Raw genomic sequence first — 516,452 nt, forward strand, 5'->3', positions numbered from 1 at the left:
TTCATAAACTTATAATTAGTTTATTTGAAAGCAGTTTTGACTAAATTAAAGATTTAAATGTCACATATGTAAGTCCTGTGGCCAAGAACAATTATCTTTCCTAAAGCTAAACATCAGAGAGAATCCATGGATAAACACAAGGGGCACAGACTTTGTGAAGTATCAACAGTTTTTTATTATTGATTAAAATATAAATTAAATGTCAAGTGACATGAAAACGTGGAATGCATGGATCTTTTTAATTGAACACCGACCCCACCCCACCCCCCTCATCACACACACACACACACAAACACACACACACACACACACACACATACATAAGAGATTACATTAAAAAATTGAGAGCAAATTATGAACTAATACAACAGAAAAACACCCTGGAGTCATAGACTTGGTTGCAGATGTCATTCTAAAAAAGTCAAAGGCTTGCTTCAGTCAGGCCACTGAAGTTATACAGCTGAAATTACATTGTGCCATTACATTATCTCACTAACCCAATAATCTCCAGTAGCTGTGAAATGTACTTGGATGTAAAGCTTAAGATTTGAAACGCTCATTTTGGTGTAAGAAATTGCACAAACAGTGTCAGTGCTCTCCCTTTGCTTCCTAAGTTTAGTGGTGAGTGCTGCATGTTCACAAATATTCACCAATCTGTTCTAGGGCACAGGAATAAGAAAGGTCAATTCTTAAAAAGGGTTGGATTCTCATTTAAATGCACAATCCATGATCCATGTAATGTTCCATCCTCAAAGCATCTGGTGCAGGAAACTAACAACAAAATTATAATTGTTAAAGTCATTATAGAAGCCATTTGGGGACTTTATTAAGATGATCGTGTAAACTTGAAAATGAAAATGCAACTAACAACTAAATCAAAAATCAGTACATCAATACATTCTCACTCTAAATATATAATTGTGAGAACAAACCTAAAAGATTAGATATACTACTTAACAACAAAATAAACATGACTTGAGGAAATATAATGAAATAAACTCACTCAACACACTCAGGAATAAAAGTTTGTTCTCAGTATTCTACCAGAAAATATGCCACAAAATAATCTTCTTGTCTGTATTTGTAGGTGTCTCATATGTTTATTTGATTGAATGAAATCAAGTTAAGAACAAACAGGAATGAAATTGGACAGAGGAAACCTAAGGAGTATTTACATTTATCATCCACTTGGGTTCATGTCAGCTGTGTTTACATGTTTGTTTTCATTCGGTTCATTATCACTCAGTCACTAGCACAAAGCAGCATCTAATAAAGTGCCGCTTTTAGGTAGATAGCTGTAAGCAGTTTAACTGTATAAAAGGGGGATAACCACAATGCCAATTTGGAATTTTCTAGAAGCTCTCCAGTCCTAAGAAGGGTTACCTCCTCTGCTCATGTGACAAGAAGCAGATTATCATTTTTAATGAGGTCAGAGCATCTGCTGCTGTTGTAGGTCAGGATAACCAGCAGAGAGGGGCTTCCCCAGCTGCCTGCCAAACAGCAGTCTGTGAGCTCTGACTCGGACCTGTCCAGCCAGCAGGTCACTCGTACGCAGTCACAGGTCAGTTTAATCAAGTTTCACCGGAACAGGCAGGAATTGGTTACGGTTACAAGGTAGTAAATAAATTAAAGATGCCCACAAAAAAGAAAAAAACAACACAGAGAGCAGAGGAGGAAACCAAAGATGTAGATGACGAGGACTCGGAGGATCAGAAACCAAAGCCCAAGAAGAAAAGTAGAAAGGTGAGTGAGTCAGACAATGAAAGACTGAGGAAGAAGAAGTTTAGAGACAATGATGAAGAAGGATACAATTCTGACACATCAGGGCCTGATGTGAGGAGAAGCAAGACAAAAGGAAGAGATAAAGAAAAGGTCAAGAATAAGAGGAAGAAAGCCAAAGAGGAGAGCGGGGATGAATTGAGCAGTGAGTCGCAGAATACAGATAATGAAGGTAAGGACAATGACTCCAAGAGTAAAAAGAGAGGGGTGGAACTCCCTGATGTGATTGAGACCACTAAGAAAGGCTCAAAGAAATCCTCAGTCAAAGACAAGATGGGTTCAAAGGATAAAAAATCCAAAGATGAAGACAAAAAATCCAAGAAGAACTCAGAGAAAGAGGATGAACCTGCAGCTGGGGATGAAGAGGAGGGGAAAAAGAAAAAGAAAGAAAAGAAGAAAAAAGGTTCGGTGAAGGGGGACAGTGACGAAGACACCAATAAGACGAAAGGCAAGAAGAAGAAGGTTGAAAATTACGTTAAAATCTATGAGAGTGAGCTCCGCAACTACCAGCCAGAAAAAGTGGAGAACTACGAGGACGAGTACCACAAAAAGAAAGGTAATTGCAAAGTTTTTACCTCAACCTGTGAAATGTATAAAAGTCACGCTATGGAAGTGACAGTTAAAATACTCTATAAACATAGCACATGACATGTTCTGTTTGAGGGAAGACACCCAACACCCAGGGGAGAGGTGAATCGTTATTCTGAGTGGCTCCAGTGGTAATTTGCCCATGCTTTAGTTTGATGTTCATGGTAACATTACACTGAGTGAAGAAGTATCCATGTATCGTCAGTATGTTATCTTCAGCCTACAGCTATATGACACCTGTCACTCACCAATCTTTCTAGGATTCACATCCTAATATGAGAGTCACAATCCACTAAAGTTTGTGTTTGGCTCTCACCGTTAAATGTCAGAAATACCAATTAAAAGTAGAGCTGGGTATCATTCAAAAATATTTCAATATTTGCACTGATACCGATACCTTGACTTTGATGCCAATTCTTAGCGATACTTTTTTTTATATTGATTTATTGAATTTCCATGTCTTTCCCTTGTAATGCACTGTATCCTGCTTCCATTTGTTTTGTGTCATTAAACTCTCCAGTGTATGAGGTTGTGACCATCACTGGTGATGAGAGAGGGGCAGGCACTGACGCCAACGTCTTTGTCACTCTGTTCGGAGAATATGGCATCACTCCCAAAGTCCACCTGGCCAGCAAGTAAGTTGTCTTCAAAGACTGTTGAATGTAAAAGAGTTTGTCAAATAAAGAATAAAGTTTTAATATATTTATCACGCAGCTCTAGCCAGAGGCCTCAGTTATGACATTTAACCATTTGTTTCAGTATGTTCCTGTAATTAAACTAACGTGTTTTATTTCTCCACTTCAACAGCACAGAAAAGAGGTATTTATTCATTTCTTAACACAGTGGTGGTGGTGGTTTTGAAAGAATGGCTGTTCAGACAGACGGCAGACTGTGTGCTGTGATTTTGGTGTTAACGCTGAGCTCACTTTGTGTGACGTGATATGCTGCATGATTTTTGTAAAACATCTGCAAGGCTATTATACTTCATTATGCACCGGGAGTGAATGTGGAATATTTTGTTATTTTTCTTAGACCTACCTAACATTTACCTGTTTGATTCTCTCAAATTGAGAATGAAATTCAGGGTGGGACCCAAATGTTTACCATTTTGTGATTTCAGGAGTCGCACAGCCTTCGAAAGAGCCAAAACTGATGTGTTCAGAATTAGAACTCACAATGTTGGGCCTTTGAAAAAGATAAGGTATGTCACACATTTCATCCCTGATCCTGTTTTTCTTTTTTCACTTCAGTGAATATTTTTCAGTGTGCTATTCGTTACAGCACAGGTTTTCATTTGAGCTAGGTCAGACATTTTTGGATCAGATTCAGATTTGTTTCCTCCCCTGAATTCATTTGCAAGATGAATTAAACTAAATTACTTGGATGTTACTTTTCTGGTGGTCCAGGATTGAGCACGACAACACCGGCCTGAACCCCAGCTGGTTCCTGGACAGAGTGGTGGTGACGGATGTGATTAGGCCTCACTTGAGGTTCTACTTTGCTTGTAACAACTGGCTCAGTAAGACAGAGGGAGAAAGCCTTTATGTGAGAGACCTGCTGGGCAGCATGGACCCCATGGACATCCCCAAATGTATGTATACACAGTTCTGAGCCAATAAGTATGTGTATTTATAGCATTGTCATTGCCTCCAGTGATTTATTAAATGAATCTGCATGAATTGATTATTTTATTTTTATTCACACAGTAGTTCCATGTGGTTGACAAACTGTTTTGAGTTACTGTTTTGTGTTCCAAATTTTCTAGATAATAAGTATGTGGTGAGTGTTTTCACTGCAGATGTAAAAGGCAGTGGAACAGATGCAGATGTCTTCATCAACATCTTTGGGGAGTTTGGAGACACAGGTAAATGACAACAATGCAACAGGTAACACGTGTTTTTATGCCTCCGTTGTCCGTCCATCCCATTCATGTGGACGCAATATTGCGAGGGAATTTATTCAAATTTGGCACAACCATTCACTTGGACTCAAGGATTAACTAATTAGAATTTGGTGGTCAAAGGTCACTGACCTCACAAAACACATTTTGGCCAATAGTCAAGAATTCATACTCTAATTATGACAATATAACACAGTCTAATAGGATAAAATGATGAAGTGATGACATTTCGTATCCAAAAGATCAACTTCACTGTGACATCATAATGTTCTGCAAAAACTCTTCTGGCCATTATTCAATGCTGTTACTCAGGAAGGAGTCTTTGACCATATTTCCTGCAACTTCGGAGGCATACAACCACGAGGCGGTAATTCAAGTTCACATATGTGGTCAAGTAGTTGATTTTTTTTTTACAAAGTGAATACCAGCTTCGATGAGCTTCGAATTTTGTTTTCCACTGATAAAATTGACTTATTTTATTTTAGGGGAGAGACAACTTGACAATGACAAAAATAACTTTGAAAAAGGCACAGAGGACAAGTTCACCATTGATGCACCAAACTTGGGCAAAGTGAGGAAGATCACGATTGGCCATAATAATAAAGGCTCCTCAGCAGGATGGTTTGTGGACAAGGTAAAACGCAGGTTTTTTTTTTTAAGGAACCTAGAAATTAATAGGAAATTTAATGCCCAAACCTCATGCCCTTCATCAGTTCTCAAGACAGATAATTAAAGAATGACATGCATCAACTTTCATTTGTTACATCATGTGTACCCTTTTCAGGGATTTTTCACTACTTTATCTTGAAGCAAAGCCTCTGTCTTAGAGTCTTCCTGTCCTTCACTCTGCTCGGTTTTGCCTCTACAGAGGTACTTAAGACATATGAGCCCCTTATTTCCTCTCAGTCGTCTCATCTGAGACTGGTGTCCCTGCTCCTCCAACACATACAGTGTGCGCAACTGACACACACACACACACACACACACACACACACACACACACACACACAGGATGCACATGTCGTCATTCTACCCTCTGTGTAAAGGGAAACCGTGCCCCATTAAGGGATTGCCTTACAACAAACAGACAGACTAGTTGGTGGTTCACATCAATGTTGATTATACTGAGGTGCATTTGTGAGTAAATATCTTTCAGCAAAATTATTCAGACTCTGGTTTTTCTCTCATCATTGCAGCTGAAACATGTTTAATCTAATATATAATAAGTTTCGCACACTCTAATTTTTACGCCCAATAGCTGTAATAACAGTTTTGATCTTTGCGATCATCACTGTGTCTGGTAATACTGACCGTCTCTGCAACTTCATCTCCACTGTAGATTTTCATATTATGTACAACAGGTCTGCATCACTGTTGGCTCTGATGACGTTCTTCTTTTCTCTTTTACATACAGGTGGTTGTGGATGATCTGGGAAACAAAGTAGTGTATGAATTTCCAGTTAGTCGTTGGTTTGCCATCGACGAGGATGACGGGAAGATCCAGAGGGATGTTTTGGTCGGCGGGAGCCAGCCCACAGGTAAGGGTGAAATGTGGAAGAAACTTGTTTTATGAGCCTGAAAAATGTAGCTGTTACACCCGCCTGATCTTTCATGTCAGTGAATGCAATTATGGCAAGAGAATCATGGCAAGAATGAAAATTAGCTCAATAAGTGGCTGTTTTCTCTTAATTGTTTGCCTCATTTTGAAAAAATTATCTGCTTGCCTGGTCTAAAAAATATTGCATAAAGGAATGTAAGACAATTTACACCTCTAATACCAAGATAATTTGCTGTTTTATACCTTGTTATTCACTCCAAACAGAATAATGTGTTTTCTTCTCAGCTTGCCAAAAAAGTGTAATCACTGATTCTTGGGTCAGACTATCGATGCTTGGATCTGGTTGATCTAATTTCTGCTCAGCTGCTTAGGGAATATGGGTGCCTTGAAGCGTAGTGACCCCCTGGCAGAGCCTCTTATAGCCTGACATGTAACTGTATCCGCCAGGTATTGTGTACAACGTCCAGATTGTGACAGGAAACATCCGTGGTGCTGGGACCAACTCCAAAATCCACATCGTGATGCACGGCTCAAAGGGCTTGAAGAACAGTGGCAAGGTAATGAAGATACCGTACACAAGAAAGTAGACAACTTGTACTTAATTTGAAGAACAATGGCTGCAGCAGGGGTTAGTTAGTTTTTATTTGTGTGAAACGGAGTGGATAAAGAACTTGTTCTAAAAGACTGTCTGCAATAATCATTCTTACTTAAGAGAAATGTTAGTTCTATCAGATTCCAGGCAATTTTTTGTCAACTTTGATGACATTTTTTTGCCACTAAATGGTCATTACTTTGGTGGTTTTGCGCTTTACTTCTCAAATGAAAAGTATCACGCAAATAGTCCTTTGATGAACTTTGAGTCTTCTGCTTTTTTTGTTTGTCCATCCATTGATGCAGAGTCCCACAGTGGGCAGAATTCCTGAACAAAGATCCAAACTCATACGTGCTGCAAATGAAAACGGTCCTTAAGTGGGAATTTTATTCAATCTATTCTGGGTATATCAAGATCAAGATATTCTTTATTGTCACTTGGGGAAATTTGTCTTTGGCTCAGAGTTCGTGCCACACAGAGCTTTAATTGCCAGAATTATGTAACAGCATCCTTATGAAAACTGATGCATTTAAGTGCGGAAAGTTCAAAAGTTAATTCATAAATTCAACAAATCAACTTGAAAACAGGGAATGTATATGAAAATGTATTGCATGTCTCAGTTGTCAGTCCCTGATATCATGTCAGTTGAAAAAAGAAAAAAAAACAGTAAAATAAAACGGTAAAAGTGCAGTGGAAATAACAACAAACATCATAATAAACCAGCAAAACGAGAATATTGCACATGCTGATGTACATATTTTGATCCTTACAGTCAAAAGAAGCGTTTAGTTGCTACTGTTTCAAATCTTGATAGAGGATGGAACAAATGAGTGTTTGTAACAGTTTAGTTTACACTTACTCTAAACCGTCAGCCAGAAGGTGACAGCTCACATTCAGAGAGGAGGAGATCTGTTTTCTGTGCGTCTGTAAGCACAGACTTCTTGTGTAAAGACAGAAAAGAACAGTTTTCCATCCCCTCTTCATGGACTGAGCTTAGGTTTAACTGATGATACTTGAATATTCTTTCTAGACTCTTATTTTATTTGGTGATCAGTATCACACCATTCCGCAAATTGCTCAATAGTAGGGTGGTAAGAGGATGCTCAGCTACAACTGAGCATCCGTCTTACCGTGGATGATCTATTGTTTCCTTAAACTTCTCTCCGATGTATGTGATCCAGGTGTTTTTGGAGGGAGGAAAGTTTGAGCGGGGCCTGACAGACATCTGTAACGTTGAGCTTGCCGCGCTCCTCAGTCCCCTCAGCAGAGTCACCATTGGACATGACAACGGAGGACTCAGTGCTGGATGGTTCTGCGAGAAGGTACATTGAACATGCACGAGCCCAAACATGCAAACTCCACGGTCTGCTAATTTACTGTGAATTAACTCAGCTGAATCATTGTTTTATGTTTTTTGTTGTTTTCCCTGCAGGTGGTGGTGTACTGTCCGTTCACAGGGATTGAGCAGACTTTCCCGTGCAGTAAATGGCTAGATGAGAAGGAGGGAGACGGGCTGATAGAGAGGGAGCTCTACGAGATGGTCTCTCTCAGACAGAAGAGGCAGAAAAGTAAGTTGAATGTCAATAATTATGACCAGTCGGCAGCAGCGGTAAATGCTGCCATTTTCCTCTTTTATTTGCTGAAACACTGAGCAAAACCGTTCTAACTCCATTATATGTATCAGACATTTGCATAATGACTCGGCAGGCAGTCTGCTTTCATTATACTTTGTAATTTTAGTCTGTTGTTTTTCCTATTGCTTGTGAAATGAAGTCCAATATTTCCAAAATCTTATGTACCATATTTGTTTTTTTATGGTCCACAAACGTATGCATGAAAATCTGTGCATAAGCTTAAGCCTGATTTTCTTCTTTTTTTTTTTTTTGGAGTATTCCTTTACTGCCTTGCTTCTTATCCATTCACAATCACACAAATTGACAATTGGGAGCTGTCTGCTGCAATCACTGTCTTCAACATGACAGTTTCTGCCCTGAGACGATTTCCTAACAAACAACAACATGTTGAGGGAGTAGAACTAGACCTCTCTGTACAGGGGCAGTAACAAACAAATGATGAATATAGACCTGCAATCTGATATAAGGTATAACAAACTATGATATCGCTTGATATTGACGATTTGATTTGGTTCTCCTCAGAGCACCCCTGGTCGTTGTGGATCTGGACGTCAGATCTGGCCAATGCAGGAACCGACGCAGAAATCTCTTTCCAGGTGTACGGGGAGAAGGGCAAGTCGGACGAGATCAGGCTGGACAACAAAACCGACAACTTTGAACAGGGACAGGTGGACAGGTTTATGGTAAGTATCCTAATTCAACACCACACACAGTGATATCAACAGGTCAGATAATGAGGCTGTGTAATAAGTTGCGTTTATCTTTAACACAGGTTGAGCTGCCTGATTTGGGAAAATTGACCAAACTCCGTATCTGGCATGAGAAGAGAAGTCCTTTTGCAGGATGGCATCTCAGCAAGGTGAGGAAATCTCTTGTCTCATGATAGTACAATTTGTTTACATATTATATCAGTTAAATTAGCTCCGTCTGTCACATGCATTTCTGATTAATAAACAGTAGTTTTTGTTGTGATTCTACAAGAATCTTATAAATCATTTATAAATAATATTATTGGATTGCCTAGTATCCTTGGTTCATAACGGACATGTTTATTACAGGTTTGAATATTTCTTTCAACCACAAGGTCTGTTTTCTCTCTTTGCATTTGAAATGAAGAAAGAAGAAGGTTCAGAGGATATTAAGGGATTTCAGCCGATATTTAAACACTTCAATGAAATGATAATCCAGACACCACCTCACATACCAAGTCAAACATACTTTCCAGTATTGCCTTTCTCCTATTAGGCAACTCTGATGAAGACATTAACAAAGGAGAAGTATATGTTCCCTTGTGAGCGGTGGCTGGACACCAGTGAAGATGATAACGAGGTTGTGAGGGAGCTGCCTGCCACCGGGGAACTGATCGCTGAGCCACTGCCCTGTGTGTATATGCACCTGTATTCACCATGGGCGACCAAATATCTGCTTTGCCAAATATAGAGAAAAAGTTCAAACTTTATTGAACCGTGTTCCTCTTTTCTGCAGTGTTAAAATACAGAGTGACAGTTTGCACCGGGACCTTGAGCGGCAGCGGCACAGATGCCTCCGTTTTTCTCAATCTGATCGGAGACCAAGGAGACACTGGAGATCGGGAGCTGGTCATCTGCAAAAACAACGTCAACAAGTTTGAGAAAGGAAATGTAGGTACATTCAGTACATCAGTGTTAATACAGCAGTTAGTTCCAACCAAGTAATTTGATTGGACGAGAGGCTTTCCATGAGTGCTGATATAAGGTACAACAGCACTGGGACTTTTAACTGCATGTATCACTCCGCTTCACAGGTGTTCTATTAACCATTAATCAGCGTTACACACAGGTAACGTGAAGACAAAGTAGCAAGCTAGTGTGAACTGTGCAGGTCAGGAAAATGGTTGTGTTGCTTAGCAACAGTCCAGTACCAGTCCAGTTGCGTAACTATTTGTGTTGGCGTTGACGAATGAATGATGAAATAAACAAATCATAATAAATATAAATAATAACAAATAATAATATTGTTGCTTATGTAACTAATATGGCGCTCGTAGAACTGTTGAATAAAAGCGATATCACGGCTGTGATTCAGTCAGCTGATATTCAGAACATCACTCCCTCCTGCGTGATATTGCTTAATTGACATACTATAGAGCTTAGTGATATTTCAGGAAGAAATCATATATTATATATAAAATTTGCTGTTTTCTTTCTCTTTAAAAATCAGATGACAAGTCTCCATCCAGTCTACAAGCATTAAACTCTCTATTTTCTATTACACACACAGAAGCCAATTACTAATCAGTGTGATTATAATTAAGCCAATTAGCCTGCCTGTAGCATGCTGTGTACTGTTTCTGGTATTGATGCCAATGATGACAAATTTGGGGAATATGTTTCTGACTGATTATGGATTTCACCCCAGTAATCAGGCAAACCCCTTGTGGAATCTGCCAAATCTCTGTTCTAGCCTAATTTTAATCAACAGTGTTTTATATGGATGAACTAGACTCTCTTGATGGGAATACTGCAATGCATTTCTCATACTTTATGCTACTGATTCAAAAACTATGTCATGATATCTGCCAGTTGTTCTTCACCACATATTCCTGTGTTTGACATATAAGAAGGCATCAAAATGCGATGTTAATTGTTGTTTTTTTTGCTTGTTTTTTGTGTCTTTCTAGATGGATGAGTTCATAGTCGAGGCCGTAGCCATCGGGCAGGTCCGCAGGGTGAGGATTGGACATGATGGCAAAGGTGGAGGCTGCGGCTGGTTCCTCGATAAAGTGATCGTAAGGGAGGAGGGACAGGCGGAGGCCCACGCTGTAGAGTTCCCCTGCAACAGGTGCATTAGTGTCGGTGTGAACAAAGAAAGAGCATGCACTGAGTAGTTGCCCCAGCCCCAGATGTGTGTGTGTGTGTGTGTGTGTGTGTGTGTGTGTGTGTAATAGACGAGCTGAGAGTTTGTTCATGATATGTCCTGTGTAGGTGGCTGGACCGCAATGAGGATGATGGACAGATTACAAGAGAGTTAGTGACGTTCTCAGATGGACAGCGTCTTTACAGTAAGACCTAACGCTCTAATTTACTCTAACATTAATGACTTGTATCCACCTGATGCTGAAGCTTGTGTGTGTGTGTGTGTGTGTGTCAGACCTTGATTATCACATCGCGGTGAAGACAGGCAACATCCCCGGGGGCAGTTCAGACTCTAATGTGTTCGTCAAGCTCTACGGAGAGAAAGGCGACACCAGTAAGATGATGCTGGTGGTCTCTGCCAACAACCTGGGGAACTACTTTGAGACGGGCCGCGTTGACATCTTCAGAGTGGAAACCTTTGATATTGGACAGGTGACACAGTGGAGGCAAAAGAACGTGTCGATTTCTCCGGGGCTAACAACATTCGCCATCAAGGTGCTTTTGATTGAGTGTTTATTCATAAAATTTGAATAGTGTTCATCCGTTCAATACTCCAGATTAACCGTCTGATGATTGGCCACACCAATGAAGGCATGCGTGCCGGCTGGTTCTTGGACAGCGTTCAGATTATGGTTCCAGTCCACGGGAAGCATTACATGTTCCCCAGTCACCGCTGGCTTTGCAAGGATGAGGCTGACGGCAAGACGGAGGTGGAGATTTACCCCAGCGAGATCCTGGACATGCATCAGCGTAGGCAACATTAACACACTCTCACAGCATTAGAAGAGGGCCCATACAAACAAACCAAAACACACAGCAGATTCATGCCGACATGGTAATTGGTCCTGTAACTCAAGACTAATTCTGTAGTTTCCTGGTGCTTCAAAATCTGCACATTTCAGTCACATTTTTCCCAAGGAATATTACCAGACTCTGTGTTGTTATTCTTTATTAATTTTCCCTCATTATTACCACTTTCATAGACTATTGATGCACCTTGTAACAAATGTTTTGAAAAGTCATGTAAATTCTTCATTCTTGTGTATGTACACGAAATTTTCTTTTTCATGGAGGCCCTCATGCATACTGTAATTTCTATTTTTCAGTTATTAACTATGAGGTAACAGTGGTGACTGGAGATGTGATGTTTGCTGGCACCAATGCCAGAGTGTTCATCCAGATCTTTGGGGACAAGGGGAAGACTGAGGTTATCATGCTCGAAAGCAGATCCAACAACTTTGAGCGTGACACCACAGAAATATTCAAGGTATCACAGCTTGGATTTTATGCTTTCAGTGACTCCAAAATGCATCTTAGCGGTTAAATCTGAGTACCAAAAAGAAAGGTTAGTGTCAGATGTTTCATTTTGAGTTGAGACTTTGCAGCTTTTCCCCAGATAGAGGCCAAAGATGTGGGAAAGGTCTTCAAGATCCGCATCGGTCACGATGGCTCAGGGATAGGATCCGGCTGGTTCCTGGAGTCAGTGGACGTCAAACATTTAATCATGGCCTTGGTGACCAAAGAGAAGAAGAAGGAGGACAAGAAAAAGAAAAAGAAGAAGAAGACAGACGAGGAAGGTGAGGACGAAGAGGGAGGAGAGGAGATGCAGGAGGTGGTGCTGACGTATCATTTCCCCTGTTCGCGCTGGCTGGCCAGGGGAGAGGAGGACGGCGAGCTGGTGGTGGAGCTGCTGCCTGAGGATTCAGAGGAGCTGGAAGGTACGAAGTGAAGATATCTGAGTGTAATGTTGGACTTCAGAGAGAGAAATGTGTCCCCATGAGCTCTGATAAACATTAACTTTAAGTTATAATTAAAGATACATACATTATGCTATTGCCATTAAATTTTATTTGTACTACTTAGTTACCACTTTATATAGTAGAATTGTCGATTGCAGACTGAATTTAAATGGCATGCACATGCATAAGGTATTCACAGGAAAAAGGAAGAGAAAAAAAATTGGTTCATGTGCACATTGCACATAATTTGTCAGCATAAACATATTCTCTTGTTTTGTTGACTGTTTTCTTTGGTCTTCTTCATTATAACCACAGTAAATCCCCCCCCCCCCCCCCCCCGCAGTTTTTTTCACACAAAGAAGCACCTTAAATATGTTTCCAGTCATTTCAAATGGAGCTGTTGAGATAGTATTGTCGCAAATTCAACCAGAACTGAAATCTTAAGGATTATAATTTTAAAATAAGAGAAAAGAAAATATAAGCAAAGAAGATTGAAAAGCTTGTTTCATTCTGAGGAACGCCTCTTCTTTCTATAATCTTCCCTTTCCGTTTTTAGACAGCTTTGATCATAGTTTAGTACCATGAATATCTACCTTTTAATGACCATATACACAGACATCTATTGGTTATTTGCTTCATCTTCATTATTTGAAATATTTTAGCACATATTTTAACCTTTTACTCAGCGTTGTTGTTGTAGACACGCATGGTTTGATTTGACACAGTTTCCTGACCGACATTCAGTGTGTGACAGGTTAAAGAGGTGTTAGTAATTCATCCCATGCTTTGTCCAACAGTCAACACATACGAAGTGTGCGTCTTCACTGGCGACATGCTGGGGGCTGGGACCGACGCCAACGTCTTCATTAATATTTACGGAGAAAGCGGTGACACCGGAGAGCGCTACCTGAAGAACTCTGACAACCTCAACAAATTTGAGCGGGAGCAGGTATGATGTGTTGCACAAAGTCACAATCACTAGTTTTTTAAATGGGCGAAAGATAAAAGGAAGTAATAAACTGGATTAGATTTTAAATCTGGATTTTTTTTACAGGTAAGGTGGGAAAATGCAGGGAGGGAAAAGACATTATTTATGTCACACCGAATATTCTTACATTCGCTGAGTTCCATAAACCAAGAGCATAAAATTACAATGCAATTTTACCCACTGTCCTGGAAGGGTATCCTGCTGAAAATGATCAAGCAGTCAAAGACTCGAGCACTTCCATGCAACATGAGTCTTGCACTGAGGTGTGGGTGGGAGTGTATTCTGCTAGGATTACATGCTCCCCTGCAGGCGAGCCAGCTGTGACTGAGAGGAGCTCTGAGGAGTCCTCTGTGTTATTGAACCTGCCCTACTTTTACTCATTATTTAATCCAACCCTGTGAATTATTCATCTTTACATCACACCTGGTTCTCTAGGAACACAAAACTCGTGTCCACCGACAATTATATTTATTTCTTCCGGCAGATCAAAAGCAACAACAGCCCATTGTCGTTCAGTGATAGGAATGCTTGGCTCTTCAAAGGGTCATAAACACTGCGCAAAAAAGCATTGGCTGCCCTCTTCTGTCCTTGGGAGACATTGCCAACACCCGCCACCTTTCCGGAGCCAGAAATATTAGAAAAGACTGTTCACACTCTGACCACCACCTGTTTGATCTGTTGCCCTCTGGCAGGCGCCACAGGTCATTCAAAACTCAGACAACTAGACTCATGAACAGTTTCTTTCCTAAAGCCATTTGCACTTTTAATCACCACAATCATTCAAAATGAAAAACAGTGCTTATGCATCTTTCATCATTCCTGTGCAGTTTTCCACAGTGAATAATTACATCTACACTTTTGCAATAATCGCTGAGACACTTTATATTTATCTATTTATATTGGGATTGTGTTCACGTGTGTTAATAAGTGTGAAGCTGCCTCTTTTAATTGTTTTTAACTAATGGTCCAACCAGGAGTAGCACTCTTAATTTCATTGTATTTTTAATACAATGACAATAAAGGTTTTCTATTCCCAGAAAAAAAACAGATGATTGATTTTAAATGTTATAACACTGAGTTCATAGTTAAGGTTGGTGTTGTATTAAATGTCATGTTTGTAAATGGGACGGACAAAAAAAAGAAAACACTTCTCAATATACATAATACATAATTGAATTAACATATTACAATACTTCTGTACTATGACTGAAGTAAAATTTTGAAAAAAGGACTTTTTCTCATGATAGAGTATTATTACATTGTGTTTATTGCTTGAGTAAAGGATCTGAATACTTTTTCCACCACTGGTTGCATGCAATACTCCCTTTCTCTCTCATCCTACATGTCATGTCTGTCTTCAGCTTTAAAATAAAACTTAAAATCTCTTGTCAGCAACAGAACAGTATCTGTGGTTGCTGTATTTTGCAGGAGGATGTTTTCACCGTCACGGCTATTGATCTGGGCCCTCTGAAGAAGCTACGAATCCGCCACGACAACACCCAGCCTCATTCAGCGTGGTACCTGGATCGCGTCGAGATAGTGGACACAAAGGATGACACAACGTAGGTGAAACCAGCATGCAACTGATAGTGAGGTATCAGCAGGTCGTCTTTGACTTAGAGTGCTGATCTGAGGCATTTCTCGGGCACTGTAGGTACTACTTCCCCTGCAACCGCTGGCTTGCAGTGGATGAGGACGATGGGCAGATAGCGAGAGAGCTGGTGCCTGTGGATGAAGCCTTCATGAGGAAGGATGAGGATGAGGAGGGGACGGGCGCGACGCTTGGACTGGAGCAGAAATGTAAGACAGTTTCACAGCTGGCTCATGTTTTAGTAGAGGGAGATAAAAGGGAGCCCTGTTCAAGTATTTAAGTGCTGGTGAAACATGCAAGTGTACATGAGAGTACAGAGGAACTCATGTCTTAGTGAGAAGATGAAAAGGATTACTCTACTGATTTGCTCAATTTATTTTACAGCCATGTCTACTACATATACTATTAGAATAAAAACTGGAGAAAAGAAGTATGCTGGAACTGATGCCGACGTCTTTGCCATCCTGTTTGGTGAAAATGACGACACAGGTGAGATCCTCTGCCTCACCAACATCCTGGCATGTTGTGGCAGACTCGTACTGCGTGTTATTGGCTACATGATACCAATCTGAATTTCAAATCACAGGGATCATCAACCTAAAGGCTTGTAAGACCTATAAGAATAAGTTTGAACAGGGGATGATCAATGAGTTCACTGTGGAGGCGGTGGACTTGGGCGACCCGGAAAAGCTTCGGATTGGGCACAACAACTCAGGTGGGGAAAGAAAAGGCTCCACAGACCAAAACTCAGCAGTCACAAGCAGCACGCTATATGAAACTGAATAACATATGACTGTGTCTCCACTATCAGGGGGTTCGCCTGGTTGGTTCTTGGACTGGGTCGAGATTAACGCCCCCTCGCAGGGTCAGAGACTACGCTTCCCGTGTGGCCGCTGGTTGGACAAGGGAAAGGATGATGGGGCGATAGTGAGGGATCTCTATCCTGCTGAGCTGCAGACTGAACTCTACACGCCATGTGAGTGAACAGCCGTGGAAGAAGTATAAAAATCCATTAGTGAAAGGAGCAGATATCTTCCTTTTAAAGTGCTTAATGTAAAAGTTTTCTCAGCTGAATGTGTGGAAGCATTAGCAGTAAAATGTGCTTAAAGCACTCCACCTGAGGAAGGGTGCTTGTCACAGCACTTGCTCTTTGATGCAATCTGTAACAAGTGTTATAATGTTGCTGCGGAGGCCTTTTAACTTCACCACCGCAACAAGACTCTGCTTCTTGATTCACGCATGAAACAGTCCAAATCACAACGCTGCAGCTGTAGATAATGTTTCAGCCATTTAGTAGTTTATTTTCAATTTAACAAAAAAAAAAAAAAACACAACATTGCAAACTCTGCCTCTCCTCTTCCTTCTAGAGCAGGCCATCATCATATAATTAAGCATAATAAGTATACAGAAAAATGTGCAAAGTTTCAATATTAAGGCATCTTGAGAAATATAAACTTTGTAATTAACAACGGAAATGGCTCTAACGCTCCAAACCCTTATTGCTTATTCTATAGCAATTGTATTATTTTATTATTCTTAAATTTATCATGAATTTCCCCTAGGGGATAACTAAAGTGTCTGTCTATTGTGTTTTACATTAAAGAATCCTATTAAAGTGCATTCCAACTGAGACCATCAAATAAAAACATTTTGGAAAAAAGTATACTTACAATACACAAAAATATTTCTCTGTGAATTATGGTATAGTGAAATTCTAAAGACTTACCAAATGTAAATGCCCAAAAATGGCAACACCAGTAGTCCTGCATATCATACCTAAGCACCACAGAGGTCTCATAATACCCGAAAAGAAGATTTCTTTTTTTATCCTGTTCACATCAAATTGTGCACACTGAGTTTGTGACTTTTCACTTCTCTAAGTCTTCAGCATAAGCAACATGTTGTTAAACTGTATTTTTGTATCTTCCATCTTGCTTGTGTCAACCAAACAAACCCGTCACCTTCCCCTCTCATTTTTCAGTTGTGCCTTACGAGATAAAGATTTACACCAGTGATGTGTTTGCCGCGGGAACAGACTCTGATGTGTTTATAGCCTTGTACGGACATAAGGGAGTGTGCACACAGCAGAAACACCTGTGTGTCAACAAGAGAGAGAGACGTCTGTACTTTGAGAGGGCAGCTGAGGACATGTTTATTGTGGAGGTTAGTGTGTGAGTTTGGACTATACAGCTTTTATGACGGCGCCAGCAGCTCTGTAAACACTCTGTTCTCTTTTCCCAGTTGGAGGATGTAGGCGATGTTATAGAGAAAATCAGGATAGGACACGACAACAGGGGCACCAACCCGGGATGGCACCTCGACAGAGTGGAGATCAGGCGACAGCTCAGGAAAGGAAAGGTAGTAAAAATCCAGTTGAGATTACACCTGCGCAAATCATTAAGAGTTTCCTTGTCTTGTTTCCTTGTACGTCCCTTCAATGTTAGACAGACACAGCAGCTTGGGGATATGTCTGTGTTTAATGGCAGGGTTCAGAGACGACCATTTTCCCTTGTGAGTGCTGGCTGGCCAAGTCTGAAGATGATGGGGAGACGGTGAGGGAGCTGGTCCCCTCGGACATCATCACACAGAAACTCCTCAGGGATGGGAAGCTGAAAACAACTGAAACAGAGGTGGAGGACGCTTTGGAAAGTAAGTTTACGCTGATTTGAGCAAACAACTTCATTTTTACTAAAGTACAAATTTGACATAGCTGTTACTTCTTCTTTTTTCTTATTAACCTCCATGCTACTTTATACATTTACTCCACTAAAAATAAGCAACTGCAATTATTTGACTGCTTTAGTTATTTTACAAGGCAGAAGGAGATTTGCAGCTGCAACAATTAGTCAATTAATTGATTAGTTGATCTACGAAACTTTAATTGACAACAATTTTGATAGGTTAATCATTTGAATGTCATCGTAAATATATAATATTTTGGGGTTTTAGGCTGTTAGTCAAACAAAGTAATACATTTGTTTGTAATACTTTTTCCACCACAGCTCACACATACAAGGTGTCCGTGCGGACAGGTGATATGTACAGAGCTGGTACTGACGCCGATGTTTTTCTCACCATCTACGGCGACCTGGGAGACACAGGAGAGCGAAAACTCGCCAAATCTGAGAACAATAAAAACAAGTTTGAGAGAGGAGAGGTATGTGGGGAAAGGTGAGATACATAACTGTATACGTCACATCTCTTTTGCTCTCCAGAAGTAAAGTGTGTTACATTCTCTCTTCCTCTCAGGTGGACAAGTTCTCCATTGAAGCTGTGGATCTGGGGCAAGTGTTTAAGATTCGCATTCGTCACGACAACTCCAAAATGGGGGCTGACTGGTACCTGGACCAAGTGGAGGTGCTGGACCTGGAAACAGAAGAGGTGTACATGTTCCTGTGTGAGCGCTGGCTGTCGACGAAGAAAGAGGACAAACGCATAGAGAGGACCTTCTTCGTCAAGGTGGGGAGAGAGAGAATTGTGTGCGTGCGCGCATGTGTGTGTGTTAAACAGGTCCACATTAAAAAAAATCCTTAAGCTTAACCCATTTGTACATTGAATAATTTACATGCAGAAGTCAATCAAAGCTTAAAGGTGTTCACCATAACAGAGCTGTGTTTTTGTCTCATATTATAAGGAACATAACACGTGAAACTCTATGTCCAGGAGTTGTTTTCCATTAATATCAACAGCTTTACTATAAAATATAAAAGTGACATACATTTCAAAACTTTTATAAACCCGTTCTGTATTTCTATTTTTCCTTTTGCAGCAAAAACAATTGTTCCATTGTCAAGCAGCAGGAAAGGTTTCGTAGCCACTGACTCACAGAATCAGAATCTGTTTTTTGTGTCTTCAGTTTTGCTCTGCAAATGCAACATAGACGAATAAGAAGAAACTAGAGCAAAAGTAATGAAATTAAAAACAAAAATAAAATTGATATTAAATCTACTTACAGACGATTATGATTATGATATTATACAGTCAGGGCCTCTGTATTTTCCCATGAGACAGCAATGGTGTGCTTGGCTAAGAGTCACCATTTTCTACTGTGCCGCTGAAAGTCTCAGGTCTTTCAGAAACAGTCCAAGAACACATAATCGTGGGCACAGAGGCAACACAGCCAGAATAATTTTAGATAAAACTTTCAGTACATTTTTCCAAAATTTCTGCACACTCTCAAATGCAGGGAAATAAGGGATATCTTTCTGACCTACATTTTACACATTCAGCCAAGTTGTTAGTATTACTGAACTGATACAATCCTCCTGTGCGGTAAGATTCTGAGTCTTGTGCTGCTGGTTTGGGTCTGAGCATTGAGGCACAACGTCTCCATTCATATTTGGTCATTTCATAGTCTTAAGTCACGACATTATGCTACTGTCCAGTCTCTGAGTGCCATTTAACTTTGATTTTCTATTAGTTGCAGTGAAATTAGTTCTGAGATGAAAGTTGGTCTCTTATGTGTCTGGTATAGGGATATGAAGGTGAAAGACACATTGATCCAAATTCCATGAAGATGGCTCAGGCCAAATTGGGCCTGGACAGAAATGCCAACAAGAAGAAAAAGAAGAAAAAGGTGGCTGTGGTGGAAGAAGGTCCAAGTAAGGCCACAAAACTATTCTTCATGTTTTTCCAGGTTTGAGTATGATGAGAACAATGTGCTCTTTTGCAGCACAGCCAAACATAAAGGAACCAGAATCTGAAAACCCCCATGCATGCAAAACTTCCAACAGTACAGCCATTTAGAAATGATTCAAAATGTTAGGAAACAAATTAGCCGAAATAAACGTTCAACATTGTGAGAAATATGCTTCCTGCTGAGAGTTAGATGAGAAGCTCGATACCACCCTCAAGCTATAGTCAGGTTACTTAGCATAAAGACTAGAAACGGGAAAATAGCTAGGTTGGCTTGGAGGATAACAAAACTGGCTCAACACCTCAAAGCTTACTAATTAACACATTATATCTTTTCTGGTTATTTGAAGAAAACATAGTATAAAAATAACAATTTGTGGCTAAAAAACAAGATATAATGTTTTAATTTAGTGGGTTGTAGAGCTGCTGATAGGGGGGTTTTGTTACCCTTAGCCAACCAACCAGACATAAGACTGCTATCAATTCTCTCATGTAACATGTGGAACAAAACCACGAGTGTATTTCCCAAAATGTTAAACTGTTCCTTTAATTTCAATGCAATTTTTAAACAAAGAAAAAACACACTTTAACCATTCTTCTCTCTCGCTCAGTCATCCCCTATCACTTCACCTTGTCTACGGGGATGGACCGTGATGCCAGCACTACAGCCAGGGTCTATGTCATCATCATCGGCCCCAACGAAGTCGAGACGGACAGATTGTGGCTGGACCTGCCGGAGGGAAAGAAAGCCTTCACAGCTGGCACCATGGACCACTTTGTGTGTTATGGAACTGACGTAGGAGAGATCAAGAGGGTGGAAGTGAGAATCTGGGACTGTCTCTGTAGCTAAATCTGTGAAAAACCATATCCTCTCTGCTGCCTCCTCAGATGCACTGATGTTAAAAATTTAAATAAAGCCATTCTCACCCAGTAATAATTAATTCTAGCAGTGCCTTCTGGTACCTAGATCAAACAAAATCAAATGGTATATCAACTCCCAGTTCTACCTTCCCCCTCTTTCTCTCTCTCCCCTCCCCTCTCTTTCTTCTCTCTCTCTCTCTGTCTCTTCCTCAGCTCGGCCATAACGGTGTCACACCAGAGAGCTGCTGGTTGGTGGATGAGCTGTCGGTTGCCGTGCCAACCAAAGGTATCAAGTACATCTTTCCATGTAAGTGCTGGCTTGCTAAAGACAGGGGAGATGGTCTGACTGCCAGACTGTTCAATGTGCTGGACTCCAGCACGATCAACATTATCCGCAAAGTGAGTCATACTGCACCTAAGATATGATATCTTGGAAAAAACTCGGTCTGTGTGTTACATAAGCAAACATAATTTATCTTTTCTGTATCTATATTATCTGCTGTATATTGTAGGTTATTTATTCGGCCACAGTTGTCACAGGTGACACGCAGGAGGCAGGGACTGATACCAACATTTTCCTAACTGTGTTCGGAGCCAATGGGAGCACAGAGGAAATGCTGCTTCCTAAAAATGAGGACAGGTTCGTCCTCCAGTGACCCCTGTAATTGTACTGAGCACTTCTCAATAAAGGAATAGTTAGACATTCTGATCAATATGCTTATTTGCTTTCTTGTCAAGACTTAAGTCAGAAGACTGATAGCTCTCATGTCTGCTTCAGGAGCTTTAGAGGTGCCGGTCGGCAGATTTTGTTGCCTTTTGGACAGAGTCCGGCTAGCTGTTTCCCTCTGTTTACACTCTTTGTGCTAAGCTAAGCTAAGCTAAACAGCTGTTGGCTCCAGCTCCATAATTAACGTACAGACAGAGTGGTATCAATCTTCTCATCTAACTTTCAGCAATGAAGCAAAAATTTCTAGAACTGTTTCTTAAAGATTACCATCCCATGTCCAGATGTTTTCAAATACAAAATGATACTTACACTCTATATCGTTTTCATTAAGGTTTGAAAGAGGCCAAGAAGACACGTTCAGCCTGGAGATAGATGACATTGCTCCTCTTAAAAAGATCAGAGTTCGGATTGATGGCAGTGGGAGTCGTCCCGACTGGTTTCTTGACAGGGTAACATAAAAACCACTAGGGCATCTCTCTATCGAGGAACCAGTTATGATAAAACCTGCCAACATACAGTATGTCAGAAAGAATGCTAAAACATCATGTGCAATGACACTACTGGCTGAAAGTCCTACTAAGATCAGAGAATGTAGTGTAACACTAGGCACAGTTTTCATTAGTATTGTAATCAATGCGCTCCAGCTCAAATTTCACCTGCTACAGCTTGTTAAGACAGTGTTAATTATGCAGGTTATTGTCAAAAAAAAATGCTGTTGTGATTTGAAAACTGCACTCCTTCAAGTCCTGATTTCAATATAAAAACAATCAATTGCAGCTGCATTATTTTGTCTGATTCTGTTCAAGTAGAAGCAGGATGCATTTGTGATTATTATTGGTACAGTTTTAGCTTGTTTAATACCATGTAGTCCACAAATACTAAAATAAAGACGACTTGTGTTGGTCTGATTCTGACATATCTTGTGCTGCAACTGAACAATGACATATAGTTTTCACATCCAAACGTCATGTCTTAATAAATGCTTTTAGATCCTGATGCGGAACCTGACCACAGAGGAAGTGTATCTGTTTACCTACGAGAACTGGCTGTCAAAGACCAAAGGGCCAAAGAGGACGAAGGTGTGTGAGCTGGCAGCTGTGGTGGACGAGGAGGACATGGTGGAGAAAACAACTTACATCATCCAAGTCCAGACCAGTGACGTCGGAGGTGAGTCACATGAGATTTTTTATTTTGTTTTTGTTTTGTTTTTTTGGGTTTTTTTTTACAGCGTAACCAAATAAAAGCCTCAACTCTCAAGAGATTAGAGCTGCAATGATTAGACGATTAATCAATTAGTCAATTGACAGAAAATTATTATTGATAACCAAATAGTTGTTTTTAATCAGGTAAGCAAAAATTTCTGGAGACTTTCTCTCCAGTTTCTGAAATGTTTGATGCTTTTCTTTGTCGTACTTACAACCGATCAAGAAAACAATCAGCAGATTAATCGATAACGAAAATAAGTTATTTGGAGTCATATGAGAGAGCTACTCTACGTATCTATGTACTTCATGTTGTTTTGTTTTAGAGACATTTTTAATTCAAATATATCTAGAAAACATCTTTAACACAGGGTGTTAAAGCTGCACATGTATTTTACTGCTGATGACTTAGCATGACGTGTCCATTTCATTGCACCATTCATGCAGCATCATTAGGGCAAATCTAATGTTTGTCTGATGTTTTAGGTGCCGGCACTGATGCCAACGTGTTTGCGATCGTGTTTGGGGAGTACGGGGACACTGGGACGCTGCCTCTGAAGGAGAGCACCAACAGGAACAAGTTTGAGCGTAAAATGAAGGATGTGTTCAGATTTCCTGACATGCTCAGTCTGGGTGAACTCTCCAAGGTTCGAGTGTGGCATGATAACAAAGGTGAGGAGGAGGAAAGGAGCGCTGGGAGTCAAAACAGTATAACTGACAGCAATTGAAGGGATCTTTGTTCATGAAAACAACAGAATAAACATTGAAGGAGTATTTCCTCAAGACAGAAATTCCTAAGCCAATTTGATATACCGGAACTGTATCTAACTTTGCATTTGGCAGCTGTGATGCACAGGGATTGCACGGTATATTTTCACATTAGATTGTTAAATAGTGAAACAGAGAAATTCAGATCGTTGCTTAAAAATAACAAAAGCATTTGTGTATAGAAGGAATAAAACCACAGTGGACTCTGTTGCTCCTGCTGTAAACAGGCCCTGCTCCTGGTTGGCACCTGGAGTACATTGACGTGAAAGATGAGGCCATGGACGAGACCTTTAGGTTCCCCTGCGACCGCTGGTTGGCTAAAAGTGAAGACGATGGGCAGATTATGAGGGAGCTGGCCTGTGCCAACAACGACTCTATAGACCTCAGTGACAAAACCAGTCAGTAAAAATGGAAGTCTGTGGGCATGATTACAAGCTCTCTAATTGTCGGAGATGAATGACCTGCAGCTGATTACTCGCCAGATGTGAAGTGATATATAGTGCGACTGTTTCTCTACAATTCCACAGAATATGAAATTGCCACAACAACTGCGAACACAGACGACGCCTCCACCACGGAAAACGCCTGGATCGTGTTGGAGGGAAGGAAAGCTCGTTCCAAGGAGTTTGTTCTGGAGAATAAGAAAAAGAAGTTCTTATGGTAGGTCTTCAAAGGGAATCTAGGTGCCTCGGCTCATGGTAAAACCCTATTATGTTTCCTTATATAATCTCCTCGCTTTCAGATGTTTTGTTTTTCTACCCTCTTTTATCTTGTAGCTTCACTTTCTGTTCTCCAAGTGTCTGCTCTCTGGAGAGCTAATCCCATGAGATGCAGAAAAGAAAAGCTTTCCGGCACACCGGCGAATTTAACTGTTCACTGTTCAGGATCAAACTAGTTGAAACTTTTGTCCTTTCACAGTGGTGCCACTGACACGTTTGAGTTCTCGTCCAAACACGTGGGGGAGATCGCCGGCATCTGCCTCGGCCACATAACGAAAGACAGCAAGAAGGTCAAGAGTGAAGCTTTCTGGCATGTCATGGAGGTGGTGGTGACAGAGAAGGAGCTGGGAAACAAGTGAGTGGATCTACATTATGTTATATAGAATATTATTTTAAAGATCCTTGGATGTGACTTCAAACCTTCCCTCCTGTTTAGATATTTCTTCCACTGTGATGCACAAATCCCCCTGGCAGCCAAAAAGGACCAGTTCCTTACATTTGAGTGCTACAAGTCCATTGAGAGTTTCGCAAGCAAAGTCCGCAACCTGGTTCCCGTCAAGTACGAGATCATCGTCATCACCGGGGATGTCAAAGCTGCCGGCACAGACGCCAACGTTTTCATCACCATCTACGGCGTCAACGGTGACTCGGGCAAGCGGCATCTGCGGCAGAAGTTCCGCAACCTTTTTGAGCGGGGGCAAACGGACCGCTTTGTTCTGGAGATGCTGGACCTCGGGGAGCTGCTGAGGGTCAAAGTGGAGCACGACAACAGCAGGTCCAACAGTGGGTGGTACTTAGAGTGCATTGAGGTGACCAACACAGCCAACTCTGTCACAACCATCTTCCAGTGTGGAAAGTGGCTGGACAATCATAAGGCCGACGGGCAGATTCAGCGAGTGCTCTACCCCAGATATTAGGAGGGAGGACATGTGAGACGAAGAGTGGGTGAGCATCTCCTTTAGAGACTTGTTTTTTCACTGCATGTCAAATAAGCTTTGTGATGAAAAAAGACTGAAATTAACAGCCCTGAATGTAGCTGTATGTCAACTTTTAAAGGGTAACACTAGTGTTCTTTTTTTAAGGTTGTGCCAAGTGTTTAGGTTGAGCCCTCTTCCAATTTCAGAAAATCACATTTGCCTACCATCTTTTCTTGTACAATTTCAAAAATAAACTTGAATATTGCCTAAAAGCCCTATTACATTTAGTCTTAACACTCTGCTTATTGTAAATCACTCACGTACAGATGGAAAAGAAAGCCAGGAAATAACTCTACAAACCTTCATCACTTAAAAAGTCCTAAATGCCATTTACATAGGTCTTAAATAGACAGTAGACAGTAACATTAGCTGTAACTTTTATTTTACATCTATAAGTTACAAGTGAGACAGTGGATTATGCATTCAGGTGGCTTTTTGTTAGTTCTTTTGTTTTACAGTATGTTGAAGCGTGTTATTACTATTTATTATTATTGTTGATGCTAGCCACAGGTTATTTATTTGCTAATCTACCCATTAATTTTCTGCCACTTATCTGGGTCCAGGTCCAGTTAATTATATTCCTAAAAATTATAGTTATATACAGCTGGGAAGTAATTGCACAGAAATTAGATATAAATGGAGGACAGAAGAAATGTAAACTAGAAAACCAGTAGAAGGGCTGAAATGTAACTTGAAATGAGGAATCTATTCATTTAATTCATTCTTTATTTAACTATTTTGACACAAATTTTACTATTTACATATTATTTGAACATTACATTCTGACAAAGCATATTCTTATTTTATATGAATTATTTACTTTGCAAATATACCTTTTGTTTTGGGGACACAAATGTGATGTCACGTGACAAATTATAGCCCACAGATAAATGATGTTTGATGCTATGCAGTAATGATTTATTGGCCAATAATCATTTTTTTAAATAAACATTGTTAGTCAGGATCCTTTAAATTAGTTCTGAGCAAGTCATGTTCCAAGTAGGACAATGATAGTGTTTCTAAATGATTTCAAGCATATAATTGACATTGCTGTGCTGCAGTTTCTTGTTTTGTAATAGCAGACATTTACACTGATACAGATATATCTGCCAAAACATAATGTTGCTCAATATTTGTATTAAAATTGTTGACATCTCTATAAATTTTGCTTAGTAGAGCATTGTTAAAGTAAATGACTACAACAGGACACCACATACCACCACAAGCTAGATTAGTTCTCAGCATTTTAGGCAGTTTATTTGAAAAACACATACAAAAAGATCATATACAAGACAATAAATAAAAAAGAGACAGAACAGTTTGGGTTAAGCTATGCAACTTTTTGCATCATCATTAGTAATAAATACAGTACAAAATCCACCCAGAGTGAATCTAAAGATTTTCCACAATATTCACTGATCATGTTATTCTTCATTATGATTTAGCTATTGCTTTCATATTATTGATACATACTTCTACTTTTCTATAAAATACTCAAGATCATAAAACATTGCGCGGTTACAGCAAAACAGCAGTGTGTTGTACAAAGATGGCCACTTCCCTTTTTCACTGGCAGGTTAATAATCGACATTTTTTCAGCAGCAAAGAAACATCTGAAATATTCAAGAAGGTACAGCATCATATTAAACACATCTACAGAGCTACTCCCACATACACATAGGAAAACCTGAGAAGGACATGCATTAAAAAGCTTGTGCTTTAAGTTCTACTGTTCATTCCGGTTCATCAGCTTGAGTTAATACTATGGCTACTGTCCAGTTCGCTCTGGAGTAATGGGGTACACTGTGGAGGGCATGGGGTAAGGCCAGTGAGAGCACGAAATGAAATAAGAATAATAGTAAGACCAGCCAGCTTCATTCCAATCCAATACATGTTATAATAATTTGCAGGATTAGTAGAGTATTAATAAGAAATGCACACCGAAAACGTAGTTAGCTTATTATACCCAGGTGTAAAACACGCTATCTATATTGTATAACCACAGTACACCAGAAGTTTGCTCAATAAGATCAATGGCTCAAGTTAGCATGTTACATACTTCCCGAAATCCCACACAAAGCAACTGCCAGCAATACATAAGAACAAATAATACAGCTCGTTACGTGGGTCCTAAAATAATATGCACTAAATTGAGATCCAGATATGATGAAATATCATGAATGTGGTCACAATAAAACAAAACAAATATCAAAAATTAAATCAAATATGACTGATTATGGGAAACAAAGCAGTATCGTATAACAAAGGCAAGCTAATTGTGGAGCCATACTAAGACAAAAGGGGTTGTACCCCGTCATCTGCTTCAGCTCAAAGCAGGGATGATATTTAAGAAATTAAAAAATATGTTAAAGTAAAATCAACAAATGACATGAATGGAATGTAATCCAGATCAACAGCACCATGCTGGCTAGAAAATGTGTTGGGAAACACCCCCAGTCAATTTTTCAACAAGTTTCTTTTTTTCTCCTTTGAAAAAGAAAACACAGACGGCATGCAAAAGCATCCCCACCGACCAATGCATAATGAGGTATTCTTTTTTTAATATTTTGTGTTATTTTAAATAAATATATTGATTAAATTGCAAAGTTATGAGATAGAGACATTAAATATTCCACCACAATAGCTAGCTAGCTACAGTTAGTAATAAATAATGATTGTTAAATACTTAAGGCATCTTTAATCACAGCATTCTATGTGAACTAGCGAACCTCCATTTTCATCCATCTGTAGTTTTTTGGATGGAGGTTTCATACAAAAAGAAAAAAAAAACGCAACACAAACAGTCAAGTTACCCTCCAATAATACACAAGGAAGCATGAAAATACTTGAAACTGATAAGAAACACAAAATCTAGGACAAGAAGAACCCACATCACCAAACCAAAACTCAGGCATCTCCATATTATAGTGCATTTACAAAACACAAGCTACATTATAACAACAATAAATATGTTTTTGCAGCATTGCAGCTTTTTCTTCACTATGGTTAAAATGGACAAGGACTCGGCATATTAGTACCATGTCCAAATTGGCATGTGAGCAAAAAAAAAAAAAAAAATTACAAGTAATAAGAAAAAAAAAAAAAAGAAATGGCAGAAAAAAAGACAATTGAAATAAAACAAATGTTAAGAACAATTGTTTGGTATTTTTCAAATGGATGGCTTTTTCTCCCTTTCACCCTCCTTCAAGTGAACTACGCCAACATGGTTCATGCATGATATAGAGAAAACGGCTTCTATCACTGAACATATCACAGTTGTTCTAGCAATACCATACACTACTACCATGGGGGAGAGGGGTTGTGGGGACAATCATACACATTCTAGCACATATCACAGGCAAACTAGTTTGTATTTTCCCTGTAACACCAGACACAGTCTTTTTATCAAACAGTGGGAGCAACTTAGATTGAAATGAAAGGAGCCGATACACAACAGAGGCGATTCACTGTATATAGAAATCACATGTGCTTGTTCGATAGGCAATAAGGTTCTGGTAATAGGTAATACAAATGTCAGATTTTATTCACTCTGATGGCAAGACTCAGGCACTGCATCCTCAAGCCCATGCCGGCCTCTCATGATCACGATCATGCCATGAGTGAGGCAACACAGAGGAGTTGCTGTTAGACACAGATCCAATGGCAGCTCTTTGAATCCTAATCACAAATAAATATTAGGAGAGAAATGCTACATTTGTCTGAGATCGGTGTCTAAGGGCAACTTTGGTCTAGAGTGGGGAGGGGTGTAGGGAGGTGGGGTATCAGGTGCATTCTTTGTCCTCCTCTATGAATGAGTGGGATCGTCAGAGTCATAGTATACGGTTCACATGCACAGACATAGTCCCTGTTTCTACTGCTCCACAATATTAACGATACAGCCCAAGCCTGCCATACAGCATGCACATCTGAGGCCTCTGCTCTAGATTATAGAGGCCCGACTACGACACTACACAGATCACTGGAAGCCATGCCTGCAGTTAGCGGGTTTAGCATCAATTCTGATGGCATCTACTAACTGTAAATCCAAAACCATGTTAGACAAGAAAGAGGGATTTTTGGCCTTTTTACACAACTAGCTCTTTCTCTCGTTTACCTATGATTTAACACACTGAATATTCTCACTGTTAGAGCTGTATTCACCCTCTCTGTAGGTTTATTTTTCATATTTCTCAAAAGGCTTTTGCTTGCTACACAACACTGTTACTCTGTAAATACTTATTCAGTACTATACTCCATTACACCACAAGCGTTCAGCTACAAGAGTTCACACCAAACAACCTCATGCTAATCATTTGATAATGTTCTGTACAGATGTGCTGAGGGCTTGGGCAGAGTGCAGCTTAAAGGATTTTTCACAGGCCTGGGGGAAAGGGTTTGGGTGTTGTGGCAGAGAAATGGCCTTAATACACCACACTGAGCTGGGGAGGTTGGTAGTCAGTGTTCTCTCTTTCTTGGTGGCTGTATGGAGAAATGTACGCAGGGTACGCAATCTGACAGAATCTTGTAAAGCCTCAGCACATCTGTCCATACGTGTCCGCTCCTACCGTTTACATCCAGTGAAGTCCATTCAACCAACCTTCAGTCCAGCCACTTATCTGTGCATCAACCCCCGTCCCTCGTTGTGTTGTAGGTGAGTGTGCTTTGTTGATCCCTCTGTCACAGCTGTCTCACTAGGCAGGCTCGTTGAGTGATGCAGAGGGGAAGAGGGATGTTTGGCAGAGCCTCCCCACAGAGGGTAGGCAATGGAGAATTCACAAGACCAGATCCAAAGCTGCAGGAGTCGACAGGAGCTATCAACTGTCGGGGGTCAACTGGGTCTCAATGTCCACTCTGCAGATGGGGCATTTCCTGCTGGTGGCCAGCCACTGGTCCACACACGCCTGGTGGAAGAGGTGCATGCAGGGTAATCTCCTACGGAAAAAACAGAGCAGACATGGTCAGAATTTTATGTACTTCATTAACATATCAAAGCAGTCGGTAACACTTTATTTTACAGGTCTCTCGAATCCCGTTAAAGTGTTACTGCGCTGTCTTTTCAAATCAATTGTCAGCTGTTTTTTCAGCTTTGTGATAATGTGATTTCAGGTAATCAGTTTTTATTGGTTTATTCGTCTTAAGAGGTAAGAGAATTTCCTCTACCGAGAAAGGAAAACTTAATTCTTAAAATTATCTGAGCAAAAAACAGTATCATCATATTTGCAGATATATAATATTCACTCGAAAGCAACAATTTTGCACAAGTGTAGATTACAATATAATATTGAAGATTAGAGAGGTCAAATCTTTCTACCTGTAAAACAAACGCTAATCAATTATTTTTGATGATTGTTATATTTCTAGAATTAAAACTTATTATATAGTATCAAGTAATTCATTTATATTTGCACTTTGACCTATATCATACAGCCATTGTCTTGGAGACATTTGTTTTTGTCTACGTTACTTTTTCCCTTTTTTTAGCATTGAAAGAGTTAGTTAATTAGTCAATTGACAGAAAATCAATCCATAAGTATTTTAATAACCAAGTAAATATTTCATTCATTGATTCATTCAAGCAAAAATGCCAAACAGTCTTTGACTACAGCTTCTCCATTGTGACGATTTGCTGTATGAAAGTAAAAGAAATCTCTGCAAGGTTTGGACAATTGTTGATTTAATACAAGCAATATGAAAGTCATTTTAGACGTGACATTTATTTATAATTACCAGAAATTTCATAGACAAAATAATGAATCAGTGAATTGAGAAAATAATCTGCAGATTAATCAATAATGAAAGTAATAAATTGTTGCACCCCTAGCCTGCTTTAATGAAAAAATTATAAATTGTTTGTTATTCGATTTTCTATGTTTTTTGTTCTTATTTTTTAATATTTATTTTTTCATGTCAGATATTGAGTTTCATCTGTGTTCATAAAGTTAGTGGACTGTGAAAACACAAGTAAGTGACAATGCTGGAAGTAAGTTTCATATGTTGTATTTTCTAAATATAATGTCAATAAACCTAACCAAACCAAAAGAATAGTTGCAACAGCTGGATGTAACAGCAGTGGGTACTCTGCTTAGTTACACCAAGTTGAAGGCCTTTAAATCTTTGATGTGCATGTGATTCATGGGTGCTGTCGTGTTAAGTATCCAGATTGTGTCGAGAATAGACCCAGTTGTCTGGCTGTGGTTCACATTTGGCATCAAAATGCGTCTCAAGTGACCTCTTGTGATCAAATTTCACTTCACAACTCACATTTGATTTTATCTGTATGAAACTGACTGCTGCTAAAAATGCACATTTACTCTTGACAATAAAGTTGAAGAGAGAATTTGGCCTTTTAGTAAGGACTTCAAAAATTTTACATCCACATATTACTAGTTGGTCCTTCAGGAACATATTTGCAATAACACTACAGTTCTAGTGCCTCCCCTGACTGTGACTTAAGCCAGCGCCTCTTTGGAAGCCAAAAAAATCATGAACATTTTTTATCAACCAAGATGAACAAAGGTGCTTAACTTCCCAAAAAAATGGAGGTTAAACTGCCCAAACGAACAGTTTTTGTTTACCACTGTAATGATAGTGAACTGGAGAGCAAGATAGGCTTCATCATATTCATTTATGACATATTTTTTGATTGATTGTGATTGCTTTGCAAGGATCACAGGACACTTGTGTGGTTATTGTACCTTCATAAATCAGATCCTTTCAACTTCACATGCCCTCCACATTTTCTCTTTGGTTATGTGCGGTGGCGATCATGCGCATTGATGGCGAAGTGTGTCTCAATGCATTGTTATGCATTTCCATGTGTATTTACACCTGTCCACTTATGATTATATCACCTAAGATGCATTTTGGGTCCAGGTGTAACCAAAGACACATGCTCTTCATACAGTTGTCTTTTTTATCTGACTGTGACTTAGAAGAACTAGACAAAGCCTAGAACAGGCATGAATGATGAATGTTTGGAAGAACAGACAGTTTATGGATATCCCATCGTAACAGGCTGCATGAACAATATATTCGGCATGCAGATGTAGCTCTACATCTTACCTCTAAGAATTTATGTGTACAGTCTCCCTGAACATTTCCCTTGAGCGCTTAACATATCACTGATCTAGAAACATCAGACCCTAGAAAGGTTTTCACTTGCTTTTTTATTCGTGCCTCCTTTTTCTTTCTCAGAGAGTAAAATAAACTTGCTTTGCCACACAGCCAGTTAGACAGATCACAACACTGGACACACATCATAAAATGTGTGAAATGCTAATGTCGCTGTCTGGAAGTATTTTCAAGATGAGGTGCTGGAAGAAATCCCGTAATAGGATTTTTGGACCTGATGCTTTGAACTTACGTGGCAGAACCAATTTAGGGTTAAAAACTGCTGAGACCCGATGGGTGAGTGTCCATTCTGACAGAAAGCATTGTGAATGTATTTAAATTAGGAAATGTGAAGACGTTTCTCTAATGTCTAATCAGTAGGAAAAGTGCCGCCTGGGGAAGGGGAGGTTTTCCCAAACAACCTTAAAAGTACATTTTATCACAACACAAGTCCACACGCTGAGGAAATGAGACATCACATAATTTCAGTCTCATTTCAATCTAAACCCTCACCAGGTAAGAAACAGGAGGAAGATCTAGTAATTACCAATAAACTGAGCACTGAAATTTCATGGCAATCCATCGAAAAGTTGTCGGGACTTTTCGCCAAAAAACACAAATGTCAACCTCTTTGTGGTACGTGAGGAAAAGTCAGGGGATAACAATAGTCTGTTGGATAAATGGTTTCGGGAACCACGCGTATCTGTACAGAATTTCATGGCAATCAATCCAGTATATATCAAGACATTTCACTAAAATCCAAGGTCTGGATGACCAAAGTCAGTAGTATTATCCTCTGGGGATCATGAATTAGTGTACAAAGTTTATTAGCAATCAATTAAATAGCTGCTGGACCGACTGACAGACCATCCAGAGAGCCGTGTCGTTAGCGTGGCTAAAAACTGCATGTAGCTGAGGAGCAGGACAGGTACAACAAATCCCCCAGGGGACAGTAAATTGTATGTACAACTATTATATTCACATTTGTATAACCAGCTTTTTTGCCAGTGAAAAAGCAAAAGATAAATAGATTGTTTTACCTGACATCCTCTCCATCCTCCAGCATTGACAGACAGATGGTACACTTCTCATCTGTGTCCAGCTCCTCATCATCCAGACACATCTTCAAGTCCTGGGGTATTCTCTGCAGAGAGAAAGGCAAACAGACTTAAATTATTAAAGCGTGACGTGCAGCTGCGTGTTATGTTTATGCCATGGGTGTCTCCGAGTCAGCCAAGAAAAGAAGAAAAGAGTCACCTAATCATGCTTCCCAGAGAGAAAAAAATAGACATCAGATGGAAAAGACTCAATTACTTCCTCTCACTCACAATGTACCAAATGATCTGACACCCCTTCCAGAGTATCTGGGTCATATTCAGTGCAGACGGTTTTTCAAATTCATTCCACGCACATATCTGCAGACAGCTGGATGAGTCATCCCTCGCCTTGAATTGTGCACACTGCAGACCTGTCTCACTAATCTGCTAACGGAAATTAGTTTGACCCTTGAACTACTGGGAGAGTCGTGACCCCCTTACAACTCTCGCCTTCACTCTTTGATCATCTCGAGCAAGTGCTGCCCTTTCCCATTCCTGTCTTTCACATCTAGCTCAATTTATTTCTTGCCCACTGCTTCTTCTGTACCACACACCACATCAAATAGATTTACCACTTGGCTAGAGAGTAGAAAGCTGACCAGTTTACCTTTTTGTACTTATGGGGAAAAGTGAATCTCTCTATGGTGGTTTGGACCGCTCCACGGTTGACACTGCCCAGTCTGTCTTCCAGCTGCAGAAGCTCCTACAAAGGAAACACCACATGGGCATGTCTTTTAATTCTGGTTAAAAATAGGAGAAAATGATTGTTTGTAATTGCTTGCAGAGATTTACAATATTTGCATTTGTGTAAAAAATATTCAAATGCAAAAGACAAATATGTGATATAATGAAATTGGTGCTTCAAAGAACAGGAAAGAGCCTCTCAGAAAACAATTGCATCTTGTTCAAATGAAAACAAATGTCATGAGATTAAAGACTGCTGCACCATTTGAGGCATCTGGAACCCAGAGTAACTGGAAATAAGAAAATCAGTTACACACTCAAGCCTGTCCAGCGCATTGGTCACAGAGAAAACAATGATGAATTTGTGTAGACTGGTGTGTCTGCTAAGGAGAGAGAGAAAAGAAGTGGCAGCACAAACCTCGTAGCTCTCTCTAACAGCAGATGCATGGCGGGAGGGGTTGAGACTCTGCAGAGCCAGCAAGTGCAGCTGGGGATATGGGTAATTTCTGATCTCATGGACAACCTGGAAGATGACAGATAAAAGAAGCAACCATCAGCTCTGCAGCAGACATCAGGAAAAGAAAACAGGTCACCCCAGGTTGCTAGGTATCGAGATTAGTCTCAGAAACCGAAATCCATGGGAGAATCGCTGGGAGTTCATCAAGACAAGCATGATTGATTGTACTGAGGAGGAGGAGGCTCACCACTTGTGTTGAGGCATTGTTTCTTGGGAAGTGGTGCATCCTAGGAGAGGTCAAGTAGTGCTGATAGTGCTGCGGCAGCGGATGGATGTGATACTGGTGGGGGGGCAGTCCAGCATCTACACTTAGATCCCTGGACAGAAACCGGAAAACAAGTCAGTCAGTGACACACAAGTTGTAGGCTGTGTCCAAATCACTTTTGATTTCACCATTTTGTGTTTTTGAGTTTGAGTTCTAGCTAGATTTCAGCTATTTGGAGCTGCAGTACTTGAGTCCAGTTGGACCTGGTTTTGTGCACATTTTGCATCAGAACATTTCTTCAACTACTACTATCCATAGCACATACACATAGGGAGCTACTTTTCCAGCTTATTTACTTTCTATTAATATGAGGCTATTTATATCAAATATCTACTGCTTCCTAATAGAATTTCTTCAGAGAAATTACAGAGATAAAGCACCATACAACTCAGGGATTTAATAACCAAGAACTTGTTGGAACACTTTACATACCATTTCCCAAAACACAATTATTTTCTGACATTTCCAAAAAAAATATCAGTGATCTAAAGACACAGTGTTTCCAACATGCCTGGCATCTATTTTACAACTTATTTTTGACCTTGGCTGTGATTTTAAAAAAGAAATCCTTTTTTTCCAGTAGAATTCCCAGAAATGGTGGATGTATGATGTATCTTCCACATATTTTCCAGTCAGACATGTCATAATATTAAGCTCTCTTTCTTTCTTTCATTTTTTTCTTTTATATATTTGATTGTTTTAACTTTTTTTTTTTAACTTTTGTTTTACTCTAGCATTACAAAAAATAACTACTGTGAAACTAAAAAAATATTCCATTATTACTTAAGAAACTGCTTCTGCATTAATGTTACATTTAATGAGAGTGTACAATGTTTGTTACAAATTCTATTGAAAAATAACAGTGACAATGTGCTTTTCTAACAAATAAAAAACAGCTGTTTGCCTCTGTGGCACTGGATAGTGTATAATCAGAGGCATACTGCTTACCAGTCTGTGCCCTCAGCCAGGTAGCGTGGCTGCTGCACCACAGGCTGAGGGGGGACATGAAGTGGGGGAGCAAACTCGTACCCGGGCCGCAATCTGTGGGGCTGGTGAGGAACTCTCTCTGGGGTGCGTCTACTAAGACAAATAACCAAGCATTTGAAAACATCACGTTTTTTTTCCCCCACAGGAAACAGACATTGCCTGATATGATGCCACTGCAAAATCATAATCCCTGAACAGTCTGACTGAACCATAACGGAAAACTAAACATTTTGTCTTTTGTCTTTCATGTACTGTAAATTTCCCTGCAAACCGGTGTGGATACCTGGAGGGTGGCAGGATGTGTCGGTGCTGGGCCTCGAGGATCTGCTGCTGGAGGAGGTATTGCTGGTGTAATGCCTGAGGTAGGAAGGGAGGGGCAGGGATGTCCTGGAACTGGGGAGCGGGCAGGGGATTGAGGGGTGGGTGGAGCGGAGGGCCATGCTGGTGGCCGGGAGGGGCCAGGTGGGGGTTAATGCCTGACTGTGGCTGCCCTGGGTGGGGCATGGGGAAGTCCATGGGCAGCGGAGCCTGAGGACCTAACTGGAAGTGCCGGCAAGAGGTAGCATGGCTGTGCTGCTGCTGCTGCTGCTGCTGCTGTTGCTGTTGCCGGTTGAAATGGGATCCTGTGGAGGATAAGGAGAAGTTGTCAGGCACCTGAGGGGAGAGATTAACTGGAATTAATTGTGGGTGAAATGTGGTGTCACTGTGTGTGATATAGCATGTTAATGAAGCCCTACCTCTTACCTAGGGTGAAAAATACTTCTGTGGGGGTGGGAAAATGATGGTTACCACAAGTACCATGAACATGACAACTGTTTTCGGTCCTGCACACAAAACGTGAGCTTTCATTTCTTTAATTGCATTTCCGACCTCTGGATCGACTCCTGGTCTTCTGATTCACAGACAAGCGAACTGGATCAGAACGGATGAAATCTACCAATATGTGGTCTTCAACGCAGCTCAGTTCTTGTAAATTCTGCAGCTGACAGCAGGTCAGTGCACTCATGCAACTAAACCTTTAGTGCCAGGCTGTCTGTTAAGAGATACATTAAACTGTTTAGGTGCCAAGTCTCTATATATACAACCTTAAAGAACAATTCCTTCTTTCTTAAAAATGACACCAGGTAATAAATTCACATTATGCATCTTTCCTTTACTGAACTGCTTCTTTGTGTCTTACAAATACAGTATACTGTAGCGCTACTTGTTCTTTTCCCATATGAACATTCAGGAGTTGAGAGGAAATAGCTTGAATGCTTTTTTTACTCTCTCCAACCACAGCTATTTGGCAACTGCAGCGAACAGACTGCTGTCGAGACTCAACAGGGAGAAAAAGACAGGCTAGCTTGTGCTGTGGTGCAATATGGTTTTAATACTGTGCTTTGGGCTGAAAAAAGACCTTTTTGATTATGGAAGGACTGAGACACTGCAGTAACAAATTTAGCTTTGATTAGAAACTTTTGAGGAAACCCTGGCCAAAAGAAGCCATAATAGGCTTGCAGAGGAGCAGGATCCAACATGCTGTGCTCTGTTATGTCCGTTTGGCAGAAACTGAAGCAGTGAATTTTACAGAAACCTGCCAGTTTAAAGATTAAAATTGTGCAGTTCTTACAGAAGATGCAAAAATCCAATACGGTTTGAGTTTAATCTGCTTTGACAGTGTAAAAGACATGACGAATTCTGACGTAAACAGAGGAATTTTTTTTCTTTTTTTTTTTTAAATCATGAGGAAATAGGCAAAGTCTACATTGCATTTACTAGGAGTACGCTTGAGAAAGGCAGTATGATTTTAAACACACCCAGGAAAGATAAGCAGCATGACTTTCCAGCAATATTTTCAGCTTAACAGTTCGTCAGTGTAGCTGGGGAGACAGCAGATGACCTTGCTGCCATGGGTCAAAGGCTCAAGTCTACACTTTAAGTAGCACACTGCGTTTTCAAGCGTCTCAGTGAAAACGATCACCATGAATGACAGCAGATAGACTCATTCGGGCCCTGTGATGGAGGAAGCGTGGAAATCGTCTATCTTTGTCACAGCGGGAGAGGAGGTGGGTGGGGGGTGGAGAGGGGGCAGGTAGGGACAAGGGAGAGGGAGGACAATAAATGGAAATCAGCAAGAAGCACACTGAAGGTTAGGAAAAACACTATATTCTTTATTGAAAAATATTAGTATATGTGGAATTTGTGTTTTTTTCTTATTTGTTTGTAATAATAGTATAAATCCATGCAACAAAAATAAACAACATAGACTGAAGGCAAGGCCCACCATGCTCCATATAGGGTTAAAAAGAACAAAAGCGGCATCCAATGAGCAGACGTGTTGGCTACAGCACATGATTCCAGTACAGCAGGGTACATCTTTACTACAGAAAGATTACATTGGATTTTCACTAGTCAATGTAGAAAAACAAAAACCAAAAATTATGAATCATAAATGTGACCATGCATTGAAAGTACTATTACCAGAACAAAAGGTAAAGAGAGACCACAACCAAACAATAAAGACGTTATTACTAATAGAGGATCTCTTTAGCAGTGCAGGAAAATAGGCATCCCTGTGAAATGGATAGCATTTTGGCCTTATGTTAGTGGGGAAAATTGGGAAGTGATGAACCACCAGTGCGCATGTTTTGCTTACTTAAATGTTTGGTTTCATTTGCCCATTAAAGGGCAAACAGCCCTGACAATTCAGTGTGATTCGAAGCTTGAAATTTGCAAAGGGAACAAAAGGATTACACAAAAATGGAGACAGTTATGGCAGGTTGTTGTGTGCAGGTGCAGTGTACCTTCAGTCATTTCAAGGGATCATGTTACAGCATTTGCTGAAATGCTGAGTTTAACAATAAAAATGGCATGCACGTGGTTCCAATTTGCATGCTTTTTTTTTCTTTTTTTTTTTAATCGTAGGTCATTTCATTCACGTACATTGCACCTTGTGTGAAGAGAAGGAAGATGAGCCAAATTCTGGTGTTCAACAATGCAGTGCAGTATTTGAGATCATGCAAAATGTATCCACTTTACAGGAATTTACAGCATGTTGTCTATCAAGACTGGATGGGAGGTACACAATGACATTCAACTGATATCTAAAAAGGAGCTAAAATGTTAACTCAGTGCTACAGCAATTTGACAGAAAAAAAGACAAAAAGGTGCTCTGTTCTAGGTGTTAGCTATTGTTTTAGTCTGCTTAACATGGAAAGTCTATGGCTGAATACATCTTGGGAGGGGGTGCTTTTTAATACCAATGTCGTCTTCTGATGGAAAGAGGAAATGAAGAAGGGATTCACAATACAGCTAAATGCAGAGAACAGGCAGAGGCCACGCCACACCACACAGCAGCAGATGATCATTAGCTACACAATGGGGGGGACGACAAAGATCTGATAAATGCAGAATGTAGAGCCAGCCTCCATACTATGAAACAGGGAAATAAGAACAGAAATAAAAGCACAATGAAATCACTGATGCCACTGTTATAAAATTAATGTTACACTGTAGCTTTATCATTGTTTAACTGTGACCGCACACTCGGGTCTTTTTTGCAATTCGGCAGCTTCAAACAAACAGCTGCTGAATTGCCAATTAGCAAATAAAAGAAAAGGGCGACTGATGCATTGATGGCTCGGAAGTCCACGCTCACCGGGCAATTGGCCATCTATCGATTAGACCGTTGGCCGATTGACACGGATAATAATTAGTGAAATCACGGTGGAAAAAACGGCGAGCGCTAGCAGAAGCAGATGATCTTCAAATGACATCATCCAGGCTCAGATAAGCTGACTGGCTGGAGAGGCTACGTCTATTTTGCGGTATTTTTTTACAGTGCAAATACAGGATAGCGCCTTTTGGGGGGGGTGGGGAGGATAACAATGCATCGTAATGTTAGTGAATTACAAGTCGCACGAATAAAATGTATCCCATGTTAAAATCGGTTGTCTATGCGGGGATGTGGTTTTGACCGCACGCCCCGTGCATGTGGAATCCTTTGTGAGAAATGTTTCCGTTCCAAGGTATAGCCTGAGCCAAGAAGCCAGTTAGCTTATCTTCAGCGGCGGTATTTGTTTTATAATTAGGCGTGATTACACCCGGCAAACTACATTATTCGGTGATTTATATTAACTCCAATGAATACAAGTTAAAGTAGTATCACGTTTGGCGAATAATTTGACCGTTAATTATTAAGCTAGCTAACGCGAGCTAACCCAACGGCTAAGCTCCAGCTAGCTAGCCAACAGCTGCAGTGAATATTAAGATAAACAGGGCACATGTTTTGGATCGATATGAATATTAATACCGTACCTCTGTTTCTTACTGAGCCGAATACGGGAAGAACCAGATATCCGACATGCACTAACACCATCCTGGGATCCTTATCTTATGATTCCGCTGGGTTATTCGGAGAGATAGAGTAGTAGTAGCCCATGCGGATCTACATTCAGGCGGTTGGTTGTTGCTGGCTGGCTGGCTAGCACCACAGGCAAACCAAACGGATCGACTGTCTGACTCGCCTGGTTGTCGTTGACAAAAGCAGACATGTCATTTGATGTCCGGAGCAAAAGAGGGCGATGTTGCGGCGCTACAACCCCCAGCTGGAAATATCTGTGAAGTTGTTTTGTCTTTAGATTTTGAAAAAATTTGAATCAGGAACCATTACATGCACAATCCGCTCAAAGTGTGTTCTTTTTATATTGATCAAGTACTGGGTTATCAAGTAGTGGGTTATCAATTGAACTTGCATCTTATCTGCAGCAATAGAAGAAAATTAAGCATTAATTATCAATGAATCCATCTTCTTTATAAATGGTACCTTATCATCAGAAAGTGGTACATGTAAGGTATATGGTATAGCCCTAAAAATCAAACAAAGCCATTTAATATACTTACAATTTTCTTTATCACGAATTAATAGGGCCATATGCAGATTTTGCTGCTTCTATTTTTTGTCTGCATCACTGTTTCAATATATATATATATATATATATTCAGCTTTTGATGTTTTGTCCATCCATTTGCATACCTACATACAGTATTATAAATTAAGTTGGGTATTTGCAAGTCTTGAAAAATCTTAAGCATTGACAAAATTGCAAGTCAAGTCAAGGTACATTTTATTTATATAGCCCAATGTCACAAACAACAATTTGTCTCATTGGGGCTTAACAACCAAAAAAAATTTAATGATTCGTTTTTTCTCAAACTATTTGTTTTATGTTTTAACCTTTTAAAATACACCATTACAACAGTTGGATGCTTTGGCTGTGGTAGCACTACTGTTTTGGTCTCTACCGGACAATCTTCAATCTTTGGTTCATCATCTCTTATATTCATTCTGACTGGTTGTAAAAGTTAAAGAGTTACCTTTCAAAGGGGACTAGGGTTATGGCTTAAGAACAGTTACCTTTTTTTCATTTTGGTGCTTTATTTTCAGGCTTCTGCACAAAAGCAGGGGTGTCTGTCAAGGAGTTATTTCAGAGTACACTGAGAACCTATGCAAACATCAATAAAAACATATGGAAAGAGAAAACTTTTGTTGAAAAAGAGACCTGATGGCTGTATTGTAATTATTAAATATATATATTTTCCTCATATATGCATCAATGGGGTTAAGAGAGGGGATTTTAAATAGGTTAGGTTGCACACTTACATTTGATCATTTGGCAGATACTTCAGTCCAAAGTGATGAGTTACACCATGGGAAATGGGGGACTCGACAAAGTAAAGGCCCACCATCTTAAGTTCGGAAATACTGCTATTTTTTCTTTTTTTGTGTGTACTGGGTGCCACTTTCTGATAAGACACAATTTAAAGGGTTTATAAGCTATAATTAAAGGATCTGTTAATTGTTTATACATAATTTCCATATGCTTTATAGATCAGTCATAAGCTACTAATTAGAAACAAGTTTTGGGTCACCATGCAAATGTAAAAGTTGGTAAACCATTAATAAGAACTTAGAGTTTTGCATTTTCTAATCAGTCATCAGGTTTGCAATTATAAATGTTAGTATGACATTAATAACGCATATTACATTTCTCAATTTCTATTGAGCCATTAGCAAACATTAGTTAGTCACCTGCAATTATAATGTTGATAAATCATTATTAATTATGCATGTTTTTGGACTGTGGGAGGAAACTGGAGCACCTGGAGGGAACCCACATGTGCATGTGGATAACATGCAAACCCCACACAGAAAGGCCCCAGCAAGCAGGTTAGGACCTTCTTGCTGTGAGGCAACAGTGCAACCATTGCTTCACCGTACCGCCCTCTTTCAAGTAACAGCTTAAAACAGATTTCCCAATTACAGTGTTGCCTGTTGGACATTTGGAATGAGAAATAATTATTATGTATAGTATTTTTTCCTACTGTGGTCCTTTATTTCGTAGAAGTCCCTTATTATTTTTATTTAATGTAGTTCTGTTTATCTTGCCTTGAGTTTTTATGAGAGGTCTTTGTATAAGCTTGTACTTTCCTACCTTTCATGCACAATTATATCTTTTAATGTTCAAAGAAATGAATAAATTTAAAAAAAAGTGTTTATGAGCATTTTCAAGTAAGAATAAGTTTGATAAATAGTTTTTAAACTTAAGTAGTTTATAGTCTAAATGTGGGCCCAGGTTTGTCCAAAATAAAGTTCTAGGTAAGGTAAAAAATATAGCGGCCAGTGTCATCTCCCTGGCGACAGGTGGCAGAGTTGAGTCGTAAAGAAGGAAATTTTACTTCAGTGTCACATAAATAGAAGAAGAGTCCATTCAGCCATTACATTCACCCACGGGCAGCGGTGGAGGACAGGTCATTAGCAACCCGACAAAATGCTATCCGTGAGAGTTGCAGCAGCTTTGGCCAGAACCCTGCCAAGAAGGGCTGGATTTGTAAGTATTTTACTTAAACAATTTATATGGAAGATGCAGGAAGTTTGTTTATCATCAGTGTGAACCTTGTGGGCGTGAAGGGTAATGTTAACGACACAGGCCCCTAGCTAACTTGTCATCCACGTATGAATGCGACTCAAAACGCTACTAATCTGTCCTCGTTCATATTTCGTGCTAACAATCTTGAAATTGTTTATTTAAACGTGTTTGTGTAAGTTGTCCTTGTGAAGCGTCAGTCTTCGTACTGCAGCAAGCAACGCTAAAGTTAGCACGCAAGCTAATGCTAGCTGCCAGCTAACGGCTCATTCAGCCACGCTTTGAAGGTCAGAAAGTCTGACAGCGGATGTCTTCCCCGCCGCAGAAATCTACACCAGCTCCGCTATTAAAGTGGACTTTGGTTTTAGAAATGGTCGCTGCAGATATGTTCAGTGCAGTTTTACTTGCAATCTACGTTTAATTTACTCTGAACTCTACTTGAGCACAGGTGTCCAAGACTGTACCGGCCGCCTGCGTTGGGGTCAACCACCTCCACACACACAGACCATGGCTGCAGAAGACAGGTGAGAAAGCCAAAAACAAAATGACAGAAACTTTATCCTTCACTTCTGTTCAGCATCCAAAGGTGATTGATGAAGGTCATTGATGATACTATGTTTCCCTGAGCCTTTCTTGGTGACTGCAATGTCAGATTCACAGAAGAGCCGTTCGCAGGTGTACTTGTCGAAAGTCATTGACAAGACAAACCAGCTGCACAGTATTCCCTTTTAAACAGCCGTTTTTAGGAACACCTAGCGAAAAGTAATGTAGTCTAACACAGGAGTCCTGCAATAAATCCTAGCTTCATGATGGTTGTAATGTTCAGTTGGTGTTGAAACTGTTTCAGAAAGGTGTTGATTCTGTGTAATAATTTTCGTATAGTGTATTTTGTGTTTCTGTTGAACTACATTACATGTAATGATGTATTTTATTTAGCCTACCCTTTTGTTCTAAAGTGGGTCGACAACATAATAGAAACACTTGCACTTATAATGCATATAATACAATTCAACAGCATCACAAATTGCGGCCTCCAATATGGCCATAAAGTTGAAGTTATGGTGTATCATAGTAATGGATACTTTATTTATCCAAAGGGAGAAACATATATTGTAGCTGCACCATACAACCAAAAGGTTAAAACCACAAGATAAATGGATTAACCTGGGAGGCAAGAAATGTCCAGATTTAACCGTACAAAATAGGCTGATACAGATAAAGATTATGGATTATACACAAACAGTTAACATTTGTTCACATTGTAAATGTAAATATATGGGTATACAGACACCAGAATGTAGTGTAATGGGATTGAAGTCTAATGGGCTAAATGTCTGATCAGGCAGTATGATTTATACTGGAATACATGGTATAAATAGGACATTATGCAGATAGTTTATAAATTATGCTGTTATGAACAAAATCGAATTGTTTTCAAGGTTCATATCCAGATACTTGTAAAGAGATCTCTTTCCTTTAGTTTTTCCCTTTTTTTAAATTAGAATTAATCTCGCCCAAGACAAGATTTTGTTGCATAATTTTCATGAATGAATGAAGTTTCATATTGTATGTCTTCTTTTTCACAGGCACAGCCGAGGTGTCTTCCATCCTGGAGGAGAAGATCATGGGAGCTGACACCTCTGCAGACCTGGAGGAGACAGGGCGTGTGCTGTCCATTGGTGATGGTATTGCCAGAGTGTACGGTCTGAGGAATGTCCAGGCAGAAGAGATGGTGGAATTCTCCTCTGGTCTGAAAGTAAGTCTAAAAGGACACTGTTCTGCACAAAAAAAGCAACAAAAAAGAAAGTTTTCCTGAAATGAAGGTTGAAAGCAACACAATGTCTTGAACTTGTCTTTTATTTTTGCCTTGTATGCTAAACTAACAGCAACTATTAATTTGCTAACAAGTTGTAAAACGTTTTTTTTTCTTCCAGGGCATGTCTCTGAACTTGGAGCCTGATAACGTTGGTGTTGTGGTGTTCGGTAATGACAAGCTGATCAAGGAGGGTGACATTGTGAAGAGGACTGGTGCCATTGTGGATGTTCCTGTTGGTGAGGAGCTGCTCGGCCGCGTGGTGGACGCTCTGGGAAACGCCATTGATGGAAAGGTTATTTGAGATATAATTTCTTTTTTAATGAGAAGTAAATCAACCTAGATTAAATTCAATTATGATCTAAAGATGACTTCTAACTGGGGGCTGTTAAAACATTACTGTCTTTCATTTATTATCATATTATGTAGTTTTTGTTTTTTTTACTTTCAACCACTGAATCTAATTGTTAAACTTGATGTCTGTTAATCAACAAAAAACTCTTGTTAAAATTTATACCAGTCTTGGATAGGCTTGGTTAAAACAAGCTTCCCAAATGACAAATGTCCACTGTCTCCATATTGATAAGCATCCACTTGTGTGGTGGGAAAGAGTCAACACATGAAGAACCTGAAAAATTCTTACTCTTTTTTTCTCTGGTTAGATAAGTTAGTTAGGTTAATAGCTGCATATTGATTACCTGAACACCAGTTATAAAATAGAATGTCAGCTGTCAATTTAAGAAAAAAAGAATGCATATCAGAATTGTTGCTTGTTTTCACTGAATAGATTTATTGACCATTTAAGATATTCATATGACAGCAAATCTTAAAAATTATTTTTCTCTCAGGGTCCCCTTGGCTCCCAGATCCGTAGGCGTGTTGGACTGAAGGCCCCTGGTATCATCCCCCGTATCTCTGTGAGGGAGCCCATGCAGACTGGAATCAAGGCTGTGGACAGTCTGGTGCCCATTGGCCGAGGCCAGCGTGAGCTGATCATTGGTGACAGGCAGACTGGGTAAATGCTCTGTAATGGGGAAATGTTTTTGCTGTGGTTTGGGCACACTCATTAATCAAGAGAGACTATAGCTTTAAAGGCTATGAATATTCTTTCATCTAACTGGGCATCTTCACTCTCCAGCAAAACCGCCATTGCCATCGACACAATCATCAACCAGAAGCGCTTCAATGAAGGAACTGATGAGAAGAAGAAGCTGTACTGCATCTATGTTGCCATCGGACAGAAGAGGTCCACTGTGGCTCAGCTGGTGAAGAGACTGACTGACGCTGATGCCATGAAGTACACCATTGTGGTCTCTGCCACTGCCTCTGATGCTGCCCCCCTGCAGTACCTGGCCCCATACTCCGGCTGCTCCATGGGAGAGTACTTCAGAGACAATGGCAAGCATGCCCTGATCATCTATGATGATCTGTCCAAGCAGGTGAGGATAAGTTTGCTGTGGGAGAGTGACACAACAAAAATTCAATTTGTAGCTTGAAATCACAATTATATAAAAAAAAAAAAAAAAAAAAAAAATTCAATAAAGGTTTCCTGTAATTATAGTCGACAAAAGTTGGAAAATATTTGAGTATCACTAAGGAAATTTAAACAGTATTCTTAAGTGCAGCCTCGGTCAATTAACGTTTCCCCTTCTATCAGGCCGTTGCCTACCGTCAGATGTCCCTGCTGCTGCGTCGTCCTCCTGGTCGTGAGGCCTACCCTGGTGATGTGTTCTACCTGCACTCCCGTCTGCTGGAGAGAGCTGCTAAGATGAACGACAACTTTGGTGGCGGCTCCCTCACTGCCCTCCCCGTCATTGAGACTCAGGCCGGTGATGTGTCTGCCTACATCCCTACCAATGTCATCTCTATCACAGATGGACAGGTTTGTCTTGAAGTTGTCCTCAGCTGGTCTTGATAGTGGTTTGCCCCATTCATAATATGTTCTGAATAAAGCTATTGTTATACTGGCTATCTTGATCTGTTTGCTTCAGATTTTCTTGGAGACTGAGCTGTTCTACAAGGGTATCCGTCCCGCTATCAATGTGGGTCTGTCTGTGTCCAGAGTAGGCTCTGCTGCCCAGACCAGAGCCATGAAGCAGGTAACATCTGGCTTGGAAACTTGTTTTTTAAAACCAGGCATCTGCAGTCTTTACATTCAAATTTAAAAATGCATTCATCAAGTAGGAGGCTACAGTCACAAACATTTTCTAACATTTTATATTGATGTTCTTTCTACCTCATAGGTGGCTGGTACCATGAAGTTGGAGCTGGCTCAGTACCGTGAGGTGGCTGCCTTCGCCCAATTCGGTTCTGACCTGGACGCTGCCACCCAGCAGCTCCTGAACAGGGGTGTCAGGCTCACTGAACTGCTGAAGCAAGGACAGTACTGTGAGTGTTTTTTTTTTTGTTTGTTTGTTTTTTACAATTTCCTCTTCCCGATACATTTTGCAACAAATTAAATTTCGAGGAAATTATAGAATTGAAATGTTTGGCTGGTATTGCATGTCTCTTTAAGCAAATTTAGACCATTAAACTTCTTGTGACCTTGCTCCAGCTCCCATGGCCATTGAGGAGCAGGTAACAGTCATCTATGCCGGTGTCAGAGGGCACTTGGACAAGATGGAGCCCAGCAAGATCACAAAGTTTGAGAAGGCTTTCCTGCAGCACATCCTCAGCCAGCACCAGGACCTGCTCGCCGCAATCAGGTGAGAGATTTCATTTATTTTTTTTGCTGAAATATTTTTGAATGACTCTCACGACACTTGGCCCACAAGTTAACATGGGTATTTATTGATTTTAAATGACATTCATTTGACTTTGCCTGCTTTGTATTTCAGGGCTGATGGCAAGATCTCAGAGGCATCAGACGCTAAACTGAAGCAGATTGTACTGACCTTCCTGTCCAGTTTCGAGTAATGGATAGCACTTGTCTTGTTCTTCAGTGAGCTACCTGTTTGTTTCCCCATTAATGCATATATATATATATGTGAACACACTGAAGGCCAAAACCTCCATGTACAGATTTCTCCAAATAAAATTTTACAACCCTACTGTGCTGTAAAATTGTTCTGATTGTGTGCTTAACTGCAGTAAGTTTAGTGTCTCGGTTGGAGCCCTCTGAGCAGATTTCACCAGTGGCAGAAGAAAAATTACTAGCGAGAAAAACAAACAATACTTTTGTTTAAACACATCGAATGCATTTTTGAATTTTTGTCGGGCTGTTTCATTGTACCAAAATGTAAAGGTAACAATGCACATACAAGACTCATCTGTTTACTGTAATGAGTTGTTCATAAGAGCATTATGTCCAAGAGGATAAATTAATGGGTTTAGATTGACTTGACAAGTATCAGTTTGTTCTACACTGTATTCAGAGTATGAAAAGAGTGAAGTGTAAGCCTAGTTTCTCAACTATGTTTGAGATGATGGTGTGACATGTTTGATACTACGGTAATAAATTCAGTGACTCGGTCACAAATCAAATCCATCTTGCATTGTCCTGTCTTATGTCTTGTTGAGACCTTTAGAATATTTATAGTGTTTTGATCTCCGTCTTCAAATCTATATTGCATTCCATAACTTACAGTGCATTTTTATGCACTTTATATATTTGAAAAGGAATTGAGGCTCTTGTATCTTTTCTGTAAAAGATGATTGAGAATGTCTAAGTAGGGCTGCAACTAATTTATATTTACTTATTTGGCAGATGCTTTTATCCAAAGCGATTTACAAGTGAGGGACATCACTAAAGCTTATTACTTTATATTATTTCAATTGCTAGTTATTTTGTCCATGAAGTGAAAAAATGCTCATCAGAATTTATCTAAAACCTAAAGGTATTTATTTTAAAATGAAAGAAACATTAGTAGTAACTCCTCATTTGAGAAGCTGGAACCGTTGAGTGTTTTGTCATTTTGCTTGAAAACTGAAACTGAACTGAAAAAATTACTCAATTATCAAAGAAAGTCTCAGCTCAGTTTCAGCATATACTGCAGCTTAAGATCATTTAGTGCAACTTTTATACCATTCATGTCCAGCAGGTGGCGATAGATCCCACAAAGGAAACTGAGCCACTCAGATTAAACGTCAGTGGTGGAAGAAGTAGTCAGGTCTCTTCCATAAGTGAAAATAGCAATACCACAGTAGAGAAATACTCTGCTACAAGTAAGAGTTATGCATTCAAAAATATTACATGAGTAAAAGTATTATTGTCATAATATACATAAAGTACCAAATCTAAAACTACTCATCATGCAGAAAGGCCAATTTCAAAATAATGGATATTATATTATTATTATGCAATAATGAGTACATCACTTAATGTTGCAACTGGTAAAAGCTATTTAAACATGAGTCTGTATTTGGCCTGAGTTGCTAGAGGCACCCGCAACGGTTAGGTACAATCAAACAATTGGTGGGTTAAAAAATAACCCCACCTTAACCCCTCCTCTGGGTAACTATGGTACGGTAGAGGATTAGAGATTCTGAGATGTAAAGATTTGTGGCGGCCAAAGTTAGCAGTTAACTTTATTGAAAATATTATATTTTATCTAGATATTAAAATTTATAATTTTTTTAATTGTTTGAGGTCAAATTTAGCAACTTACGTTATATACAAGGCTTCATTTTAATAGGAAATGTATTTATAACAACATTTCATTTGTGATGGCAAGAATTAGCAGCTAATGTAACTGTCACTCAGTATCAACCAACCATGAAATCCTACCCACCATTTGTCTTGCAAATCCAAGCCCAATTTTGCCAGTTGTTATTGGGCCCTGAAGTACAAAATCTCTATTTGTTGGTGTCATCTAATACAAGAACAACGTGAGACAGATACAGCTATTCAAGTCAAGTACTTCTCTCTGGATTATTCCACCTGAAACTTTAAACTTTACTCTCTCCCAGGCCAAATTCAAGACCACTTAGGGCCTTGTTTGAATCCATTATTTACTTTTTTTTTTTTCTTATTGTCTCATGGGAGCCAGACAGATCCCTGTATGAGGTTATCATGTCATTGTCTTAAGTGAAGTGTGTGTAAGGAACATAATAGTGTGAAGAAAATTAAATTAGTGAAATAAGATAATTGTTTCAGTCACAATTCTTTAAAAGCTGTCATTGCACACTAGACTCTGAGTTGCTTGTTTGTTCAGCAGCATCACTGCTTGGCAATAAAGTGGAACATGTGACTGAGAGTGAATGGAGCTGCTCTCAATAGCAACTATTGTCGAGGTCAGCGTGACAACAAGAGAGAGCTCTGTGGAGCAACAGGCAACATGATTGGTCAGATTTCAGACATTTGGAAAGTAAAAGCTGCGCAGTTTTTCACTGGCCAAACAGACTTGTTTGTGATATATAAAAGATACATCTTAACATACTTTGGTAGTAGTTTCTTTTTTTTTTAAGTACTTTCTTGCAATCTCTATTATCTCTTTATTCATAGCATGCATACCTACAGTTTCAAATTAAAAAGCTTTGGGGAACCATTGTCTGATAAGTCACCCTGTATTTAAGATGAACATAAATGACTTTATTAATGGTAAATGTGTCATTTACTAATGCTTTATAGATCAGTTATAAGCCATCAATAAGAACAACTTTTGGGTTGCTGGAAAAGGTTTACAGGATATTTGCACTACAATCTAACAGCTTATTAATAACTATAACTACAGATTTGATGTATTATTGTACCACCTTTACTAATCATTTTTTAACATTTATAGATCACTGACTAACTTTTTCTGATGGCATTTTACAGCCTGAGGAGCCCCTTACCCTTTATTAATGGCTAAGTAAAATTTGTGACTGGAAGGGTCTACCATATTAATTTAAGTGATAGTTATGGATTTTCCACAACTTGGCAACCCAAAAATTGTTCTTATTAATGGCTTATAAATCATCTGTAAAGCATTAGTAAACAATTCATAAATCATAGATAGAGCCGTTTTAGAAAGGGTTTGTAAATGGCACCTTATCAGAAAGTGGTACTGTGCTGGAAAAGGAATCTACAAAATACCTATTCCTGTTCCTCTGTGGCAGCACTGTGCATCAAATCCTTTGACAATGTATCTTAAATGTGAACAAAGAAGTGCTCTTATGCTACTTAATCAAATTTGCTCAATAGTGGTTACATCAATACATTCCTGAAAATTACATGTTGATGTATGCGTGACTGTCTGTGAATGTCCGGCTCGACAAGTGAGTGACTGAATCTTAATGGAAATAACTGAGGAAAACCTGAGTTTCAGACGAGGTAGACGAGGTTTCAATAGGGTGAAAGAAAGCTCACATATTCAGGGAGCAGTTTGGAGTTCGTCTTCAAGTTGAAGTTAGAGACTGAAATGGGAAATGGGACCAGGTTAGTAGTATGTTAGTTATACCTACAAATGAAATCAAGTATTTTGAACATCACTACCATAACTTTAAGTTGAACATTCAACCTTTTCTGCGTTCCACAAAAGTTACTGTTAAAGTTGTTATAGCCACCATTTTGTCATATCTTTGACCAAGCAAATATTGACAGACATCTTTTAAATACTGTGCAAATAGCCATGTTCAAGCTTTATCTTTAGGTAATCTTTTATTAAAAGTGTTTCATGATGGATGATTTATATTTTAGTAGAATTTAGGTTCCCTGTAATCAGTTCACTGCTAATCAAGCTAGACAATAGCTGTCTGAGGCAAATGAAGATTTAGGACCAAACAGCTACAGATAGTTGATAAACTAAAGTTGAAATTGATCAGTGTGCTTTATTGTTGTTGTCGCTGTGTTAAACTTCTCTTTAGCCTTGATCTCTCAGCCACTTTAATAGGATTTAAAGTCTAAAGCAGATTCTTAACCCGGGCAGTCACAGCCAAGGATCAGCGCCTCTCTGCTGAGGACTTTCCGTGGGTGAAGACGAGGTGACCTTAGAAGCAGCGAGAGTCTGCGATGCTAGTCTGTTTGTTAATGTGCTAACTGGTGCTTAACCTTCATATGCATGATACCCATGATAACAAACAAACACGTTTTTCCACTGACGTCAGAGGGGGTGTCCTTACATTTACATGCTTGTGGTCTGTCTACACAAACAAAGCCACTGAAAGTGCGGTTTTGTTTGGTAAAACCTTTCTTTCAGGTCTGCATTTCTGAGACAGTTTGGTTTCTGATTCACACTCTTGGTTTCTCTTCCTTGCCTAAATACCTGACTCTGCAGTCTGTGTATTTACTGGAAAAACACAAATCAAATGATTCTACTGCGGCAAATGAGTCTACACATTATGTAAAACGGGAACCTTTTACCATTCACTTTCATTATATATGCCTTGTATTCTCTACAGACAAAACACGCAGGAATCATTTCTCTCATTTGTATCAAAGTAGCAAAATGGAGCTCACTTTATTTGTCTCATTTTTTTCCCCAGTCCTGCTCTAAACAATACTGTTTAAAGCTTTTGCATGGACAAAAACATATAGAGCTTCATACAAATAGTAAAAACAAACAAAAGTGAATTCACTGTATTTTCCATACATAACAATAAAATAACATCAGGTATGGGACACAACAGCAGGTAGCAGCAATCTGACTAAGGCGAAGAATTTAACATAAAATATATTATTTATGAGTTCAGGCTCCATTTTAAGTTTAAGGACAGTCCAGGTTTTCTTATTCACAGGTGCCAGGCTCTCTACAAGCCTGCTTGCAGTGCGCACACAGACGCTCATTATATTCTGGGCAAAAGGAATTTCATTCATTCAAAATGGCAACATCAGACCAATATACACTGGAAACCACATTTCCAACGAGCTTACACTGTAAAATGCTTTTTTTCCTCTAAGTTCAACCCAACATGCACAACTGTATTTTGTTTTGTCATTCCATAATTAACTGTATTAAATTGTATTTAGCCAAAAACCTGTCAGAAACTTCTGCTTCTTTATATCTCAGTAAAGTGCAAACACGGTTTTATGTAGTACACTTTCTTGCTGTAATCAAAGTTTACTGACCACACCAAAGGTAGCAGGTTAGGCCTGCAGGCTCCAGCGTTGGTTCCACGGGGTAAACTGTGTTGATTAAATGCACAGGAACAGCCAGCAGTTAATATGGAAGACTTGCAGTTCATTGATGTGTTTTAGGTCCTCTCTGGCCATTTTAAGTGACAGAGGCCCTATACAGAATTGTCTTTCAGGCCTCAGATTCAGTCAGTGCTACCATAGTGGTTCAAAGTGGAAGGGTTTTCCCCTAAACTGGTTGGTGAGGCTTCTTCCTCCTGGGATATCACCGCGTCCACTGGCTGTTCAAAGAAGTTGGACACACAGAACACCTGCAAAAAAAACAATGGAATTCATTTTACTGTAATTATTATTCATATAACAGTGTTAGACAGTGTGGGACACAGTAAGATGATTTTCTAACCTTAAAGCTACTCAGGGGGAAACAAAAGTGTAAAACTGCATGCTCAGGGATTTAACATCTTTTTAAAAGCAAACATGGTCAATGAGTTCTTTCTGAATATGTTTTCTAAATAAATTTATTTGACTTTTTCAATTGCATATTGTGGTAATGCTGCATAAGAATTCAGGGCCTTGCTTTGCTATTATCCGAATAGACCTTTAAATTAAACTTACTGTGAAAATAGCCACTAGACCCCCTTGCAGGAGGCCAGCAAGCACGTCACTCCAGTGATGTTTGTAGTCAGACACCCGGGATAGACCCACATACACAGCAGTTGCAATCAGGAAGAATTGGATGGTGGGACGCAGAAGCCTCGCCCATTCTGACTTCAGTCTGGCTTGAATGTATAGCTACAGTAAGAGGGAGAAAATGAATCAACATTAGAAACAAAAAAGCCATGGTCCATGTTGGGAGCTAATACCCTTGCTGAAAAGACTTATGTAGTTAGATGTTTTTATTTATTAGCTCATGAAACCAGGTATAGACAGTAAAGTAGATAGGTCAAAGCTATATATTAGAATTTACATTTTTTGAGCATTTCTGCTACTCGTATGTAAGTCAAATTTTGGCTATAGAGTGTTTTTAAAGAGGAAAATATGTACTTACTACAAGGAACAGCATGCAGTACATAGAGAAGGATGAGTGGCCAGAGTAGAACGACAGTCTACAAAAGACAAACAAGAGATATTGAATGAAATTAGGCAGTCACCTTAATCAAGTCACTTTTCATGACAAAATGCAAGATCTATCAAAATCACACTCTACCGTGCTGATATACATTGTACTGCAAGCAACTGGGCACTCTTGGATTATCCCAATGACAGTAGATAAAGATGGACGACGCGTCTCCACTTCCTCCCAATGTACAAAAACAAAGCCAAAATACCCGGACACAGGCGCTGCCATTTTGCGCTGGTGACGTCGTTCGGAGGCAGAGTCTGCACAGTAGGGATCAGAGTGTGGAGCCGCGGTATTGAGGCCCCGCCAATACACCAGCCCGACTCAACTGCGAGTCAATCACAGCTGTCGTTCAAATAACTAATTAAAACCAAACTTATCAGAAAAATGAACACTTGAATATACATCAGTGTAATAAGAACTAGCTAAAATGATGGAAACCATCTTTGGGAGAAATTTATTTGACCTATACTTTGGCTAATTTGTGCTCCACTAATGTGGAGGTCGTTTATGACCTATACTGCAGCCAGCCACCAGGGGGTAATCAAGAGTTTTGGCTTCACTTTCAAGGAGTTGTCATGTCGTCCATCTTTATATTCAGTCATTGGATTACCAGGATCCACCCAGTGAGATTACCCACTGCAACTGTTACACAATGCTTATAATGCTCTTGCGGATTTCATGCTCAGGACCATTACCTGGCCTCATCTACCAGGAACTTCTCTCCATTGCAGGTGAAGTTCTCAATGTATCCACCAGCTTTGCAGTTGATGCGATCCCAGACTGGTTTGCATACAGCCAGGAAGTTTGGCCGCAGTCGACCGATGGAGTACTTTGCTATGTCTGTCAGAGACTGGCTGGCAGCAGCTCCAAATACATAGCTCCCAACAGCTTTGTAGACACACGCCACATACTTTGTCCCTAAAGACTGGTTCTTGATGCGAGACAAGTAAACAGAAAGGCACTCGCCACATACGATCTGTAACAGAAGAACAATAACAATAGTAACCTTTTCTCAAGCAAACAGTCACACTGCTTGGCCAAATTCAAGATGACAAACAATACAGCTGAACTTCTTTTTGCAGTGACATTTAAAGGTCTTTCGGATGTAGCAGACTGTTGACTTACCACGATCAGTGTGAAGGGGATCATGACTCCTCCCAGCAGCTGGTAGGATATTGTGTCCTCTTTAAGAGGGTATCTGATGGACTCATCATTACAGAAGAAACCCCGTTTGAAAGGGTTGTGTTGTGGGGTGAGGATAAAAAATGGAAGTCCAACTGTTAAAATGAAGAGAGGCAGATAATGTTTATAAATGACACCTCATTGACAGATTTCAGCTTGTCTTCCACTTCATATCATCAAAATGTACATCATGCTACACAAGTAACTGTAAATACTCATGTGAGTCAGGCTGATGAGCCACTGCTACTATTACACAATGCTTATGTTATTATTATTTAGTCACATTAGGAAACCTGACATGTTAGGATAACACAGGAAGCTCCCCTCTTAAGAAAGAGGGGAAGTAACTGTGTGAAAACCTTTGTGGTGAGTTCTGTTCAGAAATTGCTGTTGTTGGTTTCAATCAGTTGCATGCAAAATTTATCTTGCTCAAGGACATAAAGTTACGCAACAACTGAATGTTGTTGCCAACATTCTCAATGTTTAACTTTAGACAGTGGAAAAATGAAGGTACAATGTTAATCAGTCCAGGAATCACCATCAAAAAACATAAAACATGCTCTGACGTGCTGTGTTTACAAATAGATTTTTTCCATCCCGTCACAATATGTTTCATTTGCAGCTTTTCTGAATATTAGAAAAACCGAACTGAGATGAGATACATGACGTATGGATGAAGTGGAGTCAGTAATGCATTGCTGGGCATTCTCCAAGTATGATTACTGGTATTGCTGTTTTCAGGCTAAATGAGTTATGACACAGTCACAGAGCTTTGTAAAGGCCTGTTTAAAACTACTGCAGGGCAAATTACACTGACTGGTGTCTTTCGAAATTCTGAATGAAATGAAACTGAGTGGAAATTACATCAATGGATTATGCTCATTTCATCATGCAGTTAATCTTTCAAAATACTATTTAGTTCAACTGGGATGAGTCTGTCTTCTGCCTAAAAAAGAGTCCAAGATAATCACCAAGAAAGACAAGAGCATGAGTAGGAGGAAGTATGATAACAGTTAAATAATATCCACTGCTTCTTTGTTTGATTAGATTATATGTAAGTATTTAATTATTGATTGCACATTGTCTGCATGAGAACTTCCAAATCCCCTCTATGCTGCAGTTGTTGCAAAAGAATTATGTTTTTTGGCTTGGTTTGGTTTAGTTTATCAACAACATTTTAATATACTTATGAAAGTCCATCATATCAGACTGTGTCATGTATAAAATTATAAAGTCCTGGATTTATACACATTAATGTCCCTATAGTGTTTACACAGTCCTCCAACTTTTATCAAGAAAAGGACATCCATTCACTGTCCAACATTAAGATACATCTGAGAAAAATAACAAAAACTGAATCATGTCATCATGTGATGAGTAAAAGTATTTTTGTACTTTTACTTCAGTGCAGTTTTGAATCCAGGACTTTTACTTGCAGTGTTTCTACATGGTGGTATATCTACTGTTACATCAGTAAAGTAAAATTACAACGGACTGCTTCATCTACTACTGATTTTAAAGGAGTGTCCAGGCCAAGACAACAGCAGCACATACTGTACAACCTAGACTTCACTGAGAATAAAAGAAGGACTTCAAATAAACTAAACTTTGATTTAGCCTAGGAAGACATGGCGCTGTAATGGGAGATTAGTCATGGTTGCTTCCAGCTCCAAAACAAAATGAGAAAATTCGTGTACAGTCAGCAGTGAGGTCAATCACAAGACAGTGAATGCAGATTAATCACAGGGATTGTCTGGAGCTGCGTCTATCTAAATCTTTATCAAACCTGGCAGCTATCAAACTGAACTCTCGGATTGTCCCAAAAAGTGCAAAACTCGGATTTAAAATAAATAATTAAAGCTATGATACAGATCTTTTTTAATGTCTTTTGTGTCAGTATCACTGGAGCATTGTCAGATATATTTTGTAGTCCTGCTGCTGCTTGTCTCTGCTATGATTACATTCCAAACAGTAAGCTAAAAATACAGCTTTGCTTGGAAAAACACACATACACAGGGTGGGACTTTGTTGCCCTTTTTTCCATTTTCCTGCCTGGTTCCCTCAACCTCAAGCCTTCCCATGCGTGTTTTTATGACGTCTATGTGAATCATTTGAATTGATTTGCTTATACAACTACGTTAGGCCTATATTATATGTCTATCAGTCATGTAGAGGTCCTGTCATTTCTGTTTGATAATAATGTAAAAGAAAGTCTGTAGCCCACTTTAGAAACAAACAAGAGGGATTAACAAATCAGAGGATTAGGTTTACATACCGAGGATGAGGCAGGTAATGTCCAACAGGATGAGAGGAATCCCTGAGGCTTCAAACATGTTGCGTCTTCTTCGTCTGGAGTCTGTCTTTGCAAAAAATGTCCGGTCCCGACGGTCCCGGCTGCTGCTGAGCGGCCGCCGGCTGCTTTTAGGCGAGACGAGACGCAGCCTTTCTGCCGCACATGTCTCGCTATTCCAGCACAAGATTAAAACACACCAGTGTCATTGTGCTACCACAGACTCCGGGGACTGCCCGAGAAGCTAAAACTACCAGGGGATTTTTTTTTTTTTTTTTTTTGGAAAAAAAAAGTCAAATGTACTCTAGGTTTGAAAAAAACACTCAACTAAAGGCTAAATCTAATCTAAAACCACCACACACGTGAAGAGCCTCTCACCCTTTCAATTGCTCACAAACCATCGTAACCCAGACTTCTTCCGCTCATGATACCGTCCTCTGATGAATCATTGCCCGGTGAGGCACTAATTCAAGCGCTCCTCTACCGTTGTGATTAATGCTGCCTTCACGTACATCCGGGAAATATGAGCAACGTAGGGAAGGCGGTTGGGGCGAGCAATTAGGATCAGCCAGGGAGCAGGGAGTCAGCATTATTGATTTGGGTTGACTGTGGAGAAAACGTGTGCCTGAATAAATTTTAATATGTTTTTTAATCATTTCATTCTTGTAAATTAGTTGAGTGTATCAAAGGGCAGATATCATATTACGGAAGCTCGTGCTTTTTAGCCATCTCATGTTCATTACAACTAAATTGATGTATTTTTGACATTTTATGCCATACTATACTATGACGTTTTTTGGCATTTTTACGCCATACTATACTAAGATCTTTTTTGGCATTTTTATGCCTTACTATACTATCTCGTTTGATGCCTGACCATACTATCACGTTTTTATGACCTTTTATGCCTTAATATAAATTGATGTATTTTTGACATTTTATGCAATACTATACTATGACATTTTTTTGGTATTTTTCTACCATCCTATACTAAGATCTTTTTTTTCATTTTTATGCCTTACTATACTATCTCGTTTGATGCCTGAAAATACTATGATGTTTTTATGACCTTTTATGCCTTAATACACTATGATGTATTTTGACGTTTCATGCCTTAGTATACTATGAAATTTTTATGCCTTACTAAACTATGACTTTTTTATGACGTTTTATGCCTTACTATAATATGACGTTTTTATGACTTTTTATGCCTCACTATACTATAACTTTGTGACTGACTATACTATGACTTTTTATGCCTTACCATACTATGACTGTAGCAGGACTCACTGCCACTGTGAGTTCCCCAGCACACAGACTGACCAGACAATAGACAAAAACAATTCTTTTTATTGTGAGGACTGTACACACACAAACATGCTTTCAAGTTAAACTTGTCTTCATTTGCTGGCTCTCTTTGGCGCACAAACTTCAATTCACTTAATCACACAGCATTTTCTCATGGCTTGTTGTGGCCGCTTTTCACTGTTTGCTTCTTGTGTCAGTCCTGTTCGTTCCAGCACGCTGCTGCATCAAAAAAGGGAAGAAACTCATTAACATGCAGCAGCTGATCAATCAACTCACCAGGTACTGCTCTCATCAGCCCTCTCCACAGCCCTGTCTCTCTCCTGCAGCTGCATGCCAACCATGTCCAGCCCCACAATAACATTTTATTCCTCAGTATACTATGACTTTATGACATACTATTCTATGACTTTTTATGCCTTACTATACTATGACATTTTTGTGACGTTTTATTCCTTACAATAATATGACGTTTTTAGGATTTTTTATGCAATGCTATACTATGTTGTTTTTATGGCTTTTTATGCCTTACTATACTGTCGTTGTTATAACTGACTATACTATGATGTTTTTGTGACTTTTTATGCCTTGTTATACTATGTAATTTTTTATGCCTTTCTATACTATCTTGTTTGATGCCTGACCATACTATGACATTTTTATGACCTTTTATGCCTTAATATACTGTGATGTATTTTTGGCATTTTTCTGCCATACTATACTATGGCGTTTTTTGGCATTGTTATGATTAATTATATTATTTCTTCTCATGCCTTGCCATACTATGATGTTTTTATGACATTTTATACAATCATATACTATGATGTATTTTTGACATTTTATGCCATACTATACTATGACGTTTTTTTGCATTTTTGTGCCATACTATACTAAGATCTTTTTTGGAATTTTTATGCCTTACTATACTATCTCGTTTGATGCCTGACCATACTATGACGTTTTTATGACCTTTTATGCCTTAATATAAATTGATGTATTTTTGACATTTTATACCATACTATACTATGATGTTTTTTGGCATTTTTCTGCCATACTATACTTTGAGGTTTTCAGGCATTTTTGTGCTTAATTATATTATTTCGTCTCATGCCTTGCCATACCATGAGGTTTATGTGACATTTTGTGCCATACTATACTACGGCGTTTTTTGGCATTTTTCTTCCATACTATACTAAGATCTTTTTTGGAATTTTTATACCTTACTATTGTATCTTGTTTGATCCCTGACCATACTATGATGTTTTTACAACTTTTTATACCTTAATATAGTATGATGTATTTTTGACGTTTTATGCGTACTTATGCCATACTATACTATGACGTTTTTTGGCATTTTTATGCCTAATTAGATTATTTCGTCTCATGCCTTGCCATACTATGACGTTTCTATGACATTTTATGCCTTAATATAAATTTATGTATTTTTGACGTTTTATGAAATATAATACCATGACGTTTTTTGGCATTTTTCTGCTATACTATACTTACATGTTTTTTGGCATTTTTATACCTTACTATACTATCTCATTTGATGCCTGACCATACTATGACGTTTTTATGACCTTTTATGCCTTAATATAAATTGATATATTTTTGACATTTTATGCCATACTATACTATGGTGTTTTTTGGCATTTTTCTGCCATACTATACTAAGATCTTTTTTGGCATTTTTATGCCTTACTATACTATCTCGTTTGATGCCTGACCATACTATGACGTTTTTATGACCTTTTATGCCTTAATATAAATTGATGTATTTTTGACATTTTATGCAATACTATACTATGACGTTTTTTGGCATTTTTCTTCCACACTATACTAAGATCTTTTTTGGAATTTTTATACCTTACTATTGTATCTTGTTTGATCCCTGACCATACTATGATGTTTTTACAACTTTTTATACCTTAATATAGTATGATGTATTTTTGACGTTTTATGCGTACTTATGCCATACTATACTATGACGTTTTTTGGCATTTTTTATGATATACTATACTTACATGTTTTTTGTCATTTTTATGCCTTATTATACTATCTCGTTTGATGCCTGACCATACTATGACGTTTTTTGGCATTTTTACGCCTAATTAGATTATTTCGTCTCATGCCTTGCCATACTATGATGTTTTTATGACATTTTATACAATAATATACTATGATGTATTTTTGACATTTTATGCCATACTATACTATGACGTTTTTTTTGCATATTTGTGCCATACTATGCTAAGATCTTTTTTGGAATTTTTATGCCTTACTATACTATCTCGTTTGATGCCTGACCATACTATGACGTTTTTATGACCTTTTATGCCTTAATATAAATTGATGTATTTTTGACATTTTATACCATACTATACTATGATGTTTTTTGGCATTTTTGCGCCTAACTAGATTATTTCGTCTCATGCCTTGCCATACTATGATGTTTTTATGACATTTTATGCCTTAATATAGTATGATGTATTTTTGACATTTTATGCCATACTATACTAAGATCTTTTTTGGAATTTTTATGCCTTCCTATACTATCTCGTTTGATGCCTGACCATACTATGACATTTTTATGACCTTTTATGCCTTAATATAAATTGATGTATTTTTGACATTTTATGCCATACTATACTATGACGTTTTTTGGCATTTTTACGCCTAATTAGATTATTTCGTCTCGTGCCTTGCCATACTATGATGTTTTTATGACATTTTATATAATAATATACTATGACGTTTTTTGGCATTTTTTATGATATACTATACTTACATGTTTTTTGTCATTTTTATGCCTTATTATACAATCTCGTTTGATGTCTTGCCATACTATGATGTTTTTATGACATTTTATACAATAATATACTATGATGTATTTTTGACATTTTATGCCATACTATACTATGACGTTTTTTTGCATTTTTGTGCCATACTATACTAAGATCTTTTTTGGAATTTTTATGCCTTACTATACTATCTGGTTTGATGCCTGACCATACTATGACGTTTTTATGACCTTTTATGCCTTAATATAAATTTATGTATTTTTGACATTTTATACCATACTATACTATGACGTTTTTTGGCATTTTTACGCCTAATTAGATTATTTCGTCTCATGCCTTGCCATACTCTGATGTTTTTATGACATTTTATACAATAATATACTATGATGTATTTTTGACATTTTATGCCATACTATACTATGACGTTTTTTTGCATTTTTGTGCCATACTATAGTAAGATCTTTTTTGGAATTTTTATGCCTTACTATACTATCTCGTTTGATGCCTGACCATACTATGACGTTTTTATGACCTTTTATGCCTTAATATACTGTGATGTATTTTTGGCATTTTTCTGCCATACTATACTATGGCGTTTTTTGGCATTGTTATGATTAATTATATTATTTCTTCTCATGCCTTGCCATACTATGATGTTTTTATGACATTTTATACAATCATATACTATGATGTATTTTTGACATTTTATGCCATACTATACTATGACGTTTTTTTGCATTTTTGTGCCATACTATACTAAGATCTTTTTTGGAATTTTTATGCCTTACTATACTATCTCGTTTGATGCCTGACCATACTATGACGTTTTTATGACCTTTTATGCCTTAATATAAATTGATGTATTTTTGACATTTTATACCATACTATACTATGATGTTTTTTGGCATTTTTCTGCCATACTATACTTTGAGGTTTTCAGGCATTTTTGTGCTTAATTATATTATTTCGTCTCATGCCTTGCCATACCATGAGGTTTATGTGACATTTTGTGCCATACTATACTACGGCGTTTTTTGGCATTTTTCTTCCATACTATACTAAGATCTTTTTTGGAATTTTTATACCTTACTATTGTATCTTGTTTGATCCCTGACCATACTATGATGTTTTTACAACTTTTTATACCTTAATATAGTATGATGTATTTTTGACGTTTTATGCGTACTTATGCCATACTATACTATGACGTTTTTTTGGCATTTTTATGCCTAATTAGATTATTTCGTCTCATGCCTTGCCATACTATGACGTTTCTATGACATTTTATGCCTTAATATAAATTTATGTATTTTTGACGTTTTTATGAAATATAATACCATGACGTTTTTTGGCATTTTTCTGCTATACTATACTTACATGTTTTTTGGCATTTTTATACCTTACTATACTATCTCATTTGATGCCTGACCATACTATGACGTTTTTATGACCTTTTATGCCTTAATATGAATTGATATATTTTTGACATTTTATGCCATACTATACTATGGCGTTTTTTGGCATTGTTATGATTAATTATATTATTTCTTCTCATGCCTTGCCATACTCTGACGTTTCTATGAACTTTTATGCCTTAATATAGTATGATATATTTTTGACATTTTATGCAGAGAGAGGGGGAATGACATGCAGCAAAAGGCCATTCGATGCAGGATTTGAACCGGGGCCAACTGCAGCGAGGACTGTAGCCTCTACACATGGGGTGCCTGCTTAGACCACTACGCCACACGACGCACGGTTTTTTGTCATTTTTATGTCTGACTATATCATCTAGTTTGATGCCTGGCTATACTATGACGTCTTTATGACCTTTTATGCCTGAATATAAATTGATATATTTTTTACATTTTATGCCATACTATACTATGACTTTTTTTGGCATTTTTCTTCCATACTATACTAAGATCTTTTTTGGAATTTTTATACCTTACTATTCTATCTTGATTGATCCCTGACCATACTATGATGTTTTTATGACATTTTATACCTTAATATAGTATGATGTATTTTTGACGTTTTATGCCACACTATACTATGACGGTTTTTGGCATTTTTACGCCTAATTAGATTATTTCGTCTCATGCCTTGCCATACTATGACGTTTCTATGACATTTTATGCCTTAATATAGTATGATGTATTTTTGACATTTTATGCAATACTATACTATGGCGTTTTTTGGCATTTTTCTGCCATACTATACTAAGATAATTTTTGTCATTTTTATGCCTTACTGTACTATCTCGTTTGATGCCTGACCATACTATGACGTTTTTATGACTTTTTATGCCTTAATATAAATTGATGCATTTTTGACATTTTATGCCATACTATACTATGACGTTTTTTGGCATTTTTACGCCTAATTAGATTATTTTGTCTCGTGCCTTGCCATACTATGATGTTTTTATGACATTTTATACAATAATATACTATGATGTATTTTTGACATTTTATGCCATACTATACTATGACGTTTTTTGTCATTTTTTATGATATACTATACTTACATGTTTTTTGTCATTTTTATGCCTTATTATACTATCTCGTTTGATGCCTTGCCATACTATGATGTTTTTATGACATTTTATACAATAATATACTATGATGTATTTTTGACATTTTATGCCATATTATACTATGACGTTTTTTCGCATTTTTGTGCCATACTATAGTAAGATCTTTTTTGGAATTTTTATGCCTTACTATACTATCTCGTTTGATGCCTGACCATACTATGACATTTTTATGACCTTTTATGCCTTAATATACTGTGATGTATTTTTGGCATTTTTCTGCCATACTATACTATGGCGTTTTTTGGCATTGTTATGATTAATTATATTATTTCTTCTCATGCCTTGCCATACTCTGACGTTTCTATGAACTTTTATGCCTTAATATAGTATGATATATTTTTGACATTTTATGCAGAGAGAGGGGGAATGACATGCAGCAAAAGGCCATTCGATGCAGGATTCGAACCAGGGCCAACTGCAGCGAGGACTGTAGCCTCTATACATGGGGCCCCTGCTTAGACCACTACGCCACACGACGCACGGTTTTTTGTCATTTTTATGTCTGACTATATCATCTAGTTTGATGCCTGGCTATACTATGACGTCTTTATGACCTTTTATGCCTTAATATAAATTGGTATATTTTTTACATTTTATGCCATACTATACTATGACTTTTTTTGGCATTTTTCTTCCATACTATACTAAGATCTTTTTTGGAATTTTTATACCTTACTATTCTATCTTGATTGATCCCTGACCATACTATGATGTTTTTACAACTTTTTATACCTTAATATAGTATGATGTATTTTTGACGTTTTATGCCACACTATACTATGACGTTTTTTGGCATTTTTCTGCTATACTATACTTACATGTTTTTTGGCATTTTAATACCTTACTATACTATCTTATTTGATGCCTGACCATACTATGACATTTTCATGACCTTTAATGCCTTAATATAAATTTATGTATTATTGACATTTTATGCAATACTATACCATGACGTTTTTTGGCATTTTTCTGCCATACTATACTAAGATCTTTTTTTTCATTTTTATGCCTTACTATACTATCTCGTTTGATGCCTGAAAATACTATGATGTTTTTATGACCTTTTATGCCTTAATACACTATGATGTATTTTGACGTTTCATGCCTTAGTATACTATGAAATTTTTATGCCTTACTAAACTATGACTTTTTTATGACGTTTTATGCCTTACTATAACATGATGTTTTTATGGCTTTTTATTCCTTACTATATACTATGACTTTTTTTTAGCTTATTATACTATCACCTTTTATGCCTCACTATAATATGACTTTTTATACCTTACTATACTATATTTTTATGACTTTTTATACCTTACTATGCAATGACTTTTTTTTGCCTTACTATACTATGACGTTTTATGAGTTTTTATGCCTTACAATAATATGACGTTTTTATGACATTTTATACCATACTATACTGTGTTGTTTTTATGACTCTATGCCTTGTTATACTATGTCATTTTTATGCCCCACTATACCATGACGTTTTCAGGACTTTTTATGCCTCACTATACTATGACATTTTTATGACTTTTTATGCCTCACTATACTATAACTTTGTGACTGACTATACTATGACTTTTTATGCCTTACCATACTATGACTGTAGCAGGACTCACTGCCACTGTGAGTTCCCCAGCACACAGACTGACCAGACAATAGACAAGAACAATTCTTTTTATTGTGAGGACTGTACACACACACATGCTTTCAAGTTAAACTTGTCTTCATTTGCTGGCTCTCTTTGGCGCACAAACTTCAATTCACTTAATCACACAGCATTTTCTCATGGCTTGTTGTGGCCGCTTTTCACTGTTTGCTTCTTGTGTCAGTCCTGTTCGTTCCAGCACGCTGCTGCATCAAAAAAGGGAAGAAACTCATTAACATGCAGCAGCTGATCAATCAACTCACCAGGTACTGCTCTCATCAGCCCTCTCCACAGCCCTGTCTCTCTCCTGCAGCTGCATGCCAACCATGTCCAGCCCCACAATAACATTTTATTCCTCAGTATACTATGACTTTATGACATACTATTCTATGACTTTTTATGCCTTACTATACTATGACATTTTTGTGACGTTTTATTCCTTACAATAATATGACGTTTTTAGGATTTTTTATGCAATGCTATACTATGTTGTTTTTATGGCTTTTTATGCCTTACTATACTGTCGTTGTTATAACTGACTATACTATGATGTTTTTGTGACTTTTTATGCCTTGTTATACTATGTAATTTTTTATGCCTTTCTATACTATCTTGTTTGATGCCTGACCATACTATGACATTTTTATGACCTTTTATGCCTTAATATACTGTGATGTATTTTTGGCATTTTTCTGCCATACTATACTATGGCGTTTTTTGGCATTGTTATGATTAATTATATTATTTCTTCTCATGCCTTGCCATACTATGATGTTTTTATGACATTTTATACAATCATATACTATGATGTATTTTTGACATTTTATGCCATACTATACTATGACGTTTTTTGGCATTTTTTATGATATACTATACTTACATTTTTTTGGCATTTTTATGCCTTATTATACTATCTCGTTTGATGCCTGACCATACTATGAAGTTTTTTGGCATTTTTACGCCTAATTAGATTATTTCGTCTCATGCCTTGCCATACTATGATGTTTTTATGACATTTTATACAATAATATACTATGATGTATTTTTTACATTTTATGCCATACTATACTATGACGTTTTTTTGCATTTTTGTGCCATACTATACTAAGATCTTTTTTGGAATTTTTATGCCTTACTATACTATCTCGTTTGATGCCTGACCATACTATGACGTTTTTATGACCTTTTATGCCTTAATATAAATTGATGTATTTTTGACATTTTATACCATACTATACTATGGTGTTTTTTGGCATTTTTCTGCCATACTATACTAAGATCTTTTTTGGCATTTTTATGCCTTACTATACTATCTCGTTTGATGCCTGACCATACTATGACATTTTTATGACCTTTTATGCCTTAATATAAATTGATGTATTTTTGACATTTTATGCCATACTATACTATGACGTTTTTTGGCATTTTTACGCCTAATTAGATTATTTCGTCTCGTGCCTTGCCATACTATGATGTTTTTATGACATTTATATAATAATATACTATGACGTTTTTTGGCATTTTTATGATATACTATACTTACATGTTTTTTGTCATTTTTATGCCTTATTATACAATCTCGTTTGATGTCTTGCCATACTATGATGTTTTTATGACATTTTATACAATAATATACTATGATGTATTTTTGACATTTTATGCCATACTATACTATGACGTTTTTTTGCATTTTTGTGCCATACTATAGTAAGATCTTTTTTGGAATTTTTATGCCTTACTATACTATCTGGTTTGATGCCTGACCATACTATGACGTTTTTATGACCTTTTATGCCTTAATATAAATTTATGTATTTTTGACATTTTATACCATACTATACTATGACGTTTTTTGGCATTTTTACGCCTAATTAGATTATTTCGTCTCGTGCCTTGCCATACTATGATGTTTTTATGACATTTTATACAATAATATACTATGATGTATTTTTGACATTTTATGCCATACTATACTATGACGTTTTTTTAGCATTTTTTATGATATACTATACTTACATGTTTTTTGTCATTTTTATGCCTTATTATACTATCTCGTTTGATGCCTTGCCATACTATGATGTTTTTATGACATTTTATACAATAATATACTATGATGTATTTTTGACATTTTATGCCATATTATACTATGACGTTTTTTCGCATTTTTGTGCCATACTATAGTAAGATCTTTTTTGGAATTTTTATGCCTTACTATACTATCTCGTTTGATGCCTGACCATACTATGACATTTTTATGACCTTTTATGCCTTAATATACTGTGATGTATTTTTGGCATTTTTCTGCCATACTATACTATGGCGTTTTTTGGCATTGTTATGATTAATTATATTATTTCTTCTCATGCCTTTCCATACTCTGACGTTTCTATGAACTTTTATGCCTTAATATAGTATGATATATTTTTGACATTTTATGCAGAGAGAGGGGGAATGACATGCAGCAAAAGGCCATTCGATGCAGGATTCGAACCGGGGCCAACTGCAGCGAGGACTGTAGCCTCTATACATGGGGCCCCTGCTTAGACCACTACGCCACACGACGCACGGTTTTTTGTCATTTTTATGTCTGACTATATCATCTAGTTTGATGCCTGGCTATACTATGACGTCTTTATGACCTTTTATGCCTTAATATAAATTGGTATATTTTTTACATTTTATGCCATACTATACTATGACTTTTTTTGGCATTTTTCTTCCATACTATACTAAGATCTTTTTTGGAATTTTTATACCTTACTATTCTATCTTGATTGATCCCTGACCATACTATGATGTTTTTACAACTTTTTATACCTTAATATAGTATGATGTATTTTTGACGTTTTATGCCACACTATACTATGACGTTTTTTGGCATTTTTCTGCTATACTATACTTACATGTTTTTTGGCATTTTAATACCTTACTATACTATCTTATTTGATGCCTGACCATACTATGACATTTTCATGACCTTTAATGCCTTAATATAAATTTATGTATTATTGACATTTTATGCAATACTATACCATGACGTTTTTTGGCATTTTTCTGCCATACTATACTTAGAGGTTTTTTAGTATTTTTATGCCTAATTATATAATTTCGTCTCATGCCTTGCCAGGCTATGACATTTATATGACCTTTAATGCCTTAATATACTATGATGTTTTTTTGACGTTTTGTGCCATACCATGGCGTTTTTTGGCAATTTTCTGCCATACTATACTAAGATCATTTTTGTCATTTTTATGCCTTACTGTACTATCTCGTTTGATGCCTGACCATACTATGACGTTTTTATGACCTTTTATGCCTTAATATAAATTGATGCATTTTTGACATTTTATGCCATACTATACTATGACGTTTTTTTGGCATTTTTACGCCTAATTAGATTATTTCATCTCGTGCCTTGCCATACTCTGATGTTTTTATGACATTTTATACAATAATATACTATGATGTATTTTTGACATTTTATGCCATATTATACTATGACGTTTTTTCGCATTTTTGTGCCATACTATACTAAGATCTTTTTTGGAATTTTTATGCCTTACTATACTATCTCGTTTGATGCCTGACCATACTATGACGTTTTTATGACCTTTTATGCTTTAATATAAATTTATGTATTTTTGACATTTTATGCAATACTATACCATGACGTTTTTTGGCATTTTTCTGCTATACTATACTTACATGTTTTTTGACATTTTAATACCTTACTATACTATCTCATTTGATGCCTGACCATACTATGACATTTTTATGACCTTTAATGCCTTGATATACTGTGATGTATTTTTGGCATTTTTCTGCCATACTATACTAAGATCATTTTTGTCATTTTTATGCCTTACTGTACTATCTTGTTTGATGCCTGACCATACTATGACGTTTTTATGACCTTTTATGCCTTAATATAAATTGATGCATTTTTGACATTTTATGCCATACTATACTATGACGTTTTCTGGCATTTTTACGCCTAATTAGATTATTTCGTCTCATGCCTTGCCATACTCTGAAGTTTTTATGACATTTTATACAATAATATACTATGATGTATTTTTGACATTTTATGCCATACTATACTATGACATTTTTTTGCATTTTTCTGCCATACTATACTTTGACGTTTTTTGGCATTTTTATGCCTAATTATAATATTTCGTCTCATGCCTTGCATACTATCATGTTTTTATGACATTTTATGCCTTAATATAAATTGATGTATTTTTGACATTTTATACCATACTATACTATGATGTTTTTTGGCATTTTTCTGCCATACTATAGTAAGATCTTTTTTGGAATTTTTATGCCTTACTATACTATCCCGTTTGATGCCTGACCATACTATGACGTTTTTATGACCTTTTATGCCTTAACATAAATTGATGTATTTTTGACATTTTATACCATACTATACTATGACGTTTTTTGGCATTTTTACGCCTAATTAGATTATTTCGTCTCATGCCTTGCCAGGCTATGACATTTATATGACCTTTAATGCCTTAATATACTATGATGTTTTTTTGACATTTTATGCCATACTATACTATGACGTTTTTTCGCATTTTTGTGCCATACTATACTAAGATCTTTTTTGGAATTTTTATGCCTTACTATACTATCTCGTTTGATGCCTGACCATACTATGACGTTTTTATGACCTTTTATGCTTTAATATAAATTTATGTATTTTTGACATTTTATGCAATACTATACCATGACGTTTTTTGGCATTTTTCTGCTATACTATACTTACATGTTTTTTGGCATTTTAATACCTTACTATACTATCTCATTTGATGCCTGACCATACTATGACATTTTTATGACCTTTAATGCCTTGATATACTGTGATGTATTTTTGGCATTTTTCTGCCATACTATACTAAGATCATTTTTGTCATTTTTATGCCTTACTGTACTATCTCGTTTGATGCCTGACCATACTATGACGTTTTTATGACCTTTTATGCCTTAATATAAATTGATGCATTTTTGACATTTTATGCCATACTATACTATGACGTTTTTTGGCATTTTTACGCCTAATTAGATTATTTCGTCTCATGCCTTGCCATACTCTGATGTTTTTATGACATTTTATACAATAATATACTATGACGTTTTTTTGCATTTTTCTGCCATACTATACTTTGACGTTTTTTGGCATTTTTATGCCTAATTATAATATTTCGTCTCATGCCTTGCATACTATCATGTTTTTATGACATTTTATGCCTTAATATAAATTGATGTATTTTTGACATTTTATACCATACTATACTATGATGTTTTTTGGCATTTTTCTGCCATACTATAGTAAGATCTTTTTTGGAATTTTTATGCCTTACTATACTATCCCGTTTGATGCCTGACCATACTATGACGTTTTTATGACCTTTTATGCCTTAATATAAATTGATGTATTTTTGACATTTTATACCATACTATACTATGACGTTTTTTGGCATTTTTACGCCTAATTAGATTATTTCGTCTCATGCCTTGGATTACTATGATGTTTTTATGACATTTTATGCCTTAATATAGTATGATGTATTTTTGACATTTTATGCCATACTATACTATGACGTTTTTTTGCATTTTTTATGATATACTATACTTACATGTTTTTTGTCATTTTTATGCCTTATTATACTATCTCGTTTGATGCCTGACCATACTATGACGTTTTTATGACCCTTTATGCCTTAATATAAATTGATTTATTTTTGACATTTTATGCCATTTGACGTTTTTGGCATTTTTCTGCCATACTATAGTTAGAGATTTTTTTTTGTATTTTTATGCCTAATTATATAATTTCGTCTCGTGCCTTGCATACTATCATGTTTTTATGACATTTTATGCCATTCTATACTACGAGGTTTTTCTGCATTTTCTCTGTCATATTATACTTTGAAGTTTCTTGGCATTTTTATGCCTAATTATTTTATTTTGTCTCATGCCTTGCCATACTATGACGTTTATATGACATTTTATGCCTTAATATACTATGACATTTTTTGGCATTTTTCTGCCATACTATACTATGACGTTTTTTGGCATTTTTCTGCTATACTATACTTTGACGTTTTTTGGCATTTTTATGCCTAATCATAATATTTCGTCTCATGCCTTGCATACTATCATGTTTTTATGACATTTTATGCCATTCTATACTACGAGGTTTTTCTGCATTTTCTCTGTCATATTATACTTTGAAGTTTCTTGGCATTTTTATGCCTAATTATTTTATTTTGTCTCATGCCTTGCCATACTATGATGTTTTTATGACATTTTATGCCTTTATATACTATGATGTATTTTTGACATTTTATAACTTTTCATGCCTTGCTATATTATGTTGTTTTTAATTACTTTTTAGGCCTTACTATACTATGTGATTTGTATGACTTTTCATGCCTTACGATTCCATGACGTTTTCTTTACTTTTTATACCTTACTGTACTATGATGTTTTTATGCCTTACAATATCGTTAAATATTAGGCTACTATGTCATTCTAAATGTGTTTAAGTAAAGAGGACACAGCCTGTTTTGAAAAACTCCACACAATAGCCCCAAGCAGGTTAATACCACCATGATGTTATTGATTATTCAATTTCCTAATCAATTAACTGAGACATTTTCTATGAATTATACTCCCTATTGTATTATCTTGACTTCTATGATGTTGATTGATAAGTAAGAAGTTCTGTTAACATTTTGTAGAACTAGGACAGCTAACATGATTTTTAAATACTTTCTACTGTCTAGACCCCGTGCTTCAAGTTATCCTGGCCGGTGTAAAGTGGTGGGTGTGGTGCGTGTCTGTGAACTCTTTCCCGTGATGACTGGACAAACTGTGTATTGAATTTGCGTGGTGCACTTCAATGCACCACAAGACAGGGAAGTGGTAATGGCAGTTTCGGGCCTATCGTGTGCCTGCGTTGATACTACGACAACCGTCTGCCGATGCTGAGCTGCCCCTCCTCCCTCTGCTGCGAGCTTTTACGGAGGTAATGAGGTTACTACAGCGTCACTATTAATAGCTGAGAGTTTACTGTCTCCTCATCAATGCACTGCACAGATGAAATGTATATGTAAGTATTCACTATAATGTTAATGTATATTATATATATATATATATATATATATATATATATACTATAAACTACTATAAACTACTATACTATAATTTAATGTTTCTGTATGGTCTGTAAGAAGTAAATTCATCTTTACAGGACAGAACGTTATTTCAAATCCCATTCTGTTTGTAATATACCCTATTGTAACTAAAGCTGTTCAAAGGCTCCATGTGTCAAAAACAGATGTTTTTTTGCTTTTGTTTTTTATTAAATTAATTACATTCCTTTCAAGCTAGCTGTTTCCTACAGCAATGGCAAAGATAATGTGGAGGCATATATTTTTTTAGGCAGTGGTGGAAGCAGAGAAGTAAGCTATTCTGATCCTTTACTTAAGTAGTAATATCACATTGGAAAAATGTTCCATTGGTGTATATTATACTTGGAACACCTTGGTATTCCCCAGGAGGAGCTGGAAAGCTGCTATCATAAATTTGCTGAGCCCTCAAATAACTGATCTCTAACCCTGACCCAACCGATCTTTAAAGGTGCATTATGTAATTTGAGTTTTAAAAAATTAATTAATTAATTAATGACACTAACTTTAGTTATGTAACAATAGCAAAAACCTACATATAGCACCTTTAACTGTCATTGAAATCAAAAAAGTAGATAGTTCATCTTGTAAGTTCACTATACACTGTTGCCCATAAAGTTGGAATAATTTAGTTTTTTTGTTTGATTGTGGTTTAATTGTGGTTTAATTTTCATTGTGATATGTTTGGAAAAGATTGACTACTAAAGTTTTGAGAAGATATACACTTTATCTGTCAAGAATAAATCACATTGTCACAATCATTTCATGGAAATAGGTAAAACATATTTTATTCCAACTTTATGAGCAACAGTGTATGTTTTGTGTGTAAGATCTTAATCAGCAGTGTACCTAACAAAACAAAAATATGTTGTGAAGTAAAAAGAGCACCATTGCCCTGTAAAAAAGTCAAAAGTAGCATCAAATGGAAATACTCAAGTAAAGTAAAAACCTCAAAATTGCACTAATTCCACCACAGAGGTTAGGGTATTTTAATCTTTTAGAAAGACTCCATCAAGGCGCATCCCCACATAATATCCAAACAACATGTGAATGATTTCAAAACACTTCTCTAATTAAAATATTATTCTGCCACACATAGAGCAAAAAGTGTTAAACCTGCCACATCACCTGGATGCACTTAATGAAGACACTAATGAGCCAGGGACCACACTGACTTTCAGGGTGTGTGATTAAAGTGATTATAGGTCCATTGACCATTGATTTCTAACCATATTTCTTGTGGTTTGGTTGAAGGTGTTGGTGTGCCTCCTGGTTTTATGGACCACTGTGATAAAGGAGGGAGGAATGTAGTGTGAGGTTAAGGTGTGGTCAATAAAACACTATTGAAAAACACATGGGAGGGTAAAAGGCAGAGAGTAGGTGTGTGTATTTAAAAACTGTAGATTTATATGTATTGGTGATTCTTTTGTCTAACATTACATTGTTTGATGTAGTGACTAACTAAGCAGGGGGGAAATCTGGAGTGAAACTAAAGTTGTAGTCCAACACAGATGTAACTAATAACATTATTAACAGCTGCACTGCATGACTAACTTCTTGAATTACCTCTGCTTTTTCTGCTGTAACAAGTAAAAATATCAGCTGTGAAAAAGGTAGATGAATCCAGTTCATTTGGTAAGAATAAAGACAAAAAGTACGCTGATGTCATCAGACTTATAGCTCACGAAAAGTAAAATTGGCAATGCTCATCATACAGATGAACTGCCTGTCTTGCTCTTGAGCTACTGTGAATAGCTGGTGAGGCTTGTGTCCTGTATATCTAAAAGCCAGTAGTTTTTAAAAAGTTAAATTTGCATTTTTATTTGCACTAATGTAAAACAATAGAAAATAAATATGTAGATCATGTTGTTGATGATGTCATTTCATTAAAAATCCTCCTAGTTTCCTTTATTAGTCTACTGTTTTCACTGAGGAAACTTAAGTAAACCACATTAAACCATGAAAGAGTATTTTATGCTACGTTTTCTGTTACTTTTTGTGGAGAAAAGAATACAAAGGAGGAAAAAATCAATCACATCCTTCATACTTTTATTAACACAAAAAATAAAATCAAACACAGTTTGTTCTGATGTTGATTCTTTGCAATTCCTTTTGTCCCCATGGCGATAAATAATGAGAGTAAATCACACTTTGTCTCCTCTGTTAACATTACCTGAACACCCTGTTCTCTGGCATGATTTCAGGAAATGTAAGTTACCACAAATTATCATGAAAACCAGAACAAGAACATACATAACAACCACAAAAATCATTTGTTTGACTGCTTCTTGGAGTTCAAATGAGCCTTGATCTCTCGTTTGAAGAACAGCTCCCCCAGCTGGCCATGCGAGGCTTCGCTCATGGCTTTGGTCTGCATACACATCTTGTACTTGTCTGGAGGAAGCTCATCTGAGCAGTTTTTCTCATGCCACAAGTGGAAAAGGCCACGAGATGGGGAGCGAATCACCACCAGCTTACTGTGAAGGTACTTCCTGTACAGGTGTACGTCCTCCAACCCCCAACCTTTGATGTTACGGTCAAAACCCCCTGTCAAGAAACAGACACATTTTACACACATAAATACTGGAATTTTTATACAAAAATGCACCGAATCCTGTACTTTAATGCATTTAGAAAGTTTTGAATGCACAGTTATGAGTAATATTTAATTGTATTATGACTATCATCATCGTCTTTCAGATGATGAAATTTGGGAAATTACTGATGACACAAGCTTTTTCATTATCATTACCTATGTTGATGAAATCAGACCTGTACTGGCATGTCATGCCAAACCCAAAGTCTCTCCAGAATCCAGTTTCTTTCCTGATTACCTAAGACAAAAAGAGCAGTTAGAAATCAGTCTTTTACATCATGGTGACATTTTTATGTAATTCATTGATGTAAATATATCTGTTTATTTATTATTTTTCACCTACCAGCTGCTGTTGAACAGAGGGTAGAAGTGTATGATTACTGTAGATGATAGTTGGGTTGTACTGGCTGAAGAGCACTGGATAATACACTTTCTTACCTAGAGACAAAAAGTTCAAACAGCTGTAGTATACACATTTTCAGTCTTTAACACCTATAGTGAAGTAGATTTCTTTCTCATTCTCTTTTTTAGTGAAAATTCTTTGGCATTTGATGCATTTTTCATTACTGGCAGCAACAGCAGAGATTTGACTGGACTGACAATAATAAGAACTGGGTAGTTAGTATGAGCAACAATAACCACCAGGCCTGAACAAAGAAATAATAGAATAGAGCCGGACTGACTGAGTGCTAATCGATCTCTTGGAATTACAGTGCAGGAACACCACAACAATGATGACTTATACTACATAGGGACAAAATCAAAATATTCCCACATATTAGCAGTTTGTGCAAATCCTTGCACTCAAAAGTTTTCCAAAAATTAAAACTTAAACTTAACTTCTACACAGCTTCAGTACACCCTTGCAGGTGTTTCCACTGACAGTGCCTGATTAGAGCCCTTCTCAGATCTGTGTGTGTGTGTGTGCACATACCATGATTGATTGATATCCCCCCAGTAAGTTTTCCCATTTTTTTTAGTGTATGTTAACTAATACCTTTACTACACTTATCACCTTACTTCTGATCCCACAGTTCATGGTTGTGCTGCAGGTGTCTTCCCTTTTCTTACAGATTTTCTGAAGGAATTACCAAAGGCATCAATAGACTACGAGAAAATGCCCCCATGGGGACAGACAGGGTACAGTACAAGGCTCCACACCCCTCCTATATAGGACCACCAGAGTGTTTTGTGTCTCTTTGTGGTTCTTTGTGGTTTTTTTGTGTCTATTTGTTTCAAACAAGAAATATGAATATGTTTGGTAATCCGTCCACAACCCACGGTAGTAGATGGCAGATAGGATTACATTATTTCCTTTAAGATGTGACAGGCTGCAATCCAACATCAATCCCCCAAAAGAAAGAATAGAGAAGATAACTGTTGTATACTGCTAACTTTACTGGTACAAAGAAATTAAAAACTGGAGCAAATCAGTCAAAGTTTCACGGGGCTATGAATAAGGTGAACTGGCTGCCCTTCATTGGGCAGTCCCAGTGTTGTGTCAGGGTCTAAAACCCTTTACCTTAAATTGAACTTTAACTTAACTCAACCAGTCGTCTCTTATGATGCTTACCTTGACCCCAGCCTTACCCTAACCGAAACAGTAATCTCTGCTACACCTCATCATAACCTAACTTAAGCTCTAACCCCAACCACTGAAGAGGCACTAAGGGAAACACAATGGGAGGGACACATTATCTGAAGGGGGAACAGACCTCGACACAACACCAACATGCTGCTGGAAAACTCGCTGAAATTCAGTGCAGGCAGCAAATCAGGCAGACGATGTGTCTATCAAACAGCAGGTGGTGTCAGAGATGCTGTAACAAATGTTATTTCAAATATTTCAGCTTGTTGGCAGAGACAGTGCTGTACTGAGCAGACCACTTGAAATACTGTATGTGCTTATTTGTCATTATTGTTTATGATGCTGTTTGACCATGTGATATGTTTTTTGAAATTGAAATGGAGGGGAAACCGCTGCCGAGAGGCTCCAGCAGAGGTTTAATCAGCCAGAATAATTGTACACCCGTGTGGATATGCAGAGCCTTTAATTAATCTGTACCACTTCCTGATGAAGCACTGTTTATAAAGGGTTAATTAATTGTTTTATTAATGGTTAATAAATAATTTACTAATACTTTACAGATGAGTTATAAGTATAACCGCTTCAAATGCCCCAAGAGTCTCATAACTATATTACATAGCTAGTTAGCTTAGCTAATGTAACTTCGGGAGGCTAGTGAATAGCTGTGACTTTCTTGTGTTATTCAGCAGCAGTAAACCACCACAATGTGGTAAGTAGGGTCTGACCCCTGTGACTGATCATGGTCCCCCCTGTGCTACCTCATTTAAAAAAAATCAGAGAATTGCCCCTGCCCGTCTCTCTCACCAGCCTCTGCATTGAGACGACAGGAAGTCAAGAAGTCAGCTGTGAAGTGGATGTCAACATCACAGAAGAAGAGCAGGACATTCTGGCTCCGCCTCCAAGCCCTGGCGCCCACGTCTAGGCCTCGACCACGTGAAAACTCCTCATTCAGCTGGATCAGTGTGAAGCTCCTGAACCGAGTCTCTCTAAGGGAAAGATGAAGAAGACTTGGATTAATCTGTGTGTGCAAATAGACATCTACTTTAATGAAATAATAAAATGTACTTTAATCTAATTTGAAATGTTTAGAGTGAATAATCGTTCAAAAACAACCGACCTCCACAAGAGTGTTGCAGCATTACATAGTTAACAATAGCTCATAAAGGATATACAATATTTTGCTCCCAAAAGCCTGAAGTAAAAAAAAGATTCTGCATTACAATTTTATAGAGGGATGTGTGTGTTGCTCCCTGGAGGTTCAGGGGCTTCAGAGGATTAGCTTGTTATTAGCCTGCAGCTCCAAAACACTGATACTCTCTCACTTTTTATCTTTTGGCCAAAATATCTGCAGTGCAGTTGAGTTGAGATGAAGATGAAGATTTCATCTTTTTCTTGCAGTAATCTGTCTCAACTCTCCCGCATCATATTTATTTTTTCATCATTTTGTGCCATTACATGTTATTATCTTGACAGAGGTGTAGACTCTGTAGACTGTAGGTCACATGACGTTGAGTCAAGCAAGACTCCTGCAATGAATCCCATGACTTTAGACATGACAAAACCAGCAGGTAAACTGTTATTTTATTTGATCTTTTTTTCACATAAATGTGACCCTGAAATTAATACTAACAAAAATAATTATTTGCAAACATGTAGAAACTGAGAATTAAAGCCTCTCATCTTTGTTGTCTCATGAAGACACAAAACTGGAGAAGGGTCAAAAATACAGCTGTGTGTAATTGAAACTGTGTCAGTGATTTCGTACCTGTGACAATTCTGGACTGGAATGTCCAATATCACAGGGAGATACTGTAGGTGATTGTTGTGTAAGGAGGCGATTTACTTCAACACACCAAACCAAATGCTACCAATGTAGCTGACGTTCGAACTGTAAATTGACAACCTGGTGATTACCTGGTGGTCTGGTCCAACATAGCTTTAACTTGGTCTATCTGATCTCGCCCAAAGTAGACGACAGTGAGATGAACCCTGCCGTCCTGCTTGATGCACACTTCTCTGAACAGAAAACACAGAAGGACACATGTGTTAGGCCCATTCTACACAACTTTCTCCAGCGATAGCCACAAATGACTTTATCTTGAGATAAGCCAAGACAAATTTATTTATACAGCATCTTTCAACAAAAGGGCAATTCAAAATTCAAAGTGCTTTACATTAAACACAAAAGAGATTAAGAAAAGACACACAACAATATAAAAAGACACATTTCAATTGGGTTTAAGATCAAATATAAGATAGAAATATGCTAAAATAGAACAAATCAGAAAAAAGGGGGATTAAAAAAATCCTGCACAGGAAATAAAATGCAACGGCAAACTAAAAAGTCTTAAATCCTGATTTTTTAAAAATGAGAGAAATACAGTATGTGGTGCATAAAAACTGAATGCTGCCTCTTCATGTTTAGTTTTGACCATGGGAATACACAACCTGAGGGATCTGGATGGTTCATATGGGAGCAGGAGATCAGTGATTTGGACCCAAAATACTTTTAAAGTCTTCATTAACCAGCAGCTCATTTTTAATCTTTGTCATAGGGTTAGGGTTAGGAAGAAAAAATTGAAATTGTCAATAAATTGCACCGTATGGAGCGTAAGTGCAGTGTTCAGTGCCGAAAATCTGCTGAGCCTCTCCAGGCAGAGGGCCACTGATAAACACCTTAGTATTCAAGGAGCTGGGTGTATTGAATAGATCGGTAAAGTGCTGTTTCACAGATAAGGAGAACAATTAGATTCCCATCTGTGAAAGTAACCTTTAAAATCTGTAAGCTTTTCACTTTCTCTGAAGTGGCGAGGAGTCTTTCAGCCAAGCTACTCTACTATTAAGAGACGGTTTCACTCAGCACTTCCAAGTGTATTACTTAACTATGAGATCAATAATACAATCACAGTTCGTGTAGTGAGTGGGTGACAATGTGCTCATTCACTCTCAAATGATACCTGAAGTTGTTGATGAACTGCCTGAATGTGTCCGGCCTCTTGGAAAGAGGTACGATGATGTTGATGAGCATGCTGCGCGTATCCACACTGTCGCTCTTCACCTTCATCATGGGGCCGAACGGCCTGAAGAGCACGAGGTGCGTGAAGTCCTGTGGGCCGTCGCCTTTAAACATCAGCTCGTACACGGTTCCTCTGTCCCGCTCTGTACGGGTCAACCCTGTGACCGAGGAAAGAGGAGAATATCTTGGTAACAGATGGATCGCAGTTTTTTTAGTTGTAGTAAGAATTTGAAACCACCTTTGGATATAGAGAGAGTTGGTTTGATTTTAAACAAACTGTCATTGAATTTAATCTATTCGTGCCTGTCCAGATGGACAAACTTTTCCTGAGCTGAAGATGAATGTATGAGTGAATGAACCGAGATCTTTCTCACCCTCTACGAAGTCTGAAGGGGAGTATGTTCGCTTTCGCCTGATGTTGTCCATGTGTTGCTGAGGTCCATTCAGGACGTGCAGAGCTGTTTCCACGGTGCCTATCAACTCATCCCTGCGGTCTTTCCTCACAGGCCTCTCCTCAGGGTGCTTGGTCAGCCCTGTCTCCAGCTGGTACACCCTGAGTGATGCAACAAAAACCCCACTCTATAAAGAGGCAGCATTGTATGACGTAAGACTTGACATCAGGAGCAGGTTATACACAGTGCTCCTGGAGGCCCTGAAAGCTCTACGGTGATTGTCCTTAACGGCGAACAACTGTCCCACTCACCTCCGCAGAGTGAAAATGTCAAAAGGAATCACTGCATATTCGCTGGACAGCTTTACACCTGAGTTCACCTCCGCCTGGTTCAGCTGGGAGCGGAACAACTCCTGGAGGACATGATGTAACATTTACTACTACACCAATAATGTCAAACTTCATTTATCTCGTCAGGCCGCATGAAATGTACATGTTTTCTGCATCTTTCATTCTGTGTCATGTTTTCCTACCTTCAGGTCAGACTGTGTCGGGGTTTTGTGCAGACTCTCCAAACCCTGAGGCAGAATCCCTTTGGTTTTTGCTTTATCCAGGGACTCCTGGAGCTGCTGCGTCCTCTCCTGGAGAGCCTCCTTCAGCTGGGCTATCTGCTTTGTCAGGCTGTTGATGTAATGTCTGTGAGAGTCTTCCCTCTCCTGCAACAAAGCCATGTATCCCTCCTTACTGGTGGCTCCCCCAGACCACAGCGGAGACTGCTGGCTGCTGCGAGATGCAGGTTTACAGGCCAGGAGGTAGAACAGCGAGAGACAGCAGCAGAGGCCTAGCACAATGAGGCCGACACGGGCCACCAAGGCCAGCAGCCACCGTTTAAACATGGTGGATTGTCTTTCAAACGATTTTTAAACACTTTAGGCTTATAAAATCATGGCTCAGTTTCTGTCATGTGGAGGTGCACCCACAAAAAGATGAGCAACCCATAGCTCCAAAACTACACATCAAGAAATATGGATTTTAAAAAAGACGTCCTCCTGTTTTCTCATGTCGTCCTCATCCGTCACATCCACAGGTAGCATCTTCACAGGGCATTTTGACATTCAGTTTTTTTGGACCAATTCGTCTGTGCCACTTTAAGTGCAGGGATCATTCCAGAGTATCGAAAGTCCCTACGATGACAAAAATGTACATTTAAAGCAATGGATCCCAACATTTTCGACTGCTTAAATCTACCCATGATCCTGCATAACAGGTTATAGACGCACACTGTCTGGGATTCTTTTCTCAGATTATGTCATTTTCAGGAGTTGTCTGAGGAGGTCAGAGTATCTAGTATTTCACAAGGAAGACTCTAAAATCACAAATGTCAACCTCATGGGGATGTTAGAGGAAAGTCATAATGATTCATCCTCTGGGGACCATGAGTGTTAAAAATCTTCTGCCAGTGCATCTAAAAGTTGTGCACTGAGCAACAGACATTGTCGTCCCCAGAGTCATGCTGTTGCCATGATTAGGAAGCAAAGGTTAGTCAGAAAAAAATCATTATGTAAAATAACTTTTTTTTAATCATCAGGTGACCCCCGCTGATTTATCTAGGCACCCTCGGGTCAAAGCATAAATCATTCCCACAAAGACAGATCTAATGTTAAACACCTGCTGTGAAAATAATAGCAACATCGCCTAATTATTCTTTTTTTTTTTTTGGCATTTTATCAGGAGAAAGCCTCAAAGGACTTTACATAAACACAAAAACACAAATAGGAGACAGGGAAATCAAGAAAATCTTACAACATCTAACAAATCCAGTGACAATCGGAGAGAGCAAACCAACCAGTCTAATCAGTCTTGTTCTGCTGTGCCTCAGTGTTTTCGTGAACAGCTTATTTCGTTACCAGTCCGTGGCATGCGGCCCTGTCTCGTTGCTGTTGGACTGTTGGTCAGGTTTCATTTGGCTGCTGTAAAAAAAATGCACAGAAAGAGAAATAACCTGACCTTACATTCACTCTGAGTGCCACGACGCTGAATGTGGGAAGTGACAGAAACAAGCATTTCTCTGTGTGTCTCTGCACTCTGTGTGTGTGTGTGTGTGTGTGTGTGTGTGTGTGTGTGTGTGTGTGTGTGTGTGTGTGTGTTGCCATCATCAGTTTATTCACAGCACAGTTGGCTCTTTATTGCTCAGGTAGAGGCTGATCTCATGAAAGACTTGCTTATGTTTCCAGGTCCACCCAAGCACTGTGTGTCAGTGTGTGTGTGTGTGTGTGTGTGTGTGTGTGTGTGTGTGTGTGTGTGTGTGTGGGTAGATGTCTTGGTGATTACAGTTGCATATATACATGTGTTCATACCATGTGGACCCTTTTAACACAGTCCACCATAAAGATCAGTACTTTTAATAAAACATTTCAGCGTGTTTTTATCTCTGCATTCTCATAAAAACCCTTCCACAGTATATGGAGTAGTTTTGCATCATAAATATTATGGTTATGGTTGTAATCTTTAATTTATTGTGGCTCATATTAAGGCCTTTCATGTATTTAAAACGAGTGCAAAGCTTTCACCCTGCTGTCATCCCGGTTGAACACTTTACAGGCAAATCACAGGGGGTCATCAGATTTATGAGCTCTCATGAAAAAACCTGACATCATAAACTCAAACATGCAAACGTGGCCACACAATACACAGGTTACACTCTTTAAAGCTGCAATTAAGGACAGAAAGATTAAAAATGCATATAATTATACTCACCAGCTGCTGTGAATCTCAGGAAAGTTACGATTGGATGTCGATCATCCTGAACTGCTTCTCTCCGTCTGTCACTGTTTTAGGTTACAAAACAGCATCTTACCGATGTTTGCAGGCAGGGAAGCTGTGTGTTTGTTAGTGTTTAAAAAAAGTGAGAGGCTGACTTGAACAGCTCTCTAGCTTGTCACAATTTTAGGGCTGAAGTGACCTTACAGGAGTAAACTGGACTACTGAGGACCTCCTCTCTCCCATCCTCTCTCCACTCAGTCTCCTCCTTCTCCCAGCACCTCCCTCTCCCCTCGCTTTTTTTTTTCTACCAGACCCAGTCTTCCCCCCCTTAGCATCCCTATGGAGATCTAACACCATCTGCCTTCATCCTGAATTCCCTCTCAGGTCCTCCGAGGATCCGCCACTCTGCCCTTAAGTCTAATTAGAAGGCAACCGGAGTAAGGAATGCCCTTCAGACTTCGATGCTCTGCCACCTGCAATCTGTTGTTGGGGAAATAGCTAGGTACCAGTTGGATCCCACCAATAGGACGGGGTCTTGCACATTTAATGAGGCAGCGTACAGATGGTCCTTGTTTTCATTCGGATGTCGACTTCTGAGCTCTGACTCCTCTAAATCACCAAGTTCACTTTGTTTCCCTTGTTTTTTCTTGTAAATGGAGATTTGGTAATATAATTCATTGCCATTGTGTTAAAATGTTTCTGAAATGAGACTGTTATTATACAGCGACATGATGTAGAATCCAAGTCAAATATTTTTTAAAGGAAGAGACAAAGTTTTCAGGGAAGGAGTGAAACTTGTTTCTCGTCTTAGTAAAGAGCTTATTTTTATTATATTACTTCCATGACTTTATTTGATTATTAGTTTTTGCCGCCAGAGGAATATGGCTCAATGTAGGTGCTTTGTGTCTGTGCCTCAGCGAGACATCTTTGGTTTGTTTACATGTGGTTCTATGGGCATCTTTAAAAAGCAGCAGGTGTCAAACACACATCTGTTAGTTTTATTTATTTTTTTAATCTATTTTTATTTACTACTCTTTGTCTGTTTTATGTCTTTTTTTATGTCTTGCTTTTGCTTCCTGACATTTTTCTGACCATAAATTTTGAGTTCTAATAACATGTATATTTCCCTTTTATTATATTGTTGTTGGTTTATTTCTAATTTCATACATTTTGGAAATAGTGTACAATATGGCAGATATAGCTGAAAAGCATTTGTTGTTTTCCCAACATTCAACAGGAAGATTATTATTATTTATCTGAGTACTGGCATTCTGTTCGTTCTGTTTAGATAGCAACGACTGTGCACCTGACACATTCCTGGAGCATTTGGAGTTGTGCACGCTGCTACTGTCAACTAAGAACCAGATACATTATTTCACCTGATGGTGGCGCCACATACATGACTATTCGAAAATCAGAAAACAAGAGCGGCTGCGCAAAACAGACAACTGTATTTATTATTGTTTCAAGTTATTTACATCTGTTAGATTACAAAATGTGGAATGTGGCCAGAACATTTCTCTTGCTCGTGTGTTGAAAATGCAACAGGACATTTTACATTTCTTTTCTTGGCACATGGGTGTGAATTCAACAGCCCCAAATGTGTGTGTGTGTGTGTGTGTGTACATGTTTGGCTTTTAATTACAGTGCAGGCGCCTACTGTATCTGGACAATGTGCTTTGTGAGTTTTGTGCTCAATTTAGGCAGTGCTTTGCTTTCTGAATCATTGTAAGTAACAAAAAAAAAAAAAACAACCAAGGAATGTAAAACAAAATCACCAGAAATAATGCCACAAAAATACTGATACTTTGCTTATCTCCAGGTGAAGCAGCATCTATGATACTTCACTTTTATAAAAGCTTCACCACACCTGAAAAGAAGGGACCTGCTGTGCCGCATGGAAATTGTTTTGTGTGTGTGTGTGTGTGTGTTGTGTGTGTGTGTGTGTGTGTGTGTGTGTGTGTATGTATGTGTGTGTGTGTGTTTGTGTGTGTGTGTGTGTGTGTGCATTTAAAGTGCAATATCTAAAACAAAAACTAATTCCAACAAAGAACCAAACTGTTACAGTGAGAGGCAGGAGGAGTCAGTTCCTTTCAAATACATTAACACAATAAAAACATGTCAGAACAATAAAACACTCCGGTGGAAAAACCAACTGGAGCATGTGCAGTATGTAGAACATACATGATACTACTGTGGGTGGGCACCAATATGGATTTTACACTCAGTATCAGTTTTAAGTATCAGCAGAAATCAGTGGCGTTGTGAGAAAGACGATGAAAATACTGATTAATTTGCTACAAGTTGATGAGGTGTGAACCCACCTTTTCCAGCACTTCCTCCCCAGTGTGACTTCAATTTATAATTTTAGGCCAAGTCTTTTAAAAAAGTTCCCTCGAAAGCAGTTTTAACAAACACTGTCTATGTCTTCGCTACAGTAATAACTTTGTTAAACCCTTGTTCATGATTTTGCTGTATTGTTAGCAGTGTAACTTCTGTCAACGTGTCCTCGTGCTATACTGCCGGGGATGCTGAGCAGAAAATATCAATTTCACAGCTTCTTGACTGTAATTTATTCAGACAAGAATATCAATAGCCACAGCTAATATTGATATTATTTCATATCAGTGCCCACAGTGACACACATCACTCATACATGCTCAGAGGGGATCAGCGCCTCCTGCCAAGTGCTGTCATCCTTCCGGACTCATTCGCCCACATCGCTGTGAAAAATTCAACTGTGTCTCCTCCACACCAGTGGTGCCATTAACCTCACTCAAGGCAACAAGAGAAGATGTGAAGGATCGGGTGGAGAGGGGGATGTTGAAAGAAGAGTGGTGGAGTGATGTGTGGGTGGCTGGAGATAATCTCTCAGACACCACAAGGTGTCGTGTTGCCATCTCAGAGATGGTTGCTAGGCAACAGCATCCTTCAGAGTCTTCCTTCGGGTGGTAACTAGGTTACCCCAACTTACTATCATCATGTTGGTGTTTTGCCGTGTTTTAACCGCAAAACAGTGTCCCTCTCCGTGTTGGTCACTAACTTATACCAGCTGCTCCACCCGGGCTGGCAGGTGTTGAGAGGTTACACCAGTTCATCCAGTAGAGTCCCTATGCTGTGGTGCTGCTCAGGGGGGCCAGCTATGGGTTTGTTGCACATGGGGCAGACGCAGCGAACCTCCAGCCACTTTACCAGACACCTGTGCAGAAGAACACAGGCCCTCATCACCAGGTTTGCAACATGAGATCATGATTCCTCTCACACATTTTGACATGTTACACTGATCAAATAAAAGTCAAACAAAAAACAAAATACTTTTAACTTAAGTAAAAGCAGCCATACCAAACAATATAATACTCCAATAAATGCCTTCATGATTGTTGATGTAAAATAATTAGCAGCAAAATGTACTACAAGTATCAAAAGTAAAAGTAAGAGTAAAATAGTGTCCTGAATTTATACAGTGTAATGTTGGGTAGTTTAATCTGATCTGATGGGGGGTTTCCTGTACAGCTTTCTACCCTGGTATAACGCAGCATTACTATAGGGTCCAAGCACCAGACATGTGACATATCTCTTCAACGCGCACTAAATAAGTCAGATAAATTTAGTTATTTTTTATTCCTCGTGTTCAGGGGGACTAAAGTGTGGAAAGGTAAACCACAATTTAATACACCTAATAAACATCAGCTATGCTTACCCTACAAGATCTTCCTACTAGCACTACCTGCCATCTGCACAGTGCATGCTGGGACACATTATAGCCCTGACCACTTCTCTCTCATCCTTATTAGCAATGAGCAGAAAAATGAAACGTAAAAATGAATGAATATAAGTACTGTTGAACAAGGACTCCTGCAGTCAAAAATACTTATCCATCTTACTTATCACTGAACTTCAGATTGAACCGTGTTCATTTTCACCAGCCCAAGCAGGTGCAAAATGGTAACAAGAGCTCTCCTGTACTCACTTCCTGTGGAAAGCATGTTGGCATGGCAACACTCCCAGCTCGTCTTTCACTTTGAAGTCCTCCAGACACACGGCGCATGTCTGCTGTGTGAGTGACAGACAGGACAGAGTGAGAGAAGACAGTCATTTGATGAAATTATCATGGCTCATTTTTAATATCAGTTTCAAGCCGTTTACTCACTAATAATGTTAAAAAATTCTTACCCCATGAAGATTCAACTTTTTTGGATCTCCTTTTAAAACTACCTGTAGAGTAACAAAAAACAAATATGTTAAATAAAGATCCTTTGATTTAGACCTTAAAATGTGCAAAGTATACTTGTCATGCTTACTTCTCTGTATCCAAACCGCTCACTCTGGGCTTGGTGTCGTAGTTTGCTGTGGAAGGATAGAGGAAAAACACCAATAAATAACTTTGGAACTTTACAATTTGTGGAGCCTTCAATCAACCATACTTTGCATTCACGTCCTCTTTAAAATGTTGGAGGATCTGTTCCTCAAGTAAAAGTAGAAATACCTCAATACAAAAACAGTCCATTAAAAATAAAAGTTCTGCAATAAAGTACTTAAGATGTGCTTAAGAAAAATTTGGTGATGTAATGTAATTGAGTACATTAACTCAAGTACTGTACAGTTTTGATGTACTTTACTTTCCATTTCACAATTACAGTAGGATGATCACAAAAATGTACTTCAACCTGCATTTTCTGATTTTCTTCGCCACTTGGGGGCAGTGGAAACAAACTGTAAACACAATCCGAACCTGTTAGCAAACAGCTGCTTATTTACACCTCCAGCAGGTACGGAAGAACATTAGCTTTTCATTTAAAAATCGAACTCCTGTATTCATTCTCCTTTTAGTTCTGTTTTGGTCTCCACCAAGTCCTGAAGGAAATATCTGGCTATTAAGATGCTAAATGCTCCACTATGTTCACCAGCTAGTTGCTAACTATGTCTGTCTGCTGTTTGGTGCTGACTTGCATTTGCCAGGTTGCCAAACACACGACTGCAGAGGAATGTAACTGTGGAAGGTGTAAATAAGCAACTGTTTTCCGAGAGGTTCACTTTATCAACTTTACAAGGGGATAATATCTCAGTGTTGTGTTCAAAATGTGTTTCCTCTGCCGCCAAGAGATCAAAAATCATTATCATCATTAATGCATTAACATGTGAGCACCAACTACCTTACTTTTGAGTAGTTTAATCTGTATCTATACATAAGCATCATATCTTTCTAAACTTAAAATCATAATTAGCAAAGTAACTCATAACTATAGCTGACTAAAAACTAAAACAGTTCCTTCTGGAATGTAGTGGATAAAGTACTGTGCCATTATTATTTATAATCAGTTATAGTACATGTGTTTTAATGTGCTTAGTTTCTTTCCACCACTTTCCATTTGTTTATTAAGAGATAAAGATGTCTGTATATTTATTCCAAGCTGAGTTTAACAGCAGGTCATTTGATTCAGGCAAAGATTTAAGTTTGTGTGGTTAAATTATGGGACTGTGTGTAACTGAAGCTGTGTAATTGCAGGGTTGACTTTGATAATTGACTGTCCTTTCTAACAGCTACAGTGGCCACACATCTGTGGAAAAATACATGTTCCCCTGCAACCACACACACACACACACACACACAAACACACGCATACATATTGTTAACACACTTGACTAATCATGTAACCACACACACATACTAACACACACAAACACACACAAACACACTTACGCACACATATACACAAACACGGCTAATGAGTACGTTGCTGCTTTGAATCCCTGCACCACCCCAAAACCCAACAATGGAGAGGAGATCTTTATCACTTGGCGAGCCGTGTCTGTTCAGGCGGTTATTTTTGGCCTCCTGTTTTTACACAACTAAACATAGACTCAAATGTCCATCACTGTTTGTGATTTGGTCCTGAAACTAAATGTAGCGAGAGCATCTGAGATGAAAGAAGAATGTTTATTTGTGATCTGATCCCCCTCAAAATAGACGAAAAAAAAAAAAAAAAAAAAATGTCAGTGAGTCGGTGCTTAATGTAAGGAAATGAAAGTTATTCGTTGTTTTTGTCTCTCGGTTTATTGTTTACACTGATTGCTGCTAACAATCTTCCATGTGGAACAATGCGAGGATACGCGTTTTACATGTGCTGAGGTTTCCCATGCCTGGAGAATGATGTGAAGTGGGTGAAAGGGGGGCATAACGGAGATCAGTTCAGCTATTGTGCCCGGTTTGCAAGAATAGAAAATCGTCATACAGTTACTATTGACCCGTTCTTACTGTATGAAGCAACAATTGAATTCAACAGGTGTACAGTACACAATATAATAATAGGTGCAGAAATCTTTGGGGAAATCCGATTTACAGTAACAATCTCAACCAAAACAATGTTTTTCTGTCTCAAATACTGTATATTCAACACTATATAAAGAAAGGCAACAAACTTCAATAAAATCTTGAGTTGGGTTAGTATTTGTACAGTTACTTAATTTTTGTTCTTTAGGAGTAATGCAGTAAAGTCTCAAGTCTCAGCTTTAATTTAAGTGAGTTTAAATCAATATAGCTCAATATAGAGAGAACTATGTGGGAGATACAGCCCTTTTATCAGATAGTGCCCAGACTGCAAGGGTTCAAAAGTAAATGCACACGTGGCTACTAAATGTTTCTTTGTCAACTGTGTGTCGTTTCAATGTTAGTTCATGCACAAAAAATGGGGCTCAGAGTCAATGGAGAGTTGAGAGATATCATTTACATTCTCTCTCTCACAGAGATATCAAAGGTAGTTGGTTTGCCAGAATCAACAGTTGGGTACTTTTTTTTTTTTTAAAAGCAGGTGATAACAGGAAAACTATTAAATATCAAACGAACCAGTTGACTGAGGAAAATGAATCTTTTGTGAATGAGCAGAAAATCATTTACATGGTGAAGAAAAACCTCTTTACGACTGCACATCAAGTCAAGAATGCTCTCCAGGATGTAGGCGTACATGTTTCCTTGATAACAATCAAGAGACTTCATGATCATAACATCAGAGGATTCACCACAAAATTCAAACCCCCTGTAAACCTCAAAAGGCAAAGCAAATTTATATAGTACCATTCAGACACAAGGTCAGTCAATGTATTAAAACTGCAACAAAAGAAAACACAGTAATGATCAGAAAGGGGAACCTCAGAAATGTTTTGACCTTTTGGAAATATTTAGATCTGAACTATGTCCCTTGTTCTGTGTTGAATCTGTTACATGCTGGGAAAGTCCAAAGTTATCCAGGATGTACAAAAGATCTTTGTCACTGCCACCTTTGGGATTATCAAAATGAATATTGAAATCCCCCACTATGACAACACAGTTAAGGGGGATATTTGTAAGTTTTCTCTGCTGTGTGACTGGGGCTAGCTAGTTAGCATGCTAACTTCGGTAGAAGAATATAAGTGATAGAAACAAGAATTAACATTGACGTTGCTCCCCACCGCTGGAGACAGCAGCAAAGAAATGAAGTTTGATGCTGAACTCGCTGCTGCACTATTGCTTTCATTTAACAAAGTTTCAGTTACAAACATAATTTTTCTTGATAATAAAATCATTAATAAATAATGACTTGTCAGCCAGAGGCCTGATATTTAATAAAGCTAAGTTTAGTGCACTAAAAGCATTGTGTGACACAATCTGTGGCTGACGCACAACCGGAGTCAGATTAGATAAAGTAGCTGTGCGCTTTGAGTACACTTTGTTCATCCTGATGCTGGTTAAAATTGGAATGGCAGATATAGGAGCTGTTCCTCGCTGTCTGTGGTGGGCTGGATCAACAGCAGGGAGGGAGACGTAAGCTGAAAGGGGGTGTGGGGTAAGGACCCAGGTGGTCCTAGATGTCAGCATGCCCTGTAACGCTAATTGTACGGAGCTTGCCCTTGCTTTGTTTGGATAGGCAGGAAATTTTGGTGCCACACTGTAAGATCTCGTCTGTCCCTTTTATCTGCACCCTTAGCTTTTGTGAGATATTTCTGAGAGGTGAGGCGGGAGGGAGGGGGTAGAGATTGGGACTGATCCATGGCGTTGTCCTTGTTGTGCTGGGTAGAAAACAATAATCTTCTTTCCACAGATTTTACTGACCCTTTCCAAATACCAGCAGTGGGGCGCTGGAGGCCATAGGTCAAGTTGGCAGTAAGGCTATGGACGCCCACTCTGTTTAAATGAACCCAGTCCACAATGTAACAGTTTCATTGCTCCCAGAACAATTTGAAATTGTCAATTGAAGCTCAGTTTTTGAACCGTGATGTGGAGGACTGCCAGGTATTTAATGCCAGCTGAGGACAGGCTGCAGTGCCCAAAAACAAATACAAAGAAAATGGTTTCTAAGTTCTGGATCATGGACTGATGGAACAAAACTCAACTTCTCTCATAATGATGAAAGGAACATTTCATGATGCAAAGCCACCACCACAATTTGTCGGACATGGTATTTAGATTTAGCCAAATGTATCAAGACTAATTGGGAAACATTTCATCATCCAGCACGACAACGATCCTAAACAAACGTCCGAAGCAACCAAAAAGCTTTTCAGTATAAAGATGTGGATTAATCATGACTGGTCAAGTCAATCACCTGACCTCAATCTGATTGAGCTGCATTCTAGCTGCTGAAGACCAGACTAAAGGGAAGATAAAACCCTAACCCCTTTTTTCCACAGATTGAAAAACACAGACAATGACCTGATAACACTTTCTATGTTCTATGTCCATGTGTCAGGTTGAGGTGACCTCCAACCTGCCGTTTGTATTGTTATAGCATTTAGTACTTAACTGTTACTTTATTTTTCTCACTCTCTGTTTGTCCTCCAATCCTCTGCAGTTAAGAAACTGTATGTCTGCATGGACATTCTCAGTGTCACGGGGCTGCATGGGTTTCGAAAAGAGGTTTGAGTGGGTACATTAACCTGTCATGTTTCCTGTTGGCCAATGAGCGACCACATTAAGATGTAGAAACAGCCTGTTGCGTTGGGATATGTACCCTCAAGGGATTTCACAAGTCCAGTCTCAAGGATCACTGACAGTAATTAAATGAGTCAGTGAATTTATTTGGGGATAGACGCTCCGGTAGCTTAATATCTCTGCCCTCAGTCCACGTATCGTCTGGCTAAAAAAACACTCTCAGCTCGCCCCTGCGCCTCGTGGTTCTCAAAATATCTCTCCGACTAGCTGCTCTGTTATTGACTATAAACCCAGCTGTGTCAGAGAAGATTGGGGTATAATTAAAGATATGATATTTTTGGTATGTGCCCTTGTGGTTGCAGGTACTGCTGCGTCCACACCCCCACTTGGTGCAAGGATAAGCACAAAAGCAAAGCATCATGTTTGGCAAACCTCACCTTGATTTCAAGGCATTTTAGAAAACTTCATATAACATATTATACATATAATTGCAGCATATAATTAAAGGAGGAATACTTACATAGAAGAACAGAGACAGACTTGGATTTTTCACCATAATGTTAAAATCAAACTCCCTGACACACAGGATCTAGAGAGAGTCTGTCTAAGAGAGAGATAATACGAAACCTGCCCCCAACAGGGAATGGCATTCATCACTCAGTATTCATCTGATGAATCACCCGGTCTATAAATGAATTCACAATCACACTCCTACCCAAGACTACCGTGTGTGTTAATGGGGCTGAAAGGAAGTGACTCACTGGATATGATTCACAGGCAAGTGCTTCAAAAGAAATAGGAAGGATCTAAGCTTTTCTGACAGAGTTGATGGTCAATTTAGTGGTGAGCCCAGGCCAAACAAAACATCCATGATTACAGAAATTTGTCTGACCCCAACACAACCACCTAGGCTTTGATAAATACTGAGATGTGTTCTGGTTTTATTTGATACTATTTGAATCAACTTTTTCGGAAGGTTTTCTTTTCTCTTGGTGGTAACTACAGTGTAAAAATATCTCAAAGATAAAAAACATGCTCTGAATTGATGCTTGATTTTCTGTCTTTTAAAGCTTTTACTCGAGGTTTGCCTAAGAGCTAAAACATAGGGATTCTCTGTTTCTTAAAATATTTGATCTCCAAATACTGATCACTTTTAACTGGGCAAATTTCATTCTGTCACATTCTCTTTACACATGATCTTCATCATGATCTTCAGATGGAGTTATAGATAGATATAGATGTGGACTTCAAGGTGAAGGTTCATTCCTGATTTTGGAAATTACAGGTTCATTTAGTGAGTTTTTGAGCTTTTGATTTTTTTTTTAAGTCAACATACACGTGAGGTCTTTAAAATGCTCAGGAAAAAAGGAACATTGATTATCTACAGTTCTGTGACATCTGAGCAAATGCCATCTGCTGCTGATGGAGATCATGATCATATGACTGAAAGCTCCAGAACAGCTGCTGAGTGGACCTTGGGATGAGACTGTTTCATCAATTCCTTTATTTCTTTTATTTATTGGCCGAACAACACTCAAATTTAAACCTGCAATTTTTTTGGCCACAACAGCTACTAAATACAAGTTTTGGTGTGGACATTTTTTTGTCAGCTGGTGTTGTGAGGTTTGGTTGATATTATTATTTCCATTTGGTGCAGTTGCTAGGATTCAGTTATCTCCAATTATAGAGAAAGTATGAGCTGCACAGGAGGAAAATGTACAAAACTCAGCTGAAAAGCCACATATCTACTGGATACCAGCTACCACTGTTCCTGACATTCATTTGCATTTTGACATTTCCATTTGTGTTTTGCTATGTTTTCCAGATGGCACGCTGGCTATGCATGTCTCCAGCCAACAGACACGTTTCTTTTAATTGTTTGACATTTTGATAACACAGCCAGTTTGGAGAGCAATTCAAAATCATGTCTCATGCCAAAAATAGCACACCACATTAGGAGGTGTCAGGTAATTTGACAAATACAGATGCTCAGTCACCCAAAGAGAGCTATAAAAAAGAAAGAAAAAAAAAAACCCCCTTCTGCAGGTGTTGACGTTTCCTGATGTTTATTCTGAGCACAGTTTCTCTGCAGTTTTCCTCACTACTGTCCTCATACATTGTGATGGTCTGCTTCCTGTTGCCTCATATCCTGTCCTTCAGACACAAACGTCCCCTCAGCTCTTCAGGGAGTTCACTGTCAGCGGCAGGGGAGGTCACCCTGTTCCTCTTTTTTTATACCTCCTTCCCTCCCTCACTGTGTTTCTGGCCTGCAGACACACACAATCTCCTTACTGTAGGGGTGTCAGTCGGTCTACAGCTTTGGTCTAAAATATCTCAACAGCTATTGCATGGATTGCCATTAAATGTGGTACACTTAAGGATGAATTGTAATCACTTTGGTGAAAATGTCACTTTGTTCGCAATTTACTTTATATTCCACATTTTCAAACCTGTGCTATTTTATTCTGGTTGAATCAGACTCTGGTTCATTTCCTCTCTTGGTAGGATTCACAGCAGTCATACAAAAGTGCAGAGCAAAACAGCCACACACAGACCTTTTAGAGGAAGTGGTCTCAGTTAGATCACAAACAAACTCTAGAGAGGTTAGTTTGGGGTGGGAACATGATCCAACCTCAATCTGACCCGACTACATGGTGAACTTTGCAGGTTTGAGATAAATGGTTACCATAGTCAGGTGCACTTTGCATACTGGGATGTGGATGAGCGAAGGCAACAGTAGCTAGAAGTTGAACAAGTAATTTGTCTTCATGACATCTGGGCAGGTAGGACCTTGATCAGGACCTTCTTCCTCTGTTTTCTACCTCCTGCTTTTCTTGTTTTTTCTCCACATATTTCTTGTGTTTTTGCCCCTCACCTGATAAAGTAACAGCAGAAGATGAGGCTCAGAATGAAGACAAAGATGCCTGTCCCGAAGATGACCATGTAGATGTTCAGAGGCAGGTCCTGGAAGGTGATGGGCGGCATGGTGCACGACTTGTTGGCGTAAACCAGTCCAAGACCACAGAAGCACCCTAAACAAAGACATATGGAAGATTTAAAAACACATTTGCAGGAAGAACATAGTCAAGAGTGGAGGCCTGACACTGCCACGTGTAACAATATGTCTCAAAACACAAGTGAATGCAACGGTGCACATACTTCTTTTTAAAATACTCTGCCACTCATGGGAAGCTGAGGGTCAGACCTGTAGCTGTGTCTGCCTCCAAACACACACATACACAGACACAAAGGTCGAGGGAAAGAGGTAGAGAATGACTGCACTTTCCTGTAATGGAAAATTAGTCCTTTTCAATGTTGTACTTCAGCATTAAAACACTCTTAATGCGGTATCCAAGCAACATGGACGTCTCTCTTCACACGGCAGATCCACATGTATTTGCCCGATAAAGGGTCAGTGCATTTAGAAGCATTAGTGGACAGATGAGAAAGTAACAGTTAGCCATAGATGAAAAGATTATATTTGTCAGCCATCTATTGTTAAATTGAAATGAAATAGTTTTCAAGACAAAAAGCACTAACACTCTGAGAATCAGTGAGTGCAATTTGATTAAAATGGCACCATTGAGGTGATTCAGCCATATACACTGCTGGTGACTAGAAGTACATTAAAGATGCAGCAGTGTGATGTTTTCATGTCTTGAACTGAACCTGCTTTGACGCTACATTCCTCCAAGCAGGCACTGGACGTCAACGTAACGACAGGAAGATCTTGAACTCTAACGTCGGACAGACATTCAATTTTGGCTAAATACTTGCTAATTGACATTGTGAACAACACCACTTAAAACCAGCAAAATATCAACGTCATCATCAGTATTCTATGTCATATTGATGTTGGCAGTAGTCATTGAACTTCGGTCACCTGAGGTCCCGACCTACATTCAACCAGATATCAACATCTAACAACGTTGGTGGCCAGCTGCGTGCCTGCAGGGCTGTCTGTGTTTGTTTTACTGGGAGACGGATTATCACTGTAGCGGTGGTCTGTGCTGAAGATTTAAGAACAAATGTGGCACGACTTTGGACAGGTTGCAGTATGTGTGTAGTTTCCAGTATTTGATGGATTGTGTTTATTGTGTATAAATACATTGAGAACAACCATGGATTCCTGGAGTGCAAGCAAAGGAGTCATGGGAGAAACCATTGTAGATTAGATAGGCAGAGACAAAGAGATACAGAGAGCCCACGTGCTTGTATGAGTAATGAGAAATGAGTATCTGCATGTGAGAGTGGGCTTTGTGAGATCAGGGTCACACTAACCCAGTGAGTGATAGTGAATCGGCACCGACACAGGCCTCTCAGGGGGCTGTGTGCCACAAAGGGGAAGAAAGAAACACTACACTCTCACTGTAGAAACAAACTGTGGTGTATGAAACTGCACAGTTCAAATTTTAAAAATAAATAGACGGATGAAAGGATGAACAGATGAATGGATGGATGGATGGATGGATGGATGGATGGATGGATGGACGGATGGATGGATGGATGGATGGACGGGTGGACAAAAGGATGGATAAATGGACAGACAGATAGGTGGATGATGAACATGTGGAAGGATGAATGGATGATGGAAGGAGAGCTGGATACGTGAATGGATGGATGGTGGACGGATGGTCGGACAAACAAATGCATGGATGGACAAATGGGTGGACACGTGGACGTATGGGGGGAGGAAAAGACAGATGAATGGATGAATGAATAGGTAGTTGGACACATGGATGGAAATGCAGGTGATGGATGGATGGACAGACAGATGGATGGATGAATACACAGATAGAAGGATGGATGAGGGGATGAATGGACGGATGGAGACCTTTACCAGTTTCATTTCCCTGTGATAGGTATTGTTTTCTCGGGGCACAGTTTTTTTTGATCGATCCTGGTATTTCTAGTCACTCCTGCAGCCAAAGTAACACGTTGACATTTCTATTTGACATTTTCTCCCGCCTCACAGTGGACGCTGCAGTATGAGAGGATCAATACTTCCCGCCTCTTCGTTCCACTCCCGCAGAATGAGCAGTGATGCTCCATTAATCGAGGCTCTTCACTGATGTCTGCACGTTCAAGTTCCATCACAAAATGATTTCACTCAGCGATCATTACCAGAGACATCTGCGTTTGCCTGAACCTCCATCAACACCATCAACATGGGAGTGTAAATTAAACACAAACTGATCGAAGCACATGTGCAGAGCTGCAGGCAGGATTTTACGAATACCCAGGTCATGGGTCAAAATACACATTTCATCTATTTTTATAATATTTTCTATAAATTTTATCTAACTGCAGTGGAGAATACTAAATACCTTTTGATTTCAGATTTCATTTGAACAGTCTGAAGAGGTCAAAACTCCAGCAACACTTGTAGTATAAAGACCTAAAGTACTTTTACTTAAGTACTGTACTTAAGTACAATTTTCAGGTACTTGTACTTTACTTGAATATTTCAATTTAATGCTACATTTCAGAAGCCAAAATATAAGACAATGTCAAAGATTAAACCAGTAGTTCCAGTCTTTTTGATGTGTGACCCCTGACAATAAATCAGTGTCTATTTAGTGTCACATTTTGTAAGTCTACTAGTTGTTAACAGTTCCACCAAAAGTGTCTCATTAAATGTCACGGATGGTTTTATCTAACTGATTATTTGAGGCCTAACAAGGTCAAATTATTCAATGTTTCACTAAATTGCACAGGTCCAAGAAAAGTCCCCAAAAAAAAAACATATAGTATATGTTACAGGATTATGTTTTTTCTTCTCTCCTCTCCCATTAATCATCATATGACCCCTCAAATTAATCTAGTGCCCCCTTGAAGGGCCTCGACCCCTCCGTTGACCCTTCCTAAAGCCTGATGCTGGATTTTGCTGGAAAGCACTCACACAACAGTCATACAGAAAAAGAACAGGGGATAATTAATATTGTTACTATTATTATTATTGAATAAGTCAATAATACGGTCAGGACCGTAACAGAGGCAATTAGTGGGAATTATATTTGAGTGTAAGAAAAAAAATCTAATAATGAAATATCGGCCAATGTTAATTTTCTTTACAGAATCAATAATGTGTCCAAGACATTTTACAGTTGAAAAAGAATGTTGCTCTTCCTCTCTGGTGGACAAACTGGAGAAGGGTGACAAAATATTTATCAGCTGAAATGTATAAACTATATCGACACTGTATGTCTGCAGTGAACTAATACCAGCTGATATATGAGCTTGGAAACAACTGCACTAAACTAGCAAACTGTCTATAAAGCAGTTAGCTTCACCTAAAGTAGCTACTTTTACTTCAGATACTGTAAGTGGAGTTTGATGATATTACTTGGACTTTTTGGGGAAATTTGGAATAAAGGACTTTCCCTTTCATAATCAAGTTGTTTTTTACACTACATGTGCTCCTGCGTTTTAGCCTCTTCAGACTGTTTCCCTTCCTCATATACAGTCAAATGCTTAGATATTGAGTCAGAATCAGCCTTTAAAAAAAACCAACATGTACGTGTAACCTGCACTATTGTAAAATGAAACCTCCTTCGAGTGGTTAGACCCTCCATATTCCCAGAATATCACTGAGGGCATGGCCTCAGCTGGAGACACATGAAGACGTGACCATGAAAGCAAACAGGCGGGTAGACCTAATTTTCGCCATCACGTTTACATTTGTCGTACAATCTGCTTCACAAAGATCACCAGCAGACAAAGAGACTCACGCAGCGTGTGGGGGGAGTACACGTCTCTGCTCATGTATTCATGTCACTGCATGGCTGATGGCACAAATCACCTGTGAAGCTGCTGCACACTCACAATCCGAATCTGGGTCATTTGTATTCAAGTCTTTATGTGTGTGTTCATCATGTCACGACTGTCTCTATGTATGTGCCCTCACGTCGTACATGTTTGTATGCATGGAGGGCAGACAGCTATATGTGGTATTTTGCTTTGGGAGGAGCCCTGTATGACCACTGACCTATATATTGGCACACTCAGGAGGCGCCCCGTTGCCATGGCGCCAAGAGTCGCAGATGCAGAAAAAGGATGAGGGCTAGCTAGCGAAAGTTCTCATTTTTGACGACAGAGAGAATCTGAGTCACTCGTGTTGAGTTTCAGCCGTGAAAGATTCCTGTGTTGTTGTTCAGAACGGCAGGAAAGTCCCCGTGTGATTTGACAGAGCTGTAAAATACCTCGAATATGGCAGCTTCCCTGACAGCTCCTATGAGATGCCTGGTGGGGTTTTGTCCTATATACGCCAGACTCACACAAAGCTGCTTCGTCTTCTTCTTCTGCTGCTGCTGCTGCCGCTTGCACTAAAGACAGAACTTCCCATCAAATATTCAGCAGTTCACATGGGGGGGAAACACTCAAGCCTTGCCTGCATGGCTGCTGCTGCTGCTGGTTTTCAGGAAGAAAGCAGCTTGGACCCAAAAACTCTCCATCATACGCTTAAAAGTGCTACATGTGCCACGTATAAACACTGGAACAAATAGGCACGATCACAGATGAAGTGACACACAGAGCAGACGCTGAGCTGTGGCTGCCTGATACTGCTTCATTTTTCCAGCAGATAGTCACTCTTTGATACTGTGTTACTGTGTGTGTGTGTGTACTATTTCCCCTATGAATAGCAGGGGAGTTGAGCAGCACAAAGGGAGTAATTGTTCTTGTCTGAACACCACCAACAGTCCAACGAGGAGGCTGCTGTGGCTGCTGCACTCAACCAAGCGAAGGCAAAGGAAAGAGACCACTAATCCATCATCCAGGTCTCACTGTGACAATGAAGCCCTGACGCACCATTTCACTGCTATGAAAGGACTCATTTTCTTTAAGCACGTCTGACGCATCTCCGGACGCAAAAACGGCAGTTTGAAAAAAGACAGAGAAGTTGTTTAGACTTTTGTAGATAATTGGTCAAGGCCAAGAAGCGTGTAAGTGAGAGACTGCAGATAGAGTGAGTCAGTGTAAACAAGATTACCCAGGGTGGCAAATGTTACACAGAGAGCACAATGGCTGGCTTTGTGTGGCTCTCAATTGGAATTAGATATAATACGGGATTATATTGATTAAGCAGCCTAGGTAAATTAAAATATAATTAATAAGTGGATAACTTTACTTTAAGTACTCCTATTTAGCTTTTATAAGCATTTTACAAAACATTTAGCAACTAGTCTATAATACACTATAATGTAATCTGCAGATTATCTTTTCTTATTTAATCTTTTTGTCCATAAAATGTCAGAAAATTGTGAAAAACGCCTGTTATAATTTCCCTCAGCCCAAGAGATGCGTCAAGTACCTTGTTATGTTTGAACAAAAGTTGAAAATAAAACAGATATTCAGTTTACTGTCCTATATAACAAAGAAAAGATCCTCACATCTGAGAAGCTTGAACCAGGGACTAAGGTGATTTAAGTTTTGTTAATTAGTGATAATGTAGGGCACTATAAACTCACTGTTAAGTAGGCTATTATTTTAAAAAGTAGTGATTTTGTTTTCCTTTAGCAGGAAGGTGCGGCAAATTGTCTTTTCTCAGACAGGAAACGTCTAAATTTAGAAAACACTGGAGTGATTCAAAGACTTACAGTCTTGCTGTGTAATCTGACTGCCATCAGAAATTCACTCCCCTATAAATAACAGGCTATATTGCACATTAGAATCACAGAGGCCTGTAACAAACACAGCTCTAACAGTATAAAAATGACTGCTGCTCACCGTTACACCACTGAAACGGGTGCATCAATGCACCAGAGGGAGTCCTTGCCGGCGGGATCCGATTCGTGTTTACCAACAAGCCGCAGGCGCCTGTGCAGATGGATGACCGCAGTAAAGTGCCCGAGTCGAGCCGGTGAGCGTGTACCAGTAGTGGGAAAGCTGAGTGAGACAATGGCACCTGTTTGAAAAAAAAGGGTCGTAAAAGACGAATAAAAAGGTGAAAAAAAGCAAAAGTTGAAGCGTGTTTATGTCACATTATCTAGGCGCTCGTTCGTCCCCGCAGACTCAAAAAGGAGAACTGTTGATGTGGATTTCCCCAGCTTCTCCTCGCTGTGGCTGTTGTGACTGTTATTATTAATAGACGGCATATAACCCTGACCCAGCAGCGGCAGTGAACAGCATCTGTGTGAGAGGGGGGAAACTAGAGCAGTGGCTCGGTTTCCCTGCTCCCGCCCCTCCGCAGAGGCTACTGACGTGCAGCGGGAACCAATCCTCAGCCTGCCTGGGTCGGGGTGTGTTGTGACGGCCTGGCGTGTGTTTTCTGCCGGTGATCATCATCACCATCACCATCGGTTACTACTACATGTCTGTCTTCAAGGTTTATTCATTAAGGGACAAAATCAGGGGCAAGATTTTAGGTTATGAGTCCAAGTCTTCTCTCTCTTGCAGGGTCGCATTTGCCCTCTAAGAGACCCTGGGGCAAAAATCAGCCATGGGCACCCACTGCCCCACTTTTGTCTTTCTATTCTTTAATCAATTATTCAATCATCAGAAATGTAATCAGCCACTATTCTGATGACTGACTATTTAATTGTCGTTAATGAACATGACTTGACATGTTTTTGTGGTCTGTAAAACATCATCAATGGAAATCAGCTCATGTTTCTCATTAACTTGATGTAACTAGTTGACAGTTCACTCAACTCATTAAATTTCCGAAGGAACATGATATTAGCATAGTCTTCCCAGCATGCATCTGTTGATTGTTAAGTGAGATTTTTTAGATTTTGAGATTGTATTTATTCACTTAACTGCTCAATTACAGTTTATTTCCCTAAGTGAAAGTCTGCATGCCGTGTCAAAGTTGTCTCCACATTGCCAGGGGTAAAACTCTGGCAGGAAAGCAATAAATGAATGAATCCTTTATTTGAGATTGATGGTTCATTCTTGAGAGGACATTGTGGTCTCAAATTTTAAGCCAGTGTGGACGAGAAGTCCTTAAAGTGTTCAGAAAAATGGAAATTTGATGATTCCATGACAACTGGAGAAACTCAATCTGCTGAGAAAGATGGTGAGAGAGGCTGTTTTGTCAAATCCTTTATTTCTTTAATGACCTAAAAGTAGTCAAATTTATATAAAGTGTGTATAAGAGAGTAAAAAAAAAAAACACTGGTGCAGAAACTTCTCCCCAGTGTAATAAAATGAAGTCTGAGTCAGCACACACATGGCTGAAATCAAACTTTGGGTTTGAGGCCTAACTGTGATTAGAACCAGCAGACTTTCTGTGTGCAGTTCTGGGCTCAAATGTTGTGTTGCACAATAAACTGTATGAAAAGCGTTGTTTTGTACATGCACAGGGTGACACACAAAGTCAACCACTGGAGGATCTCAGAAGAAATAGAGCTGCTCATATCCTGTGAAGTTTCCAGCATAGATAGGCATGTAGTTGTAAATGAGTGACGAGGCCTCTTCCTCAGGATTGTCAAACTGATGTAAACTTCTCCTTCCTAAACAAAGCAGAAGTGAGACGTATGTGATTAGAACAAAACAGAATAGATCTCCATTTGGAAATTTGGGTGACTGGGCTTTACTGTAGAGGAAGTGGCCAAATAAAAGTCCTTGGGTCTCTGGATGTTTAATCTCAATGGGGTGAGCTATATAAATAAAATCCTCTATCATGGTATATGTAATGTTATATTGCAATATCAATGTGTTGTGCATAGATACTCTGAAAAATCAGTAGAGAAACTGTTTACAGATACAATAACCCTACATTTATGTTGTCTTTCTTATAAATGCCGTACAAATCAAGGCACTGTATCACATTGATGTAACAGATTATATAAAAATAATTTATTTCCATTGACTGAATGTAATATTACCCACCAGAGATTCATATTAAAAGGGTTGCTCTCTTGGCATACATGGCCCAGCATGATGGCATTAATATACATATATAGTCATACATTAGGGCTGTCGTGATCTACCGCTATGAAGATAACTGTTATTTTAAAAATTAACACTGTGCACACTATACATATATATATCATGACAGCCCTACTGTATATATATTGTCAGCCTGTAACAATACAGTTTATACACCTGTTCTTTCTCTTTTCATTGGCACAATCTGTATAGAGTAACCCATGTGCCGTTGAACCGACAAATTATGCTTTTCTAATCAAATTTTATTTTTCTTTGCACAGGCAAGGACCTGATGGCATGCTGGGCCCCTGGATATGCGCCCAGTCAACTCTAACACGATATGTTGTTTTAGGTTAAGTTAAATATGTATGAGTTTTTACATCTGTCAGCACCTGTCAGAGTTCATTTACTATAACATGTTTACGGTTATAGTAAAATATTGTATATTTTCAACACTTGTCAGTGCTAGGCTTGGTCAGCATGGATAAAATGTAATATAAATATAGATTGCATTTTTCTAAACTAAATGGAAATTCAGTTGAGTAAATCTTTATATATAAAATAAACAGGTGTGAATGTCTATTTGTGGCTATTCAAGTGGATTAAAAATCTGAAAAGCAAAAATCAAGGTACCGCCTCACACTGATGCAAAACTTTGCACACAATGGTCTGATACAACCAGAGATATTATGGGGAAAGCAGCCAATTTATATCGTCTCACAGTGTATATCAACATATCCCACAACCTTAGTTAATAGCTAATAATACGGATTATTATTGATAATATGTGTTTGTCATCGTACCTTCATTGACAAAAAACTCAGCCAGGAGAGACGATAACTGAATAGCGTGAGGGGAGTGAGGAAAGTTCAGCTTTTTGTCCCACTGGAAACGATTCACCTCTGGGTGCCACTGTACTCCATAGAAGGGATATCTCTTACCTGGCAAGAAGGAAGAAACAAAAACAACATGCATATTGCTGTTATTACAAATCTGTTACAGAGCAATGATTAAGTTGGTCAAATGAATATAAAAATAATCTTGTAACCTTCTATGGTTGAGACAAAGTGGGCTCCGTTTTCAGCAACGTTTGTAGACAAGACGGAGAAGAAATTCTGCAGCTTCTCATTTTCCTGGAAGGTCTGTAAGAACATTTGTCTTATTACACTTGACTGTTTTTCATGTATTACCTTTCAATATTATTTTAATACTCAATATAATATATAATGTTCTAGATCTCTAAGATTATTTATCCATAAAAAGCATCTGTTCTTGTGCTTTCTTTTAAAGCTCTGACATTTTGTTCTTCCTCTGTGTGGGATCTTATCTATCTTATCTTAAGCACAAGGACAGATTAGTTTGCTAGGGAGCCCCGGGACAACAATACCCATCCCACTTCTCTATCTTTCTGTGTTCAGTTTTTCCTGTGCTAGAATACGGAATGGCCCCGGGTTTGATTTGATTAAACACAAATTCATTTAGGAATTTGCATCATATAAGTTTGATATCAGCTAAAACTTAAAGGACCTATTTAATCAAATTACCATAATCCAATTGCCACACTGTGAACCTGGGTTTTTGGGACCCCAGGGGGGTAACTCAGCCTTTATTAGCCATATAGTTTGCAGTGATGCTGAATGAATACTGTATCTGCAGATTGCTCATGTATACATTTATATCTGTACTGTCAACAGAGGCAAAAGTTTTGCCCTGGGTAACCCCAGAAAACACATTTCAAATGCTTAAACCATACCGAGTGTCTCTGATTTCATTTCTCAGCACAAAAACGAGGGAAAACCCAAACAAGGGAAGTTAAACACACTGTACAGTGACACCAGAGGGATTTACTCTACCTCTACTATAACTCCATAGTGGTGAAAATTGCCAGTCAGAGGTTCTTGGGTCAAAGTCTTCATCAGCTCGTCTGGAAAACCCTGGAACATCCTGCTGGAGTGGGCCTCTGCAGGGGAATAGGGAGGGGTATTGAAGAGAGACAATAGACTTTATAGACAGTATATTAAAAACAACCTATCTTAAAAGATAGGGTTTCATCAAGCAGTGACTACATGGCAAGATACATATACATAAACGATTCGGTGATAGTAGCAGAGTCTGACTTTAGGGCCAAAAACTCTGATTAGTAACTTGACTCTACTGACACTAAGTGGTGTAATCCAGTACATGCAGTTTACCAGAAAATTAAATAGTTTACCTTGAATCTATATTTCCTTAAGTCAAAATGTAAATCAAGGCCGTACGTTAATTTTTTAAAAAAGACACACATTACGACATCAACCATAATGCAGGAAGCTATAACCTCTGGTTAGGTTGAGGGGCATCGCTATGTTCTCAGCTGTGGTGTTTGCCAGCAGATTTTCACCAGCCACCAGGACAGTCAGTAGCTGCATCCCCATGCATGTACCCCAGATTGGGAAGAAGTCACCCGCATTGTTAGCCTGGAACACACAAAGAGACAAAGAAATTTTACTTTGCATGTCTGAAACAATAAAGCAACTCTGCTTAATAATGTTCTGTTAAATGCTGGTAACAACATTAGTTTACAGGACCATGATTTCCTGATAATTTCCTCAGAAATTTCTTTGAAAGAACTGTGTAATTTGGTGCTAATTACTGGGCAAATAGAGACAAGGTTCTGTTATTCCAGTTTGAGTTAGTTGTATTGAGTTTATAAGCAATAATTGACTTCCAGAGGCATTTCCTTGAAAGACCGTTTCCATTTCAGTCCTCAGTGCAAAGACAGATTCCTTCCAGAATAATAAATTACTGCTGGATTAATGATATTAAAAAGTATTTTAATGTGGAAGCTGGTTAAACTATTCCACATACTGTCAGTTGGTTTGAACCTTCGTATGGTTTATGTATAAGATTACTGTGTATTTCCTCAGCAAAAATTTAAGAATGCAAAGTCAGTACAATGGTAGCAATCATTTAAATGTAGTGGAGTAAAAAGTTAAACTATTCACTCTGAATTGCTGTGAGGTTAAAAAAAAATTGTACTTAGGCACAAAACCTGAGTAAATTCATTCTGGTTTCTTTCCATTTAAATGAAAAGACAGATAATAATAACAAATTATTTTAAAAGGTACATAGATATTAAGACAAGGCAGAACAAACCGTCAGAGCAAGTCTATAAAAGATCTTCGCCACCCTGGCATAGTCTGATGCCTCCAAATCTGCAGCTCCGCCGATGAAGAGCAGGCTAAAGAGACATCACACAGTTAGAGCAGTGAAGCGAGGGACAAATGCAGTTTGTATTTATGTAAGATATACATGTGATTTCCCCCTGAAACCGAAACTTCTTACACATTTATCGCATTTATGTACTGTGGCTCACCCATTTATCTTCTTGAAGATATTTTCATATTCAGCAGTAGTAAGAGTCAACCTGCAAACAAAAAAACAAAAAAATTCTCCCTAACTGTAATATTTGATATTGTTTTGACAGCACAAAAGTCAACAGAATTAACAACATCTAAGTAATGTGATTGTGGCTTCATGCTGACATGCTTCCTCCTTAAATATACTAATATTAGTCTAATATTGTGTACATTTTTATCATGCATATTTAAAACGTGCCTGCACACTGAAAATAAGCTCCATTCACATTAAAGGTAACATCTCCACTGTTGTAAACACCACAACAGGATAGAGGACTCAGCCCACCTGATAGGCATCACTCTGCTGCCCCCAGACTCAATGTATTTCACATAGGAGGCAGGTATGTAGGTCCTCCCGAATGGTTTCATGACATCATCTGAAACTAGTTGAGTCAAAATCCCTGTAGGACAAAAACACAGCAGCTGTGAGAAAACAGAAATTTCAACAGTGATATAATTACAAAGAAAGTGTCATTTGGTCTTTATTTTTTATGTCCGTATCACCTAAACTTCTTTTCATCTGCAGCAACATTCAGTCCTGATACCACATTTCACTTACCGATCACAGGTCTTTCATTCACAGCCTCCTGGTTGAGTGCAGTCGGCATAGCTCTGCTGCAACAGACAAAAAATAAACACACAAATGCCGAAAATGCCACGTTTGACATGTTTTCACCTCCGATCAGTCAAGGTTTAATTCAGCAAATGGGTCCTATGAGGCTGTTAGAGAGCGGTGATTATGAAAGAACCTGCAGCAGACTTATATATGCTACGGTAGAAGAGGATATAGTCAGTACAGGGAAGTGAGGAATGTCCAGATTTACATGTGATCACTCCTGCACTGCACATACCGGTCAGGCAAGTTGGCTGCTGAGGTAAACATAAATATGTTGCTGACAGCATGGACTTTTTGGTGAAATTTTGATCATTAATCTGCAGGAAACACAGCAGCAGTTTTTGGGTTTTGCAATAAAAGCAAAACATATTGCATAAAAGCATTTAACTCTCAGGTCACATGGCAGACTTGGCTTGAAACTGCTATCAAACATGTTTAGTGAAAAAAGTAGAGTTTTTTGTATTTTAAAGGTAGGAAGCTTCCTGTAGAGGTGTGCACAGACTCTAAGAGTGCTCCTGTTTTGTCTGTTCTCCCGACTCCCATAACATTAGGGGTTATCACTCCGAGAATTTCTATCCTTAAATAAATGAATACAAAATTTACACCTTCTCCCAATAATGCTGACATTTTTGGGAATCTGTTCATTTTTGGATAGCATCATGTGTGTGCCCATATAAGGAAGCAAAATTATATCTAACTGATGCAGTACTTTTCTAAAAAAGTACTGAAAGCAATGCAATTACTGTAACAGATAACAGACACTTAAGTTCCTGCATAGATTGGGTAACAGGAGTTAAATGTCTTATAACAACTGAGCTTCATCCACTGACCAAGACTGTGGGATGTGGTTAAAAGTTAAAAGTGGACCTTGAGTTAATTATATAAAAATTATCGATAAACTTGATTATTTTGTTAAGGAGTCGTATGGAGAGGGTACAGTTACTCATTCATTCATTCACTGCTTAATTCAAGATTAATGTCAACAGCAAATGGGTCAAAATTAGCTAATGGTCCAATTAGCTAGAATAAGCAGTCCAAATAAAATAACTTGATAATATGATCATGATTATTGGAAGCCACAAACACCAGTCTGTCTGTCCCAGGTTAATGTTGTGGTCTCCAGTATATTTGGTAGTAAAATGCTGCTGTCTGCTCTGGTTCTCTTTCCAAGTTAAGTCAAGATTCATTAGTGGAATAACTTGCATAACTTGCAGTGTTGAAAAGTAAAAAAAAAGTACATGTATTCAAGTAATGTTCTTAAGTGCAATTTTCAGGTACTTGTACTTTAATTGAGTATTTTAATTTAATGCTACTTTATATTTCACTACACATCAGAGGGAAATATTGTACTCAACTACATTTATTTTCAAACTTTAGTCACGAGTTACTTTACATTCTGCAGAGTGAGTTTGTTGCTGTAAGTATATTTGGATGCTAATACTACTTGTAACAGAGTATTTCTACACTGTGGTACTGGTACTTTTACTTAAGTAAATGACTACTTCTGAGTACCTCTTCCGCCACTGATTCCTTGAATCAGCATCAACGTGCATTAAGTCAGTGGTGGTCACCGTCCAGTCGCTGTAGTGATTGTGTAACATTTGAGCCATTCTTCTTTCTATTCTTTTTTTCAGATCTAGTCTTTTATTTGTTAAATGCATTCATTGCAAGCTTTTGCACCAAGGCTTCTTCATTTACAGCCCCTCGGGGGCCACATTAATTGCATGTCAGTTGGGTTTGGCAATCTGATGATTATGAACAGGTTCTGCATTATTACTAATCTTATGGTCCTGTTTTGTGAAGGGAAATTAGTTTTAACACCTTTTTATTTGGTATAAACACATTTTTATATTGTAAATATTCCTAAATAAAGCTTTGTTTAATAAAATTATCACAAACCTCTCATTTGCTAACAATCGGACATAGATAGAGCGTTGTATTCAGATCACAGAGAACTTGAGTTGGTCACTAGTCTGTCACTTTCAGACACCAGGTGGAGACAAATTCGCATCATTGATGCGTAGATATCAGTCAACACTTCTCTCATGTTATTGTAGACCAGCAACTGCTTTAATGGAAGTCTTTGACAAATCACATAAAGCGAAGAATCACGCTCACCAAACCACAGCAGCAACAATGATCATTGTTTCATATTTGTATTATTCAAGTATTAGTGAGGAAGTCTGTAGCAATTATGCAAATTGTATGTATTTGGTTATGTATATGTATATGTACATATATATTAATGGTTAGAAAAATACTTTTGGATCGAAATCCCCGGTACATTATAAAAAAAGACAATGCACTGAGAGATGAAACATCATGAAATGTAACGTCTGTCCACTGTTTGTCCTGTATCCAGCACCAAATTCATAAAGTCACAAAAACTATCTAGGTTTCCCAGAGCGCATCCTAACTTTATAATACTGATCATTAATAGCAAAGACATTGGGTTTACATTGATTCTGGCAGCCTCTATCCTCTTTAACTAGATAACTTCATATGATATCATTAGTTAATTCTCATCCACTGATTTCTTTTTACATATGAACTTTTGTAGATATTACATAGACATCAGCATATTTACAAAAGTCCAAAGAACCACCTTTTTGGTTCTTTAGCCCAAAAGAGGAACTTTTCTGACATCTACAGCAGCAGCAGTCTCCATCTTCAAAAGGTAAACAAATCAGAGTCCAACTATTTCAGTCTTTCTCTGCAAAAAAATCAAAAATCAAATTAGTAATTAGTGATTTTTTTTCATTTAAATAGTGCACATAACACATTATTATTACCTTAAAGTTCAAACCATTCAAAGAAAACACATATTTGGTAGAAAATAGTTTGATTTGTCTTCTGACTTGAACGAAATGCTTTATACTGTTTGTAGATGGCTTCATTTCACATCTGAAAGATGTATGTATTCAGGGCTTCAGGGTATTGTCTCAAAGGAAACCATAATTATCTGTTCAAGCTACAGGAAAACTACTGTATATCACAGGTAAATACTACATAATAAATCTAGCAGGTTTTACATATGTAGTATGTTCAAACTGCAAAAGCTTACCATCAAAATGTCAGTGTGCTTATTAAAAAAAACAGATTTGTGAGCGTTCTGTCGATGTTCACTATATTGTCCAGTAATGCAATGAGCAAGGGAAAGTGAAGCACTACTCACTCACAGCTGCAAAAGACTAAAATAATTTGTCAATGGCTGTGAGACAACGCCAGAAAAAAAAAAAAAAGACCCAGTCATATTCCAGCTTTACTGCAACTTACCCCTGAGTCTTTCCATTTCCTGAAAAACATCTTCACACACAGTAGCCAGCAGCTCTTCTTTTGGCTTCAGTCCGTCCAGAAATACTAAAAATAAAAAGAGACACCAAAAATATAAATGTCATTTACTTTATTATTTACTGCTACAGTGATAACAGTTTCCTTATGTATCATTTTTCAGGTCTCAACCACATAAATACCTGGATTTCTCTAATGATCACAGTTATAATCCCATCAACACATACCGAACACATGGCGTCTTTGACTGGACACTCACCAATTCCAGACACCATGCTCTCCATCTCCTGGCGGTTTTTCAGGTACATTGGCCACACATATCCATCAAAGTAGCCAGGAGGATCAGGAGGCGTGTACACCCTCAAACTGTCAATGAACGCAACAAAGGTCAAAACACGAAGAGGAAAACTTCTGCTCTTACTTTTTGTTTATCGCAGCTCAATGGAAACAAAATTCATTCAAATTTCAAAAAGGTACAGAAAACATAGTATACAAACAAGAGCTGCTTTTTTTATTATAAAATCTGACACCTTCGTCTCCTTTTGCAGACATCGTAAGGTATTTCCATGAAGTATCTTTTATCAAATAGCTGATTCAGAGGCCTGGAAAGGTCCAACACACAAAAAACACATCAGAGCATTACAGTTACAGGAATATTATATTAATTTTATTAAGATATAAGTTTCCATATCATTAAATAAATCCCGGGGAACAGTTAGGCCTCATGGTCAGAAATAAAACACAACTTTCCCAAAACAATTAAAGTGGAAATCTTTACCTAAGGAAAATAATTAAGACTACATACACATAATAATTATATATTGTAACAACTGTGTCTGTTATCAGTTTTACCACTAATAACTTATCATAATATAGTTTTTGGCTAGTGCATGTATCATTTTTCTGTGATGCTTTATTTTAACAGTACTTTACCAATCATTTACTATTAAGTTTCCTTGAAAGAACTGTGAGGAAATAGAGACAATGTTCCTCACAAAAACTTACCTGTAGTTGAAAATGAGGAATCCTTCCACTATCAGCACAAACACCTCTGTATCGACTGTTGGTGTTATGAGCTCTGGGTTCAGGCCTCGCTGCCTCAGGAACGACTCAGGATCTCTTCGCCACGAGTCAACCTCGCTCATCATTGTGTCCATGTGCAGAGCATCGAGCACTTAAACAGAATGTAGAGACACTACATGGATGAGCTCAGAGACATTTATATGCTCTCATTCATTAATTAGATTTTTCATCTGGTAATTAAAAGTCAAATCTGAAGAGATCAAACAACTTCAGAAGATGTGTGTTGTGGCCAGACTTGCGACCATGCCTCTAATTTTCTCTCTTTCCATCTTGGCCTAAAAGTAGTGCATTTTAAATATATAGTGGAAATAGCCATTTGTACATTTTTTACAACCTCCAGTTTTCAGAGAAAACAACATCAGTGTCCTGAACAGTAGTAGTTACACCTCTGCATCAATCCACCCATCCATCCATCCATATAGCTGCCCACCATTTTCAGCTAGATGGATGAACCAAAAATGATATGACATGATGTGAGTCAATTGTCTGCACTTTTTACACAGTGTTGCTGTATTTAGTGAGGATTTGTTTTTCCGTAACTGAGTCTAATGGTTATAAAAGGTATGGGGCAGGATGACATGAATGATTCAAGACTAACTTACTTCCAACTGATGCATTTTAACAAAGAAGTTTACTCGTGATCTCATCAGCCTGAATCCTGTCCACACTTTTGTGACCTGAAGTTGAAGAACAAACAATCAAATAAAGTGTTCTTACTGTCATACTGCTTAAACCCATTGCTGTCCACAGGTACCACAGAGTCATCCTGAAGAAAAAAGGAATCCACTGTGATCACTTAAGCTCTCCAATTTCCAGCACGTCTAAAAGCAGTTATACGATTTAAGGAACAGTCTACCTTAAAATATGAATCCTGCGCAATGATGCAGCTGTTGGGTATCTGCTGGTGTAGACTCTTGGAAAGAGTAGATTTTCCTCCATTGGTCATCCTGAAAGAAAAACAGTACATGTCCCCTGCTGTGGTTATACATTTTAAATATCATTGAAATAGTTATGCTATGGAACATGTTCATACAGTGTCAATTCACATTAGACATGGCCTTACCTAAAGGTGCATCATCTATTGTATTACAATAAAGTTTGAATTTCTCGGACGTGTCCTAATGTGGATATTATATGTGATTGGTGCAGAGCATTGCCCACTTCTCTCACCCAGATGTTTTCACATTGTTCTAAGCTTTCTCGTTTTTGGTGGCTGTATCTTCAAAACTCAGAGCCGGATGACTTTGGACAGCCGATACACCTGGATCCCTCAAACTGGAGGAGCTCAGGTATGTGCCTCATGGATTTCATTTTTCTACACACCTGTCTGTGGGGTTTGTATTACCCAACACTTAATATGAGATTAATGTGCCACTTCTACTGAGTGTTCTGCATTTACAAATGATATTACTATTTTCTTTAAAACATCCTAAGTAACACTTTATCTCTCTTGATCTGAACAATGTGATTTTTCTCTCTGACTCTCAGGACTCTGTTCCAGTGACTTTATCTCTAAAGAGTAACCAGCTCTTATCAGTCTGCCACATGGTTGTCACATGCTGTATGCTGTATTGATCTGATGGTGTCCCTGTTGACCCACATGGCATGTAGTTTGCTGGTATTAACATGTAATTTAATAATATTATTGCTAATGCATTTTTCTAGTGCCTTCCTGTGTCCTGTATTCTTGTCTCTCTTCATTTCCCACATACACAATAAACAACAGAAGCATTTACGAAACTCAAACTGGCTACATAAAAGGTTAAATTTAAAGTAATTCTACATTTACTGATGATCTACCTTGTGGAGTAAAACACATAAGCATGCAAAATTGTAATGGAGGTCCAACAGGTTATCTGGAGACAGAGTGACCCAAGGAGAACAACAGAAGGCATGTTTGGAAGGGAGCTGTTGTGCCGTAATAAGCACCCATGTGTAAAAAGCATCCCCTTAAAGTTAGGGTTAGGCATGAAGAGTGATGAGAGGACAACATAGCAACACATTAATGTTTACAATCCTCCCGACTTACTTACCCACCTACTCCTACAACTAGTGTCTTCATTTCAGCTTGTTGCGCTGCTCACAGCAGGGATTCAGATATATAAAACGTGCAATACCAAATTAATTAAGTTTATGAGCAGACTTTATAGCACAGAGGAAGGTCGGTAGCTTGTCCTGCAACTTCTATGGTCATTACCCCCTCTGTCTTTTCCGCTGTTGGACGCTTGTGATTCGCTGACGGAGTTGTACGTCACTCACGACCTGCCCATTGATAAAAAAGAAGACAAACACCAGAATGTGATATAAGATAAATACAGTGTTAAATCAAAGTAAAATAGTAACTAATAATAGTAATGTATTTGAATTAACAATTATTATTATTAAAGGGTTAAAAAAAGGAAAATTTAAAATTTAAAAAAGGAAAAACAAAAAAGGAAAATAAAATTAAAGGAAAATGAAAATAGATAGAACGATAGATCGATCGATAGATAGATAGATAGATAGATCGATCGATCGATCGATCAATCGATCGATAGATAGATAGATAGATAGATAGATAGATAGATAGATAGATAGATAGATAGATAGATAGATAGATAGATAGATAGATAGATAGATAGATAGATAGAATGGCCGGTACAGGTTATACTTTGCGCATGCGCAGTTTGACTTTTCCGCCGTCTATCTTAACTTCCTCATTGGCAGTTTACCGCAGTCCAGCGTCGTTTCTGTGTGAAATAACATATAGCGCGTTTGGTTTTGTTTTAGCTCCAGTTTATCGCAAATGTCGAAGCCTCCTCCCAAGCCGGCCAAGCCAGGTAAGACTTGCGTTATGAAGACTGTACTTAAATTTAGCCCAAACTTGTGCTCTGTGTGTTACGAGGACAACACACCTTGTCTGAGATGGAAGCTTCGTGGGCGGGCGGTGAGCACTTCAGTGAACGCTGATTTCTGTCGTTTATTTGGGAAACTTTTTATCACCCAGTGGAAAGAAAACCCACAAACTCCGATTAATAACAGTTTTACATTATTACTGACTGGACCAGGACTACAGTGGAGTTATTAAAAGTGCCTTCACTGTTGATTGACAGGGGGATCCAGCTCTCAGCAGCAGGCCTATGTGACTTCCCTATTTGGATCACTCATGCACGGAGAGACCTGTAATTCAGTGACTTTCAGTGGCTTTAGGTCATAGGTTAAGAGGTTATGATGAGTCTGCATGGTCAATGACATCAGCCAAAATTTCCTGCAAGCTCAGTATTCTGTGCTGCTATTCTGGTAACCCCTCCCATGATATTAGGAAATGTGCTTATTGCTCACCAAATATGATCAGATGAATGCTCTGGCCATGTCGTTTTTTTGTGCTTGTCGTGCTTTTTCAGAATTTTAATAGGTATAATTTGTATTCAACAAATTAAAACTTCTCTACATTCCAACTGAATGTGATGTCTTCAAATAACTTACCACCTGTCGTCAAAAAAGAAGAAAAAGAAAAAGGTTCACATGTGGGGAGCAAAAAAGAAACCATCTAACCCTAGCCCTTAAAGCTGTTTGCACATGATGTCTAATTGTACAGGATCAATAGACGTGTCTATAAGAAAAAACAAACATGTGCTTTGAAATCAGGCAGGCACATTTCAGTGCACATCTGTAAAATATGTTTTCCCTCCTTGTGCTGAACACAAAGCTGGAAAGATGGACCTGTTATTATCATTCATACTCTTCATGGTTATTCATGAGTCACCTTCACGACACCTCACCTGGTCGTGACAGCAGCTGAGCTGGTCTGTCTTGACAGATGGCTGGTTCTCGTGTTGTAGGAGAGCTGTCAGGTTTATTTGGCAGAGTCAGTGCCTCACATGGTCGTGACTGAACTTCATCTATGCCGTAATTCAAATGGCGACACAAAATTACGAGAGGAGGGCACAGAACATCCCAGAATGCAGGTGCAAATTACCTGAATGTCTGAGGATTCACAACCTACAGTGGCATGCAAATGTTTTGGGTACCTCTGGTCTAAATTTCTGTTACTGTGAATAGATTAGATAGAATAGAAAGTCAGTAGGAGATGAACTGATCTGCAAGGGGTTAAAGTTAAAGATGAAACCATTTTAGAATGAAAGAAGGGAAAAGGACACTGTGCAAAAGTTTGGACACCCCAAGAGATTTTATCTCTGAGACACTGTTCTCACATACAGACTCTGCACTGTTCTACTGTGCAGTGACACCTGCACAAATATGACGAATAGTCATCGGGGGGAAACAACCTTTCCTGTGTCCTCACCACAAAATTCAGCGTCAGAAATTTGCATAGAAACATCTAGCAAAGCAAACATCACACAATCTGTAAAAACACTGAGTGTTAAAAGAGGATCACCTCTACAGCAGGATAATGATCCTTAACACACCTCAAAATCAACAATGGACTACCTCAAGAGGTTCAAGCTAAAGGTTTTACCATGGTGCTCACAGTCCCCCTGGCCTAAACATCATCGAAGGTCTGTGGATAGACCTCAAAATAGCGGTGCATGCAAGACAGCCCAAGAATCTCACTGAACTAAAGGCCTTTTTAGGATGGAAGGAAGGAGGAATGGGGAAAAGGTTCCCCAAACGAAGAAGAAGTGAAAGACTCTTAGCTGGCTACAAAAAGCTTTTTCAGATATGATCGTTGCCATGGGTGTGTTACTACTGACCATGCAGGGTGCCCACACTTCTGCTTCAGGCCTTTTCCCACTTTTGTTATTTTGAAACTGTAAAACATGGAAATAATTTAAAAAAAAAAATCTTTCTTAAATTATTAGAGAAATGTCTCATCTTTAACTTCATGCATTTCAGAACATACTCATTTCAGGTCACCTTTTACTCACTTAGCTGTTCACAGTAACAGAAATTTTGACCATGGGTGCCTGAACTTTTGCATACCACTCTACATGACTTTTACTGCATCGTGAGCAGCTTACAGTGGATACATTTATGCTGCTTGCGTTGGTTCAGAGATCGAAGTGCAATTACTGTTCAAGCCTCCGTGTTGGATGATTTTGGTCCTTCTAAAGTACTTTTGAATCAATCTATCCTGGACTGCATGTCTGTAAATGTCCCTCTTCTCAAAAATAAGATCAGATTTAGAGCTGTAACGATCTGTCAATTAATCGATTGGTCAAATGGCAGAAACATAATCGGCAGCTATTCTGATAATAGCTGATCATTTCTGTCATTTTCCTTCTGTCATTTTCTGAAATTGCTTTTGCAATATAATGAGACGGATGTAAAAATCATCCAAAACCCACAAGCATATAAAATCTACAGACAATGTTTTGCTCGCGCTAAGAGTCGATTTTTTTTTTTCATTTTTTTTTTAGCCAGAGTAAATCCTTGTGTGTGCCTGGGGCTTTAAAATGCAGAGGGAATCTGAGCTAGTCAGCACAGGCTTTTGTGTGTTTTAAGCGACATGACCGGGCCTGCAGAGGAGACATGCTTGCTGTGTTGAACAGAGCTGGGCTTGTGCAGTGACTCAAGCTCTCTCATTCTGAGACACTGAGACAGTGTGTTAGCTAAATAGGAATTCTCAGAAACTGAAGAGGGGTGTTACAGCCGTCCAACATTTAGTCCTGTTAGCTAAAGCAATCAGCACACATAAGACGCTCGTCTCGGATCAGACATATTCAACATATTACAGTAAATGCATCAGTGTCAGACTTGACCGAAGCTTGTCATGATTCATCAATGCCTTCATTACAGCTTGTTTGAATTCTGGCTTGTGAGGATTATACATTTTTGTGTTTATGTAATAGGTACAACACAGATAAACATTTTTGTGTAAGAAGTAATGCAACAGAGGTAATAGTAATAATAATCTTTATTTACGTAGCATTTTCTTAAAGTTACAAGGAGCTACACATAAAAAATTCACCTAATAGGCTTTTTTTTATAATGTAATGTATGTTTTTGCATATAGCTGCAGCAGCTTTTGTAGCCTTCCCTGATTTAGCAAAACAAATTCTATAGAGACTTTATGCATGTGTATTTAATGTTTGTATGTTTTAAAGCATATTATTTACATATCCAATAAGGGCATGTTCAACCAGATAAATCTTTGAAAGGGAAGTCAGTAGAGTGAAGCACTGTGTGATTTTTATCCACAAATGAGATGCAAATCAGAAAAATGACATTACTAGTGCTAAATTAAATTTGCTAATATAATACGTTTGTGCATGTCGCTGTTTCTTTAAGCTTTTTCGTGGGTCTCTGTGACCTAGTTGGGCTGTCAGCTATGGCTGCAACCACTCTGGTAGCATTCCAGCAGCAGAGCCAATGCCAGGCTCGACTCTGAAGCATCACAGGCCCTGAGGGCAGCAACCTCAGGGCAGCACACACAAGGACCAGCTCTGTGTTTTTGTCCCTGCTCTTACGTGTAAAAAAAATAAAGAAAAAATGTAGTTGCCTGTAGAACAGTTGTTACACATAGCACGCAGTTGGCTCTTGAGTGAAGTAATGTCTGACACGTGTCTGAGAGGCGTTTACCACATTAAATCTACAGTCTTCACTCACATGGCTGTGTCTATTCTCAAGTACAATGTACCCTCTTCACCTTTCTTATGCATGCAGAGAATGAAGTTAACTTGCTACAAGACATCTATAACTTGTCAAGAAATGTTTCACCGTACAATCTGTGTTTTGCTTTTCTCTTTACAAGGCCAAGTCAAGGTGTTCAGAGCTTTGTTCACCTTTGACCCCAGAACGGTAAGAGCTTTCTGTTTAAGATGGATGGTTTTTCTAGTATTTGATAAGTGTTGAAGACCATTTGTTTCCTTTTAGGTAAATTGCTTAGTTTATTTATATACAGACATATATATCTGTGTGTGTGTGTGTGTGTGTGTGTGTGTGTGTGTGTGTGTGTGTGTGTGTGTGTGTGTGTGTGTGTGTTTTAAATTGTTTAACTACTCTGGTTTGCTGTCAAAATATCTACATAATGACTGCTAGAGCGACAGTCTCCAAGCTTTTGTAACAGTGACGTAGAGTAAATTAGTCACATATTTTAGTGCTGCCCTCCAGCGATGCTGTTCTAAACCAAAATTAATAATATTTTTTTTTAAAAATACACAAATAAAAGGCAGAATTGGACATGCACACTCTACGTAGGGGTGATTTAATATGTGTAAACCCAGTGGTCCAGAGCATGATCATCCTCCTTGGAACAATATTTTCAACACAAGCATGGAGAATGACTTACAAATTGAATGAGTCAAACTTGTCAAACCATCACTGTACAGTGGAAATGTTAATTGCAAAAAAACAGGGTCAAGTATAAAACATACAAAGGGATGAGATATTCAATTTACTATCATATATTAAAAATAATACAAGTCATGACATTTGAGAATCTAAAGCCAGTGAATGTTTGTGATGACTGAAATTATTAAACGATAATAATAATAGTAAGCGATTCATTTGCTGTTGTTTCAGCTCTAGATAAAATCACTTATATTGCAGATGTAAATAAAAATGACTCATCCAACAAACCTTATCACTAATTCCTTTTCTATATCCTCAGAAGTGACAAAAAAAATTGTAGTTTGGGTTTTTCCTTTAACCCTTATTCCAATTTCCTGTTGTTCTTACCACAGAGTGCGGCTGCAGTGTGTTTGTCAGGTTTTGTTTATATAAATGGAAATAAACTTAATTATTTTTATAATGTAATGTATGTTTTTGCATATAGCTGCAGCAGCTTTTGTAGCCTTAATGCGGCAACTTATGCGGCACCTACATCCTCAGTCAACAATTTTGTGTTAAACCACATTAAAATCTAGCAGTTATGATTGTTTCAGTTGGTGGAGGAAAAAAGGGGAAGATGTGGGAGAGGACAAAGCAGGTGAAATGTAGCACAAAAAAGAGTCTTGCAGTCAGAATAATGTGAATGTGTTAAACTTCCTGATCATTAACATTGTCTTATTTATTTTTTTCAGCCAGACGAGCTGTACTTTGAAGAAGGAGACATCTTGTACATCTCTGACACAGTAAGTAAAACCTCAGAGATTCAGCTTCCGTCTTCCTCACCAAGCCCTCACGTCCCATTCAGTTTGAATCTAAATTTGTACTTCTTCCTCTTTCTGTTGAATTCTTTGCATTTCACGTTTCTTTTTTGCTGGATTTTATTTTTCCATCATCCACCTCAAGCCATTTCTCCCTTTCATTTCTCTCTCACTCCATTTCAGTCTTTTCTTTGCATTTGTTTTTGGCCCTGTTCTCATTCTGCTTTGTCCTCTTTGTCTCTACTCATTTGCTTCTGTGATTTTCTTTGACTGAAAAAACTAAAGATTTCTGCGTTGCTCTTATTCTCAGAGTGACACTAATTGGTGGAAGGGGACATGCAGAGGAAGGACAGGACTAATTCCAAGTAACTATGGTGAGTAGAAAACATAGACAGACCAAGTTTGAATTTCATTAGCTGTATGTGGTTACCAAAACATTACTTAATATGGTCTTTTGTCTCCTATAATTCTCCTTTATCAGTGAATTTTAGATAATGCACTAATGTTCTTGTTTTGTGTTTTTTAGTGGCTGAGCAGGCAGAGTCTATTGACAATCCAATGCACGAAGCAGCCAAACGAGGTGAAGCAACTGTCTATATATTCAAATATATCCTTGTGTTCCTTTATTTATTTATTTAAGCATCTTTTGTTACATCTGTTCTTCTATTTAACAATTCCTTCAATCCTTGACAAAAGCAGCCGTGACCTAGATAACTTCCTCTTGCTGTTACACTGTTTGCATTATTAGTAGCCTTCTCCATTCGACTCTGTGTGTGCTTTGTGTGTGTGTATATACGCATATTTGTGTGTTTAAACAGGGAATTTGAGCTGGCTGAGGGAATGTGTGGAGAACAAGGTTGGAATTAATGGGCTGGATAAGGCAGGAAACACTGCCCTCTACTGGGGATGCCATGGTGGACATAAAGGTAATGATCTTTGTGTGCATACAATTATTAGGGGCACAAGATGGCAGCTTCTTCCTACAAACACACTGTATTTTCAGGCTGGCAGCGGTGACTTATCTAATTTGTGGTGGGGTGATAGACAGTCATACTCTGTTGTAGTAGCAACTTAAATCTTAAATTGTGACACACGGTCAGATTTGTTTTACGTCAGAGGTGAAGTACAAAAAACAGGAACTTGGTCTGTGAAAGTGTTCCAGTTCTTCTGTGCCCTTTCAATGTTCCTGCATGATTGTAATGTGATACGTGTCATTAAGTCTTCAATCCATCACCGAAACTATCTCCTTTTTCTTTTTTTTTTCTGTATCAGATGTGGTGGAGCTTTTGCTGAGCCAGTCCAATGTGGAGCTCAACCAACAGGTGAGATGAGTTTAAAACTTCACCAATGGGTGAAAAACATCAGGATTGTAGTCCCAGTTTTAGAAATCATCCGGATTTCACTGCTGATGTCATATTGCCATAAGTGCAAGTAGATGTTATTCTTGCAGGGATAGATATCTACGTCCGGTTATTTGCTTATTTCAAGCTGGTGAATTATTACATCAACATACAACAGCATTAAACAAGCAGACTTCCATCTTTTAAATTTGGTCCATTCATAACCAGTTTGCCAAAAGGTGTTTTCCAACCAAAATCTGGCTGCTGATAGTAAAAGAAAAACCTGAATAGATCAATGGAAAAACAACAAATACCAATGTTTCCATACAGGCCACAAGGGGTCAGTCAGTGGTGTGAAGTATGAACATTATGCCTTCACAGTCACCAAATCTCAACCTAGTTGAACACCATCTCCACTGTCATCATGGAAACACCAAATGAATGTACAGTATATGTTTTAGAAGAAATGTGTTCATCACTCCAGCTGAATTTCAGAGACTTAAATATAACTTTCTGTTGGTTTTTCCTTTAACGCGTCAGCCACGAATTCTGACATCTGGCATCTTGAACCCTGAAAAGCATTTATATCTTTAGTTAGTTCCACTGAGGCAGTTGATAATAATGCCACTGACATTCAGGTAGTACCAACCAACAAGACTATCTGACAACACTGTGTTGCTGCATGTCCAGGCAAACTTGAGTGAGGTTTGTTAGGAGTTAATTAAAACATGTGATAGACGGTTTGTCATGCTACGAATACTTAGCAAAATGAACAGACAGCACCTAGTGAGTAAACTCCAGTCTGTACTCATATTCAACTATTAAGCCTAAGGTGATAATAGACAGGTGTATCTTATTCCGCTGAAGTAACACGGACTAGAATCAGATTTGCTTTTCCAGTCTTGAAGGATGGCATGCTACTGAAACTGCCGAAAGCTGTTTAGTTGCAGATGCGCCATTGTGATGATATGAAACAAACTAAAGCAAAATAAATGTATATAGCCGTGGGGTGCGATCACACATCTTAGTTGAACATTGATTGTCATGGTGTTTGTCAGTGATGATGATTTGTGTTTCAGAATAAACTTGGTGACACCGTTCTGCATGCTGCTGCCTGGAAGGGTTATTCTGACATTGTGGAAATGTTGCTGAACAAGAGTGAGTCTCTGTCTGTTTTTGTTTTGGGGTTTTTTTTTTTTTTTTGGTTTTATAAAAACGAATTTGCCCGGCAGGTCATCCTCTTTATTTGGATACATATCAAAACAGAGCAGACAAAGCTCCAATAAGATTTTATCAAACCTTAATATGAGACTGTGTGATTCCAGATTGAGGAAACAATTTTGTGTGTGTCCTCACATTCACAGTTTTATCTTTGTATCGGGTTTTTTCTTTCTTCCTCAATGTAGTTTCCAGTTTGTTTTGTTTGTTTTTTTTTTAGCGTGAGAATGTTTGTTTCAGATGCCAGGACAGACATCAGGAACAATGAGAATAAGCTTGCTCTGGAGATGGCCACCAACGCCCAGTGTGCTTCACTTCTCAAAAGGAAGCAGGGAAGCAGTAAGTACAGCTGCCGCTTGGGGGCAGCCTCGCAGCACTCATGCACACAGTATCGTTCGGTCACACACTCATACAGGGAACAGAATAATGCGCTTTTTTGTCTGAGCTCTCACAGTTACACAGTCCACCCTGAGACCAGCACCAGAGCCTCAGTACAAACAGTTCAAGGGATGAACAGTAGCGGGTTTGACATGTACACTGCATGTTATGCTCTCTATTATTTTCAGAAGCGTCAACCAGTGAACAGATAGTCTTAACAGAAATCTTTAGCAACAGCCTGTAGAATCCAGTAAACATAAAAACTGCAGGCAAACTAATATCTTTTAAACTTTTGCAAAAATATTAGCAAATTTAAATTTTTATACTTAAGAAAGATCATTCTATTTCATTATCATATATAATATACAATCCCGTTTAAAAATTGTAACTTAAGTAATTTGCCAGAGCTTATTAAAGTATTGAACACAGCTTGGTTCACGTTGGACAACAGCTGCTCATATATATGACACACTGTCTTATCCATGTCTCATCCTTGTCTTATGTAAATGGCGTGAAATAGGGATATCGCATGTAATCAAGTATTTTTGGGGGTCAGGCCTGAGTTGACAAACAGGTTCAACACAGGTCCAAGTTCGAAAAGAGGAATGAAGGATAAGATATGAGGAGGCTATTAAACTCAAGGACCACTTGCAGTACTGTGCCGCACAGCTGCTTAGCTGCAATACAGTCATTACATGCACAACGTTGAGGTTCATTCAGATCATGTATGAGACTCTTAAACCGGGGATTTTAATGCAAACTATGTAAACTACACTTGCTTAGGAATTTAATTTGCAAAAGACATTAAGCCAGTAATATTTTAAGTTAGAGGTTTTGCAGATATGAGCAGTAAAATATTGCAATATTCCTGTCATTAACTGGTCATTTCTCTTGTTACAGGTGTCACCCGCACACACAGCAACGCTGAAGAGTATTTGGACGATGAAGACTCAGACTGAGCTGCCGCCGTTCAAACATTGTCACTGTCTTCCATTGGTTTTTTTGGGGGGGTCTGTAATAAAACTCTCTAAGCTCCAGGAGCTTGGAGAGTTTTATTACAGACCAAAAGTGGATTTGCTGCTCTGTTTTCAACTGTAGCTCCATTTTAGTTCTATTAATTTGTGCAAACACCTCAGTTCTCGGCCCTCTGCATCATATCAGTGTGAATTACAAAGCATTGAATTAATGCGTTTTACCGTTAGCCTGCTTTGCCAAGTGCATTTCCACATATAAGGAATTTGTCTTGGAGCCTCAACCAAAGGGCAGAATATATGTAGTAGTGGAAAAACGGACCAAAGCCCTAAGAAGCACATTCCAAGCTTACAGATTATGTTTAACCCATTTAAACAGGGAATTAAAGTGCCAGTGCAGATTAAAAGATTGATCAGGTCTGTTTCTGGTTAAGTTTACAAGCTCTACTAAAATACTGCAGAACTACAGAATCACCTAAAATGAATTGGAAACACATAATCTCATGCAGCTTGGCGCTCTGTCACAACTCAGCGCAATTTATATTTATTTATGTACATCAGGGAGGCAATGCAGCATGTACACTTAACCTTAATATTTCCCCTCAAAATGGGATGTGCTGAGGGACCCAATGACCCATTTTGCTGTTATCTGCTTGGTCAAATTAAGGGTGTCACTAATGTGCATAAATGGGCTTAATATGGGAAAAGTATCTGTAAATTGTATGGCAGCAATCTTTCTCTCTCCCCTTCATAATTTCACGAAACTTTTGATACTTTCATTGCTGCTTGTATTTTGGTCTGTTATTACATTTCCACTGCCAACATCTTCTATCAGTTCAGTGTAACAAAATCTGCACTGTGTAAAACAGACTTGACTCTTTCAAGCTTTTGATGGTTTGATTACCGTCCTGGGAGCAATTTTCTGGTTTTAATGCTGCTTTCCAACAGATTATATTAAAAAGTGCCTTAAATATATGTGTAACAGAGTGTCTTTGGTTGTGTATCAATGTGAACATGTGTTTCTTAAGATGATTTTGTTCTAGATTTCTATCTGCTTTGTCTTCAGTCTGCAATAAAAGATTTTTAATTAACTTAATGTCACTTCGAGTAGACATTTTTTAAGGCGGACAATAAATAGCACACATATGGCCAACTTTAAGATTAAATGCTGAGAGTGGATTTGCATTTTTACAAAATTAAATGACTCAAAGCTTCTCACAGCAAGCTAAATTCCTCTCATTACGAAGTGCAACTGTACAAACTATCCTTTACATGTAGAGTAATACGATTATGGACTGTATATTAATCCAAGCAGGAATACACACTAATAAACCCTTAAAAAAAACAACACTAAAAAACAAAAATTATGTTCAAAAGTCAAAGAATTCCTTTATTACAAAGTCAGCATGTTGATGACATTCCAAAGAAGGCAGAAAGGGCAGAAAATAGATGTTGACAGAAAATACAGTGAGTCCTTCGAGAGGGATTTGGGTACATGCTACATAACTGCCAGACCAGAGGAAAAAAGGAACAAGACTGGTAAAGCAGAGAAGAGGCTCCATACTTTGAAATGATTTTCTTTCCTCAACACTTCTCCCTGACTTATCAACACAAACAGGAATGGCTACTTCAAGTGAAATATATTTCTTCCTCTTTACATCTGTTTGATGCCAGACCCAAAGAAGCAAACATTTGAATCTCTCTCACTATACATATACATATATATATATATGTATATATATTAAAAATAACCCATCTCTCTGTACTCTAAGAGTGCACATACAGCAGAGGAAACGGAAGCAACTAGTATTTATCAAGAGCAGAAGTGCTGACTAAACCATCTCTGCCTTTCAGGTCATTTTTAATGAGCTGGTATTAAATAAAAACAGCTATTTATCCTTAGTCAGCAACCATGTTGGGAGAGCTAGAAATCTTGCCTCTCTTCACTGTGCAGATAAGAGAGAGGAAGTGACTAGTGGAAACTGCTTAATATTTGTGAAATATGTCTAGTGCTTTGTTAGCCTGAATGTCAGTCTGAGAGCATCCTGCAGCAGCAACTACTCAAGAGGATGCAGGGGAGGGAGGTAGCATCTTCAAAACCATCTGCTCTCTGGGATTTTTAATAACACTGAGCCAGACTGAGCAGCAAAGAGCAGGTACATGGTGTCTGAGCATAACTGTGTCTTTCCCTTGGGGTTGTTAGGAGTATCAATATCATGATACATGATTTTACAGTACAAAATTGCTAATAAATACACTGTCCTTAAATTATAATGTTCTCTCGGGTAGCAAAGGTAATAAACTCTGTTATTTGTGATGGGGAAAGATTTAGAGGAAGCAGCTCTGATTCATTCATAGGCCTCCAAAAATACAAAGAAGCTTCAGCACAGTGAACCACACACAGACACACGCAAACATAAATTATATGACACACTCACACATCCACACAGACATGGTCAAAGTAAAACAAAACAGCAGCATTTTAGGTTCCACTTAAGTGAGAAGCTATGCTGATTCTGCAATACTGTACGCTTGATGTGTTACACTCAAATATTAATGATCCAACCTCTGCACATTAAAGCAAATAGGGCTGCAACTAGCGATTATTTATATTATCAATTAATCTGACAATTATTTTCTTGATTAATCGATTGGTTGTTTAGGCTGTAAAATGTCAGAAAATTTGGTCAACTAATCAATCAATCAATTATCAATCAATCAATCAATTGCAGCTTTAAATGCAAGCATTAGGAAGTTGTTATGCGTCATGATTTTGCTTTGTGGTAGAAATAATATTGATATCACTCATATTTGTCTGTATGCAAGGCAACAGGTACTAGCACTTGTAAAGCTGACTCAAAAACACATAAAATTTTGTTCATTTAAAAACGACAATAAGCCATTTCACGAGGGCTATGTACCAGAATGTTTCTTGGCTAGGACCTGTTGCCAGGCAACCAGCGGAAACAAGTTGCTATGCCTGTTTAAGAAATAGTAAAAAAACATACAGTAACTGATGTCACAACAGTGAATTGTGGTTTTCTCATCAAACTCTCAGCAAGAAATAAGCAAATTTTACAAAATGTTGAACTATTCCTTTGACGTCTAAGTTGTGAAATACGGGGTTATTTTATGATATTAATGATTATATTAATCTTTCTCCTTTTTTTTGGATATATTTTTTTTTTGCCAAATGCAGTGCTAAAAGAAACATATGTTTCCTGCTCAATACCCAGCAGTGTGAACTGATAACCTTCATGTCATCACATGAAAACAAGAAAATCACAGCCAAAAGGACAAATATTAATCACTACTTTCAATGATTCTAAATTTTCCTTTCATCCTGTGATTTATTTCTACTGATGAGAGCAGGAAAGGATGAAGATGCCGCCCCATCAACAAGGCACATTTGAGCGTAAAACTTAGACATGTAACAATAAGGCCTTTTCAAGCACAAGCTGTGGTTATCATTAAGCTTTTAAGACAGACTGCATGACAAACTGTCATCAAGAGGGCCAGTCAAAATTATCTCTCAGAATCATGTTAGTAATGATAGCATTAGCTCAATTTTTAGTTTTTAAGCCAAACCTAAATAAGTACAGACAAACAAAGGAAGGCTTGCAGTTTGTCTTCATGTCAGTTACAAATATATTGTCACCAAAATATCAACTAAGAAAAACACACTTTTTTTTAAAGCTATAAAACAGTGTGTTTTTCATATAATCCTATATGTTTTCAAATGGTTTATTTATCTTAATCAGGAAATTCTTTTAAATCCATTGTGGAACACTGAATCCTTCAGTGTATCTCATCAGGATTGGAGATACATGGTTTTCACTGGAAAGCAACGATATATTGCACCAATGTTTGCTAATCGCTCAGAATAGACCTACTATTTCATAAGATAAGAAAAGATCAACGTTAAAAAAAAAAAAACACATGGTTAATGCAGTACTCTTGACATGAAAGCATGTTTACAAAATAATTCTTTATAAAGATAAGACTTCATCAAAGGGGAATTTCACAAATAACTTTTAAGGATTTTTGAATATAACAAAAAAAAACAAAACAACATGTGTTAGACATAATCTGAATTGAACAAGAGAACATGCACTTTTAGCCGTCACGGCCTCATTCAATCACCTGAATAGGAATCCCTTCTTTCAACCCCTCTCTGAAGAAATAATATCAGATATGACTGGAGCACTAGAGTAAAACAGTGCAGTGAAGATTTCACTCTGGCTAATCAATGATATGATATTAATTACAACTAAAAGGTGAGGATGAGTGAAAGGAGGGAGCATTTGCTAATATTCAGACCTTCTAAGGGAAATAGGGAAGATCTGTGTTAGACAGCAATACTGACAAATTGATACACACTATCTCACTGCCATGTACATGCATGCATTGTGAATACATGATTAAATTATTGCCCTATTGCACATTCAGTAGCACAGCAAGTTTTATGACACCGAAATCTAACCGAACTGTTCAAGGTTCATGCTGAAACCTCCTACTGATCGTGTCTGTCACAACGACAGCAACGACATTGCACCAAAAATGTCTCATGTTTTTTGCGTACTCATGTAGCAAGCGGTCTTGCTTTAAAAATGACTTCAATATAAACTGACCCTGGTCTGAGTTCCAGTTGATACAACTTTACGTCAAAGCAGCTCATATTGTGTCTGTTTCATACATCAACAACTTTAAACGAAGACTGAACTTTAGACCTTTTCAGAATCACATCATAAATGTTCAGACATAGAAAAACTGTTGCAAATATTTGAAATAATTCACTTCATTTTACTAGCCAGACACAAACTTCAGAAGCTGACAAGCACTATCATCACTTCATGTGGAGGAGTTAAAACTAGGAGTTTGTGAAACCTACGTGAATCTAAGTGAGTGTGAAAACTCAATATTGACCCCAGAAACAGTTTGACAATAAAGTTTTCACTCGTCCACTTACCAGCTTCTTTTTTTAGAGCAATCTTGGGGTCTGAAAAAAACTATCCTCTAAAGAAGGCAGTGAGACAGTTAAAAGCTCAGAAAAAAGCTAGTAAGTGGACCTTACCTTAAGATTTGTTTGATCTAAATGAGTCAGAAAGGAAACCAGCGATTGTTTATGTCGATCTAGTCTGCTTAGATCTATTCAGCACCGTCTCTTACCAGCTTTGAGAAAGGGGTTGTGACAAAATGAACAAATTTGAGGCTGCTTTTTTCTATTTTATGACACTTTCTTTTACCACAATTTTCCCTTTCCTCCGACCTCTGGTCAAGGGAAAGTTGCACAAAAAAAAAAAGATTCATATAATTTAAACTTAGTCTGAGATTCAGAAAGTGTGTGGAAGAACAACGTCACATCGTAGACAGCTTCTCTTTACTTTAAAGCCCACTGCCAGGCTACAAGTTAAGTATAAAATAATGGAACTCTTGGTTTAAATAAATAAAATTCTTAGGATGGTTAAAGGAAAATAAAATAGAATAAAATGAAATAACTGGGATAAAACACATGACATCTTGTACAAGCAGCTAATAAAAATTCCCTCCCAGAAAATAATTTCTTTCACTGATTTTTCTCATCTTTTATCTTTTTTTGCAAAAATGAAAATATAGTTTTTTTTTCAATGTTCTTTGCCAGTGTCCATTTAAAAAAACATTATAGTACCAATGAGTCCTTTTTGAAATATATCTACAGCTGTACAATAGGTCTTGCAAGTGGATTCATGAAAAAAAACAAAAATTTAGCGCATCATTTTACATAAAAAAGCGTCTTTACAGATATGAGTTAAAAAGGGTCATAATAAACAATATAAAAAGAAGATAGAAAAACAGCATTTACTAATGAGATTCTTGGAGATTAGTCTTTTCTTCAATGGCCTGTTTCACTATTTCAGCCAACTTCAAGCGGTCAACCTTATCTGAGAAGGCTCGTCCTGCAATGAAAAAGCTGGTGGTTAAGGACCTGGTAACAATAAATGACTAGATGAGCAAAACATTTACATAAATGAGTCAACGACTGGTGCCTTTAGAAGTCAAAAGAAGTCAAAGACTGTACTGCTTAATTGCTTATTTATACAAATTAGTATGTCAAAATTAATCCGTCTCTTTCACTCAAATATATTGAACCAAAACCCAAAGATAGTTATTATCTCATAAGACAAAAGAAAACAGTAGATCCTCACACTTAAGAAGCTTGAAGTTTGACATTTTTCCTTGAAAAATGCTTAAAACAATAAGTCAATTGTCATACTAGTTGCTGATTAATTTATTCATCAACAATCCTTTAATCAGCCATCAGGCCTTCAATATCACTTCCAGTTTCAGCTGAAATGTGATGGCTGGTATTGCCTATTTATTTATTGATATTGAAGAAAAGGTTGACAATGTCAGACATAGGGAAATCATTTTTTCCTAAATGTGAAAAGATTACACAGCTGCTTTGATTTTTGCCAGATAAAGACAAGAGGAAATGGTACTGACCGTCCCAGCTGAGCCCCTGCAGGCCTTCTCTCAGCAGTTTACAGTCTCGGTTGAACCTCCAGGCTTCATACATCACCTCATTCAGCTTCTCGTCCTCGTTCTCTCCTGGACAGACAAAAATATTCACCATAAAGGAAACCTGCTTCACGAAACGTGTGTCATCTGGAATGGCAGTAAAGTCTTCACTACATGTTGACTGACACAATACTCAGTTTTAATGCACAACAGACATGATGAGACAGAGGCTGCTGAAATGAACGTGGTGGTAGTAGGTGCACCCCAGTAGCTGGTTGCTGAGAAACGTTGATCTGGCTGAAAATCCACACACGTCTGGATCATGCTACAGGCAATTCTGCAGCAGATAAAGTCAGGCATACTGACCAGGGCAGAGTTGCATACGTATATATTTATTTGATGTGATGTATTTCCTTTTTTTTTCCATTAAAAAATTAGGAAACTTAAGGGTTATTGTCGGAGCTAAACCCCTCCAGGCTCCCATCCTGAGTCCCTCGTAATTTGAACACTGCTATTAAAGCGTGGGTGACTATGTCAGCATTTTGGGTGTCTTGCGTAGCCACAGTGAAGCTGTAGCCAATCAAATTTTGGAAAAATCATTAATAGTCGATCATCTGTTTCTTGAGCACATTGGCGGTTTCTTTGTTTTGTTTTCGTCTACAACTGGGAAAATACTTATTAGTCGAATAGAAATGACTGAAAAGCATATCTACTGAAGACACGTCACTTCACTCATTAACCCAATGTAACTTCAAGGGAAACACAAATAGGTCCTCTGTGATGTTCTGCACTGCAGCAGATTACACCAGTGTACACCGATATGCAATATACTCAGTCTACAAAATATGCAGAGTATATTATTTCATCAGTGAAGTACTGGTTGTGCATCCATTTTTAGTGTCGTTTGTTAAAATATCGTAAACACCAGGGTTTACTGACCAGCTTGTGGTAGTATACACTGTGCAATGACATCTCGTAATTTTCCCAGTGCTACGTTGGAGTCTTCCCCTCCGTTCTCTGGGTCATGAATGAAGAAACCGTCACTGGGCTTGGGGCTGCAACATGGACACCAAAACACATTTCAGACTCAAATTGTGCTTTTTTTATTCAATACAGGAACCCCTAAAGACTATAGAACTAAGACTATAGACTCCATGTAGCACCAAAGACTCAGTTAGGAGAACAGTATCTGAAGAGAATGAGATTTTAGTTACATTAAGCAGTGCGATGATACTTGTACGTGCAATGTATCTATACTACAGAATACAGAAAAAATAACTATTTTATGTCTCTAAACTTTCTAAAAAACAATTATGAGAACAGCTTACAATAAAGTTGACACAAGAGCAATCATACCCTAGGAGTTTCCGCTTCCTGAGGATTGGGTTGTTGACAGAGTTTAGGGGCTTCAGGCTGACATTCAGATCCTGAATTCTCATGTTGGCCAACTGCTCTGCGTGAGCCTGCTGGATACCTGCAACTACCGCCTGGGAGGTAAGAGGACAGACAGTAAGAAAAGGAAGAAGTGTACCGCATGTTATCATAGGTAAGTTGACTAACTTTCTACAGTGGCCTCTGCTGGTCTATTCATTCAGGAATAGCAGCATAACTGTACAAAAATTGGTGCAATGCAATATTTTGCACCTTTAATTTCCCACTCACCTTGTCCATCATCATCTGGGCAGAGGGCAACACATTGTCGAGGGCCTCAGTGCAGTTGAGCCAAGGGTGAGCCAAGACTCCCTCAATAGTCAGCCTCTCCTCTGGCTTCACCTTCAGCAGCCTGTGGGGAGCAGAGAAGGAATTGACAGAAGACAAATTATTGGACAGAGAAATGACAAATGAGTGAGTGTGACAGAGGGATGTGATGAATGAAAATAAAGAAGCAAGAGAGAAGAAAGCAGATATGGGAAGAGGCAAGACAAGTGGGGATAATAGGGACAATAACATACAGGAATAAAACACATAAACACCAAAAACATAACAACTTGGATATACAGTTTAGTCAAAAAAAATAAAAGTGAATACTACATAACTAACAACATTAAATGGTGTTAAAAATGGATGAAGAACACAAACACATCATGGGAGCTTCAGTCCACAATCAGCCACAAACAGCCATTACTGAGTCAACTAATGAGTCCACGCAGGTCTGCCACTTATTTCTAACAAGTGTTTAAGAAATGTTTTTAGTTTTTGCCATGAGTGATTTAGAGACATAGAAAAAAAAAAGAAAAAAAAAAAGAAAGGAAAAACACTTACTTGCGTACAATGTCCTTGGCCATTTCGGAGATCTGGCTCCACTCATCTTCAGGGAAGTCAAAGCTGCCCGTCATAATCTTCTTCCTCATGTCCTTTGGGATTGTGCGACTGTGATGTTTGGAGTAGAATGGGGGATAGCCGCACAACATTACGTAGATAATCACACCAAGAGACCACAAGTCACAGCTCTGGAGAAAGAAAGAAAGAGACATTTATTCAAAACAAAAAATCTAATTGAAGGACATGGCTTGCAACACCTAGTGTAAGGGTGAATGCTTAATCCAACAGATGTTTCACCTTGTTATAGGTATAAGGAGTGGGTGAGGTAGGTATAATTCCAGACTTTTCCTTCTGGTGTCTTCTTTGAGCCTCAAGTACCTAGACAAGAAACAGTACCAGAAAGAATCCATCAAGATGTTCCTGAGTTATCAAGCATGTTTTATGTGCTCTATGTTTCCTTTTTTACCTGAGGTGCTACGTAGTAAGGAGTGAACTGAGGGGTCATCAGGTCTCCTTGATCAATTTTGGCAAAGCCAAAGTCACACAACTTCACAGGTGCATCCTGTGGAAAAGACAGAATCACAGAGTGAAAAGTGTGAATGTGGAGTGATCAGAGAAACATATTTTTAGTAGCTTCCTGTTAAACATCTCAGCTTCCTTATATCTCAAGAGTTTACATTTACATTACGTTTGGGATATCATTGAAGGTGCCACAGTAAAGATGGATTTCAAAGTCTATTACAGCAAATTCAGATTGGACAATTTCCAAATCTTCAATCTTCCTCTACATTATCTTGGCCACAGTCAAATATGGCCAAGAAAATGTTCCTGCTTACAGTGTCTCACTAAGTAAAGCACTGGCTGCTGACTTAAAGAGCAAAGTTTGTATTCCTTTGTAACATATACTGTATTGGAGCAGTGGCATCAGTTGTGGTACTGGTATACTTTTAAAACTGCAGCATTCATGTCTATATTTATTCTGTGGAATCCAGTGCAACTCCAGCTACTTACCAGAGAGTTATCCTTGAAGAGCAGGTTCTCTGGCTTCAGGTCACGATGTGCAATATTTAGGGAGTGACAGTGTTCCAAGGCTTGACTGATCTACAGGAGGAAAAAAAACATTAGACTGAGACACCACTCTATCATATGTTCTTTTTGTAAAAACAGCCTTGATTTGAGCCCGTATGTATTCTTTTGACCATGTGTCTCACTGCTGAACTGCCGCATGAGCTGCTTGATCTCAGCAGGGGGATTTTAATGACATGGAGAGGCCGTGAGACATGCAGTTACCCACAGGAAGAAAATGTTTCACACAAAGAAATATGCAGACAGACGAATCTTGACAGAATAAAAATAGGATAGGAAACCACTGATGAACAAAGACTGTCTGACCAGAATTCAATATTTACTGTACAAAATCACATTCATGGCACTTAAAGAAACGCAGTCCGTGTCGACTCTTGATATGCTGGAGTGTGTTTATGTGTGCATATGTGTGTCTTCACCTACCTGTTTAGTGACCTGGCTGGCCATCTTTTCAGTAAAGTGCCTGTGCTGACTGATTCTGTGGAACAGCTCGCCACCCTCCATCATCTCCATAACTATCAGAAGCCTCGCTCTGTGAAACACAAGAAAGGAGGTGTGGATGGTCAAAAAGAGACAAGAGATGGATTGTCAAAAAAAAATTAAAAGCATAAGTTTTTACAAAAATATTCACACACACACACACACACACAGAACTCCTCACCTTGGGCTAGACTCATGTGGGAACTGGACACTATTAGCATAAACCTCCAGGATCTGCACTATGTTTGGGTGGTTGGCACACATCATATGGAGACGCACCTGCATGAAACAGAGTCAAACACTGTGTGTAGAGTACTTCACTTAAATATGTTACATTTTTATCCCATCCTGAATACAATCACTTTGTTTGTCCCTATAAAACTCTGGTGTTGAGTGTGGGCACTTCTCTGCCAGTGCTGGTAAAAATTATTGGTGCCCCAGAATTCCAAGTCCATAATCCAGAATATCTTCAGAATTAATGCTAATGAACCAATTTTGTATAACTAGAATATTTTTGATAAAATGTCCAATAACACAGGTGTAAAAAAAAAAAAAAAGAAAATTAATGATGGCTGAATTCCATTTCCTGGTACTGTGCATGCTGGCTCCCTGTCACACTGAACAGAGCAGAGCCATTGTTAATGTTACTAATAGTGCCTGTGCTTTTACTACTGTGATAAGTCAAAATGTCTGCTGTGAAAAAGCCCTATTCTACCATGAGCCGACACATATTTTTATATACTGATATCTATATATCTATATATATATAGATATATAGAGAGATTTATAGATATATATGCTGACCCAGTGAATTCTGATTCAATATTGCCATTAAAAAGTCCCACTGATTTGTGACACAAAGGCTTAATACAACAAGAGATATTAAAGTGATACCTCAGTAACTATACAGTGAAAGCACTAACAGCTGACACCTTTCTATGGTTTCACAGTATATATTGTCATATCCCCAAACTCTACCACAATGTGTAGACAAGCACTAACAGAAATTCAATCCCCAAAATCCAGGCTTTATACATTACTGCTTGCAACATTTTATTATTTCCTTTGGATGTAAAAACCTTGTTTACTATTCTTTTTCCTTCATCGTATTTACAGAGGAAGTCAGGGGAGTATTGAACAACAGGAAACTGGAGATGGTTTAGTACTTCAGCAAATGAGCTGTGACTCAAGAACTGTTAACAGGAATAGGTTTTATCTTCAGTAACTCATGCTTGTCATTGCAAAAGCTACCTGAAGAACTTAAATAAAACAGATTCTACTAATGGAAAAGCAAATAATGCAGCTAACAGTAATATAGCTAACAGTAAGGAGGCTTCATCCAACTTTCTCATTGCAATAACGCTAAATCATGCAACAAAGCAAAGAGTAATTTATAAGACTGTTACCTTTATAGACAATATAATATATATACGTATATATATTGCAAACCTCATCCTACACCCTCATTTGAAAAAATGATAGCGGCTATAAAATATATTGTTTAGCAGTAATAATCAGTGTCTATTCGCTCGTCAGTGACAGCTTTCCCAGCTCAGCAGCGAGAGCCTGTGTGAAGCCAGTTTGTGTTGCTTGTTTTGACTGCGTGTCTCACTGCTTAACTGCTAAATAAGCTGCTTGATCAAAACAGAAGGCTGTTAATGACAAGCAGAGGCTGCTAGACAAACTTTTCACCGCAGGGAGACAATGTTACGGACAAAGAAGCCCATACAAAGACACAGAAGAAGCGCAGGAGACAGACTGACAAGGAAAAAGAAAAACAAGAATTAATAAAGACAGATAACAGGCAGGCAGACGGACCATGGCATAGTGATATGGCCAAAGGCAACAAACAACAGGCATTAATCACAACTGCGACAGTGTTTCCTCTAACCTCATTTCTGGCCTTGGGGCGATCAATGAGGATCTTCAGGGCCAGGCGTTCCTGAGTTGACTTCTTCACACACACTCTGAACAGGAAGAAAACAAGAGTCAAGAAACATGTGACTAAATATGATAACCCAATGTTTGTCACCAATGTGATCATTAAAAAGATCAGTAAGTTGGTTTCTGTAGTGTGGCACGTAACAAACAGTTACAGCCGGGCATTTTGCAGCATTCTTATGTATATGATAAAGAAACACAATTAACATCATGTCAAGTTTTATTTATACAGCCCAAAACCACAAATTATCTAAGAGGACATCAGGAGTTCAATAAAATGCCAGACAGTCTCCAGTCTTTATAAAAACACAGCTGATATCCATGTGGAACAATGTGTATTTTCATGAGATTTAGGAGCCATAATCCTGTGTGTGGATACTCTGCTTTTTCCTCAACAAATGTGCTGTCACCTTTGCTGCCAGTAACATAAATATGCAGTTTGCTGCCTTTAAAAGAAGCTTTAAGGATGAAAAAGCTTGTTTCAACTCTTCATTGAAGCCATATGATGTTTACATTGAGTGAAATGTTTAAAGCCAAGACTCGTTGTTGTTGTGGCTGTATCATTCCATCAAATGGAAATTATCTGGTTGTGTTGTGCATCATTTCATACACATTTCAACAGAATTTGGCCAGAAAATTTTGATATTTATATCTACCCACAGGCTTAAGAGTCATTGAGTAGTCACACTGGGGAATTTTCTGTCTTTTACTTAAAAATGACTCAATGTTCAATTTTCATTGGAGTTGCAGATTTGCTTTGTGTTGATCAGCTTATCTATTACACTAATAATTTCAGCTCCAATGGGTGTGAACAATGTTTAGCTGCACAGCATGAGTTTGTAATACTTGTTTCTGGTTTTATTTAAATGTCTTCAGGCTTTATTGTTAGTTTCTGTGTGCTTGAATGTTGTTTTACAGCTGATACACATTTGTGCCCCTCTTCAAGTCTGGGTAAGATGTGCTGTGAAATTAAATTTATCCTAATATAAACACAGAGACGAGAGAGCAGCAGACTGTTTGGAGTTCAGAACTGTATTTTGTCAACATCACAGTTTGTTATGGGAAATACAAATCATGCCTGCATCTTTACCAAAGAAGCTCAGCTGTCGTATATTTTTAATTCTCCCAAGTTTGAAATAAACAGAAAATCTGTGTCAATGGTTTTCTTCAAACTACAATTTTGTAACATTACACAGTTGAGCTACAGACTGCGGATATACATTTCATTTTTCTGAAAAGCCCATAAACTCCTTTCCCCCTCTCTAAGCAGCAAGGACTCAAATATTCACTTTAAACAGCAACCTCTGGCCCTTAAACTCAGATTGTTCGAAAGCCCACATTGTTCAAGTGAGATTTATGTGTTATATAGTGTGTTTGCATAGAGAACTTATTTTTCCCACTTTATCGAATGCGTCTCAGTTTTACCGACGTTCCTGAATGCACCACCTGTGTGCATGCTTCTGCTCCGTTAGTGTTCTCCTTTCTTCCATGCGGTCAAGAGCAGACAGTTTTCCTTCACCTCATGCAGCATTAGCTATCCTGATTCCCTGTTTTCCCGCTGTGTGTAAATGAGAAGTGGTGAGTGTGATTATTAGGTTATGTTTAATGATTATTATATTATTGTTTGCACAACTAATATTATGCTAGTGCAGTATTAAGCTAGTTTACTGTTTCTATGATAGTAAAATGTTTGTTTATTTTGTTTGTATTATTGTTGCAGACCACAGCTAAATAAATGAAGGATACTTCAATCTGACTGCCTCCGTGTTCTCTTACCAAGACACATTATCCCTACCTTGCCGCTCTTATACAACCAGTTTCCTGGAGAACCCATATCTCCTTTTTATGGTCCTTCGAGCCGGATAGAGCATCAATCAAGGTATGGAACCAACAAACTTGGATGCACAGACTGAACCTGCACCCCAACGTGTTTCACAGAGGGAAAGACACCTTCCATCATACCTGAGCGACTATGTGGTTGCAACTCTCCCTCCAGAGGGACAAAACCAAGCCACACAGCCAGCTCCCTCCACCAGACATTCACGCAGTGAGCGAACACGTTCTTCCCGGACCTCCAATTCAAGACTCACAAGGTACTCACGTGCATCTCAAAGAACATTCCCATCTCTCTCAGACCTTGAGACAGCCCAGCTTGAAGAGCGAGTAAAGCAGATAGAGCTTGAGGAGTTGCAGCAGCAGGTGGAAGAGGACCAACTCGTCCAAGCAGAGTATCAGCGACTTCAAGCTCAAGCCAGAGAGGCCCAAAGGCTACAGGAGGAAGTTCTTAGAACCCGAGAATCATTAACAAAGCAACTTGAACAACGGCGACAAATAAAGAAGAGAGCTAACGATCTGGAAATAGCTAAGATGGTTACATCTCTTCTTAAAGAGAAAGCACAAGAACCAGATAGTGCAAGAGCCTCTGCTGCCCATTCAACTCATTCACTAGCGACGGCGGCTCTGCCTCCAGAGGTTCAAGTGGCTCAGCCTCCGGCGCCACCTGTGGCTCTGCCTTCGCCACACGTGACTCCGCCGCCAGAGGGTGCTGTAGCTCCGCCTCCGCTCCAGGCGACTCCACCTCCAGTGCAACACGTAGCTACGCCTCCGCTTCAGGTGGCCCCGCCTCTTCTCCCAGCGCAACGCGTGGCTCCACCTCCAGTGCAACACGTAGCTACGCCTCCGCTTCAGGTGGCCCCGCCTCTTCTCCCAGCGCAACGCGTGGCTCCGCCTCCCGTTCGAGACACAGCTCTGCCTCCTGCTACTCAACGTGTAGCTCCACCTCCAATAATGCTGGCTTCATCTCCCTTGCTGCAACTAGCTCATCCTCCTGCAACCCTACCTATTAGCTCGGTGGCAGCAAACTACCATCAGCCGAATGCCTTCAATCCCCCTGTACAAACACTGTCATACGCCACTCCAGCTTTGACTCAACCCAGTCCACAAGTGCCCAATGTTTCCCCAATCCTCGCCTCGTCCTATGGCATCCCGAAACCGATGATCCCCATATTCGAGAGTGGTAAAGAAAGTGACTTTGCCCTACTGAAGATGGCCCTTGACAACTTGTTAAATAGCCATCAGCACCTCAATGAGCAGTACAAGTATCAGGTGCTCCTGGGACACTTGAAACTTCATAGTGCACTCCAACTCGCTAAAGCATACATGCATGACCTTAAGCCGTACACCATGGCTATGCAAGCTTTACAGGAAAAGTATGGTCAACCCCGCCAGCTTGTCCAAAGTGAATTAGGCGCAATCTTGAACGCCCCAGCCATCAGGTTTGGAGACTCTGAAGCCTTTGATGAGTTCGCCTTGTCGATCCAGTCACTAGTAGGCATGCTTAGGACTCTGGAGGGACAGAACGGCTACGAGCTAAGATGTGGATCCCACGTTGACCGACTGCTGAGTAAGATGCCGCCAAGTTATCGCGATGGATTCGTAGAATATTGTCTGAACCAAGGCATTCTTCGGACAGGAACTGACCAAACCTATACTTTACCAGATCTGAGCTCCTGGCTACAGATGAAATCTCAGGCCAAGCGCATCGCAGGTAGAGCAGCTTCACTCTACCACTATGAGGCTCCAAAGCCAACCAAAGGGGACCAACGTCCTCTCAGTAGACCAAAGGAGAAACCCACAGCATTCTTCCTGACTGCTAGTGATCAGCGAGGCTCCAAAGGACGGCTTGCCCAGCCTAGGCCTTCATCCAAACCTCAACCATACTGCCCACACTGCAACAACAAAGAACATTTCTTAAACGGTTGCCTCAAGTTCAAGGCGTTGACCACAGCACAGATGGTGGATTGGTTAACGGACGGGCAACGGTGCTGGAGGTGTGGACGACCTCACAAGCCTGACGTTTGTACCCTCAAGCGACCTTGCAATGTCTGCAAGGAGCAGCATCTGACAATACTACATGATGCAGTCCAGCAAACACAGAAGAGTGTGCTGATGGTGACTGCTCCCACGACAAAGGTGTACTTAGATAGACCAAACAGATCCCCCAAGGTGATGCTGAAAATCGTGAAAGTCCTACTCCACAATGGGAACCGAGTCTTAGAGACTTATGCAGTTCTGGACGATGGCTCTGAGCGAAGCATCATCCTGCCATCAGCTGTCCAACATTTGAACCTTACTTCACATCCTGAAACGCTTACCATCAGGACTGTTCACCAGGACGTAGTGCAGCTGCACGGCGCTTCAGTGACTTTTCATGTATCTTCCCCCATCAAACCTGCTGAGAAGCATCACATACGTCAAGCATTCACATCTGACAATCTAGGTTTGTCAGAACACTCTTATCCAGTGTCAATCCTCCAACGGAGGTATAAACACCTCCGCAACTTACCTCTGCCTCCCGTCGACCATGTCCAACCTCTGTTGCTCATCGGATCTGACACGCCTCATCTTCTTGCACCTATAGAGCCGGTGCACTTGGGCCCACCAGGAGGACCCATTGCAGTCCACACCAAACTTGGTTGGTCGCTCCAAGGTCCCACCAGCACAGAGCACATAGCTTCATCCGAACAGCAATGCTTGTTCACTGCAACGGTCACGCCTACCTGTGAGCTCCTAAAGAACGTAGAGCGGCTATGGCAGATCGACACTCTCCCCTTTATGAGTGAGAAGCAAGCAACTCGGTCAAAGCAAGACCAGCAAGCCCTGAACCTTCTTCAGACGTCCACCACCAGGGTCACTGTTGGTGGGATACAAAGATATGCTACGCCATTGCTTCGTCGAGCCAACTCTCCAAACCTTCAGGCTCCTATGGAAGCAGTGTTACCTAGCCTCCGAAGTACAGAGCGGAGACTTGCCAAAGACCCAGAACTAGCCAAGGTATACTGCCAGGAAATCCAGAAGCTCGAGAAGATGGGCTATGTAGCAGTTGTGCCACCAGAGGCAGCTATGTCAACCCCCGAATCCTGGTTCATCCCTCACCATATGGTGCGGCATAACAACAAGAACAGAATAGTCTTTAACTGTTCTTTCCAGTACGATAGGAAGTCCCTCAACAACCTTCTCCTGCCCGGACCTACTTTAGGCCCATCGTTGCTCGGAGTCCTCATTCGGTTCCGGCAGTATCCAGTGGCAGTGAGTGGAGACATAAAGGGTATGTTTCACCAGATACGCTTGTTGCCAACCGACAAACCAGTTCTGCGTTTCATCTGGCGGGGGATGCAGAGGACGGAGGAGCCAAAGATCTATGAATGGCAAGTCCTACCGTTTGGCACTACTTGCAGTCCTTGTTGTGCCATCTACGCCCTGCAGCGGCACGTACAGGAAACCAACAGCGACCTCGCGGACTGTGTCGAGCAGTCATTCTACGTGGATAACTGTCTCCGCAGTACACACTCAAAAGAGGAAGCTAAGGACCTGGTAGACAGGCTGTGCCAGCTACTCCACTCCGGCGGTTTTGAGATACGCCAGTGGGCTAGCAACGTTCCAGCTGTCATTGAGCATCTCCCAACTGATGTACGGTCTGAGAGCAGTGAGCTATGGCTCTCCCAATCCAGTACAGACCTACAGGAGCCAACTCTTGGATTGCGATGGGACTGCCTCCGCGACTCACTGAAGTACAAACACAGACCAGCTGAGAGAACAGAACCCACGTTAAGGACTGTTTACAAGGTACTTGCATGTCAGTACGACCCGTTAGGGTACATTGTTCCATTTACAACAAGAGCCAAGATTCTCGTCCAGGACCTTTGGAAGGAAAGAATCGGTTGGGACGACCCAATTCAACCACAGAGCCTGCGAGACAGATGGTTAACATGGGAACAGGAAATTCCTGACCTGACTCAGATGGAAATCCCAAGATGCTATGCACCAGCCTCCGCAGACTCTCCTACATCTATCCGAGATCTCCATATTTTCTGCGACGCTTCTGAGAGAGCATACGGGTCTGTTGCTTACTTGCGAACAGAGGATGATCAAAAGGAAATTCATGTTGCTTTCATCCTAGCCAGATCCCGTGTGGCACCAAAGAAGCAACTATCCATCCCTCGGTTGGAGCTGAGTGCTGCGCTCACTGGTGCTCAACTAGCTCGTGTTATCCAAACGGAGCTCACCTTACCTATCAGGAAGGTCACACTCTGGTCGGACTCCACAACAGTCCTCCACTGGATTCAGTCAGAATCTTGTAGTTACAAGGTTTTTGTGGGCACTCGTGTGGCCGAGATCCAGAACCTTACTGATGTGAGCAACTGGAGGTACGTGGATAGTGCCAATAACCCCGCTGACGACATCACGCGTGGCAAGACCTTAAAGGAATTGTCCCGACCACATCGTTGGCACCAAGGCCCTGACTTCCTTCGATGTTCTGAGGATCATTGGCCTATCAGTCCATCAGTCTATCCAGAGCCAGAGGATAGTGAACTGAAGAAATCCTCTTTCTGCGCACATGTGACTGTTGACCCCTCTCTTCAGCTTCCTGATGTCAGCTTGTTCTCTACATGGAAGGACCTCATGCAAGCAACAGTGCGATCCCTACACGGGGCGGCTGATCCAGGCTCCGGTTCGTCCGTTGAGGCAGCTGATTACATCAAAGCGGAGAATCTCCATCTAAAGCAAGCCCAGTCTATGTCATTCCCAGAGGAGATTAAGGCTCTCATGTCAGACCGGCCCCTACCATCCCATAGCCGGCTGGGCTCACTATCTCCTGAGTACGATAAGGAGACAGGACTCCTTAGAGTCGGTGGAAGACTCCGAAGAGCTGAACAGCTAGAGACAGACGCAATCCACCCGGTCTTACTAGACCCAAAGCATCCTCTGACTAAGCTCATCATCCAGGACTTCGACGAAACGCTCCTGCACCCTGGACCAGAGAGAGTCCTGGCTGAACTGCGTCGCCGCTTTTGGATTCTGCGTGGTAGGGAAGTGGTCAAGAGGTACCAAAACAACTGTATGCATTGTCAGTCATGGCGAGCCAATCCTTCAGTCCCTAAGATGGCGGATTTGCCACCAGCTCGTCTACGGCTGTATAAGCCACCCTTTTATTCGACTGGCGTCGACTGCTTTGGACCATTCACGGTGAAGATTGGACGACGAACCGAGAAACGCTGGGGCATAGTCTTCAAGTGCATGACAACCCGGTGCGTGCATTTGGACCTCCTTGACAGCCTCAATGTTGAAGCTTTCTTGATGTCATTGCGTCGCTTCACAGCCAGAAGAGGCAAACCCTTTGAGCTCCTGTCCGACAATGGGACAAACTTTGTTGGTGGAGCTAGAGAGCTACGTGAAGCCTTTGAAGCGATGACTCCTTCTCTAAAGGAACAGCTGGCAGAACAGCAGATCACCTTCTGCTTCAATCCTCCCAGTGCTCCCCACTTTGGTGGAGCATGGGAGAGAGAGGTAAGGTCTGTGAAGACTGCCCTCAAGGTTGTTCTTAAAGACCAGACTGTATCTGAAACTGTGCTCCAGACAGTGCTAGTGGAAGTGGAAGGCATCTTGAATGCTAAGCCTCTTGGTTATGTTTCATCAGACATAGCAGATCCGGATCCCATCACACCTAGCATCCTGCTGATGGGACGCTACGATGCCTCACTCCCTCAAGCAGTTTATGACCTAAGCAACACCCTTGGAAATCGCAGATGGAGACATAGTCAAGTCCTTGTTGACCACTTCTGGTCCAAGTTCACTAGTCACTACTTGCCTACTTTGCAGAAGCGACAGAAGTGGCAGAAGGATGGGAAATGCCTCATGCCAAACCAAGTGGTGCTCATTGTGGATCCCCAACTCCCAAGAGCTTCATGGCCCGTCGGTAAGGTGACGGATACTTATCCTGGAGCTGATGGGCGTATTCGGACCGCTGCTGTGAAGGTCAAGGATCGGACATACATTCGACCAGTAGCTCGCTTGGTCCAACTCCCCAAGCTAGAAGATGAGGAAACCAAGGACTTACTTACCTGAGTGACCTTTCTACCTTGGATTCGACTGTCAATGTTGACAGTCGGGGGCGGCTGTGTTCGAAAGCCCACATTGTTCAAGTGAGATTTATGTGTTATATAGTGTGTTTGCATAGAGAACTTATTTTTCCCACTTTATCGAATGCGTCTCAGTTTTACCGACGTTCCTGAATGCACCACCTGTGTGCATGCTTCTGCTCCGTTAGTGTTCTCCTTTCTTCCATGCGGTCAAGAGCAGACAGTTTTCCTTCACCTCATGCAGCATTAGCTATCCTGATTCCCTGTTTTCCCGCTGTGTGTAAATGAGAAGTGGTGAGTGTGATTATTAGGTTATGTTTAATGATTATTATATTATTGTTTGCACAACTAATATTATGCTAGTGCAGTATTAAGCTAGTTTACTGTTTCTATGATAGTAAAATGTTTGTTTATTTTGTTTGTATTATTGTTGCAGACCACAGCTAAATAAATGAAGGATACTTCAATCTGACTGCCTCCGTGTTCTCTTACCAAGACACATTATCCCTACCTTGCCGCTCTTATACAACCAGTTTCCTGGAGAACCCATATCTCCTTTTTACAGATTACACTATTAAAGCATTACTGCAAGAAACATTCTGCTTCGGCCAAAGTTCACTTCACTGGAAAGCAATACCTACCTAATGAATCACAGTTCAAGAGAAGGGGGCTGGTAGAGTTAAAGACATGAATGTGTTATGAGACAGAGAGAGGTGAGTGTGTGGATGAATCAAGAAAAGATTCATATTGTACCAAAGTCTCCATGAATCTCAGTGAAATGCAAAGTCAGAAAAATAAAGAGAGAGGGTGAAGAGTTGCCCAAAAGAAACAAGGGTACAGCATGAATCATAGAATTTAAGAGTAAGTTTACATGGAGGGCTGATGATTCAGTTTATCAGTATTTTTGTTACTTGAGGCAAAACTATACATATTAGGAAATAACAGGTTGCTCTCTGCTGATCCAGACCTGTGATAGTTTAAAAAGTGCAGAATGGGCAGGAGGAATCAGCGACAGACACTGATACATTACAGCTGGAATCAGCAGGGCTGTCAGACTTGCACCAAAGAAACTGCACATAGCATAAACAGACTTAGAAAGCTGCTGGAGCAGCCAGTGCCTCTCAGTAACATTTTGCAGTAACTGAATAAATCTCAAGACAAATACAAGTTATTTATATGAAGAGATTATACCAGTAATAGCTGAGGCGAGGGAGGAGAATACTGATGCACACAGGCGGTTTTAAAAAGGGAGAAACAAATGCACTCATCATTGGCAAATGTCTGAGTATGACAGATATTGCAAAAAACAGGTACTACAATTGATACTAACAGGTGTTGATTCAACTTGCAGCACAATGAAGAGTTTTCAAGCCTGGTGACAACGTCAATCTGTCTTCCAGATCAACCACAGAAGTTCATGAAGCACATAACAGTTTAAATGTAAAACAATTTTAGGCATTGCTGCTTGTTGTTGGCATTTCAGAAATATGTGCATTCTTGTGATATTTTACGTCCCGTTGCTTGAAGTGGAAAAGACTGAAGAATGCAGAGGGAGGTGCACAGATGAAGAAAACTGTTGATGTTCATCATTGATCCCTTGTATATTCACAAGCATCCACTATTCTGAATGCAGCTTCCCAAAAGAGGGTTAATTACGTTGCAGAAAGTTTAATCTATAGAATGTGGACTAAAACCTGCAAAGGAATTACACAAGAAGACTTTCAAAAACAGGCCAAGATACTTCCACTTAAGGTTGTATTTATGTATGTATTTATATGGACTGTGTCTGAGCCAACTGAGCCACCAACAGCAAAAATGGTTACAAAAACATCTCCATATTAAGCCTTGTGTTGTGGTGTTGCTACACACTAGAAGTTGGTCCAGTGTGTTGAAGCCCAGTCAAGTGACAAGCGTCTAGCCCTTTCATATTCTCAATGTGTTAATGTGTCAAGTATAAGGTCAAACTGTGCTGGTGAGTTGGTGCCACAGTGAACATGATGCAATAAAACCACTAGAGAAGTAATAAGTGGCAAACATCAGAAACGTAGGTTCTTTAGCAGCAGACAGAAAGTTTGTCTTTTCGACAACCCTATTAGCAAATAATCTACATCTGATCTGACATCATACTTGAATCGTCTGGTTGGTGCGCGAAAAGTGAGGCTGAAACCATATCTTATGCACTCCACAGCAGCATCCACAACAGTGGTTTAATTATGCACTGCAAAGGCTGAGCAATATATTAATATTTATCTCTCTTTAATCCTATCATGGGATTTTAGAATATGCTGAGTCACAATACACTATTTTCACATCTAATCTAAACTAACAATCTGAGTGATCCTGGCTCTCCTCTCACAGCTGATCTTAACCAAGCATGGCAGATTTCTCCCTGTATGATTTCTGCAACCCCACACAAAACCAGTCAAGAAAGACAGCTCCAAAAAGATCATCCATTTCCCAGCAATTGATTTCTCAATCCCAAACACATACCATGATCACGTCTCCTGGTTATGCAATATTACTTTTCCTGGTCCTGGTGTAATAAAAACATTTTGTTCTGAGTTCTGTCTATGCAACACTGGCCCTGCAGCAACAGTTTGACATCAATGTAATGCAGCACAAACACAGTTAAATCAGTTGAAAAGATAATATTTAGAGAGAGGAGAAAGGCAAACTCTCTCTCACACTCACCTGACAGGTCCACTGATGCCAGCTCCCAACTTCTGTGTCCAGTTTATGTTGTACTCGTCCAGAATGGATGTCTCCTGTCGGGAAGAGAAACCAAACCAACAACATATCAAATGTTTGAAAGAAAAAAATAAAAGGCAAACTTTTGTGTAGAAGTGTGGTGTTTTACAAGTTTATGGATCCCCTTTGCACAATTATCATCATAGTTTACATCATGTGGCACAAGCAACAGCTTACCACCATCCACACCCAAGTATAAAAGTAAAATCAAAATTTGAAATTGAAACTCCTGTTTATCATAATATAGACTATCCATGTATAAACAACATAATAATAATAATAATAATAATAATAATAGAATATACTTACAGAAGATTTTGACAGATTCTACTGACATTGCACTGTGTAAGAGAGCTATGCATTTTATTTTCTGCCTTGTGTTAGCACTACCTTATCTGTTATCACCTGTCAAGATTCAGGATAGCATAATTCGTCCTGCACATTGTTCTTGAAAATAAACACAATTTGGCTGCTGTAAAAAATGTATGTGTGGGTAAGCTTAGTCACTGCTGCCTATAAAAGGATTCTAAAATATGGGTCGGATGATATCCTGGAAGAAGGGAGTTGAAGTTCTTACAGTTAGACTTTTGCTGGTTTTGAATACATTTTTGTCAATTTTTCCAGCTTTGTGAGGTATTTACATAAAGACTGCTATAATCAAGACATCATCTGTTTAAGTTACAAAACCTCAAACTCGAGGCTGGAAAATTGTTAGATTAGCCCTTTTCCTCCTTTCCTGAGAATATACTGGTTTTGGCCGGCACAGTGCGTGTAATCATGAGCCACTGCCAACAGGTACCACAATGTCTCCTCCCTACTGCCCCCCTTGTCAGTCCAATCTGCTCTCTGTAAACACAAAGAGGCTGATGATATTTGGGATTATTGACTATTACGCAACACAGGACAAGGGGCTGACATTTACTACACAACTGCCCGGAGGTCTGTAGCATAAGCTTCATATCTTTGATGGATCTGACTTCCCTTCACCCGGCACTGGCGGTTTTAGATAATGGGTCTAATAAAGCTGATTATTAACTGTCTATTCATTCTAGGTTATTTCCAGTATATCTATGAAGGGTTTGTAAATACAAGCCAACCACATGCACAGTCAATACATCAGCAGCAATAATACAAGACACAATGTAAATGTCAATTGTTTTGGAACAAATCGAGTTAGGCAAAAACTACACAGGCTGTTTACACACTTTGTTCCAATCCTCCGAACTGAACCTGTTCTGGAGCATTTTAGCCATGCACCGTAGCTTACCATAATGATTTCTTGGTTAAGAGTGTTTCAGGGTCTTGACACCAAAGAGCCTGGGTTAAGCTCATAGCTATTGAGCTAAACCACTAATCTCTTTTCACGATAACTGCCCCAATGGATACAAAGTGTGTGTTCAAGTTCTCAAATACTACTGCTTTCCCAACTGTGAAAGCAGGGGCCAGGGCCACTTGAGATCACATTTTACTGCTGACATAGATGCCCGGGCAGTGACACATTGAGGGGAGCAGGCCAGGAACAAATCCCAGAGCCAGGGTGGATGGAAAAGTTGCCAGTTACTAACCATGACCCTGCTAGATAAATCCAAATACCACATTAATGTTCATCATGGGTAAAACTTTCCATGACCCACTTTTCATGATTTACATTGCTAATATTTGTAAGCTACACAAAAACTCCATGGATGCAATGTCGAGTCTACTTTTTAGTACAGTTTACTTCGAGAATCATTATTAGAGCAATAAGCAATTAAGATCATGTTGACAGAAGTAACAGCAATCCGAATCTAGAACAAATTAAGTATGTAAAATAACGTCTCTGTGATAATCTCCAATCTCAATTAAGGGATACTAACATTTCCACCATAGGTGTATATGAATGCTGCTTCACTTGCTTCATTTAACTTCATTAAATTAAGACCGAAACTGATTCCTCAACAAAAGTGAAAACTACTATCTGCCTGCATGGAGATTCACATTTCATTTTGTTAAAATTACCTTGATGAACTTGTCTGCGTTGTTATCTTCCGACATGGTGGCCTGCTCCGGACAGATGAAGTCTGCCTCGCCAATCTCCAGACAGTTGACAGTAGAAACAAAGCGTTTTTCTCCGACCTCTACAAAGTTTTGGTCTTGCAACCCTCGGCTGGACCAAGGGGTGTTATATTACAACTGATGACAGGACAAGGCCATTAGGGCAAAATGATGTTCGGCCACCGATCAGCCACAGACCTGAAGCCACCACCAGCCGGTACGATGTAAGGTTAGATCAGGCCAGCTCGGCTCACAACCTCGGGGTCCGGCTTGCTCTTCCAGGCGTCTTAACTTCACTGTAGTGACCATGTAGAGTGCCAAACTCCGAGCAATGTGACCCGAAAAGCCGAAGACAAGTACAACGTGGACTAGCCCACCACTTTTGGAGGGGCACTGAGCATGGGACAAGAAGTGTATTTTTAGCCAGCGCAATGAGAGCAGTGCTCTGCTAACGCTGCGAACACACCGTGGACCGGCTAAGTTGCTAGTAAGTGAGCTGGTGCCACGGCCCGGGCAGAGGATTACACAACAAAGGGAATCTCGAAAGATAAGCGAGAGCAGAGATACTGTAAGAAAACCGCCTCGGTGAAAGCTGGCTTGATTTGACACAACGAGCACACCGTGTTCCCAAAAGCAGAGCAGCAGCCTATTATGTCGTCGAGCCCAGCTTGGTTATGTGCTAGCAAGCTAGCTCAGCTGGCAAGTTAGTTTTCCAGCTCTGCTTAAAGCCACGGGTATTAACATTCTTCCACAAAAAAGTACGGCAACTATCAGCGCTCGTAAGGAACAATAACACTATCTCGGTGACAGAAGGGGTTAATAAAGAATGTTTTGAAAGGTGACCAAGGAGAGACACGCATCTATACACTATTTTGCTAATCCCATAGCTTCTTGTCAGAGGGGATACAGTCGGTACTACGCAATAGCAGCCCGTGCAGAACGCCTGATGTAAATCATTTACACGTTTAGTAAATTCAGACAAAATGTGGATGTACATTATTTTCCTATCAATAAATGTATTTTTATGACACATATTAAGCACCGTGTGGTGGATCTGGCGCATTGTCAAACTGTTCATAATTTTGATCAAATAAATTTGTAATGGACAGAGTCTGATGGGTCCTCATACGGTCCCCGTTTTCAGATTCAAGGGTTAAAATTAACTTGACAAAATATTCGGGACACACTTTTTCTCAGGATAATACCATAGACTGGATAATACAAATTTAATCGTGACGTCCTTCAATCCAGTGACCTTTTTTTTTTTTTTTTTTTTTTTTTACATCCCTTAGAAAACACTTGAATAACGTATCCCAGCAGCCCTGCAATAAACAGTAGTTGAAAGTAACTAAATACTTTTACTCAACTGTACTGCACCTGCTGTACTTGAATACAATTTGAAGTACTTGCACATCATTTGAGCATTTGCATTTTCTGCTGCGTTATCAATTCACAATTGGTGGCATAATCATTTTGTCTATAAAACATGTATTTTATTAATCACAAAATGAAATTGCAGTGTTGTAGGAGCCACCTCTCATGACTCACAAAAACAATGGGTATGTAACAATGTATTCAAAGGTTAAATTATTTGCAATAACTAAACGGACTAAAAATGTCAAAAAAATAAAGAATAAATATAGGCCTAAATGATGGGGAAAAAATGGAAGTAAATAGAAATAGAAAACAGTGTAAGTGTCAGAAAAGGTGAAACTTATTTAAATTATTTCAATTGTTTGTTATATTCGACCAACAGTTCAAACCCCCAAAATATTAAGTTTACAGATATGACAAAAAAGCAGAAGCTGAAATGAATAAACATTTGGTATTGTTGCTTGAAAACGAGTTAAAATGATTAATCATCTATGGAGAGTTAACAAATGTATTATAGTAGATTCATTTATATCTAAACATGTTTCCATTATTTTGTCCACCACCCTTTTGTCCACGTGAGGAGGACAAAATATCTATGTGCCCAATAGTTATTCTGTCTGAGTATGTCAGTTTTGAAATACTTACTGTAAGTCCTTTTCCATATGTCTCATGCTAATGCAAATTATGACTGAACATGTTTTGTGCAGACAATAAAGTACTACAGATCATGTGTTTAGGATGAAAAGGAAAATTATAATTTGCATCTGAAATATGGACATTTTCCCCTCATGAAGTTTGCAGCTGATAGGGGCCTCAGTTAGACTTACTGGTCTAATTTTAATGGAACATGTAATTAAAATTTGGTCATGGAAATTTGAAAAAGGAAAATGAAACCTAATATGTCATAAAAAGTTTTGTAGTCAAAACTATATTAATTTAATCTTCTATTAATAATCATTTATTATATTATTAATTCTATTTCTTGGGTGGTCATTTTCCACTTCATCTTTAAAGAAAGAAACATGCAACAATACAGATACTGTATAAAAAGGACAGCACAAATTGACGTATGTTGAGATTAATCATATCAGGAGTGTAATACATTTGTATGCAAAAGTTTGGGAAACCTACTAAAATTAGTATTAAGCCCAGTTGTTAAGCATAGGAGTGGAAATATTATTCTTTGGGGTTATGTGGCAGCCGGTGGCACAGGAGACATTGCACAGATAGAGGAGGTAGAGAAGAATGGATCTCATTAAATATCAGCAAATTCTGTATGTAAATGTCCTGCAGTCAGTCAAGAAAGTGAAAGTGAAAAGAAGCTAACTTCCACAACAGGACAATAATCCAAAGCATACCTCAAAATCCACCATGAACTACTTCAAGAAACACCAGCTGAAGATTTGATGTCATCTTTATTCCGCTAATTGTTAGCAGTCGTTTTATAATGTGTTAGTTTAGTTACTATCAATCATCATGCACACACAATCAGTGTGTAAATATTGTGTTTCTGTCTGTGCGCTAGTGTGTTCGCCGGCTCACGTGGATACCATTGAGGTTTCGTGGACTTCCTGAAAATAGTGCCATTTATAGGTATACTTTTTTAAATAAATGAGTATCTATACGTTTCTGCTGGTGATCTAGATTAAATATGAACATATTTGTTTTTTTGTGGCAGATTGATTGTTGTCAAATAAGTCAATGAGGAAATTTTGGTTAGATGTTGTGAGCCGTTACGTCTCTCATATATCCCTCCGCTGTTTTTTGTCCCCTTTCAGACTGTTTTGGTCTTTTCGCTGTTAGCAACGGAAAGAACCCGAGATAGCTGTAAACCCTATTTTGAGATAATCTAATTTTTTGTTAGGATTACGTAACAAATTGACAAGAGGTGTAACACCCATGTTTGTTTTGGAAGAGTGATTGGCATGTGTTGTCTTTTTTAAATATTATTTTTTTTCTGTTTTAATAGGAATTGTACAGATTGCTAATTTAGCTAGCAACTGCTAGCCAGCTAGCTTCTTAGCATAGCATCTTCTTCAAGAGGCACGTTGACATTAGCCTGCCAGCTAGCAAGATCTTAGGATCGCTAACGTTAGCGAACTGTCACACAATTACACTCCGTCTCGTCGTCAAGAAATTGCGGTGTGAAGCTGGTCGTTTTAAGACGCTGTCTTTTATGGGATCACCATGTCAATGAAGGCCGGTGGAAATCGCAGCAAGCCCGGCGGTGGCAACGCCGCTGGTGCCCCTGCCTCCGGTGCCGGAGGAAGCGGCGGTGGAAGACAGAATCTGGGCAGGTCTGTCAAATTAAAACGGTAACGTAGCGATATAAAAACACAGCCCCGAGGAGCTTATGGGGTCAGTTCTCAGTGCTTGGACACAGTCGCTTCCAACAGTGGCAGTTTTGAGAGATGACATTCCCGTTAAACGGTCCAAAACCAGTACGTGTTTGTGAACGTTATATGGGCCTTGCGACGTGTTGGTCACCCAGCGTAACGTTATGCAGTTCAGCTAGCGAGGCCTTTATGCTTGCTCCAATAATGTTGCAACTTCGACGTAACGTTACCTCCTCTTGCACGTTAAATAAAATACATCACTTGTTGTCTGATCATGTATTGAGACATGTTTGGTTGGACAAACATATTTTCTCCACATGTGTGTAGCAGTGAAGCTCCTTGCTAAGTTGCTGATACCAGTTTACTATCTGCTTGGAGTCAATTTAGCTAGCGTTAATTAGCCGTTTGACAGCCCATGCTTGTTATTCAGTGCACTTGCTTCATTCAGTATTATAGCAGCCAGCTAACGGGACACATCCTTGCTACCTTTCAGCCTAATAAAACAACTGTGTGTGTTTTCATTTGACTGTCATGTTGCTTGGTGCGTTACCGCAACATTGCTGCAACGGGTTTGCCAAGAAATTGACAAAAAGCGTGTGGGCGCACGAAAGAAAGGGGCGGGTGTGGAAACGGGGATGAGGAGGAGGAGAAGGGGGAATTTAGACCGACGAGCTTTCAACCTTGACGTTGCCGTGGCTGCTCGTATGAAATAGTGTCCTTGAAGCATGACATTTCTGTACATGTCGTCCTAAGATAAAGCTAACACATACTATCGGTGCATGAGCTGCATGCGTATTGTGAATTTTGTTGGTTTAAATTTGGTCAGGCTTCTATTCACCGGTCACTAGGACACTACGTCCATTCATTGCGTAGGTTCCATCTATTAGGGCCGTGCGAAGATATTGTAAAAAAAAAAAAAAAAAAAAATTAGATTGAACCAGCTAGAATCAATTACACGAAATCTGCTTGTCAGTTCGAAATTACTTGGATCGGATTTCTGTTAATATTGAGGATCTGAGTGTTTTCAAGTTTATTAGCTATGAGCTATTACTCATTTACTACAACGTATATAATGTAGGGCAAGTGGCCATTGCCTACATTGAATCAAGTGTGAATGTCTGGCCATGTGCCAGGGGCTGAACAAGGTGCATTTTAGGACATGCTTGGAAAAAATGTAGGCTACTTAGTGTTTGGCTGATAGCCCATTGCACATCATTCTAACCAACAAAATATGGAATCTGTGGGAAATTTCAGAATTCATATTGCATTCAAATATGTGGTGAATTTACATTTGCAAGACACTTCAGTGTAGATTAAATTCGATAATTCATGTTAAAGATGATTCTTGGCCTTCCCCAACATGTGCACAAGCAGTTTTGTACCCTCTTAGATACTTACATCATCACCTCCTTAGATTTCTGTCATTCACTCGAACAGTTTCCTGTGTTAGAGAGCGCTTTGTTTCAATATGCAGTTAAGTGCTAATGATGATGGCTAGTTTGACAATGCCATTTTTTTGTTTCAGGGGAAGACACAGTGGTAAAGGTCCTGCAGCAGTAAGTAGCCTGCTAACTCTCATAAGTTATTGAAAATAGCTTTTATGTCGCACCGTCAGAAGTTTGATATACCTGAGTGCTGTATTTTATCAAAGAATGGAAGTTGCTTTTTGAAAACCCACTCACAGGATTAATGCTTTTGTTCATTCTGTGCTGTCATTTGAATACAGTATCATGTTTTTGTAAGGTATACAATTTGGTTTTTAAGTTGAACAGAATGGAATATTCTTATTGTAATGCACTATGATTGAAACAAATGTACAATACACTACAGCTTAATTAACACAATTTTTCTTTACAAATGGAGAACATCAGAAGTTAACCTTGTTTTTAATTTCTTTAGGTCATTTTCAATGGTGTATATGCAAATATGAGGATGGTCCATGTCTTGACGTCAGTGGTGGTATGTTCACTGTGTGTCAGTCTTGTTATGTTTTTGAGATGATGTTCCAGATATGTCTAGTATTTCCTTCTGAATTTTGTCTTCTGTGCATGAAAAATAATGAACAGAGAAATGAGCAGTTACAAAAGACTGAAACAGCTTTGTGAATCATACTTACTGTAAATGAATTTGTAACAGCAGTATGTACTGCAGTCTGTCTTTCACCACATGCTGTTTCTTCAAAATGTCTATGCTGCAATAAACAAAGCCTGTTGTGATTTGTAGAGACAGTTGCTTGCATAAACAAAGCAGAAATTGATCAATAGTTTATCTCTTTTGCAGCAGATGGGTTTCTGAACCTGTTTTTTGAATGTGTTAATTGACATTGACATTTTGTTAAATGAGTGAGTGATGCATACAGTGAATAATGCTAGGCCTATTTATTTATAGGGGACCAAGTGTGAGCTGAAAGTGAAGAACGGAGCAGTCTATGAAGGAGTATTTAAGACATACGGTCCAGAGGTAAGGATCACACATAGTGTGATGTTCTTTATAGGTGCTTATATGTAATTTCCTCAGTAGCTGTAAAATGATTAAGGTTAACTGTGCAAGAAAGAGCCCTCCAGCGCTCAGTATCAACTTCACCCCTGAGGTGGCTTAGACAAAGATCACCCTTTCCAGCTTTCCTTTTATGGAGGAGAGGTTTGTGGTCCTTCATCTTCCCTTTTAGGATGAAGTATTCTCCAATCTTTCTCCTATGGGGAAATTTCATTTTGCACAAATGAATAGTTTAACCCAAGAGAGGGTAAAAGTTTTTGTACAGTTCATTTGCTAGAGCTTGGCTTTAACTTCATTTCTTGATGAGATACCAGTGACATGCATTATCCCGTTTTTCACATCAAACACCAGGGTCGATATTTAGGCATTTTTTATCCCCCACCACTTTCATAAGGTTGTAAGGCTGGCATGATACTGCAGAATAAATTGAATTTGCACAGGCAAGCACACCGCTTTGTTCTGAGACCAAAACAAAGCATCACATTTGGCTTCCATTACCACAGTGTGTGCAAGCTGAGCAGTCAAACATCTTGAAAAATTCGCACAGCTGTATTCACCACCCCTCTCTTAAGTCAACAATGTAGTGTTTGGTTTGCAGCACTTGTGTTTTCAGTTTTCCTCCATAGTATTGTAGAAGTTGTAGAACTGTAACTTGTTTGGAGTAAAGTCTTATCTGCTCCCACTGCAACAGAGATTCTCCTCCATCTGGCGTGGATACTTTTAAATGAACAGAACTCAATTAATTGATGTCAGTCAAACCTGAGCTTATATATGATGGCAGCCAGAGAACTGAGAATGGATTTCCTGTAGCTCAGGTTTAGGCAAGCATGTTGAAGTTCCATACTGGGCCAAGGTTTTCATCCCAGTCAAACACACCCAAATTATTTAATTGATTAGGTCATCTTCTGCTTATCAGGGTTCATTTCTTTATTCATTAATCATCATTTTTGATTAATTGATTTATTGTTTATTGTGTGAAATGAAGTCTAGTCACAGTTCTTCGGAGCCCAAGGTGACCTCTTTAAATTGCTTTTTTTGTCTGACTAACTAATAATCAATTCACAAAGATATAAGATAGATGAAAAACTGCAAATTCTTCATAAGAAGCTGGAACCAAAGAATGTTTGGCATTTTTGTTTAATAGATTTACTTAAAAGATGAATTTATGTCCCATGTTTCCTCATCTCTTCTGTAGATAGTTTAGGCTTTGCTATAGTTCAGATTCCCTTTAATCCAATTTAACCCAACATTCTCCTTCAGTGTGACTTGGTGTTGGATGCAGCCCACAGGAAGAGCCCAGAGCCGAGCATAGGCCCCAGGAAAGAGGATATTGTGGAGAGCATCATTTTCAAGGCCTCAGATGTGGTAGTAGTGACCTTCAAAGACGTGGACCTGAATTTCGCCAGGAAAGGTACTGAGGGCATTTCTGTTGACAGATTTTATCTAGGTACATAAACGGCAGTCTATATATACCTACTTGTTTACACACTAAAACTCATGAAAAATACACAATGTAACTAGGTGAGTTTGTCACTTTGTATTCATTACACACACACACACACACACATATACAAATAAAGACGTGTGAGTGAATGCCCATCAGTGCATGCACACAATGTATTGATCTTTTTCATGCTGCATTCACTACCTTGATGTCACAGAGGGTTTGCCATGAGTTAAATCTTGTGTGTCTGCTGTGATTGGTCAGCCATAGAAGACTAATGTGATCTGTTGATTGGTCCAGCACAGCAAGGACACTCAATAAAGGCTGAATGAGTCTTCTTCATCTTATTTATCTTGACCCATACAATCCTCCTTTGAAAGATAAGACTGTGGGGGTGGGGGTTGATTTTCTGAATCACTGACTGGACTGACTGGAAATTTTACAATGTTGTGCTGAAAAGTAAAACCTCTAAATCATCAAAACTGATGTTTAGAAACATAGCTGCAAGCAGTGATGTAGGGGCCAAGCAGCCCAGCAGGCCAGAGTTGCCATTGAATTCAGCTTGATCCTAGCAATCAAATGGTATTTCATCTTTGAAAATTGGGCATACAATTCAAAAGTTACATGAATGTAACTCCAAATTTGACCTATTGGTGGCCCTAGAGTATTTGAGGCATGGACATGAAACCTGGTGAAAAGCATCAAGGGAGTGTCCCCAATCAATGTGCCAAATTTCACAACCTTGTACCATACAGCTCTAGGGTATGCCATAGAGTCTGATGGCAGAAGAATATTAAGGATGATGATAAAGGAGAAAAGATAGAAACACAATGGATGCCTATGCATCTTTGCTGCTTGGCCCCCAGTAAAGGGATGTGGGGAGACTGCTAGACATTGCATGACTTAAACTATGAAAAGAAAGGAAACAGAATTTCCCTTTTAAAACTTGCACCTTATTGTTGAGTAGGAAGTCAACTGTTGATGTGATCGCCAGTCAGTCATGCTATCTGTCAGTCCATCTTCTGACTGTCTGTCATCTGTGTGTGTCTCTCCTCTCCAATGGTCTAGTCTCCTCTGATACAGGTAATATATGGCTGTTTTCTCCTCTCGCACATCTCTGTACACACTCAGGCATACACACTTTAATGAGCTTAATAATAATCAAAAATTGTGAATCTCTTAGGCTTGGGCCTGATCTGTCGCCACCTTTTTCTGTTTTTTAAATCTAAGTTGGTGATTGAATTTGAGTATCATTTCTTTTAATATAACCCAAAAATAAGAATCCAATATCTGACGCCGGTCAGTCTTGCTCCATCTTTTCACCAGATCCTTTTGTTATCTTTAGACAGGATGTTGCTTTCGGTGGAAGAGTTGCCACTTGTTACTTGGCCTAGCACTGTTTAGTTAAGCTTTTAATAAAAGGTCAGCAGGGTTCAAAGTTTAAGCCCTCCACTGGCCATTTCCCTGGACAGTATACATTTTGTATGGCCTTATGGTTACTTAAGAGGAATCTGTGGATCTGTAAAAGATAAACAGCTAATAGTGTTATATGTTTACTATAGTAAACTAATACTTGGGTTATTTGTTTTAAACTTGTACTAATTCTTATTTTATTTATTTTTAACAGTAATTTTTGTTTGAAGCTGTTATTTAAAGTTATATTTATAAATTTTAAATATAGCCTTAACTAATTTTATTATTGTTTAGGTCCAAGCATAGCATAACCAGCCAGCAATGGCACGCTTGCAGCATTGACTCTTAGAAGAGGAAGGATATGGTTATCATTCTTGTTTTAACTTACGTTTGAGAGCATTATTTTATTTTCCAAAACAACACTTAATTTCAAATCTTACTGGACCAGAGCTCAGGTAAAATCAGAGCTAGATGATAAAGGCGAAATGAAAAGCATTGAGCGTGATTCCATTGAAAGCAACAGCTTGAAAACTCATGTTGACAATTAGCACCTTAATTTGCTTTATGATCATTGTATAAAAAATCAAGTTATGTCAGGATTTTTAATTTGGTTTGGCCCTGAAGTGCTTTGAGGTCATATAATTGACTGCAATCTAAATGCATGTTTGCTTATCCCTCACTATGCTCATAAATGTATTTTTAAATGTTCCTTATTTTATGTACGATTCCCTGGATGGACAGTGTGCATGAAGCATACCAACCACCTCTGCTAATATAAAACAGGCCTGTTTGCCCAACTGTCTCTGTGGTGCCAAGCTAGTATTTCTGAAATTGTTTCATGCTAGAAATGCTAAAATGCACTTTATTATTATTGTAGGATGAGTTGGGATGACTGAGTTATGTAACTCCAGGTGGCTGATATGCTTTATGCACGTAGTCCACTGATGCCAGCTCTGAGAATGTGAGAACAGACTTGGGCTGACATGAGATTAGATTTCCTTTCAAATATAATTGGGCATGCCTATCCCTGGTTTTAGTTGAGCCAACCAAATTATTCAGTGAGTTTACTTAAATATAGTGAGTTGTCCTGAAAGTAAGGACTATCATCAGCCCCAAGCAGACTTTTTTTACATTTGAATGTTTTCTTTCAAGATGGTGCCATGGTGATGCATAATAAATGAAGTGGGGAAAAAGTGGGCATTGTAGACACTTGCATTTAATTTCTAATGAAAGCCATCTGAAAATATTGTAGCACATTACTTTTTGATTTAATTAGTACATACTTCCATAAGCTAAGACAGTGATTGAGGACTACTTTTTTCCCTTTCTTTACTAGGCTGTTTTCATCCTCTTGCTCACACTGTCAGAACCCTTTATACCCTTTTTAGCTTTACCAAGGCCAGCTCAAGCAATAGCTCAAATTTTCTTTGAAAGGATTTTATCCCAATCCAGTTAGACCCATGTCTGGTTGTGAGTGGGTGTGTCTAGTGAACCACCACTACCTCCATAAAGACCTTTGCTGTGAGAGCTTGTGACAGAAGCTCTTGAGGCATGAGCGCTTCCCTGCATAAACAGTGAAAGTACAGCCTTGTGACTGTATACCATCATGAGCTTCTCTGTGTGTGTGTTTTTGGATGTGTGTGCTTGTGTGTTGCAATCCGCTGAACATAAATATGTGTATTTTGTGTGTGTCGCAGACAACTTCACAGATGCAGCGGTGAGTGGTAGGATCAATGGTGAGCATAAAGAGAAAGATCTAGAGCCCTGGGATGGAGGAGAGACCCACAACTCTGACAGCCTTGAGTCTCTGGATACAGATGTGGTAAGAAAACACATTTGATGTTGCACGGAAAGCATGGAATCCACACAGGCCTTCATGTGATGACTAGTAAATTTGACAGTGAAAGAGAAAGAGTAAAAAGAGGTGTCATGTGATCCATAGCATTGATGATTTGTCTATTGGCCTTTTCTGAAATTCTCTCTGTGCCCTTCTCTCTCTGTTCATATCAGTCAAATGGGTGGGACCCTAATGACATGTTCAAGTACAATGAGGAGAAGTATGGAGTCTTGTCTACATATGACAGCAGCCTGTCCACATATACGTAAGTTTCTCTGTTCATGTGTGACTCTCTATGCACTCTTAATACAGCATGTATATTTAAAATTACACAATGTGTTTTCTGGAAATATTTTTAATGTCTCCGATCATTAACCTATACCGTCTCACTCTTTTTAGTTTGACTTCACATGATACAAGTAAAAACCTGAAATCAGTCCTTTCCTAGTCCTTCCATTACCCTGCTGCACTTATCTGACCCGAGCTTGTTTCCCAGGGTCCCCCTGGAGCGGGACAACTCAGAGGAGTTCCTCAAGAGGGAAGCGCGTGCTGCCCAGCTGGCAGAGGAGATTGAGGCCAGTGCTACATACAAGGCCCGTGTGGCCCTGGAGAATGATGACCGCTCTGAGGAGGAGAAATATACTGCTGTGGTGCGAGGGGAAAGGGAGACTCACACACTTAGCAGGTGAGACCAGACAAAGCATAGAAACTTTAGGTCAATACATACTACTTGTGCTGGCAAGTGTGTGTCAGCGCATAGCTTGTAATTATGTAATGGCAAATTTCATTCATGACCAGCATGTGCCTATCAAACTTCATTCATTCTCATTGTTGGTAAATGCTCTTGATGTGTGCTTCAATACCAGCTCATTTAAAACATAGCAGCACAACACAACACTGCAACAGTTACATACTCCATTATAAATTTTAATTTAAACTTGTAAATATTATCATTAAATGTGCACATTGCAAAGTCATGGAGCTTGCCTGGAAATGAACAAAGTCAGCAGCTTTATTGTTAATTTTTGCAGAATTCCTCACCTATACGTCTGTCAGAACGAACATCATTCATATTTTGTTGTTGTAAATGATTCATTGAACTATTCCTTTCACCCTTTTACAAACAAGTTAGAACATGTTAATGCAGTAAAACCGATTATAAACATCATCAGAGAATTTATCATCTGGGAGGGCTGATGAAAGATCTTCAAAGAGGTGCATTGCACACACTTGAATGCTCACTCTACATTCTTCATTTCCAGTGCCTGTTATTTTATAAAGACCAGGAAATGATCTATATGCCATCATGATGTATACTATATTTATTTCAATTTTCTTTATAGTAGCATGTCATACATCACAGATCAGGATGATTTTTTATAGGACTTTGAGCATGTAACCATGAAAGCACAAGGATTAGATGACATAGACTAAATATACCATATATGAATAATGCTTGGAGACAAAGTGGGCCTCTAGTGGAAGAACCCAGGCACAGGCAAGAGAAGCATATCCGAGCCTTAAAGGGAGACAAAGTATTTCCAGCTAATTCAGTAAGTAGACAGCAGCTGTTCTCAGAACAAATACTTCCTCAGTAATTAAAGAAAACGTGCTCATTTTGGCTGATGAAAAGTACTTAGTTGAATGTAACAGAGTGTAGAATTAATTCCTCCCCTTTGTTATCTTGATATTGCCTTGTATATATTTAACTAAACCATCTGCCTCTATTTTCTGTGTGTGTGTGTGTGTGTGTGTGTGTGTGTGTGTGTGTGTGTGTACATGTGTACATGTGTACACGTGTACATGTGTACATGTGTACACGTGTACATGTGTACATGTGTATATGTGCAGAGAGAATAAGTACATTCCTCCAGGTCAGAGGAACAGGGAGGCGATGTCATGGGGGCCGGGACGCCAGAATTCACCTCGTCTGACTCAGAGCTCAGCTGGGCCCTCAACTCCTCGACCAGGACCTCATGACTACAGTCCCAGCTCCGGTGCTGACCAGAGGGTGGTGAACGGAGGTACATTTTAATACATCCCACACAAACTCATGGTGTTACTTGCCTCTAAAACGTACAGAGGTGTATTGTATGATGAGTGAGTTGGTCAGTATAGTGACCCAACTGTGACTGGAAAAGATTTTTTTCCCCCATTTTATCTCCCTTGTTAAACTGACGTAACGTCATTGGTGACTTTGGTGTAGAGTCTCTAGGATGTCCATGTCTATTGTTGCGGTTAATTATTTTTATGCATATATCATACTTTTACTGATTTCAATTAAATCATTGTATTCCTGCCTTGCCATGCTTTCTCATATTTATTAATCTCCCCCTTCTTTTTATTCCTGCTGTACCTTTATTTCCTCACTTTAGCTGGTTATCATCTGTTCTTTGTCATCCATGATCATTTGTCCTTCCCTCTCTTAGGTTCATCCCATTGGCCCTCACCCTGTCCGTCTCCTTCCTCCCGCCCCCCCTCTCGTTACCAGTCTGGCCCCTCCTCCCTGCCTCCTCGGGCAACCACGCCCACCCGGCCACCCTCCAGACCCCCCTCTCGACCTTCCAGGCCTCCCTCTCATTCATCCCACCCCTCCTATCCCTCCTCCTCATCCTCCTTTTCCCACCATGGGCCCACGTCGCCAGCCTCCACTCTGCCCAAACGCATGTCTTCAGAAGGTACCCACATCAGTGTGGAGTTGACCTGGGCAAAAGTTTGAGTTGAAGGTGGATGGATTGAGCTCAATATGGAACTGATATTCCCAGTCGTTTTGAAAGCTGTTTGAAGTTTATTAAAAGTTTAATATGGGAGCTACTTTCAAAAATAAATTTGCCCAGGTCTAGTGTGGAACAACACAAATAGGTGAAGTTGGCTATTCAGACTGATTTGGGGTCAGATTTGCAATTTCCACACAAATGGAAATTGTGAGGATTTAGAAAGCCACAAAGCTGATCCTTTGTCAGTGCATCAGGCAGTTTCACCTTGGCATGTGGGTGCATCACAGTGTGCTATGCTTTCTGTCTAGCAAGAGTTGTGCCACCAGAGTTGTGTCCTGCTATGTTCACCCTCAAACACGCTTAAAACAGTAAGCAAGCCTATATCCTCTTAGTCCTTGTTTCATGTAAAATCCAATGACCTGGAGTACTGAGCTAAAATATCTGCCACTGCCCAAGTACCTATGGATCATTTTTTATTATTTTCAAATGTTTATACAGTGATATGGCAAAATATTCGGCTAGTGTTTAGCTAAAGATTTTGCACTGGGCTGCTGCCTGCGGGACAGACACCGCTCATGTAAATGCACAAACTCTGCTAAACAGTGTAGTCTTTAAAAAATGGGTTCTCACCTCACCTGCTCTACTCTGTTTTCCTGTTTCTCATCTCTCACTTCACTCGGTCGTGGTTTGAAAAGTGTGGTGTGATCACTTTACAGGACCATTTGCAGTTTCTCCACTAACATGCATGTCACCAAATAACACCACTGTATGATGTGATATTTAAACATTAGATTAAGATGTAGTTGGTGCAGATTTTTGGGTTTCGAAAAGCTTTTGAGAGACGGAAATGGGCTTCAAAGAGAAACCACAGCAGGATGGTTGGAAACACAAGCTGTTCAGTGTGTTTACTTCACCTCCACTGTCTGTTTATGGAATTCTGTCTTCATCTCCAGGTCCACCCAGGATGTCTCCAAAATCCCAGCGGACGCCTCGTGCTCACAGAGTGCCACCCAGCCGGACCACTGGAGTCCCTCCAGGAGTGGACTTAATTTCCCACAATGCCCCTGGGGAGGTACCAGTGACTCCCCCAACTAGGAGCAACTCCTCTGGAGGCACATGGTCCTCAGTGGTTAGCGGAGGTAGAATAGTTCTTTCCTTTTTTCTTTTGTGTTTCTTTACTCTTAGTGTGTTTTTATTGTAATACATTTCCAACATATGAACACAAGAAGAGCACAGATATCTCGCAATGGAACGTATCTGCAAAGAAGATAGGATATATGGTTAAGCATCACTGGATGACCTGTTTGAAGGGAACTTCACTCATTTCATCATAGAATTATTAAAAAAGCACCTTATGCTACAGTAATCATTTGAGTAATGTTGTCTAATGTTGGCCAGGAAATCAAGATGGTTTAACTTACAGCAAAGTTATGTCTTGTTCCCCTCCTCAGCTCACAGACCTCGCTCCCCACGACAGAATAATATGGGTGGGGCGTCCCCTGGCTCCTCCTCCCTCCCGTCACCCCAGACAGGAACAGCTCCTGTGGAAACTGCTGCTACACCAACATCAGTTTCCTCTCCTACTGCTGCTAGCCCTGCTCCCAACATGGTTGCCTCTCCATCAGGAGATGGTAAGCTTAAAGTGAACCCCCACTTTCACTGAGAGTTGCAGGTTCTGTCACTGTCAGAAGCACTGTTCACAAACGCTCGCTCTGCTTTTATGCTGGATGTAAACGTGCATTTCTTTTGTCTGTTCTTTATAGCAAAAGAGTGTCGTGTTCAGGAGACAAGACAAACATCCCCCACGGCAAACAAGGAGAACATCAAGCCTTTGGACAGCTCACCTAGTATCACCAGACCAGTCTGTAAAGGTACAGTAAACACTGGAGTGGTGCAGTATGTGCTTCAGAAAACACTGTTTCAGACATTTGAGTACTGTGGGGCTTTATCAAAAACATTGTGACGAGGAGACCATGTGCTGAGACACCTGTTTTTATTTGTTTAGCTGACGTAATATAATTTTTTCGTAACGAGCGAAACCTGCAAGTCACGTCTTTCTTTCTCTACTCACTCATAGGACCCCCTTCTATGGCACCAGACCACAGAAAACAAATAGATAATTTAAAGAAATTTAGTGTAGATTTTAGGGTGAGTATGTCTTTTGTTCATATGGTATAGAAATGCTGAAATTCTGACATAACTAACCTTATGTTAATGAGCCTGCACTAGAACTTATGTCTGCCTCCTCTAACTTTTCCCTCCTCCAGTTGCAGTCTAGTTCAAACCCAGACCCTGCCTTTGACCAGATGATGACCAAGCCACCCAGAGATCAAGCAGACAAGCCTAAAGACCTTCCCCTGGACAAAGCCTCCACAGTGGGGCGAGAGGGCACTGAAGAGGGTGTTGTAGGGATTGCTGCTGGCACCCCCGGTGGTGCCCCTGCTCCATCCACTACCACCACAAACACCAGTAAGCCTGGCAGCCCTGCTGCACTGTCCCCGTCTCCCTCAGCCCCGGACCAAAAGAGGGCAGGGCTGGATGTGACATCGCAGGGAGTTCAGACGACATCCACATTCAGTGGACCCAAGCATGAAGAGAAAGAGGAGAAAAAGGAGGCTGTACAAGAGTGAGTGGAATGGACAGTATGGTTTAGAAGGGAAACTGTACAGTCTGGTGATACTCTCTATTTCTCCTATTATCAGCAAATCCAATGAAAAGACCAAAATCAACACAGATTTGATCCTAACAAGTATTTTCTGTGTAGTCAAAGCCTGATATTTTATTGGTCTGTGCCATGGACATTATTGTGCTACACCTTTGCACTGGGTTACATGTTCCTTCATCACTGTGGACATGAGCATTGTAGTTTGTTTAATCCCATATACACATTCTGTTGCCAGAAATACTAACTAGAGCATCACATGTGTATCCATCCACTGCAGAAAATGGCCTCTACCTAATACATTATATATACCTGTTTTAGCAATGCTTGTTAACAATAAAAAAAAAGTACTTATTGTTGATGTTAACTTCTTCACTGTTGGTTCTCGTTCTGCAGTCAAGTGAGAAAATCAACCTTGAACCCAAATGCCAACGAGTTCAAACCCAGGTTCAATACACAGGTCAGTATGCCATGATGCTGCCAGAATGCACATTTTGAATACCACAAACTGAGATTGATTATCCACTTATTTTTTTATGTCTCTTGCCGTGTCTGTCTCTTTGTATACTTTATCAGCCCAAACCAGCCAACACCCCAACACCCCCCCGACCTCAGGGTCAGCCCAGCCCCTCCATCGTGGTCCAGCAGCCCCCGGCTGTTTACAGTCAGACAGTCTGCTTCCCCCAGATGTATCCCCTCACACCAGTCAGCCCTGGAGTGCAGGTGAGACACACAGCTGCATGCTGAAATGTTGAGTGTGGAGACAGATGTACTTGTTTCTAGTCAGTGCAGATCACCCCGAGTATCACATTGAATTAGTATGAAATGCAAAGTTCATTAAAACAAATCCCTGACTAACAACCATCACCTTGAGATCTGCCAACATGTTTGCTTACGTTTGTCCCCATTTGTTATCTTTCTTCCCTTTTCTGTCCTTGATTAATCTCTAAGGCATGTCATCATTATTTTCTCCTTATTTATTTCCGTCCTTTATTTTTAGGAAGGCTCATCTCGCAATTTTTGTAATATTGTTTTCTTTATACACCAATGTACAGAACATGTGCATCCTTCATCATCACTTTTCTCTCCTCTGTCATCTTCCAGACATTGTTATTTGTCTAAATTATTTTTGCTGAATTATTTGAAAAATGTTAAACAAGCTTGGAAATGTTTAAAGAAAAGAAGAAGTATATGAAATTGTTATACAATATGATGACAAAATACTATTTTTAATCACTTTCATAGCACTTATTGAGAGTTTTTTTGCGTATTTTTTGATGAAAGCTATTATATTTTTAGTTGTAAATCTATATTTTTGCCTGTGTTGCTTTAAGAAAAACTTGGTGATCCAACATCAGACACGTGTAAAAGATAAAAATACCTTGGTGAACAACTAAAGAGTGGTTCTTTTTTCCTTTTCTCCCCCTCCTCCTCCTCTCTCTCTCGCTCCATTAGAAAAGCATAATATGGAAGGTTTGTGAAGATTTCTATTTTTTAAATCCTTTTGTTTTTTTTTTGTTTTTTTTTAAAAGCCCAATCAGTACTGAAATGTTTTGCTTGCTTGTTGAATTAATGCCATCAGATGTTGGTTTGCCAACTTCTTATTGCAATTCATTTAAAATGTCATCACAGATGGATCTATAACTTCATCTTATTTCTATTGGCTTCATCTGTTTACCAGACAAATGCTGTAAGCTAATAGGAGTTTAAGCCTCTTTGTTTTTGCTGCAGTACTGTTTGTGATAGAAATGCATGGTATACAATATGAAAGATCGGAGGATGACGGGCAGCGCTTGGGTTATACTTATAAGTTGTAAAACACCCAATGATAGACAGGTATAGAAAATGCATGTGGCCCCAGGTAAGAGATAATTCCCACAATCTCACATGCACATATGTGTTTTAAAAAAGTTTTTTATATGTTAACTACTAAGCAACAGTTTAAATCTGAATAGTTTGTGTCCAGCCCCACAGACAGGTAGTAGTCCCACACAAACAGCACAATTTCAACTGTTCTTAGTCGATGGCTGGTTTTCATTCTTGTAGACATAATGCTGAATTCCCCTGAGAAGATTGAGTATAAACCTATGTTCTTTATTTTCAATTCTCATTCCCCTCCTCCCTCTAGTCTCCAGCTATGTACCAGGTTCAGATGCCTCATATGACGGTCAGCCAGTCTAAACCCTACAGACCAGGTAAAGGTGAGAATAACCACTTTCTCTCATTTCCCTCCCACTTGTTTCTCTCTCTCTCCCTCTCTCTCTCTTTCTCTGTCTCTCACTGAAGCTTACTAAATACATCTGTTTGGGAAAAATTACTGTATTGGCCCCACTATTTTTTCTAGATATTAAGATTCATTACATTCATGGATCTTTATTTATTCACAACCTAGATCTTTATGGATACACAGCATTCACTTCACTTGGATTAGCTATATGAATGTTGTATTGATAACAAGCATCACTTAGAAGCATTTCTCATTACAGAAGCTTTTTCTCTTACAATAGTGAACGGACTTTCCCATCTGGACAAATCTGATCAAGTGTTTCTTGGAAAAGGGAGGTTGGTTTTTATTAGGGCCAATTCAGTCAAAAATCTGCTTCTTTCCAAAGTAGCAGTAGTTTTTCTCACTCCTCCGTGATACTGTTTAGTTCAGATTTACGAGATGTTAACATAATCTCTAACATGAATCTCCAGTACCCAACATGACCCAGCAGAGGTCAGACCAGCACCACCCACCAGGCACGCCCACCATGATGCACCCAGCGACGGCAGCAGGACCACCTATTGTAGCACCAAGCCCCGCCTACTCTACCCAGTACTTCACCTGCAGCCCGCAGCAGTTCACCAGTCAGCCGCTGGTCCAGCAGATGCCTCACTACCAGTCACAGGTAAGATTTACTCACTAAAAGTATCAGAACATCAGCAACATTCAGCAATGCTCAACCCAGCCGACTCCTCTATTAAAAACCATATGTAACTATTCCAGTTACTCTGGTAACATCAGTAGTGCTGGCAGTCCTCATCTCTCCCAGCTGTTCACTAGTCAGCCATTTGTCTGTCCGATGCCTGCGGTCCAGCAGCTTGACAGGCAGCCGGCATGATGCCATGTGTTTCAGCACTTCTTATTTGTGGAGTTGACTGCAGGCTCCTGCCTCTTAACACCTGAAGTGTTGTTACCTGTTTGCAAACAGGCTGTGATACAACAACTGCAGGAAAACAGAGGAAGTGAGGAGGTTGGCTTCAGGGTGTTTAAGGGTAACATAATGACCACATTGATAAGAAATGGGTATTTCATTGAGTTTTATTAGGGTTAATTAATAAAACTGACAACACAATTTCATCTAAAAAATGGCTTGAGATAATGAGTAAGGAAGGGAGAAGGAGACACAAGACTAACTTCATTAGGTACTAATTTCACTGCAGTTACTTAAAGCACAAAAAAATCAAGCTCAAGCTATTTTTTGAACAAAACCTACTCAAGGCTCAAATTTAAACTAAAAGGATTAGTGTTTTTTATTTTAAGTATCATTAGAAATGAACATTGTTATTGACAGAACAATACCTGACGTTTGGTTGCAGTTTGAAAATGATAGTTTTAAAAATGTAAGCTTTTTTCCCTACAAAACCTTGTTTTTATTTAACAAAAAAGCCAAACTTCTAATTTGTTTCAACATGAATGGCCACACACGAACATTGACTTAATAACAAACTGACTAAAATTGGCAACATTTCAAATTTAAACCAGGAAATAACACATCAAACAGGGGGCGGTTTCACAAAGAAATCTGACTGGTCTGTAGTTTTGGTCCAGTCTTAATTTTGTTCATAGATTAGTGTAATGCAAGTAAGACTGTTTCACAAAAATAAAGACTAATAATAATAATAATAATAATAATAATATAAGGCAAAACATTTTAAGGCAAAAAAATGAGACATCTTACCCCCAGGCTAACTCAGGCCTAAGACCAATGTTACCATGGTAACAATCAGTGGCACCTGCACTGAGCTGTAGCTCCTAACAATGAAAAACAGGAAAACATGGTTTATAATTTGTGATTTGCTACAATTGTTATGGAGAGAACGAAATGAAGAGAGAGTTTTTAGAGGCCGGAGTGTTTTTTTTTTTTCAAAATTAGATTTTTCTTTTTATTTAGTTTAACTCTTTGCGGTTGGATGTGGTTCCTCAGTTGGCCTTTTTTTTGATGCTTGATACTACATGATGTTGGTACAAAAAAGGGGTTACACAAACACAGGCTCTAATGTCGTCTCTGTGTGTCCTTCAGCCGCAGCATGTGTTCAGTCCAGTAATGCAGGGGAGCGCCAGGATGATGGCACCTCCTACGCACGGACAACCCAGCCTCGTCTCTTCCTCAACTACACAGTACCCAGAGCAGACACACACCATGTATGGTATGTCAGCCCACCACTTGTGCATGTTCATATAAGTATGCAATGAGCAGCTAGGATGTGCAGGCAGTGTTATGTGTACTATTTTAATACTTTTATTCTTACAAACTTTCTCACAGTGTCTCCAGGGCCGATGCCTCAGCAGTACCCCCACCCCAGCGCCACCTTGCACCCTCATCCACAGCACCCCCAGCCCTCTGCCACGCCTACAGGCCAAGCCCAGCAGGGTGGTCCCCCACAACATGGAGGTCCTCCTAGCCATCCAGCTGCCAGCCCAGTCCAGCACCCACAGCACCCGCAGGCAGCAGCAGGTCAGTATGTTAAGGTTGGACGCTGTAACTTTGGAGCTGGACATTTTCAAATGAACAACTATAGTCACGTGTTGTGTTTTTGTGTGTGGTAGCGGCAGCAGCAGCCCAGGCCCTCCACCTGGCTAACCAGCCCCCACAGCAGCAGATGTACTCAGCCTTGGCGCCCACGCCCCCCTCCATGACCCCGGGGCCCAACCCTCAGTCTCCCCAGGCATCGTTCCCCTCTGCCCAGCAGACTGTCTATATCCACCCGCAGCAGGTGCAGCACGGCTACAACCCCAACCACATGGCACACGTGCAGCAGGTAGGTCACAACCTGCTATCAGCCTGCTGGACAACAACCACAATAGCTCCAGCAAAGTAATCAGATTGGCAGTGTTTCCTGTATGTGGTAGTGAGGAAATCTGGGATCAGTTCCAGCAGGTGTTTGAGTTTATGAATGGGTCATACTTGGGTGTTGATAAGCTGCAAGTGCAATGGATGTTTTTTGGCAGTGTGTCCAGGTTTATATTAGAATGTGCCTCTCACTTTGGCCTAGTTGTTTATATCAGTTTTAGTTGGCACACTACAAGATACAGAGGAAAAACAAACCTTTTTCACTGATCAAAAGAGCAGTCCAGCCATGATAATTCCATGTAGCAAAATAGAAATTCTGCAGTGATAACTTTTTGGGGTACCCATGGAGGTTTGGCCCTTTTTTCTTTGTTTATAAAAATAGGTCACCATCTTGGAATGGAAACTTATTTGCTTTGTTTAGAGAGTCAGATGAGAAAGTTGATCAATCCCTGTGTCTGTGTGTAAAATATGGAGCTTGAGTTAAGTGGTATGACTATTTCTTGACAAACAGCCGCACGGAGTGACCGTGTGCAGACACCCGGAGACTTGTTGTGATGTTGCCAGGTGTAGCACTTTCACACCTGTACAGAGACCCTTTATATCCAAATCTGCGCTCACCGGCTGTATCATGCAGCTCACACTATAGTCAGAAACGCTGCACAAAAATGCTTGCCAGACCAGCACTAAACTCAGCACTCACTGTACATTTGTGTCATCACCTGCTGTATGAAAGTCTCTTGACGGCATCGTTTTCTCAGTGGTTAAAAATCAGCAGAAATGGAGTTGCTTTTACTATATTTAAGAGCTTGATGGAATGATAGAGTTTGAGCCACAGTTAGTTTGAAGAGAGATTATTAATCATTGTGTTTGCTGGAGGGATCTAGTGCTTTATGCTTTATTCCATCCATCCTCCGCTGTTTCATAAGCACAGATTTATCTTTTCATGTGACACCTGTCGGTAACACACAGGCAGGAGCTGTGGCTGTTGTGGCACTGATGTCCATCCTTTTCATCTCTTTAATGAACTTGTCTCTTGTCCATCTGTTTGTCTCTCACTGTCATTCTCACTTTCTATTACACCTTTGCACTTGCTGTCACACACACACACACACACACACACACACACACACACACACACACATACATACACACACACACACACTTTCACTCACACCTAGGCCCATATGCAGTCTGGTATAGTACCGTCTCACCACCCGGCACCCACCCACCCCCCGATGATGCTGATGGCTACCCAGGGTCCTCCAGGGGGTCCACAGCCACCCATGCCCCAGACTGCCCTCAACCCCATCCCTGTTTCCTCCACCACACATTTCTCCTACCTGGCACATCCACAAGGTATGTTTATTTTATTAACTAGCACACTCCTGCGGAGTGGAGTCAGGAACATATATGTTGTATATTTTTTTTCCCTCTGAAGTAAGGAGATCTACATAAATACTGTTTCAATGTACCATATTGTTTCAAGTATGTGTACATTTAGGCATCTAAATGAGTAACCTTTTATGGGTTATACAGTGTGCACACATTTACATTTGTAGATGATAAGTGCCTACGTTAGTTGTCCTAAGACAGTTGCATGAATTGTACCAAGTATAGTTGTAGTCTACGCTGATCTGCCGCAGTTTCCGGGTCTGTCATGACTCCAGATGGCTTGCTGGGTCTGGCTGTCTGATATCTAACAATCACATCTACCAGAGAAACAGACTGAAAAAAGACTAAATTATTCAGGCACTATTTCTCAACAAAATATTATCAAGAGGTGAAGCCATGGCAGACGACCAAACTGTGGGTGGATTCTCCTTTTTAAGTTTCTTCCGACCCAAAGTCGCTAATGCTAGCTAATCAGCTGTACTGTAATATTAGGCTGATGTTTTGTCAAGAAACTGGGAGTAGATGAATAAGTAACTAAGTTTCTGTGCTGTTGGTGCAGAAATTAATTTTAAAGCAGATATAGCTGCCAAGGATAACCTGTATTTTCTCAGGGTATGTTTAATGATAATAGCCTTGCAAGTTTTCCGTCATGACTTATCCTTTTTGCATTGCAAAACATAAAAATCAATTAAGAGACAGATTCCCTCTTTGTTTCTCCAGTGTTTTGGCAATAAAAAAGAGGATTGTATACTAAAAAGACTAACATTGGAAGATATTTGTCTATGTCAGACTGCTGAAGTCATATATTATCTTAAGATAAACTTTGGGTATGTATTTTGCACAGAACGAAGACTGGATATTGTCAGCTTTTACACTGAAGGCACATTAGGAAGAAATCTCTGTATGTATGATCAGGAGAAAGCATGTTTAATTCACATTGACATTCACAATGACTATGACTACTGATTAACCCACATGAAAAAATTTTAAAGAACTTTGTGCTTGGAAAAAAAAAAAAAAAAAAAATTTTACTGTTTTGATCACATCACCCAACCTTTTACTTTTAATGTACTTTTTATTGTATAACTGTGGACAATCCTAAAATCCATGAACTTTACATTTCCCCCATTTTGTCTCGTCTCTGCAGTGCAGCCTCATCATCAGCAGCAGCTGTAGATAGAGGGCGCCAGTGAGCTGAGGGACCCGCTCTGCGTCGCGCTTCTCAACCAGAGCCTTCATAACCAGGCGATGAAGAGAATGAGAGCCCTCCCTCTCCTCTCTTTCCTCATCCTCACCAGACATGCTTCACATCAGCTTTTCTCTTCCTTCCCTCCCCTCCCCTCCCCTCCCTCCCTCCCAGACTAGGCAATAAGAGAATGTTAACAGGTTGTTGCAGTGACATGTTTTAACAAGCTAGAGATTTTTAACGGACAAGACTGCTCCAATTCAGCCCCTGTACACATGCAGATATCACAGACACATACACACACAAATAAAATGCCCAGACACACACACACACACACACACACACACACACACACACACACACACACACACACACACACACACACACTTTCAGGGGTCCTAAATTGCAACTTGAGTCAGCTTGCCAAGTAAGACATGAAAGAGAGAATGAGAGTAACTAATCAGTGAGAGTGAAGCAGAAAATTCAACTGGAACTTGTATTTTGTCTGCACCTTGTTACGGGAAAAAAAATCTTCCAACTTTTAGACAGTATTAATCTTACTGTTTATTGCTGCTGCTTTGTGCTGCGTTTGTTTCCAGAGTACATGACAGGTTTCTAACCAAACTAAAAATGAAACATGACAAGAAGCTTCCTGTGAAATAAACACATTTTGGCAGCCAAGAGGACAGGAGAAATGTTATTTATGAAATTATAATGGCTGAGGTGATCAGATCCCACGTCTCACCTGACCCTTATGTAACTTTTAAGTTAAAACTTTTACTTTGTAGATAATATAAATAATTTAAAAAATGAGCAAAAAAATTTAAAAACAATAAAAAAGTTTTAAAAACTGAATGGCTTACTGTGGTTGCATTGCACTGTGTGTTTCTCATCTGTTCCTTCTTGACCATGAACATGGGCATTGTAGTTTCTGTTTCTGTTATTCAAGGAGACATACAAGAAGATATTTCCATCACATGAGCAGTCATCACACACACACACATTAATAAAAACATTCAGAAATATTATAAATGTCATTAAGTAGAACGCCACACACAGGGTGGGGAATTCATCAAGTATTGATAGATGGACTAATGCATGGTGTGTTACGGTCTTTTCTCTGCAACTATTTTGATAATCTGTTAATCATTAAATAATCAACCAGAAATGCTGGCATTTGCTTATACAGCTTATTCCTAGGAAGGATTTGTCTTATACGATAATGAATTGAAAATCTGTCAGTTATAGACTGGTCATCAGGTCGGGCTGTGGGAAATTGTGAAATAGACATTTTTACTATTTTCTGAGGTCTTGCCAAACCAAACTGGCAACCGATAACTTGGAAAATAATTAGATTATTGACAATTGCAATCATCATTCATTCCAGCCCAAGACTTATTTTTAGTGAAAACAAATATTTAACACTAGTCATTTCCTTTTTAAAGCTATTTTGTGGCAAAATAAACTTAATGATTTACAGAGCTCGTTAAAAGGATGAGTAAAGTGTCAGGCAGGAAGAGGATTTTCCACAATCTGGCAACGCAAAAGTTGTTGTTAATGGCTTATAACTGATATGTAAAGCAGAAGTAAATTATTTATTAATCATAAATAAAGCCATCAGAAAGTGGTACTGTTGTAATCTTATTTAGACTTGATGGCGGAGGCTACATTTGGTTTCCTGCCTTTGAGTGAATCCACCAGCATTTTTCCAGGGCCAGATGGCCTAAAACACCAGGTAAGAACAGATGCATTTATCTGCACCCTGTCCAACCTCATCCATCACCTGAACAGTGAATATCTTGAACTGGTTCATCACATGCTCATTATTTTGTACAGCATGTACCAGAAGAACACGATTACACACAGTGCACACACATACAAACAACAAAATGATTTTTTTTTTTTTTTTTTTTTGGTTAGGTTTATTTTACAAAAAGTCAAATATACAGTTGATATATATTTAATATAATTTAGATGCTTATAACTGAAAGGGATGCAAACACAATGACAGATTGTAAAAGCTGTTTTTGTTTTCATTCTTTTTCATTGTTCCACAATTTCATTGTTGAAGTATTGATGAGTTAAACTGGAATGTTTACAGTGCGAAGTTCAAAAAAGGAAACAGAATGAACAGTATTGAGAACACATTACATTCATCAACTGGACATTTTAATGTACACATGGGGGGGGGGGGCACTAAAGGTGTTGCTGGAGTGGATGCTGAGGATTAAAGACACCTGAGGTACACTGGGATCTTCTCTAGCATTAACTCGATTCTGGAGACAAACTGGAGTGAACCACGAAACAAAATTAGAAGCCATAAAGCAACAGCAAAATGTTCTGGGAAATGTGGCATTGTCAAATATTTTTTTAACATTGAATTCTCACCCAATTAATTCATCCATCTAGAAGCCTCTGATCGCTCCCTACATGCATAAAAAAAAGGTGTGAAGCACTGAGCATCTCTCAGATATTGCACTACACAAGTTTTGCACCACATCACACCCTGAGCTTTTGAAAAGGGGAAAAGCAACAGCAGCTTTCTGGCAAAGGCACAGTCATTCTCCCTAAAAGAAATAAAAAATAAAAAAACAACAGAAAATCAGCATAGAAAGGGGACTGATAGCCAAAATAGTTAGTTACCGTTGCTTTTGTTTAGCAGAAATGAAAAAGAGGTGATGAGGGATTTGTTTAGACTCGGGCGCATAAAGGCAGGAAGACCAACCGTACTTTTGCCAAAAACGTCCTTGTTTTTGTTCCCCTTATAAACACTTCAAAGATGTCAGTCTTGATCATGATGATACATTTAAAGAGAACTATACAACCATTGTAAAAAATGTTCCTTTGGTAGACAAAGCTGACTTATTGCGTAAGAAGAGGAGTAATCACAGAGGACTCACTCATGAGGAAATGAAGTTGCATTTATGTATTTCTCTTTAAAAGAAAAAAAAAAAAAGAAAAAGAAAAAACAGGTAACTACAATGATAAAGAGGGCAGACGGACAGAATCAAGTCTAAACCATATATCAAGCACAGGTTTACTGAAGGTAAATCTAAAATCAACTGCTGAAGTTAGTGTTAAAGCAAGGTTAGAAGACAAACGGACAAGTCCTAGCACACTATTCCCCACAGGCATCCCGCAGCTAATGGAAGTGAAGCTTCAGTTAACTGAGACAAAATTACAGACAATTTGACATTTCATCCTTGGGCAAATTAGATTACTACTGCTTTTATGTGAACAAGTGATCACTGTTCATGGGATATTCTGCATCTGTTTTCCAAAAATAAAATGTTTTTGAAGGTTTCCATCTTCAAGAGGAGAGACGAGGTTCAAAAGAGAGAGCGAATCTGAAACAAATCTGATGAGGCCACAAGCTGATCTTTTAATTTCTGGCTCAAGGACAGAATCACCACAAGGTTCAGATCAGTTTGGGTTAAAATCAGGTTTTTAGGTGCTTTTGAGGAAACTCGGACCTGATGGTGGATGAGATGAAACACCACAAACAAACTGGACACCAGATGAGAGTTGCTTTCTTTGATAAAGACTTGTTTGTTTGGTGTTTTTCTGTAGAAAAAAAAATGTATGACAATAAAATTCACACCCAAGTTGAGTGATGTACTATCTATTATCTATCTATTATAGTCAGTGCAGCTTTAAACTGGTGGTTAAAACCTCTAAAAGAATGATGACAAACTTGGAAGGCACCTGAAATTATTGACTCATCAAATCTAGTCAAAGAGCGCAGAAACATGAAGAACAATGTCTGATCATTGGTGTGTGACATCTCACGTGTCACTTTCAAAGCTTTTCTGACTGAAACAAAACCTTCCTCACAAAGCCTCTAATTAAAAACATGGAAGTTCTGTTAAAAAAAATGTAGATTGTAAAAATACATTATTTTCACAGTCCATCCTTGGTTTAACTGTTAGCTGCTGTGGTGAAGAATTAATGCTATGAGTGTAAAAAAAGAAAAAAGAAAGTAGAGCTGGAGACATGATGCCACTCCCAGAATCAAGATTTGCCTAAAGCTGTAAGAAAATACATGTTAACATCTACAGAGGCACCTGTGTGATGTCAGTGTCGCTCTGGTTTTCAGCAGTTGCATCATATCACCATCCACTTTTAAAAGCCCTTTAGGGGTCTAATGCTAGATTCTCAAACCATCACAAAACTGATGTGAAACAAACATTTTTAAAAGTTTCCGGCGCTCTGACGCTCACTTTGGTGGAGAGTCCACACAAAGTTCAAACGACAAGATTAGGCATATCATTTATTGACATAGATTTAATTCCCACTTTGTTTTTGGTTTCCCCCTCTCACGGTCTTTGGAGTGAAGCCTTTCAAGTTTATGTCTTTTATTGGTCGCCTATTTTTACTTTATGTGTAAAAGAATACATCTTGGTGCCAAGTCTCATTTTGGTGACACACAATACGCTTTATGCCACAAAATCAATACAAAGGAGTGAAATTACTTTAGTATAATTAATATCAGTAAAGCTGATGTTGTCCAGTCTTAGATTTTTAATTTTTCAATAATTTAGCAGCACAAAAATATGTTTTGTGAATGAGTATGAGGAAAGATGAGTTGATATAAGGTAATAATATCCAACTACATATATGTTATTGTTATTACATCATTCCATTTTCTTTGATTTTGTGGCAGAAATTATTTCTGTCAGACGATGTAAATTTTGTGCACATAATGCCTTTGGTGCTTGAAATGTAACGTGACACTAGAAAGAGACTTGAAGCTGATTTTGGAAAAGCCAGCAGTGACTACTGCGAGACAAAAATCACACAGACTCTGTACCACACTGAGATCAGCACAACTACACTTCACTCATCTCACATACATTACAATGGACGCATCCAGACACGCACACGGACAGACGGACAGACAGACAGACACAGACACAGACACGCACACACACACACATACACACACACATACACACACACCACAAACAGCGATGAGTTCCCTCTGTTTCAGGCAAAAACAGTGCTGACGAAAGCTAATCTTGAATCATTTCTGTGGTTCTCTGCTTCAGCGAAGTTTTGACGGAGTGGAAGCGGTGCTCGATAAGTTTCTAGAAAATGCTGCCCTGACTGACTTTAACCAAGTTTCCCCTTTTTACTTTATTTATTTTTAATTTTTCTACAAAAGAATCTGTGTATAGAAAATATACACATTGTTTCCAAAGTGCACTGAAAGCGTTGTGCACTTAAATATATAATAATGCGCAAGGGGAGGAATATCTACTAGAATGTAATAACACTCTAAAATAGAGTGTTTTTTTTTGTTTGTGTTTATAAAAAAGGAGTTTGCTCCACACTGGGAACTTTGTGTGAAGAGTAAATGTCTTTTAAATATTTAGAAGGGGCACTTGATTTAACCAGTTCTGCAGGCAGTGCTTTCCCATCAGTTCAGGTTAAGTGCCAAAGAAGTTAAATCAAGCGCACCTCGTTGAATTCATCAGAATAGAAATACTTAAAAATATTTTTTCGGGCTCGAGGGCAGCCACACGTGTGGCTAACCTTCTCTCACACGGACCCTCAACATCAATAAAACAAGAATAATCATTATTGTCAACACTGTAATAAAACTCCCAAAAATACATTCACTGTGGACACTCAGGGTGGAGGTTGTTGTGAGGGTCTGACACTGGTAAACACACACTCAGCTCAGGCATAGTGAGTGTGTGTATGTTTTGACATACACAGTGCTATGCATTCATCAGACAAAGACTTGTTCGCTCAAGTTCATGAGTCTGCTGTGATCGTGTCTCACACCCACCTGAGGCTGGGTTGGTGGGGTGACAAAATGTGTCTGTACACACGACCGTGTGTGTGTGTGTGTGTGTGTGTGTGTGTGTGTGTGTGTGTGTGTGTGTGTTGACTTCACAGGTGACTCCTGTCTTTCAGAGGTGATGGAGGTGTTTGACTCAGCCGGTCAGAGCAACATGTACTGGTTGTCTATCGCCCGCTTCCGGCCCCGCTCAGGCTCCAGCTCATAGTCTGAGTCCCGCTGAGGGATGATGGGAGTGTGGGTGTTGGGGTGGCGAAGCAGAGGCCTCCTCCCCACTGACTCGCTCCGACGCAGAGGAGCGGGGGCCGACGAAGGAGGGTCAGGGACAGGGTTGGCGCGAATTGGGGGGTGGTTTCCTGGCTGGGAAACAGAGCTGGGACTGGAGGTGGTGTTGGTGTTGGAGCAGGACGAAGGGGGCTGACTGGAGCTGCGATCCAAGCTGCAGTGAGCCAAGCTGGGCTCAGAGCTCCACCGATGGAGGGAGAAAGGGACCAGGAGAGCGCCTGAGAGCTGACCTAAGAAACAAAGAGAGGGAATGAGAGCTTTAGTGACGACATCAAGCAAAACCTCCCAACTTCCTTGGCTTCTCTGTTCACACAATCCAATACTATCGACATGTTTAGCACTCAAACATCGATATTTTCTTCTGTTTGATAAAGTGATATGAATGAGAGCTGAATGGGCGCCTCTCACCCTGTGACGGAGGGCTGGAGCCCGCCACTACGAAACTGGACAACGTGACGGCACCGGCGGCTCCACACTCGAGTGGGATGGGGAAGAGGCGGAAGTGACTGAGCATGTCCATTACAGATGGGAAGCGCAGGTGCTGCACCCTACACTGACCCCATTCTGTTAGAGAGAGGCGCAGGTGCTGCAGAGACAGAAAGAAAGAGGCGTGAGGAAATAAAAACAAAGAAGAGACACTCAGATTTTCACACTGTGTGAGTCAGAGCGAGAGCTGAACCGTAGCCCCCTCCTTTTCTTAACCCCGGTGGTCCAAACTTGTTTATGGTCTTTTCCACCAGTGGTATGTTCTCATAACGCTTCCTCATTTAAGTGTTTATCACCGTTGCCAGGAAATGAGGTCCGCACCAATTTGAAGTATGCGGATGAAAAGAAGAACAATGTGGGTTCGGAAAAAGTGTTCATTCATATTACCAGATGTTTGGTTGAAACACTTTAAGATGTGGACTGAACTGTCTCAGTTAGTTTGTTTTATCAGACATTGTGAGACGTACCTTTGCTTTTCCCTGGTAGTTAAACGTGAGGACGTAGTCTCCCCTGCGGGTCTCGCTCTGTCGGACCAGAAACACTCCATGTCCCTCCGGTCCAGAGCTCTGAACCAGGTAGGCCGCCTTGACGCGGGAGATGGGCCCGTGGAACCATGGGTAGGAGAAGAGGAAGTGATCTGTCTTCTGGATAACCTGCTCTGGCAGGGTGAAGGTGACGGGGCCTGGAAGGATGAGCAGAGGAACAAAATGGTTCAATTCTTTAAATCATAAAGCTGGACTAATAAATACTATATTATAACACACAGTAGTACAGTAAGGCATAAAAAGTCATAAAAATGCTGTAGTAAAATAAGGGATAAAAAGTCATAGTATAGTAAGGCATAAAAATGTCACAGTATAGTGAGGCATAAAAAGTCATGAAAAATTCATAGTATAATGAGGTATAAAAAGTCTCAAAAACGTCATAGTATACTACGGCATAAAATATTTAAAAAAACATCACAGCAAAGTATTCACCAAATTAACTGCTGAGATCTGGGAACACAGTTATGTCACTACAACAAAGTTCAATGGGGAACTAAAGAAGAGAGTTCAGATGATGAGACAGGTTGTAAACAAATACTTTATACACTAGAGCTTAAAGTTGCACCAGGAACTTGGTTTCGTTTGTGTAATAATTAATCATATACCTATGTTTTCACTTCATAAACAATTTAGCAAAACCAGGGGTTTGTTTGAAACCTGTCTGATTGTCTGACTGCTTGTGTTTCCGGCCCTGTTGGACTTGGTTTTAGCTGTGTTGCTATTTTCCTACTGTAGATCTTAGCAAATAACTCGGTGCAGTTTTCTCACAACACGGTCTATGGAAATTAGACCCAAGTTTAAAGCAGATAGGTTGTTTGAGAAAACTTTATCCCAGACCACAAGAGACACAACGTGCATCTCGTGACAGTGCAGCTAACAGTCATTATCTCATTTTGCCCCAGAACTATACACCTGAGAGTTTAAGGATGAGTGATTAGTCCCCTCATCTTATATCTCACCACTCACTTTGACTTGCTGACGCTGAGCTTCCTCTGCGATTGGCTGGAACAGAGCTGTTAGCTGGGGAGGGGAGAGGCTCCAGATCCACAGTGCCTGACCTGGAGGACGGCAACAGACTCAGATTACACACACTGTATCATCTACAACACACGCACTGCATGTTATTCTCATTGTGGACCACCCAAGGAAAAAAATAGTTCAATTTCATTATTATTATTTCACTTCATTTTAAATATTTTTTTTTTTCTCATTTGGGTTCCACCATCTGTCTTTACAAGAAAGCTTCAGCCCGTCTTGTGCTGGCCGATCTGTATCGTCTCTCTGTTTTGGAGTTGAAACACTATTTAAGTGGTTGTAAAGTTGCAGAGTTCTCATTAAGTAAACAGTTATTACACCAGTGTCACAAAAACAAATGTGTTAATGACTTATTGATGCTACATGTTGCACTTTTTTCACAAGCAGAAGAGAACGAAAAAATGAAAAATGACCCCTGTGAGTGTTATACTGAATATTGTAAACATACTATAATATATCATTAGATTACTATTACTCATGCATTGAATGTGTTATTAGCATTTTATTGTTGCAGCTGTTTGAGGGGAGGTTTTTTATTTTTTTTACCTATTACGTATAGGACTGCAACTAATCATCATTTTCATTTGCAAATTACTTTTTAATTAATTGATTGATTGTGTTTCTTGTAAAAAATAGTGAGAGCCATAATTTGTATTGTATTGCTTGTATAACTCATGTTGTGGGGACATAAATCTGTTTCCACACTCACGGTCAGGACTTGACTTCCTGTTGGGACAACAGGCAAATCCCTGTAACATAAATTATTTCATTCTAGAGTGATGACTTGGTTTAAGGTTTAAGGTTACAGTTATGATTAAGGTAAGTCTCCAGGAAATTAATGTCACCCAATATAATGTCTCCTGATGCGAAACACATCTGTGTGTGTGTGTGTACACGTGTTTCTATAGTTGTTTGGACAAATTATGGTTTGAAGCCATCGTTGTGATAACATTTTGGCATTGTAAGCACATTTGGTCCATTCCTCACAACTTCAAAGGGCTGTTTGAAGGTTTGGACTTGGTTTTAAGTTTCAGGTTATCATTAGGTTTAGGTTCAGGTTAGGGTTAGGCATATAAGTAGTGATGCTTTAGGTTAAGGTTGAAATAAGGGGCTAGGGAATGCATTTTGTCAACGATTATCCTCAAAACTATAGAAAGACCAACGTGTGTGTGTGTGTGTGTGTGTGTGTGTGTGTGTGTGTGTGTGTGTGTGTGTGTGTGTGTGTGTGTGTGTGTGTGTGTGTGTTGGTAGGGTGAGTCCTGTGAACATGGAGGAAACAGCAGGCTAAAGTAACACAAAGACACTGAGCACAGACAGGAAGTGAGTCCAGTTCACCAGTTCAGATGTGAGCCAAGACTTTGCTGTTTTTGCACACACACACACACACACACAAAACCACACATCCATGTGTACACAGAGACACTGACTACAGACAGTATGTGTGTGTGTACATACACAGATGAGAAAGGGAAGGTTAAACAGGCAAGCTGTAGCAAATCCTGCTAAAATGCTGACTTGAGTTTGCGGTGCTCTGAATAACAGGAAGACAAGACTCCTTTCTCCTTTCTGTGTGTGTGTGTGTGTGTGTGTGTGTGTGTGTGTATGTGTGTGTGTGTGTGTGTGTTCGTGTGTGTTCTTGCTGTTCTTCTATCTTTGTGAGAATCATTTCATGTTTTACTCCAGCAAAGTGAGGACATTTCAGCCGGTCAGCAGTGTTGCGTGGATTAGATGTAAGGGCTCTGTATTCCTGAAACTAACTGCCCCGACCACATCTGAAGGGAAAAGTGCTTATACCCATTCCAGATGGCAAAAAGCGTACCACTGTAGCATCCTCCTGGCTGCATCATATTGCCTCCCTGATCTCTCTTTTGCGGGTTTTTGTAGTCTCAGCATGATGAATCATACAACAGGGGAATAATGGTGCACACTTTCAGACAATAGACCTTTTTTTTTTTTTTTTTTTTTTTTAAACCAGCAGACATTTTGACTTGTCAAAGCAGGAAAAGCACAGGTGTTTCTAATAACATCAACGAAGGCGCTGTTCTATTCAAGTGTCCCAGTGAGCCATGACCGTGTGTCAGTGAGCCAGCATAAACAATAGCAGGACGCTGAAACTGAAGCAGTCGTTATTAATTTTATCATTTACACCTGTGCTTTTCCGGCCGTGACATGTTACAGTGTTCTCTTTGAAAAAGAGGCCTCTCTTTTCCTCACTGTGTTCACTCCGTTGCACAGACGTAATGGACGCAGTTATTTGACCAATAAAAAGAAAGAAAATAGAGAGAACTCTGCCGCATGATGTGGTCGGAAAGTTACCACTGATGTCCGAGCGGTTTCAGATGCTGTTAGCAGTGATACGGACCAAATACAGGTCTGTGTTAAAACAGCGCAGGGGTGTGTTGTTTAAGGTAGCGGTGAGACATAAAAATAAAATTCAAGTAAAATTTGTTTTAGAAAGTCCAGTTGGGAGTCACAGATTAATGCATTTTAACTGGCAACTACTTTCATAAGGACAAACATACAGTCAACAGTAGAAATGTGGTGTTCACATTACAAACTAATGCACCAGGAGAATGTGCTTGCATGGATGAGACTGGCCGATGCAGCACCTTGCAAGATGATGTCATGGTGCAAACTTTTTTTTGCCTGACAACTTTGTGTTTTTTGTTTTTTGCTGGAGCACCACGCGTTAGCACCGCCGATGCACTGACATTTAAATGAATGGGTGGGCTGTGTTTTTTCCCAAACAGGGCTAAAATCATTCAGACCAGGCTTTAAACAATCTGACAAGAACTTGTTTTGAAGCATCCTGAGGCGTGTCAGATATGTATGTAGCAAGTGGCATGAGGTTGTGATGCAGTTTATAACAGTTTATATATCGAGGCAAAGGATGCCTCCACGTATTTTCCTCTAAATTCAGTACAAAATGTACTTTGGATGGGTTGATATTAGGTCACTGCAGATTGTCTGCTTTCTGAAGCCACTGTGTGTGTAGATTATTGTAAATGGATAAAGCTTTCAAATGAAAATGCCTGCACATGTGATGGTGATGTGGCACCCAAGCAGAGTGGTTTGTGAGGTATCTGAATAAACACCGAATTCAAGCGTGAACTCAGTGTGTGTGTATGCATGTTCGCGAGTGTGTGTGCATGTTCGCGAGTGTGTGTGTGTGTGTTCGGTGGTGTGTGTGAGCATTCCAGACATCTGCAGAAATGAGAAAGGTCCTGAGATTCTCCTGAGTCTCAGACCTCCCACACACTTCCTTTCACAGAGCAACACACACTCGCACAAATACACACGCACAAAAAGAGAGAAAAGTATCACTCCATTTGTATTACAGTATTGAGTGTTCCTATGAGTATTATTTACAGCATATTGAGTATGGCTTCAGCAAACCCAATGCATTTCTACATTCTAACTTCTTTCATGACTTCAGAGCAGATTTCACAGCTGTCAACCATCCTTACTGATATTTGTATTAAATTTGTTACCGATTTTTTAATCTTAATATCACTGGTATGTAGTATTTGTCTGATCTACCAAAAACGGCTTGAAGAAGTGAGCACAGTCCTCACTTTCTTCTAAAGAATTTTGTGTCACTTTTTCCACCTATATCCAGAGGAAGGGAGTAGAGAGGTGACAGGAAATGAAGGGAGAGAGAGAGTATGACAAAGTCCTCCAGCCAGAATCAAAACACGAACGTTGTGATCACAGTAAGTAAAGTAGGTAGACAATGTTTTTTTTTTTTTGGTTTGTTTTTTTAGACTACACTGTGTAATATAGAAGTGAGTTGTTCTTATCTAATGTCCCTAGAGGGCCCTATTGTATAATGTGAATCTATTTTCTACACTATTGGCATATTTGTTCTATATGTTGACAACTGTACGAGCTCAGTATTATGGTTGTTTTTTAGGAGCTCACTGACTGTAATTTATATTACTGGTGTCCTCTGATTGGCGGGTTTCTCTCATATGTATGATGCTGTATGCATGAATTTTGCCTGATGAAGGCCCGAGGACGGAAATGTCGTCTTAATAAAGTGAGTTCAAGTGATGGACAGGGGGGGCAGGAATCTTTAGTTTTCTTTTCGAGTTTTACTTTAAAAGTTAAATACACATAAAAGTTTCTGCTCAATTTTAAAACTACATTTATTGCTGAACTTACAAGCCCTGACAGAATAGTGTACACACAGAATGGGTCAGTACCTCTCAAAGGTTGAGTGTAAATATTAAATTGACTGATGAGTTTGATGAATGATTATTTCCAGGAACATTCCAAATATAACAAGAGTCAAACCTGCTCCAGTCTGTCGAGCTCTAAAGCAAACGAATGCATGAGCTTCGGAGTAGACAAACAAGCACGGGTAGGCACGCACACACACACACACACACACACACACACACACACACACACACACACACACACACACACACACACACACACACACACACACACACACACACACACACACAAACACACACACACACACACACACACAAATGTTTGTTCATATATACACATACACTACAAAATATTCTCACTTGCATTTGCAAACACATACCTCAGCACAAGTAAACATGAGGCACACCCACAAACACTAAAAACAGCCAAAGTCCAAGTGTTAAATATTTCCACTGTGAATCTCATGGAAAAAAGCTGCGTAAGGAGAGATGGACGAGGACGACGCAGGCTGCTGTTACATACTTTGTATGCGTGTGTGTAAGTGTGTGTGTGTGTGTGTCTGGTTAGTGTCAGGTTGAGCTAAGCAGTATTGGAAGAAGTAATCAAATCCTCAACCTCCTTTTTATTAATTTGCTAAACTTCTTCTTGTAGTTTTTGTGCCTCCACCAGTTATCTAAATGAAACCATGTAGCAAGTCTAGAGGAGAAAAGTCTCTTTATGGAAATGCTAACAGCTCATAAACGTCTAAAACACAACAAGAGGCCTCTACTAGATACCGTGCACAATGCATTGTCTTCATTAAAACCATAATATGCTTTCTATTTTAATTCTTAATCTGAAAAGGTATCAGGTAACTCTCACTATGAAATAAATGTAGTGCAGTAAAATGAAGTGGAGTTGAAGTATAAAGCAGGATGAAATGAAAGGAAACTTAGAAAGAGTTGGTTCTAATATTGACGTTCAGGTCACACTAAGTCTTTATGTTTCTCACCTGTTGCTGATACATTCTTTTAGCTCTGTGGTCCAGGAGCTGACCTGCTGGTCGTTGTCGGTCTCAAATATCAGACTACCGCGATTAACCTGCAGAGACAAGGACTTATTCAAATACACCATCCACATTATATAGACACTGAACTGTTGTCCAATGTCTACATTTTTTTAATCAAAATGCTAGAAAGAAAATGTAAGAAATAGAACCAGGTCAGTTTCAAGTGATACATTATTCACAAGCAGAATCTGAACGAACGTTATTGGCATTACAATAAAAGCTGCAATGTCACTGGTGTTATTATTCTTTGCATTGTTTTTTTCTTATGGTCTTTGGACTTGTTTGTTTATTCATATTTGGGACCTTGAAGGGGATTCTTATCAGGGTGGGTTTTATATAAATATGTGGCAGTTATATGTTTTTTCTGAAAGTGTTCTGGGATGGGAAGAGATAACTAAGGTTAATAAAACCATCATGTAAGTACGTCAAGTACAGAGAAAGAAAAAAGCTAAAAACAACATCAAATTGCAATGGTGACATTTTCTCACAGCGGAAAAAGTATAATTCATAAAAAAAAGTTCCCAAACCACTGTCCAACATAAACTACCTCTCTACTGTCCATCCGTGTGCTCAGAAAGCACATGGCAGATGGCTGTGTTGGTACCGGTGACACATGAAATTCAATCCAGGAAGTCTAGTTTGACTAACTCGTCTGTTATTTTGAAGTTGTTTCAGATGCTAAAGCTCTGCACAGCTGTTTGTGATACTATGACACAGGATTTTTACAACTGTGGAAACTCACAAAGGCAATTATTTTGTCTTTTGTCATGGCGATGGCGAGGTAAACAGTAGGAAATACAGCGCTCACCTTAAAAACACTAATCCACCAGGAATGTGACCTTGCATGTATAGTACTGTGCAAAAGTTTTAGGCACTTGAGATTTACATCCATCACACAATACTATCAGTGAGGTGTCTGATCAGTCCCAAATTCAATCAGAGACATAAAGACCTATCTTCAGAGACAAGAAGAGCAAGAAGTCCTGCAACAGATGGGCTGGCCTCCCCACAGCCTTGACCTCAATATCATCAAGGCAGTCTGGAATTAGTTAGTTAGTCACTGAGAAACTGACCTGCCTACAGACATCCGACCAAACAGAAACCTTGTAAGTAGCTAAACTGCTACGTTGTCATGTGGCTATGTGAAGATGAGGAAATCATCTTGTTTTAACAATGTTATTTTGTATGGCACACAGTGCGATCACTCAAAGGATTTCTTCAGGAGACAAGAGCTTATGAGCGTATTTGTTTTGCTTTCCTTCTTGCTAATGTCTGTGTACAACAACCTGTGTTGTTTTTTTCTTTTTTCATGATAATGGTCCAAAATGATGTGAAAATGCATCGTTTTTTTAAACAAATGACATAAAATGTTCTTGAGGGAGCTTCTGGCAAAGCTTTAAAGAGGACAGCGACCCAGCTCAGAAGCAATGCATTTAGCAATAATTTGGGGAAACAATCATTATTTGAAACACGCTGAGCATGTGGATGAACAGCTGAAAAGTGGAATGTGCTACAGGAGAAGTTTCTGTGTATGTTGTGATAATGTTTTTTCCAGAGTTTGATACTCCTGACACCAGGTTTGGGTGGAGTATCCTTTACGTTTTCTCAACCAGGCCTAAATTAAGGCTATTTGGTGAGTTGTGTTATGAAATGAACTGACACAATGATTATCTTGTTTCCTCTTCATCTTGGATTGAGGGTTGAAGATGTAAACTTGTGGATATAAACAACTCAGTGGGAAGAGTCTGCAACTGTAGTATTTTCAAACAGCTCAGATATTCCCTGGGGAAGTCATTTCATTCCCATTCAGTGTTTGTCACGCAGCATGAAAGCCTGTACGTACCTTTAAAACAAATGTGTTTAAGTTGTCGGGCATCTCCAGACGGTTGCAACGACGTACTTCTTGGATATCACAGCACTGAGTTGTCAGCTTGGGACTGGAGGCCTGAAAGACACAATAAAGACATGATGACTGTCAGACAAGTCAGACATCATTCTCGGGACGCAGAGTAAGTAAGTAACAGTCAGTTATAACAGTTAGCAATTCATTTTTCTAATCAATTCATTGACATGTATTCCCTCTATATGTGTATGTGTGCTGCTGAAACTTAAGCCTGCATTAGTGAAAGAAAATGCAGGGAATCGCAGGAAGGAGAACATGATGGGAGCTCCCATGGCAGAGCTCCAAGGTCGAGCCCACCAGGACAAATCTTGTATTTGAAGAATGTTAAATGAGATATAAGGAGCTCCTGGTGGCTCTTTGACCTTTTCTGCATGTAAAGCACCAAGAAAACAAAACAAAACTATAACTCAGTTTCAGGCACTAACAAAACACACACCGAGAATAAGCATGGAGATCCGTTCTACAGGTGTAAGGCCGCTCTTTAAAGTCCTGTCACATGCAGGTAAACCTGAAGCCCAGCTGGACAGAATAATGGTGTGTGTGCACATCCATGGGTGGACATCGACAGACACATGCACTCAAACTAATCACACGTCACTAATATAGCTATGCAGAGCCTCTAAGCCCCCAGATACAAACGAGCGCTAACAGAGCCACTGGCATAAACAAAACACACAGACCCACACACACACACACACACACACACACACACACACACACACACACACACGGATGGATGATTCGGTCAGCCATGTGTACAGGCCTGTGGCATGCTGGGTCAGAAGTCACCTCTGAAATGAAGCCTGCGCGACAGCTGATAGAAACACGGGCAGACAAGAGAGTCAGCAACTCGGATTGAGAGTTTAAAAGCTAGCGTGAGTGTAAAGAGAGGGCTAAAAATGACAATTATTTTCATTATCGACAATTCACAATATCCCAGAGGCACAAGAGACATTTTAAAATATCTTGTTTTGTTTGACTAACACTCCAAAACCCCAAAATACAATTATGCTAGACAAGGACGCGAAGCAAAGTTTCACATTTGAGAAGCTGGAACATTCAAATCTTTACCTGAAAAAATATCAATTAATCGATTATTAAAAGAGTTGCTAGTAAATTTTGTGAAAATAAACTAAACAATTAATCAACTTTCAAAAATTTTATACGATGTTAAACCTGCAAAATTTATGATTCTTTTTGGCCACTTGGAGGCAGCGGAGGCCAGGTTAATATAATTGCACCTACGTTTTAAGTTGATTTGCTGAACTTGCTAGCAAACAGTTGCTTATTTACACATTGTGAAGTTACAGAGCAACATTATCATTCACTTTGGAGTCGTGTTCTTTCCAATACTCGTAGTTTTTCAGCTCCGATTTGGTCTCCGCTCTGCTCGCCACCAACTCCTGAGGGAAATACCTGGCTCTTTGGCTCCACCATGTTTAAGAATATAGGATCTTAACACCATTACAGACTATGAACTGCGATATATTTATGGTTCATCACAATATAATAATATCGAGAGATGATAAATATTATCACCCAGCCCAGGATTAACTCCCATAAAAATAATATATTTAGCAACTAAAATGTGAATCTTTGTCCAAAACAAACACGGTGGAAGCACAGTGGGAAACTAACCAGCTACAGTTGGACCAGCATCAAACCTTATTGGACAAACGTATGCAAGAGAGCAGGAAAAAAAAGAGAGGGTAGCGTGAGAGAGCAGAAGGAAACTGACGAGACAGTGAAAAGACATGGTGTTGGGTTGGGCAGGAGGGAGAAGAGGGATGAGGAGCAGAAGAAAAAGCAGGGACGACAGATTCCAGGGCTTTGTGCACCGGATGAGTTTGAGTCTATGTGACAGTGAGTGAGCCTGAGGAATGTCTATGTTAATCCTACACACACATAAAAACAGACAGGAACACACACACATCAAAAGAATAGATTAAGCCCCCCCACCTGCCCAATTTCCTCAGCTTGCCAGTGTCATGAATGAACCCCATAACTCTGCATGCTCTCTATTTAACCACAGTGTCTAATATTATCAATAAAAAAGCACTGTGACGCACAGATGAGGGGGATATGACTCATTTTGTGAGATCCGAGTCACTGAATGAGGAACTGACTGAAAGTGAACTTGTGCCAAATTGCTGTCACAGCTGAATTTTAGTCCAGGATGTTCACAGAAATTTGTTTCTGCTTCTTCAAATTCAGGTTAAAAACCCTCAGGTTTTCTTTTAACTGACCTCTGTAGAAAGATAATAGTGAGAAAGATAAAATCGATATTTCTGAGAAAAGGTGGAGACAGAGGACAGATGTGCCTACTAACAGGAAAGACACAGAGAAAAAACAGCTGTTCTTGCCTTTTTGATTTTAGACTCATTTTTTGAGCACTTGGGGGCCACGGACACAAGTTGTGAACACAACACTGACATACAGTAATTTCCCTTTTAAGTTACTACGGTTCTTAGCAAACAATTGGCTATTTACATAATCAGCAGTTAAAGAGTTTTTCTTGGTATCTACCAACTCCTGAGGGAAACATCTGGCTCTATGGTGACACAAACTGATTTTACATTTGCCAATTTTGATCCACCCCCCCCCCATTCTTATCTTAAATAACCTAATTTAATCTTTATTTGTAGTTTTACTAGTATTACTGTTTGTCCTTTGATGTGTGTCTTTTGAAATCTACACTGTGTGCCACATTTCCATGTTTGATTTGTTTTAATTGTTTGCTCCTGACTCTCCCTCCCTGTATAAAGGATACTGAACTGTGACAATTACTAAGACTGCACACTGAGGGAGTCAGTCAGTGGTCCAATATATTATTGGGCCATAAAACGGAAAATTTAAATAACTGTTAAACATTAGGCATTTTCTTGTGTCAATTTCTCAAAATGTGAGGGTTTGCTGCTTTTTTCTGTTTTTTATCATATTTAACTGATCATCTTTGGCTATTGGACTTCTGCTCGGACAAAACAAACCATTTAAAGATGTTACCTTGGGCTGCAGGAAATCGTTTTTTAGTGTTTTCTGATGTTTCTAAAACTCTTGAGTGCAAACTGCTTGGATGTTGCTAATTAATGAATATTTATGTATCTATTTAACGCCAAAAAAAGTATAACACAGAGACGAGGATAAAGGATGTGAGTTAAAGCTTCACCATCAACTGCACAGGATATGCAACAGCTAATGAGATGTGGTACTCCGTGCATGTGTGTGTGCACGTCGGTGAGCATTCGAGCCGAGAATGACTCATTGAGAGGAATTTATAGTGAGAATGTGAATGAGTTTCTGACTAAGAGCATCTTTGAGGAACCATATGTGTCTGTGGAGGGAAAAAAAGAAGAAAAAAGAAAAAAAAAAAAAACAGAGCAGATGTCTGACTGGTTGAGCAACAACATAACAGGCCTGATTTCTGTGAATCAACTTCATCAGGGGAGCAAGTTCAAACTCACAACACATTTCCTATTACTGCAAACTGTAGTCTGTAATACTCCCTGAAGACACACACACACAAACACACACACACACACACATGCCTTTAACCTTATTCTTCCTTTATTTTGTAATCTCCAAATAACTCCTTCAAGAGTATTCCCTTAAACACCACCACCAAGCAATGTGGGAAAACTGTGTGAGCATGCATGAACCATGTGACTGCTATTGTGTTGTAGATTTAATTCTAATTGGACATTTTTGCTCAGCCATCTAAGCTCAGGAACTCATAAAGACAAAGTGAAAATATATTTTTAGACATTTTTGCAATTTTATCTCTCATTTACAACAATGAGATCCTTAATTCAGTACTTTGTGGAAGCCCCTTTGGCAGGAGTTACAGCTTCTTGGCTAAGTCTCTACAAGCTTTGCACACCTGGATATGGGCAGTTTATCTCATTCTTCCTGGCAGATCAACTCAAGCTCCATCAGATTGGATGGGAAATGTCTGTGAGCTTTGATCTTCAGGTCTCTCCACAGATGTTCTTTGGGGTTAAAGTCTGGACTTTGGCTGCACCACTGAATGACAGTCAGAGACTTGTCCCGAAGCCATTCCAGTGTTGTCCTGGCTCTTTGCTTAAGGCGATTGTTGTGCTGAAAAGTGAACCGTTACCCCGGCCTCAGGTTTCATGCTCTCTGGAGCAGGGTTTCTTGAAACACCACTCTGTATTTGGCTGCATTCATCTGACCAGTTTCCCTGTCGCTCGCTGCTGCTGAGAGGAACCCCCATGGCATGATGTTGGGATGGTATTAGCCAGGTGATGAGGAGTGCCTGGTGTTCGCCTGACATCGTGTTTGGACTTATGCCCAAAGGGTTACATTTTTGTCTCAGGATGGTTGTCCTTCTGGCAGCTTCACCATTCTCTGCAAAGGACTTCTGAAGCTCTGTCAGAGTGACTGTCAGGTTTTTGATCACCTCCCTGACCAAGGCCAATTCCTGGAAGAGTCCTGGAGGTTCCAAACTTGTTCAGTTTCACAATTACTGAGGCCTCTGTTCTGGAAACGCAAATAGCTTTATTCCCTTGCCCTGATCTATCCCTGAGCACAATTTTATTGCGGAGGTCTAAAGAGAGTTCCTTGGACTTCATGGCTTGTATTTTGTCCTGACATGCAGTGTGAATCGTGGGACCTTACATACACAGGTGTGTGCATTTCTGAACTATATCCAATCAATTCAATTAGCCACAGATGGACATAATTCGAGTTCTAGACACCACAACATTAAAATGAACAGGATGCACAATTTGTAGTGCCACAGCAGAGTGAGCAGCAAACACTTTTTGATTTTAATAAATATGCAAAAATTTCTAGAAACATGTTTTCACTTCATCATTACGGATTACTGTGTGTAGATGTGGAAAAATTTTGAAAATTTACAATCAAATCAACAAAACAATCAACTGCAAAAAGTGAAGGGGTCTGAATACTTTCCGAATACTAGCTGAAAAGAGATGTAAAATAGACACAAAATGTCGAAGAAGAGACACAAAACAACCACAAAGAGATGCAACAAGACTAAAAAGACACAAAAGGACCCCAAAGAGACATGAAACAAAGCACACCACAAACAACAAACAACCACAAAGCAAAACATGATGTAAAAAGAGGAATTAATAAACTATGCAAAACGACTAAAAAGAGTAGGAATCAACTATAAAAAGGCATCAACCTACTCTACAAATGTTACAAACACACACTGCAAGAGAGAGAGAGACACGGATAAAACAGACAGATCCGTACATAACCATGGAGTAACCATAATGAGACTGTAAATATACACTAAAAGCCTTAGGAAGTCCATGTCTAAGTCCATGGGTTTACAAGTCTGAACCCATAACAACTGTGAAAGCACTACAGAGGCTAATGTCTGCTTGCTCCTAGCATCAGGGCATTACAAATCATTCATTGGGAGCAATGTTTTAACAATTTAATGTCTCCTTTAAGAGACAAAAGCAAGGCCATCATGTCAAAATGTTGGCCTCTGTAAATTATTGTTGCTTCAAAGCCTCGAGAGGGAGGGGAAGCCTATTTAAAGAACTCAGGAGAAAGAGAGAGTGGAGTTTTATCAGTCAAAAAACCAACAACAAACTGCATATCAGCAGCGGAAGCAGAACAGGACATCACACTGTGGAGGAAAATGCAATTGACCGAGAAGCAGCATATCAGTTAAGAGCAAAAAGCAGGCGTAAGTGGTAAAATACTAACAGAGCTCTGTGTTTTACAACATGTTCTTTTGGTTTCATGCCTCTGTTGGCCTTTTTACATGAAATTAATTTGTGTTTCATCTACCACAGAAACTACATGTTACTGTGTGTTGATGACCCAATTCCCCTTTAAAATTGCTCTGAGCTTCTAAATCATCTTATCTCACAATATCTGACAGAATCATATATTTTCCTTATCAGCTCGTTCAAGCTCTTCATTTGAGGCATACTAAGTTTACAGTGTGTGAAATATTTAAACCTAAGACTTTGGTTGTAACGGATGCATCATTTCATTAAATGGAAATATATATCATATTACAATGTATTGTTTTATACATATTTACCTAATATTTAGCCTGATCAAATTTTGGGAGCAGCACTAGAATTTGAAATAAAGGTGATGTGGGTTTTTAATAATATTTGTCTGCATAGTGTTAGTTTGTATTCAATATCCAGAGGGTAAGGAGACGAATAGAGGAGGCTATTTCATTTACAAAAGGTAAAATGTCGGCGCAGCTTCTTAAATGAGCATTTGTTTTAATTCATATAGTTGTAAGTCGAAATATCTCGGACCGGATTTGGACTAATTTGAACACATCATTCTGGCTTTGGAGAAATTACGTTCATTTTTCACAATGTTGACATTTTATTGTCAAAACGATTTCTCAATAATTCAAAAAGTAAACAACAGATCATCTCAAAAGTGATAGTTGTAGCCCTGTAATAGTTTATCAAAAACACTTTGAAACACTGCCAGACTCATAACATTCAGCCTACTGTTTAGTTGCCAACTCAAATATAGATGGGTCATTAACTCTTTCAAATATCAGTCTGATAGTGATCTGTCTTAGAAATATTATGACAACTTTTCAGTTTTCACTCATTGTTCTTTTCAGGTTGAGTCAACTTTCACTATTATGCTTCAACTTCACATACACGCAGACTGATGATAAGAATATTATGCAGATAGGCAACAGTGACAATATCCCTTTAGTTGAAAAGATTTTCAAATGATTGTGTATTGATACAGTACCGTGTATCATCTTAAAATCTGTCCCCAAAATCATCTTTAGAAACTTTGGGATCTCCACTCCAAGTTTCGCTCAGCATCTCTAATATGAGGATTTGCTGCATTTCTCGGTTCCATATCATTAGAAACTCAAGATCGTTGGATTCTCGATGGACTGCGATGATAGAAATAAGTTGCCAAAATAAATGACATTCAACCTACTGTGGTACTTTTCTTGGCAACTACAACTTAAAAGCTGTAACTCAAATGATCTTGATACTAATCAGATATATTAATAATATAAAAATAAAAGAAATCATAGGACAAATCGACAAACATTTTATGCACTGATGATGCCTATAGTCACTGCTTCACGCAGGTTTACACACTCGACAGCAGGCATAAACAGTTGATGAAAGTAGCTCACAAACAAACAAGAGACACAGCGACAGATGCAACCATGCAACCTCTCACCCACACAGTCACAAACACATCTAGAGCTTGAGTGCACACGCCCACACACACGGGTGACACACAGGATGTTTGGAGTCCAAAACTATCTTCCCAGGGTCCCTTTCTCAAGGCCGTCGCTACGGCAACTGACTTGACACTTAACATTCCACCGTCCCTCCGAGGGTCACCGCGGCCAACGTTGTCCGGGGTGTATGCACGCTGTGTGTGTGTGTGTGTGTGTGTGTGTGTGTGTGTGTGTGTGTGTGTGTGTGTGTGTGTGTGTGTGTGCGCTGCTGGACTGACCTTAAGACTCTGCAGGGTTACCAAAATGCTCTCTGGAGAGATTCTGGAAAGTGTTTATGCAGGGATATCCTGCACGCACCCATGCACGCACCCATGCACGCACCCATGCACGCACCCATGCACGCACACACACACACACACACACACACACACGCACACGCACACACGCGGGACGCTTTGATTCAAGATTTTAGGTGTGTTTTGGTCTGCACTGGCCTCAATATTCATACAACCTTTATCAAATTATATGTAACTTAAAAGCTCTAAGTCTCCTGATTCTATCTGTGCATTGCAGCTTAGGATCCCCATATCACCGCAACAGCTGTTGACACAGAAATGGTTCAGACTCGTGGCTATTTTACACACCTCACCTATGCCTCTGTAACTTTGGTTGAGTATCTCTGTCTAAAATGTAATGAGTTACCTTTCAGAGGATATCAGGATTATGTAAAAGATATAGTAATATTTTTATTTTAATAAAAACAAATAAAAGGAGGACACCTTGACCTCGATCAAAATACCCATCACATCTGTCATTGATGCATTTCTTTTCTTCCTTGCTGCATATTTAAAGTGGCTACAACAGATACTTTTATAATAACAATGTCAAAATGTGATAATGTGAAAAGGGTTATTATCACCCGACTGTTGAAGAGCTGTATAGCGGGTTTCAGCTCATTGTTTAGCTGTCTGGACGGTAAACTTACTGTTTTGGTTCACACTCTCATACTGATGTTTTGTGCTGCAGCAGCCGAAGCCTTGCAGAACAGATTTCTTTCTGCGCCATAAAGCTCCATTGTTGTTAAGAAAATATTAAACATATCAATAAACTACACTAGTCAAGTGTTCCATTCATACTGAGCAAATTTGTATCTATTTTCCAGAGAATCGGCAAAGAAGATGTAAATTAAAGTTTCTGCTGGAGTAGTTTTACTGATGTTTACTGAGTGTGTCGGTTACAGTAACCTGCTGGAGATGAATGCATGAACCAATTTCGGAGAGTCTGTTTGGGATATGAAAGCCCCAAGTTTAAAGTCAAAATTGAGATCAGAATCTGAAATAACGCCAAGGTTTCTGACTTGCTCACTGTATTTCAGAGACAGTGAAAGACAAGATAGTCGGGTGCCATTAAACCATCAACTTTTCTACCTCAGCCGATGCAGAAACTGTTGCACTGGATGAACATGGTCGATTTGCAAACATGGTCGATTTTAGTCCAGCCAACAAAAAATCGTTCTGCTGCTGTAGATACTCTCTCTCTCTCACTCACACAAACTCACAACAATTACATTATTTACTCATGTTTGACTAACATTTGGAAAAAAAACCTATATATATATATATATAAATATATATGTGTGTGTGTGTGTGTGTGTGTGACTTCAGTAGGGGCAAATGCTCTTGGTGTTGAGTGACACAGACAGGCTGGGGGAAAGCATTAAGTGACAAACTAACTTCTTTATTGACAATAACAATGATCACTGCTCCTATGTGGGGGACATTTTTAACCAGCCTGCATTACAGGATGATCTTTATGATCTGCCTGAGGTGATCTTACAGCTCTGGCTGGATCGTGGCTGCTGTACAGAAAAATGTGTTTCTTCTTTAATGTGTTTATACAATAGCTACAGCTGCAGCTCACTCTATGGTGATCTGTAGCAGCTGGCATTGTTTCACCCCTCTACTCTAGTGCCAGACTCCACCACCTGTTGCTTGTGTCTTCAGAAATAGACCCAGTGTGGCTAAACTTTCCTTCCCGAGTGCAGGGATGAATAAGAAGCCTAGTTAGTGGCAATCGTTAGCTGTAAACATCTTCCAACATCAGAACTGCAACATGCAACATTCACTGCGTGATATAGGTTTCGAAAAATCCTCATTATTACATTACCTTACATTATTATTACAACTTATAAGGTCTCCATAATATTTATTGTAAAATTTAAGCATGAATCTTGCAGTTTGTCAGTTTGTTTATGCGGGGTCTCTCTTGATTTCGAAAGTCGAGTTTGACTCAGAAAGCAGATCAAAAACATGATAACATTAAAAACATGTTAAAAAGGCCTCGCTGTTTTACATGTTGTTTTACAGGTTCTCTCTGGTATTCATTTTCATATTATTCAAATTATTGTTGGCTCATGATTACATGCACAGACAGCAGCTGTGATCAGATAATACTATAATGAATATCGATCTATGAAATCAACCGTTATATACGTATACATTTTAAGCCAAAAATGATCTTGCTTTTACAGTAAGTTACCATAACTGTAAAATCATTGACTATGAAAGGTTTTTAGGTTTATTTTATGGGTTTTACTTTTCATTTAGTCTTGTTCTGTCAAACCAGCTCTTTCACAGTTAAAGAAAATATTTTATAAACGTGCATCCACTGACAAAAAACTCTGACAACTACTTTTGTGCACACTAATCTCTGGTACATTTACACAAGCTGAGTACAGGCAGCCAGGAGATCACTAGAACTGATCACATTCACAATCAGCTCTATCTGTGGCATCATGGAGGATGTGGGGAGAGACACGCGCGCACGCACACACACGCGCGCACACACACACACACATACCGAGCACTAGTTGTGGGGTTACCAACACTGATAGAGATGAGTGTGTTCTTGGAAACCTGTCAGAAACTGTCAGAGACGGAGCCTTCAGTCATGAATAAATGTGTCAGTTCATTGCGTCGTCGTCCTTGCATACTTCTTAGAAATACTGATATATGAGCCAAATATGAAGAAGTTAAGACAGCACACTCAAGATTCACAGAAACCGAGTGCAGTTCCTTGTAAATGAATTAGCTGTGGTTTTGAACACAAGAAAAGACCAATTAGCAAGCCTGACAGAGCAGCAACAAGAAGACGGGAAAGTGCTAGCATCTGTCTAGCTAGCATCTGAGTTTGTTAAAAACAAAACATTCAACCTCTGTCTTATGATGATAATGACCAAGATGCTACAGTAAACTATAATTTACAAATAATTAAAATCTAAAATTAACCCAATTTCTGCATTATTAAACACTGATAAATTTTCTTCCATTGGGAAATGTCGAGGGCTTAAATTTTTTCAAAACACTTGTAAAATCATCTCACTAAGTCAGCACAGTGCACGAGGCGAAGCAGAAGAACTACTCTTTCATTTGTTGTGCATGTAAAAAATGACACTTGTAAAACTAATTTTCCAGGGAATATGTATCAGTTACTCAAAATAATTCACAGGCCTGACCATGAAAAGTTTTCATTGGATCTACTTTCTATTGAAAATGTGAACTGTTTTTATTGGGACTGCTTTCTTGCATAGAAATCGTCCCAATGAAAACTGACAGCGAGCTCTGTGAATTGTCTTTACTAACCAGCACATTTGTTTTGGAAAGACATGTTTCTTTTTTTCACGTTTTAAACAACACATACGACACTGTGTTCACAACCATTGTAATGGATCCAGCCATCCATTTTCTACCGCTTATCCTCTAGTAGGGTCGCGGGGGGGCTGGAGCCTATCCCAGCATCTTTTCGGGCGAGAGGCGGGGTACGCCCTGGACAGGTCGCCAGTCCATCGCAGGGCAAACACATAGAGACAGACAACCATTCACACTCACAGCCACACCTATGGTCAATTTAGAGTATCCAATTAGCCTAGTCCCCATTTTGCATGTCTTTGGACTGTGGGAGGAAGCCGGAGTACCCGGAGAGAACCCACACTTGCACGGGGAGAACATACAAACTCCACACAGAAAGATCCCACGGCCGAGCCGGGACTCGAACCCGGAACGTTCTTGCTGTGAGGCGACAGCGCTAACCACTGCAACACCGTGCATCCTTGGAGTGGTGGCACAATTAAAATTGTTTTTGTGAGCCTTAATTAAACTATACGGCAGTGTCCCGTCCAGTGTATGAGACATTGGTTTTGGGGCATCCAGGTTGCATGTTGAGGAGGGATGTTGACCATGTGGTCACAAGATCCCTCCCCTCTCATTTCCTGTCACCTCTCTACCATCACTTTCAAATAAAAAGACAAAAATGACCCAAAAAATACTTTAAAAAATAAAGGAATAGGTAAAAAAAAGTAATGAAGGTAAACTCTGACAATGACAAGATGTTACCACGTCAGCTTGATTTTTGGCCCAGACTACCGTTCCAGTGTGAGTACTTTGCAATTTATATCTTGATCTCTACATTGTAATATAATGTATAACTCACTCATCTAGGATAAATGAATATATAACTCATCCGAGCAAGATAAATTATCCTGAGTAAGACAAAACCTTGTGATGAGTGTAACACTTTCCTCTGATATATCACAGAAAAAAACCATATATGCAGATCAATTGATACTGAGAAACAGAAAATAGATCATGTGATTGTGTCTAGTGTTGAGTAGAACATGAATGTGCGAACACGTACGCACGGGCACTGTTCAGTGCAGCTGAGTTTCCAAGTATTTTAACTGACTAATTTTTTTTTTTTTTTCGGTTTGTTTCACGCCTGCATGAGAAGTTTTTGGTCTGTAAAGAAATAAGAGTTGCGTCATTTTGGAGATATACCTTTTGAATAAATAATGTAGTAAGTTCTTTATAACATGGACGTCATGTAACATGGACATCAGTAGAGTGAAGAACAAAATTTAAAAAGTATGGACAAAAATCACATCAACAGTGGATGGGAAATTGCTTGCATATGTGTGTGTATGTAAAGGATCTCACACGTGTGCTACTCATCCCCATGTGTCAGACTTGGCATATGTCTATCCAGTAACTGTGCACACGTGGAAAAGACTGGTAACTGTATTCTTCCTCAATGTGTAAAACATGTTTTTTCCCTACAAAGTCTGTGCTCCCTTCCAGCTCTGCCTCTTTGCCTTTGTTGTGAATCCCATTCTTGAGACTGTGTGCAACTCCAAAACTAACTCATCCAACCCAGCTTTAACTTCAACCCTGACAATCACTGTGGAGATCTGGCAAAATCTTAAACAATATGGTGCCTTTCAGCAAGACAGCAAAACATATATTTGACAACAAAATGCTGGCAAATGTTTCAGGTATATATACTGTGTGTGTGTGTGTATTTTTACACAAAAAACACTGATTTAATAAAAGATGACATTAACAGACATTTTAAACAGCAAAATTCTCTGTAAATGAACTCGTTAAATATCTATCAAATCAAACGTGTCAAAAAAACAGCCTGAAAGCATTTACTCACTGTGATTTCTATTTGTTTACATATAGCCTATGCCCATACTATGTTAGTCATTTTTCAAGCCAAAATGTGAAGACAACTCTAATATCAGCTTTTCAAATGACAGGATATGCAGCTTTATTTGTCATAAATTATTATAAATTAAATATCTTTGGGGGATTTTTCACTATTTTATTGAGTAAACAATTAATCTAAAAAAAAAAAAAAAATGATGAAAACAATCATTGGTTCCAGCCCTAGATATTTTGACAGTAACTATATCCAAACAGTGGTTGATAATACTTTGTAATATTAGCCTGCTGATATATTGGCTATTATATTCTCTGGCCTATGTCCCGTCCTCCACCAAGTTTGGCTCAAATAAATTCAGTACTTTTTGCCTAATCCCTTGGTGGAGGCAAAAATCACTAGTTGCAGCTATAATCTGCAGTGAGTGATTTCGTGAAACTACAATAATGGAGTTCTGACACAGGGACATGCCCATAAATTGGGAAAGAAAAACTTTCTCTTGCCCTTCCTTTTCCTTTCCCTTCTGCCCTGTGCCACACCATTGTGTCTGAATAAACCTTACTGTGCAGTTTTGTGCCTTATGACTACAGTTCCTGGTACCACTGAGCCAGAACCAGGTTTATATAGGGAAGGAGATCTCGCCATGATAACATTTTCCACACAAGACTTGAAGCCAAGTGGGACTTGCCAGGGCCAGAGCAAACTCTGAATGTTTATAACACGGGATCAAAAGGAACAGTTTCCTCAGTGAGAAGCTACAGCCCAATTGACAAATCATCTCCGCTGGCAACAGGATAAAAAAAAAAATGAGTCACTGATTTTTTTGAGGGGAAACTGAGAGGCACAGATAATGAATAAATGCTAGCTGTGTTTGGCCCTGTAATGGAAACCAGGCTAAAGACTTGCCCAGAGAGAATCGGTCGAGGGGGCTCAGCAGGGTTGGAGATGTGACCCAGAATACAGCGGAGTAGAAGAGAGGGGAGAAGTGTGGAGTGAAGAGGAGAGAGTAAAGCCGAGATGATATAAAGAAATGTGCAGGGTTTCTGCAGGCTTCAACAAATCAAATTTAAGACTTTTTAAGACATTTTTAATACCACATAGAATGAAATTTTATACCTTTTCCACAGTCATACTCGTCAAAGCATGATGGAAAAACCAGTAGGGACAAAAAGGCCTACAAATATTTATTAACAAGTACATTAGGGCTGCAAGTAAGGATTATTTTCATTGTTAATCTTCATGTTTAAGCATTTAGTCTATGAAATGTTTAAAAAAGAAACAAAAAAAACATTTCAATAACATTAATTCAATTAACTGTCATATACAACAAAGAAAAAGAGCACATTTTCATCTATCAACTAATCACTGCAGCTCTAAAGTACACAAATTTATCGACATCTATATCACATAATTCATAATTAATCAATTAATATGATCTGGACCTGGATAAACAAACAGCAGAAAAATGATTGATAAATCTATAGATGAAAACAAACTAATTTAGGTTTTTGCCACAACTGGGACTTGCCCCTTATGAGTTGAGCTTCCTAGCTACTGTAGCTGAGGGTGCTGAAACTGTGTCAGTGGATTGAACACATGCAAAGACATTTTATAAATAACATTACTGCCTAAAGCAGGCAAGAGGAAGTATTTAATACCATTGTAAATCAAACTGCAGCCCTTTTCATAAACTTTAAGGCCTTTTCTTTTGAGGTAACTGAACTCAGTGCTTTTAAAGACTGTAAAGACCTGCAGGGACCCTGACACAAAACAGAGGGATAGTTCCACCAAAACCTTTGGCAAACAGGATTGAAACTGAGCAAACCTAACCACTGAAGTTATAGATACTTGAGATACCTGAAGAATGTTATTAACATTTAACATGGACATAATAATCCAGTTATCGACAATAATCAAAAGGCAATCTTTACCATTTATGGCCATTCCATTAACATTCCTGTTCGCTACTAATGGCTGAAGACATCCTGTCTAGCAGTCTCCCCTCAATATTAAACCTCAAACATGATCTTTATGTCACGATGCAACTGTGGTTTACTCTTGTGGTTGTCATTATGCAAAATCTGCGATGTAAGTGTGCTATATGTGGCTCTTTTTATGGTAGCACCAACAGAAGAATGTGTGCAAGGATGAATTCACACAGAAAAGATTTTTTTTTTTTTAAATTTAGCAGTCATGAAACAATTTTAGAGCAGAGCCAACCTGAAGCAAATGAAAACAACCACCGAAGCTAAACCAGACAAGTAAATTATCACAAATAAAAAATTCTGCTTATGGCCCCACAAACTCTGAGACAGAGTGAAGCACTGACATAAAATACACTCAGTTGGCAGTTTATTAGGTACCCCTACAATAAATCCAACCTTCATGGAAGTTATAAGATTCAGCTTTTATTTAATTATTTTAGAGAGGTGCTGATTCAACTTTATCGTCATTTTGGAGGAGAACTTCCCATGCTTTATCTCACTGCAGTTATGATTACTTAAACCATGACAGAATGGTGGCTTGGTAAAATAATAGTGTTTGCAGAGGGGTGTGTGTGTGTGTGTGTGTGTGTGTGTGTGTGTGTGTGTGTGTGTGTGCGCGCGCGCACACACACACGCACAGGCCCTGATGAACAAGAAGAACAGAGGCCAAGAGAAAACTGTTGGGTGAGGGTGTTGCACAGCTTTGCTTTGGGGGCTTTCCACATGCAACTCAGCAAGGTCATGTGCACTAGCACTGCGGTTGTAGGTCACACAAACACACACACACACACACACACACACACACACACACACACACACACAAACACACAAACACACACACAACAAAGAGGTTATGACAGGGGAAAAAACACATCTGAAATATATGAATAATTAAATATAGTCACCATAGAGACACCATGTATTGATCAACACCTGTATTAATTAATGCAGACAGAGACCCACAAAGACAGCATGGCAACTCCTTGTGCAGAGAAAGACACAGAACTAGAAAGAGGCAAAGGAAGAGATCTGACAAACATCTTGACCACATGACTCTAACCACTCCACTTCCTTTAGATGTTTCTCTTGATTTTTTTCACACACAAGCACACACACGCAAAAAAAAACAAAAAAAGAAACACACAACACTCCTCCCACAGTTTTCCACTCTGTATGAGAACAAAGTTTTTCTGTCTTCTTTAGATTAACCTAAACAAACATAAAAAGCAGCAACTGATGTGAAAAGCTTCCTGCTGTAGTGAAGTATCTGCTACAAGCTTTGTTGTTCACAACCTCTTAGCTTTTCCTCTACTTTTCATTCAATTTTCTGTTTTAATAGCAAGTATTTAGCTCCTACTGGCACCCCAGTTATGCAGGATCTGTACCTGGTAGCCCTGACTCTTTCTTCCCAACTAAATGCTCTAGCTCTTCCTAGGGAGATCCAGAGGCATCCCGAGACAAGGTGGGGTGTGTTTTCCCTCCAGAATATTCTGGGTCTACCCCTGGACCTCTCCTCCAAGTTGGACTGGATTAGCCCCACAGGAGTCATCCAAGATCAGTCATCCAAATCCAGATGTCTGAGCCATCTCAACTAGCTCCTTACAATGCAAATGGCAGAAATTACACTCTTCCAGATGCCCCAACACCCTGCAAAGGAAACTAATGTCTGCAATATAAACACACAGCTGCATGTATCTGCTTGTCAATTTCCTGCTCCGTACTCATGAACAAGACCCCAACATGCTCACTTGGGGCAGCATGTCGCACTCAACTCAAAAGGAGTATCGTGGGGTCAGACTTGGCAGCGCTGACTCCCACACATCATACACCATTTACGTTTCACAATCCGATGAAGCGGGGAAAAAAACGACATCATGTGTTTATTCACAAAATTGTATACGCTTCACTGCTCAACTACCCTTTCAGATCTTGTCGCTACACACTCACCAACAAAATTGGTGACAAGGCAAAACCTGGACTTACAGCTGAGAGAACAGACACAGCTCTCAAGCCGTTTACTTATACAAGGAGGGACGCCAACTTAAGTAAGTCCACAACATTTTTCTAGAGTGAATGGTTTAACACCCATTACCCCTCAAATTTCCTCGTTAGATGAAAGAGCAGGTCCACTCAACAATTGCACTAAAAAGGGGAACCAACAACAACTTCTGCAAGTCTGTGCTGCACTCTTTGTAGATGAGTCTAAAGCTTCTGATACTGTTGACCACAACATGTTATTAAATAAGCGGTGTGAAATTGATAAGTTACTGCTTACAACTTTATAAGAGTTCAAACTGTTGTTGCCCATGGTGCTAAACCAAGTCCCCAGACAGTTGATACAAGTGTCCCCCAAAGTTCAAAATTCAGCCCACTTTTATTCACTCTGTACATTAATGATATTTATTTTCTAACTCAGCACTGTAATGTACATTTTTATGTTGATGATACCCTATTATATGCCATCATTCCCACCACAAACCAAGTCTTCTCCAGATTACAGCCTGCTTTCGATGACCTCCAGACCTCTCTGTTTAGACTCCAAAAAGAGAACGTGTGTATTTCCCGAAAACACGAACCGGATTTTGGTTAGCCAGCAGATCCTACAAAACTCAAGTTGAACTTCTTGCTCAAACATTAAAAATTCAACTTGAAACATTGAAATTTGGTTCTTCATTAAAAAACTCAAAAACCATTATGCAATCCACCATATTGCATATGTGGGATTATGGAGAAGCCGTGTATCCTCACTGCCACGACCTTTAAACCACTGGTCACAATAAACCACAGTGCCATTTGACTCGTGACTGCAGACACTTAATGCACACGTTACTGTGGGGGATAGGGAACTGGTTATCACTGGTTTCTAGACAGCATCAGCATACTTGTGGGTCCATTTATAAGGCCTTGCTATCCAAGACACCGAGATATTAAACTTTAAAGCTTAACTAACTTAGTCTGAAAGCACAGGCTTCAAAGCCCTCACAAAAGTGAAGCGACCTGTCAATGACGTGTCAGTCAGATACAGTTAATTTCCTCAAAATGTTCCTACAGCATATTCCCAGTCAAGGCCAGCAGCTCTAGCAGTGTGGGCAAACCCCTGGTCTATAAACAGATTCGGCCCAAAACAAGAGCTTTTCAAGCACAAATCTGTAAATGAATCATAACAGAGGACATAACACCAACAATCAAGACCAGAAAAGATAAAAGAAAAAAGGGGTAAAAGAAATGTCTTTGTTTTGTCTACCCATACTCATTCTCATCATAGCTGAAAGAAGCTGAACAAAAAAAGATTATCTAGTGATCTCCTGTATGCAGTCTACAACATCTGAGAGTTTGTACTTCTTAGGAGCCTTTGGTTATAAATACACCAAGTGCTTTCCTTGGAAATTTCTGAGTTTGAACTTGGTAGGATCTCTCTATGACTCACCATATTCCTGACAAGAGTCATTACTGCTGACTATGACTAAACACTGCTTTTCTACGCAGTCTTAATCCCTTAAACCCGGTTTCACGCAAGTGTGGTGTATGAGTATTTTTAATTAAGAAGCAACATGCTAAATTATATATAAAAAGACTGAATGGTGCCAAAAACTCAGTGGACAGCGGCCAGTAATAAAATCCACCAAAAAAAAAAAAATAAATAAAAAAAAAAAATCCTCCATTTTATTGTGGTTACAGAAACTAGCATAAACACAAACCACGCTTACTCTGAAAAGAGAGGAATGCTGTGGCATGATCCAGGCGTTTAATCACTAAGTGTCATTTAGGTTTAACTGATCCCGGTTCTGTTTGATTCATATTACTGTCCCATTATTTCATGCTTTCATAGTGTTTTCATTGAATTTATATATAATCCCTTTTTACATATTTATATATGCCATTTTGTGGCTGCTTTTGTCTAAGCACCTCAATGTAATTTTTCAAGACTGTATGTGTTTTTAACAATGGTGAATTCAGCTGTGACTGAACACCTCACAATGGCACCGTTACCTCCAACCCCCCTGAGTTATAAAGGCACCGCAAGAGACACATTTTGTAAAAGTGCAACACAGAGCTTTCAGGTGATGTGACTGTTAATAAATGATCCATGTCTTAATTTTAGACTGTGTCAGCTGATCTAGAAAACAGATGCATGTGGATGAAAAACCTTTCACATTTCAACAAACGTTTTGCACACATGCTAGCCCATCACATGCTAGGGTCTGCATTGGGAGTGGCTACAGGCTGAAGGTTAATATTAACAACATATATCAACAACTTGGATACAGACTATGAAAAGGGCTATCTATTATTGCTGGGTATATTTGGGCAATATAGTGCAATTAGTACACTAGTGCAATTAGTTGATTAATTACTTATACTTATTAATTGCTACTTGTAAACTCTTTTCAAGCAAATGCATCCGTCCATCCATCCATTAGCTATACAGCTTATCCTAATAGGGCCGTGGGGGGGCTGGAGTCAACTCCAGCTGATATTGGGTGAGGCTTGTCAAGTAAATATGACATGTATTTGCTGGCTTCAGCCCATGTGCTGCTTTTTCTCTTTTTGACATCATTGTATTGAATATCCTTGGATTTTGGATCAATGACTGGACAAAACATGAAGCCATTTCACCTTATGATAAGTATTTTTCACTATGTACGGAAATAGTTGCAGCCTCTAATATGTGCATAACCAACCCCCCTAGGGACCTGTATGCCGGTGCCAAACATGGCTGTTGAGAAATCAAGAATCTCTTGCAACCATGCTGACCTCTGTTTCATCAAGCTCAGAGGTCAGGACAAATTCAAGGAAAAGGACAAAGCCACAGTGGGCTGTCATTACATTTCATACCAACAACATTATGCCAACCAACAGGAGATATTGTTTCCAGAGGGATTTTCAAGCTCCGAGCCAACTGGCTGGCTGCTTGAGGATTTACAGATGTTTCAATATCCCGATTTTCCTTCAAAACGTCCCCCCATTTTCTCTGGACTGTATGAGACAGAGATCTGGTGATGCAAAATTAGAAAAAGTGAGAGACAAGTTCAGACAGGTCAACAGCAGAGGGAAACTAAAAAGCAGAACTTTTGGTGCAAAAAAGCCACAAAAGTTTAAGTAATCCTGTTTAATGAACCACACAGTAGACATACATGAGAACATCTACTCACGCTTTACCATTTCTCCAAATTTTACTGTCTAGTTAAAAAAAATGGATTTGTTGCATGATATTCACACCTGTGGTGAACACACATTCATTCTGTGAACACACGCATCTGTATCTATTACATGACTCAGTCAGTCACTTCAAGGCAGAATTTCTAGGTTTCATGAATCTCAATCCCTGGAAAGAGAAAAAGATTTGACTTTGCGGGTGAGATACAAAGACTGTTCTGACTTAAAATGAAACTAAAGTCTTGTCTCTCTCTGAAGAGATAGTCTCTGCTCTAAATACTGGCTCACAGGTCACCTGGAAGTTCTGCAACAGAATTCTACAACTGATCTCTACTTCCAGGACGTGCATGTTTGGCCAAATAACACTGTGGGAGACCAAAATATTATATTTGATTGAAAGCAACACAAACCTGGAAGCAACAGATGTCACTTCAATTTTATCAGGACTGCAAATTATGATACTGTCATTATCAATTAATCTGCCAATTATTTTTTCAGTTATTTGGCCCATGAAGTGTCAGATCACAACTGCCCTCACAAAGCCCAAGACAACAAGTCCAAAGTCAAAAGTCCAAAACCTAAATTTATTTGGTTTTCCATCACAAAAGATAAAGAAAAGCAACAACTTTTACATTACAGAAGTAATTTTCTGATGATTGATTTTATACCAGTCAAAGTTATTTCCTTTAAATAAATCACATGTTGAGTATTTTATTACTGTTTGGTTGATAAAGGCTTCAGGGTTGCCATAAAAATAAAAATCTTAAATAAGCACACAATTACCCGATATGCATAGTGGAAATATAACATGATCATCTGCAACTAGACTTTCCACCAGAAAACAGTTTGAGTGAAAACTGTGCGTAGTGGCGTCTGCAAATTTTCATCAAGAACTGGGACATTGTTTCTGGAGAGATGCAACTGTTGTAGAGTTTTTTGAAATGTCATTTTTAAAAGGCTTTCAGCAGCACAGATCAAATTCACTTCACCTTGATCATGCTGGGTCAGCAGCAGAAATCAGAGAGGAAGATATTTCAAACTTTTCATGGCTTGATTTGAGAAAATATGTATTTTGATTGATTTGATTTGGGTCATTTGAATCTAGCATTTCAGTCCAACTTTCAACTAAATAACCTGAAGAGCTAAAACGCAGTTTTAAATGTGCAACCGAGAAACCTTGAAGTAAAAATGACTCTCTCATTTGCTTGCCACGGCCCTGCAGACACCTTGGTCTCACTCTGTCTGTCCTCATTGCTACCCAGCTGTCAGTCTGTCTTTCTCATGCCTCCTGTTGTTGAGCTTCCTGTGTCTCTCTTGGTCGGTTTCATTCTGTTTCTGGTTCAGCTGACTGGGGCCCATGTGTTCAGAGCTTTAGTAGTGGTATGCGACGAGAGCCAAATTAACGCTGCATGTTGCCATATGAGAAACTAAAGTACAACAAGTAACACAGAACAGATGGACACCAGAGTCTGCTTGTTGGAAAAGTATTTTCCACTGATGTTGCAAACTTCTCTCTTACTGTCAGTAAGAGAGAGAGAGAGAGAGAGAGAGAGAGAGGGAGAGAAAAAAAAACAAAAAAACAGAATGTGGTCTGAAAGAAAAACACAGCATAGATGCAGAGAGAAGAACATAGTGAAATAAATGTAAATGCAAGCATGCGTAAAGATATATATTTAAATGCATTTCGACTTCAACTGTGTAGCAATTCTGTTGGTTTAATGGGGGCATAATTCCACTTGCGGCTTTCTAAGAAGGCCCATTAATGGAAATTCTTTTATGTTATTTTGACTGCAGGCTCAAGATAAGGTATCACATGACCCTGATGGGACGGAAAGGCGAAGACGAAGCTTTTACCATATATGCCAACATACATTAAAACATGTGTGAGAATGTACGGAGAGAGCACAAACACAGGCTGACATGGAAGGACAAACTCCATGAGCAACATGATACATAGTGTATGCACATGTACACACCAGCATGAAATGAAACCATGTGGGAAAGATTAGGTCTAGAAGAGCTGGAACAAACACATGCAAAAGGACCAACACACACACAAAGATGAGATGAGATGAGAGGGGTGTGATTAAGATGAAGTCTACAGGAGGTCTGAGGAAACATATCCGCCATCAGACTGCAGCAGTCTGTGGGAACCGACTCTGGAAGACAGAATACCACGATTTTCCTGGCAAGACGCTAACCTTGTCTGTAGCCTTGACTACTGTACGTCAGGAGAAAAGAAAAGCAGGGCTCGCTGTTGAAGAAACAAATACCTCAGTCAAAGCTGGCCAAGGTTACGAGATAACTCCAACACTTGAGGAGAACTGCACATTAAGATACTACAAAATAAGCAAAATACCAAAACCAACGCCAGGATTGTTAATTTGTTGAAGGGGTCGAGCTGTCAGTTTATCCTCATCAAAGTAGTCAAGGCCAAAGTTAAAGACTGAGACGAGATAGAGAATTTAAGGTTCAAGTCTCAGACAACACTGAGGACACGATGGAGACTTCTGCTCACTTCAGCTGACATGGCAAGATTCACTTCTGCAATAAAACAAGTGTTACATCTCATCACATTTGTTATTTTGTCATTCCATCTGCAAAACAACGTACTGACCTGACACCTGCTTATAGGACTGATGAACAATACCCTGTCATTAATCGTCCTAGCAAAACAAATACATCATATGCACAAATGCAACAAGTGGAGTGTTGTAGTGAAGAATTACTATCCAATCCCACTATGACATCTTTAAGTTTACTATTTAATTGCTTTAGGACTGGGCCATTACAATCACTATAAAGTGTTATAAAGGTAAAAATGGAAGCAGTAAAGTGATAGTGGCCTTAAAGATGGAAGCTCTAACCTCTTTAAGGGTTTGCTTTTTGTATTGTTTTCAGTTCAAACCAAAACTGTAATGACATCTTTGCAGCTGTTTGTCAACAATCTTATTTCATATTTACACCCTTACTTATAGAATATATACACCCGCCTGGGCTTTTTAAATATTGTGCTTCTATTTTCAGTCTTAACATGGCCTAACACTTTAGATTATACAGAAGTGAAACTGCCCTCAGTTTTAACTACAATTACAGGACAAAACAGACTTGCCCAGAGGGGGGCTGCATCTTTCACAGCCTTCAACATTTTTTAAAAAATATTTTAAGTCAGCATGATAAAAATAGCCGATGATAATGTAATGTGTTGTATGAAATCTGACAGCAGATTAGGTTTATTGCGTTTTCAGGCCTACACTGAGGAACTAGCAAGTGTGCCTTGAATGTAGCTTTCTCACACGAATACATTATCAGTTTCACAGCAGCTTCTTCTCTTGTGCTAAATGGGCTCACTGATATTACTGCTGTTTCTCACGCATAAAGACATGCAAATAAAAATACACACGAGCACCATCCATGGATTATTATTTTCTGTGCAGTCAAGATATTTGTGCAGCATGCAGGCGTGCATGCTCATACACCGACACACGCAAAGTTAAAGAAAGAGCCCGCAGACATGTGAAACCCCAACTTACATCCACAAAAACTAAACTATACCAACACAACGTATAACACAACAACCCCAACATATTCAGGCTTTGTTTATTTAAATGACTTCTTTTGAATGCATGTGCTTTTTCTTGTTTAGGCTAAAATGTGTGCATGCTAGTTCGCCGCTCTCCTTCCTTTTAAGGCCATTTTCAGAGCCTTAACTCTGCCCTGCCAAGACTGCGGACACACACACACACACACACACACACACACACGAGAGAGGGAGAGCAGTCAGAGCAGCAATGCAGTTGGCTAACTACAGCAACACTGCCATCAGCCAACCAGATCCTGCCAATGCCTTCCCATTCTGAACAAACATGCATACATGTGTACATACACTCAAACACACACCCACACTCGCACACAGCTCTGGCTCCATCATCAACTGAATTACCTCACGCACATGGTTAGGGCTGCAGCTGGCTGAAGAGTTGAGGGCTGCTAAATATAAAAACACTGCAAGCGCACATACACACTCAGACACACAACATCTTTTTCACTGACCCCCGTTTGTGCCAGAATACACACATGCACACACCCTGAAGAGAGTGAACGTTGCTTCCAGTGACCTTATAGATGACGGCAGCTAGTCAGCTAGTCGGCTAGACAGCAGTCAACTGAGCCGCTCTGATTACTGGTTTGGGGATCTTGGGGGACTGGGTGTGCAAGCACATGCAGCCTTGCAGCTGGCCCCATCTGGAAATATTGCAGGGTTTTATGCCATGAGGTTTAATGTGGGGAGCCAAGCATGCATATAAATTAAAAAAAAAAAAAAGACATCCTGCTGTGCTGTGATGAGCTGTCAAGCAAAGTCAGAGGAAAGCAAGCTGATCTCTCTTATTCCTAACTTCAAAATGCAAGCCACTAGATAGACAAACTTAAATAAATGTGACAATTTCATATTTTCTGACTGTTGAGTTGATGTATTAATTATGAAATAATAAGTAGAAAACTTATGACTGGCTGAAGCAAACCCCAAACAAACAGGAAACCGTGTAGGAGGCATATCTACTCACCAAAGACTATAAGAAGACGTGAATGTTGCAGATTCTTTGAGGTAATTCGTATTGAAATGTCACACTGGGCAAATGTTGAGCTACATTAATGCATGAAAATGAGTGTAATATAAAGAAATGTGTGACTGTAATCAGTGAGGCACAAACAGATTAAATCTGTATTTACTAATACAAACAGTAACATTTCTTCAAGCTTCTTTAAGTAGGCTAAAGGGCAAACTATCTCTTACACAATCTTTAAATTCTGAAACAAATGATGGAGTTTTAACAGTGTCTCTGTGTGCAACACAAGAACAGACGTGATGGTCTGATTAGTTTTCATTAGTCTAAGCTCTGACCAGTAATGTCACTCCTTTTTTCTTTCAGCTTGGTTACCACCAAAGCATGTTCAACATCGCAGCACACATTGTAGCTGCAGCTGAAAAATCAAATCAATCACTGGAGGCAAAGATGTGATGAACCACCAATAAAACGCGCAGTTTTCCGAGGCAAAGCTAAATGTCATCACAGCTTTTATCGTGTTTTGTCATGTGGCAAACTGTACAACAAAAGGAGCTTCTTAGAAGCTGCAAAATATCATTTATGAAAACAAAACAAATGCAGGCAGAGAAATGAGATGTGAGAGTGTGTGTGTGTGTGTGTGTGTGTGTGTGTGGGCTGTGACTAAAACAGCTGTGCCTGTGTGTGTTTGTGTGTGTTAATTTAAGAGTATGTACAGTATACAACAAAACTGAGTACACCCCTGTGCAATATCACTACAATTGTACCATTTCACAATAAGTTAATCATTTGATCTTATCTATGATTAACAAGACATACGGACCCCAAAATACAACTCTAATGCAACAAAAGTCTGTCTACCTGTGCTCCTTGCAACAAATTTGAGTACACCTGTGATTTCCAATCAAATGTAATTGCATGAACAAGGTTATAAAAGAACCTGTGAACACCACAGATTCCTCATTTTTAGCATCGGTTCTGTCTAATGAAACATGGCTTCACATGGTAAGATATCGCTTGAACAAGTAAAACACCAGATTGTGAGATTTCACAAAGCTGGCAGAGCTACGCTACCAAAAACAGGAGACTGAGGTCAACCTCGAAAAATTATGCCATGCACAATTCAAATTAATTTTCAAAAAACTTGCATTGAAAAGAAATTGCTTCTGACTTGGCACAAGGATTATCTGAGGGGATTGGGGTTTCAGTGACTGATCACAAAGTGTGAAGACTGCTGCAAGAAGTCTCTACGGATGGAGTCCAAGAAGAAACTCAATGCTCATGAACCAGCAAAAAACTACAGGATTAAACTTTGCCAAAAAACATGAAAAGAAGCCTGATTAATAATGGCATCACATTGTTTGGTCAGATGGAACCAAAATAATTTTGTTTGGATCAGATGGGGTCCAGCATGTTTGCTGTAGGCCTGGCCAGGACTACCACAGTGACTGCCAACACGGAGGTGGGAGCATGCTGATACAGGGCTGCATGAGTTTGTTTACCCAAACACTGAATAAAACGTAAACTCCCAGTCTCAAGGAGGAATTTTCCAACATGACAATGATCCCAAACACACCGCAAAAAAATCTGAGTTTGTAAAGTGAAAACTGTGACCTGGCCACGTATGTCCCCTGACCTGAATCCAATAGAAAACCTTTGGGGTATTTTAAAGTAGAAGGTAGAGCAACCAAACTCCTTCAGCAAAAAGCAGCTTAAAAGAATCATCTGTGAAAAATAGCAGAACATCTCCCCACAGATTTGTGCAGGACTGGTATCGTCCATGCCAAGGAGGATCAAATCTGTCATCAAAGGTGGACATACAAAATATTACAAAAATAAAAGAATGCAATCTCACTAATGAAGGGTGTACTGACTTTTGTTGGAAAGGGGTTTGTAAAGATGGATCTTTCATTGTGCTTTAATTGGTCAAACATTCCTGTTTTTCAAATTAATTGGCTTCATTCATTCTTCTCGGACTTTGTCTAAAAACAAATAACATTGTAAAAATTGACAGGATTTGCAATTACTTAAAGTTTTAGTGATATTGACCCGGGCGTGTACCCAGTTTTCTTGCAAACTTGCTTGTGACACAGCCTGGCAAATTGAAATCAAGCAACCCTTTAAAGGCTTCTGCGGGTTTCCATCTTATTGATGAACAACAACAGATCTACAGAAACTACAGATATGAAACACGAGGTGAGGAACCTGCCAGCTGTTACATGTTTCAGTGCTGTGCAGAGTTCTGAGAAGAACCTCAAAAGTTGCAAGAACTGCAGACACAATCCTGTGAAACACAGTCATCTGAAAGCAAGCATCTGCTGTACCAAGAACAACAGTAACGGAAAAGTGTCAGACAGTGATTATGCGACATAAGTGCAGTGTGTTTTCTGGATCAATGACAATCTATAGCTTGAGCTATTATCCTAAAACACTGCAGACATAGGCTTTGAAACCAAAACATAGCCATCTCCCTCTCTGTAACCTACCCTGAGCCCTTTTAGACATCAATCAACAAGTTATCACATTCTGTTTGGAGTGGCAATTACTTCTCTCAGTTAAACCCTCAATTAAAATAAATATCCAAAAAAGGACATGAGTGAATGTGCTGGATTGTCAGAGTGAAAAAAATCATGAATATAACTGATATGAAATGTGTATATGAGCATGTGTTTCTACCTTTGGAGGATCATAGAGCTCCAACTGGTACCTCTCCCCTCCTCCTCTTCCACCTCTTCCACCTCCTCCACTTCCTCCTCCTCCTCCTTGAATGTCCCTGATCCTCCTGACCAGCAGGCGGCAGCGTTGCCAGCGGGGCTGAGAGTCTGAGATAGTGTCATCCACCAGTAAGTACCTCAGTTGGCCCTCCTTACAGCAGCCGCTCACCTCTGACCTCCTCTGCCTCATGCTTCTGCTGTGGAACCAACGTAAACGATCCAGGAAGTGAGAGGCTACTGCAGCCACAGACCAATTTGAAGCACCTGGGGGGTTGCCCTCAGAGTTCAGACAAGAGGATGAGTGGGAAGAAGAGGAGGATGATGACACGTCCTCATTTGTGGAGGAAATCCCACCCACTCTGTCACCATTATTTTGGGGATTGTTGCTGTTGTTGGTGGGGTTAGGGCTGCTAGGAGACAGGTCCTGGGATGAGGGGGGGCTGGGCGGCTGTTTCTTGAAAATCCTTCTTACGGTCTTCTGGATTTGACTAACAGAGAAGTGGGTGACATCAGCGTGGCCAGGGTTGGAGGCTGAGGAGTCAGATGAGTACCGTTCAGATACCTGACGACGATCTGCGCCAGAGATCTCCTCATTGCTATGGCTGTGAAGCAGCAGTGACCCGCTGCCGATGCTGCGAGTCGACCCTCTGAGCACAACCGGATTTCCCGACAAGGAGTTTCCCGAAGCACATCGCAGCGGCTGCTCCTGTTCCCGGCTCACGACCACCTGCTCCACTTTTGGTGGAGCCAAAGCAAACAGAGCAGCTCCTCCACTTGGCCGGCCCGCCTCCCGATAGTCTTGCGCCCCAGACAAAGACTTGATCCGTGATCGACCAGTCACAGCCTGTGTTGGAAGGGGACGGGCCACTGGAGATGTGGAGGAAGCACTACCGGTGGCGGTAGAGGATGTGTTCTGGCTGAGCGGAGTGCCATCTTTGTCGACCTCGCAGCAGAAGTGCTTCTGGAAGAGGTCGGTGAACTGCTTGGAAAAGGTCTCTGGTGGGAGCACGTCATGTTGTGGCCACTCTCGGGCGAAGCTCTGGTAGTGTCCAGCCAGCTGCCGGGCTGTGGCGATGGCGTGCAGCTCGCAGAACTCCCTCCAGCCTCTCGGGGGCACTGCCACGCCAGGGCCTCCTCCTGCTGTTGTGGTGGTGTTGGCTGGATGGATAGTGTTACCATTCATTGCAGTAACCAGACCGGCTGAGAATCACTGCTGCGAGACAAAGAAGTTGAAAAGAAACAGAAAAAGAAAGAGGGAAAGAGAAATTGATGGTTGTAGAGGAGGTGGGGGTAAAGGAGTCGATTTGAAGAAAAGAGAGGAGATGATTGAGGGACAAACAAAGGAGAGATATGGAAATGTAATTAGAGGCAAATCAAGATAATGCAGAGTGTTGAGCAAGAACTGGAGCACTAAAGATGGAACTGGCAAAATAGTCAGAGCATTTCTTTGAAATATTTGAAAGTTTGAAACGGTTCAAACATTGAGAAAGAACAGCCAAAAGTCTGATTTTATCTGCACTCAATCTTAAACGGCCCAAATTGGATTACATGGGCCTGCAAAGAATCTCTGGCAATCAACCAGTCATAGAGTATCTTAATAGATAAGGACTGCCACAGTTCACTCAAAGGACAATGTGTAACCATTCAATTTGGGAAAAAAAAAAAAAAACTGAATCAAGAGCGTAAACACTCTGAGTACCTATAGACTTAGGAAATCAGTTGAGGTGAATAAAATAAAGAGAGAAAATGAGGAGAGGGAGGTGTAGTTGCATCAGTAAAGATGACTAAATCAGTTCCAAATTGCACCGATATGGATACAAGTATTTGAAATGAATGAAAACAGTAATAAGTCATTCGGACAGTCACTGAATGAGGCCCTGGCAGAGGAAGTACGGTTAGAAAATTTCTCAATCAGCCACACTGCCTGCTCGGCCATCTGTGTGTTTGTGTGTTTACATGTGACCTGTTTCGATATTCCTTCTGCTTTTTTTCTTTTTTTTTCTCTTCTCAAACCCCAAAATGAAGACTTCATTATGTCAGGACCATTACATGGACTCTGCACCCTATTTATTCAATCAATTTGTCTCCTTCAGCAGATAATGATAGACCAGGCTTGTTTACCTCAGAGAAAAACGCACTGCTGCTCCGCTAAAATTCTCACTAGTGAAGGGAATAACTGCTTACAAATGGGGTTTGACGATTATTTATAATATGTCATTGTACTGCACGCACTTGCTTGTCATTTTTCTCAGATTTTTTTAAAGCAGATTTTCCTTGGATACATTGAGGTGGTGGTGCTCGATAAACCTTGGACAGCTTGGCCTCCAATAGTTTGTCTCGGCTATTTGTTATTCTCTGTTCTGTGCTTTGTTTCACTTCCCTGCTCCTGTGGCTACACACTGATACACTGTATTCTGGTTAGTTTCATCTCAGTAGGCTTGTCTTTCTGAATTATGAATTTAGAAGAGTCAAACATTTATCAAAATGTAGTGTTTCCCATCATCATCCTGTGCAGAAAGACAGTTCTGTACTTCAACAGTGCACATCCTCATAACCATCCACCTTGGTTAGCTCCTCGCTTCTTTTGTAATTAGACGGATGAGTGAGTGGTTTTAAGAGTGAACCACATAAGTTCCACTGAAGAGAGGAAACAGGATGCATTCCTAAGTATTCAATAAGAGCCAAACCCTGTGCTTCATCTTTTCAGACACCCTTATGCCATTCCTTGGTGTGTATATACACACACCGCTGACCCACAAATACAGTCCCCCCTTGGTTAAAGAAGATTAGTAGTGGGAGAGACACATTTCTAAAGAACGTCATCAGGCCTTAGCTGATGCAAGAATGGAGCTTCTTGGTTTACGCAGAAAGCCCGTGGATGATACAGTGTTGTAAAATCAGCCACAGAGATGCGAGATTTTCACACTACTGTGCAGCAAAACACTGACCTTTATATGTGCCAATCATGAGATATAGGGACATAGAATAACTTTGTCTGATTGTAAACTTTGGCATGATAGGATTCTGCAGTTACATTTGTTGCATAGGATGATAATGGTTGATAATGGTATTTGGAGAAAAGCATAAGAGACAGGTAGAATATCTCACCATGAAACACTTACAGACAGGAAAACATTGACAACAGACATCAAAAGATAAAAACATGCATTACACCTAACAACTGCAGCTCATTTCTATACACTATTGTGCACATGCTTCCCATAAATGAGCAAGCTGAACAACAGTTGAATACACTCACAGTAAGACTTCATCTTCAGGAGTATTAACAAGGGTTTGTCATTCTCACACTACAACATGTGCCTACAGTACATACCATCTTCCTCCAGTGCAGCAGAGAAGTGTCTATTCAAAATACAGGAAGTATGAGTATGATGTATATGCTTACGGGTGTGTGTGGGTTGGTGTGGGGGGAGTCACAGACTGTGGTCCAACAGATCACAGAAAACCACAAGAAATAAGGGGGGGGGGGGGGGGTGTTGCTGCTGTGGTCGGGCCAAACATGGAGCAACATGTCTCGTTATCTGTTGGCTAACATCTCTCTCCCTCTCCGTGTCCTAAACGACGATATTCAGAGAAGAAAAGCTGTGAATTCTTGAGACTGTGTCATGCAACGAGCCTGCTGCAATTTATGTATCGTCAAACATACCAGGGGACGCATACGTCAATGAGGGAGTGAAAACTTGGCATCGTGAAATATTGCGTCACTAAAGTTCCTGGATGTGTCCTGTCACAACAACCAATTCCCTTCCTGTACTTTGCAGAGCATGCTCAGTGCATGCCCCCTTGTGCCCCTGCAGCTGGCCCCCCCAGAAGCCTGTTTCTATCTGCCTGGCCAGCCCAGCGATGACTCAGCACTGACTGACTACAGAACACACACACACACACACACACACACACACACACGCACACATGCACACGCGACACACACACACATACAGACATACACTTCCTCTCAATGTATCCCTCTGGGGGCTCGGCCGTCACTGTTCCCATGGTTTTCCCTTTCATTTCATCCTCACTGTCCACTGGTGTGAGGATCTCCAGATGTGTTTGGGTTCATGCTTCCTTTACTGTTACCTTGACTAAGGGCCTAACAGAGCCACAGTCCAGTTGTGAAGGAAAACAAAGAGGCTAATACAGTTTGGTGTCTCCCTTCTCTGTTCTTATCCAGAATCTCTAACCTCAACGTGGTGCTTTGTTATCGTATTATTGTTTTGCTAGACACGATCAGCGGGGGATGACACAAAAGAAAGAGGCCAATTCAAACACACGACATTTCAAATGGAAAACTTTCCTGCACAATAGAGTCAAAGTTCCTGCACTCCCTCCTTTCTTTCTTTCTTTCTTTCTTTCTTTCTTTCTTTCTTTCTTTCTTCCTCACCTTACTCATCACTCCCTCCTCGTCCTCATCTTCCCCTACAATGCCTACATTCTTCACTGTGACACACGCACATGCGCGCACGCACAAACACACGCACGCACAGGCACACTGATTGCTTTCTTCGTCTCTCTCATGTGCTTTACAGAAATCTGGCACAGCTTTTTCCTGCAGCGTCAACACCACAAGCAGCCTGAGAAACTGCTGTCCTGAGCAACTGTGGCTGATGTCGACATCAGTCGCAGGTTTTCTGACAAGAAAACAAAAATTTGTTTAACCAAACAAGTGCTGCTGTTTTGCATGCCTCACCTATGACTATGACTGTAATGCTGCAGCTCAATTGCCACTGTTTAAAATAGCAGTCAGTAACAGAGAGCGACATCTACAACACTTGCCTTTATTGGGCAGATGCACGTGTCAGACAGGTGCTGGAAAAAATAGTCTGCCAGGAAAGCAGCTTGTGACTGACTGACATTCAGAGAAATATAGCAGTCTCTTCATCTGAACCACTGACATGCACTGTGCAGTCCACCAAATAAGGAACCATAAGTCAAACTACTTCGATCGGCTTCTCAAATGTGATGATTTGTTTCTTCTCTATGTCTACTCTTAGTAAATTGAATGTATTTGTGTAAATTAGCCAAAAGCTTTTACACAATTATCTAATGATTAGTTAGGAACTGATCAGCAGGATATCAATAATGTTAATAATTACCCTGATGCACTATTCGGGAGGTTGTCTTCTGTGCAACTCAGTCACTTCAAAATCTTAGTATAACTGTGATGTGAGTTGTTTAGTTTAAAGAATCAATTTTAAGATCTAAATGTGTTGAAAAGTGAAAAAAGATATCAGCCCTATACCAAATTAGGATCAAAGACAATAAAAGTGAGTAGCACAACATCTTACCTTCCCTCATAACTTTGGTGCTTCCGACACCAGAAATGGAACTAAACTCCCTTTTTAGTTGGGACAGCCTACAACAGTTTTTAATCAAGCAGGAAGGAAACAGGATGCGTGAAAAGACACACATGAATTGATCTGGCGAGCATGAGTAAACCTCATGACTTGTGTCAGCTCACAGAGCTGATTTGTAACACAACATAACATTGAACGGGATGAAGGTGTGATGCTGTGGTATGTCATTCCCACTAAATGCCAAGACACCACGTGGAAATGGAGTTAGGAGTATGCCTAGTTTCAGTACGCCTGAAACCAGCATCGCCTTCAGTAAGTCTCGGACCATAATGCTAAAACACAAACATTATCATTACATCTTTAAGATTAAAAAAAGAAAAAAAAAAGAAAAAAAAAAAAAAAAAAACATAGGAGAGATGGCATTCATTTTTGTGCACAACCAAGAAATTTAAATCTACAAAGACACACAAAGACTGAAGCTTATACAACACAGAGAATTATCAGTTCTGCTGGTGGCAACCCCGTTGTTGGGAAGCCCTATTTATATCTCAAGAGCTTGGTATCAGCTCTCACACACCACTGTTTGCTCCCTGTTGTCCCCAGTTGGGGACAGCTCTTGCGTGATGCAATGGACACACACACACATAGGCACAAAAGAGGTCTCTGAGCTTTCAGGTCATGAAATCATAGAAGGCAACAACCACCATGGCTGCATGCTACGGCCAGAGCCAAAGTGCCCTAGATGCAGTACTTCTAATGACCACTAGATGTCTGGTTGTTAAAATTTGACTGGGAGGAAATATATGGAAAACACCCCAATTAATGATTCGTCCTTATCATTTTCACAGTTATCAATCTATTAAAGATGATGTTGCGTTTTAAGGGGTTTAGGTGAGTGTGTGTATAAATATTGACCTGGTGGTAGAAATAATTAGTCAACTAAGTGATGTGTCCATTGACTAACTAATCAGCAACTACTTTGATTATCAATCATTAAAGTAATTTTTTGGCTGAAATGCCACACATTTGACGATGGTAGCTTCTCCAATGTGAGATTTTATTTATTTTTCCTCTCATCTCCCGTCTTACATTATAGTAAACTTAATCTCTGGATTTTAGGCCGTCAGACAAAAAAATCCATTTGAAAATGTCATTTTGGGGCCCCTCGAGAAACCTATCAGCAGATTGATCGGTAATGAAAAGAATGTTTACCTACAGCTCTGATGCACTCCAGGACGTTGTGGTGTGTATTTTTCTCACTATCTGATGTTTTATAGACCAAATGATTTATTGATTAAGTGAGAAAATCATTGTCAAATTAACATTGGAAATAATCACACCGCTATCCTTCTGCTCCTGTGCTCAAATTTGTGTTTTCTCACATCAACTAACATGATGTCAGCTAGCAGTAAACACAACCTCCACTCCTACAAGAGTCCCTTGCAGAAAACTATGTATGACGTCACAGACACTACCTCCATGTTGTTACAGTCATACTTACAGCAAGCGTGCACATCTCACTGTTAGCTGACAAGTTGAGCACTTCTCTTGTTCTAGCACACACAAAGACATAGACATGTGTGAGCAACTCGTCGGAGAATGTGTTCACATGTACACCTCCATGCGCCGTTTGGTTGTTCATTACTATAGAAATAGGATGTTCTCCTAATTGTCATACTCATTACATAAAATGCAATTTACAGCAAGCCACATCCTTCTGACCTTTATATAGCCCCAGCCTTATTACCGAGATCAGCCGGATCCAATCTACTGCTTACGACTCAATTAATCTGCATGGCATCAAGGCTCTCTCAGACATCAAACACTTCAGTTTTTCCCGTAAAAACTGAAGTGGAAAAAATAAATTAGAAAAAAAAATGTGGCAACATGTGCATCACAAGGTCTGGGATGAAAAACAGATTTTGTTACCACCTTTGAATTTTAATTCTCTGAATCACAGAATGAATCACAGAGCTAGGGATAAATTTACAAAGCCGGGAGAGAATAAGTGATTGTGTGAGCGTGGGGGGTGGGAGGGTTATTAAAAAGAGAGAGAGAGAGAGAGAGAAAGCAGAAAGGAGTGAGGGAATCAAACAAAAAAAAAAGGAAGAGGAGGAGACATAAAACAAGAGTCAGAAGGACAGAGAGGAAGAGGGATGAAGGGATAATGAGAGGGCAGGCAGGAAGTGAGAGAAACAGAGCGGGAGAAAGGCGAGAGGAGAGGACATGGCGCCAGGTTTGTGGGTGAAGTTCCAGGTGGCAGAAGAACATAGACCAGAGGATCCCTGCTCTGCCTGGGCAGCATCACAGCAACAGGAAGCCCTGCCCTGCCCTGGCAAGCAGCGACCAGCACATACATGCAAAGATATTGTACACTACACACACACAAACACACACACCACCTTTATGTCAGGGGTGGAAAGAGAATATCAAACTCCAAGTACAACAGCTGCTACTTAAAATAGTCTGCGAATGTAACAAAATCTTGTTTGTGCTGACAGCTACAGTTATAAGATAACATCATTATATACAGCCTATCAAACAGTTCTTCTTGTACGCAAATATCTACAGGGAGAAGACAGGTGATACTGAAGACTGATAATTAAAAAGTGTTACGTTGGGTTAATCAAATGACTAATTTCTTAGTAGGTGAGTTTGTGACAACAGTATATTTATTATGCATACTTATTTATTTATGATAAAATAATATAATTGGCTGTAAAGATTTAAATATATATATGTTTGCTTTCTCACAGCCTGTCAGCTTAGCTTAGCATAAGGACTGAAAACAGAGGGGGGAAGGCTAAAGCTAACAAAAATCTGCCTAAGATTTCTCTGACCAACAGCCCACAACAAAGATATTCAATTTACCTTTGTGAATGACAAAGAAGAGCATTAAATCCTGACATACGAACTGCTCGAGCCACTTATTGCTACGATGACTACGATGATGAATTATCAAAATAGTTACAGATTCATTTCCTGTCAATAGACTCATTGATCAAGTAATCATTACAGTCTGCTCCACTGTTAGCCAACACACCAGTTAACATGAACTGACGCTGTGTGACCTTTATTCATCCCTTTCACTCTGTGTTATATACCTGGGTACGACAAGCTGCCATGTGCATCTAAAAGTGTTTTTGTTTTTTTTATATGCTGCCTGATTGATCAGCTGCATGAACAAAGATTTGCAGTTGCAGGGATGGGATCGACTGAGTCGCAGTGTTCCTGTTTGTGTGAAGTGAGATGTGAAAGAGCTTTGATAATAAACAGAGCAGACGTACACAGCTTACATAATTGAAGAACATATTGTAAAGGAGGAAGTAGGGCTGAAACATGAGATAACCTTGGCCTTAACTTCTCATAACCTGAGGAAAGGATCAGCTGATTCAGGGTAAAACAGGAGAGGAGGAGCCTGCAGCTACATCGCAACTAAACACAGCCAGTCTATTTCAAATATAGATAAAATGGTTTTTTTTTTTATTACAAAGTCATGGAAATTTTTTGTGCAAAGCCTCTTCTAAAAGTAAAAAATACTCAGCATTGTTGTTTCATAAGACGAATTAGAGAGATACATTGTAACACGTGATATAAAAATGAGAAAATACTGATCTATCCACATTACATAAACAAAGCTATTGGGCAAGAACAACCTTTAATCCTCTACGTTTGGCATTTAGTGTAGCAGAAGCTCTTATTCAAAGTGGCTTTAGGAAACACATATACTACGTCAACACTTTGTTTTCAACAAACAAAGAAAATATGAGGTAGTACCAGCTGTAAACTGAAGAAGCCATTGTTCCAACGCTGCCTTTGTACAACACAAGCTAGGGAACCTGTAGGAATCATTTGCATTAAGTTTCAAGGCTTCATTTATTGCTGCAGGAAAGCTGTAAGTTAACAAATTTCTTAATCTCTGAAAAAAAGGCCTGTTTTCTACGAAATTGACATGATTTTTTTTTTGTTTTTGTTGAGCTAAACTTTTTTTTTTTTTTCTCCCCAAAAGGTTTTTAGAAAGCTTGCTCACTGGACTTGAACTTCTGAAATTTCAATAAGAACTGTAAAGATTTTGACCGGTAGTATAGGGTTTTTGTTTCGGTTAGAGTGTTCTCCCACTCGGCCCTACATTCCCACAACAATGCAGGCTCCAGCACAACACAATGCTGCTATTCTTAAGACGCACAGAAATAAAGCCCCGCCGCTTTCTGGCTATTTCCTGTGGTCTGGGAACAGAGAGAGGGAGGTAGGTTGGGAAAGTAGCAAAACTGAAGGGCTGGATCTATGACGATAAGAAGGAAATTGCACAGCTATAGAAAGGATTATGAGTATCAAAAGCTAGATACAAAATCCAATGGAAAACATCCTATGTATCCACTGGGTCCCTTTAACCTAGTAAAATTCTCACTAACAAGCATCCTTCCAGCTGTCCGGCATTCTACCAACGACTAATAGAAAATGTCTTTGCACAGCCTGCAGTCTATCATTATCCTGCAAAGACAGACCCTAGCATGTCAAGGAAATACTAAAATACAGGGCTCACAGAGACATAATGACAGGCAAAAAATGAAAAGAGAGGTGAAGTTTTGACTTTGGCTGCATAGATGCGATGTGTGGGGAGCTGAGACTACAGGGGAATGAGGTCAGCGGTGACTGTCAGGCATCACAAACACTGCAGGCCTCGCACTGCAGCTGACAAACTACAATGCACAATGAGATCTATATTAGAGGTTCGAGCAAACAAACATACCATTTCAATCAGGGCTGGGAAAAATCAGGCTGAGCGAATTTCTATATTCCAATCTCAGTCAAATGTCACAACTTCATAAATGAGCGGGAATCCTAACCTGTTATTTAATGCTTTTTTTCTGTGTGTTGTTTCATTACATTCTGCTACCATGTCTAAAAACTGATGCAGTGTGCCGAGCGCTGTGGGTGATATAGACAAAATCTGTATTGTGATCATTACTGTAGTGCTCAATAATAATAATAATAATAATAATAATAATAATAATAATAATATGTTACTATCAATACGCAAGTATTCAGAATTGCAAGTAAAAAGGTTACATATGTTTATCTCATTTGGTTAAATGGTTTATTAGTTTTTAATCTGAACAAATACCTAAGAAGAAGTTAAATGAACTAAGAAGTTTTCAGGATCTAAAATTAAATGTATCATCCATTCAGCTGTGAGAATGTGAATCACAGCATGATTATAAAAAGACATGACTAATAATCAGGTCAAAACATGTTAAGAAATAGTGAAAAATATCCATTACAAAGTTTTCTGTTCAATGTACTGTGCATGCTGTTAAAATGAAAAAACAAAACAAAACAAAAACTGAATACTTACACAGAAACCTTTTCCTGCACACACACTTGGCAAAATAAACACTGGCCGACAGTGCATGTTACACAACATTAAATATGCATACACTGAATAATTAAACAGTTTAAGTATGTGTCTCAGCTACAAAACCATGAAAAGCTGAACTCAAGTTACTACTAGAACCCTTAAGCACAGGCTTAGTTTCTGAAAAGCTGAAAACAACAATCCATCATTCACAACTCGGTCGAGTCAAGTCAACACAATTCAGCCAATTCAAGCATTCAAGACTCAAATGTTCCAGTACGAGAGTACGACAGACAGCTCTGTCTGAACTCCACAAGCACTTTATGAATGAGTCATGACTACTCGTGATGTGTTTCTGATTCATTGTGAATTGTGGGACGCATGATAGTATTTAAGATTTGCAATACTGTATATTATGTTTGCGTGTGTGTGTGCATAACTGTGTGTGGGGTTGTGCGGGTGGGGGCGGTGAGATATAATTGACTCCTTCAGTAACTCTGATCGGCTGTGAATCATCTGCAGGCATCTGACTTCCTGGAAGGCTAATTCAGGAGTTATAAACTTTTCCACATTGGGACTCATGAAGAGCCAATTGAGTTCCAGGGTTAGCACTTACAAAATACCTCTTCCTGACACACCAAAATCACCCAAGAATCCTCTTTTGGGGGTATTTTATTTCTGCAGTGATAGCAAACTGTGCGCATGTTTGTAATAACCTGAAGTGACATTGTGCAAATTTTGTATTTTTGCATGAGAACGTGTTCCTACTTTCACTTCAACTTAGACATGACTCCTGTTTCCACTAAACACACACAGAGGAACAAACACACAACAAGCTATTTCATGTAGGCCTAAGTGTACGTATGCCGAGCTTCAACTAACAAATATTACTGCAGTTAACTGATTCGCTGTTTGGTCTAAGAAATATTTAAAAAATGAAAAAATATTTTTCACAATTTCTTAGAGCCCAAAGTGCTGTCTTCAGTTTGCTCATTTTGTCTTACTTGAAAAGATGACTGAAACAATTAATCCACTATCATAATAGAGAATGATGTAATTTCATTGGCTAATCCATTGATTGATTTACCATTGCAGCTCTATATGTATGTAAACCTGGAGACACTTCTCGTGACTAAAAAGAAAATATTCAGGGTGTGTTTCTTTTCTCAAATGTGACTGGACAACTTTTGACAACTCTTGACCTCATCCCGCATCGTACACCCACAACCCCCCACCCCACCCCACCCACCACACACACACCAACTACACAACCTACTATCACACACGTTTTGAGCGACATCCTCTTACTGCTGCAGCTAAATCAGGCCTATAATCAACATTCTTCCAACAACAAGAACAGGGGCTCATTGGGGTAAACACATGCAAATACACACAGTCTCTAATTATTGCTGCTCTGGGAAGAAAAAAAAAAAAACACAAACAAACACACACACACACACACACACACACACACACACACACAGGCACGCATGTGTGCCCCCCACCAAACGCTTGCACAAACGCATGCACACACACGCAAGAGCTTTTGTATGCCTTGTGTCTGTGTGTTTAAGTCTGAGATTTTAGGCTTAGCTGTTTGGGTGGCCAAGTGCCATGCAAGTCACATCACACATACACACACTAACATGTGTGCTATGTTGTAGAAGGTCCCCATTGTCACCAGAAACAAGCTTTCTTTTTCTTCCATTTTCTGCCCTAATTTGTCTCTTCCGTTCCTCTCTGTCCTTCTTTTACAGATTCCTACTCCTGTCTGCCTGCCAAGTTATCTCCCATGGCTCCTCTCTTCCTCCTCTTTTCCTCTGTTTCTCCTTTTGCCTCTTTTTCCCTCCCCCCAGAGGGCTGCTGTGGGTCAGACCTCTCTCGTGGTCTCATCAGTAGATTTCTTAGAACCCCTGAGGGAAGCGGAAGAGCTGGCGTCCGATAACATCTCAGTTAAAGACATGAAACCATGACATTGTCTGATCCATGGCATGTACATCAAATGTGCACAACGCTTCAAAAACATTGGAGGAATTAGCATCGTTGTGTTCAAATTCCAAGAAGCTGCAGCCTTTTCTTTCAAGGAAAGATGTCTCAGGCAGCTACCAAGACAAAAAATTCCCAACCAACTAATCATGTTAAGTTGGAAAAAAAGAATCACATTATAATTATGCTGAACAAGTGTCAACCCCCTCTCTAAGAAAATGTAAAGCAGAATCACTGTTATAAGCCATGGTGTTCAGATGGTCATAGAATTTGGGATAAATAAATGATTTCTGTCAATTAGTCATTATGTATATATATATATATATATATTTAACAATATTAGGCTGTGTATGGGGCCACGTGCACATTTATGCGGCGAGAACAGAACTTCTCTTGTCTATACCACACTGAGCAAAAGAGAAGTAAAGACAGCACCAAAATATCCAACTGTCAGAAACCAAGGAGGTCTGTGGGGAAGTAAAAACATTTCTGAAATTCATCAGACACACTTGAGAATATACAGGCCAATTAGGCGTGTGAAACTGCACTGGACCTTTAAATTATAGTCAACCTTTTGTCTGGGGTTAAGCCTGTCTGCCATGGAAAACATTAAGTACAGTGTAGCTGGCGTTACTTCCCCACCCGAGAGGCATGTTTTTTTCTGTCTTTTGTGCTTTAATGACTGAAGGTGTGACAACTCTCACATCTAAATGACTGAACCAACAAAGAGTGTCACCCTCAGCCTGTTGCTGACAGTACTCCATTACTGATAAGTATGTACACTCTCAATGTGTTTTCACCATCTCTGATTTGTCAGGTGTTTCATTGGCGGGATTAACAGACATCAAAACATACATAAATCATTCATCACTGACTGTATCAATTTACAGTTTGTCAATTGATTTTCCAGGAAATGCATGTGTAAGAGATTAATCAATTAATCAGAATTAGGAACTGACGTATTAATTAATAGTGAAAATAATCATTAGCTGCAGCTGTATAATGGATTATTTGACAAACCCTTGGTGTTTTTACACTTTGCTATTACTACCTTTACCTAACTAAGTTACCAGTAAAAGTCCTGTATCCAAAGTATAAAGATATCATACACAACATGTATCAAAAATCTTAATGCAGTACTATTAAAGTATCACAAAATTTTACTTAAGTACAGCGTTTGAATGATACATTGTTATTTTCCACCACTGTATGAAGGATTTTATCGATAGCCGCCACCCCTGCCAACTGTTCAGCTATTTTAGTTTTGGGAACCACCACAACTACACACCTGTAGCCTGAGAGTCTCTAAGCAAACAGACAGTGACGGGGCACCTCCTGTACACCAACCTGTATTTATGCGCGCGCGCACACACACGCACACACACACACACACACACATGCGCACGTGCACAGAAGATATGAATAGAAGTGAATCCTTTCCAACACACACACACACCAAAATTACTGTTTTGATTTGCTGCTGCACAACACTGGATTGTGAAACCAAGTGGCTGCTCCCCATTTGTTCCTGTTCTCCATCCAGCAGTCATGAGGGAGGACCTCAGACATCACCATGGTGACCACTAATAGTTTGGTGCCAAATAATGTTGAAAATGTCACAGATGTTCACATACACTTAAGATACTACTAAGTATCATGTATCACATCAAGCACATGTTGTGTACACCTTTTGTGCCAACCGCCCCCCCCCCCTGATGTGATGCCAAGCAGTTCAAAGACAGAAAAACCCTGCTTGGTGGCCACGGCTGGATTAATCTCCTGAGAGGCCCAGAGGGAAAATTGTGTTGTCGGACCCCTCTTGACTCTACTACACATGGAAGTTTCATTACTTCTTCTGGCACCCACAAAACCAAACAGTGGGTCTAGGGCTCAACTGATTAGTTGATTCACAGAAATGTAATGGCAACAATTCGGACAATCGATTAACTGTCATTAAGTCATGTTTTAAGCAGAAATTCTGAAAATGATCTGGTACCTGCTTCTAAAATCTGAACATTTGCAAGATTCAACTCAACTCAACATCTTTGGGTTTTGGACCGTTGGTCAGACAAAAAAAGGAGATTTGCCCATGTGAACTTGGGCTTCAGGGAATAAAAATGGGCATATTTCACTATTTTCCAGCACTATATACACTGAACGGTCAATTGATTAGTATATAGCCGTCAGATGTATTGACAATGGATATAATAGTTGGTTGCAGCCTTAAAGTTCTCAAATGATGAAACATACTTTGTCCAAGGTTTTCTGTGTGTTAATTACTCTGCATAAAAAAAAAAAAAAGAGTAAAGTGATTTGGTAAAACATAACTTTACAACAAATGAGCTCAATATAACTCCAACATCATAAGGTATTGAAAGCAGATTCTGAGATTCTGCTTCAGTGCTGCACATTTCTAACAAATTTGCGATTGATCAAATTGTATACATAGAAATAAAGTAGAGTAAACCTATGGCTTTTGGGGCCCCTATGGGTCTGGGACCCCTGGGCAATTATCCACTTTGCCCAGTCGGTAATCCAGCCTTGTTAGTGGTATGATAGGGCCCTATTTTTTTTTTTTTTTTTAAAGAAAACTTCTGCGTAAGACAAAAAGTCTGCGCCTGCAGCACCGGCCCCGAGCCGGAGAGAGGCTAAAGCCCTTTAAATTTCACACGAGCACTTTTTTTTTCGACGATTAGTGAAGAAAAAATATGTAATTTTGGACGGAAGCTTTGTCCACATTACTGCTGCGGTTCGTCATTTTGCAATTATTCCACATGTGGTTAAGAGTTTAGTGATGTTATTAGCACTTTGAGACAGGAAAGTGATAAAAGCTGACAGGAGCTCAGTCCTCACAACATACTCACGTTCTCCGTTATCTCGGATGGGCACCCACCGCAGCACGACAACTAACCAACAAGTTGGACTTCGCATAACGGAAATGTGTTGAGAAGCATCTAAAGTAACTCAAAACGACGTCGGCGAGGACCAACAGACACTGGGCATCAGAGGAGAAAGCTGCATGCTAAAAAAACCCGTCGCTTTCGTTCTCATTGTGCGTGCATGCGACGGTTCCTCCGCACACAGAGAGGGAAAAAAAAGGAGGAAAGAAAACTTTCAGCCACGAACTTGACGCGGAAAAAGTGGCGACTCCTCATTTCCGCTGTCAAAAAAAATGTGCCGCGGTCCAGCTGCGTCAAGTTAGAGGAAATTCAAAACATCACTTCCCACTCCGTCTTTTCAAAATAAGAGACGTATACCAAGAGGAGGCACCAGTAACCAGGGCCGGATTAACCCACTAGGGGGCCCCTGGGCACAAATGACCTCTGAGACATAGTTGACATAGGTGGATGATTTAGTCCTATTCCTGAAATACATTTTTTTTCTGATGACACCCACTCTAGTAGTTTTGCTTTAGTAAAATTTGCAACGAAGAACTTTTAATTTGGTATTTCACAGTGTGGTATTGCTTTATTCTAAACACTTTGTCCACCTTCAAGAAGTAGTCTTTTTTTAAACATGCCACTGTGACTCCGTGTAACTGGTGCAGTTAATTTATATGTCAACATGTGCCTTTTATCAAGCATTAAAGGGTCTAATATCTGCAAGATCGTAGAATGGTTAATAGATTTAATAGACCATTTTTACAATTTTACTAGGAAAAGGCAAATATTATACAACTCTTGCTCTTTCTGTCAATGCCTGTTGGCTTAAGTAGTTAAATGATGACTATTGCTGTCTTGGAAGTTGCAAATCCTTTGCCCAGATTTTTATTTGATTTCATAGACAGGCACATATAAATTTTGGTAACACAATGTGTGTCTAATCCAATAAATTATACTACGAAATACACTGTCATGTAAACCCAACTATACAGGGGACTGTGATAAGTCAGACATAAATTGCAACAAGCTTATTCAGCTGAATTTTATTAATATACTAACGAATATGTCTGTGGAAAACACGTCCTCTACCTCACATACACTTGGTGTCCACTTGATTAGGTACACCTGTACAGTCTAATGCTGTCCAATACAAACATTCCTCCATGAATTCAACTTTTATGATGTGCATAATGCAAAGTTTTTGTTGAGACTATTATAGAGGTAACAATTAAATGATATGTTTTACCACTGAGGTCACAGTGTGTTAGAAAAAAATTGATATTATGGCAGAGCTGTATTATTGCAGAACTCTTATGTTGAAATTATCAGACAGGAAACTTCGTGTTGTCTGCAGCCGGTTGCCCCATTGACAAGTACAGTACGTGCAAGATGCAGAAACTGTCCAGACTCTATCAACAGGTCTTTTGAGATACTGTACATTTAGTTCTGTTACTGTAAACCATAGGTGTCTGTCAGTGCTTCAATAGTTATTTCTATGGTTTCACATCCTACATTGCTCCTTTCATATAGTCTAAAATCTGGTTACAATAATTCCTTTAACTGATTGACCATTACAGAACAAAGGCGGATTAAGAAAAACATTTCTATCAACTTCAAGTCAAGTGGTGTAACACTGTGCAACTAAATACACCATACTGACCTACCGTGCAAGGAGACAAGTTAAACATCACGTTTATCTTCCATGTTTCTGATCTTCCCATTGATGACAAAAATGTTTTACTAAGCGCTTACCACATACAAGATAAGATAAGCTTTTACTGATCTTCAGAGAAGAAGTTCAGGTTCAGAACAAGAATAGAAAAAGTACAGATGAAGAGAGAGAAGTAAAAAGAGAAATAAAATACAGAAATAATGCATTGAAACCTGTGGGTCAAGAGGTCAAAAAAATATAAGTATATAAAATTAAATAAATTAATAGTGCAGTACTGTCTCAAGTGAAGTGTGATAGTGGTGTAATTATAGCAGCAAAGTATATTACAAAGTATATTATCTACGAGTAATAGGATACCATGTCCTATAACAGCATCAACCAGAATAGTATATAATATGAAGTAATGATACTTTGTCTGTATTAATACTAATATTGTATATTTAAGAAGAACAAGGAAATTTCAAACACACACTTTATGCAGGTTCACATTTGAAAATGTTGTATTTGTTGTTCTCTAGAGATCCAAACCTTTGCTAGTTTCTGTCTCCAGCCCTGTCCCAAAAGGTGTAAACTAGTAATCGATTTACCTGATGTCAGGGGGTTAAGACTACTGCCTAAAATTGTTGCACAGCGACACCTTGTGAGAGACAGGCTGAACAGCACCAAGAATGTACATGGTTTCATAAGGCCAGCCCAGACCCATGCATGAGCGCAGAGGACCCACCACACTCTTTAAAAAGAATAACAAGAACATCTAATGCTAACATCAGCCATACTAGTAAGTAAAAACTTGGCTTTCACATAGGTAACATTATTATAAATAAAGACAACTAAACTTCAGCAGATATTGTGATCAAAGAAAAATGAACTACTCATAACATAACATTAACAGTTTATTGAGCTGTTTACAGCAAATGCTTCATTCTTCATTAACAAACATCTTTTCAGGGTACCATATCAAGACAATGTGTTAAATATTTTTTATTATTCAATATAATACTCAATGTGTATTATAACATTGAAAATTGTTACTAGAATCATAAAAGTTAATGAAAAAAAAACTGACAAATTGGTTATTGTGCATTTAGGTTGCATTCTTCATTTGGCACTCTTGAATAAAGATAGATACTACTATCATTTATAGGGTTATTTTTGACACATTCACATATTCCTTTGAATATTATTGTAAAAAAGATTATTGTCTTCTGTGATTACAGTAATAGACTTCTGGAATGATACAATTGGCAATAATACAACCATAAATTTAGATGCTGCTTTGATATTGCTGTTTTAAAGAAACAAAATCCACACTGTACCACTCCTTCCCACATCGTCATTTCTGCACAAGCCAAGAGTATAACAGTAATGACAGTGCTGTGCATTGATGCAGACTGAGGGAGCTGAGCCATTGTCAAAAAGTGATTGCAGAGATGAGCCTTTGGCAAGAAAATAGAAAAAAAATAACAGCAGTACAGTGGAAAAAGAGTCAAAAGTTAACCCTCCCATCGTTGTGGTCCTATGATAATGGTTGCGAGTGCAATAACATTATAAAGATAAAATAAGGCACCTATAAAACAAAAATGTAAACAGCTATGTGATTGGATGCAGACTGCTGGTGTTAATTTCCAACATGGAATAGTAAATATTTGTATAAAAACCAAGAGGTTAGATGTTCACGTACAGTATAGGCCTCCAACAGTTACACTCATTCAGTAACATTAAGGGTTAATATGTTGTAACAAAAAAAAACCAACAGTTGCATAAAATTAAGATGATTTGATTGTTTAACATGAAATTATCAGAGAATTATGAAGACAAATGTTAAGTCCTGTAAGTTCAAGGATAAAGAGAATCAAAAGAGAACTAAGTGACAAGCACTCTTATGAAACAGCATCATCTGGCCGCTGGCTAACAAGGGCTAAAAATACCGGGGTGTGTTGCTCTGAGCTAGACATCCAGCTCCCACCACAGTCCCCAGTGACTGTCGAGAGGATGTTCTGACATTAGCAAACCACAAGGCCTCTGGGGCGAGATATGCCCCGGTGGGAGAATGGAGGAGAATCTGGACTAGTTTTTCTCCAACACCGTTTCTTATTTCCAGACTATCCACGATTCTTTATAAAAGTGTGTCTATTAAAATGATGTCAGTGTTGAGGCGGTTCAAATTTGCAGGAAACTCGAAATCATGAATTTAAATGCGAGATGTCCTGGTGCCCATGCCATTAGATTGTAAAAATATCACCAACCGTTCAGTGGTCTCTGCTCTGCTGTTTCTTTACTTTAATCTTATCTTCTTAATTTCCAGATTCAAACACTTTGTTTCAAACAGTTGTGTATTGTTTCATCTCCGACAGGGGAAAGCTTTGACATCACCACATGGGGACTTCAGTCATACAGCTGCAGTATTTTCTATGCGCTATGGTTAATGTATCACTATAGCAACCTGTAATTTGTTATTTCATTTGAATTTAACAGAAACCACCCAGGGCCTTTCACTTCCATTAGAAAAATACTTAACTGTGGTGACTTGTTTATTTATGTGTAACTATAGAAAAACATGACTTTAAATCAAGGTCTCTATAGCTTTAAAGAAAACTGACCCCAAAATTGCATCCCCAGAAGTACGTTCGGAAGCTAGAAGGGCAGAAGAAATCTTGAAAGTATAATAATAGAACAGAATACTTTTTTGTGAGTTTTATCTACTAGAAGGCCAAACTCTTTGCATCTTGTTAGAAAAACAGATTATTTTAAAAACTGTACTTTTAACATTTTTACACACAAAACTGTGGAAAAGAGCATTTTTGTATTTTACATGTATTTTTAACTTTAAGGGATTGCACAATGGATAGTGTTATTCTTAAAGAGCGATTGATTCCCCTGTGCCAGACAAGATCTGGAATCAATCTGAAATTTTTATTTGTCTTTTTTGATTGGTGATAAAACTGCAATTTGCAATTACGTCACAGTTCCCTCCCCTTAGTGTTGGGTTCAGAAGGGTGTTAACATTTCAGGATGTTCAAGAAGGAATGATGGAACTGTGGAAAAAGAACTGATCAATTTCCATCAGTTTACTGGCTCTGCAGCCACTGCACCCTCAGTTCCTCCACCTCTTTGCCGTACCAGTCATGGAGTTTGGAGAAGCAGCCAGTGCCAGGGGAGACGGGGCTTTCCAGAGATGCTCCCCTTCTTCTGGGTGGCACTGGTGGAGCCCTCACCCCATCAGCCCCATAACCAATCACACTGCCATTCCCAGAGTCTCCATAGCCTTCCCAGGCCACACAGGAAGACCCTCCCTCAACAAAACCGTTAGCCAAGGCAACTTGTGGTTTACTCCATGCAACTCCATTCTCTTTGGAACACCCAGAGATGAGCTGCACCTCATCCTGGAGGCCCTTTTGAGCAGAGAAGGGGCCTGACATCGGAGGGGCACTTGATGATGATGATGATAAGGAAGATAACGATGATGAAGAAGAGCATGCTCCAGACCTGGACCGTGCCACCTGGTTTCGCCTGGAGGATTTAGGCTTGCCCTGCAAGCCTACAACTCCAGCCCCGACAGAGCCACCTCCTGCAACCTCCTGGATCTCCTCCAGCTGCCTCTCCAGCTCCTTCACCACCAGCCTCATGTAGTCGAAGCTGGCCCGGGACAGCGCTTTCACCCATGACTCCATGGCTGCTTGGCTTTCAGCAGCCATCTTGTACACCCGTGCTTTGGCACAATCAAATTTGATCGCGAAGGCGAACTCCTCAGCTGACTCGCACAGCTCCACAGTGCATCCCTCAAGGACAATGACACCGATGGGCTCTCGGCTTTCGCGCTCCTCAAAGTAGAAGAGCATGTTACCCTTCAGGACAAACCAGCGCCGGTGATAAGCTGTGTTGCGCTCACCCTTTTTGAACAGGAAGCCTGTCTTGTCTGGCGGTGAGTCACAGGTGGCGTAGTGCGCCACGCTGCGTTCATTCAGCTTCATGTTCTCCCCTTCTCCTTTTCCTCAGAGGATTCTTTATTTACCTAAAGAACAACATAAAGACAGAGGTCATCTCCAAGGTTAAATGGATTAGGCCATATTCAAGGGTGCAACAAGAGTCTGCAGCTTTTATTTACAATGAGTCACTGCACCAGCACATTTTGCTTATTAGTTGCGCTTTCTGTTTTAAGTTGTACTAATCAGTGGTTGCTGAAAAAGAAATCTGCTCTCAGTACTTGATGATGATGTACACTTTTAGTTTATTGACATGGTAATATAGCAATACTAAGAATGTGTTTTTGCTCTGCTCCTGTTAAGAGGAAGTCAGGGCAGGGGGGTCAGCAACAAGAAAAAAAGAAAGAAAGAAAGAAAAAAGAGTTAGAGGGAGCAGATGCATGCCAATCAGACTTCAACCTACATCCTCTGGTCTCCTCCTTGCTGAGCCATCCTGGCGGCGTAAATACTGATCTTTTATTTTCATTTGATATGTCACAGAACAAGTGTGCAGACATAATCTAATACATACTGTTGCCAAAATCAAAATGTAGTATATACAGAAGAGATACTGGATAGACTTGATCTGGTGCAAAAGTAGGCCACCTTGAAAGGCTGACTTGTACTACTGTGAGAAATTGTTGGGTTATTTGCTCTGTAATCACATGTTCAATGGTAAACTAGGGCTCAAACTGTGTAAACAACAACTAATCCAATTTTAATCTGTTAAGAAGGAAGCAGTTAGGTTAAAGTAAGGCTACCACCTTATTTATCCTAATCAATTTTGTCTGTGTTGCTGACCGGACGAAACGCTATCAAACTACGCTTTTTTGTACTTACGTGTTTTTTCTCATATCCAGCTGCCATCCACCTCTGTCCTCCCGTCACATCAGGAGCTCACAACTTATCATATCTCCATCTTCTTTTTTCTCCCTCCGTCTGTCCTCATGAAAGCTAGGGGAGACAACGGTTTCAGGTAGTATTACACACTTATGCTCACAACAAAACTGCCAGTGACATCCATGGGGTTCACCAGCTGCGACACGACAGGACTGAAGCGTCGCTGGTTCCCCACGAGCCCCCTCAAAGTGGAAATGATGATTAGCTGGTTTCAGACACGAGAGGCTGACATTTTACAGATATGAGCTGTTTTTTTCCACCTCTCTGCGAGCTAATACGTGTTTTGGACGAATGATTCAGTCTCAAGCGGGGCTGGCTGGTCACAAGATTTTGACACATCAGCACTATGTGGGGATTTGTGTCGGGCTACAGAAATAACACGTTCAATTAACACACACACACACACACACACACACACACGATGCTACAGATGTACGCTACACCGTCTGAAAGCTAGACTCTCTGTGCCAACGCATTTAGCCACTTTTGGTGAATACAAATGTGCATCCAGCGTCAGCATTTTGAGTTCAGCAGCTAACAGAGCTGTACTCAGGCAGTGAGTTAAACCCACACATTATTATAACATTAAGCTAAGAAGCTAAGCGTCACTAATTAATACCTTCAGATGAAGACGCCTCCCTCTGTCAGGCTGATATTCCCCCGGTTGTTTATTTATTTTTCCTTTATCTCTCTTCCTTCTGGCTTTCTTTTTTTTCCTTCGTTTTCTTCACTGTCACGTGACCTGTAGGGAGGGTACATGTTATATTGTACGCGGCGAGCTGGACTGGGAGGGAATTTCAGTACAGCCTTGCTGCCGTCCTGGTGAGACGTTTGGCATGCGGATGAGCGGTAACATAAAACAAGCGCACCACGTCTTTGCCCTTGGAAATGCGGCATGTGGGCAGCTGCTACACCTGCACAGATGGACCATAGATGCTTCGGTTTCTCAAATCTGAAACTGTCTTTTAAACAGGATTCTCTTGGTTAATGTGGTCCAGAATTTGACTAGTGTATTAGTGGTTTTAGATCTAGACCTGGTACAAAATGTGGTCTGGTTGGGGAAAAACAGTGAAATTGCCCTTTTTTGTGTCCTCACAAATAAGATAAATGTTTCACAAATCTAAAACAGTGTTTTAAATAGTCTTTACACTCTTTGTTAATCTGGTCCAGATTTAACAAGATTAAGTAGGCTAGATATGACAAGAGTAACTATAGTGGCTTTTATCTAGTTGCTAAATTGCTTCTCTTGTGTTTTCACAAATAGAATAAAACTTTCACAAAACTGAAACTGTGTTTTTTATCATTCTTTAGCTTCTCTGGGTTAATGTGGTTGAGGTCTTGAGGTTTTCACAAACCAAAGGTTTCACAAATATTGGACTTACTGGAGTCTACTTGGTCATTATGGCCAGTTTTGACAAATATAAATGAAGGATTTTCTAAACGTAGACCTGGTCTACTTTAGTCTGGATGGAAAAGTGAATGACTGCGTCTGACATTTTTGACATCTATTCAACATTTATTCTTTAACCCTTACTGTTTGTCTTTATCCACCACTGCAGTGAGATTTTTTTACTTGAGTAATATTTGTAGAGCTGAAACAATGAATTGATTTATTGACTGACTGAAGATTAATCTACAGCTGTTTTGATACATCCGTCATTTTCTTGTTCCAGCCTCTCAAATGTGCTATTCTTTGTCTCAGTTAAAAAAAAACGGCTGATAAATCAATCATGAAAATAACTGGCAATACCTCAATGTAAAAATACTCATAATTTCATTCACTGAACGAAAGATATGGCAGCAACATGTGCTACTTTCTTGTCTCCAAGGGGAAAGCCAGATAAAACACAGAACACATGCAAGGCATAAACATGAAACGTAGTGAAATGCATAAAGCAAGTGCAGCAGTAGATTATATCAGTGATGTATTGACACGTAAGTAACATTTAAATGCCATAGCTTGTAAAAGAAAAGCTAATTAAAAAATTTTATACTGTAGAATAGTTTAATCTCTAACACTGCATCATATTTTATGAGACGATCATATGCTTTTACATGCAAAATGTCAATCTTAGGAGCTGTAGCTGTTAAAAAAAAATGTGAGTGTGTGTGTGTGTGTGTGTGTGTGTGTATGCACCTTTGTGTCCATTTATTCTGCTTTGGCAAAATTGTACATTGACAGAAATGAACTAAAAGCAACTAAAGATTTGCTTTTCATTCACATATGCCACAAAGAGCTGCACAGTACAACTCCAGTCCTCTTTGGGGTTGGGTGCTTTGCTCAAGGGCACCAAGGCAGTGAGTTACACATGCACCCTAGTTGTGATTTTTCCAGTTCATGGATTTGAACTTGTGACGTTCTGCCCTGTTGCTACAACCACATCCTTCATCCTGAACTGCTGGCTGTGGACTGGGTTATAGTGTGTATGACTGTGACAGGCCACTATGAATTCATTAGAATATCATCTGGAGACAGATGATGGCCTTATCACCACCAGCCTGCTATCTCCTCACGCTAATCTTCAATTAACTGATGTAACTGCTGATGCCATTTAATGTATTTTTCTTTCTGAAAGGTTTATTCGCACTGCTTTTTGGGAGCTTTGATTAAGTGTGATGCGCTTGCAGTCAGTTTAATTTCCTCTATTTGACTCCCAGTTCACAGATTCTTGATTCTGTGAAAGATTAAATTGCAAGAGCACCGTTTCTAATAGAAAATACAAACATAAAATCATCAACACTCTCTGTAGTTAAAATGATTTTTCAGTCCATAAAATATACACAGACACACCAACATTAAGTGCAAAGTGTTTACTTTTTCACAAGTTTTTTTCCAACAGTTTGTGGACACAAAACAAACTATCACTGACAGCTTTTTTTCCCCAATCATCTTTAAAACTGATTCTTGATTGATCCAGAGTTTGGTCACTAATTCAGTCTCTGTGTCCAGTGAGAGGTGGAGTTTACAAGTGTGGTGTCTCCAGTCTGAATGTGGAGAGAGGCTGTGTGTATTAAAGAATTTTTTGTTGCTCTCCAATGTACGTTTTTCACCCTTTTATTGATCCAAAATGGCTTCTAAAAAAGTTCACCTCTATATATACATATTAGAATTCTTCCTTTTTGTTCTCTGTTTCTTTATTTTTATCTTGTCCTTATAAACCACTCTGTAATCTCTGGTTTTGATAAGTGCTGTATAAATAAACTTTTAATAGTTTTATTTAATTAGCGATGCCTCATTGGCCTAAGCAGCGTGGTAATACCCAGGAAATTTGTCAGGTTTATAGTGACTGCAGAATCAACCTGATGGACATCATATGAGGAAATGAGAGGGAATACTCCTTAACTCTGTATCATGGAGAGCAGAGCACCCTGCATGTTGGACCCACCAACAGACAGCCTCTCCACAGAAATGCATAGAAATACACAGTGATGGCAGGACAAAGTGAAGAGTCAGTCATGCATTCATTCAGTCCCATGCCTCCTGTCTGATAAAGCACAACTAGGTATTTGGTTTACGCCATTCATCTTCTCCACCTTACATTTTCTTTCTCATGGTACAGCCCGTTCTGTTAAGTTTCTTGAAGTGATAATACTGAAGCACTTGTTTTTCAACCATACAAACTCTATTCTGTTGCTATATATAAATAACTCATCCTGCTAGGCTCTGCTGAAAAACACGTACCTCGAGGGAATGTCAGCTTTCGTCAAAATACCTCTCAGTCATCCAACACAACAATATCAAAAATATCATCTCTTTAAATGTTAAAGTCTCTGTAGAAAAATGCCTGAAATATAGAGATATCAAACATGTACATGTATATTTGTATACAAAGAAAATCTGATGCAAATTATTACTTCTTCAAGGATCCTTTAAAGCTGTAACTATGCCACACTGTTCTGTATTTCTGCATGTTATCGTGGAAAAAAACATAGCTTGCATGGCACCAATTTAGCACATAGATTTTGATGTAATGAACATAATGTCTGGACACAGATCAGTGACCACGTCATCATTCATTTCAAACCATTAGTCTTTCCAAAATACGCTGTGATTTGTGCATATGGCACGCGCTGACAGAATATCACTTTCTCCTTATCTGCAGTCCAGCAGAGCATTGTTTTGCTCACAGGCAGACCTGTCAGACTCTCACGACACAAACAATTACAATTCTTAAAAGGCAAATTCCATCGGTTGAGTGGAGCTATTGATTTCCATCTGAGTATACACAGAGAAGTCTGTGTCGACATGAATCACATAGTGGCTGACATCATTTCACCCCATCTTGTACTTCTTCATTCAAACTTGCCTCTTCACTTTTGATGATAGGGTTTCAGCAGCGTTCTAATCTTTAATTCAACAATTTCTATGTAACAAAAATACCCCCTCCACAACTATAACTTCATCTATCTGTATGCACTTACATACAGTGACTGCCCTTGCTGTTGCTTCAGTTTCACAGTAACATGAGCCTGGTGGTTGTTTAGTGCTCAAAAGTCCAAGTATGAATTTGTCTAGAAGATCATGTCTCCAGTTGATTGAGAGCCATTAGTGCTTTATGTAAGAGAAGGTTGATGCTTGGCCTCAGCTGTGGCTCCTCCGTCCCCGATCAACCAGGGTCGATCAGTGTATGAAACAAGCATCCCTCCCACTCGTATCTCAAGTATCTCAATGGGTCCTGCAGAGGAAAAAGGGGAAACACATTAGTGTGAAAATCTGACTGCACAGAGGAGAGCCACTTGACAGAGTAGTCACAGTCGCTTTTCACAGAGCAAAATGAAAATATACCAAGGTATGCCCATTCCCCACACACAAGCATCCAGACACTTACACAAGTCATCAAAGTTAATAGCACTGAACTGTCTGGCACATTTTCTCTATGGATTTAAATATTTTTTAAACCTTCCGTTTTGTTAAAAGACAAAAGGGACGGCTGACTCTCCTTAAATAGCTGTGATTTTTTTCAGTTTTTTCTTAGTCAAGTCTGGAGTGGTTCATTGAGCAGAGGACCCATCTGGGTCATTGTGGCTCTTACAAATCTGATCCTGTTGTTGAGATATTGTTTACCTTCTCTGAGTAAGGTGCAGCTGATGCCTTTAACTTTTAACAATCTCCAAAGGAGCGTGAAATCCTCCGATTAAGTTTGCTTCACCACCAAAGCTTTCTAAGTTGCACTGAGCCATCTCACGCCCTTTGACTTTCTCACACACATGGCTGCATGTACTCATGCATGCCTTTTTGCACTCTCATGCACCTTTAAACACATGCACATGTATACCTTGAATATTAAAATGTATGCATATGAGTGTGCAAAGACATTTTGACACACCCACTTACTTTCATCATAACTTTGTCTGAGTCACAGATATACTGTAAGCACCAAGACAAGCCGGTATCCATGCTTAATGTGCACTAGATTTACTTTTGAATGCTCTGATGTTTTGCAATGTAGGTCATGTCTATTTTGTATTCTAGTGAACTTTGCATACAGTATCTCTATTACAGATGTAATGCCTCTGGCATGCAACACCACAATTATTTACCTTTCATTTTGTTTAATGCTTTTCAGTGATCATAATGAAATGTAGTTGATCGAAGGAAACAAAAATCTAAGTAAATGATGCATGCAGAATGGGGATGAGCAAACAGACAACTGTGTCTCTTGGCAGACTATCACCACTAACAATCAGACAGAGAAACAACAGCTAATTAATATTCATTGGCAAAATGTGTCTCACTCTGACACATTTATTGAGTATAATTGCACACCGTGCACTTGCCAGGTTGGGAAATGGGATGAGGACAAAACAGTTAGGAGACGCACTATAAGCACACATATGACTATTGTGTTATAGGACAACAAATCAGAGCTACAGGTTTATGTTTACAAATGTAGCTGTAGCAATCTAACCAATCACCTCAATGAGATTTTGAATTAATTATGGAAGCAGCAGGTTCGCTCATTTACTTGATTAAATGAGGTGTCGCACTAGTGACGTTGGCAGAACGTGGGGTTGAAATCAAAAGCACGCAACCTTTAAAATGGAGGAGCAACGGCACACAATAATTCATTAGCATCAAGGAGCAGGTTTTTTTTTTCATCGCTAGAAGGTCATTTGTAATCCAAAGGTAAGAAGTGAGGGATACAGAGGCTGTTGCAGCTCTGGGAAGACAAAGTCAGTGGACCTTTTGATTAAACATACAAATGGAAATGCTGCCAAAGGTGTTCGCTGTACAAAGTATCTGATATGTTTTAATAATAGTTACCCCACCCACATGTATATAGAGATACATGTGCACAGAAGAGATTGTTATGCATACAGCTGCTGCTTAGTGGGAGTGAAACACCATCCAAGGGGAGAAGAAGAAAGAAGAAAGAGAGAGAGAGAGTCAGGGAGAGAAAGAGAAAGAGGGAGACACACAGAGAGAGAGAGAGAGAGAGGGAGAGAGAGACAGAGAGAGAGAGGTGGGCTATGAACTAGAGCTGTGAGCTGTAGGGAGTAGGTCAGTGCAGTTGAGTCAGTCCTGACTCATGATGGAGGCGGTGAAGATCCACCTCCTCCTTGCCCATTACAACTTCATCCTCAAGCCTGGAGCACTGGAGCTCAGATAGCCATTTTAAAAACAGTGAAAAACACCTACAACCATGGTCAGAGGAGCAGAGCTTTGTGTGTAACAGGAACAATCAGATAACAAGTCATGGCTGTATTAAACAATGAACGATGAATCCAAAACTGACAGACCCATTTTTGCGTCTATAGCTGGTCAACTTGTGCAAGTGTTTCTCCCACTTCCCGCTCTGGGTGCCGTCAATGCATGCACATTAGTCGCCTTCCATCAATGCATTCTCTCCAGGCGGCTGGTTAAGGTTTGAATTGATTCATGTAAAATAATGACCTTAATATAAAATTTAAAATACATTTTGAAAGCATATTAATATTCATAGGCTACGACTTAATGGCATATTTTGTTAAAGTGCAAAAGTACCCATAAATACATATGTTTATGCCGTATTTCTAAGTTAGAGAAAAAAGGTTTCTTTGGTATTAGTACCAAAACTCAGGTGTTGTACAGGAAGTAGTATCGAAAAATTTGGAACAATACCCAGACCTAGTAAACACTGCACCAACACTGTGTGTGTGTGTGTGTGTGTATGTGTGTGCGTGTGTGTGTGTGTGTGTGTGTGTTGTGTCTGTGTGTGTGAGCATGCTGCTGCCAAACTCATTAGGATCCATTTATACAAGGTAAATACAGCGAATGTTGTTCACTGAGAGCAATCATCTTGAGTTCGAACATGCATCCACATACGCTCCTACATTGCAGCAACACAATACAGCCCAAACACCATTAGCCTCCACTGCATTACTATTTCTCTTTCACCATCTCTCTCTCTGCCTGCCTCCACCACACATGCTCTCTTTTCCCTGTCTCTTTCTTTCTCTCTGTCCCACATTTTCTTTCTCCCTCTGTATCCTTACCCCACCACCCTCTCAATCTTTCTCGTATTTCTCATGGCTGAATATCTACTGATCCCTAATCCAGACGCTGATTTTAGATTGTGAGGCCGGCGGGGTCATGCATTGGATTTAGAGTCATCAGTGTGTGCTATTCATACTTTTCAGCCTTAACCTCTGAGCTTCCAACTCTAAACAGATGTGTGTGTGTATGTGTATGTGTGTGCATGTATGTATATACACAGAGTGCTGCTGATTGGTGGCCATGTTCACATCAGCCTGTGGATGAACTATATTTGAAAATTAAATACAAGACTTTTCATGTAGAATTTACTGTAAAGCCATCAGTTTTGTCCACTAACACTAACACTTCTCTCTCTCTTCCCCAGCCCACCGAGTCACTCTCATTTTCGCCCCCACAAGAGGCGAGGAAGACACAAGATGAGGAAGAATGAACTCACTCATCTATTTCACAACCCTAATTGTTCATCTGCAGAGGCTTGTGCAAAGGTACAGATTCCACTACCTGTGTGTATCTCTTTGTGTCTCCTGTAACAGCCTTTACTCGTGTATATGTGTAATACATATGTGTGCAATAAAGAATTACTTAGGTGTCAGTGTATAGGAAGATCTTAAGGCTTTGGATGAAATCTGAGGGAAGCAGGTTTTCTTGTTTCAACCAGAAGGACATGAATTAATTAGAGCTCCTCTCTGAAAGAACTTCCTGAGTTTGAGACTCGTTAGTACCAAGAGCTTCCAGAAAGACACAGATACAATTTAGTTTTAGTGTTGTCAGCAGTCTTTCGTGAAAATTTTAAAGTCCCTGTACATTTTTCAGTCAATGCTCACTGCCTACAAACATCACACTCAGCACACATGCATCATACTTGGCACGCATACATCTATGCACCTTCCCACAAATATATACACTCATAAATATACATAAACAAATACGTGTATGCATAGACTCACAGGTGTGCATCAGTGCATGCAACTGCTCTTTTTCTTCCTCCTTTTCTCTTCCTGACAAACACACTCATACATGCACAAACACTCACCGCTTCTTGCTGATCTGTCTGCGTACGTCTTAGCAGTGGCATGGCAGTGCCTTTCTCACTATTCCACTCACTTTATCCATCCTTTTGTTTCCTATTTTCCATCCTTTCCTCTCTCTCTGTTTGGATAATCCAAAGTTCAACTGGAGTAGAAAGCACTCTTAAATTAGAAAACACTATGAATGATTCAAGAATGTTTAAGTTGGACAGAACAAGGGATTGTGTGTCAAACCGTTGTGGTGGTTGATTTGCGTAGGATTGTTTTCTGGGGCTTGAGGGAAGGTGGGTGAGGAGGCACACAAGGTGGAGGAGTATTTGCTGTCGGCGGGAAACTGTGGCTGACGGAGAGGCCACCGTTTTCCAACATTAAATCATGAGGAAGAGCATGAGGTGGAGGAGGGGAGGAGGAAGAGCAGCAATGCACTGGGCTGAGCCTCAAGTCATTCAGCTCAGCCTGTAAGTGTAGTTCTGTGTCGTCTACATCATATTGGAGGTCACAGTCAGGACAGTAACCGTGGTACTGGACCTTCTCACTGAAACGGACACGCTCCCTCTCGCGAGGCTCCCTGCCGGGCGCCTTGGGGCATTTGTTCTTTTCATGACGGAGTAGTGGCATGGGTCTAGGCAATGTAGGAACAAGCCCCGACTCAGGGATCCCGCTGTCACTAGAAATGAAACACGGTGTGGAGGAGAATAAATCCCTGTTTGGTTTCAACGGGAAAACCCCGCCATTCCTCAACAGAGACCCGTTAGCCTTGGATATATTCCCTGATAACACTAATGTTGGATGAGGCAGATTCTTAATGTTGTGATCCTCGGCTCTTAGCGTGGTATGTCTCGGAGGTGGTAGGGGCGGGTGGGGTTTCTTGAGTACAGTCAGTACTGCAGGAGGGGTGACAGGGACCGGGATGATGGGCGCAGGTGTTTTAAAGATGCAGTCATCGGGGAAGAGCTTCATCTTCTCTAGGCTGGAAGCAGTGGTGGTGGTGGTGGTGGAACTCGAACTGGAGTTGAGCGTGTCCGTCTTAGAGCTGTCTGTCAGTCCGTCCTCCTCCAGTTGCAGGTCACAAGTCAGGGTGTCAATCTCATGAACAACCTGGTGACAAGAAGAAGACATGTCACTGTGACAGCTGAGGTTGGGAATAATAAACAGTGTTGCATGAAATACGACAAACACAGCTAAAAAAAAACACTGACACTGCTAACTTGGAAAACAATGATGATCGTAATAGGAGCCAGGTGAGAAAAGAAGATGAAAAATTTGCTCTTGTTTAAAATTAATGTCTTTATCTCCTCATGTTCCTAAATAATGAATTAGAAAACATATTATATAAAATTTAAAGATACACTTTATGATTTATGAGTTTAAAAACTGATTAAGATATCACTATGACAACCATGCCAGAGTGAAAAGAAATATCACTACAATTTATGAGATCAGCCATGAGCCTGCCAGCCTCTGACTTAAATGATATACTACAACAATTCCATGCACCTTCAGAACTGAGAGAAGTAACGATATCAACTATTTTCTGGAAAAAATTGATCATTTGGAATACAAAAGCAGTGTTAGGGATGAATGAAAAAGACATTATAAACATTTAACAAAGACACACAGGGATATAACAAATAGCAAATGGTACAGATATGAAAAATCAATAGACTGCAAGTCTCCTGTTGGGAAAATTAGCACAAATGTTTGTTATATTCTGCTGAAAGACAACAAGAATCCTTAAAATACTGCAAAAAAAAAAAAAATGTGAGCACAACAGCCTGCACAACAGGAGACAATTCATCATGCCATGAATTAACTCCAAGCAACTTTGGTATGAAAAAGAGACAAAGAAACAAACAGATATTTTACAGAAAGCAAAAGACATGCAAAATCACATCAGCAATCCACTCTGCAAGCAACACAATCTGAAAGAGCAAATACTGTCAGTTGCAGTGGTGCAATAATGTACATAGTGTGCCTGGGTGGGGAAGAAGACATAAGAAATGCAGTGTGGCATAGCCCATTGAACATTTTTGGGAAAGGAACAGGGCTAAACAAAGAACTATTGAAATATTTGAATGAATTTGCAATCTAGAACTGTAACATCATTTATGAATACGATACACTGTAGACCATCATTACAAATGTGGACAATAAACAAAATTGTAATAAAGAGGAAATGGCAGAGATGCTCAGCTCATTGTAGTAGAAATTAATATAATATTTTGTCTCAGTTGTAGATAGATATTTAGATCGAAAGATACTTCCTTTGTCCTTTAAGAGGAAATTTGTTTTCACAGCCTGCATAGGGAAATATGACAGAACTGTTGCAGCAGAAATTTGGTTTGCTGGCACCATAAAGGCAACGCTGGAAAATGATGTAAAGATGCGGCAGCACAAGTGGAGGCAATACATAAAACATACACACAGTACATACATATACACTGTGGTTGCGGTGCTCAGCTGAATTTGATTTAATATCCACCAATCAACATGAACCAATCTAAAAGGCAAACAAGGAACCCACTACAGAACTAAACAGTGACATTAGTGCCACAGACCATTAAGTGAAATGCCTCTAGTTGTGAGCTACTGATGTACAACATATTGCATTTTGTCCACTTGCACTGTGGGCACATCCATGGACAAAGTTACTCTCCCATACATTTATGTGTGCAGTGCTGAGGCAATAATGGAAGCTGCAAGGACTGAAATTGCAAGCACATGTAATAAACATTGCCCAAGGAACCATTAGCATGGGGAATTAAATTAAAAAAGCAGTTTAACAAAAGGAAGTACACATGGTGCTAAACTCTGCTGTGAATGAATAACTGATGTACTGTAATGTAATGTCCATGTCCTTCAGCCATTTTCCTGAAGTCTATCAAAAAATATTCCCATTGGAGAAGAGTTCCTTACTGGTTTACTTCCATTAGTGCAGTTATTATTGCTTTGATGCCCAGAATTGAATTGCGGTGTTGGACATTTTATTACTAGCTGCGTGATTACTGAGGATCCAGCAGTCAATGAGTGTAATCTAATATAAAATGAACTGAATTCATAGTATCTTATAGATGAAACACTGTAGAATTAACCTGCAAGGAAAACTCATCAGAAAGAGAAAGTTAATATATTTCCTTTTACAACATTCATAAAATAATTACGATAATGACAATGAGCTTATGTTCATTTTCTGGATTAGTGATGCTTATCTCAGAGGAGCCCACTATAAACCACCATTGCTATCATCTAAGGGTTTAAAATGCATGTCCAAACAGTGGCTGGAGAAGAGGCTGAGAGAGAAATCAAGAGAGAGAGTGATGAGGAGAGAAACAGAGAGCGAGTGACTGAGAGGGAGAGATAAATAGAAAGATAGAGCAGGGGCAGAGAAGGCAATGGAGCTAAACTCTCCATGCAGTCTTTAAATGGATAATTTGTTGGGACACACACAAGAGGTAATACCAGTATCCCAGTGTGCAGGCCCTGCTGTGGGCCAGGCAGCCTCAATGGCTGTGCCAAGCATCTGGGCAGGGTCTCTCCTCAGAGCCAGGCTCGGCTCCAGCCCTGTTTGTGAGTTATAACAGATAACTGCATTTCAAATGGATTATACCCCAAACACTGGCTTTGATAGCAACACTCCCTCGAGGTATGTGTTTAGTGTGTGCAGTGTCAGAATAACTGATCATCTACACAATTTCCTGCAAGCAAAAAAAAAAGAAAGAAAGAAAGAAAGAAAGAAAGAAAGAAAGAAAGAAAGAAAGAAAGAAAGAAAGGGCACATCACGAAAAAATCACAACATAGATTACAATGCCTTCTTGTTCTCATTTATCTCTTGCGCCTGCTGTGAGACATTGTAAACTGCTGAAAAACACAAAAGAAGTCTAATTCAGCTCAACTTGAGAAAAGGGGAGCAGAGAGGCAGAAGGAGACAGATGCTGTGTCGACTGCCCATCCATAATGTAGGAACCAGAGGCTGTACGCAATAGGGTTTTATTAGAATGACAGCCTGTCATGTTAGGGTGAGATGTTTGGCATAGCAGGCCAGGTGCCTGGTGGCTGGTAGAGGAATGTAAACATAAAATACAGGTAGGACTGCAGGTTATTACAGCTGAGGTAGTAGCTAAGGATTCAGTGATTGGCATGAGAGGAAAAACTGATTTGAAACAAGCACTGAAACGTGAAAACAGAAAACCTATGCACGGAGGTGCTTCTAGATATTATTTGCTCTGAGAACAATTTACTGCAAATAAAAACATTAAATATGCTCATATAATCCCCGATTCCTTCAGAGAGACCCCCCCCCAACTCCTATTCAGCACCCCTGTCTTTGCATCACTGAGATTTGAATAACCAATCAGACAGCTGAGAGTTTTGATCTTTAACAAGGACTCTGTAGAGAGAGGCAGACGAAGGAAAGCAAACAACGAGATAAAGAAAGGATGAAGATGAGTGGCTCTGATAAATACAGACATGTGGTGGAAGATAACAAAAGACAGAGAAAGATGAAGATAAAGAAAGAGAGAGACACCACGAGATACAGAGAGAGATGAGAAGTGAAAAGACAACTGCTCTATTATTTGGCAAGAGATAATTCACAGCAAACAACAGTCAGCATTAAGATGATGAAATGCAACGCAAAAGCGCTTTCCTGGTTGAACCAACTTGTCCATTAAATATTAATTGTGATTACATTTTTCTCACTTTCATCAGAGCCTGTGAGTCAGGGTGAAGGAGCTGTCCTGTCATTTCACACCCCACATCCTGATGTGCCAAATGTCTCTCATATGGGAGATAATGATCAAATACATTAGTGGGCTAGGAGCACAGGCTGTATGTTTTGTGTTTATGTGTGTGTGTGTGTGTGTGTGTGTGTGTGTGTGTGTGTATTGTCAAAGCCGTTTCCAGGCCCCAGTGAGGTGGACATCAGCCTCCCAGCTCCTCTCAGACAAGAATGCTTAGAAAGATCATCCTCAAACCAAGCTTGTATAAAAGCTGTAACACAACATATGGTAGACTAGTGCATATATGCAAGGTGTCTTATGGCGTTTCCTGTTCATTTACCTCTTTGAGCTCTTTGGCTACATCCTTGAGGTCTCCCAGGATGGTTTCCAAATTCTCCACGATTGTCTTGATCTCCTTTTTCACTTGTACTTTGGAGACTACTCCTTCAGCGTCTGCATTTGGTGTCCCTGACATTCTTCAGTTTCGGGCACAGTCTATTTCGTGAAGGATCTCAGGTCAAATCCTTTGGTCGCCACGCTGCCACTTTGCCAACGCATTTTTATTCAGTCCTCCGCTCCCTTTTACTTTTGCTCCTACATCACGACCAGGACGGAGCGAAGTGGCGTCGGGCAGTGTTGTGTATCTACCACTAGGCATGCGCAATAGAGCGTAACACCAAAAATTACGGTTATGTTAAAATATTGTATCATACTGTGAGAGAAACCGTCCACAGGTTTGTGCACCTTACACGTCTATGTCCAGCAACAACAAAAGATGACGTGCCAGGAATATCCTCCACGTCGAAAGGGCGCTAAATTCAATGAAATGCCCAAACACTAACACGTTAAAAAAAAAAATGTGTTAACTGTAGTAAATAAAGAGAAGAACAGGAGGAAAGAGTCCACAGGCAGTTATCCAAACCGCTACACCGTCGGTCGTTATTTTAATGGTCCATAATCCTCAGGCATCGACAAAATGGTAATACAGTCCCCCTTTTTTCTTAAATAGTATACGGTTCTGGTTGTGATGCACCCCTGAAAACTGCCAAGTACCGACACCCCGGAGGGACTTTCCTCCGAAAAATACCCCGTCAGTTTCATCCTGTCTCCATCGCAGCCTCCTTGGAGAGTCTGAGCAGCCAACGTACAGGCGCTGAGGATGCTCTTGCTCTCTCTCTCTCTCTCTCTCTCTCTCTCTCTCTCTCTCTCTCTCTCTCTCTCTCTCTCTCTGTCTCTCTCTCTTTCTCTCTTTTTCTCTCTCTCTTGACACGGCTGCTGTTAGTTTGTTCCCATTTCATAACGCAGGCATGCCAGGGTTGAAGAGGTCCCCCCATTTATTAGTGCTATGACGAGGACTGTTGTGTTCAAGGACGCATCATGAGAAAATGGGCCCCTGGGTACAGACTAGTAAAAGGCCCCCAACTCCTCCTCTATAGGACACTCAGAGACATAAAATTATTACATTTGTGTAGGCTATACATGTAGTTATCTTGCCTCTCTTTGGTCATTTTTCATAGATTTTGCAGTTGTTTTGTGTCTGTTTGTGGCCATATTCTTTCTCCTCTGGTTGTTTTACATCTGCTTGTATTTCTTTGTGGTTGTCTTGCATCTCTGTGGTTGTTTTGTGTCTCTTGTGGTCTCTTAGCATCTCTTGGTGGTAGTTAGTTAGTTAGTTAGTTAGTTAGTTAGTTTATTCACTGGCAGAATAGTAACTACATCTGCCTTTATCATTGTCATCATAGTCACCATCACTTTAACCCTTAGATGCATAAGTGGGTCAAAAATGACCCGGTGAGGTTGTTTTCTTGAAATATCTTCGTAATGAAAAATTGTTATCATTTCATATTCCAGTTATTCCTCAAAAAACATGTTTTTGATATAATGCCATTTACATTTTTAACTTACCTTTTATACATTTTAAGAAATTGTAGTTTTTGTATTACTACACCAAGCTTCCATAAGTGGGTCAAAAATGACCCGCATGCATTTTCTATGGAATCCAATGGGAACCTTTGATTCTTATCAACTGTGGTTGTCAGGAATAAATTAACTGTGGACCACACAGACTATATCAGAAGTGTCACCCCTCAGGAAGATTATCTTGCACAGCAAGAGCTGATACGTGTAAGTATTATCTTCATATAATATTGTGTGTGTGTCTTTCATGACTGTTTTTATTATTATTTATCAACAAATTAGCCTACTTTATAACTAGCTAACACTAACTAGCTAACTAAGATAGCAAACATTACTATATATATTGTGTGTGTGCGCGTGTGTGTGCGTGCGTGTATGTGTGTGTGTGCGTGTGTGCGCGCGTGTCATTCATGATTGTTGTGTGAAAGAGTATGTTATTATTATTTATCAACAAATTAGCCTACTTTATAACTAGCTAACACTAGCTAGCTAACTAAGTTAGCTAACATTACACAATGGATATTCACATTTTTCTATTGCTGTTCTGGGTAATTTTCTTTTTCAAAAATGTTAAAAAGTGAAAAATAAAGATATTTCAAAAATGAAATTATTCTTGTGTGGTCCTAAATATAATACTAAATATTATACAAGTGATTATTCTTAACCAAAATGACAAAAATGGCATAAAAATACATTGATTCTAATATGGGTCATTTTTGGGTTAAAAAAAAGTTTTTCTCATTTTGTTGCAGACATAGAGAAAAGAGCTGTAATAAGGTAAAAATCTGTCAGCTGTAAAATGAAAAGTTACAAAATGTGTTAATGGTGAAAGCTCATAAAATAACGAATTCAATTTTTTTTTAATTAAAACTAAAAAATCTGCAACTAACAATTACTTTAATTATCAATTAATCTGCTGATTATTTTCTTGATTAACCAATTGGTCATTTAGTCAATAAAATTAAGAAAATGGTGAAAAATGTCCATTACAGTTTCTCAGTGAGAATGTAAGTATAGTTACAGGTTTTTATCAGTACTGCGTAATCGCTTAATCAACTAGTTGTTGCAGCTGTGATTAAAACATACTGAAAGAAGACTACATGTGTAAATTCATTGGTGGTAAAGAAAACAGGGTTAATAAAATCCCGGTTTCTGATTGGTCACTGCTGAGTCCGTCCCCTCGTGATGCGGAAGTGTAAGTTACAGAAGTTCACCCTGCTGTCTCTGAAAAGCAGTGTTGATCTTGTAGCCACTGTGCTGCTACTGTTCTGAATCAGAGAATAATATCCCACAGGAATGTCTTTGTCTTTCGAGGGGAGAGTCGTTCTTGTCACTGGGGCCGGAGGAGGTAAATACTCTGTGCAAACATAACTGATAGTTAGCTAGGCTGTCACTGCTGCTAACTGTAACTACGCTAAAATAGGCTTTGTAACGTTAGCTCCTTATGCTAACTTGTTAGTTACGTAGATCTCTGTTAGGCAAACGATCAAAACAGTGAATGCACAAGTCTCGATTTCTGTCTGTTGTATGAGCTGCCCAGCAGATAATCTCGGTATATTGCCGATTGCTAACACTTGCCAAACAGCTGCAAGTCGCAAAGTCGTTAAAATAAACAATCTATGAACCTCCTGGAAACAATTAAACAACTTTGTTGATGTTGCTATAGGACCTATACTGTATGAATTGGACTAGCAGCAGACGTTTGTCAGTCTTTTGACTCATTCATTTGAATAACGCAGAGAGCAAAGTACACGTAACGCAATGGCTCCAAATAATACCACTGTAAGTATGTGAAAGGGCACATCCACCAACAACCCACAGTCAGTGGCCAGCACAAATATATGGGCCTCGTATTACCCATTCAATAAGCCAAGTGTGTAAACCAGTGCATCTGTGGGGCTTATCATGTCAGTAATGAAGTGTTTCAAACAAATATAAGAGGATCTGAACAATCTGAAATGTTGAGATATTTCAACCCTTTCCCCCCAACATACTTTTTCTTGCTGTGTGACGCTTTCACTGTGAGATTTTCTGTCACACATCAAGAGAGGATTACTGTACTTCATAATAAAAGAAAGTCAAACAAGACCTCACTGGAGTAGTGTTTTATTTGCAGAATTAAGGTAAATTAGTTTCCAACAAGTGCTTGGCCAGGCCTTTGCAACATAGAAGTATCATATTAAAATTTTAGAAACCCTAAGATCCATAGATATATAAAATAGGTAACATGTATTAAATCTAAAATCACAGAATAAGAATTAAGAACTACTATCATTTTCAAATTGATTGATAATAACCCAACCTTAGTTATTAAAGCTATCTGATAATCCTGAAGGTTTATTTCCCTCATTAAAACAGATCAAAACACTATAATAAACTAATGTACAATAAAACAGACTACTTGATGTTGGTGTTGCAAATCTTTCAGTTTTAACTCCTGAAAATGTCTGAAATAACTTTTATTATGCAGTTTATGAGCTCTAGTTTTCTCTCATGGTAGCTTATTTTTTTTATTTTTTATTTTTTTATGACATGGCTGCTTTTAATTTCACAACAAGAAATGGTACGTCAAATTATTTATTCAGCCAACATAAATGGTTAACTTATGCTAATAATACAAAATTTCCATATTACAGTTCAAATCAATGTTTTGATTCCAGGTTTTGTAGGGCCCTGGTTCCACTATTTACCTCGTACGTTCCCCCTGATAACTGTGGAAATTGATGGGTGTGTTTCATTCTGTAGACTAATCTGTCTTTCTTTCTGCAGGCCTTGGCAGAGAATATGCACTGGCTTTTGCTGAAAGAGGAGCCTCAGTTATAGGTAAAAAAAAAAAAAAAAAAAATCATCATTTTGAGCCCCTTATATCTCATTTTTTTAGAACAGGTTTAGTGGATATACTGTGGTTAGTTCAGCCAGGACTAGAGCTTATGTACTTATTGAAATGCTTCCTGAAACTGAATCCTTGTAACCTCAATTGATGTTTTTTTGTTTTTTGGCCATCTGTGTCATGTTGACATTTGGCCCAGCATGATTCCAGATGTTTTATGTGAGTTGTTAGGGACTGAACATCAGTTTCATTTATCAAATATCTTATTTAAATGTTGGCTTTTTAACACATGTTCATAATCATTTGACTACACATATGGAAAAGCAGTGGCATTGATTTCATTTATGTGATGTGTAGATTCTTGCACCTGCATGACTCAATGCTGGAGATGATCACAGGTTTTAGAGATGTCTTGGGTTTCAGGGATGCACCGATATGATAAATGGCAGCCTTGACATAACTCATCTACAAATCTTGGTAAAAGTGTCCAAAAGTAAATACAAGGTCGTTATGAAAATACACTTTATGCCACCAGTCATTCAGTCACAAACCAGACTCAATTTTCAGTCTGACGGCAATCCCTGGTTTCAAGTTCAATTACTTAAAATAATATTCCAATGAGTTTCATGCTGTGAGTTAGAAAGATTTCAAACAAAGAAGGGCTTCTGCATGTAATTGGGACTCAGTATCAGCAGATGACCCCGAGCGAAGGTATCGAAATTGGTGTTGCGAGAGGAAAAGTTTGATCGGTGCATCCCTAGATTTAAGTGGTTTTTGGATATAGATCATACCACAAACTGTGGCATTCCATTCAGAAATATGCATCGTATTGACTGTCACAGTAATGATGTTACTTTTTAGACAACACAGTTCCAGGTGTTGGCATAAATATTTGCCCTTCCCAAAATAATAGCTTTCCCAGCTGCCTGGACTGGATTTGCCCTTGAACTCTGACAAGGAATCAGCTTAGCTATACTCTTCTCCTAACCTAATCACTCGTGGAGAATTGCAGAACTCACCCCATTATTGCTAATCTTTTTCTTCTTGCTGCAATAAAGTGAATGACCTTGGGGCAGACACTAAAGGGGGTGGAAAGAGTTCTGCAGCCGCTGATAAGGTGGTGGAGGAGATAAGAGCGAAGGGAGGCAAGGCCGTGGCGAACTATGGTGAGAAGTTTGGACTAGCCTTCTTGTCTTGAGTCTTCTCTGATAAATCATTATCTACGTCTGTGTTTTTTTTTCTTTTATTGCTTACTGTGTAGTAATAAGCTTATGTAATTGTCGACTTAAAAACAATATTGATTTTTTTTTTCAGTCTGACTAGCTCACTGATGAAGCTGTTAGCGAGCATTGAAGACAAATCTATTCCCTACTTAATCTTTGTGCATCTCATATACGCACAAAAAAAAGTTTTAAATAACAAAGCAAGACTTTGATCAATGTGTCTCATAGGTGGTTTTGAACCAGATTTGCATGTGGATTTGATAAAAAAAGGCATCATTTACCCGAAAACTTTCATATTTTCTATCCAGTTTAAAGCAAAGTCCAGCAGTCAATAAAAATGTTATTTCACACATCATTACTTAACAAACTGAGCAAGGGAAGCCTATCGAGATTCTCTTGTATACAATAAAACTTTCTCACAAGCTTTCTCATTGTAACTGTAACAAGTAACATTGTTTTTATCTGTAAACAGGAATTATGTAGCCTAGAATCAGCTTTATAAATGTAGCCAAACTATGAATGGTAAAACTAGATGCAGTAATTTTGAAATTAAATTATTAAGTTAACATTTCATCACTTATTAATTTTTGGTTTTCTATTGTGCACATACAGATTCTGTAGAAGATGGAGAAAAACTGATCCAGGCAGCGCTGGATGCATTTGGAAGAATAGGTGCGTATTGTTTTTGTATGGCAGAGCTGTGGCTGTCAAAGTTGATAACTATCCTAAGTGCTGCATAATTAAAATAACTCAAATGAAATGATTGTTAGTAATGTTATTGCTATACATAATTAAATTCAGTAATTTGTCTTTTCTTCCAGATATTGTTGTAAACAATGCTGGGTAAGTCATTTCACAGCAATAATCACACTTTATCTGTTTTCAGAGTGGCCATTTATTGCTGGCGTGTATTAATGGGCATATGGGCCACTATAATCATGTAAAAGAAAACCTTAAGTTTGGCACAAAGAGTGAGAAGACTTTAATTTTTTTTTTTCTTTTTCTTTTTCGGCAAGGATACTTCGGGACCGATCATTTGCCAGGACGAGTGATTTGGACTGGGGTAATTAAATTATTTCTGATATTTACATTCACCCTCATTCACTAATGCTGTGTATGGGGTCATCTCATACCATCACATTATTTCCTTTTGTTTGGCTCACCTCATTATCAAACAGTGTCACTATGTTATATGTAGTACACTACATTTGTTTTTAACTTGGGTTTCTTGTCCAAGTACCTTCTCTTTAAAAACAGATTGTGTGTGTGGGAGTTTAAAAATCTACTGTAGGCTGGATCTGATCCACAGTGTTCTAATGGGAAATAGCAGAAGTGTATAATGTTATGTGTTGTGTGGTAATGTTTGTGTAATGTTCTGTCATTCCTCTTCCTCTCCATTTCAGACCTGATTCAAAGAGTTCACTTGAGAGGCTCTTTCCTGGTGACTCGAGCTGCTTGGAACCACATGAAAAACCAAAAGTTTGGCAGGTAACTCGCCCAGTTACTGACAGCTATTGACATGGACAAAATGTGGGCCGTCCTCCTATTACGTGGGTAGCACTTCTGCAGGTCCAACAAAGTTACAGTATCCTCAGCAGACAGACCATTGCTGGACAGTATTCAAGAAGATATCAGTACGGCATAAAATTCTGTGTGGCAAGGTCTGATTCAGATGTCAGGCAAAGGTACAAAAGATACTCAATGATTTTCATGTGCTGCATTTTAAGTGGGCTCTTGAGGATGTGCACTTGAGGTAAAGATTATATAAAGCATGTGTGCCATCACATTATTATACTCATAATCTGACTCTGACTTTAATACCACTTTCACTTGATACCCTTTAATATGTCTGGCTCCATTGGTTTCGTGGTGTAAAATGGGAAAAAATACGCCCTGCATACTAATAAAAGCCCAAGACAGCACATTTAATATGAATATGTAAATCAGTAAAGAAAGAGGGAAATTACTTAATTTGGTTATGCAGCACTGTAGGTTAATCTCTGAACATTTTAAATGCTGTTTAAATTGATGACTCCACAAGAAGCAGCAACGATGTCTGTGGAGGCTCATCTCATTCTTCCAAGTAGTACAGCTTAAGAAATTCAAGTATCCAGTCGTCTGAAGTTTGTAGAATTGAAGGTGTTTTGCCACTCGGCTGAGATTCTTCACCTCTTGAATGAGAAATCCAGCGGATAATTAATACTGACCTGAAGCAGTGGGGATCTATGCAGATATGTACTTAGGGCTGTTACGATACCAGATTGTCACTACACAATTATCGTGGCCAAACTTTTTTTCAAATTTTCGATAGTTATATAGAAAATATCGCTAGAAAAAAAAAAAAAAAAAGAGAAATGTCATCAATTTTGTTATCGGTTTATCTGTATTCATCTTTAACGTTGTTTATTATGTGTTTTGTCTCTTTTTTTTGTCTGTACAAAGGTGTACAAAAAGAACAATTACACTTAATGGATGGTGAAAAGGCCACCAGATGAAAATGACAAATATTACCAATATTATTATCAAGTGTATTATTAACACAATATCAGTATTTACATTTTTTAAATAACATTAGATAACTTTCTCACATGAGACATTTAGACTTGACAAACACAGGTGCAACTAATAACACTAACGATGGCTGCATTGCGATACTGAGCAATCGTTAACGTTAGCAGTTACACCTGAGAGTTAAAAAAGGCCTAGTGAGTGAATCATAATTTGCAGAAGGTCACACAACCCATCTTACTTTCTTACATTAAACTGACATTTTGCAGAAGGTTTTACTGCACTGAATTAAAGAATGGCTTATTATTGAGTAGAGAACAGTTGCAAATAATGCAGTTGGCTTTATATCAAGGTTTTGATGTACGGAGACAAACACAATAATCAACAGCATTTCAGATTTTGTAGTACGAATATACATTTTGCAGTGCTCACAGGCAAGCTCGAAATTGTAATCTTTCTGTGCAGTCACCCCAAACAAAAGTTTATGCCGCATTCAAAGGTAAAGCCATAGCTGAAAGAAATGAAAATGAGAAAGGTCCATGGCCTGGCTCTGCACAATACAGGAATGCTGGATATAGAAGCCAAGGTTGTCAATAAAGCTACGTGAAAGCATGGAAGAACACATATACATATTCCTACCACGTATCAGGTCCCCAATGCAACATTTTATCATGTGATGCGCCATAAGGATTGAAAGATGTGTTTTTGTAGTAACACTTGATAGTTTGAAAGGTTCCCTTAGAAACTGAATCATAGTATATAAAAAGTATGGATATGAAAAATGTACTCTGGTGGTTCCACGTTAGTGTACGGTATGATCGTGCTGGGATATGGATCACTGCTTTCTGATGACCAGTGAGACAGTGTGTTACAGATGTCTCCTACAGTTAATGTAGCATTGATGCTTAATTTCATTACTTTTCCTTGACTGAAATGAAATGTCTGCATGAGATTACTAGCAAAATTGTATGTGTAAGACTGTGTGTGTCCGCTGTGCATACATGCATTTATTTCTGCATTGAGCCTGTGTTCATGTTTGTTCAAGTAAAATGTTTAAGTAAATTTAATGTGTTCAGTTGTGTATCAGAGATTAAGTAGTTGGGAGCTGTGTCTGTGTGTGTGAATGGACTAGCATTGCATGACTAGGTGCCTACATGTGTGTACTGTGGTGTGTTTATGCATGCGTGAAAAGTATGTACCACTCTGTGAGATTATGCGTGTATGTGGGGGGCCGTCTGTGTCTCCCATTACTCCATAGTGATTTCTGTCACTTTGCATTAACACTGACTTGTTGCCTGGGGTTGTCTGTGGCCAGAATCATCATGACGGCTTCAGCCGCAGGCATCTATGGTAACTTTGGCCAGGCCAACTACAGCGCTGCCAAGCTGGGCATGCTAGGGCTGGCAAACACCTTGGCGGTCGAGGGACGCAAGTACAACATCTACTGCAACACTATTGCTCCTGTTGCAGGGTCACGCCTCACTGAGACCGTCATGCCCCCAGGTAAGCACAGAGATTAAACAACACTCATAATTGCATACAGTTGGTCTGTGTAATACATACTGTGATGTTCTGCTAGGTATTTGGATGCACACATGCTCTCACATATGCACGTTGTTTGGACAGGCCAAAGTAGGCAAATGTTTTCTTTTTTTTTTTTTTTTTTTTTTTTTTTAGAGCAGCTGCATAATGTAATGCCCATGTAATGTTGATTTATGAAATTTGAGGCAACAGCACTCCCGTTTGACATGCAAATTTGTCATCTAATATTCAAGAGCTGTGTTTTTTTTTTTTTTTTTGCTGTTCCAAGAGCCATGATGAAATCATGCACCCTGTAAGTGCTTTAAAAGTTTTGATGTGTCAGCCCTTGATTTAATCAGGCGGCTCTGGCCTCCCTATTTTATTGTAGGTGTTAGCTATGCTTCCAAATATTCAAAAAAATGAGTAAGTATGCTAATGAAATGTTTATATTTTCATGTTAAAAATATTTCCTAAGACAGCAGGTAATGCAGCATTGGATACATAAAGTGAACAATGAAATATAGCCCAGAACAGCTCATACGCCTGGGATGCTGTGTGTTGCATATGAACTTTATATCAAACAAAAACTAAAATATCAATATTCAAAATAACAACCAGTCAGAGAATAAAGACCCATTAAACTCTATTGGTAAATGTCTATAAATCAATAGCATATTGTACATTATGCAGACTTTGGGTAGTTCAGTGTACAAAAGCAAAGCTGGCATTATGGAGGGTCTCCTTAACAGCAATACAACGGGATCTCTGTTTAAAAGGGACTTAAGTGACAAATTAAAGGACTGGTTTTGTAGCCCTGCGGTGCAGGTCGACAGTAGCATCTGTCACACAGCGCTGTGCCAACTGTCATGGGATGGCCTCACCTTGGTAAATGACATGGTTCCATATGTTGGCGTTCACTGACTCGAGCTTCTCTAAAAAAAAAAAAAAATAGACACCAAAACTCATCTTGCTTAGCATTTTTTTAATACGAGACATATGGTGAGTAGGATTAAATCTTTAGTGGTTCATACAGGGAATTAAAAGCCTGTTCCATTTCAATATGTTCAGGACTTGATTGCGTATAATAGTAATTCATACTTTTTTAATACTTCAGGCAGTTCAGTTTTAACTTATTTTCACTCAGACCAGTATTAGTTTGTTGTTTTATATTTAATATTTGTCCAGCAGGTTTTTTTTCTATCACCCTCTGTCGTATTTGTAAGGAATAATCAGTGACTATTAATCCACGTCTATTAGTTCTGTAGAAAGAGGATGAATACTTTAGGCTTGTGTAATCACTCAGACGTTGTATCTCTAGTATTTTCAAAATGAGAAAATTGAACAAACACTGCATCATTTTAAGATACACTAACTACCAAGCAGAGACACTGAAGTGGTAGCACTTGTTTAGGACTTATATGTTTTGTTTTGTCTTATTTAGACCTTGTGGCATCTCTGAAGCCTGAGTATGTTGCTCCCCTGGTCCTCTGGCTCTGTCATGACCAATGTCAAGAAAATGGAGGACTGTTTGAGGTAAACAGAAGAAAACATCTTCTTTCTTTCTCTTCAGTAAGATAAGAGTAAAGTCTCACTGCCACTCTACTGCCTGCAGTTTTGTGTCTATTTTTTTCATTTGTCATTGAAAACAGTAATGTACCAATGACATATTCAGCTTCCATAAATAGACAATATTTTTTTGTGTCATCCGCTCATGTTTCCTCTCCTTTCAGGTTGGAGCAGGCTGGATTGGTAAATGTAAGTACTGTGTGTTTTTCCTAAGGAAATGTCTGAAAAGTCTGTATGCATCTGTGATATTCATTAGCCCCTAGTTCACCAGTACTGGATGTGTGTGATGTTCACTATGCAACGACCTCTTTATTTGTGTGTTTCCATTTGTGCAGTGCGCTGGGAGCGTACTCAGGGCCACATTGTGAGACAGAAGAACCAACCCATGAATCCTGAGGCAGTCAGAGACCAGTGGGACAAAATATGTGATTTTACAGATGCCACCAAGCCTACTAATGTACAAGGTCAGAAATACACAAACTAGTAAACACACACTCAAATACACATAGTAACTGACAAAAGCACATATATTGGTGCATGTATGTACAAAGTTTACATACTGTACATGCAACTTTACATATGCATGTACATTCATGCACACACAGACACACACACATTGACATGCAGACAGTAGATGTCATGTTAAGACTTTCCTGTGATGTAGATCTTTATGACTTCATTCCTTTTGTCTTGAATGGTAATTTTTTCATTCCAAACATGATGATTTCTCTTAAAACCAGTAAACGCTCAACTGCTGCTTGGATGTCGTTAAGGCAGGTTTTCACACAGATTTTCTTTGAGTCCAACTCTGAGTTGGATCGCCCCCATCCGCCTCATAACCTTGCTGGTCTGCTTTCACTGGTTTGACTCACTCTGTGTTGAGTCAGAATGATTCAGTTTGCAGATCTGCTACACTGCATGTAATCAAATATACTTATCAATGAAGTAACCACGGTCATTGCTCTTTGGATTTGTGTAGGCTGACAACCTGGTACTCTTTAGTAACAATTATTTTTCATGTTTTCAAAAAGGATTTTTAGCAGCGGAACAGAGACCCAAATACCCAGTATTTGCAGGTCTAGAAAATAGTCTTCAAAAGCATTGAATTCTCTTTTCCTTGAAAAAAGGTCTTAGAAGGTATTAACAAGTCTTACGTTTAATCAGCAAAAAACGCTTGCCTGCTGTAGGCAGAGGTGTTGATTATAAAACGTTTCTGTATACGATTGCAGGCTGTCAGGAGACGTCATACACCTCTAAACTAAGAGTGTTGCTTTGACAGTGGATTGAGGCTGTTCAGGCAGCACCATCAGACCTGTACGAAACACTGTCACCACTGCTAGCTACAGTGGCTAGGAAGCTCATCAATTCATAATAATGTCAGTTTTGGTAAAAACTTTAATGAACTTCAAATGATTGAACCATTTTTAATTGGTTAATTCATCCATCCATTTTCTTCTGATTCTCTGGGTCCATGCATCGTTACTTTAAATGTACCACTGAGAATTACTGTAATATACTGTGGGGAAATACTGGGGAAAATAGAATACAATAGATGATGATAAAGATAAATAATTCTTTGCCAAACCACATGGTTTTCCATCATATGTTCATACTCCGGCCAGTATGATCATGTAACAGGTACTGAATCGCTTTCAGTGCGGGATCAAAACGGTCTTAAAACATCTTATATTCATCTTGTTCAAGAAATGCAGCGAACATTCACCAGAATCTCTGACACAAAGTAGAGTCGAAAAGGCAAAAATACAGATGTGTCAGTATTCCACTGATTTGCACCAACTCCCAGAATAATGCAATGGGTGTGTAATTGAAATGAACATTGAAGGAATGCAAGATTTTGATCTTTATTATTGGGGCTTTTAGTGTGACATTAGTGGATTATTATGATATGAGAGGAAAAAAGGAAAGTTGGTAATAGATAGTGTTTATACTCAGTTGGGACATACTTATGATTAAAGGTGCCATTGATCTGTGGAGTGGAACAGAAGGCATGGTAAAAAAACACCACCTTTGGAAAGCTCAAACACATTATTTTCAACAAAAAATTATCATCATGTAGTCGCACTGTTTGACCAAACTTTCGTGAGAGTGAGAAACTTCTGCAACTACATGAACTCCGATTTCAACCGAACGAGCCCTTTTACGATCAGTTCATCTGTATGTACAGAGAGGACAAGATGGTGTTAGAGATCAAGAGAATGAGGTGGAGAAAACAACTGGAGGTGAATAAGATGATGAGTATGAACAAGACAATAGTTGTTCCTGATTATTGTTTCTCTCCGCCTCTTCCATCCCTCTCCACGCTCTCAGATGTACAATTGAAGAAAGGGCGGCAGTGCTAACATTAACTGAACTGGGGTGGCAGTCCCACAGGGCACTAGCTGGGCTCATTAGCATGGCTTTGAGGTGCCTCCTCATTTGTAGCTTATTACAGAGACTTGTTGCTGCCTCTGTTCTTTAACTGCCTGCCACTGAGTGATGGTAATTAGTAGCTCTGGTCTTCCCAGTCTCACTGTGTTTCTGTTTCTCTGTTGTCTCAGCCGTCTTCCATTGTTTGTGTTGAATCTGCATAGGTATTCGTAGCTTGTGTTACCGGGGTGGATATATTTACATTCTGTTTTTAGGCAATCTCTAGACAAACAAAGAACACACAGTGTAGACTCAAAGTTTTAAGTGTGTTAACAACTAATGTTGGAACAGGGAACTCATCATGTTTATTCTTAGTGCACGTGGCTCTTGCATCCTTTTATCCATTTTAAAGCTGCTCCTGGATCATTATATGTTAGATTGGAATTCTATTTAACTTTGCTTTGATCCATTTAACTTGAGATGAATCATTTTTTCTTAGCTGTCAAAGAAAAAAATCCCCAAGCTCATTCCTGAAAAAGTGCAGGTTTCATGATAGTTATCTGGGTCATGACTTAAAGATGAACCTGATATGTGAATAAATTGTCAGATATGAGGTATATTAGCGGGAGGCAGATTTTTGTTACTTTTGATAAGAGCCGGGCCAGCTGTTTCCCTGTTTCTATTCTTTATTGTAAGCTAAGACATCTGACTGAGTGGTAGCTTCATCTTTAACCTATAGACATAAGACTTGTATCTTCTCATCTGACTCAAATAAGTGTATGTTCAAAAATGTTGGTATTTTCCTTTTAGGAATGTAGTTTGCTCAGCCTTCGATTAAGTAATACGCAGCTGCAGTAAAATAGTGCAGCCTGAAGCCGTTGAGCAATGTCAGCCAGCCAATCATGAGAGCTAAACTTTGTGTATCCAAGAACCCTTAAATTGGAGTAGATTATGTTACATCAAACAGAAGTCTCTTGTATATTCATCACGGAAAGTGAGAACCGAGTTTTCCTTTTGTATCACGCAGCAACAAGTTGTATCATCACGTTAGAGTTGATTTGCTTGCGTAATATACAAGTATTTCTGTCTTTCTGTTTGGTCTGTGGAATAAGAAATTCACATTCATAAGGCGTTATTGGGTGACACCGATGAATCATTTTGTCTATGACCTCATCTTCCGCTATGTCAGTGTCTTGTTCTGGTGTGCTTCCACTCATCTGTCATCTCTCACCTTTTGTGTAGAGTCTCTACAGTCAATTGTGAGTGTGCTGTCTCGAGTGGAGTCGGAGGGAGACGTCGGTGCAAGTCCAACAGCTGCTGCAGCCTCTGCAGCCTCGACTTCAGGCATTAATCCTGTGAGTAGAGACTGCTATTGCTGCTTTTTTTCTTTGACACTAATGTACTGTAATGTACTTGCGGGTCTTGGAAAGTCTCAAAAAATCAATGAATTCGTTTCGTCAAAAAAAAAGATGGTATCCAGTTGTGTTGGCTGTTGGGAGACTTTACACGCCTGTTAAGTGAAAGTGGGATTGTTTGTGACGGTGGATTGTGTGCACTGTGTGTGTTTCAGTCAGCGCCACCAGACCTGTAGCAAACACCGTCTCAAGTGCAAGCTACGTTAGCTAGGAAGCTCATCGATGAATGAATGGATTATTCATTTTTATTGGGTCATATCAACCATAAATTTTCTGCTGCTAATGCAGGTCTCGCTCGCATTAATATAATCAATTATATCATTAGTCATAATTGCCGTGTACTGCTGGGAAGTATTGAAAAAATTTGAATAAATAGTTCTAGGCCATGTCATCCCTACTTGTTTCCCATCATACTTTCATACTGCTGGTATGATTGTGAAAGAGGTATTAGATTTTATTTTGTGCAGTATCAAAATTGTCCTTGGTAAACTTCTCTGAAACCCTGATGTGAATACATGTCAGGCTTAGACGTGTGGGCTCCCTCTTTGTTCCACTGTCCTCCTCTTCCTCCTTTTGTCCTTTTTTTTTTGATTCCTTCATTATTTTCTGTTCCTTGCAGTTTTTAACCTTATTTTCACCACAGTTACTTCATGCCTATCAATGTTTTTCTCCTTCTCATATACTTATATTCTGTCATTTCCCCCACAGAGACTGTAGAAGTGTTGGTTGAACGGTTGGCTGACAATTACTTTTGAAAGTCTTGAGCTGTAACCTCTTAGACTGTTTGAAACATGGCAGCTCATGACTCTTTAATACCACCACACTGTATTTAGTAAGAGACGATAATAACCTTCTCCTACAACATACATAAGTACTTTGATGTCTCCTGTAAATATGAAATGGTGACACACCAGACGAGTGGCAACTCAGATTAGCTTTTAAAATGTAACGTACAAAAGATGTCAGAGCACAATGGTGCAGCGATGGCTCCCTGGATGAATGCTCCTTCACTTCGCTGTGTTCCCTGTCACTGAATCACAGAAAGTGAACTGATTACAGCTCACACATGGCTGAGTTGCTTAAATAAAACATTGACCCACAAGTATAATTGCATAACATCAAATAATTATCCACAGAAACCAGCCACCATTTTCTGTTAAGATAGTTGTAGTGTAACAGTGAGACTTTGTTTAAAGACTCATTTGTAGTATGACCCAAATGGAGGAATGAGACCTTTCCTTGCTGTGTTGAATTACTAAAACATTTAGAAACTAGCTTATTCTTTGGGTCTGTGTATGATAGTAGACAGATTTTAACTATTTTTTTAAATGGTATGTGATGAAATCTCCTCTTCTTTTACATCCTGTGAGACATTTAACACTCACCAGCCTGCTTCAGTAATATCATGATTCAGTCCCTAAAAGGTTAAATGATGTACAGTACACTCAGTGTCCTCTCCACTGTCTTTAGGAGGGGTGTGTGTGTGTGTGTGTGTGTGTGTGTGTGTGTGTGTGTGTGTGTGTGTGTGTGTGTGCGTGTGTGCGTGGTAGGGTGGTTGTCTAGAGAGGAGATTTGGAACAGAGTCACAAGTAGCCCCAAGACAAACATCACCATTGTGTCCTCAGCTGACATAGCTTTGTGATAAATGCGTACGTGTGTGTGTACATGCATTTGTGTTACCTCTTTGGGACCATGTATTGCTGAAGTTATGCTACACTGTGCCCCTTCTGTGTTTTTACATTTATTTCACACAACTCTCCCGCTGCATAGAGGTCTAATCATCTTAAATATTGTTCTATGTCATAATTTATAGATTGATTGATATATGAAGCAAAACATCTGGAGCATCACATGGTTATATTGTGTGTCCTTAAGCATTATATTTTCAGTTTGTTCATACATCTGTCCGTCCGTCTGTCTGACTGTCGGGTCCCATTCTTGTGAACGCAATCTCTTGGGAACTCCCTTCAAATGTGTCCATTTGGACTCTAGGATGACCTGATTAGACTTTGGTCCTGTGGCCTCACAAAATACGTTTTTGGCCACAACTCACAAATTCATCTGCTAATTATGACATAATTTAAAAGAAATGTCTAATAGGATAAAATGATGAAGTGATTACATTTTATATCCAAATGGTCAAAGGTCAACTCCACTGTGACATCATGATTTTCTGTAAAAACACCTCTGGCCATTATTTAACACTGTAACTTGGCAGGTTGGCGGAGGTAAATAACAGTAAGACTGGAGTGTTTCAGAGGGATGTTGATTTAACGTGATGATCGTTTTGGAGTTTGCAGTTTGTGGTGCTGTTCAACTGTATTGCATTTTTATTATTACTTGAAATGCATTATACAGTTGTACAGCACCATGAACTGCAGACTCCAAAATGATCATACAGTTGAATTAAAACCTCTCTAAAACATTTTCACACACACAAACTGAACATTATAGTCTTCATTAGGTCAGAGTTATTGCAGGGCTACATTATTTCAGCTAGGATTAACTAATAAACTGGAAGCTGAGTATGTAACTAGACCCAGTCTTAATATATTGAGTACAGTAAAGTTATAAACGTGCTAACAGGTTTTGTATTAATTATTTGTGTCACCTCACATTAGATTACAAGGCTTCACTGTATGTCATGCATCAAAAATGCAGGAGACTTTATTTTGTAAAACTAAGCAGTTCTAATTTCAAGTAACATGTTTAAGTACATAATTTCAAATAAATTAAACATTGAATAACAGAAGAAAGTTAGACAACCGCTTTTTCAAATTTTTTGGGGGCAATTTTTTTTGTCTATATTATTGAGCAGACAAGAAATGAGTGAAGACAGATGGGGATGATGTCCTCTGCTGGGGTGTTGTCCACCAGGACGCTCTTAAAAAAGAAATCAGTTTTGCTTCAAGCCTAATTTTTGTTTTGAGAAACAGATTTTTCTCCTAACTTGACTTACATCTTGTATGAACCACGAACACTGCTGTTTTTGTATTTTACCTCCTTAGCTTTAGCTTTAGGGTATATAATATTAAATCCCCAGTACATGGATGTAGGACTGGTTCCCACATCTGCATTTAAATGCAGTTTTAATTAAAAATAGGCCTCCAGAGGTCGGCCTTTATAGTGATTTTCGACCAGCTGAGAGGTGGCATTACGCATAGTGTGAATCACACCATTCTGCCAAGAAATATTGTTAATTATGATATTTGAGTGTGCCTTTCTCCCCTTTCCTTCTGCAAAGCTAACTTCTTTCTTTTTTTTAACAAATTAGTTTATTGGATTTTCTACATCACAAAAATGTCAAAAATGTTGAATTACAAGTTGCATTGTTAATTGTTGTCAAATATAACATAAAACAGGATATGTCTATAACAAATACATGAGCAATGTTATAGAAAAAGATTATATACTGTATATATATATATATATATATATATATAGACCAAAAGAAATGATCAAAGACAGATGATCATAAATATTATGTAACCTGTACATACGGATGACTTTATAATGACTGGTTTCTTCATATTCCATAGGAACCATGATGGAAAATTCATGATCAGATTGAGTCTTGAAATCTCAGAGAGCTCACACAGAGGATCTCAGGGTGGGATTCAAAAGGGTTTTAAAACATTTACAATACACTGAAGGGATAAACCTTCCTGAGCTTTAAAAGGCATTCCTTATTTTGTGTCACTAACACTTGATTGCTGCGATGCTCTGTTCAGGAATTTGAGCTCATTTTCAGTCTGCTCGTTAACTGAAGTGCAAGAGCAAATTGAACACCGCTGTTTAATCTCTTGCCTCTCTGTCCCAGCCACCAGTAAAGTTCAGGCTCCATTTTAAAAGCTCTGCCTGGTCCGGCCCAGGTTTAGATTTCTGAACTGCTGATTCCTCTTTATTCTGTGAGATCCCACGGGTCTTCAAACTGCTGACCGTGGATGGTTCCACAGATCACAGATTACGTGAAACCAGCGATTGTGCCAACTCTGAGCTGTACATCTTCTGATACAGTCTTGTTCAATCTGAAGATGCATTTCTGAAAATCTGTGGACTTGTCCTTCAAGTTGTGATCACTTTAAAATTCTGAATCGTGTGTCTAATGTCTCTGATATTCCTCGTGTTTGTAGCTGCTTTTACTCTGAAAAAGCTCACAGGTGCTCTACAAACAAAGAACATTTCTTTATTCTCTTATTTTGTGTGCTCCAACTATGTAGTTTCCATTTACTGGCTTTTCCAAATACTGGCTAGTTCACTCTGACCATATATATAGCGTTTATTAAAGCATTTGTATTCAGAGGTTGAGCTGTGGATCTATTCTACCATGAGGTGAACCTTATTACTTTTCTTCAAACCCTCAAGATTGCATATTAAGTTTCTCTGTCTAAATTATAAGACAATTTCTTCATGTTTGGCTCTCAAAGTCAACACTAAAATCGTCTCCTTTCCTCTCCTCTCCTCTCAGGCTGAGGCAGTGGGACAAAAATTACCACCGACCACTTTCAACTTCAACCACGTACAGTGTATCCTCTATGCATTGGGGGTCGGCATGTCCACCAAAGACCCAGACCATCTCAGGTGTGTATCTAAGTGTTTTTGTGCTAATGACTGTCTCATAAACCAGCCTGTGTGAAAGTGAACTGAAAGAAATGATAACCACTGTACTTTTACCTTGACCTGTGCAGAGAATCTATCCAGGCCTCCAAACACGGGCCTTGTGCAGCCGTCTGTGCTGTTAATTTTTTATTTGTCTCCTATGAAAGTGTGATTTTTTTCACAGTTAAGTAACACCAACTTTTTCATTTTTAAGGTTCCTGTATGAAGGCCATCCAGACTTTAGCTGCCTCCCCACCTTTGGGGTCATTCCCTCCCAGGCAGCCATGATGGATGGCGGGCTGAGCTCAATCCCTGGACTCAACATAGATTTTACACAGGTTAAAAAACATACATATAAATGTCTGTTTTTTTTTATGCGCGCGAATAAATGTGTGTGATATTGTTGTGTGTAATATGCATATTTGTATCCATATGGTATATTTCACACGGTCTTGTACACAAGAAGAACAATAGTAGTACACACATTAGTCACGCTAATGAGGCTTTAAAACTGTGTTGTAATTATATATCACAGCTGTTCTAATGTTTTGTGTCAGGTATTGCATGGAGAGCAGTATCTGGAGCTGCACAAACCTCTACCGACCTCAGGTATTTCCTTTTCTACTATTAAAGTACATACAGTTTGTTCTATACAAGTACCTCATGTAATTACTATAGATTTGACCATATAATAAATTTAATAAAAGCTATTTTACAGCCTCACTGAGCCTTTTTACCTGAATTCATGTTACTATGTATAACAAAGCATGTAACTGGGACCAGTCTGAGTTTAATAGATTATTTAGACTTTGAAGTGAGTACCTCTCTAGGTCTTTGAGAGACCATTTTTATGATGCCTCCAAGATTACCAAATCTGATTTGGGCCAGTTTACCGCTTAAGCCATGATAGATTTTTAACTGTATGATCCAGTTATAGCATGGACTACATACGGACCGTTCTGGCCCCAGTCTGTGCCTCTTGTGTATTAGCATTACATTCAAGTCACAGAACAATGTTTTTCTGAAAGATAAACCCCTGACGATTTATCAAAATAACAGAAGGTACTTTAACTGCTGTTTTGAAGGTATTTCACGACTGTCCGATGACACTTTAAACCATCCAGCCGTCTAACCAGATATTTAGACTACTGCATTATAAAGATGCAGAACCCGTTCCCCAAATTTCCTAATCCAAACAAAGGTGGTAATCAAAAATGACTTATCTTTTAGCTTGATTTGAATGTGACAGTGATATTTGTCAGTATCTGTCAATCAGTGTCTATTTTCACGCAAATATGCTTTATATTTTTTTTGTGTTATTTTCATTATTGATTAATCTGCTGATTTAAATTTTAATTTATTTGTTGTGTCTCTAAAATAGTGAAAATAAATTGATGTTTTTTTTTGTTTCATTGACATTGAAAAACCCCAAATTATTCACTTAACTATTTGTATGAAAGATGTGTAAAAATGGCAAATACTCACACTGGAGAAGCTGGAAGTGTCAAATGTTACACATTTTTGCTTGAAACTTTATTCAAGTGATTAATCGATTATCAAAAGAGTTGTAGATTAACTAATTATTTGTTTTAGCTCTAGTACAAATCAAGCAGGGAGATGATTGTGGAATTACCTTTAAAACTGCACTAAGACACATGTAGGTCTGTGACTCCAATATAACGATAATACATGTCAGGCAATAAGTGGGGCTGGTTGCAGTCATGTCATCAAGTACAGAGCTAGTTTACTAATATTAAGAACGTGCAGGACAAAATGATGATACATTATCAATGTTGGAAGTAAGTGGGTCAAACACATTTTCAGGTCAACTTACCTCTGAGGCCACCATAGCAGACGTGTTGGACAAAGGGTCCGGAGCCGTCATCCTCTTGGACGGTGAGTTTCTTTGCACTTCAGGGTGCACAACTTTTATCATGTAGTGTGTTTATTTCATATTCATTTGTTTTCATATTTAATGTGTCTTTTCCTGAAAGTTGCCTCTCAGGCTGAATTAATGAAAGTTAATTTTCAGTCTGTGTCTGCAGGGATTGAAATAATGGACTGAGAATGGCTCATATTTCTGTTTGACAATTCCATAGAGATGGATGATATTAGAACCACTGTGATCTATAATTAATCCGACTTAAAACAAATAACACGGGACCTGACGTTCCCTGAGGAGTCACTGCTGAAAAAAATATGTAATTTCTTTATACACATTAAACCAGTCAGCTTCTGTTATCCTCCTCGAGTAAAGTACATTTTTTCCTGAGACAGCATGTCACAGTGACAGCCTGCAGAAGTAGCTTTGTCTTGTCTTTATTCCTGGTTATATTTTGAACTGACCTAATGAAATGAACAAGCCGGTGAGTTGCTGTAGTCTGGATTTGTTTTGCGTCTGATAGCTGCTAATTGTCTCTTCAAAGTTTGCCTTCATGTGACTGTTTCTTCCAGCTCTACTTTCACTATAAATGTGATGTAATGAAGAAAAGTGGCTGGGGGGAGTGTTATCCTCAGTGTTTTTATTGTTAAACTTAACATGATTTTATGTGGCACTTCTGTTACTTAGTATTGAAACCTATTGCCAGGCAAGTGATACTAACTTAATAATTAGAGTCATTTTGCCTCTCTTCAGTCAACATCTTCAACATAGTATGATCGTATATTTCTGAAAGATAACGAAAGATACTTAACTAAAATAGTCAGAGACGGAACTTAACTGCTGTAAGTACATTTGCTCATTATTTGAATGTTTTCTTTCTCTACTACTTAAGACTTTTCCTTCATTAAACGTCCGAGGCAAATATCATACTTCTTGCTCCACCGCATTTATTTATATTGTAGGTACCTTGTGGAGTTTTCTAGTAAACAAACTGTTTCTTACCAAACACATCTTGTGTGTCCTTGAGGCCTAATTAACACACTGAATGCATTTCCTTCCTCATAGAGTATCAGTATTTGCTTGCAGGCAGTCTTCTTCCCTGCCCTTTGGCTATCGATCAATGAAAATGCCCCACACTGGCTGCGTTTGTGCGGATGCATGTGTGTCCTCAAGCGTGTACATGAGTTACAAACAAATCAGGGACTTGCAGACAAAAACATGGGGTGTCCCCCAAAGCATAGGGGATAAGACACTGACCATTAACATCAACAACAACCCTGGTTTGTTTCTAGCCGCGGATCTTTGTTGCAAGTTTTACTTCCTCATCTCGCTAGTGTCTCTAATACAGGAATAACGCTCAGAAAATACTTGTAGAAACTACATTCTGACTAGTGGTCAAAAACTCCACAGGGATACAGCTTTGATTACTTTGCAAACATTAAAACATTGATCACTAAATATGATAGATTTTTATAGATTTAACTACCCCAATCAATGCTGAATAGTTCAAATTGGCTCCACTTCAAACTGTTGCAAGATTAATATGCTGCTCACACGTTAATATACAGTAATAATAATTTAAAAAATATGATGAATAATAATATACCACTGACAGGAGACACTCTGCTGCATGATCAGAACTTTTATTGTTTCAGTGTTTTTTGCTGATTGTGAAATTTTGTAGGCAGGACTTTAACTTAACTTTTCCTATTATTTCACAGTATTGTTCATTTTATAAACTGTAGGTAAAGGCTCTGAAAACTTCTACCATGTATATAGTGTGAATTCTGCATGTGTGCTGTTTTACAGTGAACACCTACAGTGGCGACGAGCTGGTGTGCTACAACCAGTTTTCAGTGTTTGTGGTCGGAGCTGGAGGCTTTGGAGGGAAGAGAACCTCTGAGAAAGCCAAGGTATATGTTCCATATTTGATGTACTTTACCAAACTGGAAAAAAAACAAGACATCATTAATAAATGTTGACTCATATATGATTGGTTTTACCTGTTTTATTTCCTCCAGGCTCCTCTGCCGCCACCTCAACGGGCACCAGATGCCGTGGTGATTGATTCTACCACAAGAGACCAAGTGAGTGTGTCTGTGTGGGTTTTGTTGCAGAATAAATCAGCTGCATTGATAATATGTGGGCGGAAATGAGACATATTGTTTTTGTGCCTCCGTAATAACCATAAAGTTTCAGACAAAATTCGAAGTGTTGAACAAGGTTTTCATACCGTCTCAAAACAAGAACGCTGACTGTATGTTTGCAGCGGAAAATAAAAAAGAGAGGGGGAATAAAAAAAACTAAATCCCTTGAGCAATTTAAATGACTGCAACTGTATCACTTCAAAGCCATTCTTATTTTAGGTATCTCTTCTATTGCCTTCATGATAATTTAATTTCATTCCACATTTGTGTAGGAAAAGTTCAGGGGTTTATGAATTAGATATAGATCTAAACAACGTCTGTTTCCCCTGCGGTCACAGGCGGCCTTGTACCGTCTTAGTGGAGACTGGAATCCTCTTCATATAGACCCCAGCTTTGCTGCCATGGGAGGTGAGAGTCTGTACATCTATTGTGGCTTCGCGGGTGTTTTATTTATTTATTTTTTTCCCATTTAATTAAATGTCTTAATTAATTTTGCTCAGGACTAAGTCTTTCCCTGGGATTTTCAGGCAAATGGTGTATTTTGATCTCATGTATGCTTAAACATGATGTACTTAAAAATGCTCTTTGGTCAGGCTTCAAGACTCCAATCCTGCACGGCTTGTGCTCATTCGGCTTTGCGGCAAGACATGTCCTCAAGCAGTTTGCCGACAACGATCCTTCCAGATTCAAGGCTATCAAGGTAAATAAGCACTGGATGGTTTAAAACCTGTCATATATTTTTTGAGTCACTGGGCCTCATGCAAGAACCACTTGTATTAACAGGTTTGAGTGATTTGAGATTATTAGTCTGAGGCCATGTACAGATAGTCTGTCTTCCTCCAAAAGAGGAGGAGAAAACACTTGTTTGATTCGGGAGTTATGTTGTGCTGAGTGAGTCTGCTGTCAGAATTACCTAAAACTAATGGAGTAACAAAAATGGACTGGATCAATTAATATTCTGTCCACCATATCATCATCATGACTCACCACTTTACTGAGAGGCTTTTTAAATTCATTTATTTTTAAAAATTTTCTTTAGATGTAATGAATTGTTTTTGGCATGGCAACTTAAACAGCTGCCTCAGGGTCTTTATGTGAGTTGTTTTCCAGATTAACATCCTCTGTCGGACCTATTGGTCTACAAAAGCAGGAAAAAAAAAGCACAATGTTTTATTTTTTTTTTATCTAACTTCACATCAAAACGTTCCCTCTTTATTTCTGTCGCAGTGCGGCTCTGCTCTGATGACATTATCTGTAGCTGTATACTGATTACTGACACTGTGGACATTTGTCAGGTTTTCACCTGATATCTGACAGTAGGACTGAAAGCTCTGCATTTTTATCTTTTCACTCATTTTTATGAACTTGAAACAAGTGGAGTGAAAGAGGCAATGTAATATGCCAATTTAAGGGGGTGTCGATTATGCAAATGTAATCTGAGAAACATGCATCTACACATGAACAGGAATGAATAACCTCATCATCTTAAAATGACAGATTTACAATAGATTTATGCCAGTAAGTCACTTCTCATACGACCACAGTTCACATAGAAAAATGAGAGAGGTTTAGGATAAGAATACAAAAATGTGCTTTCATGAGGCCCATTGACATGTACAGTTTTAACCTTTTATTTTTACAACTAAAATCTTTTGGATTGTGCCTGCACCATGGAGACATGGGAGTTTAGTGCTTGATAAACTATTTATCAGTCTAGCTAAATATTATTAATTCATTTAATTAGAGATTCATTGACTCCACCACCCTCTCTGATCCCCCGCCTCTCTTTCTCAGGTTCGCTTTGTGAAGCCGGTGATGCCGGGTCAGTCGCTGCAGACTGAGATGTGGAAGGAAGGCAACAGGATTCACATCCAGTGCAAAGTCAGTAGCTAGCATTAGTGTGGATTCCAATCATCTTAACCGATTTGTGGATGAATGAGTCTGGCTTGTAATTTCACTGCTGCTCTCTGCTCTTCTGTGATTGTGTCCTTCTGATCACTGCACTTCTCTTTCCTTCAGGTGAAGGAGACCGATGCCGTTGTGCTATCGGGGGCCTACGTGGATTTACATGCCGCTTCAGACGCTTCTCCAGTAAATCTCACCCAAGTATGCTGGCCTAAAAAATGCTCCATTTAAGCAACAATCCTCCTCTTTTTCCTTTAATCACATTCCTTCATGTAGCCCAGGAGCTCCTTTCCTTTTAGTTCTGTAGATAATAAAGTCGATTTGTACCTTTGACATGAAGATAGACCTCCACAAGTGTTGGCTCTGTCTACCTTTGTGCAGGGAGGAGGCCTTCAGAGTGAGCTGGTGTTTGCAGAGATCGGCCGTCGTATTAAAGACTTGGGCTCAGAGTTGGTCAAGAAGGTGAATGCTGTGTTCGGCTGGGAGATCACCAAAGATGGCAAGAACACTGCACAGTGGAGTAAGTGTACTGAATGCTGTGCAAGCACGGCTAACACGCCCCTAATTCTACAGTGCCATTGCAGGATGGGAAAAATATCAGTTTGTTTCAGTTCAGGTGTTTATTCACAAGAGGAAATTCTTTTTGCAGTAAAAAAACAACAACATAGATTTAGTAAACTATAGTCTGTGTTTGATTGACAGCAGCTGTGATGTAGCAGTCTGCTGGCAGGCTCAGCTTGTGCTCTGCATATGATACTATGCTGGCCTTACTCCTTCTATGCTATGCTAAATTTTGATTGGCTGTATTCAAATGAGTTCTCCCTCTGTGTAGACGAAATTTTTCTCAAAGGAGAACACAAGCCAAGTCAGCTATAGAGCAGATATGTGCTGTAGCAGACAAAAAAAAAAGCAATTTAATTTCAATTGGACTTTAAAAGTGGTTTTACTTTACATGCAATACTGAATACAATAAGAAATTCATGTGATAAAAACAAGAACATTTGCAGCAGTAAGGAGACGGGTAGTGCTGAGGGGGAGCAAGACGCAGTTTATGGTACGTCAGAATTAAGAGAATTTATTATGTTGGATTTTTATAAAAGTGATAAATCAGTGCTTCAACCTGTTGCACCTACATTTTGGAAACCGGGCTCTCTGCCAAGATTGATTCACAACTTGTCTTCTGAACACGAGAGGGCTGCTGCTCACCGGTGAGACAGTGTTGCCCAGTTCATTCCCGCTCTGCACATTGAACTTCCCTCACCAGCAACTCACTGAGAGGGTCAGGACTGATTCTGTGATGGATCTGTAACACCACGAACCTCCTGTCATCTTTAAATGATTATATTGCACCTCGCTGGATCGTCACACTCTTGAAGTTTGTTGGTGACTGTTTTCCTCCTCGTAGGTCTCAACACGTTGTCAGTCTCTTGACTAATGCTACACTAACGCTCAGAAAATCAGTCAGACATCATGATTCGCTCCGACACTGGCTCATGAGACAAAGGTTGAAATATGAGTATGAGCTGTAAAGTTGACAAGTTGATTTGACCCAGATTGACATTTTGCTAACAAGCTGTCAAATAAAATCTGTGCTAATGACTGAAAAATAACTGCAAGCACGAATGAGTTGTGGGGGCAAAGCAGACCAAGGCCAGCCAAACCCAGGGAAAGTGAAGCTGTGTCAAGTTTATATGATTTATTCCGTCTTCCGTCTCTCCGCGTTGCATTTACTTTTTTTTTTTTTTCTTTTACCTCACTGTCTTCCTGTAGCCATTGATCTGAAGAACGGCAGCGGCTCCTTGCATAAAGGCCCTTACAGCGGGAAGGCAGATGTGACCATCACGGTGTCGGATGAAGACTTCATGGAGGTGGTGCAGGGGAAACTCAACCCTCAGAAGGTGACAACAAGCAGTCAGGCCTGCTCACTCATCTCTTCTGACGTGACACGCTTTAACAAAAGAGTTATTTACATGCTGTTCTCTGAATGGCCTTGTTTTATCTTTTTTTTTTCTTTCTCTGCATGTTTATCCTTGTGAGTGTATCACATTAACTCCTGCTTTGCAGTGAAGCTTTTTGTGCTCACAGAACGGAGCATTTTTCGCAACGGTTTTGCAAAACAGATGCCGGAAGGCCTTGAAATAATGAGGTGTTGGTTAAAATGCAACAACCTTTTTTTTTTTTTTTTTTTTTTTCCGACATTAAAATCACTTCTTTAACATTTTAATTAAAGCGAAAGTGTCTTTGCAGAGCCTTTCAATCTCTAATGACTTCTTCCTTGATCTACTAATGTCAAATAAAAAAATGGAAGGCATTGATCTATCAAACCAAGTTCAGGAAGCACTCAGAACGAGTAATCAATTGACGCTACTTGTTATGTCTGTAGCATCTCATCTGTCACAGGGAGTGGCCATCGCTGTACAAAATTTATATGCTTCCTGGAGCCCTTGATATTGATCTGAGGCCTGTGTGTGTGTGTGTGTGTGTGTGTGTGCGCGTGTGTGTGTGTGTGTGCGTGTGTGTGTGCGCGCGCGCACGTTCGTTCTCTACAAAGAGCGTCAGCAGACCGTGGTACTGAAGATCCCTCAGGCAGGGTCTTTCCCAGCCTCTCGGACGATGAAAGGAGCAGCAAGAGAAAGATTAGTTGGTGGAGCTGAAAGGGACACTACTGTCATCCAGGGCCGTCTAAGCGCCATCCCGTGATTGATTTTAGCCGAGGAACTCATTGCACATCCTCAGTGGTTCAGTTCACTCAATACTTTCCTGCTGCACCTCTCAGCTGTGAACCTTTATGCGTATGAATATTATTTCATTTGTTCTGCTGCCAAAGCAACAATGGTCACATATTCCCTTTTGCCCGAGTCCTGGCTTGTTGCTTTTCTCATTTGTATGTAGTGTTAGCTGCAGGCGTGTTGGCCCTCTTTGACTCCCTGTGCACTTGAAAAGAAGAAACAGCCGACCGGGTAGAAATCAGAAGAGACTTTGTGCTTTATTGGTAAAAATTAATCATGTGTGTGTTTTTTTCTTTTTTTCTTTTTGCTAGGCGTTCTTCTCAGGCAAGCTGAAGGTCAGAGGGAACATCATGCTGAGTCAGAAGCTGGAGGTCATCCTTAAGGACCACGCCAAACTGTGAGCCCCTCAGCCAAGCACCCAGATGACTTTAGGGAACTAACCAAGCTACCAGCTCTCTCCATCTGTCCACCTTTCTGTCCTGATTCATGTGTGCGTACTAAAATGCTTTGCCTCCAAAGAGAAATGCATAAAAAATTATCCAGTAAGATTAGTACCACTTTGGAATGAACTCTCTCATATTAAGTAAAATTTCTCTGCAGTCATAAAATGTTGATCAAGTGGGAAATGTCCTTCATTGTATCACATGGATACAGATGTTTCGAGGGAAACGAGAGATCTTTTACTTTTTCTCACATCTTCAGTTCTTGGCAACAGAAGCAATAATTCATTTCAGCTGGTTGGAGTTTAACTTGGTTGGTCCGTCCTTGCTAAATGTGCACTTAACACACCTGCCTTTAAAGAAACCTAATGGGGAAATTAACCGTTTGTCTTCATGAATTTAATTCCTTTTTTTATTTCAATCGGTCATGGTATTCAGGTGTCATTAGAAACAAGAATCAAAATGTTGCCAGACATTTGGTAAATGCACTGGGTGAAGTGATGATGATAAACCAATTTTTAATCTCAGCTTTACTAAAGTCATAATTCATCTGTTATTTCATTCTGATGACTAATTTATCTCAGTCAGTTTAAGTCAGAAACGGTTTCATGTGACTGATACTGTAATCACAACAGAAACTTTGAGATGTATAATAATGTAGTTTGCTGGTTATGAAAATAATGATTCACTTTTTTTATATCATTTCAGTGTAATTGTAATGTAATTCAATGACAGCTCGTCTATGAAAATAAATTCATCCAGAACCTTATTTCTGTATGTTTAATTAAAGCAACTATAATTGATAATTTTTTTTTGAAATAACAATGTATCAAATGACAGGGAAATGTGAGAGCCGCAGCTCACAGTAATGAACCTACAAAGATTTATCACCCGAATCTGCAGCGCGTCTCGGCTTTATGGAGATTTTAGTGTTTAGTTGTCTGGCTGCAGCAGTTTCTCTACCGAAAAACTCTAAAAAACCCACTGTACACTAGCTGCTCAGCACCAGCAGCTGAAGAGAGGGATACATTCACACAGGATTTGGTAGAGGCCAAAAACGGAGCTAAAAGAGAGTGAATATTGGATTTACATTCGCCAACTCCCAATGAATGCTAATTTTGCTCTAACTGCTGGATGTGTAAGGTCGGGATTTTATGAATGGGTCCCTGTTTTGTTGTTTTGATACGATACACATTCCTGCTGCTGACAATAGGTGGTGGTAACATGCAAAGAAATGTAGCAATGTGCCAACAAAGGCAGTGAAGAAGACTGCTATCAAGTTAACGTGGATGTTAACAGTGCAGGATTTAGCAAAACAGGCTTTTCAAGTGTTTTCAGAATGGAAATGCATTAATTAACAATAACTACAGGGTGTGTTACAGTCAAACATGCTTTTATTAAATGTGTAAAATAGTAGTTTACTAGCTATATAAATTATGATTTTCATTTAACTTTTAATATCAGTGCAGTTAGTATTAACATCAATGGTTTTTTCTTTATAGGAAGTAAAATTATTCAGACTAGAACCAATTTAAATGTCATTTTAAAACACTTCTATAGACGGCAAGTGTTGCAATCACGGTTTAAATGAACCAGTATCTAATAAACATTTGGTGCTTTAGTTTGAGATGACAGTGTCATTTTCCATCATTTACTGAATATATTAGACTTTGATAAAAATACAATGCAGAATGTTAGATGGTAAGTAATGAGTATATAATGACTGTAGAGTATATCCGTTGTGATGTTCTTATACTTCCCTTGATTTGTGACAAGTTTGTGAATTGCGATAATGCACTGGTATGAACAAACATAACCTGTGTTCAAAATTACAAAAAAACATCTGCTCATGTTAAATAGTTTTTTTTTTTTATTACATTGATACATTTTCTGTATAATACATTGATTTACACATTATCTTCATTAAAAAATTAGAATTATCTGATCAAATTCACATTTGCAAGATTGAAGAGAGGAAAGCGAAGAAATCAGAGTTGAATGTGATAACTTGGTTCTTTTTCATTGAGCTGAATGAGGAAAATCACCAGTAATTGATAAAATGTGTTTTATTCTCCAGTTTTTGTCGGAATACATATTGTCTGGCTTTGATAAAATGTATTTTAATCACCAGTTACTGCAGGAGCACAGATCATTTTCCAACCACTGATTTGCGGGGAAAAAAAAAATCGTAATGTGGTTGTTCAAACTCACAAAATGAGAAAAATGAGAAAAAGAAGCAGGAAATAAGATTACATCTGTCTTTTGATCAATTAGTGTATAATCCTAAATATGAACATATTTCATAAATATACCTGTATTTGTACAGAATAATATTCTTCATAAAGTGGCTTTTGTCATTACCTGCTGTTTGTCTACGACTAGTTGTTATAATTATGTAGGTATTATGAATCTATGTATATACATAACTGCAATAAATCTGCTTCATCTAAAAGGTATTCCTCAGTTTATCCTCCCTGAAATCAAAGCTATTGTACATTTGTTTCTCTACAGCAGCACAAGGTTCTGTGGGTCGTTCTCTTAATGGATTCTCCTCCTTCACACTTCACTGCTATAGGACAGTTTGCAGCTCCACCAACCTAGATTACAGTTTCCAAGCATGTACTGAAGGCAATGTGCTGCATTTGCATGATAAAAAAAAAAAAAAAAAAAGAAACTGAATGATAAGAAAAAGTGAAGTTAAGGTAATTACTGTAATTGTTACAAAGGAACTGAATAGCAAAGCAGATAAAGCAAGTCTGCTAATAAAATTAAGATTACTACAAGGCAAACAATATTGTTTCAAAGGCAGTTTCCAATCATGGTCCACATGGAAGATTAAAGTTGGGAGTAGATGAAAGGGAAGTGCATCATTATTGGAATAAAACATTTCCACAACAAAATAAGATATCCATTAAAACTTGTTTACTGCCCCACCACAACCCCTTTCCATTGTCAAAAGCAAAGTTTCCTGCTACATGTTCTTAAGATTAATATTCAACATTTCAAAAAACAGAATGCAGCCAGAAAAGGTATTATTCAAGGTGTCCCATACCAACAAGGGGCCTTAAATTAAAGCTACTTTGTGCAACTTAACATCAGTAATAATCGATATTATCAGGACCAACAGTACTAGTACTGTGCCAGCATAGCAGAAGTAGTTCTCAGAGATTAAGGACACTTAATAATAATAGTAATACCACTGATTAAATCTAGGCCAGGATAAAACATATTGTACCATATATTGTAATCTATGACAAGATGCTTGGGCTGCTTTATTGTCATCCCGTCTCGTTGTTATATGCATTACACTATTTATAGTTCAGCTTAAGTTTTATGTGCAAAATAGAGAAAGAGAAATGGTGCATTCAGGTAGTCCATTCCAAGTTAGGAAAACACTGGGTTCTGGCACACACGTGAACTCCAGTCACAAATTTTGACTAGCTCGATTAAAGGAAGAGTTTGACATTTTGGAAAATACACTTCTTGTTCACTTTCAAGTGGAGAGGACGAGAAGCTTGATACTCTCATATATAGCTGTTCAAAAAGAAGGGTTACTTTTTCTTTAACTGTGTGGCTATATCCCCAAAGTTTTTAAACTGTAAGGGAGGCGCGGAGGAAGCGACGTGAGGTGAAAGTGACAGGTGCATGCAGGTGCTCTGAAAACAACAGCAGGTTAGTTACTGTAGTTTGGTCTGCTTACAATCAGCAGCTTCTCAGTGGCAGTGATGCACAGCTCATAGAAGGTAGGCCACTTTAAAACCCTTAGTGCGTGAGATCCAGAATCATGTTTTTAACTTTTCTTCAGTATCAGAGTAATTTTATCATAGTTGTCAGTAAATCCACTGGTACACACCAAACAGGAACTGCTATCGGTGAACTTTTCCAAAATGTAAAACATGAATGGGAACCCCCTCCAAAAAAATGGGCTCAACTTGGAGCCCACAGCAACTCACTGAAACCATGGCAACATGATATTTTCTATTTACAGAACAGAGGCTATGCTGCTTCTCTCCTCTGATTAGTTTGATTGAGACTGAATGAATATCGGCTCAGTTTATTACAACTTGGTAAAAGTTCACATCTCTACATAGGAGTGAAGACTTTTATGTTTAACGCAACATTATCCAAAAGAAAGAAATAAAGTCAAGAAACAGTCTGGCCTGTATAATCAGCTGTAAAATAGAAATAATTTAGATTTCTTTATGTACGGATAAAAAAAAAAAGATTTATCGTCAACTTTAGAGCTGCTGGCAGGGATATTGTTGTTGTTGTAGGAACAGAGTGCGCAGAGTCGGGCTAGCTGTTTCCTCATGTTTCTAGTCTTTATGCTAAGCTAAGCTAAGCTAAACTAAACTAAGCTATAGAGCTGCTGACTGTAGACTCATATTTAATACACAAACATGAGTGGCATCAATCTTCTCACCTCACGTCTCTGCCAGAAATCAAATAACATTCCCTAAAATGTCACACCATTGTTTTGAATTGAAGAGATTCAGTATGATGTGTTTATTCTTTCCACCTTCATAAAATCAGGTTTCCTGTGTTCATTTCAGGTCAGGTATAGAGAAGGACATCAGCCAAACGCTTGAAATCAAAACGTGACTGAATAATAGTGATATGAAATTGACATCCTGTAATTCCTTAAGTGTGGTTTGATCGAATACCCGGTCGTCTGCTTTTTAATCAAGCTGGCATCATTTGTGTTAAAAAATTTATACTGGGCACTAGAATGTGCCGGGAGTCCTTGTGACTGGATCTAATGTGCTTTGTACCATGTCCACTGGCCTTACTGCATTGTGCCGAGCGGGTTTGATAGTGTTGTACAGTCTTGAGACGTTCCATCCCCAAACGGGATCACGTATATCTGTACGATGCACTGCACACACAGTCTTATTTTATCACCTGGACGCTCCTGCAGTGATCCCAGAGGAGCTTCCACTATCATGACTGTGTTACTAACATGAACTAAAGAGAAGGTGATATTATTTAAGTAGAACAATGCTGCAGCTTTAGACTCTTCACAGTCTCTTCTCACTACTGCTCCTTCTACAGCTTCACTCCCTGTGCAAAAAAAAAAAAAAAAAAGCTCTCCATGTGCTCTTCAGCAGACACTGACATGGTAGTTTGTTTTGGAGAATCTCCAGGTGGGTGTTTGTCTCTTTTGAATGTGCCCTCGGCCGTTACCCTGTGCCCACTTTAACTTCCACAAGAGTTTAAAAACACTTCGCTCCTGTGCTTTGTCGGCTCTGATGCCAAGTCTGGGTTCATGTCCCACACGAAGCACTGCAGATGTGATCATTTCACTGCATGTTCACTCTCTCTGGGGCCCTGAATCAGACGACGTGCTCTTACTCTGTGAAAGTCTGTAAATCCTATGAATATAGGAGATATATATATATATATTGTCATGAAAGCTATTCTTCCTTTAAACTGGATGATAATACTTAAACTTGATGGCCATTGTTCCAATCAGGTATTATGGTACTTTCCACAATATTGTTAGAAACTTTGCTCCATCCTAAAATGCACTTCACATTATTCAGCTCAGTTGCTTTAACTCCACATTTTTCTGTCTATATGATGAAGTTGACATCGTTCTTGAGGTTGCCGTGGTTGTTGTTGACAACACTGAAGCGGTTGGGGAGGATCCTCATCTTCATGGTTCCGTCGGCGCCGCAGGAGAAGATGTGATTGGCCGGTCCCACCTCGATCTGCATGACACCCGTGCCGAGGTTCCTGAACAGCGACTGGCGGGCGTGTTCGTTCGGAAAGGCGTAGAGGAGACTCTGAGTGGCCAGGCTCCAAACCTGGGGAAGTCCCGGGAATATATGAAAAACAACTTCAATTTATGAAGCGAAAGTTTAGCACAGGTATTTTTAAACTGCACAATGTATAAAAGATTGAGTCTGCTGATATATTGTCAGTCTGATACAGCTCATTCCTCCAAGATCACAACATGGGCACTGTAGTTTATTTAAAGATAATTTCACATAGATAAATTCTACGCACTAAATTTTGTACAGACATGCATGTCTCCTTTTTTGATAAATTGATGATCCTCACTTTTGACTTCTTAAAGAACGTATTTATGATCCGTCTTTAAAGGTTTAAATCTTCAGTAGAAACGAGTCGTTAGGGCTGAGAGACACAGGCAGAGTTAAGATGATATAAAGTAGCGACACAATCTCTTGCATTGCTGGTTTTGGTCTTTTCGCATGATTTGTTGACGGTATGAAAAATATAGAATATCAGCACCCTTATCCTATAAGATGATTGGCCTCAGACTGGCAGACAGGAAATTATTAAGACAAAATGAGTGTCCACTGAGAACCGTGATTAGCTCTGAGCAACTTGCATTGTTTGAGTCATATTCCCAGCCTGGGAGCTTTATTATTTGATAAGGTATTTCATAGACTTAATTCTGTATATTTAAGTTAATCTTCCAGTTCCATGGACTCTAATCAAACTTTTTAAAAGCTTATAAATTTGCAGCACACCCACATTAAAATTAAAATTGTCCAATATACAAGTAATGACTTCAGATGAGTAACATTATACACAGCTTTGGAGGTTTTTGCGAGCAATCATCTAGAATGAAAGTCATTTGAATTTCAAGCAGATGTTCACTGCACCATTCCCTCTACATCTGTGTGACGCAGTGGCTTCATCCTTGGAGTGACAGCTGTGTGATCTGTGCCAACATATTCAAGTCAAAAAGATGAAGGACCTGCCGCGTCTCGAAATATATTAGCTAAAGACGGCCACATCTCCTGCCTGTTCACTCAAAACAGTTTCCCTTTTGCCTTTTCCCATGTCACCCCACTTTCACCTTACACTTTAGTCTCCATCATTCGCACTATTGTCCCGCGCAGGTGGTTAATCATAAGTGTGACATTGGTTTCGATTGGGGTCACTGTCTCCACGGATAAACGCAACAGTCATCTGATTGTCGATGTGCAGGAGAGGCAGAGACGTTCACACCTGGGTGCCAGATGCCCTGTAGGACTGTTCTGTCAGGGATGCTTTTACTTTGTGCAGAGTAAATGATCGAAACTGTTTTCATAATCCAAGTTTTTAGGTTTTTTTTTTTATAGTTTTTTCCACTGTTCCCCAAGAAGTTCTCATAAAAATGTTATGACTTTCTTTGAAAAAGTCACAGCTTCTATGACTTAAAATCCTTTCTGGGAGATTCTCTAACAAAGCCTTCTATTTTGAACAAACCTTGAAAGCCGTCAACATTAATAAATATTTGTATATTAAAATAATTACTAATTAAACTCCCTGATCACTTGTGTGGAATATATCTCTCAAAATTAGATATTTATTCAATAGAAATGTATTTAATTGCATAATTTATATTGAGGATACCTTGATGTTGCCCTCAGCTGATCCACTGATAAAGCAGTCTTCAATTGGATCGACAGCCAGTGCTTTGACAGGCGAGTCATGGGCCTGGAAGCTCTGGCGCTGGTGCTTGTGGGGAAGCTCCAGGATGCTGATCCAGCCCTTCCTCCCACCTGTGATAAGCAGCTGCTGCCTGGGGGCCATTGCGAGCACAGTAGCACCCGACTCGTGGCAGCAGAAAGCTGGTGTCGAGGATGACATTTAAAAATCAGAGGGCAAACAGCAGGATTGAGAATGAGAAAGCGGGTGAACAAGGAATGGAAGAAATATTATATTATATATCATACAATATTTAAGGGTTTAAGGGGCAACTTCAACAATTAAATGAAACAAAATTGCTGCAGATTAATTTTGTCGACCATCTACTTGATTAAACAACTGATCGTTTCAGCTCTAAAGGTGCTGTAAATCGGCTGATTCTTCAAAGTGTGTCTTGTGTCTTACCATGTACAAGGCTGTTAGCAGGAGTCACCAGAGTGTCCCACAAACACACGTTCCTGTGGAGTCAAAAATAACCACATCACGATGCATTCCAACATTTTAATCAAACAACATCATTATTCCTGTTGGTCAGAGTACAGTGAAGTTATATGGAAAAGATCAAGCTTTTAATTTGAATGGCACTGAATTCAAGTGAGGGGAAGAAAACAACTGGAGACGAAATTCCCCTTCTACGTTTCTTGTACCTGTTGTCTGTTGAAAGACCTGCAGTGGCGATGAGGGAGGAGGAGCCCACAAAGACAAAGTCATGAGCTGTCTTGTTGTGGCACTGCAACGTCTTGCAGAGAGAAACAAAGACAACGGTTAGTAATAGTGACACTAATAGAGAAGCAGGAGGAGAGTTAAAAAAAATGAGAATGACAGGAAGAAAACAAGAGGACACTAAGGTGGACTTGACAGAGAAAAAAAAAAAATCAAAAAAATGCTGGAAAAGGTTGCAAATGAATTGGCTTTTGAGTTTCTTACCAGGAATGGTTTGGGTGTATTCCCACTTGTGTTGGTCTGCCAGAGACTCAAACCTCCATCAGCATCTACGATACCAAACTACACACAAAAAAATTCAGAGAGCAGATGTGAGACTTTGCTGAAAAAAAAAAAAAAAAGAGTTAGGATTGTCCTTTATTTCACATTAGACAGACAGAAGCTTATTGACAGGTGCTCCTGCTGTATTTGCACACAACCGAGAACCGTCACTCCCCTCAGGGGATTTGGATTGTGCTCAAAATATGTTCCAAAACACGTCAACAGCCTCATTAGGCCAAGCACCTATTACATAACTAAAATGAAGACCTCTGCATGTCCTGTCTTTCCAAATAAAAAAAAAAAGAAGCATATTTCACTCTTTTGACCAGAACAGGCAGATAAGTTAGTACTGGCACAGGAGAGGCACCATCTGAGAAAATTATTAGCTCAAGGCGAGTGCCTGAGTTCAGAGCGGTTGAATCACTCAGCTGAAGAACAATGTGTGCTGAAGCCAAACTCCCTTCTGCGGTCCGTGCCTGGTTGGCAAAGTTATAAGAGGGAGTGTGAAAATGTTGCTGAGTCTGACAGGCTCACATCACAATGCAGTCATGCTGCAAAGATAAGAATAGTTTGACATATGTATAGCGGTAGTTAACGGTTCAAAGTGTTCAATTTCCTGGTCCATACAGTATGAGCGTGTGTGTGTGTGGCTTTGTAACCTTGTTTCCTTGGTGGTTGAATCGTATCCGGGTGACTCTGGAGTTGCCTGGACTTCTGAAGCAGATGATCTGCTGGGAGTGACCCCACTCGAACATCCTCACGCTACCATCCTGAGCTCCTGTCAGGTCTGTAAAACAGAAATCAGCAAAGGTGACATCAGTTCAGCTCATTTTCCAGTGCATCTTGATGAACGTTCAGGTCCCGACATGAGGTTTTGGCTTTTCTTTGTTCCCGAAATCATCCGTTTTATAATTGATAAAGAAAACAGTTTATTTCACAAACACTTCAACAACTGTTACTTCCTGAGTCTTACGACCTGCTGGGAATTATTCCACCCGAACACCTCACAAGTTAATCCCTACACTGCAATTTGACTGGAAACTACAATGTTGTATTCATGCAGCCTTTTCTAAATCAATAGCAGCACTGGGACCAGAGGAAATAAACTCTGCCACTTGCTAAAAATCTGCATAAGAGAAGAATGAGAGTACCTTTTTGGGTGATGTAATCATTCCCTGAAGGCTCTTTCTAACACGAGGAATATGATGATAGCGAATACTCTTCTAATCCACTGACAGACATTAGAGTCATACTTACAGTAAGGCAGTGTGGGATGCGAGGTCATTCTTCTCACATTATTGATGTTTCTCTTGATCATCTGGGAGAAGCAAAGTGAAGAGGAGGAAAGGAAGATTCTCAGCCAATGTTAACAGACAAGGCAGTGTTTCATTATGGTAAACAGTGATCTTTTACAACAGGGATAAGAACACTGCTATATAATAGTAAAGTTACACAATACTGCATAGTTCTAAAGGCCATAAACAGAGATGGAACAGCCAATTATGCTGGCTTTATCCATCTGTTAAACTCACGCTCTGACAATGCTCGTACAACATTTGGCACCTACCTGTAGTACGTGAACGGCAGCTGTGGCGTGCAGGCTCTATCAGTGATCTGCTTAAGCCTTGATTACAGATCGTCAAATTCATTTTCCCATCAATTAAATAATTTATTAAATTAGAATTTTGCTGCCGACTGTGTCCAAGCATAGAATGACAAGACTCCAATTCCTATTTTCTCACATGCTTATAATATGACTGTTTTCCGTACTGTTGCCCTCCATGGTTGAGGTAAGGGCGTAGGTTATGGTTAGGCATTGTGGAGATGACTAGTTGGGTGACAGTAAGGCTCTGGCTCAGATTTATGATTATTTTTGTGATTGTGGCTACAAGGTTTTTATTTTTAAATGTGTTTTGCCATGCATCATGAGAGGGAATAAAACATTTTAGGCTCATTTCAGAAGAGGGAGAATCTCATTAAAAACTTCAGAGTGAGCTTTAAAGTTCATTCTTGAACTGAGAGGAAAACTGGAGTGGTGTATGACATCCCAGGTGACCGTGGACAAGAGACTGAATGAACCCCATAAACCGGAGAAGTCAGCAGTCTGTGAACACCAGACCAAAACTGGTTATAGCATTGAACAAAATTATCAAGCAGGAATCAACAGACGGCCGATAAGGATCAAGGACACCACTGACATCCTTTGCCGGACCATTCTTGAACAGGGGCTGGGGGTAGGATATCCTGCCAGTATGTGATCACCAGTTATCACATGACCATAATTCCACTTGCTTAATGTGATAACAACGTAACCATCTCTGTGACAACTGAGCAAATCAATCAGCTGAGGAAGGCCATTGAATGTTGTCGAAAGCTATACAAACATTTTAAGTGTAAGCAGCCCTTGGTTCATTCACTGTGTTTCATAGTTTATTTAACCGAATTTACTGCCTTTGTTAACAAGAGATAATAATTACGTGATATATTTATTATCTTGTTCTTTAGGCAAACAAGATGTGTTTTATTGCTCTCTGAGCCATTTTAACTGTGTCCTGTTGTAGCCTCCACATTAATGTGACTGCCGTCAACTCCGGTTAGAGTCACAACTGTCACTGGGTCTGAAGACAGGACAAGACAAGAGTCAGACGAGGAGTGTGTTGTGCACCAAAAATGTCAGACTGGCAAACTGAAGAACTGGTTGGTAAAATAATTATGACGGTTAGTGGATTTCACTGTCCAATCTGCATATCAAGAGCAATAAGCAAACTGGTTAATATCAACAAACATGACTCACTATTTCTCCATTCAAAGACACTGCTATCACCAGAACAAAATCAATCACCCTCCCCACTGCTGACGCCAAGTTCCTCTGATTTAGAAAAACAGCTTTTACAGACTTTTTTATAAAAACTGCATAAAATGACACAGAGTTGGGCTCACAAGCTGTAGCAGTCAACAATATCTTAGTTCCTTTGTAAGTCAATAAGAGAAGCTAATGCTAACAACCATGCTGCTTTTGGCACACTGGAGTCTGGACAAAGATGAATAATCAATTTAAATCATTTTAACTACTTTGAGTAAAAATGTGAGCAGATCTAGAGCCCAAGTGAATGTTTGTGCCAAATCTGAAGAAATTCCCTCAAGGCAGTTTGGAGATATCAGATTCAAGAGGCCACTGTGACCTTTGACCAAATTCTAATCATTTCATCCAAATGGACATTTGTGCCAAATTTGAGGTGATTCCCTTGAGGAGTTCCCAAGATATTCCATTCACAAGGCCATAACCTTGTTTTGTGAGGTCACCTTGACCTTTGACCTTTGACCACCAAAAATCAAAAAAACAAATGAACGGTTCAGATATTATCACTGAAGACAAGATAACCGCACATTAAGCACCAAGTGCAGTCAAAACATCGTCATCTTCTCTCCAATATACAGTGACATAACCAGCACCTAGTCTTTGGGGAGCATTTACCATATCATTTATATACTGCATAAATGTTTAGAACTCACCACAGCTGCACCCCTGCCAGTCTGCACGCCTCCCAGCCATGGCATGTTGATGGGTGTGCCAGGGCTACTGTGGGTGTATGGTGTGGTGCCATGGAGGGCGGCAAAGTCATCTCGTGTATGGACCACCAGGAAATCATCGCCTCCAACACTAGGATAGATAATAATAACTGGACATATAATTTCACGGCAATGCAAATCAGGTTTATTTCAGAGACAGATCCAGAGCTGATTAGTTTAGAAAATTTGCAGGATGCACTTAATGAAAAAAGCAAGGTAGGACTAATCATCCTTAGCAGGAAAAAATACAGTAATTCAGCCAGCATTGCCTTGTTTGAAAGACAACAGCTTTCTTGTTAACACTGTGTACATTTAGTAAGTTATTCAGAAAAGAAAAAGAACAAATAATGACAGAAAGTGCCTATATCTAATAATCTATAACAATATCTCATAAAGAAGCAGTCACACACAATTACATACAGATTATGCTGCATGGCCATACATATACACCAAAGATACAGATGCATGTACACCACCTACACAACCATAACTGAACCAATCACACTGTCCCGTGCCCACACTCTATTTAGCTCTATCGTTATGAGGGTGAAAAGGTAAGATGATGTTACTCTGGATGAACTCTCACAGCCGTTTGCCTCATCAAATACAGTATGCACACGCAAAAACACAACACACACACACACACACACACACACACACGCACACAGATAGTTCTCTTACCCTTTGGCTTCGGCCTCATCATCATCGATCCATGTCAAGATCTGTGTGGCCAAGATGGATGACACATCCAACTCTTGAATGTCATGGGTGGAGGCCATGACTAAACAATTACGATTTGCCTGGGAGACAGACAGAGACAGGAAAAAAGGGAGAGGTGAGTGCCAAAGACGATAGGGGTAGGGAAAATTGGGTGATTTAATCTATGTGCAAAATTTGAAACGTCAGAAGATCCACAAGAGCGAGAGAAAGAATTTTTCGAACTCTATTTTGCCTAAGGTCACAAAACTATCCAAGTTTTTGCTTTTAATGATGACCTGAAGTGAACTGACCCTTCTTTGATCACTGTTGAGAAGAGGCCAGTACCACTGCTTCCCTTTAAATAAATAGCTGCATTCAAGCCAGAGTATCATACCTCTTTATATATCAAACAGAAAAACACAGGCTTGACAACATCAAAGGGGCTATAAAATGGTTTAAGAGTTGTGCCATTGGTCAGAAGCAACTGATCTTTGCACTGAATTTGAATTGTGTGCTCTAAATTTGAGGTTGTATTTGCCAAAGTGAAGCTATGACTTAAAATTCATGTTTTTTTTTTAAATTTTTTTTAATTTAGTTTGAATCCACCAAAGTTTAAAACTTCAAATTCAGAATACAAATTTTAATTACTTGGTTAGTGGCACATCAGTTTTACAATACTTGAAATTGCTGTTACTATGCACAGCTGGGCTAAAACTAATTATTGCTGTATTGATTGATTTTTTTTGCCACTTGGGGACACATTACACCAACATATTATCATTTTATAAAGTTATGAAGGCATGAAGCAACATTAACATTATTTTGTATTTCTGGCCATTTCTGGTAAGTCCAACATTCCTCCTCCTTTTTGCTCTGTTTTTGGTCTCCACCAGCTCCTGTGGGGAATATCTGTCTCTTTAGCTGCTAAATGCTCTACTGCGTTCAAAAGCTAGTGGTTAATTACCTGCTGGGTAGATAGTGTACAGTGGTGTTAACAGAGCTTTTTCTGAAAACAGTGGTATATTGTGGTATATTGTGTTGTTCAGTGACATCTATGTAAAAGAGTTGTACCTTGTTGATGGCAAAGGCTGTGATGATGTCAGATTCCTTGTGGATGATGCGTGCCTTTCCTCCGGGGGAGCCCTGATCTGACTCAGTCTGCACAGAGAAACACACACCCACACACACACATACACAAATAAATCACCACCATGGAGATTCAATAATTACAGCTGAAACATTGGTAAACATTTCCTGCAGTCAAATAACAGCCATGACTTCGGATATGTTTCCCTTCATGCTACAGAACCAATGACCTGACAAGATCCATGAGAGGAGTTGATAAATAAAATGTCAAATTATTTGCTGTAGAAGATGACAGCTATAAAAAAGAAAAAGAAAAAAGAAAGACTCGGTCTGGGCTTACTCTTTGTTTTCTACACTGTAATATGTGCACTCTATGTTTATGTGTTTGTTTGTCTTGCTTTTAGTTAGGAGAGGACATGTGCGGTGCATCACGCCACGCTGTTAACCGCGGTATCCAGCTTAACTGGTGTAGTGCCATCAGACAGCATGAGCGCAACATCCCTTGAGCGACGGGCACAAGAACACACTGTACTATAGGTCCTACGGGATGTTTGCAGTAGCAGAGAATGCTATACTGTAGCTCTGCATATTGTATGTTACATTTAATGCCAAAGTTATCTACATTTAATGCCAAAGTTACTCAACACGAGACAGGCATCCTTTTAACATGAGATTGAATTAAAGTCTACTGTATTTATTCAAGAGGAAAAGACCATGTCTGTTTCTGTCAGAGGGAATAAATGAAAACTTCACTTGCAGAAATCTAAATATGGTGGTTTGCCATTTTCACAGTGCACATAATCCCTGTGGGATGCAGATTCACTGCGACAGTGTTGGGCCCATTAATCAGAAGCTATTCAGCTTCATAGCTCGTCCTCTGAGAGACTGGGCTAATTAACACTGAGCCAAATGGAGTAGCTATAACATGGCAGCTTGCACAGTGAGAGACAGAAGATTAGAAAGCCTCTATGAAGCATCAGTGTACAGTATAATTTAAGATTTATGGTTCACATTCACATGAATATTTAGACTGCTAAATGTAAGATTAATATCAAACACTGAGGAGGGAGGGAGTTCATGGCCTTGGAAATACGTGTACAGTAATTCTGTCAAGATGACAATTTTAATGTTTCTTCGATTATATGTGACAGGTCCCATTTACTACTCTACCGTAGAGGCAAATACAGTCACATGATGTGCATGTTCCCATATCTAATCAATGGTAGTTTGTACCACCCACGCTACAGTGTGGTGATGAGAAGTTTCATATAGTTTCACAACATCTGTGCAGAGTAAATTATTCACTCATTGGTCTTGTCAAATCAGAAGTACTGGTGTTAATATGATGAAAACGTCCCATTTTTATAAACGTGCTACAAAAACTGATAAAACGATGCCATTTTATAGTGCCAGCTGGTTCTTGGAAACATATTTTATTATACAAATAACTAACTGATAACTAATGATTTAGACTTATATGGTCTGATATGGACACCACCTTTAGAGTGATGTTATGGTCTGTTAAGACTGTTAAGTGTAAAATGTGCTGGTAAACTGCGATGCCAACCACACAGTATGAAGCCAGTGATTTTCCTTTTGTCAAAGTCATCTAAATATTTTAAATGCTGTGAAAAAATGCAAATGGCATGGTCTTACTTGTTATTATTTTCCATCATCTATTACGGCAATATTTGTCCCATCCTTACAGCTGAGTAGTTTTTGAAATTTTTCAATATCAGTGCCAGTGCAATACCTTATTTTGCATAATATAAATGTGTATTTCTAAAATAAATAAAATGTTTAATGTGGTCTTAATACAAACAGCCACACAAGCACTTTACCTGATTAGAATACGGCTTAAAATTACCATAAACTTTATATTAAAATTAGGCAATATCTGATCATACAATAAATCAACAAGATAAAAAGATCAAATCTATCAAAGTTTTGGGCAGAAGATATTGCAAAAGGTACTGAGGTTTGACACCCACCCCACCCAACTCCAACTCCAATACCATAAGCAATAATTTATCTAAAGCAGCAGTACCTGATGGTTTCCTGTCTCGTCCATCCCTGAACATTTCATATTGTCAGTCTGGTCCTCAACCGACTTTAATGATTGGGGGAAGCAGCACGGGGCAGACACACCCACACACACAAAACACACACAACATACAACAACAACCAGTGATGAACCATGCAAACACACACAGAAACTGAATTACTGAGATGTTAATCAAACAGGGTGTAATTAATTGAATAAAATCAAAAGCATCATGCAACTGGAGGCAGTAATAACAACTGGCATGCGGAACAAAAAAAAAAAAAAGGTGCCAACAGAGATGTAAAAGCTATAATGATGCAGTTTGTCTGGGGGTGGGGGGTAAATACAGACATGTGTTGTGGATTTTAACAAACTAGTTAATGTGTTATTCAGTGACAATTAATACGGTGTGCAAGTTGTGCAACATGAAGGCAGTTCATGCAATGGGTTGGCATGTGTAAACATGGTGTACCTCATTCGGGTCCCGTTTCTTGGTGAAGATGTTTCTAATGAAAGTTTCTTGTACTTCTTCCTGCTTGACCAGAAACTGCCACAATCGTTTCACTGGCAGCGCCGAATGGTGGTTAGTCCTGAAAAGAATAGAACATCTCCAGCATATTAATAATAATGCTCATTGAATCAGTTGTATCGGTTCACTGAGGCACACGTGTTAAAAAAATATTATTTCTGATTCGGCGCTGATGTGAAAACTTTACATATCTGGTGCTTAAGGCAAGACACATCAAATGCACATGCACAATGTTGTTCCTCCAAGAGCTGTAATTCCCTACAGTACATACTATACAGGCCGTGTGGAAATCTACAGGGGTCAATCTGCGCAGGAATAAAACCGCTTGGATTTCACGGATGTGTTGTACAGATACATCTGGTACTGAAGGCAACTGTAGTCATCATGTTAACATTAATTCACAAAGTGTAAAAACTGATCATCTGAGGGCTTGAAGCGATGTTATAAAGGATAAGTCAACTGCAAACATCATATTCAAACTTGTTACTGATCTCCAGCTCATGGTAGTACCTGAACGGGGTGTTGGATGGTTCAAACAGAACCTTGTGTCTGAGCAGGGCGGGGCCAGGTGTGGCTGTTTCGTCCTGAAGGTGTGTGGAGATGTATTTAGAAGGGGGGCCCCCAAAGATCTCCAGTCTTTTCTGCAGCAACTGCTCCCAGCGCTGCAGCGTCTTCAGCACAGCGTGACACAGAGGAGAGCCCACAGGCAGATCTACATTAAACAGAGGCAGGCACACACGAACAAGGAGGCAATAAGATTAGTTTAGACAGGCAGTGAGAGATAAGGAGGCTCTTATCTACATCCTGGATGTTAGTACATCAGGCGTATGTGCTGTATTTAAGTGTTTACCTAATAGATCATATCCTGCCATTGGGTAGAAGGACTTGAGGTTGACCAACACCAGCTGAACCATTGCCAGACGCATTAAACACCAACTGAGAGGAAAAGAATCCATTACAAACGAGACCATTACAGTTTTGAACATGAACACTCTAGATGGGTTTAATGCTGCCTTCAAAAAATCTCAAACAATAAAGATGTGTTCAGACTGAATGTGGAGCAAAATTCAAAAAAGGCAGTGCAACTGAATACAAAGTCTTTGGCCAGTCACAAACAGCTGTGAAGATACGCAGGTTTACTTTAAGCAGCTTGAAATGAGGCGAAGATGAGACACGGTTTTCTGTAATATCCAATCCGTGCCGTCATTACCTGTATGAATTGTGGTTCGAATGCTCTCGTTGTGGAGAGTTGGGGTCAAACACATCTTCATATTCATCGCCATCTTCGTCTTCATCTTGACTACCCTGGCTCTCTTCTGAGTCATACACAATTCTGTTTTCTGATGGTGGCAGCAGAGGCTAAGAGACACAAGAACACAATAACAGCAGTGAAGAGGACAGACACACATACTGTTTTAGTTTGAAACAACAGAAAAACACTTTCTTTTTCTTTCATTTGCTGCTAGTCAGCTTTAGTGTGTGTTGAGTATTATGGCGGATTAATGCATCTAAATCATTACAAATTACCAGTGTATTTATATAACATTAACTATACACCTGATGAACCCTGAATAAAAAAAAACAAATATAAGCCAAGTTACACAGAATGTAAAGGAAAGGAGTCGATATAAAAAGGGTCCTGTCTTTTTTTTTTTACCTTGGCAATAAAGTAATCCCAAATGCTGAGCTCTGGCGGGACAAATCGTTCTTTAAAGATGGACGCAGCTTCTTGCTCCACTACAGGGACATGCTTGGGACTGGATGGCCCCTCCCGCTCTATCCCAGACTCCTCTTTGGATCCACTGCGTGATGACAGAAGCCTGAATCGCCTGGACTTCCTGTCTGAGCCACTCGGGGATGCTGGGGTGTCAAGAGAAAGTGTTTGTTAAAATACAATGATTTCAGATGCCATCACAACCACACACACTTGTGCACTTGTGCATTCAAGCTTGACATGTTTTTTCTTTTTTGCTAATGACAATTATGTCACCTTTAAACATTGAATCATTTTCCTAAAAAACAAAACACAACAAGAACAAATCAAACAAACAAAAGTAGTTCAAATTGTCTAGATTTTGTCATATAAACAGGAGTTGCATTCCTGCCAACCATTAAGGAGTAGCACAAGAGAGTGAAGGAAACAGCTTCCACACTAATAGGTTGATGGATTTCTCTATGACCTACAGACGGGAACTCAATTAATTTAGAAAGGACGGACTTGATTTAGCTACTGGGTCAACACCCAAAGAAAAAAACCCCACACAGACAGACCGTCAAAAAGAAAACCACACAGTCACCCACCTGGTGGAGGTGTTCTCATGGGGCTGTTAGGTTTCTCTATGACGGGGATCCGGGCACCTCCTCCAAACACCGTCACCCAAAGCTTGCTGTTGAGAGGGTGGGCCACGATGCGAAAAAGCTCGTTGCTGGAGTGTGTGGCCATGCCGTGAACAAACAGACTGAGGAAGACAGCAGTCAGGATCTCACAGAGCAGCACAGCCAAGCCTGGCTGGCTCTCCTCACCTGCTGAGCTCAACAGCCGAATCAGGGAGGCGATGCCTGGGGAGAATAAAGGAGCGCAGAACGAAAAAGAAGAGATAAAGACTGTAGAAGAACTTCAAGTGTGTAAACTACAAGAACTGTATTTTTTTAGACATCAAATCTTTTGGCATTTGTGAAACAAAAAAGCAGGATACTAGTCTACTGAAAGTCACCTTTTTGTGGAATACATTCAAATATTTGATTTAAGATAATGACAATATTCTATATTTCTTTTCTTAGCAACACATTCCATGAGAAGACCTAATCGAACAATGAACTCATCCTACTAACAAACAATTTCCCTGTGTAGCCAGACCCTCATAAAGAGCATTCCTTGGTGCCATTTCCTTCTAAAAACTATTAAAAACACATCAGTGAGCCACAGCATTGTGCTAGGTGTCATGCTTCTTTATTATGATGAATAAGGGCACTGTATTTTATTTCCCACATCCAACATTTACCATCCTGCTGCCGTAAATACTTACAAGAGCACTGGAAAATAGTCCCCAGCAAACACAATATTTACTCATGTTTGAGTCCTGTTTGCTAGAAACTAAAAAAAATATCAAGCTCTTTAAGGAAATTACTGAGCCTTTATTAAAAATGACTATATATACCTGACCTGTTTTTAACTATTCAAATCTTCTGTAGGAATGAATCAGCTTGGAGCTTAATGCTACAGACAGGAAAGGGAAGTTGTACTAAGTTGTTGTTTCTTTTGGTTTTTTATTTGTTGACAAAGAGAAAAGTTTGTTTCTTTTAATTCAAGCCAAAAACGTATATGTTTTGGTTGATTTACCTGGCCACTGTGCAGGAGAAGTGTTGGGCTGCACAGACTCATCCATGCTGACAGTTCTGACTGGATGCTTCTGAGACAACAATACACTCTGATACACAATCCCTGTGAAATGGTTCACATGGCTGTGGGAGATGAAACAGACAAAAGAAATGGACCCCATTGAGTCAGTATGAGGGCGCAAAGAAAAACATTTATATTAAACATGAAATACTGCACTGAAAAGAGAAATTTTAAAAAATGGGTTTGGTGGTATAAATTTATAATGTCCACATGTTTTATTTTAACTGTTTTGACTTTGTTATGAAGTCTGGGAAACAACAGTTTCTAAGAAAGAGGCATCATGAGAAGAAACGCTTCATGATGAAGAAAGCAGGTCCAGTGAACTTTAAAGCTTTTAGGCTTCATATGGAAATACCTGTTAGTTGTTTACTAGTAGTAACTAAACCAAACTGAAGTTAATGTGATAACAGAGACAGAAAATAGCAGAACATGTATTGGAAGAACACTCAACCTCCGCAACCTACATCCTGAAATACGTTTTAAAAAATTCACACCCTCGTTCACTCGCTCTCTTGCTCACACACTCGAGAGGAAGAAATAGAAGCACAAATTCATCAAACCAAAGCAGCGACACGCCCTAGGAGAGTTTATATCATAGTTACCATAACAAAGACAGTGTTAAATTAGAAATAGCCTTGCAAATTTAGTTAGGCCGTTCAACTCCCAGCAGTATGTGATAGATGGCTGCATGTGTGCATGTGCTAAGTAGCGGATGAGGAAGTTACAAAACCAAGTGCTTATTTAATCAAATTGGTAAGAGTTGTGTGAAGTTTGAAACACTAAGTTCAGAGAGCTTACTCTGAAAGACTAATAAATGTTTTCTTTCTTAGCTTACAAAATTCCCCCTTTTAGACACAAAATTTCATTGATACTTGCGATTCTATATGTGGTGTCACAGCATTGTGGCTTTAAAGGTCCACATCTTTTCAAGCACAAGTTTAAATAACTCCATACAACATCAAACAATTTGACAGAATGGTGACAGAAACTCACACAGCAGCACAGCTGTATGCCAAATGGGTTATTTAAAAAAAGAATAAAAGAATCCCACACACAGTCATTCACCCATCCAAGGTTTAAATCCTACTGGGTTGTTGATAAAGTGATTTGGAGTTATGGTACCTACGCCTCTTAAATAAACAATGTTCCTTCCGTCTGTCAAACCCAAAGATCAAATTAAGTATTTACAATGAGAATGATAAACAGCAGCCATGCAGCTCCCATAAATTATTCTCAACATGATGATGAAAACAGACAAGTGACTGTCATATTTTTGGTTAGCAAACTTCCAACATGATTTTCTTTTTCAATGCATTAAATCACATCACAATAGAGCTTTATAAAACCCGCCTAAGCCAAAAGCCTAAAGCATAAAGCATAAAGCAATTGCTAAGATGATTTTTCATGAACAAAACCTAAGACATCCTGAAAAGCATATTCCATTTTGGTATTACATTTGTAATGTTTGACTTGAACTGTATGTGTGCATTACCCTCTCATTATAAAGTATGCTTGGTTACCAGCAGTCATGTCCCTTCCCCCTTATTTCTTATTATTCTGCTCCAATAAGCCTAAAAACCCTCTAACACACAAACAATTGTAATCAGAGGACACAAATCAACATTATTTTTGTCAGCATTTTGTCTTTTAAATGCTAATGCTAAAAATCAGATCATTCATGACAGATAAATAATCCAGTGGCGGCTAGTGCTGTTAATGGAGTCGTGTCAGGGTGAATGTGGTGGAAAATGAAAAAGTTGTATCAAAGTCAAGCATCGCTTGAAGACATATTAAGAATTCAAGAATCTTGCTTGGAGAGATGCTGCCCTGTAGATACCCACTATGAACTCAAACCTTTTTGAGTCAGGTTGCATAAAGAGCTTTTGCAGAGACTCGGCTGAGACGTGCAAAGATTTATTTCCCTACATCCCCGAATCATTGTTAAGAAATGGATGGCTTGAAAATAGCTCATGGTTTATGAAGTGTAAGTGATGCGAGGCATGGGATCAGTATGAAACTGCGAATTACAGTGCTTTGTGAAACAGTCCATGTAACATGAAAGACTAGAGGGTTAACTGCCCTAAAAGAATGGTAATAAGTGAGAGTACTGAGACACTTACCTGTAGGTGTGTCCATCACACAGACACTGATATATACAGGCAGACAAGGAAGCAGCTAAGGTGTGCATCACATAGATCTGAAATAAGAGCCGTGATCAGAGAAAAAAAAAAACATGAGATGAGTGTTCAATTGAAGTGCACTTTTTTCTTCTACATCTATGTGAAAAGGGTGGTTTGATTTGACAAACTTTGACACTCTGCAGTTCTCTTCAGCTCAGCGGAGCTTCATAGCATCTTTCAGCTCTTTGTTTCACGATTCACAACCTCACTGTTTTCGTTCACTCTCACTGCTCTCAAGAGCCAGGAGTTGATGGGAGATCAAAACAAAAGCTTACAGGAGAGTGAATATTGGACTTACATTCATCAAGATGATACAAAAGCGCCTTCTAATGACTGCTAATGCATCTGCTGGATGTCTAAAAATGCAACTGTCTGCTAACAAGTTAGCTGTATATCAACTCAAAACGTGATAATATATCAGTTTTGTATTTACTACTTTATTCCATTGCCCACATTTGGCCAAAAACGAGTGTTAACACATATGAACAAAATTAAATCTTTATGTCCACATCCTTCTTTAACACTCATACATAATAAAAACTTAAAAAACAATAATGTTTATATCTATATTAATTATTTCCTTTAATTGTTCAGAAACAAACATATCCTATCTCATTGAACACACCTCCTGGTATTACTGCTTGCTTTCAATAAAGAAAACATTGAAGCCCACTCTTAGCCATTTGGATCCAAAGAATAGATTAATGCGACCAGAGGCTGTCTCACCTCATTGTTAACAACATCAGGATGTGGAGGAGAGTCGAGTGCATTGATGGTCTGCAAGATGTCATGAGTCAGGTTGGTCAGGTACACGATGGGATTGGCCACCACTGTCTTTACGTTGGCTGTGCAAGCCATCAGAAGAGGGATAGAGGTGGGTTGGGAACTTGACGTCACCACTGATTGGATAGAGTCGTCCTGTGGGCAGAGGTCAGAGAGGAACATGTCAAATCATTAGACTATGCCTGCAGGCACACTAAACAGATGGCCCAATGAACTGATATTGTTGATCACAGTAAACTAGAATTACTGCCTTGCAGTTGTATCCGTCTGCTAACCAGCCAAGCTGCAGGAAATACGGTCATCATCTCTCTTACCTGAGTTACAGCATTGAATAATGGCCAGAAGAGTTTTTGCAGAACATTTTGATGTCACAGTGAAGTTGACCTTTAACAATTTGGATTTAAAATGTCACCACTTCTTCATATACTATTATATATTTATGTTAAATTGTGTCAGAATTAGTGTATGAATGTGTGAGCTGTGGCCAAGAAAGTGTTTTGTGAGGTCACAGTGACCTTGACCTTTGAACACCAAAATCTCATCAGTTCATCCTTAAGTCCAAGTGGACTTTGTGCTTAATTTGAAGAAATTCCCTCAAGGCGTTACTGAGATATTGCACTCATGAGAATGGGACAGATGGATGGACAGATGGACAACCAGAAAACATAATGCCTCCAGCCCTGGCTGTCGCTGATGTGGAGGCATAATAAAAACATTCAAGTGTTTAATGTTCACAAAAAATACTCTTCATCAGACATCACACCTATAAACTGGGACATAACATGTACATAACCTACCGTCACACCACAGTAAACATTCAACTTTCTCATATCTTTTTTTAGAGGGTATAAGAGACAGCTAACAAAGAGAACTAGGAACTGAGCGTTGTTGCTTTGAACTGTGAAACAATATTTTCCTGAGTCGTAATAAAGACAGGACGAGTCAACTGCTGGAGTGTCATACATGATCCGGTACTTAAGAGCAGGATGTGTTTTACAGTGTATGTCTGAATGACATTTAAAGAGCAAGAAAGAAAACACTACCAATGGAGGAGTCAGGATTTGTGCGTGTTTACTAGATTCCTGATCATGACTTTTGTTCATTGTGCTTGATGGATCACATTCAGTTGTCACTGAGTTCCTCAACAGAAGCTCCACACACTGACTGAAGTCAAGACTAAGGAGAAATCACAAAAATTTCCTCGACAACAATGGAGAAATTTGACAACCATGGGACCAGAGTTGGGACAACAGAAACTGCCTTTATTCCAAAATCAAAGTAAAAGAGAAGAAACACTCCCAGTGCCCATCAACTGTGCTATCATTCAAGTGTGTTGTTCCCATGCCAGCTCATTGAATTGTTTATCTCAACCTTCTAATAGTCAGCCTAAGGCAGGGCCTCCCTCAGGAGGCTTGGAGATTCAGCACAACCTGTCAACCCATTGTTGGAGGTGTGCAGGCAATCGCCAATGCACAATCGAGAGTGTGTGCGTGTGTGTCTTGGGAATCTGGTTGCAATAAGACAAGCTTTCAGATGGCTTCATGTTCGTCTTTCATTCGTACTTGGCCCCTCATCTGCTCATCATCCTTCCCTTCAAACGGAATATGTGATCACTTATGCTGTTATTAATTTACTTATATCCTCTTATTTGTGTCTGTGGTTTATTTGATCATTGTGTTTTTGTTTAATTGTAATAATCAATCAAATAATCTCATAATTTAATCTGTCTGTGTATATATGTGTATATATAGATATATATAATTAATTAATTGTGTTGTCGGCTATATCCAGAGCCTCTGAAGTGGGAAAAGGAAATAGTCAAACAAAGCATTTGTGAAACTGTAATTAACAAATCTTTGTCTTTTTTTTTTTTTTTTTATTCCTAATGATAAATAGATTAGTAAACAATCACCAAAATACTGCAGCACTAGTAAGTCATCCTACTAATCTCCAATATTTTTTTTTTTGTCAGTTAATTACTAAATGATTATCTGACAAACTGTTTGATCACCACCACCAGAAACCTAAATAGGCAGTATAGTTCTTCAGTGGAAACAGTTATAGAACCGGACTAACTTGGCTGCCACCAAAAAACTGTCATGCTCTTATTTATCAGTGGCCTTTGGTGTGCATGTCTTAATTACCTGGTGAGATTCTTGAAGCAACAATATGAGCTCCATGCGTACAGAAGCCAGTCCTCCACCGTGGGAGCCATGCAAGCTGCAGTAGCTCAGAAACATCCTCAATAAGGGCTGGTTACTCTGCAGCCAGTGTCTCCTGCTCCTCTGGCTGTCACCACGAGGGCTTCCAGGCTGAAAAAAACATCTTTCCTTTATTATTTTATGGACAAATCAATCAACATCCCTGCAAATATGTCAATTTTATTCAGCTGGCTAGTGATCAAATAAAAGCCCCACATTGGAATGCTAAAAGCAATAAACTAGTGGGTCGTTGAAATGTTATTTTATTTTCTGAATACACATTATATGTATTGTGCAAGGGTAGGTATGTATAATCAAGTTTGCTGCTGAAACTGAAACAATACTGGAGAATAGAGAAAATTTTATAGCAGCATGTTAGAAGGGTTTTTGTACCCAAACAACAACAAAAAAACCCCCCTGACCATCAGAGATCCAAGGAAGACTGGTTTGACTACTCTCCGATAGAACACAATTTTTTCAAACTATGTCATGACACACTGTGCTGTTAATTTCTTATTACAGCAAGTGTTGCATCGATTTTTCCTCATGAACATTCGACAAACTTAGGATCAACCAGCTAAATATAACTACCTGTTCCTCCTCCACCAACCCAGAAACAGGGGCATCACCCTGGACAGACAGCTCTGGCAGGCAGGGCTTGTAACTGCAGCAACGCTGGAGAGCCACCACCTGGGGAAAACAGAATTTCATCTTAAAATCAATTTATCAAGAAGGAATTTATCATTCATGCGTGGGAGTGGAAGCAAAACATTTCACCAAAATGTCAAACTGTTTTCACAGGAGAAGGCAAACAGCTTCATAAGAGAAAACCACTGGGGTTATTTCCATTATGAGGTTTATATGCACTGACACACAGAGATAAAATCTTTAAACAGTGAACATGAAGACAGGAGAGATGTGTGGGAATTATGCAAGTCATAAAAGTTTTATTGAGTGAACCTAAGGGTGCAGCCAGAATAATGCTTCACCACACAGATGGATAATATAACAATATTAAAACTAAAAAACTATTATGGGTTTGACTTTTGAGTGTGTCATTACCTCTCTTTCTAACCACTGGTAGAGCTGGTAACGTAGCTTCCCCCCATCGAGCTCATACCCTGTCGACAGCGTCCGCAGCTCATTGGTCAGAATCTTCAAGCAGGCGGTAAACTTCAGCTGGGCTGCCAAGATGTCATCAGAAGGCGCTATGAAGTCATTGCCGTCTTCACTGTCCTCTCCCGTCACCGTCTCCATTAGCGGCGACATGGCATCCTGCGTGTCCTGGAACACACTGCTGCTGTCTGCAGTTCTACCGCTCTTACCATTCTTAGTTTCTTCTTCATCCTCATAATCTTCTTCATCGTCTTTGTCACTGTCCCACTTCAGCTCCAGGGGCTCATCTGGAAGTGTCACTGACGGCTGGCTCCAGTCAAAACTTAACACAGAATCTGACTTACTGTTGGATAAGCTGTTCCCATCTGACTCGTAGCCATTCAGAGCCGGCTGAGCCCAATCTGGGTCTGATGCTTGTCCATTCTTACTCCCAACACTGAGTTCACCAGTGATGCCTGTATCCTCCTGGTTCAGGAGTTTGGAATGCTTGTGGACTTTGGGCATCTTGGAGAGGACTTCAAGTGCAAGCATGGGGCAGCCAGCGTGTAGGTGTGCATATGCAGCTGTGAAAAACAGTCTTCTCTCCTCCAGGCTAACGGAATCAGCCCTGCGACCCTCAGCGGTCAGGCCAACTTTAGCCTTGTCTGAAGAGCCGAAATGGCGACGAAGGAGGAGTGGGTGGGTACGGAGGTAGGTGTAAAAGTTGAAAACCTCAGGGTTACAAGGAGACACAGAAGAGGAACCTGTCATAGATAAAAAGAGACAGAAATGGAAATTACCTTTGGCAAAAACCAGCCACTTTTAGTGCTTTGACCACCGTGCGCAGATCAGACACAGAAATGCACAGCTGGACAGACTGAATCTTTGTTGAACCTCTTTGCAAACCTCTGAGGCATAGAGCTACAGTATGTGAGCACTGATACACAGCCAAACTGCATTCTGTGATCACTTAAAAGGCGAGTAGAGGAGGCGAGTGGGAGTTTGAAAAGTGACCAAATGGACAAAAAGGTAATTTTGTGACTTTAAGTTCACTCTTTTTTATCCAGGTATGAAAAATGTCAAACCGAAACACCTCATACTGAAACCCAGCCAGGACAGCACAATATCCATAAAGGAGAAGAAATATTTTCACCTTTCTATAGGTCTGTGTTTTTTTTCTCTCTGTAAGCATATTAGAAGTGCTTCGAGAAAATCATTTATGAAAGACATGGGATGATCTGGGTCTGGTTTGGCTCTTGAGTGAAAACAAGGTTCATATTAAGTTCAGTACTTCATCTATTCTTAAGGCAAGCCTTGTATATTTTCTTCAATTAAGTGGTCTTCTGTGCCCTGTAGGGTGCAATTACTTGTGCTATTTCACATACTTAAAAGACCAAAAATAGTTGCAAAGCTGAGACATTTTGTAAAAGCAGAGGATTTGACCTCAGTGTCATATTACAGTCTGCAGCACTTATAGTCCACCCCCGTTTTTACTTGCAATGCTGTATTCGACAGGCCTGCGATGTCCATAAAGTGAACAGGGTATTGAGATATTTTTAAAGCTTAAAAGAGTGCAGAATATATCACTAGGAAGTCAAACTGACTCAATTTTACATAGTTTCTGGCTAAATAAATCTAGCTTGTACTGAAATCATTAAATAGTGTCATCAATTAAGTGTAAAAATAATCATTTCGGTGGTACACAGTACCAAACTGTACTATTTTTGTTTCACCTTTGCATTGAGGTAAATTAAAAAAAAAAAGCACTGCAGACCTACCAGAATCACATTTGCTCTCAGAGGATCCCGAACTGTTGCTATTAGCAGGCTGCTCAAGTAGAGTGTCCAAGGCTCTGCTGTAGTCCTCCAGGACCCAGTGAGCCATGCTCCGCAGGAAAGGGTCCTGGTGGGCTGGAATCTGAAATGTACAGAGAATTACAATAACTCTTTTTTGGTTTCTGCAGTGTATTAATTATCAAATGCTGGAATCAACCATGCTGAGTATGAAATGATGCATTTTCCACAGTAAAAACAATAGCTTGTGGACGCTGTGACATAAACAGCCTCTATGCACCTGTTTGTCTTGTCCCAGAACACGTCTCTGGAGGATTTTTTTGTAGGTGGATGCTGTCTCAAACTCAGACTCATACAATCTGGAGATCACCAGAGCCAGCTGTAGGTCCTGCATTTTCTCTAAACACACCTGGAGGAGAAGGAAATAAAGCACAGTCAGTTGGTAATTATAAAAAGATTTTTGAGTTATTGGCACAGGGCTGAATGGCGTGAGACAAGATATATGCAGACAAATAATGCATATTGTGGATACACACTAGTGCAGTAGGACATAATGATCTTCTGAAGTTACCGCTTTTCTTGTTTAAAGGAAAGAACAAAAAATAAAAAAATGAAACCCTGTGCTCACAGCAAAGAGTTGGTGGATATAGTTGAAGTTGTTCTAGTTGCTTGCAACTGGTAAGGTGTGAGGTGAATTTCAATGACACTACCTCCCAGCCAGAGAGACTAAAAAACAAAGTCAATGATAGCCCATTGCCTGGGTGACACTCATTTCCATAAAATGCTTAGAGAAGCTCCAGTTACTCACACAGATAAAATAATGTGACTCATTGCTTCAGGGACTTTCTAAACAGAAATAACCTTGATGAATAAAAGGTTAAGTAAACAAAATGATCTGAAGCAACCCTCTTAATATGTGAGCAAAACGATGGAGAGATTTATGTTTTTGTTGGTTAACACAACAGCCATTCTAAAAATCATGCATAAACACATTAACTAACTAGAAGGGCACTTATTTGAGCGCATATACCAAAGCCAAACCATTCTTCTAATGTCTGTCTGGCTTTTACAATGAACAATAAAAGGAAAAAGGAAGTAGTTCTAAAACATAAGTGATTAATTTGACACCATAAATATGTCAGATTTTTATGCCTCCGCACTGGCGACAGCTGTGGCGAGAGGCGTCATGTTTTACCATCCCATTATCATGAACGAGATATCTCAGTAATGCCTTGAGGGAATTTCTTCAAGTTTGCTACAAATGTTCATTTGGACTCAAGGAAGAACTGATTATGGTGGTCAAAGGTCAAGATCCCTGCAACCTCATAAAACACATGCTTTTGGCCTCTTGAATGTGATATCTCAAGACAGCCTTAAAGGAATTTCTTCAGATTTTGTACAAACATTCAGTTTGAGTCAAAGATGAACTGCCTAGATTTTGGTCGAGGTCAAAAGGTCAAGGTCACAGTGGCCTCATGTTCTTGTGAACATGATACATCAGGCATGCCTACATTCTATCTACTACCTATATTTGCATTATTACCTCTGCCAAAGACGTTATGTTTTCAGCTATGCAGGATTAAGCAAAAAGTACTGAACCAATTTGCACCAAACTTGGTGGAGGAATACGACATCGGCCAGGGAAGAACCCATAAAATGTTGGTATGGATCCAGTTTAAGGGGTAGATTAAGGAATTTTCCTTAACATTGCGAGATAGGCCATTTTTCAACATTATTGTCAGTTTCTCAGAAAATAATGTATGGATCTTGATGTAAAGTAAAATTATCTGCGATTGAATGCCTCCACCACCCAGTCCAGTTGCAGGAAATATGGTAACAACCTCTCCTTCTGTTCCTGAGTTACAGCCTTAGATAGTGGCCACAGTGACCTTGACCTTTGACCTTTAACCACAAAATTCTAATCAGTTCATCCTTGAGTCCAAGTGGACATTTCTGCCAGATGTAATGGAATTACCTCCTGACATTCTTGATATCATGCTCACAGGAATGGGACGGATGTGAGGTCAAAGTGACCTTGACCTTTGATCACCAAAATCTGATCAGTTTATCCTTGAGGTTAAGTGAACGTTTGTACCAAATTTGAAGTAATTCTCTCAATGCGTTCCTGAGATATATAACATTCAGGGGAATGGGACAGACGGACGTGTGTATGTGTGTATGGACATTCGTACGTACGTTCAACCTGAAAACATAATGCTTCCAGCCATGGCTGTTGCCGGTGCAGAGACCAGAAATACTGGTGACATGGTCTCTTTTTGTGAATTTGGTTTCTCTGCTTTTTACTGTATCAATCACTGCCCTTGACAATGAACTTTATAAATAAAAATTAGCAGGACTTGGTACCTGAATCATTTTATACCGAAAGCAAGGTCTTTCACTTAGGTTTAGCAGGTTAGCAAGTGGTAATTGCAGCTGAAGGAACAAGTGCTTCTCGCAAACAATGTGTCAAGTCTATTTTCCACTTGCCTCAACAGCATCCTTAAGGGAGCCAGCAAGAAGGAAGAAGGCTGCAGAATGCTGGAACCGCTGTTTTCCCAACAGAGAAAAGGCATTTTTCAGTGCTGCTTTCCTCCACCGGTCCTCGCTGAAGTTGTTGCGGAAAAACTCAGTCATTTTGGCATTCTTCTGAGACCTGGAGAGAATGACGTTATTCAAAACAACAAAACTGCTGTCATAAATCTTCAGTGATCTGACATAATCTTTAAGTGCAGTGGCAAATGTTGAGCTGTATGTGCATGTGTGTGCACTTGTATTTCATATGCAAAATCATGTCAGTTCTGCTTACCTGTACAATCCCCAGACCACAGCCTTCTTTTTCAGTGCAAGGTAAAATATAGCTGCATCCAGAGGATCATTGCTTCTCTGAAAAGAAGCCTTGGCAACCTGACAAAATAGAGGAAAAAAAAAACATTCAGCTCAGGCCTCCTCAGTCTACAGTATACAGTCTTATTCACAGAACAAGTTGTAGCTTTATGGGTCATTTCAGGGAGTAGTATGCTGTATTTTATAGCAACCTCAGCAAAATCCCACTTTCAACTACCTGACAGCACTTCATAAATGAAGCAATCAATATGAAGTGCATAGGGCTAACACACTAATGGCCAACCTTCAAAGCCTCAATGTGTAGAAATGAAAGAAAAGTAGATGTTTTAGCATTGTCACTTGAAAAACGACTAAAACCACTTATCAAAATAGTATCGATTCATTTCCTGTGGATAGACTTTCAATTGTAGTTTCAAATATGTGGAAAAACACCAGATGTTAAACCATTTCAAAAATGCATTTGATGATTAAAATAAGGCTACAATAGCTAGCATGAATGCAAACTTAATGTTAAACTGAACTCCACAGAGGCACTGTCCTTCCCATTTCATATATACGTCCTCTTTTACTCTGATTGGCTACTGACTGAACAACCTGCAAAATTACTTCAAATTAGACAATCTATTTCAACAAAACTGGAACTGGCTCACTATTTAAGATTTGAGCAAAAGTACTAATGACATTAACTGCCTCACCTTCTCAATGCACCTTCGTAGCTTGTTGGTGCTCCGCAGCCACCAGCCCACGCCCATGGAGCGGAGCTCAGGCCAGGTGGGCTCTCCCTTCTGTAGGGCAGGGAGCATGTTCAGCAGCTCCTCCTCGGCTTCAGAGTGGAAGGCCCAGGCATAATGACATGTTGACAGTCCTGTAGAGAAGAAAAGGACATGTGGAAAATGAGGAATGTTCAGTATTTCATGGGGAGAATATCAACTGCAGATATACATCTAACAAAAACCTGATAACCTGAGTCAGTAAATACAGGAGCACAGTCAGTTCACTTTTAAGCAGTGAGCTTACAGCTACAGAGCTGTACTACCACCCTCTGAGGAGCCATAGATTATGTGCCTTGCTCAATGGCAACTTTATTGCAATAGTTAAGGATGATAAACAGACTATGGCTTGCTCGCTTCTCTTGCTGAAACTTTTACTGTCAAAAACTTTCAATTGAGGCCATCAGTAACCTGCTCTCTGTCTAGCTTTAGGAGTCTTTATAGAGTAACTCCTCTAATATCTACATGAGCACTGAAGCTATACTTGAAGGAGTGCAGGTGGACATCTCTTTAAGCAGCAAGCTTTGAGCTTACATTAAGTCTTGCAAGATCATACAAGGCCAAAACATTTTAAGTGTACTATTTTACAGGGGTATTTGACTTACTAATAAATACTTATCTGTGAATTCTGGTCTTATTAGATTAGAAAAAATATATATTTTTATTGATGTGAATAGGGTCCTGTACAGTGTATTGAATAGTAGAGTCCTCCCCTGCTAATTTGCATCAGCTATGGAATGACCCCAATGATGACTGTTTGAAAACCCCTTTCTCACTGTACCTTGTCGTAGCAGCTGTGCTCTGTGTGCTGGAGGCAGGGAGGTAGAGAGGAAGGTATGCAGTCTGACAGCCAGCAAGAACTTCAGACCACACTCATCCAGTGTCTCTCCACCTGGTAAATAAACGAGAGACAGCTTACTGATGCTGTTTAAAAAATTTTTATTACATTATGTTGCAGGATGGAGAACATATCTACTGCGTTTCTATCCATCTGAAGGGCCCTCATTTTATGTTTTTATTTCCTTTGTACCTTTGCTCTTCCCCTGACTGTCCTTCAGGTCTGTGCTTGTGGTAGCGATGGTGTCGGCCAACGCCATGAGAGACATCTGCTCCATACTAGTTAATCCCGGCAAACTGGAGTGAAGGAGGTGGCTGGACAGGACCTGGGCATGTTCTGGACCAAAGTACGTAGGACTGTACTGGGATAGGTCAATAACCTTCAGAGACAGAGGATTTATAAGACATCACATAAAAGAGAGAGGCAGGAAATAATGTTAGAAGAGATAGTGGGTCATGACTGGACTCAAACTCTCAATTAAACATCCGTAATATTGTTTTGTGCACATTAACTATTCACAAGAATAATTATATATGCAAACTTTTCCTAATGCCTCAACCTTTTGACAATATCTGGAGACTCAGCCAACACCAGGCTAGATCTTTGATGCATTAGCTAAGGACATACTGGTCTATCTTTTAAGGCACCTATATATATATGTATAATGATATATATATAATGAACCTTGACATGCACAATTATGCATGATGCATGTCTAAGGCACACACTGGAATACCATGAGCCCAAAATGTTGCTGTCCACTCTCATTTTTATAAAGTGTCTTTAACCAAGCCAAACAAGCCGACAGAAACTGACCTTGTTACTTGTTTGCTCCTGATCGTTGTCCAGAGGGTCAAGGTCCACTATGCTTGGTGTATGAAAGAGCTCATCATAAGCATCTGTGTGACTGGAACCATGCCCACTATCTCCGCTCACACTGCCCACTTTATCTGTAAGGAAGCATAAAGCAGAGCTAAATTACTTAAGACATGTAATTCAGAAGAGACCTGCGGAAAAATACCCTCCTGCTGTTCAGACAGCAGATCAAATTAAAATACCAAAGAGCAAGATCTTTTTCTTTCTTTTACTGTATACATGTTTCTGCTTTCATTCTTCTCACGTTGTATCCCGAGAGACACAATGAGGAAAAAATTCGGAAGGAAAAAGTAGAAGACCAAAGAGAAGGGTATTATTCTGAGTCTCTCAAACCTTGAGGCAGGGTGGCTAAAAATGGTAGTTACTTTCCCACTGTAGATACTGTTTCTCTATTTTTGTTGTGTGCGGCAGCCATCTGCTTAAAAGTAATAATATATACAATACTTACAATCTTGAATTTTCACCCCTTTCAATTAAAGCCTGTAGGAAATTAATCTAAACACTACCTCATTATATTTAGTTGTTATCCACAAGTGCATTCTTTTAATGTTAGCATATTAGTTTACCATCTCAAAGCATCTCTAGTAGAGGTATTGACGGGTCTCCTCGTTTCAGAGGAACTGAGACCTGATCCGGGATGCAAGTCTACCCAGTCTAATCTTAGCAACATAAATTTGTCTTTGAAGCATATAAATAAATTATCTTAATTACTATGGCTTTCTATTCGTTATTAAGACATTGTCATTATTATACTGCTGCTCTTTTCCACTGCAGCTGCTTTTTAATTGATTGAATTAATTAATGGATCATCATGCTGCTGACGATGTTTGCTTTCTCTTTGTTAGGGTCTATTCAGGTCAATCAAATTTAAATCGGGTTAATTTTCCTTGCATCTATTTGGGGTCAGGTCTGGCTGTGCTTGGGTCCCTCTTCATTGGGTCTCTCTTTTTTTAATTAATTTAATTAATTTCACATCGGGTTTAGGCAGCCACAGTGCAGGGTACATTTCTTGTAAGTACAATACATTTTTATACTAATGTGTCTTAAGAAAATTACTTAATTTGAAATTATGAATGAATGAATGTTTTTTATGTTATAGAGGCTATAGGAAATTTCTGTGACTTGTTTTATTTATTGACTTTTCAAATTACTGTGAACATCCTTTATTTATTGTACTTGTCATTTTCCAGTTCCATATCTTGCGAATATGGTTTCATTTTCTGTACTTTACTTGTCTGTTTTAGCAGAGTTTTGCATATTCTGATTTATTTGTGGTGCTCAATCACAGTATCAACATTGACCGCCACATATTGCTATTTGACATGAGTAAAATCTTGTAGATCCGGTCCCAGCACAATGGACTAGTCTGTCATAGTAGGACTGGCCATTGGGAGCACGCCCCCCACCAGTCAGCCACCGCCATACGAAAAATGCTATTTGCTATTCTAAAACCAAATGTTGTATACCCACCAGGTTTTGGTGATGTATCCTCATCAGCTGCCAGAAGGGCATACAGAGGCAGGGGAGGGATGGAGCTTATCTCTGTGTAGTCAGGGGTGGAGTTCTCCACCCCTTTGCTGAACATCTTTGGATCCCTGGCTGTGCTGCCTCCAGCGCTGATGGTTCGAGAACGCAGACGTTTCTCTGGATTGTTGGAGCTGTCTTTAAGTGCTACAATTTCTCCAGCAATGCATTTCACCAGGTGGGAGAGGATAGCCTTGGCACGGTGAACCTTAGGATAGACAAATGTTGCACGTTTTAAACATAAGTGCTTTGTAAATCAACCACAAAAAATCTCAAATTTATGCCAATTTCTTTCTTTTGAGATGTATTGGTTTGATTTACTACAGCTTCAAACCTTAAGAAAGTAAATTATATTAACTGACTATCATATCAACTTGAGAAGGTTCTTAAATAAAGGGAAAAAATAATCAAAAGAAAAAACAGTTAAATATTTCTTTAACTTACCTTCCCTAGATCCATGAGCTCCAGTAACTGTACAGGATGGTATTGGGGCAGAGTGGGAAAGAGCTGGTGAGCTGCTTCAAAAAGCCCAGAATCTTCCATCTCTACAGGGAGGTCATAAGCTGTTCTCTTCCCACTGAGTTTCTGAGCCAGGCTCATCATCGACCTTGTCAGGGCCTTTTTGGGAGGGGCTAGTGAAGACATTGGAGCCCCAGGACTGGGTCCCTCCTCCTGGCTCTGTCTGACAGCTGAGATTATGGAGGAGACACTGCTGCTGATGTCTGTGTCTTGGGTGATGGCAGCATTGGGTTTGGGTGGAGTTGGAGGTTGCCACTGGGAGTAGACGTGCATCTCACAGTCCATCCCTACCACCAAAATGCCATCTCGTACCCAAGAGAGGGAGACTGGGATGGGTAATGAGCCTTCAACAGAAGAGACCAGATCAACTGATCGAAGCAAGACCAGGCGAGACAAGATCTGGTCTCTATTGGCCTCAGATGACAGACCCAGTTCTGGAGGCTTCCCAGAGAGACGGCCGTACATATAAATCTTTGTCCCTATACCAACAGTCAGAACATGAGACCCATCCTCTTGGGACACCCAGTCCAAATGAACTAGGCTCTTACTAGTGGAACCAAGACAGTTCTCGTTAGGTAAAGAGAAGTCCACGTTACTTGGAATACTTGCATTTCCATTTGTGCTACTGTTCATACCACTGTTAGCCGTCGGATCTGTGCTGTCCAGGACTATGGTCTGCTCTAGAATCCACTGTGAACCACCGGTGGACTCACACTGGAAAATGCCAATGTGGACCAATGGTCCTCTAATGGTTGCTAGGTTGGGGCTTGCAGTGAGATTTGGGCTGCGCTGTACAGTAAGGGTTGGGGTCAGGTGGGTGTTGTAGGGGGAGGATGCGAGGGTAGGAGGAGAAGTTAACAGTCCGTGAGGGTTCAGATGAGGTGTTGAGTTCAGAGGTGTGTTTGGCGTCTGCCTGTAGGCAACTGCAATCCGTCCAGTGTGACAGCAACTGACCTCTATGGGGCGACCTTGCACACTTACTGCACTGCTGTTGGGAAGCCTCTCCTCCACCAAGAGTGGCCACTCCTCCCACTGGTACAACAAGGTGTCCATACTAAAGGGCTCTGTCGTCACAACCTTACACCTCCAGAAGCGTACTTTTCCATCAGAACAGGAAGTAGCAAGGAGGTAAGGCACCCGGCCAGCTGGCAGAGAACATGACGCACTCAGGTGACCTAGGAGCAGAGTTGACAATACACTTTTAGGATATTATTAGGCAAGGGTTTTCTCATAATTCTAAACTTCTATATCTTTTCTGTGAATTTATTTGAATTCATTTGATTTTCGAGCTTTGTTTTCCAGAAGTTTTGCGTGCTTTGTAAAATTACACTGTTCGAAATTATTCATTTTGAGTCCAATTTCAAAAACCTTTTCCAGCCTGATAATGAAGATTGTTGAAAAAATATCCACCGTTGTCAGTTTCCATTTTCCATTCCTATGATAACAGAAGTAGCTTTTTAGTCAATAAAGAATTTTCTGAACCCTATTTCCTTGAAAGGGTTATTTGAATCAGCGATTTCAATCATTTGCTAACTGAAGCACCAGTTCTTTAGAGAGGATAGAAACTTGCACCTTAGTCTACACTGGTATCTGTAAATGTTGAAGTAGCTGCTGAATTTCTTTATCTGTACCCTACAATTAGACTGGCAAACCTACACTGAGGACCTGTTTTAATTCCATTATTACTAAACAATTAAGGTGCAAAGAGAAATGTAATAATTATTACTACTGTAATTAATATTAACACTGCTGCTAATATGGTCAGTATACATGCATGTATGCATGTATACTGACCATGACTTGTGTTGTGCCCAGGCTCTGTGTGTTTTACCTCCAAGCTGTGATGTCAGAGAGAGTTTGTGAACTTATGTCATTTGTATGCGAGTGTGTGTCCTCATTGACCCTCACCTGCTGAGGGTGTAACACTGATGGCTTCTACCCCTTCTGGCAGAGCCATCTCTTGGCTGTATAGTCTGTGTGTTGTGAGGCTGAGGCGACAGGCACTCTGCAGATTGGAGGTGCAGGTTTTACTCTTCTGAATTACTGGAGAAGTGAACGTGTCATAGTTAAACTGAGAGCTGTTTATAGGAGAAGCTGTGGTGGCATCCTTCTCTGTCATGGTTTCCTCTGTGGGGACACAACAGGAAGAGGGAAATATTGCTTAGAAAAGCTGAAGACAGAATTTCTAAAAACCTTTGCACATTATTTATTACTTTGTGACAAACACATAATTACGATCATTATTTGAATTTTAGATCTATGAATATATTTTTCAGTAGATCTACTTCCATACCAGTAAATTCATTGTACACAATATTCTCCAAACACTGTTCATGAGTTCTTAGTGCGATCAAAAACAGTTCATATTTTTCCATGGTCAATACATACATATTTTACAGCACAGTTATTGCTCTCTAACTGACATCATTATTTTGTCAGGAGGCTTGCAGTTATTGTGACTTTCTCAGGAGTAAAATTCTCCTCTAAGCTGCCATTCATCTATTTGGTTAGGGATTAATAAGAAGATAGGTAAAAAGGTCTTTTCCTGAAGCAACTGTTAATCATAAATGTTCCTGCATTCTGTGCATTTTAAGTCTTTTGTTCAAAGTACCCACCCATGGTGACGGGTCGAGCAGCAAGATGGAGATGCCACATGTGGAGGAGTGAGCGGCCTGTCGGGGTTAATTCAACCACCACCAGAAAAAAACGTGCCGAGAAAGTCGGATCACCAGAGGCTGCAGAGAAACACACAGATACACAGAGAAGATTAATGAACCGTGTTTAAAAGGTGGTGCAAATGTTTGATATTGAATTATATTTGAAAATATATACATTTTATAGCACTGAGTTAGAAAAATGAATTATATCAATACCAGCGGGGGAAGAATCAGGAGTGTCCTGTGTGCTCTCTGTTCTCTCACTCCCAAGGATCAGATCCTCTTCAAAAACATGCAGGAGTTGGGTCTCCTTCCCCTGCTGTAGAGAACAGCAGCAGCTATTATCAAACTACATCAGATGCAGACACTGAACCACATGTTTCATCTACTGCGGTGCAAATACGCAGACACACTGACACAGACATTTTCAGTTGTGACGATGTTACGCGCCTCACGCACAAGCTGCCTGAGGGGAAGAGAGAAGGTTTGCTCTGCACCCGTTCTTAGTTTTTTTTTTTTTATGATGACCTTTCACAGAGTCTACTGCAGAATGTTTCATATACAAATGCTCCAGATTTTAACAATGGCTTTTAAACATATTCCAGTTATAACTTTCATTTCAGGGGAAAAGTTTCTGTTAAATCTTTCTTATCCAAGACGTTTACAGTCTTGGATAAAGTGTCCTCAATGAGAGAGCAAGAGCAAGGGAAATTCGTTTGAATACACTCCAGTTCCCTTGGGCTTCATTGATACTTACAAAGTCAGTAATGGTATCCAGCTCTATAATACACCCAGGTTTTGCTGTGGATTGCTGACTGATGATGTTGAACACCTCCCCAACATATTTCTGAAGTGAAAAAGACATTAAAATTTCAGATTAGTATTACATAGTTTAAGCCTGCAGTTAATATGGCAAAGGCATTAACTTCTTGCTGGATTCAACTCTGTATGGGCTTAGAAGGATCACTACCATGCAATTCATCTGAGTTTGATGTTATCCAATTGTGCTTCTATGTAATCTTTCTGCCAAGTCATCCAAGGCTGATATTAGTGGCAAGTGGCAAGACAGCAAATTGACAACACCTTATTACCTTACCACATCTGTAAGCGCCCAGGAGAAACATGGATGTGCTGTTGTTGGTTTGCATAAGCAACATTGCTGAATTTAACCTGCAGAGTTTGATGGAGTTTGAGAATCCTGTTTGAGGACTTACTGATATCTCCGGGTTAGACAGCTCACTCAGGAGTTTCTTAGCTTCGATGACAGCCTGATACAGCCTGAGTGAGTGGCCGTCACTTGCCACGAAGCAGGCGCTGGGGGAATTACAGTATACACCTAAAGAGGGAAAGAAAGCAACAAAAGGAGTGGCGTCTGCTATTAGGCTTGTTTTTCTAAATAAACATAAAAACAAAAGACAAAATTATATAGAATACTGAGGTACAGCACCTTTAACAAACAAGCAAATATCAAAGACTCATATCAAAGACAGTTGTAAAGTTCTATGGACTATCTACACTCTTGCAACATTTTTATTAGTGTGCCACTGTTTGAAAATTTAAACCTTCATGGATTTTATGGCGTTTAAATTAGTTGTTTTCACAGGAATTGTTTATTTATATACAAGAGAGTATGCATGAGGGTAAAATAGACTCAAAAACTGTTCTAAAAATGATTTTTATGGGGACTTCAAGTCCCAAAGCAAAGTTAGTTATTCAGAAAAAGATAATTGTATTTCCTTCATAATACTGAACCAAAATAACTGTTTGGTAAACAAAAGAAATTATAAAAATGAAGCTGTGCTTAGTAAAATATCTGCCTATTAAAACAGAGAGAGAATAAAGTAGTTTACTAAAAATATTTTCTCACCTAAACAGCTGCTGGGAATGAGTGTAGGCAGCCAGGCCACATTAGCAAATGCCGATGCATGGAGAGAATTGATCCTGGCTAGCTCGGAGACCCCGCCTGATAAAGACAGTGGGCCAACAGGGTCCACTCTCCATAAAATCAGCTCACTGTAGATCGCATTGGGATCTTGGGAAACCACACCAAGGGACACTCGGCTGGACCGTGACCCACGGGGCAGAGATGTTGAATGAGAGAAACCTGTGGAGCAGGCCTCTGGAGGAGCCAGGATGCTGTCTACCTCTGGCGTCCTCAAGGCGTTGTGGTGTGAGGTGGTGAGGAGGAGAGGGAGTAATGAGTGACAGGCCAGGTCATTGAGGTGGAAGCGGTGGCCACAGTACCGTGACTTGTGAGAGACACTGAGCACAGTGGAAAAAGCAGAGTCCTCTGCGAAACTGACTGCCCACTGGTTCAGGGAACCGTCAGCATGTTTGGAGATCATAAGGACGTTCGGGGTGAAAATACTTAGTCGAAGACTACTGCTGGGTGCAGGTTTTCCTTGACCTACGTAGCTTATTAGAGCAGATTTTGTTTGAGGCAATGTGCTCCCAAGCGGTCGTTGTCTGCCATGTTGGATAGCCAGATCCACGTTCTTGTTGCAGGCATACATGACAACACTGTGGCTCAGGGAGATTGCATCACCTGTAGGGAACGCTACAGGGATACGGGACACAAACGACACCTGAGGAAGAAAGAGAGACATCAAAGCAATAAAATCCAAAACAACTAAAACTTTCAGCTCTGAGTTGATGATAAAAAGGAAGCAAAAACTCAATTCTCTTTTAGCTTGAAAGAAGACTATATTATGAAACAGCAGAAGGTCCCATGTGAATGTGGTAATGACACAAATGGCACTGAAGATCATGAACCCATTTTACAAAAGGGTTAGCTCCTTCTATTCTGCATTCTAGACTGAGTGACAACTGACTTTCTGAAATTAACTAAGTCACAAAGACAGTGATGGAGACTTGAAGGATAGAGCCCTCTTCACATGCCCCATCACGTATGTATAAAAAAGAACAATGTTCAACAATACTTATGCTAATAATAATAGCAGGATCCAGTCTGTATCATCTAATTAAAGCAGGCGGGCTTAATCAACCTGAATGTCAATGAAACTTGGGATTCTTTTAGCTGCCCTCCCCCGACTGACTAACTGCCGTGTCATAAGATTCTCATTATTTCCCTGCTAATAAAAATGCAGCAGGGGACTTTTCAATTTGATATGAAGTCACACATAATTAGAATATAATTGTCTGAATGGCTAGATGAGAAGCCATTAGAATAGGAGCTAGACCATCACGACTGTCAAAATGATTCAAAACCTTACTGATATGATAAATCAATGCTTTCCCCAAGAAACACTTCTCAAAAATGTGAATACAAACAAGTCGCTTGAAAGACTGACCAAAGCAAAGTCTACTTAGTTTAGAGTGAAAATTAAATCATACAATCAAATATAATTAATATTTGCTTTACTGTTGTTTTCCATCATAACTCTTATGTGTCTCTGTATTTCTTTACCAATCTTTGAAGTGAGACAACACAAATTAGGAAAAAGAAAAAGGGGTTATTAATATTTGTAGACAACATTAAAAAGGTGAGGGATTATGTTTGTTGATAAAAAAAAATCAACATAAATGTATTAGCTGATTAATAATATTCCATTGTAACATAAATATAAGTGAATGTACCTGAGCTTGTCTGAACATTCCTGGCTGGTATTCATCTAACCAGTCCACATGCCAGACTAACAGAGAGCCGTCCATGGGATGAATACTGAACAACATGTCTGCCCCTTTATTCCACTCCTCTACCAGCACGTCCACCTGGTGCTCCACGGCTGCCAGAGGAAGCTCCACAGCCTCGGGTCCTTGGGGGTCACCTGGCCTACTATTGCCCTCTTCATCGAAGTTATCCTCATCTTCCGGCTCTGGAATAGAATGAAAATCATGGTGTCCAAGTGTAAATTCTGAAAATCAGTATGGAAGACAAAGCAGAATGGAATATGTAGAAGTCTGACTAAATATTTTTCTGTACCTTCATGGGAGCATTCGTTCTGTTGCTCCAGGCTGCCTCGGAGCTGCTGTAGGAAGACTTCCATAGCTAAAGTGAAATGAAGCTCTTTGTTGTTGAGCCAGTGGACAGTAAAAGGACCTCCAGGTTCCTCATCATCCACACCACTCAGAGAAGAGATGGAGGGCAGTAGAGGAATATCTGTGATGCAGACAATATGTGACAAAGTCATAAAGACATTACAACGTTTAGAGAAGTAGAACAGAGATTTACATTATTAGGGGCATGGAGGATGTACAGACATGCTGGAGCTAATTAACTTTCATAAATATTAGTATGGTTTTAATGCTAAAACATAATTCAAGCATAGAAATATAATCCTAGCAGAATTCTCTGCCTCAAGGCTGAAGGAGATTATGTCCTGATTCAGGTCAAATTAAGCTGCCCCACAAAAACACATAAAGGAACAAAATGAAAATGCCTTACATTTACCGTGAGCAGTTTTCATTGAGCACAAAAGCTCACTACAATGTTAAATAAACAACCTCAGGCAATGTACAAAATTTACAGCTTTTTTTGTAACTTATTATAAAAAAGCTGTACATACAGAGATAAATCCCTCTGGCTGAGAGCTGATTATATTCAAGCAGAGCTAACACTATACAGCCTGTATGGTTTAGGGATGACTAATATGTTGCAATACTGTGGCTGCCGTTTCTACTCTTTAAGAAGTACGCCATGCCATCTTGTGGCTTTTAATACTTCACCCAAATTTAGAGCATTTGTTTATCAACTACCAACAACTAGAAGAGACTGAAAGTGATGTGTTTGAGTCGAACCTGTGGCTGGGTTGATGCTGGCAGCAATGTGGAAGTGGCAGAGAGCATTAGCATGGGGCGTGTTGCTGTTGCTCCTCTTGTGGTTATAGTGTCGGCTCTGATGGTGAGGCAGGCCGCCTGTCAGGGAGGGCTGGGGCACATCTCGATATAAGGAGGAATGCCACAATTCTTGAAAATTCATCTGTGAGGAAAAGATTAATCATCAAAGCTATTAATTAACAATCAATGTGTTTCTTATGCCAAACCCACATTTAGACCAAAAATGGGTCGATTTTATGAATGATCACTGCCATGAGTTTATCAATATGCTTTTTTCATATGCTTACAAAAGTATGTGTTAAGAGTTTTCTAGGGTGAAGGAGCAAAGTGAGACACCATAGTTCTCCTCCCAGGCTGAATTCAGCTACTCTGCTTTGGAGTTTCACCTAGGGATGGGAATTTAACGCCATTTAAGTTTACAACCCAATTTGTCTAAAAAAAAAGCGCCAGAGATTAATAGGCAGTTTGGAATAGTGAATGATAGAAAGACAAAGGTCTTTTAAGGGAAACAAAATTAACTAAATTTGGTACTGGCTTAGTTTATGTAATTTGCTTTTTTGGTTGCTTTCCAGTAATATGTAAATAACTACAGTTCAAGACTTGATATTACCCTATAAATAAAGTCTCATGTGAATGACAGCCATGAATTTGAAAGACCGAGCATCTTGGGGTCCATGTAGATTTTTCTAATAGAAAAATGGCTTTAAATTTCACTGATTTTATGCAGCTTCTCTGGTGTATAATGAGTAATATAATAGGGCTCTAAGGCTGCAGTGTCTGTGAGTACTATTGAGATTTATGTCCTCATCACACCTGAAAAGAAGTCCTTCCTCAAATATTGATAAGAAATGTGTGTAAACTCACTATTTAAGAATGCAGACGCCATACTGATGTTTACAAAGCAGACAACGCATACTTCTAAATGGTTTCATAGACAAGTAGAAAAAAATGAGATTGAAGTGGAATCACTGAATGCTAACATCACTGAGTCCTTCAGAGTTTGGCAAACAGTATCCTTATCAAGAAACTTTGGGCTTAATTAATGTCAATTGTTTTGCAAGAAATCTTGTGCTGTTCATCACACCCTGAGGCAGTTTGAGATAGGACTCTCTCAGTATTGTCCATCCCTTCAGTTTGAGAGGGAGAGAATTACCTCAGACTACTGCCTGGATCATCCAGCAGTCTACTTTTTTAAATGAATAATTCAACACATGTACACTTACAGACTTTCCTCAAGGCACAGTAGAGAAATTTGCATACCTATTTTTCCTGTAATCTTGTGTGCCCTGGGCTCTGTAAGTGCCAGTGAGACCCATAACCATTTAAATGTCCACATTAAAATGGATATAAGTATTATGTTTGGGGCCTACAGTAGTTAGACTGTCAGCAACAACCTAGGTCACTTAAAGCAGAAGAAGACATTGGCACCGTTAAAGGTGAGTGTGCAGCAGCTAAATGAAACAGAAAAACAACCATCAAAAGTCAAAGTTACAATTTTGAGGTGCTGCACAAATTATAGAAAGGGGGCGAATATTCTCCACTGATCTCTTGTGTTAAGCCCTCTACAAAGCTTCAAAAAGCATCTTCCTGTGTGATAGCCAATTCATTTTCTCTTTTAACTCCACTAAGCCTCAGTTGTATTTCTATCTCCTTTCTCAGTCTCCCTTTGCTCTTTCTCCCCCTCATCTCTGCAGTTGCCTAATGACATACATCAGCAGCGGTGAAAGTATCGTATTCAGGCTTTTATTTCAGGGTCGTTTGTCCCATTTATTCCCCACTATAAAGAAAATTGTGGCATTTCTTTTTGCATTTTATAACCAAAATAGAGGATATTCTCACTGCGATATAGCTTTACAAATGATGCTTTTGATTTTGACAGAAACAAGTTGTGTTAGCTCTAGCAAGCAATTATTTCGCCTCAGTGGTTTAGCTTTTGCCAACATTAAAATGTTCTGTCATAGTGTTTTAAGCTGACAAGTGTCCAAACATCAAACTGTGTGCTAAGCTGTGTTCTAAATATTGAGTCCCCGCTCTCTTCTTGGATAAAAGTATCTAGTTATTATTATATTTAGTCAGGTATAAACTTGCCGGTTTATTATGTATACCTATCTAAAGCAGCCCAGCATTAAATTCTGCCTCCACGAAGTTGATCATTATCAGATTGTGTTAAAACTGTTTTAGAGAGGTGTTGGCAGTTGAATTATTAGTTAGTTGCTGTTGAATTATACTGTTATATTGAGTTGACTTTTTCTCAAATTTTGTCTGTCCCATTTAAACAGTTGACTACATACTGGAAACACTTCACAGTATAACGTAGCAAGAAAATGACCATGACGTCGAACAGAACAAAAACTGTTTTCTACCGTCACAAAGATAGAATTTACTGCAAGAGTGTCGTGTTAGAGTACGTTCAGTTGAGCTAGTTGTACCTGAATAAAATGGCATCCGAGTGCATTTATCTTTAGTAAAAATTACATTAGAGTTGCTTACTTCCTGTGCTGTTTTTCCTTGGGTCTTCCCATTGCAGGTGTGCTTCCTGGTAGGACCAGCACATCTGAGTGTGTCGCTGTGTGGGCCAGGAACATGGTTGTTATGGAGACCAGACAGGAGGCAGTCACCCGGCAACAGTGTCTCTGCCCAGAGCCGACACACGCTGTCCTTACAGCAGGTGAGCAGAACATTACACACTGCACCTCTTTTAGGAGAGAGGGAGGAAAAGGGAAGGGAAAAAGGAAGGATAATGGCAAACAGGTTAGGGTGAAGTCCGCTGGAGGCTGCACGTCAGTAATCATGCTAATCATCTAATGCTGATAGAACTATTCAACAGCAGGCCAGTGGAAAAATACCTGCAGAGAGATAAGTTAACAAAAGTATTAATGACATTGGTGATAAAGTGACTGAATCTAATCTCATCCTTAATGTAGGCCATGATTACAGAATACAACAAAAAGGCAAAAGGAAAGTAAAACATGTTGCCAGAGGCTGGGTAGAAGACAGTGTTGTTTTATTATGGCAGCTGATTATTGACACACCACCAACACAGCAGTCAAACTCGAATCACAACTTCAGCGCTTCCTTAAGCGTATTTTTCAGCAGCAAATAAGCTTAGTGAGAATTCTGCCTGAACATAACACTGTTTTTCTGTCTATGTTAATTCTCTGAGCTGATAGGTAGAGTAACAATATTTTTCCAAAGTAATATTTTTGCATGTTAAATCTGCTGTGGACTGTGTCACATTCAGTCAGAGAACAATTGAAAGGTTACATAAGATTAGCAATGCTGTATTAAAGCAAGGCAGCTTTAGTGTAGCGCGAGCCTGTCTACCCAGTAAAACACACCTAAAGAACACGTTTTGACAACTGAGTGTTGTTTTGTCCATTATTGGGCAACCCTCCTCAGGCTATGGTCAAATCCTGGGAGGTAACTAATGTTTGTTAACTTTGCTTTTCTTATTGGCTGCAGGAAGAGGGCAGTGAAATGGTGCCTTGACAGTGTCCATACCGTGGCATGTACATGCTGGTCTTTCTCCAAGAAAAGCCGGTAACAGAACGGGGATGGGCCAGGTAGACAAAGGAGAAGGCCAGCTCTCCCTGGACACTGACACTGGGTTCTGGAGGTGTGAAGAGTCTGGAAACACCTGACTTCCACTTACTGGTGCTGTACCAGACCTTTACTAGGCAGTCATCCTGAAGAGCAGAGACAAATAGTTGATTGATGTTGTGTTGTAGGATGTGCTATTACAAGTTAAAGCCATTATGTTGTAGACCTAAAAAAGACACCAAAGGAAGGAAGTGCTGTTAAGTTACTTTACAATTACACCTGAGTTTACAATGTTTGGCCTTGTCACTGTAAATAAAGACTGCTAACCTTACTTGCACAAGCTAGTTTGCATCAAAACCTGTACAGGTTTAGCGACTCCTGGTAAACACCACTTACCTGTCCAGCAGTAGCAAAGAATTCCCCATCAGGCGAGAACTTCATTAAACTGACTGGGGAGGCCGTCCTTCCAAAAAAAAATTAATTACAGCATTTCAATACTTAGTACTTCATATAAACTATATAGTATGTAATGTCAAGTAATGTTTAAGTCAGACTAAAACAAGTTGGAATTAAAATGAAATGAAATATTCCAAGTTAGCTCATGTGCAGATTTTGGACTTCTCAGCTCTTACTTGCTCTGCCAGATGCACCTCCAGGCAGAATGAGAGTCTCTTATGGACATTTCTGCCTGCTTTCCCCGTTCTTCGGCTTCATCTTTTACTCCATCAAAATTAGACCACAACTGGAGGCTACTAGAGCCTGTTAAGAGAGTGCTGCCTGGATACACAAAAACACATTCACTCTTTGAAGATAGACACCACCAATGTCTTGTATCATATAAATAAAAAAAAAGAAAAAAAGAAACATGAAGGCACTTACTTCAAGAGATTCATAAAGTCAATGAATAATGTACCAACTCAACATAACAGTTATATTGGTATGTTTGTGTAACATTAGGAGAGTAATATGTACCTGTTGGGTGCCAGGCCAGGTTCCGCACCATAGACTGTAGCACAAACTGACCAGTCTTCTGCCATTGGCAGTTCAACTTCTGTACAGAAAGAATAAACACTACATTTAAAGCAAAACATCAATGTTAAAAATACGAATACGGTAAAAATACAGTACGATAAAAATACAGTTCCGAAAACAATAATTTCCTTCTATCAGTATCCAAGAATCACACATAATCACACATGGCTCACATGAGAGCATTTTTACTTAGCTTTACTGTCGGATCCTGATATGCAGTTGTAAGTGTCTGTGAAGATTTTCAGTCATCCAGGTCATGGTTATCCAAGAGTTCAATAGAAGGGAGTTGGACTTGGCTGTAGTTACTTGAAGATGTTTCATCTCTCATCCAAGAGGCTTCTTTAGTTCTGACTGACTAGTGGGGAGTCTCAGGTGCAGCTTGGCTTTTTTGGACTGTGCTGTACACACTGAAGAAGACAGGAGCCTCCTCACAGGAAGCCCACAGATACAGACCAACACTTACTTTTTAAGTAGGTAATCTGCTTCATGTTTACATCAGCACATATATGCCCAGTGTATGTGAATCATCATGTGATATGCGTTTTCAGTTCTGTTAGTAAGGACAGAGATTATCTCTGGTACGCAGTCAAAACGTTTTTGATAATGACCGCACAGAGGTTAAAAACCTGAGACTCCCCACCAGTCAGTCAGAGCTGAAGAGGCCTTTTGGATGAGAGGTGATATGTCTTCATGTATCTACAACCAAGTCCAGTTGCCCTCTATTCAACTCTTCCTGAATAACCATGACCTGGATTACTGAGAATCTTCACAGACGCTTACAACTACATAACAAGAACCAACAGTGAAGCTGCTTTAATGTGAGCCACATGCGACACATGGACAACCGTAATACCAGGGAACTTCTGCAATGGAAAATGTAATGGCTTTTGTGCAGTTTGTGTGAAATCTTTCCATTACAAATACCTATTCTTGACATAACAAACCTAGGATTTCTGCACTGACTATAGAACAGGAATAAACAGTAAACATGATGTGCATTTGTGTTTCAAATATTTGTTCTTCCCTGGTGACTTTCTGAAGGTTTTAGAGAAAAAAATATTCTGATCTATTTTAAATAGCAAGAGAAGGATCGCCTGAAGGAGAAAGGTCTTGTTATTGAGGATGATATAAATGTATGCATGAGCAGACTGTGATTGGAAGATAATGTAGGCTACTCACAGTCAACGATGTATCTTTTTGACGTGGGTGCTGAACAGGCTCAAAGACACACACAATGCTTCCATAGGAAGCTGCAATCTGTCAGCAGACAAAAGAAAAGGCAACACAAAGGATATTAAGACATGTTTTCTCATACAGAGTGAAACAATATATTATCTACATATCATACTTTAATTCCATTTCTAAACATACAAAAAATATCAATTTATTGTTGTAAATTACAATTTTACTTAACATTTGAAAGATAAAACATTTCATAGTAAAATTATCAACTGTGTGTTTATGTAACCTAAACTGTGGCTAGTATGTTTTTAAAATAACTCATATTTCTCGTAGAGAAAAAATTTAGTTTTTGACAATTTAGATGGTGAATAATGAGTAAGCAACTATAGTCTACTCTATAAACCATGACATATCTCAGCAGTAAATGAGTATAGTCCCTGGACAACAAACCAAAAATATCTTGAACCTATTACAACCCAGTGTTGAGTCAACATTGTCTTGTCTACTGTATTCAAACCTCCCATTCATGGATTGGTTAAGGCAACATGCTCAAGTGCTTTTCATGGAAGCCACGGTCACAATGTTAAACAGAGTGAATGGGTGAAATTTCTATGGCAGTGAACACAAATAACAAGCTTAATAAGGTCCAGGTCTTAGATAATACAAGCTGTGTCTCTAATGGGGTAAATAATATGCCGACTGTCAGCGAATGAATTCCGTGAAGGAGTGACTCAGACATTCACACGAGCAAATGTGCATATATAAATCGGCACGGGTGCAAGCACAGTCACACAGAAATCTTTCCAGACAGATCACAATTCAGATAAACAAAAATACGTTTCTAGGAAATACAGATTCAATAAAAAAAAAAACATTTCTTTTTTAATTAAATTCTAGTGGAGAGCAAAATGTAACTTATTTATGCTGTTTAAAAACTCACAATACGATGTAGATTTTGTCAAGGGGATAAAATAGTTAAGTCAATAAAGGCCTGTGTGTAGCAAAAAGAAAAAAATATGAGTTATAAAACAATGGTCTCCATTTCTGTGGTTATAATGATTACTACACTCTGGTCTGGTTTTCATAAAACCCCAACCGAGACTTTGAGATCATATTATGCTGCAAGAATATTTCAATTGACATCTTAAGGCTCCAGAAACTGTTTAAACTTAACTAGGAGCACCCTGCTGTTTTAGCTAACAAACAATAATGGGTATAGTTTTTAAAAGTTGATTTAATGACCCTGATTTCTGGTTTTTAGTGGAGGTTGCTCCCTGCCCTGTCTCTGTGGTGTTGCACTGCATGCATTTATTTTGAACTCTAAAGAGACCTGACGCAAGCCGTGGATAACAACAAATAGGCATTCAAATAGTGAGGTAATCTAATGCAGAGTTAAAACAATGCAATTATTTTGTGCTGTAAATGAATACATTTCTCTCAATAACACAAAGCAATGAAAAGTACTGTAGAGTCAAACCTGGTAGAACACAAAATAAAATGTAATGCAGAAGCCTGGTGCAAGTTGTGATTTTGTTGCTTGTATTCATTTTATAATGTCTCCAAATAACATAGTATTCTTTAATTCTAGCTAGTTAAACCTTCAGTATAATGAGTTTGGAAATAAATGTGCCAAGGCAGTGGCTCATTCATGCTTACAACATGCATCTGAAGTGGTGCAACACTTACATTATGAGAACATGGGATATGTGCTCAACAATGTTGTGTAAAAGGGCAAATATCCGTGTGGAGGGGCAAGCATACCAACTGAGCATGCTTAAACAAAGGCTGGACCATGCTGGAGGCATGTGAGGTTAGTTCTGGCCCAAGTGAATTGGATTAAACATCACATGAGGGGAGTGGTGAAAGATTGGGTAAAAAAATCTTTTTTTCATTTGACTTAAACCAGGCCTGTCTGCTGTTTCAACAATGCTACCACCATCCCAAATACAAAGTAAACCCAGATTACAGTGACAGGTCTGGCTATGATGACTTCTTCCTTTAATATGCTTAGGGAGTAATGTGTCAAGTGTATGCACATGAAGCAATGCTGGAATTCTCCTTTTGTATTTGATTGCAGCATTGATGCTCAATAGTGGAAGTGGAATCATGAATACTGTGACTATAGTAATAATGCAAGATGGACTGCTTTGGCTTCCTCTGAAAAAAAAAGCAACAACAACAGCAGTCTGTCAAGCTAAAGACGTATGGAAGATTAACATTTGTAGTCTGTAGAGACTCAACCATTTGTGGTTTGGGGCTTTAACTGAAAGTTCATTTAGAAATCATTGCCACTGAGGCTACGGTATTTAAGGATTAAACTCGTAAAAAGTAACCAGTGAACAAGCTAGATGTTTGGCAACCACATACAGTAGGTTTATCAGAAATACAGCCTTAAACAAATGTGACCACTGAAGGAAAAAGTCAGAATTCATAAGGTCAAGACAAGGTTTTGAATGACAGTAATTAACTGCTCCATACTCAAAATGTTGAGAGATATTACAATGTTACAAAACTTTCACTTCAGAGTACTATAAATAAACCCTGCAAAGACTCCACACAACCATTGGTAGCTCTGCAATGAATTCTAAACTTAAAGCCTGTGCTGAATTAAAATGTTCACATTTATTAACACATTTGCAAATAGATTAACACCTATATTAAGTTCCTTTATAAAGTCTACTAGCAAACTGATCAACAAATTAAACTAGTCCCTCAGCAAACAGAAACCATACAAAATAAAATCTCTCTTGTCTCTGTGCTGCAGATGGAATTGGAAACTATAAATAACTACACATTTTGACAAATCTTTCTTTTTCCCCTCATGCAAATTACAAACACATCACCACAGATCTTTTGTTTGTGCCAACACTTAAAACCGTTTTGGGGTCATTAAAGGGATTATCTGTGGCATTATATCAGCAAATGTGCTTGTGTACCACTATATGCTTTACTGGGTGATTTTTCCCTCACTTGGAGTTGATGACGTCATTCCAGTTCATTACATTCGAGTTCATTTAAACAGCCTTTGATGTTCCAAACAAATGCCTTTCCTGAAAGCATAAGCAGCCAACACTTCATAAGAGTGCAACAGAGCTTGTGCCTTGCAAAACAGTCAAAGTAAAACAAAAAAAGTCCTCTGTTTTTTCTCTCATTTGGGCCAGGTGGTTTATTTTTCAACATGAAAGTAAAATTATAGTTGATTGTGTTGAGTGTATTGTCTCTCTGATCTCCCATTTGTGCAGTTTGAACTGCAGTCTAACTAGGGTATGGACTGGGTATGAATTTGGTGCATTGTATTACTGCTGTTGCACAACACTGTCTGTAGCAAATCCTTTACCATCTACAAGAAACAAAATGCACCTCAATTTATTTTCAGTTTAGTTTGAGTTACCTATGACTACTGGAAAACTATACCCAATTAATATTTAAAAAAACAAACATTAATTTAAACTGAAATAATATCGGGACTCAACAAAAATGTATGGTGTATCAGGAATATCCATCAGTTTGCACATCAACTTGAGGACCCAATAAGACAAAGCACCAGTCCATTACTCTTACCTGTCCACCCTGCAGTGAGCAGTCGACACAGCCGACCTGAATGTTGCCATGTTTGGCCCCTGGGATGATCTGCAGTCGCTCAAAGTCACTACCCAAAATCACCACGTCACAACCTGACGCATAGGCCTATCAAGAGACAAAGAGAGAGGAAGAAGGGCAGAGAGATGAAGACAACACTCACATCCATCCAGAGAGTGTTGCATGAAAGGTCACTTGAACTGCACTTGAGCTGGAGCCAGTGTCACAGTATAAAACATGCCACTATATGACAGCTCTGGTGTACACGCAGATAAGATTAGAATTCTACACTCTATTTCTGTGGCTCTCACAAGAAGATTTTCACATGAGCTGTGATTCACTGTGACTGTGCCTCTATCACAGGAGGACAGAAGGACAGAAATAGTTCTCCTATTGATCCACTGTCAGAATAGCATGGGAATAGTATCTCTGTGTTTGCTTTGAGATCACAGAGTGCAAAAGCAGTCAGAAGTTCAGAAATGCAACAAAGTCTTAAACCCTAACAAAGAACTTCCTGCAGAAGAGGGACATGCTTTTGAACTATTGAGCGTGACGTTAATTATATAGTTAATGTGACTAACACAATAACATAGCCCAGTGGTTCTCAACATTTTTGAGTCATGGCCCCCAGAATAACAAGGTTGGTGCTTGTGACCCCTGAGCGGTATGCTGGCAAATGGTTTAATGCTCTTTGGTGTCTTGGCATATGATTACTCTAATCTCCATGAGCTAAGCAAGTGGGGGTTTGTGCTGTGAAGTCGTGAAATGAATACGGCTAAATTAGAGGGCGCATGTATAGGTGCGGCGCTGTCCATAGTACTGAAAAGAAGCGGAGGAGATTGATAAACAATAGGATGAACAGCTGTTTCTACACACCTCCCCCTGCTGATTTTGAGTGATTATTGTGAATATTTTTTAAATGTATATAAATAATAATTTGTGATGACATTTTTGTTTAGTTTTAACAGACCGCAGCTAGATGTTGTCCAAAGTGCTCCAGGCACTGTGGATCTTTTATGCGTTCCGGGACAGCACCCCCTCAGCATCCTCTGGGACGTTCTTATTTACCATTTAAGCACTGAATAACAAATTACACACTTTTGATATTTCACACAGTTTTTGGCTATGCATGTAAACCCATGCTGCAGAAAGTTATGCTGATATTTCTGAAACTTGTTGGTTGCTTGACTTAGTTCATACTCCACACAGAAACAATGCCATTAGTTAAGCCTTCTTGGCATCAGTGCTTTTTCCATGCTGTAATTCTGCTCTGCGTACTACATTTATATCAAAAAATAACTCAAGGAACAAAAAATCTCCTCAGTTTTGTGACAGATCAGTTTAACCAGAGCTCCTAAATGGCTGGAAGCAAAATATTTCCAGAGCTTGAAATATCTTACCGTGAATGGCACATTGTTGACGTTCCCTACAGAGAAACAATTGTCCCCAGGGTTGACAGCCCCTGTGAGGACCTGATGGAGATTCATGACTCTTGTTTATAGTCTCCTTGTGCTCCTTCCTCCTCTCTCCTTTCTCACAACACCCTCCCACTCCAGGTGAGAATCATGGAAAATCATGGAAGGGATGTGCTCATCTTCATCTGTCGCCTGTAATTTCACTTCAGTGTCTTTACAAACAAGCTGTTAAGAGGAGAGGAAGGGAGAGATAAAAAACAAAGATGTAAACAGAGAATGTTTTGATTCGGTAAGTGTCACTGACTTCCAGATATTGACTGCAAATTGATTTAACACTCAGCACTTGCAATGTTATCAAGGATGATATAGATGATCTCCGAACTGTTTCTGTTGCACCGCACTGTGCATACAGGGCATCAAGTGCTTTTAAACCTTTTCCACACTACTCCAAAACTGCATAAAATTACTCTCACAATGGGACCTTGTTGCATGAAAACATGCTGATAGTATTATGAGAGGACTAACTGCAAATGAGCTTTAAGTCTATTTTGCATAAAGACAACTAAAAAAAGGCATACTGGCGTCAAAGCTCAGTTGATCCTGTCTTAATTTAAAATGCATGCCATTTAGAGTGTCAGCCCTTTTAAAGACAGTCATTGAGACTTTTTTTTCTCTGCAAAATAAATGCAGTCAGCTTGATTATTGACAAACTTGTTAGCATGCATAGAAACTGGAATGACCACCAGGGATGGTAGAAACTAGAGTGGTAAATATGGGGGAGGGCTTCCAGATAGCCTAAAAAAACATGGGACCATGGACAAGCAAGGTGATGGTGTAGCAACTAATGCCGTACAAGTACAGTGTCACGTTATCACTGGGGGAGCCAGAATTTCTAGCAGTATGGCCTTAGCTCCTGTGGTAGGTAGCAGGTAACAACACATGTATAAAACTGGAAGTATTGTGAGAGTCCCCACAAATAGGCGTCTAAGAAATAACTGTTTGTGCCGTGTACTGTACTCCACCTTTGTATGCTGGAAGCAAAGCCTTGTCAATAGACATAATGAGGCCATAATTAAAAGGTTGCGGAGCAGGTGTCAAGTGAGTCAAGCGGGTCACCAAAGGCTTACATCTTACTTCAACACTGGAGGTCCTGTTAATCAACATTGGCAAGAAAAAGTAAGTGAACCCTTTGGAATTACCTGAATTTATGTATTCATTTTTCTTAAAATATGGTCAGATCTCCATAATAAACAAACACAATCTATTTTAACTAATTAGACACAAATCACTGTATTGTTCTTGTCCATATTGAACAAAGCATTCAAGCATTCACAATGTAAGTTTGGAACCCCTCAGTGAATAACATCAGCAAAAGCTAAACTGGAGTCAGGATTTAGCAAACCTGGAGTCCAAACAATGAAACCAGATTGGAGGTGTGGGTTAGAGCTACTGTGACTTACAGAAAACCCTCAAACATTTTAAGTTTGCTCCTCACAAGAAGTATCTGAAGAAAAGAATCATGCCTTGCCAAAAAGAGATCTCAGAAGACTTGTGATCAAGAATTGTTGATTTGCATAAAACTAGAAAGGGTTACAAAGTAATCTCAAGTTGAACCGTCTACAAATGAAGATGATTTAGCACTGTGGCTACTCTCCCTAGAAGTGGACGCTCAGCAATGATGACTCCAAAAGCACAACACAGAATAATCAGTGATGTAACAAGGAATCTCAGAGTAACAGGTAAAAAAAGAACAGAAAGAACATCATTGTGCATCTTATGTTTGTCAAAAAACAGCTTCACAATCCGCAGCACTACATATGGTATATGAAGGGCACTGCGTACCAACATGAAAACATCATACCAAAGATGAACTACAATGGAGGTACCGTCATGATTCGGGGCTTTGCTGCCTCTGGGCCTATAATATCAGGATGGCTGTCCACCTGCTGAAGCTCAGTAGAAGTTGGGTGATGCAGCAGGACATTGACACTAAACATCAAAGTCCAATCCACCTTCCAAATCCACCCAGTCATAGGTCCAGAGGAGAGATGCTGTGAAATGACCTGAAGAGAGCCTTTAACACCAGACATCCTAGGAATATTGCCGTGCTGAAGCAGTAAGGAAAAATGAGCCAAAATTCCCCTCAAACATTGTGCAGGTCTGCTCACTAGCAACTGGACGCTTTTGTTTCAGGTTACTGCTGCCAAAGGAGTTTCGAACAACAATTAAATCCAAGGGGTTCACTTACTTTTTCCACCAGCACTGTGAATGTTTAATGGTTGTCAAAAGACACAAAAATTGCAATTGCATTTGGATTAATAGTTTAAACACATTGTGTTTGTAAACAGGTAATTCCAAAGGTTTTGTTTGCTTTTTCTTGCCACTTTATCTTACAGTCAGTGCCCAATAAACTTTGCTGCAGACACAAGTAGGGTCAACTGAGGAAACCAATCTATGTCACATGTCTAAAAACTTTGTTGGGCGCAAGGTTATTTGCTGCTTATGAATTAGCCGCTAGCAACAATTACAGTCAGTTATGACATTGTCATTCTGATGTTACAACACAGACTAGATGTTATCACCTAGTGGAAATCAAGCCCTTGAATGTCAAAGTTAGGCCTACAAAATTAATGCAAAGGGCAGCAGTAACATCAGGTTATTTTATAACTGGAAAAAATGAACACTATGTTTCCTGTGCTGTAGCAACTCACGTGATAACGTTTCACACGCAAACGCACTGAAATATAGTTGACACCACATCTGACTGACGCTGTGTCACCCGATTAGACAGAAGTGTCTACATAATATTAAGCAGACAGTATATGCATTAGCTACCTGTTTTCAAGTCCCCGAATCATCACGCTAACTTAGCTGTCAAGTTTAGCTAGTCATTTGCAGTTTATGACAGAAACACCGTAAAACGACCACGATCAGTTAGAGAAACTAATTAGCTACTCACCGTGTGCTGCTTCTTTGTAGCATGTCATGTAGATACGATCTCAACAGTTTCCCCTTTCAGCTGATCTTTTTGATGAATGTAGCTCTCTAATGTTGAATGTTACGGATTCGTTCTCCTCACTTAGCTAGCGTTAGCGCGTACTAGCTTGTGAAGCTCTCTTTTAGCGAGCTTCTGGACTAGAAAGCTAGCTGTAGCTCACTTATGGCACATATCTAGAGGCCGTCAGTCGCTGATTGCCAAGACGAGTATTTATTTACTTCTCAAAATGATAACCGCAAGAAGGAGCCAACCTCTCCCCAAGGTTAGCAAATAAGACGCTTCCAAAGAGGGGGCTTTTCCTTATGTTGAAGATGTGTCATGATAATGACTGTTTCGCTGCAATGCATTATGGTCCTTGTAGTTGCGTTTTGACAACTGAGCAAGAAGGCCGACAGTTGAAGTAGCATTAAGTGGTGGAAGGTTCCAGTGGTTGAAGAAACGTTTAGATCCTTTATTGAAGTAAAAGTACCAATACAATGCAGTAAAAATACTCATTATAGGTGAGAAAATCATTATTAAAAAAAACGATTTAATTTAATGGTTCAAAACTATAATAAAAACTATTCCAAATGGTGGTAGCAGAAACCATGAAAACTTTCTTTGCTATATATGTCCCAATCTTTTTCAGTGTTATTATTTTTATATTTTTATTGGTAGTTTGCATAGGTAGAGGATTGTGGTTCTTCCTGATTGTAGTGTGAACGTTTCCGCAGGTGTGGCAGTTGAACTTTGTTTACACTATATTATTGAGGACGTTGCTCAACTGACCTGCCTTGCTCAAACAAATGTTTTAAGTGTCAAAATGTAAACAAATGTAAATAATGGGTTACTGTGGCAGTGTCCCACAAATGGTGAAAACAGCAGTTTAATTCAACAACTTTGCAACCATCATTAAACTGATCCACGGCTGTCCAGATTAGTTGCCAGCATCTGAAAAACAAGCAAACTCAGATCTATGGAGATACCCTATGGTCATGTCACCATTTACTGACATAAACTTGTGTACTCCTCTGCATCTCCACAGTCAGATGAGAGGTCAAAGTGCAGTATATCAATGTGTCTTTATAGTATTTAATATTAGTATTTTACTGCAAATTTCACATTACATGATTGTGTTTAGCATAGGACTATATAACACAGCTGTTTGAATGTGTCTGATTATTTGCTTCAATACAGAATAATGTGTTTATTTATTATCTTACATATTCATGTGGTCTGTAAGTGTTCTGTGCCATGTGTTCTTTGTATGTGCAGAGAAATATCACTTTTCTGTGTCAGTTATGGTCTCTTGATTTTTTGTTGAAGCCCTAGAAATATTTGCTGGACCGAGCCACAGAATCTACAATTTCCAACTTCTGCTTGTCTTGGGATATTAAATTACATTTCATTAATTTTGGTCATCGGATTTAAATTGAATTTAAATTTATATTTCATGTCCTATTCTTGATTCTTAACAACAGACAGAGGTATCTTCGTATTAAGCCTAATTAACCACAGGGTGTCACTGTTGCTCAATACCCTGAAAATTCCAGTTTACTTTGACCAGTCCAATTGTTTGTTTTTCCCTCTAGTATTCCTGAATGTATTTCCCCTTTTTCATGAGTATGAATAAATATTTAACAATAACTACTATTTTGGTCAAAAATAACATTGTGAATGGGTGTTGTGAAAGCTGCCTTTAAGTCTTGCAAATATGATAAGACTCCCATCATTGCAATATGACATTTAATGAACACAGAATAAACATAGCATAAGATGCAGGTAATCATACCAGTCAAACGTTTTAGCATGCCCAAATCTTTTCCCCGTTTTTATTGAAAATTCTGTCGTTCAAGCCCAGTGAATAATCTTAAAAAAAATACAAAGGTAAGTGGTAAACCTCAGGTTAAAAAAAAAAAAAAGTTTAGGTCACAAAAACTGAATAATTATGTAAATTTCATACAAATCAGGACTTTCTCACTGATTAAGAAATCGGATTTCCTGCAGCAATGGAAGAAAACGAAGCCTTGTAAGTTTATGCAAACAATTCCTACAGGTGCCCTAACTTTTGTCGATTACTTACTAGCCCTCTGTCTATACTACGGTATACATGTAGACGTGGCGTGGCTTCAGGGCAAGCAAGACAAGCATTGCTATCCCAGTTAATGCTAAAAATAGACATTAGAAGATATCAAAGTGGAAATGATTTCTTCTTGATCTCAGAACGGCTTTCAGTCCCATAAGGTATCTGTGGCCTGTTTACATTCATAATTAACTGCCCACTTGTGGCAGTCGTAGGGTATTGTCTCTGATAGCTAGCTCCACTAGCAGCAGTTAGTAATAGTAGTTATCGTTTTTTGTCATTTTAGTGAGCGTGACCGTGTCCCATTGACAAACTCAGGGGCTCGTCAAGCAGAGAGGACAGCAGAATTGTTTTGAAGGTTTGCACATGCGCATTGAGGATAATACCTGGGATCTTTGCTTTTGCGGCTTTGCATGCGCAGACGTGTGGAAAAACTAAAAGTGACAGTAGTAGTAAGTAAATGAGCAAGCTAGACTGATTTTTTGTCTCTTCGCAAGGTTTACAGTAAGTTTGAGACAGAATATTGTTACAGGAGTAGAGCAGCTCCTTTCAGGAATAGCTCAGTACGTAGGTTGTGTCCGTAGCGGGCGAGAGAGAGAGAGCGGTGAGGCTAGCGACCGCATAGGAGAGTTAGCTAGTTAGTTAGCCTGTTAGCAGTATGCTCTGTAGAAGTGAATGTATGTGCACTTCAGGCTGTTTGTCGGGAAATGAATGCTACAACTCCTCAAGAACCAAGTTCCTGCGTCTTCCCTTTGCATCCCAACTGCAGTCCAGACATGAGTCGGGAAGATTAACAACACTGAAACAGGTAAATACCTGCATGGTCACTTGAGTGTGTCGTTGTCAGTTAATGGTAAATATGTTGAAGATTACCATAGAAGGGATTTTTACATATTTTTCCTCCACACTACACGTTTGATATTTTTACTTTCAGTTCAGAAGAATAATCCTAATACTTATTCAGACAGGAAAGAGAAAGGTGAAGATGTTCAGGCAGAGAGCAGCAAAATGCAGAAGTCTTTCAGCACAGGAAACACAGGCACAAAAAGAGAGATTTGCTACTGCTTCTGTCATGAAAAGGTATGTTTCAGTCTGGTCACCACACGCCACTGATGTAGACTACAGTACGCATATTCTACAGGTCAAAAGTTTTAAAACAACTAATTTTCCAGCTGTTATTTAAAGTTACATTATTCAATGTCCCAGTGTTTCTACTTGCACTGTATTTCCACACATTCTGTTCAAGCCCCACTGTAAAGAGCAAAACACTGTTGATGCGGGATGGGAAATGAGGATGGGGGTTTGGAGACTTCAAACTCATAAAAGCATAAAGCATAAATGGGACAGACACTTTCCATGAATAATTAAAATGGCTGACATGTCAGTGACATTAGGGAAAGTTGGCGACATTTATTGTCGTGGCAGTTGGATGGTGGTGATGATGGAACTGTTGACTTCCCAGTCAGGAAGTAGGTCATAGCATTATTAAAGATGTATCTTCATTGTTTAGCTTTGCTAAATATTACATTGCTTTTCTGTTTTGACACACACACACGCACACACACACACATATGCAGGCGTGACCACTGTATCACTGCCAGTTCAATTTACATGGGCTAGATGCAAAAAAAAAAAAGTAAATAACGACAGCTATGTTCTTGAACACATATCTATGCACATCTGCACATACACACACACACACACACACACACACCATCCATCTTTGTGTAGCAATGTCAGTGTGTTTGGTTTGACCTTCAACAACATTCACAAGGAAAATAAAAGATATTTCTTTCATAGACAAAATATTGCTGTTCAGATCAGAGTGATATTGAATTTTCTCTGTGGAAGAGTGCCTTTGCCAGCAACAAAACACTCTCCCTTTTGAAACTGAAAATATGATAAAGTTTAGTTCAGATTAAAGAATCATCCTGTGGGATGAATTGGAATAAACTGCAACGGATACTAAATTGCTGAATACAAGTATTATCTTGTATAAAGAGCTTTCAGCTATAGCTGTTAGTTCTGTGGGGATGAGAGATAAAAATTGGAAGAGGTCCCAAAAAATATCTGATCAATTCTGTGCATGGTCCAAGATATATTTGGTCACATCAAGATTGTTAATCTGGAGAAAATGGGCATGAAATGTCATAATTTCTTTAAAATAATGACAGTAAAAATAGACTATGGATAATATAAAATCTACACAGCCTATGCAGTGGTTGTTGCTGAAGTTTAAAGTGATGCACATTGTCTTATCCTTATCCTTATAGCAAGTATATTTTCTATTAAACACTGATACATATATATGATATCTGCTATCCACTAGGAGTAGTAAGATCAAATCATTTTACATATACTTTACAAGCTTTGTTTTTCAACACTGCTTTTTGCAAGTCACAAGACACTTATCCCAAACCTGAGTCCATTCCGTCAAGTATTTTGTTCAAGTGCAATTTTCTTTGCAAAAATCTGTTTCCCTGCGTGATATTTTTTAAAGTTAATCTTCTTTGCCTCTTTAAAAGGGAGACTTGGAAAGAAAACCAGGAAATAATTTACTTTTCATATTTATGAACGTCTTGATTTTTAAGTATTGATTTTTAATTTAGAGAAGAAAGTAATATAAAGAAGAAATATAGAAAGAACAGAAATTTTACATTATTTTTACTCAGTAAACAAGAGACACAAGAGGGCAGTGTTGAAACATATAAAACTCTCTGGTGGCAAAGCTGTCCTAACCGTCAAGGCACTGCAATTTAACCTCACTCTCTAAACTCACACTTGACTGCTGCATAATCCCATGAGAAATAGGCACCACATTTTAAATGCAAAGTACAGGCTGGTAAAAAGACCCAAAAAAAAACATGAACTCCCCAAACCACTGGCCTGCTCAGTTTTAACAATCATGTAAAATTTATTTTCAAATTACACCCACATAAATCTTGATTATCAAGTTTGGGGCTCGCTCCAGATAACATGAACTGAGCCCCAGCTGCTTTGGAAGGTTGAATCAGTCCCTCATAATGCATAATCCATGAGTTTTTATTTTTCCCTTGAAATGTGAGTTGTCTCTTTGAAGTGCTTTGTGGTATTATTATACTGTGGTTTGACGAGTAATAATGTTGATCTCTTGTATGAGCTGTAATTACTGGATCTAGAGGTAGGAGGGCAATGCCAGAATGGGCTTGAAGTTTCAGTGTGGCCGTGCTTTGATGTTTCATGGGTGGGGGGAGCGAGGGAAGGCAGCTTTTCCACAGGAGAAAATACCCACAAGTTGCTGAACTTTGTCTGACAGACAGGGACATGAGTAACTAACCATAATGAAGCATAATGGCTAATAAAACAACTGTTCTTTTGAAGAGACTAGCCATTTAGCATTTGGCTTCAGTAATCACAAAATGATAAATAGTTTCATCTCTGGGTAATTATATGTATCCTTTAAACACCCGTCAAACAATAAGCTTTAATTTTAGTGTATATGTGTTAAGCTGCACTTAAATGGATAATGGTCTTTGTTTGCACTCAGTAAACCAAACCAGCTGCACTGCATTGCATGATAATATTTTTTTTTGTTGATGCCATCTCTGGCAGACTTTCTGTGTTTGTAATCCACCAGCTCTTCCTCTTCTGTGCAGTAATTTCAACACTGTCCTTCATTTCTGCGTAATGCATTGACCTGAGTGAAAGCGTCCTTGGCTGTGAATGTTGTTGAGTCAACTGTGTGTGTGTGTGTGTGTGTGTGTGTGTGTGTGTGTGTGTGTGTGTGTGTGTGTGTGTGTGTGTGTGTGTGTGTGTGTGTGTGTGTGTGTGTGTGTGTCTGTGTTTTTGGCTGTGAGCATGTGTGAACCTGTGTAAATCAGCGCATGGCTCCATCTGGGCGTGTGCATGCGACCATGTGTGCGTCATTGCATGGGGTGTCTATGAGTGTATTCTCTGTGTGTTTGTCTTGCTTTTGAGCACAGTCTCATCCTGCAGAGGTGAAACGATGGGAACAGACATTACCGTCGGAGGAAGACGGGTTAGCAGGCAGGCGGCAGGATATCCCATCACATTAGAACTTCTGCTGCACCCACTTCCTTCATCTCTCCCCAGCAGCTGGATCCAGGAAAAGGTCAGGAAGGGTCAAGCAGGCTCCTCCCTCTGTCATTATCCTTCCATCACCTGTCGTCCTCTCTGTGCTGACAACAGAACTTTCTCTTCTCTCTCTTCACCCTTTACTCTTGACACCAGCTTCAGCTCTTTATGGCCCTCACCCCTTTTCCTTTTTTCTCTTCGTGTGACTCTGCCTTTATGATTTCCACGTCTTTTTTCTCTCCATCTGTTCCCCAGTCCTCTCTCCTTTCTTAGCCTTTTATTTGTCTCTGTTTGCTCTTTTGATAGGCTTGTATCACTCTCAATTTCCCTCTGTCATTTTCTCCCACAGATACAGAGAGCTCAGGGGTCCCTCTTTCTGAGACCTTTTGTTGAGTCTGCTGCTGATCTCTAGATTCCAACAGAGATACAATCCAGTGCTGCTTCCACAGACAGACTGGAGATAGAACCAAACTCTCTCCGAGGAGGATCTGTGGTGAGTTTTTAGCAAGCGAGAAGAGGACTGACTGTGTACTGTGTACTTTGAGCCTGAGAGCGCAGCCTAATGTGTGTCAAAATTACAGCTGAAATCTGGGGCAAGTGGTAATGCAATATAGATGTTATATCATCATGAATATTTCATGATACACAACAATGTACTGTGGTAGAATAATGGGTGAGTTTGGGTATTGACTAAACCGAGCAACAGTGGTGATAATTTGATGTCTATATATCACGCAAATTAAAAGTGAAATCTTTCAGCCATCTTGGCAAGACGTGATAGCTGCCTCAAAACTTCATTCATTTAAATCCCTTTTTAAACACCACTTCAATATTTCAACATGGTGGTTCAATATTTTAGCAAAAGCTCTATCTGTAGGTATCCCACATAAGACTGGAAATGACTGATTTGCATCTTACATATCAGTTTGGAAATTCACAAAGTTGTGTTCATTCTTTATACTGTAGCTCTCTCTGTTTTGCGAACTGAGATGCTCAGTGGTTCACACCTATTTGAGCTGTATTTTCCTAGATGTGTTTTGACTTCCTTTGAACTCAGGTCTCTTTATCATCAGATGCTTTGGCATCATTCTTTGTCTGGCTGCCTCCTCCTGTCTGAGGAAATGTGGAGTGAACTTGCTTAATGAGGAGACAAGAATATTTTTACATGATTTAAACAGAGATCACAGAGCAGACGTCCAGAACACATCTCTCTCAAACAACACACATCAGATAACAAATTAGATACAGTGTAGAGAGACTGTAAATGAAAAACACTTACCACGAAAATCTTTTCTATTTAAACTCATGAAATCTAGACTCACATATATATTTATATAAAAAAAGATATCCAAATTCAGTAGGCTACATGTGAAAAAGGTTCAAAGTTGCAGGGCTTGTTTGACATTAGCTATCAAATTATCCTTTAGTACTAATATGTGCAATCCAGCATTTAGTGGATATGGCAGATTGGTGAGCTATGGCTGTTGAATATACCTGTAATGGCTCTGGTTAGGTCATTATCCTCCATGATATCTGGTTATTATCCATGTCTGATTTATGCTGCTTCTGTCGACCCTCACCCACAGTGACCTACATTCACTTTCATCTCACCCATCAATCATTTAGCAGTTCAAAGCCAACGTTTGTCTGTGGAGGAACGCAGAGGGTTTGATCATAATGACATTAATTCTCCAATGACAGCAGAAAAAAAGTGCCCAATAATATGCATCTAAATGTGCTTTCACTGTACCACTGTGGTACAAACTACAATACATCAAGAGATAATAAAAGGGGAGCGGATTGTTTTGCCGCTCATCTTTAGAGAGTGGAGTTATCCAGCTGTTATCCAAGCCTGCTGTAAATCCAAATACCATATTTTTTGCAAGGTCAAAGTCCAATTTCAACCAATTCTTTCCCCTCCTAGTGTTAGTTGTACCCCAGCCATTCACCCCCAACCAGCCACAAACGACCACAATTCAACAGAAACAACCCTTGAAAGCTCCAGAGAAAATATAAATGATTCCAATAACGGTGATACCAGAATGTACAGCTGAGAGCAACTCACTAACCTTAAAAGAACATACTATTTACACACAGAGAAAGAGACACAAAGACGGAGACACATGGGCAGCCAGATAGAGTGGGAGTGAGAGGTAAAGACAGACAAATGCCCCTCACTGAAAAATAGATGAGCACTATGGGTGTGTAAGCAGAGGCTGGATGACTTATTCAATAGGGACTGTGTGTACATGTCATTAAATCAGGTGCTACACTCACATATAGCCACCCAGGTGGAGTTAAAGATGGAGCTCAGCGAGAGAATGGAGACACTGGGGTCGGATCTGGATCTGGAATTGGATCTGGATCAACTGGCTGAGATGAAGATGGGAATAATAATATGCAATGTCAGGGGAACATCTGCTTCCACTTTGTATGCCATTGGAGTTCCTCTGAGCGACACTGCTCTGCAGCATCATTTCCTCATCAAATCAATTCCACTCAACACCTGATATGCATTCGTAGGTGCAACAAGGTACACTGTACTTCCACGGTGTGTACACAAATGTCTTGCTTGCTCATGTAGACAGAGCAAGGAGACAAAGGTCAGTTGTGCTTCCTGCAAAAATGTGTAATAGACTGTAAAAACTGATCGAACTTGTCAAATGTTCCCAAAAAAAATCAGTTAATCACCAAAACCAATTAATCATATTGCTGCATTTACTTAAACCCACTATAGCTCCACCGTCAAAATCATTTGCCTTTCATTGTGGTATATGGATTATGGATTGGTTAATTCTACTTGTCCTTTCATCTTACTGATAAAGGGATAAGAACTTGTATGTGGCCAGAGAACAAGATGCATGTGGGAAGAGTAGCCACAGATGAAACTGAACTCAGGAGTTGGTTGCAGTGAGGCATTGTCTAGTCTGTACTTTCCGCAGTTTGTCTGGCCTGGGGCTGTGACTGGGCTGTGGTTGGTTGTGAGAACAGAGCTTGGCCAAGGCAAGGCCAAGAAATTAGTGCCAGCCCGTTAAAAAAAGCAATTTAACACATGAATTATCAGCATACAAAGCAATAGCACACATCCTCATGACATCCTATTTTATAATATATATAACTATATATGTGTGTGTGTGTGTGTGTGTGTGTGTGTGTGTGTGTGTGTGTGTGTGTGTGTGTGTGTGTGTGTGTGTGTGGATGTACCATATGTTATTGTCTTCAAAGAAGGTTGGCATAAACAAATTATTAGCAAAAACTGGCAATTTACACCTCACACATTTCCAAAGTTGCTTTGGTGCATCAGCTCCCTACACAGAAACAAATAGTACAAATACAGAATATAAGGAAGTCCCAGCCAACTGGGACAATCAACAAATCATTTAGAAATAGACCCAATCAGGATACTCATACTGTACATAACCTTTGAGGGAGATATATCTATCTCAATGAAATTTGATCAATGAATCCCAAATCCAGGGAGACGGTTCATAGACAATTTAAAACAACTAAATAATCATATTTGAAGGGGGACTATATTTGAGCAAAATATTCTAAACTCAAGGGAGTATGATTCCCACCCACATGTACTACACAACCACTTGTGATCACTCAACTGAGATTCCTCAATTAGGAGATGTGATGACACCTGAACAAGTTCCATTTGCTGAAAAAGGCTGTGGGATCTGGTCAAAATTTAAAAAAATTAGGTAAAAACCTTAAGTTAAGAATATTTGATCATAGATAACTGAAAATAAATGCAGCAATATTGCCGTTTGGTTTTTGAGATGACCCATTTTGTTTACCTGGACCCTCAGTGGTATTCCCTTTTCCAGATTACAGTTCCATTTGCAACTGACGTCAACAACCTTTCTCTGTCTCTCTTTCAGACTTCATCAGCAGCATGACGTCCATTTGTTGGGTAGGTGAGGGAGGGGGGAGGACACATGCTCACATGCACAAGCAACCCCACACCCTGCACCAACACACACACTTACAGACACGCACAACAAGCCCATTCTGAAATTCTAAAGACTATGCTCTCTAACTGTCACTCCTAGTTACAGACCTATCATGCAGAAATGCTGACTTATTCATGGCTTTCATGCAAACCTGGATGCACAGAGGAAACTGAAGCTGGCTGGGGCGAGGCCCAGTGGGCTTTTGTGTGTGTGTGTGTGTGTGTGTGTGTGTGTGTGTGTGTGTGTGTGTGTGTGTGTGTGTGTGTGTATGGTCTGTCTTACAGTACTTTGCTTACTGTACCTTACTCAGCCATGCTTTACATCATTTTGCCATTACAGACATACACACATAGACACAAACACACACACAAACACAATTGCTCCTTACCTTAACCTAAACCATCACAAATTCCTGACCCTAACATTTACCTAACTCTAACCTAAACCTAATTCTAACCTTGCCCTTAAAACCAAGAGTTAACCCTCTGACAGCACTTTAAATATGTGATTCTCGGCCAAAATGTTCCTCCCACTGTAAGGTCTATAACTCAAACTGGTCCTCACAAAGATAGAAATGCAAGTACACACGCACGCACGCATTCAGGATATGCAGTATGTGCTGATGTAGATGCCTCTGGCTTACACTCAGAGCCAATTTCTAATAGGGCTTTTAATATTTTTGGCAGCCGTTGACTACATATTGATGACAGCATAGAAATACAGTTTTTGCAGTGAGTAAGTGTGAGTACAATTTATCCCGGTATTATATCATCATAAATTCTAATTACAGCATATTCACTGATAGTAGTTTAGAGCACGTCTTATAAATAATTGCACCTCTGTTAGTTTAGAAATGCCATTAATTTATTTGACTAAATAAATGTAGTCAAACAAAGCAGGACACCCCTAGTGGCCAATAAGGGACAATGTAGCAGCAACAAATCTATGCCAGCAGGTTAACAATAATTAATGATGATCAAACATCATCAAATATGTTAAATAAACAAGGGTTGCCTACTTATTTGCCTATTCTTGTCAATGTTTAGATGTTTAGTGGTGACAAATGCGATAAGTGGCTGATGTTTATGTAGCTTTATGAACGTTTAAGAGCAATCATTCATCTCTGAATACAAATCATTTACCTATTGCAAACAGCAGCGCTGCTTTAACGGGTAGTGCTGGTGAAGTTTAAAAAAAAAAAAAGATTCTGTCAGGAGAGAATTTTCCCGCAGACCAATTAAAATGCTGTAAAAGTGTTTCTTGACAGCTGGATGGTGCTTTGAATGCTCTTCCTGTGACAATGAGTCATTCTTATTTTGTATAATACTTACTGTTGTCTACTAATTATCATAATACATACTATATAAAACTGTATATATATATATATATATAACTTATTGGTTTATGTGGGTTTATGTGGGCAGGGGCCTTTGCAACACTGAATTCATGACTAGGGTGTGTGACTGGGTGTTCTTACGAAACATTCCATGCTGCGCTTACAACTGTACGCATGTACTGTGTGTGTGTTAATCTGTGTCAATGTGCACATGTGCACACATGCGCACACATGCATATTAGTTTAGTTTGAGTGACATCTCCCTGCTTGAGATAACTGTCAGGTGTGTAATGATCATTATTCAGCTGCTCAGGGGCAACACGCTCTTAGTTTATTCCGTTTTTTTTCCCTCCCTGCCTTAATGCAGAAAGTGACACTCTGTCATCCAGGATCTGTTGAGTATTGCTCTTTATGTTGAAGTGTTTGACAGTTACGTCACAAGGGGGAGACGACATATCAGATGTACAATAAACACAAACACAGATGTAAGCAAAAGTAGACAGAGGAATAACCAGAATATCTTACTTTTATTCAGTTTTTGTCTTTTTCTTTGACTTGTGACGCCAGTATGCGCCATGCCTATGCAGACAGATGTGGATGGATATGTGTATAACTGGTCATCTGCTACATCTATTAAACACCTGTGAATTCATGTATAATTTCTAGAGTTCACTTTATACATTAGCTCAGTTTCAATATTGTTTAATGAACCAGCGATAGAAACAGACTCAAGGGTTTTGGAGTGAAAAATGTTCAGTGACAACGGCTAAATAATTTGCCTCCATCAAGCCTAAGTGCCTAAAATACAGCTGGGACACCTGTGTCAACTTCTGAGCAAAGTACATTTTATTTTCCTATCCTCTGTGCAGTTTGTGCCATTACTCATCTAAAAATTTATGGGCTCCACGTTTTCAAACAAATGTTTCTTCTGATGAAAAGCTAATTGTATGACTTTGTGCAGGTAAAAGTGCAGAGTATACTTTCATTTTAATCATCCTACCTGCTCTGCACTGCCTTGCAATGACGAGGAAGCTTTTGATATAAACACTACCTTTGGATAGAAGTTTCTTAAAATATCTTTTACTTTTATAAAAAAACTACCGGTTGGAGTCATGAGAAAACTGCCATTATTTCTGAAATCATACAGTTTCTCGGTGCAGTACCACATAGAAACTTAAAATACAAGTAAATAAGTCTTTTGATATACTGTTTATTACATTCTGAGGGAAGCATCTGTTGATAGTTTGTTGTCATCTACAAAGATGGAAGTATGTAATTACCAAATTGGTTTGTTGATCATCAAAATATATCCTGTTGATAAATCGATCTTGAGCCATTCACAATGAACAGTAATAAACAAGCTACTTTACACTTTTTAACTGGCCTTTTCATTATTGTACCTGTACTAAATCAAACATATAGCAAAAAGAATATTACTTATTCTTTAATAGACTGTTTCTGTCCCTCTTCTGCTGCTGGACATGCTGCAAACTCATAATACAGAGCTCCGAGCCTGAACAATAATTCCAAAAACCCACAGTATTACTTTCAAGCCTGTAGCTGTTTACCAGCGTTAGACTAGATCCTTGTAATCCCCGCTTTCCTGTCTGTTTTCAGCATGATCATCAATTATGAGATGACAGAATGCAGTCTATGCCACAAATTCAGATCCAGCTGTTGTGTTGGAAAGGTTTGGAAATCAGCAGTGTGTTAGCCACAAATTTTGGATGTAAGTACGTGTTTACTCTTTTCCACTTTATACCCTTTGGGGATAATAAACAGGCAGCAGTGCCCATTAAAGCACTAAGAGGGGAGGTAGCAGACAGATTCAGTGATTGGCCAGCAACAGTACAATGGCAGTTACCACTGTAAATGGGCTCTGTTCTGTTTCTCCGCTGTCTGTATGATCCACAGGTGAGCAGCAGCCATTAGGACTCCAGCAGCAGCAGTGGCAGTTTGAACAAATGATGCTTCTCTATTCGTCCAGTGTAAAACATGCTGTTCAGCAGGCTTCGAACAGAAATCCCATCACCTTCATTTTGTTGGGAAATGAAGCCACAAGCAGAGTGAGACCCCAAACCTGGGTGAGTCCCACATTTTTTTCTCAGAAAGAACATTTTAGACCCATCAAAGTTCTGACTTGTGTGGAAACGGTTGATTTCGAGTTTTAAATACTGTATGTCTCTTTAACTTATGGACTGCTATAGTTACTAATATTTTACAAAAAAAGAAACATTAGAAAAACATAAAAAAATATCATGAGCATATAATTACCAGGACACAACAGGAATACCTCATCTTCCCCAAGTCCCAAATAACCAAAAAAACAAATTGCTAGATTGCTTGATAAATTAACCTCAACCAGCTGCAGTAAAATACATCACCCTGGACATCAGTAATAACAATGTAATTATATCATATATGGTAATATATTCATCATAGGGGTCAATTTCTCTTAACTTTTGATATTTAAGGTACATTTTTCTGTTTATACTTATGTACTTTTACTTAAGTGGGGATTTTGAATGCAGGGCTTTTACTTGAAATGAAGCATTTTTACATTAATGTGTTGGCGCTTTCATTTAAGGATCTGAATACTTGTTCCACTGGTGAGGTGTGACAGTGGGGGGGGGGGGGGGGGGGTTGAGGTGTCAGAATCACAGGAAATTGCGCAACTGCGTGTTGTTACAGAGATTTTAATAGTACACACTGTCTAGAGGAAGGTGGGCATAGTTTCTTTAGTATCTTTTCAGGCCGTAGGAGATTAATGGAAGCCATTGAAATCAGCAGAAGAAAGGTGATGTTTTAGATCATGTTCCAGGGATAGGAGAGGAGACAGGCAGTTATAAGATCTGCTGCAGTCTAGTCAGGAGATGAAAAAAGCCTGAGCATGGAGCTGAGCTGAGTCCCTGAAGAAATGCTGGTGTGTGCCTGCTGTCTGTCCCTGTCCAGGATGTGGCAGTTGCTCTGCTTCTCCTCCACACGGAGAGTCCTATTGTGCCTGGCACAACTTTAGCAAGATAAAGCGGGATAAGCTCTGACACAAGCATATTTCCAGAGTTCAAACTAACTGGTGTGTATCTTGACATTATTGAGCTTGAATTATACCCTGCCCGCCTCCCACACTTCGCAACACTTGCACTACAAAGTGTGTTAGAGAGTGAGAGAGAGCCAGTGAGACAGAGAGAGAAAGAGATTAAAGAATGTAAAGATGGAGTTAGAATGTGTGAAATAAGGGCTGCATGTAGTTTGTTTTGGTTAGAGGCTTCCAGCATTTGCATGACTATTGATGTTAGTACACCAAGATGCTTTTCTCATCTGATTTTGTATCTACTATGCATAATGGTTCACCTGCATGTGTCAACAACACACAGTTAACACACAGAATTGTAATGAACTCTGACAAGACCACTGTACATCATACTGTAATGATGAGATGTATGATATACAAATGCACTCTAAGCAGTTAATTGCCATGAAAATGTATGTTTCTACATATTTTTTAACCACATTCTAACTCCAGTCTCTTTATAATGAGATATTTTTAAACAAACAGGATGCATATCTGCTTTAGTGAATGATAGAAAAACAGCAGAGCTATTATGTTTTCTCCCTCCTGTGCACGGCCCTGTGTGATGGTTGAGTTGCATGACGGTAAATGAGTTTTGTTTTTGAAGCAAATTAAATGATAACAGATGAGGAAAGGGTTGGCAGGCACGGGTGCATTACTTCACATTAAAGAACAGTGGTATAGTGTTTGGCATCGAGCCTGTGGAGGCAGCATTGTACCGAGCTGTTACAGTAACAAGACAGCAATAGTGTCTGACAGGCTACTACTACAGGAGCACAATTACACACACACACACACACACACTCACACACACACTCACACTACTGTTTTCACAGGTGGCCTGTTATTATATAATGACAGGCCCAAAGCCTCACACACATTAGCTCTGTCCTTCTGGAGTTTATACTGTATATCTATATACGATCTAGATGTCTACACAGGTGTTCGTGCGCTGTGATATAATGTGTGTTTGTATTTCAGAGCATGTGCAAGTAGTTAAGTTTGTGTTTTGTGGCAGGTTTGCAGTTTTTAATCTGACAAATTAGTTTGGCTTGATGTGTGTGTGTGTGTGTGTGTGTGTGTGTGTGTGTGTGTGTGTGTGTGTGTGTGTGTGTGTGTGAGAGAGAGAGATAGATTGTAGTCTCAATGTACCGTAAATTTCAGCAACAACTTTTTGAACTTTGCCATTGTTCTCAGACTTCACCTGATGGCCCCTCTGATTAGATCGAAGGCCAAATAAAGTGACAGACCATTTGTAAAAACGCAGTGATTGTAAAAAAACAAAAAAACAAAAACTCGTTTCTGTGTGCGTACTCGCGTGCCAGCCTGGGACCAGGAGGGACCACCAGGGAAGGAAGGGCGGTGCTGAGACCAGAGACAGGCTTAGAGCCATGTCTTATCACATTCGCATGGGCTGTGCGCAAAAAACAAAAGCGCAGAAAGTGGGGTGATGCGGGTGGAATGAAGCAGGACCTTCATCTTTATTGTGTCTTCAAAATTACCAGTGACAGTTTGCATGACACAGAGCCAGCGGAGCAGCCTGCATGGCTACAAAACGCCAATTAATCTCATTTGAATTTCCAACTAACCTCTTCATATTTTTAATTTTTTTTTTCCTCCTCCTTTGTCAAAACTATTAATAGCGCTCAGGCTTTCTCCCTTTCCAACGCGCATTCTTATGAAATGTCGCTGCGTAAAAATAGAAATACAGTTGTCCATAACTGGCACCCATTGACACAATAGCTCCCCGTTCCAGAGACGTAGCTCCTCCCTACAGTATGTATGTGTGAGAGAGAGAGTGTGTGTGTAGCGGGTGGGTGACAGCTGGGCTCGCTGCGCTCCGCTCCAGTCTGGTAAGAAGCTTCATCTCCAAATAGGATGACCGTCGGCTTTTGTGGAAAGGACTGCGTTCAGCTCCGTAGCTAGTGCTGGGACACCCGGTTGGTTCCGTCCGTTCAGCTCACCCGAGGGGAGTTTAAAAGCCAAAACGTCGCTCTTTTTTCTCTCTAGTGTGGATTTCCGATGGATATTCCGATTTGAAGAGGTGTGATTTGAGCGCGGCATGTAACAAAAAGAAGCGCTAGAGAAAAGTAGCGCTCGTATTGTTATTCTGAAACGAGCACCGTCTGAACTGCTTTGAGAGCCATATCTCATGGATTACTAAAGGACAGAGCTGTATAACCACTCCGAAGCATATCCATTCATGAGCTGAAGGTAAGATTTCTTTGTTTATTTCAAACTTTAGGTGCGCTCACAGCCTGTAACCAGTCTTCTTCCAGCCCCGGAGGCTTGTTTTCTGTTACAGCCAGGCTGCCGGGCGACAAGTGCACACGCTTCACAGGGTTACTTTATCAACTTAGGGCAAATTTGCGTTTTTACAGAGCATATTTTGAAGTTCCAAAAAACAGAAAGTGCCTGTTTTTCAATCCAAATTAGAAATGCGATGCTTCCTACAAGATGTATGCCTTCTAGCGATATAAACAGACCACAATTTCGTGCGTAATCCCTCTTATGCTGTTTACCCATATAGATTAAAGAAGTGTCAGTCTCAGAGGACCTATTGCAGACCACACTGAGCCGAGACACAAGGAAAACAATGTCAGTATCATTCCGTGTAGCAGGTACACGGAGGCTACGGCAAATAGGAAATATGCTCGTGGGAACTTGCAGGACTCGGACCGACTGTTGTCCTCCGGCTAACGGTGCTTTTTTTTTTTTTTCTTTTTCAATCTCGCTGACTCCCCGAAGATGTTACACAGCTACAGCCACAAAACTATCAGATGTAGATCTGAAATAAAAATGAAAAATTACAGGAGTTATAGGAGCCTACTAACATATGCATTCCTGATTTGTTATGAAAACGCATAAACAGTAAAGTGCTTGCTCCATTATTGCAGAGCATGATGGGATTTTCATTTGCCATTGATTTCCACGATTGAAGATTCAGAATGAGAGCAGAAATTTACATGTAGACTAATGATGCAGCCTGTGTTTACAATCTTTCTCTATCCATTTTAATCCTTTCTATAAAACTCCTGAATTAAAGAGACTTGATGTGAATTAATTACCAGTGATTTTACATGCAGAATTTTTTTTTTATTGTTAAGTGAGACCTTTCCTCTTTTTGTCACACACACACACACACACACACACACACACACACACACACACACACACACACACACACACACACACACACACCACACACTGGCTATAGGGTGTGATCAGGGATTTCAAGCTACCAGGAGGCGGAGTGGTCACTGTTACTCTGGTCTAAAGGATCAATCGCATGTTTGTAATTCTGACTAGGAGATGAAATTGCACCAGTCTCAGAAGTGGATTTGCCATTAAATGAAGTGCTGCTGCTTTAACAAGCTGGGAGAGGAGATAGAGGCCTCACAAACCACATCCAGCAGCCTGACTGCCAACACCCAGTCACTCCCAGTGTTTTCCCTCTCCTCTCCTCTCCTCTCCCAGTATGGAAGACCACCCCCCCACACACACCCACCGCCACCCACCACTCCCCACCTCCCCTCCCCACCTCGCCCCCAGAGGCACTGGGAAAAGCTGGAAAAAGGATTTGGGCAACTCTAAATGTAGGTTATAGATTAGGAAGTGTGCAAGGGTGATGAGAGAAAGGGGTGAATATAAGGAGTAGTGAATGGCCACAGCAAAAAAAAAGAAAAAAGTGCCTCCTGCCAGCTGATTTTCAGCAGCAGCACATGGTGTTGTGGAAACACGATTCTGATATCAACCTTATATTAAAAAAAAAAAAAAAAAAAGAAGAAAGAAAAACAAAGAAATGTTTTGTGCCCGCTCGGAGTGGAAAGGGTGTTGTATTTCATCTGTTCTTCCTGAAATCGCTGGAAATATTTGGTAGTCCTGTTTGTTGCCTGTTTACTTTTTTCATCTGTTACCTTATGTTTTTTTTTGTTTTTTTTTTTTGTTTTTTTGCAGTCAGTATACATATTGTGCTGGGGATTACACATAGATCTTGAATGCGCAATAGCAGAATGTTTTAACATTTTACCACTGCTCCTCCTCCAACATTAGCCTCAAGGCATTCAAATGTCCTGGAGGCATTTTTTTGAGATGTTGCACGGGCTGTAAATCCCACCATACTGTTTCATGAAGACTACAACACCACAAACCAGAGAGCTAATCCCGTCATTAACACTTTATACATGTGGACATGCTGTGGTGCTGATACATGAATTACAGCATGATTTACCTTTGTGACAGCAGCCTGCCTGTGCTCTTCCTGGAGAGGCAGAATAGAGCAGAGCGACCTTAGTTGTTGCTTGTATTTGGAGCAATTCTCCGTGGAGAGTTTGATCCGCCGATCCCTTCACAATAGCAATGGGGATGGCATTGTGTGTGACTGATGTGAATTTGTCACACTGTGTGTGTGTGTGTGTGTGTGTGTGTGTGTGTGTGTGTGTGTGTGTGTGTGTGTGTGTGTGAGTGTGTGAGGCAGAGAGAGAGAGAGAGAGAGCGATGGAGAGAGAGTTAGTATTTACCTTTGACAGTTAAGACACATGCAGATGCAGCTTGAGTGTAGTAGGTCTGAATAATTGATAAATGGCTTTGCTCCCCTTCAAATGAATTGGCCTTCTATTATAAACAATGAGACCGGTCAGCTGCTGTTAACCACTGGTCCTCATTCAGTCAGTGTCAATACCTAGTGTTCAATAGTGTGTGTGTATTTATGCATATTTTATAACAGCCATGCTTTATTGATGCGCGTCCTTGGTGTGTGGGCTGGTGCTTTATTTTTTTTTTTTTTCAATTAGTGTGAGAAAGCATCAAACCCCTCTCACTCATCTGCAGCCTGATTTATTGATGCTTAACCCATTTTCCAGATTTCACATCCTTCTAAATCACTGCTGCTTCAATTACACCGCCTTAACGCTAAATCTAGCTCCACTAGTGGATCGCTAAAAAAGTATAATCATGAGCTTGCATATGTGTTTTAGCTCATTTTGCTTTTAGAAATACAGGCCAGCATAATCAAAGGCGCTTGTATTTCAATGGAGCCGTCCATCACAGATGTTACATGGCACATTTGCTGATTTTTAGCTGCACTCAAGTGGGCTGTTCAGATTTAGTGAGAGTCTGCTGTGATTCAGAAGGTGAAAAAAGAAACAGGAAGATATTGTTACCTGCTATAAAAAATTACACAACTCCTCCTCTGCGTAAACATTTTTCCATGGCACCTTCTGCTGCTCCGTTGCTCTCAATTTTTTGGTTATGATTTCCTTGACCCTCTGAAGCTGAACTCATTATTTGATAAATACCTTTCATTTTATCTAAGAAAACATACTGGATGATATTATACAGGATGAAAGGAGGTGGCAGCAGGCCTGTGCCTAAATGTCCATGTGTCTCCTTTGTTTATATATTTGATTTTCCAAAGAACCAGCAGTTTATTTGCTCACTGCCCCTCATCCTTTCTAGTTAAGTTGGAACATATCACCCACTGTTTGTAGGCGATGATAAATGATATTCGATGTACTATAGGGATCTAATATATCTCACCGTGCAGTATGGTTCAGTGTGCTCTAGTCACAGCATGGCTCATTGAAAATGTAATCACTTCGCTAATCACTTGCTTCAGCGTGTTGGTCCGTGTTCTCTCTCTCACACACGCATGGACGCATAGTGTTCCACTTTCCAAGTTTAACTGTGTTGTTCTAACTGGCTGCTTTCTCCCACTTACCCTTAACCCTTCCGGCTTCTTATAAATAACTCTACAGTGCATCCACCGAATTAACCGTCCATGTGTTAAACATTTTTCATACTCGTTACATTAGCATAATTGATTGAGCGTGTTTTATGTGCCAAGAAAGCCAGAGGCATGAAGGGACCAAGCAAAAGGCTTATTTTGGGCTGGGCGCAATTGGCAGAACTGGCTGAGTGTCTGTTGGTGTGTTGGCTCTTGGTCCTTGGCAAAGCTTTGTTGTTGGAAATTAAGTGAATTAGAAAGTGATAGCCAGCCCATCTAAGAGAAGAGTGTCGAGGAGCCAAACTTTGTCACTTGCGTGCCAATCGAAAGCACATCGACGGAAACATTTAACATCGGCTTATAACATCAGCTTTCTCCTCATGGAAATTTTGTATTTTAAATACTTAGTACATGCGGCATTAACATGTGGTAATACCTTTGTCACAGCTGACTTTGGTTGCCTGTCATTACTCAAATGGAAAGGAAATGCATTTGCAGGGATAATCCAAAAGCAGCGGGGCTTTGTGTGATTGCCTGGGAGATGGATGAATGACTGGCCTTGAAAAGAGCCAAGTCTTGTACTACAGATCAGATGATGTAAATTGTGGTTCGCAGCATAAAAATACGATGTCCTAGTTCCCGTCCTGCTGTTGTGCTTTTACAGGTGAGAGCAGCCAGCTGTGAGTCACGGAGACGGCCACAATCTGTTAAGACTCATTAGGGCCGCATCCGCTGCTGTGGCTTGTGGTTATTTCTGTGGTTAGGTTGCTTGTCGGCGGCCAACAAGTAGGTGTGTGTTATGTGGATGTTAAGCATCAGGAGAACTCTGCCGCCTCTTCGTTTGCTCCTTCAGCCCTAACTCTGCCTATAACTCACTGTGCCTATGTGTCTCTTTGAGCTGTGTAAGTCAGACCCTTTCCCATTTTCTGTGCGTGTAGTACCACAAAGCGCTGAGGGTGGTTAATGTGTGTGTGTTGTTTGGGGGTGGTGGTGGTGGAGTGCTAGTGTGTGTACTCAGTGTGTATGCTTGTGACATTGCGTGCATGTGTGCGTGGTGTTGTTGGAGTGCATCTGTCCCTCCTCCCCAGGCCCCAGCGATTGGCACTGCATCTCTCATCTATTAATCATAGAGAGCGCTTTCTCTCTCATTCCGTTGCCATAGTTTCAGGACCTGAGACAGTGTTGGGGCGCCTGGCTGCCTAGAGAGAGGAGAAGTGAGAGGAAGAGGAGGAGGAGGAGGAGAGAGGAGGGAAGGAAAGGAAAGGACAGAGGTGTGACTGTGGAGGAAAGGAGGAAACGATATAAACAGTGTAGCGAGGGGAAGGCGGAACAATTGAAACCGAGCAGAGGAGGAAAGAGGGGAAGTGATTGAAAGAGCAATGGCAGGCTAACGCACCGAGCAGGTCCTCACACCATGGATGAGTGTGCTTCAAGAACCAAAATGGATTCCATTTTTATCTCAGCAGTGAACCCTCTACCTCCTTCTGTGCATGAATCTTTTCAGTCTCTCACACACGCACATACAGACACACACATTTTTATATATATGCGTGTGTGTATATATATATATATATATATATATATATATTACACACACACATAAAAACTGCTCTCTCCATCCTAAAGGGAGCAAAAGAATATTTTCACAGTAGGCATCATCTTGTGAATAGCATGCTCTTGGAGCTGGTGCATCTCCAGTGTGTTACAGTACATTGAGCGGCTGTTATTTCACCTTGCTTTACAATGGAAAAGCCTTCCACTGAGCTGAGATGGAAGATGGGCCAGGGCCTCCTGTTTCATGCTCAGTTGGATGTTTTGATGGTAAATCATGCTGAATTCATGTGTTATTCAATGATGGATTACTACGGAAATCGACCGCTATGGAAATTTCCAAGGCAGGGAATACCTCTTGCTATCAAGCTTTGTCTCTTTGTCTCTGTCTCTTTGTATTTATCTGTCTGCCCTTCTCCCTTTCTTCCTTTTCCTGTCCTGTTTTCTTTCTCTCTACCTCTATATTTTCCTTCCCCTGTACGGAGGGAATACCAAACATGCGCCGTTACTTTGAGAGAAGCAGTTCTTGTTTTGGCTGTAGGCTTTGTACCTCCCATATGACCTCATAATCTCATTTGGGTCTTTTAATGGCTAACCATGCACTAATGTGGTGGTTGTATTATCGCCTTGTCTCATCATATCATACCCCACTTGTGAGAATTTCCAATGGGAGCTTTTTTGAAGAGTAGGCAACCGGCAGCACTGTAATCATGGGATTCTCAGCGCACTCAACCACTTTTCACTCAAATGTGTGTACACAAAACTCACACACAAAAGACACGTGCGCGTGCGCACACAAACACACACACACACACATACACATTCACATACCGGGTTGTTTTTTAATGTAAGTAAGAGGGAAGAGGAATAAAGAAAGCTTGTCATTGTTACAGTGGTGCACACAGTGACTGCCAATGGGCATGAACCCAAGAATACCTGATTGTAGAGTACACTGTGTAATTCTCCCATAGCCATGTATGGACTTTCTGCAGGGGGATGACCATTAAGGGACAGAGGGACAAAGGAGGAAGTGAGAGGGTGCGTTTGCTGTTTGTGCTGATGGCACCGAGGTGCTTTTGTGCTTTGAAGTGATGGGATTGCAGGTGACATCATAGCGGTCGCATTCTCAGGTGCAGCAGGTGAATTACTCCAGGTGGGGGATGGGGTAAAGGTGTGTGTGGGTCTGTGGGTCTGCGCAAATCCTTTGTTTTAGTGCTCTTGAGTATCTGTGGAAGCAGGCATGCATGGCCGTGTGTGTGTGTGGACATGCGTGTGGGTGTGTGTATGTGTGTGTGCATCAGTCATCAAAGCAGAGGAAAAGGCAGTGTGTAAGGTGATCTGTATGCTCATGGCAAAGCAGCAGTCATACTCTCCCAGAGGCAATAAGCCTCGCTGAATGTGGAACAAGCGGCTTCTTCTTCCAAAGCCCCACTGCTGGTTTCCATGCGCGTGCCAAACGAGCCTAGACAGATTTTGTTTATTATCCACATTTCTGGATTTACTCCACAGCAACATTTCTGTTTAAATGATCTGTCAGCAGGTATACATAACCTAATATCGCTTTCTAATCCCGTGATACAAACATTTATCAGCTGACCCTAAACCTGGCAGGACAACCTCAGCTCAAACAGGCATCGACTGATATCCTAGACAGCAGGTAATTTGTAACAACCATCCCGAGCTCATCTGTGCCACTGATTATGATGATAGATTGCTGCAATTGGCCCTGGGTGAATATTAATTATTTCCAGGTGACTGGTAAATCTTTACAATGACCTGTAGTTATTCTTACACATAAACATGAAATGTGATAAGGAAAGACTTTGACATTCAACCATATGAAAGCAATCTAAACAATTTAGATGAAGTTGTGGATAATAGTCACTAATATCGGAAACCTCACAGAAGCAATATTATTTTAGTCTATATTCACAGTCTTTCGCACAGCAAATAGAAAAATGCAGGCTACATGTGTTTCCTCAGAGTTTGCCTCAAACCTTGTTAAGAAATCAGGCTTCTCTGGTCACAGTTGCTGGCAGACTACAAGTGATTCCCCTGAGGGTCCTCTATTTCAGAATCCAATCAGGCAGAACTCGGAACAATATTACCTCTGTGTGTGTGTGTACATTTATTACGTAGCTAATGAACAAATTGTAGCCATGTGGCATGGTCTGGTGGCGGGGCTGGTCAAAAAAAAGAAACACACACACACACACACACACACACACACACACACACACAGGCTCACACACACTCTCCAGTCCCCAGCCACCGTCTTCCCCCTTTTCACCACGATACACACACATGTACACACACACACGCCCAACCACAAGGCCCCCAGTGTTCTTGGCCTGTCTGCCCATCAGCTCATGCAGAGCGCTGGGCTGGGAGTACTTATCATCACTCTGCTGAGTGGAGGCCTCACAAAGGCCCACTCACATCACACACACAGACACACACACACATACACACACACACACACACACTCGCACACAATTCAGTCAGTACAGGGAGACTGCTCAGTATAGCCAGGGCTGCTGGACTGATTAAATGTTAGTGTGACAGCAGCCTGAGCTGTCACTGGGAGGAAGAAAGTCTGATAGGCAAATAGAGACTAGCAGGTAGACAGTTAGAAAGTCAACCATATCTCCTATGAGATATATTTAAATTAATTTGCCTTGCCAAATACCTCATGGAAGAAATGTAACTGCTGCCTGAATGATATTTACCGAGAATGTTTTTATAAACCAGGAAAGATAATATCCTTACTCTGCTCAGAGGCCACAGGAAGGAGGTCAAGGTGAATGGTTGGACTTACAAAGCCGGAGACTCCAAACTGAGGGATCATGTTCTGTATCTCCTGTGTTGTTAGGTTTAGGCCACTAAAACCAAAGTTTCACTAGTTTTATAAAAACTAAATTGTGGTTTTGGTTTACTGAAAAAGTAAAGCTACTCCTTTAATCATGCTGCTAACATTTTGCATCGCATCAGACAGTTTGCAAATATCATTATGTTTCTTACAAAACATATTAATTAATGCAAATGAGCTGTAAATGAATAAAATTTTTAGGAGGCAGGAGCAAACATTTAGGGAAAGAGACAGGCCGGAAAATGACTAACAGACAGACAGTCTCCGATTCCAAATGAATTCTCGTGAAAAGAAATAATATTTCACCTCGCACCCATTCATGCCCCTTTAATCTGGACAAAAGATGCTCTGTATGTGGGCAGGTAATCAGGCAAGCAGGTTGATAGGCTGGAAGACAGACAAGCTGTGAGGCAGGAAAAGAGAAGTTGTGCCTTGCATAATAATGTATTCATTCATTCCCTTCTCTGATAATGTTCACAGCATGCTTGGCTCGATTCATTCATCACAGTCTACTGGGGGCCTTTTTTTTTTTTTTTTACGTTATTTGTTAAAAAGCCTCTTTGCGTTTTTAAACCTGTTAAGGTTTTGATTTGTGTGCTGACTTGATTATCCAGGAGGTGATTGCTTCTGCTTTGCTTTGTGGATGTGTGTGAGGTTATGTGCATGCGTTTGAACCAGTGTCTTGTTTGTCTATGTATGCACTCTTGCATAAATTGGAGTGTGTAGAGAATGAGAAATATGCAATGAGGCCTATTTTGGTCTCTGAGTAGTTTGGTTTGATTGGCCATTGCAGAAGCTGCATACTGAAACGCTGTGTCTTTTGATCTTCTCCTATCCTCAAATAATCTGGGACTGTCTCATCTGCTTCACTGATAAATTCTTTGTATTTGTTTCTTGTGGGATCTGTTTAATTTCATCCAAATAGCCAACAAATCCTCTGTTTATTGATTGTGGTATTATACAGCAGTTGAACCCTTGATTATTTAATTGGGTTTGGAGTCTGAGTGAGGAGGGATGGCTATGTGCCCAGCTCCTCAGAAGAGGGTTGATGAGTCAAAACTGGTCAGACTCCATCACACAGAATTATTCCTGTTTTTGGAAGAGGTTATTAGAACTGCGTTGTGTTCTCACAATATTAAATCCTGTTTGCCTTAAGGCTTTTAAGCTGCTGCTCTCAGCTGTTTGACAGGTAGGAAAAACAGAAGACAGCCAATTCATTAGTCACCCCCTCTTTAGTTTCTCTCCTCTTCCCTTTCTTTCTGTGTTTGTGTCAGAGTACATGTGAGCTAACACTGGGTGCTTCTATGTAGTAATGCTAGCTAGTCTAGTAATGCTAGCCTGGTAACTAGATAGGAACACAGGATGGCAAGTGAGACTATCTAGGTCCACTATCTGTTAATCATTTACATGGTGAGGCTGGATCTTTTTACAACTTTGAACAACTCATTTTCTTTCCTTCAGTGATATTTTGTCTTTTGTTTTGGATTCATATCCCTATCAGGAGACTTTATCACTCTGACCCAGGTGTTTTTAAACCTATATTTTAGGGGTAACTACATTGGGAATTTTTGGAACATTCTTCTTTTATTACGTTCTCAATGACTCAGTTATTAGAGAGAGTATTGCTACTATTGTTTGAGTGTTTTCAACACATGGCTCCACTACCTGGTCTCCATCTTTTACACTGCAAAGTTACAGTATGTTACATCACCACACATGACAACAAAGAAATCAGACAGCAAGAAAAGGAGGTGGGATGAGTCTTTGGTGTTTCAGCTCTGACCTAGATAAGATTGGGGGGTTTTGGAGTGTTGAGCTGATCCTGCGGTGTAGGCCTATTGTTGTCATTCAGTCTGTACCTGACTTTGATCTTCATCCTTTCCTTGTGTTGTGGCGGATTTGTGTCCCTGTTCAGTCCTGTGAGGTGCAGTCATCCAGGGCCAGCTGAATTCCCTCTAGCTGACTGGTTGATTGTTGCAGACTCTATCTAGAACAAACAGGTTTTCATGTAGCCAGCCGATAAGATGGGACATGGTGGTGTGTTCACACTGGCGCCGCAGCAGCAGTCATTTGTATCACACATTAACAGGTGAAGGACTTAGTGTGTTTGTCTGTGTGTGCTTTTGTGTTAGTCAAGCTGTCTGACGCTGCGTGACCTAGACTTCAGTAAATGAACAGTCACAGATAGCATAGACGACTCGAACAAAGATATTTGATGTCATTACAACACTCTGGTCAGCAATAATTGGATCATTTCTGTAGCCTACTACACTTACAGGTCTACGCACTTCTTACACACACCCGCATGCCCTCACATGCACTGAAGCATTCACAAACAAACATAAACACGTAAATTCAATAAAGAAAGCCCTAGCCTAGAGCCAATAAACCTGTGACAGCTGAGCAATTAAAGGTTTGAAAGGTTTGAAATACGTCAGGTTCAAAGTACATCCTATTGTAGAACTGCTGAAGGACTTGGCACATAACAGCTGTTATCCAGTACATATTGACCATAACTTTGTACAACATATGTGGTGCAGTTCGGCTCAAGAAAGAATGAGAGACGCTTTTGTAAGAATAGTAGGGAAGTCACTTTAGCACCATGTACAAGCATGGTATTTAAATTTCATAGAGGCAACTCATAATTCTCCACTTTTTAATATTAGAATACTTCATATTTTATTCTGGACCGTGAGATATGCTGATTATGGAGAGAGAAACCACTTCGGGGGCTGTTTTCAGCTGTTTTCATTTCTACTTTACACCAGCGTCTAAGTCTTGTTTAGAGTGATTGTCTGTAAGAAGCAGCCTACAAGGCCTCAATTACCTGGGGAGGCTGTATTTCTTACCTCCACCACTTGCATAATAAGGCGTGACTGTCTATTTGAGTGCGCTCATTGCCTGTCCCACCCTGGAGGCAGTCAGATAGTTATTCCTTCATCACGGTGATTTCCATGCTTGTAACACTGGACTAATTACTATAGTAAATACTGCCTGGGCTGTGACTACAGCATCAACTGAATGGAAAGGATGAGCACAGGGGAGATGCATTTAATTAATTGATTGTTATTTGGAATCCTTTGCGATTGATAGGAGTCGGTCTGACATAACAGAGGGAGAGTGGCGCTATTTTTATCCAAAGCACCTGACCAGATAGCAACTGAGTGGATTTTTAGTATGGGTGAATCAGTCTGGAACCGGTTAACATGCTGTTAGAGTGGGCAAACCTTAGATAGGTACAAGGATGCAGTGACAGCGCTTCAGTCAATTTAGGATAAAATTTCCCGTTCTGTTCTATGTGTCCTGAGTGATTTCTCATCCACTTTTCATCCTTAATTCCTTGTGCCACTATATTGAGATTAAATAAAGATTGTGGTTGGGGGAGATATCGATTTTAGTGGCTAGAACGTTAGCCGATTCTCAAGAGCTTTTTATAGCCATTAGCAATGGTTATTCATTCCCGGGATGCATTGTATTACGTCTAAGGAGGGCGTAGGAGCGGATGGTGAGATTGTAATCAATGGAGGCATTAAGAACTTTTTTCCCCGTGTGGCTTCCCTCTGCTCCTGAATGACCACTGCCTTCCCCTTTTAGACAAAACCTCTCCCTGTCATGAGTTCAGCTCATGGTTCAAATGTGCTTAAATGTCGTCTCATCATATGATGTGGTCATAAGGGTGCAACAAAACCATAGTGGGAAGGTTAGTCATAGGAACAGCTTGCTGACTACAGTAGGCCTGCCATATGTCTCAAGTAAACAGAGCTAAAAGGAGATATTATTCACAGTGGGGTGTAATGAGGAGCCGAATGCAGAGAAAAGGGGGAGGACACAACAAGTGAAGAGGCTTTGGTTACCCTTTTAACTGATAACTATCTCTCAAATGGACAGAAAGAGGAGCGCACCTGTATTGCAGCCATTTGTATAAGAGGACAAATAGTGTATTTTATTACTTGGCGGATGATGGAACTTTATCCACCTCTGAGGGCTTTTATGGTGGAGTTTGATGAACAAATATGTGCGAGAGATAACAAGCTTTAGACAAGCTTTTATGGCACTGCGATGGTTATAGCTGGAAATTCTGGATGCGCATACAAAAGTGCACACACCTTCATGCATATGCTACACACACTCCGGTATGCAAGTATAAGCACACAAGCAAACATATATCATAGATATAGCCTCTCAATGTCACCCATACATCCACAGCTTCTCAGAAAACACACATTGCCTGAGGGTGAAGACATGCTATGCTATGGGCTGGGTTTCTTATGCATCCCTCTCTGGTATCTACTATCAGGGTTTTGGGCTGGGTTCTGTGTATCAAGTGTCCGTAGGTTGGACATGTGCAGGGAGTCGGATGACTTTGTGGTCAGATGAAGATCTGATCCGTGAGAAGCCTGATTCTGTGACTCAGGTTTTCTTTGTTTTGTTGGTGTCAGATGCCTGCAATTAAATGATGAGAGAGAGGTCGGCTGGGTTTGTATGGACCAGAACTGAAACAACTAATCGATTTATCAATGAGGCGATCAACAGGAAATTAAGCAGCAACTATTTTTGGTAATCGATGAATCATCCCAGTCATGTATTTAAGCAAAAAATCTAAGCAAGCAAAGATTTGCTGGTTCCAGCTTCTCAGTTTGGACAGTGTAATGCTGCTCTGAATCCCTGAACTGACTCTCTTTTGCTCTGATAAAACAAAATATTTGAATACATCATCTAAGGTCCTGGAAAATTATAGTGGACATTTTTCACTAATTGCTGACATTTTATAGACAAAATGATGGATTCATTAATTAATGACACAATCTTAACCTTAATCCCTAATGAAATTATTATTTGCAGCCATGTTATGGACACATTGCCATTAATGTAATGTACAGGTGCAAATATACTGTGAGATTATGGAAATTGGTCAACTGTCAGAATTACCTATCCAGTAAATCATTTACTTCAATCATTTACTTAGAACTTTAACTTTACTTTACTAACTTTACTTATTTACTTAGATTTTTCACATATTTACTGAATTAGCCACAAACATATATATATATATAATCATGTCTAGATATAAAATAACATACTCAGTGAGAGGTTTTTAACAATTTTGTCCTTGACTGGTGCGACTGTTGTATCTAAAATTGTATCAATCTAATGGCTCGGTCACAGAGACACGAATAAACCTCACACATTAAACATAAACAGCAGATTTCTCTGGCTTGATGGTTTTTGGCACCAACATTCCCCACAACTTAACTGGGAGCACTGCAACAAGGTATGTTACAATATTGCTGCATAATATAAAATGCTGTCACACCATCTGTTCTTTCCAAGTTCTTTCAGTCACAATATGTTCCTTAATTTCAACATCAAAGTGTGGCCAAACTAAGAACACACAATCTTGTTTTCGAACAGCAATGACTAGTACAGGTTCTGGCAACATGGTGAATACAGCATTTCTCTCTCATTGTGATGTGATGAAAGGATATGTCACATTTAGCGTGGGTAGTAGCTCTGATTGCAGGGCGTACGCTGTGTTTCCTGTATTGAAACGCACTATAGGTCTGATTTTTCATGTTCAAACAAAGAAGAACATGATTCCATTGAGCGTCGTCGAGTGGTCAATCGAACCTATCTGATTGTGTTTCTGCCCACCCACCCTGCAGGCCAGAGGATGTAAGCCATCGTGGTCTATCACAAAGAGCCATTCAACTAGACTTCCTCCCCAAAACAGATCAAATGTATAGATAAGACAAACAAACTCGTGTTGGGTGCCTCAACAAATCATATGATACCCCCCCCCCCCCCCCATCTCTGTTTCTGTTAACATGGCTGTTTGACTGAATGTATAGCAGATCTGTTCTCTCAGCCTTGAAGGTATAGAGATACGGAGAAAAAGTATCAGTTTGCGATAAAAGCTAATTTACCTGCCTGCAGGGTGTGAATTTCCAGATTTGTCACCACAGGAGATATTACTGACATTTACAGTTAGCCCTTGAGCACATACAGATATTGGCCGTTACAAGGCAGGGAAGTTTAGCTACATCTCTGGTAATAAGTAATTCATTCTGTGCTGTATTTGAATAGATGTTTCCTACAATTTCTGCTGTTCTGATTAACTATTTTTCTGTTGTTGTCTTGGTCTGTCTCTCCAGTTACGGCATGGGAGCTCATGCTAATTACCCAGTTCTTATTCTATTTATTTTTGTACAAACTTCTTGTCGGAAGCACATCAGTTCCTGTGCACAAGAAATAGTTCAATGTCCAATGGGTCCTCAGAAAAGCAAACGCAAAAGCTTTCATGAATAGATGAATTGGATGAAACTGCTGTAGTAGCAAAGCAAGCGTTTATTTCCATGAAAATGTCTGAAACCAATTTAAAATAGAAAAAAAGAGCGAGAAGTACCCGCTCTCTTCCCTCTTAACGATTTCAGCTGTTGACATACTGTGAGATTTGGAGTTTTTCCTTGAAGAGGAGGTGGATGAGGAGGAGAGAAGAGAAATGGATCTTCCTTTGGTGGAGGTTGGCCTCTCAAGTGCACAGTATGGTGCTCTTGTAGTTGAAAGTGTGTGTATGTTTTTGTGTGAACATGTGTGCGAGTGTGTGTACATCAAAGTTTGTGTTTCATGCGTTTTCTCTGTGCTTATGCCCTCCCCGCTGCGAGCTTTTGTGTACTTAGGTGTGCGTGAGCGAGCGTCTTCGCTGCTCTGTCGACCCCCTACGAAGTAGATATTGCAGCGCTGGGAAAGCAGAGGCAGTTGGACCAGGCCAGAGCAGCAGAGGTAAAAAAAGGGCAGACAACCTGCACACAGGCCCTTCTTTATACCTCATTAATAACACAGTTCCACGAAGGACAGCCTGAGGCCAGAGAAGGTCTGTCAAGGTAGTTCATTGTGCGGTAGGAAGTGAGTTGTTCATATGGTAATAGCTGCTGGAGCAGGTTCCTTCAAAGCCCGTTTGTTTTAGTGAAAGTTGTAGTCACTCATTGAAGGGGGACTGGATGGAATGTGACAGGGTGCTCTGCTGTTTAGTTACTGTAGCTTAATTGACCCTGAGAAAAGCGAGCAAAGGTGGGGGAAGGAGGGGGAGGAGGAGGGCGGGAGGAGGGTGAGTGCAGAAAGAAGTCGAGGAAAAGGAAGAGGGGGGAGCGAGTGAAACAGACAGAGCAGTGGGGACGGGGAGGGTGGGCAGAACAAAAAAAAACAGAAAGGAGAAAGTTATAGAGAAGGAGAGAAAAGAGAGGATGCTTCATTATGTCAGAAGCTGCTCACCACTGGAAGCTGCTTATCTGTTTAGTCGACAGGAAAAGTCTTATTGGTGAATGCACTGCACGAAGAGATGGATTCCTCTGAAGTCTCTTCTACTAATGAGCCAACTTGTCCAGAATCATCATCTTTCTAATTATTTGCTTCATTTTTATTTACTGTTCCATTTATGGTTTTTCTATTTATTGCATGCTGATCTGCTGTTTTATTTTCTGGGTCAGGGAAAAGCTGAGTCTTGTCTTTTCTCATTAAGCTACATTAAGACTATAGTCAGAAAGATGTTGCAGCTCTGTGGGGAAGCATATTGGGAGGTTTCTGCAAAATAAGGTTTTCTTTACCTACATGGATTTCTGTACAGTGGAGTGGAGTAGGTTTAATGTTTCCCATGAGCTCACAAACAGCAGACAATGAATACAGAAAATACAGTGATGCATTAATGCAAAAGATATACAGGTACTCAACACCCCTGTAACTCCTGTCACCAAAAACCATTTAGAGAAAGCAACGGGAGGGAGAAGCCAGAAAGCAAACCATTTTTGGTGGAAACCTTGCCATGTCAATGTACAACTAGAGAGGAACAGGGAACAAATTAGCAATGTGTTGGTATTTGTACTGCAAAAAAAAAAGATGGATGTGTAGGTGCCTCCTGATGATACTCTGTCACAAAAGTCAGTAGCCGATTGAAGTAATTACCTCATACACCTGTTAGAGCCATCCCCTACAGACGGTGGTGATCCTAGAATGAAGCCCATTGAAGAGACCCACCCCTCCACACACGGCAGACGTTACAACGCCTCACGTGCAGATTATTGATAAACGCTACAATTGACAGATGTTCACTAATGCCTCACAAGCAAGGGGGGTTTTGGAGCAACATCAGTGCACTGTATCATGTGTTTATGGGAGGTTTAAGGGCATTTATAGTTGTTATTGCAAAATGTGTCTTTATGAGGGGTGGACGTGGGCCCCTTTTTCCCTTGGGGGCGCCAAGCATTTGCCTGGTTCGCCTCTACTGATGGTGCGCCTCTGTCTAAGGACGAAGTAACGAACGAAGTAAATTAAACTTCCTCTACAGAGGGTGCTGATAACTTGAGTGGTGACTGCATGACTTCAGTGCTGCTCATGTTTCAGGAACCTGGCTTGAATATTTACTTCAGTTAAACAAATTTGACTCTTCAACCTAATAATCGAACTCAGTTGAAGACAGCTTTTGTGAGTATTGAGTCATTACAGATTTTGTCTGTTAATAGTGTACCTACTGAGATTATTTAAGATTAATCTTATCTGAATGTTTGCTCAGGCTGGGTGGCGACAGGATTTGTCTCTCTCTTTGTCTCTCACAAGAGGAGGCTTCGATAATACTATATTTGTCTTAGCTTACATATTCAATGTCAAGCTGTTTCTTTTTTAAACAACACAATGTGTTAAGTGGACAGAGATATTCTTTGTGTGTGTGTGTGTGTGTGTGTGTGTGTGTGTGTGTGTGTGTGTGTGTGTGTGTGTGTGTGTGTGTGTGTGTGTGTGTGTGTGTGTGTGTGTGTGTGTGTGTGTGTGTGTGTGCGTGCGTGCGTGCGTGCGTGCGTGCGTGCGTGTGTGTACAGGAGTTGGTGGGTGGGTGCTTGACTGTCTGACATTCCCCTGAAGCCATTACTAGGTAGGTCTAAGCTGACAGATGTGATGGATGTTGACACAGGCGCACCACACAGACACACACACACACAGAGACTTATTGTGAGTGTGCTCCGTCGCCACCTTACACCCTGATCTTTTACTCAAACGTTCACGTAAACACTGTTTCAAAATCAAAAAAACAAAACAAAAAAAAAAACAGCAAAGCCACAGACAGAGACAGAGCGACTCAGATAGTCGCCCCTGTCCCGTTTTTTCTATCTCCTCAGTACGAAATCCCTCTTCTGTCTCTGCTCTACCCAGAGGCCATGAGCTAATCAAAAATGTAGAGACCTCTGCAGACCTTGGTCAGCCTCCCCATTATTTGGGTTAAAGCTGAGCTGCAATCAGTGAAGCTATTTTAAGGCGCCGGCTGCTGCTTGCCCTGTACTTCCTATATCTCTCAGTGGGAACATGGAGTCATTGATCTATTGCCTAGCAGCTCTACTGCACCCCCCTTCCTCTCAGTTAGAACCCACAAAGCATATCTACCCTGCAGCTTTCACCTTCAGATGGCATACCAGTGATACTGCGAGGAAATGAAATATCAATGTGAAAGAGGACCAGCTGAAAATGCTTTAAGTGACACCATCAGCCATCACATCACAGCACCCACAATCTCTTGAAAATAGTTCCTTCTTCGGTTTTGGTACACAGAGGCTATGAAATGTAGTTCATAAATTATAAACCCTGAGATCCTTGCTCCGTGCAGTGTTTGGGAATAAAAAAGTATTCATCAGGTATGTGAACTGAAACAAAGATAAAATGCTGCCCAACTCTCCAGCAAAGCATTAAATAGCCTGTCTGAGCACTAGTGCTGATGATGACGATGAACAAAAACACCCGTGTGCCTCTCTCTGTGTGAGAGTATATTTTTCTGTTTCTATTTTTTATTTTTTTGTTGTTTCTGTGTTGGGGGCAGCTTGCCTATTTTTTTTTGTAATGTAATGACTTTTGAAGTGGATCATTTAGCTGAAGAGTGACTGTGCACCTCTCCTGTTTTGGATAAACCTCTACAGTGCTGGGGATTTGAATCTGTGCCTGTGGAAAATACACAGTGAAATTACTGATTACTTTATAAATTCCAGGAAGGATCTGGCTAAACGATTATTTAGAAATGTCACAATATTGTTTGCTTGACAGTGAGTTATTTCATATATTTTTGAATAGTTATTTTGCCAGGTATGAGGCCATTGTGCAAACCTCATCTGCTCCGGCTTGTCAAGACTCAGCTCAGCGACATTGGACAGGAGGGTGCGTGGCAAGTGAAAGAATTGCTAGAGCAAACTCCACAAATATCACACATTCATCTTCCTGTCTCTGTGTCTGAACTCAGTTCCTCTATGTTTCTGTTTCTCTTCTCCGGTTTTATGTTGTCTGATCTCTCTGCCGATGGTCAGTCTAGAAGAGGTGAGAGGAGAAAGCGGCCTGTTTAATCCTGGAGTTTGTGTGCGTGTGTATTAGTGTGTGTTAGTGTGTTTAGTGAGTGTAAGTACCAAAGTGTTTGCGCGCAGCTTGCACGCCTAATCTCTCATATAAAAAGTCAATAGAATATAACTGTTTTTCAAAGAGACAAGGAGACTTAAGGGATGTTTGAATGTTGGAATAGTTGAAAGGCGTAGGCTCCGTAATACAGATGAAATCCTCTTGAGTCTGAGTCGAGATGTAATGACTCATGAAAGCATTTACCCAAAAACTGCAGGCAGAGAGAAATTTGCCTTTTCTGGAAATTCTATAAATGAATATCATCGGGTGGCTTTCAAAAACCCTTTACAAAAAACCCTCTTCTGCCCTAAAAGCTAATGCAGCACCAATAAGCAGTCGGGGAGGGGCTCCCCGAAGTGATAATGCATCTATTGAGACATCTCGTCACTGTGACATGTGTGTTGGTTCAGCAGCGATTGGGGTTGCTCATTCAAAAGTTCCCCCTGTGCCTACTCAATCACCACTTTAGTTTACATAGCCTGTCCCACCGTCTGAGGTTCCTGCCGCAGACTCTCCTGCTATGTCTTTGTTTGTTTTGGTAATGGATTCCAAGTTGCTATTGTTGCTTATGTCACTTGGTGATTGATGGGAAAAAATCACCTTCTCTTAACCCCCTTTACCCTCCCAAAGCCATCCTTGTATGTGTTCCAGGATGAACACACAGCGAGAAGAACAAGTTTCATCCTATTCTCCTGACAAAGTGACTCACTGGCATCCGGATGCTTGCTTTTTTGGACCAGCGGGCCGTGCCTTTAAATCAAGAAGGAGACCTTTCTGAAAACAAGGTTGAATCTGTGTGGCTATGACAGTGTAGCCTCCAAAGGGAAGGCTGAGATTATATGCGTGGACGGTTTGGGGGTCCCTCTATTCATCGGCCATGTCACCCCATGGGGGAGGACTAATTGGTGGCCCCAAAGAGCCCCCTGTTTTGTCCCCGCTCCTCACAAAGGCATCGGGGTGCGGTCGCGTAGAGGATGGGGGTGGAGGGAGGCAGCAGTGCGGATGGAGAGAAGAGCAGGTTTCCCATAGAATACTTGGCTGGGATGAACAGGAGGGGGGCCTCGCCACTGGGTTGCAAGGGGACACGACACACTCATTCACTCACTCACTCACTCATTCACACACACACATGAACGCACACACACATGTACACACTCTCAGTGGGGGATTCTGGTGCCAGTTGCTGGCCTCCTCTTCTACAAATGATCCAAGGCTGACCCACATAGTCAGCCATGTGTGAGGCTTCCCTTTATCCTGCAGCCCAGTTGAAACACTGAGTTATGGGTGTTCTCTGGTGCACCCTGCCTTCTCGGCTGGGACTGCACTGGGGCCCCATGTGGGCCGACATTGTTCACCCCGACCCAAGGACAATGAAGCTGTTGGCTGGGCCGAGAGAGAGGGACAGGGGGGAAAGATGGGTGGAAGAGAGGAAGAAAAGAAAGAGACAGACAGAGAGGAATAGATTGAGATGGACAGAGAGAATAATGAGAAAGGAAGGGAATGGATGAGAGGTATGGATAGAGAGATAGAAAGTGTTGGGGGTAAAAGAGACAAAGAGAGATTGCATCTTTGGTTACAGAGGGGGGAGAGATAAGGAACTGAGATGACACAGGTGAGGGAAGGGTGAAAGATAGGAATGAGAGATAGAAAGAGAGAGGCAGTAAGACAGATGGTTGCGACGGACAGTGAGCAAAGGACTCAGGTCAGTATGAGAGAGTATTGATTGCAGTGTGTGCTGGGTGTCTTCAGCTGTCGTAGCTGGATCCAGAGCGAGGTCGTTAGTGTCTGCGAAGCATGGAGCCATGGACATTAGTGGCTCTTTAACAAACTCTGTATTGATTGGGACTTAGAGGAAGACTTACATGTATACCAAGGGATAATGTCCTGTATGTAATTAGCACCATTGCTCTGATAGCGGAGTCAGTGACATTGCACAGAACATGAGGGCTGCAAGAAGGAGAAAACCATCAGTTACAATAGGATTTCAGTTTTTTAAGTAAAAGCTTAATTTCATAATTTCTCTCCTGTTTTTTTATGAGCCTTTTAGCCTCTTTGCCCTCACTGGTATTCGATCTAGATTCAGGCATTTTATTTGGTTAAAAGCAGCTGATGAAGCTAACACTAATATTTTATCCTAAAGGCATAAAGAATGAGAGCTGTGACAGTGTCATGGATCATTTACCTTGTTCCAATTCTCACGTCGCTTCCACCGTTTCTCCCTCTCCATTTGACCATGATTAGCGGCTGGCCTGGCTCTCAGAGACAGCAATATAATTGACAAACGACTTTACCTAATCAAGTGATTGCGGTGATGATAACAGAGAGAGAGTGTCGCCTCAGGTGCGGCGTAGCAGGTCAAGCGCAGACGCAGTTAAAAAGAGTGTATTTTCAGGTGCAGATGTTGCAGGAATTGCTGTTTAAACCTGATAGAATAGGGTAAGAGCCATCTATGTGTTCTCACACGTATACGTGCACACTTGCCATCACAGACACACATATCCGCGTACACTCACTGAATAAGATGTTTATATTACCCAAGACAAACAAATCCTTGTGTCAGATCTCTCTTTCTTGAAGAAGTCCCTCTGAGCTATTTGTTTTGACGTTTTGCGGCATTGCCATCCATAGATACAGATAAAAGATGATGCTGAATCGAATGATAAAAGCTGCCGGGTTTCATCAGCAGTCCCTCAGGCAGCTGATGTATGTCAGCTGTCATGTTTTCAGGTATATCTGCAAAGATCAAACACCTGTTCATGTTGGACAGTAAAGACTTTGTGGAAGTGTTAGATGCCATCTTCTGAAAGAGTTTTGCATCAAAGGCTTTGTTGCAGTTAATTGCTTGCAGCATTAAAGAATGTATGGCTAAGTATTCATTTACATGCTTTTTTTTTTTTGCTTCAGTCAGTGGCAAGCACTTTTATGGTGTTTCATTAAAGTTCTTATTTTATTCTCGGCTCATATCCTACTTCTTTTCCTCAGCTTACCTCCCAACTTGACTTTTTTTTTAAACAAAGGATTACATGGTTCTGACTCAAGTCTGTGTATGTGAGGGTTTTCGTTGATGAATCTCCTCACATGCATCTTCCAGCACACACACACACACACACACACACACACACACACACACACACACACACACACCATGGTTAAACCAGTAGCATGTCATCAAAAGCTTAGAATTAAGCGCTGTGTGTGCTTCTGGAACCCATTTTAGAGTGGGGTAAAAACCACATGAAAGGTCTGCCCCTATCCTTCCGCCCATACCCCCATCCCTCCATTTTTTCTTTAAATCCCTTGCTGCCTACCCTCTGCTGCTGTTAGAAGATTAGACAACTTTACTAGATCTTATAATCAGAGATGTCAACCACAGATGAAAATGCCCGGCCAAATGCATTTTGATAGCTCCCAAGAAATGGGAGACATATGCAGGTCATTACGCTTTTTCCTCAAAGACAGCTGCTGCCTCTGGATTGCAAGACTCCCTGAAAGTCTCTGGCATAAACGCAAGGTAATTACCATATCAGAGATCAAGACTCTGGGCTCTGACACCACTTTTTCAATTACTCAGAAAGGTTGTTAAGATGCAAATTCAACAAAATGGCTGAAACCCCTAGAGAGGGATAGAGTTTCACACCCAAAGCTGCTTCTTGAGTTTCTTAGCTCATCACATTTTGACAGACAATGAGAGAGAGAGAGAGAGAGAGAGAGAGAGAGAGATAGGGGTTGGGTGGGGTGATGCAGGCTATCTATAATTCATTCTCTCCGTTAGCGTGACAACTCAACCTCTCATCTGAGCACAAATTTCATGCAAAAGCTCCTCATTCATCCTCGGTTCAGGTCTAATTTTTTGCTGATGTGTTGATTGTGCATCGAGTTTGAAACCTCATGCCAGGCACATGTTTTTTCTTCTTTTCTTTTTTTTGTTTGGGAACAGGAATTTCAGTCCGTCCTCACGACAAAGTAGCTCTTTCATTAAATATACACAAGGAAGTTTGTCCTTCAACAAAGATTTGTATTTTCCCCTTAAAACTTTGCAGTTTCGGTATCTGTGCCACAGCATAGGAAATCACCTCATCTAAATTGAATCTGTGAGTTTGTTTTTTTAAATTCTAATATTTATGTTCCTCGGGTGATATCATATGGCGCATAAGAATTACTCAGCTGCAATGTACAGAAGCGTACTGTACGTCTTCGGCCATAGCCATGCAAATCTGTGATTCTACCTCCAGCACAGGCTCAGAGGAAATGACTCATAGTATATTTAGGGTAAAATGATGTTGCAGAGATAAATCAGAGTTTATGTATTCATGACAAACTGAAAACGGGTGAGAAAGACAAATTTTTCTCCTTGTTGGACCAAGAATGGTTTGAGCTGTCTGCCTTCCTCACCAACACTGACATCCTTAAAAGCCCAGTGCTCCTGATGGTGTGGTGCTAGTAAGATGTGAGTGATAAGAACAATAAGTAAAACTGACATGGCTTGTTTTTCTACTGTTGAATCATTTTACAGCCTCCTTGTGTTGAGTAAAACTAGAAATCCAAAGATTCCCTTTTTTGGTAGCAAAGAAACATCTTGTCTTCATATCTTCAGAGTGGACAACATATCTTTTTATGTGGCTCACCAGGAATTTAATATGGATATAAGAAATGGCAATAGAAGAGATAAAGGGAGATCTGGAGGAAATTAGCAGAAACTGTAACTGAAAGATGTGGAGGAGCAGCCTGGTTTGACTGGTGCTGCCAGGAACACTGGGAACAATGTGTGTGTGTGCATGTTTCTCTGTGAGTGTGTGTGTGCCAGGGCCTGGAGGAGGGAAGTCTCTCGCTGAGGTCATGCCATGTAGGCCTCTCCACTGGGGCCCACCCTGCCTGGCAGCCACACACACACGCACACACACACACACACAGACAGACACACACACACTGGGGCTAATGCCAGATAGAGACTTGAGGAGACTCCACTGCTCTGTTGTATAAATGGCTGTCTGTTAACTCTGTGTTGCCCTCATCGTGATGGCCTCATCATGACGGAGCTGGATTGTGTTGGTATGGATGGTATATATGAGTGTGTGTGTGTGTGTGTGTGTGTGTGTGTGTGTGTGTGTGTGTGTGTGTGTGTGTGTGTGTGTGTGTGTGTGTGTGTGTGTGTGTATTTGAGTAAGTCAGCAAGAGAGAAAAACAAGGAGAGAGAGAGAGACTTATAGATACAGCGACATAAAGACCTTCATGTGCATTCATGTGCAACATTTTCATCCAGTATAGAGTGTGTGTGTGTGTGTGTGTGTGTGTGTGTGTGTGTGTGTGTGTGTGTGTGTGTGTGTGTGTGTGTGTGTGTGTGTGTGTGTGTGTGTGTGTGTGTGTGTGTGTGTGTGTGGCGCCACGCTCCCAGGGTATCCCTATGTGCTGGAGTGCTGGAGTGTATCAACAGCATGACTCTTCTCAGTGAACACTAAAGGTAGGATGTCTTCATCTTGCGAAGGAAGAGGACTCCGACAGTTTCTAGGAAAGCGCTGAAAAGCTTACGTAATCATCCATTAGGTCTACATATTATGCACATATACATAAAGTTTGCTTGCTTTCTATTGTTAGTGCCGTGCCCAATTTTTCCCTTGACAGTCTATACAGAGAATTCATGCATTATGCAGATCACACAAGAGGACTCGCTCGCTGTGTGAAGGGAGAGAGGAAAGTATGACTCCATAGTGAGTTATTATAGCACACACATCGCCACAATGTTGTTTACACATTCTTATATGTTCAGAAAGGAAAGGCAAGAGAAATGCGATGATTGGAGTGGTGTGTTTTTTACTTCTCCCATGGCTCCCTCCGTCTTTCATACTGCTTCTTCAGAGTTAATAAAAACACTTTGGTGGCAAGTGGGGATTTATTTGCATTTCCATGCCATGCTTTTCCGTGCCAGTCTTTGTTTTCCTTTAAGTAAACATGAGGAGTGTTTCCCGTTTGTAGCGCCCTCTCTTTCCTCACCCCTACCGTCACTATCCCCCCCCTCTAGTCTACCACTTATCTCATTACTCCCATGCGTAGATTATTTGTGGTGCTTCTTCTCCTCACCTCTCTTCACCCCCCCCACACACAAACACATTCACAACAAACCCTCATATTTACACCACGCTCCGCTTTCCTCATGCTCTACTTTCACCTCCCTCATCTCTCAAGAAGTGTAATCTCCCTTGCTCCTCTGTACCCCTTGTGTATACTCCCCTCTTTCTCATCACACATTCGTGCTGCTCCCCATGGACAGAGCCCCCACGGCCCCACGTCTCCCATTCACTCATTGGTGCCATCGCGGCAGCATAATAACTTTTAATCGACAGTCCTCCCTGCGCTCCCAGTGTTTCATTATGGCCTTGGCTCGGCTCCCTGCTCAGGCGATTCTGATTCTTGCTGGAGCAGCTCTCAGTGAGCTTATGCCGGTCTCCTACTTGATTAGGAGAAAAGAAAGAATGAATGCATGAGGGACAGCGTGAAAGGGAGAAAGATAAAGACAGAAACTGTGCAAAAGATATATTTGCTCTGGGAAGAGTGCGCTGTAGAGAAAGTGAGGCAAACAACTGGAAAAGAGAAATGGCGTCTCACACAGAGTTTGAGAGCGTTGGCTGGCCCGGACGACGAGCCAGCAATAGATGTCACCTTTGCTTTTAAAATAGTTAATCTGCTCCTGGAGGGACAATGACTGCTTTAAGTCCCTCTCCTCTCTCGCTCTCCCTCTTCTAAGTCCCTCCCATCAGCTAAACCCCTCTGAGGCACATTGCTCGGATTAGCTTGTGTTGTTGTTGCATCTCTTCAGCTCTGTAGCACCAGCTCTAGATGCAAAAACAGCAGTTATACAGTATATACTGGAAAAACCATAAATATGAGGGTAAGATGCTTATCCATGGATAGGGAGTTGGGGGGTGGTGGTCATTTTGTAATCTCATGGTGTACAGGGTGTTGATACACAGAATAAAAAGAAAACATAAATCTGTTGCTGTTAAACCTATTGGCTTCCTGTAAAACATTTATAGTATTGATTTTACACGAGTACAATGCAGACTTACCCTCGCTCTGTTTGTTACACTTGAGTGAAAAGTAACAAAAACAACAACAGAAAAACACTGTTGAAATCACAGCTGTATTGTAATCTGTGGACATCTCACTCTTGTGTTTGTGAACTCAGCTACTCGTGCCTTATTATATAGTAGTCAGCAAATAAAAGTATTTGGGCCCTCGCACAGTGATGTTCTCTGGCTGCAATTTCTATGTCATTTCCCTCAGACTGAATTCAGGCTATGGTGGGGAAGGTAATTTATACCTTGACCTATTTGAATGTAAAACAGATGTGGTTTGTTGAATCATGATTCATATCATACAGTAGTTAGTAGTAGAGGTTCCACAGCACTGAAGCTACAGTATGTTGTACTTTGTATTGCCATTGGACATAATTTAATTTCAGTGGAAATGATGAAATGAACTGTACTAACATATCCTGTTTTTTTGTTTTGGTCTTTTTGAAAGAGATTATATCTCTCTCTGGATTATCCCATCCATTTGTATTAATATGACGCACTGTCTGCATTTAAATGATATGGTATTTACATGTACAACACACAACTGTATAGGGATCGTTCAAATGTTGTCCTCAAGTGGCCTTTGTCAAACCCTGCCTCCTGGAAATCACATTTATATATTACTAATTTGTTTTTCCAATTATGCTTTGTGCGGCAGTGTAATTGGTGCCAGGATTATGTTCCCTGGCAATGTTTTTTCTAGGAAGAGCTACCTTTATCTACTGCACACAAGTCATAGGGAGGTGGTCGGAGTTAGTTGCTAGGGAAGAGTGTTGCACAGGAGCAGGAAAACAAAGGAAATAAGTTTCCGTAAACATTTGACTGATACTTTAGTCATCAACATTTTGTTACTTGGTAAATTGTAAATGAACAAAATTTTGTCATTAGGTTGACAGAAAACATAATCTAATCTTGAAGGCATAATGTTTTTTCAAAATGTATTTGCAGTTGCAAATTAATAGTATATAAACTACATTTTTTGCAGACACGGTTTCCTCATCACACCAAAACCCAAAACAGGGTTCTGTGTGAATATGAGGTTTATTCAATTTGGGATTTATTTGCTGTGGTGGAAAAGTACTTTAACATGCTTTCCATGTCAATTCAATGTGAAGGTCTACTTGCATGATAGCCTCTGCCTTTGAAACCTGTCACCTTTGACCTCTCTCCCCATCTGACCAGCTGTGTATTCTCGTGGCTTGCTCTGCTGCTATAGCACGAGGGGATTATCTGCTGCTGTCTGTTGGTGTTGTCTTGTCCACCAACCAAATTTCATCAGCCAGTCAACAGACACCAAGAAGGCTGCAATGGACTTGTTGTCGAGCAATCCTGACGGGCCGTTTTACTTCACACAGGGAGCTTTGACAGCTCTTCGGCTGTCAGCTTCAGACTTTTGACAGATGTAGAAATGATGGGTGTCAAAGGCCAAAGCAGATGTCTGTGTGCTTCTGGAAACAAGTCAGATGCAGACATACCTGTGTGGCCAGGACTGATTCTACAGAAATGGCTCAGACTCAAGATGACATAAAAATGCCGTGTCTTTTTACAGGCTTGTGCTTCTACACCCCCCCCCAAGAGAGGAATCTCTTTTGAACAAGCTTTAAACACTAATTCAAGACAGATACTGGGCACAGAGCATCTTTTCTTGTCTCTGTTGGAGATAACATTTGACACAAAACCAGCTCTCATAGTTACTCATAAAATGCAGTAATATACCCCGCCGTTTAAAAATATTTAGACCCGCAGGTATGCGCCTCGACCTCCCTGCTAAATCTAAATAGCTTCACTAAATCACCTCACAGCCATCTGAAGTAATTTTTTGTTAACCTGTCAGCGTGTGATTTTAATTCATCATATTAATATGCCACAAGAGAATGAATCTCTACAGCATCATTTCACAGATGGCTTATTTTTTCAAAAGAAAAATGAAAGTGAAAAATGAAGTCCTCTGGAATGCTGCGCTGAATTGGTTCCTTCGCAAACTGTCGAATTCAAGTGACTGGCAATTAACAAGCTGCTTTGGGAAAGCAGCAAAAATAGCGGATGATTAGAGACAGTATATAAGTGTGTTTTACACATGTTAATGAATTCTGTCTGTTATAGTTTAAGTTCTCATCTGTAAGAATAGTGCAGGTGTATTTCTTTTGGCTGCTTGTAAAAACAGAGATAAAGCAGAATGATGGAAGAAACTTTGTAAGGGACTCATGGTTGTGTTGTTACCAGGGCTGTAGCTCCCTCAGAGGAAGTCATGTTCCCAGTATTGTGTGTGGAAATTTAGCAATTTTAAAGACCTAATGTTCTCCAGTTACACGTGTGGGGTTTGATTGGTTTTAGATTGATTGTGGATGTAGATTTGGATTACAAAATCTGGTCATTACTAGGAGCAATAGAGTGTGAGTTCAGCGAGACTTGTGTTTCTGAAATGGAAAAGAAAAATACCCAACTCGGTCTGCTCGAATGGCACAGATGTCACCACCTACATTTTCTGCATGATTTCACAAATGTCTGCAGGTTGGACATGCACTTAGATAGCTGGTCTTTTAAATGGAGCGCTAATACACATGTACAGAAACACAAGCTGGGAATCACCCCAGGGTAGGTACTGCACTGCACTTTGGAAGATTATGTCAAAAAAACACCTATGAGCTGTATTGCTAATCATCCCATTGTTGTATTATCCTTCTTTTACAGGTTTAGTTTGAAGGTAAAGATGGTAATCCGCAGATCCTCCTTTAACAATGAGACTAGATGCTGTGGAGGATCCGTATGGCTGCACTTTAGCTTGTAGGTCTAAAACACAAACAACGTTTGCATTTACAGTAGCAGGCTACTCTTGAGTTTCGGTGTCATCAAAAAGAAGCAGCTTTTGAAGTCCTTAAAAAAAAAAAACTTGACAGTGAAAAAAACACACAAAAATGCAACTTTATGATTGCTAAGTTTGTTAAAATCCCTTTCATATAAATAGCCTTCTAAATTCTGCAGGAGTACTTCCGTTAAGCCAGCTTGATCAGGGTATTAAGCCTGAGCATTGTCTGACAAGATAGCTCCTTTGCATTGTTTTCTGTTTAAAAACTGCATGTCTGTGGAATTAAATGCACAAACAGTTAAATGGTTTAAGTTACCGGATGAGCAACTTGATCCTCTTATGTCTTTAGGGGCCCTAACTCTGTCAGTAAAGCACAGATTTCATTGTTGCAGCGAGCAGACGGAAGTGCTGTCTTGCAAGCTTTCTATGTAATTGCGTGCACGTGAAGGTGCGTGTGCATGTGTGTGACGCTTCAGGCCCTGTCCTTGGATTAGAGATGGTGGTGTTGGTGGTGGTGATGCTGGGGGTAATGGTTTGGATGGGATGATATCAGGATGGATGAAAGGAGGATTGGATTGAGGGATGGATGGGAGGGAGGGGCAGATTACCCCAGGGACTCATCAAAAGAAGACAGAATGAGGGAAACAAGAAGAAAGAGAAAAAGGAGGACATCGCCTGTCCGCCTTTTTTCTCTCCAAGGCCAGTGTGACAGCAGCTGAGGCCTGCTTACTGTTGTTGCCTTTTAGCTGAGTGGATATTTGAACCCTGAGCAACCCTCTCCCTCTCCTCCTCTATCTCTGCCTCCCTCCTGCTCCTCTTCGCTTCATTTTGTGTCTTCAATGCTATTAAGTAGATTTACATTATTCAGACAAACTCATTAATCACATATTCCCCTGGATATAATCTGCTTGTCAATCTGAACCCTGGCGAGGGGGAGTGAAGCGAAAAGAAGAAAACGAACGATTGAGGTGAAGAAAAATTAGGTAGACAGATGGATTATGTTCTGCTGGAGGATCGCTTGGACTAAACAGCCTAACCAGCGCAGTTCACTGTGATTACGCTCGTCTTTATAGATATTTTGTCTGCATGAGGAGAGCCAGACTTGTGTTTATCTCAAGAGCCAGATGGACACGAGAGAGATAGAGAAACCCTGAGAGAGGGAGCCAGAGGTAAAGACGGAGAGGGAAAGTGAGGGATGGCGGCAGAAATGGGAATAGAGAGCAAAACTAGAAACTAACAGAGAGAGGGAGAGAGAGAGAGAGAGAGAGATGTGAAGTCGGGGGAGGCTCCAGCCACAGTCCTTCAGTCGATGATGATGAATTACTTTGACAGAGACAATCAGGATGAAATGTTAATGCGAGTGTGCCAGAAGATGCAGTCACAGCCAGACTAAGTCCTCCTATGGGGAAATGAGATGGTTAGTTAAAGCACACAAACACACTCGCACAGAGGCAGACACCCTCAAATGCACACATGTGTGCCCAGATATACAGTGATGCAACAAATCACTGAGGAAATGGAAGTTCTATTTGCAGGTTGTTTGTTCATGTGTATATGCGCATCGCCACAATGAGGGATGAAATGTAAGAAATGCCACTTTTTCACCTTTGCATACGAGTAGGTGTGTGTTTGTCTGGACAGTGTTTGCTTCTTGAGCTAAGAGGAGATGTTCCAATAGTGTAGCACCGGCTGCATGCAGCTGCTGGGCTTGCCTACAAATCCAAATTTCAATGAAAAAAAACTTTTGGGTAGTAACATCTTTTGTGCTACGATGACAGTTTTGCCCAGTTGCAAAAATGATGGTTACATGATTTTCCATGCCTGCTTACGCTGCATCTTCTGAACTGATAAATGCTGAATTTTCACGGTCATGCTAAGAAGGCATGGCTATGTATGGTAATATCAGTCAGTCGAGACTGAAATATCTCAATAACTGTTGGATGAATTTCCATGATATGTTGTACAGATATTGATGATTCTCAGAGGAATATCCCGGGTGACTGTGTTGATATCCTAACTTTTCCTCTAGCGCCACCATGCTGTAGGTTTTAGAGAAATGTCTCAGCAGCTAATCAATGCATTGCCACTTTGGTGAGTTCCTGACTTTTCATCTAGCGCCATTTTCAGATCAAAATTTCTTTTTTATGACAAAACACCTACAAAAGTAATATCATTCCAGTTGTGAGCATTTTAGAATACTTCAAACAGTGCTGTGCCAACAGCCATGCAGAGCTGCTGTCATGCATGTAGATTCTGAATCTTTTTTAATAAGATTAGCGAAAATAATCAGTAAATTCCTTGAAAATAAAGGTGTGTAAAAACGCCATCAGGGTCATGAATCAATGTCTTTAGGTTTCATAAAGCATTGCTGTTCTTTTGTCTCTTTCAAATACTGAAGTGTTTGAAGCAAAAAAAGGGGCCTCTCTCCTCATGATTCATCAAACTCTCCTGAAAAGTGGACTGACATGATAACTCTTCATCCACTGAATAAACAGCTATGATAGATGTGTCTGCTTAACCAAAAAAGGAGATTTTTTTTTTGTTTTGCTCTTTTTCGCTCTCTTAAATCCACCCCTTCTGTAGCACACTTCAGCAACCATTCCCCAACTTCTCTTTAAACTCTCTCCTCAGATCTTTCCATGAACTGTGAGAGCGTATAATTAACAGAAGCTGGTTTAAACCTTTTTATACCTGATGTACAGGAGGTTTGTCGTCTGGCAGTCAGTCAGGCAGACAGAGCAGGAGACAGACAAAGAGAAAGACAAAGACGCAGGCAGACCAGGAAATAGCTAGATTTTTTTTTTTTATGGTTGTGATTGAAAGCAAGCAGTAATCTTGGCATTACAGCTTAACATCGGGAGCGAGCTTGACAGGCTCTGGTTTCCCTAGGTGTTTCCACTGTGTAAAACCTGGGAGCCGCAGGTAGGCACACACCCACCATCTGACAGACCGACTGTAACACAACACCTGCAAGGATAAGCACATAACCACATGGCGGATGCTACCGACACGCACAACAGTCTCTCTCTTCTTAGTCTCTTCACACTCCATCCTTCATTATCACTCAGACTGCGAACAACAGGTCAGGACTGAGGCTCTCACCACCTTCAGCCCGCCTCCCTTCGCTTTTATTTTTCCCTTCCTCTATCCTTATGCTGACAGGAAGTCGTAAATGCAGATCTTTAGATGTTGCCTGAAGAGGTTAGAAGGTTACAAGGTTAAAGATGAAAGCCACAGGAAGTGGTGGAGGATTTTTTGCAGACGCCTTACATGTGGTGTATTCTTATAAACCTCTCGTCTGCTGGTAAGTGGCTGAAGAGAAAAGAAACAAAAAAAAAAAAATCAGGATTCTTGAGCGTAAGCGTGAAATGGGTAGCTGTTAAAGCTTTTATCACTTGAGAGGAACAACACTTGGTGAGTTATGGTGTGAAAGAGAAAAAAATAGATAAGAAAGAATAATTGTATCTTCCACCTTCCAGACTGCAGGTTTTCAGCAATTATGCAGTGTTATCTTAAACTGTAAACAGGTTTTTCTTCCAGTGCACTGCTCATTTGTATTCTGGAAATTATACCGCCTCTATTTTCTTGCTTGACTATTTTGACCACACGTATTTTTCACTGTTGTTCGGTGAAATCCTTAAAATTGAATAAACAGGAAACTAAAAATACAAAACAACTGGTTTAATTATGATGATAGGTGAATTGAACTATATGGTGAAAAGGTTTATGCAATGACTCTAGTTCTCCCAAAGCCTGTTCAGTTGCGTAAGTAGTCCTTTAATTGAGATTAAAATATAACATTTCAAATAATTACATAGTTAAGCTGTGTGCCTTTTGTTGTCCAGCATTAAGAAACTGGCAGTAAAAAACTAAAAGCTTAAATTTTTTATGGTGCCATTTTTTTGTCCTTTTTGGGATATGAAGAAGAAAAGAAGTAAGCAAGTAAGAAGTGTTTAACACTTCAAACTAAGCCCAGTACTCATTTGTTTTCTGTCTGTTCCTTGAAAGCTATAGAAACTAGCTAGCCTGGCCTGGCTCAGCTTAGTTCAGCTCAGCTCAGCTCAGCTCAGAGACCCCACAGGGGAAATTTGCAGCCATGATGTATAGCCCTAGCCACTGAATTAATGCAACATTTCCATTAGAAAAATTGCATGACACAGCTGATATAAGAAGTTAGTGATCACAAAGACGCTGTGACACAGCATGGAAAATTACTTATCGGAGAACCGTCATCTGCGCTTTGCTGAAATTTGTGATGGGAGACAGCAACAGAGACAGCAATATATATGTCCAGAGCTGACGCTGAGAGGAATCTTGTAAAAGTCTCAAGTGACACTTGAAATAAATTTAAACACAAATGTCAATTAGACTCTGCATCTTCTAACAGTTGGAAAATTGAGGCGATTCAGATGTAATTTCAAACTGTTCCCCATGAGTTAGTATGTGATTTTAAAGTCCCTGAAGTACAGCCAGTGCTCGTTGTAACCGTACACTGTAATTACAGCGTAATTACTGTGCACATGCGAAACCATGATGTGAGTCTTAGTTCAAACAGATGTAAATCAAACATGAAGTCAGATTCTCTTTGCTTTCACACCATACTGTACTGTATGTCTTATCTCTGTCTGTCCACATTTGATTTACTCTTACAAAACCTCTTTTGTCTCAAGCCTGGAACACCAAAGCTCGGCTGCTCTGTGTGTATGTGTCCATTTCAAAATGGCCTCTCTCATGAAAACAGCATGTATTTTTAGTTGTCACACGCTGTTACGTTTATAATTATCATGTGTACGTTTCGCTCATGCTGCCCAACCAGCCACACGTTTAAATTGCTATGGGCACTTGCGTTATCATTACATCACTTACAGTAGGACTACAACAGGACGAACATCAGGAGACTTGTATTTCTTCTCCCTGTGGGGATCTCATAACATTTCTACCTTGTACTTTTATCCTGGGGCTGCCTTTTTACACTGCTGCATAAACGAACTCGCCGAGCTGCAGAGCTGCTTCACTATATTGATTCTGTGGTCTCATTATAAAGAATGCACCTCTCTTGTGGCACCAGTATTCATACAGCTCATTACATGAACCTGGCATCCAGACTTTATTAACTTATACTCCAGTGCCTGTGATGCAAATTCTCTCAGTTTTATAACTTGTTCGACATTAAAAAGCTTAGCGTTCTATTTCTAACTTGTTGCAATGTTGCTACATGCACAGCAGCCATAAACATAAACATCTTGAGCTAACCGAGGTTAACTAATAATCCAGCCTGATGTACGTACAAACCTAAAGGGATTTTATTCGTAGGCTCATAGCTAATTGTTAATGGATAATTAGACTACACTACTAAGTAGCCTTTGTAGTTAATGGGTTCAGCATTTGGCATAGAGATTGTATTTTGTTTATTCATGTTTGTTGTTTACGCATGGCTTGATCGTAACACAGGTCAGAGCAATGTTAAGGTCATAAACAGTAATTGGATGGAGAGCATTTCGGATTAGAAATAGTATTGTTTTTTTGCAACATCAAAGTATATGTTGCCTTTTACAGACATTTAGGGAAAGATGTTTGACTTGTGGTTTCATAAGCTGAGAGAAGATCTTTTTTTTTTTTTCTCCAGTTGGTGGTTTTCCTGGACAGCAGCTAGTGTCGTATCCCTGTTGTCATGATAAGTGTCTTACAGCTTGCTAGCGTAGACATGCTAGTCTACTGCGTTGTGGACATAGTGACACACTAAGTGGTCTAATTGCAGTGATTGGCTTGGATCTAATAAGGTTTAGAGACAGAGACGTCGGTTTCCTGAAGGATTACATGCTTATATCACTTCTCTTGTGTATCTCTGGATGCATCTTCTTTTTTAAAAAAAATCTCTTCTCTTTCATATTTTGTGTTTCTCAACTTTTTCTCATTTGTCCCTGTTTCCTTCCGCAGTGTAATTTATTGGCAGCTGAAGCAAACACAAGCAGTAAATAGCTTTCAGAAGTCTTTCCCGTGTCAGAGGTGATCACTGTTCTTCTGGTATTGCGTTACCTCATCCTGTGACATAATGGTAATGGTAATGACAATCACCCGTCTGCTGTACACTGACAACATTTATTTGCTCTTGGCTGTACCGTATTGTGTAATACATTTTCTTTTCATAAATTTTTATTTTGCACACTGGCGGGGCGTCTCAATGATCTGCCTGCCTGAACATTGTCATCTCATTCATTAGTTTAGAGCTGGATGCGAGCGGCATCACTCCTACAATATGGTCTGTGGAGATAACAACATTCAGACAGATTCATTCTGTACACTGGCAATACAAGAGCTACTGTGTTATAACATGTTGTCAGTCAGTGACTGTGGCCTCGTGCAGCAGCTGGATTGAATGTCCTGGTTTTATCGGACATGATTCATAATGCTATTGGATATGATGCACTAACAGAAAACAAGATACTCTGTTATCAGTATCACAATATCACGGGCTAACACAGAATGTAATTGTGTTTAGTTTATTCCATCCGCCATTATAAATATATGTTTCCTGTCATGGAAGAAAATGGAGAGAAACAGAGTCTGTGGTATGAGGCTTTATTATATTCTGAAGATGTATGTGGTGTTTAGTTGCGGGGAGGGCAGGGAAGCTGAGAGAAGGAAGGTAAGGAAAGGAAGACAAAGAGAAAGAGAAAATGTGCAGAGCCTGACTGAACAAGGTGGTTTGTACTAAGTGAATAAGAAATAGAGACAGATAATGAGACAGAGACTAACAAAGTGTATGCCAGCGGTGTGCTCTGCTCTCCCCCCGACCCGTGGCCGGCACATTACCTTAATAGAGATTAGCATCATGCTCAGTCAGATCTGATAGGCCCGTCGCTGTAGAACTGAATGCCAGCTAGCCAGTTATCAACGAGGACACCGACTCAATCACTTAGCATAATGGAACCTGCATCAAATGAACTGGGAGCTCAACAAGAAAATGCCATTAACAGAGCTGAAATGATTTTCGGTGATGTTGAAATGGCAAATGAAATCATGCTACATTTGCAGACTTTGTAACTGAAACAGATGCACATGGTATCTAGTGGTATCAAGTAGCATAATTTACAAGGTAGCGTCACAGTTTTTTTTTTTTTTTTGGCTTTTTACTTCTTTCTTTGGTCACAAGGATGTATAACTGATGATATGTATGTGTGTGCTGATGTCTCCAGTGTGCCTCTCAATGTTAGCACTGCATTGCTAATCGTGCCGTTAGTAGAAATGCACAATCGGTGGATTGTTGAAAAGTGGCACCGTTCAACACGCTGCAAAGCTTGCTGAACAGCAGCAGCAGAGAGGAGTGCATTAGGTACACAATGAGGCACAGATAGAGATGGTATCACACCTTGTAAAACTCTCAAGCACACCTATTATGAAGAAGCAAGAGACTGTGAGATGTGAAAACTGCACCAGATGGATACAACAACAGAAAACTCTCACACCTCTTATTCAATCCCTGCAGGCCACCCGCTTACATCCTATGTCTGCTTTTCCAATTTAGATGCAACGAGAGGAAAAGAGCACAATAATAAAACAGCTTTATATGTTGAGTGTTAAAGCACATGCAAAAAATACAGTACACACACACACACACACACACACAGTTTTTTTTTGTCATTTCTGGCAGAGGTGCGCCACAGTACAAGGTTAAACACATGCACTATTTTATCATCAAGGTCTCTATGCCTCTGACCAAGTACAGGGGTCATGTTGGTTGCAGATACTGATGCATATGATTTTCATGACTTCATACATTCGAGCCGTATTGATCATAACTTTATGTCTATTTAGTCAAGGTCCAGCAAGGATAAAAATATCCATTTCTGTATTCCAAATCCTCTTGAGCCCGTTATATCCATGGTAAAACCACTTAGTGAGCCACCGTTGAATATTGACTTTGAGACTTTTCTCATTTACAGCCTGGGCCTTTTGAGGAAAAGGGTCTGTAACTATCCAGCTCTCGGGCCAGAATTACAGCTGTTGTTTTATTGATTGCTCATCCTCTTTTATTTGTGGGAAAACTACCCCAGGAACACAGTGTCCCTCAGCTACTTCTTCCATACACTTCTAAATACCCAAACTAATTTCTGCCATGACTCACAGAACGTATGCTTGAATTGCTGCAAGTCTATCAAGCTTTCCTCTCCTCCTGTTAGTGAACCAGTTTTTTTTTCTCCACTAGAAATTACATGAAAAAATCATTTTAGGGCTCATGCATTTTGGATTTGGAAATACTTAACCAGAAACCCAGAGAAATGGATTTCTCTGTTATGCTTTTCCCTGCTGATGGCTTAGCTGATGTTTACTGAGGACGAGAGCTGGAGGAGGATGTGCTTAACCCCTTCCTTGAAGTCTTCTCTGCTCCCGCATTCAGTTCCTCCTGTATTGGACTCACATTTCGAAACATATTGTCGTGTGTTTTCAACCCCAGGCAGCCTAATTTAAAGCATTACTTGACTCACCAACCTTACAGGCTGGAAGTCCCAGGTCTGTATCATGACTAAGCATAGCATGGCATGGCGCAGCATCGCCTGAAGGCACCCCACAGTCGGCTTTCATAAAGTGAGTTTCCAAGTAAAATGTGCATTATGCCGTGTGACAGTTTCAACACCCCCATCGCTGCTCCACAGGGCGCTGTGCTTCAGTCATTCCAGCATCTCTCCCTCTGCAGAGTTAATGTGGCATTTAGCTCACTGACATTCTAATGTTTTTTTTTTGTTTTGTTTTTTTACAGCCAGTTATTCCCTCCTGCACCTCAGGAGAAACGGAGTCCCAGCTTGTATCTCTCAGCTGCTTTTGCTCTTTTGACCAGGGTCAAACTCGTCACTAGATGTTTGATCTTCGTTCAAAATGACAAACTATTATATAGATTGACAAAAGTACAGCCTTATGTTACAAGCCATATAAAGCGTAAAAGGGATAAACAGGATGATGTTAAACAATCAGAAAGGCAAGCGGAGTGCCATCAGACCAAAGAGATAATTGGATCAAAAGAGAGACCGAGAATGCCATGTGCTACTGTACCAAGCATGCTCTTATCAGCAGCAATTTCCTCTGCTTCCCCCACACAGCTCTGTATCAGCTCTTTCCAGATTGATTAAGTTGCCCCGCTTGTATCATCACAAGCGATGATTGACAGGCCTGCAAAAGGTTCTGATATTTAAATGTGTAACCTCGTTCTTTTTTTGGGGTCAATCTCTTAAGCAGCAGTTGCGCGCGCGCGTGTGTTGTGTGTGTGTGTGTGTGTGTGTGTGTGTGTGTGTGTGTGTGTGTGTGTGTGTGTGTGTGTGTGTGTGTGTGTGTGTGTGTGTGTGTGTGTGTGTGTGCTCGTGCGATGTGAGTTGAGCTTTGTGTTTGTGTGTGTGTGTGTTTGAATGTATGTCACCGAGTGGGGGCTTGTTTTGACTCATAAATGCTTTTTCCAGACAAAGCAGAGGAGCATGCTGTTCTGCACTTTTTCTTTTTTGTTTTTCTTTTTTTTTTTTTAGCTGCCTTTCATTAAGTCTGAGAGAGTTAGTGATAGAGGGTATGTGGGCCTGATAGACAAAGAGTAAATAAGACTGAGAGTTTACAGCCATGCTAGCAACTCTGTGACACTTAGGCACTGCAGTGCTTTGCGCTAAATGCTAACATTGTGTTAGCAGTTTACATGAACTAGTTAGCAAGCTAAGTACATCTGAGGCTGATGAGAATGCCATTAGATTTGGTTATAAACCAAACTATTGGACAAAGGGACATTTCTACCTGATGATGGCACTAGAGGAGAGTTCAGGGTTTGCTAAAGTTACAGTTCGTCCTGAGGGGAACATAACTGTCTGTTCCATATTTTATGGTAATCCATTCTCCAGTTGTTGAAATATTTTACCTAAAATCACAAATGCCAACTTCATGGTCATGCTAAAGGAAAAGTCAAAGGGATCATCAAAGTTTTTAGGATTCATCCTCGCGACACCATGGATACCTCTACTAAATTTTATTGCAATCCATCCAATAGCTGTCATGTTACTTCAATCTAGACCAAAATGTTGAGAGCGAGCAACATTGAGGGTCAGGTACACATAGCATCGAGCAGATATGATATTTCCTTTTTGTCCCTGTCTGTTTTATATCCAGATTTTGACATCATTTTCCTGGTATTTATAGGTTAATCTAACTCTGTGTAACATATTTTTTTATCTGGTGGTAAACCTTTAGCTATTAAAGGTTTTTTTTCCCAGATTAATTTTGGGACCTCATTTCAGCCCCAGCAGCCTAACAAGTTCTTGACCTACTTTTAAAAACAATGTAGTGAGTTGTAGGTAGTTATCCCCCTCTCATCTTTCCCCTCCGTCGATTTCTGCTGGTGGCAGGGTTGGTGTGATGTCAGTTTACTTTGGATCATTTTCTGACAGTGAACACCCATTAACCTCCCCTACACTTCCCCTGCCTGCTTTGTTATCTTCCCTTTTCCTCTCCTTTCTTATCCTCTTCTTGTTATACATTTTCATTTTACATCTTTTTTATTCTCCTCATTTCTAAATCTATGGTAATTTGCACAAAAGTGTGTCCTCAGTACATTCTGAAAAAGGATATCCATTGCTACGCGACAGATAATTGTTTTTAATGATTAAGAAGCACAGAGGCATGTCCAGGCCTAATAGCTTCTAGATCACAGAGGCAGAGTTATAAAGATAGCAGCTTATCTCCACTCACTGAATGTCTTTGTTAGGTTGCTGCTGTTCCAAGTTGGCGCTTTGTTTCTGTTCCCCGCGCTGTTCTTCTGTTTCTCTTTGCCCTCTTGTCGTTTTGAGTCGTCTTTGGCCTGCTTCCAGAATCAATCCGTCACCTCTTTAAAGGGAGACGTTCTTGCATTCGGGCTTCTCCACAAGGGGCCTACAGCGACAGGGTGCCTCATTCATGTCCACTTCATTGTCTTTTAATAATCAAACCATGATGGATTACCACCATACAGATATTCATTTGAAAACAACATCTATGGGATGAAAAATAGGGGAGGAGAAGGAAAACACCAGTATGCTTTTTGATGGCTCGAGGACTTATTTGTGGTAGTATGCATGCGAGTGAGTGTGTGTGTGTCTGTACTTGTGTGCTTTTATTGGATGCTAGTTTGGCTCTTGTTCTCAAAAAGACAGGCAGGTTCCTCCCTCTTGCTCCCTCACGATTCCCTTCTCTTATCATGGCCTCCTGGGTTCAGGCAGACAGCTCCTCCTGTCTTTTCTCTCTGATTTATCAGGCCAGGGCTGACAAGTGTAAACACCTGCCAAGGTATCCTCCCCATTTGGGAGCCGTACGTGGTTGGATGTGTTCCATTTTTTTTTTTTATCCCCTTTAATGCTGGATCAATGCATTATTCTAACCTGGCTGTCTGTTCAACCTTCTCTGCTTGGTCGTCATCTCTTCTACTTTCACGCCTCACCCCAAACACCATTTCCTCCAGCAAGCCAGTGAACAGGTGTGGTCTGAAGCCCTGTTAGGTTTAGCAATATAGTATTTATGTGGCTGAGTTGTAAAAGTGTATAGTTTTAGTGTGGTCTGGTGTCGGGGGTGCTGTGTTCACACCCGCGTGTAAGGTCTGTTTCTGCTCTGTAACGCTGTGAGATTGTCACACAGCAGCAACTTTTGAAGTTGCTGGAATTGCCCCGCTGTCATTCATGCGCTTGTAAAATCACTTTGGCTTTTATTCAGTTCCAGCAACCATGAAAAGCAACTGGAAAAGCAACACACAAACAAAATACTCTTCTCTCTCAGGGACTCTTTTAACTGCTTTTATTCATATTTAAAGGGTTACTTTTGATTGTTATCAAGGTTGTAAACTCTCCTTCACTTTTTTTTTTTTTTTTTTTTTTTTTTTTTTTTAAACCTCCACCCAAACACAATGCAGGTGACTCAAATTGCTCACTGGATTAAAAAAAAAAATGAATTGAAAAATTCGATTTTAAATTGTATTTCAGGTAAAAAGTGTCTGGGTAGTCCACATATCTGTGAATAGTTTTCTTTGGAACTGCTTTTTTTTTAATAGAAATAGTCCTTGTGAAAACTGTGAGGTCTGTGGATTATCAAGAATAACAGGATCAAATATGTTTCCTCATAATTCAGTTAAACAAAAACTTGAATTACGACACAGAATTCCCAAACTGATGCAAAAAGCCAAACATGTATTCTGTGCAGTATCCTGCTTGCATCCTCTGTTACACAATTAGCAGGACCTCCTCCAAATGTGGTGGCTAGTGACAATGACGCGTAGACATGTAACAACACATTGCCAGTAAGCTACCCCTTCTCTTTGGCATCCCTGTCATCTGCAAAACCTTCAGCACCAATCTGTGGACATTACCCAGACTGCCAAATATAAACACAAGCAGGCTGCACTCGTACCAAAGCTGTCAGACAGCATTTACAAGAAGCTGCCAGTTTATAACCTTCATATGGAGCGCTTCCTCTTCCCCATGACTGGTCCATGATCAAAAACCCACTTCTTAACCGACAAGCGTATGACAGTGACATGCTTTAATACATCATAGTCCCGATTACACAATTTGATCACGTCGCACAGCAATTTCTGAACCCACAGCATACAATCTTATTTATGTCCTTAAGGGTAACTATTCTACACAGCTGTGCTATGTAAAGCCACTTATATTCATAGCAGCCATTCAAAATATGTAGAGACTGATGGCCATGAAGCAAGCAGTAAAGACCTTTAAGTCCTTTAAGTTGTTTTCAACTGCCCTACTGAATGATGCATAAGCATTATCTCATCTTACATCGCTATGGCTAAGACTTGGTTAGCTTTTGGTCATGGTTAGGGGAAGATCACGGTTCTGGTTAAAATTAGTATCACGTTTAGGTTAGGGTGTAAACCTATGTTGTTTTGGGCATTTTTCTGAAATGACTGATGCTGTTTTTCCATCATCCACAGGTCTGCTCTGAGGTAATTAAAGGGCAGTCTCGCACTTCATTGCACAGTTTGATGGCTGGCACAGTGGGGGCCTTCAGGGGATGAATAGCTGGGACCTTCTCAAGATTAACTAGTTGTGCGTTCGTGTGTGTGTGTGTGTGTGTGTGTGTATGCATGTGTATATTTGGGAAAATCTGCCCAACCATGCTGCATGATGTGTGTTTTCTGTGTGTTTGTGCATGGAAACTAAACGTGTAGCTAAATGTCAGGTAGCTTCCTTTTCCTCACCTGAAGCCCACTGTGGCTGACCTTGTCACGCTAATAAATGAGTGTTATTGTGTGTGTGTTTTAACTGCGAGGACCCATAGCTAAGCAATAACATCATTAGGCCTAATAATATGTTTATTGTTAAAGCTAATGCAGTTTGGGTTGGCTACTCCCATGGGGCTGCTCAGTCTTGGTAGAGAAAGTGGATGTGTGTGTCCGTCTGTGTGTGTCCGTCTGTGTGTTGGTGATTGTTTGTCCGCCTAGAGTTGTAAGAATTTGTTTATATATTTGTTCATGTTTAAGTTCATCAGTGTTTTATTCAAGTTTCCTGCTTATAGCTGAGTATTTTCTTCTTGCAAGGATACAAGGTGACTGATTGTTTTAGTGTGTGTGTGTGTGTGTGTGTGTGTGTGTGTGTGTGTGTGTGTGAGAGTGTGTGAGAGAGAGCACGTGTGTGCATGCGTGCATGTACAGTTGTCGGTATAGTTATTCATAAGATGATGGGGTATGCGGAGGGATTCTGGGGGGTCCTTGTGTTTTTATTACCTGCTGGTGGCCTCCTGCCAGCATCCAGCTTGATTAACTCTCCCCTCACTACCCTCTCTGCTTTACACACACACACACACACACACCAACACACTTATGCACACTCACAACCACCTACTCTATCATTGAAAGTGTGCGGGGGATTTAAGGGAATAGCAGCTAAGGTTCTCAAAATGTTATTATCTATTAAAAGCCTGAGGAGGAGGCACAGGGCTCCACGGTTACTCTTTATGTCTTCTCTTTGGTTGTTTCTCAAGGAGAGCTTTTATAAGAGAGGAAATCCACACACTTCCACCTGCGCAAGTGTGGTTTTTGGTAGTAGGTCATTTATTGCTGGAGTTTGAGCACATGTTTAAGGCTCGATTCCTGGATTCTGATCCACACACACGCACACACACACACGGAAGTAATTTGCTCTTCCACAAAAAGAGTGTAATTCAGTAAAGACACACTGTGTCTCGCTCCCTCCTGTTACTCATGTGTGGCAGCTCGTAATGAAAGGGCCACTGGAAGGCTTAGGGGTTTCACTTAAGTCATTTTGTGCTCAATTTATTTTGTGTATCACAGGAGGCAGTGTGAGATGGTTTGACTAACAGTTTTTAGCATCCTGTTACACCCCATTGATATAGATGGAGGATGTGCCTTGCCTCGCCTTCAGCAGCTACTGTTTCTCAGCACGTGCGAGAGAAATGTCTAGAGTATGATTAATCTCCTGAGATTAACTTCAGCAAACAATAACACTACAGCATCGACATTCATAAGGAAAAGAAGCAGTTTTTCCATTTGATTCTGACATAATCAGGCCCTGTCTAAAAATATCATTTCTGAATCATTCCCATTTATTAGACTCTTAGTACAGAGCCAAATCACATCTTGCTTTCTTGCTCAGTACAACCTCCATCTGTCGTTCACTGTATTAGCTCCCTAAGGGCTAACCTCCCTGCCTCATGCCACTTCCTGCTCATCAATCAGTCAATTACTGGAGCACTTCCGGGTCAAGGTTCAGGAGAAACACACATTTCAGTCCTCCACAGAGGTTTACTGTATTGTATAAAGAGAGGACAAAGCCAATTTTTATTTACAATTTGGGCACAGTCAGAGTGCAGCTCAGTCGACCTCGCCGCATGATGAAGGTGAGGGTGAGGGAAAATGCATTTTAGTATTTTTCTTTTCAAAAAAACATGCAGTGAGGTGGGAGGAAAAAAACCAAACAAACAGTGTAAGGATAAGAGGAGTAGGCCAAGGAGGGAGGAAGGAGGGAGTGGAACAGAGCGGCCTGTGAGATCAAGGTCGTATCCAGGCTTTAGTATTGGTATTCTCCTCAGTGTTAAAGTGATTCTCCAAGTGAATAGTGTTTTCATTCCTCTCCTGAATGAGATTCACGGGAGCATGGAGAGAGGGAGAGAGAGAGGGAGACATGACAAAGAGAAGAGAAAGTAATTCCCCTTCTCTCTCTCTTTCTCCCTCCTTCCTCCCCCCATTTTCGTTCCCCCTCGGACATACAATAGCGAATGAAAATACAGCGTGGGATAAACAACTTTTATCAGACAGGAGCAAATGAAATCGCCGATTTTATTCAATTCTTCATCCCTGAAGGATCTCCTTACTTTATCTACCCGGCAACATCTCACCCCTGCAGCTTCAGCTAGAGAAAAAAAAAGAACATAAGAAGGTGCTTTATGCAAATTAAATGCTTTATTCTTGATTAGATTACAGACGCAATAATTGTCTTGGATGATTTATGGGTGTAATTTGTTGCCACAAACTGCAGTATGAAAACCTCAGTTGCTGCAGTTTGTGCAATGAAAACATTAGATCAACACAATTTAAGGCATCTGCTATAACATCCACTTCAGTGGGAACATATACATTACATAAGGGAATTACATTGTTGAGGACATTGTGTTTTTCAGGATTTAAAGGTAAATAACCAAGACAAAAAAGCATTGAGGTTCAGCATTCAAATGGACGGTCTTTACACCAACCGAGTGAGTCAACAGTTGGTTTTTTAAGGTGGACTAAGAGCAATGAGAAAAGAGATGAAGAGGAAAGAAGGGAAAGTACAAGCCTCCAGGTGGCTCATACTGATGCACAGATTTGGCCTGTGGTAGGATTTAGGATGTGGGCTTGCTACAGTTGACTGACAAGTGGGGAAATTAGGTACTTGCCATGCCATCCCGCTCCATCTCCAGGTACCGTTTTCTACTTTACAGCAGGCTAATCTCAACAAGAGCCCTCCCACTTCACTAAGACCCTGTCATGAGGGGGAGAGAGAGGGAGAGAGGGAGAAGCTCAGAGATCTTCTCTGCCTGACATCGATCTATGACGCATATTACCAGCCTAATCCAATTAATTCTGTTTCGCTTGCAACGCGGCTCACTTGAGTCATCGAAAATGCATATATAAATATATCTGTGACAGATTGCAACGGGCCGTGCAAAATGCACAAACAGCTAATTCAGGTGGACCTGAATTTGTTCGGCAAACTCCTTTCTTTTGCCCCCCCCCCCCGTCCTATCTTTGGCGTTTCTTTGTTTCACACAAAGAATGCAGAAAGCGAGGAGGGAAAATAATTGAGGCGGCAGCCAGGTGAAAACAGATTTGTTTGACAAACTTTTTTTCATTCTTTTTCTCCTGCCTTCCCCATTTCTTCCCTCCATCCCTCTCCATTGCCTCCCTCTCCTCCCTGTCTACCACGTCTCTCTTCTTTGTACAGGCTGAGGTAAAACTGTAGCAGAGGACCAGCAGCAGCAGCAGCAGCAGCAGTGTTGGTGCGACCATGAGGTCAGAGGCCTTGTTACTCTACTTCACGCTACTGCAAATAGCCGGGGCGGGCTTCCCCGAAGACAGCGAGCCTATTAGCATCTCACACGGCAACTGTAAGTACATCCCTCTTTCCTCCTTTTCTTTCCTCTTTTTTGGGCACTCTCCCTCCTCTCATCACAAGTCCTTCCTCGCTCTCTCTCCCTGCCCTCTCTTCTTTATCCTCCACTAAGCAAGTCCCGCTCTCTGTATCTCTCTCACTTGTTCTATCCTTTTGCTCCTCCACATCCCTCTCAACCCCTTGCTTCCTCTGCAACCCCCACCTCCTCGTACACTGAGTGCATTTTGAAAGCATGGAGCGTAATTTGGCGCCCAAGGATAGGCCCTCTACACACACACACTAAAACCAAGGACTTAAAGCAGCAGCATTTGAAACGGAGCCCACCCCACATCAAAGGATAATCCGCTATTTTTCTGTTGGACTCCTAATGCTGTGTGTGATAGTGTTAGCACTGTGGCAGGCTATAAAGATACGGTCATTGTTTCTCTCTGTGTTTCTCCCTCTGTCCTGTTCCGTTCTGCTCTCTCTGGGCGTGACGCTGTATCTCCTGGCCAGGAGAACTGAAACGCAGGCCAGCCAGCCTCACATAGACTCCTCTATCAGACTGTTTATTCAAACCAAGCGCTTTCACTCAAAGCCACTAACAATACAACGATTGCATGGTACAGCGCAGCACGTTTTTAGCCTACAATTTATGGTCGCTGGAGGAGCTCTGCCAGCAGCTGTGGTGTTGGCGTCTTCTCATCCAGCTAAGACACATGGGCTGATATTCGACCTAAAACCCATTAGACACTTGATATAAGCTGTCAAATTCATGAATTCCAAAAATCCAGAGGCTATTAATACAGTTACTACAGTTATGTAAGGTTAACACATGCAGCGGATTAATTTTCTGTCCTGTTTCATGTCCTTGCAGACACAAAGCAGTATCCAGCGTTTGTAGGCCACAAACCTGGCAGGAACAACACGCAGCGGCACAAACTGGACATCCAGCTCATCATGATCATGAACAGGACGTTATACATTGCTGCCAGGTGGGTGATAATAGCTGTTTGCTCAGAGTTTTGATGAACATGTGTTTTCTCCACACCCAGGACATCCTCAAATTCAGTTGCTATTTCAGACAGAGAGGCATAAATTCAAGAAGACATTTCAAATCGCTGCAAGTTTTACGACTGTGGGATGAAAAGTGCAGGCCACTGTAGAGTGGGATTAGTCAAACTGAGCAAGTGTGGCTCCACCAGGATTATTAATTCCTTTATCATCATATTTCTCATATTACAGTTGCTGACTGAAGTTGACTTTCGGCTATGCATGAGTCTCATCAGTTGTTGCCAGTTGGGGATTTTTCAACATGTGATCCTGTTTTAACTCGATAAAGGCTGAGGGCTGTGAGATCCAAGGCAGTCAGGCTATCGAACTGAACTTTGGAGCCCTGCTGTGCTGTTTTCTTCTAAAGTTTGGGGAATCCAGAGGGACTAATTCAGAGCAAAATCCTGAGACTTTAAAGCAGTCTGGACTTTTTCTTTCATTACCTCTGTGTTGTTTTCTATTTTTGGCTCACCGTCTGCCAAAACCCTTTTCACCTCCAACAATGTCCCTGAAGACTTGTGCCCAGTTTTGTTTTTTTAAACATCCAGGCAGACATACGAACACACGCAACACACACCCTCAGACAGATGAAAACTACAGATGAATTAAAAACTAATATCAAAGAAAAGAGTTCCCGATTTTTTGGAAAAGGCTACTTGATATAATCCACATTTGGGGTCTAAAGTCACCATCCAAACAGCTGTAATCCACATAGTCGATAAACAGCAATAAGGGACCATTAGAAGTTTAGATTCTTTATTTGTTGGATGCTCAGTTGCCCTCGCAAATCGATTTTTAGAGCTCTTTGTTTCTTTGTCTGGCAATTTTTTTTCCCCTTGTCTGTCACCTACCTTTATTGCTTTCTGTCCATCTGCCAGTGTTTTTTCTCACCTGTGTGTTTATTTTTGTGTGACTCAACTTTCTGAGATAATAAAGCTCAATTACACCATCTGGTGCCATGGAGAAAACCAACATTGATTATTTTGTTCTCACTCATCTGTATTTCAGAATATGTTCATGTTGCTTCGTGACACTGTAGCATCAGTCATGTCCGTGACCAAAGTATCAGCAGGCAGGCTTACCTGCAACTGAGGCTTGCATGTGCAGTAAACATGAAGCCAGCATTGAAAAGGTGTTAATAGAAAAGATCCTTATCTGCTTGTTCTTTTCCATCCATGGCTAATTGAGTGGCAGGCTTGATTGGATACTGTTGAAAGCCACAATAGGGGTCTTTCTTTGTTTTCCTCCCAAGCATGTCAAATTAAGTGGCTGTGGGAGGCTGCTGTTTTAAGTGGCTCAGCTTTTTAACATATCTTTGGTCATTAGTACGAGGTGTAGGGAGAATGAGAAAAGGAAACGGAGCGAAAGAGAGAGCTTGTGTGTGTGTGTGTGTGTGTGTGTGTGTGTGTGTGTGTGTGTGTGTGTGTGTGTGTGTGTGTGTGTGTGTGTGTTGTGTGTGTGTGTGTGTGTGTGTGTGTGTGTGTGTGTGTGTGTGTGTGTGTGTGTGTGTGTGTGTGTGTGTGTGTGTGTGTGTGTGTGTGTGTGTGTGTGTGTGTGTGTGTGTGGATCACCAGAGGCTTTGGTCTGTCTGTCGCCCACCTGCTCCACATGGGGTGGCAGTGGCCTGAGGGATAGGGGAGGGACAGCAGACACACAGGCTTTATTGGAGGGGTGTGTGTGAGAGAGAGAGAGAGAGAGACAGATGATGTGTGTTGCCCAGTTTAGTATGCAGACCAGTTGTCGAAGGGATTTAAAAGTGATTTCTTGAGTGTGATATGTGTGTGTATAGATCTATACATTAGGGAGGGTGAACATGTGTTGATGTGGCTGTGGGCGCGGGTGCTACAGCCCTGGATCGCGTCTGCAGTGAGTTATGCATGTGTTTCTGTGTGCATCTGCGAGGTCACCTGGTGCGTTGGTCTCACACTTGCATACTTGCTTAAAGCAGACGGGAATTCTGACACATGGCCATGGTATGTGACCCCTGAATAACTGGAATGGCTGCCTCAGATTAGACTGAGCCGGATGACTGCCATTGATCCTGACACACAGAAGAATGTTGGAGTCAATAACATGGACACAAAATGACGGCCCGTGCACAAAGATCCATCGGCACTAACACGATATCGATAAAGACATGTAAAAGTTGAATGACATACAGTTGAAGGCAAACAGCGAAGACAATCCCCACTTCAGAAATCAATGTGAAAGCGAGCCAACCCAGCAAGACATGGGCTACGAAACAACGAACAATGGCGCAGGAAAAAAAAAAAGGGAAAAAAAAGGCTACATCAATAGTTGCTTTTATGATGGTTGTCCAGTCAAATGACTTGTTTATTCTGGGGCCAGCATCACGCAGCTTTGCCATCATGCCTCTACACCAATGAGCCTCAGTTCTTGGTGCGCAGCAGCTTGCAGATGGCCACTGTGAATGTAGTCCAAAGCCCAACACTGTTTCAGGCTGTTTTTTGAATGGCTGCTCAGTGTATTAAATCTCCTTTGGCTCCTGTTTTGGCTCTGGCAATAAAATCACAAGATTTTTAAACTGTGAGATGCATGTAAACATAGCAACTGATGAAACTGTAAATAGACAAAAGTGGCCTAATCCATAGAGGGAAAGAGTCAAATCTTTTGGCAACGGACGAACTCAGAGCAACAGATGCAGTGATTGATAATTCATCCTCAGTTTTGAGCCTTGAATGAAATGTATTGATTTGGTGGAATCAGATGCTCCTTTTGCAGTCCTGTTTCATCCATTAACAAAATGGCCTCTGTTGATGAGGTTGTTAGACTTTTCTAATATGTGTAAAATATCATTAAGCCTCTTAGGCTCATATATATTTAATGCTGATTATGAATTCACTACGTGAATGGTTCATTTTCTTAATATTCTGAATCATATTCCGTCACTCAGTTTCCATCAGGTGCATTAGCTGGGTTGACAGTACAGCGTGATAACATATCAGACTGCTGTCAAAAAGCCTTTTGTAAGTTCAGTTTTAACAAGACAGGCATTGGGCTGAGTATAGTGTTGATTTCTCTCACTCTTCCTTGAATAGCTGCTGTTAATATGAGGGATGCATAGCAGATTTTCTGCGAACAAAACCCTCTTTGAATCAATCTCCGCATACAGATGCAGAGAAAGTTGTTTTTATTTACGAATCGTAGCACATAGGTGTTTGTTTTTGAAATCATAGTGATGACCATGAGATTCAACCTTGTATCAAGCTGCAGTTTTATACATTTTTATCGCAGGAATTAGCTATACATTATCCATGACAACTGAGACCTGAGCCACTGTATATTAAAGTGCTGAACATAAAAACTTCTTCATATACAAGCTCAGTGGTTTATGTGTGTCTGTTGTTGTGTGTGTTCTAGGTGTTTAGCAACAGAGTCACGTTCAGTAAAAGCAATAAAGTGTTCTTGATGCAGTGAGAGATGGACACAGGAGGATTCGTGTCCCAGCGGCCCGTATTTCATGGTCAGGGTACACTATGTAGAGCATTCAGAGGGAATTCATCACAGTGCAATGGGAGATTTATCATTCTGATCTCTGCGGAAAAAATATCTGGTGTGTGGCATGTGTATCAGAGTGTGTGGCATGTGTATCGGAGTGTGTGTGTGTGTGTGTGTGTGCCAGGGTGTGTGAAAGAATAAATGTGTTTATGTGTGTGTACAGCTGTAACTGTACCGGACCTTAGTCGCCATTTCCATCAGTTATGATCACTGTGTACTCCCCTGATGTGTGATTGCTGAGATCTGGGGAAAATTTGACGGGACGATTAGACAGACTGTAAATGAGATAACAGTTTATCCACAATATCCACACTAAAGCACTTTATCAAGACGTAAAACACAAATTGAGCCCACCCAAAATGTTCGTGATAGTCTCTCATTGCTCACTGTGTGTGGATGTAAAATGGACTGTTTGAGTAACAATTTTCTTTTCTTTTCCAAATAAGTTTAGCTACCATGGGCCTTAGGGGTTGGGATCTGTATGATCTTGTCATTGTTCATGTTTTTTGCCTCATCTGGATTCTCATCATCAGTGATGCATTGATCTCAGTAATTAACTTAGGGGGTGCAATGTTATAGGAATGATGGCTAAAACTATGCAAATGCAACCCAGGTTGTTTGAAACTGGAATTTCCCTTTGAGGTTAGGGTAAGGTTTAAGAACATGAGGAAGAGACATGCAGAGAATGAGACACACAGTCCATACATAATTGCGCGTGCGTGCGTGCGTGTGTGTATGAGTGTGTGTGTGTGTGTGTGAATGTGTTACTGTATACCCTGCCTCGCAAGCATGCCCCAGGTCTCTCCACATGCAGGGCATAGTCGCCATTCCCGGCCCTCTGTCGGCGTTTGCCATGGTAACACCAACCGCACTCTGTTTACACCCTTCTATGAGGCTGGCAAGCATGGGAACCAGAGAGAGAATGTGTGTGTGTGTGTGTGTGTGTGTGTGTGTGGGAGAGAGATAGAGCGAGAGAAAGACAGAGACAGAGGGAAAGATCGGTGAGAGTGGAGGGACCAAAATTTGTGGTTACCGTTAGCACTCACAAAGAAACACACACATAGAGAGTTAGAGTCAAAATCCCGATTACCTTCTCTCAGTTGAGTCCTCTGGAACAGTTGTGCCTCTGTGGCCGCTGTTCTTCCCTGTCGGGTCTCTTTGGGTCTCGCAGTGGAGGCCACTAGAGTCTCCATTATTGTAGCTGCACCAAATCCTGTTAAAACCCACTAATGATGGGGATTACACGGTTGCCTCCTCTCCCTCTCCTCGCAGCACCAGCGACATCCAGCCACGTCCACACTCTGAAACAAAGCTTGCAGCTCCAGTAATCATAATCACCTGAATTAAAAGTTGGAGCAAGTTTCCAGTTAATATGTAACCCTGCAAGTACCGTCAGATACTTTCTTACTCCGAAGGTTTTTCGCAATTCATCCAAACTTTTTATCCAACATCAGAGAGGCTGGCTGGGTTAATTCATGCTCTTGAATAACTGTCATATTAGCAGGAACTTAAGCTATAGGTTGTTGTGGCTACTCTGGTTAGTTAGAGAGGAGCAGGCTTGGGAGGTGTGTTTTGGTAGGGAGGTACGTATCCAGTCACTGACATCTATCCTTTAGGTTATGGCATTACATTTGTCCTTGTGCCCTTGTTTTCATACAGCTGAGATGCTACATTGCATGTTGTTTCAGCATTACTAGCCAGCTTTGGATGCCATCAGGTACACTTAAATCACTATACGTGGATAAACTTATGATGTTGTGCATTAAAAACAAAATGGTGCTCTCTGTGACATCCATTTACCATATGTTAAAATGTTAGCAGTATTACTTAATGATGTGTTTTATTGGTTGCTGTGCGCAAGTTATTTATTCATGAGCACAGAGTAATTCAAACAACAAACTTGAAAGCAAGAATTATTAATATGAGAGCTCAGCTTACTAATTCCCTTACTCACTGGGCTCACTAGCAATAAAAAAAATGGACTGCTGGATGAATTAGAATCAGTAAATATAACGAAAATCACATCTTTTATGCAGTTATTATGCATGCCGGCCTAATTGTGTGTGTACTCAAACCATACCCCTCACCCTACTGACCCAGCCGCACACAAAAAAACACACACATACACTCATATACAATCACACAAAAGGAAATGTGGAGAGAATGTAGAGAACCGTAATGAGAACTTCAACCTTCGAAAAGAACAACCTGCCTCGGCTTCGGGGTGAGTGAACTCTGGCTTGTTGTATTTCATGCCACCACATCACTGAGGGCCTCTTGATGCCCTCAGCCCATTCAGAGCTTCAACAACTCCCTTCACAGCCCAAAGGTGCCTGCTGGCTTCCCCAGTTCCCTCCCTTCCACTTTGTGAAGAGGATTTGAACCAGTGAAAGCCAAAACAATGTACAATGGGCCCTCGTCTACCACCCATGATCCAGTTATGAAGAGAGAGGAATATGGGTGAAGAGGGTGATGAGAGGAGAAAGGGTGGGAGGTGGAGGGGAGGGTGGACGTGTAGGCATTTAGTTTGCGGAAAGAGGGGTGGTGGCACAAGGTGCGGGGTGCATGCTAATCACATTCCCCTCTTTTCTGCTGCTGGAGTGCGAGATAATTTGACAAAGACCCAGCAGATGGACCAAGCTGGCTTGCGGTCACCCCAAAAGAAACGCGCTGTTATGAAAACGACATTCTTCCGCACAAAGCCCCTGTGTTCTCATGGCCACGCATGGCTACATGTCCGATGGAGACCCTCTATGTCACTCTGCTGCACTCAATCTCACACTCTCGCCCGCGCTCAGTTGGGTCTACTGTCTAGCCTTCATCTTTCAGCTCTTTCTCTCTGTCTGTACCCATCCTTTAACAGTGCCTCCATATTTGTGTCTAAGAGGATATTTGCATACCTTCCGTCCTACTCACACAATTTCGCAGCTGAATTTCGGGAAATGTGAAGCCCACGCCAAGTGATTCACATTGACGGCACCCATCGGTTATCAAAGGCTTCCGTTATTTCGTTTTCCTCAGAATCTTGGCGGTGTTTTGAATTTCATCGTTGACAGCACAGCCCCTATAGAGCCTTATGTTTGGTGTAGCATTCACTGTGCCGTCTTCAGAGCATGTTTGAGAGGTAATGACATGCAGCAAAACATCATCTGATGGATTTCATGAAGTCACTTGAGGCCTGGTCACACTTGACCAATTCTGACTGGACTGTAAGTTTGAGTCTGGAACCCTTGGCGCCCGAAAGCATTCAGAAATTACACTCCTTAGAGTCGTAACTCAATCAAATCTAAACACACAGACATGATACACATATTTTTAGTTTCAGTGTGTCTTACATTTTCCACTGAGGATTTAATTGCTTCCAATGTCACTCATGAATTAACGTCCATAAATCAGCTTAGAAATCACAGCAAAAGATTTTCCTTATAACTCCAGAACTGAAATTTTCTTCAGTATCAAAGTCAACGACTAATATTTGTCTGTACATCCATGCATTGATTGCCAACAGGAACTGCTAACAGCTAATTGGGCATACTTTTAATGGTGCCATTTTGCCAAAATATATACAAATATAATACATAAATAAATAAAACAAACAGAACTCAGGTTGTGGCATACATGGGAACGAACTGTGTTCAAGCAATATTAATAAAATTAAATAAATAAATTAAAATAAACCATTCATTATAATGTGTGAAATTCATGACGAAGAGGTAAAGAATAAATGAAATGATGCTGGCATTGCTTTTAAATTACAACTTTTTCTCATACGTTGTAGATGGTATAAATTAAGATTTCCAACTTCATTTGTTGGAACATACCTGATCTATAATGCCTGGATTAGTCCACATAGTATGCAAATTAAGTGGAGGAACACTGATACAACATTTTTCATTTTCATGAATAAGTTTACAAGTAAAATGTAACTGTGTACATCCGTAGTGTAAATGGATTCTATACTAGGAAACAATAAACAATAGAACACATATTTTTGTATTCACAGTGAACTGCTCATTGCAAATGGGAACAGGCTTTTGCATATTAAATTTTGGTTGTGTGATTACTCTTTGCCACCTTTCCGCCGCAGCAGGACGGCAGCTTTTACTCAGGTCAATTGTTTAGTCTGAAATGTGCTCAGCGGGCAAGAACTCAGAAATCAGACCTCGACTTTAGGCTCCTGGGTCAGTACACTATGGCAGTACAGCTGTCTTTTTCATGCCAGGAAAATATGAGCTAAATGATCATAATGGGCAGATTAATCAATCATAAAAACAATTGTTAGTTGCAGCCCTACTTTCATCATCTAATAACTTCCAGTAATAATAACAGTTTGTCAATGCAAAGCTTTTTGGGAAAGAATGTCAAAAGTCAGATTGTACCTTGTGACAATAATGTAATATCGCCTGGAAATAAAAGCAATAAAAATCTTGGCTGTGATGGATCATGTATTTCAAGAAGGTTTCAACTCTCTGCAAGTTGATTTTCAAAGGTTATTAATTAAATGGAAACCACTGGCTGCCTGGAAGCAAGGACATCAATTTAAAAACTTTAGGTTTGCTTTGGAAAATGGTGCGCAATAATGTTAACAGTGTTTGATTTGTAGTTAATGACCTACAACATACAATACCACCAGTGTAGTCCTTGAAGACCCTGCCTCTGCTTTTCATTCTCTCCTTTTCACCGTGAAGTTACATAGACGTGACTCACGCACCAGGGGGAAGTGAATATGTTGTAATATGAGTTCAGGTGCAGTGGTGAAGAATCGAAGGGTCGCATATGTGCGTGTTTGTGTGAGCATGTTGGGGTAAGGGGTAAGGGGGGGATGAGGGTGGGTGGGGGTGTTGTTGCACATGTGTGTGTGTTTGGAGAGCTGGTGTTGACACAGACACAGCCGCTCCATTGTCCTCCTCTATCTCCAGTCAGGATGTTTGAGGGACGCCTCATCGCTTGGATCCCTCTAATCTCTGCTGGAACCAAAAACCCTGCGGCTGGAAAGCCTCGGCCCTCGAGGACGCTGTCAGCACCAGGACAAGAGAGGCACAAGACAGGGAGGATAGCTGGGAAGGTTACTGTCGAAAATTATGGAGCAGTCAATTACACATTACTCATGAGCTGTTTTAAAATTGCAGGCAGTAAAATAACCCATGGGATTACACTAAATCCGCCAAGTAATCCTCTGATTTAATAGCTTTTGATTTAGTTTTGTCTTTTTAATATAAAGTTGGAAGTTTAATATAAAGATATAAATGAAGTTGAATGAACAAGTTGCTGAACTTTAGGTAACAGAGCTGAACATTATAGTGAGATCATCCATCACTGTTATCACCCGTCATTTTTCTTATCCATTTAAATGGTTCTTCTTCTCTGTCTTTACTCTATTTAATATGGGATGGTATGGATTTTATTTTTTATGTTTGACAAATTACAGTTGCCATTTTGAATAATCACATTTACTTTAGCCCCTTGGCCTTTACATATCCTGTTACACTGGAAGCAAGGTGAAAGAATCACTTCAGGAACCCTGGAAATTGAATCCAGATCAATTAGCTGGAGCAGTGCAATAGTAGTGCGACTAGAGAGCCTTAATGAAAAATGTTTTAGTGGAGTTTGTGGTTTTGGCCTGAAATACTCGATTTTTTACATCACGGCAGAATGCACAGTGACAGTCAGCATCTGGCATTTGCTAATGCAAGTGAACTTGAAAATAGGAAGGACATGGGAGGCATCGCAGTGACCTGAGGTTGACTTCCTTCTTTCCTTTTCTCTTTTCATGGCTAAATATTAAATGAAAATTTTGATTTCAGTGGAGTTCAAAAGAACAGGATTTTTTATTATTTTTTTTATTTATTAAATCTTTTTTAACAACAATCAGTGAGGGATGAAGTGTATGTATTAAGGTCAACTGCTGATTGACTTTGAAATTAGTAGATCCATAAAGATAGAGATTTGAGTGGTAGTATTTGTACTGCATGAACAGTAATATTATATATTATAGTAATATTATGTGTTTCGTATTCATGGTCATCTGTGCATCTGTTGTAAGTGTCTTTGTCATCTCAAAGTAAATATAGTATTTTCTAAATCATTTAAAAAGATGATGATATATTCTCCTGTGTGGTTTGTGATACGTCATGATCTATAAGTCACATGACTGATCAATGGGCTGTATAGACAGAAACCGTAAACAATATCCACTCTGAGAAGGCAGGATAGCCGAAAATGTTTGCAGAGGTGAATTAGTCGCGGTGTACTGTAGAGTCATGTGATGTGTTATAATTTTGACATTTAATTTCAAAAACTTAATTTAGTTTTTGACTTTAATTTCATTGTCGCCATTGAAAGAGGGAGAAGCGACAGACAACAAATCAAATATTTCACTGACAGATTTTGTTCACGAGCTCACCGGAGCTGTGAGCAACACTGTTTTCTTAATTTCAGCTGCTCTCAAAGATTAATTATTCAATTTAAGCATGGTGGCTGATAATGTACAGTAGACTGGGTTTTATCCTGGAGGAGATGGCGGTGGCCCCCAGGAAAGCGATATAAGTGGATTCATTTCAAGATGCCTGTTCCTCCAAAGACTTTATTAGATTTAGTTAATGAGAGAGCAAGGCAGGCTGGCTGGCTGAGCGCAGGTTGGGGAGCTGGAACGTAATTAAGCCGTGAGTCTGACGATGCCACTGTTACACACTTTGATTAAAAACACGTTCAACAGCTAATCTCCAACAAATTAAAGCAGTTACATCGTTTGGCACGGTCACCTTTGGTTCTCTCCTCAAACGAGGTAAATCCCTCTTTCTTTCTGTCTCTTCCACTCACACCACCTCTACACCTTCTACCCCCCCACCCCCCACCGCTGCACCCTCCCTCTCCCTGTCTGCACCCTAATTCTCCACGGTAAGTAGGTGTAGCTACATGCCTGGTCAACCTGCCGGTTTGTCTGTCTCTGATGTAGTTAACCCTTGTGGGTTTTTATGTCTTCCATATGCCCTGCTGGGACGTATATGCCTGGACTTTGTAATAAAAGAGAAGCCTGTATATTTCCAGGCCAGCACACATAAGTCTTCTTGTCTGAGCTATAATGAGTGTTAGTATAGATTTCCTGTAGCTCGAACACTAGGCTTAATTGACCTGAACAGCTCTGAGTGACTTGGCACCTCCCGTCTCAACCTTCCCCTCCTCCCTTACCCCCCCTCAAGACCTTTCTCTGGGACAAAGAGGCTTTTGTCCCCAGGCCTGCGCCACAGCGCTCTAAACCTTTGTTGACTGTTTCTGTCTGACAGAGCAAATAGCTCTAGCCTCCTTTTGTTTATTGTCATTTCTTGAAGTTTGAACAAAGTTTATACAAAGCCCTATTTTCTGACGTTGTTTGCTGCCTTCAGGGGGAAAGCACAGCGAAGAAAAGAAATGGGTTTATTGTTTGTTGAATTTTTGACTGTCTGCTGCTGTCTGACCTCTTATCTTCTCATCTCTCTCTCTCCTTTCTCTCAATCTCTCTCTCTACCCCCCTCTCTCCCTCTCTCTCTCTTTCACCCTCCCTCGATCGCTCGCAGGGATCACATATACACGGTGGACACAGACACTGCCAACGGTGACGAGATCTTTTTCAGTAAGGTGAGTGAGACGTCTGTCTCCTTGAGGACGTGTCGTTCTCAGCGTGCTGTGATTGACAACGTAACCCTAATAGCCTGGCTCTGAGTGCCACTGTGTGTTTACGTGTACACGTGGGTGTATGTGTGCGTGCATATATGTCTGCCTGCCAGCGGTCTTACTCACCCGCTCAGCGGTGTGAGCTTGGCGCGCTCACCATGGTGACCCTGTTAAGAAGATTATCCAATCAATAGCTAGCAAAACGCCTGCGTCATCCACGCTCATCAGTGGGACAGTGGAAGATCTGATGGGTATCACTGAAAGGACAGTAGAGGAAGTGGGGGAGGGAAAAAGAAGGAGGAAGAGGAGGGGATAGAAGAGGGTAAGGAGGAAAAAGGGAGGGAGGAAAGGACAGAAAAAGAGGGAATGGTAAGCTGAGATGAATTGCAGTAGGGAGAAAAAGACAAGTGGGATCCAGAAGGGAAAAAGAGCTCATTGTATATTTTCAGATTATTCAAAAAGCGCCTCATATTTACATAGACCCTCAGCTGTAATAACCCACTCTCCATTTCATTCCAACCACCGTTCCAACCACTCCTCACTGGCATCACTTGCCCTTAACATAATGCATGCAAACAGAATTCAAACAAGGCCGTTCCCGTGTATACAACAACCCGCCATGCCTCCACCTCATCCACTTCAATGTTATCGCCCGACAAGTGGGTCTTAATGAGAGCAGGCTGCAGATGAAAGGCTGGTGGGAGACGCGCAGATTGATTGATGACTGAGGGTCTTTAATCAGTGGCCGAGCTCCAAACATGTTGTACAACAGCGGCGAGTACGCGGTGGGCTGAACCAGCGGCTCAGCGCTGACCCTCAGGCCACACAGGGCAGAGACAGAGAGGGGTGTGTGTGTGTCTATATATATATGTGTGTGTGTGTGTGTGTGTGTGTGTGTGTGTGTGTGTGTGTGTGTGTGTGTGTGCGTGTGTGTATGGCTGGATACCAGATATGACTTAGCATTGACTGATAAGTGTGTGTGACAATGAAAGAGGGTGTTTGTAGTTGACTGACAGGTATTGGGTAGCACTGACCCACAGGCCAAGGCAGTGTGTGCGTGTGTGCGTGTGTGTGTGTGTGTGTGTGTAAGGATGGCCAGCCAACCTATCAATCCACAGAAACGAGCTCTCAGCTCTGAGACAGGATCCGTCCTTGGACAGACTCTGTTCTGATCCAGGGTCAGTATCGTATTTCCACCTCTCTGGCAGAGATTTAGAAGTTCAAGGAGGTAAACTGATCTCCGATCAGCACTTGGAATAGAGTTCACCTCAGAGCGTGTGCCTCATGAGGGGAATCAATGAGAGAGAATCTCAGATGATGATTATTGATCACAGTATGGATTGGTTATTGAGCTCCTTCTCCTACCTCAATGTTTATCTGGTTTGCTTTCTGACCTACTCCATCGCTTTCTCTCACCCTCTCCTCTACTTCCATCTACCAGAAAATGACATGGAAGTCCAGACAGGCAGACGTGGACACTTGCAGAATGAAAGGGAAACACAAGGTAGAGAAAAATGCACACAATCAAACACACTGACTAACGCCGCATCGTCTGTGCTTACACCTTAAATTCATTTATAGAACAAATGTCACCCTATTCTTCACAAAACACTTCTTTAGCGAATCACACATTACAGACAAGCTGTAACAGATGTAATTAAACACAGTCTCTCTCTTTCACACACACACATTAACACAGGAGACTCTGCAGATGCAATAACACACTCCCTACCTTCATATACCTTCTGCTATCAGTGTCAGTATAATTGTATCTTCTCTGGATTTACTCTACAGTTCTAACAAAACTGTGCAAAGTGAATATTGATTTCATTATTAATGTGACACTGAACGCCAAATTAAAATCTGCTGTTAACATGCTAAATTTCTTGATTATATGCTGATGTTGGTTATGCATGCTTCTTACTTCACTTTTCTGTAGAGCGCTTCACGCTGTTCTTCAAAAGAACGAAAAGAAAGAGCCCATTCAAAAAACCACATGTGGCTTTCAGTGAAAAAATGTGTATTATAAAAGAAACAAATGTCACCATGGACCTCCTTTCTTCTTTCTCTCTTTTTCTCTCTCCCGGCTTGCGCTCCCTGAAGGATGAGTGTCATAATTTCATCAAAGTCCTCCTGCAGCAAAATGATGACACCTTGTTTGTTTGTGGAACAAATGCTTTCAACCCCTCCTGCCGAACCTACAAGGTAGGGATGCACCCACAAATACACACATATAAACACTACTGTTTGGTGTCACCTCAGTGACGGATATACGTCATGCATACTGTAAACGTACATTTTCTTAAAACTGCTGTCCAATCTCACTTTGTCTTTCTTTCTCTGTCACACACTCTCTCTCTCTCTCACACACACACACACACACACATACACACACACACACACACACACACACACAGAGGGGTATTTTTCAACCCCAACCATGTGGGAGTTTTAGGGCATGAGCCATGGAAAGATGGACGTTGATGGATGGCTTTCACAGATCAGCAGGCCCTCCTCCTATGTCTTTATCTCCAGGTGTACTTTGACACGCTCGATTTAAAAGCTGAGAAACCTAACTACCTACCTTCTTACATACACATACACTCATTCACACACACTGAAATGCAAGTGAAGGCACAGTCCTGAAAGCCGATTCAGCCTTCCCCTGTAAATAGATGCCTGCATGGCTGTGTGCATGCGGGCATGTCTGGAATATTTTCAAGATTCCTGCAGGAAAAGCAAAACGACCTTGTGAAGATGCATTTTAATGACCTCAGATCAAGAAAGAGAGCAGGTACACATCAAGATGGACTTTTAGTGGACTAAAATTGAGATGTCAGGAAAAGATAGACAGGTGAGCAGATGGACAATCAAAAAAAAAACATGCACACATATAACCCACTGATTTTAAAGCATACAAGCAGACAGAAAGGCAAACATGACAAGCAGACAGGCTGTCTTCAAGCTGCTCAAAATGTCCCAATTTTTTCCTTCCCTAGTGACATAAGTGTGATGTTTTCTGATCCTTCATGCTGTGAAAAGTGGATTGCCATTACAATGAGAAAATCTTTGCTCATTCACAAGACAATATTTATGCTCTTGCAGCAGCTTGGTTGACCTAGTGTTAGGACAGTTAAACTCACTACTGAAAAAAATATGGTCATTTTAAATTGGTATTGAGTGTTTGAGTTGTATTTAAAAGTAACAAAAGTGCAGTAAATGTGGTTTTAACATCAATGTCATTCCATTTAAGTATCAGGAGGGGAAACTATTTTGAACTTCAGATATGAACAACATCGGACAGGCAGCGCACAAAGACAGAGGAACAATCAGACAGACAGGCAGGCAGGCAGTAAGAATGACAGGAGAGCAGACAGAGCGACTCAGTAGAGGTTCTGTCCTGAAGGATGTTATTCTTTGGTTTGTTAGGATGTGATGTGATGGTCACAGCACACGGAGATGTTATCTAGGGGGCCTGCGGGGAAAACTCTCCTGCTTTGGTTCACTAGATCTGTTTACCAGAAAGACAAGACATCTCCGCTCCGTTGGCTTTGTGGTTCAGCATGCTAAGCACACAGAGTGGACGTCTTTCAATTCACTGACTCTTCCTGCAGGGAAAGAGGAATTTATGTCTCCGCATTTATCAGGCGTGGTTAGCTTTTATAGCTACTCCGGTTATGGTTTCAAGGTTTGTGTTTTAGCTGTTACTTGCACTGATATTGCTGCTAGTCTGGTGGAGTTAAGGGCAACTGAGGGATAGCGTTGTAAAACACAGAGGTGCTTGTTAAAATGACAATATACACGCACGCACGCACGCACGCACACGGTTGCCTCTGCAAACATGAAAATCAATCATTGTGTACATGAATTACTTCACACGATGGATGTGGTGCTACCCTAATCTCAAAATAAATGAGGAATAATAAATGATAAAATACAATTATTTTATTCATCTGTTCATTAATATTTTTCTTTGTTTCCGGCCATTTAACATATATCATAATGACATTGTATGAGTCGTTTTAATATGCTTGCAACTGCTCTTTCCCTTTGATGATAATTTAATTGTAATTACTCTGGTTGAACAAAATAGCCATTTTAATCATGAAATAATTGAATCAATATGCCATTTCTAAATCTGATTAAATGTTAAGGCTGTCAAAGGAGTAAGATATTGGAAGTTGATGATATTGAATGTTGTAAAAAGTACCACTAATCACATGCACACAATCATGCAAATGCACATACAAATGCCACAGAAGTGTGAAGGCCCCCATACAAACACTGACAACTGTGCAAACACACAATCGTACAACACACACATTTTACTAAATAATCAGACACACACACACTGTACGGCTGGCAGGCTGGCAGGCTCTCTGGGCAGATACCAGGCCTTTGATGGCGTGCTGGGCTCATCCACTCTGCTTGGTCAAATGTGTGCGTGCGTGCGTGTGTGTGCGTGTGTGTATTTGTGTGTGTGTGATTTTGTGTGTGTCTGTTTGTGGTTAAATCCACCTTGGCCACAGTTTGCCTCTCCATCTCCCCAGTGTGACAGCGTTGAAAAGAGCTTCTGTTTCGGGGCCAGCCTCATCCCACATTAATCAACAACGCTGCGAGGGCGAGTGGGAAGGGACGGAGGGGAGCAGAGGTGGAGGGAGACGGAGGGGGGAGACATAGGGGGCAGGGAGGGCACCCGCCCAAACCAGCAACACCCCATGTTGTTTTCTGTTCTAACACCTTCCCTGCCTGGTTACCTATTTATTTTTACCTCTTTCCTTCCCGCAAACCCTACGAATGTTCATTAGCTTTAGCTTCTTCTCATTATCCTCACTTCACCTTGTGTCGGTAGTGTCAGCGCTTGGTTACACACACATGCGTGCATGCATACAGAAAAAACACAGACAGACACCTGTGACAGCCATGTCACAGTCCTCTCTCACTCGACACTACACAGCACCCAGCTTCCTCTCTTCTCTTCACCCACCCCCCTCCCTCTCTCCTCCTCTCCTGCCAGCCTTAATTCCTCTCCCCCTCCGTTGCTCCCACCACTCTGCCATCTTTCCCTCTGTTGCTTTCTCCCTCTGTCACTCCCTTGCTGTGCTGTAATAATAAACACCCCATCCAGCTGGGCTGATATATGACTGGAGTCAGTTTCATCGCCGGTTGCCGGGCGAAGTGGGGGGAATCAGTGGGGAGTCTTGGAGGCAGTGGGTCCCAGGTGATGTGTCCTCGACTTGATACTGGTGGACTGAGGTGTACTGGGAAATTTCATGTGTGTCAAGTCTTTGCATTTGAAATATGATGAATGCACACACAGGGATTTACTCTAATCAACAAGGTGAAAATCATCCACATCTTTGTATGCTGCTGCTTCTCCAGCAGCTGTTGGATTGACAAAATGTTAATTAAAAAGAAAGACAACAGCTTACATTTTAAGAGGTAATTAATGATTGCACATTGCAAGACCACAAATTCTTGACATATTTGTGCAATGTATGTTCACCAGTTTCTCTCCCAAAGATCAATCATTGAAGAAGCTGAAGGTTTAGATAAATGAGCTCCTTCCTCCTTCCTCCATTTCTTTCAACAGCTGCAGAGCCTCCAGTTTCCTGCTCTGGTGTAAAAGGTGGTCAGGGAAAAGAGTTCATCCTCCCAGGGCTCAGAAACAGGCTGCAGAGAAGTGGGCCACAACTATTAATCTCCCAGGGAGATATGTCCTTGTTTGGTTTACACAACTACTTTTGACCCAGGTGTGAACTTGTGCATTTGACCTTTGTAGAAGAGGAAAGTTGTGCAGGTGTGGAAATATGGACTGCATATCAAGGAATGTGTGGGGACTCAACTCAGCTGCAAAATGCTCAATAACAATATCGATTGGTGGAAGAAAGATCTATCCTTTTTTAAAAACTTTTCTTTTTCTCCTCTGGGGCCTTTCTCATCTGTTAGTGGCTACCCTTCCCGACAGATTAGTAACTTCATATCTAAGATTATTTTGGAACCAGTGTCGATTTGCAGCAGCAAAGACGCCCTTTACTGTGCTTATTCTAAAAAATAAACATGTCCGTAATATTTCAAGGAAGCTGTTTCAAGCAAACAGTTAAGAAGCGGGATGCTGGCTCAGTTTACCCTAAGTTTGTCCTTAGTAAGATTTCACAAATCCCTCAGCAGTGATGAATAAAGCCAATAACAGGGTCCTCAATAAAGACAACAGAGACACAGAAGTAGAACGTGTCCCTCACCCTGAGTAGTGAAGCTGATGCTGAACCAATTATAACACTCCTGATGGGCATGTTTTGGATCTACATTGTGTTTGTCTAATTAATTAGTATATAGCCTATGGAAAACACCAACGAGCTGTTGTAGTAATTAATTCATCTAGATACACTGCACTCCGAGCCAAGGTTACTGTACATTCATCTGCTAAGCTACAATAGATCCCCACTGAACAGTGTGTTGTTAAGGCAGCGCTGACGAAGTGTGACAGCACTACTGTTCCCTTCCCATTACTTTGAATTGTGTTTCTACAAAGCTGAAGCACATCTTTCTTTTTTTTTTTTTTTTTTGCAGCTAGTGGAGGTGGCAGCATAATAGGGTTTGCCTGGTAAACAAGGTAAACAAATCCATCTGGCTGTTTAAACATCAAATTTTGTTATGGTAATGTTTCAAAATGTTGTGCTTGATTGTGGCAGTTTTATGGATTGCTATTGCCCCTTTCAAAAATTCCGAGTATTGCTTCAGACAAGGCTAACAGCATGCAAGCGAGCACTCGGCCTGTTGTTTCTCCACACATGCCAACTTGACAGGAGACTGGAGCTGTACGTAATATCGGTGGCCGGGATGGGAGTGTCTTCCTCTGTTCAAACGGCAGGAATAGATCAGTGACAGTCAGCCAGGCCCAGTAGACAGAGGTCATTTCCTCAGTGAAATCAACTGAGGAGATGGTGAGGGTAGGGGTAGCTGCTGTGGCGTGAGAGATATGCGAGTGTGTGTTGTGTGTCAGAGACGCGAGTGTTTGTGTTAAGGTAGCTGACACAGAAGCTGCTGACGTTTCAAGCTTAACCGAGTTGCCCTGTCGCTCTGTACACACAGACGCTGTGATTCAGTGGACGCACCTGACCTTCAGTGACTCACGTCCCTTATGATTAACTCAGCCTAATCTATAATTACAGTCTCCCCTGTCTAATAACAATATATATCTTCAAACCAGCTCGCCTCCATATATTATCCTCCTATAATTTTTTGAAGAAACAGAAGGAATGAGAAATCGAGAAATGCGCTGCTGCTGGTGGTTCTGTGTTTGTTGTAAAAGGTCACTTGTAATTTTCTCTGCCAAATCAGCCTCAACAATTTCTCTGGCAGGCTTTTCCAGCATTGCGCCGGAGTGTGTGTGACCTTTTTAGTGGGCAGATGATAACCGTTTCCGCCGAGACAGGAATAGAAAACAAAATGACCTGTTTAGAGACCAGAAAGGGCGGCGTAAGCAGTTTGCAGCCTTGGCGAGCTGCGCTCTTCTTTGTGAAGAGAAAGGGAGAAAGTGTGGAAGCAAGGAAGTAGAATACGAGAGAGATAGAAACTGAGATACAGAAGAAAAATTACTATGTATTGTGAACTCTGGAGGCAAACAGTGCGTTTGGTAATCTTCCCTGACCTCAGCTTCTGGCCAGCGTATTATGACTTCTTCTTCTCTCTTGTGTTTGTGTGTAGCCCTGGTCGTTAGCCAGGGTAACAGAGCATCCTATGGCCTGCTGGGGAAGACAAGCCTACCCATGGTGGGATGATATTGACCTTTCACCCACATCTCATCCTCTGCCATGCCCAGCCAATCATACCCCAACCAACCAGGGTGCAAAACAAGAAAAAAACTAAGTTCCAATTCACAGAGATCATCACTAAGCCCTAAACTAGACCAGCAGTGCTTCTTAAACAATGGAGAGGGCCTTAAAATAACTCATGGAAATGGGACTACTGAGTGACAGAATGACAAAAAAAGTTTGGATAAAATACACTCCCAGTGCTAAGAAAAGACAACTTATGCATTGTCTAGGTGAAGAATTAAAAGTAGGAGTCTCGCCCAAGGAAAAGCTCCTAGCATTTAAGACAAAGTTAAGGCTGCAAAATCTAAAATAATGACTACTGTATGATCTACTATTTAAAAACTACTGAGCTTTAGTAAAAAGTCCCCACGTTCCCTGCTCAGGGCCATGTGCTCACCCATTTTTCCCTCTGCCCATTTCTTTCCTCTTCACAGCAAAGGCACAGACTTGAGAAATCAGGGCAAGGGAAAGCACCACAGTAAATGGGTTAAAGATCTGTCTCGAGGGTTATTAAAACTCTTCTTTAACACCAGAACCAGCCCAAGGATAAAAGATGGCAGGGGGAAAGCAAACCACGTCCACCCATACTGTGAAACATGTTTCTGTGGAAAATTGTCTGTTTTTTTTATTTTTTATCTTCTTCCATGACAGTTTCCCAGATACTCCCAGATGGGCTGCTTTGACAGCTCTCAGTACGACACCACAGTTCCATCCACTGGATATTAGCTTAGGTCAGAGCTAGATGGACACACTCCTGGGCTGGGTACCACAACTTTTTTGGGACTATTTTGACTCACACCATATTTTTCCATTTTAACACAGTACTTTTTTATTTTTTTCTAGTGGTGCCGTCAGATTTTCATTGTTTTGACATTTGAGCACATTTCTCCTTTTCCTCTTCTAGATCTTTTTCCTCCAACTGGGAACCAACAATTCCTGTCTAAGCCGTATTTCAAGTGCATTGTTTGTTTGACAACACGACTGCATTGTCTTGACCCTCTGTTGACCTTTCACCTCATCTGTGACCCTAGATGGACACCTTGGAGGCTCTGGGAGAGGAGATCAGTGGGATGGCACGCTGTCCATATGATGCCAAGCATGCCAATGTTGCCCTCTTTGCTGGTAAGATTAAACCTGTTTATGTTGAACTCACAATTATCTTTATTACACTTGTCTCAAATGTGAATTTCGAAATTCTCCGTACTGTGGCTTAACATTGGTGAAAGTCGCCATGAGGTGAAAATAGATTGTGAGTGTGATACTGCCACCACTCATTGACTGCCATGAGGCAAAAACATTAATCCTAATTTTCTCCTATGTGCACTTATTAAACACTGGAACATGTTTGAGCTGGATGGGAAAGTTGCGTCTATTTGAGCGTGGGGATTAGTTGCGGTTGTATTTAATATTGTTCTTAATACCCTGCGGTTTATTCTAATGGCAGTGCTCCGACAACATGTCAAAGAAGGAAAGCCAATCTGTGTTACAAGCACTAGAGCAAATCATCGAACTCGGGGCCACATTTGCTCTGTGTCAGGAACTCGCTGCTTATTAGAGCACTCTGGAAACACATCAGTTCTAAAGTGAGAACAGAAGAAACAGAATCATCCGTCTCTCGATTTTATAGAAGTTTTCTGTCGTCTCCTTTGTCTCTCGCTCACTTTTCTTTCAAAATGCATGAAATTAAAAACAAGTCACAAATGGATGGGACCGGAATGAGTCAGCTTTCCGTTGGCGGGGTGCGATTCTTCTCATGCAACGGACCCGCAGGCTGCTAAAGACATCCAGTCCCCATTCATATTTGCTGTGAACTGATTTATGGCACTATTGATGAGCTGTCCCTGCCTGTTTCAAGCCGAGAAAGAGAGCAAACACATAGCTTGACCAGTTAATGTGTAGCAGAGCCGCTTGGAAGGAGCTGGAAGCACTGAGTAATCAAGAGGGTTCCTCTGACTGCTATCCTTTCAATTATGTAGTTTGACTTTCCACTGTGGTTGAAGCCGAGGCGGGCTGAGGTCATGCCGGCGGTGGATTGTGTTCGTGAAGCATGTGTGTGTACGTACGTGCATATAAGTGTGTGACTGTGGGTTTCTGTGGTGCTCTGAGAGAGACAGTGTGTGTGCAGGGCTTCAGTGTTTGTTTGAGCTTTTGAAGAGTGTTTGCGAGAGTGAGCAATTACAAATGTGCAACATGTTCAAGTCTGTGTACAGCCCTGTTTGTTGTCCATCAGAGAGTCTCGTCGGTTTGTGTGATTCATTCATTTTCCAGGTCTGAGCCATCTAAAACATGTTAGTGTATCCAGCCACAAACTGCAGGAATCTCTGAGTGGCTTCATGTGTTTCGCTCTCTTGACTAAACTTCCCTCTCCTTCACCTTTTTTTTTTCTTCCTTTGTGGCTCTCTTTCTTCATTCTTCCCCCCTCTCCATCTCCGTCTTCCCTCCTTATTGCTCTCTCCGTCTCTGTGTTCCCTCTCCAGATGGCAAGCTGTACTCGGCCACTGTAACAGACTTTCTAGCGATCGATGCGGTCATCTATCGTAGCCTAGGAGACAGCCCGACTCTGCGCACTGTCAAACACGACTCCAAATGGCTGAAAGGTGAGTATGGGACACACAAACAAAGTCCCTGTAGTTGGAAAGCACCCAGCTGACTGACAAGTTTAGAAAATAAGGCCAGGGTTGAACATGCGTGTTGGTGCTTTCCTTAACTTGTGCTTTATGTATCTTTGCACCTCCGTGTATGAATCTAGATATGAGGAGAAGGAGCACTTATGCTAATGCTACACGCTCTGTTTGACACAGTCATTTTGCCAACCTGTCCTGGTAGAGTTGATGTAGCCAGGAAATTGCTCTGCCCCAGGGAGAAACAAACTCAAGTCCAGCCTGTCAAAACTCAATAGAGAGATCCTTCTTTCCTTGCATGCAAATTGTTTCGCTGATATGATGGATTATAGATTGAGGCACTCAAGGCTCACAGTCGGTGCTTTTCTGCATAATATGACTGACATTGTGCCTGTTTACTGTGAAATATGGTGTCAGAACTGCTTTGTCACGGCAAAACGTCACTTTTTCTTTTTTTTACTAATATTTTATTTCATTTTTTTTTTTCCTCCTGCAGAGCCGTACTTTGTCCAGGCAGTCGATTATGGGGACTTCATCTACTTCTTCTTTCGGGAAATTGCCATGGAGTACAACACAATGGGAAAGGTAAGCACAGGTCCTATTTTTCGGCTATTGTTTGAACTCTAATGAGAGGTGACTTCCTATTTACAGAGAGAATCAGGAAGTGCCTGAGGAAACTAACAGGATATGGGTGTATCACACAACTGGAAGGAGGCTTTCAGGAGCTGTAATGTGGCCAAAACATTTTTCAGTAGCAGATAAACACTGGGCAGGATGCAGGACTTAAAATAGATTTTTTTTTTTTTTTTTTAAATATGTGAATAGAGATCCCCTTTTGAAGGCTAAATATATCGCTTGAATTGCACTTCCATGTCCGTCCGGCAACACTCCCGTTTGACCTATCGTCTCAATGTTTCCCAAGAGGAATTCCACCCAAGTGTCTCAGAGAAACGAGACAAGGATGGAAGAGGAGAGGTTGAAGAAGAAACACGCTTTCTTCAGGTTTTTACACCAGAGGGACATTAACAGACGTTTTTCTATTAATCTCCTCAATTCAGTTTTGGACCCTGACCTGAGAAAGTTTAATTGGATACCAGGTAGAAGAAAATGTGTTATGGAAATGAATCGCTCAATATGTATTTTTCAGTATAAATGAAAGGAGACACTAAAGAGAGAGTGAGAAAGAGAAGGGACGAGACGGGAACAGAGCGGAGGTAACGAGAATCACAGAAATAATGGATTCGCTGCCAGAAGTGACAGGCATGTGTTATACAGGGCATGAATACAGATCAGACCTCTCAATCTGCTGGGTGTTTTGAAAGCAGTGTCAGTATAATTATGCATGTGGTGGTAGAGCTGATGGTGCAGAGAGTAATTTAACATTTAGTGAATGATATCTCTTCATTGTTATACAGTAGAATGGCCTTCCCTGACAATGTAAATAGTCAGCTCTGCTTTATGACAGGCTGACAAATCTGCTGTGGCAAGTTTGTGTTTGCTTTTTGTTTTAATGTTGGGTTGTTACATTGTTATCTGGAGAATGTGTAATGGTACATTTTTCATTACACAAGTGACTTAACAAGCCTCAAGTAAAATATTTGTTCACTGTAAGACATTTATGTTATATACCATATGTGTGTGTATTTGAACCATTTGTGTGTGTGTGTGTGTGTGTTCCCAAGTAACACACAGATAAACCAGTGCTCGGCTATCTGCAGGGAGTAGAAATGTGACACACTGAACCGTAATATGTAAAGCTGACATAATTCCACATTCAGTTTGACAGTCTCACCTGTTCAGTGTAATACCTTTTCTGTAATCTCAGCGCCCTGTAATCTCACAGTGAACAGCCACGTGTGTGTGAGAGAGAGAGAGAGAGAGAGTGTGTTTTTCTTAGTAGGAACTGGGTGTTTTCTGCATGTTGGTGTGTGTGTGTGTGTTTAGGCGTGTGTGTAGGAAGCAGGTTTAAATGCATGTTCGCTCCCATTCACACTGTTTACTCCAGGCTGCAATTTCAGGTCAGGGTTAGATTTATTGCTGTTAATTATAGTGTGACAACAACAAATTACAATTCGGGCTACATGATGTTACGGGACAGTTAGTAATTACAGTGCCGGCTCCTTTTTGAGGCTGTATGCTCTAAATTTTCTGTTGCCAAGGTGCTGACTCTTTAACAGCCTATCAAATACACCAATTTAGTCTTCTGTGTTTTGTAGTTTTGTATAAAGTGATGAAACACTGGATGAAGTCACTGTGGTGTCTCCCAAAGATTTTTGTCATTCAAAGACCAAAACATCTAATTCAAAAGTTATCCTTTGAGGTTCAAGGTTCGTCCTTGACTTTGGAAGCATCAGTTGAGGGAACAATCTCACGACCAGGTCCATTCAGTCGCTGTTAATGTCACATGTTCCATTGTCATGGCAAATATACAGGTTCAAGTTTCCTTTTTTTTTTTTTTTTAAGTATATTTTTTGGGGCTTTTTATGCCTTTATTTGATTGAGACAGGAAACAGGGAGGCAGAGAGGGGGAATGACATGCAGCGAAAGGTCGTCCGATGCGGGATTCGAACCGGGGCCAACTGCAGCGAGGACTGTAGCCTCTACACATGGGGCGCCTGCTTAGACCACTACGCTACACGACGCCCCTCAAGTTTCCTTTTTGACATGAAAGGAGAAGGCATCGGCATCAATTTAGATTTTTTTTTTTTAACTCCGCATCTGGAATTCCACAGAATGTTAAACTGGAGGAGCTCTCTTTTGATGGACTGCTAAATATTTAGTACAAGACCCCGAGACTGGAGATGTGATATGTAAAACCCTGAGCCATTCAAATGTAACCTTTCAGCTGTGCGTCTCTTGTGTGTCAGGTGGTGTTTCCTCGGGTGGCCAGGGTTTGTAAGAACGACCGAGGCGGCTCACCTCGTGTCTTGGAGAAGCAGTGGACCTCCTTCCTCAAGTCTCGGCTGAACTGCTCCATCCCCGGCGACTCCCACTTCTACTTCAACATTCTGCAGGCGGTGACAGATGTCATCCACATCAACGGGAGGGACGTGGTGATGGCAACTTTCTCCACACCTTACAACAGGTACAGAACAGAAAGCTAAACAAGGCATTGAAAAAGCAACAGGTGTATCAAACCTGAAGAGGTTTGAGGTGAGCAACAGATGGAACTGATATCTTGAGGTCATTTTCGTTGTCTCTTGTCACAAATGTGTTCATGTGATTCAACAACTGCTGCACTTCCTATTTATCAAACCAATTATCTTTCTCAGTTTGAAATACTTTAAAAAAAAAAATGCCCTCAATTCATCAACAGTGTGACAGCCTGACCTTTGTTAATGTTAGTGGCGCACGCCTCTGCTGTGCCTCTTGCACTTCCGGAGACTACTGGGTCAACATTTACATCTTCTGTCAAAACTGTTTTGTTGCCCTTTTGACATGCAGGTGTTTAATTTTATTTTTCCTTTTTACAAATCATATTCAGAGCTGCTTTCATATTCATAGGCAGGGGGAGTTTTTATCTAAATTGAAAATTACCACAAAGCCATAAAGCTTGGCTGATAGCTCGCACATATTGTAATTTTCCATTTTATGGCTGCTTTTTAGCAGATAAGACAATTGCTTGTGACAGTGCAATTGAGCATGGTTAATGGACATTAAAACCCAATGAAGCAGGGCCTCTGAAAATTTCTATAAGCGCCAGTTTTGATCCTGGCATTAATTTTCCATTTCATAGTCAGGGGGTGAAATTAGAGGGAGCACATCCAGACTGTAGGCAGCTCTCAGGGTTGTGTGTCGTTTAATTGTCTGTCTGGGATGCTGCCTGGCCCACTCGCTAACTGGCCGACCCGCTCGCCATCACCATCTATCTGCCTTGTTAGCAGCCTGGTATAAAAAGACATGCTATTGTCTAACTTTCTGTACATACCCAATGCAGAGGGTAATTACTGTAATTTAGCAGCTAAGCCAAGAATTAACAGCTCTCTGACCTTGCTCTTTATAATACCGCCCTTGTGTATGCTGTCTCCCCAGTGTCTAGTTGATGAGTTTAACCCATGATGCAACAGCCAGAAAATCCAGCCAGCTGAGAGAGACAAAGATGTTTCTCTTATAAAGAAAGTCTGATAAAGAATAAATACTTCTTAGTTTTTATTTCAGAGAACAGATGCAGGGAAAATAGAAAAGTGACTCAGCAGGCTGCTATGCATTGATTCCACACAGACGGACAGAAGCCTGTGGCTCCACTGCTATCACAAGAGGGGTGTTTTTCCCCTTAAAATGAATAGCAATAATAAGATAATCTGTTGTCCATATTTCTTGCTTAACAGTGGACTTGTGATGAACTTTGATGCCTCAAGGGTTTTGGGGAAAGCCAGTCTTAGAGGGGATGGTTAGGGAATGTGTGTCCTCATGAGGCTTGGCAGGCAGACACTGTAACTCATATACTATGACAGTGTATTCAGTAACATGATGGGTACAATAGCACTGAAACTGTAATCGAAACAGAAATAAGAATAGAATATTTCTATTAAATGGAGGTAATAGCACTTTTTTTTTAAACCACAAAATGTGTTTTTTTTTTTTTTGTTTTGTTTTTTTTTTGTACAGGTGAGGGAAGTGAGGATAAAGATCTTGACACCTCTTATTTTTCTACTTTAGCAAAACCTTGACAACGTTGCAAACCTGACTCTGTCACCCAGTGTAAATATGGAAAAGCTTAAATGAGACATCCTGAAGGGATTTAACCCTTCTGAAAGGGGGAGTGTAAAACCATTTTTCTGTCTCCTGGTGATAGTCCAGGCTTGGAAAGGTGTTTCTTTGATGTGTTCTGTCAAGGGGATTGTTTATGTGTTCTTTTTTTCCTTTTTTGGCAGTATCCCAGGCTCAGCAGTGTGCGCCTATGACATGGCGGAGGTGGCCAACACGTTCACAGGGCGTTTCAAAGAGCAGAAATCCCCAGACTCCACCTGGACGCCGTTTCCTGAAGAGAAGGTTCCCAAGCCAAGGTACAACAGCAGTTAATTAACCACAACACACAGACACACACACACACACGCACACGCACGCACACACACACGCACACACACATTCTCATTCAGTCACATTGCTTCTCTCTTCCTCTAACACACATGCGATATATGGCGCCCTAGTCAATGCACAAGACTTGTTGAATTATGATGTGTTAATAGCACCACAATTTTAACTCATGTTGCGTCATTTTTTTTTTGCCGGGGATTACACATCCTATGTCACATTGCGTCACACCCACACCCTGTGTGCACAGACACACTCCCCCAGATGCCACATTTTTTCACAGTTATACCCCGAACCCATTACCTCACCTCTCCCCCACACGCGGTTGCATTAAAGAAGGGTTCACTATCAACAAATGAAGCATGAGATCATTTTACAGATGGCTGGCTAATTCCACAAATGCACCAGCCCGATCAATCTCCCATCTATTGCTTGCTAATTAGCGCCAAGAGCTGCACTCTTATCCTCAGAAAAAAAAAAAACAGATTTACTACAAAGATCTGGGCCATGATAATTGTTGGTACCCTGTGCGGGTATGCGTGTGTGTGTTCCCGTATGGCTGAGGAGGCGGTACCTCACCTACAGAGATTCTGTGCTGTACTCTTTTTGCATTCATCTCTGTGCATTGTGTGAATATGTGTGAGTTTGCCCGCTCCCCTCAATTAGCATGTAATTACTTGCTTATGTTCAACAAGTTCAGACGTTGCAAAGATCAGATATAGCCGCCGTTGTTTCTGTCGTGATTGATGCGATTGATTTCATTTCCATCCTCTGCTGCGTTCAGACCTTTTATCTGCAGGCAAACAGACGGAGAGTTGTAACAATGCCACCCAGGTCCGGCCCTGCAGCAGACTGTTCCTCCATGTGTTACACTCTCATACTGAATCATTTACAGATTTTCGTATTTAAGAGATGTCTGTTTCCGCTCTGGTCTCCATATGTCCGCAGACATAAATGTAGCTACAGCAAAGAAAATGTTATAGCATTGTTTTTTTGTTTTTTTTACAGTGACAAACGGTTCTGCAAATGCTGCGACTTAATCATCAGTTTGAGGTTAATTTAACATTAGCAGCAGTTGACTTGACCTCATCTGTCAGTTTCTTTTATTACATTTTATTTCAGGTGAATTTGAATGGTTAAAAAAAAACTATTTAGTATGTTTTCATTATAGATTTTATACAGTGCACTATTGCATGTTTTATAAAAAGCAAAGCAAACTATATTTGCCCTTGAAATTCTGTCCTTTGGCTGTATGGACATGATAAAGATGGATCTAGGAATGCATAGAATGGCTGAAGGTTTTTTCTTCTATCACTGGATTTCCTTTATACTCATGCTGCTTATTGTGAAGTGGTGACGTACACATAAGACGAAGATTTTCATCGAAAAATGAAGATACCTTTCTTTTATGCACACACACGTACACACACGCACATGCACACACACACACACACACACACACACACACACACACACATATATATATAGTATATTTTAGAGCTTGGTCCTGACATTTTGACAGCGTCTGACATTCGGTGGCCAGCAAGCTAATATTTCTAGGGCCTGGTGTGGATTATGTGGTGTGGCAGGGTATCAAAGACCACGCAGTAAAGGGGTTTTACAAGCTCTAAGAGGTGAGATGCCTGCAAAGGGGATATGCTATCAAAAGCAGCTTCTCTTTTACAAGCAGCTCACCAACTCCCTGTAAAAGGATCAGATAGATAGAATGTCTCAGTGCTTTACCCCAGGTCCAGAGAAAAGAAGACATCCCATGTCCTCTGCTCTGACCAAAGCCTCTTGGAATGACAGTTTAGTAATTTAAAGCTACACTCTCATTGATTGTAGGGAAGTAAAACTTTCTGTCTTCTATTGGAGCTATGGCCATGAAGAATTGCTCATCATCCCCCACAACCCCTTTACAGTCAATGTAGCGGTTTTTCGTTTTGTGCCTCACCCTCCTCCTGCTCACCATTTTTTCCTCTCCCATCACCCCTCCTCCTCATCACCATCATCCTCTTTCCTGCTCTCCATTCGCAGGCCTGGCAACTGCGCCGGCACTCCATCCATGGAGAGGTACAAAGTATCCAATGAGTTCCCCGACGACACACTCAACTTCATCAAGATGCATCCTCTGATGGACGAGGCTGTGCCCTCCATTGCTAACAGGCCCTGGTTCCTCAAGACCATGGTCCGGTATGTATTACACACTCCAAAGGCCGTTGTCATCAGAGGTCTATGAGCCTCTTCAGCCCAGGACAATAATTACGTGAAGTGCTGCTCTGAGAGTCAGACGGCCTCATTAAAACACAGTAGTACTCCACCACAAACTAGCCGCTGACCCATTTCACCGTAGTAGAGGAAAAAGTGATATACACCATATAGTATACATCATTTTCCCTGACTGTGTAGTAATGTGATAAATACAGAGTAAACAATTTGAATTCTCTTTGATGTCTGTCTTCATGTTCTTCATGAGGTTTTGGCAATGTTTAGTCTTTGTTGCAAATTGCTTGTTGAAATCCTCTGAAGATATTTCAAAGAGAGGATACTGGAGTAAAAAGTTTTTTGTTTTTTTTTGTTCTGTGGTTGGTTTTTCTCCTGACTTTTTAGAGTTGAGCCCATTTCCCAAAAGCCAGTGCACTGTGGCTGATACTGTTTGATCATAAAGGTCTGTCTGACTTTTAGCTACACTTCACACAGACATTTCAGCCAGCCTCTGGGGGGAATACGACAGCATACCGCCGTCCCATCGGCAGGGCAAAACTAGCTGACAGAGCATTTGGTGAAAAGTTAAAAAAAAAAAAAAAAAAAGAAATCTACTTTTTCATATGGACCTGGTTCCCAATTGCAGCTGCTCAAGATTTAAGGTCAGGAGTGCTTGCCAGACCCTTGACAAGCCTCAGTGGTGGTAACATCACTTTAAAGATGAGATACATAGAGAATTCTTCCTCGGTTTTACAAATTATTTGCGTCGTATCACATCTTGCAGCTACTTTGCTGAGGTTTGACCTACATACTGTGCAGGCTTAGTCAGAATATGAACAGCTTTCATCAAGGTAATCCCTATAACTCTATCTGTTCATTAGTGCACCCTATCATGCGGCCATATTATGAATAACAGTGTTTCTGTCTTTACATAATCAGCAATCAGACTATTTGATTTGATTTGAAATGACACCGCAGTGAGCAGAGCCATGCATGCAAGTCAAAGGCAGTAGTTAAAAGCATTATGTAAGCTCAAAAAGATCATGAAGGCATATGAGGTGGAAGGAGCGTAAGGTTTTTTGTGATAATTATCACAGTCTTGATGTGAAATAGTATTCTTCAGCTGAAATCAGCTGGAAACAAAACCAGTAATAAGGTTTGATCCTTGCTAACACCCTGCAGAGGACACCCGAATATCCAGCAAGAGCTTTAGCTGCAAATTTGAAAGAGCCTTTTCTGTCCTGAGCCTGGCTGTGCTGTGCAGGGACCTCAGCTGGCTGGACACAGTGATTCAAATGGAAAGGGGAGACACTCTGAAGAATCCCTCTCTTGAGATTCGTATTAGCCTGAATAGGAGACACAGTGAATGTCTTAGTCCTTGAGATTGTATTATTTCTGAGATCAAATCACATTGACACGGTCCTTAGAGCTCCTGTTATGCTTGAAGAGATCAAAACCACATTAGACCTTCAGACTGCTGTTACTGTTGATTGGATAAAGTCACTGACACAAAGAATAGAGATATTTAAAGGAAACAGAGGGGAGATGGGATAAGAGGATCTGACCTTGTATTTTTTTTAATAGGCTCATGGTGTAAACTGTTAGTAAGGTTAAATATACATGAATCACAGCCAAAATAAATTCTCCTTCAGCGTTATGAATATTTTACTAGTGTGTACTGTTTGAGAACACTAAGTAAACCATTTATGAGGGTGAAAGTGGACTTCCTAGATTTTAAGATAAGCTCTCATCTTTAATCTTTGAATTAAATCTCCTTAAATAAAAAAGTCATGAAAACATGCGTTTGCATAATACACGCTGATGAATAGATATGTACCTTTTTGATAATAAAAGAGTTTCTTGGCCCTCAAACTAATTGAGAGATAGATACCGGCATCTGTGATGTGATGAAATCAGATGGTAAAGGTAGGTAGCCTTTACCATCTAAGAAGAGGCTACTTCTTAAAACCTGTTCTTATTATTTGATCCATCTGACTTTTATTTCTAACACCCGTAAGCAGAATAGGGCACCAATCCAAGACACACTAACAGGCAGGTGTCTGATTTGCTGATTTCTGCCACAAGCTACCTATCTGCTTGTTTTTTGTTTTGTTTTTTTTTTTTTTTTTTTTACAAATACTGAAATGAAAATTGAGTTTTATGCACCTCCACTTGGTGCTGAGCCAAATTGTGTGACCAGCAGCTGTCAATAAGAAAAGAGTGCAGCATTCACAACTGTTGTCTGTTGCATGAGCAACTTTTTTGTAATGTTTTTCTTTGAACAACCACCTCACATGTCCTGTGGCAATCTGATTGAGTTTAATGAAATAACAATCAGTTAATGAGATTAATAAAACTGTGTAATCTCTCCTGCTGTTCCTTATTCTTGTTTAGACTTCTGACATGAATGATGGAAGGCAAACTGATTTATTCATTATATATTAATTGTTTAGGAAATTATATTCACTTAGTTTTTGTAGATCTTATTTCTTATTTCTTTATTTTTAAGTAGTAAGTAAGTAGTATCTTTTTATCAATGCAAATTTCATCTCACAAGTTTCTGAATGTGGTCCAGTAGAAAGAGTACTGTACTTGACAGAAAGATTTACATTGAATCCCTGCTGGTGTCCTTCGTCACCATCTGTTGCTCCTCTGAGGGGCAAACTTGTTCCTCTGTTGGTAGACAAACTGACTAATTAACCAACTGATTAATTTTATTTATTTAACTTGGTATTCTTTGTTACAGGTATCGTCTGACGCGCATCGTGGTGGACAATGAGGCGGGTCCACATAAGAACCAAACAGTGGTCTTCCTAGGATCGGAGAAAGGCATCATCCTCAAGTTCCTGGCCAAGATGAACAACGGCTTCCTCAACGATAGCCTGTTCCTGGAGGAGCTCAACGTCTACAACCCGGACAAGTATGTAGCTCTGGGTGGACGTGTGCATGTGTGAGAGAGATGGATAGAAATAGAGAAACACATGGATACAGTTGCTACAAACGAAAGAAGATCAGTTTTTGCATATGTGTGTGTTATAGAGTGACAGAGAGAGAGAGAGAGAGTGTGTGTGTGTGAGATTTTTTGCATGTTTCCAACCATCCCCCAACTCAGCCAACCCGCCAACCCACCAGCTCCATCAGTACCAGTCAGTTCCCCTGACCCAAGCTACACAGCGAAGCCAGCCAACCAGATGGCTACTCTATCATTTAAAAGAGTTTTATCAGGTTACACTTTGTCCAACCGCAGCTACTAAATTAAAGACATAGACCCTAAGGCTCTGGATAGCGTAGCGCTGTGGTTCCCAACCACAGCGTGGCCCAGCTCCTCCAAAATCATTGGCTGATTAAAGGAAACACACACACACACACACACACACACACACACACACACACACACTGAGGTCTGTGTTTGTCTTTAGAACCAGCCTGTGATCTTTCACTAATACATTACACGGCTGTTGGTACATGCATGGATGTGAGCGTGTGTGGGTGAGCTGGGTATGGTGGGGTGAAGCGAGTTGAGCATTGTTGTGTATTTGGAATAGAAGTGAATAAGGAAAAATCAGCCACAGTATGACGCTGCCAAAGCAAATATTTAGTTGAGGGGTAATGGATGAGGGCGAACGAATGGCAATACAAACAGAGGAGGGAGAGAGAACTGAGGTGAAGCTCAGACAGGAGAGATGGAAAGAAGCAGAGAGGAGAAATACGTTATTGTTTTAGACAACCAAGAAGAAGAAGAAGGGAAGTCGAGCGAGGACTTGACAGGAGGGCTTTCAAGGTTACCACTGTTTGTTGTCCAACATGCTGCGGCCATGTGACGAGCCGTATGGAGGGGATGAAGGGCAGGCCCTGCCCTCTCTTCCCTCCCCTCGTTGTGGCTCTTTCTTTCCTCCTCTCTGTCTCTCTCTCTCTCTTTGTTTCTTCTCTGTCTCTGTGGCTGAGGCCGAGCATTCGCCGGCTGCTGGCCATCTGGCTTTAGTCGTGTACAGTAAGTGACTTTGCCTGCTTCCCTCCATGGCTGGCAGGATCAGCGCAGGCCCGATTGCTGTGCATTACCCAGTGTAGATGGACTCTAAGCCCTAATTGAGAGCGTTAATGCGGGACCAGGGCACTGCGAAGGGGAGATTAAATCCCAGGAGTTGGATGGTGGGATGGAGAGAGGAATGGATGGAGAGAAAGATGCTTGACACGCCCAGAGGGATTAGGGTGTGCTCCTGTGGGGCCGAGGAGACAAAGAAGACTAGCAGGGATGGAGGAATGGAAGAATGGTGGAGCAAGGGGGGGGGGGGGGGGGGGGGGGGGGGGGGGGGGCAAGAGTTAGTGTTAGTGGGTTTTGCAGTTAAGTGCAGTGTTATTGCTGACTGCTCACAGTGCCCATCTGTCTGTTTATCTGTTGTATCTGTATCACCCCTTCTCTTTATCTCTCTTTATCTCCCACTCTGTTCCTGACCCCAAGTTCTCAAGTCCAGCATTATCTCTTTTCTCCCTGACCTCGCAGTCTCTTCCTGCCACATCTTAATCTCTCTCTTTTTATCTCTTTAAATGAACTGTGAAATCTTGTTTTCTGACTTCTTCCAACTGTCCCTGACAACTTTTTATTGGACCTTGTGCTTAAACAAGAAAATAGTTGAAGGAAAGACAGAATAATTGATTTTTCATCCTCTTCCCTGTCTTCCTCTCTTCCTCCCATAGGTGCAGTATAGATGGTGTAGAGGACAAGCGCATCATTGGCATGCAGATAGACAGCAAGAGTCATGCTCTGTGGGTCGCTTTCACCTCCTGTGTGGTTAAAGTACCACTGTCTCGCTGCGAAAGACATGGAAGATGCAAGAAGTAAGTCTGATGTTTGCATATGAAATCCTCATACACAAACTTTGATCCCCTCTCAGAGAGAGAAACAATATTCCAGTGTGCAATATGATGAGGGGCTAATGGCGTATGTGTTTGTCTTCCAGGTCGTGTATAGCCTCCAGAGACCCGTATTGTGGTTGGGTATCAGAAGGAGCCTGTAGACAAGTGGTTGGCAACATGAAGTAAGTAAACACAAACACAATCACATAAGAGTTGGAAAGCGGGTGGAGACATTTTGGCATCCAGTGCTATGAAAGTTAAGACCTGTTCATTTTATGCATAGACAGGGTTAGGTTGCTAGCAGTTTGCACACTTCCAAAGCTTGTATGTGTATGAAAATACCATTTATTTTTTGTGTACATGACAGCATAATGAGAGAAGGCGACTGCTGAACTACCGAGGAGCATTTTGGTATGAGCAATCCAATCACATAGCTTGAAATACTGCTCAGTGTGCTGGTAAGCTAAAAATTAGACTTCGTAACAACCAGAAAAAAAACATTTAGAAGTTAAAATTAGTTCACTTTTGTTCCCAACTGCTACAAAGGCCAGTTCAGACCTGGCATTAACATGCGTCTCAGGTAATCGCTCACAAATGAACGGCTCCAAGCAAGTCTGTTGACACCTGGCATTAAAATGCATCTCCACATGCGTCTTGAGTGACTACTTGTGATGGGATCTCACCTCCCTGCTCTATATGCAAACAAACATGTACATCACTGCTGTTAAAGACCAAATACGTTGTTGGTTTAGCCAGAGAGAGAGAGAGAGAGACGGATAGAGCTGGGCTAGGAGGGGCTGAGCGAATCGATATCAGCTCTGCAATGAAAAAAGATTTTAAAACATTTGAAATACTAAAAGACAAAAAAAAAAAAAAATTGAAAATCAATATATGGCGGTCAAACAAATAAATCAATGTCTTAGTAACACTAAAAATTAATTTCAGTTCATTATGAAACTGTGGCAGAAGGAATTAGTCAGTTGAGTAGGTGGTCCTTCAATGTGGCCTACGACGCATTTGCGTTCAAACTCAAAAAATGAATCTTGGCCACATGCAAGTGTGGTCTGAGTGATTAGATCTCTGTGCGTCACTGGTGCGTTCACACCTGTAGTCAGAGCTGTCCACTTGTGATTGGATCACCCGAGACGCATGTTAACGGCAGGTCTGAACAGAGCCAAAGTGTTTTGAATTCGCTACAGCTCTGTTTGGCAATGGCGGCTGAGGCTCATGGGTATCGTAGTATTTCGATCCATCCTCCGTGCAAAACATGATCTTTCAAAATCATAGTTGCAGCCCCTCGTCTCGTCCTGCATGAAGTCTGCATTAGTAATGAATGCTCCTCCATTACAGCTACAATACAGCAAATGTGTAAACATTTTGCATGTTACGTGTTTTTTTTAAGTCATTATGATGCTGAAGAGGCCGGGGAAACATTTGGTTCATAAGCAAGTTTTATGAAACACTATCCCACCTTTTTCTTTTGTCATGCCTGGTGGCATTCCTCTCTCGATTTGTCGTGTCTGTGATCTTTCTAATTTTATGGTGAGTAAGTGCAATTTCCTCCAGCTGAAAGGACTATTGGAAGGATGAATGGAAGGAAAGTGTTGTTAGCCTCGGGCCCGGGGTTGGGTACGCAGAGCTGGGGAAAGCTCGATGGTCACGGTAACTATAATTTGTGGCTGTAGTTATGACACAGAACCAGATTATGCTCTCTGAAAGAACAGCATATGGAGTTTTGTGGTGGGAAAAAACATTTTACAGATGAAGTCATAACAAAAGGACCCAACGCTCCAATGGCTATCTGACACTGAATGAATTTGATCCCGCTGGTGCAAAATGATCGGTCCGGCATGCCAGTCCACCAGAGGCACACGCACCCACGCGTACACGCAAAACACGCGGACAAAAAACACACATACTACCCATCCTATTATTATTCTGCAAAGCCGAAGCGGTGAACTGTTCTGATTGAGTTTCCACTCTGGAGCAGGGGCTGACACAGTGGCATTAAAGGGGGCAGATGACCTCGCTCTGTTACTGTACAATATTTTTAAGTGAGAGGGTGGGGGTGGAGGATTAGGCCCGGTAGGATCTGTTGGTGTGTGGTGAGCTATTCAAAGCATTTGCCAGGCTGGACAGAAGGAGGGATGAAACGAGGGAAGGGAGAGTCAGAGGCATTTTGGTGTTAAATAAAAAGGTTTGCTCAGACAAACAGGTCCCTGCAGAGAAGAGACTTCTCTTTCTTACCATCAGTCTCTCTTTCTTTTTCTTTTCCTTATTTATATAAAAACATTTTTCAGCACTACCTCTGTTCTTGTTTCCTTGTCTGTCTTTGTGTATCTCTCTTCCTAACCTGCTACCTATCTTCTTATCCCCATGCCTGTCTGTGATTCTATTTTTATCCAACTTTCTTTTTCTATCTTTCCTCTGACATATTATTTCTCTCTTGCATGCCTCCCCTCCTTTCTTCTTCCATCTGGCCCTGGTGTTAGCGTGCCAGGTTTCCCATGTGGAGTTATGCCTCTTATACCTACTGCCTATAAACAGCTTGCACTCTGGTCTCCTGCAATATGGTCCCCAGTCACCCCCTGTTCATGCAAATGATTGCATATGAATCTGTATGGTTGTTAATATGTAAAACAGGCACATGACTGTGTTTCACTGACAACAGATCAGTATATTCATAATTATTTGTTAATTATTTAAACCACTGTCACAGTCACTGACCCTGACTTGTAAAATCTGTACATATACTGACTTATTACCTGGTGAGCCCCTGATTATTGAAGTTTGAGTTTACTGCAGGTGTTCCTTTTGTAAATCAAAGCCATGAATCAAAATGAACTGGTGACTTTAAGGAAACATTATCCAAAACTTACTTTACACTATATGTACAATATAGTACAATACATATATTAAGTCCCTGGTAGCCAATCTCTTCAGATGTGAATAATTAATGTTATTATGCCTGACCTGCATTTCAGCAACAGAGTCCCCTCTATGCAGCCTATCTCACATAATAATCACATCAAATATAAAATGTTGCCCTTGGCTGCCTCCAGTTATGTACAGTTTGAATCCGATTTAAATATGCATTATGCGGTTGCAGTGGGATCTTAACTCTGAGCTGAGCCGTCTGTAGTGTCACATTGGAACACACTGCACTTCTAATGCAGCTGCTGTGGGACATGAACCCTTTAACTGAGGGTTCACACTGTGGTTCATTCACTTTCCCATGTGCCAAGTAAGGGCCAGACGCTGCATCTGTAGTGTGTCTACTCATTGTTAATTCATCTAAACATTTCATGGCATCTCTGAGAGGAAAATCCAGCAGAAAGCAGGAGAGCCTGAACGGCATTTATGCTTAGACAGGTTTAATTGTGCAACTCTGCGTCTGCTTTGTGATTATGATTGTGTATGATAAGCAAATCAGATAAGCAGATTAAATGTACCCACAGAAATGAAAAGAGGATGCCACTGTTGTTGTTTGTGTGGCTGCTTTTGAAGGGAAATTGGTTATCAAGAGAGTAAAATTTACCATCTCTGTCCCAATTAAGGTGCTGTCAAACTGGAGGAAAAGATGAATACTAAAGGAATGGATTAAATTTTTCAATCACCTCCACTGTAGAAATATACATGAAGTAGAGACTTTGACTTTGTTTCTGATTTGAGAGCATAACAGCAAAAAATCCAATTGTATTTTCCTTTTTAAAATCTCCTGTACTTGTCCTCATTGTCAGGTTCACGCTTTCCACTCCGATCAGGGGGATAAGGGGTGGGTGATGCTGTTTTGGAAAATCATTCTTCTTCATGCTATAATTGTGACCAGTGAAGGGTGAGGAAGATGAGAGGCGGGTGAAAAGGCAGGAGGGGGAGGAACAGCGTGGGGGGGGGGGGGGCTGAGGAGGACTGTGAAAAGCTGTCATGCGTGACTGTGATCCTGGTTGACAGTTGGTCCGCTCTGTTTCACAGATCTCCTTACTGCCTGCTTGGTGGTCTTTCAGGAAGAAAACAGGTCTCCGTGCAGATTGCATTAGAAAATAACATCTCTGAAACGCTCTCCCTCTGTGTCATATGATGGCCCTCAAGCATGGTTACCCCTCACTTCCCTGGTCTTGGCCCATGTGATTGGGACTATTGCCTCACATCTCCACTGGAGCCTAGATGATGTCAGATACAAAGAAATAGGACAAAGGATTAATCAAAGTGAAGTTCTGATAAAAAACAGTATCATTTTTTGTGCATTACTTCCTGAAGGAAAAATTCAGAATTCTGGGAAATGTTTGCTTTCTTGCCAAGAGTTAGATGAGAGAAACTCTGTTAGCTTATCTTAGTATAGACTTAGTCGTAGTATAAGACTGGAAACAGGGAGAAGTAGCTAGCTTGCCTATCATTCTAACTCTACCCCCCCCCCCCCTTCTTACCAGTCTTTTTGCTAAGCTAAGCTAACCAGCTGCTGGCTGTAGCTTCATATATTGACATGAGAGTTATGTTAATCTCATCTAACTCTTCGCAAGAGAGAAAAGAAGCAACAAAAAAAAGCTATAGAACATTAGATAACTGTTTTTATTACAGCCAAACAAAACATAAATCTATTTGTATCAACAGTATTGGCAGTGAGTCCTGTGCCAGCTATGGATTTACTGGCCTGCCAGTATTCTTCATAACCACTGATTTTAGGCCTCCAGGATACCCGATAGGTGTTCTTTGATATTGTTCCAGTATAGGGCTCTCTGCAGAGTACACACTGTGTAAGCAGAGGGTATGCTGTGTTTGGGGTTGTTTTTGAAGTAGCCTTCCTATAGCTTTGTTACTTCGCTAGGTGTGGCGAGCCTGCACGGCCTGGCCTGTTTTCCACCGCTGACCATGATGTCTCTGTTCCCCGCAGATCAGCCTTTGAGCAGGACGTGGAGCATGGTAACACAGATGGCCTGGGAGACTGCCAAAGTAAGCAGGCCCTCTTCACTCTTATCTTTCCTCCTCTCTTCCATACCCCCCCCACCATTCCTCTCTTCTCTGTTAACTTGGTCTCCCTCTTCTCTCGGCCCTCCGTTTCTTTCTTCGCTGCTGTCACCTCTTTCTCCCCCGTCTGTTCCACCCTCACAATCCTCTCTTTCAGGCTCTTCCATCCATCTGTCCCTTTCGGCTCTCATCCTCCTCTGTCCTTCTCCCGCCGTTTCTCTGGTCCCCCGCTCAATAGAGTGTTGTGTCCCATCGCGCAAAGACTGGGTTCCTTCTTGCAAATTGCTACGAAAACACAACCCAAACATTCAGCGACACACAGAAGAGACATCTCATTGGGAGCAGTCACAGGGCTCATTTTGAAACATTAAACAAGACAGGGCTCTCAACCCAGTCAGACTCAAAAGCTTGAAAGGTCTCTTTTAATCTACAACACAGGGAATGGCACGGATGTATATTTGATCTTTTCATGTCCAAAATAACTGTTTGGATATGTGATGCCCTGTTGATATTTTACTGAGCTGCTCAGTTTGCAAGAGAAACTTCAAAACAATTTGACATTAAATCACTCAACGTAGTCCATTTCATCTCAAGTTCGACTGTTTACTCAGAGTAAATGAGGGCAGTGCATTTTCACTTCAATTTCATCAGGAGGTTTAGTCAAGGGAAACCATAGTGTTGGAGCTTTATTAGCTGTAGAAGCCATATATATCACCTGTGATTAAAAGTTAGGAGACTATCGAGCAGCCAGTCGATTCTGAATTACTTTAAAAGTCATGGCTTTTGATCATGTTAAAGCATAAGCTCTCTGTGCTGCGTGCAATAACACGTTTCCCCTCATTTCTTCTCCTCTTCTTCCAGATACCTTTGTGGCACTGAACGGTAAGTATCCCACATAAACTGTAGAGGCAATCAAAAAAATAAATAAATAAATTTAAAAAAAAAAGACAGGCGCTGCATTTCATCTCCCCAGACTCTTTAACTTCAGCCACACCTCTTCGTCTAGTCAATCAATCATTCCCTCTCAAGGAAATGAAAACTCCTCCCACATGTGTAAAGAGGGTTTATTAATGACTCAAGGCTTTAACTGAATTTATTTCATTCCTTCTTTTTGATAGACGTTCCTTCCAGTTACGAAGGTAATGAAACATTAAGGCACGGTCGGTAAATTTCACTTCTCATAGTATTTCCTCATCCAACCCCTTTGGTGTTTAGAATAAAGGACGTAGAATTAGAAATGAGAAACTTAGAATTAAAAACATTTAATGTGTATTCATATTCTAATAGTTCTGTTACACCTTCCCTCCCTTCTTGCCCCCCTGTCCTCTTTATCCCCTGTGCAGTAGCATTGATTAGCCCTGACCTTTGCTTCACTAATTGGATGGATCTGGTTGTTGGTAGTTTAAGGCCTCAACGGTGAAGAAATGCCTCAACATGCACATTAAATTAGACATGTGTCAACAGAGAGACAGAGAGATTAAATTGGCCTGTTTAGAGTCGGCATAGATCAGATACGTTCCTGCCAACTGTGGCCGAGCATGTGCAGTTGGCACAGACTCTCCGCACAGTCAAAGATGCTTAATTCAGAAAGGCCAATGTAAACATGCACATTTTTAGTGCTGGCTTCTTCGTGCAGATATGTTCACTCTCCTAATAATCACACAACACAATATCACAATCAAACTTGGCTGCTGGCTGATTGATACCATTTTCCTCTCTCAGGAATGATAAATGTGATTAGCCTGCAGCAAAGTCACTCTTAGCCATAGCACCCACACCTACACGCACATCCACCTTATTTTTATCTAATCAGTGGGTGCATTAGTTTGGTTTTCAGTGACTCTCTCTCTCTCTCTCTCTCTCTCTCTCTCTCTCTCTCACACACACACACACATCGGCAGATACCTTGCAGCTGCCAGATCAAAACAGTCAGATCCATACAGAAAGACAAGAATAGATATTTTGAAGTTGTTCCAGAAAGCCCAGCGCTTTCTCTCTCACCCCCCTGTGGCTGTACCCCCACTGTGATTCTCCCTCCTTTTTTGGAGATCCAGGGTCACAGAAAAAGCATCTGTGTTGGTGTGCACCCCTGTAGTGCTGAATATGGTTCCACAGGCTTGGCTGTGTGTTTCTACACACGCACGCACGCACACACGCACACAAACACACACACACAGATAACACCCAGTTTACAACCCCCCAAACAAAGTCTCAGCCATTGCCCCAGAGCCTCTCCATCTATCTGTCAGTGGTTGATATGGATTTGAAGATAAATAAATGCCCCTTCTCCATTCTGCTCTCCTCTACTCCAGACTAGACACCGTTGCCTCTCTTTTAATCTGCAGAAAGAGAGGGATGTGCATCCGTCGGCAGTTTAGGGCTTTTTTCCCCCCCCGATCCGTGGAGGAGCTCCGAGGTCCCGAGTTCTCTCTCTATGTGTGTCATCTGCCTGAATTGCACTTCCCCTGGCGGTGGGGGAATGAATTATAAAATAGGCCTGTCACACTAATCTCTCAGCCTTGGGCCAATAGTTAAATAAATCATTTTAATGATTGCCACGCCACACGGAGGAAGAGGAGGAGGAGGAGGCTCTGGGTAGTGTTGTGTGCGGGTGTCTGATGCACATCGTCTACCAGCAGCATCAATGTTAGCCTCCTAAAATGTCTCCCCATCTTCAAACACAAGCATAAACACATATTGAAAAGGCACTTGCACATCTGCAAACAGACACACACACACACGCGCACACACACACACACACACACACGCACACACACACACGCACATACACGCTCATTGCTGTCACCTCCTCCGTGGAGAAAGCATGTTAAAATAGGAATTGGGGGCTGAGCTCCACAGAGGATGTTGATAAAAGTGTTGTCACTCTTCATCAAGGGAGGATTTTTTTTTTCTTAAACGTGTGGCTTGAATACATTATATTAAATACAATATATATCTTGTGTAGGGTGGCTTAACTGTAAGCATGTGGGATGGTAATGTGATTAGCACGGTTCAAAAATAAACACTCAGACAAAGCTTATGCACAAATTCTGCTTATAAAAGAAAATGAGACAAACTGAGACAGGCGGATGCAGGAAGGCACAGAGATTGTTTGCAAGCCGTGCAGTGATAGACAGAGAAGAGGTGTAGGTGTGATATGTCATCCACAGGTGATAGAGATACTTTGTTGCATTTATCAGATAATGTCATCTCATAACTTTCAGGTGTGCATTCATTTTCACAGACAGACAGTGTGTGCTGTTCTTATTATAGTCTCATCATCATCAGAGTAGCTCTCTGGCTGTGTTATGGTACCCTCTGCGACTGTTGGCCAGCAGTTCATTTAGCCGTTAAGGAATTTAATTACAGGGAGGGGTCAAATCAGAGAAAATTCATTAACTCTTAATGACATATTTCTGAGGATTGATCTAGACATGTTGCTGAGGGCCATGCCAAATAAAGATTACCGGCTGAGCAGATGTGAAGCATTTTGGAGATTTTCAGTTTAAAACAAAGAAAGGAGGGAAAAGTGGGGTACATGGGAAATAAGAGGAGAAGACAGAGTTGGAGAGGAACGAAGAGAGGAGCGGTTCAGAGAAGATAAAGGAATCAGACGACAACAAGAACAGGAGGAGCTGAAGAGACGAAGGCGTCATCTCCAAGTTGTTTCTTTTGTGCGACAAACAGTCCAAAACAAAAAGATATTCAGTTAAATGTCACAAAGAAAAATGGCGGACCTGAGAATATGTGGCATGAATTGAGCATTCTGACAACAGTGAAATTTAAACTAATAGAAAGCCTGAGAAGATCTAGCGGGGAAGAGCATGAACAGAGCTTTAAGGTTGAAGAAAAGTTACAGGCAGCGATGGAAAGAAAGTTTGTCTCTCGTCCTTCATATCAAAGGTAGACACCCCATGGTGATCGTGGAGGAATACGATTGTACTCTGCTCCGCTCTGACAGACCCAGCAGAGCTTTGACATGTCAGTCAGAACAGGAGGGGAGAGAGTGAGAAAGACAGAGAGAGGCAGAGAATGACAGAAAAAAAGAAAGGACATGTCCATCCTGAGAAAAACACACACACACACACACACACACACACACACACACACACACACACACACATTTGCTAATGAGTTGCCCTGGGTCACTGGGGGAGAGAGACTTTGTTGCCTCACACAGCCCAGCAGCTGTCCTTGTGTGTGTGTGTGTGTGTGTGTGTGTGTGTGTGTGTGTGTGTGTGTGTGTGTGAGTGCATCTGTGCTTCAAAGGAGGAATAGATTTGTATATGTGTGTGTGCGTTTGTGTGCACCCCTGCTGGCCTGTGCTCACATGCACTGAAAGCCTGTCCGTGTCTGCCCCGAGCGTCGGTTAACCTGTGTTGTGTCCGGCAGGCCACCATCACCACCACCATCACCACACCCTCTCACTCCCCACCTCGGCCCTACCCGAGGCTGCCGAGGGCCCCCTGGGGCGGGGCCGCATGGTGGAGCGGAAGGACCCCCCCATGAGCTCAGACAAAGGGGAGGACCCCTACGTGGCCGTGCCCTCTCAGACTCAGCCCGAAGCCAATGGTAAGCCTTGGAACGCAACAGTGAGCAGTCAATTTGGTCCATTGTCACCTGTGGCAAGGGAGGTGGGGAGGGGAGGGAGGAAAGGAAAGGGAGGGGTTTGCGTAATTGAGATTTACGGCTGCCTGGCTGCTTCCAGCTGACAAGGTGTAGAGATACTGGATCACTTTCTCTCCAGGGGACAAATTGCCTCAAACTGCGCACGTACACTCCCCACTGAAATGTACGCAAACACACCCACACGTTACATACATATGCAGACAGATGCGCATACACACTCTGTTCACACACACACACACAAACACTTATACGCACACTCAGTAGGATGGATTTATTATCCGTGGACTGTAATGTCCCACAGGAGATGTAATATCCAGACCATTACACTCTGAAAAGGAAGATGGCGATGTATTTATTTCCTCGGGAAGATGGCCCGGGCCCCTGGCTCTGTCATGCTTTGCGACACAGTGACATGACATTGAACGCCCTTTTCTCCTGTGTTAACAACCTGCCTAATGCTGCAGCGGCTCAAGGACAGCTCGCCGGATAAATGAGACAGAAAGAAGGAGGGAAGGGAAAGAGACGAGAGGGAGGACACACATTGGGTGGGGGGGGGGGGGGTCACTGCAGTGCTGCTGATCCATGTTCTGTCCCTTAATCATACAGCTATACCTATTACAGATCCCATTAACACAACATGCAACACATCCCGGCAGTATTACATACAGTAGTTTGTGCTATTAGAGGCAGCATCAAAGGAGATTTCGATTATTAATAATGGTGATTCATCATGAGGCCTAGCAACCTTCTTTTGACAAACTATTTCAAGAAAGAAAAGAGCAGCTAATGAACTAAATAAGAGATTTTGTCATTATTTTGTTGTCCTACAGTGTCTCTTTTCATGCAAAAACTACCTCAGTGTGTACCTGTCATGTATTAACAATACATTTGAATTTCAGTGCTAAGAATCCAATTTTGTGAAAAATATTAAAAGATTTTGACAAAGCCAGAAGGTCAATTGACACCACTTACCATTGTTCTGAGTGTATTTCCAAAATCCCCAGAGACTCCCTTCAACTTCGAACCACCTGAATGTAAAAAACATTGTCCTTTGTAACCAAAAAAAAAAAAAGTTTTCTTTTTCTTCATCAAAACCTGGCTGCCGAAAATGTCAACACATCACCTTTCTCAGTTTGCACTACTTGGCTGCTTTAGGAAGTACAGCTGCGACTTAATAAATAGATTATTGTGCAAAAATATCATCCACATGGTTGAAAGAGTCTTTGAAGGTTTTGGAAATACCTACAGAACAGTGATGTGTTGACAGGTGAGATCAACATGTATATATTTCTATATTGTCAGATACTCAAATCTTATGTTAAAACATGAAAGGCACAAACTGTGACGTACTAAAAACACACCGTCTCTCATAATTACAAAGATGAAAAATAAGACATTGCGTTGCTTTAGTCTGCCACTGCACACATTTCACCGTCTACTGTCTATGGAATAAACCGAGGCACAGCAGTGACTGCGACATGTCAGCTGGAAGCAGTAAGGCACCAGTGGGTAGATCCAAGCACAATGGTGGCAGAGACTTCAGACAGCATGCCTACAGCCAGCATCACAACATGCTGTCGCTCCCCTTGTTGCCTTTACCTGAGCAGCTTTAACGTTACTCAAGCCTCACGAGGAAAGGTGAGGAATGCTATACAACAAAAGCTGAAAGCCGTCTTGCAATCATAAAAGCTCCTTTTTCTTATATTTTTTTTATTGGGGGGGGGGTGTTCATGCTCAGGTAACGGCAACAGGGCTTCACATTTCAAAACAATGCTTCCTGCTGTTTTTTCTGTATTATCATTACTGTTATTGTTATTATTATCATTTTTATAAGACACCTTTGCAGCTTGTTTCAGTATTTATCAGTTCTATTTCAATTTCAGCTCTAAAGTCTTTTGTTTTTCCTTTTCTCTGAAAGTCAGCTCTGATGAGATTTCTTTGATTTTCTTGTGTTGGTTTCTTGTGAGCAGTTCTTGATATTTTGCATGGCTTGGTGTGAGATTATGCCTTTTTTTTTTTTTTTTTTTTTTTTGCTATTTATATATTTGCCTTTTTCCTGCCTTGATTGCTTTGATGGTATTAAGCACAGTTTTGCCTCCATGCAGCTTAATGCTTTTCAGCATGGCAAATTGAGCACCACAGTCAACAGCATTCATTTCCTGCTCCACCCATCCTGCCTCCTCTTCCTTCCTGTCGCCCAAAGTATTACTGGCTTCAGGTGTCAACTGTACTGTGAAAACTTTTGCAAACTGCATATGTTGAAAGTGAAAATGGAATCAATATAGGCTATGAGAAATGATTACGGAGTTATGTAAATGAGTCATTTTATCTGCATTTTAATGCCACAGAGATAGATTCATGCAGCCCATTTTAAGGAAGACATAAGGGATAAACATTCGACTATACCATCACCATCAATCTCTCAAATTAAGTAAAAAAAAAAAAGTTTATGCTTGAGTGACAATGTATTAGCTCATATCCAAAGTCGTTTGCAAGCTTGTTCGTGATTTAAAAGAAATTACAATTACTCCCCAACTTTTCCATTTGCAGTTAAGACATTGTGGAATCTTATCTGCTAATGAATATTACAGTGCTGCCAATATGTATTAGCTCAACACCACCAGAGTAATTAGAAATGCTGCAAAGTGACGAGTGTTCACACACTGATGATATTTAGCACCCAACAGCATCATTATCCGGCATTCCAGTGGGGCCATCGCAGTTGCCAGGTGGCCGCTTGTGTTTCACAGTACATTTGAGCTTGGTGTTTGTCTGTGTGTCTGTCTGTCTGTCTGGACCTCATCTGTCTCTGCTATATTTTCTTCCACTCCTGTCTCTCCACCATAAACCTCTCCCTTTGCCTCCCATTGCTCGACCCGCCCCCGAAACCAGCAACCCTGCCACTTTCCACCATATGCTGCCATTGTGATCAGTCTCCCTTCCACAGGACCTCTCATCTGACTGGGATGGCATGTTCCAAGGCTATACCTTACCTAGTGCAAATTAATTCCTGAACCAATTTATGGAGCCTCGTCCTCCCCCAATGCCCCCTCCCCCCTGCCTCTCTCCGTCTCTTTTCCTCCTCCATCTCTGCACCTCCTCCTCCTCCTGTCTCTCCCCTTGTAGTCTGTCTCTTCTCCAACTGGAGTCATATCTCTTCCCTTGTCTGCAAGAATGAATCCTTGCCCTGCTCCCCCTTTTTTCGCTCTCTCTCCTCTTTCTCCCTCTGTCAGACTCAAATCTCCCCCTCCCCCTGTCCCACCTTACATCCATCCTCCCCCAACCTCCGACCTGTAGCCTCCGCTGTGTTGCTCCAATTTATGGGTTCATTACAACAGCTATCCAGGGGGGGAAGGCAAAGGATGAAGTGGAAGGAAAGAGGGATGGAGAGAGACAACAAGGGAAGATACATGGGAAATGAAGGAGAGGAGAAGGCGAGAGAGAGAAGGAATGCACATGATAAAGATTTATTAAACAGAAGACCATAATACAGCAGTGAAGGTTATAAGGGAGAGAGTTAAAAGGTAGAAGGTATACAAACTGACTGAGCAAATGTGATGGAAGAAAGGGGAATAAGAGAGGATGTAAGATATAGTGAGCTATTGTAGCTGAACAAAGTCAACAGCAGTGTTTCTCTCTATCCCTCTCAGTCATTCGTTTTCACATTGGTTTTTTCCCCAAACAGTCTGCGTCCTGTATTTTATGTTTACCCAGCTAACTCAACTAATACTGTTGTGCTGAATATCAAAAACCTACAAGTGCATCTGGTGAAACCCTGTCTCCTAGAAATTACTTACATATACTACTAACAGCAAATTCATTTTGAAGGAAATCTACTGCCGCCCAGATTACGTTTTTATCAACATAATGAGATTGTAATTAATGTCACTGGCAAATTGCTAAAGTTTGGTAATGTACATATCAGCAAAACGTTCCCTGACAAGATGTTTCATTTGTTTTCTTACAGAATCTGCCCATAGTAGCAAGAGCATGATTAACATGGTTTTTAAGGGTTTTGTTAAGGTACTCGAAACACTTAGTTTTGGTTAGATACTGAAAAAGTCAACACTAGAGCATGAGACAGGCCACGTTATGCTGAGGTGTTTGTCCACCCCCATTGATTTTGGTAACAGCAGGCCGAATAATAGAAAGACTGTTCAAGTTCAAATGACAGCCTTCAAAATTATAATTGAATCAAAACCTCTCTGAAACAGTTTCAGCACAAACTGAACATTACAACCTTCATGAAGGAGGATTTATTGCAGGACTGTTGTGTTAGACGGCATCAGTGTTAGCTAGGTGTGGCCAATAAACTGGCATCTGAGTGTACACATATATGTTGCACTTTTCACGCTAGAAAGATCACATCACTTATACACATAATCCCAGGCGACAATTACGCCCCTTACCACCAATGTAATTGGTAGAGCAAATTAGAACAATATAAACATAATTTCCAAGAGGCAAGGTTGTCTGGTGAGATATTTTCTCTTGTCATGCTCATTATGATTCACAAAATCAGTATTCACAAGTGTCAATTTTCAGCTTGATAACTACAAACGTGATTTGCAGATTTCATCTGAAGAGACACATTTTTTTTTTTTTTTTTTTTTTTTGCCAACATCGTGTTTCCAAAACAACATTGTGGCATTTTGATGATATTTCTTCACCACTGAACAAGAGCTACTGTAATTTATTGAAAGAAATGATTTCCCTCCATGTCGAGATTTCACTGTATTACCAACTTGTCTGACAGCTGCTCTGCAGGAGTTATTTTCAGCTGCAGGCAGTTCTCTGACACCTGTGTGCCAAGGTGAGACGGGTATGATAGAGCAAGGGTATGACCCCGCTCACACTGGAGTGCAGCACTATTCTTTTTTCTTGTTTTTTTCATGCCAAAAAGTCTTGATAGCCTGAGCATTTCACTTTCTGGAAGGCTGTTGAAGGAACATTTCACCATTGTTACTGGGCAATGTAATGTCAATCTTCAATTGTACATGTAGTTATGGGGGGAGAGAACTGTCAAATATGTGCAATACTAGCAGAAAAAATAGCATTTTTGTTTACAGTCAAATTCTGGTTTTAAATTTTAATGAATTCAACCTCCATTGCTTTTGGTCCGTCCAGCTCCATGCGCCCAGAAGAACAGAATTGTGGCTTTGATCTTAGCTTTTCTGGCAAATTTGCAAACACAGTTATGCTTGTACTGTTAAAAACAACAAAAACAAAAAAAATCAGCTTGTACAGTTTTGGAGAATGTGTTTAACCACTGATTTATCCCATATTAGTTTTGCTAACAAAACAACAACTACTGACAAGGAGCTGGGGAGCATTAAGTATCAGTTACTCTTAAATGTGGTCAGTGTCTAATTGTCACACATTTCCTATCAGCTATGGTTCCTCTACCACTAGTGAGCCAGATAGAGGAGGGATTTCTTGGTTGTCTGACTATTATTGAGAGACATCTCCTCTCAAATTGCCCTCCCCTGGAGGTGAGCCGACAAGATTTGAGGTAATAGAGGCTTTAGTTTAACATGAACTCTTGTCAGATGATGATGTATTTGCTGCTGGTGGTTTTTTCAGCAGAACTGTGAGGTCGAGCACATTGGGAAATTCAATGTTACTAGTTCCATAAGTCCTGACTGAACTGTAGCAAAGAAAAAAAAATTCGGAGAAGTTTTTGTAACCAAATGATCCTACAACTCATATTCTTGTCATTCAAACACCTTCACTATTGTATTAGCCACAGGATTTTGGTTTACTACTTCTTGCCGGCCAAAGATTACACCAAGCCTTTGTGAGTCTGATGAATTATTTGCAGCTCATTGTGAATCATAATAGAAACAGTGGACTGTTTCCCGGCATTGCGCACTTCCGTGACTGACGTCAAGCCATAGGCCATAATTTCCTCCACTGATTAGTGTATTGTTCTCTCAGACCGCTTTTGTTTTCCAAACACATTTGCTGCTTACTTTTCCATTTTTTTGTTTTGGTTATGCCTTTCACTAAGACATCTCACCATTGCTGGCTCATACGAAAGCTTTGCTTTGTCTTTTTGGCCATGTGAGACTGAATCTCACATAACAGCAGCTCATCCTTTGGTGCTTCTGAAACTTGTCTAAACCACATGCAGCTGTCACTACTCTCCTTTGAACTGAATTGAAAGGATCACGTTCACAAAGTCCATGAGTGAGCCACTCATCAAGTAGATACGAACTGGGTCTTTACTCTTTGGTGGCCTCAAGTAGGGACTGTTCTGTATGAATACATTTCTAAATGATTATCAAGGCCTGCACTTATAACTGGATGAATTACGGCGCGCACATCAGCGTACACATAGCACTTCAGTGACGCATAGAGGTCAGGAGCTCACCACATATTTTCAGCAGTCAAAGCAAGATGTGATACAAATGTATGTAGTGGGTTTCCATCCGTATAACAGTGACCTCATCAGTATTGAACAGGATTCGAGATTATATTAAAAAAAAGGAGTTTTTCTCCACAGAAAAATCGACATTTTTATAAGTTTTAGGATTTATGATTATAATACATGTGGCAAACCTGCTCTGCCAGAAAGCTGCTGTCTTCAATATGCCAACACATGAAAGCGGTAAAATACAGAAATAATTGGATTACTTATTTTAGCTGAGCTATTCATGCTGGGCAGTGTCTTCTAAGAAGTCTACTGCCCATGAATACAAACAGTAATAGTGTCAATTTAAGGCATCAAACAGCTGATGAAAAATGTTCCCTGGGATGTTTAATTTAGCCTGATTTCCTGTGAGTATTAAATACTACAGTTTGTATGCAGGGACGTGGATAAGGTAGTACATTGGTGTTAATACCTGAGGTGCCGAATGATATAATTAGAGGTTTAATTATACCTTAACTGGCTCATTACCATGCAGCGCACCGACTAAGGATTGTCTGATGCTTTAATATTGAATAACACCATTAAGAGCCTCTCGAACGCAAACATAGACAAGACTAAATGGGATAATATCTTAACTGGTGGATTCAATAGAACTTAATGAATTGCTGTCATCATCTAAACAGCAATGTCCTTTTTAATAGATGACATCAAGCAAGTCCCTGGAAGCAAATAAGAAGTTTCTAAAGCTCTCAGTGCAGTGAAGGCAGAGTAAACATTTTCTGCTCCTCCTCTTCATCTTTTCTTCTGCTCCGATAGTTCTTTAGTTGTCAAGGTCCACTTTTCTTTCTTTCAACAAGTGGCAAGTCCATGAGCGCAGTGAAGTCTGATTAAGATTTTTATCATTTTGCAGACGTCTGTGTGTAGCGGCCTGTAGTCAGAGGTTAGGGCCCTCTCCGTAACCCCTCTGTGATGTTAAACTGCCTTTGAAGTTTTCCCAACACCAACACAAAGACGAGCTCTGTGGGCTTAACTCAGCTGGTGCCTCTGAAGAAGTGAGTGTGAGAGTGTCTATGTGTGTCAGACAGAGAGAGAGAGCGAGACAGAGAGAGAGAGCATTCACAAGTTCCAGTCACAGAAGATTACAACGTTTCTGATTTACAAGTGTTGCCGACCCAGGCTGTTTTGACAGTGAGGAATATCTGAGTATCTGAGATACGTGTTTAATATCTGAATGTTGAGGCCCGGGGCGGTGTGAAATTCTAATCAATTCAACCACTGAGAGAAGTGTCGAAATGCAGGATGCCTTGCGATGCATTGTGGGGGCGAGGCCAGAGTTGAAACCAGAAGATTATAAGTCACTGTACAGTCAGAACAGCCAACGAGATGAGACCAAAGCAGAAAATCTGTGAGTTTTTAGCAACACTTCGATACTTTTCAAGGTCACGTTGGGAAAGTTTTCAAAAGTTTTGCCAAGATCACAAACGGGTCTCTAAAAAAAATGAGCCGTACAGCCACCTTGATTGAAAACCCTGAAGCCCTGTGATTCGACAGAGACAGCTAAAGGTGTCCTCTGTGGCCGCTCTCATTCTCTTTGATGTTAGGATGAGAAACAATTCCTCACATGAAAGATGGAAGTCTTCAAAGTTTCCTCTTTTTCTTTCTTTTGTGTTTTTACTCAAGGCCTTGGGCGAAGTACCCTCTGGAAGTGATTGTGAGTGCGAGAGACATGAGAGATGGATGGAAGGGAAGAAAGAGTGAGGAAAAGAATGAGAGGATCATCTTTTTAAAAAAGACAGCGCAGGTTAAATAGGGCTTTAACCCCGGTTCCCACACCTGAAATAGAAGACAAAGTTCCAGCTCCAGAGTTCGCCTCCTTCACCGGAACGGACAACCGGCTTGGCTCTGCTGCCCTCCGGCTTTGTTATTCAATGTGAACCCCAAAGCCCCGGTCGAAATAAGTTAACCTTTAGCAGCAATAAATTGACTGTCATGAAAATTCATAACAGTTTTGACTGGAAGTAAGCACTCTAGACAGAGATGGATGAAAGTATTTACATTTAACATGGATTATGGATAAAAGAGAGATTTTCCAAAGTATTTGTTTATGCCTGCACTTTCATTTTCTTGCGCAAATGATTTTTTGAGATTTTCAGGGTCTCCTCACCTCAAGTGAAGCTGAATTCTTCCTTTTCTTCACTGTTGGCAGAAACGTTTAACCCAGCAGCTCTCATTGTCATTTCTGCCAAAGGATGATAATTCTCAAAGCGCATGAGGTTTATAATTACAGCCTTATAGTTTCCACTGAATAGAGCACTTACCATATGGAAGACAAGCAGTGTGAAAGAAAACACCCTGAAACAAGAAGAAAGTCAGGAAAGTGATTCATTGTTTCTATAAAGGAGAGAAGTAGCAGAAAGTGGGGGGAGAGAAAAGAAAAAAGATCTAAGTGAGGACAGAAGAAAGTCAACAAAGTGAAAGATAGCAGCGAGGAAAAGTATCTCTCTCGTTCTCAGATGTTACTGTATGAGATGGAAAGCAGATGGTTTCATCAGACAGGCGAGCCATTTGGTCACACGAGCAGCATAACACTTGTCAAACCCTAATGCCTCTCTGCAGATAACACTCGTCACGTCTCACACTATCTACACAGCCGGGCACGTCCCTGATGATAAGAAATGATTTTGGCCAGAAAAGAAGTTTTTAAACCTTTTGTTTAACACTTAATGAGGTATGGCTGAGCTGCATGTTGTCAGCACTCTATAAAAGAGGAAAGTGAAGTGTTGTTTTTACTGTGAATGAGCAACGATCAGAGCAAAAGTAACCATTCTTTTTTTTTTTTTTTATCCTAGTTGAGCTCTAAAGTTGATGCGGTGACTGAGGTATTGCTCCGTGCTTTATTCCAGCTGGGAAAATGAGTTTTAAGTCGTGTTTTTGGACTAATGAAGTATGACTGCAGCTAGCGAGGATTATGGATGTTAGCTGAAGAGAGTCTGGATTTCGGTTCCATGAGAACAGATTACCATGCTGTTTCTTTGTCTGTGTTATGTCTCGCTTAGGAGACGGAGAAAGAAGATATCCTCAGAGTGCGTCCTCGGTGACACAGCCGAGCTCAAAAGCCTAAACACGATTACGAAGCCCCTTCAGGATTTTACAGAATTATTGCAACTAACGCTTCATTTTTCGGCATCTTCTTTTGGAAAATTACAGAGCAAATCGGAACACTTAAATGATAATTTGCAAGAAGAGCGTGAAGTGATTTGTGGAAACAGCAAAGTGTGAAAAGAGAAAATTGCATCGATCTGCTTGCTGAAAATTGTTTTGATTACTGTGTTGTGTTAAACTTTGATGTTCGCAGCTCATATCCTGTTTCAATTTTAAATATTTAATACAGTGCTGTGTTTAACTTTTCAAAATACATTTCTACTTTTTGTGGAAATCTACAAAACAACCAGAAATACAGACAAGGCAGCCATAAAAGGGTAGTAAAAAAAATTACAGTTTCAAATGCAAATCAATAGAAATAAGTTTAAAGAGGTGGAGTCAAGACAATACAGTCATAGCTTTTTTTTTTTTTTTTGCCATTTTCTCCGCTTTTATGTAAATTCCTAGTAACTGAAAATTTATTTTATTTCTGAAATCGCTATAGAAATCATATCACCCACACAGTGCTTATTTTAGACATTGATTCACTGCACTAGATGTACACTGGCATAACGGATTATGAGAAGTTAAAATCCATTCATACATATGAAGATCAGGTTGTTGTTATCTTTAGTGATATCATCCAGACTGCCTGAAAGCTTTCATTTCTTTTTGCATTTCACATTTTTTTTAATTTTTTTTTTTTTTTGACCTCCACAGGAACTTCTTCACGTCTTTCACGTGTAAATACTGTACAGTGAATAATATATTACCAGGATCGCAGCACGCACGTGTGACTGAGTCATGTTATCAAGACCAGCAGTGCACTGTGGGAGCTTTTTACGTGATAGAGCCCACCTGTCTAATCCTCTGTCTGTGGTAACTGATCTGTGTTGGCCACAGGTCATGTGTGAACGCATTATAAATCTCTCTGCTGTGGACTGGTGTGTTTAACCCGAGGAACAAAGTGTTGCATTAGATGTCTACATTCATCAACAGGCTGGAGGCTATCATCAGTGTTTATGTGTGTCTGTGTGGGAGGTGCATGTTTCCACAGTCATGTGTACGTGTGTGCAAATCATCGCAACCCCATTTCATTACGCACAACCTGCTGCTCCCACCCTCCCCACTGCGAGAATACTTCATAGCTGCTTTTATTGAATTATCTTTTATTTGGCCGTATTGCAGCGCGTCTTTGCCAGTCTTTGAAAGTGGCGCTTTCATAAGACACTGATGACACAGCTCATTGGATTTAGCGCCTAATCAGAGGCTTTTTAATGTATTCTCTGTGATTCATGAGATTGGATCCAAGCTTTATGAAAAGTCTCCCATTTGCATCGATGAGAAGAAAGGGTTTGGGTATTTCAGGCTCCTTTATCTGCTCTCATATCTTTTTTCATTTCAGCAGAGGGTTTTATCTGGGATTTAAAATGTGAATCATAATCACCCCTCCAAAACACATTTTCAGTCTAAGATTGGATTTTCGGGAAATACTGAATGTTGCTACTTCAAGCTACCATTTGTGCCCGTTCTGAATAGGTGTTCCTCATGATGGGATAAACCCGTCTTCATTTGCATGTTTTTCATGAAATTATTTAAACCTCTAATCTTTTTACTCACAAAATATTTTTAATTATTGTAATTCAATATCATTTTCTATTTTTTAGTTAGTCTAATAATAAGCATCTTTCCCCACAGCTCAGCAGCCGTATCATCTTTCCCTTTTTTCAGTCTGCCAGTCTGAATGTCATCTCACCGTTTCTCTGCAGGTGTGATCCGTGAGAGCTACCAGAAGGGTCGTGACCAGCTGGTTCCTGTGACCTTGTTGGCCATAGCTGTCATCCTAGCATTTGCCATGGGCGCCATCTTCTCTGGCATCATTGTCTACTGTGTCTGTGACCACCGGCGGCGAGACATGGACCTGACAGGCCGCAAGGAAAAGGACAGCCACCACCTCCACTCCCGCCGGGGATCCATGAACAGCGTGACTAAGCTGACGGGCCTGTTTGAGACACAGGCCAAAGATGGTCGCCCTGAGGCAATTCTCACCCCTTTGATGCACAATGGGAGAATGACACCAAATGGGAAGATGCTGATAAAAGCAGACCAGCACCACCTGGACCTCACTGCTCTGCCAACGCCTGAATCCACCCCCATGCAGCCACGTCGTAAGCCCAGCCGGGGAAGCCGTGAGTGGGAGAGGAACCAGAACCTCATCAACGCCTGCACCAAGGACATGCCACCTATGGGCTCCCCTGTTATCTCTACAGATCTGCCCCTGAGGGCATCACCGGGGCACATCCCCAGCGTGGTAGTCCTGCCTCTGCCACAGCATCAGCACCAGCTCCAGCCTCATCTGCAGCAACACCAGTCCTACCAGCATGAATATGTGGAGCAGCCGCACCATAGTGACCTGAGCATGGGCCACGTTGTCATGGACGACCAGGGGGCCACCCTGGAGTACAAGACAGTGAAGAGCCCATGTCACAACCTCACCATGGTGGATCCAGATGGGGTGCTGCCGCCTCGTGTGCCCCAACGGGAGGCCTCCCTCACCATCCCTCCTGCTGTCCCACAGATGGGCAAACGCCTGGAGGTCCACTCGTCAGTCTACGGGCTCCGGAAAGGATCAGCATCCGCTGCATCCGGATCCTCTGCCCTCAAGAAGCACAACACCAACTCATCTAACTCCTCCCATTTGGCAAGACATCACAGCTTCAACCGTGTGGAGACTCCACCGCCTGCACCTCAGAGGGTGGACTCGATACAAATGACAGCACAGGGCATATCTCTGTCACGGCAGCCTGGAATGAGCTCCTATGGTTCACTGCCTCGAACGGGCATCAAACATCTCAAGCCTGATGTCCCTCCCAAACCCTCTGTAGTGTCACTCTCAACAAAAGTCAAGTCCAGTGACTCCTGCACATAGTCAGCTTGTTAGCCAGTCAGTCCAATGTGAACAGACAGTAGTGAAAGGTTTTTCTGAAAGAGAGAAAAAAACAGGGAATACTGTACAACTTGCATCTCCTTTTAGTGTTTTTTGTTTTTGGTGTACAGTGGAAAATGCAACACAGTTTTTTTTTAAAAAACACTTTCTTTTTATATAAATATGTAAATATTATACAAATGGTTGTCGTCATTTGTTGCCGTCATAGAGCTCACGCTCTGTCTGGCTCCCAGTTCCTTTGTAAGCCCACATGGGAACATGTGCTACTGAAACAGAAGAAGATGATGCTTGTCCTGAATATTTCATCCAACGGCATTCTGTAGCATCCAAGACGGTGGCTCTCTTGTTTGTGGTGTCTTTGGCCACCGGGACTTGACTTGATACTTTATCATGCTGGTAAAAGCACATAAAAAGACAGCCCGGGGAGTTTGGAGAGTAATCGTTGTACAGTACCTTGAGGACTGGGGAATCTGAGTGAGCAGGCACTCAGAGAGACTGAGCTCAGACTGAGTGGACAGATGGCTGCCTGAGTTCTTTCGGAAACTGTGAAAAGCCTCTCAGTGTTACAGCAATCAAGTCCTGCCTGGGTTAGAGGGAAAGCCTGGGCCAGAAGAATCCTCTACTGTACTGGTTACTGAATAACACATGACTGTTAATACTAATAGCTCGTTGTATTTATTTTTATTAAGTGCTTTTGAAAAAAAAAAAAAAAAGACTGACTTTCTAGGCTCGGAGAGAGAGAGAGGACAGAGAAGAGATCTTTTAATATTAATTAATCAAGTGTGAGAAAAAAAACTTATTTAAAGTCATTAAACTGGAGCCAGTAGAACTTTCTTGATGACTGAAGGTCCACTAGGTCTTACTGAGTGCTCAGAGGGGCCTGCAGCTTGAGATATATGTGAAGAGGAGGAGATATTTATTTAAACTGTGCCAGACAGGGACTTTTACCTTCATGGACCAGACTTTCCATTGTTTTAGACCAATCATAAAAAAAGACTTCCTAAATCTCACCCTTTCACTCCTCCAATGAGCCCCCCCCCCCCCCCCCCCCCCCCCCCCCAATCAGCACTGTGGTTTTGTGTGAGTCGGTAACATTTGTCCTGATTGGTTGCTGGCTTACCGGTGCCATCAAAGCTCACTGTTGCATGTTGCAAGTATAAGAAAAACCAGCTGCAGCAACAGTATGGGAATCTGCATACACACACACACATACAAAAAGAAGCTGTAAGTGACGCTGCAAGCGAACGGAGCGTCGCCTCTGTCTTGGAACGTTATCGTCTTTTCTACCGGCGTCACACAGATGAGCAGGCGAAAAAAAAAAAAAAAAACTATAAAAACATCTGTATTGCCTGCTTCTTTTTTCCACATGTAAATTTGTGCCTTACACCCTAAAGTAGTGACAATGTTTTCTTTCATAGCTGTTAACTTTGTCTCCTTGTAGTATTTTTTATTTTTCTTACATCATGATATTTCCCTGGTTTGATAAAAATGCAATTAAAGAATGTAGGTGTTATTGTTGTAATTCTGGTCCCTAGACATAACACACTTACCGTCCAGAGGGAAGAGAGGAAGCAGGAGTCTCTTTCCTCTTTTCACTCTCTCACACACATGAACACATGCACATGCAAATACACACACACATGCAAATACACACACACACACACACACACACACTCATCTTTGTGGTTCATTTCTGATTGTGCCATTAATGCGCTTAAAGCAACCCTTTATGTTGTGCTGGCAGTGTTGATGAAGACGTTGTGAGTGTTTTTGATTTTCTATTTTATACAATTTAAAAGTCCTGGTATTTGTTTTTACTTTTTTTTCTGCTGTCTCTTTGTTTGGAGTGATGGTTAATTGACTGATTAACTGAACAATTAACATTTGTTACTTGAGAAGGCCAATGTACGTGTATCTTTCTGGTGCACTGCAATAATAATGCAACGACAACACCATAGCGAACGTACAGAATGGGATTACACGTAAGCACCCAGTGTACTAACACAGTTGTTGGCTTCTTCTTTGCATCATAACACTTCTTTGTTAGGCAGTTGCATAAACAGGCTGGTTCCTGTGAAGAAAGTTGACATTTTAAAACAGTGATATTAAAAAAATGTACCTTATTTAACCCCCTTTTTAAAAAAAAAGAGAAAACACAGTTTGAGGACATTTAGAGATACGTTTTTATTTTGCTTCACTAACTCTCATTATCAGGGCCTTAAGAATGGCGGAGAGTTTGACTAATCTGACCTTTTTTTTTCTTCTTTCACCTACTTTACTTAAGGATTTTTATTGACCCCCCCCCAACACGTAAATCAACGGAGCACTCCCTTAGTGTTATATGTGTAGATAGGTAAAAGTTTTCTTGATATCAAGCAATTTTCTGTTTCTCAACGGAGGAAAGCCAACTATGTCTCAATCCACAGCTAGCGTGAGAAAGGATGTGTAGGATCTATGACCTGACTAACATATGTGTACATAGAAGTTCGCAGGGTTTGGTTGCAAATGACGGGGTCATGGGTAATACATTAGGTCAAAGTGGGAGCCACAGGGAAGTTGCCCCTTCAGAAACATGGTCTGGGGTCAGCTGAGACAGTTATAGCAGTGATTAGTTAAGGCTATGATCTTCAAAGTGCAAATGACCCATGATTAGTATGAAGGGTTGTGTTTACTTCAGACTTCCAGATTACCACTGCAGTTTAGACTGGTAACTGGGCACTACAAGGCCCTATTTAAACCCTCCAGTGGATTCAGGTGTGCATGAGCCAGCAACTTTCCCAAGCCTACAATAATGCTGATCTACAACTTAATATTTCTTGTGTCTAGAAATGTTTGGTTGCATCAGCTTCTCGCCTTGGAGAACCGTCGCTTCTACACAGAGTGTGAACAAGAAAATCTGTCTGGGTCAGAAGGTTAAGCGTCCACATCCTGTGTAGAAGAGTAAATTTTGCTGTGGGTGAATTTCAGATTCTGCAATATCAAGCATTTTGATGTTGGAGTAAAGTTTTAAAGACTGGATTGGGTTTGACTGTAAAGGCTGCTGTGGACAGTGAGGTTCTTTGGTGTGTGCCTTTTTGTCTTTCACCCTTGTTATAATACACTGCTATTAGATGCAAATCGACTCTCTTCTCAACCTTTTGAACTTTGTAAGCTTGTAAGATATTGTGACGTCACAAAGTTTTTTGCCCTACTCTCTCCACTTCCTTAACATCTGATTCACAGCTTAATGTATGTTGTAAAGAAAAAACTCTTTAATTTAATGCAAAATGTAATAAAAAAAAAAAAAAAAGAAAATAAAATTCTTGTCATGAAGATTGTGATATGTCCTTGACTTTTTCCACTTGATTCTTTGCCTGGGGTGTTTATCTTTTTACTGGGAACATCTTTAGTTGTTGAATTTTTGTGCAACACTGTTTGGGGAAAACCAAGCCCAGGTTATGCACAGGATTTGAAGGTTCTTCCGATATAGACTCCTTTTTAAGGAAAATAATGTACTCTTGTGAGCTCAAGTATACTATTCTTCTTTGTTTGTAAAACCTTACGCCAACCCCTCGAGGTGATATTGTCTTCTCTTTTAGTTCCGTTTAAAAGGATTGCAGATGCATTTAGAAAAGCCTGCAGAAAATGAAATGATTTGTTACAAAGTAAAATTTGAAGGAGTATAAGTGATTGAATATCTGTCTCAATGGCAGAAATGGCTAGATACAGGAAATACAGATGAACAGTTAACCAAATAACATACATGAAATGGCTACAGTATAATCAAAAATTATTCCCACAGAGAATTATTACCCAAACCAGTTATGTTGTGTTAGCTCCCTGTCTCGGTTCAGTCTCCCCGCTCTCATCAGCATAGTTCTCAGCAACAGTGAATTGTTCTCAGTATAAATAGCTCTAAAAAAGACACTATAGATTACCTGCTCAGCACCACACACCAGACAAGGTTGACAACTGTCTGGTGAACAGAGCTTCATACCTTTTTAAACTTTGACAATGTTATTAAGAGTCAAACATAATTCCCATTGTAATATTTAGCCTATGTGTTGTTGCCATAATGCCAAGATTATCCTCTGTGGTGCTTTGAAGGTACAAATTCAACCCAGTGTCCTCATTGAGTTGAAAAATATTTTGAGAGCCTGGGTGTTTAATCTCAGTGACTCAGTCCTGAGGAGAACCCACAATAACAGTATCACTTAGCAGGACGGTTATTTGTATAAAGGTGTATTATGTTCTGTCTGTGACAATGAATCAAGCCATGGCACGTGCCTACTTAGTTTGAAGGGAAAATGTAAACTGAGAAAGAGCACTTGAATAATTTGACAGAGGGGGGAATTAAACTCCCAAACACAAAGGACAATTACAGTTATAATTCACTGCTTGTTAATATCATCTCAAATCATCTTTTTCAACTCTGTATGAACTTAGTGTACAGACAGTATTACTAGTCATGAAAACAAATCTCATCACTTTCAGTGCATTAATGTTGACTAACACTGACCAGAACAGCTCCTGTTTCAAATCTGGGTCTCCAGTTTCGTATGTTAGCACATTCTTTGTATCATTTTGTCAGGAAATGTGGCTTTGGCAGGGAGTTCGACACTTGAGCCTTTGATCTTCAGGTGAGTCATAATTCACAAGCGTTGGTAGAAGTCAGACTGTGCCTCGAGATCAGATAACCAGGATGTGGTGCAGCTAATGAGGCCTGTCGCTGCCTTCACAATGCTGCATTGTGCAGTCACCATTCAGGCACCCGTGTGTTGTTGTGCTACTCAGAGATCAAGAGGCAGATATTCACCACTAAGTCTTTCCCAACATGACAAGAGCACAATCATATCTAGTGGTTACTAGTATGAGCGGTGTTATCACAGAGTTAGTCAGAGTGTGGCTCGATGACCTCAAAGGTTGGAATCTAAGGGGTCAAAACAGGTGAATCATATGACTCTGTGTGTTGGTGTGTGTGGAGAGAGGGGTGGTGTGTATGATTTGACATTGAGATAAAGACAAGTCAAATGTTCATATAATTGAAATGGACAAACTTTCTGTTCATGGCTTGTGTTGCTTTAGCCTGCACTGTTTAGATGGTGAGTGGGACAAGAGTTAATCATATTATATTATATATATTTTATGTCATGTCACTTCATGTCATGTCATGTCATGTCATGCCATACCATAAATCTTACTAGTTAACCTTCAATATCCAGTGTTGTCGCTGTATACTTTTTGTTAATGCAGGTACATTCATTAATTAGCTTTAGCTAGATGTCCCTAATAAACTGGGAACTGAGTGTGCATAATTCAATTACTGAGAGAAACGAGGAGGAGAAATCTTTCGATGAAGGATTTCTTGATGTTAACAATCCCTGCCACTGTGTTACTGCAGATTCCAGTAAAGAGACAGCTTTGGCATTGCAATGGTTTTGTGGCTTCATACACTAAATACCTTAATGCATCTAGTGAAGTAAATATGTATTGCTCTTTGATTCGCAGTCACTGTGCAAATAGTGCGTGCTGCAGATCTTATCAAAGTGTAAATCACTAGCAGTCACTCTGGCTCATGACTTGACATTATGACCTGTCGATCCAAGAGCTTAGTGGCTGTTTTCCTTGCCAGCGACAGCTACAGAGGGCAGCCTGCCAGACTTCCAATGATCCCGGCAACAAACCAGCCACCCAGTGGTCAGCCAGCAGACCGGCTAACCAGTCAGCCAGCCAGTCAGCAAGCCAGCCATTAAACCCTTCAGCCGGCCTTTAAGTTAACCATCTAGACATTCATGCTGCCATCCAGGCTCCTGAGCCCCACCTTTCTTGCACAACTCTAATCCACCCTACATGATCGTGGCCTGGCAGTGCTCATTTCGACTGCCCTGCAATCTGTGGTCACAACAAGCTTAGCCGTGTGCTAATCCTCGCCGTCCTATCCAGCTATCATTATCCCCACACTGATACTTTCTGCATCCGCTCCTGGCCCACATCCTAGTTTTTCTATTTTATTTATTTTTTATTATTATTATTATTTCATGTGTTTTTCTGTCAGAAAGTGAAATGGTTGCTGCAGGTAGAGCACAAAAGAAAGAGACACAAAGGCTCAAAAAGATAGACAGATAAACAAACGGAAGAGATAATTATCTGCCAAATTAAAAAAAAAAGCCTGCATAGATAGTCAAAATACAGACAGGGAAGTAGACACACAAACACACACACACACACACACACACACACACACACACACACACACACACACACACACAGTGGTGCTCACACGCATACATAACACACTCCAGAATAATGTGTCCCCTGTGAATCAATATGGCTTTCTATGAGTAACTAATCGGGTCAATAGGCCCCTTAATGACCATTCACTATGTTGGTTGGTTTGTCGTTAGTGTGTCATAGAATAAGTTCATGTGAGCTTCATAGCAGAGTCTCTGTGTCTGTTTTACAATTGTGTGTGTGTATGTGTGTGTGTGGGTGTGTTAGTCTGTCTGTTGTTACGTCAGTGCAGTGTCATAACTACCACTGAAGACACTGTTCTAATATCCTGTCATTTTTCTGGGAGGAGTTTGCAATCAACCATTAAAAATTTACACTTGGTGGATATTTCATGATGATGGTTCCCCTGTCTTTAGACTGTAAAAATTTGATTACTTTCAGGCCAATAAATAAATGAAAGGTTCAGTATATCTCTACCAGTTTATTCCTGGCAGTGTGGCACAGACCACATCTAGAGCTACATTTAGTGAATTTGCATGATTCTAGAGTTTAGATTAATTGGTTAAGCAAAAAATATAAAGGATAATTAATAATGATTGTTTTTGATGAAGAGTAAGTGGTGAAACTGATCATTTACTTAAGTTACTAAATTACTTTTGCCCTACGACACTATGACTTTTTTTTTGTCTTACCATACTGTGATTTCTTTTGTGCCTTGATATATTATGACTTTTTTTTACCATACTATACTATGAAGTATTTATGTCTTACTATACTGATTGTTTTTGCCTTACAAGACTATGATATTATTGTGATTTTTTAGGCCTGATTATATTATGACGTTTTTTATGACTTTTTAGGCCAAACTATACTATGACGTTTTTATGACTTTTTATGCCTTACTGTACTATGACATTTTTATGACTTTGTATGCCTTACTATACTATGACGTTTTTGTGACTTTTCATGCCCTACTATACTATGATGTTTTTATGACTTTTTATCCCTTACTATACTATGTTGTTTTATGACTTTTTATGCCTTACTATACCATGACGTTTTTTTGACATTTTATGCCTTAGTATACTATGAAGTATTTGTGACTTTTTATGCCCTACTATGCTTTGTCGGTTTTATGACTTTTTATGCATTACTATACTATGTCGTTTTTATTGCTTTTTATGCCTTACTATACTATGTCGTTTTAATGCCTTTTATGCCTATTATACTATGTAGTTTTTAATGCCTTACCATGCTATGACATTTTTATGACATTTTTATTCCATACTATACTATGATAGTTTTATGATATTTTAATGTCTTACAATATTATGATGTTTTTATGACTTTTTATGCCTTACTATACGATCTTGTTTTTATACCTTTCTATACTATGAAGTTTTCATGCCTTTTTATGTCTTACTATACTATGATATTTTTATGATATTTCAATGTCTTACAATATTATGATGTTTTCATGACTTTTTATGCTTTACAATACTATGATGTTTTTATACCTAACTATATCATGTTGTTTTATGACTTTTTATGCCTTACTATACCATGACGTTTTTTTGACATTTTATGCCTTAGTATACTATGAAGTATTTGTGACTTTTTATGCCCTACTATACTATGATGTTTTTATGACTTTTTATCCCTTACTATACTATGTTGTTTTATGACTTTTTATGCCTTACTATACCATGACGTTTTTTTGACATTTTATGCCTTAGTATACTATGAAGTATTTGTGACTTTTTATGCCCTACTATGCTTTGTCGGTTTTATGACTTTTTATGCATTACTATACTATGTCGTTTTTATTGCTTTTTATGCCTTACTATACTATGTCGTTTTAATGCCTTTTATGCCTATTATACTATGTAGTTTTTAATGCCTTACCATGCTATGACATTTTTATGACTTTTTATTCCATACTATACTATGATAGTTTTATGATATTTTAATGTCTTACAATATTATGATGTTTTTATGACTTTTTATGCTTTACAATACTATGATGTTTTTATACCTTTCTATACTATGACGTTTTCATGCCTTTTTATGTCTTACTATACTATGATATTTTTATGATATTTCAATGTCTTACAATATTATGATGTTTTCATGACTTTTTATGCTTTACAATACTATGATGTTTTTATACCTAACTATATCATGTCGTTTTCATGACATTTTATGCCTTACTATACCATGACGTTTTAATGACGTTTTATGCCTTCCTATACTATGACATTTTTGTGACTTTTGATGCCCTACTATACTATGACATTTTTGTGACATTTGATGCCCTACTATACCATGACGTTTTCATGCCTTTTTATGCCTCACTATAGTATGTCGTTTTTATGACTTTTCATGCCTTACTATACTATGATAGTTTTATGATTTTTTTATGCCTTACTATACTATGTCATTTTAATGACTTTTATGACGTTTTTGTGACATTTTATGCCTTACCATACTATGACATTTTATGACTTTTTATGCCTTACACTACTATGTCGTTTTTATGACTTTTTATGCCATTCTATAAAATGACATTCTTGTGACTTTTCATGCCCTACTATACTATGATGTCGTTTTTATGCCTTATTATACTATGACGTTTTTGTGACTATTTATGCCTTACTGTACTATTACAATTTTATGACTTTGTATGCCTTACTATAATATGACGTTTTTATGACTTACGACACTATGTCGTTTTCATGACTTTTTATGCCTTACAATACTATGATGTTTTTATACCCTTATTATACTATGATGTTTTTATGAAGTTTTATGACCCACTATACTATGATTTTTTATGACTTTTTATGCCTTACTATACTATGATGTTTTTATACCTTGCTCTACTATGTCGTTTTCGTGACTTTTTATGCCTTACAATACTATGATGTTTTCTTTTAGTTTTTACGCCTTAATATACAATGTTGTTGTTACACCTTACTATACTATGTTGTTTTTTGACTTTTTATGCCTTACCATACTATGACATTTTAAGACTTTTTATGCCTTACACTACTATGTCGTTTTTATGACTTTTTATGCCATTCTATAATATGACATTTTTGTGACTTTTCATGCCCTACTATACTATGATGTCGTTTTTATGCCTTATTATACTATGACGTTTTTTTTTACTATTTATGCCTTACTATACTATGATGTTTTTATGACTTTTTATGCCTTACTATAATATGACGTTTTTTTGACTTACGACACTATGTCGTTTTCATGACTTTTTATGCCTTACAATACTATGATGCTTTTATACCCTTATTGTACTATGACGTTTTTATGAAGTTTTATGACCCACTATACTATGATTTTTTTATGACTTTTTATGCCTTACTATACTATGCCGTTTTCATGCCTTTTTTGCCTTACTATACCATGACATTTTTATGACTTTTTATGCCTTACTATACTATGATGTTTTTATATCTTTTATGCCTATTATACTACGTAGTTTTTAATACCTTACCATGCTATGACATTTTTATGACTTTTTATTCTATACTATACTATGATAGTTTTATGATATTTTAATGTCTTACAATATTATGCTGTTTTTATGCCTTTTTATGCCTTACTATACGATCTTGTTTTTATACCTTTCTATATATGACGTTTTCATGCCTTTTTATGCCTTACTATACTATGATATTTGTATGATATTTCAATGTCTTACAATATTATGATGTTTTTATGACTTTTTATGCTTTACAATACTATGATGTTTTTATACCTAACTATACTATGTTGTTTTCATGACTTTATATGCCTTACTATACCATAACGTTTTTATGACGTTTTATGCCTTACTATACTATGACATTTTTGTGACTTTTGATGCCCTACTATACTATGACATTTTTGTGACATTTGATGCCCTACTATACCATGACGTTTTCATGCATTTTTATGCCTAATTATACTATGTCATTTTTATGACTTTTTATGACGTTTTTGTGACATTTTATGCCTTACCATACTATGACATTTTATGACTTTTTATGCCTTACACTACTATGTCGTTTTTATGACTTTTTATGCCATTCTATAATATGACATTTTTGTGACTTTTCATGCCCTACTATACTTTGATGTCGTTTTTATGCCTTATTATACTATGATGTTTTTATGACTATTTATGCCTTACTGTACTATGACAATTTTATGACTTTGTATGCCTTACTATACTATGACGTTTTTATGACTTTTTATGCCTTACTATAATATGAAGTTTTTATGACTTTTTATGCCTTACAATACTATGATGTTTTTATACCCTTATTATACTATGACGTTTTTATGAAGTTTTATGACCCACTATACTATGATTTTTTTTTATTACTTTTTATGCCTTACTATACTATGCCGTTTTCATGCCTTTTTTGCCTTACTATACCATGACGTTTTTAGGACTTTTTATGCCTTACTATACTATGATGTTTTTATACCTTGCTCTACTATGTCGTTTTTGTGACTTTTTATGCCTTACATTATTATGATGTTTTCTCTTACTTTTTATGCCTTAATATACGATGTTGTTGTTACACCTTACTATACTATGTTGTTTTTTGACTTTTTTAACCTTACTATACTATGTCGTTTTTATGACTTTTTATGCCTTACTATACTATGACTTTTTATGATATTTTAATGTTTTACAATATTATGATGTTTTTATGACTATTTATGCCTTACTATACTATCTTGTTTTCATGCCTTACCATACTATGACGTTTTTATGACCTATTATGCCTTAATATAAATTGATGTATTTTTGACATTTTATGCATTACTATACTATGACGTTTTTTGGTATTTTTCTAACATACTATACTAAGATCTTTTTTTCATTTTTATGCCGTACTATACTATCTCATTTGATGCCTGAAAATACTATGATGTTTTTATGATATTTTATGCCATACTATACTGTGTTGTTTTTGTGACTCTATGCCTTGTTATACTATGTCATTTTTATGCCCTACTATACCATGACGTTTTCAGGACATTTTATGCCTCACTATACTATGACATTTTTATGACTTTTTATGCCTTCGTATACTATAACTTTGTGACTGACTATACTATGACTTTTTATGCCTTACCATACTATGACTGTAGCAGGACTTGCTGCCACTGTGAGTTCCCCAGAACACAAACTGACCAGACAATAGACAAGAACACTTATTTTTATTGTGAGGACTGTACACAAAAACACATGCTTTCAAGTTAAACTTGTCTTCGTTTGCTGGCTCTCTTTGGCGCACAAACTTCATTTCACTTAATCACTCAGCATTTTCTTATGGCTTGGTGTGGCCGCTTTTCACTGTTTGCTTCTTGTGTCAGTCCTGTTCGTTCCAGCACGCTACTGCATCAAAAAAGGGAAGAAACTCATTAACAGGCAGCTGATCAATCAACTCACCAAGTACTGCTCTCATCAGCCTTCTCCACACCCCTGTCTCTCTCCTGCAGCTGCATGCCAACCATGTCCAGCCCCACAATAACATTTTATGCCTCAGTATACTATGACTTTATGAAATACTATTCTATGACTTTTTATGCCTTTCTATACTATGACATTGTTGTGACTTTTTATTCCTTACTATAATGTGACGTTTTTACGACTTTTTTTGCCATGCTATACTATGTTGTTTTTATGACTTTTTATGCCTTACTATACTGTCATTGTTATACTTGACTATACTATGATGTTTTTGTGACTTTTTATGCCTTGCTATACTATGTAATTTTTATGCCTTTTTATATTATGTTGTTTGATGCCTGACCATACTATGACATTTTTATGACCTCTTATGCCTTAATATACTGTGATGTATTTTTGGCACTTTATGCCATACTATACTATGGCGTTTTTTGGCTTTTTTCTGCCATACTATACCTTGAAGACTTTTGGCATTGTTATGCCTAATTATATTATTTCTTCTCATGCCTTGCCATACTCTGACGTTTTATGACCTTTTTTGCCATACTATACTAAGATCTTTTTTGGCATTTTCCTGCCATACTATACTGTCTTGTTTGATGCCTGACCATACTATGACGTTTTTATGACATTTTATGCCTTAATATAAATTAATGTATTTTTGAAATTTTATGCCATACTATACTATGATGTTTTTTGGTATTTTTCTGCCTTACAATATTTTGAAATTTTTTGGAATTTTTATGCCTAATTATATAATTCGTCTCATGCCTTGCCATACTATGATGTTTTCATGACTTTTTATGCCTTAATATACGCTGAAGTATTTTTGAAATTTTATGCCATACTATACTATGATGTTTTTTGGTATTTTTCTGCCATACAATATTTTGAAGTTTTTTGGCATTTTTATGCCTAATCATATTATTTCTTCTCATGCCTTGCCATGCTCTGACGTTTCTATGACCTTTTATGCCTTAATACAAATTGATCTATTTTTGACATTTTATGCCATACTATACTATGACGTTTTTTGGCATTTTTCAGCCATACAATATTTTGAAGTTTTTTGAAATTTTTATGCCTAATTATATTATTTCATCTCATGCCTTGCCATACTATGATGTTTTTATGACATTTTAGATCTTAATATGCAGTGAAGTATTTTTGACATTTTATGTCGTACTATACTAAGATCTTTTTTGGCATTTTCCTGCCATACTATACTGTCTTGTTTGATGCCTGACCATACTATGACGTTTTTATGACATTTTATGCCTTAATATAAATTAATGTATTTTTGAAATTTTATGCCATACTATACTATGATGTTTTTTGGTATTTTTCTGCCTTACAATATTTTGAAATTTTTTGGAATTTTTATGGCTAATTATATAATTCGTCTCATGCTTTGCCATACTATGATGTTTTCATGACTTTTTATGCCTTAATATACGCTGAAGTATTTTTGAAATTTTATGCCATACTATACTATGATGTTTTTTGGTATTTTTCTGCCATACAATATTTTGAAGTTTTTTGGCATTTTTATGCCTAATCATATTATTATTTCTCATGCCTTGCCATGCTCTGACGTTTCTATGACCTTTTATGCCTTAATACAAATTGATCTATTTTTGACATTTTATGCCATACTATACTATGACGTTTTTTGGCATTTTTCAGCCATACAATATTTTGAAGTTTTTTGAAATTTTTATGCCTAATTATATTATTTCATCTCATGCCTTGCCATACTATGATGTTTTTATGACATTTTAGATCTTAATATGCAGTGAAGTATTTTTGACATTTTATGTCGTACTATACTAAGATCTTTTTTGGCATTTTCCTGCCATACTATACTATCTTGTTTGATGCCTGATCATACTATGACGTTTTTATTACCTTTTATACCTTAATATACTATGATGTATTTTTGACATTTTATGCCTATGACGTTTTTTGGCATTTTTCTGCCATACAATATTATGAAGTTTTTTGGCATTTTTATGCCTAATTTTATTATTTCATCTCATGCATTGCCATATTTTGATGTTTTTATGACCTTTTATGCCTTAATATAAATTAATGTATTTTTGAAATTTTATGCCATACTATACTATGATGTTTTTTGGTATTTTTCTGCCATACAATATTTTGAAATTTTTGGGCATTTTTATGCCTAATTATATTATTTCTTCTCATGCCTTGCCATACTATGACCTGTATGGGGAGAAAGAGAGGGGGAATGACATGCAGTAAATACCGTCCGATGCGGTACTCGAACTGGGGTTGACTGCTGCGGGGACTGAAATTTCTACACATGAGGCGCCTGCTTAGACCACTACGCTACACGACGACCCGCTATGAGAACTACTACTACTACTATATGTATTTTTGATGTTTTATGCCTTATTTTACCATGACGTTTTTTGGCATTTTCATGCCTAATTATATTATTTTGTCTCATGCCTTGCCATACTATGATGTTTTTATGACCTTTTATGCCTTAATATACGATGAAGTATTTTTGAAATTTTATGCCATACTATACTATGATGTTTTTTGGTATTTTTCTGCCATACAATATTTTGAAGTTTTTTGGCATTTTTATGCCTAATCATATTATTTCTTCTCATGCCTTGCCATGCTCTGACGTTTCTATGACCTTTTATGCCTTAATACAAATTGATCTATTTTTGACATTTTATGCCATACTATACTATGACGTTTTTTGGCATTTTTCAGCCATACAATATTTTGAAGTTTTTTGAAATTTTTATGCCTAATTATATTATTTCATCTCATGCCTTGCCATACTATGATGTTTTTATGACATTTTAGATCTTAATATGCAGTGAAGTATTTTTGACATTTTATGTCGTACTATACTAAGATCTTTTTTGGCATTTTCCTGCCATACTATACTATCTTGTTTGATGCCTGATCATACTATGACGTTTTTATTACCTTTTATACCTTAATATACTATGATGTATTTTTGACATTTTATGCCTATGACGTTTTTTGGCATTTTTCTGCCATACAATATTATGAAGTTTTTTGGCATTTTTATGCCTAATTTTATTATTTCATCTCATGCATTGCCATATTTTGATGTTTTTATGACCTTTTATGCCTTAATATAAATTAATGTATTTTTGAAATTTTATGCCATACTATACTATGATGTTTTTTGGTATTTTTCTGCCATACAATATTTTGAAATTTTTGGGCATTTTTATGCCTAATTATATTATTTCTTCTCATGCCTTGCCATACTATGACCTGTATGGGGAGAAAGAGAGGGGGAATGACATGCAGTAAAAGCCGTCCAATGCGGGACTCGAACTGGGGTTGACTGCTGCGGGGACTGAAACTTCTACACATGGGGCGCCTGCTTAGACCACTACGCCACATGACGGCCTGCTATGAACACTACTACTACTATATGTATTTTTGATGTTTTATGCCTTATTTTACTATGACGTTTTTTGGCATTTTTATGCCTTAATATAAATTAATGTATTTTTGAAATGTTATGCCATACTATACTATGATGTTTTTTGGTATTTTTCTGCCTTACAATATTTTGAAATTTTTTGGAATTTTTATGCCTAATTATATAATTCGTCTCATGCCTTGCCATACTATGATGTTTTTATGACATTTTATGCCTTAATATAAATTGATGTATTTTTGAAATTTTATGCCATACTATACTATGATGTTTTTTGGTATTTTTCAGCCATACAATATTTTGAAGTTTTTTGAAATTTTTATGCCTAATTATATTATTTCGTCTCATGCCTTGCCATACTATGATGTTTTTATGACATTTTAGGCCTTAATATGCTATGAAGTATTTTTGACATTTTATGTCATACTATACTAAGATCTTTTTTGGCATTTTCCTGCCATATTATACTATCTTGTTTGATGCCTGATCATACTATGACGTTTTTATTACCGTTTATACCTTAATATACTATGATGTATTTTTGACATTTTATGCCTATGACGTTTTTTGGCATTTTTCAGCCATACAATATTTTGAAGTTTTTTGAAATTTTATGCCTAATTATATTATTTCGTCTCATGCCTTGCCATACTATGATGTTTTTATGACATTTTAGGCCTTAATATGCTATGATGTATTTTTGACATTTTATGCCATACTATACTATGATGTTTTTTGGCATTTTTCTGCCTTATTTTACTATGACGTTTTTTGGCATTTTCATGCCTAATTATATTATTTTGTCTCATGCCTTGCCATACTATGATGTTTTTATGACATTTTAGGCCTTAATATGCTATGATGTATTTTTGACATTTTATGCCATACTATACTATGATGTTTTTTGGCATTTTTCTGCCTTATTTTACTATGATGTTTTTTGGCATTTTCATGCCTAATTATATTATTTCGTCTCATGCCTTGCCATACTATGATGTTTTTATGACATTTTAGGCCTTAATATGCTATGATGTATTTTTGACATTTTATGCCATACTATACTATGATGTTTTTTGGCATTTTTCTGCCTTATTTTACTATAACGTTTTTTTGGCATTTTCATGCCTAATTATATTATTTTGTCTCATGCCTTGCCATAATCTGAAGTTCCTATGACCTTTTATGCCTTAATATACTATGATGTATTTTTGACATTTTATGACATTCTATACTAAGATCTTTTTTTGTCATTTTTATGCCTTACTATACTATCTTGTTTGATGCCTGACCATACTATGACGTTTTTATGACATTTTATGCCTTAATATAAATTAATGTATTTTTGAAATTTTATGCCATACTATACTATGATGTTTTTTGGTATTTTTCTGCCATACAATATTTTGAAATTTTTGGGCATTTTTATGCCTAATTATATTATTTCTTCTCATGCCTTGCCATACTATGACCTGTATGGGGAGAAAGAGAGGGGGAATGACATGCAGTAAAAGCCGTCCGATGCGGGACTCGAACTGGGGTTGACTGCTGCGGGGACTGAAATTTCTACACATGGGGCGCCTGCTTAGACCACTACGCCACATGACGGCCTGCTATGAACACTACTACTACTATATATATTTTTGATGTTTTAGGCCTTATTTTACTATGACGTTTTTTGGCATTTTATGCCTTAATATAAATTAATGTATTTTTGAAATGTTATGCCATACTATACTATGATGTTTTTTGGTATTTTTCTGCCTTACAATATTTTGAAATTTTTTGGAATTTTTATGCCTAATTATATAATTCGTCTCATGCCTTGCCATACTATGATGTTTTCATGACATTTTATGCCTTAATATAAATTGATGTATTTTTGAAATTTTATGCCATACTATACTATGATGTTTTTTTCGTATTTTTCAGCCATACAATATTTTGAAGTTTTTTGAAATTGTTATGCCTAATTATATTATTTCGTCTCATGCCTTGCCATACTATGATGTTTTTATGACATTTTAGGCCTTAATATGCTATGAAGTATTTTTGACATTTTATGTCATACTATACTAAGATCTTTTTTGGCATTTTCCTGCCATATTATACTATCTTGTTTGATGCCTGATCATACTATGACGTTTTTATTACCGTTTATACCTTAATATACTATGATGTATTTTTGACATTTTATGCCTATGACGTTTTTTGGCATTTTTCAGCCATACAATATTTTGAAGTTTTTTGAAATTTTTATGCCTAATTATATTATTTCGTCTCATGCCTTGCCATACTATGATGTTTTTATGACATTTTAGGCCTTAATATGCTATGATGTATTTTTGACATTTTATGCCATACTATACTATGATGTTTTTTGGCATTTTTCTGCCTTATTTTACTATGACGTTTTTTGGCATTTTCATGCCTAATTATATTATTTCGTCTCATGCCTTGCCATACTATGATGTTTTTATGACATTTTAGGCCTTAATATGCTATGATGTATTTTTGACATTTTATGCCATACTATACTATGATGTTTTTTGGCATTTTTCTGCCTTATTTTACTATGACGTTTTTTGGCATTTTCATGCCTAATTATATTATTTTGTCTCATGCCTTGCCATAATCTGAAGTTCCTATGACCTTTTATGCCTTAATATACTATGATGTATTTTTGACATTTTATGACATTCTATACTAAGATCTTTTTTTGTCATTTTTATGCCTTACTATACTATCTTGTTTGATGCCTGACCATACTATGACGTTTTTATGACATTTTATGCCTTAATATAAATTAATGTATTTTTGAAATTTTATGCCATACTATACTATGATGTTTTTTGGTATTTTTCTGCCATACAATATTTTGAAATTTTTGGGCATTTTTATGCCTAATTATATTATTTCTTCTCATGCCTTGCCATACTATGACCTGTATGGGGAGAAAGAGAGGGGGAATGACATGCAGTAAAAGCCGTCCGATGTGGGACTCGAACTGGGGTTGACTGCTGCGGGGACTGAAATTTCTACACATGGGGCGCCTGCTTAGACCACTACGCCACATGACGGCCTGCTATGAACACTACTACTACTATATTTATTTTTGATGTTTTATGCCTTATTTTACTATGACGTTTTTTGGCATTTTATGCCTTAATATAAATTAATGTATTTTTGAAATGTTATGCCATACTATACTATGATGTTTTTTGGTATTTTTCTGCCTTACAATATTTTGAAATTTTTTGGAATTTTTATGCCTAATTATATAATTCGTCTCATGCCTTGCCATACTATGATGTTTTCATGACATTTTATGCCTTAATATAAATTGATGTATTTTTGAAATTTTATGCCATACTATACTATGATGTTTTTTTCGTATTTTTCAGCCATACAATATTTTGAAGTTTTTTGAAATTTTTATGCCTAATTATATTATTTCGTCTCATGCCTTGCCATACTATGATGTTTTTATGACATTTTAGGCCTTAATATGCTATGAAGTATTTTTGACATTTTATGTCATACTATACTAAGATCTTTTTGGCATTTTCCTGCCATATTATACTATCTTGTTTGATGCCTGATCATACTATGACGTTTTTATTACTGTTTATACCTTAATATACTATGATGTATTTTTGACATTTTATGCCTATGACGTTTTTTGGCATTTTTCAGCCATACAATATTTTGAAATTTTTGGGAATTTTTATGCCTAATTATATAATTCGTCTCATGCCTTGCCATACTATGATGTTTTCATGACATTTTATGCCTTAATATAAATTGATGTATTTTTGAAATTTTATGCCATACTATACTATGATGTTTTTTTCGTATTTTTCAGCCATACAATATTTTGAAGTTTTTTGAAATTTTTATGCCTAATTATATTATTTCGTCTCATGCCTTGCCATACTATGATGTTTTTATGACATTTTAGGCCTTAATATGCTATGAAGTATTTTTGACATTTTATGTCATACTATACTAAGATCTTTTTGGCATTTTCCTGCCATATTATACTATCTTGTTTGATGCCTGATCATACTATGACGTTTTTATTACCGTTTATACCTTAATAAACTATGATGTATTTTTGACATTTTATGCCTATGACGTTTTTTGGCATTTTTCAGCCATACAATATTTTGAAGTTTTTTGAAATTTTATGCCTAATTATATTATTTCGTCTCATGCCTTGCCATACTATGATGTTTTTATGACATTTTAGGCCTTAATATGCTATGATGTATTTTTGACATTTTATGCCATACTATACTATGATGTTTTTTGGCATTTTTCTGCCTTATTTTACTATGACGTTTTTTGGCATTTTCATGCCTAATTATATTATTTTGTCTCATGCCTTGCCATAATCTGAAGTTCCTATGACCTTTTATGCCTTAATATAGTATGATGTATTTTTGACATTTTATGACATTCTATACTAAGATCTTTTTTTGTCATTTTTATGCCTTACTATACTATCTTGTTTGATGCGTGACCATACTATGATGTTTTTATGACATTTTATGCCTTAATATAAATTGATGTATTTTTGACATTTTATGCAATACTATACTATGACGTTTTTTGGCATTTTTCTGCCATACTATATTAAGATCTTTTTTGGCATTTTCCTGCCATACTATACTATCTTGTTTGATGCCTGACCATACTATGACGTTTTTATGACCTTTTATGGCTTAATATAAATTGATGTATTTTTGACATTTTATGCCATACTATACTATGACGTTTTTTGGCATTTTTCAGCCATACAATATTTTGAAGTTTTTTGAAATTTTATGCCTAATTATATTATTTCGTCTCATGCCTTGCCATACTATGATGTTTTTATGACATTTTAGGCCTTAATATGCTATGATGTATTTTTGACATTTTATGCCATACTATACTATGATGTTTTTTGGCATTTTTCTGCCATACTATACTAAGATCTTTTTTGGCATTTTCATGCCTAATTATATTATTTTGTCTCATGCCTTGCCATAATCTGAAGCTCCTATGACCTTTTATGCCTTAATATACTATGATGTATTTTTGACATTTTATGACATACTATACTAAGATCTTTTTTTGTCATTTTTATGCCTTACTATACTATCTTGTTTGATGCGTGACCATACTATGATGTTTTTATGACATTTTATGCCTTAATATAAATTTATGTATTTTTGACTTTTTATGCAATACTATACTATGACATTTTTTGGTATTTTTCTGCCATACTATACTAAGATCTTTTTTGTCATTTTTATGCCTTACTATATTATCTCGTTTGATGGATGACCATACTATGATGTTTTTATGACATTTTATGCCTTAATATACTATGAAGTATTTTTGACATTTTATGCAATACTATACTATGACGTTTTTTGGCATTTTTCTGCCATACTATATTAAGATCTTTTTTGGCATTTTCCTGCCATACTATATTATCTTGTTTGATGCCTGACCATACTATGACGTTTTTACGACCTTTTATGTCTTAATATTAAATTGATGTATTTTTGAAATTTTATGCAATACTATACTATGACGTTTTTTGGCATTTTTCAGCCATACAATATTTTGAATTTTTTTGGCATTTTTATGCCTAATTATATTATTTCTTCTCATGCCTTGCCATACTATGACGTTTATGGGGAGACAGAGAGGGGGAATGACATGCAGTAAATGCCGTCCGATGCGGGACTCGAACTGGGGTTGACCCTAAGCGAAGACTGTAATCTCTATACATGGGGCGCCTGCTTAGACCACTACGCCACACCTCGGCCAGCTATGAGCACTACTACTACTATATCTATTTTTGATGTTTTATGCCTTATTTTACTATGACGTTTTTTGGCATTTTCATGCCTAATTATATTATTTTGTCTCATGCCTTGCCATAATCTGAAGTTCCTATGACCTTTTATGCCTTAATATACTATGATGTATTTTTGACATTTTATGACATTCTATACTAAGATCTTTTTTTGTCATTTTTATGCCTTACTATACTATCTTGTTTGATGCGTGACCATACTATGACGTTTTTTGGCATTTTTCAGCCATACAATATTTGAAGTTTTTTGGAATTTTTATGCCTAATTATATTATTTCGTCTCATGCCTTGCCATAGTATGATGTTTTTATGACATTTTAGGCCTTTATATGCTATGAAGTAATTTTGACATTTTATGCCATACTATACTGTGATGTTTTTTGGCATTTTTCTGCCATACTATACTAAGATCTTTTTTGGCATTTTTATGCCTAATTATATTATTTCGTCTGATGCCTTGTCATACTATGATGTTTTTATGACCTTTTATGCCTTAATATACTATGATGTATTTTTGAAGTTTTATGCCTAATTATACTATGACGTTTTTTGGCATTTTTCTGCTATACAATATTTTGAAGTTTTTGGCATTTTTATGACTAATTTTATTATTTTGTCTCATGCATTGCCATACTATGATGTTTTTATGACATTTTATGCCTTAATATACTATGATGTATTTTTGAAGTTTTATGCCTAATTATACTATGACGTTTTTTGGCATTTTTCTGCCATACTATATTAAGATCTTTTTTGGCATTTTCCTGCCATACTATACTTTGAAGTCTTTTGGCATTGCTATGCTTAATTCTATTATTTCATCTCATGCCTAGCCGTACTCTGATGTTTCTATGACCTTTTATGCCTTAATACAGTATGATGTATTTTTGACATTTTATGATATACTATACTTACATGTTTTTTGGCATTTTTATATCTTACTACACTATCTCGTTTGATGCCTGACCATACTATGATGTTTTTATTACATTTTATGCCTTAATATACTATGATGTATTTTGACGTTTTATGCTTTAGTATACTATGAAATTTTTATGCCATACTAAACTATGACTTTTTTATGACTTTTTGTGACTTACTGTACTATGACATTTTTATGACTTTGTATGCCTTACTATACTATGATGTTTTTATACCTTAATATACTACGATGATTTTATGACGTTTTATGCCCCACTATAGTACGATGTTTTTATGACTTTTTATGCCCTACTATACTATGATGCTTTTTTTTACTTTTTATGCCTTACTATACTATGATGTTTTTTTTTTACTTTTTATGCCTTAATATACGATGTTGTTGTTACACCTTACTATACTATGTCGTTTTCATGACTTTTTATGCCTTACTATACTATGTCTTTTTCATGACTTTTTTGCCTTACTATACCATGACGGTTTTATGATGTTTTATGCCTTACTATACTCCATCCATCCATTTTCTACTGCTTATCCTCTAGTAGGGTCGTGGGGGGGGCTGGAGCTTATCCCAGCATCTTTTCGGGCGAGAGGCGTGGTACACCCTGGACAGGTCGCCAGTCCATCGCAGGGCAAACACATAGAGACAGACAACCATTCACACTCACAGCCACACCTATGGTCAATTTAGAGTATCCAATTAGCCTAGTCCCCATTTTGCATGTTTTTGGACTGTGGGAGGAAGCCGGAGTACCCGGAGAGAACCCACACTTGCACGGGGAGAACATGCAAACTCCACACAGAAAGATCCCATGGTGATCCCATGATGTTTTTTATGACGTTTCATGCTCCACTATAGTACGATGTTTTTATGACTTTTTATGTCTTACTATACTATGATGTTTTTTTGACTTTTTATGCCTTAATATACGATGTTGTCGTTACACCTTACTATACTACGTTGTTTTTATGACTTTTTATTCCTCACTATACTATGTCATTTTTACGACTTTTATGCCTTACTATACCATGACATTTTTTATGAATTTTTATGCAATACTATGCTATGTTGTTTTTATGCCTTAACATACTATGATGTTTTTATTACATTTTATTCCTTACTATACTATGTCTTTCTTATGCCTTACTATTTTCAGATTTTTTTTATACCTTACTATACTATGACATGTAATTCCTTACTATACTATGACCTGTTCTTTTACTACACCATGACATCTTTTGCCTAACTATACTATGTGTTTTTTGTGCCTCACTAAAGTTTTAATTTTTTTCTCCTTAGTATACTTTGTTAAACTGTTTTTATCTGCTCTAATGTAATTGGCAATCCAGGTCATGTCTGCCTTATTAGTTCCTTTTACAGCAGTAAGTGTTACTGTTATGACCAAGAAGCATCGACTAAGTACATTAGTTTGTGGGGTTAGGGTTAGGGTTAGTTCAGGCAGCTCTGTCCTTCTCTTTCTTGGATTTGGGTACATTTTAACAATAGCAACCCCAAGATACATACAGCATCTACGTTTGGTAGTGTTTATTTTAAAGTTTTAGTTCTTGTAACGTCAAAAGTACAAACAGAATTTTTCAAAATACAAACAAATATGTAAGAAAACCATCTAATAACTGTGGACAGTACTGGAATAGAAAGCTTGACAGTCAGAGCAATCGTTAGTCCTGAGGAGGAGGCTGTGTTAAATGTCTATTGGGGAACATGGACTCATGACCTCAGTATTTCATTTGTTCTGAAATCCTCACTTTCTTCCTGACAGTATGTCTCCCATTTTGTCCGTATGCACTGTGTGTGTGTCTGTGGATGTGGATGTGTGTGTGTGTATATATACAGTTGTTCTCTCTATGAATTTCTCTAATCCTGGACTCTGAGGAAAAACAAATCTTCCAGAGGAGACGCAGAGCTTATTGCTGCTCTATTGTAAACCGGCCCCAGCAGACTACTCTTCACAGTAAATTAGAATATAACAAAAAATACTGGATTAGTTTTGGCCAGAGTTACTGTGTCTGCACTTTTGTTAAGTATTATAATGGTATACAATGCCAAACCTGTTGTTAAATACTGAATATAATCATTTTAAAAAAGAAAAAGTCAGTGGTCATAAAGCATCAGAGTGGTAATCTCCACTTCACTGAGGATCTCTGTGGTTTAACGGCCAGCAACAATCTTTCACATTGCACCTTATGTCTTGTGCAGTGAAAAATATCTGCTCCAATTCATTTTAAACTGATTAGGTCTTGCAGTAATCTGGATGTTGGCCAAAATACAGTGCAGAGCAGACATTATTGCCTTGTCAAATACATAAAAGCTCACTAGAGACTTTTTTACCCTTGTAGGGAGCACATTAACACATCTCAAGCACTTAAGCTGCACTAAATGTACCTTTAAGGCATTTGGGTGGCCTCTGTCAAGTGGAGAGATCTATAAAGGTGTAAACAATGAAACCGAACTCCATGCTGCCTCTGCTATTGAGTCATTAAAGCCCGGTAGCCACAGAGTGCAAAGAAAAATTCAAAGAGATTAAAATATAGTATGACTTACAATACAACATTATGCAGATATAATATATATATATATATATATATATATATATATATATATATATAAGTACAACTGAGCAGATTTAAACTAAATACATTGTAGACAGTCACTGTGCGGCTGATGACATAGCCTTCAGATTATGTGAGTGTACCCACGTGCATCTTTCTGAGAAATATAATGCCTACATTCATACAAGATTCAAAATATGGGGTGTTGTGTGGCGTAGTGGTCTAAGCAGGTGCCCCATGTGTAGAGGCCACAGTCCTCGCTGCGTGTGTGTTTCATCCAGCGTTCCATTTGCAATAAACTTGCATTTGTTCCATGAACTTTAACTGGGAATCCATTAAAATTTCCTTGAAACGGTCTAATGCTGGGATGGCTCACTGAGAAAGCAAAGATGCACTGAAGGGATGGGTAGAGACGCCAAACATTGTCGTGATGATAACAGCCTATTCTTGCATGATTTCCAGCGTACTAAAGCATGCATCATTCAGCTCAAACTTCTCAGAGACCGAGAAGAATCCAGCAGAAGATTCTCAGTGAGGATTCACAGGAACGAGGGTGAGAGCAACTGTCTCTCACGCTTTGAAAAAAAGCCTTGGGCTGTGAAGAAGAAGCAAGAGGAGTATACCTCTGAGACTTGTGATGGCAGAGCGAGCAGGGAAAAGAGTCAAGCCTTGTTCTGCCGTTATAAGCTCTGCACTGCACACACTGACGAACAAGCAGGGGAGAAATTGGCAGTGGGAATAAGGGCAAGACGGTGTAAATTTGGAGCACAAAAGGCTTAAGGGGGCACTGTGCATGCATCCCCGTGGCCCCCGTGCACACACACATGCAGTACTGTATCACAGGGCTTAAGAGGTGGCTGAGGAGAATGACTGGCGAGGGGATCAAAACAAAGCCCGTGGGTGATATTGGAGGGGGAGCTCAGGGACTTGGGTTGGAAGTCTGCTCCTCAACCACCGCTCATATGCACATTTGGATATGCACACACTCACACACGTGTCTAAGGGCGCAATGTCCATAAGAGAAGTAGAGATAACCCAAAAAGACACACCACCATGACAGAAAAGTCAAACTTGTGTATTCACGCAAACACACACACACACAGCATAAGGCTCTAACTGGCTGATATAGCCAGGAGTGCAAGGATAATCCTGTGAAACTGTGTTTGTGTGGAGAAACTTAGTTTCAGTGGCCAAGAGAAAACACCCTCCAAACGTTGAGAGAAGATGCCAATCAACTTTACACCACAATAATCTGTGACCTGGTTTTGTAAATGCTGTCAGCCTCTCTGATGGGTGAAAATAACAACAACACAGCTACATCCAATTATTTTCGTTTCAGGGCACTTCAACGTTTTCTGTAAACATGCCTGCCATTTTCAAAGTCATACTTCAGAGCTACAATTGGCCCGATCAGAGCACCATATGAGTATATATATATATATATATATATATATATATATATATATATATATATATATATATATATATAGTGTGGAACAAATAATGTGAGTTGTATCTGCAAAAGGCTTTCGTGTAATGTAGCATTTCTCCAACAGCGTAGGTGCAACGAGTAGCAGGGAAATGTGGTGATAATTTAGGGAGAACTGAGAAGTCCTAATTTATGGGAGCGCAGTTCCCATTAATGGTGTCACCCTGTGAAGAACCCAGAGTCACCACTGGGGTGACAAATATATAAATGGAAAATGTCACTTGATTCATGCTTTTGCATATGTTGTTAATTTTACACAGGACAGACTAATCAGTGTGTTTGAGTATAAACAACTCCCTCCCAAAGCCATAAACGCGAGCAGCTAGATTGCTTTCTGCGGTATGAGCATCTTGAATAAAAGTGAATATGGAACTGATTTTGTGGGAATGATATAAAACTATCAGTTTGAAGTCAGAAAGCTTTTTCAAGAATATTGGCCTTGCTCTCTATGTCTCAATAACATTCAGCACCGAGGAAGATTTGTGCTTTTGTGGAGACCATACATTTCCTGAAGTTTTTTCCATTTCTTTTTCTGTTGAGGTATACTGTATGTTTAACCTAAAATATGGCAAAGTGCATGTTGGGTGGTCAAACAGTGTCTGCAGCGATTGGCCAGGTGTGTAGAGGAGAGGACTTTCTCTCAAGCACTCTTTTTAGTTTTTTTTTCACACAATGACTTTTGTCAATTTTCATGTGTACAACCAAGTGCAACTCTGAGAAGATATTATCCAAAGCTGTCCTCCATTTAAATGATTATCATGTATCACTGCTTGCTCTGACAGCTGTTTTGTTTTTTTGCTCCACTTTTGAATGTGGACCACCAAAATAGCTATAAAAACTTATGTGTTAAAATGTGGTCGTTTGGAGCACTTTGGCAATTAAACAGTGACCGTGAGTAATCAGAATACAGTACTGGGTGTTCTCTGAGACCCAAAATGTTAAAATATTAATAAGTAAACACAATGGTGAATAAATGTTTAAAACTCAGCTTTGTTTCATCATGTTTCTTTTGAAAGTAAAAGTTCATTGCAGGTCACTCTTATTCACTTCAGCAGCTCTTATTTCAATGTGTTCTTTTTCTCTTATTGTTTCACGGCATGTTTTTTTCTCTACTTTATTTACTTCAAATTGCAAATAATTACAATACAATTATGTGATTGGCTATTTGCTCATTCAAATCAAAGCAATTTTTATGCAAGGTATTTCTCACATATATACGATGTAAATGCAGCTTAAATCTTAATTAATGTATTGATAGGTGGTATCCACTCACATTAATATCTGAACTCATGTGAAGAAATCTTTATTATTAGAACTTCTATTATGGTCCTTGACCCAGAACTTGTGTCAGTGTCCCTGCAGTCATTAAAAACGTGAGAGGAAAAGGTTAAAAGAGTAGGGTGTTGAAAGTTTCACCTCCCTCACACCCTCTCAGGCCACTGTGACAGGGGACAGCAGTGAAAACATGCACATGTGAAAGCTTCCACATACTTGTTAATTTGCTGACGGGGGCTTCATCCATCTACTCTGACCAAGGGAATAGACTTTGTCATCCTGTTTTGCTTTTGCCACCCTATGGAAATGTACTGTAACAGATTACTTTACTTGAGAACACAGCTCCATCTGCTTCTTTATGCTTTGACGGGGTTCATTTTAGTCCTATCATTTCTCTTTATTTTATATAATCTTTCAGTGCATTTTTGTTTGTACGGCCCTTGCCCTACAATGCCTTCACTGTTGCATCAGAATCAGAAAAAAACTGATCCCCACAGGGATAGTGCTTTGTTACAATTGCTCAGCACACAGTTAGGAATAAAGTTAAAATCGAGCCATGAAATGTAATCAATTTAAAAAAAAAAAAAGCAGTAGTAATAATTGTAATAATAATAAATACACAGTACGCGAATAGAAAAATGTACAAATGCAAATGTGCAAAAAGTAAGGTGTGAGGTAGAATCACAGTAAGTGCAAAAATGTAAATGTGCAAAGTAGAATAACATTAATTTAACAGTAAATTAACCATATTGCACAATGGTAGTGAACGAAAAGTGTAATGTTGGTCAATGGTCAATAGTCAAAAAGGCTTCAGATAGCAAAGAAAATGAGTGAGTGTGTCATCAGCAATGATCCATAGAGATTCATGAGTGTTTACTTCTTACTCCTCTCCCTATAGGTACCAATAATTCAGGACAGGAGATGTTAACAAATGGATGAGTTAGAAATGTAAGTAAAACAAGGGGTTCATACATTTTCCTCAGTTAAGACCATTTCAGGAGAGAAATTTTTAATGAGCAAATGAATTCTGCCAGCAAAGGTACATACTGTGAAAATCAATGTAAGTTTGCACCTTACTTTGAAACTTTATGGATCATTTATTGTATGATTCAGTAACAGGAAAGAGTCTGCAGCCATACTGGTAGCTCTGTGGAGAGCTAAATGCTAGACATGTAATGTTCTCCATCTTAGTTTAGAGTAGGAATTTGCTTCTTAGCACACAACACAAACTGGAGCTGTGGCTGATGGGAACGCCATTAGTTTTGCTGTTTTTTGATCAAAAACCAAAGTAAATCAATAAATCAAAACTGAATGCCACTTGGAATAATGAAAAATTACATGGACCCACATCTGAAAAAAAGAAAACTCACCACAACTTCCCACCAAAGATAGCCATCATCCATCCATCTTACATGTTGGTCATTCATCCAGGACCTTAACTTGAAAGACATGGCGCCTGATGGCTGCTGATAGCTGTTGTCAGAGGGGATTGTCTGGGCTTGTCGAACACAAAAGTAAGCAGAAACATGTTTCTTAGCAAGTGTGATCGCGCCTCTCTTTCAGCAGCCATACCCTGAAAACAAGAACATCTAACAGAATCACACAGGGATTTGTGAAAATGTTTTACCAAGCACCAGTCACCCCCTCACACCGGGGATCAGATCACCCAGTTAAGAAAAAGTTTGTTCCGAACTTGAACTATTTCATCATGTCGTGGTAAGCAAAGATAGTGTCTAGCAGGCCTGACAACTTTTATCTGAGGAGGTTGTCTGGTTTGATACAGACATCCAAATTAGTCTGGACCAAGAAGTGATAAGCATTTCTCTATCTCTAGATCTTAAAAAGCCTTTCATTTTTCTATTAGTGTCATAACTTGAAAAGAACAGCCTTGATAATGAGGTAGATACTGAAGAAAGTTTATCTGAATGTCTATGGTGCATTGAGCAGATTTTAAACTTTGCATATGATCCATTTTGCTTGTAATATAGTCAAAGTAATGTCAAACTAGGTGCAAAGCATCCTTACAATAGCATTATTGCATTATATTAATGGACCGTCATTATCCAGACAGTAGAATTCTTTATAGTTCACATTAGTCCAAATGCGTCCTCGGCCACATACATTTGAAAGCAATTGGAGCTAATGGAAGAGACCAGCAGTTTACCAGCTCTGAGTATTAAAACAGCAGCAGGAGTGAGAAAAATACGACAATATACGTGGGAAGAATGGATGCTTGTGTAACATCTTTGGCTCTGACACAGTTGATCAGAGTCAGCCTCGGACTGAGGACTGAGGTTGTGCTGATACACGCCCACAAGACGACTACTTTAATGTGCGGAGAGGAGTGGGAAGGTCGTCGGATGTGATTTTTTTTTTTTTTTTTTAGTCATAGAATCTGGAGATGAGCAGGTGAAAAGATAGGTGAACCTGTGAAGAGAGATGTGATAATATAGCAGGTGATACAGAAGGAGATTGTATAGAGAGATAGCTATAAAAGTACATGAAAATATTGATGATATGCTGTAGACATGATGCAGATTACCCACTCACGTACACAGTTTGCTTCCATTAACATCAAATATGCAGATAAAAAGACAATTTCATTGCTCAGACACATGAAAAAAAAAGATGTGAGTTCAAGATCATTGTCTCCACAGACAGAATTCTTCAAAAGATGAAACACTCATAATTTTATAATTTCACATCCTTTTAAGTATACTGTATGTGCATGTGGGACAGTTTTACTTTTCATCACAGATTGGAAAAAAGTGACTATCAGTTTTCAAGTTCTATTGCAGACAGATGTAAATATATAAAAACAGTTTTCTGGAACCGCAGGCCTGTGTAAGCAGTTTCCCTCCCGGCAGATGAGCTACCTCCCGTATCTTCACACATTACAGCCTCTCTGTGGTATCAGCCCAGCGTTCTGTGTGAGTATATGTGGACGTAGCTGTGTGTAGTAGTGACTGTGGTCCTAAACTGCAGTTCTGATACGAAAAAAAAAGCTGATATCTAACTGAGCCCCAGATGTTGCCACTGAAAGCAGTGTCTCTGCTCCCCAGAGGAAGAGTTTGTAGAAAATCCTGCAGAAGTAAGAAATGTGAAAGAAGCTGGCTAAGCAATTGGTCGCAGCTGTGGGTGTTATTATAGAGAGACCCATTTAACAGCAAATTACTCAGCTTCCCATTATATGATAAATAATAATCATAACTTTTTTTTAAATTTTTACCACGGATAAAATGATTAAACGGAGACTCAAAGAGACAAAAGAACCAAGATTATTGAGCCATTTGCGATGGGCCAAATAATGCACATTTAAATTTATACAGTCAGGGAAGTAGAGATACTCTTCTTTTAATCTTGGTTTTGACATCAGCTGCAGGTGGAGGTGTTAGAAAACAACATCTAATAAATATCAGCTGTGTCAGCTGCTTCCTACCTTACACCTTTAGCTGATGTCGCATTTAAAATGTTCATATGTTGAACAGCTCTCAACATAAAGCAAATGAATTTGATTCCTTGTAAGCCTTTAGGCAAAATATTTACTTTGATCAGTTATTTTGGTGTTTTTGTATTTTTATCTCCAACTTTGTTACAGATGTCAAGTTCATTTTAATAGGATGTTTAGATCATAAATTAGGTGAGTGAATATATTACATGTTAAATGTTGATACAGAGCGTTGCTCGGTCCTCATGAGTGTTATCAGAACTTGAAATTCTTTTGATATGATGTATGAAGTCGCTTATTGTTTATGAGAGTAGTGTCTATCGGTGTTTCTGAGCTTTGCATCACTGAGTAGAGTTTTGTTTTGACAGAGAAAGTTACATTATATACAGCATGTGTATATAAAGCACATTTCATATAATAATATATAGTTATCATACATTTGTGTTGGTGGCAGTGTGTTGGCTGTGTAATATTTTTACTAAAGTATAAATTTCAAAGCATGTGGTGGTTGCAAACTGGTTTTGTGTGTGTGTGTGTGTGTGTGTGTGTGTGTGTGTGTGTGTGTGTGTGTGTGTGTGAGAGAGTAGTGTCTATCACTGTGTCTGCACTGGCTGCTTGTCCTCTTTTCTCATATCAGCTGGGATGAAGAGCTGTGTACAATCCATCAGCTCACAGCTGTGACTTACTGCCTGTTGGCTGGTCAAGGTCGATTCACACACACACACACACACACACACACACACACACACACACACACACACACACACACACACACACACACACACACACACACACACACACTCTGTGTCCTAATGTCCTCACATAAACATGACACATAGAGCATATCTGTGTTATAACCGCTTATCACTGAGTCCTGACATGGCAAAAACCAAACACCTGTCTCACGGCTAATTCCCTTAAGACACTAAATTATTCAAATTTGCGTTGAAGGAAACGTCCTGTTGGCAAGCTGATGTATGCACCCTAACATTATGAGATCATGGGTTCATATGTGGTTAATGTTTCACTTTTTTTCTACGCATGCTGTCATTCTCCACCATATGTTGTCTAACGAAGCATAAGGAGAATTATGGAAAAGCAGATGAACGTCTTATACTTTAAAGCAAACAGATACTTACAGCTACACACTTTTGTCAGGTTTGGACAGTGATGGACAGTAATTCAGTACATTTACTCAAGTACTTTACTTTCTTGAACTTTAGAGTATTTCCATGTTATACTACTTTATACTTCCACTCCACTACATTTCAGAGGTACGTGTTGTACTTTCTACTCTACTACATTTATCTGACATCTAACAGTAGTTGCTTATAAGATGGAGATTGTACTCAAATTAAGTACAGTAGTAAGCTTTTAAAATACAAAAATCTTATGGATAAAACCAATGGTTTCCAACCTTTTTGGCTTCTTACAATCTTACAAAAAGCAGTGTAGTCTGGGTCACATTTCAGATGTCTCCATCAAATCAAAGATTTTCAGTCTTTGATTTGCGAATCAGAACTTTGTTTTGTTCTTCTTTCTTCTGTCATTAACCATCTCATGACCCCTCAGATTTAGCTGGTGTATGAAACTGTATAAACTAGTTGAAACTAGTTGGAACAGTTTAATGCTGCTTGCACTCTGATGCTTCAGTATTAATCATGTAATGTTGTCACTGCCCCTTGGAGCATGTTTAGTGTATTGTCCTTTCTCTGGACTTCTAAGAGGCACTCAGCTTCCAAGCAACAAGCAACCTCAAGTGAAACTGGCTAATATCGCATAGTGGCAAAACAGAACTGGCTGAGCCTTGTTTCAAGGTGCCTCCGGTCTGAACAAATTGATTCCTTGTCATAATGTCTGTCCAATTAATTTACCTTTTGCAGCTGAGGCTTTGTGAAGAGGTTGGCTAATTGGTATTGCCTTCGTCACAGCCCTCTGCAGAGAGAGTGAAGCCAAACACTGGACCAGAGGGGGGACCTGCCATCTGGAGAGACTTTTTTTCAGTGGGCTGAGAAAGTGTGTCCAGAAACAGGAATAAGTGAGTCCAGAATCAATAATAGAAAATAAACCCAAAAAGGTTCTATGCTACTCAATAGTATGCCTGTAGACCAAGAGCTTTCTGTCTCAAAAGGCCAGCATCATATTCTCCAGCACAAATTCAGCCCATTTTAAACATTTATGTGGGAAAATGTCATGTTTACAGCTTAAAAGTCTAAAAGTCTTTAAAAAAAATGATGCAACACACAAACAACACTACAGACGAGTGATGCATGACATGAATTGCATGAGAAATTTTGTAAACTTTTAACGTGCAACTTATTTCGCTGGGTTTAATACTTCTAAGTTGTTTCACAGAGAAACCACTGAAATAGTTCTCTTATTTGCCTCTGTGAACACCTGGATTGTCAGAGAAATTCTAGTGTACTACAATTTAAGATTTTAACACATAATGAGACATACTCTAAAAATAAAACTAGTGCTATTTTCCATCACATACCGACTCACACTGACGCTGTGTGGTCCTTGGTGGGGCACACAAACACCCTGCTGTTGTTGCCATGATGCTGTGCCTCTATATTTAATTCAGACCACACAACTCTGTGTTGATAATAATTGCACGGATTACCTGGAGCCATAATCACATGATGTGTGACGAGGAGAAGGTAAAGCACAGGCCATCTGGTCTGCCTGGGTGCGGCTGAGCTAACACACATACTGTATGTACACAGGCCAGCAGGCAGCACACACACAGACATGAACGCACACAGTCAAAAAAAAAAAAAAAGGCATAAAAAGACAACAAGCAGAAACAGCACTATCCTGATTAGAATCAACCTGGAAATGAACCTGAACTCATACAGTATGCCAATAAATCAAGCTGATGTTGCCAGGTTTTTTTTTTAAATTTATTTTATTAAATATTGGCTTCTGTCCATTCAGTGTCAGGCAGTAAATTCTCAAATCCAATGGCTAATTATGTCCCGATTCCAGCTACATACACTGTAAAACATCTGTAACCCTGTTACATAAAGAAAGTGTATTTTCTTTGCATACTGTCATATCAGATATGCTCTATCCAATAGTTGCCCATACAATAAAGACAATAAGAGGGGTTGGTCAATCCATGTTATCCCACCCCAAAAATGTAATAAATTCAGGATGAAATCACTTTTTGTTTCTTGAAACAAAAATAAACACTCAGCAAATATATGTCTATTTATGGCATTACATAGTCAAATAAGAAGATGGTGAATGTGGCACAAAATACCCAGATGTTATCTGAACTATCAAAGATTTAAGCCTAAAAAACTCTAAAACATACACTGTAACAATCATGCATATTACATATTCCCAGTCTGTATCTGTCCTTAAAGCTTCCTTTTTCTTGCCATTCACCCTCTAACAGTATCTATATCCATTGTTACTTCCTGCTTCCTCACCTTCCCCCACCAATGTTGCATCATCTCACATCTTTTCTGCTCTTCACGCCCCTCCACCCTGCTATCAAATCCCCCCATCGCTCTCCTCCGTCTGCCTATCAGCTCCACCACCAACCTGTCACTTAAACCTCAGAGCTATGGGACACAGCTGCAGGATATCAGTAACCTCTATGCATACATATACACATATACACATACATGCATACACACACACACACACACACACACACACACACACCACACACACACACACACACAGACACACAGACACACAGACAGACACACACACACACACACACACACACACACACACACACACACACACACACACACACACACACACACACACACACACACACACACACACACACACACACAATTGTCCCCTGCTGCCTCTCTGGACTATAATCAGTGGGGTCTCAGCTGCTGGTTTGGCCATCTCTTCTCTGAGGGCTGCAGAGATCAGTCAGCCCTCCAGGGGAATGAGCCAGTGTGTTCCTACCATGTGTGTGTTTCTCACTTTTCAAACATTTGAGGACAAATTTAGAATTTAAACCATCTGACTGGGGGAGACTTGTCTGATTAGGGACAAAATTCCCCAATTTTAACTAAAACAGCACCACCGAGTCCAGAAGCACCTCATCACAAAGACTTGAAAACAAAGTGTGATGATGTTTGAGACCACATCAGACCGCCCCATGTGTGTGGCAGGAAATAAATACACCATATCTCATGACTGCATTGATCTTGCCCTGCTGCATCTAAGTACATTTTGCTTTTAATATTGTACACTAAGCCGACTGCCACAGATATGATAAAATGTGTTAATTTTACTCTAACTTAATATATGTTGCCTTCAGGTGCATATTGTCAGAAAGACTACGACTCAAATTTGAGCCCAAGTAAAAGAATGAACATAAATAATTGTGCAAATATTAGAACGATAGATATTTTTTATGATCATGATACACGTCCCATCATGCATCATGCATGCATCATCCCACGCATAAAATCACACCTGTAATTAAAACTATATTAACTAATCATTTTTTGATCTGGTGAACTTGTTCGGAAACACTTTACTCTATTTATTCAGCAGATATGGAGCAACATTAGCATTCATTTGAAGTTGTGTTTCTGGCCATCACACAAATATAACTCCAATAATCATTCTTCTTTCAGGCCCAATAACAATAATGATTAGAACCACTTCAAATGCTCATTAAAAAAAAAAAGCCTATTTTGTAACAAGTATCTAATAAATGTGTAATACTGTGAGAAGCAGGGCATTGGGGAAGAGTATATATGGGTTATGGGCCAGTCAGTGACAATTTTTTCCATTCCTCCATTAGCATTGTGCATGCATGCTATGGTTAGGTCTCCAGGGAATTAACTCACAAGTCAATGCAAAGCCCTGCAATGGAGACTTAAACCAGCATTATGTGTCTGAATGTATGAGTGTGGGAAAGTGAGCGAGCTCAATAATCTGTAGGTATGTGTCTGTTTACCTGCATATTTGTGTCATTCCCTACATATGTGTGTACAGTACACGTGCCAGCTGCTGCGTGTTTGTCAGCCTGTGCGTGTGTGTTTGTATATATATATATATATATATATATATATATATATGTATGTGTGTGTTGGTGTGTACTCTCTCAAGCTCTGAAGGTCAGCAGTGAGGTGATTATACTTCAGCCGCATCCAGGTTTGGAGCACAAACGGCTGCACTTTCACATTGATTTCCTGTCACTCCAGATGGAAATTCATACTGTACACCAGATTGGACCATCTCTGCCCTCCTCTCCCTCCCTCTCTTGCTCTCTCTGTCTCTCTCTCTGTCTCTCTCTTTCTCACACACACGCACGCAAACGCACATGCACATGCACACACACACACACACACACACACACACACACACACACAAACACACACACACACGCACACAGCCTAATCATCCGCAAACTGATGAATGCTTCCAAAGTTGGCGGTTAAAAGGTGAGGGATCAGGCTGTGTTTGTGACAGGTCACTGATGGTTTCAGTGGACGTTGTGGAAATGTATTCTCCAGGATCTGGATGAACTGTCAAATGGGGTTATAGGAAAAGATCTCATCTGGAATTTTAATTCTCAAATTTAAAATGTCTGACAAGTTATTGAAATTCAAATGACCACCTCCCCAGTATTTCTCAATCTTGCCACATGAATATGAATGGAATGATAGCCTCCGTCTGATTCTTCCTTAATATGCATGAGGAGAGGACTTGATGAATTGCCCAAACCTGTGTACTGATCTCCATTTGCGATTATTGGACCAAGAAACCAATTGTTCTATAATGAGAAGCATTTACCAGCTCACTGGATGGACTTTTAATGCTATTTGGGTTCCATCTTGACCTGGCCTTGTTACATGAGAGGTCAAGGGTCATACATCTTGTAAGGGGAGCATCCGTCATACTTGACATTTCGTATTGACCTATGCAGAGAGTGTGCGTCGTGATAGTCGTGAGGACGAGGGAGCTGCTGACATGCCATCAGCGAAGGTGCAACCAATGGAAACACACATAAACACACGCAAAGAGGCATGTCATGTGCACAGACATATTTCCATTTCACCCCACACTTGGCCCACCCCACACACACATTTAAAAAGCTTTTTATTTCAGGCAGTGATTGTGGGCTTAAGACATTACTTGTGAATGGCGACTACCATTAAGGCTCGTTCACTGCTGTGCTAACAGCACTGTTCCCAACCACAGGTCAGGCCTGAATAAGTGGAGCCACATGAGTGATGACATCAGTGCCTGATATTTATGCAAAAAGCTGGAATGCAATTGAAAACCATCATCTGGCGTTATGCCAGGTGATGGATTTCAACCCACTGCATTTGACCTCCACTACTCTATAATTTTTTTGGGGGCTATTTTATGACTGGTCTCTGTTTCTCTCAGTGGTGACAAGCAGCTTAGCATTGTTTGATTTGAGAAAGTCTTTGTAACATAAAAATCAGAGGTGGAAACTGTATTTTTGACAGCTACGGTCTCTATTTACATTGAACATCAAACGTAAATTATCTACTTTATATATTGTTTGGTAGCTTGAAATTAAATCCAACTCAACCAGGTACAACATTAAAATACTGCTTATATGTTATTGCATCTGTTATTAGTGGTGGAATAAATGTTCAGGTCCTTTACTTATCAGAAACACAACAAAATATCCCTTTACAAGTTGAATGTTACTTAAGTAAAAGCACACAAAAATATTACATGAAAAGAACCCCAGTAGGACTAAAACCAAATGGCTCATATCAGATTTATATTATTATATATATTATAAATACCATCATTGATGCATTAATATATTAGCAGAATTACATTTTTAAACGGTGGTTGAGGTGTAGCAAGGTAGTATTAGGTATTTAATATTATATAGTTTAATCAATAAAAATTTGTCATATTTTGTAAATTAATTAAAGGTTTGTGTCTGTACGAAGAGTGCTGGATGGACATGACCGGAGCATTTGTTGAGCGGTTTTCCAGATACACACACACACAGACACACACACACACACACATACACACTTCCTCCATAATTGATGTGGGAGATGAGGCTCCCCAGGGGTCAGCTGTTCTTGGCTGTCTCCTACTCACCTTCTCCTCTCCTTCTTCTTCTTTCATTTCACCCTTCCATCCTTTGCCTTTCATCTTGTCCCCCCCCATTTTCATACCTGCTGGCCCTCATCCATTTAATGTGCTGACGGCGCTGAGGGTTACTGCTTCGGTTCCAGCAAGCCACTCATAGCAAGATGCTTTTTTTTTTCCACCTCCTCTTCGTTTGCCCTCTTCCTATGTGTCTCTGTGTCTGTCTGTGTCTTCTACAAATTCACCCTCCCCCGCCAAGGGCAAAAGCCTCACTCAGACTTTGAGGGGGAATGAATTGGGGACTGAGTGGGGAGTGAGTGAGAGAGAAAGAGAGAGACAGAGTGTGTCTGTGTGATTGTCGAGGGCTCGGGTTGAGGATAATGCATCTTGTTGTGTATGGATGCAAATCATGTCATAATAATTGGAAACATAGCAGCAACTGAATAACAAATTTTGACATTTAATCACTACTGAATACCGTTTTATCTCATCTCAATACTTCATTCATGGCTCTGATTATGTGGCTTGTAACGTAACGGTTAACAACCTGCCTCTTCTGCTTGTAGCTGGAAACCCCAGAGACAGGCAATAACTGGCTTCAGGATACCTGTTATCCAGCATCACCAGTGTTAGTTTTAGTGAAGCAAGTACCTGAAAGACAGACAGAGACCTCAGGACAGCTGCTAGTGATATGGAAGTTGGATACTAGCCATCTTCTACAAACTTTTCTTCCTTCCCCGGACAAACTCTGAAATGATGAACTTCAATCCAACCTGCAACATGCTGCCAACAATAATGTTATGCGAGAGTCGGTGGTGGTGCACAACTACACTTAAACAATGAATGTTGCCTCCACCTGAATGTATGCTACTCATAAAACACAGAATGGTATGAGCTTGAATTTATCATATTGATGGATGACAATAGTTTTTTGGGGGGTTTTTTTAGGGGGGGGGTCAAATTTCCCTCCTTCGTACATTGAGTGGGGCATGTCTACGGCTCCCCCATGGCAATTACGTGCATGTTTTCCACACACATGAACACACACAAAACCCTTACTTTGCAATTTGCACACACACACCTACACACCATGTGTTCCTGCTCTCTCTCTCTCTCTCTCTCTCGCTTTCTCCCCCAGAGGCTTTTATCACAACGTACCTGGGTCCCTCTCCAGATGTTAAGTGTCTTCCTGGCTGGTAGAGATAGTAAGAGGAAGGCAGTCACAAGGAAATACTCTCTCTCACTCACTCTCTCTCTGTGAGACCGTCAGAGACCCTTAATGGAATAGACACATATGCACATTAGCTCAGGCCTTGCTGGTCACCCTGCAGTAATCTCATATCCTAATATAACAGTACAGGCAGTATATCTTACCTAACATAATGAATTTACATAGAGTGTGTCTCAATTTATCAATCATGACACTCATACACTCGTTCTAGGTAATTGTCGCACAATGTGACTTTATGTTGCATTAAATTCATCTTTATTCAATGTATTATTGGGGTCACTGAAATGGAATGTGTTTTATTGCTAAAGGAAAAAAAATATCACACTTCATAAAATCACTTCAACTGTCCTATAAAAAAGAGAGACTTTTACACTCACCCTGTTCAAATATATATATATATTTTAAATCTCATTCTACAGCTCTTGCACAGAGGCTCATCAAAATATCCTGGTTAATGTAATATGAAATCTGTGTGAAAGCTCAAGAGTTTTTTGGGAAAAGTAACAGACTCAGCTTGTTCCAAAATTTGGATGGAACTGAACTGAAGTGAATTAAAATTGAATTGAATTTGCAGGGGACAAGAGCAAAAGTGTAATTTCCACCAGTGCCTAAACCTGACCAAGTAGTTCATGTGCCTACACCTAATCAAACCGTGACCGTTCCATTAACTTAACCTTAATGTTTATTATTGTAACCATGACGACACAGGTCTGGCAAATCACCACTGGTACACTGTGTGTGTATTATTATATCAATGACGAAAATAAAAGACAGGTACACCGACTGCTGTGGAGGCCTATTTCTGGAGACGTACCTATGGGTCATATGAGAGGGGAGGGACAAAAAACCTTTTGTTCAGATTGCAAAACTAAGATAATAAAGCATAGTTCTCTTTGTAGTAAAAAAAGCATGATTTTACAGGGTCCCAATACAGAGGATTGCAAAGCATTTCAAATTATCACTATAATACCATTATTATGGAACCAATTTCAGTGTAATTTTTTATTTGTTGTTGTTGTTGTTGTTTTGATCGGTTTGTTTTTTACTTGTCCACTTTCCCCTTCCCTCATCTAAAACCAAGCCTACTGTACGTCCTTGTCCAAGACTGATTACATCATGTTATCAGGAATTTTTATAAAATTACATTAAAAGTGTCACTTAAACCACTGGTGCCTCAAGCCAGTGCAGAAAGGTCGTAAATGATGGTGTCTGCGTTGTCCGCGGTGTGTGTTATGGTTCATGCAGTAGCCTGAGGAGGCTGTCTGGTGGCTCTGTCTGGTTAGGGTGCCTCAAAGGCAGGCCTGGAGCCCTGAAGGGGCCCCTGCTCCCTGGGGACCATCTGACCATCCTCCAATCACAAAACCGGCAGATGGTGAAGGAGTAGGGAGCGATTGGCAAGGACTGCTCTCTATATGTTTTCTGAAAACAACAGCAATATAAGTGAAAACACAGCCATACAGCAGGGCAACACAACAATGAATAAAACATAGGGCTGTGACTCCTATTTGACTCCTCCATGTTGACTTTTTTTTTTTGAATAAGAAAAAGAAGGAAAAAAACAAAAACACACAAGCTCTTCGACACAAGAATCACAACCTATAAGTAAAGGAGAGATGGGATGGATTTACATGCAGCAGATGTACTGAGCTTATTTTATGGGGCGAGAGAGACGGGCTATTTTAAGACATCTCTGCTTTAAAACGAGACAGTATAGGGGAGAATGACAGGGAAGATGGGCAGACGGAGACATGAAACAAAGTCTGTGAGCTGGAATGAAACCTGCAGTACCCAAGAGTATATGTATTTACATTGTTCACAGAAAACACGAGGTCTCTACTGTCAAAACAGGGAAGAAATCATGCTGAGGTGAACAGGAGGTGTTCACCTTTGTATTCAGTATCAGCGTCTTTAATCTGTATCTAGATTTTATAGAATCATGTGAATTAGTGTCAACTGTTTTGTCATAACAATAAAAAGAAGCACCTCTGATTATGATTTGCTTTATGTGAATAATCAACACAGCTGGAGCCGATCTTATGCCAGTAGAGCTGTTGTATATCTGTTAGGAGAGTTTTGAGTTTTGATAGTGTGAATCTTTCAAACGTCCCTATAAACGAGGCTGATGCAAAACTGTTTTTCCATTCTCTCTTCCTTTCTTCTTCTTTTTTTTAATTAAGTCTGTTGTCCAGCTATTCAGGTTGTGTTTATGGGTAATTTGTTGCTGCAGGTAGTGTTCAGTTGTGCCCATTTTTACCATGTTCATACCCATCACTGACACAAACAAATGTATTTTTTTCATTCATTTACTTTGTGATTCAAGGCAATGGCAAGCTACACACATACATTCATAGAACTGGAATTACATCCAGGTACCTTATAACTTTATTTTGCTCTCTCTCGTTACTGAATGGGAGAATACCGCCTTTCAATCACTGTGTTTACGCTCATTCACTCATACAGAGTGGAGGTCGCTGTGAGCAGAGGGTGAATGGTATGATCGCTTTGTTAGATGTCTGTTATTGAGAAGGAAAATGCTATTGAGAGTCTTTCTTTAACTTCCTTAACGTTTTTCTTCACTCTTCACAAACTCAGAAACATGTATGGAAACCCATACACAAATGCAAGTACATACATGTGCATATATTGAATTTCCATAAAAACATATATATATATATACATACAGTATATGTGAAAATTATATGTGGAACCTGTTAGAAATTGGAACAATTTCATACAGTGATACATAATTATAGTGCGTACAAATATGTATGTTTATGTATGTTTGCTTATATTATAAATATTGCAGTTACGTAAATATATATCCATCTCAAATCCCATTCCCACGTGTGGTATTTATGTCGATGCTGTAGCTCCGTGTAGCTTTTGTGGAGGCGTATGTTAGCTGTATGACCTTGAAGCCTTCTCATGTAGGCATCATAGGTACAGTGTAGCCCCTTAATGGAGAAGTATGAATCCATCTTGTAGAATGTCTGTAAAAGCCATAGAAACATCTAAGTGCATAAAACACCTTTGACAAAAGCACAAAAGACCGTTTGATTTGAGGCAGAGCCAAAGTTTTGTTTTTTATTTTCCCTGAAAGCTGTGACAGAAGCCTTTTAAAGGCTTCATGGTAGCTAATGTAACACCAACATCAACAAGGAGAAGGGTTTATGCGACGTGGTCTGTGGGTTTTAACTCCATTTCATCGGGACAACATAATGTAGCAACTCATCCAAACGACAAGGTTATTCACAGCAACAATACACTCTTTCAAACAAGTTCCTAAGTCATCTAAATGAACGCAAGAAAAACACATTAACTTTGGCGGCCTCTTCAGTAAATCAGCATCCCAGTGAGAGAAACAATCAGCAGGATATCTGATACTATTAGTAACGACCTGTTCAAGAGATTGAATCTGCTGCTGGAAAATTACAAATACGTTCGACCTGAATGCAATCTAAATATCAACACAGCTTTACTCACAAACTAAGAGTCAAAGAAAGTCATTATTATGGATCATTTGACCAAAAAAATCTAAACGATCAATTATCAGTATTAGTACCTATTGCCTATGGCTGCCTATGTAGCATGAGGCTGTCTTAGAGATCAAAACTGTTAATCTTTTCAATTATGAATGCCAAACACATGTTCAAGCATATGTGCATGTGAACAGATTGACCTTGAAAGCTGACACAGAGAAGCTCCTCAACTTAATAAACAGCTGAGACCAAAGTCTAAAACATCTTGCAACCGTATAGCGACACCTCAGCGTGCGTGCCCTTCAGGTTTCACACATGGCTCCCGCACATGCTACACATTAGTCGATGGATCTCACGATCACAGTAGTTCATGCCGGTTGAATAGGCAGTAATCATGCATGTTGCAAAGTGTTTTTCAACATCATGAACCCTGTATTACTTGCACGCCACACATCTGCTAAGCCTGAGAGAACAAATAGCTCTGTCTGAAGCATTCGATCAGACACGCACACTTACAGACACACACACACACACACACACACACACACACACACACACACACACACACACACACACACACACACACACACACACACACACGCATTCAGAGCGAGACTCAGTTATGTTTACTCCTCAGGGACAAGCTCATTTACAAGAAGTGCAGAGCAGCTTTTACCTTCTCTCACATAGTTCATGATCATCTAAATATTGTGACAAGTGAGCGAAGAGGACCGCAGCACGGTAGCACTGATGGATGGCGCGAAGCTCCGAGAATCCGTCTTCCTCATATTTGATTAAGACAAACACACACACAAATACATCTTCTAACTGGCGAAACGTCCTTTCACATGTGATAAATTTGTAACAACTGAATGCAAAGGAAGTGATGACTTGATTATAGCTGACACCAGCGAGTGTTGCTTTGCTCTAATGACAGAGTGGTGAATTCTGTTAGATATCATTTAGTTCAAACAGCCATTTATCTTCCTCAATTTACCACCAGTTATCAGTGCGGCTTCTGTACCTCCATTAGCAGCTGCCATGCACCCAATTGATTGGTTTTGCAGAGTTGTGGTGAGATGTTTTCGGTTCAACAAGTTAGTAAGCTAAACTCTCTGTATATATGTCATTTTTTTTTTGTTTGAGAATCAACCCAGAAACTGTGGCACTTGTTTTTACCTAAGACCTCTGCAGTAAGTGATTTGCATACCTTTTTCGCCCTGGATTTTGTCTCATACAAACTGCCCTACAAGGAGTTTGTGGGGGAGACTGCAGACACTACTCAAAGCTAAAAGTACCTCAACTATTTTTTGCATTTGTGTGTGTGTGTGTGTGTGTGTGTGTGTGGGGGGGGGGGGGGGGGGGGGGGGGGGGGAATGCAATAAAAGACAGAGCTCTTTGCAGTATAAAAAAAAAAATATTAATTGAGTTCAAAGGTCGATTGCTGACATTGGAAATGGCAGTTCGACACTTTTTATATAACATAACAACAATATTCACCAAAAAGTATCAGGTCTCTATCAAGGAAATTATATGTAATTATAGGGTTAATACATTACAATTAATGTATGTGGCTGTTACTGGTTCTGGTATGCTAACATTAGGTTATGGTATTATTATAGAACATTATTATTATATGAGAACAAATTTAACCGGAATTTATTATTTGCCTGCAGTATGAAGCGGTACTGCATTACTTGCTAATTTATTACTTATTAATGTATTAAAGTAATGTGATTACTTTTTTCAGTACCAAGTAGTATAAGGGATAACAATTTGATATCCAGTAATTACATGACAGTTAGTAATCCCAGTAACTCGATGATGCTTTGACTTTGATTTGCGGTTCAGCATGTTTGCTGTCGTATGGACAGTTTGACTAAGGACTGACATCAGTTTGATTTGTTTTCAGAGGGCAGATGGGACCAGGATATGTGTGGAGTGCTGGGTATGCGGTGGCCGGCACCAAAAGAAGAGAAATTCCGAATTTGTCTTATTAAAATGTTATGTTTTTGGCTGCCTGGTGTGGTGGTGTTAGCCACAGGTATGCTTACATCCAGGGGTTGCCTCAATCAATAGATTTGGAGTGTGTACCCACGCCTCTGAGGTCGGGACTTCTGGAGAGCTGTGTGCAGTCACCAAGGCTAAGCTCGCTGCTGGATGGTCAATAAATCCCTCCAAATTGTAGTGCTACCTGCTTGTTAAACTGCAATGTCTTGTGTTCTATTTCTACATTATGTCAAATACAAAATGCTAAATCCTACATGTTAAATACAAAAGATGCGACGAGTGGGCGTGGAGCATTTGGAGTTGTTTAAAGGCAGTTTTGAGGGTGCTGACAGCTGAGTAATGAAAGTAATGTAAAAGTAATGTATTACATTGTTGTGTTTACACACAGCTGAGTAATTTGTAATTTATTTTTCCTATGCCCATGTGTGTGTGTGTGTGTCATGTTTGCTAGCTCAGAGTGCAGCAGCGCAGTTCATACCTGATGTTGTTGTCAATCTCATTAGAGCTCACATGCTGTCCTTCCACACGGCAAACACACACCTCTTTCACATGCCCCTCTGCTAATGGGAGCCTGTCTACACACACACACACACACACACACACACACACACACACACACACACACACACAAATACCTAGACAACTACAGGCAGACATACACTGAGAGACAGATGGTTAATTGCAAGAAACACGCAACCTTACTGAAATCCCACGATGCTACTAAAGCACTTACAGGTATTCAGATGAGCATAGAGCACGGTATATCCGTCATACACTCTCACTTACACACACAGACAACTTAATCCATGCTGTTGGCAGAAGGGTCTTGGACCAGCTGCCTTGCTACACACGGTGAAGTCAGTATCATCTGGCTGCTGAGAAAAGCCTGTCAGTTATTACACATTCGGACAGATGTGCACTCCCGAACACACACACAGGCATGGTCACATACACAAGGACAAACGTCACACAATTAATTATGAAGTAACCCGCACAGATTGAACGGAGTTGATCTGACAGCCCATCCTCTCATTTGTCTAAGTAACAAACCCTCAAGTTTCACAGCAAAGAATATAGCCTCATGAATTCTTAACTAAAACCCTATCAATAAACAAACACACTCACACATAAATAAACCACTAAGTTAGTTACAGCAAAACAACAGACAGGCGGGGGAAGATGGCGAGTGTTCCCTTTGTCTGTGTGTTTTTGTGTCTGTCTGAGATATTCTCCACAACAATGCATGCAATAATAAACTTGAGACATTGTTGATTATGGATGGGGTGCAGGGATTTAGGGGGTGATTTACAGGGGAAAACATCGGGAAGGCAGGCTGGAGGGAGACAAAGGCAGTCTGGAGGACAGTGGATTCCTGTATGCTAAAGCGTATGGAGAAATGTGCAGCACCAATAGGATTTTCTCAGTGGAGTCCAAGGTACTGGGATTTGGGAAACAGGATTAGCTGCTGTGTAATAATGTGGATGTGATGGGGGCAGTGTGCTCAGAAGAGTCAGCCCATGTGGTGTGCGTTTATGTGTGTGTGTGTGTGTGTGTGTGTGTGTGTGTGTGTTTTTGTGTGTCTTTTCGCGTGTGTGGAGTGGGGGGTTGAAGAGAGCAGTCAAAGGGATTAGGAAGGTCCCCAAGAATGAAATGTTCTTCTTCTTCTTCTTTCTCTCAGAGTTTAAGGATTTGATGGAACCATCCTAGTTTTAGGGCTGAGGGCTGTAATGAAACATGAATGAGGCTGGTTGGGTTATCAGGTGGGGGACCTCACTGTCTCTTTCTTATTCATACACACACACAAATATACACAATGTCACAAACAGGCATATTTACATCATTTGATGTGTCGTTCATTCACTTTGATTCCAAACATGTAGCTGAGAGCAGGTTCGTCTATTTATCATCCAGCAACCCAAATTCTAGGCAAGCAAAAACAACATTTATGGATGACATCAGACCCATTATTATGTTATTAGCACAAAGCTGTACAGCAGTGATGCATCTCCAAGGTCCTCCAAGGGTGCAGTCTGCACAGATACAATGATGATGTGTAGACCACTGGATTTCTTCAGCACCAGCAAAGCTTCCGCAGGATCAAAGTCATGCTCAGTGAGTATTAAAGAGAGGCCAAAAAAAAAAAAATCAAAAACCATCAGCTCTTTCTGCCATTCTATTAAAGTCTAAATGTAAAAAAAAAACAGCTTAGGCACAGCCAGTCCTGCCAGACTCCATTAGCACCAACATGAATTTTTCAAAAACAATAGTTGTTGGGTTTTCATGGCTTTCTGTCAGGGATGGACATTTTAATAACCCTATCTGTATTATTGTCTGCCTTTGAAACTACATTTCCCCCTCTTTTAAACAGGCACTGTTTATACAGAGTTTACACATCAAAGTCTGGATACAGGTCTTTGGGAGTACTAGCTTCATGAAGTTGTATAAAGCCCTTTTTGGCACCAGAGGGTGCTGCACAAGGTTAAAGGTTGGTTGGGGCTGAAGAATACAAGTTTTAAAATGAAGTTGGAGTGGAGTTAGAAAGAAGGAAGCTTCTCAGACCTCTGTGGCCCGCTGCCCATCTGTGTTTAAGGCTAGGAGTTCAAGGATACATTAGCGACCACTAGCACAACACACTCAATCTCCAACTGAACTGTTAGCGCACCACATTGGTTGTTTGTGCAAGCAGCTTATTACGTTTTATTGTAAAGTGACTTGTAGCGGTCATATGAGCTAGCATCAGTTTTTTTTTTTAGCAAAAGCACAAAAACTACATGTTTACGTTGAAGTGACCAAGCCCTCTAGTGGCTGTAGTGAATATGACAGGAGCACAGGAGGATGTCAGGGGACAACGGAGAAATAAAGTCTGCACAGGGAAGAGGTTGAAGTGGATGGATGGGTCCCCTCCAAAGTAAACATTGGACTCGGGACATGAAAGACCGCTGTACGTTCATGTTTCCAACAAACACTCAACATTGTTTCTTTTAACCATGATGATAACCTTCTAACTTTAAACAAATGTTTTTTTATTGTAACCAGGATGACAAACGTCCTCTAACCTCAATGAAGTACCTATTTTAAACCATACCATGACCTTTCCTTCAACTTAACCAAACCTTTACCATAGCACTGTCACTTCATAAACAGGTTAGTTAGTTATTTAGTTCGTTTAGATTGGAGGACTTGTTGGATAAAGAAGAAGAATGCATAAAAATGTGGGTCCGACAATGTTACAGGATTGCAATGCTAAATCGGTAGAGTACTCTTTTAGCACACCATGTTCATGACCTCAGACTCAGAAATTTCCTCATCCTCTGAAAATCCTGTTTCAACTGGAAATATGTAAAATTGTGGTCGCAGTACACTGTCAACATGCTGTTCCTCTGCGATTTTAAGTGCACTTAAAGCCAATTACAGACATTAAGGAAGATTGGATCCTTTGCTGATAAGTAGCACTTTTACAACAAAGACACTTGAAGAACACTGGACACTTTGAATACATTAGTTCAATGACTAAACCCATCATCATTTTATACACACGTCTGTTGCACAACTACTCAAACAAAAGACAAATGGCGAGAGTCTATTTACTTTTCTTGTTAAATGAATCAAATATTTACTATATTATCAAATATTTAACAGAGAATAGTCTCTCTCTGCATCCCTTGCTTTGCCATGAACTGACATTGTGACATTTTCTACTGTAGAAAGTATTATCAAAAATGAGTGTTGTTATAAATACGTTTCCTATCCAGATATCTCCAAGGTTGGACTAAGATTTGTGGAGACAAATCAGAAGGATGTGACATGATTCTTGACCTCTGCATGTTACTGCATCTTCCTATCTCTCTCCACTGAAAACAACCTAATAAAACCAGTGTTTTAGAAGAATCTTAATCTTCTCACTCTCTACCTCTCTTTTCATAATTCTGTTTACTATTACCTCTGCTTTGAATCAAATACTGTATATTAAAACAAGAGGAGTAGAGAGGATGGAATTTGATATTACTACATTTTCACCTCAAGATACCTGCAGATGAACAAATGTAGGTACAAGGAAAATAAAACTAGATGAATGAGGAGGAACAAATAAAGGCATGTCAGTTTGTATTACTGTGGTCTGCACAATAGTAACATGGTTGTCCCTGGATCCACTCTACCTCTGTCCTCGCCTGTGCTTCATTTAATATCGCTGCTGAAAAACACACAGAGCATTTTTTTTTTCAGACAGTAGAATTTGGGAGCTGCAGTATTGCAGGGCTGCACCATCGCCCTGCTGAACACAGATCTAGAGTGACAGGTTAGGAAGTGAATAGTTCCCTGTTGTTGCTTACAGCTCTGACCTCTGATCTGTCATCTCATATCTACAGTATGTTGCTTAGCTGGACAAGCCTGCTCCTGTTCCAGATCGTACTCAGTTCATCTCTCTTATGAGTAGCCAAGAAATATTTTTACATGTTCCATATGACTAATAACGTATAGAGAAAAACTGTTCTTTTCATCAGTTTCAGTGCATTTTCTTTTTTAAATTATACTTTCATTTTATTGACTTTTCTCAGTAGACACCGTGAACACACTGCAGCAGTAGTTCCAGCGTCCTGAAAGATTTATTCATTTTCATTTACAATAATATTTTCCTAATGATTTACCAAACCTAAACAAAGCAACATGTACATTGCCACCATTGTTATATTTAGTTTTCAAAGATATGAAAATGGAAGACATAAACGATAACAGTGACCTTGACCTTTGACCTTTGATCACCAAAATCGAAACAGTTCCTCCTTGAGGCCAAGTGAACATTTGTGCCAGACATAATAAAGTACAAACAAACTGAAAACGTAAAATGTTGACAGTATGGAGGCATAATTATAAAAAACAGAGAAAAGCAGGGAAATCTTCACATTTGAGAGATGGGAATATTTGTCATTTTTTTCTTGATAAATGACAAAACTGTTGTTACTTTTCTGTTGATCAACTAGTTTATTAACACAACTATTCTTTCCAGCATTAGAAATACACAGTTGAAAAGGCTCTCAGTTCAATACAAGCTGTAAACAGAACAATTCATCATATGATTCATTGCTTAAGTTGTTGAGCGGATGTATTTCCTATTTATAAATAACCATCCAGTTATCCTTTTCTTTTGTTTATTCCCTTTGGTAGAGCTAAGAACAAGGTCAAATACGTGTGTTTGATACGTATGTTTTTTTGTTCTGGCCAGATACTAAAAATATAGTCCATAGTCTATAGTACTACATAGGCCTAGGATAGGATTTCTGTATCTTCTTCTGAAGAATCTATGTAATAATATATAGTGTAACATATACTGTTTTGTATTCATCTTTATGGCTTTTGTTGCTTCCAAATGGTTTGTGGAAGTCTATAAAATGATTCTTTCCATTTAATTGAGGAGTAAACACGACATAAAAGATCCGTCTTGACAGCATCTAATCAGCCTTGGCGAGTTTTGCTGGAAGAGAAGTCATCACATGACAGAAAATTTAATTCCCTATCCATAACTCCAGGACACCTGTGCTGAATTGGCTGAATTGGTTTGTAACACACCGTGTTCAGTGAACTGGGGAGCAGAACTTCCCCATCAGGTCTAACACAAGACCAGCTACAGCTACAAACTACCCAGAAGGCTGTAACAGTCAGTCATCGCTCTGTCCTACTTTCCTTCTTTTCATCCTCCTCCTCCTCTCATATCTTCCCACCCTCTTACTCCATTCCTCCATTTCCCTCCTCCATCGCAGAAAGGAAATAGCAGCGCTGGTCTGATTGCTTTAAAGTGTCATCGATAAAAATAAAAAACACCACTTTCTGGATGTATCTGAGAAAATTCAGCAGAAGATTGAAGGCTGTTCTGGCCCATCTGGATCATAGGATATCATAAATTACAGTTCACCCTTGATAGGAGAGACATTTATTTTTGCTATGCAGTATTTCAATATGCAAAATGAAATGAAATATAAACATGTGCAAGGGATAACCAGAGAGGATACGAAAATTGATAGAACTCGGGTTGAACATGCTGCAAAAGCAAACAAGCCACCATTTTTTTCCCATTTTCTCCTCTAATTTCTCCATCGCTGTCGACAAGGAGACCAGAGGAAAAAGAAGTGCAGGAAAGCCAATTAAGGCTGGGTGTTTTGCACAGGCCTGCGAGGTATAAAACTGGTGACTACACATAATACTAGATTAATAACTTCTTCATGCCTGCATATCAATTCAATCCACTTCTTCTAAAGTAGGACTAAAATATGACTCTTAATTCTCAGATAGCATGGCTGAATTTTGTGAAGTGTTTTTATTTGCATGTTTGTGTGCATTACGGGCAAAAGATAAAGCGAAACAGGCGAATGATTTAAAGGATATTTCTGGTTCAGTATAACTTGAGAGTACTACATAAAACATACATTTGTATGCTGTTATACTGATATGTTTTGTTAGTTATTTACATACCTGAATATCACAAATCACAAACTTGCATTTACAATCTGTGCAGCATTAAGGCACCTTCTGTCCTTATAACCTTGAATCGTACAAGGAACACCTCCTGATAAAAAACCCTTTTAACAGGAAAAAACTGCAGATAGAAAGATCTCTTTTCGAGGATGACGAGGGTAGTGGCATTAGAAACGTAATGCCTGCCCAAGTGGTGTTTTTTCTTTTATCTTTTTATCAACCATAATTGGGGAACATAAACTGACAACATGTCTTATTTATTTTCTAACCACAGAAGCTCACAATGACTAAAGCATGATTTTGATGGTTATTTTTCAGCACTCAAAGCACTTGGGTAAGGATAATAATAAGCTTTAAGATGATGGTCTTGGCTTAATACTGGAAAAGTCATGAGTGGCTTGAAGCACGAGACGTGATGAATTTATCAATTTGTTAGTTTGTAGTAACAGTTCCCTTCGAAACACATAGCTTAACGTATTTGTGGTATATAAATGTAATTTGTAGTAAACAGGACTGGGTGCAAACAATTTTACAATGCGATACAATTCTTATTAGAGTGCCAACATTTGTAGGTGCACCTACTATTGCCTTTATCTCTAAATGAAGTAGTAGCAGGGTTGCTGTGTCGCCTCATATCAACAATTATTTGGGTGGGTGCAGTGTTCTCATAACAAGTAGAAATGGTAGCCAAAACTATGAGAGTAAGATCCAAGTTGTAGTAAGTGTGGCGGCACTTTGTCTACAGGACTCATGGGCAGCGTCAGGACAGTAGACACATATACACACAGGCCAGACAGACAGACAGAAAGGCAGACCAACAGAGACAAGGGTAGCAGGTGCACAAGACAGAAAGAAACACAGAAAGTGACAGACATTGACAGACACATGAGACAGAGAGGAAGAGAGAGGAAGAAGGGAGGGAGAGAGGGAGGGAGGGAGGGATGGATGGAGGAGGATGGTGAGCTCCCCCGGCTGTGAACCTGCCATGTGTAGAGGCATGCTGCACCATCTGTGTTGAGACTGTTTACGCAACACACCACTGCTGCAGACACCCTGCAGATACACACCCCGTACCACCTTGCCTAGGACATCACAGGGCAGGGCGGTGGCATGCTTCACTTCACACAGCAATGAAAACAGCATCAAAAATAACAAATACAGCAAAATGTGACGACGACGACAACGACAATGACAACGACAACAGCAACAGAGTCAGGGAACAGCCAGGCCGCACGCCTGACACCAAACACAACAATTACATAACAGATCATGCGATGGCAACATAGGGTTTTACATTAAGAAATAATGTACAAACTTGGTTTTGAGTACAACATTAGAGCCAACAGCGATCAAACTGGACAGATTAGAGGAATAAAAAAAAGACAGAAACATGGCAGAATGTTACTGCCACAGCTCGTTACCCTGCAACACAACATGACCCTAAACAGCACTGACAGCCGTTGACTGTTCTCTGTCATCAGGCCCAGAATCACATGCAAACACTAATCATAATAAATTTGAATTGATCAGAACTGCAAACAATGAACCACAACACAGCCTCCATAGTATCTGCCACAGCTACGAGCTGAGAACAAAGAGAAGCAAGAGAGTGAGAAAGGAAGGACAAGACAGAAAGAACAAACAACAGAAGTGATGTCACACGTTTTGACAGAGACGGCAAGAGAAGGCAAGACAAGGCAAGACACGATGAGGTTTGTGAGGAAGGAGGATAACAAGAGTGAGAGAAAGAGGCAGAGCAAGTGGGGTAAAAGAAGGCTATGGAAGAATGACCAGGGAGACAGAGAGAGTCTAGTACGTGTTGACAGTGCTGTCGTGTCTTGGCGGTGCCAGCTAGACTCTAGAGATGTATTCAGCAGACACTGGCTGCTCAGAACGTGATCTCTTTGTGTGGAACCAGAACAGACCAAATGTCCACAGAGAGGTGGTGGTGACTGTGGTGGTGAAAGATAAAGCCATGAGTTTCCCCAAAAGCATTTTAGAAATACAAAAATAGTCATCTACTGACCTAAAGCTATCCCTAAAGCTCACTGATTGTGTATTCATAGCTTAGCAACCATAACTAAACAGGCCTGTGAAGATTTGGATTTCTTTACATGTTCAAGTGCTGTGCATGGAGCTGTGTTGAGAGCAATACTCTGCATGAAAAAGTCTCGGGTCTTTTTTAGCACCTGTTCAAAACCAAAAGTATGTGTACACAGTGTGTTTCTTTACTCTACACCCAACCTGCTAACACTAGTATGTGTGGCTAACCAGCTTATTATTAACAGAAGAACCAGTAACATCTTTCCTGATGCTAATATATCAGATTGAGAGTAATGTTAGTGGCTCTATCCTGTTTAGGGAAGTATATTATATCTTATTTTAAAGTGAAATACACTACTTCAAAATACAGACATTGATTCACTAATTTAACCTTTTGGGTATCACAATAACTTATGCATTTTCTTATATCAAGACCCTATAATACTCGGGCTAACCGACTCTAAATGCACTAAATATAAATATAAACTGCATTTCGCTATGTTGACAGGAGTTCCTGTTATTTTGGCTAAACAGCAGACACCCCTCTCCCGTTGTCCAACATGGGGTGGGCTGCAGGGTGGATTTTTTTGTTCATTCTTTTAGTTGTTGCTATCATTTGCAGACATGCAGCAGTATCAAGGTTTTCATATCAGTGACTGATGCAGAGTATGTCAGACTAACCTGCTCCAACAGTATATGTAATACATCAGAGACATAACAGTAAAAAATAAACATTATGCTACACTAGAAAACTTGCTTCATTTAGGCCAGGTGTAATTGGCCTGTGCCAAGGTCGACTCCATAATATCATTACGCAAGATCAAAACTGCAACTTGTTTATTGGAAAATCTGCCCATCTGGCTAAGCATCTTGTCTGGCAGCGAGATGAAAAGATGACTCACTAAAATAATGTTGGGGAATGAGGGGAAAGCAAACGATGTGAATCATGAGTAAGGCCTGGCAGGTCCCGATTGGCTCTGTAGTGGAAACCAGACTACACCGAGCCAGACTAGGCTGGGTGCCCAGCGCTGCCACCTAGGGCAGGGGACCAACAGAGAGGCGCTAGTTGAATGAGTATGCCTATTCATTTTGCCAACTGTGCAGCCAGCAAGGCAGAGCATGGAAGCAGAAACAGAGAGACATAGAAAGATGAGAGTTTTAGGAAGACATCACGGTCATGGCTGGAAGACTTTTGGAAGAGCAGAGAGTCTGAAAAATGAACAGAGGGATGAGGAGGAGGACAGGAAGTTGGTTTGAGAGAGATAATGATGTATCTACTTCGAACAATTGGGACGGCACGAAAGCAGCAGTGGTATGACCTTTGAATGAAGAAGCGTGGTGGTGGTGCACGTGCTGTGCTTCTTTGAAACTTTCACAACCCTAAGTACTATACAAGTAGTTCTGCACACTTAACTATGTATTCTGTATGCTAAACATTACCGACATAAACATTACTTTTTAAAGCACATTATTCTGCCTGTGGTGCAGGTAGGTGCACAGCTTTGCTGCAGCAGGCTAAACACACTTGCAGGATTTTGGATTTTACATGATGTGAAACTGTGAAAACAATATTGACAACCCTGTCTCCTAGAAGTTAGGTTTATATACAACTAAAGTGCAGCAACAAATGTGTAAGAAAATAATTGCACCTAGATTATGATTTCCCACATATAATAGTTGAGAATGGGCATTTGTGGAATAGATAAAAGATGTCTGTCATTAACTGTGACTGCTGTAGAGCTCTGTTAGTACAGTTCAGTTGTGGGATAGGTATATTTTCTGTAGAGCTGGGACAGTTTTGGAAACGTACTTTCTGCTAAATTGATGGAAGCTCTGAGTTTTGAGTGTTTTTATTACAAAAACTTCTCAGATCCACATCATACTTTATTCATGATGTCCGTCTTTGTCTCCAGAGTTTGACTTCTTAAAAGAATTGCTAATAAATGCAGAATTTATTGGGTCCAGTTTCTCAAAGCTAAGAAGTCTGACCTTCCTATTAAAAACAACATCACCATGAAGGAGTTTTCAGAGCAGTCCCTGCTCATGTTTGCATTACCTCTTAAATGTATCTTTGGCAGGAAAATAGAGGTGACTCATGTTTCCAGCATCTACAAGTTTATTTTCATATTGTTCTGTCATGAATGAAATCGATGGCTACCTGCAAGGCAGAAAACAAATCAACAAATCCATGTTTGTCTGTGGATGGCAGTAACATTAAGTATATATGATTTATGGTTAATGAGCTAAAACAGGCCTTTCATGCATTCCACTGGAAGAAAACAACCCTTTAGCATAATGAACTGTTGCAGCATGTTGCAAGGATTACCATTACAGTAATATCAGTGTATTAGCTTTAGTTCTATTGACATTCATTTATCACACTTCTTTGTATGCTTGAACCCAGACACCATTACTGCAGCCGATCTGTGGATGGACAAGCAGCCCCTGGGGCAGAGAAAACAAAGATGTGGGCTAATTTTAGACACGCTGCAGCACAAAGCAAAAACCCCACAGAAAATTACAAGCAGTCTTCTGCTTAATGAGATGATGACTCATGCTGATGACAAGTATTGTAATTCAATGAGATAGATTTGTAATAATGGCAGATGTCTCATGTAGTCACAGTTCCGGCAGATAAAGTAAACTAAGTGAAAAGACAAAACTAAACTTTATATGTCAGAGGAGTTTGGAGTCTTCACTGATTTTTTAAAGTTGAGGGTCAGCATAATGAGGGGGCAGTGTGGCTGTAGAGGACAGAGGCAGAAAGAGTTATAATAACCCCTTGTCCAGAGGAACACCTTGGTCCTGAAGATACAGAGGAGAAAAGAAGCTTTGAGGGGCTCGGAGTAAAGTGTCTTTATCTGTACAGGAACCGGAGGCTGCTGGGTCAAGTGGGGCTCATGGCTGGGTAGAGAAGATAGGGAGGCTGGAAAGTTGGGGGAGAGTGTTAGCGGGATCATAAGGCTGTGAGAAAAGAAGACAAGTTTCAGGGAGAAGCTGGGTGTCCCAGTTCATTTCAATGAAATCAAATGAAATTCCATTCAAGTCAGCAACCTTCATATAAACAAGCAGGGAAGACACTGGGGTTATAACTTTTTCTGTCTGTGCCCTGCAGCAAAATGCAAACTCTACAAGGATAATAACAGAGTTTAAAAAAAGGGAGAAATATATATACAGAATACAGTTTTAGAATAGAAAAGAAAAGTAACAATTTGTGAAACATTTGTTTGTGTAGGGACTGACCACAGGTGGGTTATTGGGGATGAAAGCAGAATGGTCATTTTGGCAGGAAAACAAATAGAGTAGCAGTACTGAATATTTGATGGAACTATTCTGCTGGAAATTAACGTTGGTGCAGAAATATGAAAGCCAGTGGAATGATATGTGTCCAACAAAGAATAAATAAACTATGCCTTTAAAATTCAGACACAAAGTGAGCTTTTACATGCAGTACCAGTAGTGGAGCTGTAGCTCTAGCGACAGTGTGTATGATAAGAAGTGTGTATGACGAGGAGTCAAAGGGAGAGGAGGTGACACAAAGAAGCCAGAGATAAGAAGAGCAGATTTAACAAAGCAACAAAAGTGACTGAAGTGCAAAGTTAAAAGGAAACGTGAATAGATTTTATGAAAAACTATCAATCTGCACATTAAAAAAATAACAGAGTCAGTCACATAGCAGGGCAACTAATGGGCCCAAGTGATATAGCTGGTACATAATTGAAATGCTGGTGAAAGGGTAAATTTAGAGGTTATGCATGTTGGGGTTTCAAAGTCTTATGTTAAGATATTGGTTCAAATGTTTGCTGTAGATTAGAATTTGATCCACACCATTTGGGCTGAGATCATCTTAATACATCTTTTCTGATGGTTGTAGCAGACAACAGGGTCTTAAATTACATCCACAAAAAATAGGCTGCAGGGGCAGGGCGACATGCCTGAAGGTTCTGGATTAGACCAAAAAGGTGGCCTGTACCTACATCATTGCAGTGCCAACTCATTTCTACACCTCTTTGGACAGAGTAGGCCAAAAGAACTTGGACTGCGTATCCAAAGCAACTCCGGGTCTCCATAATTTAGTCATCCAATGTAAAAAATGACTGCATTCGGATTGCGCATAACAGGATAAAACTCTTCACTGTATTCATCCTCTTCTCTTAAAGATCAAATAAATGATGCCAAAATAAATGTGCCCTATTACAGAGCTCTGACAGAGCACTGATGCTTGCTAATGGTTGTGCTGATGGGAGAGGCTGCTCTTTTTCAGTACAATTATCACCAGAAAAACCAGACAAAACAAAAAAATCTGCCTCTCATCCAGTCTGAGTAGCTTCTTGTTCTGTTTGGCACCGCTCTTCATTTTTGTTTGTTACATGCTGCTGGAGACATTTGTCACATAGAGACAAAGTGATACATAATGTGAATGGGGAGTAACTCTAGATATTGAAAGAAGGCTGTTTGATTTGTGTCTTAAAGGTTAGAAAAATAAGTAACTTAGAGGACTGTGCAAAGCATTTTAAATTCTAAAAGCACACAAGGAAAAAATGCTTGTACATGTCAGTTGCAGGTGAATTTGCTTATCTACACTAAAGCACGGTACAGTCCCTGAAATAACTCCCATGTATTATGGCCTTAGGAAAGATTATATTACAGTTGTCAGCTTTTGAAGGTGTTTCACATTTTGCTACATCATGCATTAAAGGAGCTATTTGTAAGTTTTGTTATTGCTATATAGCCAACGTTAGCATTAACAGCTGTTTACTTACCAGTCTAGAGGGAATGTTGCGGGTTCAGCATCAAACTTCACTGTTTTACTGTCTTCAGCATCACATCCCTTCTTTTACTGAAGTTAGCATGCTAACCAGCTAGCCTTGGCCTATCTCGTCACTTTCCGATAGCGACTCAGTGTAGCCTCCAATGTGCTCCAATCCTCACCTGTAACACGATTGCTCCTCAGGTCATGTGAATGAGTAGTGGCTGGTTCCGCTTTGCAGGCATATGGTTTCTGCTCAAGAGAGAGTCACAGTTTGGACTAAAGTTTGGAGTAAAATTTATGTATTTTTAAATCAATTTTCTTGTGTAGCCAATGTGAAGTGTGGACAAAACCTGGACTCAAGTCAGACTCCATCAGTGTGACTTGTAACTTCACTTGGACTTAAGCATTTTGTATTGGACTGACTAGATATTCGTTTGAAGCCCAATGCTATAAATATGTTATAAAAAGGGACTGAAAGGATAGAATTTAAATCAATCTGACAGCACCAGCCAGGAGATAAAAGGGCGTTCAATTGACCAATGATGACTTTTTTATGACTTGAAATACACAAAGAGTAGGACTAGAAACTAAAATTTAATACAGAGTTTGCTGTAGGCTACCATACATCCTTTTGGGGATAATGGGAATAAATGTTTTAAATGAACTACTTCCTCAAACCAGTCATTCACAATATGTGCATTATAATAAACTGAATACTGGACACCGTTTCACAAATGTTGCAAATACTGACTAATGTTTGGTCAAATTTGTATTCAGCTAGTGTCCTATTATAGCACCACTTTCTGCTGGAGAGCACAGTATTAAATATTTTAATGACCAGGCATGCATAAGAGGCAATAGCATACAAAACAGATTGTTCTTGACACAACACACATTTATTGTGACTGTCCCTCTGTTATTGTTCTCTTTTTATTAGCTGCTCATAGCTTGCTTGTGTGCTGTGAAGGGTTGTTCCTCATAAAAGCAGACTGGTGCTATCTCTGCAGCTTAATACTATTGTTGTGACTCTTAGCTGTTGTTCATCTTTTACAAAAGACATTCATGATCATGTCTCCATTGACTTTTTAAAATAGTGGTTGTCTAGCAGACACAAGACAGGCATAGTGATTGCACACACGGAGAGTGGACATATGTACATACTGTACACACACACACACACACACACACACACACACACACACACACACAATTGACTATAGTCCACACACACTGATCTGCACACATGAAGTCCTTACAAGCACTGGTGAATGTGCTCACAATTGCACACTTCAGTGTTTTGTCAGTAGCGAGAGAGCATGTTCACATGAACGTGGCTACATTTAAAAAAAGCTGTTAGTACAATGAGTTCACTGTTGGCGCTGAAACGCCATAACAGTTAAATCCAGAGGTGTTCAGTGCATGTACAAACAAGTCTTTAACAATGAATCTTCAAACTGAACTGAATATATTGAACCACGACAGTCACTGAACAAATCAGTGGCTTTTAGCAGTGGAGCACTGGTGACTGAGAGCAATGTTGTCAACCCAGCTGCAATACATGTTACTCTTCATTAAAGGCCAATTCGAAGACTATGAAAGTCACAGAAACAGTCATAGTCTGATAACTCTGTCATAAACAATATGCTGCTGTGCTAATAGCATTATTTGCAGTGCTTCTATAGGTTTGTACTGAACTGGATCAGAAACAGACTGAATGTACTACAAAGTGCCTTTCAATGGTGAAACTTAAGAAAGAGTCAGCAACTACAAAACTGGAAAATGAACAAAAAAAATTATTTGGCTCATCAAAGTGATTTATGAGTTCCACCTCTAATTACATCTCTTCTTCCTTAGCTTTTGTTTGCAAGCAACAAAGCAGGGTATTTCCACCAGAAATTTCATAAGCAGGGAATAGGTTTGTACAGACAGACCATTTTAACAAACATTCTTGGTAACAGTTCTTGGTCTTACGGTCACACTGGCATTTATAAACACAAAAATTCAGACTGAAATCAATTTATTTCAATGGAATTGCCTCAGTTGGTATTTTTGCTCACGGAGCTCAAGTAAATTTGTTTGGTGCTTTCATATGGAGTTCAACTTGGATAAACTCAGACATGCAAATGTGTGCTCGTGACCACTTCCACATTTGTGACAGTGCTTTAGCTCTAAGTGGACTACAGAGACTAAAATTGAGAAAGAATCCAATTTCATATGACCGTTCTGCTGAATAGGAAGCTATGTCAATAGAGGTTCCTCAGTTGTATCCATTTTGGCTCAAACAAAACTGGCCACATCCAATGGTGGACAGCAAATCACTACATCGCTAAGCTTTGTATGAATTTCATTGTGCTATTTTTCTGGTGTGACCAAGAACTTAAAAGAATAAAGCTATGTTGTGTTGCCTTTGACTTTCTCTATGTTTGCTTAATTTGGGTTTCTGTTCAGGTCAACAGCAGCTGTTATCATGGATACATCTTTCTTTCGAAAAATCCCCCATCCACAATGCATCAAGAGACTCCTCCATGGTCTCATGATGACCCTGGAGGAGTCTCATGATGTACTGAACTTCCCCTTAACATGGAAGTCCAGAAAGAGTAAAAACAAATGTGTTTTTTAGATGTATCCACATTACTGTGGGCAGTTAACAGTGGGTTCAATTGTTTGCTTGTTTTTGTGTATCCTAGCTCTCAGTGTCTGTCAACTGTGGCCAGTCTCTGTCGGCCCGGTAGGACCGCAGCCACATACTGAGGTAAGTCCATTAGACACTTATTAAAGCTGGAAAAAGACGGTGCCCCCCAACCAGACGCTCTGCAAAAACCACTGCGCTTTGGATGTGTGTGTTTGTGTGGTGTCTGGCCAAACTTAGTTTGCCTCATCACACACACCAGAGCATGTAAACAGCTTTGACAAGTACACGCAGAGACACAACTCACCAGACACAGATACACAAACTCATGCACACACTCCCCCTATCGCTCTCATTGGGACTCTGTGTGCTGTGTTCTGCCGGATCTCAGTGTGAGTCTCAGTGTGTGAGTCTCTTTTTTCTCCTCTTTTTTTCTAGGCGACCATCTCTGCTCAGCCTTGCCATCTGTTCTCCATGCTGTGGAACACGGCGCTCCCTCTGGCTGCAGGCGTTTTCACATGGTGGCAAAAATTGTCAATTGGATTTTAAAAAAAAAACAAAAAAACATTCATGACAGAAGTGGTTCAAAATGTGGTTTAGACTGTTTTTAGGGGCAGTTTAGTCACTCAATGAGTAATTTTACGATTTTGTATTACAAGTTTAGTGAGTGTATCAATGCTTTTTATAATGTTTTTGTCCAAATGTGTGTTTTGTGTGTCTATGTACCTATGTGTCTTTCAATATCTCCATTTAAGTATTACTCATGGTTTACTCTCAGTTACCCTTCACCCATTTCATTGGAGGAAAAAAGGAGTGCTGCTGGTGGTCTCTTCTCTTGGTGTATTACAGTACATTTGGATACTTTTTAGCATCTCTGCTGTCGGCAGCTATATGAAAGGTTCCTATAGTAAATTAATTTGTGAATTAATCCATTTCCAGGCGCAAGTGGGACTGGTTTTGTTTATTGGTTTATTGTGTATTTATGTTTTTATGTGTTCTCTACAAGCTGATTATCCCATTAACACAGCTTGCCACCTACTAAGGTTAGACACAAAAAGCAACAGAACCACATGGGAGAATGTTTTCTGCAATCACTGCTGACTGGGAAACAACCTTTTGAAATGGAAATATAGTTTGTGAACAATTTTCTAGCTACATAAATCAAGGATTTTGGTAATAACAACGGACTTCAATTATACGTGATTACACACGTGATCTGTATCCTGTCATATTTACTTTGATCCATCCATCCATTCTCCACCACTGACCTGGGTCTGCGAAGCAGTGGCAGTAGCTTAAGAAAAGTAGCCTAAATAACCTCCATTACATCAAGCTGTTCTGGCGTTCCCAGGCCAAGTAGGATATACGATACCTAAATTGTGATACGCATGTTCCTCCTCGGACATGTCAAAAATACCACCATAATGAAATGTCCAGGAAGCATCCTGATCAGATGCACAAACCACCTCAACTAGCTCATTCCAAATGTTTGAGCTTCTCACCCTCTGCCTAAAAATGAGCCAATACATCCAGCAAATAAAAGCTCACTTCAGCCGGATTCATTAACCACAGGTGAGTGCACAGGTGTGGTTTGAAATGTAGATCAACTGACACCGCGCCAAGCTGGCAAAGCACCTGTATCTGTCAACTCTGCACCAAGCCAACTACCTGTTGATCCACTCTCATGAGGACAAGACATCCAGATACTTGAACTTTATCGGTGGGGAAGCAACTCGCTCCAGAACCAAAGGGGCATATCCACTATTTTCCTGCAAGGAACCACAGCCTCGGATGCTGAGATGCTGATCCTCATTTCTTCTTCTTCACAGACGGATGCTCACAGACGCATCGTTAAAATCAATGTCTAATTAGGTCAACTGAACTATATCATCAGCAAAAAGCAGAAGCAGAAAAAATGACTCTCTGGCATCTAAACATTTTGTCCATGATTCATCGCAAGATACAATATTGTTATTGTTCGCTAATAAATAATGTTAATATTGATAATCTGAAAAAAAAGTCACGTGACAAATAGTTGGTAGGTAAGCAATTTGGGACACAAGTGTTTAAGTAAATAAGGAAGCAGGTACAGGTTAAGTAGGCTGTCACTAATCACTATAAACACGTAAGTAAATGAAACTGCACAGTAAGAAAGACAAAGAATTAATTGGTTTTTTGAGAAAATCTGTTAATGCCTAATATTGGATGTTACATTTACAAAAGTAAATTCTTGATTTTGATACAAAATGAAAAGCAAAAAACCTGACATGACAGAATAAGGGCCGGTGTATGGTCTCTCAGCACTTAGATATGCTAGCTGACTCCGTTGGAAACAGAAGTGTTTAAAGTCGTTCTGAACGGCCACATGAAAAGAGTCAGCACAAATATACAGATAAAAATCCTGGCTCATGGCTCCTTTCTCGTCTTGGCATACCTGGACAATCACGGCATGAAATCGGTGTGAATGTCAGATTGTAAATTTTGGAAAGTAACAGTAATGGTTGGACACAGA

General features: G+C 39.7%; 17 protein-coding genes and 2 long non-coding RNA genes across 38 annotated transcripts; 8 read left to right on the forward strand and 11 right to left on the reverse strand.

Annotated features, from left to right (window-relative positions):
- The first annotated feature begins 336 nt into the window (after window positions 1–336).
- loxhd1b (lipoxygenase homology PLAT domains 1b) lies at window positions 337–26,247 on the forward strand. The gene is made up of 42 exons (XM_056375853.1): window positions 337–2,335; window positions 2,888–3,002; window positions 3,488–3,568; window positions 3,774–3,958; window positions 4,133–4,231; window positions 4,753–4,901; window positions 5,682–5,805; window positions 6,273–6,382; window positions 7,599–7,739; window positions 7,850–7,985; window positions 8,574–8,734; window positions 8,824–8,910; window positions 9,297–9,432; window positions 9,537–9,691; window positions 10,711–10,871; window positions 11,015–11,091; window positions 11,181–11,377; window positions 11,503–11,695; window positions 12,052–12,212; window positions 12,342–12,663; window positions 13,482–13,633; window positions 15,101–15,234; window positions 15,327–15,472; window positions 15,648–15,752; window positions 15,850–15,978; window positions 16,075–16,239; window positions 17,245–17,426; window positions 17,505–17,621; window positions 17,750–17,912; window positions 18,266–18,420; window positions 18,513–18,722; window positions 19,738–19,864; window positions 20,510–20,718; window positions 20,973–21,158; window positions 21,272–21,399; window positions 21,818–21,935; window positions 22,476–22,653; window positions 23,175–23,360; window positions 23,684–23,854; window positions 23,984–24,116; window positions 24,375–24,530; window positions 24,612–26,247. The coding sequence occupies exons 1-42, from the start codon at window positions 1,633–1,635 to the stop codon at window positions 25,090–25,092; spliced, it is 7,224 nt and encodes a 2,407-aa protein (XP_056231828.1). The 5' UTR covers window positions 337–1,632; the 3' UTR covers window positions 25,093–26,247.
- A 136-nt stretch (window positions 26,248–26,383) lies between these two features.
- Window positions 26,384–40,487, reverse strand: ark2cb (arkadia (RNF111) C-terminal like ring finger ubiquitin ligase 2Cb). 2 transcript variants are annotated; one of them, XM_056375852.1, is made up of 8 exons: window positions 40,112–40,487; window positions 36,096–36,435; window positions 35,774–35,902; window positions 34,748–34,877; window positions 34,462–34,566; window positions 33,967–34,062; window positions 33,303–33,406; window positions 26,384–30,084 (listed from the first exon to the last, which is right to left on the reverse strand). In XM_056375852.1, the coding sequence occupies exons 1-8, from the start codon at window positions 40,170–40,172 to the stop codon at window positions 29,967–29,969; spliced, it is 1,083 nt and encodes a 360-aa protein (XP_056231827.1). In that variant the 5' UTR covers window positions 40,173–40,487; the 3' UTR covers window positions 26,384–29,966. The 2 variants fall into 2 exon arrangements, with proteins under 2 accessions (XP_056231827.1, XP_056231826.1); XM_056375851.1 differs by having other exon boundaries at window positions 35,774–35,905; window positions 40,112–40,484.
- Window positions 40,488–42,530: 2,043 nt separating this feature from the next.
- LOC130170084 (ATP synthase subunit alpha, mitochondrial-like) lies at window positions 42,531–47,583 on the forward strand. The gene is made up of 11 exons (XM_056377210.1): window positions 42,531–42,684; window positions 43,169–43,244; window positions 44,307–44,476; window positions 44,655–44,828; window positions 45,382–45,548; window positions 45,672–45,972; window positions 46,191–46,415; window positions 46,525–46,632; window positions 46,777–46,921; window positions 47,088–47,238; window positions 47,371–47,583. The coding sequence occupies exons 1-11, from the start codon at window positions 42,625–42,627 to the stop codon at window positions 47,447–47,449; spliced, it is 1,656 nt and encodes a 551-aa protein (XP_056233185.1). The 5' UTR covers window positions 42,531–42,624; the 3' UTR covers window positions 47,450–47,583.
- Window positions 47,584–51,881: 4,298 nt separating this feature from the next.
- On the reverse strand, window positions 51,882–57,601 carry LOC130168937 (phospholipid phosphatase 1-like). The gene is made up of 6 exons (XM_056375296.1): window positions 57,107–57,601; window positions 54,775–54,926; window positions 54,345–54,625; window positions 53,575–53,632; window positions 53,142–53,318; window positions 51,882–52,837 (listed from the first exon to the last, which is right to left on the reverse strand). Exons 1-6 carry the CDS (start codon window positions 57,162–57,164, stop codon window positions 52,712–52,714), a joined length of 852 nt encoding a protein of 283 aa, XP_056231271.1. The 5' UTR covers window positions 57,165–57,601; the 3' UTR covers window positions 51,882–52,711.
- Window positions 57,602–74,723: 17,122 nt separating this feature from the next.
- On the reverse strand, window positions 74,724–84,388 carry LOC130169972 (chondroitin sulfate N-acetylgalactosaminyltransferase 1-like). 2 transcript variants are annotated; one of them, XM_056377033.1, is made up of 11 exons: window positions 83,040–84,388; window positions 82,129–82,252; window positions 80,816–81,466; window positions 80,595–80,695; window positions 80,266–80,444; window positions 79,833–80,049; window positions 78,790–78,891; window positions 77,680–77,861; window positions 75,631–75,725; window positions 75,444–75,525; window positions 74,724–75,238 (listed from the first exon to the last, which is right to left on the reverse strand). In XM_056377033.1, the coding sequence occupies exons 3-11, from the start codon at window positions 81,176–81,178 to the stop codon at window positions 74,961–74,963; spliced, it is 1,599 nt and encodes a 532-aa protein (XP_056233008.1). In that variant the 5' UTR covers window positions 81,179–81,466; window positions 82,129–82,252; window positions 83,040–84,388; the 3' UTR covers window positions 74,724–74,960. The 2 variants fall into 2 exon arrangements, with proteins under 2 accessions (XP_056233008.1, XP_056233009.1); XM_056377034.1 differs by having other exon boundaries at window positions 82,086–82,252.
- Window positions 84,389–84,477: 89 nt separating this feature from the next.
- On the reverse strand, window positions 84,478–101,208 carry rnf122 (ring finger protein 122). 2 transcript variants are annotated; one of them, XM_056377037.1, is made up of 6 exons: window positions 100,678–101,208; window positions 94,826–94,982; window positions 87,347–87,392; window positions 87,219–87,260; window positions 87,016–87,095; window positions 84,478–86,244 (listed from the first exon to the last, which is right to left on the reverse strand). In XM_056377037.1, exons 1-6 carry the CDS (start codon window positions 100,700–100,702, stop codon window positions 86,130–86,132), a joined length of 465 nt encoding a protein of 154 aa, XP_056233012.1. In that variant the 5' UTR covers window positions 100,703–101,208; the 3' UTR covers window positions 84,478–86,129. The 2 variants fall into 2 exon arrangements, with proteins under 2 accessions (XP_056233012.1, XP_056233010.1); XM_056377035.1 differs by having other exon boundaries at window positions 87,016–87,098; window positions 100,678–101,144.
- Window positions 101,209–101,990: 782 nt separating this feature from the next.
- Window positions 101,991–108,744, reverse strand: LOC130170263 (gamma-glutamyl hydrolase). Its single transcript, XM_056377477.1, has 9 exons — window positions 106,780–108,744; window positions 106,507–106,621; window positions 106,178–106,228; window positions 105,958–106,042; window positions 105,140–105,278; window positions 104,676–104,782; window positions 103,871–103,964; window positions 103,626–103,763; window positions 101,991–102,404 (listed from the first exon to the last, which is right to left on the reverse strand). Exons 1-9 carry the CDS (start codon window positions 106,886–106,888, stop codon window positions 102,286–102,288), a joined length of 957 nt encoding a protein of 318 aa, XP_056233452.1. The 5' UTR covers window positions 106,889–108,744; the 3' UTR covers window positions 101,991–102,285.
- Window positions 108,745–108,874: 130 nt separating this feature from the next.
- Window positions 108,875–114,000, reverse strand: nmrk1 (nicotinamide riboside kinase 1). Of its 2 annotated transcripts, none has more exons than XM_056377481.1 (9): window positions 113,861–114,000; window positions 113,248–113,472; window positions 112,067–112,157; window positions 111,928–111,976; window positions 111,133–111,301; window positions 110,658–110,729; window positions 110,387–110,493; window positions 110,113–110,196; window positions 108,875–109,549 (listed from the first exon to the last, which is right to left on the reverse strand). In XM_056377481.1, the coding sequence occupies exons 3-9, from the start codon at window positions 112,154–112,156 to the stop codon at window positions 109,539–109,541; spliced, it is 582 nt and encodes a 193-aa protein (XP_056233456.1). In that variant the 5' UTR covers window position 112,157; window positions 113,248–113,472; window positions 113,861–114,000; the 3' UTR covers window positions 108,875–109,538. The 2 variants fall into 2 exon arrangements, with proteins under 2 accessions (XP_056233456.1, XP_056233454.1); XM_056377479.1 differs by having other exon boundaries at window positions 113,244–113,472.
- On the forward strand, window positions 113,890–123,269 carry ostf1 (osteoclast stimulating factor 1). Its single transcript, XM_056377478.1, has 10 exons — window positions 113,890–114,029; window positions 117,905–117,951; window positions 119,175–119,225; window positions 119,551–119,614; window positions 119,767–119,820; window positions 120,059–120,166; window positions 120,513–120,562; window positions 121,660–121,738; window positions 122,039–122,137; window positions 123,077–123,269. The coding sequence occupies exons 1-10, from the start codon at window positions 113,996–113,998 to the stop codon at window positions 123,133–123,135; spliced, it is 645 nt and encodes a 214-aa protein (XP_056233453.1). The 5' UTR covers window positions 113,890–113,995; the 3' UTR covers window positions 123,136–123,269.
- A 1,242-nt stretch (window positions 123,270–124,511) lies between these two features.
- mapkapk5 (MAPK activated protein kinase 5) lies at window positions 124,512–149,126 on the reverse strand. Its single transcript, XM_056377476.1, has 14 exons — window positions 148,080–149,126; window positions 146,025–146,098; window positions 135,365–135,440; window positions 133,655–133,752; window positions 133,417–133,525; window positions 132,919–133,008; window positions 132,374–132,469; window positions 132,205–132,285; window positions 131,908–132,095; window positions 131,308–131,428; window positions 131,002–131,132; window positions 130,585–130,700; window positions 129,631–129,735; window positions 124,512–129,083 (listed from the first exon to the last, which is right to left on the reverse strand). Exons 1-14 carry the CDS (start codon window positions 148,113–148,115, stop codon window positions 128,989–128,991), a joined length of 1,416 nt encoding a protein of 471 aa, XP_056233451.1. The 5' UTR covers window positions 148,116–149,126; the 3' UTR covers window positions 124,512–128,988.
- LOC130170266 (uncharacterized) lies at window positions 136,745–137,165 on the forward strand. Its single transcript, XR_008827962.1, has 2 exons — window positions 136,745–136,992; window positions 137,135–137,165. It is a non-coding gene; the product is annotated as an uncharacterized LOC130170266 (long non-coding RNA).
- Window positions 149,127–151,284: 2,158 nt separating the features above from the next.
- atxn2 (ataxin 2) lies at window positions 151,285–172,884 on the forward strand. 11 transcript variants are annotated; one of them, XM_056377218.1, is made up of 27 exons: window positions 151,285–151,786; window positions 153,351–153,381; window positions 153,725–153,784; window positions 154,214–154,285; window positions 155,582–155,732; window positions 156,834–156,848; window positions 158,876–159,000; window positions 159,189–159,280; window positions 159,512–159,700; window positions 160,867–161,039; window positions 161,445–161,693; window positions 162,686–162,871; window positions 163,184–163,363; window positions 163,496–163,603; window positions 163,810–163,880; window positions 164,000–164,358; window positions 164,791–164,854; window positions 164,971–165,117; window positions 165,850–165,867; window positions 166,523–166,595; window positions 167,092–167,285; window positions 168,681–168,807; window positions 168,924–169,115; window positions 169,208–169,419; window positions 170,630–170,807; window positions 171,688–171,744; window positions 171,991–172,884. In XM_056377218.1, exons 1-27 carry the CDS (start codon window positions 151,677–151,679, stop codon window positions 172,017–172,019), a joined length of 3,462 nt encoding a protein of 1,153 aa, XP_056233193.1. In that variant the 5' UTR covers window positions 151,285–151,676; the 3' UTR covers window positions 172,020–172,884. The 11 variants fall into 11 exon arrangements, with proteins under 11 accessions (XP_056233193.1, XP_056233187.1, XP_056233194.1 ...); XM_056377212.1 differs by having other exon boundaries at window positions 171,688–172,884; XM_056377219.1 differs by lacking the exon at window positions 171,688–171,744.
- Window positions 172,885–173,922: 1,038 nt separating this feature from the next.
- Window positions 173,923–230,258, reverse strand: sh2b3 (SH2B adaptor protein 3). 2 transcript variants are annotated; one of them, XM_056377223.1, is made up of 8 exons: window positions 229,950–230,258; window positions 214,391–215,638; window positions 187,260–187,361; window positions 185,360–185,448; window positions 180,118–180,209; window positions 179,074–179,288; window positions 178,529–178,706; window positions 173,923–178,350 (listed from the first exon to the last, which is right to left on the reverse strand). In XM_056377223.1, exons 2-8 carry the CDS (start codon window positions 215,609–215,611, stop codon window positions 177,980–177,982), a joined length of 2,268 nt encoding a protein of 755 aa, XP_056233198.1. In that variant the 5' UTR covers window positions 215,612–215,638; window positions 229,950–230,258; the 3' UTR covers window positions 173,923–177,979. The 2 variants fall into 2 exon arrangements, with proteins under 2 accessions (XP_056233198.1, XP_056233199.1); XM_056377224.1 differs by having other exon boundaries at window positions 214,391–215,641.
- Window positions 230,259–232,519: 2,261 nt separating this feature from the next.
- On the reverse strand, window positions 232,520–237,534 carry pheta1 (PH domain containing endocytic trafficking adaptor 1). Its single transcript, XM_056377312.1, has 3 exons — window positions 237,121–237,534; window positions 236,442–236,555; window positions 232,520–235,651 (listed from the first exon to the last, which is right to left on the reverse strand). The coding sequence occupies exon 3, from the start codon at window positions 235,608–235,610 to the stop codon at window positions 234,708–234,710; it is 903 nt and encodes a 300-aa protein (XP_056233287.1). The 5' UTR covers window positions 235,611–235,651; window positions 236,442–236,555; window positions 237,121–237,534; the 3' UTR covers window positions 232,520–234,707.
- A 1,763-nt stretch (window positions 237,535–239,297) lies between these two features.
- prr16 (proline rich 16) lies at window positions 239,298–251,051 on the reverse strand. Its single transcript, XM_056375290.1, has 3 exons — window positions 250,065–251,051; window positions 245,012–246,104; window positions 239,298–241,177 (listed from the first exon to the last, which is right to left on the reverse strand). The coding sequence occupies exons 1-2, from the start codon at window positions 250,197–250,199 to the stop codon at window positions 245,235–245,237; spliced, it is 1,005 nt and encodes a 334-aa protein (XP_056231265.1). The 5' UTR covers window positions 250,200–251,051; the 3' UTR covers window positions 239,298–241,177; window positions 245,012–245,234.
- A 1,776-nt stretch (window positions 251,052–252,827) lies between these two features.
- hsd17b4 (hydroxysteroid (17-beta) dehydrogenase 4) lies at window positions 252,828–279,542 on the forward strand. The gene is made up of 25 exons (XM_056377015.1): window positions 252,828–252,989; window positions 254,411–254,464; window positions 255,530–255,637; window positions 256,307–256,366; window positions 256,516–256,537; window positions 256,711–256,757; window positions 257,098–257,182; window positions 259,518–259,705; window positions 261,165–261,256; window positions 261,454–261,478; window positions 261,625–261,753; window positions 264,899–265,011; window positions 269,540–269,652; window positions 269,885–270,008; window positions 270,228–270,279; window positions 271,495–271,566; window positions 273,362–273,465; window positions 273,574–273,639; window positions 274,038–274,107; window positions 274,293–274,399; window positions 275,494–275,580; window positions 275,719–275,805; window positions 275,986–276,124; window positions 277,375–277,502; window positions 278,645–279,542. Exons 1-25 carry the CDS (start codon window positions 252,938–252,940, stop codon window positions 278,732–278,734), a joined length of 2,214 nt encoding a protein of 737 aa, XP_056232990.1. The 5' UTR covers window positions 252,828–252,937; the 3' UTR covers window positions 278,735–279,542.
- Window positions 279,543–280,620: 1,078 nt separating this feature from the next.
- Window positions 280,621–335,456, reverse strand: LOC130169953 (dmX-like protein 1). Of its 2 annotated transcripts, XM_056377013.1 has the most exons (51): window positions 335,113–335,456; window positions 332,139–332,378; window positions 330,721–330,846; window positions 327,157–327,234; window positions 325,918–325,996; window positions 325,578–325,722; window positions 325,342–325,408; window positions 324,907–325,091; window positions 323,896–324,100; window positions 321,367–321,547; window positions 320,552–320,728; window positions 320,206–320,444; window positions 318,476–319,193; window positions 317,823–317,944; window positions 317,366–317,455; window positions 316,825–316,927; window positions 316,567–316,686; window positions 315,860–316,078; window positions 313,877–315,126; window positions 313,379–313,640; window positions 311,849–311,982; window positions 311,225–311,411; window positions 310,976–311,086; window positions 310,120–310,289; window positions 309,387–309,484; window positions 309,068–309,233; window positions 306,861–306,989; window positions 306,566–306,704; window positions 304,755–305,551; window positions 304,284–304,382; window positions 303,636–303,803; window positions 301,435–301,626; window positions 300,649–300,725; window positions 298,469–298,590; window positions 297,430–297,687; window positions 296,786–296,988; window positions 296,339–296,487; window positions 295,979–296,064; window positions 295,639–295,840; window positions 295,072–295,189; window positions 294,603–294,665; window positions 292,541–292,627; window positions 291,452–291,570; window positions 290,714–290,861; window positions 288,458–288,518; window positions 287,860–287,987; window positions 287,144–287,221; window positions 286,864–286,955; window positions 286,622–286,674; window positions 286,142–286,359; window positions 280,621–284,580 (listed from the first exon to the last, which is right to left on the reverse strand). In XM_056377013.1, exons 2-51 carry the CDS (start codon window positions 332,223–332,225, stop codon window positions 284,347–284,349), a joined length of 9,339 nt encoding a protein of 3,112 aa, XP_056232988.1. In that variant the 5' UTR covers window positions 332,226–332,378; window positions 335,113–335,456; the 3' UTR covers window positions 280,621–284,346. The 2 variants fall into 2 exon arrangements, with proteins under 2 accessions (XP_056232988.1, XP_056232989.1); XM_056377014.1 differs by lacking the exon at window positions 294,603–294,665.
- Window positions 335,457–337,573: 2,117 nt separating this feature from the next.
- On the forward strand, window positions 337,574–341,318 carry LOC130170166 (uncharacterized). Its single transcript, XR_008827950.1, has 3 exons — window positions 337,574–338,021; window positions 338,178–338,293; window positions 341,189–341,318. It is a non-coding gene; the product is annotated as an uncharacterized LOC130170166 (long non-coding RNA).
- Window positions 341,319–341,671: 353 nt separating this feature from the next.
- Window positions 341,672–456,804, forward strand: sema6a (sema domain, transmembrane domain (TM), and cytoplasmic domain, (semaphorin) 6A). Of its 4 annotated transcripts, XM_056375591.1 has the most exons (23): window positions 341,672–341,780; window positions 345,175–345,206; window positions 348,200–348,311; window positions 348,497–348,666; window positions 396,541–396,703; window positions 397,565–397,682; window positions 408,813–408,873; window positions 410,351–410,413; window positions 411,013–411,114; window positions 417,758–417,848; window positions 419,204–419,323; window positions 419,844–419,932; window positions 422,215–422,432; window positions 424,222–424,353; window positions 426,419–426,574; window positions 429,333–429,506; window positions 431,282–431,422; window positions 431,545–431,622; window positions 436,329–436,387; window positions 437,264–437,284; window positions 437,521–437,541; window positions 440,795–440,974; window positions 452,315–456,804. In XM_056375591.1, exons 5-23 carry the CDS (start codon window positions 396,604–396,606, stop codon window positions 453,472–453,474), a joined length of 3,084 nt encoding a protein of 1,027 aa, XP_056231566.1. In that variant the 5' UTR covers window positions 341,672–341,780; window positions 345,175–345,206; window positions 348,200–348,311; window positions 348,497–348,666; window positions 396,541–396,603; the 3' UTR covers window positions 453,475–456,804. The 4 variants fall into 4 exon arrangements, with proteins under 4 accessions (XP_056231566.1, XP_056231565.1, XP_056231567.1 ...); XM_056375590.1 differs by lacking the exons at window positions 341,672–341,780; window positions 345,175–345,206; window positions 348,200–348,311; window positions 348,497–348,666 and adding an exon at window positions 351,462–351,866; XM_056375592.1 differs by lacking the exons at window positions 341,672–341,780; window positions 345,175–345,206; window positions 348,200–348,311; window positions 348,497–348,666; window positions 437,521–437,541 and adding an exon at window positions 351,462–351,866.
- Window positions 456,805–516,452: the final 59,648 nt, after the last annotated feature.

The sequence above is a fragment of the Seriola aureovittata genome, chromosome 5, assembly GCF_021018895.1.
Source record: "Seriola aureovittata isolate HTS-2021-v1 ecotype China chromosome 5, ASM2101889v1, whole genome shotgun sequence".
Taxonomy (NCBI): domain Eukaryota; kingdom Metazoa; phylum Chordata; class Actinopteri; order Carangiformes; family Carangidae; genus Seriola; species Seriola aureovittata.

What these genes read in the sequence shown, in the direction of transcription:
- prr16 (XM_056375290.1), bottom strand. Translation starts at nt 250,199, where the DNA reads ATGTCAGGGACACCAAATGCAGACGCTGAAGGAGTAGTCTCCAAAGTA. An exon ending in TAGCCAAAGAGCTCAAAGAG is followed by an intron (nt 246,105 to 250,064) that starts GTAAATGAACAG and finishes TCTTGTCACCAG; the next exon opens with GTTGTTCATGAGATTGACAC.
- sh2b3 (XM_056377223.1), bottom strand. Translation starts at nt 215,611, where the DNA reads ATGAATGGTAACACTATCCATCCAGCCAACACCACCACAACAGCAGGA. An exon ending in TAAACACATTTGTTTTAAAG is followed by an intron (nt 185,449 to 187,259) that starts GTACGTACAGGC and finishes TTGTCTCTGCAG; the next exon opens with GTTAATCGCGGTAGTCTGAT. An exon ending in ACTACCAGGGAAAAGCAAAG is followed by an intron (nt 178,707 to 179,073) that starts GTACGTCTCACA and finishes CTGTCTCTGCAG; the next exon opens with CACCTGCGCCTCTCTCTAAC.
- LOC130168937 (XM_056375296.1), bottom strand. Translation starts at nt 57,164, where the DNA reads ATGTTTGAAGCCTCAGGGATTCCTCTCATCCTGTTGGACATTACCTGC. An exon ending in CATTACCTGCCTCATCCTCG is followed by an intron (nt 54,927 to 57,106) that starts GTATGTAAACCT and finishes TCATTTTAACAG; the next exon opens with TTGGACTTCCATTTTTTATC. An exon ending in TCCCCTTCACACTGATCGTG is followed by an intron (nt 54,626 to 54,774) that starts GTAAGTCAACAG and finishes CTTCTGTTACAG; the next exon opens with ATCGTATGTGGCGAGTGCCT.
- rnf122 (XM_056377035.1), bottom strand. Translation starts at nt 100,702, where the DNA reads ATGCACCCGTTTCAGTGGTGTAACG. An exon ending in TTCTGCTGTTACTTTATCAG is followed by an intron (nt 87,393 to 94,825) that starts GTGAGGGGCAAA and finishes ATCCTTCCACAG; the next exon opens with CAAACTACGACACCAAGCCC. An exon ending in AGCGGTTTGGATACAGAGAA is followed by an intron (nt 87,261 to 87,346) that starts GTAAGCATGACA and finishes GTTACTCTACAG; the next exon opens with GTAGTTTTAAAAGGAGATCC.
- nmrk1 (XM_056377479.1), bottom strand. Translation starts at nt 113,272, where the DNA reads ATGAAGACACTAGTTGTAGGAGTAGGTGG. An exon ending in CGCAGGATTCATATTTTAAG is followed by an intron (nt 111,977 to 112,066) that starts GTAGACTGTTCC and finishes TTTTTTCTTCAG; the next exon opens with GATGACTCTGTGGTACCTGT. An exon ending in GTCTGCAAAAGGAGACGAAG is followed by an intron (nt 110,494 to 110,657) that starts GTGTCAGATTTT and finishes GTTCATTGACAG; the next exon opens with TTTGAGGGTGTACACGCCTC.
- LOC130169953 (XM_056377013.1), bottom strand. Translation starts at nt 332,225, where the DNA reads ATGAATCTCCATCAGGTCCTCACAGGGGCTGTCAACCCTGGGGACAAT. An exon ending in TCGAACCACAATTCATACAG is followed by an intron (nt 296,065 to 296,338) that starts GTAATGACGGCA and finishes TTTTCCTCTCAG; the next exon opens with TTGGTGTTTAATGCGTCTGG. An exon ending in CAGCCTTTGCCATCAACAAG is followed by an intron (nt 291,571 to 292,540) that starts GTACAACTCTTT and finishes TCTGTCTCCCAG; the next exon opens with GCAAATCGTAATTGTTTAGT.
- ark2cb (XM_056375851.1), bottom strand. Translation starts at nt 40,172, where the DNA reads ATGGTGTTAGTGCATGTCGGATATCTGGTTCTTCCCGTATTCGGCTCA. An exon ending in ACAATGCCTCAACACAAGTG is followed by an intron (nt 34,567 to 34,747) that starts GTGAGCCTCCTC and finishes GTCATCTTCCAG; the next exon opens with GTTGTCCATGAGATCAGAAA. An exon ending in GAGGATGGAGAGGATGTCAG is followed by an intron (nt 30,085 to 33,302) that starts GTAAAACAATCT and finishes TTTTTTCCGTAG; the next exon opens with GAGATTACCCTGCATGCACC.
- mapkapk5 (XM_056377476.1), bottom strand. Translation starts at nt 148,115, where the DNA reads ATGTCGGAAGATAACAACGCAGACAAGTTCATCAAG. An exon ending in ACGCAGACAAGTTCATCAAG is followed by an intron (nt 146,099 to 148,079) that starts GTAATTTTAACA and finishes TCTTCCCGACAG; the next exon opens with GAGACATCCATTCTGGACGA. An exon ending in CCCAGATGATGATGGACAAG is followed by an intron (nt 131,133 to 131,307) that starts GTGAGTGGGAAA and finishes CTTACCTCCCAG; the next exon opens with GCGGTAGTTGCAGGTATCCA.
- LOC130170084 (XM_056377210.1), top strand. Translation starts at nt 42,625, where the DNA reads ATGCTATCCGTGAGAGTTGCAGCAGCTTTGGCCAGAACCCTGCCAAGA. An exon ending in TGCCAAGAAGGGCTGGATTT is followed by an intron (nt 42,685 to 43,168) that starts GTAAGTATTTTA and finishes ACTTGAGCACAG; the next exon opens with GTGTCCAAGACTGTACCGGC. An exon ending in GACCTGCTCGCCGCAATCAG is followed by an intron (nt 47,239 to 47,370) that starts GTGAGAGATTTC and finishes TTTGTATTTCAG; the next exon opens with GGCTGATGGCAAGATCTCAG.
- LOC130170263 (XM_056377477.1), bottom strand. Translation starts at nt 106,888, where the DNA reads ATGTCAAACGTGGCATTTTCGGCATTTGTGTGTTTATTTTTTGTCTGT. An exon ending in GCCCCTCAACCTAACCAGAG is followed by an intron (nt 104,783 to 105,139) that starts GTTATAGCTTCC and finishes ATTCCCCTGCAG; the next exon opens with AGGCCCACTCCAGCAGGATG. An exon ending in CTTTGTCTCAACCATAGAAG is followed by an intron (nt 103,764 to 103,870) that starts GTTACAAGATTA and finishes CCTTCTTGCCAG; the next exon opens with GTAAGAGATATCCCTTCTAT.
- loxhd1b (XM_056375853.1), top strand. Translation starts at nt 1,633, where the DNA reads ATGCCCACAAAAAAGAAAAAAACAACACAGAGAGCAGAGGAGGAAACC. An exon ending in CAGGATGGCATCTCAGCAAG is followed by an intron (nt 8,911 to 9,296) that starts GTGAGGAAATCT and finishes TTCTCCTATTAG; the next exon opens with GCAACTCTGATGAAGACATT. An exon ending in AAACCTTTGATATTGGACAG is followed by an intron (nt 11,378 to 11,502) that starts GTGACACAGTGG and finishes TCAATACTCCAG; the next exon opens with ATTAACCGTCTGATGATTGG.
- ostf1 (XM_056377478.1), top strand. Translation starts at nt 113,996, where the DNA reads ATGTCGAAGCCTCCTCCCAAGCCGGCCAAGCCAG. An exon ending in TCACCTTTGACCCCAGAACG is followed by an intron (nt 117,952 to 119,174) that starts GTAAGAGCTTTC and finishes TATTTTTTTCAG; the next exon opens with CCAGACGAGCTGTACTTTGA. An exon ending in GGAAATGTTGCTGAACAAGA is followed by an intron (nt 121,739 to 122,038) that starts GTGAGTCTCTGT and finishes TGTTTGTTTCAG; the next exon opens with ATGCCAGGACAGACATCAGG.
- sema6a (XM_056375591.1), top strand. Translation starts at nt 396,604, where the DNA reads ATGAGGTCAGAGGCCTTGTTACTCTACTTCACGCTACTGCAAATAGCC. An exon ending in CCTCCTGCCGAACCTACAAG is followed by an intron (nt 411,115 to 417,757) that starts GTAGGGATGCAC and finishes CTGTGACCCTAG; the next exon opens with ATGGACACCTTGGAGGCTCT. An exon ending in AGTACAACACAATGGGAAAG is followed by an intron (nt 419,933 to 422,214) that starts GTAAGCACAGGT and finishes CTTGTGTGTCAG; the next exon opens with GTGGTGTTTCCTCGGGTGGC.
- LOC130169972 (XM_056377033.1), bottom strand. Translation starts at nt 81,178, where the DNA reads ATGTTTAAACGGTGGCTGCTGGCCTTGGTGGCCCGTGTCGGCCTCATT. An exon ending in GACATTTTCACTCTGCGGAG is followed by an intron (nt 80,445 to 80,594) that starts GTGAGTGGGACA and finishes TGCATCACTCAG; the next exon opens with GGTGTACCAGCTGGAGACAG. An exon ending in ATGTTGGACCAGACCACCAG is followed by an intron (nt 77,862 to 78,789) that starts GTAATCACCAGG and finishes TCTTTCCCTTAG; the next exon opens with AGAGACTCGGTTCAGGAGCT.
- pheta1 (XM_056377312.1), bottom strand. Translation starts at nt 235,610, where the DNA reads ATGAAGCTGAATGAACGCAGCGTGGCGCACTACGCCACCTGTGACTCA.
- atxn2 (XM_056377212.1), top strand. Translation starts at nt 151,677, where the DNA reads ATGTCAATGAAGGCCGGTGGAAATCGCAGCAAGCCCGGCGGTGGCAAC. An exon ending in AGCAGCCTGTCCACATATAC is followed by an intron (nt 159,281 to 159,511) that starts GTAAGTTTCTCT and finishes CTTGTTTCCCAG; the next exon opens with GGTCCCCCTGGAGCGGGACA. An exon ending in CAAACGCATGTCTTCAGAAG is followed by an intron (nt 161,694 to 162,685) that starts GTACCCACATCA and finishes CTTCATCTCCAG; the next exon opens with GTCCACCCAGGATGTCTCCA.
- hsd17b4 (XM_056377015.1), top strand. Translation starts at nt 252,938, where the DNA reads ATGTCTTTGTCTTTCGAGGGGAGAGTCGTTCTTGTCACTGGGGCCGGA. An exon ending in GGATGCATTTGGAAGAATAG is followed by an intron (nt 256,367 to 256,515) that starts GTGCGTATTGTT and finishes CTTTTCTTCCAG; the next exon opens with ATATTGTTGTAAACAATGCT. An exon ending in AAAAACCAAAAGTTTGGCAG is followed by an intron (nt 257,183 to 259,517) that starts GTAACTCGCCCA and finishes GTCTGTGGCCAG; the next exon opens with AATCATCATGACGGCTTCAG.